Here is a 566,102-nt window from a genome sequence, read left to right on the forward strand (position 1 = left end):
TTTATTTACCTGGTCTGACAAGAAAGGTTAATTAGGCTAATTGGTTAATTAACGAATTAACTAAACTCAATACCATTTACTTGGAGAATCACTATACCATCCCTTTAATTGGTATTGAAATTCGCGCATTGTGACGTCACGACCATTTCGACCAATTGAAAAGCGTGAAATTTCTGTCGACAACTCCTGCTTACAACGATGAGGCATTAAAGGCTTCCGCCTTAATAAATGAAGATAACTGTCCTCCTTTCCGTCACGTTCGGGAGTGGGTGCTTCACATCGATCATCACCGCCTCGCATGCGCAACTATATACGAGGATTGAGTTGAAGAGTCGAATATCTCGGAACACGTGCGTGTCAATATAATTCCGTGCGATGGAATATGGCTACGTCATGTTTTTTTAAAATAATCATGCGCGCTAACTTACAGGGTTTTAATTCATTTTAGTTATTACCGGGTTGATGAGGACATGTGCCCACAGCACACACTGTGTCCGGCTGGTTGCATAACCAAAGTGCGAAAACGTTATTTTCATACTACTCGTCATATTCTAAAAAACGAAAACAAGTCTGAAACCATAGCCGTAGAACTACAGACTTATACATCGACCTCACATAAAAAGGAGACGGGTCGATTCGTGACAAGCAACACCAGCAGGGGAGTCGCACTGTTACCGACCGTTGCACACTGCGCTTCCGCGGTACGCGGAAGCGGAAGTGGATGGCGCGCGTGCTTCCCGTACCGGCCGGAGTGTGTAGGCCGCATACTCGCCATAACGTATACGTAACCACACCCGCCTTTAAGTCGGGCGCGAGAACGGAGGCTGGAGAAGGGCAGCAGTTTGGAGCAACAAAGGAACTGCGTGTATTGTGCGCGTATGTCAAGTCAAGAAACCTCCGTGCAGATGGGCCCGGTATAACGGAGTTTTGTGTATATAATAGGAAATGTGCAACAAAAGGAGCACCAAAGCCCGCCGTCGCGACCTACTTTGTTACCGCGCCCACAACTGGGACAGGATCGAGGGAAGCGTCTTTGAAAGGGAACCCACCGGCGTTTGTATACGCGTGTGTGCTCCCCATTCTTGAAGGAAAGAGGGCAAATGGGACCTTCTTTTCTTCCCTGTTTTCCCTATTATGGTCGATTGTATGTTACCGAGGGATGTACGTGTAACATTTTCTCGGGTAGGAACCTCCTCGCTCGACTTGAGGGACGTTGACCTCCGCGTGACAGCGACTAGAGTTCACGGAATATGTCACAAATTCCGTCTTTTTTCATTCGCTTGTTTTTTGCGCTACTTTCGCCTGAAGATCACGGCTGCAGCACGTGTATAGAAACTAGTAGATGTGTCGTGATTTTGACGCAAGAATGAAAAAGGGGTCATCGTATCGGGTGGAGCGCTCATTTTTTCTTCAACGACTTTGATGACGCCAGCTAAAGGGTGCCATGCACAATTCCTTCGAAAAGTGTGCTATAAACTGTTGATCATGTACCTCGCCGCCATACTGCCTGCCTCATAGTCAATGACAACAGCGCACTGGAATGTCGGCATGACGCAATGTTGTTCTCGCAGCCCTTTTGTTTTTAAATTAGGCTATAACCGTCACGTTTCTTTACAGCGTCGAAAGAACGGATCATGACTGCACTGCGCTTTGTGCGTTTGAATTGCCGTATACCACTTCTGCGCGTTTTTTTTTTCTTTTTGTTCTACAGGCGCACTACATGGACTCTCTCTCGTATGTACAAAGAAAAGCTGAGAAAAAAAAACATGAGAAAGTTTAATGTCCTCAGCTACAGCTGAATCCCTTCGAAAAGAATGTGGGAACAGTTTCGGAAATTTCATGGCCACTACACACCATACACAATTCTACATCGACACACAAGTATGCAAACAACTCAAGAAGACCAAGGAAACATTGTAGGTGAGCGTTTTTCCTCGGTCTGAAGCTCTCAAGCTGTTCGAACTATAACGAAAACTTCTTGAAGCGCCGGAAAGAAAGCAACCTATAAAAACAAAAGCTAACCACTGGTGGAGGCTTGGAAGAATGCAACAGCTTAATTGAGGCACGTATTCAGATGGAGAGGGGAGGGGCGAGGAGGCCAGGTGGGGGGCAGCTTGGTTTGTAGGGAGGCCCAGGCCCCCCTCGAAACCAAGCTGCCCCCTCCCACTTCTCGATACAAGAAGGTACCTTGGGCCCCTTCCGAAAATAATTCCTGGTTACGTGTTTGGCCTAATCACGTTACCAGATTTAAATGAGCACCTTCTTCCGACAAACAGCGCAGAAAAGATCCAATAAGCTATGTTCGCACACCTCTCTGAAGCCGCTTCCTAGCTCATCTTAAATTCTTCATTTAATTCAAGATGCAGGGAAAATATTTGTTGCATGGAAAAAAGGCAATTATTCTGTCTTTTAAAATCAGGTAAACCGCAAACTTCCCTTCAATAGCTACAGGCCGACTGCACTGACAAGTTGTGCGGTAAAATCATGTTAAAGTATTCGAAACATCAGACCAACGTTTGTCCCAGGATCCCGTTGGCTCTTCGATGTGCATCAGTGCCACTTTAGGAAAGGCTGGTCAGCAACCGACCACTTAGCCTGCACTGATAACTTGGTGCGATAAGCAATTTTTCACAGGGTTGTGTGTAAACTGTGTCTTGCAGTTTCTTTTTTTTTTTTAACATCTACAGAAGACCTAGAACACTACCGGGGAGTTTGGCATTTTACGCGACGTATGTGTCCTCAGTTTTCGCTGCAGAATGTGGGATTTTCTGGAATACTTCCTGTCAATCAGCACATTCCAAGCCCGGCTAAGAACAACAGTTTCTCGGTGTTTTATGCGGGAGACTGAGGCACCACAATGATTTATCTTGAACACAACGCGCTACATAGTAAAGCTCAATTCGTTAGATGTTGGTGCATGCACATGCAATCCAAGGTCATATACATAAAGTGAATACATCCCGGACTTTGGTATCGTTCTATATAACGATACCAAAGTCTGAGATGTATCGTTCTATAAAACGATACTAAAGTTCGGGGTGTATTCACTTTATGTAGATGACCTTGGATTGTATGTGCATCCACCAACATGTCAACTTGGGCAAGACAGATACAAGTTAAAGAAATAACCAAACAGTATGGGCGGACGAAAATAGCTTTCAATTTTCTCCACTAGAAACAGCCTCCGTTTTAGTCTCGCTAAAACCCTGTCTGCAGTAGAAAACTATTTAGCCCAGTCTTATTGTATAATCTTTAGGCTCAATCCAATCGTACTGGGGCCTTAATCTTTCCTAGCTGACAAGTCGCCTGCACGAAAGAAACGAGACTGAAACAAGATAGAAAATGAAGGTTTGAATAACACTGGAACAAAGGCTGCTTCGATCAGTATTGTGTACAGATTGAACCCACGCTCTGTATAAAAGAAGCAGTATAACAGATGAAACCTGAGCACAAATTCCTTGGAGTAATTTTTTACAAGAAACTCACCTTCCTGCGCACATAACTAGCCTAACGATCATGAATGGAAGTTTGCCAATATCCCTAAAGAGAAAAGTATAAAACACTGTATCTTACCGGTACTCACCTATGAGGCAGAAACGCAGTGGAGGCTGACGAAAAGGGTTCAACTTAAGGACAGCACAGCGAGCTATAGAAAGAAAAAATATAGGTTTAACGTTAAGAGGCAGGAAGAGGGCAGAGTGGGTCAGTGATCAAACACGGGTTGATGACATCCTAGTCGAAATCAAGAGGAAGAAATGGGCTGGGGTAGGGGACGTAATGCGAAGGCAAAATAACCGATGGTCCTTGAGGGTAACATACTGGATTCCAGAGGAAGGGAAGCGTAGCGGGGGTGGCAGAAAATTAGTTGGGCGGATGAGATTAAGAAGGTGATATTAAGAAGCACAGGACAGGGTTGATTGGAAGGATATGAAAGGGGCAGTTGTCCTGCAGTAGGCGCAGTCAAGATGATGATGAAATCTTCTTAATCTTCTGAACATCCTGAAAGTAATGGCGCGAAAACTTTGTGCCTCTGACAAAGTCTGTTTTTTAGGCATATACCGTAATTAAATTGGTGCATAGGATATGGATCAGTGAGACAGTCGTAACGGTTAGGCTTTGAACACAACCAAGCTGTCCAGCTTTCAGCCGGTGCATACAGTCCTGGTCCGGGGTTCGAGCCCGGGACCACCGCTTCACCGGAGCAGTCGCTCTACCAATTGAGCTAACCGGGACGGCAAGCTTATGGTAGGGCGAGAGCGAATTGATCACTCGAAGTGGGAACAGTCTTTAACTACGAAGTTTCTGAGAAAGCTGTACAGCTTTCCTTTGTAGCCGTATGGCTGCGCTCGGGTGGATGCCAATGAGTAATTACTCCCTTATTACAAATCTTCTCCACCTTGGGGGATTCCCCTAAACATTTGACCAAAACCTAGAAATGAAGTCTCATATTCATTTAGATACATGATGCACAATATCACTAGAGCTACACACATATGGACACATCATAGAATTTTTTGGCACCTGATTCGCGTCTGAATTCCCGAGCGTATGTGTGCGCTGACGCGCAACAAGTCACAAATGCAAATACGCCCTATAAACACTGCATGAAGCCGGTGCACTGTAAAATGGGGAATAATTGGCAGCCTACGTGGCATAGTGAAGTAAATAAGCTTCACCTGGCAAAGCCTATCTTAAGAGAATGAAACTCATGGACACATCGGGAACATTTCTTCGAAGTGATTTTATGTAGTCTTCGCACTGGACACGCACACCTAACATAGTTTTATTCCCCAAAAGCAAAATACACTGGTATGCGAGCTGTGCAGAGAAGTGGATACTACAAACTAAGTATTATTTCCATGTCGAAAAATTGGGAAAAACTAAGGAAAATACATTTCTCTCAATCTTATTATGAACACATCAGCTTACTTCTTGAAGAAAGTACTGTTGTTGATGCCTGCTGTGTTTTTACGTTCCTAGAAGAGTCAAAGCTCCTAAACAAGTTATGACGTTTTTTTTTTTTTTTTTCACAGTGCAAACACATCTAACCTCGAATTTGGTGCATAATAGGGTGAATCGCTTATGTGCCAGTAACCACAGTCGCAAAGAGATTAATTCCAGCTTGCTTAATTCGAACGCCTCCTTTTAGTGGAACTGCCGCGTTATTAAACAGGCTCCATTTAACTCGAACTTCGCATATTTCTCACAAATATCGGCCCCCTTCGAGCTGAAATTATGGAGTGTCGACTGATTCACAGGAAGGCCTCTTTTCAGGCTTCATTCTTCAGCGTTTCTTCAGGGGCACCCAAAGCAGTGCCCAATGCTGAAATGCACGCTCTTCTATGCTTCAGTTCAGGTGATGCCCATTGTGAAAGTTTACGATTACCATACTGCTGCTGCGTTTACGCGAGGACAGGACCCGTGCGGTCAAGAGGTCACTTGCCTCCTTTTTGTCTATATCCTCGTACAGGCGATAACTGCTGATACTGCCTGCACGAGCAATAACGTAATCTTGCCGATAAGGCATTTTCTTCAGTATATATAGCTGCTAGTCTAAGCAAGCAAGCAAAAACAGGACCTGATGTAAACGCCTTACTGGTCTTGAGAAACTAAAGTCTTCGGCAGCTCTCAGCGCCAGTGTGCACCCATGCTTTTAGCCCAAATCAGTCTTCGCCGTGGCACTATAAATAGAGATCTAAAGAATCGCGTCTCTAAGTACCTTCTCTTGTTTTCCGATATACGCCTGTCAGGCGAGAAGTGACAAGGCGTTTAAATATGCACGCACGAGTTCAGCGTTTCGTTTAGAGCTGCCGAAATCTATATTCGCCTTACGACTCACTTCGGCTTTATCGGTTAAGTGCTTTCAACCCGTGTGAACTTCACATATGTATGCACGGTAGCGCTTGCTCGCCTTTCTCCATTCAGTACACCCATTTGCATAAAAAATAATAAAACTTAGCCGTGCATTTCTTTTGTTGGGACCTATTGGCCGCTGCCTTCGTCCTATGTATTCATTTTGCCGCGACTGATGAATTATGCAGAAAATAAGTATTTCGCAACAAATGTTGGTTGGTTTGTGGGGTTTAACGTCCCACAGCGACTCAGGCTATGAGAGACGCCGTAGTGGAGGGCTCCGGAAATTTCGACCGCCTGGGGTTCTTTAACGTGCACTGACATCGCACAGTACACGGGCCTCTAGAATTTCTCCTCCAAAGAAATTCTAGCCGCCGCGGCCAGGATCGAACCCGCGTCTTTTGGGTCAGCAGCCGAGCACCATAATCACTGAGCCACCGCGGCGGCCTTTCGCAACAAATGTTCTGCAAGGGCATTTCGGCTCAATATAACTTCCCTTTAGCGAATACGATTAAATTTTTAGGGAACAAAGTTTGACCAGAAAGGAGCACCTCCGTCACCGCGCATGGGCTCAGCCTCTGCGAATATATTGTAGTGTTGAGGCCACATAGTCACCTTTGCACCATCTAAAGAGGTTGATGCTAACCTCCTCTTAAAGAGAAAGGCGCACCTCAGGCACTGCGAAAGTAATGAAGCATTGAGACAACAAAGTTTGCTTTGCATCAACTGAACACGTTGATGCCAACCATGCACTTTTGACGAGAAAGGAGCCCCTCCGTCACGGCACACATGCTTAGCTTCTCGAAGACAATGAAGTGTTGAGGCCACAAAGTGAGCTTTGCACAGAATATATATTCATGCTGATGCTGCATACCCTCCTCTTGACATGAAAGAAGCATCTCTGGCGCCGCATGCATGCTCAAGGCTATGCGAATGTAATTATGTGTTGAGACAACAAAAGCTAGCTTAGGTTTTGCATCAATTAAAAATGATGACGTCACCTAGTTTTCCGTGTGCGAAAGCTCTCCTCCGCGATTTTATATGTGCAGAGGACCTTGCTCCTCGGAAAATCCGGCTGAACTCCGACAGTCATGAAGTCTGTTTCTCCCCTGCGTACATTTCCTGCAGGACGTCGAAGCCGACATCCACCACCTGTTGTGGATTTGCCCAGCGCTGAGATCAACCAGATCCCGTGCACCTGTCAGCGATAGGTCTATCGCTGAATCTATATGCAGGCATGATCTTATGCTGCTGGACACAGGGTCCTCATTGGTTCCACAAACCTTTTCCCATTCATAAACAATTCGCCTATGGTGTTCACGGGTCGCAGAAAGCAAGAAGTGATGAAAAGTAGGGGTGTGCGAATATTAGAAATTTTCGAATATAATTCGAATATTATATTTTTACTATTCGTATTCGATTCGAAATCCAAGTATTCGTGTTGTTTCGAATATTCGACCCGACGCGAATATTCGTACCCAGCCGAATATTCTACTGCGAGCACTGGCGTTCATTTCGGTCCGTAAGTCCTATCGACAGAGACATAACAATAAGGCGGCGCCCAGAGCCAAGTGAGAGGGCATTTTTGTGGCTGGAGAAGTCGCTTCAGCTAGAAGGGAACTAACTACTTCTGCCTGACCATGTGGAGCAGCCGGTTTCCTTCACGACCACCTTTTATGTTCATCCCAGCAACGCGCTTTTTTGCTTATGACAAGCTAGCCTTGATATATTTGTCGATGCTAGAAGCGTGTCCCACCAGGCATCGGGTCCAGGAGCACCGCCGCTGTGCCGAAGGAGGAAGGAAACGTGGGCCGGAGACGGGGAGTAGGGGAAGTGAAGGAAAAAACTGTATTCACATATTTACATTATTTACATAGAGCGGGACTGAGAATGGCTCTCAGTGGAAGGGGAACGTCTTCGTCAACCATAGTCGACTGGAGCTAGCAGGCCTCTTTCGGCCACACTCACGGCCGAGTTAAATATCGTCCGGTTTCCCCAGATCCCTGGCTGGGGAAAAATGGTCGACGAGCACGGTCCAATCGGATGGACCGAAGGGGACCTTCTTGTTACCGCCCACGGCTGGGCAGGTGCGAGCTTGTCCACTCTGTCGCAGCTGGGTCGAAGAGAGGGGGAGATTGCTGACTCATCCAGCCCCGCGGGAAAGGAATCTCCTGAAGTCTTTCAGCAGGGGAATGAACTTGCCTCCCCGCCGATTGCCCAGAACGCGAGTCGGGGACACAGAATTCTTCAATTATCCGCCAGCGTGACGGCGCCGCCAGGTCGCCTCCGCATTCACGGTGGCTGCTCGGACAATAGCTCCTGGGCCTCGCCTGCCTTCGTCGCCGCTGCACTCCGTTCAAGGAATTTCGCTGGGGTTTTGGCTGACAATGGCCCCTGGCATTCCTGCCACACTAATCCGCTGAGGCTCGGAGGGGCATTCCAAGCATCCAACTTCCCATGGTCGTCGCGAGGTTGTCGACCTCGATGAATGTTCACGGTAGCTGCATGATCGGGCCCACGTGGTCCGAGTGGACACAGGTGTGACGAGAACACACAAAGAGAGTTAAGGGGGGGGGGGGGGGGGTAGAAACACAACAGCACGTCCGCCGCCCGAAGAGGTCTCGTAGTGGTTGCAGCCAACGCTGCTGCGCGCAGAGACCTGGAGTTGTGTCCGTTCGGCCTTTGGTCACAGCTGGGCCCAAAGGTTCTTCTTGCTTCGTTGACAGCTGTAACGAGCTCAACCAGCAAAGTCCAAAACCCAACAAGCAGAAAGCGCCAAACTGACTTCAAGAACTGCCAAGCTGTTTTCGGTCAACAAAATCTCTTTAGAGAAAATGAGCTGTAGCGTGAAATTTACGTCCTCCTCCGAAAGTTGACATGTTTGACCAAACCAGAATACACAGAGCTTGTTTCGCCAAAAGGGAAAATTTCCTAAAATTTTGGGGTGTTTCCGTAGCACGGTTTTCGTCACAGAAAGCCACCGCCCGTGAGAGCACAAAGGGAAGGTGGAGCTGCTGAACACACATACAAAACAGACAAAATGATTCCCGCTAAAGCAAAAAACAAAATACAAATTTGCATAGCGGAATAACGTCTGGGGAGTCAGGAAAGGGCATTACACGGGAAAGCCTCGGCTGAGGCCATCAGCGTTGCCATTATCTCTTACGTTTCTGCAACGCATGTGAACAGAGTCCCGCAATGCCAAGCTCCAAAGTTTCGCTCTCATCCTTGTACAGGAGAGATATATGAGCAAAAGACAAAAAACAAGCATTAAACTCAATATGAGGTTATGCGTCATATCTGCCCCTTGCGCGGCCGCGGTCCGACAGCTGCTTTAGCAGATGAGACATTGCATAATGCTAGGAATTTCAGCTTGCATTTCTGTACAGGCGAGTTAAATGAACAAAAAGAAACAAGCAATAAACTGAACAGGATTATTCCTCGAAACCGTCCAGAAACAGCGTTACGATTAGAGGAATTTACTGGTTCCTATTCTTCAGCCGCCCTCTGCGCGGCCGCGGTCCGATAGCTGCTCTAGCAGGTGCAACAGGACACAAGGCTAGGAATTTCAGCTTGGGACCCTTAACTGTTCTTCGTCCAAGTCTCGCGGTTCTGAAGTTTAGCTGACGCTCAGAAAGCAGAATGCGAGAAGGGAGCGAACGAGTGCGAATGCCGTGCCAGCGTATCCGTCTCTCTCGGATTGGGTTCGCGCGTTGCGTTCTCTTGGCTTGTGTTCCCACGGGGCGGGTGCGAACTCTTGAGCACCGAGGCGCCAAATTGGGGCGGCTACGCGGTTTGGATTTCAGTCGAGCATTCAACAAGGGCCGCACTTTCCCCTTAATTAACTCTTCCCGTTTGGCCACCTCTGTGCGCTGCCGCTCCGTGGAAACCTTCGCAGGTGGTTTGCGTGGCGCGTCACTAGCAATCGCTGAACCATTACAGGTAAAGTCGCTGGCGTTCGCCTCATGATCAGTTTGTAAAATTGCCTGTTCTAGCTCACCACCGTGAGAATTTATCAGGCTTACTGGGTCATGTTTGCCCTCGTCACCCGCGTGCTCTGCTGGCGCTGCGAAGTCTGGAGCCTTCGAAATGGTAAGGACCTGCGCAGCATCATCTCCAAAACAAAGGCCTTTTTCTTTGGGCAGCATATCCAAGCGATTTGAGAAAATCGAGGGATACTGCAAAGGCAGGTTTTGGGAGACGGCTGCCTTGGTCAGACGCAGCTCGAGGGGGCTCTCGATCGCGACGCGGGCAGTAAGTTGGTCGTGTTCGATACCTTTCCTATCCTTATACTGGCGGTACAGCAGGCCAGAACGGAGCTGGAAAGGTATGTTCTTCCGTGACACACCTATGTCACTTTGGGGACTCAAGTTGCGTAGAGATTGGTCTTTCTCTTGCTCAGCGGTGAACGTTTCCCTGTCCACACGAAGGAGTTCGAGAAAGCCATCTGAGTGAGGCAACACTAGATTCGTAATCAGTTCCTCACCTAGCCCCAGCTCATCACTTGCGCCTGCTTCGGAAGACTCACTATAGCCTGCACTACTGTCGGTACTCTTTACCCTTGTGCTACAAGTGAGTAAGTCCTGGGCTGGCTCGTCATTAGGTAACGCGGAGCCGTCACGGGTAAAGTCGCCGGCGTTCGCCTCATCGCCAGTTTGCAATAAAGCCCGCTCTAGCTCATCACCGTGAGAATTTACAGGCTTCGGGCTTACAGGTTCAGGTTTGCCCTCTTCAACCACGTGCTCTGCTGGCGCCGCGACCTCACGAGCCTTCGAAATGGTAAGGACCTTCGCAGCGTTATCTCCAAAACAAAGGCCTTTTTCTTGGGGCAGCATATCCAAGCGATTAGAGAAAATCGAGGGATGCTGCTTAGGCAGGTTTTGGGAGACGGCTGCACCGGTCAGACGCACCTCGAGCGGGCTCTCGATCGCGACGCTGGCAATGGGCAAAGACACGCTGGTTTCAGTGGAGCATAACTCATTTTCGGGTGTTTGGTCGCGAGCGGCTGTCGTTCCCTGATCGTTGAACTGATCATTGTTTCGAGGCAGCGCTGAGGCGCATTCCTCGCTTACAATAGAACTTGCAGTTGCCACTTTCAGCGCGCGACTGCTTTCTGGAGGACTGCCTTTTTGCGCTGCGCCTACGCCTATCTGGGTTGCAAGGAAAATCTGCGCGGCATCGCGCTTTTCATCTAACGCCGCGCTCTGGCTTGGAGCGCCACAGTCGCTGTCAGGTGGCAGACAACGACGCTCTGTGCCGCAGATTATCACATCAATTTCCCGACTGTCACTGTTCTTCTGAGCAACTACAATGTGCGTAGCTGACCAAGCGGGGCTCTTTGGCTGGTCGCTGACGCACTGATGGGGGCGCTGCTCGCTGCTATCACTTCGGATTTTAGACTCGGTCTGTACACGAATTCTGAAGTGTCGGAAGAGGGCACTTTTCGCTTTGTCGTAGTTTCTGGCATCCTCATCGGACAGTCGCGCTAATACGGCGCTGACATCGCAAGGAAGGATGGCCAGCAACATCATTGACCATTCGCCCTGATCTAGTTCTTCTTCCGCACATATCTGTTCAAAACTCGCGAGGAACGTTCTGAAGCTCTCGCCTCTCTGAAAAGTCCGCAACCGATCTCGGGCCCTTTTCCGTCTGAGAAATTGAGTCGTACGTATGAGCTCCTGCTGCTCTCGTTTACGTAGTTCCTCGAGCTCAGCGCGTCTCTTACGGCATTGCTCCTGCCATTCTATTTCAACCCTGTCGGCCTTCTCCTTGCGCTCTTTTTCAATCCTGTCAGCCTCCTTCTTAGCGGCTTCCTTGCGGCAAAGGCGTTCTTTTTCAACCCTGTCGGACTCCTCCTTGCGTTCCTTTTTAACCCTGTCGGCCTCCTTCTTAGCGGCTTCCTTGCGGTAAAGGCGTTCTTTTTCAACCCTGTCAGCCTCCTTCTTAGCGGCTTCCTTGCGGTAAAGGCGTTCTTTTTCAATCCTGTCGGCCTCCTCCTTGCGTTCCCTTTCAACCCTGTCGGCCTCTTCCTTAGCGTTCCTGATTCCCTCCTGAATGACTTCCCAAGTCTCCAAAATTTTGTCTCCCTCCTTAGCACCACATTCCTTAATAGCCTCAATCAGCTGCGGCTTTCTGTGACTCTTCCTGGCCTCAATACCCAGCTTTTCACACAGCAACATCAACTCTGGCTTCTTTAGCCTGCTCAAATCCATGGCAACTTCCGAACGAGGACTTTCATAAAATAAGCTGCTACGTGAAATGCTTAAGCGAGCACGTGCAGAAAAAACAATCTACAGGAAGTGATAAATTTCCAGAGTTATCAAGCCTGGCAGATTCTTAAAGAAAGTCAAGCGCTCACCACTGCTGAAGCCAGGACCAAGCGTGGAAGATCCCGCCGCTGCCAACCAGTTGATATATTTTGCCGATGCTAGAAGCGTGTCCCACCAGGCATCGGGTACAGGAGCACCGCCGCAGTGTCGAAGGAGGAAGGAAACGTGGGCCGGAGACGGGGAGTAGGGGAAGTGAAGGAAAAAACTGTATTCACATATTTACATTATTTACATAGAGCGGGACTGAGAATGGCTCTCAGTGGAAGGGGAACGTCTTCGTCAACCGTAGTCGACTGGAGCTAGCAGGCCTCTTTCGGCCACACTCACGGCCGAGTTAAATATCGTCCGGTTTCCCCAGATCCCTGGCTGGGGAAAAATGGTCGACGAGCACGGTCCAATCGGATGGACCGAAGGGGACCTTCTTGTTACCGCCCACGGCTGGGCAGGTGCGAGCTTGTCCACTCTGTCGCAGCTGGGTCGAAGAGAGGGGGAGATTGCTGACTCATCCAGCCCCGCGGGAAAGGAATCTCCTGAAGTCTTTCAGCAGGGGAATGAACTTGCCTCCCCGCCGATTGCCCAGAACGCGAGTCGGGGACACAGAATTCTTCAATTATCCGCCAGCGTGACGGCGCCGCCAGGTCGCCTCCGCATTCACGGTGGCTGCTCGGACAATAGCTCCTGGGCCTCGCCTGCCTTCGTCGCCGCTGCACTCCGTTCAAGGAATTTCGCTGGGGTTTTGGCTGACAATGGCCCCTGGCATTCCTGCCACACTAATCCGCTGAGGCTCGGAGGGGCATTCCAAGCATCCAACTTCCCATGGTCGTCGCGAGGTTGTCGACCTCGATGAATGTTCACGGTAGCTGCATGATCGGGCCCACGTGGTCCGAGTGGACACAGGTGTGACGAGAACACACAAAGAGAGTTAAGGGGGGGGGGGGGGGTAGAAACACAACAGCCTTAACCAATTCTGAGTACTAGCCATCTTCTCTGATATTTCCACTCCTCTAAGATTAATGTTCGAGACTTTGATGCTTTTTGTGCAGCCACACACATCTTTTGGGCACATTTCATCACTCATAGTTGAACTGTGATGTTCTTGGGTGCTCAAATAATGTTTTGTAGTGGTTAAATGCGTCTGTCCTTGATTATTCGATATTCGATTCGATATTCGGAACCAATTATTCGTATTCGATTCGTATTCGAAAAATTTGATATTCGCACACCCCTAATGAAAAGGCTACGTCGAACTTTACTGGGCGGCAGCTAAGATGCGTTCTGGCTGCGCTTATGCCGATGCTTCCTTTTAAAGCATTATATAGCTCATCAATGAGAAAATCGGGCGTTCCGTCCGCGAGGCACGGACTCTCATGACGTCAACGGCTGTACCTACGTCATCAGGAAAGAAAAATAAAATTTATTCAATAAGATTTTTTTCCGAATCGGGTTTCGAACCAGGGCGGCGCGAACAGATGAGCTTCGCTGGCCACTTCATTAGACCACTGCTCCATCACCACATTTTTTTGAGCATGATGGTAATTATTACGCTGAATATTTGTTATATTTCCAAGAACTATTTAAAGGTTTTAGGAAACACGGTTCTGCCCATGATTGTATGCATATTGTCCGGAGTCGAGATTTGAGGTTTATTTGCACCTCATTATTGTTACATGGGTAATAAACCGTACAGAATGAGGTCCCGAGGTTGAACTCTCTGGGGGCCTCCTGTTTCAAATAAGTAGCGTAATAAAAATTTGCTAAAGGGATAAAAATTACAGAGGTTTCCATATAAAATGCACAACAGATATACAAATTATAGCGTGAACGTACATCGGCGCGTTACAGTTGCATTAAGACTTCACCTTGTTAATGCATCTCTTTTAAAACAAAATATACAACCGTTTATCGGTATGGAATAATTAAGCGCATTTTTCTCGAAAGTAAAGGAGCTCTCTTCAAAGTAGCATCTTGGCTGCAAAAAAATTACTCGTAGCACTGGTTATCAACGGTAGAAGAGGACAACTTCTTGACAGCGCACAGTGAAGAACGGGCGGGAGGGAAGACTCAATAAGCTAGCCGTAGCTCAGAGGTAGAGCACCGGACGCGTAATTCAGAGGTCGTGGGTTCGGATCCCACCGGCGGCATATGGTTGTTTTCTCTTCTGCTTTTCTAATCAATTAGCTTTAAGCGATAACATATTCAGTAATATTCTAAATTGATCAACACCACAAAATAAATAAATAAATAAATAAAAATCCCCTGTGCCCCTTGGTTTCTGTGGCTGTTGGCTTCTTTCATATTTATAACGAGCCCCTCATTCCCCTTCCCTTGTTTGCTTAATAGCCAAGTTATAGTCTTATATCAACGTTTAGACGGGAGGACTTGTCTTTTTTGGGGGCGAAGACAAAAACAAGTCATCAAGAGGAAACAGACCATCAGATGGCTCCTTCCGAAGCCTTGTTCGCTATGTGCCGTCGTAGCATGAATGGTCACTCATCATCATCATCAGTCTGACTACGCCCACTGCAGGGGAAAGAAAGCCTCTCCCTTGTATCTCCAATTAACCCTGTCGTTTATCTCATTAACCTGCGTTTGTTCCTTCACCGATTCTGCCCGCTTCTATCGTTACACCTATCATTTTTCTTTCCGTAGCTCGCTGCGTTGTCTTTAACTTAAGCTGAACCCTCTTCGTTAGCCTCCACATGCTGTACAAACAGCATTCTTCGGCAGTAGTTGATCAGCAAGCGCGGCCTATACGCGGATGGATCGAAATACCCACTTGGTGGCTTACAAGATCGCACGTCTTGCAGCAGTCTGAAGTCGCGAGTTTCACGACAGTGCCAAGGTTTCGACGTTAGCACTATGTACAGTCTTTGCAAAAAGTAACCAGGCTGCATCGTTTGCTTCTCATTAGTATTAGAGCCCTTACGGCTTCCCTAAAGATCAAAAAACACTTTGAAAGCAAGGACAGGGATTCTTTTTACCATACAGAGAATTAGTGCTGGAGAGCTGGCATGATAGTTTTAAGACTCCTCCCCAGGGAGGAAGGCCCTCGTCAGGCACCACGCTTTTTGGTCTCCTTCCTGGAGTGTATGTAGAGGCACTTCAAATAAATACTTTTCTTCAACAAAAAAAAAGACTGAGAAGCAAACCGTGCAGCCTGATTACTAATGGCAAATACTGTACCTGCTATCACTATTACTGATGCCTTTGTACTAACAAATACCTACATCAATGGCGCTGCTGTTGCGACTAACGGAAGAATGCAGAGGAACGTTCATGGGCCGGTCCACTGGCTCCGGAAAGGAGAGTTGAAAGACGTGTGAGAGGAAAAATTGTAAGACGTGCGTCGTAGCAACCACGTCCGCCGAAGCGACGACGATGGCCGCGTCATCAACAGATACCCATCATCAGTTACGTGAAGTGCGGAATGGCTCACGGCCGCTTCACTCGGATAAGGAAAAAGCATTCACTGACACGGTTCTATATACAGTGACTTAGCGAACACGCCGTCATTCCAATTTGAAATGCTTAGTCGTCCGACGATACCTGGTAAGTCCTTTGTCACCGCTCCGTGCCCGTCGCAAGAGACCGCAGCTTTCTTTTAGAAACCTGTCCCAAGTAATAATCGCTCATAGGCCACCCACCGAGTCCACAGTGTAGCCCACCCAGTCTCTAGTACTCCACCGAAACGCACAAACCAAACGGAGGCTCGCGACTGTCCACGCCGTACGAGGACAGCCATAAACGAAGGTCCCTTCATGACGTCGCCGGAGCAAGGCGTATAGGGAAGAGAGGCGCTCCAAAGGGAAAAGCAAGCGTGGAGCTAAACAAACGTCCATAAAAGCGCGCAGCCGTTCGAAGGCAAGCAAAGCTAACTACGTCCCCACCCTCCTTCTCCTCATGAGTTACCTCCTCTCCTACGGGGCCACGCTCCCCAACAGTGGAGCCCTATTTGGGCTACTGGGTTACGAGGCGGGAGAGTGTGAAGACAACCCCGCCTCGCTCGGCCTCCCATTGGTGCTTCGTGTTTTCGTGTTTACTTTTTTTTTTTCGTCGACGCGCTTTCTGCCTGTTTACTTGCTTACACCGCCTGTCATCCTCCTTGCCTCTTTTCCGTTCCTCTTTTTCTTCCCTGTCGCGGCACCGGGCTCCTGTGCAAGCGGCACGTCCGTTTCTGTCGCTCTCTCAGACCCTTCGTTTTATTACGAGTTTTATTGTCGTCTCGCCAGTTCATTTTATTTTTATTTTTTGCGCTTCTGTTTCCTTCCTACAGCCAACTCGAAAGCCAAAAAGTGGGAAGCGGTCCGCGGTGGCTTTCCCCTATCGGCTGTCTCCATTCGTTTTCCTCGCGTGGCCCGTCTCTCTCCCCTCTTTTTTCAACCCCTCCGTTTTTCTTCCTATCGCGGCGCTGACTCGGAGCTTCCTCAGCGGTGTCCGTTCTTTCTCTTCCTCCCTGTCTTCGTTCCTTCCTGCCCCTGGGCGTCGGCGGCTTGCGGGGAAACGTTGACTTCTATTCGCGTGCGCGTCCACCGGTGCGTTTCTCCGAGTGCGCGGACAGCAGAAGCGAATCGGCCATCGCTGCCGGCGAGTTCCTTTCATCTGAATGTGCCCTGTGATCGGATTATTGCCGCGTCAATTGCGCCTTCGCTGTTGCCGCAGAGGAACGACTTTTTTGTCCAAGTGAGTTCAGTGCGAAGTCTGCTCGACAGAAGAGGCGCCCCCGCTGGCACGTGTTGCATGTCTCTGTTGGCGCGTGTAATGCGACGCCAGCTTCGAAGTAAGGCGATTTGGGCATCGTCGAAATGGCGTCCGTTGTGTTGAAGTTGTGCTGTGATTGACGTACTCTGTTCGTGATATGAAAACGACTCTGTTATGCCTGTTTGTTGGCGTGCTGGACCTTGCGTTTTCTTCTGTGAACATCGTATTTTTGCCTGTATGTTTGCTTGTCTGCTTCCGTGACGACTGGTGTTGGAGAGTTGTTTGTGGGAAATTGTGCATTGTGTGCTTTGCAAAATGGTGTTTATCGGCGTGCGCTCATGTTATCTGTTGCGTAATGTTCTTGAACGCGTTCCTTTGGCTGCGTTACTTTTGTTGTTTTCTGTCTGCAATTTGTGGGCGGTTTTGCCGAGCCTGCCTTGTTATGCTTTGTGTAAAAGTGTTTGTGTTGTAAATCGGTTACAAAAATGCTGTACGGCGTTTCGGTAAGTACGCAAACGATTGGTTGCGAGTTCGGTGAGATTACACTGATTTCCGACAAGGTAGCGAGGAAGCCGATCACTTTGCACTCACCAGCACCGAGATCTCTACCTTTGTGACAATATATATACTGAAAGCTGGCGTCTATATTTCTTTCCCCTCACCCCTCACCCCCCCCCCCCCCCCCCCCCCCCCGCGCTTGCTCGGAATCACTCATGCATTGCTTTCTTTTAGTGCCTTGAAGAATATACGTATTTTGGATAACCGTGCATATGCCTGAAACGTTTTGATGCGAACCTAGTTTTTTTTTTTATTATGCGAACATAGTTGTTCCCCCTAAAGCTTCTTCCTCGTCAGCCACCCATAGCGTCAACGACCGTCCGAGCTCCGCCGCTTCTCATTCAACGGCGTTAGGAACCTCACCGTGCACCTTGGCGGTAACTTAACAATGCCATCTGAGGGATGCGGAGTGACACGTTTTCACTTTCAGGTATCCTTTCTCCAAAGACGGTTCATGTGCGTACCATTAGAAAGAATTCCGTGATTTCACGCTTTGCTCTTAAAATGGGTGTTAAACACCGTTCTTTCCAAATATGTTTATGAGTCCGTGGCATATCCTAGAGCAGCAGGAACAATTATGATATGCACCGTGAAAAGGATTTCTAAATTTAGAGACCAGTTGGGGGTTATTGGACAAGCATCACCATATGTAAATGAATGGAGACAGGAAGTTAATGTTAAAGGTTGTAAAAAAAATTGGTATAGGGCAAGGCTGTTTCTTAGAATCTTGGCAACACAAATGTATGTTCGCCAAGTGCACCTCCCGAGGGCTGCTTGTATCCCATTGTCGTGCGGGATATGCTACATCAAAGAGTAGGTTCGATATGTGAAAGAACGACTGATAGAGCAGGTGAGATATCTGGAGTAACAAACCTAATCACGCCTGCACATCGTTGTTCATTCAGTGAAAGATCTTAAAAAGGCGCAACTAAAAATGAACAGAAAGCAAGAGAGATTTCTGAAGCATTTTTGAACACAAGGTTGCCAACCATCGCTTTGTTTTATTATTCGCAAATATCAACAGACAAATATTACAGAATTATTTGCTGCGGACTTAGCATCACGCTGAGTCTGTATAGAAAAGCCAGTTGAAGCAGAACATAGCAAAATTTGTGATATCAGGAAGTTCAAAAAGTCGCATTTTGCCTTCTGGCTATCCTATAGAGAGCGATAAAACAGGGATATCGCTTTCTAGCAAGCAATAAAACCATCATCTTTGCTTTAGGCCCTGCAGAACATCTCAATGTCGGGCATTTTCCCCACGTGTTGGATCTAAAATAATTACCTGCGTAAAATAGCTAGGAACTAACGTTCTTAAACGATGATGATGATGATGGATTTTTATGGTGGATTTTATGAGGGATGATGGATTTTATGGCGCAAGCGCATCCGCGGCCAAAGAGTGCCATGGCGCAAGGTATATGTCTTCTACTGAAGGTGTGGTCGAAGACCCAATTCCCAAGCATTTCACCCTATAGTTAAGCCGAGCAAAAGGCAGGGGAAAGCTTGTACCCGTTGTATCACGTATACCCGGCGGCACTGGAGATCGAACCCCGCATGCGAGACGGATGCTCGGACGACTAAGCCACCGCTGCTGTACCGTTCTAATGGTAATAAATAAATCCTTGAGGTAATCGAGGACACTCGGGCAGTTAAGCTGCGTAATCCCGAATAAGGTGGTGTGCCGAAATTCGGGTAAAATTCACCCCACACTTTACGCACACAATTGTCCGTGGTGTCATGAAAAACCTACACTGTATCACATCACATGGGCATGTCAAAAAGTCGACATTGTCCCATTTATACAAAACCCAAGTGTGGAGCAATGGGAGGGTCTGCTCTCCAGCGACTGCCGCGATGACCAGATCGGTTTGATACGGCGAGCTCAGCTGACGGCAGCATCCAGCGGAGCCCTGGAATAGGGGCAACCGACCGTTGCGGATGGACTCATCTGACCACATAAAAAAAAAAAAACACTTGTGCTAGAGCCAAATAAAGTTATCCTATCCTATCGATACACTGCTTCACCGAGGCTCACTTCGCAATTTTTTCCTGGAAAAGACCTATGACGTCGTCCTTACACTGATTGTCAGTGGAACCTTGTGCGGCAAATATTCGATCAATTTTATGGCACGATCAATTTTATTGCACTATAGCAAGTTACCAAAAAATACCGCTTTTCTTTACTTATTCTTTTTTTACGCATCCTTTTTTTGCGATTAAGTGATTTTAGTCAACAACGAGTCCCCTTCATTTGTCTGCTGTTTAAATTCGAAGTAAAGAGTTCGACGGAAGCCTGTCTGGTAGGGATGGAACGGGACGAAAAATAAATGACGCCGACAAAAAACGAAAAGAAAAAGATGATCTTTCAGGTCCCACACGGGAGCATTGTTCACAATGAGGGCGAAACGAAGAATCGTCTCCTTAAGTACGGCGCACAGCAGATCGCAGAAACATTGCGTATACTGGGGGCAGATTATCATCGTTGCGATTCATTGTATAGGCTGTCGTCGCTGATTATTCGCTGATTATTCAGACTACAGCGCATAAAATGAGTCGCAACAATGCTGATTCTTCCCTAGAACACGCATGGTCTCTGGGATTGAAAAAAACTCCCGTGTTGGAGCCGAAACGGCATCTAGTTTTATTTCGGTCGGCATCGTTTATTTTTCGTCATCTTCTATTTACCTTTGAGCGAAGAAGAGCTTCTTGAGGGATGAACAAAATTCTTATGTTAGTACACAGGAATACGACAGACGTTCGCTGTTTTACTTCTTCTGTGTTTGACAAACGCTGTCTGGTACCCGGGCACGCCAACAGGAAAGGGAACCTCGCCTCCGTTAATTTTTTATTTATTTATTTATTTGGACATACTGCAGTCGAATGCTTTAGCCCAAGGAGGGAAGGTTTACAAATATAAGCATACAACAAAAAGAACACATACAACGCGAGAAAAAACACATGGGAAACAACACACATCTAAAAAAAGAGAACATGACTAAAATTGCTAGGCAATAAATGGCAACAACAGATCTCGTATATGATAGGAATGCGGCTTCCATGGCAGAAAACTCTTTTGTAAGGAAAACAGGATACATTAAGCATGCAAAATATGGCTTTCTAATTATTTCACAAAAACGTTGCTTGTGAAAAGGTTACATGGTAAAGAATTCCGTTCTGTGACTGTGCGTGGGAAAAAAACTATATTTAAACATGCTATGCGAGCAAAAATTAGGGCTCATGTTCACTTTATGCCGCGTTGTCCTTGTACTAGGATGTCTAGCAGACTCTGGGATGGTTAATGCAATCTTTCCAGAAATAACAGATTCTGCGATGGTTAAAGTAATCTTTCCAGAAAGGCTGTTATAAAGAAATGTATCGCGGCTAACCTTCCTCAGGGCTGCTAACGTAGGCATATTATTGTGTATTTATTTGTGTATTTATTATTTGATGTTCTGCCATAGTATGTGTTTCTTGCTAGTTCTTCGTAAGATTTTGCTTGTTTTTCCTCCTTTTTTGTTATTGTTTCTGAACATTTGAAAGTTTGTTTTCTAGCACGCTCTTCTGTGCTGCGGAGAAGCTTGCTGTTGGAGCTTCGTGCCTCGGTCGTATAGTCGCGCATTGCGCAAATGAAAGCCTAGCGTCCGTCACCATATGCCAATGTATTTTGGTCAAATGTTTTAGCGGAATCCCCCAAGGTGGAGTAGATTTGTAATAAGGGAGTAATTACTCATTGGCATCCACCCGAGCGCAGCCATACGGCTACAAAGGAAAGCTATACAGCTTTCTCAGAAACTTCGTAGTTAAAGAAAAATTTGACCTAAAACATTTTACCAACACAGTTCCCACTTCGAGTTATTGATCAATTCGCTCTCGTCCTACCATAAGCTTGCCGTCCTGGTTAGCTCAATTGGTAGAGCGACTGCTCCGGTGTAGCGGTGGTCCTGGGTTCGATCCCCGGACCAGGACGAATTTTTCTTTAACTACGAAGTTTCTGAGAAAGCTGTATAGCTTTCCTTTGTAGCCGTATGGCTGCGCTCGGGTGGATGCCAATGAGTAATTACTCCCTTATTGCCAATGTATTTTGTGCGTTGACTGTGAAACGAAATAGCTGCGCATACACGGCCATCTCTCGCCGCACTCAGGTAAGCATCTCTTTCTTGTTTATCAGCCTCTTCTCCTTCTCATGTCATTAAAGCTCATTTTGTCTCACTAAAGTGACTACACATATGCTTGGCGCCGTCACAAAAAGTATTCGTGGCAATCTATGCATCAACCATCAGCCTTGCGCTGATCCCGTAACCATTTCGGAAGCCTGCAATAGCTACTTTCACTCTGTCTTTCATCTTGATGACGGTACCAATCCTCCTTTCATTCATAGCTCGCTCCAGTTACCCAACCTCGAAGTAAGTTACGCTGGGGTTCACAATGTGTTGTTAAAAACTGACACAGCTAAAAGTGCGGGACCAGACGCCATACCTAACATGTTCTTAAAGAGGTACTCGGAATGGAGTGCCCCGTAATCTTAGTCATTTTCAATAAATCACTGCACACATCCTCAGTTCCTCAGGCTTGGAAAATTGCCAATGTCATCCGGGTGTTTAAATATGGCGATAAACAACAAATTAGTAATTACCGACCGATCTCCGTAATTTCCACTTGCTGCAAGCTTCTTGAGCACATTATTCACACGCACATTGTTCAGTACTTAACTTGTCATAATCTACTGTCACACTGTCAGCACGGTTTTCGATCTGGTTTTTCCACTGTCACTCAGCTCATTGAATTTTCTCACGACATAGCTTCCGCATTAAAAAAGCACGATGAAATCGATGCAGTATTTATAGATTATTCCAAAGCATTTGACATGGTCTGCCATAATAAGCTTCTTCGTAAGATGCGTACCATATTTAACGGCAATAAGTTACTCGACTGGGTAACCGACTTCTTATACTTAAGATCTCAGTTCGTCACTTTCAACCATGCACAGTCATCGTCAATCACTGTAGCTTCAGGTGTGCCCCAAGGATCGGTGCTTGGGCCTCTATTCTTTATAACTTTGATTAATGATGTAGCTAATGTTATTAGTGACACCGCAGTGAAGTTACGCCTATATGCCGATGACTGCGTGCTTTATCGCAATGTTGCTAACGCCCATGATCAACAGGAACTGAACAAAGTGTTTTCATTGTTCTGTGAATGGAGTAACGCATGGCAAATGAAAATTAATTTCTCTAAAATGGTTGCAATGACCTTAGGTAACAAAAAGAATCCGCTGCATTTCTCTTACAGTAATAACGGTGACTGCTTGACCCATGTTATCGAGTTCAGGTACCTGAGTGTTATTTTTTCACATAACTTAAAATGGAATGCTCATATTAATAACATTTCTAGAAAAGCACTTCGCAAACTTGGCTATCTCAAACGAACCTTTAAAAATGCCACGAAGGAATGTAAATTAACTGCTTACAAATCACTAGTTCGACTGATCCTGGAGTACGCCTCAATTGTTTGGCCCTCTCATCACGCGCGCGACATTGACCGTTTAGAATCAATTAAAAAAAAAAGCAATACGATCCATCTTCGGCCGGTACACGATCGAAACTTTTAACCTTCTTCACATGTGCACACTTTATCGTTGCAAATGTTACAACACAGGCGCACACGTGAACGCATCATTATGCTGCACAAGATCGTTCACACGTCATCTAGCATTCAGGCACCCTTCAAATTTGTGTCCTCAAGCGAACGTGCAACCCGACGCAACCACCCATTAAACATTGTTCCTTTCAAATCACATATAGATTGCCTTAAATTTTCAGTTTCCCCTCTAGCTGTTGAAATTTGGGATCGATTGGATGGCTCACTTCGCTCATTTCCAATTGAAGAGTTCGTTGTTCAGTTGCCTAACAATATGACCTGTTCATCTGTTTTTAATACTTCTATGTTATCTATTCCTATTCTACCCATGATATTTGTGTTTACTAATGTATGTACCCACTCCAGCTATGCATCTCCTCCGAGAAAGCAGTATTTGCAAATAAATAAATAAATAATAAAAAAATTAGTTGTTCGCATAATATTCAGGCCCCAACTACATGTGATTGAAACAATTACTAAGCATAGCTATGATCGCACCCGCATGACATACATAAACAGGTTCCTGCTTGCCATATAGAACGCGCTGCGATTTGCAGCTGTTTTTGAGGCGCTTGACCTTGTCGACCTCAATACTGCATCTTGCAATATCTGCCTAAAGAAGCAGAACTCCTTAAAGAGAAACTGCATAGGTTTTTAGAAATCAACGAGCTTAAGAGGGTCGAATGTGTGAAATTTGCAGGCAAAGCGTGCGAAGTTTTTTTGGGCTAGCACTTGAAAGAGTGAAGTAATCGCCGATTAAAATTCGGATGCCCTTCAAGGTTCTCCGCAGCGCACAACGCCAAATAAAAAAGGGGGGGGGGGGGGGGGGGGGGCGCATGATGACGTCATCGAAGGTATCGGTACATTTCCAACGCACGAACGCCTGCTTTGAAGGAAAAAAAAAACCAACGCCACCGAACGCAAACCCTGCCGAGAGTTGTTTTGCAGCGTCTAACGACTCAGGGCAGGGTGTGGCTGATGACAGCGGTAATTTGAAATCATATACCTTCCGTGACGTCACGTTGAGTTTCCCTGCACTCCTCCGGTGCATTGAGGAGAAGGGAAAAATTCAATCGTCTATTACGTCACTATTTTAAATGCCAGTGCAAAAACACTTGACATGCTCTACCTATGAATCCTTGATTATCGCGAAATTCTCAAAAAAGTGCTGCAGTTGCCCTTTAACTGATGCGCTGTATTCTGAAATTTGAATTTATCTGGCTGGTGTCCTTCACCATGAAGCGCAGTGATGCACCTGACCCTACAGAAGGCGTTACTTGCGAGAAGATTAGAACAAAGTCATCTAACAGCGTGCTTTCTCATCGTGTCTCACTCTTTCTCCCTCTCCCCGTTCTTATTTTTTTTACAAAAAGCACAGCCAGTCTAAACACACGCGCGTGTAAAAATTACATACCCTTTTTAGCACAATCGAAAAGACCCGTGGTATTTTCCTTAAACTCGGTCTTTTTTATTTCAAAGACAATACATGAACGTTTGTTTTAAAGACATGTATAATTAATGAACGTGAAAAATTAATAGTTTTCAAACAATGATGCAATGTTTTCGCTTCTTCTGATCATCTAACACCGGGCTTCTGACCGTGGCCTCTGCTCTCCGTAACGTCTTGGCCCTGGCTGTAAACAAAAGCAGTTGAAACCTAAGGCAAAGATTAACGCAGATGACGACTAAGAGTGGTTGTTTCTCGCTACATGTAGCATCATGACAGTTATAGAATGCATGGTCAGCCTCTATGTACAGACTAGTGAAAACGACTCTCCTGCGGAATGTCTTACTGTGGTCGTTGGTCAGAACGATAACTTAGCATTGTAGTCCGATACAAAACTGATATGTTCACGCGCGCAACGCCGGGAAGTTGGCTCGAAAATCAAACGATCGGCAAACAAACCAATTTTATGATAACGCCTTGCACGTAAGCATCTATGCCCGTATACTGAAGGTCAGGAACTTATTTTTAATCATAAACGGCAGAATTACTCTTAAAAAGTTATTAAACTGCGCTTATGATTAATTTCACGAAAATATCGACATTTAATTAAATTACAGTACTAATTACTTCTCACAAAAAGTAATTATATTACACTATAATTGCTCCTAAAAAGTAATGCAATTACTTCTAAGCTACTTTTTTAATTTCGGCACATTCAAAGACATGAACTGGTCACAAGTCCTACATTATTTCATATTTCTTATTTTATTGCGCCATAAATTCAGCTCAGCTTCAAAGTGGGCGTTGAAAATTTTGCCCGGCTTTTGAAGAAGCAATATGTTCGAAGGCGTTCGATTGCGGTCAGCGTTACATCACGTATTCTGTGAATGCGTATACACTCCTCGCAGAGGGATAGAATGGACCTGAAGGGTAGGGGCCACATCATTCATTCATTCATTCATTCATTCATTCATTCATTCATTCATTCATTCATTCATTCATTCATTCATTCATTCATTCATTCATTGTGACCAGCGACCAGTGAACCTCTGAAACGATTACGGTGCAACGTTGTCTTTCCATGGCAACCATAAGTGCCGACAAAAGGATGGATGAGATGAAGGTTGTTTAGTTTATTGGTTTATTCCTCAAGGCTCCAAATTCCCTGTGCGTGCTCCGGCTGCGAAGCTACAAGCGGTCGCCGACGGCGGACAATTTTTTTCCAACATGGAGGTACTAAACACTCTTTTGTTAAACGCTGACTTCATGAATTACAGTGAAAGCCGCCATAGTTAAACACGAAACACTGAAAGGAGGTAGGGTAGTTACCCTGCAAGAAGGAAGAGGGTCACTGAGGAAGGAGAAGGACATAGCGAGAGCGTAAGAAGGCGCGACTGGTGGGCGGTTGCCAAGAGAACCGCCTGGAGGTATAGTTAGCCAGTAAGGAGGAGGGTACGGTAAGGGCGTAAGGAAGAACCGGTTGATGGTTGTCACGGCAACCACCCCAAGTGTAGTTACTCCGGGAGAGGGGTATGGCGAGAGTGTAAGAATGCGCAACTGGTAGGTGGTTGCTACGGGAGCCGCCCGGAGGTTAGTTACCCTGGAAGGAGGAGGATGGTTACCGTAGAAGGAGAAGGGTACGGCAAGAGCTTAGGCAGGCGTGACCGGAATGTGGTTACCGTGGAAGATAACGGTATGGCGAGAGCGTAAAGCGCAAACGGAGGGTGGTTGGCACGGGTACCACCCCGAGGGTAGTACCCTGGAAGGACTAGGGCATGGCGAGAGCGTAGGGAATCCGTATCTAGAGGGTACTTACGCACCGTGCAAAGTGGAGGGAGATTATGGTGAGAACGGAGGAATGTACTCGGTCCATCGGGGCAACTGCTGCGAAACGCGCCGTCCGAGGTGAGAGTCATTGGTGGAGCCGGGCAAACAGCGAGTAGGTGGGGAAATATAGAACGAACGCTCTAGAACTATAAAGATATGAAGTCTCTCTCATATTCTCTACCTCAGCATTTCGTGAAATATAAATACCTTAACAGGTGTCGCTGAACATCGCGTTACACAATGGTAACCGTCCAGTCTTTTAGGAAAACTAATTTGGAAAGCGATTAGTTTTGCTGCGAAATTAGCGCCCAAAGATAATTCATTACAGTACTAAATTAAAGAGCAGGAAAGTAATTAATTGCACTTCAAAGTATCGCGGACAGTAATTAAATTATTATAATTTAATTAGAGCCTTTAATTAGTGCCATGTCTGCCCACCGTTAGCCCGGTGACCGAGGCGGATGCTGATTCGGTCGCCGCCGACTATATCGTAAAGCATATTGCTCGGGCTTTCTGAAATACATTGCCCAAGCTTTGCCTAGAGCAGAGTGACGGCCAAGGGGTCGCGTGTTGCTGGAAGAACCCAGTCGCTGGACATGGCTGTGCGGATCGCCATAGGTAGTTCAGTGTACCCCCTTGAGCATAGCTTTAAATATTCTTGACATTCCCAACTAGATATCTGTCATTATTTTAGTGCAAAAGCACTGCTTCACGAGCTTTCAGTGTGAAGCGTGACCTTGATGATGGCCTTGGCCAAACCATAAATAAATAAAAAAATGAAGTTAAGATTTCAGTTCCGCCTTAAAGATATGACGCGATGGCGCGAATGAGTTAATCCATATACGCAGAATTGGTCACTTCCGACTTCACGTTCATATGTCCCCTGGAGTACTCATACCACTCCTTGCTGAATGGTGCAACGATTAAGCGTTGCGCCACTGCCCTGCGATGGCAGGTGCTGTCACCGGTGGGGCTTGTGCGAGCCAGGTTGCTCTTCCCAAGAAACCTTTCGCGACCAACCAGTAATTTAACTGCCGCCTGCCAGGGTGATTAGTTTGCTCAGAATCCGATGGGTAGGTTGTGAAGCCGGCACAAGGTCACGTGACCTAGGCAGCCCCACCTAAGTTGGTTGGTTGGTTGGTTGGTTGGATTATGGGGTTCAACGTCCCAAAGCGACTAAGGCTATGAGAGACGCCGTAGTGGAGGGCTACGGAAATTTCGACCTGGGGTGGCTGCCTGGGCGACCCTACGCCACCCCATTTATTGCTCACAATGCCGACGACGTCGACACCGCCGGATTTTCTGCGTGACGAAGCCTTTACCGATATTAACCTATCGCGTTGATATAGCGGTCTACTGACTCCCACTGTTCCAGACAGGCGGCTGTGACCTGTAGATACAGTAGTAAAAAGAGAGAGAGAGAGAGAGAGAAAGAGAACGGGAAACTGAAAATGACTCAAACATAAATTTGACATGTAACCTGCGTCAGACTGATGCAGACAGGACTGACTGACTTGGCTTGTTATGGCTTGGGAGGACTCGTTCTGCTACCCATTTGCTGGGGAAAAGGAAGAAAGCGCGGTTTTCCAAAGCGCCCCAAGCGCCGCGAAGCGCGCGGAAGGCTCGCGCCATCTACCGCTAACGAAGCACAATTCTGTCACTACATCTTGCGTTCGTTCGCGGGCGGCAATTTTGAACTCCGGAGCTAGTTCACGCTTCACGATCTCTTCTCGGACAATACTGCTGAGCGTAGCTAATCAGTAGCTTAATGTATTGTTTTCAGATTAAAGGCTGACTTTATTTTGATCACTGGGAAGAGTCTGAAAGATGGAAATAAAAAAAAGACTGAAAATGAAGCTTACAAGGTCGCGGGCTGGTCTGAAAACAGCGCAAAAGGCACGGACACAGACACAAGGGACACAGCACTGTGTGTGTCCCTTCTATCTACGTCTGAGTCTTTTGTGCTGTTTTAAGAAACACAAAAGATCAGCACACTTGTTGCAAGAAAATGATATGTTTTATCGGACATCATCAGGTTCAACCCTCTGTCAACTGCCAGTAGCGGACACCGCGTAATTCAATGGGGATGCTTTCACTCGGTGTAAGAAAACTCGGGAGTGCGAGAAGACGCTCGGCAAGCCTGTTGATCATCTGAAGGCCTGCTCTTCCTACTCGCGCCAAAGTCGGACATAAAACGATTCTTTCGCTCACATCGGTTAATTCGGACAGCCATAGAAAATCAGTTGGGTGCACCGAATATGCAGAATTCCACTCGAAGTTCTGAATGTTCAGCGCCACGCTGCATATGATGGTTGCCGAGCAAAGTAAAAGCGTTTGTCGATTATCTCGGGTTGGAGAGCGACCAGGCAGTGGTTATGTGGTAATGAAGGCTGGATTTTTCATCGAGAAGAAAATTGCTGGCTGTTTCTTCTCGTTGAAAGGAAAAAGAAGTAGGCGCAAAGAAACGAAAGCTTACTGCTTCATCGTATCTATTCGTTTACAGATTTCAGCCTGAAGATAACGATCACCTGCGGAGGCCCGCAGGTTGAATACAATATTGAGCGAATGATTTCTGCATAAATTCACAAGTCGAAGGCGGTTAAGCAAAATTCTTGAATAAGAATGTGTCCTGGCACACGGACCGATGTCCGGAGGCCAGTGCCGAATACATCCCTACCTGGTACAAAGCTCAAGCCTGGCACCACCGCCTGTACTTCTAAAGCACGAGGCCAGCAGATGACAAGCGAGAGTTTATCAGTTGGCACCTAGAGACAGCACTATCATTCACGAAACGTCATGCAAAAGTGTGCCCGGTACTTTGGTTCGGGCTTTCCGAACTGCTTTTGAGGTAGTGGGGGCATTTTGGAGCAACGTGGGAATGAGTATGTGCTTGCGACTGAAGTCGGTTTTCGATTCATCATCATCTGCATCAACTGCAAGTCAAAGGCCTCTCCCATATTATCCGATCATTCTCGAACATTCAGGCGAAAAACGGCTGGAATTAAGCGGAGTTGGAATTTAGCAGAGCCATTTCTATAACCTTCATTTAGGAGCTAGTTCGTTCATTAGTTCGTTCCTTAGTTCATTCGTTAATTGTTTGGTTAGTTCGTTCGTTAGGTTGTTAGGTCGTTCGTCCGTCTGTCTGTCCGTACGTTCTTTCGTTCCTTCGATAGTCCGTTCGTTCGTTATTTACAGAAATATACCATACATGTGGACTACATGAAAGCTGCAGTTAGACACTTATTTATCGCAATAACATGCACAGATGTTTAGATGTTTCCACATGTGGCTATGCTCTTAGGCACAGTCTCCAACTGACTGGTCCAGCGGTGTCTTTATCAAAGAAGAGATCAATCTGCAAGGAACCAAGAAGGGGTGCACTGTGGGCATGACTTTAAGTGAATCACCGTCTTCACAGACTTCAAGGTAAGCCATTGCTTACATATTTTATTGAACAATGCAGTGAAACACAATGCTTGTCAGAAAGAGATAACAGAAATGAAGTGTCAGGAAAAGATAACAATAATAAACTTGGAATTAGATGTACAGAACACACTGCATAGCATTTTCCGACAGACATGTCAAGCTGATATTTTGACCAACAGCCCTGCCAAAATTTATACGGTACTTTACTTTTCATAGCCGAATTATGGCATATCGCGCATAGTAAGATCTGTTTATGTGACGGTCTCTATGCTGTCTCAGTTAGAATAATTGGAAGAATATGAAGGAGAAAGGAATAGGAAGAAGAAGCAGCAGCTCCCACTGAATAATTTGCCAAGTCTGAAAGCTTAGCTTACCTCCTTTTTTTTTTTTTTTTTGAAGATTACACGTTCAGCTATGTGCTTTTGGTATAGATTTTGATTTCTTCCTTTCTTCCATTCTTCTGCATTGCCTAACACGCACATTTTATGCAATGCCGTAGAACAGGATGACAAATTAAATTGGTTCTTTTACTTCTAATAATAAAACTTTCTTGTAACCAATCGGTTAAGCAGGGGTGCCCCCACTGCCTCTATAGCAGCAACGGTGGCGACCACCGCGCCCGCTTTCCTCCAGTCCGCCCGAGTGCAACAGCATGTAATGCACCCTCCCTGCGACAGATGGCGCCAGTAGGCCCTGGGACCTCTGGGAGCTTCTTTGTAATAATGTAAAAACAAAAAAAAATCAGGAGAAAATATTTATGCAGACACAAAAACTGTTGTTTGTAACTACAGGTAGCATATATACTGACATCGCCTACAAACAAAATTATGCTACGCCGCAGCCACGCTCGTTTGGTGACGTAGGACGTAGGTGCGCTCTGTCAGGAACCCTGAATCGGTGAAGGCTGCTAGTCTTGCCGAGCTTGAATACATTTTATGCATGCATCCCCCTATACTGATTCTGCGCTAGGCTAGGCGGCTCGCCACCTCTGGAGCTCAGCTTCAAACATCCAAACTTATAGTTTATGTGCGAACTCCACACTTGAGTCTCAAAACTTTCACATTGGCTGTGGTGGTGATGGTAGTGGTGTTCATCTTCAGGCGTTGTTAGCTTAACAGTGGCCTGTCGGCAATTGTTGCTCCTGTTTCAGATTGGCCTCGTCTTCAGAGAATATACATGTAAGTGTGTGTGTGCGAACATAGGAACTAGAGCAAAGGGGACATATAAAGGGGGGGTTGATGGAGCTTTCACTTGGCTGCCCCGCATTGGCGAAATGGAAGAGATGTAAAGGTGAAAGAAAGGAAAAAGGGATATGAGGAAATTAAAACGAAGACACGCCGTTAAAGAACAAAGCACTCGTCAAATTCTAAATTAAAAGAAAGAAACAAACAAAGGTAGCGTACGTGACCATCAGACCTGCTGGACACATTAATTAATTTTTCCTGGTGGCGGCCATCTTGTCCATCGAGTGCCCCTGTATTTAATAAAAAAAGCACCAGTTTCAATGCAATGTAGTTATACTGCGTCCTTATTACGTTCCCGAATAGATGTGGCAGTGTACCGCGTGTACGCCGGCATGCCTGTCGGGAATATATGTACTGCCTTTTTTGCTGGCATAACGACTTCAAGGACATACATGCGGACATGGCACAATACATATATCGAATAAAAAAGAAAGGGCGATTGCAGAGAAGCATGGAAAGGACTGACTCTATCAAGCTGTGCACTAAGCATTTTCAGTCTTCGCCAGATCATGCGCGGGAGGTTTGGCTTGTATTGCGCAGGTTTAATAGTGAACAGTTTACACCGTACTTTTTTCAGGACATAATTAAAATAGCAAAAAAAAGAAGAGAAAAAAGCAGAAAGTGCCCGTATGCCTGTAGAACATTAGAGAATAGGGGTGGAGGATTGAGGGTTGAGATTATAAGAAAAGAAAAAAAGGCGTTAAATCACGGGTTATGCGCTCTTTTAGAGTGTGCAAAGGGATGATTACACTTTTGCTGTCTGTTTTGTGTTTTGAAGGAGGCAACGTGGCGCAGCTACACTTGATCGCATGCGCAAGGCACATCAAGGGAGCAACCACTCAAATATAATGATACAGCTCACAAAACCAAGACAGCTCATAATATGACTGCTTGCATAGCAGAACAATAGCGCACAGAGTGCTCAAGCACTACATTGAACGGTTGATGTCGCCATCATCATCATCAATAGCAGCTATGTCGTTTTCACTACATGACACTGGCTTTCAAATCGCTGCAACTTACTACTGGAGCCTTATCAGAGGGATCATCACCGACCGGGCCCAGGCTTTTTAATCATCATCATCATAATAGCCTACACTAGTCGCGTCATGAGTCATGTTTACTACATCTTGACAATCATGTTTAGATCCTTGCACCGTGCCTCAGTGCCTTGTCCTAGCCATTAACAACTGCTTCCATCCCACGTCCTTTTAGTCCTCATCCTGAAAGCACATGTGTAGAATGGTTCAGACTACAGTACTGGTTAAGCATCAGTTCAACGCAATGCGAGGATGGTGCCGGAGTAAACTAATGTACTACGGAGAAAACCGATAATTCAGCCCTCAACATTAGCATAACCCTACTTCGGTTCTTTCTTTCCTCCTCAGGGGACTCTGTACTCCGCACGAACGAACGACGCCTATTTCGAGACAGCTATCCGCAGCGCTCAGCCCAGCCAGCCGGCAGCCGGCACACATTTGCGCGCGCACGTGGCAGCAGCGCGTAGCGTCCTCGTCGGTCGGTCGGTCGCGCGAGCGCGCTCGCTTCGCGCCTCCATAACCTTGGAGGCAAATAAACTCGGCTGACCCCGCAGCGGCCGCCGTTGCGCTGCGTCTGGCGCTGCCCCCTCCTCCGCCTCCTCCTGCGCCGGCGTCTCCCCCGTTTCAGCCGCGGGCCCGAAGCTTTTACCCTCTCCTCGCTGCTGCTTCTCTGCCTCTGCTGCTGCCGCGAGCGCCCTGAAAGCGCTCTTGTCTCCCGACCGCTTGGCTTGGTTGCGCTGCGGAGAAGCATCCTTGGTTTAACCAGGGGCACGCCGAAGGTCCGGGTACGATTACCCGGGTACGAGCAAGGCGTACTCTCGTAAGGAGGCTGCTTACCACTTTTATATGAGTGCACTCGTTGTGCATAGTAAGTTTTAATTGGGGAGAGCAAGATTGTTGTAGGGCTGTGAACCACGCCGTAGTGAGTGCGATAGTCCATTAAAACTTGCGGTTTAACAGTCACCGAAGTCTCAGTGCAATGGGTTTCTTTTACTGCGTTAGCAGTATTGTCCTCTTTCGACGAAAAAGTCGCGGTCCGTGTGGATGTCTGAAGCCTCCACCCCCATCGCCCTTAGCTAATCGGAGCGTGTCTCCTTTGGAACCCCCTCCGGCGGATGTGCTTCTAGGCAGATCCAACTTACGGGCTTCCGTCTCTCATGTTTGATTTTTGAATTCTCAGCTTCTTCCTACTCAGTGCCACAAGTACATAACTTCGCAACATCATTCGCGATCATTCACACGCCGTGCTAGGTTGCACGCAAGGTGGCGCGCATGAGGGGTCGACTCGGCTGCGCTGCGAGAGGTTCGTGCCGCTTGTCGGCGTGTCAAACGGATGCGCTGCCGGAATGCTTCTTCTTCGCGGCGCAACGACCTTTGTCAAGCTGCCAAGGGAAGCGCGCGCGCGGCGATCGCCCGCTCTCGACTGCAGAGAAAAGCCTGGGCCGAGTCATCGCTCGAGTCTCGCCACTTAGCGGAACTCATCCCTTCACGGCCCGCGCATTGGCTAATTTCCCTCGTTACGGCAGACGCAAGCGTTCCTCGCTGGCTGTCTAAAGTGAACGGCCTTTACGAATGACCACACTGGAAGCCTCCGTATGCGCCGGTCTTCAGCGTTTAACTCTTAAGGGCACTGTCCCTTTCTCGGGCCTGTATCGTTCCCGGGTATTGAAAACGAGCGAAGAAGTCTGTCGCATTCGGTAGATTGAGTGGCCGAATAATGTACCGTGTCTTCAAAGATGGCTCCTCAAACCGCCTGTGTGGAGCCAGGGCATTAAAGAAGCAAGCGCCGCACACTCGCGTATTCATTCTAAGAGAGGATAAGTTTGTAACTTCTTCCACATCAATGCCGACGAAGGATCTGAACTGATGAAATTCCGCAAGTGACACGCCGAGGTTGCGGCTGTAGTATTTCTATGTGGTATGTCTTCCAGCTGTTTCCTGGGAGTTAATTTGCAAGTTTAACAAATTAGTAAGCTGGTAAATAAACAGGAGACCGATATCAAGGTTCATACTAGTATTAAAAATGCACTTTTCTTGGTTTCAGTCACCAGTCGTTCTTCTATTTTTTTCTTTTTCTCACAACAGGCCTCTCACCCCCCTCCTTAGCCTGTCCTTTGAGAAGCGACTGAGGCTGAACATACATCCGACTCGAAAAGCGTGTTATGTGCTCTTTGAAGGGTGCTGTAGTTTGTAACTATAACTTGAGCTATCATTGCCAAACACAGGTCAACTACGATGTACAGCGAAGCCAACGAAGCATCGCCCGGTTAACCTCCCTACTTTCCTTTCTTCCGTCTCCATCTGTCTCTCAACAGAAATACATCTACGTTTAGGCCCCCTTTAATTGGACAGAAAGCATTATAAGCTATTTGATTATTAGTGCGTTAGTATTAGTATGGTCTGCGCAGGCGGAAATGGCAGGCGCCGTCTGTCAGTAGCAAGTGACAGCTGGCCCACCTGCCCATCGGGCTACGAACGAGCTTAGTATACTATATATACGAACTTATTATTCTATACCTCGAATATAACGGTTTTTCGTGTGTTAATCTCGCATATAACGAACTTTCATGTGCTACCTCGGATATAGCGAACCTAAGTATGCCTCCTCGGACATAGCGGCCTTTCGCGTCTGGACCTCGGATGTAAGGAACTTCATGTGTCGACCTCGGATATGACGAACGTTTGACTGCTAACGCATTCACACCATCCGCGGATCATCGCCAAGGGTTTTTTTTTTTATTCGCAATTTGTCTACATGCCGCTGCATCTTCGTCGCATACATAACCAGTTCTAAAGCCAATGTTACATCCATTGATGAAATGCGATGCACTGCAACTAAGGACCGAATTTCTGGTTATATGCCTCTATATTTTGTGGTTTTCATAAGCGTGGAAACGAAAATCGGCAAGGAGGACGAGAAATAATTTCTCCTTTTTTATCGTATCCGCCATGTCTGCTCTAATCCTCCCTGTACTGCTCGTCACAAAAACGTGTACCTTTGATTTCTTCAGGGCAGTGTCACCAGTTTGATTTCCGGTTCCCTTTGTGCGAAACAATGGACAACAGATGGCCTGTTAAGCAACCTTCTGTTCGAGTATTGCGCGCATTGAGGTTGAACCGGAAGAGTACGCTGCAGTCGAAAACCAACGCAGCAACGTCCACGAATGAAGGGCGTTTCCTAGACGCGGAGAAAATAACGGCCGCTCGGTTTCGAAATGAGACTCAGCGCACGCGCACACACGCAACCGCAATAACGCACATCATTGCCAGCTGCACAGCGGGGGAAAGAAGGAACGAGGCTGCGACGCCGCAGAAACAAAGGTCAAGAACTCAAGCGCCCAAAATAAAATTAACAAACAAAAGACGGGATCAAGAGAAGGGGTGCGGAGGCAGTTCGTCTCGGAGACTCGTTTCGTACGGGGGCCGGGGCTCACTCCAACGAGAGGAAACAGGTTTTTTTACATATCCCTCTCCCGCCGTTCTTCGCTCGCGGTGGTGAATCTTACGCTTTGCATTTATTTTCGGGCGCTCTTCGATTTCGCGCGCGCGCGAACGCTCGTTGCCGGCTAGACGGAGGTTTTCTTTCTTCGCTGCTGGTTGTGCGCGAGCCCCCCCCCCTCCCTTCTTGCCCGGCTGGGTGGGAAAAGGGTGTGTGCGTGTGTCTGTCGACCTCCTCGCAGATGGGGGCCCGTCGTCTGCATGTAGCGGACGAGTCACTGCGTGCTCTTCCCCGCTCCAGCGCCTCGTCGCACGCAGAGTCCAGTTTCCGTTCGGTGCGTTGGCCTCTCCGCCAGTCGAGGGGGCCCCCCGCGCCTATAAATCATATAACAGTGCCCCCCCCCCCCCCCCCCCCCCCCCCCGGCCGAGCATAGAGGGGCGAGAGGGGAAGGGTGTGCACAAACCACCACGACCGGCCGTCTGTTGTTTCGGGCTTAGAAATAGAAGGGGGGGCGTTGAGCAGTCCGGCAGCGGGGGTCGCGGATCCTCCCCTCTGTCTGTCGACTGGCGTTGCTCGCTACACGCCCAGACAAAGGGGGCCCCCGCGAAACAGGTTGCGCATCGGACGAGCCAACAAAAGGTGACGGACGCGCCGCTGCGGCAGTTTATTGCGCCCACTGCTGTCTGTGTGTGTTGCTAGTGTCTGCTGTCGCCATTACGGGCGTAAAATGCCGCCCTGACCTTTCGATGCGGTCACTCGCTTGGAGGGGAAAAAAGGGGGCGAGTGGCGTGTGCGTGCGTGCGTGCGTGCGTGCGTGCGTGCGTGCGTGCGTGCGCGTGTGTGTGCGTGTGCGCGCGCATACACAGGAGGCCGTTCCGAGGTACCGTCTTCGGCTGGTTGTTCCATGCAATGCTTGTCGTGCCTTTTTCGTTGCGAGCGGGAGAAATACGGCGTCTCTCATAACCTTAGTCGCTTTGGGACATTAAACCCCATAAACCAAACCAACCTTTTTTTTTCGCGCTGTCATCTGACTTTATTGAAATGTACTGATTCTTCGTGCGGATCCGACTACAACCAGGCCGTTCATATGAACCCCACAAAAGCGAACCGAGTTGCCTTATTGTGTTAAAATTGGTGAATTGAACTCGAATATACTACTTGCTTGTGCAGAGCAGCATTTGCATCGGCTCGCTTACAAAACTCGCTTGCACAGGAGGGACTAAATCAGCCCCGACAACCCGCTTAGCAAGCTGCACGTAAGCGGTGACCAGTCGAGTACGCGCGCTCGAAGGCTACGAGTTGCAACGATAAACCAATCCTCCGTTCGCACGCTCTGTTGTCAGCACTCAACGTTGGGAGGGGGGGGGGGGGGGGGGGGGGGCATAATCTAGGCTTGCTAGGCCTGCTTTATGGGCTTTAAAGGCGAATGCTAAGTCCATACTGAGATTAACATTAAGGTTAGTGTCCCGCAATTGCAAATCATCACAGACATGTTCCTACATCACAGAGGCGCCGCTTCCCTCTGTGATAGCAGAGCTCATTGTCATTCGTGACGGCTTGTCCACTTTAAAGGACCTCCTCTGTACTCCACCGAACTGTCTTTTCATATATACCGACTCAACACAAGCAATAGTTGTTCTATGGCGCATAGCCTGTCCTCTGAATATTGTTGTCTATGTGTGCACAATAGCGAAATCGTATCCACGCTCTGTCCGATTTGTGTGGGCCCGACGCAATAGATCTTGGAGAAGCGGACAGTGCGTCCCATCCACTGCAAGCGTCATACCCGCTTCCTCGACTGAAATTGTCCGCAGGAGACGCCGTACTGCCTAAAAAGGGATTTCTCCGCCGCTCCACGCGTGCTTTAGTTCCACCGCGTGGATCCAGCCTTCCCGGCCATGTAACTCACCGTGAGGAGGTGGCCTTTAGGGGAATCCGGGTGGATGCTGCGCTGACGCCTGCCGTCAGGGCCTCCTGGACATCACAGAACCGGCTTCTAAACTGCCCCTTCTGCCCTGCTTCTGCTACACAGGCGACGTTAGCGCACTTTATGCTAACTTGCCCCGGCCTGACTTCGGGAGGCACGCAAGCGATTCCTCGGCATTCAGGGTTACCACCCCAGCCGACCACCACACACTCGAATCTGGACCCACGGGCCCCAATACCGGTCCTTGCTGGCATTTATAGCCGACACCGACCTGCACAAGTACACATGTGCTACTTATAGCTCCCTTATGCCGAAAGGCATAGTTGCACAGTAAAGGAAAATTGCGAATACGTCAGAAAATTACGTAAAACCTAACACATGTGGCACCAAAGCTCGCAGATTCTTTTAACTATACGGCCCCGATAAGTGCATTCTTGGCCGGCCACGATTAGTGCATCGCACTCACGTGCTGGCGAACTTCGTCAAGAGAAAAGTAGCGAGTGAAGGCGCGGTTGAGGTGTCCACCGAGACGTGAGGCAGTCACTGTGCATTTCATTTCCTCAAAACCAACTTTCATTTTTGAGTGTATCTACCAACCGCTGCTTTTAGCTACCAAATTCTCATTTCTTCCTTGAAAATTAACCATGGGGTGCCCACCAAGGTAGATGTACTATGGTAGCGTAGGCTGCATAGAAGCCCATACGTTCAAAACATGGCGGCTTGTGGTGCGCAGCCAGCGCCGTCTTCGAAATGCGTGGACAACTAAAAAGTGACGTCATAATTAAAACAAAAACGTGACGTCAAAGTCACGTGTTTTAGTGACGTCATATTCGTGACGCCAGCGTCACGTGCTGCTTGGCGGGAAAAATAAACTGCTGAACGCCGCGACGCTTCAGCGCGACACCCGACACGAGAACGAAGAAAGAAGACACGACGAGTGCCGACCACCAACGCTATTTTTAGGTAGTCAGTTCTCGTTGTGCCTTTTTCCTTCGTCCTCGCCTCAGGTGTCGCGCTGAATGTCGCAGGTGTAGCGCTGAAGCGATGAAATGTGACGCCGCCAGACAGGTTATCGCTCGCACATCGTGCAACCGCACACCTCTTTTTTGCGTACGGGGGCGTCATGGCCACAGACGATGCCCTTTTGGGGCAAAAGCGACAGAACCGCACCCAACCGAACGAAACTACACACAAGCGCAGGCAAAAGGGAAAAGCGGAAACTGTACACGAACGATGCACACCAAGAACTCGAGCAACAAGCAACGAGGAAAAAGTAGGGCTAGCAGAATCGAGTTTCAAACAAAAGCAAGCAGAATGGTCAAAAGATATGACCAGGGTATTACATCAGAGCACCGTCAACCTTGGCATCGTCCCGCTGCCATTGCCGCTGCTCTGAGCGAACGCTGTCATAAAATTTTTACAAAGCAAGCGCTATACTTTCTAACAAAATGCACACAACTAAAACATTTTAAAACAGAATCACTGCAATTGTTTTTGAATGCTTTTGAAACACAAAATATGTCCTAATTATTTTCCTCTTCTAGTCGTGTTTGTCCACTCATTTCATTTTGGCGCTTTAGTTCCACCACTAATTTGATGTCTCTAGCACTTGGTTCTGGACCGCATTCAAGCCCCGGCTTCGCGACCCATTTCAATTGACCTTGTGCCCACCACGGCATGCGCAATCATGCGCTGTGGGGTAGCTGATCATTCAATGATTCAAAACAAGTCGTCGAATCGGCATGATCAGCAAAGATAAATGATACCCATAACTTAACGTAACGTAACGTTGCAACGTAAAGTTCGAGAAGCAAAGGATTCTCGAAAGGACCGCGGCTGCCAGCGCTGGTTCCGCTTTCATTTTTCATAGGTTCCTTGGCGTAGTTCAAAACATTATTTCATTTTATGGATTATATATACATTCAAGAGTCATATAAATTATCGTTCTGCCGCCGCGGTGGCTCAGCGGTTATGGTGCTCGGCTGCTGACCCGAAAGACGCGGGTTCGATCCCGGCCGCGGCGGCTGGAATTTCTTTGGAGGAGAAATTCTAGAGGCCCGTGTACTGTGCGATGTCAGTGCACGTTAAAGAACCCCAGGTGGTCGAAATTTCCGGAGCCCTTCACTACGGCGTCTTTCATAGCCTCAGTCGCTTTGGGACGTTAAACCCCATAAACTAAACCAAACCAAATTATCGTTCTGTATAAATTTGTCCAGCTTACATTTTCTTTTTTATTTCACTTCTTTATTCTAATAAACTAGTTCTAATTCTGATTCTGACGCACACCACACCACAAAACTTAAGAGACCATGCCATAACACACCGAACTGCAGCACACCACCTACATGCACACGATATCATCTACACATGGCTTAGCATGTTGTGCTGTAGGCCACTTCGTGACTCGTTTTGAAAATGACGTTCGGCGGGTATGACAGGAAAGAGACGTCGAAAGAAAACAGACCAAAGAGCGCATAGACAGATATATGCTTTTGCGCGGTCCCCAGAAACAAACAAAAAAAAACAGTGAAGATAAAAGGGAGTTTTAAAAATGTTGGAAAAACAAGGCGCGTATGACCCCAGGAACAAGAGCCTACTTTGTCCGGAGGTATGTCTAATCATTACAAAGGAACTGTAGCTATCTTTTAAGCGGCGCCACGGATGGGTTCAATCGTGCATTCGTTATTTCCTAAGCAAACAATGACAGACGCTTCAAAAATGAAATAAGTCACTTGCATGCCCTGGGCCTTAAATGCTGTAACTCCAAAACCTTCGAATAACTCCAAAACGTCTGAAGCGATTTGCTTCCGTATGAAAATAAGCAGACTTCCTATACCCCCCTCTTGAGCGACCCAGCACAGGCCGGAAACGCTTGCTTGAAGACAGGCTGGGCAGTGGTTGGCGCGGTGAAATAACACAGAAAAGCTTGCGCCATGGTGCCAGACATAACTCACGCGGTAACATTAAATGCTCTCTCACGAACTCCTTGTTCAGAGAGCTTCCTCTCTGCTTGCTCGCTTTATCTCTCGTGTCTGAGGAGGAAAGCGCCTAATTCGCCAGTCGTTGTACGTTTTGGCCTTAATTGGGACGTTTGTGTACAACTGCGTGAAGCTCTCTTTGTGTCTCTTTTTTTTTTCGCTGCAAACAACTTCCTGCTCCCACGTATAGCTCCTAAAAAAACGATCTCGCAAACAAACAGCGTGTGTGTGTGACAGAGCTGAAAGAAACGAAACCGACAGCCTACCGGTAAGCTCCTAGCAGGTGCATGTACTAATATCCCAGCGCATCCGCGATGCGAATAAGAGTCGTCGCTGTACGTATATTGCGCATATGTAGTGACCCGAGCTGGGGCAATTTAGAAAATTGCGCGGTGATAAACATCTCTTGATTGGGTACAAGCAACGCTGTGACCAGCGAAGTGTCACATTTTCGGACGCTAGAGCGCGCACGTATATGCGGGTGTCTCGCTTTCGGGCGTCCGTCTGCGGTGGCAGCACTGAGCCAGAGAAAGTATGGGGATCGGCATTCGCGTAGTGGCGCAGCGGTGAATGTTTGGGGCTCCCACAGACAATAACGAGGAATGCTTGAGTGCACGCGCGAAGTCGGCAGGCTTCGCTGGTGCGGGGAGAGCACACTATACGGTACAGTACGCGGTAGAAATCAGCGCCCTCTCCCTGTATATACGTAGACTGGGCGCCTTGGGAGCATTGTTAGGGCGATAAGAAATGGGTCTCCGACTTGCCCGCCTGTGTCAGCCCATTTGGAGTCGGAACGGCTTGCATAGCTCTCCGGCAGACGGTCGGAGTCGTCCTGTGTATGAAACGACAAGGCTGTCGTAAACGTTGACTGTCGCATGTGTAGTTCTTGATGCCGTTTTTTTTTTTAGATTGGCAAGTTTATTCTTGCGTTTAGGCTTCATTTTTTGTCAATTACGAGGATACATAGCGTTTTGAAACGCACTTCATGCAGTGATTCCCAATGTTGATGCCCCAAAGCGCTTCTAAGAACGGCTGTTTCTGACACTTGGTGGATGTAACGATTGCCACAGTTGTCTATGTGGCAGCTGTGGCTCGGTTGAAACATAGAAGCACATTTTGTTGGAATGCCCAGGCTATAGACTACGGACATATTATGAGTTCGAAATAGAGACCCTTACATAAATGCTACTCAAAGCGATTTCTATATGACATCTATGATCAACCCTTTTTTTTTTGTGTATTATCCTTTCTTTCATCTATTGTCTACACCCTTCTGTTAACGGTTTTCCCTTCCTAAATTTCCCCCATATCACTAAAATAGCTTGTCAGCGGATTTTATACGCCATCGAAAAAATCTGACTTTTTGTCATTGTTAAGAAGCCCTCCCTCTCTCCCTCTCTGAGTGCTATTGTTGCCACCTGCTTGCAATAAAAGAAGTATAGCAAAATAGACAAGGCAGAAGAAACCGTACAAAACACGGCACAATCTCCTACTACTTTACATAGTTTTAGTGAAGATGGCAAATGGTATAGCGTAGTTCGATCTTTATCATGAGCCTCTTAGATGTAACCTTATATTTAGCCTTTTAATATTTATAGGTTTCAGAAGATGCCTTCTCAGTTTAGTTGCCGTTTCGTTACGATTACGAACGAACGCTTTCGGGCTAGAGCTTCATTGTAAATTTAGAAATAGGGTTCCGTTATACGTTTAGGAAAGAGTTCGAAATTGTCTTGGTGCGTTATGGGTGTTAAAACGGAATAAAATTAAAGCCTTGCATTAAGTGTTGCAAGTAGAAGCAAAGGATCAAAGTGCCTTAAAGGGCAACTCCGGCGATTTTTCAGCCATTTTAAGTTAATGGCTGTTTTGTGTTCCTAAGAACCTCCTGTAATGTGTACGATACAAGGTTTTCAAAAGCAACCGTAAAATAATTTTTAAACCACAAAAAACGCAAAACTCGAAACCGAAACCGCAAAACCAAAACCGGGGAGGTGCCTTCGTGCCGTATTGACTGTGACGTCACTAGCGTGTTCGCCGCGCTGTGAAGTCCCCGGAGATATCACAACTACCCTGAGCCGCGCTGCCGACATGACTGAAAGCCGCGCTGCCGACATGACATGACGGAGTTTTCCCCTTGCCCTAACGTGGGCGAACGTTCGCTCGTAACCGTGCTGGTGAGTAGGACATCCTCGATTCCTCAGTGTATTTTGTTGCTATCCGGAGTTATTGTTGTTATAGCAATAAATGCCTGGTTTGTGTCAGCCAGTGTGTCATTCCTTTGTTCCCGCAGAGCAAGGCCCGCCGTGGTCGGCGTGCGCTCGGTAGCGCTCGCGACCATGGGGTGGGGACCACGCGGTTTTGAACTGTGTCAGCCGCGGTTAAGCGGGGAGAACGGATTTATCTCCCCAATATAAAACCCCACAAACTATGAATGTGAACCTTCACATTGCTCGTGTGCCTATTCGTTGTCTCACTGCTACTCACACTCTAAACTCAAAGGTGCAAAAACAGACAGATTACTTGCTTTTTTTTACACTCATATAGGCGTACTTGTGTTGAGAGTGCACGGTAGATCTCAGAATGCGAAGCCGTCTGTCCCCCTTTGTCAGCGGAACAAAGCCAGGCGGCAGAACGGGAGTAACGACTCGCCGTCTAGACGCTAACAAAGGCACGGTGGAAAGCAAAAACAATCAACCTGCGCAAGCGAGCCGGGCGCGTTCACGTGCCATTTGGTTGCTTTTGCCAAATGTTTTTAGACCACAGACAGTTTTGAGACAGTCTATGGACTACCTTTTCAGACAAGATAAAGGTTGAGGCACTGAAGAGGGAGATCTCGCCCGCGCCTCTGGCGCATCGCGGGTCGTATTTTGAGACAGTACAGAAAGAACTGACGGATATTACAGAGACACGGACAGTAGAGAGAGTGCATAGTTACCATCGCTTGTAACAAAGCTTCCGCGTGGCGGACCGTGGATTTTCGCTGCTGCGAGCACTAGGTCTTGGGATCGAATCCTGGCCGCAACGGCCAGCTTTCGACGGAGGAGAAGTGTACAGCCTTTGCCGCAAGTAACTAGACTCCTTTACAGACTCTCATGCTATTAGGAGCTTTACTGTCATTCAGAGGAGGGTTCACGTCACACAGATTATCCTTGGAGAATTAAAGGGGCTGGCGACCGCAACGTCTCCAGTTCCCCGTCGCAAGCGCGCGCACCCAACGGCGGTCTGGTTACTTTTCGTAAAGACAGTACGTAAAGGCACCCGTGTACTGGGAGTTCGGTGGGTGTCAGAGAATCAGAGAGAACCTAAAATGGTCGAGTCGAAATACAGGTGCATAGCAATCCCTCCAGAACGGTGTAACGTGGGTCGCAGTGTTGCAAGAATAAATAAATAAATAAATAAATAAATAAATAAATAAATAAATAAATAAATAAATAAATAAATAAATAAATAAATAAATAAATAAATAAATAAATAAATAAATAAATAAACAAATAAATAAATAAATAAATAAATAAATAAATAAATAAATAAATAAATAAATAAATAAATAAATAAATCAGCCTGCTTTAAATAAATAAATTTCCGAATAAATAAGTTGGTTAGCTGATGGGGTTTAACGTCCCAAAGCGACTCAGGCTATGAGAGACGCCGTAGTGAAGGGCTCCGTAAATACCGTATTTGCCGGACTACAGTCCGCACCCGGCGTATAGACCGCGGGGACGAATTTCGGCTGAAAGTAGGTTTTTTAGATTGCCCACGAATGTTTCGAGGAAGCAGTCCAGATTTTTTTCAGATCTTTCAGGGAAGTAGTAGCCCACGTCCGTGCAGTTTTTTCATCGACGTCAAATTCTTTCTCCCCCGCTCTATTCGACTTTGCTGCTTGCGTACGCTCCACCACATTGAGCTGGAGTGCTGCCGGAAAAGCTGTTAATTCATCTTCTAGAAGGACTACGACGCCTCCGGTGCTATTCATCGAGCTTTTTTGCACGTGCTATGCAAGCACTGGAAAGCGGCCACTCTAAGTACCGCCAGAAGCATTTGCTCGCATATTTCGAAGCTGATTTCGTTATGTGATTGAGCACGGCCAAATGTCGCAGCCGCAGTCGGGTATCGCTTTTTTTTTTTACTTCGCCAGACGCGCTAGCCTTCTACTCATTTGGCAAACGTTCTTAAAAATTTATATTATGTACCATCCGCTCCCACTAATAGCACGGATCACGCGAGATATCAGCTTTGAAACATGTCTGTTGATTATATCGCGGAAAATACGGTGAATCATACAGTCATTGACGAGCAAAAGTATCGAAGTTGGTTGCGAACACTAGCCGCATGCAACAAAACAGAAATGAAACTTATATAAAACATACATTTTCAGCGGAATCATAATTCCAGAGAGACTAATAGCAGTGTTACACGGCAGCGCTAACTGCCGTTCAAATCTCAACGGCAGTTGAGTTCGACTGAGATCGGGAGTCCCAGTTGAACGGCCAACTGACAAGATGGCGTCCAACGCATAAAAAAATTTCCCGTAGTGGATTGCCTTGGCTCAGAGTACTGCGGCATGCGGAAAACAGCAAACTAAGAAAAGACTCCGAATAAAACTAGAGACGCATTAAACACAGGTAGACATAGCGCGTGCGTCGAGCAGTCGAAGTGAGAAAACGCACACACAAAGAAAAAAACGGCGACGACCAGCGAACCGACCCACATCGGATAGTCTTGGCTACGAACCGACATCGTCACGCAAATTTTTGCCCAAGAGCAAAAAAACAAAAAAACACAAAATTTGTCGCTGTAGGAAAGAATATCTACAAGACGATCGTTTACTACACACACACAAAAAGTATACGCTGTCTTTCTTTGTTTTCACTTCGTTCTAGATGAAACGTCACGTGTTTAGTTTGCTAACTGAACTGAACGCAAAGTGCTTGTGTAACCGCAAGCGAATCCAGTTGAGTGCAATGACAGTTGAAGTACTCAACTGAGGGTTAACTGAACTGCCGTTGAAAGCGCCCGTGTAACACGGGTATAAGAATGTCAGCTTGTGAAATACGAAAGAGGAAAAGGTTAAACCCCCCAAAGTGCGATGTCTCCTCCGTGGTAAGCGCCAGCATTTAGTGAACTGCTTCCGAACCTCCGCTGTGACGAAGCATGCATACATGTATGCAACCAGCTTTTTAACACATACATGCATTCCAGTGTTTATACTGGTGTGGCACCACAGGGACAGGGACAGAGACAGAGTGACAACAACACAAGTGCTCTTGTGTTGTTGTCACTCTGTCTCTGTCCCTGTGGTGCCACACCAGTATGAATTCGTACCAACTCGCCCAATTTTCAACCCTTTTGAACTTTATTTCCAGTGTTTGCACGCTAGATTTGCACGCACTTTCATGTTTGCACTGACAGAGCTCCCGTGTACAACGCCACAGCAGCACAACAGCGTTGTGCTGCAGAGGTTAGCTGCTATGTACGGCATCGCATGCAGGAAATGACGGCGTAGAGGCGTAGGCGCAAACTAGGTAGCAATTACATTACTGTAACGAAAATGTAATTGCATTTTTTACATTACACTAACCTAACTAAAACAGTAATTGCTTTTCTATGTAATTTGTAATGTCATTAATCCCTTTTCCTTGTCGAGTAATTTAGTCACGTAATTAATTATTTGTCGACAGTGATTTGGCAACTAATGTAATTAATTATATTTGAAATTACTTTTACTACCGCTGCTATTTGTGTCGGCAAAGCATTCGTCTCGTGTGCCGGGTCGGCCACCTCGAAATCAGGAGCGACGCTCAAAAAGTCTGGACCAGCAATCCTTAGCCCTTGCACATCGGACAAGTGGCGATGTTCGAGCAGACCCTAGCCATACTATAACTGGCAAAAGGGAAAGCTACATAGCTCCCGGGGCGTCATACGAACACAGCCGCACCGACCTGCAGTTTTACAGCTTTATCAGTTGTACACAAAAACGAAAAATCGTTCTTCGTGTACAAAACTGAGCTGCCCTAGACTGCGCCAGCAGATCGGCTATTCAGCATGGAGAAGAAGGACGCCTTCAAAGAAGGGCAAACATTTTCACGCCCACTTTGAAGTTCAGCTGCTCTTGCGATGCAGTAAACTGAGACCTTTAATGATTACGGGGGCTGTGTCCAGTGTACTTGTTATTTTTTGCATGAAAATTAGAAAGTAACTTAAAAGTAATTACCATTACCATAAGTAGTTCTTATGTTATGTCATTACTCATTACTTTGTGTGAGCAGTAACTTGTAATACATTTTAATTACATTTTCGCGATTTTCAGGAAAGTAATTTGTAATGTAATTTAATTACTTCTCGAAAATAAATTCGCCTCGTATTAAGCTGCGCATGGCGATTAATCCGCGGTGATACCCATTGTTTTCTCTCTTGAAGTGAAGGAGCCAGACTTCAGGCTGCTGTTGTCTGGTGGTCGCAACGCTCTTTGTGGTGTGACCCGGACCGTCCTTTAAATCGCATCGACCCAGTTTGTGCCTTCCGCTTGCCACTCAAACTAGATAGGTCTAGATAAGCGTGACCGCAGTTGCCTGTACCGGAATTATACGTTTCGTATACCAACTACTTCCTCCACAAGATCGCTTTCTCCAACAGTCCGCTGTGCTCGACTTGTGCTGTGCGCGAGGACCTTCAACACTCGGTCTGTAGATGTCATAATTTTGCAGCATGCCACATATAATTAGGCACTGCTTGAGGTTTCCACCAGGACTGAACCATGTGCCCGAAATATGTACAGCCTTTGTCAAAAGTTTAGAGCCCAGGGGGTTTGCTTCTAAGCACTATTGTGGCGCTCCTGCAGCACTTGTGGAAGTCCTACGCTTCGGAGGGAGCAGGACCAAAAAACTTCTTACTTTCAGGAGATTTGGGAAGCTGAGGACGCATTACGAGCAAAGCAATGCAGCCCAGAAGGAAACCCCCTGGGCTCCAAAGTTTTGACAAAGGCTGTACTTGGACCCTGGCGGGATGCCGCTTCAGCGTCACTGGGAACAAAAATTTACGGAATTTAAGGACATATATAGGTCTGATACGAACTGTTCGAAAATGTTTGTGAGTGCTCGAGTATCATGTGCTGTTCTGTGGGCATGCATGTGTTCCTTCTTATAATTTTTTCTCCCTCGTATGGAGTAGCCTGTTAGGTTTTCTACCACCAGGCAAACATCGCCAGCAAACATTCGAGTGTGCCCCCTCCACCTCGTACAAAAGTCCATGTCCGCTCCTACCTGGCTTCATGTTCAGCGCATAACTCCGGACTGAGAATCCTGCCACGGCGGAAGCCTCCGCCCTCGCCCTCGCCATAAGGCATTGCGATCTGGCGGATAAATCAGCCCGTATAATAACTGATTCGAAGGGAGTCTGTCAGTATTTTACTACTGGACGAGTTCCAAAAACGACGGCGGCCCTGCTCATACCATCGAGCCTTTCACCCACTTTACACCCCTCCGGTATAATTACTTGGACTCCGGGCCACGAAGGGCTTGAAGACAATGAGGCGGCAACCAATCTAGCTCGCGAGCTAACAGAACCGAGCGGATCCTTACCCGGACCTCACACCTCCTCCAAACTATGGTGCATGGCTAGAAGTTCGAAGAAGCCACATTTTGCAGGCGAATACAGACGATACCTTCCCTAACCTGTACTCGTGCAGCCTCATCCATCCTTCCATATACCACCCTCCCCATCCATGGCGCAGCGGTAAGCCCCCGTTATTCCACATTTCGCGGAGTTGCGTGAGAAAACAACCACACCTAACAACGTCACAGACATCATACGAGCATTGGGAGGCAGCCCTGACCAGCAATGGTCTGGTGGACCGTCACACCATTCGACGGGTCCGAACGTCAGCGCAAGCCACCGAAGTTCTGAACTAAGGAGTCCGCCAAACTGACTCGTCCAGCATTTAAAAAGCCCGTGAAGTTCTCTCTCTTTTACCTAGGTAATAAGACGGAGCAGCCATGATTTGAAAAGCGCACGCCATGGCACGTACAATATAGACACTGCATATACATGTCAGCTTGGGAGGACAAGTTACCCACGTAATCCAGGTATAAGCTTGGAAGGGAAGAGAAGGTTCGCTTCTCTTAAGAATACAGGAGCCCCTCACAGTTCCCATCAGGGCACTGTATACCCGCGCGGAAAACAGTCGTGTAGAAAGGAGGCTTCGCCTTCTTTTAAAGTTCCTCCAGGACTCTGATTTGGACTCCAGATGGTAACAGCAGGAGTTCACTGCTCACTGTTATAAGTGATTGTGTTTAGAGCCATGTAGATTAGTCAGGCGTCAGGTATGTGCCTGATTTGAGGACCATATTCAGCATTTAAGCGGTACAGCACTTGCCGGCAGAATCCGAAAGGCTAACCCCACCAGTAGGTGCAACAACTTGTACCTCTTAGATGGCGAAGTAGCCTGCACGAAGGCTACGAAGACAGCCTAGCCAGAAATACTTGGGCTTCTATGAGTAATCTGTGGATGCTATTTAGGCAGAGGTTGCATTCAACCTTCCCTGTGTGTGGCTGTAATTTTCAAGGTAAATAAAAATTTGCCTATTTTAAAGGAAGAACTTAGTAGCTCTGTCCTTTTTGTTGCGTCTTGCATATCTGCATACAGCGGCCTGCTTACGTGCGACTTTCTTTATCGACAAATAAAAATCAGTGTTTCTGTGAGCTGCGGCATTTTTCTCTTCGTTCATGTCAGCAGCGAGCATCAATCCATCGTCAACCCATCAATCAACCGTGAGCAAGCATCAACCCACCCAATACAACTCCCTTGTGACGTTCTTCAGCGTGTGGGCATGTGTGTGCATCTGCCTTTGCAGTTGTCAATTAGTCGTAACGCTCGAGTGACCATATTCACTATGGCACAGTACATCATATGATCAGTCGCTCGATCAGGCTCACAACGACTAATTCTCATTTCCTAACTGCAACCACTTACGCGTTCTGCCCGCATTCCCTGAAAAAGGCTCTGGCGGCTTTTAGGACACAGCAGACGTATCACACACAATGGCGTTAGAATTAAAAAACAAAAGTAAAAAATAGGGCATCGCTTCATTACAACTAGAGGCAAAAACAAGAATCCAAAATGTTGGCGGCTAGCTGAGGAAAGCTCGCTGCTGCCAGGGGGTATTTATTGGAGCGGACGGCTTAGGTGGATGGGGGATTTGTACCATGCACTTCTAGGAACTTTTTGTTGAGAAAATGAAGTTCGTGATTTCCTGATATAAAAATACACGCCCGAGGAGGGGGACGGGGCACCACCCCCTAGTTAAATCCACCAGTGTTAAACGGGCTGTTCTAACTCGTCTATATATGAAACTTCGTTGTTCGTGCTGCGGACACATCTGCCTTCTTCCTTTCAATTTTTTATTTTTTCATACGAGCACCAAGCTGCCTCGAGTATCCAACAGACCGGTTTCGTCGCCCATTGTACTTCTCGAGCTAATTGAACGTGGTGCGCTCGTCATGCCAATAAATCATGACAGCCGCCGACCGAACAAAGTATATGCAAGCTAATTTTGGCGGCCGATGGTGTTAACCGCGCCTCGAAGCCACCCACGGCACAGCGTGTACACCAAGCGACGCTCATGCACATGCAGGACTGGGCTCATCGCTCAGGCGCAAAAAAAAAAAAAAAAAATGAACGAGCATGCCAAGCAGAGCGGCAGGAAGAGTACAGAAGCGAAACAGTGGGAGTAAGTCTTGCCTGAGCACAGAGACCCCACACGAGAAGCAGAAACCGAGGCGAAAAAGAAATAAAAAGTAATAAAAAGAACCCGAATAAGTCTCCGCGATGAGGTTTTCTCAGCCGACTCGCGACCGGCTCGCAGGGCTCGGATGAAAACGAGCGGCCAACTTGTTTATTTTGTCTCTGCGGAGCCGCTCGCTCGCGGGTCGGCAGCATGTAGCTACTTTCTGGCCCGGGGTAGGTGTGTGCGGGCGCGGGGTGTCCCCGAGGAGCGGCTATTTCGGGAGCACCTCGGCGAGCATTCACATCCACTCACGCAACGAGCGCACAGCAGCGGTGGCTGTGCACGGAAGACGGCCAGGCTGGGCGGCAACGGCGAAGTAGCGAGCAGCGCGGGACCAGAGCGACGACGCTGAAACGCGCGCACGCATGCACTCTCGGCCGTCTTTTTACGCGCGCGATCGCGCCCTTGCGAGCGAGCGCGGTGGCCGCAGAGAGAGAAAGAGCAAACGAGAGGAGAAACAATCGAGGAAAAGAGATGAGAGAGGCTAAGGAAAGCAGCGGTTAGGGGGAAATAAAACATCGCAGGAGACGAGACAGGAGACCATAAGAAAGTCCAGCCGACGTTCTAAAAAGAACGAAGACAAAGGAAAAAGAAAAAGACGTTGCGTGCCGGCGGCCAGACAGACGGTTTTCGACTGACGGGAGACGTCGAGCTGCCACGGCTACAGCGCTCCGTCACGACCACGGATCCTTTGCGGGGATATATGCCCGTCTGCCTGCTGGCCGAATCTACAAGTTTCGGCTTATGGTTTGTGTGTGTTCTCAGTGCGAGGTGAGAGGGACGAGGAAGGATGTGAGAAGGAATCGCTGCCCACCACGCATCGGCGACCGAACGCAGGTGGCAGCAACGCATCGACACACGTAGACACACGTCGTCGGAATAAGATGCGCGCGGAAGGGACTCAAGAAGCCCTCTTTTTTTCTCTTTCCTCCGAGCGCGCATCAGGCCAGAGCTTCATCCGTGTACGCTACACCACCGGCCGTCATCGTTGGCAACTCTCGCCCGACGTTGAGCTGCGGGGTGGGGACGCGCAGCGGTTCCCTTCGCCTCCATCTTTCCTTTCTTGCTTTTTCCCTCCGTCTCCTCGACCCGCTTCTTCGCTCCTTCTTTTCTTTTGAGCCAGCGCCGCGCTCTTCTTTTTTCGCGATCGTCTCCTCTTTTTTTTTTATTCCTTCCATCTCGAGGGGTGCTCCGCACCGACTCCTTTTGATGGCGCGCTGCGAGAGGCGGCGAGCGGAGCGGGAGCATCGGCGGCGGCACTCAGCTGACTCGCAGCCCGCGGAGTCGGGCGCGCGGCCGGACGACGCTCCCCTGGCGGTCAGCCGCTGAACCCTGCCGCTGTTGCTGCTCTTCGGGACAAGCCAAGCACGTGCGCCCGCGCTCCGCGCTGTTTGCCGCCGCGCGCCAGCGCTGACGGCGCGAGCGCCGAGCTGCCACTGGTGCGAATCGCCGGCCGCCGTCGACGCTGCTGCTGTTGCCGCTAAACGCCACCGCCGCTGCCGGGATCGTGAAATGGAATTAAAAGCACAAAACGGGGGAGAATGAAACGACGTCACGCGAAAGGGATTGTCAAGGGAGCGAGAGAGTGTATTCCTGAGAGCGAGAGAGACGGGAAGGCACGGGTGTCAGTCGAGCCTACCTGCCCTGGCCAGCCGCACGAAACCGACGGTGGCCGTAGTGGGGCCCGCAGAAATCATCTGCTCTGGACAGAGGCAAGTCGTCGTCAGGTGGACGGAGCATCGCTGGACGTCTCGAAAATCGTCGTGCGCTTGCGTGCGTGCTATCCTTACGTGATTCTGTGTGTGAAGCTGTGTGTGCAAGAGATCAGACCGTGCAAGAGGTGTCGAAGTCAGTGTCTGTGCACGTCTGTTAAGCGTTAGGGAACGGGCAACGAGAACCGTTTTGTGCAGCACTGGGGTGCGACTTGAGAGTTCGGTGGATGCCGCGAAGATACTGCGCGGTGTTGCTGTGTGACAGACAGTGTGCTAGGTCCATGAAGCGTGCTCATGGCTGCTTTCGGGATAAGCCATCCAGGGCCTCCATGGGAAGAACAGATGGGTGAGTTGAGGCTGTGTGATTCAGAGTTTTGTCAAACGTTGTTCGCACGATCACGTTCTACGGATTGATGATCACTGAAGAAGTTGCTGATCATTTTGCGAAAGTAAATTTTTCTCAACCTATTTTCTGGTAATGTTGACCAATCTAAGCATTCATATATGAATTATACTTGCAAGCAAATGGCGGTGACGTATATTTAATTAAAGCAGAGCTAAGCAATTTTCGGTTTTCCTTGTTCGCGCGCGCGTTTCAAAACGTAGTTATTTCGTGCGCTTCGGCACGTAGCTAAATCCGCTTGCGGTTGCCTGTTGAATGCAGCCGAATCTTTTAAGGCAAGAAGCCTCCAAGGGGGTGCTTCAACACCCCCAAATCGCGGCAGTGATATCAATCACTTCAATTATTTCCAGTATAAAAATGTGTTCAATGTTCCTGGCTCACCTTAACTAATAGACATCGAAACTATGTACTCCTGTTGGACAAAGTGCGTTTTTTGGACGGAACGATTAGGCATCCATCTCCGTTTTTAATGCGTAAGCATTTCTTGCCTCATGCGTAGCGAGGACAGAAAGTGTCCACCGGAAGTGTCCACTTCCGGTGGACTAATTCTGCATATATAGCCGTTAACCCAAGGAGCTCCGAATGGTCTGCGGTTTGATGGCCACCACGAACTGAGTTACGCAAACCCACAGAATACCACAAGACATAATCAACCACAAACGCACCAACGGAAACGACAGTAGTGCACAATTCATAGCCCATAAGGTAGACCTATGTGCCCCCGGTTGTGTTTCATTGAATACTGTGTCTAGCTTCATCACCTTCGAGCTCCATGCGCACGATGGCAAAGGGGGCATCATTGACCACATGATGATGTCTCTGAGTGCTCTCATTGTCTTGTGTGCAAACCCTTATGAAACGTTGCCGCCTGTCTTCGCAATTACTGAATCACCGAGGCAGTTCCCTGATAGACTGTTCGAGAATAGTAAGAAGCCACTACATTCTAAACAGCCTTTGCTCTTGAAATGTGCGAATTCGGAGTTTGGAAAGGCTGACGTCCTGGACACCTGCTGGTTGCAATTCAGTGCTAGTTAGGTCCTAATGAAATCAGGCTAGATGTGGTATGGGGGGCCAGGTATACTTAATTGCAACATATGAATGACTCATTTCTGCATCTTTCTGCCCCTGTGCAGAAAAAGATAATTTAACGCTGCAATTCTAGTTTTGAGAGCAGCGATGTGTGCTATAATACTACGCTTCCATGGTGTACGAGCGGGTGTTTTACAGAACCATGACTATTAACGCCCTTCCTGCCTTTTAAAAATGCGTTCGTGCCTCGGCAGAATTAGCCGGTGGATACATTGTGTCGGTCATAACGACACCGCAATTTACGCACGCGATGTTACCGCCGCGTTAGGAGCTCAGTTGCGTTCCGTCCTCTCAACTATCTTAAACGTTCTAAGCGCGCTATATTTTCATGCTTCTCCTCGCTGCGTAGGTTAATGCTTTGTACAAAGTTCACTCGCGAGACGTCAGTCGACCTGCACGTGCACACGAGCGAATAGACCCCCTTTTTTTTCTTTTGCGTTTTCGAATGAACTTTGAAAAGAAGCGCTCTCGCCTCGCTGCTGCTGTTGCTGCAGAGGAGGAAGAAAGAACGGTGCGTCTGGATTTTATGACGCGTGGAGCGTCCGCCTTGCACGGGTCAGCCGGCAGAGACGAGTTCGCGGCGGGCGAAAGCTGACACATAAGCCGCGCCACACGCAACACCCGCGATGCATGGCTAGCACGCAATCTATGCACCCCCCCCCCCCCCCTTTCGTACCCCCTCTCCCTTTCTTTTCTCTACCTTTCACTCCCGGTCGCCCGTTGTTCATTTGTTTGTGTTTCTGCTGCGAGCCAGTGTGTGTGTGTGTGCGTGTGCGTGTGCGAGAGTGACTGAGTGATTTAGGCTGCTCTCAGCTGGCCTAGGCGCGTTCTGGCGTGTCGAGTCTCGACGGACCCCCATCACTCTTCGTAGGCACATTCGTCGCGGCCACTGCTCGGGGGACGAGCGAGAGCAGGATGCGATGCATGCATCGTGAAGGTGTGAAAAAGTGCCGGACATGCTTGTGTGTTGATAAAAGGAGACGCGATGGCAATGGGAACGCGAGAAAGGGGATGAGGGTTATAGTTGGTGGTACGGGCGACACAAAGATGAAATAAAGAGTTGTGCTTCTTTTCATATCGCGAGGCTCAGTGCCGGGCAGACAGGCGAGAGAAGACACCACAATGCCATTGTGCGGAATTAAAGGACGCGCGAAGTTGTGCGTGTGTGTGCTTGAGGCGAAGGCTGAGTATGGAGAAGCAGACGCAGTCACACATGCAGGCGTACAGCGGGTAGCCATCTGGTGAAGAGGAGGAGCCCCAGTTCATTTAAACGCAGGGACAACTCGCTCTCGCCTCGACAGCTCATCCTTGCGTGCGTGCCTGCACGGAGCGCCATCGCAGCGCACGCCTGACGAAGCCCGCGGGGTTTCACGCTCTGTTACAGTCCAAATGAAAGAGGTGGACAGATTTTTGACGCTTGCCTGCGCAGCTGAGGAGGGATGTCCGCACACAATGAGCGAGAGAGAAAAAAAGGAAGAAGAGTAGCCGCGCTCTTTCGCCACCGCAGGGAGAAAGACAATGGGAGGTGGCCGAGAGCGCGCTTTTTCCTCGCACGCGCTGGCGCGCGTCGGCGGGGGCGGGAAGCCGCTGGCTCGCGCGCGCTATTATACATCAACGCGGCGCGTGTGTCCGGTACGAGATGGCGCGCCTCGTTGCATGGATGCGGGGTTACGGACGTGGTTATAATAGGTGCGATGTAACACACGGAGCGGAGGCAAACGTTCCCAGGCAGGTTACTCCGGGCGCAGTGTTCTTCGGTGTTTCAGCTGCTTTTCGCACCTGAAACAGACCTCGATGAGCAATGAGTCCTCGATGAGTCCAGACCTCGATGAGCGTCATCGACTCCTTATCCAGCACCTGCCTGAGTGCCAGTTCTGCCATCTCCGAGGATATCAAGGACTTCTTCTATTCAATACCCCAACAAAGGTTTTTGATACTGTGCGTGACCTCATCGAAAGCCGAGGCGCAGTTTCTTTCCGGAACATTTCGGGCCTGTCTGTAAACTCGTTTCTGGAACTTTTAACTTGTTACCTTTCATTCACTATCGTGGAGCATGAAGACCGCTGGTTTCCAGCGTCGTCCTGTCTACTCCTTCTTGTGAACGCGTCCTTTTCTGCTGCCCCGCTGCGGTGACTCAGTGGTTACGGCGCTCGGCTGCTGACCCGAAAGACGGGAGTTCGATCCCGTCCGCGGTGGCCGAATTTCGATGGAGGCGAAATACAGGCCCTTGTGCTGTGCCATGTCAATGCACGTTAGAGAACCCCAGGTAGGCCGAAATTTCCGGAGCCCTTCATTACGGCGTCCCTCATAGCCTGAGTTGCTTTGGGGCGTTAAACCCCAATAAACCAAACCAAACCAAACCTTTTCTACTGTTCTTTTTCTGTGATCATGCACCAACTGACCCATCAAGCTACTCTGTTTCGCTCTAAGTAGCCCGACTGCTCACTGTGTGGGTCCTGGGGCCGAATTTTGTTGCATTTATTTTAGTTTTCCTGTCTTTTGGTCCGATGTAATTCGTCGTCGCTTCCCGGTGGCGCAGGTCACGGGAATGACAGGGAGCCGAAAGGAAGAAAAAATAAACAAAATTTTACGAAATCTTTTACGCTGTGCTACGAGACTCCTATCTTGCTCTCAACAAGACAAGTACTTCCAGATACCTGGATATTTCACAGTTCTACGGGGCAGAGAGGGAAAGAATCCCAGGCGCAGCTCGGTCCCAGCCATGTTCTCCCCCTCAGCCGTCGACCAGGATCTCCTGGGTCTCTGCAGCAGCCAGGGCAAGGCGGATGACTTCACGTTGTCCCTTTTCTTCATGTTTGAGAATCAGTGCCTTCCAGGATTCATTTGTCCTGTCAGGTTCTCCACAGCTAGGACACGTCCATATCATATGGATCATGTGTACTATTCCCTCGCAACGTTTGCACCAGGGGCTGAAAATCTACGGGGCAGATAATTTTGTTTTTAGTTAGTTAGTTGGTTAGTTCCACGGTGAAGTTCTGATTATATACTGCTGGGTCGGAGATCGTCAAGAAAATGCTGTATTGATCAGGCTACTAGCAAGGCGCATAGAGACAGTTGTCGTTTTCCCTTCTCTCTTGATGCGGCATTGCTTGTTCATTGGATACTCCGTATATAAGCATCCACTAAATGGCCAGCGGTTACTTCGACCTGCTTACTCAACTACATGGAGCGCGGAATGTTTCATCAGCGTAAGTGTGTTTTATCTGCTTCCGTTCAGTCCGACGTTTCCGTGCATATGTAATGATTTTTGTTGCTCGGTCTGATGTGAAGAAACGGGAGGTCGGCTTTACCCAACAATTCTGGACAACATCATTTTTCAACAGGAAAGAGTTTATGAACGCACTTTTTGCATGTATTGTCAGTTTTCACTGTAACAATCAACATATCTGCAGATCTCCCGTCGGCAGGCTTGGATTTTTTTTTTTTTTTGCTGTTAACGCGTTATTGATGTCGTCACCAACTTTCCCCATTGGTTTACTATGGCAGTCTCTACTGCTCGGTGGGAGCGATGAAAAACTTCACAAGAAAAATTTCGCTACGCATCGAAAGAATGGACCGTTACTTTCGATACTACATCAAGACCTTTCAGTATTCCAATATTCGAATTTTTTATCTAAGAATGATGCACCTGTGTGGCGCATATGCAACATACAGGTAAATTTGCAAGAACAGAGCGAATTCGAATTATTAAATTGCGTTAGAAAGAAGTACTAAAAAAAAAGTACGAGGGGTAGACGTACAATTACATCGAAGGGTAGAGGCACACCTCTAGCTCGCGAAACTTGCGCGATGAGGTAAAGGCGAAGCTAGATCGCATACGCACACAGGCTCACATTTGGGTTCCTGATTTTTTTTTTTTTTTTTCATAACCGGAGTGGGACTACAACAAGCTTGCGTGGTGACTTTACTGCTTCGTATTTTACTAGACGACTTCCCTGTCGCGACGTACTTCTCTTACGGCTTTTCCTTTTTGCTCTCTTACTTGCTCGGTATAGTAGTTACCCGAACCGTTCTTTTTAGGCTGCTGCTACCGCGTTTGCTTAAAGCCAATCTTCCCGGTTGGCCGCACGTGGCAATTCTGCTGAAAGGAGAAAGAGGGAGGAGGAGTCGCTGAGCGAAGCTCCGACTCGTGGCCTACATTCGAACCGCCGGCTCCGCTCGGCTGCCGGAATGGATGCGCGTCTGGGTGCAGTGGGATTTGCAGAGCCCCTTATGTGGCGCCGATGGTTTGCGGCTGGCTCCGTTCGAGTCGAGGCACACTCTAGAGCTGCGTTCTTCACCCGCAGGCTTTTCGGGGGAAATTTTCAAGGCGTTATTTAGCTGGCCGATGTACGCAGTTCGCACTTTATTGGATTACAGTCAGAAGGGGGGCTCGCTTTCTGCTAGGAACACTGCTAGGGCAGACGTATGGAAGAAAGAAGAAACACTGCCGAATTGCTGTCAGCATGTCCATGGTCTTGCGATCATTTCCTACTGTCCATGTAACTTGTGCAAAACGCCTGAGAACTCCGATCGCGTCCCCGCGATTGCAACGCACAGCCTTTTATACGAAAAAAAGTCGGGCAGTAATTTGTATACACTCAATTTGAATCGTCACCATGTTGTTGTTGTTCTGTGTAACTCGGGGAAAAAAACAAAAAAAAACTGTAAGATCGGAAACTGCAGCTTAAGATCGGAGTGCGTTTGCATCAGAGATCCTCATTGCTGCTTTGGTGTTTCTGTGTCATTCTTCTCTTTCTTCTCTCTGTAGCTCTGTCTTCTCCTTCCTGCATCTCTTTCTTCTTTCTTCAGTGGGCAGGTTGTGATGACGTCACCATGTCACGCGACCTTTCTCCACCAATCACCTATTTAATTCCCACCTGCCGCGGTCGGCAGGTTGCTCACAATCCAACAGGCCGGTTGCCACCTGCCCCGGTGGGCAGTTTGTGATGACATTACTAGATCACGTTACCTCTCTCGACCAATCAGCGGAATTCTTGACACACGCCTCCATTTTCACTGAAAATAATACCAAGAGCATATAACAAGACCAGTAATATAAATATAACGACACACACACACACACACACACACACACACACACACACACACACACACACACACACACACACACACACACACACACACACACACACACACACACACACACGCACACACCATGCATATAGTACCCACCCAGCGTTGACTATGTTCGGAGGTGTGCGGGAAAGAAAATTTCTTTAGAGCCTTCACTCAAGAATAGCCTTAAATGCCAGCAAGTATGACGGGACCTGGACTTTGCCAACGCTGGTGTCATCATCACCACGCGACTGGGCCGCGAGAAAGCGCTACAGTAAATTAGTTCCCAAGAGCGCACGTCCCGTAAACTATTGCCGTCGACTGTACACACATTCACAGCGCACGTATATCGCCGCCAATGATGGCCGCCCCACATCTGTATCGCGGCTCTTGCACGCGCGGGAACGCCGCAGATGCAGGCGTTCGTTGGTTTTGGCGACGCGTGTTCAGTACGTTCAACGCGCGCACAAACCAAGCGAGCAATGGTGCGTGTGTGTATGTGTGTTGGGGGTACTCCGTGTGGCGCGGCCACGCTGGCCGATGTCCGCCCCCGGTAATGAGCGGCTCTCCAATGGGCTTGGGCCATCGATCGGACCCGCTGCCCGCTGACCAGCGGTCCGCGCCCGCGGGAGGTCCGCGGCCGCTCGCCGCTGTCCACTCGCGCTGCTCGCGCCTAATTGATTGACCGCGCGCCCCCCTCCGCGCTTTTTTATGTGCGGCCGCGCGGTGGGCCGAGCAGCGCGCCGGTGCTTTATGACGCGCCGCGGCGGTTTGCGCGCGCCAGGGGTGTATAAAGTGCTGGGAACCCCGACGATCGCGCTTTTTTCAGTTTCGTCTTTGTTGTTTCCGCTGTTCATTTTATTTGTGCCTCCCTTCCACCTCGTCGTCCTCTTCTTTTCTCTGGTGGAACTCTGCTGGAGCAGTCGGGAATAACGAACTCTTCTGAGGTGTTCCCTATAGCATTTCTTAATATGATATACACTTACTACAGCATTAATTGCTACAGCCTCTGCATTACGTACAGTCGGGGGCAAAAGTCTCCGGACCATGTACGCCGTAAATGAAGCCGATAGCTGTTTTATTAGCCGCCGGCTGGAGACCGCACTTGCGGAGGGGAAAGAGTCGAAATCCTGTTATTTCACTTCAGCAAGTGTGGTCTCCAGCCAACGGCTAATAATACAGCTATCGGCTTCGATTATGACGCACGCGGTTCGGTCGGAACGCACGAGAAAGAGACACACCAGATTCCATGGTCCTGCGTGCTAGCGAATTGTCATACTGAGCTCAGTGACTTTCAAGAAGAGGCTATAGACTGGCTTATAACCGCGTATGTGTTTTCCTCCTGCTCCTTCGTCCTTCACGCTGTGCTGCAACCATTCACGAATCAAGAACAGCTCACCCAACTCTCTGCACTTATCGTGCTCTAAGCAAGTGGCTTTACAATTGTCCATCCGAACTTCATGAAGACAAAAGTAAAAAGCGTAGTCTAGCTCAAGGACTGCCTGGAAGGCACCTGCACGTTAGATGCCGGCAAGTATCCCATAAAACAAAACTACCTGCCGTGACTGGGCGCTATTAGCGAGAATACATTGCAACAACGTAACTAAATTATGGCAGTGAACGATGAATTTCGGATGTAATTTGGTATGACGAGGTTTTGGGGAGAGTGAGGAAGGGGCTACGAAGTTATGCGCCCATTCATAGCTGCACATTCAGGTTCCTGTTCAGTCTCCTCGGGAGTGGTGGTCATCAGCCATGGCTCCCGCTCCCTGTCGGGTCCGCTCTGCATCGCCAGCCTCGGCGCGCACGCAAGCGCTGCAAAGCAGGCAAAGCGGGTGCGGCGGGGTAGAGTTTAAGTAGAGTAGAAGCAGCAGCAGCAGGAAGCCGGTGCGCCCTATCTCGGCCAACCCTTCTCGTTCGTCGTCGGGCGCACTTGTTCCGCCGCCGCCGCCTTCGAGCGCGAGCACCGAGGTCGTTCCCCGTCTGAGCCACCATGTCGTCGTCGTCGGTCGCCGCCGCCGGTTTGCTGTTATTTTCACGTGCCCTGCGCCGCCGCCGTGTTTCTCGGGCGCGCACATAAATGATACGGCCACCCCCTCCTCCCCCCTACCCGCTTCTCCTCTTCCTCGCCCCGATGCGGGCAGCGGGGAGCAAGGAACCCGCCTCGCGGTAGCGGCGCTGAGTGAAGACGCGCGCGCTGCTGCTGCTGGGGCTTACATGTGCGACGGCTGCTGGTGCTTAAATGTTGTTGCGTGCTTGTCTTAAAGGCGTTCGGTCCGCTGGTCTCCCATCGATGGTTCGGTGGCGCTTTGATGGATGCTGGCAGAATGTGAAAGCGGGGCAGTAGCGAGCAATTTCCGCTCATCTGTGCCCGCTGAGCGCTGTGCAAGATCTGATCACAGCGAAACGCCGAGTTAAGTCTAGACAATGTCACCGCGGCATAGACGGGTGAGCGCCTTCTGGTTCCCCTTGTACTTGTGGCCTAGATAGTTGTGCGTTGTTGCTGTAGCGAATAGGAGCACGTCAAGCAGGATTTTTCTTTTTTAGAAGCCTCATCATTAGAAGCCTCATCATGGGTGTGTCGTCGGAAGCCAAATTCGTCGATTGGCAGGTGGGACGTGACGTCATCAGATCGGGAGTGACGTTACTTCCGGTAGAGGCATGAAGAGCTTCTAATACTATCACACTGCCTACACATAATGTAATTAGGTGTTCCTGTGAATATTTTTTCTCTTCATTTGCGGCATTGATGGGCCGATGTGCGAACGCTGCGGCGATAATTAGCATGCACTCGACCTATACAGATATAAACAAAATATACGCTTGCTCTCAAGTCTTTGTACCTGAAGAACATTCGCCCTTTTGGGGGGACCAGGATCCTATTTGCAAGGGTGCATTTTATTCAACTTGACCTGGGATGAATTTTATTGATCTGCTAATTTATTCTCAAGTAGACGACTTTTAGTATGCCGCATAGTTTTTTTTGGCTTCGCTCAGATTAAGGTTACGTGTAGCTATTCGCTCGTTACACTAAAATCGTTAATATGAAAACGCCCTTTTAATGAGAGCTCGATGCACGTCGAAGAAATCTAGATTGCCGAAAATAATCCCAAATGCATAGCAATAACCAAGTCATCTGACATTAAACATTTTAGAACATTTCTTAGTCCTTATATATATATATATATATATATATATATATATATATATATATATATATATATATATATATATATATATATATATATATATATATATATATATATAGCGAAATTTACGCTTCATTAAAGGAAAAGTTACTTGAATCGACGTTTCGATCGGAGGACCGATCTTTTTCAAGAGGATGTCCGAATGAAGAAAATTCGACTGAAACGTTCTGCAAAAGAAATTATACACAGATATTGTGGATTAGAAAGTTAACATGTGTGACCTATACCTCCACAAGATTCACGTGAGCGCAGGCACGCAGACAGCGACGCTCCGCCCCTCCGCTTCCGAGATTAGCGAGGACACGGTTCTCAGCGTCGCACTTAGCTTGTCCATTATGATTTTCAGCGCCGCTCGCCTGCTAGCTCGCCGTACCGTACATACGCTCTTGCTTGGCACAAACACAATAAAAGCTGCTTCGGGACCCGGGCATTCACGGAACAACAATCACGGAGTTAAGCGCGCGCACCCGCGTCCGCACCGGAGACAGATCTGCGCGGCGAATTTACCGCAAGCGCACGAGCCAGCTGAGCAGACACGGCAATGCATGCACTTGCTGCCGCTTATATACAGGGTGTGCTGTACTATGGAAGACAAGTTACGGCACCTCGCGTGGCCGGCGGCCTGCCGCTCTCGGCTTTTCCTCTCGGGTCTAATTACCGCCGAACCCGTGACCCCCTGTGGCCCTCATTAAGGCTCATTGGGGGTAAGACAAAACCTGCCCCGAGTGTGCGTTCGCATGCTTGTATGTGCGCTGCTTTTCTCGTGTGGCGGCGTTGATGTACGACCGAAACTGCAGGCAAGGGCTGCGGGGTGGTGCTAGTGGGCCACCGCAGGGTCCTCTCCTTTGGCTGCGCAACGCTCATGCATGGCTGCATCTGGTCGAGAGGCCTCGTCCGCGTGTGGCATTTACACACACACGCACACACACACAAGCACACACACACACACACGTGCTGCAGAGAGTTGTCCTTCCTGATCCTCTCAGCTGTGCAGCTTTCCTTCCTATTGTTATGCTTTTCCATTTATGCAGGTGACTCCGGTCACGTGTCTCGGTTTCTTGTATCGTCTCGTTTTTTCTTTGTTGCGATGTCTTTCGTACAGATATCCTGCGTCGCTACCGCGCTGCTCCTCTGCTCCGCTGCTCCTCTCGCGGCGCTGCGATGCAAAACGTAACTCGGCGAGAACGGGAAGTCCGCAGCCGAAGTAGATGTCCAACGTCCCCTGGAGCGTGACTGTCGTCGAAAGAAGTGATTTAGCGTCGCAGTGATGCTGAAGACGCGGAAGGAACCAGCGACGCGTACGGCAATTAAAATGGCGTTCTTCGTGTCTTCTGCAATTTCATTTTGAGCGAGGAGAGAAAGGAAGGACGGTGAGCGCGATTTAATGCACCGTAATTTTCTTCCTGCAATTTGATTATCATTAGGGTCTTCGGCGACGAAGCGAGATGGTAGTCCTGAAGGCCCGTAATTGGCATCTTTATCGTGCTCGTGTATGGGCGTGTGGAACAGATAGGATGTCTTGTACTTTGTCACTGTCTTGAAGCATCCGAGGAAAGCAGCTCTGCAGTATGCCCATTTGTGTCTGCGATGCGGTCTGGTACGTAGATGTAATCGTCAGGGTGGGTTTGGAGCACATTTATATTGCTAATTTTGCGTACTTTAGGGAGAGACTTACTAGCCAAAAGCGTAGCTGAACGCTTGGCGGCACTGCTGGCACTGGACTGTGAGCATGCAAAGCGCCTCGCATAGCCTGAATCAGGAGAATCAAGAATCAGGAAGTCTTTATTGAGTAACACAAACAAAATGTATTCACAGATATTTGGACCGATAACCAATGAAGCTAGTCAGCGGAAAAAAACTTTTGTTGAGTTTAACAAAAATGGTCTCAAACAACACCTAATCGAATATCGTTAATTATGTGATGTCACACTAAACGGTGTCACATCAGACAAACGGCCAGCAGAAAAGGGAAACATTTGCTGCAGCATCTCGATCGTTGTTTTATTTATGCGTCACCGGCTCTAAGCGCACAGATGTGATGCATATCTCCGTAGGAGGAACAGTTATACGTCACTTAGCAACAAGCTGCATCCTGTTCCACTGAAGCGGTGGAGCACCGCGGCACTTTTAATTTCAAGGACACGTTTTCCCTTTGCCCAGCATAGTTCTCGACAGGTCGGGACGATGATGTCCTGGGTCTATTTCCGAGAACTTTACATTAAATATCGCTTCTTTCTTTTTGCTTTCATTTTTAAGGAAAATGGGGCAGCAAAATCCTCAGCTGTCCACCGGCGGAGGATGCCTGAAAGCGGTGTGTCTACTGGTCTCGTCTTCGCCTCACTTCCTCCCATGGCGCGCAGTATGGGTTCAGCTTCTGACGAGAGAGAGGGAACGGGAGAGAGCGGCTTCCTGTCTCGTGTGGCGCTCCTCCAGGATATCGCAAGGGCGCTCTGGGTAGGTCGGTAAATTTTTATGGAGCCAGAGCAGCGGTGTTCTGAAGGGGCAAGCTGTTCCGACGGCGTTGTCAGCCGTCCTCACACGCATAGCCTGCCGTCGGCGCGGACCCCTGAATATGTCGATGGCCCACACGACCGCGAGGCTGGCGAAATGGCTCCGTGTTGATGTATACGCTCAGCTGGAGCAGCAGCACCGTCGTCCAAGAGCGCTTGGAGAGAGAAGCGGTGCTCATTGTATGGGCTGAAACTTTGAGGCCAACGGAAATGCTTGAGATGAAATGTAGGAAGGCGCTGTGCGTTATGGAAAGGAATATTATAGCATGATAGCGGCAACGTTAAGAGACAGGGAAATAGCAGAGTGCGTAAAGAAACAAGCACTAGTTACGATATTTACTCGATTCTAACGCGTACTCGTTTTTCACGGTCAGACAAACAAAAATTGTAGTGTCTTCTTTGACCTCTTTCTGTCTTTCATCTTTTACTCCCACCTCCCTCTCTTCCCTTAAGGCGCGGTTCAGGTGTCCACCGAGATATGCGAAACAGATACTGCGCCATTTTCTTTCCTCAAAATCATTTTAATTTAATTTAATTGAATTTAATTTAATTTCTTCGGCCGTAACGCGCACGAGATTTTCACGCTTCCTGCACAAAAAGCGAACGTCACGTGACGAGCGCGCAGTTTCGGCGCACTGGAAGAACCACGTGAATCGAAGTGAGAGAAACGCCCAGAGGCACCAAGCATCGTTCTATACCGCTCGCAGCTCTAATCGGTTGGCTGACTGATTCGCGACTGATAGCAGCGAGGCCTTCTTTCCAGGCGCATTTTGTAATAAAGAATTAATCAATCAGCAGCCGTCGCCGAAGGGTTGCGCGAATTTCTGGAAAGCGAATCCGAAACTAAGCGCTCGGACTGTTCTCGGAGCCGGCTTCCTTTGCGCTCATGTCAGGGGTGCGCAGGCGAGTCTGCAGCATGCAATTCAGGTTTAATATGGCTATTTTGACGAGCACTGGCCGTGCCAGTTGTACGTGGACGCTAGCTCCCTTCGTGAAGCTGTTCGAATCAACCGGTGCGAGACGCATAGCGTTCGAATTAGCGAGCGTCCAACGCCATAGATTTACATGGACGCCGGCCTGGACCACTTCGGCTGTTCCACGTGAATTAATTTTTTTGTGAGTTACCAGGGGTCGAATCAACTAGCTTTTTCTGTATCGACGCTCAAGAAGTACCAAGCCGCCATTCTGTGGTGTCGATGATAATAGGGTGTTGCTGGCGAAGTTTGATTTTAACAATCAATTCTGACGCGCATGTCACTGTAGACTAGTTTTTTCTGGCAAAAAATAACGCGCTTGATGGGAGTAAATGCGGTAATATTGTCACGACCAGAGGAGCCGTGAAGGTATAGGCGTCGGGAAGAACCCAAGAATGGGAGCCTTCTTTCAATTATAGAGCCAGGTTCCAGGACACAGAACAGAGCCAGCGCGCCTCGAGAGCCCACCGCCGCTTCGTCGTCGTTTTCGACTGAGCGCAGAGGCCGCGCGGAGCGTTAGGCGCGTGACAATCTAAATAGAAGTAGAGAGAGGAATTGAAATCCGAGGAAGAGATAAATGACGTTGTTTGGGCAGCGAAGTAAATTCCATGGTCAGGTAAACGTTGCAGTGGGCGACAAGGGGTCAGGTGAGCAGATTAGACTAAGAAATGTCTGTACGAGCGTTATGAAGGACAAGGTTGGTGAACCTTACGCGAAACTTCGCACACAGCCTTCTCCGCAAGTCGTCACTGTCCGAAACGTAATGTCGACTATGTGCTTCGGGAGATCCCAACGGGACTGCGCATGTTTCTTGTTCTTTTTTTTTTTTTGATCATACCAATATGTGTTGCATTCTTCCTGGTCAAAAATGTGGCGTTCATTCTTTAGCCTTGCTAAAGCTTTCTAGCGAGAGCGCCTCCGTTTTGATTTGTCAAATGCGACACGTGGGAAAGCCTGCACGCGGAATTTCGCATGAGGTCCATTGGAGATGATATCAATATATTGTACATAGTCGCTTTGGGACGTTAAACCCCACAAACCAAACCAAACCATCCGCATCTCCCGTACCGTGCAGGGTTTGGTTCTGGCTCGTCGTTGCTTCTATGGCCAAAGTTAGAGCACCGCTGTTATACTGCGCGCAAAGATACTGCAGCCAGTCCAACCGACTACCGAGACCAACACCTCCTGGTTGAAGCAAGCGTGTCCCTCTTGCTTGCCAAGACGACAAGCTTTCGAGAAAAAAAAAAAAAATGAGACGAATACAAAAACATCGAACATTGCGGAGTCTGTATTGAAGGCCAACGACGGAACGACGGATCTAACCGAATCGCGAAGGAGGAAAAGAGAAGAGAAAAATAGTAGAAAGCAAGCGAAGAGTTTGTGGGGGTCGTAGAGGGGAGTTGTTCGAAGGCGACGACGATGCTCGCCTCTTTGCGCTGTCTGCGTTTTGACAACTCTTGAGAGCATTAGGGCGGTCATTGGTGGGTTCGCGCCTGTGTTTTTCGTCGCGCTCCCTTTCGCTGCTTGTCCCCGTCGTCGGCGTACGACGGATGCTCTCCGGTTCTTCTTCTCCTCTACACTCGCCGCGGCAGCCCGGCCGATCGGAAATGAGAGTGCGCTCGAAGGCCAACTCCATTTTAGAGGCTGCGGTCCGAGCCGAGGGAGGAGAAGTAAAAAGAAGGGAACGGTAGTTAGGAGAAAACTTTTCCCCTCTGGCTTTTCGCTGGCGGTGCGGCAGCTCTCTCGCTGTCACTTGCGACGAGCGGTGTTTTTGCTTTTTTTGTCTTTCTCCCTTTTGTTACTTGCTTCAGCTTTCTCTTCGTTCGTTCACGCTGTTATTTTGTCTTCTTCGTTTTTTATGTGTGGTAGCTGGAGGATGAAGACGGAGGACAAAAGGGAATTGGGGCGAAGACCTCCCGGAACCCCCGGAGGAAACGCGATGGGGAAACGAAAAGAACGGTGTAGAAGAAGCCGAAACGCAGTTCCGATGACAGCTGCGTTAACGATGTTGCGCGGTTGTCCAATGGCGTCGCGGCGCGGCTGATGGCTTCGGGAGTTGATTGGTCAGCAGCCGCTGTGTCGAGCTTCTTTCTTGCGATTTCCGTGGCGTCATTTTGTCTCACATATTATTTTTCTTTTTTTATTTATTTCGTGAAAAGATACTTGCTTCCTTTCGTTCTTCCTCCCTCGAGCCTGAGGTTAGCAGAACGGATCGGGCAGCGAAAACCGGCACCTTCGCTTCCGCTTTGATGCTTTGGAGAAAGCTGTAGAGGGTTTGTTTTGGCCATTTTATTTCGAAGTCTGCTGCCGCTCGACTTCTGTGCGTCCTCTGTTGGTTTTGTGAACATGCCACATAAAAGGAAGGTGCAACGTACATTTCTCTGGTGTCCAGAAAAACTCGTCACACCGAAACAGTGAAGCTCATGAGCTTTATTCATGTGATTGCGGTTTGCATGCACATATATGACTAAGCTGGACTGTTCTCCCGCAAACTGTATTAGATGATTACGTGTTCATACCGGAAATTTAGGGTTCTCGTGCTCCCCAAGTACAGTTATCTGTACTAATATCCATCACTGGGGCAATTTAAAAGTACCAAGAGGTGTACTACACCCGACGCTTTGCGAAAGGTTACGAGTGTGGTTCTCTTGGGCCCTGTCTCGACGGATACGACTTGGACGCGTTAGAATCTCTGCTCTGTCGGTTTATGTAAACTGAAAGAGACGAGCGAATCTCCCACCGAGCGTTTTTCTGACAACCTGTGCTATCAACATGCGGCAGCACACGACGTAATTAAAGGCATGCAGCATACCAGCGTGCCCGCAGCAGGACTTTTGAACTTCATGTATCATTCGTACCGAGGTTCCATTGAGAAACTACCGGAATATTGGTGACATTGAAGTCATGTATGGAAGAAGTCAGGTTCTCTTCAAAGCCCAAAGGCTCTGCGGTAGTACGTCGTTGAGAATACGGCTTAGGCGTGTCGGTGACATTCATTGTGACGCAACGTCCTTTCAAGACCTACGGCATCTGTCGTCAGCGCGCCTCGATGCTCTTGTTCAACAAATATATCCTCTCCGCACCACGTCAGAGGCGAAACTAGGCCACACACGCCGATCGAGCAAGACTGATCGTTATGCAACCTCTGTAGTGTGTACACGTCATGCGCGTAACGGCGCCCAGCTTCCTCTACCTCACGCGTTTAGCCGTGTATGGTGGAGAATAATAACAAGCATGCCACCCTACTTCACATTCCTTGTTCCGTATTTTCCCTTGAAGCCCGAGCTAGACGTCAAGAAAACGTCTGCGGTGAGGCACAGCAACCTGGCTGCATCAGCGGCCTCTCTTCCACACCCATCTTTCTCCTCTCCCCTAGCGTCCTCCCTTAACACTGCCCCCCCCCCCCCCCCCCCCCCAATCCTCTTCCCCAGCCTTCTCCCTTCTGCCGGCCGGATCGTGACAGACGTCGCGGTTCGTTACGACCCGTATAGCCGCCTGCGTGATGGATCGACGCGATGGCATTGTTGTCTGACGGTGCGTCGTCTCGCCGACAGGCAGCGCGGAATGCACGAACGAAGAAGGAAAGAAAGAAAAAGAAGGGCCCGCGTGACGCGCGATCAGGGAGCGCGCATGCATGCATGAGAATCACGGGCGAAGACAGGTCGGCGTCGTTGAAATAAACCAGAGAAGAGAGAAAGAAAGCACGGGAAGCCAGGGCCCGCCGCCATTCTTGGGCGATAAATACCCCGTGTAGGCATCGGTGAGCGACGAAGGAGACCCTGTCGGTGACCCGCAGGGTACGATCGCGCTGCTCAGGATCTGAGCAGGATCTGCGGGCGTCGCCTCTTCTCTTTGCCCGAAGGAAGCCGCCACCAGCGCCGCCAACGCGGCCGCTCGATCATGCATTCAAGACGGTGTTTATGATGTGGAGAATGCGTTAGTCGCGCTCATTGTGCCTGTGGTTAGACCCGCGTTCGGTGAGATAGTGGCCCGGGCGAGGAAGTCGCTGCGGCCCTTCTCTTTTGGGACGCTGCGCGCGACGTGTTTTTAGAGGGCATTGGGCCACCCTGTACGTTTTTTAGTAAAGGTACGCTTCCAGCTGCGAGAAGATGCGGCATATTGCGTCGGTTGGTGGGCCGGCTGGGGCCGGATGTCCCGAAGGAATACCACCGAGCTGCGTTAATTCCGGACGTTCAGTCTTGTGACACTCCTTGACTTTTCACCCGTGGAAACTTCTGCTGAAGAGTAAGACCAAATAAATGACGCAACGGAGGTGAAGCATAGGTGGGAAAACTCGAGAATGTGATCGGCTTTAAAAAGACCCATTCTTTTTGCCGTTGCCCTGGGAGGTGGGCGGTCGCTTGCGTTCTCAAAAATGACAGGCACGTGAGGGTCACGGACCGTGCTTGCGGTATGCACGGAGAACGCTGGCGCGGATTAGTTGTATGTGACGTCACAGACACTATGATTGGACCGTGCGTTGCTTTCACAATGCACATAGAGATATGTGGTGATAGGCGCGCTGACTTTCACCATGGTCGGGGGATGACCAACATGGCGGTCGCTACGACATCGGTGCAAGCCGCGCTCGTAATAAGAGCGACCATTCGCCACTGCTCTCAATATCAGCTAACGCACCAAACGCCCGACCAGCGTACCGAGCGCCTGTGGTCAAAATGTGTTCTTATCGGGCTACTACGTACTAAACATCGTCCTCGAAGAGTTCTTAATTTTTGGATTAGGTGATTCAACAAGGAGTTACCCTTCATGCTGCAGAGATACCGCTTTGTAATCTTCCAAGGGATAGGGATCCGTCCGGAGCTCGGACATCCACGAAGGAGCCGTGATGGATTGCCATCAATAGAAATGAATGCTGCGTTGCCGATAAAGAGCAGAGAAGGGCGACAGTGGTCGGTAGATCGCAGGGGTTGGAGAAATTTGGAACCCTTCACTTCGGGTTGCCTCATAGCCTAGGTGATATTTCGGGGAGTCAACCCCCCCCCCCCCCCCCCCCTCCACGCCGTACGCATAAATTATTTAATCCCAGTATGCTGTAGTCTGGCGTCCGAACTTTGACGCATTTGCTGAGTGGTGGAAAAAATTCAGAGTAAAGGCCATCCAGCATGAGACATCAATGGTGGCGCGTCGTACGCACGGGGAACAAGCGTGAAAAGCTGCGACTTTGTGAATTCCGGGGCGTCATATTTGTTCGTCTCTGTGACGGTATTTCGCGGGCCCTTGCCCGTGGCCTGTATACGCGACGCGCGCCAGCTAATGGTCTGCAGATCCAGCGCCGCCATTGTTGACACGGCGGCTTTCTGGGGCGCCCGCATCATGCCGAGCGAGGACCATTAGGCGGGCGTGTCCCCTCGACGCACGACGTTCGACGAATCCGCCTTGTTCGCAAGGCGCTGCCGTACCGGCTGTGGCGTAGCGAAGGCTATGCCAGGGCGGAAGAAATCCAATAGCAGGGAGGAAAAAAATAAATGTTTCATCTTCCTGTCTGGGCTGAGCTGCCCGTCTGGTCTTTTCAGTGTGCGCGACTGACACACTGGCGTCTACATTGGCTGCTGACTGTATGTCGTTGCCACGGTTATCTCAGCGCGTGTAGATCCAACCTTTGAGCGGCTAGGGGTCGGCAGGCTTTATGCGGCTGATGCAGCTGGTTAGGGCCTCCGTTAGTGTTTCATGACCTTTTAAGCTCATGAAAAAAATTGCATCTGTATATGTTGCAGTGCTTCAGCACTTGGTGATGAGGTAGTGGGTTCGATTCTCTTCAGCGGCGGCCGTATCCCGATAGGTATACCCAAAGTTGCAACGTCTGAATATTCACATTTTACTGTGGCACAAGAGCCAAACAAAAGCGCGTACCACGTTAATATGCAGCTCTCTGTAATAACGGTTCTGGAACGCACGAGGATTTATAATTTTTCAGTGGTATATTGTGGCTGTGAGAGAAACTATGCCTATTATAATATGTATGCGCTTGCATACTCAAGAAAGTTGTTGTTGGGTGCTCTATTAGTGTGCGGAGCTTGTCCTGTGGGATAAGCTTGCGACTGTATGTCCACGCACTCACACCTGCTCTCAGTTTCACGCCGAAAGATTCGACAGCTAACGGAACTTGACCTCTTTTTTCGTAACCTACATACAGTGGAACCTCGTTATAAAGAATGCGAAGGGCTCGGCAGTTACTTCCTTATAGGCGTAACTTCGTCATAGCCCATGTTGACCGAGCTCCCAAGCGGAATCGTCATTCTTTCGTTATAAACCGTTTCGTTATAACGAGATTTGACTATATCGAAACGATAAATGCTGATGAGGGCACGTACGTCTTGAACATCACAATGTTCAACGTGAACATAGCACGTGCCAACCTTGAACGTCCCATCGAGAGAGGGGGCATCATACTCGTATGTACCACAATTCAAGTTCCTCAAGATATCCTGCGAAAGTTTCCCTCGCATTCCATCTGCCTTGATACCATACAACATCGCCGTCCCTTGCCAGACAGTCTGAAACAACGGGGTTAAAAATCACCAGACAGTCGCCAGAAAGACTAGAAGCAAAGCGACCGGGGAGCACAGCAGCGGGTACTTTATCCTGTAGTGCACTCGTTCTCCGACCCAGAGCGCACCCCTTTCGCATCTGGCATATGTATATCCAGGTCACGCTACTATTGCAGGGCTCTCGGCCCTTCCTTCTGTTGTGCTACAGAATATTATCGGGCGCTGTTATATATATTCGACGCGGAGGGGGGGAGGGGGGATTGGAGGACACTATCTATCTGGCTGCTTCGTGGCGACGGGGGTAGCATCGGCGCCGGGCGCGGAAGTCGCGACGATGAAGCCTGCCGACTTGGCGTCTTCGCAGGGAGAGGAATCAGGCGACTCGGTGCTCGGCTGGCCCGCATCGGCGGCGGCGCCGTGGTGGCCGCCTGGCCGGCTCCGGAGAAGCAGCAGCAGCAGCAGCCAGACGTGTCCCGGGGCGGTCGCTCGGCGGCGGCGGGTGGAAAGGGTTGTTGCGGCGCGGACCTTCTTCCGCTTCCCGTCTGGGCCGCCGCCGCGTATAACAACCCCGGTCGGCGCCGAGTCGGCGCTCCTGCTGCGTGCGCCGGTCTGCGCGCCGTGTCGGATCATCATCTGACCTGGGACGACGCACCGGTTCTCCGCGCTGCGGAGCAGAATCAGCAGCAGAAAGCGGAGGAGTCTTGCTTGCAGCTCGCTGTGCATCCCCCCCCCCCCCCCCCCCTTCTCCTGAACCGCCGATCGAGAACGCCCACCTACTAGAACCACCACCATCGCCACCAACTCTTCCGCGCACGGTCATCTTTGTGTTTCCTCTTCTTGACTGCTCTTTTTCTTTTTTCTTTTGCGTCCGTTGTTTCGTGCCCTCCTCCTCCTCTATCCCATTAGCCTTGTTCCCCTTTGCACCTGAGCGTTTCTTCCTGTTATCTCTGTTCGTTCGTTTATTCCGCCGCTGTTAGGATATACAGCGCTTCTCGCCGCCCAGCCGCAAGCAGCCACCTCGACCCTCAAGCTCTGCGTGGTGCACGGAGCTCTGTATGCCGTGTTATGGAGAAACGTCGTGCTTGGAGGAGGAGACGCCCGTACAGAGGCATGGGGGGTCGGCCATATATACATGTATATACGATGCTCCCCCACCTCGTTTTTGGTTTCTTTTTCGCTCGTTTCTGTAGCTGGTTCGCTCTCCTCTTCTTTCGTTCCCCCCTTTCTTCGTCTGCCTACTTCGTTACGGACCCTCGTCCCGTGGCGTTTGGGGGCCGTGAATATTGCGCCAGGCCATTTTCGGGTCAAGGGTGGGCGGGATGGCCGCTGGTGGCCACGCGCCAGCGCGCGTACTACATCTGCATTTGTGTGGGGCCGGCAGCAGGTTGCACGGCTGAGGGTGCGTGGCGCAGTCGAAATTGATGCGCGTGGTTCTCAACCACACCTGTGCGTTCGTTTCTTCCGTTCTTGTTTGTACCGTTGTCACCGCACTGCTTAAAAGGACACCCAGGGCAGCTCCACGCCGTTTTTGTTCTCAGTGAAATTCGATTCGTGTTTATCGACGAGAAATGTGCGCTTGAAAATTGAATGTTTATTTTTCCCTCCACGCACTCGATTCAAACTCGTGACTTCGGTGATGACGTCGAGTGAATTATAGACTCCGTTATCACCGGCTGGAAGTGGATGACCGTGTGGCCTAGGCTCAGAGATCCGTGAACAGAAATGCACTTGACGCAATCGCAGTTTTTCTGCGAAAACGGCCTGTGGCGGCGATACGTGTATTTCATTTTTTGGCCTTTTCGTAAGAGCTTCGTTCTGAGTAAGAGCAGCCTTTTTTTTTCTTTAGAGCGTGGTTTCTTTAGAGCTATCTTATAGCTATCAGATAGCTAGAGCTATCTGAGATAGCTGGAGGAGATATCAAAGTTAATCGATAAACGTAAGGTAATCAACGTAAGGAAATATAACATGGATGGAATCAACCATGATTTAAAGAGCAGAAGTAGCTTGAAAGCGGTCAGAGGAAACTAGGCATTGGAAAAAATGACATGTGTGCGTTAAGAGACGAGCAGGCCAATGTCATTACCCATAGGGATAAGATAGCTAAGGTAGCCTAGGAGTTCTTTACAGATCTATACAGTAGCCAGAGTAATCAAAACTATAATGACGGAGGCAGCAAAGCAGAGAAATTAGACATCCCACTGGTAACGAAATAGAAAGTAAAGAAAACCTTAGAAGCAATGTAGGGAGGGAAAACAGCAGGTGAGGATCAGGTAACAGCCGATCTGTTGAAGGACGCTGCGGAGACTGTACTAGAAAAACTAGCCACCCTGCATGCGCATTGCCTCGCGGCCTCGGGCGTGCCGGAATCTTGCAAGAACGCTAATATTCTCTTGATCTAGAATAAAGGGGAAGTCAAGGACCTGGAAAGTTACGAACCGATCAGCTTACTGTCCGTTTCCTATACAAGGCATTAAAGAAAGGTAACTGCAAATAGAACCAGGACAACCGTAGACTTCGATCAGCCAAGGGACTTTCGTAAAGGGAACTCGACAATATACCATAATCACAGTATCAGACAGGTGATAGGGAAATGAGCAGAATATAAACATCCCCTACACATAGTATTTGTAGATTCATCATCATCACCATCAGCCTGACTACACCCACTGCAGGGCAAAGTCCTCTCCCATGTCTCTCCAATTAACCCTGTCCTTTGTCAGTTGCCGCCACTGTATCCCCGCAAACTTCTTAACCTCATCCGCCCACCTAACTTTCTGCCTTAACCTTCTTTATAGATTACGAGAGAGCATTTGCCTCGGTAGAAATGTGAGCCGTCATGCAGGCATTGCGAAATCAGGGCGTTGAAGAAATTATGTAAAAACACTGTAAGATATCTATAGCGGCTGCACAGCCACAACAGTTCTCCATAAAAAAGTAATAAAATTTCACTAAGGAAGGGTGTCTGGCAGGTATTCCGAGGCCTTGATTGGGAACAGTTGGGGATAAGATATAATGGAGAATACTTTAGTAATTTGCGATTCGCTGTAGACATTGCCTTCCTAAGTAACCCAGGGGTCGAATTGCAAAGCGTGATCAGTGACCTAGTTAAAAAGAGCAGAACTATTATTCTGTTTAAGCAGGAAACTAAAGTGATGTTCAGTAGTCTCGGAAGGGTATCGCAGTTTACTATAGGTCGAAGCGCTGGAAGTGGTGAAGGATACGTCTACTTTGGGCAGATTGTGACCGCAGATCCGGATCACTAGAGTCAAAACCAGAAAAATAAGAATGATTTTGGAGCCAATTTGGCAGGTACCCTCAGGTCACGAATGGCAGTTTACCATATCCCTTAATTAAGAGAAAAATATATAACAGCGGTATCTTATCAGTACTCACTTATGGGGCAGCAAAGTGGAGGCTTAGAAGCAGGTTCAACTAAAATTGAGGAGAGCACATCGAGCTATGGAAAGGGAATTGATGAGTGTAACGTTAAGCGACCGGAAGAGGGTGGAGTGGGTCACCGAATGAATGCGATTTAATTACATCCTGACTGAAATCAAGAAAAAGAAATGGGGTTTGGCAGGTAATATATTGCGAATGCAAGGAAACCGATTGTTGTTAAGGGTAATGGAGTGGATTCCAAGAGAAGGCAAGCGTAGCAGGAGGCGGCAGAAAGCTCATCATCATCATCAGCCTGACTACGCTCACTGCAGGGCGAAGACCTCTCCCATGTCTCTCCAATTAATCCTGTCCTTCGCCAGTTGCGGCCACCGTATCCCCGCGAACTTCTTAATCTTATCTGCCCACCTAACTTTCTGCCGCCCCCTACTACGCTTGCCCTCTCTTGGAATCCACTCCGTTACCATTAAAGGGGCCCAGAAACACAATCTTAGTTAACTGTTTTGCCTGTTGATTGCATACAGTGAGTTATAATGGTGCTATTAGCGTCGGTAATACCGCGTATATTCCGTTTTTTAATATTTTAATGTCCTCCTAAAAACAACTTCATGGCTCTGATGGTGTCGCCACACAGTGGCGGGTTTTTAGCAGCGGATATGACATCACCTGGCGCGAGCTTGATGATCGGACAAACAGTAAATATACTGCAAATTGTGTGAATAAATAGAGACACATTTTGTCACCTGTCTGCGTTTTATATTAGATCAACAAAAACAGCTTGTTTGTCTTAGATAAGAGCCCTGAAAAGCAAGTAAAATAAAAATACACCACCAGGGGCGCTCTGGCATGGAAACGACGCTGCCAGTCTCAGCAAAAACGAGTTACAGAGAGCAGGCAACCATGGAGTGCAAACTTCCGCGATGTGCTCTGGCTCGCTGTTTTGATTGGTTGCGCCAGGTGCCGTCATTGGGAGAGCGAAATAGGAGTGGGAAGCCCCGCCAAAATCGAGTTGAGGGCAGCGTTTTGTTTGCTTGTATTTTGAAATTTCTTCACTGAATAATTCCCGTTCCTGTGCATCGATTCCTGTAATTCTTTTTAGGTCAATATCTACGGGACATAAAGAACCCACCTGAAGTACAGCCGGTATCCCCCCAAACAGTGTTTCGCAGCCCCTTTAAGGACCAGCGGTTGTCTTGCCTTCGCATTACATGCCCTGCCCAAGCCCATTTCTTCCTCTTGATTTCGACTAAGATGTCATTAACCCGCGTTTGTTCCCTCACCTACTCCGCCTGCTTCTGATCTCTTAACGTTACACCTATAGTTTTTCTTTCCATAGCTCGCTGCGTTTTCCCTAACTTAAGCTGAACCCTCTTTGTTAGCCTCCACGTTTCTGCCCCATGGGTGGGCGGATGGGATTAAGAAGTTTGCGGGGATACGGTGGCCGCAGCTGGCAAAGGACAGGGTTAATTGGAAAGACATGGGAGAGGCATTTGCCTGGCAGTGGGTATTGTCAGGATGATAACGATAAATCATTAATCTACATAAGGCAGCTTGAGTTTTTCCGCAGTGTTCGTTTAATGCTCTGCAAGTCATACGCGATATTTATCTAGGAGCTTATCACTGCTAAGTTCAGTGGGACTCGTGCCTATTCCTTGCACTCCAGTGCTGCCATCAATGTTGTGTTCAATATCTTTATCCAAAATTGAGTTAAGTATCGGCGGGTTTTTATTTCATTTTTTTTTTGCTTCCCCCTCTCGAATCAGTGCAACACCATCGTGCCTTCTAGCCCCCAATGCATACGCTTAAGGCGAAATGCTTAAGATGTCCGTGTGCTGTGCAGTGACAGTGCATGTTAGAGAACTTCAGGTGTCCGAAACTAATCCGGTGTCCTCTACTGCGGGGTCTCTTTCACTCTCTCATCACGCCTTCCCTCAAGTGAGACGGTCACTGAGCCTTTCCTTTCCTCATGACCAATTATTAGAGTTATTTCTTTATTCGGCTTGGAATAGTCCACCAAAAAGCACGGGCCGTGGGATCGAGATCTAGTGGAACTTAAAGACAATAATTCGAGTGTAGTGGCTTTTTTTTTTTTTTTTTTTGCAGCAGAACCTTGCTTTACGTGCGTTTCATGCGCTAGGACGATATGCTGTGCGGCTGTGTGCGTGGTGTTTGGTGCGGCCGTGGCCTTTCGGTGCCACGTGAGGTTTAAATGAGCGATTAATATGATAATATTGCACTAGATTAACGAGAGGAAGTCGCGCAGTGCATCACAGACACCCTTTTGCCAATACTACAAATGAAAGCATGTTCTCGCATGTACCGAAATACCGTTAATGCGAAAATTTTTCTATACATACACCCTCCGAGATTGTTGTGATCAGTTTTTAATGTATAGTTGAAAAATGTCGAGGTTGGCGCTTTTAAAAGGAAATGCTGATCTCCATTTACTTCTTGATTTTGCTTTTTAGGAAAACTATGTGACTGGCATGAGCCGGAAGGAAAGCAGACAGATCTGAGGGAATCAGACATCAAAGTGTTAATCTAACTCATACACCTACAACATGATATCCCACTGTGTGTATTATATATGTAGGCTGGCGTAATGGCTTAATTTGGTTCCCACATGCGGTTGGCGTTATGCTCCCTAAGCACATGATTAAGGCGGATGTCCCTGGCAAGTCCATGCGCTAATTTCGCTTCTCATTTTCATTTGGTTAAGCGACGTCCGTACACCGGAAACTGCGGGCTATAGTATAAGGCCGGCTTGCACGCTGGGAACAACTTGGCAGGTGTCTGCGCTAACGACTTGACTGCGTAACATCGGCTTATGCCTGCACGGTTAGCTTCTGACCGGTATATACCTTCGTTTCTTGACCGGGTGGGCTGGGACGAACAACCAGGTGCGTTGGAGCGGAGACGAGGTCGACCGACGGAACATTAGTCGGCGAGAAATCGACGGTTACGTAACGACCCGTTGTATAGACGGCTTGCGTGATCCGCTGTCATCTGCATATAATAAGTCACGGATGCAAGTGGCCCTGTCTCGTTAAAATGTCGCCTGGAGGACGCCTGCTGTCATTACGGCAGTGTTTCACACGTGGCTGGTGAGGGCTGCGTAGAGAGGCATGTACCGTCTGGGAAGTGTCTCGTCGTTCGTAAATGGCCCGTGATGCGAAGCGGCCGTCTAAAGCACAGGTGTTCTTGGGTCGCGGTGACTGACGGGCTCGTATACAAGTCGCCGCTGTCTGCATATCTGATAGCGATTGCCGGAATGATACGGTGAAGGGATGTTTTGTTACGCAGATGGTCACATTGCAATTTTGTTTGCTTCGGTGTTAGAATGGCGCTGTGCTTATCAGATAAGCACTGCTGCTGTTAGCAGCCGGCGACAATCTTTATTACACGACTGATGCCCATGAAATCCTAGGTTGGTTAGCTTTCCATGGTCGCATATAGAAGTCAGAAAGTTGGGTACCAAGCTGTAGATGGGCTTTAGCGATTCCGCATGAATCGCCAAAAATTTTTTGGAATAAAGGTAAGAAATTTATTTCCATGTACAAAGTATAACTAAAGTCTGTTCAGTACAAAGAAAAAAAAACATTTAGTTTAGTGGCTGGCATGTTTGTGCAGCGCACGATTTCTGGCCTCTGAAAGCATGGCTAATAAAGGCTGAGTATCGAATCGCCGGCAGGCTATATTGCCGAGATTTTGACGTACGCAAGCCCTGCAGAAAGGCAGGCGCAATGGAGGGTCAAGTTTCTCACTTTTCTGCTTCGGCGTTTTTAGACGAAGTACTCCCAGACAGTTCGGCATCTTCCGGGGAGCGGGTTTTATGGGAATGCTTGTACGGTAACACCGCCCCGGCTATATATACGAGAGCTCTCACCCCAAGAACTTGTAGGTCAAACCTGGTTGGACCATGTGCATCCCCACACAAGCCATCATCTCCGAAAACCGCCTTTCCGGCCTATCATCTGAACGCGGGAGCTTTGAAGTATACGGCATAATACACCGAAGGGTGCTAACCCTGAAGAAACACCTTCTTACAACCACCGCTCTGAAATGCTTGCTCTGAAGTGCATGCTGCTCGGTCATCAAGGGAGAACTTCTTGTGCGAAAGCGCTCATATGGTCACCAACACCTACCAAGAATCTTGTCTCTGTACGTACTACATATCTACGACCTTGTGCCTGCCTATAGCAACCCGAGTCACCCGAGCTTACCCGAGTTTCTCGGTTAGGTTCGGGGGAGCATGGCGCCAGCTCCGCGAGAGGTTGCTCGGAAAGAGCAACAGGGGTCGCTCGATCCCTACCGGTGGCTGTGACAGGAACAGCCACCTGCGACTTCTGTGGTGCATCTTAACCGATGCGCCACTGCACTAGTAGTGGTATGAGGACTCGCCGCCGTCTGTGAATGTTAAGTAGATGATGTCCAATTCTGCATAAATGGGCATTAACCCACTAAAGATATCATGCCACACCCCTAAGGCGGAGTTTAAGTGCCCCCTCCATTTGAAAAACGAACACGTGCTTTCGCTCGTCCATTCGGTTTAATACGGTAAACCCCTACCAGTTCTTTCTTCGTCTCACCGTTTTGATGTTTTGGTCGGGCATGGCAACTGTAGGTCCGAGCGACTGGCCAACAGTCAACGAAACCAAGGAGCATAGGAAAATGTTTCTATTTTTATTTTGAATTCGTAGTGTAGGTCAATGAAAAATTTTTAGTGTAATTTTTATCGCTACAAGTTAATTGATTATACGGTACCAGAAAAAAACAGCCATATGCGCCGATGGAATCCGAACCCACGACCTCCGAATTTCGCGTCCGCACTTCTACCATCTGAGATACACGGCAGCGGGTATCCAATCTTTTACCTTCGGTGGTATTTGCGACCCCCGAATTCCGTGGGTTCGGATCTCACCGGCGCACGTGGCTATTTTTTCTCCTGTCTGCTCGTCTAATGTAGCACACGATTAGAATTTATTCTTTAATAAAAACCGTGAAAGGGCGCACTTTTAGTAGGGAAAACCCAAGCAGCAGTCAGTGCGAAATTTTTATAGGTTGTTAGGTGCGAAGCTGCCTGGCAAACTGAGGGTAACTGTAGGTCTTGCTTACCTGATCTCCTGGTTTTGTCATTCACCCGCCTTACAAAATTCATTCGTTGGATTCATTAATTTTAAGTTCCCTTTAGCGGCGATCGTCTACACTCTGAACACGAATACGCCTTATATGGGAGTAAAAAGGCAGTAAACTGTCCTTCAGCGCACCTCCTTTTATGAGAGGGAGTCTACTATAAGACAGATAACTCCATTTTCACTCCTTTCTCTCTAGGGTGTACTGCTCCACCATCACGCTGGCTGTTTTCAAACGTCAGACAGCGATTTCTTCGTTTTTTCTCGTTTATTCCTTTCTACCCCCGAGAAAAGAGACTCATTGACGAGAGGTTGCTTCCATCGACAAACAAGTGCAAGTTTATCGTGGAATTTTAAAGCACGCGCGATTCCACATACGCTGACCCCGGCAGAAGTCCTCAGTAGCGCCGCCATGTTGGATGAATTGAGGCGCCCCCTCTGGATCGTGAAAATCGCCAATAAACCCCACGCAAGAGGAACGAAAGCGAAAGGACAGCGAAGCGTTGGGGGCACGTGGCGCAGGGCGTAACGTGAGCGCGTGGTAGAAGGCCGGTCGTGGTCGACCGATTAGGGAAATGGCCGAGCCGTGCACAAAGTGATCGGAACCGGGATGCCGCCGCCGCTGGGCCGTGACGACTGTCATGCTTTGCCGTGGACGCGCGCCGTATACTCGGCTGGGTGCGCGCTTAGGCCAGTCTCCCATTGCCAGAAGCGCCGCTACTGTGCGAGTCTTGCGGTTCATGAACTCACGTTACGTGAGTTTTACGGCGATAACTTCACGAGACGGTTTCTGCGGTGCTAACGGTGCGAGCGCGGGTTTCGTGAGAGCTTCAGCACCCGTAAGAAGCTCAGCATTTCCCCTGACCAGTTTTCGCGTGCTGGTCGTTGAGGATGTTGTCCAGTTGGGTCATTGCGAATGGGCCGTCAAGAATGAAGGAGAGCAAAGTTGCAGGTCAACGACCTGTACACTGTCCTTTCGCACCGTGTCGTCTTTGCGTTGTGTCTTGTTGACATCAAGAGTGAGCCCTGCGTGACGTGTGTCAATCGCAAAAAGACGTCAGACGCAGAGAAGAGACAAGAGCATACGTAACTCAAAGCAGTATACTTCCAACTATTTTCTTGTCGGGGAGGGGGGGGGGGTGGGGGGGGGAGGCGGAGATGGTATTCGTACGGTATGGCGTACCCGCCAATCTCAGGGCGAGCTATGTAAATAGTTTCCATTACTTGTGATAGTGATGTTGTTGTTTTTTATCATGCGCCGAATTTCAGATATGTTTGCTGTGCGAATACCCCGTCCTGAGATTGTCGCTGCGCTGCGCGAACACCGGCTTCGTACACTCCTTTACAAACATAGTTGGAAGTGCCGCCTTGTATTGCGTGCAGGGCTATTCTCTTTGTCCTACGCCTACCACTTCCGCGTAGTCCGGTTGAATAGAATGTCATGCCATTCAGCAATGACCAGTGCATGTTTTACTGATGACGTTCACGGGAACGGCTGTGACTTGGTGCAAGGCGTAAGATAAAGCCCCACTGCTATGTAGTATAATCGCCATGGGGCTCGGCATTCGGGGGGGGGGGGGGGGGGGGGGTAATTATACACCCGTGGTGTTAACTAACAGTCCTGAGGCTGCCCCCCCCCCCCCCCCCCTCAAGGAGCTCTGTTGCTGCCTAGTCATTTATACGAAATGATTCAGCCAGGGAATTTAAGTGGGTTTCCCCATACGCCCTTGGATTTGTGTCGGCGAGGATGCCGACCGGCAGCTGGGTGTTGGCGAGGGTCGTGAGAAGCTGTCAGAAAGAGCAATACCCGATTTGGGACCACTTTGTCTGGGGCACTCCACAGTGGGCTTTTCCGACAGCACCGGAGACGGAGATCGTAAAACCGGCTGAACCTGGCACAGCTTTCGGGCTTTGCCACTTAACATTGCGTCTCTTGATGGTGTCCTCCCCCTGCCTAACATCAGACAGGGGCCCATCAAGTAAAATAGCCAAACTGATCGATTTAAATAGGCCGCCGCGGTGGCTAAGCGGTTATGGTGCTCGGCTGCTAACCCGAAAGACGCGGGTTCGATCCCGGCCGCGGCGGCTAGAATTTCTTTGGAGGAGAAATTCTAGAGGCCCGTGTACTGTGCGTTGTCAGTGCACGTTCAAGAACCCCAGGTGGTCGAAATTTCCGGAGCCCTCCACTACGGCGTCTCTCATAGCCTTAGTTGCTTTGGGACGTTAAACCCCATAAACCAAACCAAACCGATTTAAATAGCTGTCGTAAGTGCTCTCTAGTTGGTGGACACTCCGCATAGATATACATTGCATAGGCATGATAATGACCCTGATTGGCTGGCTGCAACTGTAACTTGAACTTGCACTTCAGTGCCACAAACAGTGCGACAGACGCTAGTGTTTCAGACAATCGCGAGCCAGCCGCAGCTCATATCAGACGTAATCAGCAGCCTGCGTGCGCACCACTGGAAACGGGAGTTGCGAGCCTTAAATCTCAGTTTAACTGCGCTCATCGTAAAGGGGTTGAGTCGTTGCAGCGAGCAAAGGGAACCCCGCGAGTGGACCCTCGCGTGTCGTCGAAATGCAGTAAACCCGACACTGCGCGAATGCTTGTCTCCCCTCACCGTGCGTGGCTTTCGTGCAGCGAAGCGCAGCATCGTTAAGCATTATTGCACTGCACCAGCGCCGTGTGTGGTCCATCTTAGTCGCGGTTCGCGGCGTCCGTTTCCTTGAGGACGATTCCGAGAATTACGGGATTTTTGCGTTCCTTCGTTCGTTTCCCCTTGCATGGCTCCTCCTGTGCCTGCTGTTGGAATTGCGGTGCAGCCTAAGTTACTGGGAAACTTTTCCTAAACGCGAGACTAGGCTTAATGTCGATAGCGCCGTCTGCCGGATTCTTTACTGGCGAATTGCCACGGTCCGGTCAGGGAGGCTATATGGCTGCGACTTTTCAAGTGCGTGTACGCGTGGTTTGCTTGTGAGGGTGTCGGATTCACGGTGTGCACGTTGTACTGTTTAGAACAGCCAATCTGCAGGCCACAGTTAGTGGAGCCCCCTTGTAACGAACCAGACACTCACGACGAATGCGTTCGTTGCATCCGAAGTTCGTATTAAATGGACTTCTATATTACAGCCAAATATACAAAGTCAAGCAAACGTCGCGTTTATATCTTTAAAAAAATCGTTATGCACATAAGCAGACGTTATCACGGCGCTCCCGAGCTCTCCAGCTGTGTCATGTGCTCCTCATGTGCTTCCGATTCCCCTAAACATTTGACCAATCCTCTAAGACACCCGTGACGCCGACAGTCTACTTCCGGTACACAGCATTAGTAATCCGAAATACAGTTTTTTAAAGGAACCTGTGCTAGGTCGGCTGCCTCGTCTCCGATTCTCGAGAAGGTTTTATCGACGCAGCGACAAAGCTAGCACCGCGCAAGGGCGCACAGTGCGTACCGTCTGCCACCTTCTGCGCTGCAGAGAGTCGATTGGGTAGGCGGAGCCCGTCACGTGACCGACTGAGCCAGTATCTCACGAGACTGGCATTCAAACTTCTCTCTAATCTCTGTCGTTGGCCGATCCCCGACCATGTGCAATAGTTTCCCTGTAGTTTCGCTTTCAGCGTTGCCCTTGTCGTGCGCCCGCAGTGCTTCCGCGTCCAATTCATACTCTTTGTGCAGCCGGAACACACGCACGCAGTGGAGATCGCTTAGCTGGGAGAGGCTTTCCGGTCTTCGCGCTGACTGGAAGCGCGGGTTTTTCGACTGCAGGGGCGAGTTTGCAGCGCCTCCTAGCTAGCTCTAATCGACCCAGGCGGGCACAGTTCTTTGTTTTATCTGAGACGCAGTGTCATTTCCCTGATAAATATTGGATACATTTAGCATAGCGCCTACAGCTGCCGCTTACCGCATACCGCGAGACGCCACTGCGCATGCGCGGATCGCCCTGAGGGCGCCAGGGAGCGCCACGTTCCCGTCAACTGCGTGCGCGTCTTTCACGTCGGGGCCAATCAGCGCGTGACGCTGTAGCGATAGAGGTACAGTCGGGGACAAAAGTCTCCGGACCACGCGTTCCTCTAACGAAGCCGATAGCTCTGCTATTAGTCGACGGCTGGAGACCACACTTGTGGAGGTGAAAGTCAAATTTTTGTTCTTTCATATCCCCAAGTGCGGTCTCCAGCCGCTGTCTGATAGTGGAGCTATAAGCTCCGTTTGAGGAACACGTGGTCTGGAGACTTTCGTCCCCGACTGTACGTACAGCCGGCCAAATCTTTAGCTGACGTGCGTGACGGCCGCTTCTTCTGCGCTCCTGTGATTAACGACGAAGCAAACTTGCGGAAAGCGCAATATTGAAAACGGGCTAAGTGATCCCGTGCTTAGATTTGATATTTTCGCAAGTTTGCTCCGTCATAAGCTACAGGAGCACAGAAAACGCGGCCGTCACACACGCCAGCTAGAGATTTGGCCGGCTGTACGCGCTATGTTAAAGATGTCTATTTTAACCGCAGCACCACCACCGTTCGTGATAAGCCAGCGTTCGTTATAGCTTTGTTCGTTATAAGTGAGCTCAACAGTATACGGCTCTTTCGGAGCAGAATTATCGCTATGCACAATTCGGGCAAAATTATCGCACTAGATAGGGACCTAATCTTAATCTTCCAGTGTAAGTTGTCCTAAACATCCTTCCTTGCGGGTTTAAGAGCCCTTGCTAAATTTGTGAGATACGCTCGTTCCTTGCTGCTCCGAACGCTGAACTGGGCGCCAGTAAAGACACAACTGGGGCTGTCATAGTCACTTTTATATCTCTTAACTACTGCTTATTGTGCAGGGCTACGCTGCACTATAAAAAAAAAGAGTAAAATTGAGACCCAACCTAATTGTTTCATTGTTAGGCATGCACGAGGTGCCCGCGTGCACACACAGTTTCCTTCCCCGAAAATGGTATGGCAAGTTACCCCGGTGCCCTTTACCTAGCGTATCCCCCGCGCGCGAAGTTCCGGTCGCTTTATGAGCCGCGTCGCCTCCCTCTGGTGAGCCCTAATAGCAGGGTTTCCGTTCGCGGGTAACACACGCGAGCGGGCTAGCCGGTGGCCGTCGTGCCACTAATGAGACACCTCGCTCAGTGGCCCGCACAAAGGGAAGCGGAGAACAGTGGCTCCCCATGGGAAAGGAGGGCGTAGCTAGAATGGAGCCACTCTGCTTCAAATTTAGAAAGAAAAAAAAAGGGGAGGGGGACGGGGCAGGGGTCGGGGAGCAGTTACACGAGTGTGCTGTCGACGCCTCTTTCTTTTCGGTCACTCATCGTCTTCAGGTCGTGCGGCGTTTAGGCCGTCAAAAGATCGCGGCCGTGCTCTCTCTCTCTCTCTCTCTCTCTCTCTCCCCCCCCCGCCCTTCTTCAGCATTGTTGAGGTGGGGGGGGGGGGGGCGTGAATAGACACCTTAGAAAGTATCCTCCGGGAGCAGCTTCTATCCATGAGTGTGTACTGTGTGCGTCGTGTGGCGAGGCTTTTGTTTCACGGTGACCAGCCACCGCTGCTCGGGGCCTAAGAGGACCTGCGGGAGTAATGAGCCGTGGAGTATGCGGCGGCGGAGGTGACGCGGGTGTCCCTCTCCCCGTCTCGCGCCTTCACTGCACAGCACCGGCGCGCTGCGTACGTGAGTCGCCGACGAACGGCCCGATGGGCGGGTACCGCGTTTTCCGTTTTATAACAACCTCGAGGCATTTCTCGGTCGCGCACGCTTCTTGGTGCGCTGCTATAGACCAGTTTCTCTTGCTCTGAAGGATCAAGCGTAAACTTCTTTTTTTTCTCTTTCTTTTTTTTTATCGGTCTATGCACAGGTGCGACGAGTGCGAAAGAAAAAAAAACTCAATTCCCACTCAACTACCAGAGTTGTTTTTTTTTATTCCTGAACGGAACTTGGAATAATAGTAAAGGAATCGTGAATATAAAGAAAAGTGCTGAAAAAAAAAAGCAAAAAGTGCGCTCTTGATTGGCATATGGAGAGCAATCGTTGGCTGTTTCCTAATGCAGTGTAGCCTTTCATCATATTGCTTCTACCTGTGACGTGTGTAAGGATGTCCGTTATGACACGGCTCTTTTCTTGTTTATATCTTACCTTCGGCGTACACTATGAAATTTTTCTTTGCTCTTTTTATTTGAACCTATCTCTTTCAGCCATCACAGTAAATGGAGCGATATGAACTTCCTAGGAAATCACAGGGTCATCTAATTTTCTTGCCTAGTACCAAGTGTGTGTGCGCGAAGCTTGGTAGCAGTTTTGCGTCGTTTTTGTGCAAAAGCCGTCCGCGCTTTCTGCAGTACGGAGCTGTATTTTTTTTTATGTATTATGTATACTGTAGTGGACGTTTTTTCTCACTTTGTTACTACAATATCACTGTCGACTTATGTAATAGTTTATACTACCGCGAGGCTATGTTTGTCTTTTCAATGTGGAGTCTATAGCAAAAGTTTTTGGGATGCGGACGTGCGCGGAAAGAAAATTATTCCGGCTCCATCACGCAAGCCAACCGCCTCATATGCCGGCATATATAGACAGATATATTTATTAGCCTCCTCTTTATATCGGGGTGATGGAAAGTGTCATAGCCACTAATTCCTAGGTTGCTCAATATCTTCGGATTATCTGCCAATTCTCTTCCCATCGCTAAACTCGCATTACATCCCCATTACCGGATGCACACGCACCATGTGCTGGTACCAATACCAGGCGAAAGGGTCGTGAAGCGGGGCTGCAATCAATTTGTTCCACACATCCCGTAAATTTTTGCTGCCGACTGTATGATATTTATTCGCGCTTGCATAGAATCGTTATCACATTGCTACTTGAGGCGCGTTATTAACTGAAAACAGACGCTGCGATATGTCACTTAGGAAAGATCGCGACCATGCGCGACAACTTTGGCGATAATCGATCGGGTCCCATTTATGTTCGATCGGGTCCATTTACGGCGTCGTAGACGTGCTATCTGAAAAAGTTCACAGTAACCTGTATTTAGAGCGCGGCCAAGAGCGATGCTCAGTCTGATCTCGACGAACGCCGAATTTACTGACTGTTGTTGCTGCCGCCGACACCATCGAGTTGTGTTCTGTTTATGCGGCACAAGATAGCCCGCTGAAGAGTCGAATTAAGGCTTCGTTTGTCTCTCTGCTTGTCGCCATCGTCACGTGACATTATTGCACCGCACTCCAACACCTGGCAGCCTTTCAGTTACACCTTTTCTTCTCCATCTCAGATTCAGAACGGCTCTGAGGGCGCCGGCTCGTCTGTGTTGCCGCACTGAAGCGCCTTTGCACACCATTAAAAAAAAAAAAAAACCATTGTGAGGCTGAGATTCGCATTTTGGCAGTACTCTGCGCAATGTGGCAGCGTGTGCAGTGCAGGCTCTTTAAGAAATGTGTTCCTATACCGCGAGTCATCCGACCACACTATAGTGCATTGTGCACGCCCGATGGAAAAGTACGACAAAAATTTCTGTCAGCATGTTCTAACAACAAAACGTTCTGTAGTATTGCGCAGTCGGCTGTTGCCGCAATAGAACTGGTACTTGCGACAACAGGCGACTGAGCAGTATACAGAAGACGCGTGGGCCAATATGCATGTTATTACAAGTATTTGCGTTGTTTTACGAAAATGTCAGGAAAAAAGATACTACACGTATATCGTTTCTAATAACAGAAAATTTTCTGTCAACTTTTTCGGTAGGATGATGGACTATTCTATTTGTTAATGAGCAACAAATGGGTCAGTACTCAGAAGAATACACTCTCAACATTCGGGCTTTTGCATCGATTCTTTTGCAAAAAGAAAACGCGAACGGGAACCTTTATTTTTAACGCACTCCAAGTCAGCATTCCTTGCTAAAATGGTTGGAATGTCTTACACTTAAGATACTGCATGGGAAGAATTTTATATAGCTCATATGTTTCGGACTGGGCAGATTAAGATGTGAGCTCACCGTTTTATCCGAAAGCTTTCGTTCGCGGGCCCTTTGAGGTCCGAAAATTGAGAGCACGCTACAACAAGCGTCGCACTGCGCTCTTATTTAAGCTTCCACTATTAGGCAATTACGAGCAGGAACGGCGTACGCGGGCATCTGCACAGCCTGCAACGCATGGCCGCCGCCGTGCCGCCGGCGCGTGGGATTACGAGAAGAGGAAAAAAGGGAGACGACCGAATTCCCGGGAGCTACGCGAGCGAAACAATCCCCCCGAGCACTAAGTGGGCCTGAGCTGTTAAGCGCCTTGATTAGTTGGCGGGCGGGGAACGCCGACCAGCGCAACGAACCGAAGAGGGTGCTGCGCCTCGCTCTCCCTCTCTCCGTCGTCGTTTTTTTATTTTTTTTGGTGATGCTCCCGAAACAAATGTCCAGCCTGGGCTTATTCGTCCACTCTAAACATAAATGCGAATATGTGGGAGTAAAATGTGAGCAAGGTGTGCTCTAGCGCACTCCTTTCTATAAAAGGCAGAAGAGCTCACTCCCTTTTTTACTCCATTTTATAGAACAGTGTGCTACAGGGTGGCTTACTCTCTTTAAACTCCTTTCTGTTTCGGCTGTTCGGATGTCCATGTAGTCGGTGCTGTGTCGGTGTCGGTCCTCTCGGGCCAAGGAAGCTGCTATAAAAGTTCCTAACTGGCTTCATTTTCACGGGGCCAAATCTGTATATACATCGTGGCTGTGAGGCACACCTTAGAAGAGGTCTCTGCGTTAATTTAGACTGCATGGAGTTACAGTCGCTTTGGGACGTTAAGCCCCATAAACCAAACAAAATGACCAAGAAGCAGAGCTCGCTGCCGCTACGCTCGCTGTCCCACAACATACGAGGCCTGGGCAGAGCAACCTCTTCTGTATGCGGGTACCTTTTCTCATCGCTCGCTAGCTCTTTATCCCCCACCTCGATTAGTGCGGACAGTGGCGTGGTTGTTTAAAGAGTCGTTTGTTCTCTCTTCGGAAAGCTGTACGTAATGTTTGTTACACGGCGAATTTTATAGAAAAATGGTGCGAGAGACCTGTTACGAACATGTTGTGGTGTTGCACGATGGAAACGGCGGCAGCGCAGTACTGCTTCTCGCGAAAGGGTTCGTTTACCGGTTCATGGAGAGAATGAATCTTGCCCTGTTACTCGTTAGGCCGTGCGCGACATAGCCAAATCTCAGAAATGAGCCCACCGCTCCCCCCCCCCCACTCTCACTAAAAAACAAAACAAAATTGCGCTCATTTTCACATCTTCAATGTCTTAACTATCAGGCTAGTTTGGCTAACAAGGAAGGATGTGCGGCCCAAAACTGCCCGACATTTGAATGTCATACACGTCGAGTGGAGCACTGAGCGACCTGCCATTAAAGGTGAGGTACGAAGTGCACGAACAAGTGGCCCCATCAGTTAGACCTGCGCAAGCGAGGGGCTGCCGAGGGAGGAAGTGACGCCGGGCTCTGTCCGTACGCGTGAATACGCGCATGGAGAAATGGATACAAAGCCCACGGCCCTGCATGAGAGCGCACGCTGTTGTCTTCCAGTCGGACGAGTAGTGACCGACCGCGTCGCTTCCGGCCATGCCGTTCTGTAGCGGTTCCGGTGGGGGGCCAGGTGGGGTGCTGATCTGCTACCACGGGCACACGGGAAGCAAGGCCTGGCCGTCTGTTCGTCGTGTGCTATTGTCTGTTCGTCGTGTGAATATTTTCCCGCTTACAAAACTGCCCAGAAGATGAAGGGTAGCACGAAGCCGCTAGCTCACTCACTCATTCACTCCACCTACTCACTCGCTGAGTCACTCCACCTGTTCACTCACTACACCAACTCACTCACTCACTCACTCACTCACTCCACCTACTCACTCACTCACTCCACTCACTCCGCCTACATACTACTCAGTCACTTCACCTACTCACTCACTCACTCATTCACTCACTCACTCACTCACTCACTCCACCTACTCACTCACTCACTCCACTCACTCCGCCTACATACTACTCAGTCACTTCACCTACTCACTCACTCATTCACTCCACCTACTCACTCACTCACTCCACCTAATCACTCACTCACTCACTCACTCCACTCACTCCGCCTACATACTACTCAGTCACTTCACCTACTCACTCACTCACTCAGTCACTCAGTCACTCACTCATTCACTCCACCTACTCACTCACTCACTCCACCTAATCACTCACTCACTCACTCCACTCACTCTGCCTACATACCACTCAGTCACTTCACTCACCTACTCACTCACTCCACCTACTCACTCACTCACTCCACTCACTCCGCCTCCATACTACTCAGTCACTTCACCTACTCACTCACTCACTCACTCACTCATTCACTCCACCTACTCACTCACTCACTCCACCTAATCACTCACTCACTCCACTCACTCCGCCTACATACTACTCAGTCACTTCACCTACTCACTCACTCACTCATTCACTCCACCTACTCACTCACTCACTCCACCTAATCACTCGCTCACTCCACTCACTCCGCCTACATACTACTCAGTCACTTCACCTACTCACTCACTCACTCATTCACTCCACCTACTCACTCACTCACTCCACCTAATCACTCACTCACTCACTCCACTCACTCCGCCTACATACTACTCAGTCACTTCACCTACTCACTCACTCACTCAGTCACTCAGTCACTCACTCATTCACTCCACCTACTCACTCACTCACTCCACCTAATCACTCACTCACTCACTCCACTCACTCTGCCTACATACTACTCAGTCACTTCACTCACTCACTCACTCACTCACTCCACCTACTCACTCACTCACTCCACTCACTCCGCCTACATACTACTCAGTCACTTCACCTACTCACTCACTCACTCACTCACTCACTCATTCACTCCACCTACTCACTCACTCACTCCACCTAATCACTCACTCACTCCACTCACTCCGCCTACATACTACTCAGTCACTTCACCTACTCACTCACTCACTCATTCACTCCACCTACTCACTCACTCACTCCACCTAATCACTCACTCACTCACTCCACTCACTCCGCCTACATACTACTCAGTCACTTCACCTACTCACTCACTCACTCAGTCACTCAGTCACTCACTCATTCACTCCACCTACTCACTCACTCACTCCACCTAATCACTCACTCACTCACTCCACTCACTCTGCCTACATACTACTCAGTCACTTCACTCACTCACTCACTCACTCACTCACTCACTCCACCTACTCACTCACTCACTCCACTCACTCCGCCTACATACTACTCAGTCACTTCACCTACTCACTCACTCACTCACTCATTCACTCCACCTACTCACTCACTCACTCCACCTAATCACTCACTCACTCCACTCACTCCGCCTACATACTACTCAGTCACTTCACCTACTCACTCACTCACTCAGTCACTCACTCATTCACTCCACCTACTCACTCACTCACTCCACCTAATCACTCACTCACTCACTCACTCCACTCACTCCGCCTACATACTACTCAGTCACTTCACTCACTCACTCACTCACTCACTCCACCTACTCACTCACTCACTCCACCTAATCACTCACTCATTCACTCCACCTACACACTCACTCATTCACTCCACCTACACACTCACCGCTCAGTCACTCCACCTACTCACTCACTCAGTCACCCCACCTACTTACTCATTCAGGACTGAACTAATTAAACCTTTCTTTCGCATAAGGATCACTTCGCATCTTATATGGGGCAAAACGAAAACCTCAGTCGCAGTGGTTAACAGACATAAAGAGGGCGCCTCAACTTATCCTATGTGGCGGTGTTACGGAGGACTGCTTCCGGGGTCACCCTGGGTAGAATCGCGCCTGCTTTAAAATATCGCGGTAAACATGCGCTTTTTTTTTTGTCGACGGCAGCGGCCTTTTGTCAAGGAATAAAAGGGAGACGAGAAATAAATCGCTGTCTGGTGTTTGAAAGGAACGTCATTCCGGACGATTCGGATTAACTTAGCCCCGGCGAGGTTTACTTAACGCAGAGCGAAACATCACCACGGGAGTGTGGTCTCTTCCATCTGAAACTCAACCACCGCAGCCTTTATTCTTAGCCCCAAACCCGTATACTATACGGCGCTTGATATATTCATACAGTGTTCTCGACAAATCAGATGTTTGTTTTCCTGTAAACGCGAACAATGAATTGTGTGTACCGTGGTTAAAAGCTTCTGTAAAAGTCCAAAGGTTCCGTATCAAGAACAGCTTCGCATGTAGACGAATGATGTGAACACCCGAGGCAGTTCGCTGTTACCTCGGAGTTCACCACCTGTGCTGAAATATCGCCCGTGCGTGTGCTCTTTGTCTCCACTGGGTGGCGTATTCGGGGAGGAAGAGGGGAAGCAGACTGCCCGTACGAACAGAGGCTCTGGAGAGTAAAGAGCGAGCAAAAACCGAACAAGGCAGGTCGGAGAGGTGGAGGGCCATGTTGGTACCCACGCTAATGGCCACTTTCGGACGTGCCGACCAGGAAGCCGCCGAGCGTAAAACCACGACCGCGCTCGCCGGAGCCGACCCGACCGCTGTCAACGCGCCGAGGTAGGCAGGCGGAGGGCCAGCGCGATTACGGTGTTTCCCCGCGACTCAGCGCCGCCAGAAGAATCACTCTTGACAGGATTTGTTGTAGTTTGTTCAGGGTTTCTTCTACACTCCCCCTTTGCTTTTGGACTTTCTTACCGGCCTCTTCTTTTTTTCGCTTGCGCATTTTTGTTAGGTTTACCCGTTCGCGGCGTATTTTTCTTTTGTGTGAAAAGAATCAGTAGTGAGGGAAGATGCTCCCTAAAGACAAAACCTCAACGCCTTTTTTCTTCCCCAATCTCTCTTCTTCTAGGACGGAGACGATGACGAAGTAAGAAACAGAGAAGAGTAAGCAAGTTTGTTTCCGCGACGACTCTGCGCTGAGTCGGTGTGCGCGGAACAGGGCCGTTAAAGAAAATCGTCACGGCGGCAAGAGGGAGAGAGTCGTCCAGTATATAGTATACAGCGCGTTGAAGCGGACGAGGACCCTTCCTTTTTATCTTTTCTTTCCTCCTTCTTCTCACCAACCGGCGTTGTAAAATGGACGGGAATTATTTTGAAGTCTTTTCTGTCTCTCCCTCTTCGGGGGGGGGGGGGGGGGGGGGGGGGGTCCATCGCATCTTGGCTTTTCTCTGTCGGTGTACTTACTTCATCGTATACACTGCGCCGGAGTTCGCGAGTTTGAGTTCTGTGACCGTGCTGGTATCTTCATTTTGTGTAGATGTGTGTTTTTCTGTGTATTTGTTTACAAGCCCGATATTGCAGCCAAGAGAAGCTGTAGCTGCTTGCTTGCGGGCCTTTAGATGCCTGAGGGTCCGGCGGCGCGCCTCTGCGCGGAAGCTGGATTCGAAAGCGAAGAGAGTGCCGGCCACCGTTGTCGGCCTGGCAGTCGGTCCCTTTATTAGGAGTCATTCCTCGCCTTGGCACTGCTACCGTCTTCTCCTGTCCTCCTCCGCTTATGTATTTATTTATGTCTCAATGGACGGATCTCGGCGTTGTACAGTCGTGTCCCTCATACAAAGGAACTTTCTCCCCGTACCTCGTAGCTTGCGCCAGACACCGGCCCCGGCGGCGTTTGAGGGGGGAAAGCGGGAGAGACACCAAATAGGGAAGAAAGGAGCTGGGGAAGGAGTGGACGGAAAGGCGAAGCAGGGAGGGAAGTGGGGAAGGCAGCGTTGCTGCTGCTTGTGATGAGGCGCGATGGGTTTCCCTCGTTGTCGAAGCGCGCGCAGCCAGGGAAAACCGAATTTCGTTTTTTTTTTTAGCGTGGAAGATTTTAAAGTTTTTTTCAACTCCGTTTTCTTGACCCCCCCCCCCCCCCCCCTTTCTTTCGTCTGGATCATCGTCCCCGAGTTCTTTTCCTTTTTACATCCGCTACGTGTCCCGTTATTTGTTGTCGTCGTAAAATACGCAGGATAAAAAAATTCCAAATAAAAAAGAAGGCTGTTGAAATGAAACCGCGTGAAATGAGAGGCAGGAAAGAGAAAAAGGAAGAAAATAGTTCTTAACGTTGCAAGTCGGCCGGCGGGTGTCGGGAAGTAGGGAAGGCGCCGCAAGGGAGAGACGGAACTTGCTGCTGTATGTACTTCATGGCTTCGCGGCTCGCAGCTTTGTCCACTCCCCCTCTTCCCCCCCCCCCCCCCTCTCTCTCTCTCTCTCTCTCTCTCTCGGCGTCCGTGCTAGGCACGCGCTGATGTCCCGACCGGGGTGGTGGCAGAGGAATAAGACGGGGGAAGCAGCGCGAAGTAAAAATATCGCGGCAAAAACTTTAAACCGGGGTTTAAGGCCTCTCCTTCTCTTTAAAAAAGAAAATAACTCTAAACTCGCCAGTCGAAGGTGAGAGGGTCAGGCAGGGTGCGAATTTCCCCCTCCTCTCTATATCTCCAACTTCCCTTCTCTTCTCGTGAAGTGCAAAAAAAAAGAAAAGCACGTGAAATGAATAACACTTAATAGAAGAGAAAAACAGAAATTTTCTCTGCTTTTTGTATTTTTCGGCTCGCGTCCGGTGCTAGCTTGATTCGTTGAATCTGTACGTGTGCTTCGGTGCGCGTTTGTACGCGCGCTGTCTGTCTGCCTTTTTTAAAAGCGCAACGGTGCGCCGTTATTATTATTTTTCTAATTTACCCCTCAAGTTCTTCTCTATATTAGTATACTTTTCTCTTTGTTCTTTTATTTTTACGCAATTTTCGAGGTTTGTGAACGAACGAGTGTGCGTGAGTCGGACACCCTAGGAAGTGGATGCGTGACTCAGTGCTGTAAAAAAGACCCGCGTTTCCAGTCTCCCCCCCCCCCCCCCCCCTCCCACCGTTAACCTCACTCTCTTTTCATTCGTTGAAAAAATAGAAATATCCGCGCAGTATAACGCGCGCCGCGTTTTTGAAACCCCCACTCAGGGCTCCCATCGCTGGTGCTGCAATGAAGTTGTAAAGGCGGCTTTCGCTACCAACGCGGGCAAGTGCAGTCTATGTGTGCGCGTAGAAAAGAAGGTCGCGGAGGGGGCAACGTGGTATTGCCAACAAGATCGGACTTCTCTCTTTTTGAGAGGCTTTGGAGTCGCGCTTGACGCCGCCACTTCGCTGGTGTGGCTCTCTTTTTCGGCGAGCAAAGCCAGCGCGTGGAATGAACAAGGGAATGATGAAATGAAGGAAGGAAGTAAAGGAAGCTGCGGACCTGCGCTCAGTGAAGCCTGACCAAAAGTTCATCTCTCTTCCTGAAACTCCGTTCCCTTTATTATTACATTTTTTTTTTTTTTTACACGGGCTTTCGCGCGTCCAGTATTTCGTAACTCGGGCGGCTGTCCGACAAAACGCTACAGAATGCCGAAAGGCACGCTTCTCGTAGGCAGACGTCCACGCCGAGGTTTCCTATTGAGGCGACCAAGATTTCTATCGCGCTACGTGTGACGTGTTTTCTTTTTTTCAAAATTTGTTGTGAAGGATGCAGCCGTATTGGAAGTACACGTATTGGACAGAGCTTACAGCGCATGCTCGCTTTTCACCGGCCTCGCGATTCCGGGCGGGCGGTCTCAAAAAGACGAAGGAACCGAGGCGTTTCTGGCAGAATAGGGAGTCTTATCGCCGAAACGCACACGAACAAATTGCAATGAATAGGCGTTATCCGACGTCCCCAAGGCGGGGTCCTGTCAAAAGCTGTTCTTTCTGCAGTATGCACCAATTCGGGCGAAGAGTTCAAGGTGAAGAATACCTTTCCTTGCCTGCGCAAGACGCAAGTAGCGTAAACAGCACCACGTAATCACGGTAATGCCAGTTCATTCATTCATTCATTCATTCATTCATTCATTCATTCATTCACTTTCAAGTCAAGTTGTTTGTTCACATCATAGATGTGGGTAAGTCCGAGTAAAAAGTGATCGGAAATCACTTGAGAGACCCCCGGACCGCCCTTTTACTAGGCATACAGCAAGAAATAAGGCACAGATATTGCAATAACTGCAGATATCAGAAGAACAGATATCACTTGATACAGCACTTTTAGCATTCATACCTTTATGCATGGGGCATATTTTATACATTCACAGAAAAATACACGCCAGCAATGTTATATGCTAAATGCCCGATCGGGTATATTTACATAAGGGCTGGGGAAGGGGGACATATCTTCAAGTACCGTCAAACCTTCTATGAAGCGTCATCACCCACTGTCGAAAAGTAAAATACATAAACCAAAGCAAAATATCCAAAGGAGACATCGCTGTGTCGCAAACATAGCCACCTGGGTCGCGCTGTTTTTGAGCGTCTTTGTGGCTTTGTCATGTCGATGACAATATCGGTGTGGTCACAGAGATCATCACTCGAGGAATTCTCGAGTCTCAGTGCACGAGGGTCTCCTTGGCTTATTTGGTTGATGAGGTTTATTGTCCGAAAGCTACACAGGTTATAAGGGACACCGTAGGGGAGGGCTGCGGATAATTTCGACCTCCTGGGGTTCTTTAATTCGCACTGACATCGCAGAGTGCACGGACCTCCAGCGTTTCTCCCCCATCGCAATGGGGCTGCCGCGGCCGAGATCGAACCCGCATCTTTCGGGTCAGCAGCCGAGCACCATAATCTCCGATCCACCGCGGAGGCTTGCACGATGCTCTGGTTAATATTTAAGTTTCTTTCGTGAGCGCATAGCAGACATGGCAGTAACTAAGCTACTGTAATGAAATTACATTAATTTAATTCCTTTTTCTGGTGATTTTAATCTAATGACTGAATTTTCTGGTATAGAAAGCTAATAATACAATTACTTTAGAGCAGTAATTTCGAAGCAGAATTATAACTTTCTAAATAACTTTCATTAAAGTGCAGCGTTTCTCGTTGTGTCGACAAAGCCTTCGTCTCTCGATTGTCAGGCGTCACCAAAGCAGGAAGGACATGCAGGAAAGTGTGCACCAGCGAGCCAGCAATGTTGCACAAGCGGACACGTGGCGAGATCTGAAGTCCTACTTTGCATTCGAGGACAGAATAATCGGCAATGCCACCGTGGCATGCAAATAATGTGACTAGGTGCATTTCCGAAATGGTGAATGCGAACAATTGAAGTCGCTTCAGAACCCAAGGCAAACGCCGAGGGCGAATTTGTCAAAACAACGATACAGGACTGTACGACGAGCAGAACTTTGAGCTTCACTGCCGAGCGAAGAGTTAAGTCAGCAGTTCTGCGATTCTCGGGTCGTATCCAAGGCTGCGAAAAAGTTTTTTGCGTTCGCAATCCTGGAATGCCCTCATATTCATCAGAGCAATGACTGTTAAGCACAGCAAAGGGTAGCCTTTCTTCAAAAGGGGCAAGAATTTTAGACGCACACTTGAAAGGTCACTGCGGTGCAATAAATTTAGAAATCTGAAATGCTTGCCGGAGTTGTGAGTGTGCTCCTTTTGGTGCTTGAAAGCTAAAAACAAATTGCGTTAATTCTTGGAAGTAATTGTAATGTAAACTCATTACATTTTAGGAGCAGCAGTAAGTGGTAATGTAACTGTGTTACATTTGTACCATTTTTAGAAAAGCAATCAGTGAGGTTATTTAAGTACAGTCTTTGTCAAAAGTAACCAGGCTCCATGGTTAGCTTTTCGTTCGTATAACAGAGCCCTCACGGCTTCCCTCAAGATCAAAAAGTTCTTTGAAGGTGAGAATAGCGGTTCTTCTTACCATACAGAGATTTCGAGCTTGAGGGCTGGCATAACAGCTTTAATATACGACTGAGAAGGAGAACGTGCAGCCTGGTTACTTTGACAAATACTGCACTTTTCAAAAGCAATGTCGCCCTTTATGGTGCATGTTTACACTGCACCTTTGCTGACTACATATGTTAACTAAAGACGCAGCGACTTTTCTATCACCAGTCGATCTTTGTAGAAAGTAGCTGTACTTTTAATTGGGTCCTATCTCCAAAGCCAGACATGAACTGCCATTCCAATATGCGCGTTTAAATTAACTGAATCCATTGACGCACAATTTAAGCTTTCGCGGCAAAAGGGGTTGCGGGTGCACGTCTTTCTCCACACGGATGTTTTGAGGAACTTACGGCTCATTCGGAGCGTGAGGCGCTTATAGGTGACTAACAATGCGTTATGACAACGAATTTTCTTCAACAAGCGAGTGATCTTTGACCGTACGGCGTTATGTTCCGTACGCGAGTGTATACGATAACCACAGCTGAAGGCGCAGCGTCATTCGTGGCCTGAGGATGTCAGTGGACTCCGGACACCAAAAGGAAGAGAAGGCGGGCCCTCCATGCGCAGATGCAGTAGAATGTCGTTAATTAAAGCTCGCATAATTGTAACCGGTTTATTCGCATAATTGGAACCGACCGGTTTATTCGAACTGATACTTTGGTCCCGTCGGCATCAAGTACAGAAAAACGCTCCGCTTAATTCGAACGCGCATAAGGAGAACAAATTTTTGGTCCCCTTCAAGCTATGAATTATCGCGAGTACACGTTATAGCCATTATGCTCCTGATATTCTATTGCGTTCTTATCGTCCGCCACACTGACTGGCGGGCGCTGAAGGCAGCGAAGGTGTGGCGGATCTTCTGCCAATGAGGAAAGAAAAAAAGAGATAATTGTTGAGTGGAATGGAATTTTTATACTTTCACAGCACAGATGAGAAAACGAGAGGCCGTTATATGCATCAGTGGCGACGGTGTCGTTCGTAAAGACGAGAACAGCGTTTGTTTACGTGCTCAAAGAGCATAGCGAAGACTAAGAATAACGGAACGACAAATTCCTCACCAGACTCCGTGGCCATGATAAAAGCGATGATGACACTTATATATATGGAAACACCGCACTAGGCCGGAAATCCTGTACCCCGGTATTCGTTCGGAGACCGGATTTCCGGTCTGCTATCGGCCAAATGTCGTGGCAAGTTTGACAGAAACAAATACTTCGACACATGGACAGTTAAAAAAAAAAAAAAAGAGACAGTCGAAGAAAGATTAGGAGGTGAAATTGATATGCTGGTATGTGCAGTCTAGCGCCCTGTGCATAAGTTATGTAGATGCCATAGGCGATGGCTCTGGATTAATTTCAACTACCTTGGGTTAACGTTCACTTAAACATTAGAGCACACGAGCGTTTTTATTTCGTCTGCATCGAAATACCGCCCCCGCTACTCGAAAATAGACTCTGAAATCATCAATCGCCATAGCCACTTAGCCACCGTAGCGGGTACAATGATGCAACGAAATGGAATGAAAAGAATTGTATCATTATGTCTGCCTAGTTCATAACGTGTGTCTGCAGTGCTGAGACATGCCAACTTATTTATGTTTTCGTTTTTTTTTATTTCGAAAGCAATACTAGTTGCACTTTCAGCCCGTCGCGTAGCGAGGCCGGTAGCTACCATATTAGCATATTGGATTGGATTGGATTAAATTGGATTGGATTGGATTGGATTAGATTGTATAACCGATGCATCACCACAAGTCTAACCACAAGCACCACCACCATCTACACTACCAGCTGAACCATGGCGTAGCTACGCATATTGCTTTCGCAATTACCGGGCTTAACCAAACTAAGCCACAGCCAATGTTTGTTCTAATTAGCGCAACAAAACCTACCGCCTGTGAGGTGGCCTTCGTTCCTCGAGCTCGAAAATTTGTTACGTACAGGGCGCCGTGGCGTATGTCCGCGCGGGAAGAAAAAATAAAAAACGGTAAATTCATGCATCGAAATCTTTCTCTTCCCCTCGTCATCGATGAGTTCAGATGTTTCTTCTCGGGCACTGATAAGGAGGAGAGAGAGCGAGCATTGAACATACACATAGTCGGACACCGCTCACACTCAGACGTGGGAGGCGCGCAAGATGAAACGAAGAACTGTGGCGTGGACGGAAGGCAGAAACGAGCCCGGCTTGGAGCCGACGTGATCGCCTCTAGAAAAGGGGGGTGCATAAGTAACGAGTCCCCGCAAGAACGCGCGCGAGAGCGAAACCTGAATTCGAACGGCCGAAGCCTCAGCAACGCCTGCTCCCGTCGCCGCTTCCCTTTTGAAATGCGAGCCGCGTTGCGTTCTCAAGCGGAATCTCTTTCCGGCTGATTTGCCGCGAATACCACTGTTCTGCTGCTCTCTCGGATTGTAGGTTCTGCACAACGCTGCTGCTGCTGCTGCTGCATGGTTTCGTTGGCTGTCACTCGACGAGCGAGCGCGTTTTCTTCTTTTTTTTTTTACTTTTGTTTCAGCGCGCGTGCAAACCGTACGCAGTGCATGAAGCTCCGGCCCTCAGGAACTGGTGCAGACCGTCACGCATGACCTATGCCCGTTCGACATAAATATGAGGCTGCGGAAAGGAAAGAAAGAAGGAAAGCGAATAGGAAAGGGAAGGAGCTTAGGTCCTGCGGAAGCAGCTCGCCGACGTCACGCCAGCGTTTCCTTGAATAAAGAAAAGAAAAATGAAACGAAGGCAACACGCAGACAGAAACCTTGCATGTATAATGAGAGATTCCGTTGATACGGCGGCAATGACCCGTGGCGCCCTCGCTTGCTCAATCCGGGAGAGAAATTCAGAGAAAAAGAACGCGAATTGTGTCTGCTGCTTTGGTTTTGAGTCTTAGCTTTTGCTCTTTGAGTTTTGTTTGAGCCCAATTCATACACTATATTTATGTCGTTTCTATATCTTTTTTGGTGCCGAAGAGAGTATGATAAATGCATCTCCGCTCCTTCTTATTTGTTTTTTATTGTCTTCCAGCTCCAGCTTTTTAGCATTTCTTAAGAGCAAGAACGGCTTTTGCTGTAAATGAACAAACTAAGATCCCAGTTCTTTTTTTTTATCGACATTATCATTCTCACTGCCCAGTAACGGTAACAGGTATATATGTTGCGAGGGAAGTTAACATTATGGAAACGACTGAACAGCGCTGGCAGACAGGACGGAAGAGAAGAACACAGACACATGCGCTTCTCTTCTAGCCTGTCTATTTGCGCTGTTCAGTCGTTTTCATCGACATGCACCGACCAGTCCAAATAAGCCGTCTTTTTCAATTAACATTACTGCATTTGCAAAAGTAATTCAAGGTCATCGTGCCTATCTTCCTTCACATTTCACCCATGCTTCAAGACCATGCTCACCCATATGAAGTCTCCATGAACCCCGGGTACACTTCTCTATTGCGGGAATTTCTGAGAAATCTGGTTTATCATTGCCTGCTCTCAAGCAAATGACATTGCATCATCTGCATTTTAACCATAAACACCACATACATGTCTTACACAGATGGCTCAGTGATTTCAACAAGTTCTGCTGGGTCTGTGGTGATACCGGCCAAATCTTTTTTAATGAAGGTGAGGACTACCTATCTCATTCTAAAACAGCGCAAAAAAGACACGGACAACAGGAAGAGGCGTACAAACAGCGCCTGTTTGTATGTCTCTTCCTGCTGTCCGTGTCGTCCATGTCTTTTCCGCGCTGTTTTAGAATGAACAACCACCAACTCGCCCAAGCTTTTACCTTACCTATCTCACCTCTTCATCTGGTGCAGAACTAGCTGCCCTACGGGCTGCAGTTCAGTTCATCAGTCAGAAATCTGTACATGACTGGGCAGTTTTCACCGACTCTAAAGCAGCCCTGGAAGGCCTACAAGCTGCACTACGCCGCGGGTCACACGAACAACTCGTTGCTGAAATCCACAAGTTGTACCATGACGCCACATTTAAAGGACATGACATAATTTTCCAGTGGCTGCCAGGCTACTGCGGTATTCATGGAAGTCACCAGGCCGACGAAGCTGACCGTTCGGCCCACAATGACGGAATCCCTGTTAATATATCCCTGTAACGAGAGCTGACACAGCGTGTGGGCTTCGTTCTTTGAGGCTTGAGATCACACTTTCAGCGTGGAACACGGGAGAGTTCTGCAACCGTCGCCTCGGGGCATTGGACTCTGGACTGCGCCTCCGTCTTCCATGTGATATAGCGCATCGTGAAGCAACATTACTGTGCCGTCTATGGCTCGGAGTTGCCTTAACAAATCGGTATGCTTTCCGCATCGCGATGGCCGACAGCTCTTCTTGTGTAAACTGTGCCTGTGAAGAGACCATCAGTCATCTCTTGTGTGTGTGTCCTGTCTCTGTGAACGAAAGACGTAAGCTGCGTTGTGCTCTGGACCGCCTTGATCCTCGCCCTTTCACTGAGGCCAAGATCCTCGGTCCGTGGCCACAACAGTGGACTGCCATCAAAACTTACAAGGCACTGTTTTTTTTGTTTTGTTTTTTTGCGTGAGACTGCCTTGATTGGCAGATTGTGACTGTGTTTCCCGTTCCTTCTCTCTTCCCACTTTAATCTCCTCATTCCCTTCCCCAGTGCAGGGTAGCCAACCGGAAACCTTTCCGGTTAACATCCCTGCCTTTCCCCCTCTCTGTATCTATCTATATTTTGCAAACACAACGTTTGTCATTGCAAGCTGCGGTTGTTTTGTGTGTCAGCGTTAATATAATAATGCATAGCTTCTAGTGCGTATTAACTGCCTGATTTACTACACCTTGTTCTAGCTTGCTCTGCGTCACAGCGTAGACTCGGCGCATTAGTACCAAAGTTGCCTTCTGTTTTGATGTTATATAATGCATGTTATGTCTCGTCGGAATCAACTCACGTTAGAGGAGAGGGCTGGCTGTGCAAATACAGCTTGAAAAGCGACGTTCCTCAGGCCAAATAACGAGACCAGCCTAATAGTGGTACTTCGTTCAACACCTGTAATACCATTGCACTGGAGTGGGCGGGCTGGAATAGGCTAGAGGGAATGTATTAGAGCACAAGTGCGTCATGCTCACGCCCTGGAAAGTGAACCTCACATTAGAGCTGTGCACGGGCTCGGGCCGGCCCGAAAGCCCGTACCCGGCCCGGCCCGCGGGCCGGGCTCGGGCCTTTCGGAAGTCTATTCACCCGGGCCCGGGCCGGGCTCGGGCCACGGTATATTTGTCTCGGACGGGCCGGCCGGGCTTCGCGATCGTGATTGCTCCTGCGTGGCTCAGCCGCCCTACTGTTTCAAGGTTCGAAACTAATCTGCAGGAGCGCCGCACTTGCCTCAGGCCGTCATCAATGGACGATTTGTTGTTTTTACATTATAGCTTGGAGTGACAACTCTACATGCGCCGTGTTTGCATATACTCACTAATTTTCATCTAGACCATGAAAGCCGAGCATTTGAAAACATTGAAATAAACTGATTTTCCTTAAATTACCTCTTTCTGTTTCATCGTCACTTCGATTTCAGTTTTGCAGGTCGGGCCGGGCCCAGGCCGGGCCTTAACTCGGGCCGGGCCCGGGCGGGCTTAGGTTTCTTCAGTGTCGGGCCGGGCCGGGCCTCCGTCAGTACTGTAGGGCTCGGGCCGGGCGCGGGCTGAAATTTGCGGCCCGTGCACAGCTCTACCTCACATGTCCGCAAACCATCAGCTCGCGCTAGTAGCTTGCACTTCACTACTCCACTGTGAACAAGGTGAGGCGGAGTAAACAATTTCACTCCTCATCTGTTTGGTTCGAGAAACTGGGTTTAAAAGTGTCTACCTAAATCAGTGCGTTCCAAGGAGGACACCGTCATTCAACGCCACTTATTCTTCTTTTTCAGGAAAGGCGCTTTCAGCCATGGTGTTAGTGTACAGGTACTTCGCGCTGTCGACGTATTGTGGGCGCTATCCGCAACGTCACCGTAAATAGCCTGGTCAGCGAGTTTCTCCCGGTATTTGTTGCAGTACCTATTCTCTTTGTTCGGATTGGTCATGCTGGCTTTGCACACTATTATTGGTAGCTAGTTTAGGCCACTCGCCCGATTGTGACCAACATGGCCATGAAGTGCACTTGGTAAGTTGTGACAGTTGTGGTGACTGTGACCATCTTTTCGTTCAGCGGCCTTAGTTGCTACGACTGGTCTTGCATACATCTTTGCCCTATGGAACAGATTAGAGTGCGCCAAAAGAAGGCGACAAGAAGGGGGAGAGTCGGGTCAGCTGGAACATTGTAATACAGAATAAAACCAGGTTACAACCCGACACGGCGCAGAGGAGGGTCTCTCGCTGACAGTTCAGCGGCCTAGGTGCTGCTTGAGCACAGGGACACCATCATTGTTCTATTGGACACTTTATTAGATTATTATGACGATGATGATGATGAATTTTTGTAACACAAGGGCATCTGTGGCCAAAGAGCGCCATGGCGCAAGGTGTTTTTGTGTACACAAGGTGTGGTCGCATACCCATATCCGAAGCAATTCTCCCCAGATAAGCCGAGCACTAGGCCAGGCGCAAGCTTGTACCCATGCATTGCATCGCTGGTGGGTATGCCGGCGGCACTGGGGACCGAGCCCCGAATTTCCCGCAAGCGAGGCGGATGCTCAAATCTTTAAGTCACCGCTGCAGTGCTTTATTGAATTAGCCAACCTTTTCCCATTTATATAATTATCCCCGCCCCCCTTCTTTTTCCATCCCCTCTTTATGTCTTAAGGCGATAAACGCCACTTAAAAATACCAGCAATACAAACGCAAATGCGGAGAACCTTTGGCTACGCCGTACTGTTAAACTGAATGTTTTTCAGAAACGATCACCCACGCGATTGCTGACTCTACATATGGGCACACATGACATGAATAGCTTGACAAGCTCAAAGCTTCGTGTTATGGTGTATATTACATATGGGGTTTAATGTCCTGAAGCAACAAATGGGCTATGAGGGTTGAGCGACGGCGTATTGAGGGGCTCTGGGATGGTTTAAGCGACCTGGGGTCATTTAACGTGATAAGATAACGCACAACACATGGGCGCCTTTTGCGTTCCATTTCCATCCAAGTGCGGTCGCCGCTGCCGGGATGGAACCCGGGTTCTCGGGCTCAGCAGCCGAGCGCGCTAACCAGTACGCTACCGTGCCGCGTCCACACCTCGTGGAAACAGGCAGCTATTGCTGCGGCCGTTCGTGAGAGTGTAAAAATAGAAAACGTACAATTTTAAACTGTTATGGACGATTGTTGATCTCGGTCTTATATGTAGTTATTTTCGTTTGTATAGGTCCAATCGCACCAATACGAATTAGGGACGAATAAATGCAGGATCGTTACGAATATGGCCCTATATAAACCAAGATGGCAAACAGCGCGATGAACAATTTGCTGCTGCGGCACTCGCCGTGAATTGGTTGCGCCGCTTCTATGCTGGGAGTGATTAATTTATGACTTTCCAGCTATTTCTTTCCCTGAGTTTTTATATTATACCAAGATGCCTCTGATAGACGCGTAAATTTTCGTTTTATATGTCTTATTTACATTCCACGCTTTGTAATGTACACATATACCCGTGACCGCTTTCACTTTCTGGCCACTTAATTGCATCTCCCTTCCCTATTTATTGGTGGATCCTGCTTAGGAACTTCGAGGCCGTTGCCCGTTCATTTCTGGTGCTGCGGCAGTGTAGCTGGCTCTGAACACTGTCAAATAATGCGGAGTCACGGCTAATCACAGGCGAACCTATACTTCCCAGCCTTTCCAAGCTGCACGCAACTAGCGCTAGTCAACGGTCGACCAATGTAGTACGCATATCACCACGCGTACACATACAGGAGAAGAGAAGAAGGCTAATTATTACTAAATTTGGTTATATGTGAGGGAAATTCGGGATCGCTGCTTTGTGATTTTCGCGTGGACATGGAATTAGTAAAATGAGAGGCTGCTCCGAGAGGTTACCTCGGTGAATAAAACACACAAGGAGGTTTCTAAATAATAAGACGACCCATTCTTTAAGTGCCCCCCCCCCCCCCCCTCTCCAAGCATCACTTTAGTTTTTTTTTTTTTTTTAAGCATGCATCGCTTTGGCTCATGTGGCTAGGCCTCGGACATGTGGCTCAGTGGCTAGGTCTTCGGCTACCGCAGCCAACGTCGCGGGATCGACTCCTGTAGCCACAGCGGCTGCACTGCAACTGGGAATGCAATTGACGTTCGTGCGCTGTGCGATATCGCTACGCGTTGAAGAAGCCCGGGTGACCGAAATTAATCCTAGCCCTCTACTATAAGACACCCTTCATAAGCCGCGTGCAGCTTCGTGGCACACCGCATACAGAAATACTCACATATGCGCACCTACATTTCCTTTGGAAGCGCACAGCGCGGTGACGACTGCGCTATGGAGAACGCAAGTGACCCGGGCCAACCGGCTCATTTTCCCGCGGCTCATTTGACCTTCACCTCGCCACGGTCTGGCGGGAGTGAGGCGCGACACCCGACGCGCGGCTTGTTTGTTCCTATCTTGCCCCATTGTGCGACCTCCGCTCGGGCATCTCTCGCACTTAATTGGCCGTGGCACCCCCCCTCTCGCTCAGGACCACTCGCTTGCATGAAGAACCCAAGAAGCGTCAACTGTTGAGGCCGCTTAAACATGCTTGGACCTCGTCCTTGTGTGGGAGCGCTGCGTATGCGAGCCTTCAGACGAGATCGTAATCAGTGTCTTTGTGTGTACGCGCACGTGCGTACTGTTGGCACGCTGTGTGCAGTTTGACGTCCCGACACGTGGGCTGTGAGGGACGCCGTATAGAGGAGAGCTCCGGCTTTAATTTCTAATTTCGAACACCTGGGTGTATTATTCTTTTTATTTAGATTCGTATGCACGGGCAGGCTGACGACTGACGTACAGTACCGCTGGCCACTCTTTTCGCCGAGAGGGAAAACCGCTTGAGAACTGACAAAGTAGCACACCGCACGACACAGCAAAGGCACGCAACGGCAGTAAAATGCACAACCGTCAGTGATCTCCACAATGAATGGCACTACAAAAAAAAAAAAATAATAGTGTTCGTCTGGGCTTGCAAGTTCCTTATACCTTTATACCTCACATTTACCTGGAATCTAGGTCTATTAGCCGCGTTATGTGCACCGAAATAATTGATGGCGGCTCGAACAAGGCCACGCAGCGTCCCAAACGCCGTGTCGCTACTTCGCGGGTAAGTAACAGTCAGTGTTTCGGGTTAAAATTAAGCTGTTTTGGTTGAGACTTATGGAAATGTTTTAAACGTAATGAATACATTTCGATGATCTAGATGTTAATATAGTGAATGGCGCGCGTCCGAAATTTTGTACTGTGAATCCGTTTGTCATTTGCGGTCCTTTTCTTTGCATGAAGCGCTCGAAAGCAAAAGAAAACTCAGGGAACTACGTCTTCTTCAGGTCTGAGTGAAAGCGTAGTTCGTATAACTCAAAGTAAATTCTACACCTCTTCGTGTTTTTGTAACTGCAGGCAAAACAAAAACATCATCGACGCTCGTGGATGATGGATAATTTTTCTATGCTTTATGCCACGTTATAAGCCTCGAGTTTATATTGCAAGTTTCTACGCTTTCAAAAAGTGCCAACGAATCAAACTTCCATGTATTTAAATGAAAACGAAGTAAAATATGCATTGAGATAAAAAAAAAAAGCAGGACTGTTATCGGGGTAAAGCGTGTGAGAAACGTGGCACTTCCTTGGCGGCCTGAGAACTGATTTGAACAAAGAAACCGTCTTGGAAGACCACTCAGAGCACTTGTTTAATTGCACATTTCTCGAAACTGGGCCTTTGAATTGGAGCAAAGTAAGTACTAGTAATATCCGACCGTATTTAGGCTGCAAAAGCGGCGCGTTGTTTTCTCTTCAAAAACGGCGCTGGAAACAACCGTGCATTCTAATGCACATGGGGTTTGAAGAGAGCGGTGTAATAAGGTTCTGTATGCTCAGTTTTCCTTGTTCGTGTGCTCTGCATATGTAAAACTAGTTCACGGGTCTGTTTTCTCCTGCTTTCGCTGAACTATGGCATCAAATTCAAAGGTAAGGACTCGAAAGAAATAAAGTGTGCGTTTCGGCTAGATGACTCGTTCTGAAAGGAAAATGATGCGCGATGTACAGGACGAGGCAGGAGTGGAATTCTGTTTATTGAGGCCAAGTTGAGGCATGGATAAAGTGCTGAAACGTTGATATCTTTAACTGCGTCGGTCGATGGCTCAGTCAGAAAAATAACGCCACTGAGCGCATAGATTTGGCCTAGCGTCGGCCGCGGTCGATCGTCTTGCAGCTGTGACGCCTTCCCTGAAGGCTTCAAGCCGAAGAATGCCCACGTCCGCAAATTATGGTCGATACGTATACGTTTCGTCTTCCCCCGTGGTGCGGCGCCTAATATGCCGGTTGTTTCATTTAAAATGTACGGCTATTCTTAAAAAACGGGCTTTTTAAGTTAGGACAGCGCTTTTTTCGGCATAGCATTGTCAGCGGTGCTGTACATCAGAATACAGCTAAGACGTGCTAAATAGCAGGCTGGTTAATTGATACTGGGTAGCTAACTTTTAACTATTACTGTTAGTCTCCTTATTTATGGAAAGACTTGTATGCAAGTAATATCCATATCATTTTTAGCATTGCGAAAAAGCAGTTACCATCGGTGATGTGGTCCAACACATTCCGCCTATATCGCGCCAAAATACTTGTGCTTTCGAAAGCTTGCAGGCGAAGCAACCCTGTCAGTGCCCGTAACTCGTCAAAATATCCAAACATTGTTGAGCCACAGCGCCAAGGGTAACTTCGTGTGCTACACAGCTGACAATGCTATGCCTAAAAAAGAAAGCTTTCTTCTAACCCAAAAAGCCGGCTTTTCAAAATTTCACAATATCTTTGGTGAAACACCCGGTTATATACGCAGTATTGTCGGCAGAGGAATGACGACGCACTTTCGAGGAAAGCCACGCAGTGAAGCCTAAAGGCAACTGCGCTCACTACTTAGCCGTCGTTAGAGAAGAGGCGGAGAGGGAGGGGAGGAGTGTAAGGATTGTGATGAGCCAAGGAGAGGGTTTTGAGTGGTTCAGAGGCTGTTCGAACGTCTCCTGACCGTTCAGTCGCTGGTCAGGCAGTCTAAGCATAGCTCAGTGTCATTGTATCAACATCAGGAAAACGCTAAAATTTTTAATCTTTGTGGAGATTGCTAAAAGAAAATTAATCAGCTGATACCTAGAGATCTCATGGGTTTGCTGAAATCTGCGGATCGTTTTTGCGAATCCGGATATCAGATTACTGCGGCACGTGATAACGTATGCGAGGTGATCTTTATTTAACAGATTTCTTTTTATACCGTGAGAGACACGTCAGTGCGGTCTGTGCAGGTTTGTGGTAGAGCATCACGGACATTATGTACCTGATAGATATGAATTAAAATATGATTAGTTAACTGAAATTAAGTAATTCGGTTTTTAATTTTTTGTTTTAGGCATAAGATTATATTGTTAAATTGGTGGCCGTCAACATCGAAGGCGAGCCACGTCTTTAAAAACTCGAAGGTACACTTAATCTCCGCCCTAAGTGTATGCCGCGATAGCTTTAATCGGTTAATTACCATATATGCGGAATTGGTCATTCTCTACTTTACGTTCATAGATCCCACGGAAGTCCTCATAACACTCCTGGCGCAGTGGTGCAGCGGTTAAGCGATGCGCCACTGCCCTGCGATGGCAGCTAAGTGCTGCCACCTGTGGGACTTTTGCAACTCAGCTAGGTTTCTCTTCCCGAGCAACCTCTCGCGCCAGTCATTAATTTAACTGCCGTCTGCCACGGTGGTCTGTTCGTTCACGATCAGGTGGACAGGTTGCGATGACGCCACAAGGTCACGTGACCTATGGATGGCCCACCTAGGATGTTGCTTCTCTGGAGACTTTTCGCTGCCGCCGTTCTCGTTGAGTTAGCTTTCCTGCGTTGCCTAGCTATGAAATCGCGTCGTTGCGTGTGGAATATTTGCCGAAATCACGTTAGCTTCTTCTACATCGTGAAATACACAGCATGCGTCTTTATCTGCTGCATTAGTTACTCCAGCGGCACCATTTCATCAGCGTGCAATGCGAGAAATCCAATTGAACAAGCTTTCAAAGGCGTAAATTTTATGCTCGACATTTCGAACCACAGTGCCGATTCAGAAAATTTAAAAAACTGGCCTCGTTTTGAATGCTGAATGGGCTCAATTTTATAATCTTACGACTTAACACCCAACAGCAGTGAAAAGTTCATTGGTTAATATCAGTTAATTTTATACTGAACTTTGTCACGAGCCTAACGTCCGCCTTGCTGCACTGTCTATCTGCACAAACTGCACCGACGTATCTCTTACGGTTTTTAAAATAAAAATTTGTAGGTGCTAAAAAGAGCACTCGGCATGTACTGTTCGTCTTCGTCAAAGAAAAACTCGTCGAAACTAAAAGAAACACCTACTGTTTGGCCTAACCCTAAGAGCGTGCACTTGATTACAAATACCCAAAAATCCTATGACTGGCTTGACAGAGGGCGCACCCCCGTACATGCACCTGCGTGTGCGTAGCGATATAGTAACACTTGCTGATAAGAGGTGAGTAACACAGCTCCACTCCTGACATGTTTCGGTGACTTTGTGACAGTGGTAAGCACTGACTGTCCTCCTTACATAGAAAAACTATCCTGAGCCCTGTTGCTCTGCAGGTGCACCTGAAAGGACGGGCAGACAAAGATGATCGGCGGCAGGCAGGTGAAGGGACACTCAAAATGTAACTACATCATACATTGAAAGCGGAAACATGCAGCACTGAGGGCTTCTACTGTGGGGACCAAAATTACTTTTTGCTTTTCTCCAGTGCGAGTACTCTGCTCCAGACCTCACTCCTTTCCCCAATCGATGAAAGCGCCCATTCCAAGACGCATATGACCCAGGCTTATCTGATCACATGACCTTTTTCGGCCGAAGTCTACCAGCTCACGTGGCTTTTACGGCTGAGACCCACCTGCTCCCGTGACTTCGACATGCGAGACCCACCTACTCGAATGACCTTAGAGGCCTAGGTCAATTACTCGCATGACCTTTAAGGTCCAGGCCGACCGACTGGCATGACCTTTACGGCCCAGGTCCATCTGCTCATATGACCCCCAGTCGCACGTGCTCACCTGGCTTTTACTACCACTTGCCGACATTGCCTTTATACAGCCCAGACTCACCTGCTCGTATCTCCTTTATGGCCCATGCTCACTTGGACGCATTTTCGTTGGCGAGAGCGCAAGTGCAAATTTTCGGCTTAGATACGAAGGCAACGCCGTTCACACCTGAGAGAGTCCCCTACGCTATGGAAGAAAAAGTGAAGAGAAAGGAAAGCAACAGTAGCGTTTAAGATAACCAGCTATGTGGTATAGGGCAAGAAATGACAATCGCCCATTTGAAACTTGTGGAGGTGTGTTTTATGCCCTGCGCGATTGTCGGTCGAGGCACTTCACACCCTTGCAGCAACGCCCTCGACGCACACACACACACGCACAAGCGCGCGCGCACACACACACACACACACACACACACACACACACACACACACACACACACACACACACACACACACACACACACACACACACACACACACACACACACACACACACACACACACACACACACACACACACACACCACACACACACACGCGCGCACACACACACACACACACACACACACACACACACACACACACACACACACACAAGCGAATATAAAGAGCTACGTATTGTCGCCTAGGTCTCTTGAACACCTGCGAGTAATAGTAGCACCGCCATCTTTTTGCGTAGAGCAAAGTTCACTTGCTTGTTTTGTGCTCAGGATATTGCGAATATGCATTAAGCCTCCGTTATATATATTCATTCAGCTGGTCTTGAGAGCCGTGAATATTCCAGTCAAAGCAATTTACCTTTCCCGTTTCTCTTTGATTTGACTGACTAACTGAATCTGGAATTTGAATTGGATAAAATTTCTCTTTATTTTCGCGGTCCTGGCTGTCAAGCACATATCATAAGAATGTTTAGTAGCACACGAGCACGAGTAGTCATGGGAGGCGTGCGACATTTCTGGTCAGCATTAGAAATCGAAATGACTCTTCGAGATCACGGTGTCCATTTACCCAGGAAATGACTAACTATTTAACCACTCTTAATCGTGATACCTTAATGCCAATAGGTGCCCCTTTTTATTCGCCACTGATAACTAGCCTGCTCTATATTCTTGTTAAGCAAGGGACTGCGCAACACAAACGTGGGCGGGATGAGCGCGAGGCCTGGTGCGGATTCGCGATTGATTTTGTTCAGATGGACTCACATATTTATATCCATACCTACGAAACCACTGACTAAGGGCATGCCTGGGACCTGCTTTTTTTTTTGTGATCCATTTTTATCAAGGTATCAGTGACACAATTATCTTTTTTGTTCCTTATGCAAAAGGCCTCCGCAAGCTCACGTGCCATCTGGTCACGACTTAACAGTGTACGAATGAACTTGCTTAAGAATGTGCAAGCGACTTGCCATGCAATGTACAAGCGACAATATGCACACTTGAACTTTATTTTTGTAAATGTCTGAGGCCGTCGGAGAAATGGAAGCATAAGTTTCTCTCCTCGTGATGTACGAGTACCGTGAGAAGTGAACGGCAGGCTGGTCTCTGGTAAAAGTACACTGGCCCGTGACTAGGTGAAAGTTAGCAAATATTTTACACTTGTGTGTGCGAACATTTCAGTGCCAGGTTTTTGCAAGCGCTGCTAGATCAAGTCTCTCTCCATTTGCACGTCGAGGGTTCGTGTGCATCCACACTGGCTGTAGCCAGTATCGACGCAAATGGTAGCTCCGAGTCGAGATTTAGTTGGTTGCTGAAATTAGCTAACGATGGGAGGTGAGAGACGCTGCCTGATTCCTCTTCTGTTTGTTATGCCTACTAGATCTTTTTGTTCACAATATTCTCGTAACAAGCTACCCCCTAGGCATACTAGTACTGAGGTGAAGCCAACAGCTTTTTATTTATAGAAAAAAAAAATGAACTGCTAACTCGAGTTCAAGGTTCAGTTATTTGATAAAACTAGCTAGCAATAGCAGTCGGGAGAAGCTGTCTGACTCCTCTTTTGTTCGTTATGCCTGCGACATCTTTCTTTTTTTTTCTCGCAATTTTCTTGTAGCAAGCTATCTCCCTACGCATGCGAGTACTGAGGTGAAACAAACAATTTTGTGTTATTTATAAATAAAATAAATGAACTGGTAGCCCTAATTCGAGGAAGTTTAATTCGTTGACAAAACCAGCTAGCAGTAGGGCTCGAGAGCTATTCTTCCGTCCATTGTGCCCTCGATATCTTGTTTTCATAATTCCCTCATGGCAAGCTACTGGTTACGCAGACAAGTGCTGAGGTGAAGCCAATAGTTGTTTTCAAGGGTAGAATGAATTTTTCTTATCAAACGGAGCGGTGCTTGCCTGTTCGCAAGTGTGTTTCAAGGCATCCTATCTTTTAAGTGTTCCAGCTTTCTTGAACTGGCTTGGTCCATTATAGCGAAATGTCATAGTTATCGCAGTTTTCAGTGTATGCTATGAGTGAAACAAGGTCGCTGTCGCAATTACGCCATTCTTTGATGAAACAAGGCGCACACGTAGACGTTAGAAGGGGAGAGAAAAATCCAGTACATGTTAACGCGTATTCGTTGTCGCACAAAAGAATGGTTTAGTTTGGTTTGGTTTATGGGGGTGTAACGTCCCAAAGCGACTCAGGCTGTGAAGGACGCCGTAGTGGAGGGCTCCGGAAATCTCGACTACCTGGGGTTCTTTAAGCTGCACTGACATCGCACAGTACACGGGCCTTTAGAATTTCGTCTCCACCGAAATTCGACCGCCGCGGCCGGGATCGAACCCGCGTCTTTCGGATCAGCAGCCGAGCGCCATAACCACTGAGCCGCCGCGGAGGCTGCACAATAGAACGAAATGGCGAAATTGCAGCCATGGTGTTGTGAAACCGGAGCGCTGGGAATAATGCCAGTATCACGATGCGCACCTGTCACTGGAAACTCGAGCGGAGAGGCAGTTATGAGGTTTCTTTTTCTTTTAATAGCGCTTTGTTTGTCCTGGAACTCAATTCAGTCTTCTCCATAATAACCCTAATAATGCAAAGCCTTGTCGCTGTTTTTTAACCTCTACATCCCACTAATCCCTCTTTGTATCCTTCCACTTGAATAGTGTTAGTTAAATGTAGCAGGTCCGTGCGTCAGGAACAGCGTCAGTGTACCGTGCGGTACCGAAACTGCGTTCGTGTGGCTGTGCTGAAACACGCGCAGTTAAAAGAACTCTAAGAACAGCGACACGACTGTTCGCTTTTTACACAATTCTCTCCTTGTATATCCTGAAAGAATGTCTGACGCATCAAAAGAGATACGGGAAGAATGGGACGAATGGGACCTTAACATAAGGTGAGAGAAAGCCTAATTAATTTTTTTCCCCCGCGCAACCCCAGTTTAAAAAAACCCTAACTGGTTCTAACTGGTCAAACTGGTCAAAGTGGCCAGCGGAACGACACCCAGTGGATTCCAGCTGAAACGAGTTGATTACAGTTGCTCCCATTTGAATTCCCAGCTGGAGATTTCCACCTGGGGTAGACTCAGTCAACATGGAAGTCAACCACTGAGCCACCGCGGCGGCCGTTCTTTTTAGGACTTGCGATTAGAACATTAACGAAGCAAGTACGACAAGAGTGACCGTCGTTGGTAAACGCTCAGTTCAAAATTCAGCCGAAAGGTTACTCCGTAAACTGTACATAATTAAAGCAAAATGGCCTAAATTAAATTAGAAGTGGGATTAACGGAGTGACAAATTTATCTGCTTCTGCTAGCGTGTGTTCGGTACTTTAAATACAAGGGTCTCTGCTGTTGCTCAACTATTATCATTGGATAATGACCGGCACAACTAATTTTTCATTGCACGTAACTTCCTTTTTTTTTTTTGCATTTGCCCCAATTCACACTCTACAAACTTCATCATCATCATCATCAGCCTGACTACGCCCACTGCAGGGCAAAGGCCTCTCCCATGTCTCTCCAATTAACCCTGTCCTTCGCCAGGCGCGGCCACCATATTCCCGCAAATTTCTTAATCTCATCCGCCCACCTAATTTTCTCTGCTACGTTCGCCTTCTCTTGGAATCCACTCCGTTATCCTTAAGGACCAGCGGTTATCTTGCCTTCGCATTATATGCCCTGCCCAAGCCCACTTCTTCCTCTTGATTTCAACTAGGATATCATTAACGCGCGTTTCTTCTCTCACCCACTCGCACTCCGCCCTCTTCCGATCTCTTAACGTTACACCTATCATTTTTCTTTCCATAGCTCGCTGCGTTGTCCTAAACTTAAGCTGAACCTCCACAAACTTAGGAGTCAGCAAGAACCGTGATTATATAAAAGAAAGCCTGACCCGTAAACATGGTCACAGTCATGGTTGAAAACTTTCTTTGTCCGTGCGACGACCTCATTACGTCAGTTGCACGTGTGGGTAACGAAACGCAACGCCTGAAGCTATTCGAAATTTTGAATCTCCCAGAACCTGCCTCGCGCGAAGATGGGCTGGCGCGCTGCTGCCATCTCTCTGCGGCGATCGAAACTACTTCCTCGGCGGCGTTCCACGCAGTGAGTTCATGTGCTGTTCTTCGTTTCTTTTTTCCTTTTTTGTTTCTCAGGCTTGTAGGCTTGCTTCTCTTTTTTATATATTTGCGTGTCACTGAAGAAATTATGTTTATTTGGAGCAAAGCGTATGTCGAAGTGGTAGCTCGCGGAGAGATACTAGGCGTTGATTTCGCATGACTTTCATGAGAAAGATTTGTCCTTTATCGCGATGACTGTGACGGGGAAATTTGTCAACTACAGTGTTTAATAGTTACGGTAACGTACTTTGGTTATATAGCGTAGAGAAATAAGTATCAAAATCTAGTGCAGAATTGTGCGTTTTATGCTAGCTGTCGGCAGATGGCGGCAGCGTTCGCGGCACCCCGTTCAACTAAGCAGAGAAATAGGAGGAAGGGCTGGATTTTTGTATATTCTGGCTTTTTTTCTACCAGAGACGATTTCCTGGCCGTCACTGTGTGCTTTTGCGTTTGTGCAAGAAAGCATTCTGAGCTAAATTGTCTAGTCTCCAGTCCTGGCACGACTTTGCCGCCACTCACGATATTGCCTTTGGTCGACAGCGCATGATCTACCAAGGTAATTTTTTTCTTTTTTCAAATATAAATCGCTGTAAGAATTTTGTCCAGCTTTGCTGGCTTACCTCACTGCGTTCACTGCGCAGGTGTATTAATGAGAGCATACTTAACCATTAGTAGCGCTTGCATATAGTTGTCGGTTCACCACACGTATTAATGAACAGCGCTTGTTGCTTTTGAATGCCGGCACTACTCTGGGTAATTTCTCTTTTAGCCTTCAGCTCTGCAACGTGGCTCAGGTCACGTGATAAATACGTGTTCACACCGCCTCTGCCATCCGCGTTCCGCAGATTCAGTAATAATACAGTTGGAGTTGCTCCCGCTACTACACAAACAGCCTTATTCGCTGCCATGGTCAGTCATATTGACCTTACAGTGATTTCACGGGAACGCCATCTTACTCTGCTAAACTTGACCTCAGGGGTCTTGAAATAAATTCACCGATATTTGACAACTGATGGATGGTCTGAATTAAGTAATATTTACTTAGCTTCACTGGTGAATCAGAAAAGAAGAGAGTGTAATAATAAAAGAGTGTGTTTGAACTGTAAAAAGCAGCACTCCTCGTTTATCACTTGTAGCACGTGTTCTCAAGTGCGCTTCCAGGTAACTTATGTGTGGTCGTCGGTGTGCTTGATATTACGCTCTGCACAGTGTAAAATGCGCTGAATTCCCACATGGGCTCTTCGGCCGCTTCTGTTAAACTATGTTGTAGTGAAGTACTGTTTTTCGTTCTCGTCTTTGTAGTCTGTAGCGATATTATGCAAGCGAGAAACAAAAAAATATTATAAATGTGCATGGGGTATGAGCACATATAATGACATAAACAAAGGGCACAAAAGCCAAATCCATAGTTCGTTTACTCTATGCGGTGGTTGATATGCGAAGTTCTATAGCTCGTCCTGCTGGCGAACAGCTTGTAGCTTCAACTGTCGATATTGCAGGACACTGATTTATTTATTCGGACCCTCAGGGTAAAGCTTTACAGAAAGAAGTGACGGTCACTTTAGTAATACTTCCAGCTTTAAAAAAAACACAGCATGCTTTAATTTGAATGATTATTGAGCCACTTCTTGAGGCAAAAAACCAGAGCGTCTGTTGGCCCCGACAGTGACTTCGACACATTGCCGAATCAAGCTTCTTTTTTAGTCCATGTATTTGATCTGCTGTGACGTACTGAGGGGGAAAATAAAAAGAAAGGGCGGGGGGTCAGGTCACACATCTTTTTGTTTCGTTTTATTCTGTCCTACAACCGTATGCAATACAGGAAATTGTTTATGAGGTATAAGGAAAGTTTCCAGATAGGGTCGGTTATTTACTGGTGAAGAACTGAGTCTTTACTTTTCATAAGGGCGCACGTTGAACTTCCTGTTCTTTTATATTGAGTATTGTGATGGGCATTCGACAAGTATTGACTGGAGGTATTAGAGCCGTGCTGGTGTATCTACTGTCGATGCTAAGCTATTAGGCAGTTGGCAAGTTGTGGTGCTGATATGACACGCTGGATTAGCGTTGAATACGGCCGTATGCGTCATATTCAGGTGCGCATATATGGCGCCAGAAGCTCCATATCCTTGATACGTCCTTTTGCTGAATGCCCGCCTGCACATGTCTCAGTAACGTGCAAACTATCCACATGTGACGAAGCTTTTCTTTTCTGAAAGAAAATTTCTGCACTGGCTTTGTATGTGTGCTAAATCACAAGTTTCGCCGAGATATTTTCTTCCCACTGCTAAACTTGTTTTGTAGGACTACCGCACCAATATGTTTTGCCGTCATGTAGTCATGATACGGTGACGTAATGGTGTGTGTATTTGCAAATGGCAAGGTTACGAAGACTCAACGCACTAGATGTTCACTAGCGGGGTTGATTTTACTGGGTGATTAAATCTATATTTTGGCTTGGCGCTGAACAAAAAGGTGCCTGAATAACAATACTGAGAGTATTCACAGCGCTCTTTAGATGTTCCCAGCTGTCGTGTCCCTGTACTATTTCCAGTTGGGCTGAGCCTATCCTCAACAAATTTTTCTTTACATGGTCCATAGGTATACTCTGTACACAATCTGTAGCATGTGTGTTAAAATTCTCGTGAGAGGTGAGTTCCCACATAACTGTCACTCGTGACCCAAACCTTTCAACCTTGGAGGGAACTCGTTTAAATGAGTTGTAAACATCGCAGCTCTATTCGAAATAATAACTCTCCGCGCCATATTGACTCAGGATTTGGTTTAGACTGTAGTTAGAACACCAGATACTCATTCACGTTTCATGTTTCAGGTACAATTCGCGTTCTTAATTTTATGGCTCTGTTACCTACTTTTGGCGCTCAGTGATCAGCTTGAATATGCACAAAAAACATCTCGACTGAGCGTATTATTCTTATTCCTTTTATCAAAACGTATTTCGTTTATCAAAACATCAAATATCGATGCTTATTTCGGAAGCGCTACAAATGTTTTGGTATTTTTTGTTGTATTTATTTAGTCTTACTACGTTTGAGACACGTTGAGAGGACAATCCTGTGGCAAGTGAACCAGCTTGCTATACTTCCACCTTTTCTAATCTAAGTGAGATCGTGACTATAAGACATCTCCTTCCATCCACCCCCATGTTTCCAAGTGCACAGAGCCGGACCAGTGTTGTTAATCCAGCCAGCACGAACAACTAGTAGTTCTACAGACTTTCACATAGTCCGGTCCAGCCAGCAGTGTTTGCTAGACCACGAAGGCCGCCTGCAGACCTGATGGGCACTTTAGTCAATATTTGCAAATCAGAACTAGTGCGAAACTTGCGGCCCTTCAGAAATATCCGCGGTGGTATTCATTCCTTCAGCGTTCATCAGTAAGCATGTTTTCAGGGAATAAAGGAGAGAGTGAACAAAGTTATCGCAGGGATGCCGAAACCTTCCCAGTATATCTTCTTGGTCGGTGTTCATGCCTCTTTCATCATGAAGTTCCACAGCTGTTGCGGTCTTCAAGTGCGACAACGGCGGATGCAATCTCCGGAAGAAGTTTTTTTGAAGGAATGGGTGCAAAATATTGGCTCTAATGTACTCAAGCGTGCTGTATACACTCGTGATGCAACGAAGTACGATCATAGAGGACAAATGCATGATGAGGCTGAAGATGAAGGGTAAATGAAGTGCCCTGACCCATGCCACAGAGTGTGGTAGGCGTAAGTGAAAATGACGGGTGGCGAACTTCTCTGTGCGCGCTGTTTGTGGAATGCATCGATGGAAGGATTTGTTTCAATCAGTTTGGATGTCGCATATTGATCAGCCAATATGAAGCCTCTATGATTCGCCACAAGGCTCCAACGTCACGTGTTGTTTCGACAATATGAGCGCGAGGAAATGTACTCCTACGGAGTAACCTAAGTCTCCCAAAGTTGTCAGCATGGTTCAGTTGGCTGCCTTTCATTTAACTCTCACCAATTTAGCACGGGTCCCGAAGATTTTCTCGCTTCTGCTCTTAGACCCACGAGTCATGTTGCAAAAGCAGCCTCCGCCTTTCAAAGTACGCAAAAGTTTGCATACGCCCGGGAAATCAGGCCAGAAACAGCGAGCAAATTTTTTGCTCGAATTACGCATCTTTTGTAAGGTTGCTGACGGCGCCGTCTACGCTTGTATGGGCTTTGTGAGGCGGAGCTATATACAGGTGTTCAAATCGTGTGCAAATCGGTCACCAATTTTGTGGTTAGTACACCAAGTCACATAGTTCGTGCTGACATCATGGCTGAATAATGGCTCAGCGAGCGCGTACTCAAGCGCCAGTTTTTCCTTATAGCAATACTGAAGGGTACTCCACGTTATTGTTTTGCACATCTTTATTTCGATATACTGCAAGTCAGTGCTTTGGCCTAAGCAGGAGGGGGTTCGTGTGAGCATAAAAAAATAGCGAAAAAGTACGCAACGCGATACTTAACACATAGAAAACAACACAGTTCAGAAAAGAAGGTTGAAGTTATGAAATAAGATTCGTTAGGAATTAAGAAATTATTGGGCATTAAAAAGCAACATCACAAATATCTCAGATGCTAGGAATGCAACTGCATTGCAAAATAACTCTTTCGGCGAGGTAACAAGTGGCTATATTCTAAGCCGCAGAATCACACCTTACGCGATTTGAACCTGCATGAACTTAGTGTCATGCTCTTGTGTATTATTTCCATAAAAAAAAATGATGGTCGATTTGCATAGTGGGACCAAAACACCAGTGGGGCCAAAAACAGTGGGGCCAAAACACCAAAACTCCAGGTGCGCTAGCACTGTATGGCCATTGTTTTTCATTGTTTATCTTGGTTTCGCATTGTTTATTCTGGTTATGCTTTGTTGTTCATGATATTGCTATGTGATTAAAGTTGCATATAAAGTGTATTCTGTGTGTTGTGTGTGCTTGCATCGCATGAATGAAGCACAGTAGATACATGACACAATGTTTATTACAGTCGTTTTATGCCTGCATTAGTCACGGCCACCGTTCTGCGTGAAATCTGGCGTCATCGGCGTTGTCGCATGCGACGTAATCGCAATCTGCAGGTATATATGGCAAAGTAGACGTTATTCAGCTTGCGCTCGTCGCACCAGCCGTTGTAGCGTGCGACCCGCTCGAACGTCTCCAGCCAGTCCTCAGCGTCTTCGAACACGTCACCGTGAAAAGATGGCGGTGTTCGCGGTGGGTGGCAAAGGATCGGCGCCAGGGGCCTGGTGTCAGCGGCCATGGCAGTTGGACTCGACGGTAGAGGCTGGATCGGCGGCTGGGTCCTGGTGTCAGTGGCCATGTCAGTTGGACTCGGCGGTCGAGGCTGCGTCGTCCTTGTTGGCGGGGGAAGGGGCCCAAATTCAGGCGACTCTCCGCGGAGACGGCGGCTGGGTCGCTGGTGAACCGGTGTGAGGTCCGTAGTGACGCTGTACGGAGTTTGCAGGTCGGGAAGCGTACCCAGCACTGCTCCACCAAACTGTAGCGTGCAACGCCAAAAAGAACACCCGCGCAGAGACGAAAAACCTGCGGCGGTCCCCTAGTGGTTCGAGCGCGCGCGAGAGAGCCAACTAACTTCTTCCTCTTCTAGCGCATGCGCTACTTCTGTCTCTTCTTCGAATGCATGTATCAATATTATATGGGTGTGTTCAGGTGAAAACGGTAATCGTAGGCCCGTGAACGTTTTTTTTTTCAGCAAATTTTTTTTTGTTTGATGAGCAAATGTGTAGCACAAGGGAATCGTACTTCGTTTGCCAAGAAACTTGTAGTTCTTTTTTTTTTTAACAAAGAAAAAATCGTGTACTACACGATGTGGATAACGTGGATTTTGGGATTTCGCAAAATCGCTAATTTGGACCCTTGCAGAAAGTAAATAAACTTTTGCGTAACCTGATTATTTTTCATTAACGGCATGCAAACTTTTCTGTTGGAAGCAATGCAAAAATATTTTTGGCTTCTATAATTTTGCGACAAAAATCGCAAACATTGTTAAAGAAAGTAAGTAAATTCAATAAGAGTAGCTTTTAGGATAGTCATGGAACATGAAGGAATAAGAACGTGAAGCTGAAATTTTTCTCAGTATTAATTCGTTCTTTTTACAATCTTCGGACAAAATCTGTTCTTCTACGACCGAGATTATTTCTGATAAGGCGTTGAAATCATGGAGAATTCGAAAAAAAGGCTAACTTTGACGAGGATTTAAAAATAAAACGCCCTTTCCGATTTTCTTTAAAATTTTCCTGGAAGACCTCCAGTACCTGGTAATTCTAGAACAGTAAAATGTATTGTGTTATATTGTTTTTAAACTATAAAACTAAAGGCCTAACACACACCATATTTTGTTCAGTTACCGTTACTGGATATTGCGTGTTAAAAGGAGCAGCAGTCATGAATTCGGCTTCGGACTGAGCGAATGTGGCTGCGTTTTAGTTAGTACAGTGAGAAAGTCTCAGAAAATACCTTGGAAGCATGTTTTTACTTGTAACCTTTTTTTAATAAATCAAAGCAAGAAAACGTATGCTTCTTCATGTGGCTCCTATACATCTGACTAATGGGCTAATTCTCTGGGCATGTGCGCGTGCGACGTCAGTTCATGTGACCTTTTTTAAACTATAAAGTCTGTGTTTCCTGAATAAAAAATAGTTGTGAGTCAGCGCTCGTCCGTGTGGTTTCCTTCTTTGTCTTCCGTCCCTTCGCGCTGTTTTTCCGCCCAAAATGGCTAATAGGATTCAGAATTTCGTCCTTCCGCAAAAGTATTTCATGGCAATTTGGCTTGGAATCAGATTTGTAAAACACCTAGCTCAAACTTTCACAACGTTTAGGTCAAAAATTGGTCTTTAATTAAGCTTAAACTAAAGGTGCGCGAAATGGTACAGTTGTGCTTTGTGCTTTTGGTGCTCCAAATTGAGTTAGGAGAGCTCCTTTATCCTAGAAACAATAAGATTCTGTGCATATGTTGGCAAGCTTGTGCCGCGTGCGCCTTCGGTGCGGAGAAGGGTTGCCGAAATGAGGTAACTTTCGCCACACACACACACACACACACACACACACACACACACACACACACACACACACACACACACACACACACACACACACACACACACACACACACACACACACACACACACACACACACACACACACACACACACACACACACACACACACACACACACACACACACACACACACACACACACACACACACACACACACACACACACACACACACACACACACACACACACACACACACACACACACACACACACACACACACACACACACACACACACACACACACACACACACACACACACACACACACACACACACACACACACACACACACACACACACACACACACACACACACACACACACACACACACACACACACACACACACACACACACACACACACACACACACACACACACACACACACACACACACACACACACACACACACACACACACACACACACACACACACACACACACACACACACACACACACACACACACACACACACACACACACACACACACACACACACACACACACACACACACACACACACACACACACACACACACACACACACACACACACACACACACACACACACACACACACACACACACACACACACACACACACACACACACACACACACACACACACACACACACACACACACACACACACACACACACACACACACACACACACACACACACACACACACACACACACACACACACACACACACACACACACACACACACACACACACACACACACACACACACACACACACACACACACACACACACACACACACACACACACACACACACACACACACACACACACACACACACACACACACACACACACACACACACACACACACACACACACACACACACACACACACACACACACACACACACACACACACACACACACACACACACACACACACACACACACACACACACACACACACACACACACATAAAAAAATTGAATTTTGTAGTGAGCACGAAAACCTAACGGCAACTTCGGTGTCGAATGAGATGGCTAAATTGCTTAGACTTCTTTACTGATAATAAAATAACTTTTAAGGAAAGCCCCTGAATTACTCACCACAAGTGCACAAGATCTATTCCAATAGAATTTACGCATGAAGGAAGGCAGAGGTAAAAGTAGAAAATATAGTTTTGCATTTTCGCTTTATCTAGTACTAAAGAGTTGAGTTTCCTGATGGTTTCAAAGTGTGCCACTGGCAAAAAAAAAAAAAAAGTTGCCGTTCTTCACATGCGTTTCCACCTGAAGAAACTGCCCGCGGAGATTTGCAATTATTTCTGATGAACTGTCGACGAACCGGCACGAGCATGGCACCAACACAGCGTGTTTGTCTGTATAGTAAGAGAATTTTTGCTAATAAGAGGCGTCCCAGTTTCTGTTAGAGAAGATATTAGTTTCATGAACTCACATGCAAGGAATATTAAATAACAAAGCTGATGTTTACGGCCATAGGGCACAGCAAAAGTGTGTGTAACGGCGATGGTGGGCTATCACCCCTTGATCTCGATTGTAAATAAAAGCTCAGATAGAGGCAGTGGATTCGTAGGGGCGCTCAGAGGAAAGCTAAATGATATTAGCATTCAGGGACCTTAGGCACAGTGCGCTTACTGACATTTAGGACAGGATAGAAGAGAGCTCAGCAAATACACGATAACCACATGTATCGAAACTAAAGATGTTGAATTCAATTTAGGCCAGTAACTTGCACCACTGCTTCCTAGTGGAATCAGTTCAGTACTAATTCGCCGTCTCGTGCGGGACAACTTCTTGTGGGCAGTGTGACATGAACGGTTCCTCTTTATTTGGTAATGCAGTTTAGAGAAAAGGAGTCATCTGCCTGAAAAAGTTTTTTATTTGGAGAAGTTCGCGCTTCGTCTGAGACATTGAAATTGAAACTATTCAGTGCAGGATACGTTTTGTCAACCGACTTTAGCATCTAGGACCAATCATAACCCTAAAACGCTATTTACGCAAGATACGACTGCGTTGTTGGGCTGTAATGCGCTCTGCCAATTTCCTTTATAAAGAAAGTCCATGGAGTAATTGAACTCGCTGCGGCTTGTACCTCAGCCTAAATTAATCGCCCAGTTAAAAGATTATTTTCACATGAAGGTACTGATATTTGCGTTTGTAAATGTTGCGTGTCTCAAAATGCACAATTAATCATTTCTATGGGCAATCGGCGGTCGTATAAAATTCATTAGACGACAATAAATAAATATGATGAAAGAATGATATTAACGATAACTAAAGAATAAAATACCATTAGAAGATTCAAGTTAGGAAGGAAGGAATATTTGCCGTTGCTGGCATTAGCGAGGCCGGGAGAGATTACGATACTTAGAAGATTTATATTAACTTTCAAGGTAACTTAAACTGGCCTGACAAGCAAATCAATGTTTACAAGGTATTTTCTGAGATCATGCCAATATGCTAACTAAAATGCAACAAGATACTTTCATTTCTAAGTCAGAATAGGGAACGTTAATCTTTTTAACAGACAATATCCAGTAATGGTAACTGAACGAAATATGGTCTATGTTAGGCCTTTAATTTTATAAATTAAAACTTTATAACTGTATAAAACTAGACAAGGTCTTTCATGGAAATTTTGAAAAAAAAAATTGTAGGGGGCGTTCTTTTTTAATCTCCTTCAAAGTTGCCCTTTACCGATTTTTTCGAATTGTAGATGATATCAGCGTATAATTAAAAATAATCTGCCTGTTTTAGAAGTGCAAGTTTTATCAGACGATTGCAACAAAGACTTATTAATACTGAGAAAAAGTTTCACCCCCAGGTTCTTGCCCTTTTCTGTCTCATATTATTGTCCTAAAAATTGTCCTTTATGGAACGCCTTACTTTTTCAACGATATTATCTTTTTTTTTTGCTGAGAAATTATAGATGCCAAAAATATTTTTGCATTCCTTCTAAAACAAAAGTTTGCATACGGTTACTACAAAAATAATCAGACAGCACAAAAGTTTATTTCACATTCTGCGAGGATGCGAACTAGCGATCTTGCTAAATCGCATAAGCGGTGTTTTTTCACCCCGGGTGGTATGCAATTGTTTTTCCGAAAAAAAAAAAGTGCAGCGCTTCTTGTAAAACTAAGTACGATTCGTTTGTGTCGACACATTTGCCCATCAAATATTAAAAAAAAATTCATTGAAAACAAAAAAAAAAGGTCATGGGACCTCGATTACCGTCTTTATCTGAACCCACCCATATAGGTATACAGGTATAATGCACACCCGGACAGACTGGCACCTGCCTACCGTGAAAGGTGGGCTACCTGCCGGAGGCAGGCTTCAAGAAACATAGGCGAAATCGGTGAGTGGGGGACTTAGTGCTGTCGCACTGAAAAAAGAGAAAGAAGTAAAAAAATAGCTGATGCTTTCGTGTCCTGGGCTCTGACGTGTTTATTTTGCGGCAGGATGGGCATTGCATACGGGGCATAAAAATAATTTATCAATTAGGTAATTAAGAAAAGTCCAGTTACGATTTCAGGGGTTCATATTTCTTGTTGCCGTTTGTGACAAGCTACAGAATGGCAGTACAGCGGTAAGATAACGTTAACACAAAGGTAAGAACATTTCTGTTTATCTTCAGCTGGCGCAAGGGAAGCCAGAAGGTTATCTTCTCACCGTTTCAAGTGTGCACATTGACTAAGAATAACCCACAAATTGTTTCATTTTGAAGGAATCGTAATAGGCGGTTAGATGAAAAACATTCGCACCGGGAACTGGGCAATGTATGTTCGCACCCTTCTGCCGCAGACTAGTCCGGTATCGTCATATAGCTCATTAGTCAAGGCAAAGGGCATCTATTTCTGAAACCATATGAATTGAATCTTTTTCAATGCCAGTATCACAAGGTCATATTTATATTTTTAAATGGTATGACGATGGTTAGATTCATTAACCTTTTCAAGATCAGTTCGAAACGAAATCGGAAAAGATGTTATCGTATCTGCTAATGTGCTGGAGAAACCAAAATGCAAGATGAAGATGCAAGCAAATAAAGCGTTGATGTTTGTTATAAACGCCGGTAAACGCATTACTCTCTGCCGAATCGAAACTTCATTTTTACAGCATACCATAATTCTTCTTACGCATGCTTCAAGAAGAGCTATGTTGCTTGGCTCTCTGCATTGCTCTAAATTTGGCTCTCGTTTAAGCGTATTAGCCATGACGGCGTGTACGTTGGACTCTACGCCATTCTACAGAATGATTTGCTTGAAAATTCTAAGCAAAGAATGGTACTGCATCTGTGTCTTTGAAATTTCTTTCTGTAACTCTTGTCTGGTCTACGACACCAAATCTTGGAACGCTAACACTTGATGTCAATAATTTTATTTTGCCTGCACTGCATGGGCGCGGCCACACACCGCAATTCGGCATGCATGCAGTTGATAGGTACATAGAAACAGATATAGCACACTTTAAACAGAAAGATGATAGGGAAGTCAAGGTACATTACTCGTTTGACTACCTCACACATGGGGAGAGGGAATTACAAGAGATAAGGAGAGATGGCAAAGAAGGAAAGTTGAGTATCGTGTCCAACCCATAAGACGACGTAGTCGTGCGTGGTCGTGCATCCGTGTAACTATATATTTGTCCTTCCGAAAAAAAAAAAAACAGATTATGTGCGCCCTATTGTTGTGAAGTTTCTGAACTTTAAGGATAAGAGCACCGTTTTGAAAAATGCCTTTAAATTAAAGGACTTGGACTCGCCTCGTGTCTGGATTGAGGAAGACTTCTCACCTCGAATTCAACTGATTAGGAAAAAACTCAGAGATTTTGCACGCAGTGAGCGGCAGTCCGACGACGAAAAGTACAAACTGCTATTCGATAAACTTGTTTTCAATAAAAAAATATATGCCTTCGATGCTGCAACTCAGCAAGTTATTCCTCTTCCAGGACACGAGGCGGCTGCTAGTTCAGACTGACGCAAGAAATATGATGCAGATAAAAATCTTTCATTAATCGTGTGTGATTTTCGGAGTTTGCTTAGCAAGCAAGACACCCTCAACGCACTCATTGAATGCTGTGAAGCTGATATAGTGCTGGGAACCGAAACGTGGTTGCACCCTGATATCGACAATAGCGAACTTTGCTTGTCTCGTAACTTCTCTGTGTTTAGGAAAGACAGGTGTACCTCACGTGGTGGTGGAATTTTAATTGCCGTGAAAACTACTTTCCAAGCCACCTTGCTAGACAGCCCATCATGTATTGAAATCTTGTGGATTGCATTGCGACTGCGTGATTTTGTTACTTGCATCATCGGTGTTTGCTACCGTCCGCCGGATTCACCTGCTGAGTTCCTTAGGGACCTCAATGAATCAATGAGTTTTATGCACGACAAATATCCGACCTCAGAAACAATCCTTGCCGGCGATTTCAACTAGGAAAAGTGAATGTAAAGAATTCCTTTGTTTGATTTCCCAGTTCAGTTTGTCACAGATTGTTTCTGCTCCGACACGTGGCGACTCGGTCCTAGATCTTGTATTGACAACGCAACCTGAACAAATGACTGTGAATGTTTTGGAATGTGTCAGTGATCGCAATGCTCTTCACTGCGATACACATTAGAAAAAAAGAAGCCGGAAATTCCTAGGAAAACTATTTACAATTACGCACGAGCGAATGTTGAGGGATTGGTTAGTGAACTGTCATTGTTCAGTGAGCAGTTCCTGGAATCAATATCAAGCCGCTGTCCAAATGACAACTGGAATATTCTAAGCGCTAAACTGAAAAAATTAAAAGAAAGACACATTCCAAAAATCACGCTCACAACGTCATCACAGAGCGTATGGTTCACTTCCAACGTCAAACGATGCATCAGGAAAAAAAAAGCGCCTTTACACTAAGACAAAACGTTCGACATCTGAGGATGATTGGAATAAATACCGTGCGCAGTCGAGAATATACCAAGCAGAAATTAAGAGAGCCAAAGATAAATTTTTTAATCATGACATATCAACTTTGCTTAAAACCAATACTCAAAGGTTTTGGAAAGTAGTCAATCCTAAGCCTCCTTCATCTAGTCTGATAACAATAGTAAAAGACGGTGATTTTATTCAGCCGTCTGAGGTTGCCACCGAATTCAACCTATTTTTTTAGCTCGGTGTTTACTAACGAAACACCACTTCCCACAGGCTTTAATGCTGTGAGTATAAACGCGGTCATGAATGACATCCTAATTACGCAGGAAGGCATTGAGCAAGCTATTGATCGTTTGCCGAGTAATTCAGCCCCCGGACCCGATGACATATGCCCAAAACTGCTCAAGTTAACGAAATCAGTGATAGCTTCCATACTCGTCCCAATTTTTGAGCAGTCCATTGATACAGGAATTGTGCCCGATGCTTGGAAAATCGCACGCATTATACCTATATTTAAATCTGGAGATTCTTCTAGCCTTTCAAATTACAGGCCCATCTCATTAACAAGCTTTCCATGCAAAATTCTGGAACACATCATATCATCAGCAATAATGAACTACCTCAGTCAGCAGAACTTTTTTTTGTCAACCAACATGGATTCTTGCGTGGCCGTTCCTGCGAGTCACAGTTATTTGAGCTCGTGGCCGACCTGCACGACGCTGTACATCATTTAATGAGGATTGATGCCGTATTCATTGATTTTGCAAAAGCGTTCGACAAAGTTGCTCATAACCGCCTAATATTTAAACTTAGAAATCTTAACATAAACAGCAATGTCTTGAACTGGATTGTTAACTTTTTAACTAACAGACAGCAGTTCGTGTCTGCCAATGAATTTTGCACCGCACTAACCCATGTAAAGTCTGGTGTGCCCCAAGGCTCGGTGCTCGGGCCGATCCTCTTCCTTATTTACATCAACGACATAAGCAGCAACCTCACTTCTACGATTAGGTTATTTGCGGACGACTGTATTATTTACAGAAAGATTACTGACCCTCATGACACTAATGCTTTGCAATCAGATCTTGATGAAATAGCTAAGTGGTGCGAACAATGGAATATGGAAATAAACGTTTCGAAAACGAAACTTGTAACATTTACGACGGCTAGAGTCACTGAACCCATCTTTTATTCTATCGGTAACATGGCCATTGAAAAAGTTCCTGCAATCAAATACCTAGGTGTCTACATTTCTTCTGATTTAACATGGCACAAACACATTGAATATATAACCACTAAAGCATACAAAACCCTGGGTTTCATTAGGTGTAGCTTGTACTTTGCAAATCAGGCGACCAAACTTTTAGCATACACAACTTTAGTCAGATCACAACTAGAATATGCCGCTTTCAACTGGAACCCACATCAAGCTTATCTTGCGGATAAACTGGAATCACTTCAAAATAAGGCTGCTAGGTTTATCACAAGGAAATACGCGCGCTACTCCAGCATCACAGATATTAAATCATCTCTAATTTTAAGCTCTCTTGGAAAGCGAAGACTTGTCACCCTGCTATGTCACTTTCACAAGATCTATCACAATCACTCGCCATTCACAGATTCTCATATCAAACCAGCACATCGCATTTTCCCCCGATTAGACCACTGCTTCAAAGTGCAACCAAGATAGTTCACACTGAAATTATGCGTCATTCGCCATTGTTCCTTGCCATCTATCACTGGAATGAACTACCTGCAGAAATCGTTTCCGAAAACATTTACGACGCATTTCTTAACAAACTGAAGAGCTTACTCTTTGCTGGCCCTTAATGGAATATTATCAGAAATGTATTCTTTTTTAGATTGTCTTGAACAATGTGGTCCACGTGTGTGCGTGTTTTCAAATACTTTATTTATCCTGTTGCCTTCCCTATTTATCTGAGCACATGTTTGTTTATGCTTTGTGATATTTTTCACTGTGTTATGTAATACGATTGCTTTATTGTTTTTCTTTAACCCCCTATGTAATGCCTGTAAAGGGCCTTTAGGGTATGTGAATAAAAAAAAAAGGCTGACAATGCTGTTGAAAGTAGGAGACAGACACAGGAAGAGACAACTTTCTTCTTCTGGCACAATAAACTAGCCCCTTGACCCCGTCGAAAAAATGGGCTCCGCCTCCGACGGTCGTGAAAGAAAGTTTTCTTTCAAGGATAATCGCATGGCGTGTCAGACATGTGGGCCATTCTTGGACTTGGCACGCAGCTGTGGTTATAACTTATCGCTTACGTGCATCATGAACATCCTAAGTACGTCCACTGCACTCTGCAGGACAAAAGCCCCTCCCATTGGTCTTCAATTGACTGTGCCCACCATATCCCATCTCATTCGCCCACCTGACTTCCCGCTGCCCCTGAAGCATTTCTCTCCTCTTGGAATGCACCCCGTTACCGTAACGGACCATCATTTACCTTCCCTTCGCGTTACATGCCCTGGCCACGCCCATTTTCTCTTGATTTCAGCTATAGGACCTCACTGATTCTTGTTTGTTCCCTAACCCATCCTGCTTTTTTCCGAACACACGCAAACACACGCACACACACGTGCACATTACGCGAACACTGCCGGGAATTACAACGGCGCGCATGCTTCTGCAGTGGCCGCACTCATCAGGGCCAATGGCGTGCGACCTCTCATGCGCACGGAACGCATAGCTTGTCGTATCGCCTGGCGCTCTCAGATCGTCGGTCAACTTCCCTCGCTCGTGAATGGTTTACGCCCAGCAATGCCCCTTTTTCACACATTCCGTTGTAAACATCGGCTGTGCTTAAAACAAGTTACTAAGCGCGTGCAAAGGTGCAAGGGCAGTGTTCTTTCAGAGTGAAGGGAAGGCGGTCGTTCCGACACGCGGGCAGTAAATTGTGTCGGCGCATCTTTCGGCATGCAGGAATGCAGATATTCGATGAGCGCTAAAGGGCGGATGGAGGGCGTAGCCGGCCAGTGCCGATGCCTATACCGCATGCTGGCTATGCGGCCGCCGCGAACACGTGACGTTCGGGTATATAAACATCGTAGATTCTTTGGTACTATGTGTTGAAATCTCCAGCTGGAGTGGGAGGACTACAAGGGGCACTGCTTGAACCTTTTAGAGTAATGCATGGGCGGTGTATGGGACCGCGGGCAAAGATCGGGACCCCGCGTTTCGTCATTAACGCCATGCCCGAAGAGGCAGGGCGTTTCTCATTTCTCTAAAACGCCTGTCGTACATACGCCGTGCTGGTCACGTCCATCCTGCCTCCCTGTCAAGCTGTCGCGCTGTGCATGGCTCGGGCTTCTCACATTGCAGTGGATGGCTCGCAGCGCCGCCTCCTCCGGCGCTGGCCGTGTCCAGCCCCCACGCGGAACACGCAGTGACCGCAGAGCACGTCGGCGCCCATGGCCTGCCGACAAATGGCGATCCGCGCGCCCTATTGAGGTCACGCCGAAATTAATGCTCCCGAAGTACGCTTTTGTGTCCGCGCCTTGGCATGCTATATTCAGGCGAATATCCAGCAAGTTACCGCCTCCACGAGTCTCTCTGTCATGTTAGGAAAGCATAAAAGAACCGAAAATGAGCTGGTCAGCAGTGCCTCCCGACTTATGTAATAAGCTTCGTGCCTTTATAGATATAGTACGATACAACTTAGAAAAAAAAAAACAGCAGTTGCTAACACTAGGCCACGGACCGCGGCGTCCTGTATTACTCCGCTGGACGATCGTAACAGTAAAGAAACTAGAAAGTCAGCTTTTTGATGTTTGACTTTCTTAAACAAGCCAGGTATCAGAACCTTAGAGCTTATCATTTGTTTCTCGTGATAAGCTTCTTATTTAGGTACACAAGAAAAGTTTCAACAATAGACTACTTTTTCGTCGTAAAGGAATTCTGTGCGGTGGTCCGGAATGTGGGCGAATCTTCGCTGCAGAATTAAGTTTTATACGACTATAGAGTTTGTGGCTTTTGGAAGTCTGTGGCACAGTACAATTATTCGTATTGAAATTTCTCTTGACGTAGTAAGTTATTGCTTCCTGTCGTTTGCCTCTACAGTCTCGCTGCTGAGAATAAGTGAGGTCATCTGTCCCGCAGGGCAACAAAATTTCGCTCACTTTGCAGGGTGTCGCCTAATAGTCATCCATATAGCCGATAATTAGATGAGAATGCTCAGAAAGTCGCGCAGGAGGGAAGTGAGGAGTTGGCTTGTCTGTTCTTTAATTGGCTAGATATGAAATAAGCTTCCATGTGAGCTTTCTTTTTCATTATGCATATTCCGGTTGCGAATTAACTCGCGGCTGAAAGTACTCGGTACAAACAGCATGAAGTGTGTGAGTTTCGTACCAACTACGTCCTGCCGAAGATTGCTTGCCGAAAGCAGCGTAAATCTAGAGCTTAGCTTGATACACTTACGCTGCCACATAGTATCAATGTTAACATACGTTTCAGAAGCAATAGTGATTCAATGTTAGTTACACATATATCGTTCTTTCGTGTTCCTGCTTTTTAACACATGAAATACGTTTGGCATTCATTCTTTGCAAGCTCTTTCAAATATGGTCTCGAAATTGCAGCGCAGTTCACTCCGAAGCCAATGCCAAGAACAAACTGTCTCTAAAACCGAATTTTGCACCTTAACGGTTTCAGCAGAAAAAAAAAAAAAAACCTTTCCCAGCTCGCCGAGTGATAATCGTGCTAACGCCGGTGCAAATCGAGCAGCCCGTTTTCCCGGCGCCTCAAACCACTCGCTAGGGAACACGTGGTACAGCCCGCCACACTGACATATTGTGGAAGAGCATTGCTTGTTATGATGACGATGATGATGTCCTCAGGCTTAATGGCTTGTTATCTTCACTATCATGATCGTCATCGACGTCATTATCCTTCGCCCGCTTGTTTCGCGCTTTCTAATATTCGACGGCTTATGCCCAGCATTCTTGGACAAAAGTTTTGAACGTTGGAATATTTTAGCCTACTGTTATTCAAATTTTGAATTTAATGGCTCACTCTTGCAATGTGTATAGCAAAATTTTTCTTTTTAAGTTTTGCATCGCTCTCATCGAGCAGTGAAGACTGTCATAGAAAACCAACGGGGAACATTTTTCACGATAGCAAAAATTTTAATGGCAAAAAAAATGCAAGCCTGCTAACGAGGGTCCTGCGGATATGTTGATTGTGTAGTGTGCCAGCAGTGACGGGTTCCGCTAACGGCCTGCGCCGACACTATGCTGCGCCTGAAGACGAAAAAGTTGGTCCGCGCTCTCTTGGTGCTGGCTGCGCCTGAATACGCTGCAAGATCCTACGCAGTGGCTCGGTCTCTCCGAGGACACATAATAAACGCACCCCTAAACTATCCGCATTTATTTCACAATGCTTAAAACTTGAAGCATGCCACGTGTATTATAGGCAACTTGATAACAAGCAATAGTTTTCGGTGGAACTTTGAGGGTTCAGTAAACTATTCGGCTTCTTCTGGTATCTTTTCAGATGCAAACCCCCAATGAGTGGCAAAAGCTTTCATTTAGTCATGGCATGTAAATTAGTGGCACTTTTGATGAAATTCCCGTGAAGCTTTGCGTCCGACTAAGACAAGGAAACTCGCCGGTAAGCACGCTTATTGGTCGAATTGCAAGTCAGGTGCGTAGCCGTATAGCCAAAGCAGATATGGCACCCCGTGGTTTTACAAGAAAAAAAAAACTATGCCACTGCGGAACTTCGCGCAAGCTGCGCAGTATCGGCGTTGTAATAGCAGAAGCAGTTTCGAGGACAAAAGTTTGCGCAAGCTTGCCCAGATGATGCAGTTTGACCCGCCGAAACAGTATTACTTAGGTGCTTTCCGAAATGTTCGCTGAACTGAAAGTGGCAATGTGCTAAAATTCTTTCAACTGAAACTCACTTCTATTGAATGCGACGACACTTCGACCTGAGATCTCACATAAGTATCTAAAAAGTTATCTTAGGCAACGTTCGTTCGCGTGGTATTTCAGTGTTTGTGCCATGGCTTTCGAGATATGGTCTCTGGCTCGCGTATGCAGTAGCACATCATACATTGTAAAGCTGCGCAAAGTGAACGCATCAGGACAGGATACTGGACGTCTTTTTTTCTTGTGTGTGTTTCTTTCGTGCAACTTTACTGTGTCCGAATATTTGCACCAACTAGCGCGACAACATGTTCATTCTCAAGCACACTCTAAACACAAATACGCCTATATGAAAGCAAACAGGGAGTAACCTGTCTTCTAACCTTCTCCATTTATAAAAGGGAGTGTGATAAAAGACAGGTTACTCCCCTTTTTACTCCTTTCTGTTCAAAATGTATGCAGTAAAGTTGCCTGTCAGTGGCATTGCGTAACTCCACACTTGAGCATGTTTCGAATCCTGGCAATGACGGATGCACGTTCGGCTAGCGAAAAAAGGCGCTCAAATATTCACACTCATATGCTACATACTCGGCTGAGCCCCTCTGCAACGGGGCCTCAGGAAGCGGCGTGCCTCTCGCTATCTGCGCGTGCATGCCGCCGAGACACAAGCGCGGACAAGTTCATATGCACAAGTATAGCGGCCGATAAACGCGGCGGAAGCTTACGCGTGCGTGTGGCCATCACGATAAGGAGCGAGACTTGCAATTTCGAGCACGCTCGCGCAGTGGCTGATATGCATATCTCGTCGAGAGCGCGACGGCGCGCCATGCATGTGCGCGCGGCAGCTCGCGAGCGTGTGGGCTGTGCCATCGCGAGGAGAATACGTACTGGGCCGCCGCTCACAGTGCGGTGGCCGCTTCGCGATAACTGTAGCCATGGGGGCATTGCGTGTCAGCTGGAAGAACCGCTGCGCCTCTAAACACGTGTTTCAAAAATCTTTCAGAAGACTGCTTATTTGGGGGAAAAAAAAAGAAAAAAACAGCGCACACTAAACACGAACAGAGCAAGATACGACTCAGTCCGTGTCTTAAAGGTGCGCTGTTTCTTTCAAAAAATGAACTACCAGCTAGCGCGTTCGACCACCCTTGCATATATTGAGTGCAACGACCGCTGACTCGATAAGGCATGAGTAGCCTAACACTGCAATTTTAGTTGCTATAAGTAGTAGATTACTCATTGGCATCCGCCCAAGCGCAGCCGTATACGGCTACAAAGGAAAGCTAAACAGTTTTTCTCAGCAACTTCGTAGTTAAAGAGAAATTCGTTCTGGTCCTCGGTTCGGAACCGCGACCACCGCTTCACCGGAGCAGTCGCTCTACCAAATGAGCTGACTGGGACGGCTAGCATATGGTAGGGCGAGAGCGACTTGATCAAAACTTGAGGTGGGAACAGTAATAGTCAAAGTGAGCAGTGTTTTATCTATACATAGCGCTGATGGTTTGGTGCGCAGTCTCCGAGAGGTGGATGAGCTGGCTCGTCGCTCATGCACGCATGCGTCGCTCATGCGCTCATGCAAAAAAAAAAAAAAACAAAACACATATTGCATTTTTTGACAGCCAAAGCAGGGAGTGCATTCATTATGCGAGCGCGTCGATTACGCGAGTAAATACGGTACTTCATAGACGCCTTCACCATTGTCAGAAATTCTGAGCTAAACTGTTTGTCTGGATGCATATGCATGGGGCACTACTGTAACGAGAAGGATATGCGAACCAAAAACTAGTAACGTTCTTCGCTTGAGGTTACTTTTTCTCGTATTGTACGGAATGTGACTGCAGTGGTGTGAGCTAGATGGCGCAGCACGGCGCTGCTCAGCTAACTGCTGCAAATATATGTATCGGCAATGAGCGCCCTTCGCGAACGTTGTATAGGCATTTTGTGAAAGCGCCAGGGGCACACAGAACTCCAGGCAGAACAATATGAGGACTTCCAGGTTTAGAAGGCTTATATCATCAATTCGTAGAGCGCTTTGCAGAATATATTCTGCTGAAAACTCCACAAATCGCCAGAAGTGCGAACTTTTTGAAATAAATGTCGTGAAATTTGATAACAATTGAGCGATTTTCACGGGTCAGAAGTTGTAGTGGCAGGGGCAGTGATTAATTTCGACCCCAAGGAACCCTTTATCACTGATTGAAATTTCGTAACTTGAGCGCTTGTACATTCCAGACATTTCGCTTCCATCAAAACAGAACCACCGTGGACTCACGACAGAACCCATATGTAACCCTGTGTCAACAGCAAAACACCATAGCTAGCGGCCCATCGCAGCAAGCAAGCCTGAGGAGTGTGCAGACGTTTGTCACGTACTCCAGAGCCTCTTTTATAGACTGAAAATAAAACTAAAGTCAAATAAAACTCAAGATAGAAGCCGCAAGTGCTCCTCAAAAGATGCCCTCCAGCCATTGACGTCGACCGATGATCATGACGATGATCACGGTTAATCCCTTTTGCACCTGCCAACCCTCTGAAATGCCACGATAACAGGTGCAAGGGGATTAACCATGGCGTCATTACAATAGGCGATGCCATTGACTTCAGCGTCGCCTTTGAGGGGCATTTGCCCCTCAGTGTTTTAGTTGTATGCAACAATACATTATCTGTGCTCCAAGTATACTTTTTTAAGGCAGAAAAACGTTTCAAACGCTGCCTTAGTTCCTTGGAAGCGTATATAATAACAAAAGCTGATCCTGGAAAATTGCAGCGCAGCAGTAACAAGGACGAGACGAGAAGGACGCAAACACAAGCGCTGACTAACAACTGTGTTTTATTGCTCTGAGCCAGCCTATATAAGAACTAGGTACAAAACAACAAAACAGAAACCAACACATCACCTCACGCATTCATGGCACGATTATCGGAATTGTCTCCCGTTCCTCCAATCTTTTGTCCTATCATTGGCGTTCAGAAATGACATTTCTTTTTCACTAAGGCGCACAGAGGGGTTGCTGACACACCTATCTGCGTATTTTGATATTGCCAGAGCTTCTGCTATCAACCTTGTGGTGGTGTCCCGACACTTGCGAATAATAACCGTTCTTTCAAGGGCAGGGGTGCAGCCCTCGCACTGGCTACAGTGTAAGGCGAGTTTCCCTGAGTTTGGGTCCCTTAAAGGGCCACTGACCAGGGTCCGGACATTTTTGAAAAACAAGCCCACTGCATAGATGAGGCATCGAAGATAACCTCTGCAAAATACTAGAGCCATGCGCGCCCCGAAAAGCTGCGAAAATTCAAATCAAAGCCCGTTCGTTCTTTCCTTCCTTCAAAAACGGGCCCCGCCCACTACTCTGCACACCGCTGACGTCAAGGGTGGCTACTTTGGCTAAAGGCACTCCATTGGTGCATCGTTCTGACTGACGGGAGAAGGTTGGGCGTAGCCTTGGCGTCGCGTCGTCTGCACAAGGCTTTCCGCAGCGCCTTCTGTTCTGGCTCATGCCTCCAAACCCGCATGAAGGAAAAAAAAAAAAAACTGCGGAGGGAGCGTGCGGCGACAGCCTTGAACCCTTGCCATAAAAAGTAAAAAATAGTAAAACTGAGGGAGTTGGTTCGCCCCCCCCCCCTCCCCCCCCGCCGTGATCACGTCACGAGAAGCTCTGCGTGCGCGCTCCCTTCTCAGTTTCTTTTCTTCTATGCGAGCCCCCCAAAACAAGGTTTTAATTAGTAGTGCAGCAGAGCCTTTCCCTCGCTCGTCCACTTGAGCGCTCCGCATAGACACCGCTTATCCTCCATGCATCTTGCGTACGCCCTGACTCCAATGAACGACTTGGGCTTCGGAGCGGAGAAAAGACACAAACACACAGAACACAAACACACATGAAGAAAAGCAAACGGGCGGTTGCCGGGTCCGCACTTCGCCGTGTGTTTCGAACAGAAACGACTTCCGCCCATCCGCTCGTGAAACGGTGGGGAGGCCTAAAAAAAAAAAAATGAAAAGGTGGCTCGCTAACTGGGAATGACAAACAGATGTATGAAAGGGTGCGCTCGCTAACAAGTCTAGGTGGTCGAGCCGATCGCGCCTCTCGATCGTTCAGTGTGCGGAGAAAATGCGACGACGCTGTTTCAGCCCCAGCAGCAAAAACCAAGAAAAGAATTCTATTGAAGGCGGGGCCATGACGTAACCCCGTGACGCACTCCACAGACACCACGCCTCCGGCTTACGTCGGAGAAGGAAGGGGTGATTTTGCCTTGCCGAGCCTACTCGACGAGGAGCGGGAGAGAAGAATTTCGAGGAGGGAATGGAAGGAGAGGAGGCTCGCTGAAAGAGAGGTAGAGAGTGTCTGCTGAGCTGGGGTGGTCCGTGGCCCTTTAAGTTCCTTTTGTGCTCTTGTAGTCTTGTGCTCAGGCATCTCCCTGTTTGCCCTATATAAATGTTGCCGCACGACAGGGGAATTGAATATATCACATCTTTTTCGCAATCGACTTTGGCTCTGAACACGTTTGCTGGGCCTGTGAGCCGACGGGTAACAAACCAGTCCTCCCGTATGCCTCAGCGCACTCAAAGCTTGTGAAGAGGGCCATTGTGAAGTCGTGCTTTGTGAGCGCTCTTGAGAAGTCATGTGGGCACCGTAAAGAAGAAGCCTTTCGAAGCCAAGTGCGTCGTCTTGAGCAAGCCGGATATCCAGCGCATCTCCTAATTGCTGTTGCAGAGGGCATGCTGAAACAATCGCGAAATGGGCCCACTACAAATGAACGTCGAACAAAGGCAGCTGTGATACCATACCTGCATGCGGTATCACACAAACTGAAAAGGATAGGAAACAGAGCGGAGGTTGATATTTTCTTCTCGGCCCCGAAGAAGCTGCATCAGTTGTGCAAAGGAGTAAATTCTGTCACCGAACGTGAGCCCGACTGCGTGACGAGGCACCGTCCGCGTATTGTCGATTGCGAAAAAGATGTGATATATTCAATTCCCCTGTCGTGCGGCAACATTTATATAGGGCAAACAGGGAGATGCCTGAACACAAGACTACAAGAGCACAAAAGGAACCTAAGGGACCCAAACTCAGGGGAACTCGCCTTACACTGTAGCCAGTGCGAGGGCTGCACCCCTGCCCTTGAAAGAACGGTTATTATTCGCAAGTGTCGGGACACCACCACAAGGTTGATAGCAGAAGCTCTGGCAATATCAAAATACGCAGATAAGTGTGTCAGCAACCCCTCTGTGCGCCTTAGTGAAAAAGAAATGTCATTTCTGAACGCCAATGATAGGACAAAAGATTGGAGGATCGGGAGACAATTCCGATAATCGTGCCATGAATGCGTGAGGTGATGTGTTGGTTTCTGTTTTGTTGTTTTGTACCTAGTTCTTATATAGGCTGGCTCAGAGCAATAAAACACAGTGGTTAGTCAGCGCTTGTGTTTGCGTCCTTCTCGTCTCGTCCTTGTTACTGCTACGCTGCAATTTTCCAGTATGCAGAACCAACTAGCCAGTCTCTATGTTTTAAGCAAAAGCTCATCCTCTTTCAGCTTCACATTGACGAAAAACCAGTGCACAAGACGGGACGAAAAAATGGAGTGACACGCACAGCGCTCATCATTTGGACATCCCTCGCCTCTTGTGCGCAGGTTTTTCTTCAGTATTGCTCCATACCGACTACACTGGGATACAAAAAAACAAAAAACAAAAGCGGCTTTTCCGCGTCGAAGGACCCCCTTCACGCCAATGGCGGCGACCGATTCTCAAGGACTTGCTAGTGTGACAATGCAGGGAAAGGGGTCAGTCGCCTCCCTGCATTGTCACGCTCAGGTTCATGAGCACCTGCTGACGCCATTGTCTGGAAGGGGCCGTTCCTTTGACGTGGAAAAGCCGCTTTTGTTTTGACTTGACTATAGCTCAGCTCCCCATTCTTCCTCGTTCAGCTTATCTCACTTGTCTCTGTGGCGTCGCTGTGTCTAATGAGTTCACTCCTTCCTGTCTTGAGCTGAGTCACCGCTAGCAACTTCTCCTGGAGATACTAGTGACGGGTATACTCCCTGCAACTCTCAATTTTATTACGGCGATTGCTTTAGAAAGGAGACTCTCTCCGGGGTAAACTCCGCCGTCTGCGTTGCGTCGTATTTCTTAAGAGAAACTAACGAGTTATTTAGTTAGCAAGGGTTTCCGTGTCGACTTGAGCAGCAGCGACATATATGGGCCCAATAACGGACGCGCTGTCAGAATGACTGTGGTAATATGTAGAGTGGCCCTAAGGGTGACTGCTCAATGACAGGATGTAAATAGGGTGGATATCACTTCTTAGCCTTGGGGGAGGACGAAAAGTCCGAGGTTTCTGCCGTTCGTCACTTGGAGTTTCCGCTTCCGCTTGCGAAATCGTTTAGGATATTCGCAGTGACGCAAGAACTTAACGTTAATTGCAGTGACTCAAATTGTTCGTATAGATGCTCCGTGTATCCTTAGTTTCGCTTAGTTACAGAAGCCGTCCTGTGCTCAACAGCGAGGCACTGATTATGCACTAGTACCAAGGAAAGACGTAGATATACTTTTCTGAAAACCAGCCTGAAGATTTCTTTGCTCGCATAACCATGGAGGACGCGTTTTCCCACGTAATTAATGGCATGCTATTCTGTACTTGTAAACGCACAGATATTCCTCTTCAGCCATGCAGTATACTTATAAATAACCGCCGCTGTTAGAGCCGTGCACGTTATATATGTGTGATGCTTGCCAACCATTACGAGCATTATGTTATCCTGAAGGCTTGCTTGTGCCCAATTACGAGTGGTTTTTTGCTGTTTTTTAATGCACAAAACACTACTAGTCTCATTACGACTAAAGCTAGCAGCGTGTGTGTATGTATACTCGCAGATGGTACAGAAAATACAGAAACTGATACAGAAACTTACCCCGTACTTTGCTAGAACTGACACATTTAAATTTTCTTTTTTCCCGGGTACCATCAGCGAGTGGAATTCTCTGACACGATAAAATGTAAGCGCATAGTCATCCTGCATGCCGTTTTTATTTTTAGTTTTTCATTTTATTTTACTTGTTGCCCGTGTATCTGTGTTATCTGATATGTATTTGTTCTACTTGGATCTTTAACATGATCTACAGTATGAAAAAAATAATAAAAATCCCAGTGATGGCAAGAAAAATAGGGTGACGTCATCAAGCGGCCATATGGTGCACACAGCAAGCCGAGTACACCCCCTTCAGGCAGTCCTATACATGCTAATTTGTATATATACTGCCCACTTACCGACGTGTTGGTATGGTGACGTTCGTACCAAAATTGTGATCCGCAACCGTTTGTCGCACAGCGTTCCCGGTGGTGTCATACGATTTCTCGTTGCATATAGCGTACATGCGCTAGTCAAGTTGGAGGCTAGCTTGAGACAGGGATTCGAACCGACGGTATATGCACCTTCGATTGTGTGCCTTCCCAGAATTTCGTATCAAAATCGTGATGCAACCATTCGTCGTACAGCGTTCCGGGTGGAGTCATACGCTGTTGTGTGTGCGTGGGTGGTGTCATACATTGCGCCACCGAAACGGCTTAGACAGCGGAGCGCACTGCCTTATCCCTGGATTTCATTCCGGCCGCTTGTGTGTGTGCTTTTGCAGTAGACAGTGAACCATCAATGCTTTCGCACTCCCACACGTAAGCAGTCGTAAGTGTCTCTGTCGAATTTTTTTTCTTCTTGTTCATTCGTTATTGCTTAGGTTTGGTTTGATTTATGGGGTTTAGCGTCCTAAAGGGATTTAGGCTAAGAGAGACGCCGTAGTGGAGGGCTACGGATAATTTTCACCATCTGGGATGGTTTAACATCCACTGACATCACGCGGTACACGGGTCTCCAGAATTTCGCATTCATCGAAATGCGACCTCCGCAGCTGGGATCGAACCCGCGTCTTGCAGGTCAATAGCCGAGCACCATGAACACTGAGCCACCGCGGCGGCTTCTTATTGATTACATTGATATTGCCTGCTTGTGCAACGACTAATGCGTGATTAATCGTCCCTGTTCACAGCTTATTATTTGGACTCCTGGCCTGCAGCTTACGGCCTGTGGCCCTGTAAAGGTGTAGGAAAAAGAGTTCCCGGAAAAGAGGACCCCATAAGAAATGCCCCCGGAAAAAAAAAATATCACAGGAGGAAACGGCCTGTATAGAAAAAAATGGCGCCCAGGTGGAAAAATGGCGCGGAAAAAATACTCCTTGAGGAGCCCATTTGGAAATGAGAGGCAATTAATTCGCACATTTTCCCCAACTCATTGGCGAAAATTTCCAGCATTTTCAATTTTCCCTAATACGTTGTGGCGAATTAGCAGATTCATTGCCTTACATTTGCAAGCGGGCTCCTCAGGGAGTCATTTTTCCGTGCCATTTTTCCACTTCGAACTATTCATAATTTTATGTAAAGGGCGGCGACAAGCCGCAAGGTACCAGACAAAAGTGCTTGCTGACGTGTTCACTATGGGAGCACCAGAACTCAGAAACACATTTGTCCCAGAACCGACCGATATCGCATAGTAATTTCTAAACTTACAACCGGACTATAAACAGTGCATTAAAGTGCATTGAGTTGCACTCGCCAATATATTTCATTTGATGATACGCTTGGTGTCATGTGGACCCGTGATATTTGACGGCATCTGTTTTCACGCTTCCATACAAAAACATTTATGTATGCAATATATCTATGGCTGCAACTCCATGAGTCCCAGCGAAATCATATTTTTTGTCGTTTTATTTACAAACTTACTGCAGTCTTCGAACTCCCATCAAGTGGGCCTGAAACCTTTGGGGACATTTTTTTTTTTTTTCTGGCATCATTTTTTCCGGGGCGACTTTTTCCGGAACCAGGTCGACACCGCGGAGTATAAGTCCGCAGTTATGACGGGCTATCAACGTCTCCGTTGTTGGAATTTGTCTGAATTCACCAAATATGTAATTCTGAAGTCGTTAGGTCTTGTTCCAAATTTGTCGGGATTGTTAACTGTTAACTGTGAGCGAAGCCTTCTTGCAGCTATAGTGAGTGCTATGGGAAACTGTTGTCCGGTTGTGTTAGTAAAATTCTGTGCGTCTTTGCTGAATATCGGTTGCCTTATATACACAGTGGAGTACCCAAATGTACAAAGGTAACCACCGTGTAACTCCTGAACTTTAGTCATTAAATAATTACTCATTAGCATCCTCATGAATGCAGCCACTGCTGCGAATGAAAGCTACGTACAGTAGTGAATAAAAGGTTATATTTTCAATTTTTTCATATAAATTCAAATTATCGCAGATATTAAAGACATATTTGCTATCTTTGAATGTATTATGATGCAATCGTGCCCTTTTATTGCTTCAGGAGTTGTTAGATGCGAAACTGTTTTCCCTCAGTTTGTTTTTAATTTTTGTCCTTTTGAAGGCGCTTCTATGTGTTTCTATGTGTTGTAAATTGTTGTTATCTTTCTGTCATTTCCAGGCGACATATTCTGCTGTTACATGTATTACTGCATGTGTTAATTAGCACTGGACGGAGTGTGATGTTAAGGTAACGTTATCAAGACTGCTCAAAGGATAATTATCCGCGGCGACAACTATAGGATAATGCACAATCAGCTTTCGCTAGATTTCGGAATGTCGCAGTTCACGCCTTCTCAAATTTTGAAGAAATATAGGCTCAGAGATGGTTTAGTTTCTGGATCTCGAGATACGCCAGGACGACGAGCGAAGTTGTCGAGAAATACATTGTTCATGCGAGCCCAAAAACCGACATTTCCAAAGATTTAGCCCTTTTATCACGCTTTACAGTAACTCCATGAATTGTGAGTCGTGATGTGCAATGTGCTAATCTAAACGACAGTAGTACAGCTTGAACCCCACACATCTGCGATAAGAATGAGGTTTCCATATGACGTCGTTAAAGGAATACGTGGTAAGAATAGGTCACGAATGGAAAAGAGCGGTATAGTTAGACAAATCGGAGTTCCTGTCGTGCGAGAATGATGGGATTTGTTGTATAAGTCGTCACGAACGCTGTTTATAAGGGCTCGTTATAGAGTGGCGAAGCTGGCCTACCGAGATCGTTTTAATTGAATATATTAAGATAAGCATCGCACATCGTCCAAAGGACAAGAAAGCCAGCAGCGCTGAGCAGAAACTCGCGAAGCTGATGCTAAAAGGGAGAAACATTGTCTAGACGTTCACTGACAGCCTCCTGGGCTCCATGCTTTGGCGGATTTAAGCAGCGGTCGCCGGAAAAGGCCTGCATGTGAAGTACATTAGGTTACTGTGAGATGGCATGCAAATTGTAGCCTGTTTTGTAATAAAAGACATATAATCGCAGACACCTTCACCCGTCGCAGAAAGCTGTTCTTCAGTAAATTTGCTGTGGGAGAAAAATTGTCGCTTAATATGATGACAAACATTCCTTGCTACTGTATCAAAAATCTGGCAAGGTCGTCCCACTAATCTTGTGCGCAAATTTTAGTGCGGTAAAAAAAGTTAAATCCGAAAAACTGAAAGGTATCTTTTTGTTCATTACAGTATATATAGCTTTCTCAGGGTTTAGCAGCAGACAGAACAGAAATTCGTCTTGGTCGGAGGAATTTTTGATCAACTGCGAAGCTCCTGAGAACTGTATAGCTTTCCTTTTTTCCTGTGTAGCCCTTGACTTCGTTCACGTGAGTAATAGCTACCTAATTGAAATTACTCCACATTTAAATTGACTCCTGAGCTTCCAGGATAAATGATCCTAGGATATCATTCAGATATCCCATGGAAATTTACAGAGGTTGTTTTTCGTCGCCTGACGGACATCCCCTGTACAGCTTTACAATGTGTATATTTGATCGGAAATATCGACTATGGAGATTCAAAGCGCGCCGTCTTTGTGTTACGTACTTTGCTAGGGACTTCTACTTATAACGGCACGATAAGCCGAGAGTAAATTAACAAGACAATCCAACGTTCATGTGATTCAGATTTCGCACGTTCATAGAATTTAGGTGAAAATTCTCTACTTTTAATTTTTCTTCTCTTATTGTACTTATCTGTCTGCAGAAAAGAAGAAGTTGTCATCCCGCAGCAAGCAGTTCACCGCCTGTGTCTTGGCTACTCCCTCGTAGTGGGTATGTGCCATTTTATTTGAGGCTAACCACCCAACCAAATGCAACTTGTACGTCTGTGCGTTTGTACCACTATGCGCCCTGGCCAATCCCCCGCCGTGGGTATGTGCCATTAAGCATGAGGACATCATCATCATCAAATGCAACAAATCCCCTTCAGCTTTCCAAGTTGTTAATGGCGGTTGGCTCCTTCAGGTCAGCCGTTGGACAAGTGAACCCACCTCACGAGAAGTGAGCTGCGCGTCGTAAAGGGAGAACGAGCTGCACTGCTAGACTCGCGTGCTCGTCATTTTTTTCCTGGTTTACACTGCAGCTCTTGCAGCAAGCACATGGTGTTAGTACGATAACTGTGCCAGTGACGGCCAGCCATATATGTACTAAAGATGCAACGCCTTCTTGCACACCTGCTCCATCCACCTCGAAGGAATCGAAGCCATTACAGTCGAAACCGCCGTGCCTCGTCTCGTGTCTGACTCCCTTTGTCTCGCTCGCGTCTATGCCGAAAATGACGGCTTATTTCCGTCCCCGAGCAACAAGAGCGGGCCGATTATCTCCGCGGCGCGTCTGGCGGTCGTTCGATCGATCAACGCTCTCATAAGCGCCTCATGCACCGCCGCTCTCTCGGCAAGGGCTTCGCTAGCACAAAGAAGCTGTTCCAAATGTGTATCGCGGCTAGGAAACACTCTATAGCGCCCACGGCAGCGGCAGCAGCAGCAGCAGCAGCAGCAGCACTACATTTTCTTCGAAACCGTTTCTTCGCTTCTCCCCTCTTCTTTTCGACTCTTACCTCCGTCTTTTCCCTTTTCTCACTCACTCGTTCTTTCTCTTTTTTTGAACACACCCTCGACCTCACACTGCAGCGCCAGGAGCACTCTGCCCTCGCTGCCTGCTACTTCTTTCTCCTTGCCCATTGTCAGGGCCCCTCCTCCTCCCTCGTACCTTCCTCGGTGCTCCGCCCCCGACCGACGTCAGGCAACCAATCGGGCTATCGCTCCTTCTTGGGATGGGGGGGAGGAATCCCCCCCCCCCCCCTTTCTTTCTTACCTTCGAGAAACGCGTTCGCATCCCCCCCGCTGTCCCCCCTCCTGAAGCCGTGTCCTCCCGGGCAGTCTCGTGGTCTGCTTGCACGCGGGACATGGAAGGGTCCGTTTGGCTGGGTTTCCAAACGCGGTTTTCCGAATTAGCATACCCTACATTTCTAAATCTCCCCCTCCTCCTTCTAAATCTGCCCCTCCTCCTAGCAGCAGCCGCCATGTCGGCTTGCCCAAGCCGCCCACTTTCCATGACTTCTGGCATCTTCGCCCCTGCACTTTTTATCTTCTCTTCTGGCGCTAATCGAAGTTATATTGAGGGGAATCCGCCGGTATCCGTCCAATCTCGCCATCGACCTACCCCCCTCTACCGCGACCACCACCCCTTCTGGTTGTACACACGTGCGATCTTTCTGGCTTGCGTTTAGGCTGTGCGTTTCCGCGCTCTAAAGGCAGAGCCGGCAACCCAAGTAGATGATGACGAAAGAAGCAAGCAATAAGCAAATAATAAAAGAAGCCCCCAAGAAGTTAGGGCGCGGGGAAGAGGTGTCCCGGTGAGACCGCATGCGTGCCTATACCTGCGGAGAAGACCTTGACGTTGCTCTCTCTTTCTCTTCCATTTTTTTTTTTCTGTGTGTGTGTCTTGCCCTGTACGTTTCGAAGGCTATTTTTCGCCACAGGCTGAGCTGCCTACCTCTCGGCTATAGAGCGAGCGTGCCCGCAGGCACGTCCCCCGTGCTGCTCAAGGCGCCGGTTTGACCATGGTGCCTGCAGGGGAATGCGCGCTTGTTGGGTTATCGATGCCGTCGCGGTCACAACACTCGGGGCTGGCCTGTGTGGCGGAGCTTCATTGCCATTACTCGCATGCCTCGTCACAATCTCGTCGCGGCTGTTGCTTTGCACTTCGGCGATCGCCCATTTGAGAAGAGGTGGCAAATGCGAAAGCCGCGGGCTCCTGACGTCGGTGGAAGGAGTTTTGCTTTGCCGCGATTTGGCCGCGGTCTCCGCTATACGGACGGCGCGTGAATGTTGACGCAGCTGTGTAGTTAGAGTGCTCGCGCCAAATTGGTCTCACGTGAAAGTGTGTCTCGATATGGTGCTTGCATCTCCTCCGCACATTTTGCCGTTCAGTCATTCCATTTGTGACTGAACCACGACGGGGCTTTTGTGCGAAGCTCGATGAGTACGCAGTCACTTTAGAACTAACAAGGGAGAGATATAGTTCTTTATCGTAAAAGCAGAGGTTTTAGCTGTCGTTTTTGCCTTTCCCATATTCTACTTCGGGGACGGACGGGTATTGGAGCGAAAAAGGCAGAAGAAGAATGTAGAAAGTGATGAAGGGAAATGATAATGCGAAGAAAAAAAGTCCTGGAATTTCGATATACACGTATTAAATGCTTATAACAATAAGTTTAAAGCTTTTGGAAAAGGCCAATATTCCTGAGAGATTGGCAAACAAGAAGTGTAATGAGCGATGCTGCGGAGATGGACCGAGGAAATGCCCTCAGTATAACAAAAAACTCACATTCCTACCACACATAAACACCCTTAAAAGGAAACTTCCCGATCCCTGAATATACTAAAAATACTCTCATGAAAACACTGTGGCTCTGATAGGCCATGTCTCTTACAAATTTACCGCACTGTAGTACGCTCTACCTTAGATTATGGATGTATAGTTTATGGTATATTTAATTGGGAGATGCATTGGGGTGCAGCTCCTCTGTTTTAAACTGGTAGCGTGCTCTACCATCTAGCTGCCGCGGTGGCTCAGTGGTTATGGTGCTCGGCTGCTGACCCGGAAGATGCGGGTTCGATCCCGGCTGCTGCGGTCTCATTTCGATGGAGGCGAAATGATAGAGGCCCATGTACTGTGCGATGTCAGTGCACGTTAAAAAGCCCCAGGTGGTCGAAATTATACCTCCACTACAGCGCGCCTCATAGCTTTGGCACGTTAAGCCCCATGCATAACCAACCAACGTGTTCTATACCATCGATGTGATGAACTGGAGATCGAGTCTATGCCGCTATGCTAAATACCGTGCATGCCGATAGTTGATTGGACTTACGACCTTCGGCTACCCGACAGTATACATACCTGTGTCTAAGCGTAAAATACAGACATAGCTCACAACTAGCCGGCCAATTTACATCACCATACATGCTATCAGGCGACCTCACAAAGTTCTCAACTTGCGCTCCAGCATAGGACGTCGGCCTCGACCGCGTTCGCTGATTGCTGCAAATTTGTTCCGTCTGTCCACCAGCCCAGCTATTTGCTTTTTGATGTGCGTACAAGCGAGGCATTTGAGGTATGCGCCAACAGGAGACGCATTCCATTTCATTTTTTTACAGGGTGCTTTTGCGATAGCGCTTTGCGTCTTTATCTTTGGTCTCGTGAAGTGTGCGGCTGTATGAAATTTCACTCATCAGCATATATGGCTCATAGAATGTGTTTCCTTGGGTTGAAAGCACTGCAGCAAAGAAATTTCGTTATGCTGTATGAACGCGTGCGGGCATATTCGCAAGGACACTTTATTTGATGCGCAATAGTATGGCTAATAACGCATGGTATCATGACATCTCTTGACCACAGGAATCTCATTACACGTACTTGTAACTCTACGAAGGGGCAATTCTTTGGATGATACCATTCAATTATAACTGCCAGATTACCGAGTGCGCTTATACCGAGTACCGAGTCTACAGAGTCTTATCGAGTACGCTTATAACGGTTTCATATACGTTTCTGGCAACTTTTTACATGCTGGAAAGAATTTCTGACACGGCGCAATGACGTCGACGAATGTCTTGATTCTTAGATTGAGCCTGAAAGCACAGCAACAGTACTCGATGTACTGTCTGACTATTGATTTGGAAAACATTGGTGAATGTCAAGAGCACCAGAAGACGTGCTCGTACATCTATCGATGTACGCGCTTGGTTCTTTTTATGTGCTACGAGCCACAGAAGCGTTTTTGCTAAACTTGTGTAGGCATCTTTGTACCGCGTGTGACACTGCCGAACACTTTCGTCACTCGCCTGAGTGACGTAATCAAACGAACTTTCGTACTGCGAGCTGCTTCCGGTAGAGGGTTGCCAGAACGAGGTGCCGTAACGCACTGAGTTTAGAAAGCTGAATTTAGAACACAAGGAACCCGAAAATGCGAAGGACGTGACGCCCGAGACTGACACAGAAGGTCGAGCTGCTCATTTATCTGAGTGACGTCACACGCCACTCTGAGCGCAGGTTATCGGGCAGGAAATAGCAGTAGTGTGTCCAGTTCATCCTATATATACGCTAAATGAAACGCGGAGGTATCGCTGCTGTAGTAACTTTAGCTTTATTATATACCAGGGCTTTCCAAATTACTCTCCCGCTTTTAAACGACGAAAAAGTTCGCTTAAGTCACTAAAACGCTAATGTTGCCGGCTTCACTGCATATAATGGCGCATTTAGGACCATTCCCCTTCGTAGGTGTTCTTGAAATCCTCAAGCAGCGATTGTTCGCATTGAGAGAGAAAGAGAGAGAGAGAGAGACTCTTTAATGAAGAGCAGAGAATTTAGCCGGCGTTTAAAAATCGCTGGCATGCTACTCTGCGTAGGGAGGGGAATTTGGGAGATAAAGACAGAAGGAGAGCAGAGTGGAAGAGGTAAAAAAAAAAAAACGAAGATAAAATGCGGCCATGAAATGGGTACTAAGGATGCAATGGCGACGTATACACGTTCTTGGCTAAAAACTCCAAGCAAAATGTTCGCCGCATTTTTGTTGTGTCTGGAGTACGCTTTTTCTCATACCGATATCTACACTGTTAGTTTTAAGCATGCGATTTTTTCACGGATGGTGAGCCACGTTCGGCAGGCAATATTCGCATAGAAAGCAGCGCGAACTGAAAGGAGCACGAGACAAAGAAGGTATAGACGAACAAATGTTGCTCTTGAACAAAAAAGAATTCAGGAAAAAAGCATGTCTGTATACGCAGACAGAAAAAAAAAAACTACCAATAAAATCCTGGGTATAAAATCACCCTCACCCGTCTCTTTAGCAATTGTAATTGCAAACGAAATTCTTCCCGTGAAAAGGTACAAAAGTCTAGCTGACTCACAGACGCCCCTCTTTTTCAACGAAGGATCGTGGTCTCGCATGTGAGTTCATCTTTGTGGCGAAAAGACTGTGCGTGTTAGACAGGATCGGAGTGCAGCAATGCATGGTCATTCCGCTTTACATTTCGGTGATGAGACATCAGGGGCTAAATTATAGGTCACTCTTTAGAGGGGGCGGTTGGCCTTCCCCGCGGCTCAACCATGTATTTCGTCGACTTTTTTTTTTTCTCCGACAAATGGGGTTAGGCAAGGTTTTCCTATGCAAAATATCTCTCCCCGCCCCCCTCCCCCGATAAATCTTACCCTTTGAAACGTGCTCTCTTTAAGGGTGGTATAGAACACACCTATTCGGTTGACCAATTTGTACACTTCCGTTCTCCCAAGATCGCGAAATGTCATAATCCACAACTACTTCACATGAAACCTACGTTGTGGCATAGTTTACGTCACACTCAGTCACTTATTACGCTCATCTTTATTTAAATGTAGCTGGCACAGCGTTTACATGGGCGCTGAAATAACTACCCGCACACCCAACATAGCACTGCGCTTAAGCGTATCCTTAAAATCATATAGATAATGTATCACTGTAGACTTGTTACATATTTCTTCAACTGTGGCTGCCAAGTTTTGCATGGTTAGAGCTCTAACTTTACTGCATTGCATGGTCAGCTTGTCGCAAGTGCAAACAAGCGCAGCATTGTGGAAACCATCCGGCATCTGCATGGCTACCAACGTTTTGATCTGCGGAGTGTAAATGCATGATTTTTGAAGCCGTGTCCAGACATTCCAACGAAACATTGTTCTTAAAGGTGCACTGAAGAGGATTCTGAACTCGTCTTTTTGCCGCGGGAACTCGATCCACACGTTCCTAGCATTCTTAGAAACAATGACTTCTTGCCCTGTGTGGCCGATTTCCCCAATTAAAATGAATTAAATTCCGGCTCCCGCCTTTTTTTTTTAATTCTGCCTCGTACGATGGGCGGAGTCGACCAACGCGTGGAGCGCCTTTCACCCAGTCCCGTGGAGGCTTTGCTTTCGCTTTATTTTGTTTTTTAGGTTTCCATGAATAAATAGTTTCATTCGCAGATAATACAGCCGCAAAATAAGCCCGCAGAAATAAAAATACGCGCGGACTATTTGCTACCACGGACTACTACGTATTACTCCGCCGATGGCAGAGCGGCAAGCCGCCACTGGACTGGCTGAAAGGCGCTCCACGCGTTGGTCGACTCCGCCCACCGTACGAGGCAGAATTCAAAAAAAAAAAGCGGGAGCCGGACGTTAATTCGATTTAATTGGGGAAATCGGCCACACAGGGCAGTAAATCGCTGTTTCTAAGAATGCTCGGAACGTGTAGATCGAGTTCTCGTGGCAAAAAGACAAGTTCAGATTCCTCTTCAGTGCACCTTTAATGCACTTGGAGTGACATGCCTTCAAATCTAACAGCGGCTTTTTTTATCTGTTTGAAAACGTGCTCTTTAGAAATGCACGCACTCAAACCTGAAAACTGCACGCAGCCGACCTCCGGGGCTCACATGGGAATCACAGACTTGATCTCGTTTGGTGAAACCGCTCTAAAAGTTTCCAGCCACAGCATGCTCTTTTACTGATGACGACCTAATGCGCAAGACTACTACTACTCATGCGCAAGACTAATGCAAGTTTTACAGAAAAATGTAAAAAATCTTTTCAGCTCTTTTGTGCAAATATATGCTTTCTTTCCGACATTATATTTCAGTTAGCGTTGTGTCCTGTTCGTCAGCTCTTCTTATTCTCCATTCGTTCTGCTGGCATCAAAGAAACAGTGCACAGACCATGTGTCTATGGGTCAGTCGATGGGTCATCTTCAGGGAATACAAGCAGTTCACTTGCTAAGCCAGATCTGTAGGCATATTTGTGTGTGTTGGATTGGTGAATTGTCGTCGGGATGCGATATCTTGTCAACGCATAAAAAACTAAGAAAATGAAGCAAGCAAATTTTCGTCTTACGTACCTCTCCACCTTTAATTAAGTGCAAGCCACTTGAACTGGTGCATTTATGTCGTGACTTTCATGGAACCTTGTGTCATCAACCTTGTGAAATAGAGTACTTAAACGTCTCAGGTCTTGGTCGCAGGTTTGCGTAGGATGATGGGCTGACCGCGTCATGTGATGTATGCAAAGTCCCCGAAATTGCAGCTAAAATCCAGAGCAAATATTTATAAAATATCTTCATGCGTTTACAAAGCTTTAAAGATAGATTAGGAATGGATGTAACTCTTTCTATTTTTTTTTTTTGCGCCTCGTATTCATGACAGACACACACAAGCACCGATGGGGAAATGTATAAGCATCGCTATATCTTCACATCAAAACTTGCATCACGTTGTTTGCTCCTACCTGGTAGAACGCTTGGAAACGAAAATAGAGTATTCGTGTTCTTTCTCACATATTGTCCGCGCTTTATGGTATGGAAATGGCTTTAGCTTAAGGAGACTAGATTCCACAGTCTCGAGCTGACGACCTATTGCAGCTCACCAACAGCAAGGTGTATACACTCAAATAATACAGCGCAAAACTTGTATACACTACAGTTTCATGACGCTGCTTTCTAACATTGACTATACGCCCTCAGACTTCGTAATATCCTCGCGGACTGACGCATAGAGAATTAATTTCGGGATCCGACTTTGCGATAGCTTTTGTGTTGTTATTTTCACCACTAGTCACCATATAAAATGAAATTAATCATGCGTTAGTCTTGCCGTTTTCGGCTGTTTTAACCTAATGGCTCAGACAGGTATGTTAAACAATTTTCTTTGCGTTGCTCTGAACCATTTCACGAGGGCATGATATGCTGTAGCATTTCTCGGCATGCCTACTTCCCCGGATTCTTTCTATTCGTCGGAAAAAGCTCTAATAGGTTATCACTATCAGCTGTCGCTGTTATGTCTATGCCCTGGATGAGGTCAGAAAACTTTTTTCTAAGTCATTTTAATTAGATTACTTCAGATACACGTAGTTTAACTATTGACTAGGCACGTAACTACCAGCAGTGCGGGTTATGTGCGTAAGGATAGTGTTAAAACCGTGTCCAGCGTTCTTGGACAGAAATTTCGAATAGGAAAATTGTAAGACACTGTTATTGAAATATTGAAGGTAATGGTCCATTCCTCTGATGTGTAGCAAAATCTTTCTTGTAATTTTTTTTTCCGCCGCTCGCATCGAGCATTCAAGACTGCCGTAGAAAACGAATGGGGAACGCTTTTGACGATAGCGAAAACGGTAACAGCAAAAAATGCAAACCTGTCGACAGAGAATATGTGGATATATCTATTGTTATAGTGAAATCTTACAATATGTGAAAAAATTGCGCACATTTACTCTTTCCTGTTCAGAAATGCTTTTCTCCAGAATTGTTGGGTACGGGCACGCCACGTAGGAGAACAGAACTGAAAAAACGAGAGCTGGATTCGCGAGGCTCTTTGTACTTATTATCGCCTTTCGATCGGCCAGCGCTTCGGCTGTCACGCTTCGTTAACCTTCACGCATGATTAACTATCATGCAGCTAGCGAGCGCTCGTTTTGTAAGTCTGTTCTTTCATCTTGGGCCCGGGCTGTTTCCTTAACATGATGTCGCACTATCCCAACTATAAACTTCATCCAAGTATATTTCTTGTGTATATGTATACCTGTAGGTTCTTTTATGAGCCATGCTGTTCTCGACCATTCAGCAACCTAAATTACTTGTAGAACACTTTATTGAACTAGTCTGTTGTTCTGTGCTCAGTTTCAATTTAAACTTCGTGGTCTCTTGAAAAACCATGATCTTAAATTGCACACAGTCTAACGCACGCAGTGGTTGACAGTGCGAAATGTTCGTTTTAGCTCATGAAGCGTTGTCATCCTGCGGCAGTAATATTATGCAACGATATCCACGCGCTCCGCCCTCGTTGCGATGGTGCGATGTCGCCTAAACCAGATGAGGCAGAGTATTGATCGGCGCCTGGCTCATTGTCGGACGCTTTGCATTAAGCCCCGTAACAGATCCGTGCACGGCTTTACAAATGGATATAGCATATACTGGACATCGCGAGAGACTTGCGGCGGTTCCTTCTCGAACAGGTCACGCTCTTTTCGCATCCATTCTTGGGTTGAACTGGTCTGGTATATAGCGAAATTATGCGCACGAAGATAATCCTTTTTGATTAACTCGAATACAGCATACTTAACCTAACCGTGGTATAGGCTGAGACCATGCTGCTGGCTTGGTGACTGGCAATTTGATCATGTAGTGCGGGAATCATCGCGCAGAGACTTCAATGCTGGCGCTATTAACTTCAAAATCCAGACTGGTATATAAGTTTGTCCTTGTCTTGTTCAAGCATGGATTTTGATCTTCGTCGCTGATTACAATGTTTTTCTTATTTGCTCTTATTCGAAAAGTGTCTGGAAGCGCGACAAATAATGTCACCCCAAAACGCTTCCAAGATTTCAGCAAAAAGTGGAAGTATCACTCGTTTTCGGTCCACAAGGGTGGGGGGGGGGGGGGGGGGGAAAGTAAAAGAAAATGACAGAAGCAGAGCAAGGAAGTACTGGCGTACGCATACAACCAAGCACAGAATCACAAAATTTTACGCACAGCGACTAAATGCTGCTTTCTGGGTCTGCGACTGCGTATTTTCTGCCGTGTGAGGTCAGCGCATAGATGCGAGCTTCTTCACTGTTCTTACTCTCATTGGTTAGGATCTTGATTATCATATGAGGGCTCTATCCCTCGTCTGTTTACGGCCGAGCAGCTGTCAAAATGTTAGGATGGAAGCGCAAACGAAGTTTCTCCGCTTATTTTTGACCTCGTCAGTTTGCTCGAGTCATCAAACTCGTGGACCTGGCGCCATAAAAACACTGATCATACGAGTCAGGTGATTACGTATAGTTGTATGGCAGTGGAGGGCGGTTAGTTTTCACTCGACAGGCGAGGCCACCGGTTTTGTCACGCACATGTGCGCACACATTTTCCCCTACTCCATGGGGATATGCGCACGTGTGCATCGTATACAGCTACGCTGCTGACTGAAGGCAATTTCGTACACATTTTGATCATCACCGAGACCTCACAAAACTGCAAAGGTGCACATTTCTTTTGTGTGCAGAAAAAAAAAATAATTCGCCGAGAGAAAGAAATTTCGTTGTTAGCTCCATATTGAGTACATTCATATCCTCATTACTATTTTCGCTTCTTTTTGAATGAAAACCACAAGGAGAGGAAAACAGGTAGTAGAATAGTATTGGGATGGAGTGCATTTGGCAGGTATACTTTCAGGTCATGAATAGCGGCTGACCAGTATCCCTCAAGAGGATAATATATATTAAGTGTTGTCTGTACTCACCCATGCAGCAGAAATTGACTAACGAAAAGCCTTGAAAAAGAATTAATTGGCAGTGCAGCAAAATGAAATAGAAAGTTTTGGAATCGCCGTACGATAAACACGGTAACTAACTGCACTTATCGTAGTTACCGTAGTGACCGTGCTCCAGAAGAGGCTAAACAAGCCTGGATATATAGTATACAACGGCAACCCCTGTTACCGTATTTCTCGTGCTGCTGTCCGGCTGTGCTAAAGCTCTCTGGTGGCAGAAGTAAAGTGAGGATACAGGAAGAGAGAATATAGGGTTACGAAACAGATGCGAATTTAAGCTGTACTGGTGGAGCCCCGTATGAAAATATTGGCTTATTGCTTTTGCATCGCTCTATGTGATGCCAAATAACGAGGGGGCAGATGTCGTGGTTTTGGCAAGTTTTTAGATTTTCAATCGGCAGAGGAAGTCAGGGAGAGCCGACGGTGCGCTGACCGTGATGAAACTTGGTCGCTGGGCTCGCAGTCAGAATACGCCGCCTGAAGTGGCCGTACTACATTTTATTAACAGGACTGATCGTAATGAGGGCCATTTTTGCTGGAATAAACTTCAGACGCCTTAATTTTTTTTCCTCTTGCAGCTAGTCACCGTTTCTTGCATGGTCTAATCCTACTTTTTCATCATGTTTTAAAATGTTTATTGAGGCAGACTGCCGCAATGCTAACATTGGCGCTGCCATCGGCAGCACTGCTACCTGGAAAATAACGGTGTCTGGTGCCTGTGACAGAATCATACCACATTTTGTATCTAGATATAGGACATATAGATATCTTATTTTCTTGTCAGTCCTTTAAATCCAAATTAGTGTTGTAATGTCAGGGTTTGCGCACATCGACTGCTAGAAAGCAACATTCTCATATCGAAAACTTATGTTTCAAACTGTTCTGCCGTGTTTCTCAGCCTCGCATACGGGTGTTCGTTTATGTTGGCGAGGAGCTTTGGACTGCCACAAAGATGATATAGCCGTTGAAAGTCAGTATACTGTCTCTTTAATGACATTCTAGCTGAGATCAGAAGAAGAAATGGGTGTAATCGGAATATGACACAAGGAGAACAGGCTGCTGAAAGTAAAGAAGTTGGCTCGAATGGAAGACAAACACCGCAGGCAGCAACAGAGAGTGAGGTGTGCGTGTGAGATGATAAAATTTGCAGGGATATGTTGCCGCAGCTGGCACAAGACAGGGTTTACTGGCGATCGGGATCGTAGAATGGGCGTATAGTTGGGCTGAAGATTATGGTGATGGTGACGATGATGCTGCAGCTTGGGCTCCTCACTTGGGTCCAGAAACTAATGGCATTCAGTCATTCAGTTGAATTCATTTCGAAGTTTACGTTTTTAAGCGTATAGTCTGCCCTTATTCTTAACCTCCGTCATCGCGCACGACAGAAGCTCAGAACGTTAATGAGCGTTAGCAGTGCCTATACAAGATCGGTTGGTTTTACGGTACATCAAGACGATTATATCATTTTCAGACCTCGCCAGAAGTTCGGTAGGTCATCGTAAATTGAAATATATTCTGCAAGTCCGAGGTTTCCCGTTAACCGCATAAAAAAAAATTCAGCCGCATGTCCTGCAGTTCCCTACGCTTTCAGAAACATGCGGCAAAGTTTTATTACGTGTATTTCGTTAAACACATATGCGGCAAAATATGTTTTAAAATCAAAATTACAAATGATCTCATGTGAAAGCACAGAAACTTGGGAGTTATTTGACCTGGAGGAGGAATCTGAATTACACAAAGCAACCAACTAGAAACTCTGCTCAGAGCTCCCTTGTTGCTGCGCGATTCCTGGAAATGTGGCTACACTTCTGTGCATAGCACAGTAGAGCCCGCTGACTTCCAATATACTTAGGCTACAGAACTAATGTGTTTCGTATAGACACCGTAAAATACAGATCTCCATTATAATGTACGCGAGGTGTGACGAAAATTTGCGCTGATTCAATGCTAGTCAATCCTATGGGTACGAGTGCTCTCAAAACAAGCAGTTTGTTAATTAGTGGCTAGTTAGAGATAACGCTGGTAGATTGATACAGATGTGTTACTCCTTTCAAATGTTCCACTCCTTCGTATAGCGTGTCTCTGGCGTTGCATGCGTATCGCAAGAGGGTGACACATAGTCATTCAGACGAGTCTGCCTCTAATAGCTTCTGGGAAAGCCTCGCTGCCATTTCAAATTGGTCTGGCTAACGACGCGCGGTCTCCGTCTCGCGTATTGGTTAGCGCGAGGCCGTCCAACTGCATGGCAACGTTCTTGACCACACGCGTTAGCGCTTCGTTATATGCGCGCAACATAAGAGCGAGTTTCCGAGAAGGGGCAAGTCATGGTCTTGCGGCAACCCGTTTCGCGGCCGAATTACCTCGCTGCCTGCATGGCTGTGGTGTGGACTTTCGGAGCATGTATTCAGTTATATTCCCGGCTGTACGCGTTCGCGTATACGGCGTCGGCGCTTTGTAAACGTGTTTGTCGGGCTACGCTTATTTTCCGTAGACGTGGCGTCTCTCGTCCTGTTGTCTACGGGCTGAGCGCCTATACGTGCCAGAGGATGTGACAAGCCGGTTAAAGCAAAAAAAAAAAAAAAGATATAGAAATGGAAGGACGTACGCCCTTCGCGTACGCCATCATCCGTCTGGCGCAACGTCCTTTTCCTGTCTGGCGCAGATTTCAAAACGCTGACACTGACGACTATAGTCGCGGCTGGTTACTAGTTTTTATTATTCGCGTCCGCTTCTGCGAAGAACCAACTGCCTATACACGCGGGCCCGGTTCTCCTTGCGCGTATTCTCTAAACGTCGTACTTTTTGTATTTGTGCAGCTCGCGAACCTCTTTCATATCTGGAGATGAATGCATTGCCAGTAAAATGAAATAAAAAAAAAGGAGTCCGCCATCCGTCTTACCTGGACAGTTGTTGGATGGCTCCTCCTTCGTCTATAGAATGGCTGTTTCGCCCGTTTCTGAAACAATGTAGCTTGGATACGCTTATTCATTGTGCTCTTTTGAAATCCGTATATCCTGCGCACAGACATCTTCCCTGCATTGCTGTTGAGTAGAATAACCAATGTGAACAACCGAGAATAGCGAATGTACAAGTCTGACAGAGAAAGAAAGAGTGACGTCGATGGCAATGGCATGCATTCTCGGTTTTTTCGCAGTGTTTCGGGGTGAAAAAATGTGACGCTGACTGCTGGACCTCCCTTCCAGCTCTCCTTTTCCCAACGAAAGCGGGCGGTGATGCAACTTCTTGTCTACGCTATGCAAAAATCTGCCGGTGGCGTCCGCTATGAATTTTATGATGGATAAGAAGCAACGGTATAGACGATGAGAGCTCGGCTATACTATATTATTGACAGACTTTTTAGCTGTGCGCATGCATCAGGCCTTGCAGGCTACCAGCATGTTTTAAACGTGACCCGTGCAGACGGTCGCACGTCTATTCGATGACAGCCACCGTCTATTACTCTTAGTCATATGCGTTGTAGTGAAAGCTGCCAAGTACTACGCACTCTTAGCCGAAGATCGGTAAAATACAAGGCGTAAGCTTTGCTGCACCTATTCCCCGTTATTAACGGTTAGTCCTCGGAGAGGCTGACTGGAGCTGATATCATCTCTGAGAAGAATATAGTGGTTTGGCCTTTTTAGAGACATGGGGCTGTGGGAACGCAGTTAGTCCCCAAGAAAGAAACTCTTTTTCCTAAACAGTAATCCTTCATAGTTTACAGTTACCAATGTGTAGAGAGAGAGAGAGAGAGAAACTCTTTAATGAAATATAGAGAATTTAGCCGGCGTTTAAAAATCGCTGGCATGCTACTCTGCGTAGGGAGGGGAACTTGGGAGATAAAGACAGAAGGAGAGCAGTGTGGAAAAGGTAAAAAAAAAAGAAAACGAAGATAAAATGCGGCCATGAAATGGATACTAAGGATGCAACGGCGAGTATTGATGTGGCCTATGGGATGATGGAGTGCATAGTCCGACAAATGGGCTGACGAAGTTCACTGCGTGAAGAATGCATGAAGGGAACGTGCAAGTGAATTTAAAGCTTATCGAGATGTCCAATGTCTTTTAAATATGCAAATAGAAAGTTCATTGCAAGTCTCTGTTGCCTAAGGCGCGCTAAGGGACCTAAAACTTTGTCCATTGTTAGGGGCGCTGGGCAGAGCTTCTGCATGCAATGTTCATAGTAGGCTCGTTAGCATGCGCAGGGCACTCAAGCAGGATATGTTCCACGGTTTCTATCGAGGCACAGTTGTCACAATGCGGACTGTCCATTTGTCCAAAACGGTATCGCAAGCCATTTGTATAAGCAGCATTCAGACGAAGTCGGTGGTAAAGTGTTTCCAGATGGCGAGGAATTCTGGGTGAGAGTCTTTATCGAAGATGTGAGTCGATTGAGGGAAGAAATTGGTTCTGATGTGTCGGCAAACTCCAAAGCCGATACGCTTCTTCGGAAGCAAATCTTTTAGCCATTTGGGACGCTTCGGATTTCGTGAAAAAAGTTCGCATGTATCTCCGATGTTGATGGCCCGTTTGATGGCCCTTACGGGCCGCTTCATCTGCTTTTTCATTAGCCAGAATGCCACAGTGAGCAGGTACCCACTGAAGTACCAACGTGTACTTCGCTCCATAGAGAATGGCCGTAAGCCTGGCAGCATTCGTTGACGGCGTACGACTTCTTTATGAGAATTTCTGTTTTTTTCTGAATGCTGCTGTGACGTGGTCGGTAATCCGGTGCTGAGCAGGCAGCTCGCACGATCCTCGGCCAGCCATGTGTAACCCTGCCACGCCTTGTTTACCTTTCGTCGCCTTCTATTTCTTGGTCTATTCGCCCGGCAACGTGCCCGCTGTCGTCCCCTCTCGGCCACGAAAGACAGCGAGGGTATATATTCAGAAACAGTCGAGATGCATCCCATAGCGTCGCTAAGGCTGGCGATGGCGACGAAACACAGCTGTGGGGAAGCCAGAGGTGGGTGTCTAAGACTGTGTTCAAGAGGAATGTCTTGTCAGTGCGCCAGCGTGTCAAAATTTTTAAGCCACTAGCTGCTCCGAACAGTTAGTCCGGTTGGAAACGAACGGTTATTCCGCGGGACTAATGGTTATGTCTGAACAGTTAGTCCCCGATTGATAAGCCCATGTGACACTTTTTTCCTAGTCGAAAAGGGGAAAAAATGTGCCTTTCACATTTGTATATTCGCCAGGGACAGGTTTAGTTCATTAGACAAAGTGAATCATCGACGTCATTTCTCTGATAACATACCTACGATTCCGTGGTGGTTCCTTGCATGCCCACTGAACAAAACCGTGTCATGGCTTCATGGCAGTGCGGCACTTTGGCACACTTCTATCGAGGACCACTTTTACACTGTTCGGCAACCGAGGAAAGGCGAGACTAATCACAGTTAAGTCATTTATTTCTTGCAGAAAACCACATTCGCTCACAGGAGCATCGCATTCGGTAGGAAGGCGTAAAGGTTGAGAATAATCATCTGAGGTACGACGAAGGTTACAAGATTACAAGCAATCCATACATACAAGCAAGAAAAAACTTATAATAGCTAAAAGGAATTTAGAAATATGCTAGATGAAAACAAGCGCACACAAGGAGGAAATGAAGTCTACAGTTGTGAAGCAAAGTGCGTTTTCGATTTTAAGAGCTTGTTCAACAGCACTGGACTTAATTCGATACACTCAACATCCGATGGAGGCGAATTCCATTAAAAGCTCCTTCGGGAACGAAAAAAACATTGAGAGGCTAGTCTTGTCTGTCAGCTGTCACCTTTAATTTAGGCCTAAACACAGGGAGTAGGGTTATGGCATTAGGGTTTTTACCAGCCGAGGTAGCACTGTGGGCTATCAGGCAACCCAAGAAGGGAGGGATGGGAGCACATCGATTTCGAGCACACTAACGTGAACGGAACTCTTGACGCAACAGCTGGGACCGTATAGATGCGTGGTCACAGCGTCCCCTTTGAAACAGAATAATGGTGAATTTCATCAGAATCCCTCTGAAAATTTTACCATGCTGTGGCAAAATTCTGAAATAAGGTATTAGGCTATAGACTTAAAATTCAATGTTTGAAACTTCTGGAGGGCGGCGTTTTCCAAACAAAAAGTCTGTGTTTTTTCTTTTACTGCCCTTAACTAGGAGTGATGCATTGCACTTCTCGTACTTTGCCGGCTTTTTTTTTTGCCTCCCGCGGTTTCCCCGCATGTTGGAGCCAACAAAGTATTTTGTAAATTTGTGATTGCTGCACACACACAATTGGTGTGAATTGGTGTAGTTAGGTATTTGGTACCCTTCACGCTTTTGTTCATGTGAAATATTTGTTATATTTCATGTTTCTACTGTATTAGATATTAGTTTCATTTTGAACGCTTGTGCTGTTTTCTTCAAGTAAGTATTTGTGTTGACCCCCCCCCCCCCCTTCCCCCTATGTAATTCTCTCTCACGGTAGCCCATAGGGAAACTTTAAATAAATAAAACAAATATAATCTGCTTTAACGATCGAATCTATTATCGGGAGGCTAAATTTCGGAACGGGGCATTCAAGAGCGTTTGCATATACTGTCGTCTGATACATCAGTGCACAATACGATATATATGCATGAGTAAGTCTTAAAGATAAAGATCGGGAGGGACCTCCTGTTAATATTGAACACATGTGCAACAGTTATCGAATATTAGCACCGACTGCATCAGTTTGACAGGGAAAGAAATGCGTATTCCGAAGACGGACAAAATATGCATGCTTAAGTTTACTTTCAGTGTTACATGCGATGAATATTTGACTTTACTTTGCAATAAATTCCAAATTTATTTGACCTAAAAGCCTTCTGTGAACTTGTCGTAGTTAGCCTTCGGCTGTGGTATTAAGTTATCACATATAGCAAAGTGAATATATTCAAAGCGACGAATCTAGCTTTAATTGACCGCACAGAGGGCTGTTTCTTCTCAAAAAACGTATACACTAAGACTCTCGGTAAATGCACATCATAGCTGTGGACTGCCAGTACGATAGCCTTATAGAATACGTTCTTCGCTGCCAACGAATATCACGGTGCCCTCGTGGTCAGAAACTCCTGCGGCGCCTTCATACATATACGCTCCACTGCCGTCAGTATCAACTATGGCTCAGTAAAAGCTATTGTGCTTTTATTGATACACAACAGAATGGTTGTTGAAGACGTATTGAGGATTTGTTTACTTTATGGCAAATTGGCCGCTGCGCTTTTTTTCTTTCATTTATGTTGCGTTGATTGACTACTGAAACAGAAAAACAATGCATCCTCATGCACTCCACTTCCTGCTGCGCTTTTGGACAGGAAAAATATCCGTGCATGCAAAATACACATTGCAACATGTATTTCGATTATGCAGGTTTCAGTCGAAAAGTTAATATTATTACGCATAAACGCCAAGCTAATGAGCCGCCGCGGTGGCTCAGTGGCTATGGTGCTCGGCTGCTGTCCCGAAAGACGCGGGTTCGAATCCGGCCGCGGCGGTTGAATTTCTTTGGAGGAGAAATTCGAGGCCCGTGTACTGTGCGATGTCAGTGCACGTTAAAGAACCCCAGGTGGTCGAAATTTCCGGAGCCCTCCACTACGGCGTCTCTCATAGCCTTAGTCGCTTTGGGACGTTAAATCCCATAAACCAACCAACCAACCAGCCAAGCTAATGTTTTCTTCCATGTTCACGAAACCAACAACGTATGTTCAATTTGTGCTTGAGCGTTTCTAAACAACATCGTATTACCAGGGTCCCCAAATGCGAGAGAAAGCACCTTCATCATCACCCTAGAGACAGCAGTCAAGTGACAACAAGGTTTTGAAGGAGGCATTACAAAACAGCACGAACAATCGCTACAATGACGCACTCACAGCACTCAACTTCAAGCTCATGCTTATATACTGGGTTTGAAGAGCTTACTAACAAGTCTTGGTGGTGAGTTGTCACTAGGCGCAAATTTGTAAAAGATTTTTACACCACGTGCGCAATTTATGGCTGACAGAAACCAAGATGTTTAACTGCAAAGTTTTGTTAGCTGAAGCCCATCTTTACTGCTCACGCATGAAACAAAATAAAATGCAGGCTTTGAAGTCGATGCTTAAAGTGGTCTTCTGCTGCTCTGTAAAATATTTCGTGTCGCAGCTGTGTTTTAAAACGTTAAGTCAATATTTCATAAATAGTGCTTAAACTTTCTACCTTCGACGTTAATATTGAGCTTTGGCTTGAGTGTCGCAGTGGCAAAACGTTTCAAACAACAGCGACGTGTGGAAGAAAGCCAACATTCACTGAAACAGAGGAAAGCATAGATGAATGTTTGCATTTTTTTCCTTTAATTTTAGTGTTCATCGCATGAAAATTAGTCGTGTAATCATTTTTTACCTGAAGAATAACTCAGTAGAAAGTTCTCCCTCCTTGTCTGCTAATTAGCGATGTGTATTCCTTGCGACGATATACATTAAACGTAAATACAATGTAATTATCCATTACCAGTGTATATGCGCTAATATATATTCTACTGAATTCGTATTGCATGCCTTCAAGAACTTCTTGGTTTCATTGAGTTTATTTTGAATCAATGAGAAAACAGTATGGCGTCAAAATAAAAACAAAAATTATCTTTATAAGGTCATTGAAGCATATTTTCTGCACCTGGCTCATCGGACTCGCAAAAATTCTTCCTAACCTGGAATGGACCGAGCAATCTTCGGCCCGAGAAGTTTGGAGCACTGCGTATCGATAGATCGTCTTCATCGATAGGTTGCAAATTCTTAAAAATCAATCGCGAAATTGCGTTCTAGAATCAATTTTATGTCGTCAGTTCACAGGCTGACGATTGGGGAATAACAATAATAACAATTGCAGATTTCAGGCTTGTTCCAAAAACCGCACGAAATAACGCGGCATTCATGGCTTTACGCTACGTGACGAAGTACCAAGGCAAAGGACTGTATAGAGGGGAACCTCGTATTAGTAATTAGTGTATTTTATGAGGGTTTAACGACCCAAAGAGACTCAGGCTATGAGTGAAACCGTAGTGAAAGGCTCCGGAAATTTTGACCGCCTAGGGTTCTTTACGGTGCACTGACATCACGCAGTACACGGGCCTCTATAATTTCGCCTCCATCGAAATTCGGATCGAACCCGCGTCTTTCGAGTCAGCAGCCGAGCGCCGCAACCACTGAGCCATCGCGGCGGCAAATGAGCAGAACAAATGTGACTGTACATGGCAGTTGACAAAAAGAAAGCATAAACTGCAGTCACGAAGCTAAACTACGCGGCTGAATAGAACAGAACTGTAGATATTATGGAGCACCTTACATCGCTGAGATGGAAGGAAGGCTGGGAACAGCACTGAAAATCGGTAATTGATCGAAGAACTCACGAAGGAACTTCGTAGCAGCAATTTCCAGCTGTACTTAATTTTTATGTGCAACGGCGGTTGAAAAAGGCAGAGCCCTTGTCTGCTATGCGGTCGGCGTCCCTGTTCAGATCATGTGGTGCCATTACATTTCGCATAGTGAGGGTAGCAAATCAGTGCAGGCACATCGTAACAGTTCAAGCAATTCGAATCCGTTAGTTTTAGTTCAAAGTGGCGTGATTTCTTCCTGAGATTCCATTATTTGCTTTATTTCACCATTAACGAAATGCAAAGTATTGCAGTATCCCTTAGCAACAAGGAATTGGCTTACATCACTTCACATGTGACATAAGTTTGATCTTCACGGCCCTTTTCACACTATCTTCTTACTTCTTTGTGTTATGTTTTTGTATATATACCCTTCCGTCCTTCAATAAACCCAAGTTGATAGTCAGCGCTTGTCTTGTTGTTGTCCCGCCTTTTTTGCGCTGTTCACCAGTATGATTGCAGTAAAACGTTTCGCAGTCCTTGCCAAGAAGTTAGCGTTGATGCCATTCATGCATAGTGCCATATGCATACATGTTCAACAGCGAAATAAATGAGCAGACCTTAACTCCAGTGTGTCCGTGCTTTGAATTAGGGCGTTTTCAAATTGTCTTCTTCTGTCAGTGGCGCACAAATTGCGCATTCTCAATTTTGCTGCTGGGGACTTAAAGAGGACTCTTGGAGGAGGCGGTACAATTTGGGTAATAGGTATCTCGGACTTTGTTCGTGGACAAAAAAAAAAATCGTTTTCGATAATTTTTCAACAGAAAACTCTTTCCTGGGGCGCAGGGGGCGGCCGTCTGTCCCCTTAAAGAGCAGCTGCGGCACTTTTTTGAGAATTTCGCGATATTCAAGGATTCAAATCTATATAGGCTCTAGGTAAAGCATACCAAGTGTTTTTGCACTAGCATTTCAAATAATGACGTAATCAACGATTGAATTTTGCGCTTCTCCCCAATGCACTTGAGAAGTGCAGGAAAACTCAGTGTGACGTCACGGAAGGTATGATTTCAAATTTCCGCTGTCGTCAGCCACATCCTGCCCTGACGCGTTAAAGGCTGCCAAACAACTCTCGGCAGGGTTCGCCTTGGGCGGCGTTGGTTTTTTCCCTTCAAAGCAGGCGTTTGTGCGTTGGAAATGTACCGATACCTTCGATGACGACATCATGCGCCCCCCACTTGCCGTTGTGTGCTGCGGAGAAGCTTGAAGGGCGTCCGGATTTCAATCGGCGATTACTTCACTATTTCAAGTGCTAGCCCAAAAAAGACTTCGCATGGATTACCTACAAGTTTCATACATTCGACCCTATTAAGCTCGTCGATTTCTAAAATCTATGCAGTTTCCCTTTAAGTCTTCTGCTCTTATGTGCACACCAAAACTTAATGCGTACCGCCTCATCTTCACGCGGAACGCTTGTCTCTTCTTTTCCCTTTATTTTTGAGAGTTAAGACTAATCTATTTAATCATCGCAAATAGTCAGGACACACGTGTATTGCTGGCAGTGTTCGAGTGAACGTCCCTGCGCTGATCCCGAGTATGCTGTCTAGACACCATTAATCTCCTGAGCCTTCTCGCCGCTCAGCTGAATGATTTATCCTTGTCCTCTTCTTCAGTTCGCCATGACGCTCGGAGAGCGACAGCAGCCGCTTGCCTCTACCGTAGCAGCTGCCATTGCCTGTGTGGGAGGCATGACGTCACGTGAGTAACGCCCCTGTTTGCATGCAGTCTTCGAACTCTGCACCCCCCCTCCCCTCCCTTTTTTACCCCATGATGTAAGCGCTGCAATATCATTATTCCCCAGCTTGCTTACGAATCGTGTCTGACCTCTGACGCCGCATTGACTGGAATGGCAGCAAATGAGTAAACAGAACTGGCTCTTAGTCGAGGCTCTCGCGACGGTTAGCCTATCAGCTGAGGCGCCGACGTATGCGCTTTGGACAACTCGCGACTGTCAAGAGGAATATGGCTCCGTCCTCGGCTCTCTTGTAGTACGCTTTTACAGCGATAGCTCTCTCAACTTCGTCTCCGCGTGGTGCCTCACATGCCTCGCGGCTCGCGCTACCCTCACCGTAGTCGGACGGAGTGCGATCACCCACAATCACGTGACCGCCCTGTGCACGCAGCCCGCGCCCCCGGCTAACTTCGTCGTCATCTGGTGGGGCGCGCGGTCGCTACAAGACGCCTCCAAACACCTTTAAACACCTCTAAAAATACCCTGAAATGACGGCATCAACCCCACTTGGTCGTGACAACTGCTTTTTTTGTTTATATTCATAGAAATGCAGTTATCCCGTGTGGCCATGCTAAGCCCCATAATTGTTCCATAAAACGCCAACGGTAACAGGATGAGGAGCATAGATAGGAGCATAGAGGATACGCATAGGATGAGGAGCATAGAGCGATATATATGCACGCTAACTATATGATTTTTTATGAGCTTATCGCGTAAAGTCATGCTCCAGCCAAGCCCTCGCCTGGTCTCACTGAGTTATCGCATGTTTCCGCAGTGTGCAGGTTCTCGCAAAGTTTGATCTAAACGTGATTCGTCGGTGGTCATGAGTAAAATAGGGAAATCATGCCCGCTTATATTAGAACATGAATCGAACCTCCAACCTTCCTCATACAAGGCCTTTCACTTTTTCTTTCTTCTCTGGCGTTATTACCGCCGCCATACAGCCAATCAGTTGCAACGTGCGTTTTGCCGATGTGCGGAAGTTGAAAGCGCGCGACATATGTGTCGTCAGTGATACAGGTTGACGCGCCATAAAGGTGTTAGTGACGCATATCAAAGAATAAATGGAGATTGTCGGGCAAGGTAGCCTGAAGTCTATAGCGGACGTCTAGCAACGAACGCATTACGGTCCTGAATGCGGCTGAAAAACTACGCACGCAGAACTATATTCTCGAACTATATATTTAACGCAGATCTATACTCGTGCAATACAGGTCTACATTCGGCTATCGGATTGAGCTTAATTTCAATGTACTTCTCCCTGCCAGCCTCGTAAAAGCTGCGAGGGGAGCATTATCGTGGCGTCCATGTAGTTCCATTGCATACAGAAGCAATTAATTGGGTTATAATGGCACAATAACTGGGTATACGGTGCAGCATTTCCCCGCTACCACTTCGATTGTCTGTTGTCCACCTATATACGTATCGTGACTAAGTGGCCCAGCCCCTTGTCATGTCTGTGACGTCACGAAAAATTCATGTTATACATATCGGAAGGAGTTGGTGTCGCAACAATATGCAGACCAGTTTTTGTAGTGCGCATATATATATATATATATATATATATATATATATATACATATATATATATATATATAGAGAGAGAGAGAGAGAGCCAGGCGAACTGCCTGGCTCTCCCTTTGCTCTGCAAATGCCCGCGAGAGAGAAACGGGTATACTGGCTGGTTTAATGCGCCCAAACGCATTCATTGCCTCTTTTAGTTGTCACGCGGGCCGGAGAGCATGAATATTTATGACGCGGCGCGCCTTGAGAACCGGTAATTGCCGTGTGACAAGCGATCGTCGCGCCTCTCGGCGGCTCCGCGCGCTGATCGGTGTGCACCACGTGTGTGCGAGCCTGGCGGCCCTCGCACAATGGCTCATTAGCTTCACCTTCCGGAAGATGACCCGCCCCGCTGTCCAGCTGCTTGTAATGGAAGCGAAGATGAGGCGCAGAGGGTGAGGGAGCGAGTTATGGATGGCCGACGGTGCCCATATTTGAAGTGCAAGCCTGTCGAAGCTCCATTAGTTTGCGAGGAAAGATCATCGCCAATCGGAGAACGAACTGGTGCGGAAGGCGTTCTAGCTCAAAATCAAGAAAATAAGTGGGCTTGAGAGCGGAACCTTCAGTGTACAACAGATCCGCAAAAGGGCAGACGTATCTAGGGAACGGCGTATAGAAGTGAGCGAGGTGTGTATTGTGATGAATTGAGAACATTCAAAGGTATGAGATTGTTTAGGCCTGCAAGGGTACATGGGGATGTGATTATATATAGGCAGAACTTGGAAAAGGGCTTCGAGCCGTCCGCTAAGCAAAAATACGCGAACTGCGAAAACAGCTTCGTCTTACGAGTGTGCAAGCGATGTCTATTGGTGACGAAGGTGATGATGTTGATGTTATCGACGATGACCGAATACGTCATGCCCTGCGTGTGTGTTTCTATCTCGATATCTTAGGGATATCCGTTTCGACTGATGAGACAAAAAGGCTGTGCTGAAGACGCTGTTACTCTAATGCGTATCTCTTGTCGTGCTTACTGAAACGGTCCATAGGTCTTTATTTCAAGGGTGATATGTGTAACACGGTCAAAGTGTACACGTATTTTCCCTCACATCAGCGTCTCGCAGCAAGCTGATGTTGAGGCACACGAGCTAAACCATTGGGTTTGGACTGTCGTTGCAGATGACACCGATAATTAAGTGGATTTTTCATTATATCTCTCTATTTCACACATTTACACACAATGCTGTCAAACTTTTGTGTTACATCGCCAAGAGAGCAGTATTTCTGTTCGCCTTGTTATTTTTTTTTTTTACTTTTTACGCATTTAAAGAAAATGTGACGCTGCTGGTCGCGTGGATGCTGATCACGTGAATCTTAAAAATTGCATACACCGTTTCGAAACTATACAAAATTTACTGAACTTGCTAAAGCGGAATATGTCTTGAGATGTTCATCATCAATGCCGTGCATTTGCGTGCCTCATTCCGAAACTGGGAGCAAACTAAAAAGATGTAGGGAATTATTTGATGAATATTTCAAGAGCTTTTGCACTTTGGCGAGTTCTGTGAGTTGGAGTAGTCTCGAATTGATACGGCATTCATGCAAGAGTTCGATTGCAAAATTCAGCATAAAGCCACTAAGAATTGAAAAGTTAATTAACATTTTTTGGCGAATTAGTCCTTTAACCGTGACCGCTACGTTGTTATCTTGTGTCCGCCGAGCACAACACCCAGTGAAGGTAGCAACCAGCAACCGCGTGACCACCAGAGTCATTTTTTTACTAAGCTATAAAGATTTAAGAAGAAACTATTCAGGATACGTTTCGTTTGGTTTGGTTTATGGGGGTTTAACGTCCCAAAGTGATTCAGGCTACGAGGACCATCGTATAGTGAGCTTAATTTTTCATATTTAGATAATGTAATAAGAACTATCGGCTAAAAATGGCTATAGCTTCTAATAAACAAAATAAAATACTCTATAAACTGCGTTTGGTGCTATCATTGTGCTCTAACAGAAGCAACACAATAAAGTAAATCATGATGCCCAATAATTCTGGACAAAAGCATTTTTGAACGGGAAAGGGTTTGAGGGAATTTTTTTCATATATTGTAATACTTCGCTATAACAATCAATGTATCCGCAGATCTCTCGTCGACAGGCTTGCATTTTTTTGCCATTAACATTTTTGCGATCGTCAATAGCGTTCCCCTTTGGTTTTTTATGGCAGTCATAACTGGTCCATGTCAGCGATGGAAAAACTTTAAAAGAACCGTTTTTCTAGACATCGGAAGAATGGACTATTACCTTCAATATTTCGATAACAGTACCTTACAATTTTCCAATGTTCAAAGTTTTTATCCAGAAATGTTGGGCATGCGTAATAAGCGAACAAATTAAGAAACAGACTCTTCTTGTACGGTGCCGAATAAAACTATGCACTCAGACCACAATCAATTTAAAGCCGCATCTTGTCCGACCTGGAATTTTAATCTGCGAAAAGTTGACGCCGTCGAAATCAGTGAGCGCATGGCATCTTGGGCACACTGCGGCACGGCATGCTTAAATAGAAATACGGGTTTCTAATAACTTCCTAAGCGGCATCCTAAGCGGCATCATGAGTATCCTAAGCGGCAATGGAGCACTGCACATTTTCTCCCTATATACGTACCTTTCGCGGTTCACACCGGGTGGTATACCTCCACCATCTTGTTTCAGCAGGCCGCAGTGATGATATCCTTCCCGGTAACGGACTCCTCATTACGCATCCTCCACGCAGTAGCGGCTCATTGCCACCCATGTGTGCGCGGCGGTACCATATAAATTACGCGGTTTCCTAATCTGCATAGGCAATTAAACGGCTCATCCTTTCGTGATTCATGATCGCCAGAACGCACGCTTATAATGACTCGACTTGCATGCTCGCAACGTATGCATCAACGTGTGTTCGCGCCGCTGTATACACAGACACTCAAGCATGCACGGCTGCCGGCGGCCCTGTGAGGCCTATACAACCTCCAGCTGCCGCGCGACATCTGGACATTCGGGGCTGTCTGCTTTATCTGAGAACTCCTTGGAGCACAAGCCCCGGATGCAGAAGTTCCGAAGGCTTAGCTGAGAAGTAAGCTCCGCGCCGTTCGTCGCGATCGCGGGAGGCGGAGACACTCAATAAAGACGTCCGGTGCCCAAAGGGCTGTGTGCCGATCTCTCTCGCGCACGCGACGAGGATGTGTACGAAAAGGAGCCCGCACCTGCGCGTAGTTAGGTATATATGCATCGCGGCACGCTGTCGAGCGATAAAGATAGATACACGGTAGCCATGCATGTAACGAGTTCACTGATCTCTCTACGCGAAAGGATAAACTTCCGCCGCTCCGGGGACACCTGGCGACCGCGCGGTGCCCTTGTCTCTGCGTTTCAGCGGCGTTGTGAACGAGGTGCCGGCGTCGTCGCGAAAGAGAAGGTGTTTCAGAACGAACGCGAGAACGCAACGTCGCCTTGGGCTGAGCTGGAGCGTGACGCGCGCCGCCTGCTGCTGCCCGGCTGTCGTCTACGCATGCGTATACAAATCGATGCTTATCTCGTAAGACGTTCCTCAAAACATGTTTTCCATCATCATCATCGTTATCACTCTATCTTGTCAGCATTGCTACGTCTACTGCAGGAGAAAGGCCTCTTCTACAGATATCTGTTTGCCATTGTCCTGAGCCAGCTGCAGTCGCTCTATACCCAGAAACGTCCTAGCCTCATCTATCTATACCAGATTTTCTACTGCTTTCTGCTAGGCGTTTGCAGTCTCTTAGAAGCCACCTCGCTGCCCTGCAACGCCATCTGTTGTTATTTGTTCTCCGGATTATTTGTACTATCGGGGACAAAAGTGGTATACTCCACGCGGCGGGAGCCGGAGCAACGCAAAACTGTGGCATTTCGGCGAGCTAAAGCACGAAACATTGAAACGAGCGAAGCGACATGCCTGCTGATAATAAAAGCTGCAATAGTAAAGGCATTGGCTGTCTCGATTACAGATGCCGCCTGTAGACGGCGTTGCAATGCAGTTTTCCAGCCAGGGCACCTTTGGTAGGCGCCCGCCCGTTAAAAAGGGAAGGCTACATCATCATAATCATCATCACCATTCCTCCGGCTCCCGCCGCGTGGGGTATACCACTTTTGTCCAATAAGTACGTCAAGTCTATGTTCATTTCCTGCCCTTGACTGCCGCAATTAGAATGTCATTAACCCGTATACAGCGTACGAATAAGTGATACCTAAATTTATCCGCAGAAAACGGTCACTACGGATAACGACACCCGCGTATACATATCATTCAAACACCGTTCATAATGTGCAGGTTTAGTCCGCCTCTGCTTTCGGGAATGAAAATTGACAGTTTAAATAGTTACCCGCCTTCAGTTTGCGTTGTCGTGCTTAGGAGGTGTGCTAGAAATGCTATACCTCAACACAATATTCATTGTGCCACTTACCTGATATGCTTATGGACGGGGCCTAATCAAGTTCCTTCCATCTGTGAAATATGATATCTCCCACTGGCAGTTAAAAAAGCTTTCAAGTTTTCATGTTATAAGAAAGGGTGCCGCTTCTGTAAACTTTCTGTAAACTCGTACGATGCCTTCGTTTATGCGTTTTTGTCACCTCACGTCCCCACATTTAACTCTTGTCTCCATGATTATTGTCGTATCTGGCGATAATGCTTGAAAAATCCGCTTTCTTTCCTCACAAAATTTGGTCGCCATTGGTTGTCCATCAGATGAATTGTATTCTGTCTCTGCCCTCCTTCTTTTTTGAGGAAGCAAATGTATAAGGGGAATATAAAAAATTCGTACATTTTTTTAAAAATAATTTGCTGAACGTTTCTTCGTGCTGCAAAAGCAGTATTCTTCTTCACTTCACTGTGTAATCTTCATCCATGTCAGCTCACTTTTGAATTCATTTTCTTAGCGGTAAAAACACAGGCACTATATCAAAGACAATACACAAGGGATACTGTACCTTAGCGGGTGCCCCTTGTGTATTTTCTGATATGTAGTGTCTGTGTTTTTGCCACTAAGGAAATTAATCCAGTAAGGCATTATCAACTAGCGCCGCCGCGGTGGCTCAGTGGCTATGGTGCTCGGCTGCTGACCCAAAAGATGCGGGTTCGATCCCGGCCGCGGCGGCTAGAATTTCTTTGGAGGAGAAATTCTAGAGGCCCGTGTACTGTGCGATGTCAGTGCACGTTAAAGAACCCCAGGTGGTCGAAATTTCCGGAGCCGTCCACTACGGCGTCTCTCATAGCCTTAGTCGCTTTGGGACGTTAAACCCCACAAAACCAAACCAAACCATTATCAACTAGCCCAATATAATGTATTAACGAAGTTTCGCTCTTGAAGACGGTGGATCTATACTTTTGAAAAGTCTTGAAATTCTTCTTGCGTTCGTATTGGAAGCTATATGCCATCACTTTCTTTTGAACTCACGTAGTTTTTTCCGCGCATGCTGGCTCTGTAACACATTCTGCACTTTACCAAACGAAATGGCGGCCGCAGTTGCGTGCCGAGTGCAAAAGAAAAAAAATCACGAGCGTCACTTTGCTGGGACTCGCCTGGCTTTTTCCGCTTGAGGCGCTGCTTTTAAGTACCCTGCCATGCTCTGCTATTTGGTTTCAAGGACAATGCCAGTGATAATGCTTTTGAAATTGGGGTTTTCATTTCTTGAATTTGCTGAAAAACCTTTGCGCAATTCACATCAGCCTCTTCCTCGGCTTTCACGAAACGAGGATCAGGTTTCATTTGGTCTCCCCATTCCTCAGTGGAGATTCGCTAAAACATTGTCTAATGTATGGTGCCTTCCTCAAGGATTTTGAGACAAACTTTAGGCTGGCCTTCGATCGTCCTCATACGGTTATCAACAGTTTCAGCTGATGTCGTTGTCCAGCGCTGTTCTTCACGGTGATCATCACTGGTGCTCAGGTGTTCGGTTCGAATTCAAGCAAACAAAATTTCGGCAGTCCTCATAGACGGCGCTGGCTCTACAAGGTAGGCGTATAGCTTTATGAATCATTTCAACCTCAGTAAAACTGGTGGAGAATCCAAAAATAATTATTCTCGTCAGTGAAGTGTATACTGGCCGACACAAACAACGTTCACTTGTGCCCTCATTACTAGCTTCCACATTGAGCTCGGCACTCACAAAATTTATAGATGGGTGTTAGGTGACTGAGACAAGAGCATAACAATCATCCCTATGCGATTGTTTCATGTGCAAAAGTGCACGTACTTGTGGAACCACTCCTGGCAAAATGCACTGTCAGCCAGGGACGGATTTATGGCAACTCTCGGTGGGTTCTGCTGTCGGCAATGGGGCGCACGATTTTATTTACACAAAATATTTCTTGAGGTTTGTCGTTGAAACAAATGGAGCTCAGTGTGGATTTTCCATGAAAAATTTCTCCCCTTCCCCTCTCATACCCGTCCTTAATTCCACCCCTGTAATCAGATACATTTATTGTGATGTAACTTATGCAGTGAGGGACTTGTAAGAATGTCTTATGACGTATATTTAGTTAAATGCATGCACAAGAGAATGTGTATTTGAACAAAAAATAGTAATAAACCCATAACAAAGTGCGATAAACTTCAGAGCCATTTGGCTGTTGGAGCGAACAGAAGTATGATTTAGGCAAATCGATCAACTTTGAAGGCTGCCAAGAGCGCTCCTACTGCTACACAGCTTTTCAAAAGCTACCTACGTGGGTGCTCAGTGTTTTGACTTTCAACAGCGTTCAATTTGCGGAAGAGATGCATTTTTTTTTCATATATCTCGCAAAAATCCTAACGTGCATTGCAATGTACGAGGGGTCTGACGAGGATATGACAGAGGTACTTGATCAGATGCTCTTACTTCCTTTTTAATCCCACGTAGGCGCATTCATGTTTAGAGTGTGGCGGCCACTTGGGTAGCCAATGTGATCGAAAGGTGTCACTTTGCCGAGTGCGAAGTTTTTTTCCGGGCGCTCAATTTCGCAGAATATCCCGGTGGTTCGTTTTCCTGCCTCTTTCATTATCCTGATCCGGCCAGCCTATATGGCGTTCTGCTGCTGATCACGAAGTGGTGAATTATGTGTCCTGTCAAGGTCGTCGCAGCTCTAAGCGAGCTGAAGCAACATAGAGTTTCTTACTATTACCTAGAGGGAAAGCTGGCGGCGCTGCACTTCAGCCACCATGGACGCTCAAAGCGTCATGGGGCGGTGAGCTACTTGTTGCGAGACAGTCGTAGTTTTTCGGGAACACGGAGTGACACTACTGAGGCGTTTCATTCCGAAAATGCTGTTCGTGTGTGCGCAGACGACTTTCGCGCGAATGCAGTGTGTAAAAACCATAGTAGTGAAACCGCAGCGACACACAACGCCAATAAAAGGTTTCACTTTTCCAAAATGCCATTAAAAAACCTTTTGAAGTTTTTTTGGAAACATATTTTCTTTTAAAAGCGCGCCTGTTGAGCACAAAATATTAGTTTTTTATAATGTTCAATACTTGGCCAATAGGAGAGCGAGTCGTCTCTTATTTTTGGGCAAACTTTGCACTTAAAGGCTTTTCTGCTCGTTTGTTGCAATTTACAGACAGGATATTGAATGTTAGGACATTCGTATTTATCGAACAGCTTTATTTTTGCATTATTTTTTGGCCAAAAGTTGTAGTTTCAGTCGGTAGCTCACCGCCCCATAATGCTTTGAGCGCCCATGGTGGCTGAAGTGGTCACGAGGAGCCTCTATGCAAACTCCCATAGACGGGCTGCCAGCTTTCCCTCTAGGTAATAGTAAGAAACTCTATGTGAAGCAAGGAGCTCCGGCTGATCGAAATAACACGTAGTTACCATGGTCTTTCCTCACTGCGCTGTGTGTTTTGTATTCGGAGTTATAAAAGACGCCTAAGCTCTAAACACGAATACGCCTTATAAGGGAGTAAAAAGGGAGTAAAGCTGCCCTCTAGCACACTGCCTTTTATTAAAGTGTGTGCACTAGAGGACAGCTCTACTCCCTTTTTACTCCTTTCTGTTTGGAGTGTACTATTGGTAATCTCTGTTGCAAAGTGTTGGTGCATTAAACAGTCGTTTGCGCATCAGTTGTGGTCAGTTTTAGATAATTTTACTTTAGTTAATTAAATGTATAGTTAACGGCCTGCTTTATGCACACGCACACCTTTTAACATCTTCAAAATCTTCCGGCTTCACGCCTCTCAAACTATAGCCACTTCGTCTTAATTCTCGGCCCAATTCTCTCCCTCCCCTCCCATACTTTGTATAGTTCTGTTACAATGCCTGACCTGTGACATAAATGGATGCTCCTTTGTTTAATATGCACCTTGCGCTACTTTGTGTTGCGCCCTGAGGTCAGCTTGTGGGCGCCTTCGTTGTTTATTAATTGCGGCCGCCATGTGTACGCAGTGCACGCAAATGTGCATGGGGCTCTCCGTCTTGTTCGTACCTGCATGGTGGGGCTGTTGGCAACTGCGAGGGTTCTGAACGGCAGTTATCGCGGTGCCTGAGAGCTCGTAACCGCTAATTCACCTCAGTATACTCACGCTGTCGCTGTTTCTATGAAGCCTGTCGCTTCATCTCACCTTCATTGTCAGCCCTGCTGCGTCAGGGCAGAGAGCTCCTCCAACTGATCCACAATTAGCCCTGTCTTGTGACGGCGATCACCCTATCCACGCAGTTTTTCTAACCTTATCTGCCCTTCTGGCTCTTTGTCGCCTCCTGCTGCATACGACTGTTTTCTCTGGGAATCCACTCCGTTACCCTCTGGCGCCATCACTTGCCTGTTTTCCGAATTACTTGCCCTGCCCGTGTCCGTTCTCTCTTCTTGATTTTAATCCTAAACTCGCATTTGTTCCCTAAGCCACTGTGCTCTCTACCCTATCTCCTAAAGAAACATTGAATGCGAACAGAAGTGAATCGATAAGGTACCGGCTGCGTCCTAATCACTAAAGAATCTGTTCTCACCTCAAACGAAGCTTTCGAATAATAAAAAAAAAACAAGAAAAGAAACGCAGGTGTCGCCATTATCGGCCGATTTCGCGAGTAAAACGCGTGCATCGACATCGATTTTTCGGCTAGGGTCCCAGAGGATACACTACAATGCCATTCACTTCAAAACGATGACGACCCATGCTTCTCGGTAAGGACACTACGAGTTTGAATCGGCTGGCGGAAAGAGCTCGAAATACAATTTTCTCGGAAATAAATGTCTTCTGCTGCCAGACAAACGTCAACACAGCCAGAACGGTTGAAAGAATCAATTGCTAGTGAGGATAGTAACACAAAAACAAGAGTAACCGAATCATTTTAAGAGAATAATAACAAGAGTTAACCGAATCACTTTCTTTTCCAATTCTCGCTGCGTCCGCAACTTAGTTTCGAGCTTTTTAATTATCCTCGAATCCTGTCGTCTTAGAAGGGGAAAAAATATGATAGTTTTTGTTGTGGTCCGAAATCTGTGCTACTTGCAGCACCGAACATAAGGGTCCACAGCTGAGGCGACCGTTACTGAATGTGTGTCCTGAGTGACAATTATAATTTCTGCCGCGTTGTTTTGTCGCCCTTACGGAATGAACAGTGATCATGTCAGAAATAATAACCACTGCTGTTGAGTGCATCATGCTCCGTTAACTTGCTAGACAGAACGAACTTTTTTCACGAGCTGTGCAGCTTGCCCAGATAGCCGACGTTTAGATAACTCCAAGTCAGCACAGCTGCGCACCATGTAGTTCAGTGTGTCCACGTCAGCGCACCGGGAACGCAATAAAAAAGCAGCGTATGTGCGAACAATGTTTGGACGCATTACTCGCATTTTTTTTTTTTTTGAAAACGTGCACTGCATTGTAAAGCTTGGCAGGTACGACTGCGGCGCTATTTATTAGGTCTCTGTACAAATACGAAGTGGCAGGGTGTTACTCCGGTGAGGCTGTTAGTACATTTACGGACGCGTACCTGCCTCTAGGAAGACAATAACGCGTCGCCGTGTGCTGCGAGTTCCGTTGCCCTGTCGCATGTGAGTATGAGCTGTTGAGGACGACGCATCCCTAAAATTTAGCATACCGAAGACGTATTAGCGGAGACTTATAACGGTTATAACTCCCGCTGCATGCGCAGTAATCCCACCTATAGCCCCCCCCCCCCCCCCCCCCTTCAGCCACTGCGTGCGCAGGAGGCGTCTAGTATTCCGGTACAAGTCTCCGCTACTCTGTATCTTTTTATCACGGCAGAGTATAACATTGCGTTCTGTTCGCAAAATGATCGAAAAATAGTGTCAGCTCAGTCCGTTCTGTGGCTTCCCCGCTTTGCTGAGGAGCTTGACGTAAAGGCGAACCACCGCCCTTCCGAAGACACTTTAGTTACGTCGCGGGTCCGTCACGTGGTTACCTTCAAATCAGTCGAAATTAACGCAGCAGAAACCCTAGCGAACTAGACAGCACTTGGATCGAAACATGAAACGGCCGATAGCAGACGAAAGGGAGAGGAGGCTGACAAGCAATCCCAGTACTGCCTACTTTGCCTCTCCATCTTATCTTCCATGTAGCGTAGTTTTGCGCTTTCGTTCATGCCATAACAACTGGTTCCTTATTGCACGGTCCTGAAATTCAGTGCTTGGAGCGCTGCCTGGTGACGGCATGCTGGATAGGGAGCTGATATACCACTGATAATATTAATTCAATAAAATTGCCTCCAGAGCAATGAGTCCTTTAATTAATTAATTTGTAGAGCTAAACGTATATTTGTATATCATGATGAATTCGAAGTCCGTGAGAAAATTCCGCGTTATTTTTCCCCAAAGTTCATGTGGACACACTGCGACAAGTACAAAGACTGAAACTTTGTTTGCGTTGAAAAAGGCAAAATCCACATGAGGACCACTTCGTTTGGGCTGTAAAGGGGCCCTTGATGCACAGTTCTTCCTGGGATTCCTTACCTTGAGGCTGTCTGTAAAGGCTGTGCGGATTCCCCGTATAGAAGTTCCACCAGCTAAGGCTTCTAACGGAACTTTCCATATCAATGTGTTCATGCTGTTACATTTATTTTTACTTTTAGCTCTCACGAAGCTGCCATGGTCATGGAGTTGTATGCTGAACGTCATTCATGCTTGGGGCATGTTAGCGGCTGGCGTAATGCCATTCATTTCTTTGCCTTAATTATCTTCAACTTTATGTAATCCACTGTGCCAAGTTCCTGATGCTAGCGCCTTCTTGAGTCACTTCCGCCAACTGAGAACACCGCTTTCTTCATTGGCTTCATGGAGTGAGTGAAGAAGGCCTATCGATTATCGGGACTGAATGCAAATTTTAGTAGAACCGATGTATTGTCGAGTGAGTTTCTCTGTTCTTGGAGCTCATAGCTTAGTTGCATAGCGGCCGTTGATCAAGTAGGTCACGACTGGCTCGAAAAACTTTGGCTGGCATCATGCACCTAAGGGCGCTGCCGGCGGCTGTTCGTGGGATCACGCGATGGAGCACGCGGTGTACCTCGAACCACCGCCGACAGGGGTGCCCACGCTCGTGCAACCATGGGAGGCCGCCATCTGGCCCACGCGTACCGTGATTTCAGCATACGCGGCTGACCAACCCTTTTGTCGCGTGCGCGGACCGTCCATGCATCGCCCGATCGGCGCGTGGTATAGCGTGATTTCGTTATGGTCGACGTCGGGGCCGTCCGTGGGATCGGCCACACGTGTTCTCGGAACACCTTCCGAGGTGCAAAGTTGAACTTCGCGTCATGTGTGGGGATAGGGCAGAATAGGGGGCTGCGCACTCCCTCAGCCTCCTCTGCTCGACGGCGATAGAATTATTTAGCTGGAAGGAAAATTCAAATAAGGACGGAAACTTTTGAGCCGGAAACGTTATTGGTGATAGTTTCTTTGCGATTAGAACGATATAGAAGTAACGTCGTGAAGTGCACTAGCTTAGATTAATCAGTAGACCAGAGAATGGAAATAGGTACTCGTTATGTCATACGTGACGGAAGCGAACAGTCCCCGAAACCAAGGAGCATAACGGATGTATTTTTTTTATTTGTGGTTTTCGTCAATGGGAGGTCAGTGAAAGCACAAGAAAAAACAAAATGCGTGTTTACTACCGAGCTTTATTGTTGGCGACGTAATGTGTACGTAGGAGAAATTGAAGAATAATTAAACATTAATGGGACGTGACAGAACAATAATATTCCTCGAACGGGCGGTGAGATTTCACATCAGGCAGAAATTTGGTTTCGTTGCTTTGCAGCAATACACTGACGTCATGCACGCCTTTGTGTCTGTTCTGGTGTTTACAATCGACTTCGAACACTTCGCATGAGGTCTGGTTCTGACAGCGCCTTTGAATGTTTATTCTGTTAAAAATTCAGTGTCAAGCACACTTAGCGGGGGCTACCACACCTTTTCAAGAACCAAGAGGACGACAAGGCGATGACATACTTCTGTGTTCTTTTTCTTCCTCATCATCCTTAAGCTGTTCTTTTTTTTTCCCTCGAATCAACCAGGCCGTATCACCTGCATGTATTCAACAGGTAGAGATATCGCACTCTGGACAGCACGACTGACTCTTCCCAGTTTCGGAGTCGCGCTACGTATATATAGTAGCCGACTTCACAAAGTGCATGTGTATGAGGGTAAACCACTTGCCTAGAACGCCCATGCTGCGTGTTTTTGGGCTGCGAAAACGGCTGTCAAAGCTGCGGCCATCAACAAGACAAGAAAAGGTGATGCAATCCCATCAGTGTATCTGCGCGCGCATGCTCACTTCCAGCCCGTTTCAAACGAGTTATCACTGTATGTCGCGGGTGCAGACCGAAACACGTTCAGTGCACCCAGCTCATGTGTTCTATAGACAAGCGTTTTGCCCTCTGTAGAAGGACACTGTACGTATGTATATGTGCAATATATACCTGCTATATTCAGAGTAAAAATGCATGGCACATAGTACATATTTGTTTATAGATAACGCTTTGGTAATACAGTATGTATATACTGTATCAGTGCGATAGGATTTAGGTTGTCTTGAAAAAACCGCCCGGTTTCTCCGTAACGAAATTTCCTGGTTGGTCGAGAGTTTCACGACGTCATCAGCACAGACAAATTTGAAAATCTAAGGAGTAGAATGCTCGAATACCTTCCATTGGATTATCACACGGAATTATAGTAACCAACTCTTCCACCTTAATTCACCCACTAATGCACATTAATATATAAACCAATACACATTAATCCGCCCAGTAATCCCCACTAATTCTCCTTAATTCATTTTTCTGGGGTGAGCCTACTTCCGAAATTCTGGGGGGTCCTTTGGAATATTTGAAGGTGACCTAACTTCCTAATGCTCTCGCATTTTAAAAGAGCACGTTGTTGGGCGAGTCTTCTTTAGCGCAATTCCCTTGTTTAAGTATGTACTCTCGCATTTTCTTTAGGAATGTTAAAAAGGCCCAGGGTTCTGTTAGGAGCTAACCAAGAGGCATCAGTGCCAGCCGGAAAATTCATGCGGTTAGCTGCCAAACGAAAAAATAGTGCCCACATATTCGGTCAAGAAGATCACCATTCCCTTCTTCCAGCTTCTCGATTCCCCAACTTGTACAAACGGCGAGAAGGATCCAAGAAAGGCGTTTTAGAATATCGAGCCATGCATAACTCATAACGGACCCAACTGAACTGCTTTCGCTCGAGTCCACAGCTGTCAAATGTAAAGTAACTTTCCTTAACCAAAAGAAGCTCTCTGCTGAGAAGTCACCGCACCAACTGCTCTCGGCTGACAGTGGTGACTTCACAGTGGTGGCACATTCTTCACGTGGTTGCTACACGTTTGAAAGTTGAAAAACCAACTCTGGCCATCCGTATTCATCTTCAGTATGCGATTCAACAGCATATGTGGATACTTTACTGAATGTCACATTTTGTTTATTTATTTGTGTGAACATTTTAAGTAACACCACTTCTCCAAATAGAGCGCGTCACTCAGGGCGCAGAAATATGGCATCGCGTCTTTCTCACACAAATTCAACATTTAAACGTCAATATTTTACATTCAAGCTTTAATTATGCAACTTGTAATCAATAAAATGACATGCGTAGTGTACGCCGCAGTACAGCGTAGCGTCTATACTCGCGCATTTTACCCTTGCAATGCAAAAAAGTGAGTTTGTATAATTGTCTTGCATACCTTTCTGCCTTTGCACTTTTATGTACATCTTCGCTTGCCCAACCTTCCTCTCCAATGCTAACTGTACGAGTCGGCATAATTTATTCCTGCGATACGGCTTATATCCTATATGTATCTTGTAACCATACCTTCCAGTAGAAACGGTGGGGAATTTTCATAACTTCCTTTTCTAGCACATGTACCTTCAGTCTGTGTCTCCTCGCTTGTCCCGTCTTCTCTTGTGCGCTATTTATTTCCCTTAAGTACCTTCAGTATTTGCACCTATATTTGTACAGTCTTCTTTTTCGGTGAGGAACACTGGCACTTGCATAACTTTCTACCTCTGTAGCTGTACAAACTCCCAGTGCAAAGGTGGGAGTTTGCGTAACCTTCTAACTCTTAGCCTGTACCCTCAATATGTGCACTATAATTGTGCAGCCTTCCTCCTCAGGGCAAAAAAAAATTATTGGAACCTGCACAACAGTTTCTACCTCTGCACATGTACCTGCGGCATGTACACCTCTACTTGGACAGCCTTCCTTTTCAGTGCAAATGATAGTAGCTTGCATAACCTTCTACCTCTGCACCTGTACCTGCAGCATGCACATCTATACTTGTGCAGCCTTCCTTTTCCTGTGCAAAGGGTGCGAGTTTGCGTAACCTTCTACCTCTGCATCTGGATGTGCAGCATGTACGCCTATATTTGCGCTACCTTCCTTTTCAGTGCAAATGGTAGGAATTCGCATAAACTTGTACCTCTGCATTTGTACCTGCAGTATGTACTTACGTCTATACTCGCGCAGCCTTCCTTTTCACTGCAAAAAAAAAAAAAATTATCTACATAACACTTTCTACCTATGTGCATGATGTACCTGTGGCATGCATGTACACCTCTACTTGCACAGCCTTCCTTTTCAGTGCAAATGATAGTAGCTTGCATAACCATCTACCTCTGCACCTGTACCAGCAGCATGTACAGTCTTTGTCAAAAGTAACCAGGCTCTATGTTTTGCTTCTCATTCGTATAACAGAGCCCTCACGGCTTTTCTAAAGATCAAAAAGTTCTTTGAAGGTGTGAACAGGGGTTCTTCATACACTACAGAGATTTAGAGCTTGAGGGCTGTCATAATAGCTTTAATATACGACTGAGAAGAAAAACGTGCAGCCTGGTTACTTTTGACAAAGACTGTACATCTGTACTTGTGCAGCCTTCCTTTTTCTGTGCAAAAGGTGCGAGTTTGCGTAACCTTCTACCTCTGCATCTGGATGTGCAGCATGTACACCTATATTTTCGCTACCTTCCTTTTCAGTGGAAATGGTAGTAATTCGCATAAACTTGTACCTCTGCATTTGTACCTGCAGCATGTTAGTCATACTCGCGCAGCTTTCCTTTTCACTGCAAAAAAAAATTGGTACCTGCATGACAGTTTCTACCTCTACGCATGTACCTGCGGCATGTACACCTCTACTTGCACAGCCTTCCTTTTCAGTGCAAATGATAGTAGCTTGCATAATCTTCTACCTGTGCACCTGTACCTGCAGCATGCACATCTATACTTGTGCAGCCTTCCTTTTTCTGTGCAAAGGGTGCGAGTTTGCGTAACCTTCTACCTTTGCATCTGGATGTGCAGCATGCACACCTATATTTTCGCTACCTTCCTTTTCAGTGCAAATGGTAGGAATTCGCATAAACTTGTACCTCTGCACCTGTACCTGCAGCATGTACGCCTATACTTATGCAGCCTTCCTTTTTCTGTGCAAAGGATTGGAGTTTGCGGAACTTTCATCCCCTGCGCCTGTGTCTTCAACATGCGCACCTGTAATTGCGCAACCCTCCATTTTAGTGCAAATGATAAGAGTTTGCAAAACCTTCTACTTCTGCACCTGTACCTGCAGCATGCAAAGGATGGGAGTTCGCATAACCTTCTACTTCTACACCTGAACCTGAACCTGCACCATGTAGAGCGCAGCCTTCCTTTTCAGTGCAAATGATGGAAGTTTGCATAACTTTCTGCCTCTGTGCCTGTGCTCTCTAGCATGTGCAGATCACTTACGCAGCCTTGTTTTCCGGTACAAAGGATGAGAGTTTCCATGCCTGAGAGTGCATAGCTGTCTTCCCTTTCGCCTGTGCTTTAGGAATGTACGGACATGATCAAGCCTGTCTGAGGCGCTGTTCGGCGGCACAAGTAAAATTAAATGGAAGCTCACTGCTCTTTTAGGGGCGCGATGCTTGGGTTTTTTGTCGCTATATGTCTATGCGGCTTCACTTAAGTGCAATTGTTTTAGCTGGAATGCAGTATCGACACCATCTTGATTCGTTCGCTTCGCAGCTGGCCGCTTGCGCTCTAAATTTAGACAAGCTTGCTCACCTCTAGCTGTACACCTACACTTGTGCGGCATCCTTTTTAAATTCATACTGTCAGAGCCTGCTTAATTAACTTTCTGTCCCCGCTGCTGTATATATTGGACCTCGGCTTCTCTGGAATGAAATGCTTGTAGAAATTGGTCTTTGGCCACACTTCGAGCAAACCAGGCACGTTAGGCTTGGCTCCCCTTGACCTAGCTGCCCTTGCTCTTTCGTCGTCAATCGGAAGGGGCACGCAATTATGGGTAAGAAAACCGCCTCGGTTCTGCGAATAGTACGCGACAAGCGATCGCAGCTCTAGACAAGAGCGGTGTCTATCGCGCTTATGTATACTGTATGTTCAATGTCTGCACTCCCATCACGCGCGCACTTTGATACACGGGTATTCGGAAATGATTTCGCATCCTCTAGAGATGCCATTCGATTCTTGACCGTCCGCAAATCTCCGCCTTCAATGGAAAGGTGCGTAGGCACTGCGGCTGCGGCGGGAGACGCCGCGACCTCGACGGCGAACCTCCCGCGCCGTTACGCGCGCGCTTTGCATATACGGCCCCTCGTTATACGGCCGGGCCCTCGAGACCATTCCTGGCCTTTATCAATTCTGTTACCGCGCCGCCGCCGCCTCGTGCACTGGGCGCGACGCCAGAAAAGGAAACTGGGCGCGCCACCCAACAAACGATACAAAAAAGAACGGGGCCGGCCACCAGTGGTAACGTGCGCCCGTCTACGGCCGATTTTCAAACGGACCAATGCGCGACGGCCGGGACTGTGACGTAACGCGAGCGGGTCGGGTTTTGCCGCCTGCGCCGCCGACCGGCGCACGGAAGACCGCCGCCGCCGCCGCACCACGGTTAGGCAGCAGCAGCGAGGAAAGCAAGATCTGGGAACAGGGTCGAACTTCGTCGTCGGAGTCGTCTCTCTTGCGTATTTTTCTCCTCTCTCTTTCTTTTCTGACGGCGCGCTCATCTTGCCGGTGCCCTTGTTTTGCGCTTATTTGCTTCTTTTCGCTCCACTACGGCGCCGAGCGTCCGCTGTCCTTTTTCTTTTTTTCTTGTTTTACCGTCTTCCGGTTCTATCCGGTAGTTTCACGTCGCTTTCTGTTTTCTCCTTTCCTTGTCTGCCTCGTCTCTCCACAACGCTCGTCGTCTCGTCGAGATCCCTTTTCTTTGCTTTGTTTCTTTCGCACGTCCTCGTCGTCGACGTCCTCGTCTCGAATATCGATGGCACAAACGCGCGCGCGCGCACTCGCGCATACTAGTGGTGGAGAAGCAAGCAAAATAGAGAGAGAGAATCGCAGAGAAGAGCCAGAGAGGGAAAGGTGAGCCTATCCGAAGTATCCCTGCTGCTGCAGCGACGGCTGCGACGCGAGCTGCGCGCGCGGGCAACGCAACGTGCAGCCAGCCAGACGGTGCAACGCGGCGCGCAGCGTGGGAGCGTAGAACATTCCACGCGGGCTGAGTCAGAGCCGGCGGACCGGGCCAGACGCGTCGATCTCCGCGAGTAGACGGACCCTAGACGATCATCCCGACTTCCCTCGCGCCGCGCGAAACTCTCGCTCCCTCCTCCTCTCTCTCTCGGTGCTCGCCTTCTCCCTACCAGCGACCATCCCCTGCGTACACTACACGGCTACACAGCGTACACTACACTGCCTGCCTCTCCTCCCTCCCGCCGATCGTCTCGCTTCCACCAGCCTCACTCTGCTACGGGGTACGGAGGGCGAGCGTAATTTACGCCCGGAAAGAAAAATGAGGAGGAGGAAAGCGCGACGGAGGAGGAGGAGAGCCGTCTAGGAAGACGAGTCGTGTCGTCGCGTGCGCCACGAGGAGTATGGAAATGCGAACAGGACGCGGCGAGATCGCGCGCGCACCCCCGCTCTCACCGCTTCGTTGCTGTTTGGCGCGCTTTCTGATGATGGCCTCGCCGCCGCGGCTGCCCGTCTCGTTCCCGCCCTCCGGGCCCCCGAACCGACTCGTGTAGCCCGCGCGATAACTCGGCGCGGGGCAGCACACTGTCTCACACGTCGGGTTGCCCCTCGTTCGTCGGCCGCCCTGGTGGGGGGCGGTGGTTTGGCCATCCCTCTTCTTTAAAGTAGGAAGGAGGACGTCTCTCGAGCAGGGGCGTTCACGGACTGATGGCTGGAGCTTGTAATTATTCCAAGACACAAGGGCTGGGATGTTGAAAATAATAGCGAAGTCGACGGTTAACCTTGCAACCTCTTCGTGTCTTTTGGCATATTTGTTCCAATCAGCAAGCCTCGTAAAAATGAGCAGAGTCGATAGGAACTACGCACAATGGTTTTTGGTGAGTTTGTGTGCCACTCTCCCCCCTGTTTCTTTACTCGGCTACAACGGCGGTCGAGTATACCGACAGTGAGAACGGCTTAGCATATGCATTTCAACCATGAGCTTCCTGTGGCTCTAACCGGTACCTTTTCTTCGTCGCGGTTCCATAACTCGCGTGGCCAGCTTCATGAAGGCGCGAAATCCGCATGTACGAAGGGGTACCCAAAAGAAACCGGACTAAATTTTTTGGTCGGAAAAGCTTCTGTGGTACCGCGTTTTGCCACTAGGAGCGCATAGAACGAACATTCCAGAGTCAGTAAGCCGAGTGCCGTCGTTGAAGGAGGTCAGACTAGTTTAGGCAGAGTTTTAGAGTGACGACTGTTTTGTGTGAATGTCGTTTGATTTTCGTGAACAGTGTGCGCCGGTGAAATTCTGATTTTTGCTCGGAAAAAGTTGAATGGAAACTCTTGAAATATTAAGAAAGACGTACAAGGACGATGCTATGGGGACAACTCAAGTGTTCCTGAATCGAATCCTGAATCAAAGCAACAATCATGCCAATGGAAAACTTCAAATTCACCTCGCCTCAAGAAAGCTCGTCAGGTGAAACCAAACCTCAAAACAATGCTGATTTGTTTTTTCGACGTGAGAGAAGTCGTCCATTGAGAATTTGTTCCGCAGGGTCAGACAGTTAGCCAGGCTTTCTACTTGGATGTTTTGAAAAGATTGGGCAATAGTGTGCGGTGGAAGCGGCCAGATTTGTGGCGGTCGGGTGACTGGTTTTTCCATCATGGCAATGCCCCTGCACACACAGCCCTGTCTCTACGACAATTTTGGACCAAAAATGGCATGACCCCTATTCCTCAACCCTCATACTCTCCCGACCTTGCCCCGTGCTACTTTTTTTGTTTCATGGAATGAAAAGACAGGTGAATGGAAAGCGTTTCGCTGATGTTGCTGAGGTGAAGAAAAAACGACGGAAGCACTGTCAAGCATCACAAAAGATGAATTTAAACAATGTTTTGAAAAATGGAATGAAAGATTCAACAAGCGTATCTTTGCAAGTGGGGAATACTTTGAAGGAGATTGAAGGTCTGTGCTTAAAATGTGAACAAATAAGTTCAAACAAAAATAAGTCCGGTTTCTTTTGGGTACCCCCTCGTACTGCTACGAAAACCTGTAAAGCCTGTTGTGCACCACAAAATGCGTAGATTCGTGGACTGCCAGCCTGTAATCTGGATAGCCTGCGTACTGCTGCCAGTTTAACATAACAGTGACCGCTTAATCCACGCAAAACGCTTGTTAAATAACCATAGTGAATCCGCAAGCTGCGCGAAATTTCCGCCATGCTATAAGCCAGAGTTGCATCATTCGCGCTCGCATTCGTGCGATGTGTACGTGCTTAAATTCTACAAATACTCTTGTGCGCAACGCACGACGTACAACGTTTTTTATGACGGGCTAGACTACCCTACGTACGCCTTTGTTGTAGTGTTCGCCGTGCCGAATCCCTAACGCAAGCTATCTGAGCTTTATTTCCATGCTTATATTATAAACCACCGTGTAACTGCTCTAAAAATATTTATTGAACGCTAAGCAGATGAAAGAAGCACAAAAAATTTAAGCGCTTGAGACGCCTCGTGAACCCAGTGTTTGCCGCATGCCAAATACTGGGTCATGTCTGCTCCAATAAACTGGGCATAATATAACAAAACGCAGCAATACATAAGCAAACAACGTGACACGATACTTGTAGAAACCGACTTGCGTCAGCAGAAAATTTCTGCGCGTCCGTTCGCTGCTGCCATCTGGTGGCTGTTTGTGGCAGCTCATTCCTGACTCGGCAGGACCCTGTCTTTTGTCACGATTTCGCGATAACTCCTGAATTTACTACATTTTAACAATTTGTGTTCTATAGCAGTGGTCCTAGATTACTTTGTGCAGCGCACTGCTGCAGTCGTTTTTAAATACCTGTTTATACAGCTGTACTGCCGGCAGGTGGACGATATCTCTCTTGCGGTCGACCGGGTGGAATAAAAGTGGATAATTAGCTTCGCGCCAAGGAAAGTCATTTTTTTTTTTTTTCCAGCTGAGGCTCTGGCAGAAAGTTAACTCGTCAAAATCGTGCGGCGCATTGTAGTAGAAGCCTGTGTTCATTTCTTGTACAAAATCAACAATGCTAACAAAAAGCTCCCTAACAGTCGCCTCCCACGACTGGTGCCTATTTGCTGGCGAAACAAGTGGACTGTGCCAGCTTGATGCAGTAATACTATTTTATGCTTTTCACTGATGATGTGCACTGTATGCGAACAATAATTGAAGGTATTAACCCATATACGCCCAGCGTCCTACATGTAGGGCACCGCTTTTTTGTCCCGTAACTCTGAACGTTCATTGTGATTGTTCAGAGCTCGCACCAGCTAGCATGAGTTCAAGGCTGTCTAAACTTTTCCTGTGCAGGGGTTGTGTACGTTCGGTTTAGTGCATTGTGTGTGTTCAGAAAATCCGCCAGTGTTCTCTGGACGTCATTTTTAAAATCAGACCCATCGTCTACATTGTAAGTCTGCAATTTTGTGCATTTTACACAAGAAAACCACCTCGCGTAATGAGAAATGTGGTTTTATAGTCAATGTAAAATGTTTGAGGCTTTAACGCACGTAAAAGGTAGCGAATTTGCCTGCTAAAGATTCAGTGTTGAGAAAGATATTTCCACCAGTAAAAGGTGAATCAAGCAGTTGAGCTAGTTGGTGACGATCTTGCATAGTTACAGCACGAAAGACAGGACAAGACAGAACACAGCGCTGCGTCCTGTCGTCCTCTCTTCTCCTGTCTTTCGTGCTGTAACTGTGGAACGCAATTAAAAGGATAATTTAGAATTTTGAATTGAAATCAGCATTTCATGTCGAAAAATATTTGACTTTTTTTATATTTCTGAACTCAGCTTATATGGGTTAAGAAGGAATGATCCTGATTAATTTGCGTGTCAGCTCAAAACGTCAGCTTTTTGCTGCTGTAGATACTGAGTGATGCAAACGGCATTTACTTAGCGTCTTCAAAGGTGTGATCATGATGCTACATTTTTCTGAGCAGACACGTGGAAAGTGTTTTGCTAAATACCTAGCAGACAGAAAGAGGCTGATGGTTAGTTCTTTTGCATAACGAGTGCAGCGGATGCATTACACAACGAATAGAGCGGCTTTGTATAGAGCAAGTTTCAAGGCCACTCGAATGCCTAGCACATATACCCCTGTCACACGGACACTTTCGATGCTCATTGAACTCGATCTGCATCAAGATTTTCGAGCACGCTCGAAACATCCGGTGCTACAGGGGCATTTTCAATGCTCCTTGAGAAGTTTTCCTCATGTGTGTTAGGTGGCGCCAAATGTTTCTCCAACAGCCATAACAAGGTGATGTCCGGCAATACTGTGCAGTCGGGGGCAGCGGAAGCCAAATCCGTAGCCAGACGTGCGACGCACCTCTGTGCCTCTGCTGTTGTGCGATGGAACCCGAGGGTCCGCAACGCCTCCGCGATTTCTGCGTAGACTACGGCGTTTCTCTTCTGGCGCCGCAAATTATCTAGGTGGTCTAGCCAGCAGTCGATGAGAGCGGCTGTCTCGCGCTCGCTCCACAGTGTGCGCGTCGACGAGCAGGAGGACGCCATCTTTGTTGTTTACACTGACGGCGAAGCTTGTAGCGGGGTGCCGAGATTATATACAAATATGTTTGCATATAAGCAGGCATAGTGCCTGAAAATGTTCTGTCTTGCATTTTAATCAATTACAACAGCAACAGTTGTAGTTAGGTTTTGTTAACTAGTGTTTATTTTTATAGCTTCGTGAGAGCGAGAGTGCTTTCGATTGTGCTTGGAACCTCAAGCACTCTTGAGAGGCCGGCATCGAGTCAAGCAGGATCGAGCTCGATTGCGCTTGAAAGTGGCCGTGTGACAGCCGTCGATCTGCATTGAGTTCGATGAGCATTGACTCAATGAGGATCGAAAGTGCCCGTGTGACAGGGGTATATATGTAGGACACTGGGAGCTGCTCCTAAAACGAGCGTCCTCCATTAATCTATACAAGGGAACCAACCGTTCGGAACGTGCATGCGTAGGACTAATATGCGTATTAGACTGAAAGTTCTCATAAAAGCGCATAATTTTATAGAGACTATCTCTTTCTTCCAGGGCCATCTGAATAGACATCTATTCTTTGAATGATTTGTGTTATCGAAAATATTTGCATGCCTTCTGACCTCCGTCGAAGCGAAGAAGTGAGACAGGTCACTTCAGGTCTACCAAGCTGGTCTAGGTTAGCCTGCCATGCCACCGTGGTCTACCCTCTACCGCACCATCAGAGCGTTCCTTTCCAAGTCTTGCATATTCCAGAACCATCAAATGACCAGTCAGGGCAGATACTTGGGCCACCTAGGCTACGTAGGGGTACCAGTATAGGAAGGTGAACGTGGAGCTTTGGGTGCCCACTTAAAGGCTCTCGTGCGAGATGTCTACGTCATAGATCACATGACCTCACAGGGTGCGCTGTTTAGAATGGCCACTTCCCGGCACACCTCAATAGCACTGTACCACCAAGGTCAAACACGTGAACGTGGGACTTCTCGCTTACGACCCCGTAGGAGACAAGGAGACTTCGTTTTATTCGGAGAAAGCACCCTGTACTACCCCATGTTCTTGATCCCTGATTTATCATTACTGTGTTTGACTCAATACCTAGGCCTGTCGCATAACTTATGCCTGTCGTCGAACTCCTGCTGGCGATAGAACTTCCGCCTGTCGTAGTACTTCTCTTGTAGAACTTCGCTCGTTGTAGAACCTATGCCCGTAGTAAAACTTTCGACTGTCGTTGAACTGATGCTGGTTAGAATTTCCGCATGTCATGGAACTTACTGCTGCCGTAGGACTTATGCCTATGCCCCTCGTAAAAATTATGTCTGTTAAAGAACTTACTGCTGTCTGAGAGCTCATGGTGGTCGCTAACTTCCTGCCGTTGAACTTTTGCCTCTCGACGCTGTGCTTCTCAGAGGAAAGAATTTTGTGAAAAAAAAAAAAAAAAGAAATCCGTTAGGCTATCAGATGTGCCTTATATACTTCAATACTGACTGGCATTGAAAATTTAGTAGCGTTGCTTTCTTATCATATCCCTGCCTGTGCTGCAGGGTCAGCGTGCCACGAAGTTCTGTTTGGAAGCAACGTTACGCCTGTCCGATCGCTGCACTCCACATCTCACTTCAAAGAGAAGCCATTTCGGCTGACATGGCGCAATTTTGTTAGTTTACGCTTGGATGCACACAGTGACAAATTTTGCGTGCTTGTTCGCATTTCGTGTACGACTGGTCGGAGCGTGCTTTTGCTTTCTTCTCGAAGAAAGGCTTCTTTGCTGCGCACACTTGTTGAATAAGCCCGCTAGGTGAAGTGTTTATTACTTCTTTTCTTTTTTCTTTCCGCTGGTTTGGTGAAACTTACGCTTTGTGCACACCTCGCGTTCCGCCTTACAAACAGTTTGGTTTTCATGAAAAGACTCCTGCAAGCGGTAAATCGTTTAATGGTCGAGCCAATTTTTTCTTTATTGAGTTTGTATTTGTTTTTGTTATGACTTCCGCGCTACCAAGTTTTAGATTCAGAAGCCCTCAATCCTTGCTTTGTGGAAACAAGTAATTAAGATATGCTATTGTTTCTCGGTACACTCATGTTTGTGTATCCAGCTGATCTGACGTCAGGAGTTGGACAATGGCCCAACTGGTCGGGGAGAGTCATTAAGATGAAACGATAACTTCACTCCAACCCCCTTGTGGACCGCAAACAGCTTCTCCGTTTACATCGCTGCCACATTCTGAACAGTGCTCCCGTGTGGTAGGCGAAGCCTCATCAAGCTTTTAACTAGTTAATGTGTGGGCCGCGTTGTAGCTGCCGCATTCTGAACAATGCTCTCTTGTGTTGGTAGGCGAAGCCTCATCATGCTTTTAATTAGTTGATAAGCGGTCTGCGTTTCTGTCTTCTCATCTTCACCTGGCAGAATTGGGCCCACAAAGTTACACTCTAGACTTTACCGAAAACCACACCACTGCTTAGCCCCGGGAAGCCGCAGGCGTCTCGTGCGAGCTGCGCACACATGCCAACGCTCCTTGTATTTATTGTGTTTGTCCCCTAAAGCTCGAATCTCGAGACACGTGCGCAGACTGTGCACACAGCGTACAGTGCAGCGCGGCGCGAGACCTGCAGGCCCCTGCAGACGCAAGGCGAGCAAGCAGCAGACAGGCGACGTGGGGTGGCGAGGGGGGCCTCCTTCCAGACTGGGGGAGAAGGCGTTGACCCCCGTGCAGTGTCTGTCTGCCCTGTCTGCCGCTGTTGCTGCTGCTGCTGGCTGCAGTGCTGCCGCAGTCGCCGGGGCCCACGCCGCGACCACGCGTGGCCCGACCGCGCAGGGCTGCGGCATGCACGCGTCTCGAGCCGACTGGCGGGAAGAAAAGCCCGTCTCGGAGGGGCCAGTCCTGCCGTTGCCGGAGAAGGGAGGGAGGAGGGGGTATAACAACACACACCCCGGCTGCGCTTTGCCGCGCTGCTGCTGCTGCCCGAGACTGACCATCTGCAGCCTGCTGTGCACTCTTATTGTCGATGGCGATTCAGCATACCCGGTGTGCTCGCTCAACGGCTAAGGCGTTCGGATGCTGAGCGGCCCGAGGTTGCCGGATCGAATCCTGCCTGCTGGGGCCGCATGTCTGTGGAGGCGGAATGCAAATGAGCGCGTGTGCTGTGCCTTGTCAGCGAATAGGTTTGGGAATAAGAGTCCCGGGGGTCGAAATTAATCCAGAGGTCGTCTGTACTACGGGGACTCTCATAGCTCACGAACGACTCGGCTCGTTGAACTGGCCGTAATGTACCGCACAGTGAAACATTGTAACGAATCATAACATAACAAAGCGTAACGGACTCGTTGCGTTCTCGCTCTCGGAGTCCTGCCTTCAACGGGTTTGAACCAAAGACGAAGACGGAACACGGCGGGTGGTCGTTTCAGCCAGTCACAAAGAGTTTAAGAAAAAGGGAAGAATGGAACATTGCACTCAAGTGAAATCGTTATATTATGACGACACACGTCATGCTAAGTGCCGTAGTACAACACTGCATGTAATGCTCCCCGTTTGCCCTATGAGGCTGCGCTCTCGACTGCAGGTAAGATCAGAGTCAATTCGATGAAGGATTCAGTTGAAATGGTACGAAATCTGACAGTATTGGATTCATAGTTGTCTTTAGTCATGCATTTCCACCGTCCTTATTTGTCGGTTTGCTGTTATTAAGCCGATATACAGTCGTGGCTCGTTAATGTGGGCACTTTGTTTCCTGGCCGAAACTGTCCGTAATGCGAGTCATCGGTACTAAAGTATCACGAATAAAAACAGAAAAAAAAAACGACATGAAAAACACTTTGTGATTAAGGTCTGCTTGAGTGCATCTGGTGGGTAATGAAATCTAATTCGTACAGCATGGGAGCTCCGGCCGCGGGCGTTACCTTATAGCCGCCATTATCTTTGTAATAATTCGGTGCAGTTTTAAGCTCCTAGTGGTCCATGAGACACGTGATGGCGCCTCGTCGTGCTGTGACGTATCTTCCGCTACGACTGTTCGCATCTCACTAACCGCCAGTACATATCTGTACCCAGTCGGCTGACGGCTGCTGAATGCGGCTGTGAATGTAGCACAGACTGTTGCTGTTGTTTTTTTTTTGGCCGCCATTTATGAAATGCGGGACAAGGTACGGCACGTCGAATAGGCACATGTAACTGGAAAAAGTCACCCCCCCCCCCCCCCCACACACACACACACACACACCCTTTCTCTTAAAAGAAAAGTTAGAAAGGTAGGCCACCCTTAGGGCAATTTTGCAATTTTGCACTTTCGCATTTTCTTTCACTGGTGTCGTGTGCTCAAAATACAAGCAAAGAAATATCTGGTTGGGTGCAGTCGAGATTTAGATCTAATCCCCGTCCATATTGACGTAACAGAAATACATGGGCCCCAGTGGGTTATGTGCATTGTCACTGTATCCATTGTCCGAACAACGAGTTTCCAGGTCAACAACGCGTAAATGTATTGGGAAAGTTTTGTCATCCCAAAAAATTATACATAATTCGAGTCGTCCGCACTAACGGAAGCCGCATTAACAAGGCGTGACTATAGGCTTTTCAAGCAATATCTTTGAATTTTAGGTGGAATGACACGTATCTCCAGATGTCCGAAGCATTCATCGGCTCAAGAGTGACACCAGCGCCAAGCATAACCTATGTCCGGAGTCGTTGATGACTTACTGTAGTATTCTCGCAGTCAAGGTGTTTAGCTTTGCGGGGACGATTATTCAGTTTTGGTGACCAGGGGACATTTTAACAGGCAGGATACCGGCATCTTGAAAATGTTACGTGAGAACGTCCTGTAGGTCGACGTCTCACTTTTGGAATGCCAAAACAGAGCAAGCCGACATTCCTGGATATGAGGTTTTTGATCACTCATGATCGCACTTACTGGCGATTCTTGTCTATAGACCGGAGAAGCCTCTAGGCTATTCCTGGGGCCATTCGGAAGTGATTCAGAATGGCGTATTCAGGTGCCTTACAAAACTTAAGTTCTCAAACTATGCCTCAGCCTTGCTTCGGGTTTTACTGCATGCGCCAAAGCTTTTGTCTCCTAGTTGTCGAAATTTCCGGAGCCCTTCACTACGGCGTCTCTCATAGCCTGAGTTGCTTTGGGACGTTAAACCCAATAAACCAAACCAACCAAACCTTTTGTCTCCTAAGAGGTGCTTAAAACTGAAAAAGGGCGAATAATTCCGGCAAATCTCTTCGCGAGGATTGGCAGATGGTCATCTTGTATGCCCATCGCATATCCCATATTTTTATATCGCGGCTGAAAGGTATAAAATGTGCATGGATTTTTTTTTTTTTTTGCCCTAAAATTGGACGTTGGAGGATGGTTTGGTTTATATGGGGTTTAACGTCCCAAAGGACGCCCTCGTGGAGGGCTCTGGATAATTTCTGCCTCCTGGGATTCTTCAATATGCACTTACATCGCACAGTGCACGAGTCTCTATAGCATTTCGATGGAGGCGAAATTAACCTTAGAAGACTGCCAAAGTTGTCTTCACGGCGAGTCCCTGTCATAACTCGACTGTTATAACCATAACCATCATTGTCACTGTCGCCATCATCAGTACAGCGACGACCACTGTTGGATAAAGGCCTCCCCACTGATCTCCAATTTACCCTGTCTAGTGCCATGCCGCCGCCACCCTGTGTCCGTGAAGTTCCTAAGCTCACCTACCCTCCTGGCTCGCTGCCGCCCCCAAGCCCTGCGCAAAAACACAGCAAAAGTAAGGCAGAGGGCATATTGTAGCGCCCATTTCCTTTACATGAGGAGTTACGTATACGTCGAATGTATGCATAGAACATAAAAGCGCCTTTTCCACGAGATATTGATTTGCATGTGAGTTTTTATTGCAGTTCATGCGGTTGTATACGGCAGTACACTCTAAACACAGTAACCTATAAAGTAACTTTTGGACGTGAGTAACTTTTGTCACAAAGGTTACAATTGATGTTTTTTGATGTTTTCATTACGTTTTCTTTATTTTTGTGGAGCGCAAAGGTTACAACGGCCAGAAGTCAACCGTTTCAAAGGTTACGATGAAAAAATTGCCAAGTAACCTTTGCGCAGTAACTTTTGGTCAGCACGGTAACCTATATGCGTCGTCAAGCCAGGAGATATGCACATATAGAGGACGTATGCTGCTTTACGTGCGGGAATGTGCTTTTCGGAGGCAATGGGGCTGCGGTTCCGACCGCAAGGGAGATGCTTTAATATGCCGGAGACATCAACGTAAGCTATCGCATGAGCCCGATACTGCTGTTTTGGGTCGCAGCCGCATTGAATCGCGTGTTATCAGATATCTGTCTTCACATTTACCTAAGAAGGCTGCGAATGCAATGCAAATGCAGTATTTTGTGGCTGAATATATATGAGAACACATCTTGAATGTTCAATTCCTATCGATGAGCTTTGCAAAGAAACCCAACGTGCTACTTCTCTAAGCATGGTCTAGCTGTGCCGATTTTATTGCGCGAATAAACTTTAATAAACAAATATTTCAAATTACATAAAATTTCTCGATGACTCTCATAGAGCCTATTTCTCATCTTTCTCGAACCGATACGCGATAACAACGGTGGCACTTAATAGTAAAAAAGCAGACATATGGAAGGGCAGCACCTGGGAAGGCGACAGCGGACGTAACCGCATTTGCAGGCCGCCGAGTGCGCGACTCGACTTCTCTTCATGTGGCTCTCTACATACGCCTCCAATGTATCATTTCAGGTGGCAAATATATATCACAAAACAAAACGTAATGCTCCCACGGTACGAACGGCGGCGCCTATAAGAAACGAGTAATTGGCAAAGAACTACTCAAAACATGGCATGACGGCCGCTCCAGTATGCGTGAGACGCGCATGCGCAGACGGCCGGCGCTTCACCCAATGAAAAGCGGCGCTTCTGTTTCAAAACGCTTGGCATCGTTGCACGCCAGCAGGCACGCCGGCAAGTCTGGACGGCGGAAAGGCTCGGACGTTGAAGCGTTGCGGAGGCTGCTTTGTTCTTGGAACCGAGAGTTGGAACCGTTCGTGAACCACGCCGTCTTTTGATGGCGTTTCTGCAGTGGTTTGTTTGGGGTAATGTCGCTAAGCAGCAGGGACCTGTGAGGTACGCTGCGCGGCAGCTGCAACGAACCTCAATGTGACTGTAGACGCTACGTCGTTGTGTGCTCGGCAGACAGCTCCGCGCCCGACTACTGCAACCACGTTCCAGGGTTTCATGGAAGAATAACCGACTTGGGTGAGTGTCCTTTTTTTTTTTTACCATATGCACAGTAACGACCTGCGAAGTCATTTATTTCATGCTTGTCAAAGTGCGTATTTTCTTTGTTTGCCAAAGCAGCTTCATTTCTAAACCTCGTTGAGTGCACTTCGAAGCGAAATCGGGTTCAGTAGTTTGAGTCCCTCATTCACCCATTGCGCGGGGTTTCGTGTCAATAAGTTTGATTATCCAGAGTATTGGTTTTAGACTATTATTGCCGCATGTCATTTGGGGTCATTAGGTGCGATAATACGGGGGCAATCGAGCGCTAATTCTTGATCGTTTGCATGCCTGTGCGCTCGTTTTTTTTTTTTTTTTGCATACGTACAAAAGAGCACGCTTAAAACGCAGGGCGGTACTTTTTTAATTAAGGATGCGATTTGGGCGAGTTGGTATTCTAAGCAATCTTATGACGCAATTCCACATCGGCGAGGCGGCGGCAGTCGTCTCCTTGACTCAAGTGGCGATCACGTGAATCTGGCTCGGTGCGCCGGTCGGTCCCAGTGCCTGCCTATCTATCCTCTTTCCTCTCTTCCCGGCGCCGTCTGGATGCCGTTTGTGTTTGTGATGGTTGTTTTTCGCGAGTGCGGCGCGTCGGCTCATCAGCGTTGGCGGCGGGAAGTGTAGCGCAGGGTGTGTGGTGCACGGGCGATCTAAGCGGACGTGTGTAAGACAGTGCGAGCCCTATTGAAGTGCGCTGGCAAGAATTAAGTTGTAACTGCAATATATCAGTTGTTTATTCTCACAAATTGTGTGTGCGTCGAGTGTCGTTACTCGCTCCCCCTCCCGTTTTGGTCATCTCTAAAAGTACTGATTCATAGTGAAAACAGCGCGGGTAAACGAGACGAGCAAAGAAAGACACAACACATCGTCTCGTTTTCCCGCGCTGTTTTCACTAAGACGCGGTACTTTTGTTTGAATCTGAATTCTGGAACTTTGCACGTCGTTTCATTGATTATCAATTGATTGGTGCGCCATACGATTTTTGCAATACAACTGGGCCCATTAAAAAAATTGGACGTGGTTTGACCAATGGCCATCCCGAGTAGAATTGTGGAAGCAACAGCGCAGCAATCGCAGCAGCGGCGCTGCGATGCGGTAGGCAATGCGATTTTCTTTGTATACCATGTTTCACTCTGGTGAGAATATCAGCCATGCTTTAAGTATGAATGTTTGCTCACTGGCTCTAATTTAACATTCCACAGATCCCACTGCCTGAAGAGTTGCAAGTGACTGCATCTCATGTATATACCTGTGCTGAGTGTTTACGCTGGAAGTAGTAAAGAAGTGATCTCCATCAGCAACGGCAACCTAGAGCGTGCCCTCATCTTCTGCCTGGTGACATATTACATAAAAAAAACCTCAACTATCCACCGGCATTTTCCGCCATACTCATCCTGCTGCAGAAGATTGCCCTGCCAGGCACTTCAGTGCCACGTGGGCTACTGACGAACCGACTTAAGAGCTTGTTCATGCTCTTGAAAAAGAATAATTTGTTCTAATTTTCTGGAAAGATATGTGTTTCAATTGTTCACTTTCTAATATGTTCAAATATATTTTCTACAGCTAAATTGAGCAAGTTTTTTTTTTAACTGCAGTACACAAGTTGATCTACCTATGCGAGTGTTGTCAGGCTTATAGCACTGTTAATGTTACAAGTTATTGGTCACGTCATTGTGCATCTTTGTTAATGAAGTGACTGGAGGAGTCACAAAGGGCTTTTGTTTATAAAATCTAGGCAAGTTGTGCTGAATTTGCCGATGTTATGTACCTCTGAAAGCTGTTAGGTACATGTATATCTCTGGTTGCTGTTTAGCCAAGATGTTTAGATCGATTGGTTGTTGCTTACGTTTGTATGCGGCCGCAAGTTTTAAAAAAACTCGTGTTATCTGCACTGCTTGGACCACTTTTCTTGATCTCTAATTGTACAGTCATTTAGTATTGTGATAATTAGAAGTGTGATTGTGTGATTAGAAGTGTGATAATTAAGATATGTGAACAAAATATTGCCTTCTCTGATATTTTTGCCGTTTATATTTTGTGTCTGTTGTATCCCTTACACAATGACAAGTTGACTTGGCACTTGGTCTTGAATAATAGAGCTTTTATTTTGTTCTTTTTGGTATTACAATTACAGTGCCTATTTTTTTTATTTACATTGCAATAAGAGTGATATGCTGTAGCCAAGCTCTACTCGAAGCGAGACTTCATCTGAGCATGCTTAATTGAGTTGCTTTTTCAACGTGGTTCTGTTTGTCATGCCAACAGTAATACTGTAATATGGGCCCATATTTCAGTGCCTTGCATGCCCATTTATTGTGATATATTTTTTTTTTTTTTGCAAAAAGTTTGCAAAATTGGTTTCTTGAACATACCAGCATCTGTTACATTCCGTAGTTTTTCTTTAATGTAGACAATATTTGGGAAGTTTTGTTGTAATGTAGACAATATTTTGGAAGTTTTGTTGTTTGTGTTTCCTGCAGTCTTGAAGATGTTGGAGTCAATGAAAAATTTGCCTATCATATGCCGGTGTTTGTCATTTTTCTCCTTTTCTAAACCATTCTCTTCTTTGGCCAATTTTGTTCCATTCAAATTGAATGGAAATGTGTTTAAATGGAAGTGTGTTTAATTGAGTGTGTTTAAATCGGCTTTAACTTGATGGTAACATAGTACATGTAATTTTTGCGCCCTGCCGTTTATTCTTTTCAGCTTATGTGGTAGTTCAAACAAACCTGGTCTTTTTTTCCCCCTTCACAAATTCTGCTGTTTAAGGGCATGACAGAATGTGCGCACCAATGTTTTCCTGCCATTTTCAACAACTTCCTCGTGTTTTTTTTTGTTATTTGCGTGTTATGCTTACTTTTATTCTTTGCTCATAATTTAGTGTTAAATGACTGTTAATTTGTTTGATTGTATTTGCTGTAACCTACTGATTTGCGCGAGCCATATTTTTGTTCACATTTTGTGTTAGTTGTGACTGCTGTTCTTTTGTCATTTTGTCTATTGTACCCCACTCCCCTCTGTAATGCCCTCGGGCCCTGAGGGCACTGAAATAAATAAATTCAGCAGAGCTCTGTATTTCATCACCTTCAGCAAGTTGCAACAACATTTTTGCCATTTTTAGGCGAGCCATTGTGGCGCACAAAGGTTACACATTTTGGAGCACGTAACCTATGGCTAGCTCAATGAAGTATACCTTTGTAAAGGTTACAGCGCTAAAAAAGTTGCGTAACCTATGCGTAAAAAGAAGTAACCTTTACCATTTGTAACTTTTACAAAGGTTAAAAGTGGAAAGGTTACATTGTGCATGGGCGTCCGGAGGGGGGGGCAAGGGGGGGCGGTTGCACCCCCCTGGAAAATCACTCACTCGAACCGTGAGTGATGGCCGCACACCAGGGGCGGTGGTGCGTTCAGTCAAAAGGGTAAAAGCAGCCCCGCATGGTCACATCTGCGAAATGCCGCGTCCGGGCGTGCGTCATTCCGCCATTTTCAAACCACGCCATCGTTAGCTCTACTGAAGGGCGACCTGTTCCAGACATACAGCGGCACCGGCGAGCATGTGTTTCGAGCCGCCTTGAGATGGGTGTCTGTTTCTTTGATCTCTAGAGAGATAGCGACACGGAGGCAGACAGTGCACGGGGCATCTTGTTTTCGCCTATGTCGTTACGCCGGTCACCGATGAATTCTTAAGGAGGGAAGGACAAATCAGCCGTGTCCACCCCCGCTTTGTCGGGCTGCTCAGGGGCAAGCGGGCGATGAGTTGGCGCCGCCGCCGCTCGCTGTCTCCTCCGATCCACGTGTAGCGCAGTTCGGTAGAAGCGCCGCTTTCAGAATCTCCGGCAAAGGGGATTAGCTGCTTTTGTTCACGGCGACGCAGTCTCCCGAGGCGCCCCCACACCAGCGTTCTTTGCGTCTTCTGTGAAAACCAGCGCCTTTGGTCAACGCAGCCCGATGGCGCCTGCCTGGCTCGCCTGTCACCTCTGGCTGGGCCTCAAATCACAACAGCGCCCATGTACTGTGCGTGTCAGTGCATGGTAAAGAGACCCAGGTGGTCGACATTACCCGGAACTCTGTACTACTCCATCCCTCATAGCCTGAGTCGTTTTGGGGCTCTGAACCCCATAAAAACACAAAAACAAATTTTCCGACCGGAGTGGCGAGTGTCCCTTCCCCTCGGAAGTTGCGCGGCGTTCCTTTCACCCCCAAAGTGCGCATTCGGGGATACTGCGGCAAGTAAGCCCTCGCACGTGTGCGCGCCTCTGTGTTTGTGCTTGGGTGTTTTTAGTGGCCGGTTGTCAGCGAAGCTGAGAACAACCAAGACAGCGGACGAGAAAACGACGAGCGGCGAGCAGTGTGTGTGGGGTTGCTCGACTGTGCGGATGCGCAAGCAAGATGGAGCGAGGTGTATGAAGCTGCGAGCGTGCATTTATCTTGTAAATAAGTTTTCGTTGTATATATAGTCATCTTTTGTTTTCAACGTACGCGTTCAACAGTTTCTCCAATCAATGTGTATGATGAGTGTGCACCGAGAGCGTGTAATGAAGCACAGAAGTGAATTTATCACACGTGTAATTACGCAATTCGCCCAGAAAAATCCGAGGCGCCTACAGTTGCTGTTCAAGGAAGACTGACTGAGTGACTGTAGTTGCGTGTTTGCGAACATATTGTGCTGTGTGCTGGTCATCAATCCGGGTGAGTCGAGAACCCGTATGCAGGAAGACTGAGCACTCTTCTCCACGAAGTGATATAGCATCTTTTTGCATTTTTTATTAATTTTAGTTGTTTCTTCGTTGATAAACTCCAATGTACCTCTCCTAGCCGCGCTTTAATTTGCTGTTTGTAATTTTTCTTTCATGTGTGCATTTTGTTTAATTTTTATTTATATATAAATAAATAAATTTACTCCGCAAATAGCGCCTTTTTGCTACGAACATACCCCCCCCCCCCCCCCCCCCCCCCGGGGCACCAACGGGGCCCCCCCCTGCAAAAAATTCTGCGGACGCCCTTGACATTGTGTAACCTTTAAATTATAGGTATACTTCAATGTGAAAATGTGCACCTTTACAAAGGTTACCTAAAGGTTACTGTGTTTAGAGTGTAGTAATTGCGGCATTGCAATGTAGTCTCCTCCTGTAGTTAGGAATACCGAGAGCTAATATATACATTCCGCATTTCCGAGCCTGCCTGCGTAAGCTAGCCATCTGCAACTCTTCTGAACAGTAATATTGTTTTTCTTGACCGCACGTATCAGGACGTCCGAACTCAGTGCTTTCCCCTACCCCTCGCGCTTGGTGAGTACTGATCTTAGCATGCTAGTCGTTTTGTAATCCTTTGCGTATCCGTGCACCATTTGCATCCCGTGTATTTTCCTGTCTTCGCAGAAGTAGACTAGAATCGGCCCTCATCCTGGACCTTTCTTCTTCCTGTGTCCATTGTCTGTTACGCCGTATCACTTTATCATTAATTGCTAACGACTCCCTCAAATGTCGATCTTGATGCTGCAGATTAAACGTGTATGTCAATCTACAGGTCTGCATCACAAAACTGTTATTACACGCACGACGAGTTCCAGACTATAAGAAACAAGCTTTACTTCGGTAAAGTAGAGGATATACTTTCAGCCACAGCAAAACTGCTGAGAAAAGGAAAGCGGTAAAGGCACGTGCAATGGTTAAACTTTGGCAGCAAGCAGTAGTGTCGTGTTTCTGTGGTGCCGCCTTTTATAGTGGTACCATGTACAACCTTAGGGAAAAGCCTTCCGGCCTAATAGGTTGCTTCTCAGCCATGTGGTATAGGGAACTTATGACATCCGTGAAGTTCTGAGTCTCTGCAGGTTGAGGAGAGACTTTTAAGACATTTGTCCTTTGGAAATGCCTTAGCTCAGAGTCCCAGGACTATTCGCCAACTCTGCGCGTCGTGTTCGGCTAGTAACTGGTTCGCGCAGTGTTTGTAGTCGGCTTAGCTATCGCGTCATTGGTTTGCACACTGGCGCAGAGGAATCACAAGCTGGGCATATTTACTTAACTGCCTGCAATGAGTTTCGTGCGCTTTTAAGTATCTGTGTACCTTTGCCTAATACACGTTTAGTGCACTTGGTGCCCCTCTGCTACATCATATGGTGCTCCTGGAGTGCGCTCCGGTGCCCACCAGTCTCTAAAGTGCATACGTGCAAGCAGATACGTGCAAGCTTAAAATCACAGGGCACTAAGCAAAGGAACTTATGGGGTCTATATGTAATGCAACTGGTGTACACATGCCATAAGCGCACTCCTACATGACAAACTTTCATCATCATCATCATCATCAGCAGCAGCAGCAGCCTGACTACGCCCACTGCAGGACAAAGGCCTCTCCCATGTTTCTCTAATTAACCCTGTCCTTCGCCAGCCGCGGCCACCGTATTCCCGCAAATTTCTTAATCTCATCCGCCCACCTAATTTTCTGCCGCCCACTGCTACGCGTGCCTTAATTCTCTTGGAATCCACTCCGTTACCCCTATAAGGACCAGCGGTTATCTTGCCTTCGCATTACATGCCCTGCCCAAGCCCACTTCTTCCTCTCGATTTCAACTAGGATATCATTAACCTGCGTTTGTTCCCTCACCCACTCAGCCCGCTTCCGATCTCTTAACGTTACACCTATCATTTTGCTTTCCATAGCTCGCTGCGTTGTTGTTAACTTAAGCTGAACCCTTTTTGTTAGCCTCCACGTTTCTGCCCCTTAGGTGAGTACCGGTAAGGTACAGCTGTGCTGTTGTAGACTTTTCTGTTGAGGGATAATGGCAAGCTGCCATTCATGATCTGAGAGAACCCGTAACCTATATATGCGTGAAAAATTATTGTAGATGAAACTTACACTGATTATGGAGGTCATAGTAGAGCCCGCTATACAGAAGCAGAGCCGAAGACTTTCAAACAGCCTGCGAGCTTTAAAAGCCTTTATATACACCTCAACAACACGAAGTTCTCGAACGGCTGGTCATAGAATACTGAATATTATTTGTGCCTACAGATTTCAAAATAATAAAAAGAAGTGTTACCGTGTACCTGCAGCTTAAGCTATAGGTTCATCGCGTCCGGTGAGAGAGTGAAAGAAGAAGAAAGAAAGGGAAGGAAGGCGAAGAGCAACTGAAGGATGTGTACACAATGGGACCGCGCGAGAGGAACGTGTCACTTCCGGCCTGCCTGGTTCGTTCGCTCACTCGCTCGCACCTGTATGGGCAAACCATCTGCCGTTATACGGGGCTGTTTCTGTCTCCCAGGATCCATCTTGGCCGGGTGCATAAAAAGTTGACGACGGAAACCGCGCTGCGGGTCCAAATAACGAACGCTGAGTCGCTTGCTCACGCATGCGAACACGCTTAGCTCGCGCCCCCTGCAGCCATCGATCAAATTAGGGTTCACGCTCACGTGCCCCCCCCCCCCCCCCCCCCGTTCTCAGCTCTTTCACGTGTGGCTCCCTATATCTTCTTTTCTTTGAAACGAATCGTTCTGTTTACGTCCTATCGCCCCTCCTGAGAACGCTATATTTATACCGGTAGGTAGCGCTGCGACCCTAATTAATGTGTTTCAAAAGACGCAATCATCATCATCACTCCATGGCGTGCGCTTATAACTTCAAGGGAAGCGTTTGTGTCATCGTGTCTTACCATCCTTGGTTTTTTACCGCTGGAAAATGGCCCGAATATTAGACCGCAACCTAGCTGCTTTTAGGAGGAAAGAATTGTTTTTGCAATTACTTGCAATTACTTCAAGCTGCATTATGCAGCTTTTTGCCCAGTGTCCCCTTTTCCCACTGTAATGTGTGTGTAGAAATAAATTTTCAATTTCAATTTCAATAGGAGCATTATGCAGAGACCCCAGCACTAGGGCCTTTGTTCACGATTAGAGTCAAGAGGGGGGGGGGGGGGGGGGGGGGGGCGTTGTGGCGGAACGCGACGCGTTTGCAAGGCATCCCTTCTCATAGCTAGCACCAGCTAACACTAAGGCTTCCAGTAAAAAAAAAAAAGAAAAAACTGCCTTCTGAGCGCTTGAAATCACTAGACCCGCATAAATCAAATAAATATGGCCGCGGCTTGGTTGCGAACCTGCGGCGGGGCGAGCGGATCAGTTTCTCTAGCCACTGCACGAGAGCACTATATATGCTGTCGCCGCAACAGATCACCTTCGTGTTTAAATGCCACTCTCTCTCGCGCTGCGCATTGCATGCATTGCGCTATATCTGCTGCCCCGAACTACTTGCATTCTGGGGCGGTGCTTCGCAACGGAGACACCAGTCGCTCTCAGCTCCCTGATTGGTCGGGTTGGTGGCCGGCTGGCGTGACGGAGACCTCTCACTTCGGGCTTCAAAAACAAGATGACGTAAGGGCCTCTCCTACGTTGTTTTCTTCCTCCATGTCCAACAGCTCTCTTGCAAATCATGCATGAGTCAGGGATGACGTCGAGGAACTCCCGCATGGCATGTCTGACGAATTTGATAGGAATAGACCAAACGTGGCGAGATGTCCTGTATTGCAGGAAGAGCCTTCTTTGCGATCGCAGCTATCCGCTTATGCTATAGGGATCCGATATTTATACGCAGATATCGTCAGCCTAAACTGAAATTTGCAGCGATGTGCAGCCAGACGGTACAAGACGTGCTGCAGAACTGCCGTACAACACACTATTTGATGCGGAAACTCTTCGGTACAGAATCCTCGGGCTGGTAATTGTCTTTCCAAGGCTTGCTTGGATCCTGTGGTCGCAGAGAAATCTTTGAACGTTGGAATAATGTCTCCTTTCACGTTCATCCCTCCTGAAATAAGTTGTATGATGCATAACCTCATACAGGCTTCGTCATACAAATGCCACACATTTTGTATGATGTTGTATGACGTCTTCATGACAAGTGTATTACTTTGCGAAAACGAATGACATTTGCATGATAATTTTTATGATTTGTATGACAAACTGTGTGAGTTTATTGCATCATACAACTTTTTTCAGCAGTGATATTGTAATGTAGAAATAATACCTCCTGGTAGGGTGCACTGATAGTCCTTCAACACGTTCGTAAGAATACAAGGGTTGAGCAGCCTTTTAAAAACATCACTGTCTTGAAAAAAAAAACAGCGCAAAAGACGACGGACGTAGACAGAGCAGACATCACAAGCGCTAATTAAGGTTGTGAGTTGGGCGAGTTGGCAACGATTCGTTGTGAAAAATGGCGCGGAAGATGTGGTGTCTTTTTCACCGTCGTGTATGATGACTAGCATTGGTTTTCTTTGTTTTACATTTGGGTGTTTGTTGTGTTGTTTCCTGAAAGGAAAGCTCATTAGGACCGTTTCTTCGCAAAAAAAAAAAAATTCAGTTGTGAGTCAGCGCTTGTGGCGAAGCATTCTAGTGAATGTCGTGGGTGAGCCTTTTCTTGACCAAACCACAATTTTGTTTCGGCATCCTATCCTAATCGATTAACAAGGGAGGTGTCACAGGCCTATCATATCTGTAAGAACAAGCACACATGTGTTAGTGACCCATCAGTTGTCCTTCATGAAAGGGAGTTTCATTTCTAGACGCACCTCATTGATTTCTTCTCTTTTGTTGTTTTGTGAGTGTGCATTTATTCCGCGTTTTGTGAATAAACAATCAGGTGAGAGTTAGCGATTGTGGCGTCTGTTCTTTCTATGTCCGTCGTCTTTTGAGCTGTTTTCTTTTTTTTTTTTCCTCCAAGGTGCTGTACCAACTCGCTCAAATGTCAGTATTACATCGTTGTGCTGGATGCGACTAATCAAATCTAAAATCCTGCTTTGCGCTCACGCGAACGTAATGGCTGGCTGGCAGTGGGCGTTTCTGCACAGGCGCGATAAACACCCTTGATGGCCGGTTAAATAAACACCCATGATAGTGGGCGTGATTAACTCCCATTATATAGTTCAAGCTCGGCGGAACGGCCGCGTGCGTTTAACACGCGGAGCGTTTTCGCGTGCAATAAACGCTCCATGCAGGCCAGGCTTAACCATGTAATGCATGACGACAAGTTATGTTTAGACTCCGACCACCTGAACAGCAAACCAGTCTTTCCATTAGCTGTAGCAAAGCGATAAGTTTGGGCTATAGTTGGTGCGCCGCGTATACTAAGTGTCTATCTTTTGTGTCTCATTCAGAGTGCTCTCTTTTCCACCGTTATGGATCTCCATTGGCTTTGAGACTCAAGAGGTGAGTGACACCGGCCTTTTGGAGGAAAGATCCGCTGCATCTTTCTGAGGTTTCTTAAAACAGGTATACCATCCGCATGGTTAACCGATCTATAATGGGATGTTCGCTATTTCCCAGACCTCCTCGCATCCGTTTCAAGTGCTTAGTATATATAGTGCAAACCCCCAGCAACTTTCTCAGGGGAGGTCCGGTCTCTGGTGTATAGATACAATCATTCAGAAAAAGAGGTTGGACCTGGACGGAAGTGAAGTGCGAAACTTCCGGTTGGAATTGAACGTGTTGCCTTCGCAAACACTGTTTGAAAAGGTGGCCAAAGAGTACATGTTTTGCTTTTGCGGTCGTGGCATTTCTGGCCACCTTCTTTTGCGCAGTGCATGCACGCTCGGCGGCGAAACAGAACGGTTGTGGAATAGTTTTCTCCTGTTCTTTAATCCTCATTGCAGCTCCCGGAACTAACATTTTATGATCGCCTTTCGGAGATACTGAATACGCAGTCATTTTTTTTTTTTGCCTTTTCTTCTTCTGTCTACCCCAATCGTCGGTGCTAAACTCCTCCTCCTTCCACGATGACCAGCCTTCTAGTGGCTGCCGCGGTTACTACCCACTGGATACGCCGACTGCTGTTACTACAGCGACGCTCGACCCAGGGAGCGGTCCTTTAACAGCTGTCGCTGCAAAAGCAGTGATAATGGTGCTGATTAAAAAACGCGGTGGGTGGCGAATATAACGATTCTTTTGACTCAGTTCAATTCCATCGTCATCACCTGCAGCCCCGATTGGTTGAATGCAGCGATAACGATAGCGCGACAGCGCATCATTCAATGACGAAGCCAGAAAAGGAATATAATTACGACTGAATTATTACACGTCGGCTCCCGATATTAGCAACCCGTAAAGGATCGAAAATATGTTCGCATTATGCGGAGTTCGCCTTTTTTGATACACCTGTATAATGCTCGAGTGACCAAAGTGTCAGTCCGCATCATCCGGAGGTTCGAATTAACCGAGTTTGAATTAACGACGCTACACCACATCCCGCAGAGAACACACCGCTCTATAGAGAAACAGCCTGGGAAGATCCGATCCCACCGACGGCCTGGTGGTGAGGCGCGCCCGCGCAGCCACCTGGCGCTGAACGCAGCTTCGAGGCTCGCCCTTACTGCGTATAGGGCCACAATTTGCGCGGGGGCAAAAACAAGCGCCTGCGGCAACAACAGTCCCAGCAGCACCGAGAGAAGAGACGGAAGGTCTTCGCTCGCACTCTGAGCGACGACTGCCGAGGAAGAGGAGGAACGAAGATGATCGGTTCTTCCCGGGCATCGCGTACGCGCGCCGCGGTTTTTGAACTCTGCACGAGTGCCGGGCGTGGCGCTCGCTTCTCGTGAGAACAGGTCCGATGCCCCCCTGCCACGGAACCCTTCTCACACACGCTCTCTCTCTCTTTTTGTCCCTATGTCCGTATGTATACGCGTACTGATTCACCTGGAGGACGACAACACATATACGCGCGGCCCACAAGATACATGGGCGTGTGTGCAGAGTGCATCAACAGCCGGCCGTTTAATTAGCACGTGTTTGTGTGTATACGTGTGTGTGTGTGTGTCTGCACGGCAAGACACCTTAGATGCAGATGAGCCTCGTGGTATCGCCACCGTCCGCGGTGCAGCAAGCCTTCTCTCGCTGGCGGACCCTTGATTGCACGGCGGTTAATTATCCGCAGGCGCTGCTCGGAGCCTGACTCGACTGTGCATGCGGCGTAAGGGTTACACTTACAACCACAACCCTCTGTGCGTCCCACGGATGTGTGTGTCTCGTGTCGACGAAAAATGTCTTCCGGAGTAAAAACCGTGGAAAACAAGCTCCTTACCGTGCTCATGCCCGCCGCCCTTTCTCCCGTCGTGCCAAATATCCTGCGCTTTCTTGTGAAGAATTTGTTGTGTGAGACATTTGTCAAATAGTGAGAATGACACGTGAGATCTTTCTTGCACAACTATGTGGTCATAAGAGAAAGTGGTGAGTGCACTAATAAGAGAGACGAAACTTTAATGACGGCGAAATTAACACTCGGTACATTCTTTACTTTGCACGAAGTCGAACAATCAACTAACCCGCAAGCACGTTTCTACTAAACCATATTTATTCTACCCTGGGTTCTGTTGTATGCATGAAATCTAAGCGAGGCGCAGAATTTGGTGTCGCTGTGGCGTCTCGTTAACGCGGTAGCTTCGCGTAGCTGGTGTCGCAGAAAATCCGGCGTCGTCGTTCGGCGTCATTGACCTTGAGCGAAAAATCCCCGAAATATCCCCAGAGAACCAACCTAGAAGGTAGGTGGGTCAGCTAGGTCACGTGACCTTTTGGAGTCGTCATCACAACCTGCTCACCAGATTGTGAGCAATCTGCCCACCGTGCCAGGTGGCAGTTTAGTTCATGATTTTTCCCGACAGGTTTCCGGGGAGAGCATCGCACATGTCCTACCGGGCGCAGCACCTGCCATCGCCGGGAAGTGGCACATCGCTTAAGCACTGTACTACTGCGTCAGGAGTGATATGAGAAGTCCCAGAGATCTATGAATGTAAAATATTTCCGCATTTATAAGCATTAACCCATTAGCTATCGTGTTATACCCTCAAGGCGGAGCTTAAGTGTGCCGTGCATTTTTTTTTTTTTTTGTCCCCATCCTGTTTGCGTAGTGTTTTCTTCAAAGATGTACAGTCTTTGTGAAAAGTAACCAGGCTCCATGGTTTTCTTCTCATTCGTATAACAGAGCCCTCACGCTTCCCTAAAGATCAAAAAGTTCTTTGAAGGTGAGTACAGGGGTTCTTCTTACCATACAGAGATTTAGAGCTTGAGGGCTGGTATAATAGCTTTAATATACGACTGAGAAGAAAAACGTGCAGCCTGGTTACTTTTGACAAAGACTGTACCTTTCCTTAGTGATAACGAAGCAGCAAGTGCCCCCTTTCGAAATACGCGTACTTCGTTTACGGTTAGCCTTGCTTCAGTATTCCTTAATATTCTGCAATGCCAAAGCAGCCTTACAGGAGTCTGACCTCATCGGTGTTTCGAGAAGGTGAGGGAGTAAATTTAATATGCCACAGCGACGACCGGGTTACAGCCGAGCACTGAATAGTCTCATGACGTATATATACGGAGCAAGTTATTTTGATCCGCGAAACCGAAGAGCTTGTTTCAGTGGGCGAGTAGGATTCAGATCTTTAGTTCCGATTGGACCGCGACGCTGTTGTCCTTAGACCCTAGATACATTCCTCTTGCACCGAGTCGGAGAGTTGTTCCGTATCTCCGTTTGGAATGCGCCATCAGAGAAACCTTCAAATAGGCAAGCATCAATGATGATCACCTTGGTATCATTTGTACTGAGGTGCGAAAAAAAAAAAGGGGCATAGGATCGTTACGAGTTTGTAAGGGGAATGGCCGTTTGTGACCGCAGAGAAATATACACATACTGCCTGATTATAGTGAATGTTTTAATATACCATCGCAGCGTTTTCTTATAGCGGTTAGCGCTTCCACCTCGTATTCGGGAGGCGCTGGGAAGTGCGGTAGGGGCTGCAGGTGTACGCGCCGACAACTTTTTATGACAATGCAGCAGAGGCTAGGCATGGAAGGGAAGGAGACGATGCTTTGTCTTCGCGCTATGAGGAGTGGTCACTTGAGCACTTACGACACCGCAACCTCTCTCCAACTTCCCCCCTTCACCCCTCCGCACCCTAGCCCTAAACAACAAACAACCCACTCCCCACGTCACGGGGACAGGGACCATCTCCTTCCCTTTCCTACCTATAGCCTCTGCTGCATTGCCATAAAAAGTTGTCCGCGAGTATAGTAGCATTTTTAATTTTTACCGGTCGGTGCCTGAAGGTGCAGTCCTACTTGTAGGCGCTGGGCTCGTGGAAGATGCATTTCTATGCCAGTGGGTGCACGGAGGTGCTTTCACCCGTGGTTTATAGGCGGACGGCGCACCGTCGGCCATTCTAGCCATAACGTCAGCGACAAACATCGGCGCTCATCTTCATCGTCTTGAATCATCAGAGCAACCATGATAAGAAGGCTATAGTTTCCTGTGCACACGGCTTTGTTATGAACTCTCCGAAGGAAGGGGTGTTGTGACCTGCACAGAGCTGAAGCTCGAACGAATCAGTGTTTGGAATGAAACTTCTTTTTTCTAACAATAGCTTGCACATATGAACGTTATCTTTTGCAAGGGGTATGTTGCTAATTGACATCTTCTGTCTCCCCTAGACAGAGAGGTAAACAGGAAGAGGGAAAGCAGGGATCTTAACCGGAACGGTGTTCTGGTAGGCTGCCCTGTACTGGGGAAGAGGGATGATGGGATTGAGAAGTTGGATTTATATACAGGTGCTGGCAAGAGTTTTCATGGCACGGAAGACGCGAAAAAGCTGAATTTCCCTGCGCTTATGCATGTAGTTAGAGACTGATCTTAGGAATATAAAAGCCTGGAGTTAGACTAGTTGGCTAATCGTAAACTTGCCGGGCACCGGGCAGGAAAGAGACGACACGTCTCTTTCCTGTTCCTTGCCAAGCGCTCTGTCGTCAGTTTACTGAGCTTACACAGTTCCGTTCTGTAACTGTTTCTTTAATTGGCAGAATTTGAATTTATTTGAAATTCGAGTTCATTTGAATTGGGAATAATTGGGCACTCGTCTTACCACGGCGTTCGGGTGCGTTGAAGACTCGAAAAAATAAAAGAAACAGAACTTCCTAGCCCTTCGTCCTTGCTTGGGACGAGTGGGCGTGTCTGGCTGCATCACGTCCGACATGAGAGCGGAACACTCCACAAAGGCCGGAACGAATGACATTCCTATCGACCAAGAGGTGACGTGGCCATTTTCAGTTGCGACATATGGCGCCGAAGCCATTACGTTAGAGGAAGTCGCCTACATGTAGTTATCGCTGTAAAAAAAAAAAGAAAAAAAAGGGAAATTGAAAAGAAGGCGTGGCTGGCGTGTCGCGCCCTCCGCCAATGTACTTCACACGGGAACAGCTGCAGCAAGCCCTTATCGGTGGTCAGCCATTTTCATTCCTCGTGCCGGGACACGGCAGGAGCCAATAGGCGCGAAGAGATTCCTTGTCTCGGCACATGCGGGCCTCACTGTCTCCAGATATTGAGGACGAGAGGTGGCGCCACGAGAGATTGGGCAGGGTGTATGCAGCGTGATTAATGAGCCTCTGATACGGTTGCGACCTGTACAAGCACGTGCCCGTTACTCATGCGCAGAACTCCGCTTGAATGCGTTTCTTCATTGCGTTTTCTGCCCTTCGTTGCATCGCCTGTTTGAGGATTTTCAGTCCTGCGCGGAAATTCCTCCAGTTAAATAAGTATGCATCAACTATAGCCCAGCGGCGAGGCATCCTCAAACGGCATATTTTTTGTGAAAACTGCAGCAATCAGCCTATTCGCGTGCAATGCAGTCTGCAGTGCGGCCCATTTTGAAATGGGCCGGTCATCCAACGTACTATCATGCAGCCACTCACCTCTCATGCTCTCAACCACTCACCTCTAAAGACTTGTAAATAAGTAACAAAGAAATTCTGTAGTTGTCACTTCCAGTTTCCTTTGGTACTTTTTCTTTTAATGGGGAGGGAGGGGGGGGAGTGAAGTGCTAGCTGCAGCATCCTCGTCGTCGTCGACAGTCCGGCTACAGCACAACGTCCTCTTTGTCTCGCGACTGTTTAGGCTGACACCTTCAACTGCTGACAAGACCGCCAAGAAATATTTGTGACAGCGCGGACGGACGCAGTGAATTTGCAGCAGCCATCGCTGTTTCCGTTCATCAAGGAGATAAGGAGTGAGAAATTTTGCCCTATCGCACCCTCTGCATCCGTGAAGCACGCCAATATAGCCACGTATGTGAAACGATATGCTGGCAAGAGTTGTGGTGTGGGCTAGTTGGTTTATCAGGTTTGATGAAACAGCGCAATGGACGAGGACGTAGACCGAAGAGGACAGACACAGGCTTCATCGCCCCCTCTAATATGCCCTGAGGCAATGAACACCGCTATCCGAAATGCTGGCCTTAAAAAAAAAGAAAGAATTGGAGGGGGGGAGGCGAGACAGAGGTGGTGCGGAGTGTGGTGGCGCAAGGATACCTGCAGTCCCGGCTAATTCTGTCCTTTCGATGTATCCATAGACACTGCAGTCGCTCCATCTTGTGTGGAAACTTCATATGTATCACACATTTCGTTTAACATTTCCTGCCCACTTATTGCATGTCCTAGCATGTCCTACTTAACGCCCTCTGTCTTGGCTCAGCGAACTAGTTATCCATGAAGGGTGGCGACACCCTGCCGTCACCCTCAGGACTGTCGGCCAGGATTTCCTCCTTCCTAGGTAATATAGATTTCTGTCATGGATACTCTCTCTCTGGCACCGCTCCTTTCTAGCGTCCATGTCTCCTGTGTGCCTCACAGGGTGAAAACTGAACGCACTTCTTTCTTTACCCGCCGCGGTGGCTCAGTGGTTATGGCGCTCGGCTACTGACCCGAAAGGCGCAGGTTCGAACCCGGCCGCGGCGATCGAATTTCGATGGGGGTGAAATGCTACAGGTCCATGTAGTGCGCGATGTCAGTGCGCGTTGAAGAACCCCAGGTGGTCGAAATTTCCGGAGCCCTTCACTACGACGTCCCTCATAGCCTGAGTCGCTTTGGGACGTTAAACCCCCATAAACCTAAACCTTTCTTTATAGGTATATGTACGCTATTGGAAAGATTCACCGATCTATGTGACAGACGCCATAGTCAGGATTTTAAAAATAATTTACTTGAAGCAATCTTCGTCTGCTTTCGAAGAATCCAACAAACAACCTCATGCTGACTCACCTGCCCGTAAAAAAAAAAAAGAAAAATGTTGTAATTCCTTTTGGTGCACACACGCACACACAAAAAAAAAACATATATTATGACAATATCTGTGCGGTCTTTGTTGAGGCGTCGTCTATCCACCGGGTTCTGAGGCGCACATTGTGTTGTTGACGCACTAATTTTACCTCGAGCATGGTCAATATAAGCTACCCAGGCGAGCATACGGGCTCGCTTTAAACACTGAGGATACTGTAATTGCGGACGAATGCTAATGCCTCTCACTAACCGCTTTTTAGGGTTCAGTTGAGATCTGAAGGTTCGCTCAACTCTGCAGATAAAGCGGCTAAAGGCGGCGGGGGTATAGTGCGGCAGCCTTAGAACAGGGGAGGGGTTGTACAATGTATCTGTACCTCTTCCTCTTGGCCATTCATCAGTCCCGCCTCTGCCACCGGAGCCAGCGAGTGAAATGGCTTGCTGGCTATGAGTACTGACACACAAACAGTATAGCTACCATACCAGCGAATACTTTCTATTACACAATAATTTGTACTTCGTATTCTGCTTGCAGAATACAAACAAATGTTACGTAGAATAATTGCATATTACGGCTAACCTGGCTGTGAGACAAAAGAACCGTTACAGAATGTGGCCCTTGGGACTGTACTCTATATAAGTCCTCGTGTCGACCTATTCTTTTGTACCCCCCTCTCCCCCTTCTATCAGGGGCGGATTTATAGTTTACTTTTGGCAGGGGATCGAGGTTGTGTGCGGGAGGTGGTTCCATTTAGACCATGTCTTTCTTGGGATATTTTCGTCGAGAGAATGGGGTTTGTTATAGTTTTTGTCAGGAAAATTTCTAGATTGGGAGGGTGGTGACGGCACCCTTCCCCCACACCCCTTGAATAATCCCTTCCCTGTGGTAGCTACTGCGTATGACGTCAGGGCTCATAGCTAGCAAGGTCGCTCGACGGCTCCAGCATGTCACAAGCGACACAGATCGACGCCTCAGAAAAGAATTGCTGCAAAATATCTCAACAATTGCTGAATCATTCCAGAATACAGGCCTGGAGGCCATGTTCTGTAGCGATTCCGACAGGACTAATGCTGGGAGACGGTTCCATCGAGTCTGGTGCCTCTGTCGGGGACTGGTGCTGGGTCGGAGACTGACGCTGGACCACGGCTCCTTCGTGACTGACGCCGCAGCCAACGCTCGTGCAGTGGCGGGCGCGCGGACAGCGGCAGATTCGCCGCGCTGCTGCCTCGTTCGCGCGCACTTCCTCGCGGGGCGCGCGTGTCTGGACAAACCAGACTCGGCGTCTCGCGAGGGCGGGGCTTCCGTCTCGTTAGCCCGCCGGCGGCAGAAGGTGGACGACCTTGGCGCCTGACCTTCGAGACGCTCTTTTCTTTTACGCCCCGCTGTAATAGCGACGCGCTCGCCGTGGCTCTTCTTACAGAGAGAGGGCTCTGCTGCCTCTATTGCCGCCCCCCTTTTCTTTATATGCCGAGAGCGGCAAACCTGAGCCGCCGCCGCCGCTAGGCTGCGTACACTCTGGGTCGTCTGGGTCGGCGGCACGATCGAAAGGGACCGATGCTCTCACCTATACCGCCCGCTGCTGCTGCTGCTGCAAAGCCGTGTTGTCGGCGGCGACATATAACTCAGCGTGAATCACCGACCCCGCTGCGAGGCTGCATGCAAGCTGTCGGGGGCTGCAGCCCTGTGCAATGCTGGAAGGAAAGACTGAAGAGGAGCGCTTTGTGAAAGAAATACACAAAAGGGAACTGCCGAAGTCACCTTTTCTTTATTTCTGTCTCTATAAGCGAGAGGAGCGCGACAGTTATGGGGTGCCCTTGCTTTATGGGACCGAGTTTTCTTCAGTCATTCTCGCCTCCTCTCTCATTTTTCCTTGAGCATTCGCCACCGCTCTTTTTCTATGCTTCCAGTTTGAGCATTAAAATTCTGCAATCGAAGGCGTTCCCAAAACCTTATCCGGCGGGCTTTTTATTTGTTTTGACGCCAGGAGAGGCGCTTCGAGTCCCGCGTCAGCTTTTCGCTGATTGTTACCGGTACTGGTACAAGTGATCATGACGGTTACATGACGCAACCCAGATAAGCTTTGTAAACCATGATGTTGGGAAGTAAGCTGTTGGAACGGCATATTATCATTAGTTATCCACAGCGGCAGGCTGGCTAATGCGATTATTTTTATTATTGTGTACAGTTAACAATAAATCGTGACTTCGTTGGCGGTGGTTACACTGATATAAATAGGAACAGCAGTCTGAGTTTTGGTGACCCGCTGTGAGAAGTTCGTCATCAACAGCAATACTACTGCTGCCCACTGCAGGGCAAGGGACTCTCCCATGTATCTCCAATTAACCCTGTCCTTTGTTAGCTGTGACCACCTTATCCCTGCAAGCTTCTTAATCTCATTCGGCCACCTAACTTTCTTCCGCCCTCTGCTACGCTTGCCTTCTCTTGGTATCCTGTATACATTACACTTAACGCTCATCGGCTATCTTGCCTAAGGATTACATGCCCTGCCCGAACCCATTTCTTCTTCTTGATTTCGAATAAGATGCATTAACCAGCGTTTGTTCCCTGACCGACTGTGCCCTCTTCCCGTTGCACCTATCATTTTCCTTTCCATAGCCTGCTGCGCTGTCCTCGGTTTAAGTTGAAGCCTTTTCGTTAGCATCCACGTTTCGTGCAAATGTTCGACACTAACCTGAGAGCAAAAGCGTGCGGGAATTTCTTTAGTATAGTAAAATGTCGACATTATTTGAGGCAAGCCCTTTCAAAGTTATCGACTTTATCCGCACAGAACCGTCATATACATGAAGCGCTTCTGCTCAACGCTAAGTGTTCGCGAATAACTGATACTCTGTACTCATGAAGTAGGAAGGGACAGAGTCCGATTGCAGCGCCGTCTAGAATTTGTGGAAGTCGCATCGCATGCGCAAAGTCTAAGGAGGAGAGGTCTCCCTCAGTTTTCTCCCTGTCGCCTTTACATGTGCTGAAACGAGCCGAAAGAGACCGCTTGGACATTCCGTCAGTTGTGATAAGTGAATCCATTATGCGGAGTCCTTGTCTTCCGTGGGAGACCAACTTCACTTATTCGTATTTTAGCCCATCAGTGTGTCGTTGCTTATCTTCAATGCTGACCTTCTTGACGTCGTCCTGGTGGTTTTTCGCAGTATTCTGGGTTTCAGAGTCAGAATTGTAATTTTTGGTCAAATCAATTGCACCTTTAGGGTCTGAAGGCACCAGGCATTTAAGTGTGAAGCGTTCTTTGTATACGAAGACGCACTTCTGGCAGCCTTACGCAACCTTCATGCACTGGCTGTAGCCGTCAAAGACTCATCGAAAGAAGGTCAAGCTATAAGCCAGAACGTGCAGGACGCCTTCGTAGAAAACATCGACCTCTTGTTTGCAGGAGAAGCGAAAAGGCACTAAAAAACCTGTTCGCACTAAATCCATCTGCATGCTTACGTCAAGCTTGCTTTGTTGCTATGCCCCTTATAATGAGCCCGGTGAAATTCAGGGAGAAAAACTTTGAGATCACTGCGGTGACCCGCATTGGAGCAACGCAGAAGCAAAACGTCCACATACTATATCGACGTCCATGCACTATATCGACGTCATCGGCCATACCATGCTGAATACGCCGGTTCTCGTCCGATCATAGCTATTTTGAAATAAAGGAATAATTACTCATTGACATCCACCCGAGCGCAGCCATACGGCTACAAAGGAAAGCTTGATAGAGCCACTGCTCCGGTGAAGCGGTGGTCCCGGGTTCGAACCCCGGACCAGGACGAATTTTTCTTTAACTACGAAGTTTCTGAGAAAGCTGTATAGCTTTCCTTTGTAGCCGTATGGCTGCGCTCGGGTGGATGTCAATGAGTATAATTACTCCCTTATTACAAATCTGCTCCACCTTGGGGGATTCCCCTAAACATTTGACCAACATGGCTATTTTGACGCCCAAGTGTAATTTTTCGCGTTTAATTAATCAGCAAACTACACCTCACCAACCATGACAGCGTTTTATCCCACACTATCTGTCACAATCACACTTTCACGCATCTATCTTCCTAAAACAATGTAATCGTGCGCACAAAATTTGCGGTCACTTTTTGCTGACGCGAAAGATCCATATAATGCTCTCGCATTAATAAGTGATAAGAGTAGCTGCATCCCACACCACGGTTATGATGCAGCTATCCCAAAGATGCAGTTATCCCACGGAGACTCCGCTTGCAGTAGGGCAGTTCAATCAGGAACCGCGCGACTGCTGTAGAGCCTGTAGATAGGTCGAAAAGATCCAAGAAGCGCGTCGAACTGTGCTATACTTCGCAGTGCGTGCTTCGTTCGGAGGCATTTTGAATGCAGCGCATGGAAAAGCAAGTAAACAGTCGGGACAGTCAGTGGTGCACACCACGCGAGTTTCGACTGAGCCGTGCGCCGTGTATACCGGCCGCGCCTGCTGTCGATATTGGCGAGGTTTACCTATTGTTATCTACAGACATCTCAGCTTGCTAGTTTCGATCCGTATATCTCCTGCCAGGCGAAAGCGCCGAAAGGTGTCGCAATGGTAGCAAGCCACGCAACAGCGCGTGGTGTGCACCACTTTGCTCCATACTGCACAATATGTACGCCGTTTCCGTTTTTTTCATTCCATTTTTGCCCCAGATATCTATAATGCCCCCTTTCATCCGCACACCCGCGCACAAAAGTGAGAGACGCCCTCCCTTTCTGAACTTCATTCGGGTTTTACTTTGGAGCTTTCGTTAAGTTTTGTTCATCGCCTAATTTTGTTCCTGGTTACACCCGTAAGCAACAGGATCATTTGAAAAACCTTTACCATATCGAAGCGCAAATGTGGTTTCCAATGGGAGGCAGGATCTTGCTGTTACCTCCATTTACAAGAGAATGGCGGAAGTTCTAGGCGCCTTTTGTGGCATGACGACTCTGAATAGCGCACAATTCTGCATGCTTTCGCCCCATATCTCTTTGGCCGTGCGGCGGAGCAGCGCCTTCAGGGCCTCGCAACGCTGTTCGAGAGCAGCGCTTCCTTCGACCATGTTTTCTCTTAGGCCGCTCTTCTTGCAGCAAGCTGTGGTGGCACTGTTTACTGATGCCTATGGCTTTCGTTGGCTGGAACCATGCATGCATTTTTCAAAACTATAACTTCGACTTTCCTTGTCCACATAACCTCACAGCCTCGAAATTTTAAATTTAGCGTGTCCTCACTTCCTTATTGCACGACTTGCAGGGACGTATAGAAGATTGGTCAGAAACCTGCGGGGCAGAAACGTGGAGACTAACGAAAACGGTTCAGCTTAAGTTAAGGACAACGCAGTGCGCTGCCGAACGAAAAATGATGAGTGTAAAACGCTACGAGACCGGAAGCGGGCACAGTGGGTGAGGGAACAAACGCAGGTTAATGACATCCAAGTCGAAATCAAGAGGAAGAGATGGGCCTGTGCAGGGGCATGTAATGCGAAGGCAAGATAACCGGTGGTCCTTAAGGGTAGCGGAGTGGATTCCAAGAGAAGGCAAGCGTAGCAGGGGGCGGCAGTAAGTTAGGTGGGCGGATGAGACTTATACCCCTGTCAAACTAGCAAATTTAATGTCATTCGAATCGAATGACATTAAGCACCTATAGTCATTAATCGACTGCTACACGGGAATATGTAATATCATTAGGTTCGAATGACATTCGCCATTGAATGAGTTAGGGGAACTCATTCGCATTCGATCTCGAACCGAATGCGTACTCTGGACGCCAGATACGCAGCAGGAACAAGCGACGCGAAAAAAATAATGTTCACACTGCCGAACTTATTAGGTGCATTTGTTTTGTCCTGCTAAAAAAAAGTTAATGTTTGTGTGAATCTGTTCACACTAGAGGCTGTCGTGGATAGCTGTTACTCTCGGTCTCAGTAGCGTATACCGCAGCAGCCGAGCGTGAGGCAGCGTCTTTCCCGCGACCGTCGGTCATTTTGGGATGCGTGATTCTTGTTGGTTGGCGTGCCATGTTCGACGTAACTGAGCAGTTCACCTTTTGGAAGTCATTTCCAAGCTCCGCGCGTATCCGCGCGCCGCCATGTCAGCCATTTTGTTTGTTTACATTTATCGGATTTGTGGTTGACTTTGTACTTGGCTTGGCTTTTGATGGCTAAAGTGGTGCAGAATGGCCGCAAATAATATTTTAAGTATATTTTAAGCTTATAATACGGCACACAAATGTTCTCACTCGCTTTTGAAACACTGCACAACAATTTCAAACATATATTGTATACGCGCTTCGTCCGTTTGTGTTTTCGTGTGTCTGTGCCTTTTAGCGCGAATTGATCCGTATGAAGCACCAACTAGCCCCCACTCTTGCATTGTTAAACACTTTGCGATAGTCTAGAAATATCGCATCGGTGCGCAACCTTTCTTCAGCACCCTACAAGCTCACGAAAGAGTAGAACTGGCTGAGTGGCGCTGCATACGCCTTCGCGGGAACCACCGTGATGATTGGGGGGGGGGGGGGGGGGGGGGAAGACACCGCTCTCTTCTAAGTATAAGTTTTATATATCGAATTACCGACATATCGAATCACCGGCATATCGAACTATTTCGTTCGCCGCCACGGTGGCTCAGTGGTTATGGTGCTCGGATGCTGACCCGGAAGGCGCGGGTTAGATCCCTGCCACGGTGGTCGCATTTCGATGGCGGCGAAATGCTAGAGGCCCGTTGTGCGATGTCAGTGCTCGTTAAAGAACCCCAGGTGGTCGAAATTTCCGGGCCCCTCCACTAAGGCGTCTTTCATAGCCTGAGTCGCTTCGGGACGTTAAACCCCCATCCCATAAATCGTAAACAAAACCTTTATCCCTTCCCTCACGGCGCTGTTCTGGTCTCGACCTCGAGTGAGACGGTCATCGTGTCTTCCTTTATTATATAGTCCCCTCCACCCCTAGCCCCTCGCGCTTCATTGCATTGAACTCGTGTTTCACGAGAGGCACGTAATATGTGCGTTTACTTGCTTAATCTCCTGGCGTGTTAGCACCTTTGAGCAGAAAATGAAGATAAGAAACTAGCGCTGATATCGTCGCGTCTTATTTTTTAATTTTTTTTTACGACACGTAAACAAATAACATGTACATATATTGCTTGCTTTGACGCGCAGCACAAAAAATAAAGAGGAAGAGATATAAATTAATTTCAGGGTCGCTTCTCTTCCATTCATAATGAGCTCGCATGCGTGATCGTGTGACGTCGTACACTAAGCTATCCGTGTGCGTAACTCGTGAATGCAAACGAGATGCATTTGAAACGGAGCCTTTATACATTGCGCCTAAGAGAATCTTGTTGACCTTTTTTGCGAGCAGGCCCCTCGTATCAAAGGAAGCTTTTCTCCGCAAACTGCTTAAAAAGTGGGAAAATTAGCCGGAGGTATTAAAAGAAGCGTTCTCTGCGTTTAAGGACGCTGGTGGCGACCGGTTCGGTGGCAAGTGGTCCCTGAACCCTTCATATAGGCTGATCTACGGCGGTCCTAATTTCGCACCTAGCCAAAAGGCGCGAAAGTGGCGATCGTTAAGCTGAAAAGAGAAATGGGTTAATTCGAGAGAGGAGATGAGACGAGCGAGCGTCGTAATAAACGGCGCGAAAAAAAAATAAAAGCAAGTCGGCAACTAAAAACGCACATATAACACAGGCTCTGCTAAGAACATCGCTATAGCGTGTGTGTACGCTTGTGCCTGCAGGAAGGAGTCTTCAGTCTCCTGGAACCGGCGCCCATCTGTCCTCCACCTCGGCAGAGTGGACTCTCGGCTTTGCGAAAAGGGTGGTGGTGGTGGTGGTTGGTTTCACGTGTGCACACGGTATGATGCGCACTGCGAGAGGGTTGGGCGCAGTCAGCTTCCTGTCGCGCCTTCAACCCGCGCGCCTTTCATGACATGCTCCGAAGCGCGCGCGCTACATAACCGGGCCACTTTTCATGATCGCACGATTGCCGCGGCCACATTCGGCGCATGAGCATTCGCGTGGTCATTCACGCGCTCGCCATACCGCTGCCGCCGCGTACACGGGATCATTTGTATCTGTCCGCGCGAAGCCGTGTGTGTGTGTGTGTGTGTGTGTGCGTGCGCGTCTGCGACTTCCTATGCATGCATGCCCGCGTAGTTTGCGCCCAGGGAACTTAAACGACGCCAGGTATCCGCGCGAAAGCGAGAGGCTTCTCTCGCGATTATCCACTTCCGCGCAATTATGAACGAAGAGGCACCGTTCTCTCTCCCCCCCCCCCCCTTCCCATCGTCCTCCCTACTTCATCCTCCTTTCTCTCTTCCAGCGCCTCCACGCAGCTTTCCCGGACGAGTTTGTACAATGCGATGCTCCGCTGTTGTGTGTGTGTTTGTGTGTGTTTGGAAGTTTGCACTTCAAGCAGAGAGGACCCTGCGTTTACGATCCAGTTTCCCGGGCATAATTCGACACAGTCATGCGATCATACTGTGTGCATGCGGACGGTATATATAAGGCGGAATGTATATAAGTGTCCGCGGTGGTTGTTTCTTCGCAGTGGAGTCGTTAGGCGCGATTCTCGGTGCGCGCTCGTCCATGTTGACTCTTGTCAACAGCGGGCCGTAATAAATTGCCCTCCTTTCTCGTTTCCACGCGTGAGGGGACGCCGCTGCGCGCACGTGACTGTTGAATTTCATAGCTGCTGCGCCTGCAGGTCAGACTCGCACGCGGTGTGACTCTTCCGAGAAAGCTGGCGTCCGCTTTGCGTCTGGCGGTCGCGGTGCGCTCCTCTTGTTTACGCGAACTCCGTGAGAAGCGTATAGAGCGAGCTTGGGTGCTAAGTGTCTCAATTACTCGCTGAAACAGGTCGCGGGCGCTGCGTTCTTAAAATTGCTCTTTGGCTGTGCACAAGTATAATGGTGAGGTTGCGAAGCTATAATCGCGGATTTTTTTATTTTTTTTTTTCTTAGGAGACGTTTGTTTTCAGAGGGTATAACCATCCAGGCTATGCTTTGTGACGGCCTCAATCACGTATACACATTAATGGTCGTGGTAATTGAACTTGTTCTTGTCATCAGTTCAGGCTGCTTGATAGCTGCACGAATACAGCCGGATGAAGCCTGGCATTCTTAGTAAGGCAGTCAGCCGCAACGTCATCACAATAGGTCGATGCCGTTGGTCGGGGCGCCTTTCTTGAAGGTTATTCGTTGCTTCTTTCTTGAGTTGTATCCGAAGCGGCGAATCTTGAGTTTTATTCGACCGGTTTGGTTTAAGGGGGTTTAACGTTCCAAAGTGACCAAAGCCATAAGGAAAATTTCCACCGCCTGAGGTTCTTTAACGGGCACTGACATAGCACAGTACACGGGCGTCTAGAACTTCGCCTCCATCGAGATCCGCCGCGGCCGGGATCGAACCTGCGTCTTTCGGGTCAGCAGCCGAGCGCTGTAACCACTGAGCCACCGCGATGGCTCTTTACCCGAACATTTATTCATTTGTTCATAGTATCCCTAAAAGCCTTCGTGCGAAGGTGTTACATAGAGAGAAGCAAAGGGGGGTGGGAGGTGACACAAAGACATACAGGAAATAGCAGGAGCACAACCCGGTTTTCGCCATGGCGGGGTGAAATTGCAAGCATAGTGGATAATATTACTTATCTCGGGCATTGTCTGCTTATTCCTTAAGCACAACCGGATGACAGAGATGCATCTCTCTCATCCGGTTGTGCTTAAGGAATAAGCAGAAAACTGAGAATCATTCTGTCGGGTATCGCATCGGTTTTTGTTGAATCCGGGAAACGAGTCGTATGGCGTATGATGCCCGGGCTCACCTATTTAAAGTGTACCACATGAACCCGAATTAACTCCTACGTCGCGCTCAGCGCCATTTCATTCGTTTTGTTTTCGTTGTTTTCGTGACCCCGCGAATTGGAATCAGCTTGTATTCGCTAACTAGATGACTGCTTCGGTTCATTAAGGCACATTAAACACCATTATTTGAGACAGAAAAGGAAAATAGCGCTGCAAAAGACTAGCCCAACAACAAGTGTTGTACACAAGAGAGACTGACACAGGACTTGCGCTAACTTCATCTGATTTTATTTGCTGCAATGCCAGCAAATATATAGAAAATTCAAGGCGCATGCCTTGAATTTTCTATATATTTGCTGGCTTTAGAGAGCTTCTGTACTTAGAGAGCTTCACTCGCGAAAGCGACCAGCCGAACGTTTCAAGTTCTTCTTAGGCTTATCCTGCAACTCACAAATATAGCGCAGCGAAGCCCCCCTGTAGGAGATCCGAGAAGCGAACCGCTTTCTCCAGTGTCCGGCCCCCTCGCGAGATGGCGCAATGCTCCTTCAATCGACTGCGCCCGCTTTGGTAGCGGCTCGACTCGAACGGCGTTGCTATTCCCAACAGACCAGCGTTGGGCAAATGTTTCGCTAGCTGCTGAAACTGATTGCTAGATCTTTCTTTTCTAAAATAAAGCTTCCCCTATACCTTACGTTCCTGCATTTAAGCAAAAGTTACTTATATTCGGCGCATAGAATTATGTAAACTTCTTTTTTTAGCTGGAATGAAGTATTTGCATTGGAAGAATGTGATATTCGCGCTCTGTAGTTACAGTTTTACAACACAGGCAAACGGCAGCTCTCTGGCGGTAGAAGTACTTGTTACATATTTAACACTTGTTTGTCAACTGTTCCGATGTTTCTTTCTCTGTTCTTGAGACCTTTAATTTGTATTAAAACCGCCCGGTTTGAAAGCATGAATTAGCGGTAATGAGGGGGGTGATGGCCGGCATTGAAAAGTTCCGATGTTGTTTGCACATGGTTTATTGCGCACTCCTACGTACATCTAAATGATTACTCGCGTAGGGAGTTATCGCTTTCGACTGACTGCATGGCGTTACGGTCATATCTGTTACCGCTTCATCACAAAGTTCGGGGCTGTTTTTGATTTATTTTTCATTGAAACTTGGTGTTTGCGAGCTAGTGAAGTCTTCTTCGAAAATGCACGAGTAACAGCTTAAAGACGCGGTTATGAGAAGAATACAGCTAGTACACGCTGTTCTGTGTAATTTTCTGATCGAAAATGCCAACATTAGAAATTAATCATGGTATATCCTGAGTATAGGTGCTTTACTCGAAGCTGAAGTTTGGATCAAGTGCGCCCCCGATTAAACCTATCAGCGATGTCGTTCGTTTACATTCTCGTGTCGTGGAAAGCTGACCTTTCAATCTGCTTTCAGTCCGTCTGTTAACTTTTTACACCACAGATTATGCCCTTTGAACGCAGGATGCAGTGAATGCAGCGTGCAATAATATGTGAAAAGAGGGGCTATATATGAATTTAGTTTCTTTAAAGCTACTTGTAAGCAGCAACTCAGTGAAATATTAGCTAGGAGCAACAAACATACTGCATCAGAATGAGCAGGCGCATGTGCGCATTCGCACGGTAAAGACAACTAGTGTGCGAGGTGTTTCATGATGCTTGCCAATAACGCGACGCCGTCATACTTCGATGGTCGGGGTTTTTATTGTGTCCCGAATGATTTCAGTATCATGCCACCGCTCCGCTCTCATTGTGAAGCTATTCTTAGTAATGAGGGAGTAAGTGCTCATTGGCATCCACCCAAGAGCAGCCATACGACTACAAATGAAAGTTGTACACCTTCCACAGAAACTTCGCATAGTTAAAGAAAAAATGGCTGAGGCTTAGCTAAGGTTAAGCCTAGTCAGATGCGAAGCATATTGATGGCTAGGCTTGGTTATACATGGCTTTCCTTGGTTGACGTTCATCCCGCTCTTCATCGGTCTCTGTGGCACGCTGAAGCTTTCGCTTCTCGTTCAAATCAGCCCTGCTTCTAGGCGGCATCCCAACACCTGGCCGCCTCGTAAGTGCCCGGAGAGCGAGGCAAGCTCAGCTTTATACCGCTGCTGTAGCGTCACGTGGTCAGCTGCAGCGCCTCTGATGTGGAGCCTCCACCGCCGCGGCCGACCGCGCGAGCCGGCAGCCCATCTCTCCTCTGCTGTGACGTCATGTTGTCACGTGGTGTCACGTGGTCACGCTAAAGGTCAATGGTAGCTCCACCGCCGCGCTCGACGGGCTGTAGTGTAGCTCTAGTAATATGCTTCGCATAAAATTTTTCCTTGTTCGGGGTTCGAACTACTAAAGCGAATTAATCAGTAACTCGAAGTGGGAACAGTGTTGGTCAAATACATAGGGGAGTCCCCCAAGGGGATTTCCCTAAACGTCTTACCATTGTTAGTATTGGTAGGTGTCGTAGGGAACTTCCTCCTTTTGCCGTATGCATGCCGTCATGTCAGTGAGCCGGATTTCGTCCTACTGTGCAATACGCAATTCTCTAGCTACGTTGCGACCGGCATCTGAAGTACTTGCACAACGACTTACATGACGACACCTTTATACTGTTTCTTTAACAACTGAAGCTCTCTGGTTTGAGCATCCGCGGTTCATGCGGCAGGTGTCGGTTTCCGATCCTTAGAGACGCCTGGTTTACCCACCGGTTGTTCAATGGGTGCAAGCTTTGCCCCTGCCTGGTGCTCTGCTTTTCTCGGGTCCAATGCTCGGGAAAAGGATGTCGTATACCAAACCGTTACTTTGACGGGCCGGTGATTCGTTCTGCAGTCAAAAACTTGGATCCCCTTCGCGCGGTAAAGCCGAAGTTTGTGTAACCAGTTCTGCATCTTTATTTTCTCTCTGCTGATGTTGGCACGAAAAGAAGGTATAGCTGTGAATTTTTGTCGTGCTTTTCCTTTGTTACTACGCTATTATGATTGCATGAAAGTATCGCAATGACATGTTTCCTTGCAATGATGTCTCGCTTCCAGTGAGTTCTGTCACGCGATGCAAACGCGCTCTAAAATAGGTGCCTGCAGTGTTAGGTAAATTGTATTCGATGCTGCTCGCTGCTCAAGTAGTGCAATAAGCTGTAAACGGAGTAAATGTCTGCCCTCAGAGGTGGAAATGATCTGCAAATGAGCTTTGCAAGCATTGATTTACTCCCTTCGCTCTCAACACCACGAGTTAGTGCCTAATTGTTTGGCTCTGTATTAAGCAGTGGTGCATAATTTTTCTGGTTGCGTTTGTACGTATCTCTCTTTTTATGTCAACGAACTTGAATCAACTCAACTGCAACAAACGCGATGGCTTTCCCGCAGTCATACAACTGCAGTTATGGGAAAAGGCATTGTTTCGAGAATTTTTCTTAGCGAGAAGTGTTCGAAAACTCTTCAGACATGTAGTACAAAGCAAGGAAAGAATGTGGTGAAAAAGATGGCTGGTTAACAGGACACTCTGCTGAACAACTGAAATACTTACTTCACACTAACATATGCATATAACACACTAACATATGCACATACACACTACATTTACACACATATATGCACTAACAACAACGAAAACAAAATCAGAAAGAATTTTGGGGTGAATAGCGCAGCAAACATAATATGAGTAATGACTGTGCTTGATGAACCAAGTTGTCAAGCTAGCAAACTCCGCAAAGAGAAACAAAGTTTTCTGCGGCTCCGTCTTTGTCGTAAACGGCGGGAGCTAATTAGAATAAATAAGAGATTTAGCGTGCCGTAGAGCGGAGCCGTATACCGCGGTTTTACGTACGGGAGCTGCGCAAGCGCAGTGGCAAGGGCGTGGCCGGGTAGACCCACGGCGCATGCGCGACAAGCAAACGTAAAACCGATACGTCTCCGCTATGCTAAATCTCTCTAAAACTAGTTAATCCGGAGCAACTGGTTTTGCCCCGCGGCGGAGAATGTGTGTTCCACTGCTCGATCCAGATCGCTTTTGCAAGTCCCACTGGTCTTTGCTAAGTCACTCGGGAGATGAGCTGCAAAGTATGATGAATGAGTTAGACAATCAGAGTAGAACGGTGTGTTTAAAATTAGCATGCAGAAAACGAAAGTAATGTTGAACAGTCTCGCAAGGAAGCAGCAGTTCACAATTGGCAGCGATGTGCTGGAAGTAGTAAGGGAATATGTCTTTAGGGCAGGTAGTGGCTGCTGATGCGGATCATGAGAGGGCAATAACTAGAAGAATAAGAATGGCGTGGTGCGCATATGGCAGGTTCTCTCAGATCATGAATGGCAGTTTACCAATATCCCTCAAGAGAAAAGTATACAACAGCTGTATCTTGCCGGTACTCACCTATGGGGCAGAAACGTGGAGGCTAACAAAGAGGGTTCAGCTTAAGTTGACAACGCAGCGAGCTATAGAAAGAAAAATGACAGGTGTAACGTTAAGAGACAAGAAACGGGCAGAGTGGGAGAGGAAACAAGTGCTAGTTAATGACATCGTACTCGAAATCAAGAGGAAGAAATGGGCTTGGGCAGGGCATGTAACGCGAAGGTAAGATAACCGCTGGTCCCTAAGGGTAACGGGGTGGATTCCGACAGGAGACGAGCATAGCAAGGGCCGCAGAAAGTTAGGTGATCTGGTGAGATTAAGAATTCTGCGGGCATACTGTGGCCGCACCTGGCAAAGGAAAGGGTTAATTGGAGATACATGGGAGAGGTCTTTTCCCTGCAGTGGCCGTAGTCAGGCTGATGATTATGATAGTGACTGGTCGTTTCGGAGTAACTCGCTCTGTGGAGGAGCGCTGTTCTCCTCCACAGAGCGGTGACGTAATCGCAGTTTAAAACCGTGATGGCTCTCATGCTTCTCCGCAGCGCGCGGCGCCGTTTGAGGGCGCATGATGACGTCTCTACGGTGGCGGTACATTTCGAACACAGAAGCTCTCGCTTTGAAGGAAGAAAGCGAAAGCCACTGCAGACAAAGCCCACCACAGAGTGTTGTTCCGCGGTACCCGCAACACACGGCAGGGTGTGGGCGAAGGCAGCGATCTGAAATCTCACTGCCTGTGACATCACCAATGAGTTTCTCCGCACCTTTTCGGCGCTGTGAGGGGAAGTCTGATCTTTAATCTGCTATGGCGTCATCATTTTAAATGCCGGCGTAAAAAGAAATCTTGGCATGCTTTTTCAGCAGAGTTCGTATATTTGATCAGTGAATAACGTGGAATTCTCAGAAAACGGTTCAGCTGCTGTTTCAGGGCAAAAAAAAAAAAAAAAGCCTGGAAGGGCCTTTTGCACAGAGACAGGTGAGACAGCGGACAAGAGTTAAAGCAACGCTGCGGACATCATGATGACGACAATACCATCCATCTTTTGTCCTTGGTATAAATTTATTTCCTGGGTCTCTGTGTCTAAGGTCACGTTGTTCCGACAGCAATAGACGCATGTGTCGCTGAGAAAGTTGAATTTAAAAACTTTTCCGCTACATGGTTCACACTAGTGACATCGACACCGAAACGGACTCCTTGGTCACAGTTTGCAGCTGAATGTAGCCTAGCCTCAAAGATGCGCTCAGTAAAATAAACAAAAGGAAGGCGTTGGCGACAACTTTGTTTCGTTTTTTTACTTAACTGGCTTTTAAATCTCTCATTTTCAGTGAAAGTGAGACCACTTTCATTGAATATGAGAGATTTTCATTAGAATGCGGTATCTAGCGATAAAGGCTAACTTAATTTGTTGAATAAAGAGCGCGAACGAAGACGAGTACAAAAGACAAGAAAACGGACGACACAGCGCTGACTAACAACTGAGGGTTTATTGCTGATCAACAAGTATAAATACATAATGTCGGCAGAGTGGGAAGATATACAAAGTGCAAAAAACCATAAATGTGACAACAGCAGCAGGAGCGCACTAGAAATCAGCAGAGATTATCAGCTCCCAGGAGTGACAGCTCTTTTTGCAGTAGTGTTAGCGAAGGAGTGCTGATACATGCATTTCCCTGCTTGAATATGTTGTAGGCCTCGATAATTTCCCTTGCAGTTTTTTCCCGGTTTTTGGCAATGACTGTAGTTTCACGATATAGCGATACGCACTGTTTTTTCTCCTTCTTTGCCCATTCACAATCCCGGCAATGAATGCCGAGGTGACTGGAAACTACTTTTGAGACTTTATAGCTGTGTTCGCTCAGCCTTTTATTAATACATCGTCCCGTCTGTCCAACGTACTGCCCTCCACACGGCAGAGGGATGTTATAAACAACCCCCGTATCACAAGGGACGAAGCGTGACTGGTGCTTAGTTGTGCACTTAGCCACTTTTACTTTTACCTCATTAACAGATCGGCACAAACCAGACAGATGATCAGGCGCAGAAAACACAACATCGATACCTGCTTTTTTCCCCACTTTTTTAGGGAGTGTGAAATTCCATGTAGATATGGAATCACAGCGACACGTCTGCGGTTGTTGTCCTATTCCTGGCCGCCCTGTGTAGCTGATTCTGACTTGCTCTTCTTTAGGGCCGACTCAGCCACTGACGTAATAAGTTCTATGGGGTACCCTGCCGAGAGCAGCCTTTTTACCTGGTGTGAAACGCTGGAGTGCAGCCTTTGGTGTGTGCCCGCCAAAACGTGTTAACGTAACTTAATTTGACCTCAGTTTGTTTTTTGAGCTTGGCGCTGGCACTGGCCGGAAGAGCTAGACAATAGCGTAGTGCTGTATAGGATATCGAGTACACTGACAGAGCTTCGCCGAGTGTGAGCTCTGGCCTAAGTTTCAAATCTTTGATTTGTAGCCGCCGCCCCGGCCGAGTTATACATATGTAAAATAACATGTACAGGCAGTTCTAACATGAATCGGTATAGTGAGTTTTATTATACTTCTACATCACGCTTCTATACTTCTGCACTGAAGTTGAAAATGTCTGGTGGACAGTACTTCTCCAGGAAAACTTCTATAACAAGGGATAAAGTCTATAACAAGAGAGAAAGGGATAAAGGAAGAATCATCGGTTAAAAACAGATATGCGTTCCTCTTAATGTTGGAGCTGTACCTGTTATGCATGCATGGTGCTGAAAAGTGCCCTCCCTTTCTTTCAACGTGTCGCGCCCAGCTAACATAGAGGACACTCGTTAAGCGTCGTGGACAAATTATCTCGAGGTAACCTGGAAACATGCATCGCATCACTTCGAGGTAGCAAAAGTTTCTGAGAAATACAAAAGTGTATGTGTGTGTGGCGTAGAGGGGGCGGACAAGCGAAGGAAAGTCTTGTTTGAAAGCCGGTGCGTTCCACAGGAATTTCTCAGTGCATTACATGCAGTGTCTTGCCCAAGCGTACTCTCCGTTGCAGCACGGTGTAAGAAGGCACTATCAATGTCTTGTATAGGCCTTTCCATCGGGTAAGAAAGATGTCGAAACGTCCCCCCTCTGGGCCATTGCAAATTGTTTCCGCTGCCACTTCTACCGCACTTTAGCGGAGTGCACACAACAGCCCAGCGAGCAATGTGACGACGCGCGCAGAGCCCTTATTGGAAAGGTCTGTACCTGTATGCAGCCATTAGCCTCATTACCGACCGCGCACCTTCCGTCGACCCAGAAAGCATTGCCCACCTCTCGTTTTGAAGATTAGCGCTTTGGCGCTCTGCTCCGAATTGATTGGTATAATTGATTGATTGATTGAGTGAGTGAGTGAGCGAGTGAGTGAGTGAGTGAGTGAGCGGGTGAGTGAGCGAGTGAGTGAGCGAGCGGGTGAGTGAGTGAGTGGGAGAGCGAGTGAGTGAGTGAGCGAGCGGGTGAGTGAGCGAGTGAGTGAGCGAGCGGGTGAGTGAGTGAGTGAGCGAGAGGGTGAGTGAGTGAGCGGGTGAGTGAGTGAGCGAGTGAGTAAGCGGGTGAGTGAGTGAGTGAGTGAGCGAGCGAGTGAGCGAGTGAGTGAGTGAGTGAGTGAGCGAGTGAATGAGTGAGTGAGCGAGCGGGTGAGTGAGTGAGTGAGTGAGTGAGTGAGCGAGCGGGTGAGTGAGTGAGTGAGTGAGTGAGTGAGCGGGTGAGTGAGCGAGTGAGTGAGTGAGCGAGCGGGTGAGTGAGTGAGTGAGTGGGAGAGCGAGTGAGTGAGTGAGCGAGCGGGTGAGTGAGCGAGTGAGTGAGCGAGCGGGTGAGTGAGTGAGTGAGTGAGCGAGAGGGTGAGTGAGTGAGCGGGTTAGTGAGTGAGCGAGTGAGTAAGCGGGTGAGTGAGTGAGTGAGTGAGTGAGCGAGCGAGTGAGCGAGCGGGTGAGTGAGTGAGTGAGTGAGCGAGTGAATGAGTGAGTGAGCGAGCGGGTGAGTGAGTGAGTGAGTGAGTGAGCGAGCGGGTGAGTGAGTGAGTGAGTGAGTGAGCGGGTGAGTGAGCGAGTGAGTGAGTGAGCGAGCGGGTGAGTGAGTGAGTGAGTGGGAGAGCGAGTGAGTGAGCGAGCGGGTGAGTGAGCGAGTGAGTGAGCGAGCGGGTGAGTGAGTGAGTGAGTGAGTGAGCGAGAGGGTGAGTGAGTGAGCGGGTTAGTGAGTGAGCGAGTGAGTAAGCGGGTGAGTGAGTGAGTGAGCGAGCGAGTGAGCGAGTGAGCGAGCGGGTGAGTGAGTGAGCGAGTGAATGAGTGAGTGAGCGAGCGGGTGAGTGAGTGAGTGAGTGGGAGAGCGAGTGAGTGAGTGAGCGAGCGGGTGAGTGAGCGAGTGAGTGAGCGAGCGGGTGAGTGAGTGAGTGAGTGAGCGAGAGGGTGAGTGAGTGAGCGGGTTAGTGAGTGAGCGAGTGAGTAAGCGGGTGAGTGAGTGAGTGAGTGAGTGAGTGAGCGAGCGAGTGAGCGAGCGGGTGAGTGAGTGAGTGAGCGAGTGAATGAGTGAGCGAGCGGGTGAGTGAGTGAGTGAGTGAGTGAGCGAGCGAGCGGGTGAGTGAGTGAGTGAGTGAGTGAGTGAGTGAGTGAGTGAGTGAGTGAGTGAGTGAGCGAGCGAGCGAGTGAGTGAGTGAGCGAGCGGGTTAGTGAGTGAGTGAGTGGGTGAGTGAGTCAGTGAGCGAGTGAGTGAGCGAACGGGTGAGTTAGTGGGTGAGTGAGCGAGCGGGTGAGTGAGTGAGTGAGTGAGTGAGTGAGCGAGTGAGTGAGTGAGTGAGTGAGTGAGCGAGTGAACGAGTGAGCGAGCAGGTGAGTGAGTGAGCGAGTGAGTGAGCGAGCGGGTGAGTGAGTAAGTGAGCGAGTGAGTGAGCGAGCGGGTGAGTGAGTGAGTGAGCGAGCGAGTGAGTGAGCGAGTGAGTGAGTGAGCGAGCGGGTGAGTGAGTGAGTGAGTGATCGAATCGATGGATGGATCGCTCGAGAAAGAATAGCCGTGCGTTCGCTGCAGTGGCTCATACGTTGTCGGCATGAGCCACAAGGTGCTGGATATGAGTCAGTTTGAACAGCCAGGGTGCCCAATTATTCAGTATGTGGTGTAGTCGGAAGACCAGACAGATGCATAGAGCACGCCATTTTGAGACAGCGTCTACACTGAAGGCAGGCGGGCTGACCTGAGGAGTGGCAATCGATGTAGTGCATGGGCGCACAAATGCAAGAACAATCTCTGTTTGTGCCTGGCGGAGCATACCATCGTAAAAACTGAAATATGTGGAGTTTCGGTCGATCCATTTCTTTGAAACAGCGCCACCAAGACAACGGCAGAAAAAAAGAATGGTGGAACCCCTCATTCCTTTTTTCCTATGGCTTTCTTGGTGCTATGTTTCAAGGAGGTTGTCTGGTTCTCTGCTAAAGTGTGGGCCGTGTGTACTGGTATAGGCCGATTGGGGGTGTACGTTTGGTGCACGGCTGCCGACTGATACCCACGAACCCATCAGCACCGGCATCCTTTCGGATGGGCCAACACCTCTGCCTTTTGTGAGCACGTGCAAGCCTGGGGTGAAGAAGTCATCCAGGTTTCCTACTTTCGTGAGGATACGAACCAATATGGCTACGATAAGCGCACAGTAGCATCGCATTTGATGCCGATCGCTGGTGATGTAGTCACCACCATTCCTTATATAGTTCTGTTTTCGGATATACGACCCTGCGATATCACTCCACTGAATCCAAGTGAATCCAAACCACCATCAAGGCTGCGTGTTATTTTTGTTCCAACTTTGTGAAATGCGCTGCATAACTTGGGCTTCATGGGCGTTGCCTGGGCTTGGGGAAAATAACCTGAAGTGACCTCTATGGAATTTTCTCAACTTTAAAAAGGCTGTCATCAACGAATTCGTAATACGAAAGCTCTTAACCTATCTTCACTGTCTGACTGCTTCAGTTCTTGGCCAAAAGTCTTCGGGGAACAAGATGTCGCTCTGAACCGCATTGTGGAGTACATCTATGCGTGTCGCAGCTGTCGTGAGCGACGGTTACGCGCTCTCTCAGTAATTTTCTATTGCTTGCTTTCTCGGCAGTATCTGCAAAAATCTCAACGCGGTAAGTGCGATACACTGCGTGCGCACACCTGTGTGTGCGTGCTTGTGTGTTTGTGCGTGCGTGCGTGCATGCGTGTGTGCGTGTGTGTGTGTGTGTGTGTGTGTGTGTGTGTGTGTGTGTGTGTGTGTGTGTGTGTGTGTGTGTGTGTGTGTGTGCGTGCGTGCGTGTGCGCGTGCGTGCGTGCGTGCGTGCGTGCGTGCGTCCAATTAGCTTGGTTATATGAATCCAACGGTGGGCTGCAAATCAACTGCCATATCTGACCTCTTCTCCCGCATATCTCACGGTCGCCGTAACGACGCGACGTAGCATAACCGAAAAACAGAGACGCGTGGTGCTACGGCAACAATTTTATACGCGCAGGAGGCCGTTGCGAATTGTGTGTGTACGCGGCAATTGTCGTCTTGCCCTTGGTTCTGCAGCGCAGCTTGAACGCTCGCGCGCGCGCGCCGAGACGCACTGCCGGGGAGATAATTGAGCCGCCGGCGCCTTGATGACTCGCGCTGCGAGGCGCCTCACGACTGGCTCGGCCGCGGCGCGCGTCTGTCCCACATGCGACGGCGCGCCTTCGAGGAAGAAATCGTTGCGTAAGCGGGATCCGTGGTGAACGTTGCATCCTCGATTTGTGGTGACGCCCGAGGTGCGCGGAAACGAAAAAGAGCAAACGGCGCGCGCAGTTTTGCACAAACAACTCGCGCTTTTATAATGTGACTTTTTGCGGCGATGCGTATGCGCGTGTGTTGTATGCACGGCTTCCATGCCAGATTCCCCTCTTCAGGTTATGTACGCTGTTGTATAGACATCGTTATACGCGTTCAGTATATACATATAGGCCGACTTCTCGAGGTAGGCTGACTGACGTTGTGCTTACGTAAGTTAAAGTTATGGCCGGCTTGGAACGTGTCTCTGAGTGATATATGTTGTTCCTATATGTATAAATGTGCATTCAAGAGTAGGGAAACGAGGGACTTGTTATGACATACATAAGAAGGAATCCAGCACTTAAAGGAAGCAATTAAAAAATAGGGGACTGTTTTTTTTTCTTGTCTTTACTTCCTCTCTATTCGTGGTCTGATCAACGGGAAGTTAAGTATGCAATTATTTGTTTTTATTTCAGATTGATAAATTTTACTTCTACTACCTAACCTATGTTCTTTGAATTATAAAATAATTACACTATTAACTTCAAGTTGAAAACGCCATGAATTCAATTGAAGAAGAGAGACACATTTCCCCATGGTTTCCGAGGTTTCGATGACTGTCGGTTTCCATATATATGTATAAATTTTGTCCGACAACAGTAGAATTGATGGGTTAATACTGAGAAAAATTTTCAGCCTCACTCTGTTGCTTCTTGTCCCATTATTGTCCTAAAAACTGCCCGTATTGTAATGCCTTACGTTCTCGACAATGTTTGCGATTTTTTTCACTGCGAGATCATAGGAGTCCAAAAATATTACTGCGTTGCTTACAGTAAATGCTTACAAACAATTACTGAAAAAATATGCAGGTTCCACAAAATTTTATTTTATTTTCTGCGGGGATACAAACTTACGATTTTGCGAAATCGCAGAAGCGATGTTTTCCACCTCATGTGTTATAAGGATTTTTTTTTTTTCAGGAAAACCACGGCGTTTGTTGCAAAACTAAATACTATATTGCCTGATGTCGGCAGATTTTCCCATCTCTTATAAAAATTTCATTCAAACAAAAAATGGTCATGGGACCTTGAATACCGTTCTTATTTGAACATGCCCATATCGTGTATGGTATACCTATCTATTTACGCTAAAAATGCACCGGCAGATGTGTATACACCTTTTCACTTCTTCCAGATTTATTACTCGCATTTCTTATGTTTCTTCACGCATGCCACATTATTTTGTCTTTGAACTTCCTACTGCGTGTTTCGCGATCGCAAACTTAACCTTACTGCTTGAGGTCATATCTCAGAAAACGCTCTCATCTTTGACTACATTCACTGTTTCCTGTTGTATTGGAAATCCTGATATGAGCCGTGTTTTGGTTGGTGTTCTGTTTCGGTTCGGTTTATGAGGGTTTAACGTCCCAAAGCGACTCAGACTATGAGAGACGCCGTTGTGATGGGCTCCGGAAATTTCAACCACCTGGGGTTCTTTATATAACGTTCACTGACATCGCGCGGTACTCGGGCCTCTAGAATTGGTTGGTGTTCAGAATGCAATGGTGTATAACCTCCCATATAGTCGACGCCGCGACTTGAGCCAAGTATGCGGCACGTCTCGAAGGCTCTTACGCATGTTTCTCGCGGTGTCGAAGCGGCCACCTCGGCCTCAGATCGGACGGATGGCACGGCCTTGAGTCACTGACGTCATACCTAAATTTAGGCATGCCGTGGCAAACTTCTCGCTGTGTTCGTATTGGCAGAAAACGCTTTCATCCGGTGCTGCGATGCGTACAGGGGGACTCAGTACGTATACCTTTTGCTATCGTCTTAAAGCTTAAAATAGAGCACTGTTGGTGGTCACCTTTATTGCTGGTGCGGAGTAGCCGCCCAAAGTCTGTTCCGCGACTCGGGCTGACAGGACTCCTTTTCCCATCCATGATATTTAATGTCCTCTAATTTAATCCTCTTAACACGTAAGCAACGGATGGCATGACCATAAGCGACCATGCCACGTCAGGGTTAAATTTAGGCATGCCATGGCAAACTAACTCCGCTGCTTTGGTATTGCTTGCTGCCGTGTGACCGACGCCAGTTTCACATGTGCTGCATGTTCATACTCTGGTATACTCACTATCTTTGACGCCGCCGCGGTGGCTCAGTGGTTATGGTGCTCGGCTGCTGACCCGAAAGACGCGGCTTCGATCCCCGCCGCGGTGGTTGATTTTCTTTGGAGGAGAAATTCTAGAGGCCCGTGTACTGTGCGATGTCAGTGCACGTTAAAGAACCCCAGGCAGTCGAAATTTCCGGAGCCCTCCACTACGGCGTCTCTCATAGCCTGAGTCGCTTTGGGACATTAAACCCCATAAACCAAACCAAACCAAACCATCACTATCTTTGGCTATTATTTGAAAGCTTTGAACAGAGCTATTTGTTGACAGTTGTCCTCGATGACCGCCGCTAATCGAACTATAGAATGTTGTGTCATGTCTCCAAGGATCTTTTGCACGGGCACCATGTCAAGTTCCCATCGTGTCATGGTGCACATGTCGCGGACATGCCCTGGCCTCGCACTAAACGTACCGACATCTTATTTATCTCCCACTTGAAGCGGAGAGAGACGTGCTTTGTACTCGGTCGGCCTTGTTCATCGCTCACACCTCGGTTCCCCTCGGGAAGCAAACCGAGTGCTGCCGCTGGGAGATGATGACGGGTTTCGCGGGTGGAAAGGGGGCGCGTCTCTATAGGCCTCTCTCTCCCTCTTTGTACGCCCTTCCTCAGCCTGTATGCGTTTTGAGAAAGGAATGACCGTCGGGAGAGAGAACAGAAAGTAAAGACTGAAAATAAAGCTTCGCTTCGCGTCTTGGCGCCTCCGAGGGCTATTACGCGACGCGGACGACCACCACCGGGCAAAACGCGCGCGACGCGCGCGCGGGGTGAAGTCATCCGGCGAAGATTTGTTTCCTCCGTTACACTGGGGACAATGGCTGCGCCGTACAGCGCCGCTAAATAGGTGCGTGAGCGTGAGTTTCCGACCCACCGTGCGAAGAAGTGTCGTGTGTGTGCAGAGAAAGCATCCAGCACGGTTGTGCTTTCCGCGCTCAAAAGACGAAAAGCGGCGAGAAAAGGAACAAGCTTTGTATACTATACGCAGCAAACAGAAAGTCGAGTCGCTCCCGTGCCCACCGAAGCGTGGTCGATAATTAGATTTGGACGCCGGTGGTGACGAAAGGAAGGGGAGGAGGAGGAGGGGGCGGGCGTGAGGGGAGGTGTCGGCGGGTGGGTGGGGGTCTCGACGGGCGCTCGTGCGCGCTCTTCGTCCGTTACAACGCGCGTTTGCGGAAGTGATCGCTCAAAGTCGCGCGCGGCCGGATACGGTTCCGGAACGCGTCCCGCCTACCTCGCGATCACGCATGCTGCGGCGTTCGTCCTCACGGGGCGCATGGCTCGGACATCGGTGACCACCGTGGGCACGCCCGATATTTTTGAAACAGAACGCGCTTGAAATCTTCGCCTGCATACTGTCGGTGACGTCTCACTCGTTTGCCTTGTTTCTTCTCCATCAATTAAAGCTTTGCTTTGGGAGGTCCTTCCCGTCCCAGTGTGAGCATGCTTTGCAGGTCTTCATATTCGTCATAACGATTCTTTTTGTCCAATTCTTATCAGCTACTGTCAACTGGTGCGCGGACTGGCGATCCCAGTGGTAATGGGGCCTTGGAGACGTCTGAACCACTGATCAATTAAAGACTAAAAGGAATAGAATTAAAATATATCAGTTATATTACTCTGGCCCTTCCGCCGTGCACTTTGTAACAGTTATTTTCCTGATTCTTTATTATTTCTCTTTACCATTGCTTGAACCAATTTTGGTTAACGGAGCGACGAATGACATCGCCGAGTGGTAACTGTGGCGCCGCAGGCGGCACACTCTTAGAAAAAAAGGTAGTGAAAACGTAGTAACGGCTGCTGTTACAACCTTTTTTTAACCCTTACTACCTATGTACTATGTTGCTACGACCTTGTTACTACCTCGAAAGAAAATTAAGTAGTAACAAGGTAGTAACTTCTGCTGTTACTACGTTTTTTGGCAGTTACTACACTTGTACTACCTCATTATAACCCTGGTAGTATCCATTACTACCTTGATCTGGAAATGGATGATCGGAATAGGCACATGTAGGTATACTAACATTCCCGGTGACATTGCTACTCAATGCCCATGTTTTTATATAATGAAAAGGGTTTCCTAATTGGCAGCAAATCTAACAAAATTGCCAGTGCTGTTTTTTGTTTTCAATACAATATACGCAGCGCGTATGTGTTCCATTCTTTAGTTTGATTTCTTAATTGCACTTTTTCACCAACTCCAAGCTATTGTGCCTGACTTGTGCTCATTTTTCCTTCTGGTTTACTACAAGATGCACAAAAATGGGCGTTGAGTTTCTGATGTCATGTTCATGCACTCCTTGTGACACATTAGAAAGTCACCAGTAAGTCAGGTATTCATGTCTTTCGACAATAAAAACTCAGTAGAGACTCTTTTTCGTTAACACAGAAGATTTCCTTATGTCATTGGCCATCAGCCACTAAAAGGTCCTTCTCAACAACATTGTTGTCCCGTGCGAGAATGTAGATGCTGCTGCTACATTTACACGCAATGAAAAGAACAAGAAACAACTGTGGCTGCACATATCACGGCACATAAGTTGACAAGTCAACGTCTGGTGGCGTGGCGTAGTGGTTAGCGTGGTAGGATAGAGAGTATAGAAACAGGTTAGGAACAACTGGAGGATAGGAAGTCAAAGGTCGGCGGTTCGAATCCTCCTGAAAGCAGGCAATTTTTTTTTTATTTTTTCTTTTTTTGTTTTTGCTCTAAATTTTTTTTATTTTGGCTCTTAATTTGCACTATTACTATCTTATATGCATAAGATTCTAATGTCAAAAGTCATTAGATTATTTCTTAAGGTGTTTTCTCTCGAGAGGTAGTAAATGTTACTACCTCGCAGTTACTACGTACAGTTACTGAGAGGTAGTAAATGTTACTACCTTGCAGTTACTACGTACAGTTACTACCTAGGTAGTCATATATGTGACAGTCGTTACTACCCCAAAATGTAGTAACCTCAACTACCTTTTTTTTTAGAGTGCAGATATACGCAATGGCACAAAAACATCAGAAAGATAAAGAAGCGTTGAGCAAAGTACGGCCCCGAGGCCCGTGTTTCGTGTTCTTTTTCTAATCTATCCTTTGACGATGCTGAAAATTGGTCGGGGCTGCCTTCGACAGCAGAGCAGCTGAGCGAATTGAGTGACATGTGTGCGCCAGCTGCCAGCTCTGACGTCAAGAGAAGATTCGACCAATGACACACAGACTGATGAATGAATCGTAAAAGGCGTCTTTATACAAGTTACAACGTATGTCTAAAGTTGTGTGACAAGCAAAAATTTTTGTATAACGAATGCCGGCCGCATTGGCTTTTCGATTATGTTATAGGAAAGCCCCTGCAGGAAAACCTTTTTGAGTGGCAAGGCCTTCTTAATGCAACTGAGTTGTTCAGTCCACTTGAGAAAGCCTTAGCATCGCTTTTAGTATATATGCGCCTTTTCTTCCTTCTAATCTTCCTACAGCTCTCGGTACACTCTAAATAGAACGAAGTAAAAAGGGAGTAAGATGCTCTCTATAGCGCACTCCATTTTACTCCCTCTTATAAAAGAAGGTGTGCTAGAGAAGAGCTGACTGCCTTTTTACTCCCCATAGTGTGGAGTTGTAACTGGCTGCGGACTTCACTACTACTGGCCAGGCCGACTTCTATCAACTGGATTTTTCTCTGCGTTTGTCTTACATGATAACGAACTGCATTTATGAAACGAGCGATATCAATACACGCAAAATCATTGCCGCTAGAGCACGCGATGACCGCTCTCTCTTTTTTGTTATTGTTCTTTGCAGGAGTGTGCCTACGCTCACGGCTGGGTGAGACAGCGGGTCACCCGCGGATTATTCGTGAACAGGAAGCTTCCGTGAGTCCTCGCGTCAGCGTGCGCACGGGGACTTCGCGTTTCTGTGCGTGTAAGGTGGTTGGAGTGATCATTTTGCCCTCCACGCAGCCATACAAGCTTTGCCTAAAGACATCGCTTCAAGGTGAGCCGGAACCCACGAAGTTTTGTTGAATGAGTATACGCTATAAGGAAATAAAACGCCTCTATACATTTTCTCCCCGCGCCTAGCACCCTCACCTAGGACGTGTCCCTGCAAGGTGGGGGAGATTACTAACTTCAATCAGAAGCAAAAAGCTGTTTTCAGAAAATTATGCACAGTTGGAGCTAGTCAATACAGGTGATCAGTTTCGCGTGGGCCAGACATTAGCAACATTTTTTTACAAGCGTGATGTTCACTCAGCTCTGTCTAGAAAAGTTGTAGTAAGAGATAGGACTAGAACCACAAAGCCTGATGTGCTCATCCTTTCTGGCTTTCTTGTAAAGTTGTACTGCTGTAAAGCACTTCCTACGTATTGGTCCTGACTACCATCAGCTTCAAATTAAACGCGAAGAGGACAACTGTAATACAATGTACGTGTCGCAAACCCAGTAGCGACTAGCAGTGTACACCTTCCATTCGTTTGACTCGTCATAACTTTCGTCTTTCAGTGTATACTCGTGCGCTATAGCTCTGCATTTGGACGTTAATTTACGGCTCATGCGAGCCACTTAAAGGCGCCCTAGTTTACTGGCTCGGTGCCGCGCTAATCCTAATATAGTCCGGCCTCGATGTAATCGTTTGCACATCTCTTTCCTTGTGTCAAAATCTGTGTCACGGGTAGAATACATTCATTTCGTGAAAGGCTGCCTCCCTGTCCGTAACTCTGTTCGTATCCGTCATCATCACTGTCATCATTATCAAGAAGCGCCGCCAGCGCTACCATGCGCTTGACACGAAGATTACCTTAAGTGTCTGCTCTCGCTACTTGTGAACAGCGGGAAAGGCCGACGGCTCATCATCTTGCTCCATGGTTCTCTGCATGGTTTGCCCTAAGCTGCACGTCTCGATCCCGAAAATATATTGCTGCAGTGCCGGACTGAGCGTGCACTGCAGTTGGGTTGGCGCGCGATGCAGCACGATGGTAGAAAAAAAAGAAACTCATTTTAGTTCGCACCGATCCTGGGTGAGGTTTGTCATTGCCGGAAGCCGCACGTAATATAATCAGGTCAACCCAAGGGACGCTAGAACACTCGACTAGACCACACTGAGTGCAGACCGAAAGGAGTAAAATGATGTGTGAACTGGAATATGACCGCTAAAAGAAGGCAGATAAAGTAAACATAGAAGATAACGTTTGGTGCTTTCAAGACTCATCGACCTCAACTAACAGGCTTGCTATCAGCAATGCAATCGCGTTTCCGGTGCTCGCTCAAGAACGGCGCTTCTTGTCACGCTTCTCTGCAACGCACGCTAAGAAAACACACTATAGCGCATGGTCCTGTCTTTCGTGACCTCCGTGTTTGACGTTTTTATAGATGCTTTATTTTCATTATTTTATCTGTGACATGAATTTTGAACAACTTTATGTGCAGATCTAGCACGTCTGTGCATTAAGCCACTGATAATGCCTAAAAAGAAAACAACGAAATGAATGGACGAGCGCTTTAAAAGGGGTGTGCCCCCCTCTTATGAGGCCCTGTCACGACGATGTAAGCATCGAATCGTGCCGTAGGAGATCTGAAAGTGTGACATTGAAATCTGCATCCAATACGGTCTGTGATGGGATTAATCTTTCAGCGAAGAAACAAGAATGAGACTTCAAGGCATCTTCTTCTTCGATTAATTTTAGACAGGAAAGAACAGTAAACTTGCTGATAACGTACTGTGGCGACATACATTCACGTGACTGGCCTCACCTAGATTGCTTTATGTGGGTTTAATGTCCCAAAGCGACTCAGGCTATGAAGGACGCTGTAGAGAAGGCTTCCGCAAAAATTTCTACCACCTTGAGTTCCTTAACATGCACTGACATCGCACAGTACACGGGCTTCTAGAATTTCGCCTCCATCGAAATTCGACCGCTGCGGCCGGCATCGAACCCGCGTCTTTCGGGTCAGCAGCCGAGCGCCATAACCACTGAGCCACCGCGGCGGCACTTTGCCTCGTGGACTGGAAGTCGTGTCATTTTCCTAAACTATAGCTGCTGTATTAGCGGTTCCCCCAAAGGCCTGTCAGGGAAGGTTGGTTTGATGGCATGCTCTGTTGAAAGGCTTGGGCTTGTTTTTTTAACTGAGCAGTGCCGAAGTGTTGTGGGTGAGAAAAAAAGATAATCTCTTTTTAACTCTGCCTGTTTTCCGTATCTGACGTTGCCGCTTTGAAAGCTTTCTTTGGCTTCCATCGCGAACCTTTACGACTGTCCGCCGTCTATGTTTCGCTGTTTGTAGTCATCGACGAAGACGTCCACCAGTTCTGCTAACAAAGCTTCGGCCAAGCTTAAACCGCGTTTACGGCTTCCAGTGGTTTACGTCTGGCGTAGCCCCGTCTGCTTTGAAAGCAACGGCTTATGTAAGGAAGAGAGTTTGCACTGGGTGTTGCTCGGGATGATGCAAGACTGACAGCCCGTTAGAGGTCATCGAGTGGAGTTTTACGGTATGGTGAAGGTTTTCCTCTGCTCTTTCCTGTTGCTTTTCAATAGCTTTCCTTAACGGACTGAAAAATCTGTCACAATGTCTTAGCGTGATCTTTGTAGCTACATATGAATTGAGCTTCAGCAGTGTGTTGTGCTTATTTGTGAATGGCGTAAGTTTTGGGCCGGCGGACTGTGTTGCACACGCGGTTTACTTTCAACACAACGCTCTCGCAGTTCTATTGAAGCATTCTGAAATCGCGAAGCGAGGCCTGTGTCCGTTCTTTCCGCCGACTCATTCAAGGCAGCTGTTAGACTAAAATGTAATCTCACTGAGACGTAATCTCAAAACTGGACTATTATAAACACGAGGCGAGAAATTCATCCTTTCTGGAATGAGCGGGTACTTCTTCTCTAATAGGTACGCTGTATGCTGTCCTGAGATTTACTTCTCTTTAGTGCGCGATGTCAGTGCACGTTAAAGAACCCCAGCTGGTCGAAATTTCCGGAGCCCTTCTCTCATGCGAAATAAGTTAAGCTGTAACTGGTTTATTCGATAGCAGTAGCGCAATTGACTGGACACGTTCTAGAAGCTCTACATGCCGCTGCTGATACAGCAGAGAGAGAGAGAGAGATTGGAGAGAATTCAAACATAGTGTTGGTAATGGTCGAGCAGAAGAACTTGACAAAGATTGATTGATTGATTGATTGATTGATTGATTGATTGATTGATTGATTGATTGATTGATTGATTGATTGATTGATTGATTGATTGATTGATTGATTGATTGATTGATTGATTGCCTCTATTCCAATCAGGGTGTCTCTGTGGCCTAGTGATTCTGAGGTGGAGTTTAGCAGGAAAGTTCATATACGCAGGCTGCTCAAAAGCCCACAAGTACAGAAGGGGTCCCTGGCGCGAGCGAAGTTCCTGGGCATGATCTAGTCCTGTAATCTCCTGTAACGCAGTCGGGCTGACGCCTATGTTGCAAGCTTTTACAATTGATCCTAAACACACAAGATGATCTCTCCGTGTTTTCCTGACCTTCTTTCTCTATTCTATGAAGCTTCCGTTTGTTTTATAACCACGTTGGCTGATGGCGCCCTTCGCATAATGAGTGCGTCAACTGTTTGACGGACGACGCAGAACGATGGAAATGAACCAGAGTTAATTGACAAGCTGTATGCATGCGTTGTCTAGCGGTTTGAAACTCTCTGGCAGTTTCATCATGCACAGCTTACTTACAAGAAGTATTCAGTGCATGCCTCCTGCGCTGCATTCTTGTTTTTTTTCTTTTAATGATTAAGTTGAACGTGCCACACTCAAATCGAAGTTGAGAGTCCTTTTCAAAGCGCTACAAATCACCTCCAAGTATATCTTCAGGAAGTAATCAAGTATCTGCAAGGCGTATACCTGCTCCTCGTGTGCCGCATTTCCTCCCTTCTTGGTTTGCAAACTTTTCGTTACTTTCTTTTTTGTTAAAACAAAAGTTTATGCATGTTCCGGTTAATATACGTACACTCATGGGCAAAGGTTTTGTGGTAGGCCGATTAGTAGACATAAATTTATTTCTGCACTGCCTTGGTAACCAGCAAGTTGATATTCTTGCAGATGATAGAGCATACGTGTCACCTCATGCTTCTATGCTTTTTATTTGTCCGCTTTGCATGACCGCGCAATATATATATATATATATATATATATATATATATATATATATATATATATATATATATATATATATATATATATATATATATATATATATATATATATATATATATATATATATATATATTCCCATAAACCCGCATGCCGTAAACTTAATGAACGATATATGATGTCGGATACGATTCATGTTTTCCGAGCGCAAAGCGAAGGGAACGAGAGGTAGGGGGACGACACATCTTTCTGCACGTGTATACGTATAGCTGGAGAGCGAGTCACACAGTTTACAACTCTTGTGCCAGATGTGGTTGTTCGGCTAGTAGAGGAAACTCGCTCAACCTATCCGCAGTGGATGGTGTGAAAACAAAAATAAGGATAAAATCCGCACTTTTCGCCTTCAGCGATTGCGGAATGCTTGAAGCTCGTATATGTGATGTCAGTGCACGTTAAAGAACCCCAGGTGATCGAAATTATCCGGAGCCCTCCACTACGGCGTCCCTCATAGCCTGAGTCGCTTTGGGACGTTGCACTTCCTAAACCAAACCAAGTCAAGCCAAACCAGCCTTCCATTATTGATAGTTGCAGTGCGCCCAAACCCGGCCCCGAGTGCATTTGCTCAGGACCACCTGAGCCGCGTCACTAAGCGCGGATGTCACATCTTCGAGTCACACAGTCTATGTATAGTTCCCTCTGTTTGCCTACAGGTAAAAAGGAGGCGCTCCGGTCGATCATCCACCGGGGGCATGCATGCGTAAGAATGCCAAGAAGCGCATTGCGTATTTGGCTTGGCTATATCGTCTCCCTGAAAAAGTGGATGTCGTAACAGAGCTACTTTTGTCAAAATGAGCCTCCGCAAAGTGTGTTTATCATTTGCACACTGTTAATGATAAACAGCTACTTGCTTAATATTTCAAAGAGTAGAATTTATTCTGAGCATGCATGTCACCACGCCGCAGCCGTGATTCCGCGCCAAAATCCACTTTTCCGACCTGAGCCAAGCAGAGTCTAATACGCACTGTCCATCTGTCTGGCATTCCACGGTGAATGACGGTGCTCTTTTAGAAACTTGCATAGGCTGTAGCGCTTCTTTTCCCTCTATAGGTAATGTTGAGAAACGAATGACACGTCCCACGTGCTCCTAAATGACTCATTTTCACCTGAGCAGAGTTTCTTGTAGAAAGCGGCAGCAGTTTAGCGGTGGGGTTTCCACTCATGAGTAATACTACACATGACACCGTCATCACGGCTAAGTGAAAACGCAGCAACGGCGACGAGGTGCTGTTAAGTCTGGTCCGGAAGACGGACGGCGTACGCATCGGGCACGGCCCAAGAGGGCGCATGCACCATTGTGCACTGGCGGCCAGTGTGCGTATATCAGTGTACTCGCGGCTGACAGAAAGACAAAAAAAAAAAAGAGCCTGGGAATGGGACGCGCGACTTGGCGGGGCATCCACGCAAGTATACATACAGCGGTCTCGATCGCCGCTCCACGAGCTGAGGAGAAGCCGCCGCCGCACCCGTGGTCGTCGCGTCGGCGCGGGAGATTTACCACCCGCCTCGGCACGGAGCGCGCGCTCGAGCCTCGCGGTCCAGACAAACGAACATAACTCATCGAGCGGCGCCGGAGACAATGCGTTGCTCCGCGAGACGCGCGGCCGGCCCTCCCGCGCGTGTACTTGGCCAAAGAAAAAAAAACAAGAAAATAGAAAGAAAGCAAAGGAAGGCAAGTAAAAAGTAAGCGACAGCAAACGGCATGCTGCGAAGCCTTCTTTAGCGGACGCACGCACGTGTTGGGCGAGTAGCCTGGGGCTCTGCAGCAGCTGTAGAGGCCCGAGGCACGGCGGCCTCCGGAGGCCGCTAGCGGGGCTTCTGTGGCCGTGCCGGCGGAGAGTATAGACGCGCCTGTATACGAGCTATTATGCAGTCAGCCGCAGATATACTGTCGGCCCCGAATGCCACCCTATATGCACTGATAGAATGGTCGGCCGATTCTATCTGCGCTCGCGCGGTAGGAGGGGGAGGTGCGCTGTCGGGAGAAAGAGGTGCGCGCTCCGCGGCACGAATGTGAGTTAGTGTGACGCCTTCTTCAGAAAGCCTAGCTGGCCGGTCACGGGGGCCCTTTGCCAAGAGACCCCTCCGCGATACAAATACGGCTCCGGTATTGTCTTCCCCGTCGTCCCGTGCTTTTCTTCTTTTTCGTCTTCGCTTCTTCGTGGAGATGTAATAAGGCGCGAATCCCCCCAAAACATGAGTGCATATAAGCCGAAATCAATGGCTGCAACAAGAACATCCGCGCTGTGCCTGCATGCATACTGAGGCTGCGCGGATGTTCGGGTTCGCAGCGCCGCAGATTTGTTTATGCGATGTGCCAGTCATGCATGTTTGTGCTTGCACGCTTTAGTGGTCGTTCCCTCGCAAACAAGACACCACTGTGGTCAGATTGATTGTGACGCGCGCCTTTGTGTTCTCCTCGCAACATTCTTGTTGTCGTCTTCAATCACTGGGCGAACAAAGGAAAGCTGGCTTGTGTGAGCTTCGTTTCCTACCGCGTCTTGAAGCGTGGTAAATGGCGAACGTGGATTGATGCAGAATGCACTACGAAAGAATTACTTTCGCTGTTGTGGATCTGCAGACTGAAGACATGTCCATGTACTGCCAGCAGCTTTCTCCAATGTATACTTCTCGTTGAGTATGTGCATTTTACAGTTTGATATGACTCAGTGTGTCGCACGCGATTGTAACGAGGGACACCGAGGAGAGTGTCCCTCGTTGCGAGGGACGCAACGTGGAACAGAGTATCGCCCTTCTTTTAGGTGTGGAAGGTGCTCATACGTTATATTACCGCCCTTCTTTTAGGTGTGGAAGGTGCTCATACGTTATATTACCGCCCTTCCCTTAGGAGTAGAAGGTGCTCATAAATTACACAATACCGCCTTTCCCTTCGGTGTGAAGGTGCTCTTACGTTATCATGCAGCCCTTCCCTTCGAAGTAAAAGGTGCTCATACGTTATATAATACCGCCCTTCCCTTCTGTGTGGAAGGGGCTCTTACGTTATAATACCGCCCTTCCCTTCGCCCTTCCTTTCATTGTGAAAGAAAATAAACACCAAACCAAATCAAACCAAGTAGAAGGTGCCGATACGTTATAATCCCGCCCTTCCCTTCGGTGTGGAAAGTTCTTATACGTTTTAATAGCGCCCTTGCCTTCGGAGTAGAAGGTGCTCATGCGTTATGTAATACCGCCCTCCCCTTCAGTGCCGAAGGTGCTCATAAGTTTTAATACCGCCCTTCCCTTCGAAGTAGAAGGTGCCGATACGTTATAATCCCGCCCTTCCCTTCGGTGTGGAAAGTTCTTATACGTTTTAATAGCGCCCTTGCCTTCGGAGTAGAAGGTGCTCATGCGTTATGTAATACCGCCCTCCCCTTCAGTGCCGAAGGTGCTCATAAGTTTTAATACCGCCCTTCCCTTCGAAGTAGAAGGTGCCGATACGTTATAATGCCGCCCTTCCCTTCGGTGTGGAAAGTTCTTATACGTTTTAATAGCGCCCTTGCCTTCGGAGTAGAAGGTGCTCATGCGTTATGTAATACCGCCCTCCCCTTCAGTGCCGAAGGTGCTCATAAGTTTTAATACCGCCCTTCCCTTCGAAGTAGAAGGTGCCGATACGTTATAATCCCGCCCTTCCCTTCGGTGTGGAAAGTTCTTATACGTTTTAATAGCGCCCTTGCCTTCGGAGTAGAAGGTGCTCATGCGTTATGTAATACCGCCCTCCTCTTCAGTGCCGAAGGTGCTCATAAGTTTTAATACCGCCCTTCCCTTCGAAGTAGAAGGTGCCGATACGTTATAATGCCGCCCTTCCATTCGGTGTGGAAAGTTCTTATACGTTTTAATAGCGCCCTTGCCTTCGGAGTAGAAGGTGCTCATGCGTTATGTAATACCGCCCTCCCCTTCAGTGCCGAAGGTGCTCATAAGTTTTAATACCGCCCTTCCCTTCGAAGTAGAAGGTGCCGATACGTTATAATCCCGCCCTTCCCTTCGGTGTGGAAAGTTCTTATACGTTTTAATAGCGCCCTTGCCTTCGGAGTAGAAGGTGCTCATGCGTTATGTAATACCGCCCTCCCCTTCAGTGCCGAAGGTGCTCATAAGTTTTAATACCGCCCTTCCCTTCGAAGTAGAAGGTGCCGATACGTTATAATGCCGCCCTTCCCTTCGGTGTGGAAAGTTCTTATACGTTTTAATAGCGCCCTTGCCTTCGGAGTAGAAGGTGCTCATGCGTTATGTAATACCGCCCTCCCCTTCAGTGCCGAAGGTGCTCATAAGTTTTAATACCGCCCTTCCCTTCGAAGTAGAAGGTGCCGATACGTTATAATCCCGCCCTTCCCTTCGGTGTGGAAAGTTCTTATACGTTTTAATAGCGCCCTTGCCTTCGGAGTAGAAGGTGCTCATGCGTTATGTAATACCGCCCTCCCCTTCAGTGCCGAAGGTGCTCATAAGTTTTAATACCGCCCTTCCCTTCGAAGTAGAAGGTGCCGATACGTTATAATGCCGCCCTTCCCTTCGGTGTGGAAAGTTCTTATACGTTTTAATAGCGCCCTTGCCTTCGGAGTAGAAGGTGCTCATGCGTTATGTAATACCGCCCTCCCCTTCAGTGCCGAAGGTGCTCATAAGTTTTAATACCGCCCTTCCCTTCGAAGTAGAAGGTGCCGATACGTTATAATCCCGCCCTTCCCTTCGGTGTGGAAAGTTCTTATACGTTTTAATAGCGCCCTTGCCTTCGGAGTAGAAGGTGCTCATGCGTTATGTAATACCGCCCTCCCCTTCAGTGCCGAAGGTGCTCATAAGTTTTAATACCGCCCTTCCCTTCGAAGTAGAAGGTGCCGATACGTTATAATGCCGCCCTTCCCTTCGGTGTGGAAAGTTCTTATACGTTTTAATAGCGCCCTTGCCTTCGGAGTAGAAGGTGCTCATGCGTTATGTAATACCGCCCTCCCCTTCAGTGCCGAAGGTGCTCATAAGTTTTAATACCGCCCTTCCCTTCGAAGTAGAAGGTGCCGATACGTTATAATCCCGCCCTTCCCTTCGGTGTGGAAAGTTCTTATACGTTTTAATAGCGCCCTTGCCTTCGGAGTAGAAGGTGCTCATGCGTTATGTAATACCGCCCTCCCCTTCAGTGCCGAAGGTGCTCATAAGTTTTAATACCGCCCTTCCCTTCGAAGTAGAAGGTGCCGATACGTTATAATGCCGCCTTTCCCTTCGGTGTGGAAAGTTCTTATACGTTTTAATAGCGCCCTTGCCTTCGGAGTAGAAGGTGCTCATGCGTTATGTAATACCGCCCTCCCCTTCAGTGCCGAAGGTGCTCATAAGTTTTAATACCGCCCTTCCCTTCCAAGTGGAAGGTGCCGATACGTTATAATACCGCCCTTCCCTTCGGTGTGGAAAGTTCTTATACTTTTTAATAGCACCCTTGCCTTCGGTGTAGAAGGTGCTCATGCGTTATATAATACCGCCCTCCCCTTCAGTGCCGAAGGTGCTCATACGTTATAATACCGCCCTTCCCTTCGAAGTAGAAGGTGCCGATACGTTATAATGCCGCCCTTCCCTTCGGTGTGGAAAGTTCTTATACGTTTTAATAGCGCCCTTGCCTTCGGAGTAGAAGGTGCTCATGCGTTATGTAATACCGCCCTCCCCTTCAGTGCCGAAGGTGCTCATAAGTTTTAATACCGCCCTTCCCTTCGAAGTAGAAGGTGCCGATACGTTATAATCCCGCCCTTCCCTTCGGTGTGGAAAGTTCTTATACGTTTTAATAGCGCCCTTGCCTTCGGAGTAGAAGGTGCTCATGCGTTATGTAATACCGCCCTCCCCTTCAGTGCCGAAGGTGCTCATAAGTTTTAATACCTCCCTTCCCTTCCAAGTGGAAGGTGCCGATACGTTATAATACCGCCCTTCCCTTCGGTGTGGAAAGTTCTTATACTTTTTAATAGCACCCTTGCCTTCGGTGTAGAAGGTGCTCATGCGTTATGTAATACCGCCCTCCCCTTCAGTGCCGAAGGTGCTCATACGTTATAATACCGCCCTTCCCTTCGAAGTAGAAGGTGCCGATACGTTATAATGCCGCCCTTCCCTTCGGTGTGGAAAGTTCTTATACGCTTTAATAGCGCCCTTCCCTTCCGCACATGCATCGAGAGAGTGTTCAGTGTAGCTTCTGATCTCTTTCGTGAGTAAACGTCAAGAAATTAGCGACAACTTCTGAAAACAACTCCTTTTGAAAAATTAACGTGTAACAATATATCAAGGAAGCAGAAAAAGTTCTTTGTAGGCCGAGTAAATTTTCGTTATGGCAATAAAAGTTGACAAGAAAATAACGCAATAATACTCGATTACATTTCTGTAATTGTTCAGTTACTTTCAGGAGCTCTAATTCACCACTGTAATCAGTTACATTTAAGATGCTGTAATTGTAATTTTCATCAGTTACTTATTTTCTGTAACGTGTAAAATGCTGGTTCTTTGCGTGTGTTAATATCTAGTACAAACAATGATTAGACGTTAAAGGGATTAAAACGACACGGGACAAATTGAACCCGGACTGTTTCGATAGAATGTGTTATTCTATAGCAACAAAACAACCACTCTCACCGGGAACTGAGCGTTTGTAAATTATAAAACAAGAGACCGAAGCACAAAATACACGGGTCGCCATCAACGGGCGATTTCGCAAGTAAGCTGAGTGCGTTCGACACCAAATTTTTTTAGCGAATCCCGGAGGCTATACTGTACCATATTCGCTTCAAAATGACGGAAACCTGTCCTTCTTGACGGGGACCTCACGAGTTTTAATCGAAAGGCGGTAAATAAGTTTTGTTTGTTTGTTTATGGGGTTTAACGTCCCAAAGCGACTAAGGCTATGAGAGACGCCGTACTGGAGGGCTCCGGAAATTTCGACCACCTGGGGTTCTTTAAAGGCTCCCTGCCCACCCGCGGCCAGCAGACACTCTCTACCTCACTTTGAGCGAGCCTCCTCTCCTTCCATTCCCTCCTCGAAATTTTTCTCTCCCGCTCCTCGTCGAGTAGGCTCGGCAAGGCAAAATCACCCCTTCCTTCTCCGGTGTAAGCCGGAGGCGTGGTGTCTGTGGAGTGCGTCACAGGGCGACGTCATGGCCCCGCCTTCAATAGAATTCTTTTCTTGGTTTTTGCATTTTCTCCGCACACTGAACGATCGAGAGGCGCGATCGGCTCGACCACCTAGACTTGTTAGCGAGCGCATCCTTTGATACATCTGTTTGTCATTCCCAGTTAACGAGCCACCTTTTCATTTCCTTTTAGGCCTCCCCACCGTTTCACGAGCGGAGGGGCGGAAGTCGGTTGTGTTCGAAACACACGGCGAAGCGCGGACCCGGCAACCGCCCGTTTGCTTTTCTCCATGCGTGTTTGTGTTCTGTGTGTTTGTGTCTTTTCTCCGCTCCAAAGCATATGTCATTCATTGGAGTCAAGGCGTACGCAAGATGCACGAAAGATAAGCGGTATGTGTGCGGAGCGGTAAAGTGGGCGAGCGAGGGAAAGGCTCGGCTGCACTACTAATTAAAACCTTGTTTTGGGGGGCTCGCGTAGAAGAAAAGAAACTGAGAAGGGAGCGCGCACGCAGAGCGTCTCGTGACGGGATCACGGCGGGGGGGGGGGGGGGGGGGGGGGGGGGGGGGGCGAGCCAACTCCCTCAGTTTTACTGTTTTTTTACTTTTTATGGCTAGGGTTCAAGGCTGTCGCCGCACGCTCCCTCCGCAGTTTTTTTTTTTTTTTGTTCCTTCATGCGGGTTTGTAGGCATGAGCCAGAACAGAAGGCGCTGCGGAAAGCGTTGTGCAGACGACGCGACGCCAAGGCTACGCCCAACCTTCTCCCGTCAGTCAGAACGATGCACCAATGGAGTGCCTTTAGCGAAAGTAGCCCCCCTTGACGTCAGCGGGGTGCAGAGTAGTGGGCCGGGCCCGTTTTTGAAGGAAGGAAAGAACGAACGGGCTTTGATTTGAATTTTCGCAGCTTTTCGGGGCGCGCATGGCTCTAGTATTTTGCAGAGGTTATCTTCGATGCCTCATCTATGCAGTGGGCTTGTTTTTCAAAAATTTCCGGACCCTGGTCAGTGGCCCTTTAACGTGCACTGACATCGCACAGTACACGGGCCTCTAGAATTTCTCCTCCAAAGAAATTCAGCCGCCGCGGCCGGGATCGAACCCGCGTCTTTCGGGCCAGCAGCCGAGCACCATAACCACTCAGCCACCGCGGCGGGGCGGTAAATAATTTTTAATTTAAATTTCTCATTGCTGCTGGGCAAACGTTAACCTATCCGTAAAAAGCCAGAGAACCAATTTTTGCAGAGGGAAATAGCATGACGGAGTTTTCCTCAGCGTCCCTTCAATAGCTCCTCTGACTATAGCACGAATGTCCACGGGCCAAAGTAGAGGGCAAAAGATCTTCTTGTTGGTATTTCTGAACATTTCTTGCCGCTATAAAACTTTCGCTGTTCTTTTGTTCGTTAGGGTTATATGGCAAAAAGAAAAGCCCAAAATGTCTACACTCGTAGGACGTCAAGAGGCCAAGACCAAATTCGCCTTGTATTTGTAGACTGGCGTGTGTGACGGCATGCTAGTCGTCGTGTAGGTCGCAGCAGTGTGCTCAGATATTTTTGTACAGTTTGGGCTCTTCTCTGATGGTCCGTAAGCGATGATGGTGGAATCGTTCTGAAAGCAAAGTGAGCTAAAAAAAAAAGCAAAAATAACAGTTGAGGTATCTTGAGTGTTTAAGGCCTTCGAACATCAGCGAGCATCGTTAGCCGAAAGAAAAAAAAACATGAATAGCAATTGTGCTATTCATATAGAAATGCTTACTGTCACCCCTCAGCATACAACTGGACGACTTAAAATACCAAGTAATAAATAACCAAACAGTACATCTTAAAAGATTTAAAGGTGTGACTGAATAAGCCTAGTGCATTAAAGCCAAAGGGCGTTAAACTTTTCCTTTCTTTTTTTTTTCTTTCTGTGAGTCGCTCGACGAAGTACACGAAGCAATGGACGAACGCCGCCGAACTACCGGCACAAACGACACCATCATGCCCCAAAGCGGTTTAGCGACGCGACGAATGATCGGGCGTTTTTCACGCAAGTTCCCGATACTGTGCAAGAGACGCCTTCCTCTTCCATCAAAAGGGGTTTCTTCTCCCTAAAAGGGAACCCGAACGTTCAACTGCCGCCTCGCACGCCTTTGACGCAGTGCCGCGCGGTATCTTGTTTCGCCACTGTACACACACCATTATGTGCATGCACGTTGTGAACAGCTTGGCCGCTCCCGTTTTGCTCGTTCCTTTTCTTCCTTTCAAGCCCCGTGGGCTTTTCCCTGCGAGGAAGCCGAAAACGCTCCAGGTCTTTTGCGGAGCCCGCATTCACAGAGGAGCTGCCGCTCCCGCGTGGAAAAGTTTCCCTCAAACTGAGTTTTATCTGCGGCGCCCAAGTTTCGCGCAGTGGGTGTTTAGCTGCAACTATGACACAGCCTGAATCTGAGGCGGGCCCTGTTCTTGCTATAAGCGCTTTTTAACATTCCCGTCACTGCCGGGTGATCATAATGGAAGTAGAAAAGTACACATGTGGCGATGTTCTCGCTGGGCCTCTGTCGTTGCTACACTCTATTGGAAGCGTTGCACTGCACTGAAAACCAATATGACGCAACAAGGAAGTGAACTGAAATGGCATCATGAAATACATCCAGAGGACAGCTGTTCTAAATTATGCTCACATATGTATTTGCGTTGTGTAAGGAGCCCCAAAAAAGGGTCAGCAATGCCAATTAAAACTCGGCAATCATTGTGGAAAGAGAGCTGAAATCGAAGATACACTCTTGTCGAAGCAGCACCGAACGAACTTCGCGACGCACACCTGTGGTCTACAGGTTCCATACTTTGAGTACCCTTTGTACTTGCCCCTGAAGCAAACTTATAGTAATCTTGTAGTTCTGCATTCACGCATTAGCTGCATATGTGTCGTAGCTGTATACGTGAGCGGAAAAAGTAACGGAAGCGGCTTTCAGTTGTAATAATAACCGATCATATCCACAGCAGCGGGCCGTTCTGCCTGCCAGGCCCTCATCGCTTTACCTCACTTTGGTAGTACGACGTCCGACGGCACAAAGGTTCATACCACGATTACTCTCCAGAGTCCTCCTACACGGCTTTGCTGCCCAGCTCGCCACGCGTGCATTCACTTCCCAACTGATGTGTCCATTGTCCGTCACATTGGCCACGTGGGCTCCACAACAGTGGTCAACTCTGTGGGCGTACTGGCCTGCCCACTCGTTTTGGAGCAGGGGCAGCAGCGGCGGGCTATGTCCACCACTGACGGCGCAAGGCGGGGAGTAAGACGCAGTGCAGTCCATCCGGCCGCTTCCTAATGGACAGGGCCATGCAGCCGTGAAGCCCCGTGGCATACGAGCGTGTATGTCTGGGCGGGGGCGAAGAGGGGGGGGGGGGGGGGGGGAGTGGAGTCGAGACTGGCGGAAAAAGAGCCGGCTGCACACTCTGCCCGCGCATTGAGAGTGTGCGGGCAGACAGCGGGCAAATGGTTTTTCTTCGGACAGCGGGGTCTCTCGGCTGGCGGAAGCGTCCGACCGGAGCGGCAGAGAGGGGGTGTCGGGGCTGGAGGTAGGACGCGTGGTGTTGTTGCCCGGTCTTTTCGGGGCTGTCCCGTGCTGGACGGGCCTTTGTGACCGACCAATCTTCTCGTCGTATGACTCCCCCAGGAGAGGGAAGCGCCGCCCGCTGGGCCCCACTTCCGCTAGGAAACGACGGCTTTAGAGGATGTGTCCCGGAGGAAAGCGTCGCCTCCGTCCGCCGCGCTCTCTGGCGTTGCGAACGGGCAGTGAGACACAAAGCACAGAGAGGTATAGCTTTGGATCTTGCGGCATTGCTCAGTGGTTGGTGGTGTTCCGTCTGTAATAGCCAATGGTTACCCAAGATTCTAGACCGCAGGGAACACATTTTTCGGGAAGTGCTGAATAGTTGGGCAAAATGTTTTCTTTTTCGCGGCCTACAAAATTAGCGTCTATAGTACGTTTGAACTAGCTAAGTGTCGTGTTTATAGTGGGTTTTACTAAGCTCTTCGGGGCGTACGTGTCGCTTTAAGTAGAGAAAAGCAGAACAGTGAGCTCAAAGCCAGTTGGCAATGCGACTGCTTAAAACAAACAAAAAATAACTCACCGCCCTTTCGGTCGTTTAAGTATGAAGGAACACTCAGAGTGTAATTTGGCAGCGCTGCGAAACGACCCCCCACTTGATTGCTGGCGTAGTGCATGCCTTCCATAAAGACTTCGCCGAAGTGCATGACTGTCGTTCTCGTCACCGAGTGTATAGTACACAGCTGCGGCTCTGAGCGAACAGCAGAACAATGGCGGATTATCTTGGCAGGCTTGCTGCATGCTTCTCTATGACCGGAAACTTCCGTCATGCACGCTATGCCAAGGCCACCGCCGAGAATACCAGCGAATGCGAAAGCGGGCCCAAGCGTAAGCGAAAAAAATATTTTCACCGTTCATAATGTGCTAATCAGCAAAAATAAATGACCCAACTTTTCATTGTTAGCTTTAGCGAAAAACTTTCAGTGTAAAAGTTGAGTGCATTGAAAATTTTGTGCCGTTTTCTTCGAAGCAATTTCCCAGTGGTCTGTTTATTTTTTTTTAGACGAAATAAAACCCACGAGATTTAAAGATAGCTAAGTGCCTACGCGCCTCTGAAATCACGATGTTAGCGCACTCAAACGCGCCCGACTGAATTAAAGAAATCGTTTACGCACAACTTCAGTGAATAAACAAGCCACTGATCACGGCAGTGGTTCCGCCATGAGCACAAGGGCATTTCGTCTTGTTACCATCAATACGCTGCAGAAGCGCGGCTGCACTGTTAGACAGTTTCACACGATAACGTAGATAGCGTAATCTATAGCATCGTAGCGCCTATATAAACCTCGTTAAGCTTGACAGAAGATCCATGCTATGTAGGCAGTATCTTTTTTTTAATGAGTTACGCTATTAAACAGGAGTAGTCGGTTACAGTAAAGGATAAATTTCATGGTCTCGTGCTTGCTTAATGAGAATCGTGTCGACGCTACGCGATGGCTTTTTGCTTCGTTTCTTGCACGTTTTAGACAAGTCCAGGAGCTCAAATTTTTCGTCGCTGTCATCCAGGAGAAATTCTACGTCACAGTATTTCACATTCTTTCACTTCCATTTTTCACACTGCGACCGTCGCCTGACTATACTGACGACTCTAGTTTCTCCCGCTAAACTGTTGGCTAAAAGCGCGCTTGCATCTGCGTATGTTAAAATATTGCTGTAAGGCTATCTGAGCGTCGTACCCGTGCCACCAGGGCCAAAACAGGCGCACCATCAGAGGGTTTTATCATTACGTCACCAGCATTTAGTTGCTCAGCCGGCAGAAGCCCTTAATTTCTCTGTGATGAAAGCAACCTGTCAGACTGTGAGGTCTTCATCATACATGGGCGTGAAGCGGGTAATAAGCGGCAAAAATTCTTCCGAAGATGAAACTTTGCAGCTAAGTTCACAGCGTACACCGACAGTCCCCATATGGCAGTAGCTTGTAAAACTTGCTTCTTCACTGTATAAGAGTGACAAAAATACAATTCGCACACTTTATCTTTATTTTGAATGATTAACCCTGTCGGTTTCTGCTTCGGAGAGCTTCTGCGCTCAGTGACGTCAGCAACGCTGCAATCAAGTGAATCTAACCATCAGCCACAAGGCGACGCAATTCACCCTTTGTGCTGCCCACATGTCACTATAGTATAGGGAAATGTGAAATAGAAACGATGAAAAACGCGGATGTTCACGTCGGATTATCTAACCCCACAGAGTCCTTTTCTCGCATGAAACAGCGCACGTTCAGGACACGCGAGAGACGGCGGGTCGCGTGGCGGAAGAACGGCGACCACTTGAGCTGCGCTTCGGCGAGGCCTACGTGCAGACGGACGGAAGCAGCAGCTATAGCAGCGGCGGCTGGTATAGTAGGCTCTGTATACTTTCCATTTCCGCCAGACTCCCTTTCCGGGTCTTTGTCGCCGCCGAGGTCAGCGGGGTATGGAAGAGGGGAGGGGAGACGACGACCCGCACCTCGCTTGCGACCCCTGCTTCTTCTTCTTGCCTGCGTCACCGACGGCGGCGGCGCCGAAAGGGAAACCCGGGGAAACCGCACCCGCCGCTCCGCTGCCCCGGTGCGGGGCGCGATGTGGGTCGCGGCTCCTCGCCTCCTTCTGCGAGGCGTCGCCGAGGAACTGGAGACTGTACTTCCGAGTCGCGCGGGGCGCGAACACGTCCCGCGCGGCAGGCGGCGTAGCTTTGAGGCTGGCGGTGGCGGGGAGTTGCGCGGTCTTCTGTTTGGGTGCGGATCGCCCGTGTGCCGAAACTGAGTTCGATAACTTCTTTGATGCTTGCCGATCGAACGGTCGGCAATGAAAAATGCTGCGCACTTCTTCCCCTGAGCGCCTGAATTTTGAAGCATATTTATTTATTTAACCGTACTATATTTACCCTGATGTAAGGACCGTTAGTGGCAGGAAATACAAGCGTTTTGAAGAAAACCTAGATCCAATGCTGAAAGTTGGAACGTGACACATTATTACTACGAATAAGTGAAGTTATTCCGTAGAAGAACTGCAGATTGGGCTAGTTGGTGTAGATTCATAATGGTGGTTGAACAGCGCAAACACACACAGACCAAGAAAGAGACCACCAGCGCTGGTTTGTGTGTCTTGTCTCTTTCTTGGTCTGTGTGTGGTTGGGCTGTTGAACCAGCATTATGAAGTTATTCCACTTGCCAAGCAGCCTTCGAATACTGTCACGCTGATGCTTGCGGCACGCAAAACAAAAATGCACATGCAAAATAATATGGGGAACAACAAGTTAGCTGTATACAAAATATTGATCAAGACTTGTTTCAAATGCTGTCGGACTATAAGTGGGTACAGACATGAACAGGCATTTCATTTCCCTAGCTCTATTGGATCAGGAAAGAAAGACCAACTAAATGCTTCGGTATGCGTGCAAGGTGAGGGTGTGTCGCTCCATAATGATAAGCAGCCAAAATTCGCCAAAACCCCCCGCCGACACTTTCCAGTTTTTTCGCTGTTTGCTTGTGCAGGTCAGCCGCTGAGGTTCAGGAAAAGAGACAGCAGCGGAGAAGGCGAAAATTGAAGGATTTTTTTGGGCACTTGATTTCGTTGTGGGTGGGCTATATCACGCAGTAGATCTAAGACGCTCTTCCAGTGGCTATTGGTATGCATTTCAGTTTACGCGCGCCCTTGCAAGCGCCTGTCTTCTGAATTTCCAGCCTACCCTGTGCGCTGCAGTTGTTACCACGACTTGTGTCTATTACTCTGAGCGGCTTGATATCTTCTCTGCCGAGAGCGTTACACATGTGAAGGAGGAGGCGGTTGTACAGGCCCGTAGCGAAGCCTTCTTCATTCGAACTCAATTAACAAATTTCGACTACTTCGTGCCAAAATACCCGCGCTTTTGAAAAGCATGCTGCATGGCAAAGCAACCACTCCAGTGCACGTAAATAGTCTAAATTGCCAAATTTTGTCGAGCGAACGCGCTGAGGGTAATCGCGTTTTCGAAATTAAAAAAAAATATATATACGGGCATTACTAACGACCGGCTAACTATTCACTTATTTCGCCTGTTATTTGATGTTCTCCGAAAATGCAGTAATTCTGCCTTAGAAGCTGTCTTCATAACTCATAAACCCTATTTTAAAAAAATTAGTGGCCGGCTTCTCTGCAACACCTCGTATATATAGGTATATACACCTTCATATATGTGTGTTCGTCCAGGGCCTTTGTATGTACCATCAGAAAGACGGCCTTCACAAGCGCCGTTTCCTCTTGCCGCGCTGTGGCGATATATAATTCTGACGACATCTGTCACTTTATTATACCTATAAATATCCCGACGTACAAGCTTCCAGTAACATCATCATCGGCCTGACTACGCCCACTGCAGGGAAAAGCCCTCTCCCATGTCTCTTCAATTAACCCTGTCCCACGCCAGCTGCGGTCACCGTATCCCCGCAAACTTAATCTCATTCGCCCACCCACATTTCTGCCGCCCCCTGTTACGCTCTTCTCTTGGAATCCACCACGTTACCCTTAGGGACCATCGGTTATATTGCCTTCGCATTACATGCCCTGCCCAAGCCCCTTTCTTCCTCATGATTTCGACTAAGAGGTTTGTTTGTTCCCTGACTCACTCTGTCTGCTTACGGTCTCTTAACTTTACACCTATCAGTTTTCTTTACATAGCTCGCTACGCTGTCCTTAAGCTGAACCATTTTCTCCACGTTTCTGCCCCAGAGGTGACTACCGGTAAGACACAGCCGTTATATACTTTTCTCTTGATGGATATTGGTACACTGCCATTCATGATCTCAGAGAACGTGCAATATGCGCTCCACCCTATTCTTATTCTTCTAGTTATTTCCCTCTCGTGATCTGATTCAGCGGCCACTGCCTGCCCTAAGTAGACGTATTCCCTTACCACTTCCAGCACCTTGCTACCAATCGTTAACTGCTGTTTCCTTGTGAGATTGTTGAACATTACTTCGGTTTCTGCGTATTAATTTTTAGACCCACCATTCTGCTCTGCCTGTCTAACTCATTAATCATGCTTTGCAGTTCGTCCCTTTGGGTGACTTAGGAAGGCAATGTCATCAGCTAATCTCCGATTAGTAAAGTATTCTTCATTAACACTTATCCTCAGCTGTTCCCAATCCAGGCCTAGGAATACCTCCTGTAAAGTGGGACGAAGTCTTACGCTTGCTTTGGCTCGGTCATGCAGCATGGCCGCTGGTCTGTTCAGCATACTCGAGCAAACATCGCTTCTCATGTGAACTGCAGAGGATTAAAACTCACGCGCGGTGCGCAGTCTGGCGCTAGCGCATATTGGCAGAGACAGCAAAATTATTACACATCTTCGACTTTCATAAGTCGTCGCGGTTAGAAGCTCAAGTCACCAGAATGCTTCTTTCCATCCTTATGTTCAGCGATGAATGTATATAGGCTTTGAAGCCTGACCTATACAGTTCTGATTATGTCCCGTACATGCAGCTTGTTCTACAATCACAACTTGTAGTCGTAATTCGTCTCGGTGTCTCTTAAACTCTCAATGTGTGCGTTCTCCAAATATGGAGAAATTTAAGTCTATGTAGTATTTACTCATTAGCACCCACATGAGCTCTATCGTGGTGCGGCACAATGGCTTCGCATTCGGTATAAGCACTAACTTTTCTTGCTGCGAGGATGTGAGAAATCTGTGTAGCTGCCGACGAAGTGCTTCGTGTCGGGAGTATGAGGAAGGCATTGCTTTGATCAGTATCTTAAATTATGCACAAACAAACATGTGCATATTGATGCGAAACGATAAATCACAACGGAATAGCAAGCAATGGCTATACGGCCAACTTACATACCTTTTCTGCATGCATGACGCTAATTTCACCAGAATGCGTTGACAGGCGGAAAAGGAGAAACTGTGGTTTTGATTTGTTCAGCGGTGAGAAGCATCACGTCTAGTGACTTCCACTCGAACACCGATCAACCAGAACGGTAGGCGCGGTAAAGCACCCCCCCCCCCCCCCCCATTTCGTTTTTGTTTTCACGAGTAATATGAAATTCGAATTAGGCATGATAAGCCAAATTTTTATGATGCATATCAAGGCATCTGTCTTAGGCCACAAAATTAACTCAAAATAAAAAGAAGATACAACGTCAAAAGGCAGTCGTTTCTTCATCTTGAGGTGTTCGTATAATATAGTTGTCCGGCGACACTATAATTATTGCATGTCTTACCTTTAGTGCGTGATCGTTGGTGTAGCTCCGATAAAAAGAATCTAAGACAACTTCAGTTCCTTTTAGCTATATGCATCAGTGTTGTTAATATACGATATAAATCCATGGAGGAGTCCGGAGTTCGCTATGAGGCGCGTCTCATGTGCTCATAGCGCTGTTTGTAAAGCAAAAGTCCCCGGATCACTAACCCAAGGTGGGGTACACTATTAGCTATAGTAACTTGCAATTACTTCCACACGTGCTTACATATATATAATCCTATCCATTTACATGTGCATACCTGCATATTTTAATACTCCTGAAGGCATATCTGAGAAACCTGTTCAATGTTCCTCCGTCGCACTGCACCTGTAATCATGGGGTGTTATAGTTATAGCTGCCCCGTTAATATTAATCATGACTTAACAAGTACTTATAATGAAGACTTTAATACCAAGACATCGTTCAACAAAGGAGATGCCTGCGAGCTCATGACGGCGTTCTCAATAATACCGCCTCTTTTTCGTGGCTGACTTCTGATCTTCATATAAGGCTTGCGGTGCATATATGATACCTGATACGAGCACGGCTCCGCCATATGAAGGTAATAAAGGTCTACAGTGGAGGAGACAGCGGCTCTGTGAACCTTGGCCCAGTCTTCCTATTGCCTGTTCGGTCCGGCTTGACAAGTTCCGGTCATGTGGTTTTCTAGGCCACCTGATATAAAGCACTTCAAGGACGCGGCTCTTTCTTTCCCATTCTGCCAAATCAGGAGCGCATAGGTTCTGCCGAGTTCTCCCTTCCAAAGACAACACAGAAAAACCATTTTTAGCGTTCTTGGATATCTGCTTGTTCGCGCCTACTTCGTTAGCACCGATTTCAGTCGCTTATTTACAACTCGTGACTTGCATAAGCTCAGTGGCAGACAGTATAAAGTTTCAATAATTTAGAATTTTCGGTCTAGTCGTCTTTTATGAACGTGTGTTCGAGAAACACGTGAATGGCGAAGATCGCTTCAAGTTGACTCCATGAAAATCCACAGAGCTGAACCATATTATGTTTATTCTCCAACTTCAGTTTCTTTCTTGTTGAGTCCCTAATAGACGATCACGTTCGATTACAGTCGCACTTCTTGCAAACGTCCTTCGAGCTTGAATAATCATGATAGCGCGACGTGTTGTGAAAAACACATTTGACCTATATACAGGTACGAGTAAGAGGTAGAGAACACTTATTTCACACTTAATAGCCGTATGTGTTTTTACTTCCGCATAGAACTTAGGTAATATATAAGATACACCATGCATGTCTATATAGAGTAATACTCATTCGAAAAAAAATTATATACTTCTCATTCATATTTAAGGAGCAATCGATTACTGGGCGCTAATGATGTGTTCTTCTTTCATATTTCTTCGACCTGTACATGCATGTTCGGTTAGAGGTCTTGAGTAACTGAGCGCAGTAACAGCGAGTTAAGTTTTCGTCTCCAAAAGACACTATATAAGCCGCTACACTTTGTAACTATCCAGTGTTGTAAAAGCTTAAAATTATTTTATCGGAAACAGCGGCTAGATGATGGACGCCCGGGATGCATGGAAGAGAAGAAGATGGCAACACGAGACTTCGGTGCAGTGCGTAAAAGAGTTTATTCGGCATGCAAATGTTACCTACGAAACGGCAGTTCCAGAGCTGCCCACGTACTGCTTCCATGGCTGGCACAGGGGCGCCATCTGCGCAGTAAGGAAGGAAACAAATGCGAAACATGAGTGCAAAGTGAGCATTGCTTTTGTCGTCGAGATAGACTGCAGACAGTACAGTGCAGTACAGTGTTCAGCTAAAGTTTCAGCAATGCGAATGGGCGCGACAGCACTGCACAGACAATTGCTATGCATGCGCATGCATGCGAAAATGAGCTACTTCGCACGCATAACAGGCAGTCTACCTACTCTGCAGCTCTAGAGCCACTGTAGCTTTAGCAACCCCACTTTATATCGACCGCTGCAATACAAGTAAGCCGCTGACAACAAGAAGCATTTGGCGGCGACATGTGTGGCTTAGCCACAGTGCACGGGAGTTATGTGGCAGAGACGCTCGTGAGGAAGGGTAGCGTAGTTTATTATGTGAATGTCGTGCTGTGCTGGACCGAACTTTTTAGAGCCCGAGATGAAGCGAGAGGAGCGAAATTCAGTGCGCAGCGAACAGCGCACAAGAAGCACACGAACCCCCGACTAGACAATGGATACTTCTGCCTGCTCTTCTATACAGTAACGTGAGATTTCCAATGCATAAAGAGACCTTTACCTCAGCAAGAAAAGAAAAAGAAAACGTAGCACTCTTGCAGTATGGAAATTCTACAGTGGCTTAATTTAATGGCGTCGTCGAAGTGCCTTTCTCGGTGCTGTGTGATGATCTCAAGGATCTTCATGTTAGTCATCATCACTGACGTGACGTTACCCCTTGCCAAATGCGGCGGGGTTATCTATACTTTCACAAGGGTTGCAGTCCGATATAGCCACATCTCCACAGGTAATTTATGACAGCGAACACGCAAACAGCAAAATGACGCCGTTTCCTGCATCGCTTCCATCTGTCGGAGCAGAACAGGACCATTATAGATGATGACATGAACGAAGGGGACGCCATAAGCCTCCGACACACTGAAACACGCGAAATATGGGCACCGTCTATGCCACATGCCAGGTTAAGTAACTAAAACCACGCATCCTGAGTTTCCCTCTTGGATAGCGTTTTCTTTTCCGCGCTCTCGCATCCGGCCCATCAGACAGATCATGCAGGTCCGCTCCGCGCTAATAGCGCTGGCAGCACCAGTATGTCGGCAGTCCCGTCTCGTCCCGCCGGCACGCGCTTGCACAGACACGCTGTCTAGTGGGCCCAACTCCCTTTCTGCTTCCCCCTCTAACGCGCACTTGAACCGAACATGGCTACAGCACACGCACGCAAAATGCGTAGTCTGCGCGCGAACGTAAGTCCGCGCGCGTGCATGTTTGGGCAGCAGCGGCGACGGCGGCGTACTGCAGCAATTACGGCGCTCGTCGTCGTCGCCTGATTATTGTGTTCGTCGCGCGGGCTAAGACGACGAGTCCCGGCCGCCTAATGATGACGACGGACGCTGGCGCGCGTGCCCGCCTGAGGAGCAGCAGCCGCCCGCGAGTGTCTGCGGCCGAGACGGGGGTGTGCGAGTGCCGTTGACCCTGCTGTCGTAGCAGCGTGTTGGTTCCTCTCTCTCTCTCTCTCTCTCTCTCTCTCTCTCTCTCTCTCTCTCTCTCCCTGATTCCAACCCGCTTCGAGCCGTTGCTGCCGCGCTTCCAGGGCCAAGAAGAACGAGCTTGCCCGCGGAACGTGTCAGATGAGTTCCAGGCGTTCTTAGTCTGCACTGGTATACAATGTACAGAGTGTGGTTGCTTTTCAGCACGTCGTTTGTGCTGATAGACGCGAATCATAGTAGAGAGAGGGTAGGGAAGATGGCATTGTTGGCAGCACATAATGAATAAGGGCCACAGCATAGTGGTCTTGACTGATTTGGACCAGCCAGATGTTCTTTATAGTGGGCACCAAGACGATTATGCGACGTCCCCGTTTCCGCTATTGTAAACGTGGGTTAACTCTTCCTTTGGCTCTGGAATTGCTTGTGAAGCACTGACGGAGAATTTTATAGCGACCATACCAAGGGTAATATGACTGACTCCAGCACGCGGTACAAAAGAATCAGGCAGTTTATAGTGTTTCACCGAGCCAAGTGGGACATGCCGTTTTTCATTAAGTTCACTCTGCTATTTTTGTTCACGTTCAGTCTAACTGTTGGTTGTACTACTTGACAGCGCAAACGCACAGCAGATTCCTTCACAACCCGTCCATTCATCTTTTTTTTTTCCTCATAAGACTAATTTCAGAAATGCGATTCCTTTTGTAGTCTTTACGATCGCATATGCACAAGCTGCAGCAGCTTGTGGATATGTATATTGCATGTAGGATTATATAATCATCTGATCCGATCGTGATTAGGATGTATGCTTAAGGTGATATGTTATGTACTGCTGCCTCTGCTGCGCCCGGCGAGGCCAAGACCTAGTCAGGAGACCAATAGTCTCCTTTTGTCTTGCCTCGTGGGCAATACTTGTATTGCCTAAAAATTAATAAATGAAATGAATAAATGAAATGTCAGCACGGAGCCCGTTCGAAAGTGCACTGAAGCTTCTGACGCTCCGGAACCTGTGCAGCCGGCGGTGTTAGACCGAACGCGAAGATACGCAACGTACCAGCGCCCAGGGGCAGCAGCTTGAAGAAGCAGTGAGGCTACTGCGCCGGTACAGCTCAACCAGGTAGCCAAAAAGCTGGTGGTGCGCCGGTACACAAATTAATCAAGCTGGAGCCTATTGGGAGCTTTTACAGTATGGGTTACAGTTTGGTTTACAGTTTTACAGTTTACAGTTTGGAACAAACGCGGGTTAATGACATCTTAGTTGAAATCAAGAGGAAGAAATGGGCGTGGGCAGGGCATGTAATGCGAAGGCAAGATAACCGCTGGTCCTTAAGGGTAACGGAGTGGATTCCAAGAGAAAGCAAACGTAGCAAGGGACAGCAGAAAGTTAGGTGGGCGGATGAGATTAAGAAGTTTGCGGGGATACAGTGGCGGCAACTGACAAAGGACAGGATTAATTCGAGAGACATGGGAGAGGCCTTTGCCCTGCAGTGGGTGTAGTCAGGCTGATGATGATGATGATGACAGTTTGGAAAAGCAGTGAGGCTGCTGCCTGTAACACCGGTACAGCTTTACAAAGCTGTGAAGCTGCTGACCCAGGCGCGCGGTCCAACTTGAAAGAAAAAGCAGTGAGCTGCTACCCAGGCCAGTCTAGTTTGAAAAATGCAGTGAAGATGTTACCCACGGCACTGGTCCAGTTTGAAAAATCACTCAAGCTGCTGTCTAGAGCGCTGGTACAGCTTGAAAAAGGAGTAAACTGCTGCCTAGGGCCCCAGTCCAGCTAGACAAAACACAGAATCGGCTGCCTAGTGCAGTCTGACAGACTAGTAAAGCTGCTGGTTAGGACGCCAGTATATAGCTTGACAAAGCAGTGCATCTGCTGCCTATGGCGCCGGTACAGCTTCATTTAATTAATTCATTTATTATCTGCATCGTATTAATGGAATTACAACAGGGGGAGGGATGCCGAAACGCTAGTATGTAAAATGAACCTAATACAACAACAACATAAGAACACTATAACATACATAGCTAGATTAAGCACACAGTGCGCGGAAGAATGCATTGTTTGATGAGGTTGAAAGAACTCCAGGCGATGAAAACTTCCATTGAAGAATTGTTCGAACGAAAAACAAATAATGAAAAGTGTCACTCGTAAATAGAAACTCCTTAACTTTGAAGCCATGGTCCCTTCTCTGTTATATGTACACAGAGCGTTTCGATCAAACTGCTTGCTTGTTTGGGATCAAGCACAGATCATAGGTTAGCTTATGATGATGATAATCATCATCGCCCTGACCACGCCCACTGCAGGGCAAAGGCCTCTCCCATGTCTCTGCAATCAACACTGCCCTTTGCCAGCTGCGGCCACCTTAACCCCGCACACTTCTCATCCACCCACCTAACCCTCTGCCGGCCCCTGCTACAATTGGCTCCTCTTGGAATCCACTCCGTTACCCTAAAGGACCAGCGGTTATCTTGCCTTCGCATTACATGCCCTGCCCAAGCCCATTTCTTCCCCTAGATTTCGACTAGGATGTCATTAACCTGCGTTTGTTCCCTAGCCCATTCTGCCCGCTTCCGGTCTCTTAACGTTACACCTATAAATTTTCTTTCCATAGCTCACTGCGTTGTCCTTAACTTAATCAGAACTCTTTTCGTTAGCCTCCACGTTTGTGCCCCGTTTTTTCCTTCGAAAAAAGGTTCAAGAATGAATTCTGGCGCGGGTCCACATAATGTCTTGGATGAATACTGAGCGCGCTGAGGCTTCCCCCGTTTCATGCTACGGGAACAGTTGCCTATTCTTTTTGTCACGATATTCTCTGAAACGTCACGAACGTAACTGTGTTCCCAAACGCTCGGTGCACGGTAATTTCAATACGTAGTTGTTTCAACGCGGTACATGGCTTCCCTAACTGCTCCCACGTGCTGACCGAGCAGCGAGAGTTCGCTGTCACCATTCATGATCCCTTTCCGACCACCCCGACGTCACATTCAGTACGGAAGACTTGCTAAACTACGACGAGAGAAGGAATAAATAGAGACCCGCGCGCTTGCCCCCAGTGAAAGCGTCACTCACGCCGTGATAAGGCCGGAGTATAAGATCGCTTCCAGTTGGAGAACAGTGGACAGCGGCCACGGTCAATTGAAGGCAACGCGGTTCCCGCACCGGCCGTAACCGAAAGCCGTCTCTCGCGGCGTCGGCAGCAGCAGAATCAGCACAGCCATCCACGGAAGCCCCCGAACGCGCCGAGCCAGACAAGCGCAACAATGGCAGGGCAGCAAAATAAATCGATGGCGCGAGGCGGTAGTAGCGCGCGCGCGCGCGCGCGCACGCCGTCGCGTCCGCCGGGGGATCGCTCGTTTGCCTCTTTACTTCCTTCTCCTCTTCGTGTTCTCCTCTTAGTCCTCTCTTCTTTCTATCCTTCTAGCGAGAGACTTCGCGATTCGCTTTTATTTAGTTCGCGCCGCGGCTGCTGCCGTCGGGCGTCGAGAAAAACCCGGCAGCAGACGGCGGCTGACCTTGCCTCGCCGGGAGCGCCAGACGCGAGCGACCCCGCGAGAGATGCAGAGAGGAGGAGGAGGAGGAGGGAGAAAAGACGAAAGGGTCAGGAGGTAAGCGCCGAAGGGAAGGGAAGTGCCGCCGCAATCGTGCGCGTACTACTGCACGGCGGGGATGGCAGTAAAATGACACTGATGAGGCGAAATGGAGCCGATTATATCGGTTATTACTGTGCCGGAAAGACGGAAAGCAGTGCGGCTGGGCTGGCGGCTCCCAAATATAAGTGATTATTTCCAGAGTGTACTTCATCGACGGGACTACTCCTTGCTGCCGAGGCTACTTTTGCCCGGTTTCTGCGGTTGTTGTTGGCTTCTGCAGTGTGGGGCACACATACGAGGAGGATAGGCCAGGGTTTGGCGAGGGTTTAGCCCGATATGTGGGGTTATTCTCCTTTTCGTTTATTTGGCGTAGCCTGGGCAAATAAGAAGGTTGCGAGTTACTGAATCATTTATGATGCCTTGAACGCGAACACCTCACTTGGAATGATGAAAAAAGTATCAATTTAGTTTCAACCTTTTGTCTTCAATGTCAACGCACGCAGGCGCGAACGCAGACACGCACACACGCACGGGCTCACCAGAGTGCTCCACAACGTGACGTAAAGGCATCAGAGCGGTTACATCATTCTGTCTGCCTAAGCAACAAAATTGGTCTGTCAGGTACACTGTAGCGGTTAGTTTCGTACCAATTGAACCATGTATTTTTTCGCCCCCCCCCCCCCCCCCCCCCCTTTGATTCCCTCATCAATGATGCTTTTTTCCAGCTTACAGTTACGCTGTACAATGCTACTAATTCGCCACTTATGTGGCCAAAAACTAAACTTTATGTCTCCCTGCAATTCCATTGCTTTCAGTGATGTAAAGACAATAAAATAGCGAATTAATTTGCCGACACTGTCCTCACAGTCGCACTTCCTATTGCCTGCAATATGCAGGTGCATTAATCAATCACTCTCTCTCCGAAAGGAGATGCGTCACCGTTCCAAATAAGACTGCGTCTCACAATTCTTCATATATTGCTGTTCTACAACGCGGGCGCGCCCCGGGAGAGCGAAAGAGGTTATTTAAAGACAAACAATTATGCAGGTGCAGTAACTATCCCGCTCAGTATGTGGCCACCTCAACCGCGTCGTCAGAGATAGGCGCGGATGGAAAGAAGAAAGATGGCAGAGAGCGTCCCGGCCGTTGCAGCTCACAATGAATGCGAGTGTCAGTGAATTGCTACCAAGCTGATTTCATTGCTGGCCTACAATGCTGGCCTACAACAGTAAAGCCACTCAGTTCCTTTGGTATGCACTAGTACGTAGCGTGCAAATACATTTACGCAACCCCTAAGGCGTAGTAATTATGAACATGTAGCTGAGCTAGTTACAAGAGGGTTTCTTATAACAACTTGAAACTTTGCCACTGTTGCCATCATGTGCAAAAACATTGCCATCGTATGCGTCTACCGACCGCCCCAGGGCACGCTGTCAATTTTTTTAAACTACATTGAATCACTCATGGATTTTGTCAATTCCCGGAAGAGGCATGTAGTGATCATAGGGGACTTTAATATCGATCTTAACTCTAATAACCCTGCTAAAGTTCAACTTCTTGAAATTATGCTTCAAAATGGTTGTGAGAACGTCATTGAACAGCCTACGAGAGTCACATCGAATACAAGTACTCTGATCGACTTATGTTTCACAGATTTTTCTAAGTCTGCTAGTTGCTCCGGTGTATTTTGTTCAGGACTGAGCGATCATCTACCAATTTTTGTAGCATTACCGATCGCCACACGTACACAATGCACAAATAATACTATCCGTATCATCAATGACGGCAGAAAAAAGACCTTTCATTCACTTGTTGAAAACTTGAACTGGGCGAACGTATATAAGGAACCCGATCCATCTGTATCCTACGATATTTTTATGTCCGAATTACAAATTTGTTACGATGCTGCATTCCCCCTCACAACAATTGTTCGGCACAAGAAAGCAAGAAAAGAATGGATTACGAATGACCTTTTTAAGCGCATAAAACACAAGGATAAGCTGTTCGAACAGTTTCTGCGGACGCGTGATATTGCAAAGCTGCAAGAATTCAAGCGGTTCAGAAACAAACTTAGCTCTGACTTAAAGAAAGCCAAGTGTAGATTCTATCAACATAAGTTCGAAAAGTGCGCAGATAACCCCCGAAAAACATGGAAACAATTCAATGAACTAAACGCCACGCACGTTTCTGGTATACCATTTGAATTAGTTATAAATGGAGCCACTTATTCGGAGCAAAACTTAGTTAACCTTATCAATGATCATCTAGCTAACGCAGGTGCTGGAAACTTTTCATCTCTTTCATTGCCTCACAGCAGTCTGGAGAGATATATAGGGCAGGCGCTGCTTGAAAGTGCATTTTTAACGCCCACTTCTGAGGATGAGATAAACCTTATAATAAACTCGTTCGATAACCGATCGGCAGCTGGCCACGACGACATTAAAGCCGCACCTATAAAAGAAACTGCCCACTTAATCTCAAAACCGCTCGCTTACATCTGCAACCGCATACTCGCTTCGGGAATCTTTCCTGAGAAAATGAAGATAGCTCGTGTCGTCGTCATTCACAAGGGAGGAAAATACAGTGACCTGAACAACTATAGGCCGATTTCAGTTTTGCCTCTTTTTTCGAAAGTGATTGAACGTGTCATACACAAACGCCTCAACAACTTTTTTGTTGCAAAAAACATCATATCAACAAAGCAGTACGGGTTCCAGAAAGGAAGATCAACTGAAATGGCTCTCGTACAAATAAAAAATAAAATAATTAAAAATATTGAGGATAAGCTGTACACCGTTGGAATATTTCTAGATTTTCGCAAAGCCTTCGATTCCATCAAACATCATATTTTGCTAAGAAAACTGGAAATATGTGGAATTAGGGGCATAGCACTTCAACTCATGCGCAGTTACCTTGAGTCGCGTTTTCAGTTCGTATGCCTACATGGCTACAAATCAAACCCAAGGAATGTAAAATATGGTGTACCGCAAGGATCTATATTAGGCCCTTTGCTCTTCTTGATCTATATAAACGATATAGTTAACATTCCTCAAACTGATGACATAGTATTATATGCAGACGATACGAATGTATTCTTCTCTGGAACAAATCTTAATGAACTTGAAAACACTGCTAACACGTGGCTATTAAATCTTAGTGTATGGCTAAACTTAAATAGTCTTGAACTCAACGAGAAAAAAACTAAATTTATGCTTTTTTGTGCAAAAAACAAACCAATAGATTACGATTTTAAGCTTCGCTACGGCTCTTGCTACCTTGAACGTGTCAGCTCCCATTCCTTTCTAGGAGTTAAATTCCATCACAACCTAGGCTGGAGCGACCACATAGACCACACCCGTGTCAAGATAGCGAGAGCTATTGGTATGCTTTCCCGGCTTCGAGATCTTATACCTTGCTCGCTGAAAAGACAGTTGTATTTCTCTCTTATCCATTCTCGCATCAGTTATTGTCTTCTTATCTGGGGTACTTGTAACAAAACTGACTTAGAAAAAATATCAGCCTTGCAGTCGCGTGCAGCTCGGTTACTTTTACCTGCAGGAAACAACACAAATAGTTGCTCGGCAAATACACAGTCTCGAATGATCCCTGTGAAAATCATGTATGAACTCAAAATATGTGTGTTTATTTATAACGAAATAAAAACAAATTACATTAATTTTTTTAACACGTACCTAAACAGATCTACCGGTTACAGCTTGCGTCAAACTTCTGTTGTGGTAAATAGGCCTCGTACTAACTACGGAACACAATCAATTGAGCATCAGATCATGTTGATGTGTAATTCTCATCCGTTTGTAATAGATGCAGCTAAAAATAGTTCCACGCACAGGGGTTTTAAACGCATCTGTTCGTCTTTCTTTTTGTCTAACGTTGTGTCCTAACAAAATGCTTACTTCTGTTTTTGTTTGATGTAACCCTGCTGGGGGGGAGTTCTGTGGTGCGGTGGCCTCATAGATTGTTCATAGTAGGATGTCGTGCGGTCTGTGTGGCATATCGTGCGGTCTGTATGATATGCCATACAATTCGTATGATATGTCGTGCGGATGGAGTGGTGTGTCGTGCAGATTGTGTGGTGTTCTGTGGTGGATGGTCTGTGGGGTTGTTGCGTCGTAGGGCTTTTTTTTTCAGCAGGGAATGCTGTATCGGTTCGAACAACCGTAATGTATTGCTTTACTGTACCATTTTTTTATATATGATTTAGTGTGTATTATTATTTTATTATCTGTATATATTTACAAGAACTGTTTATGATGCGTCTGTTTTGTAAGCGATGGCAAAGACAGCCTTTTGTTGTTGTACAATGCAATACCGCTCCTGCTGCTGTACCCAGGCGAGGACAAGACCCAGTCAGGAGGTTTAGCACCTCCTTTTGTCTTGCCTCGTGGGCAATACCTGTATGTTGCCCGAAGGAGAAATAAAAAAAAAAAAAAAACTTGTTACACGTATAGTGTGTACAAGTATACAGTGCATACAGGTGTACAGAGCATACAGGTATACAGTGTTACAGGTATCAGTGCTACAGGTATCAGTGTTACAGGTATAGTGTTACAGCTATACAGGGCACTTGCCAAAGAGAACGAGTCGCACCGAGCTGAGCTCCAGATCTACCTCGACAAGGCTATACAGAAATGTTCGTCAGCGTGCGCCTGACGCTTTGGCATTTCGTCTCTTCCAATGAAATACGTCCGCCACGACTGGGAATCGAACTCAAGACCTTGTTCACGAATCTGTCTACAGAATCGTCGCTGCGCGCGCGGCGAAGCCACGAAACTAATTTCGCTAGAGGATGCACAAGAAAAAAGAAAAAGAAGGACATCACGGCTACGAAGTGGATCAGAGGGAGGTGGGAACGACGTCAGTTGTGTTCCGACGAGAACCAAACATTAGACAGAAAAGGTCCAACCCTTGTCACGAAACAATAATGCATGGAGCGCGACTTATGTCAGTAATGACTGTATGTACGTGTGATCAGTTACGAGCGTGCTTTTACAGGTCAAGAGTTATGCAAGAACTTTCGGTTGCATATGCGCTCGCGATTTGATGGCTCTGACTCAACCCTTGTTTTGTATTTTTGTCATTTTTTTCTCTCACGATCCTTCGGCCTATAAAAGGTGTGGCTTTCACCGAATAAATTCAGTTGACAGTTAGCGCTTGTGTGTGTGTTTCCTCTCTTTTTTGTCCGTGTCTTTGTTTGCGCTATAATATTTCTAATTCAATATGAGTCACCTTCGAGTAATAATTAATAGTTACGAACGTCAGTCGCCACACACACGTGAGTGAGTGAGTGAGTGAGTGAGTGAGTGAGTGAGTGAGTGAGTGAGTGAGTGAGTGAGTGAGTGAGTGAGTGAGTGAGTGAGTGAGTGAGTGAGTGAGTGAGTGAGTGAGTGAGTGAGTGAGTGAGTGAGTGAGTGAGTGAGTGAGTGAGTGAGTGAGTGAGTGAGTGAGTGAGTGAGTGAGTGAGTGAGTGAGTGAGTGAGTGAGTGAGTGAGTGAGTGAGTGAGTGAGTGAGTGAGTGAGTGAGTGAGTGAGTGAGTATAATTGAGGTAGTTGAGGTCCCGCGGCCGTTGTTTTTTTATTTCTACAGCGCTAGCTGTTAATGCGAATGTTCCCGAGCAAAGTGGGTTTGTTGTCGTCGTCTACCTCACGGCAGTCAAAAAGCGTTTATTCAGCCGAGCTTGACCGTAGGGAGCGGTAGGGAGCAGGGGAGTATAGGGAATCCAGCATAAGGCATCCCGAACACGTGCTGCATCTTTCTCTCCGTTAACACAACCACATGCCATATAGGGCTGATTTTCTGCCTTACTGGTTGTATAATCGCCATTCGATGCTGTTTCCAATGAAAGAAATTTAATGTGCCAGTAATACACGTAATCACAAAGCATGTCCAACATTCTCGGACAAAAATTTTTGAAAACTGGAAAATTGCAGGACACGGTTAATAAAATATTGAAGACAATGGTCCATTCTTCTGATATGTAGCAAAATATTTCTTTTAAAGTGTCTCCTTCGATCGCATCGAACAGTTAAGACTGCCATAGAAGACCCATGGGAAAAGCTTTTCATGACAGCAAAAACGGTAATGGAAAAAAAAAGTACAACAGTGTCGTAGGGTGATCTGTAGATATATTGATTGCTGTGGTCAAATCTTGTATTATATGAAAAAAAAAAAATCGGTTATATACCGTTTCCAGCTCAATAATGCTTTTGTCCGAAATTGCTGGGTATGGTGTGGACCTTAGTTTTTGCAAGAAACGCCTTAGTTTTCAAGGGAAAAACCGCATTGTGCGACAACAGGTGGAAAACTTTAATGGCTTCACGAAATTTCACGTTTGGAGCCATGTAGAACAAAACAATATTTTGTCGAGCGTCAACCTTTTTTGTAAATTGACAAGCAAGCTTTTCTGCATGAAGCAGCGGAATAAACTTTTTTCTCAGGTGAAATTTCACGGCGAGAAGTTGCAATCGTTGCTCAAAAAGTTATGCGTTATTCCAAGAAAGGCACGTACATTTCAGGACGACCCTTGGACAAAACGGGATTAAAACTTGGCGCTGAAACTTTTTCTCGGTACTGTTCAGTCCTTTCTACTATACCCCCAGGGAAAAACCATACTTCTAGACAGATAAGTTTTTTTTTATATATAGTTGCGCCTTTTAACTTCCTGGAGTCAAAAATTGAAGAAAATGGTCAACTTTGACTCCCATGTAAAAAAAAAAAATACCATCACTTTTCTTTAAAATTTCCCTGAAAGACCTTCAGTACCTGGCGAGTTTAGCGCTACAATAGTGTGTTGCTTATTTTATAATAAGGCATTAAATAAATGCACACTGCACACCATACTTTGTTCCTTTGCCATTACTCTATATAGTTCGTTTAAAAGAGTAACGGTCACGAACTGAACATCGTACTCTATGTGTGTGTGTGTGTGTTGTGCGCATAACACACAAAACACCGCGTTCGCCTACACTTTGCAGAATCGCAAACATGCAAACGTCGTTCAAAATACCAGCCCGGTGAGGCTTGATGATGATCGGCTGCTTAATGGTGGACGATTTAATGATAATGCAAAAGTAACAAGGACGCCGTTGTCTAATTATGAGTCTATAACTCATTTCCTCTACGTCATTTGAGGAAAGGGCAGCACAGTTTCCTCAAACTTTCAAGTTTGTTATCTCACACAGGTTACACTGATCGACTTGCTCAGCATCAGAGCGTTCTAACCCTCAAAAGCGAGCTACTACAGACTTAATATAGTACAACGGTCTATACCTCTTTCCTCGCGACCCTATATATGAAGCATCCAGCAAGAGTCGAATGGAAGAAGAATAATCAGTTCATGCTTGGCTCCGAAAGTCATTGGGCGCCTATTACATGAGTTTATTTCTTATCTTATTTAATTGCCATATACTGCTAACCTTGGATGGGGTTTTTGCCGCAGGGCATAACGTAGGACACAGAAGATAACGGCTGAAAAACGACTGAAAAATTTGCCGCACGCTGTTGAACCTGCTGAATGTATTAGTGAAGCGCAAAAATTATTTACGATTGTCACTTCAGCCACTTGACTACAGCAAACAGCAAGGCGAAACTGAACATTCGCCGTGTCATCCCGTCAACACTTAGTGCTGCAAAAAACAAGCCGGATGCGAGTGTCATTCGATTTTCTTCACGAGTACAAACTTGCGATATACTTCAAAGGTTCTCCGATTAACCATGTCTTGCGCCAGCTGCGGCCAGCATGTCCCCGAAAACCCCGTAATCACAATCGCCGGCCCCACTATTCCGTTATGTGCTTCGCTTACCTTATCGTGTAATCTACAGCGAGGTACTGTTATTATACTGTGCAAAGATAACAATACCCATCAAATACAGGAACAGTGCTGTCATTTCCCCAACTTCGTTAGTGCTCTGCGCGCAATTTTTTCATTGTACATTACGCCGAAATGTTTCCCTCAGGGTAGCGAGTGAACGCAATAAGCAGGGTTTCTGGAAAGTCTGGAAGGCTCACCAATTCCCTGGGCTGCAATAAGCGCACGGCGATCGTCGCACCGCCACCCCAGGGCATCCGCGCCGTCCCCGGCGGCACGGGCACCTTCGGAGGCGTCGCGGCCGCCGCACAGCGCATGCGCACCGCTGACGCGCGCGCACGCACGCACCTAGCGGCAGCGGCAGGCGAAGCGGCGGCTGCTGCAGCCGCGCACGGCCTGACGGCTGTTCGTTGACCCCGTCGTCAAAGGGGTTTGTGGCTTCATTCCCGGGGAGCAGATACGAGGCCCGCGGGCGTCCTTCCTATACCACCCTTCCCCGGCAGGGCCCGATAATAGCCGCGATAGCCCACGCCTGGACCCGTTCCTCCATGGCGACGACAAGGTGTTGTACTACGCGCCAGGGTTCGATAACCGCGGGCCGTCCCGCCGGCCGACGGGCCTCGCTCTCATTTGGACAGGGACGGTCGCTTCGCATGCTGGCCCAGAAAAGGAAAAGAAAGCAAAGACGAAAGTCCCTGGGAAAAACCAGCGCTGTGTAGCTGGGGAAAAAAAAAAAAAAAAAACAGACGAACCGTGTGAAACAGCGCCAACAGGAGTCGCTTCTCCAAGTTGTTCTCTCCCTCTCTGAACGGGACTGGGTGTTATTTTCATGTTTCCAGTTTCTCCGCCCGCCTTATTTCAACGGACTGGAACGTAAAGGTCCACTCGGACGAAAAATTACGCCAGCTATAACTGTGGCAAGCAGTACGACACCGAAGAAAGAAATCGAAAAAAAAAAACAGGCAACAGAAGGTCACGAGCTGCATGGGGTGTTGGAATGTGACACGACGCACTGGGGAAATATTAAAAAGTGTACAGCACTGCACTAAAGCGGGCCATCGGAATGCATTTTGCTCTTTCCAGATGCATTGGCGCAGAATGCAGTGCCACACACCGGAGCGACATACGTATTGAGGCGGGGGTTACATCGAGGCCATCTCTACCACCTTTTCGCCTCGGAGGAAATTAAAAAGTTAGAAAATTATTATTATTATTATTATTATTATTATTATTATTATTATTATTATTATTATTATTATTATTATTATTATTATTATCAAACACAGGACAGAAATGAAGACCCTGGCAGGTAACGTTACAGCGACTGTCAAGTGGTTCCGCAAGAACCACCGCATTCATGTCAACGCCTCTAAGACAAAGAAGACATCGCCCCGTAAACAGGCCTTGATAGATTTACCTGTTTTTGCATACCGATCACTGTTTTTGTTTTGTTGTTCTAGCCCTGTTCAATATGTGGACTTTTTATAAATTTGGAGTATATTTTGACAGTGATTTGATATGGAGCACTAATATCACGTACATTTGTAGCAAGCTCTGCAATTGATTGTAACACATTTTATTCGTCGGAAAGAACTCGGTGCTAAGAGGTCTCGTTAAGTGGTCGAGATTGTATAGTCCTCGACGACTTTGTCAGCCCACTCCACCGCCAGAACTTGCGTTCTGGGGTCAGAGCTCTGCAATGTATCATGGCTTAAGTTCAATATCAAATCTCCTGCTTTGTTTGTTCGTAAGATTGTCGCTTTTGCCCTCGCAGCATTGTAAGTTTACTCATAGTTCTTTTTGGAAAAAACTACTCTGTGCATCTCCAAAAACTCATTGAGGCTGTGCTAAAAGGGATTTTTGAAGAACGTAGCATTCAACTGCACGATCCCAAAAGATGGGTCCTTGTTTGGCTTCCTAAGAATGCCTTCTTTTCGTCTTTTTTTTTTTTTCGCACAGTCTTCTCACGTCACTTTTGGAATAGTGGTTTTAATTATGTCCCAAGTCGCACATGAAGAAAATCGCCACACTATGTCACTTAAGGAATTTGCTAAAGGAATCCGGGCGATATATATCCGGACTGCTTTAAATATCCTTCCACCCGATTACATCAAAGTCAATTTTAAGGTTAAGCTAAAAGATTTCGGTAAGAACTTAAGCTAAATTTTGCAACCCTCTGGTATGCTTACCCAGACTGCGTTAATTAATTTTGTTCTTTTATACTCACTTGTTCTCTATATCTGGTTTATTTTTCTTTTGGCCGCCGCGGTGGCTCAGCGGTTATGGTGCTCGGCTGCTGACCCAAAAGACGCTGGTTCGATCCCGGCCGCGGCGGCTAGAATTTCTTTGGAGGAGAAATTCTAGAGGCTCGTGTACTGTGCGATGTCAGTGCACGTTAAAGAACCCCAGGTGGTCGAAATTTCCGGAGCCCTCCACTACGGCGTCTCTCATAGCCTTAGTCGCTTTGGGACGTTAAACCCCATAAACCAAACCATTTTTCTTTTGCTTTGTTTTGTTGGTATGCATCTCTTAAATGGCACCTTGATTCTTTTCCTTGTGTGTTTTATCTGTATGTGACTGTCTTTGGCTGTGTCTGACTTCTTAAATGGCTTTATTTTTGCACCAAGTTCAATATGCCTCACGTTGGCTTTGACGGGTCCGCCTCATTTTGAAGTTGTGTTTTATTTATGCAATACGCATTATTATTCTTACGAACCTTGCTTTCTCCGAAGTTTTTTTTTTTTTTTTGTAAATGTTTGTTCCCTGTTGCTATGACTCAATCTCTTGCCTGAAGAGTACGCGTACAAGTGAGCAAGCATACCTTAATTCACTTGACGACCTGTACATTTCAAAGAGGATCATCATATGGTGCAATAGTATAGCTTCATGGGAGTATACCATCTTCAGCGCAGATGACTGAGTAAAAACAGTCATCAAATCGGCAATTATGGGAAGACAACCAATGCGCCTGACTGGGCTCATTTGTGCTACACACTATCGCTGAAGACATGATCCCCGGCCATCACGTTCCGGACTCTCCGCCTTCAAAAAATTTAGCTCTGCTGTACATCAAGTAGATTTTTCACTGCTCTCCATGTCGTCTTTGTCGCAGCGGTATGGCGGTCGTAGCCGAAGCCTTGATGACGCCATTACTGCGGGTGAACATGGTCACTTCGTGGGTAGCCGGGGCATCCACAAAACTTACGGCGGGCACATGAGACTGCTTACATTCTTCGAGTGCGAAAGCATTGGCGCATCGCGAGCTCTGCTACGAGGTTCATTAAAGATTCCTTCCTTTCTAATGACACGCCTACTCATTAGCATAGAGTCGTAAGGAAACGCATGTTACACTAGGTTTACCTTTATTCGCCAAGAAGCAATGCGTTTTTATAGCCGATGGTTTGCTTGCTTGACATGCTATCTAACGGTCCTTGGTTCAATTTCCAGCAAGTTGGGAAGAAATTTGATTTTTTTTTTCATATGTGCTGTAGACGCGTCACTATAGTGATCTAGAATACCATATCGTCACTATCTTATGGTCTATTGCTGACGTCATGCGAGGTCACTGAGGAATATCGTGCCATGGACGCCGACTTAGGCTTTTGTGCTAATGGACTATAGGGTGAGGGAGGCATAACATATCGGCACTGCAGCTCCTTCAATACAGCAGTTGTCTCCCAACAAGTGTGTGGCCAAGCGTTGTCATGTCGAGTGCTAGCTGATGAGGCACCTATAGTTAGAATTGTAGATAGTCCTGACTTAGTGCCATATGACTTGTCGCTATTGCCAAAGCTTGTGTCCGACCGTAAGTTCGCTAATGCAATGCGTAGTTGGTGTCTCCAGCAGCCAGCCTCATTCTTCTCTAACGGCATGCAAACACTGCAGTGCATCGAAAACGCAGGTTTCCCATTGTTGTTGCTGAAACTTGGTTCAGCGCAAAAGACGAACACAAAGAAAGGAAACGACACACACACGGAGGGCTTTCGTTTCCTTTTTTTGTGTTCGTCTTTTGCGCTGAACCAAGTTTCAACTATGTCCCACCAACTAGCCCAGCACGAAGTTTTGTTAAAGTATATTTCCCATTGTTGGTGGAGACATAACGCCAGGAATTAACTGTTCTTTCGAAAGAATACATTTCAAGCTTTATTTTTAATGCGAAAACTTTGGATATGAACAATTCATAAATGCGTTACAGAGGCTAAACTTAGTGAACAGCCCCCGTACGTACTACCGAGTGCATTGCTTGTCCGCTGCTCGTGCACGCGGGGTACGTATTCAAATGCCATTCCCATTTCTACTCTATCCTCGTGTCAGTACGACTTGTTCCAAAGTCGCGATCCGTTACCCTGTTATAGTTCACTTTTTGTGCCCCCTAGAAACAAAAAGAAGCGGTGGGGGGGGGGGGGGGGGGGGTGAAAAACTGATTAATTTTCTGCGCGGAGAACAAATTCCTTTACTGAAGTACGATGACCTAGGGCATACGTTTTGATAGTGATCATTCTTTTCCCGATTCGTTTTTCTGCTCTTCTACTGCTGGTATGCGAAGCGTATTAGGTATATAGAAAGCTGTGTCGGCAGCCGGCTACATACACTGTACATGCTGCCTAATGAGGCGGAAGGTGGGTGGAAAGAAGCATCTTCACAAAAAAAAAATAAATTAAATAAAGACTGTCCTACATGGGCTGCGGAAACGGCGCTCATATGGGGTGCGTGTAGCTATACTTGTAACATTGGTACTTTCGTGAGGCACAGGCCTGTACGAACAAGATTTTTTACCATTTCGTCCTCGTCGCAGTCATAGCAACTTACTTGCGGACGCGCGTAAGAAAATAAAATATAGGCTTGTCTGGCTTGCTGTATAGCAAGTCTGGGATGAACAGAAGAAAGTTGGAAGTATGTATACTCTCATTTACAGGGAAAAGGTGCTAAGACGCAGCTATATAGTTTACATACGTTTATGCCCAAGATGAGAATGAAATGGTCGAGGCTCGATATACACCGGCGAGACGCCGAAAAGCATTAGCCTCGTGGACTGGTGTTAGAAATCAGTGGGTCAAGATAAAAAGGAGAGAAAAGAGAATACATTATCTCTGCCGAAGTTTAGAACCAGTGAAACGACAGCATCCCGGCAACAAAATGAAACTATAACAGCGTTGATTTACGTATCGCGCGAATTGCTGTCACGCCCTATCAAAACAAGGTTTATAAATGGTCTACCAGTTGTAACTATACGCGCAAGAAAACGCGCTCCCCGTGTCGTAAATGAAGCTGCCACGGTAAACTCGACTAGGGGGCGCACGGCGGATTGATTCGGGAGCCGCTGGCTGATGGTTAGTCCGGTCCTCCAGACGGACTTGCGTGATATCCGCACATGTGCTGCACACTTTGCGCTATCACTCGAGCCCGCCAATAGTTCAGTCCACACGAAGCAGACCCTGTATAGCTCCCAGCATATCCTCACAGATGATCGAGCGCAGTGCTTGCGATTCTATACAGCAGTGCACGAGAAGTGCAACTTGGAAGGAGAGGGGGGGGGGGGGGGGGAGGGGGGGGGGAGGCATACAAGTGCACGGTCGCCTGAGGCGCGGTCGCAGCCAGCGCTGTAATGCATCGCGTCCGAAAAAGCCCGGCGGCCAATTTATGGCCACCCCTCGCCTCCCGATCACGAAGCGGCTGCGCCTCACGGAGCGGGTTCCCGCCAGACGGGCAGCCTTCGCCTCCGGGCCACTTGCGCAGGCGCGCCGTGTGTGCGTGCGAAAAAAAATAGGAGGACGGGAGGGGGGGGGCATTCGCTGCGTCGTCATCGAGGAAGGGTTCGGTAGTGAGTGAGACAGGCGCCCGCGAATGTTCCCGCTCCGACGATGCAGGGCTGTAGTGGTCGCTGGCCTGACGCGGCACAGATACGGTTGCAAGCAAGCATTAGATTGAGTCGTCCGAGCATTATAGTCTGGCAACCATACGCAGCTCGCTGTCTGCCTTTATTGACGCTGTATTCCGTGGTATTCACAGCTGCTCGTGGGTCACTCGACGCACATTTAGATAAACGTCTAAATTCATCCTTAACACATTGCAACAGGTTTACAGATTTCTCATAGGTGTTTGATGACCTACATTTCGGAGATGGGACAGTGTTTTGTGTTTAGGGATGGTCGAGGTGCTGTAGCCCAAACCAGAATTGGTGTGCCGGTTACGACGGCCGCCCCCATATGAAATTAGCGGCTCCTGTACCTGCCGACGTTCAGTACAATTGCTGGATGACGTGTTCGAATCCCTGAGAAACTGAGGCTGCCATCTTTAAGCATCTTCTACACATGACTTATAATTTCGGTTTCTTATCTCTTCCGTGGCGCCGTCTATTATACGGCGTCCTTCACAGCCCATGTTTCGCTTTGCGATGTTAAAGGCCAATTGAGAACAACTCCATCCAATTATTATCCCCACCAAAAATTGATTCTCTGACTCCTTCTGAATGAGCTGACGTTTGCCCGGCATTCATCGGCGAGAAAATCAGATTTGAAAATCTTCCCGAGAGTCGATTCAATCTCGTGACGTCCTTACCGAAAAGGACGGGTTGCCACCGCTTTGAAGTGAATGGCGATGTGGAGTAGCCTCCGGGATCTGTGCCCTATAATCGGTGTCGACGCAGGCATTTTAGTTGTGAAATCGGCCGCTGATGGCGACACATGTATTTCGTCTTTTCTGTCTTTTATATATAGCTCACAAAAACTCCGCTTTTGGTGAGAATAGTATCTTTCTGATCAGCACCCGGTACCCTGTTGACACAGATCAACTTCATTAGTCCTTTGTGTCCCTTTGGACCCCTCAGTTTGCAATTACTTTTGCACTGGGTCATCAGTGACATAGCCCATTCTTTTGGCGTCACCTGCGGAGCTGTGTAGTGTACTTCAGGTATTCCGCCTCGTTGCATCAAGGGTATGTGTGCGAAAAACGCAAGCATCTGAATAACCGAAACAAAATGAATGCAAAAAAAATAGGTCCTCTGCTGCTTTCACCCAACCTGCAGCGTCATATATTCGGCCAGAATATTGTATATGCCCAGCCAGATGAGCTACCAAGAACAGCCGGGGAAACCATGGTTTGCCTTATACGTAATCGAAGTTGCACGCCTTTGATAGCACAACCCTTAGGAGATGTAAAAGACAGATTTGTGATAGAAATGATTATCCCAGCAAGCCAGTTGTATACGCCCTACTCGTATTTTGACCAAAACGACACAGCGGATGTCTGGGTCTGTACTGCCAGTCCTTTCTGGTGATGTATGGGATACATGGCTTAGGCTTCAATTTCTTCCGCAGGACTCTTCCTGATTCCTGTTACAAAACCCAGCGTCTGAATAAAAAGTTCAGACACTCAAGCAGCGCGCGCTGACACTAATATAGAGGACTGTTCATTCAGTTTAATATATGAAAGGAACTCGCTATGTTGGAGTAGGAGTTAGCCATACAAAGACATAAATGCTTGCAACACGCCAAATCTGTCTATAGAAGCTACAGCCGTATGCCGAAATTGTGGGAACGGAATATTGGTCAAAAAAACTTCATTTCATCACCGCCTTTGCACGCGGCCTAACTACGAGTGCACATGCATGTTACACTGAGAACCAGCAGCGGCTTTGGCGTTCGGCTGCTGAACCCAAGGTCCTGGGTTCGATTCCAGCTGTGACCACCAATGCCGAAACGTCCGTGTGTTGTGCGATGTCAGCGCACGTTAAAGAACCCCAAGTGGTCTAAATTAATCCGGAGCCGATCACTATGCGGCATCTCTCGTACATTGCCCTTGTGTCGCTTCTGGGTGTTAAACTCTACAATGTAATTTTTCTTTTTTTCAGTTAATATCAAGCAACACGCTCTGCATGCACAGGAATTTCTTTATAAAGGCCGCGCTCCATAAGCTTTTGAGGCTGGTGTACAACCTTCGAAAACCATTGCTGGCATGTCGCTCGAGTTTCTTATGCTGGCGCTGATTTTGATATACGTATGTTGTGACAACTGACGTGACGGCGAAAATGAGTCTTCCATTAAAGTGAACTGGCTGCTATGTTCTGTGGAATGCTGCCAGCTTCTTCACAGCACTGAACTTATTTCCTGGCGTTCCCCGGCCAATGCAGTATGTGCGATTACGTATTCTCTCAGGAAGATGTAGAACATGAAGATTGCTACTTTTTTTCCCTTCACTCTATGTGCCACATAACTATAGAACGGTTGGCTTTACTTTCATGCAATGACAAAGTATCTAACAGCGAACACTCAGAATATCCACTTCCTCAGTATATGCAATTCATGCACAAACATAAACAGCTGTGGCTTGCTGCAGTCGTTTTAGGCCTCACGCGAATTTTTTAATGAAGACCTATACAAACGGGTTCGAACGCGTCCACTGCAGGACTTTTTTTTTTCGTATCTGACATCCGGGCAAGGTTGTCTTTAAATTTTTCTTCAGTAATCATTCCAAAATTCCAGCTTTTCGGGGTTACGTCCTTTATAATAAAATTGACAATGAAGGACGCTTCTCGCATTTTTGTATTTGTCTTTGAACTAAGGCGCCAGCTAACAGTGCCACAATGCGGTTTCTTTAATCCTCAGGTCAGTTTTATTTTTCCGGAGTTATGCAGCTTACCAACAGAGGTGTGTCACATCGTTATATGTATTGAAGCAAATAGCCTTTCATTATTACCAACAGCGGTGTATACAATGTTAAGCAGTCACCACTTCGTTACATGTATTGAAGCGAATAGCCTTTCATCATTACCAACAGCGGTGTGTACAATGTTATGCACTCACATCGTTATATGTATTGAAGCAAATAGCCTTTCCCCATTACAACTTGCGCTTAAATAAGTGTTGGCACCATGTGCAGGATTCCGCGGACCACTGTAGATAACGATGCGAATGGTGTACTGGTGTACTAAAGGCTAATTGCGCGCGTGAACTACGGCAATACATTTCAGACTGGCGTCCAAGTTCGATCAATTCTGAAGCCGAAAATATCAGGATGAACGGTATTTATGAGCTGATGAAGTGCATATAGGCATGTTCAAATCGCTTGCATACGTGCGCCGCACGTTTACTTACATATAGGTTTATGCTGGCGAAAGGCGTTGGAAAGTGATACACTGCACTCAAATAGCCCTCAGGCCTTCATCATATGCAAACTACACGAACAGTGATATCAGCAGCGAATATTATTGCGCTGCATATTGAGTTACGCACATAACCCAAAGCATTTTCACTCACTAAACGAATTTACTACTATCTTTGATTATTGGTCCATATGGCTGCATGCCAGGGAAAACTCATCTGATATTTTTAGTACGTCCTGCTTTTACTTCTTTCTAGTGAAGGAAGTCGCAATTTTCTCAATCATATTACAAGCCCAATACAGATAGGCGTGCACGGCTAGCAACAGTTTCTCGTAATGTTTGTAATTTACCAGCCATTAACAAGAAAGAATGCAATAAGAAGTTTTCCACTGCCTATGAAGACAAAATCACAAAAGCGTTGCAGCGCTTGTGTAGATTTTTGTGAGAGGCTTTTTATGTATCATTTCTGTACTCTGAAGGCTTCTTGCAGTCTTAAACGGCAACCGATCATCTGTAATCACGCAAAGTGCCCGTTCCTGATTTGAGGTAAAACCAGGCATCGCGAGACCAGCACAGTTATAAAACAGAGCATTCGACGTACACGCTTTCAACCTCACGTGGTCCATGCAATTACACATCATTAACAACTCCAATGAAAATTTTATCACTTCAGGCTAAAGAATACAAAAATTTAGGAACTGAAAGGCAACTGCCAGAATGAATGAAAATATTTATTTGCCCGCCTTTCTCTTAATGCAATAACAAGCGGCACATTGAAATTTGACCCCCGTTTTGAATGGGCGCTAACACTTTCTACGTGATCGCGTTCGTGAAATGGCGACCGCACTACGTTCATCGCTCTTTTAGTGTTACGTATGCACTCGTATGGCTACCGCCAAACATGTGCAGAACTTTGCTTAGGCCAGCGTGCTGCCACGCCGACGTCTACAGAACAGTGAACTGGATGGGTTCAGATGACAACTTCCGTGCACTGCAGGGCTGCGCGACTCAGCGCTCGACGCCCAGCTGCATCGCCGTTGCGCACACACAGACACATATACCACGGCTGCGAGCGGCGCGTTCAGGGGCACAGATTTCCGCCGCAGCACGCGAGACGATTCAGGCAGTGTTGCCGTGCACAGCACTCCGCATTGTTGAAATATCGCCGTCTCTTCTCGCGCCACATGCGTAGCCGATCGACATTTGGGTGACGACGTTTTAGCGCTGACGCTGGGCTTGGCGTCGTCAAAGATGGCCGCCCGCGCGGTCGCGTCGCCCTCGCGCGAATGCAGATAATAGGGTGGCACGCATACGTACCCACGTTCCGAGCACTCCGGAGCATTTAACTAGCCGCACAACTGGCTTCATTTCATGGCGTAACACGGGAGCCGCAGACGGGGAAAAAACACAGATGCCCAGACGCTCCGCGCGAGCACTGCGGATTTCGCTCTGCCTGCGAAAACCCAGACGCTTCTCTGTGCGGTCGACCGATGGGAAGAAGGGAGGAGGAAAGAGGGGGAGTGAAGGGGGATGGAAAAAAGAATAGAAGAACTGCTCTGCCGCCGCCGCCGGAACCGGAAACTGTACATTTTCTTGTTCGTCTCGCGCGCGCGCGTCCATGTAGTCACCGCTTCGAGGCTAGTCTTCCCTTTCTTGGGTTTGCTTCCCTTCGCCACCCCGCCACCCCCCGGTACCCTCCTCGCCCCATTTTCACGAGTGCGCGCTGTCATTCAATGCCCAAAAGCGGGCCCCCATTGGCCCGTTTGAACGGACGCATAAAAAATGGCGGTGCCGCGCTGCGTTCATTGGCGAGAAAGCCTGTTTGGGTTCCCCCTCCCCGGCTCGCGCCACGGCGCTCCCGCCGCCATGAGGGAGAGAGCGGTGAGAGCGAGGCAGCAGCTTAGTTTGAACGGTTAGGCCTAGCAGACGGCCGCGGTGGCTCGCCCGCGGCGCGGCCGGGCCTGTTCCGTGGCGTGGATTGCGGAGCCAGACGGAGCCGGCGCAACCCTTTCGCTCCGCCGGGGAGCCGTTGGCCGGCCGCGCTTCGAAGAGGGGCGCGCGCGCCACGCGGCCCGTCGTCGACCTGCGGCGGCGGCGGCAGCATCGGCGGCGGGCACCGCTGTGGTGCAGTGCTGTGGCCGGCGGCATCGTGTGCCGGCGCTGTGCAGTGTGTGCTGTGCGCTGTTGGGGGGATGGCTTTTGCAGCCACGCGCCTGCCGGCGCCAGCAGGCGCCGCCGCGAGCCAACGAGGGCGGAGGCCGCACGCCGAGCCGCGCCGCTTTGCAGGTGAGTCTACCTCGGCCTTATCGACAGTGTTTGCTTAACCCGATGCTGTCCTCCACGCCGCGTTCCTCACTGTTTGTTTCGTCGCATTTGTGTCCGCTTCTCCGCTGTGCGACCTAAATTCGTGTCCTCGCGGGTCCGAGGTGCACCTACGTTCCACGTGTACCAACGCGCCGCGCGCGCTGCCGCTGCGACTCGCGGCGTTGTCGTCGAGGGGAGGTGGGCTGGGAAGGAAGGAAGGGGGGGGGGGGGGGGGGTTCTGCGCTTGGACATCCCCTGCCGACGCGTCACGAGACGGTGCCTAAGTAAACAGTGACACCTATAAATTAACTATGGAATCGCAATTTCAAAGCACGAGGCACGCGCCCCATTCGCGATGGGGTTATTGCGGGCACGCCGCTCGCTCGCGACCTTCGCCGGTCGGCCAGGTTGCCCTTCGCGTTCGGGTGGCCTCGACAGATGCACTAATCTTGACTCACTCGCAGCGCGATATCTGCGGCCTTACTCCCTCGTGATAGGCAAGGGCTGACACGTCGGTTTCCCACAGGGTCGCATGCGCCACTTCTCACGAGCTCCGGCTGTGAGCGCATGAACTAAGTGCATTTCATACCAAAGCAGCACACATAATCGGCCCAATATGGGAAATGGCTGGTTTCACTTTGATCCTTTCGAGGGCCGGCATTTGCAAATGCAATTCCAATATTGGGTCGATTGCGTGTGCTGTTCGGGGAGTCCCGACATGCAGAATCTTACTGCACCCATGATCGCGGAAATTTGGTGGAAGGCGCGTGTCCAGTCATTGCAACTCTAGTTTTCCGTCAAACCGGACCACATTGGCATTGCAGGTGGTATTGGGCTCAGAAGAATTGGAATGTCCTGGTTATGGTTAGTACGAAGCCAAATTTTTAAAGGGTCTGGTAGCTTATCTTTTTGTCAGTGTCTACCTGCCTTGCAGAAACCTCCTTTTTTTTCATCAACATAATGTGAAACACGGCACACTTGCTACTGAACCCTACATTACTAGTCTCAGCTGTTGTGAATATTGGTGCACCAGTTGCAACTTTCCTTCTTTTCTACTTCAGATCTAGTGTATATTTCTTTGAATGATCACCAAACTGCACTGTCTGCGTCACGACACTAAACATTCGGGATTATGTTGGTTACGCAGAAGTTTAGCCGTCATTTGCACCCTTAATTTTCCTAATTAAAACCAAATAATGTACTTGCCTTGCGAGTTTTCTTGTGCTTCTTGCATTATTTGTAGGAAAAGACACGCAAAACAGATACCACTGTGCGACGATACGTATAGAGAGGTTTATCCCAGCTAGGTACTATTGGGACAGCAGGGGGTAAACCCAATCCTTCACACGCGTCAAAATGGAGTCGTGTAGACCTGAGCTCCTGACTCAGGTTGTGGAGGTATTGCCGGCAAATTCAGTTTTGTATGGACAAACGTCCTCCTTGCAACCATTCTAAACTTGTGAACAAAGTGAGTCATTGCAGGCAGCACCGGTAATATTGGAAACATATTGGCAAAGACTGGAGAAACGAACGCCTGTTAGGCCAATTCTCGTTGATAACGCCCTATTCATATATAGACACGGTCTCGCTTTTATTACCGGTCAAGCACATTACATCGAACGGAGCAAATATACCGGGGGGAATTCTGTATGCCTCCATTACTGCACGCATCGATATGACCCGAGCACTGTGCTATCTCAGTGACATTAAAATGTGCATGGTACCACAAGAGCAAAATATACTTTCGTCCCTTATAGCTACAACATGCAACGATATAATTACGAGGGGGTACCCAAAAGAAACCGGACTTATTTTTGTTTGAACTTATTTGTTCACATTTTCAGCACAGACCTTTAATATCCTTCAAAGTACTCTCCACTTACAATAATACGTTTGTCGAATCCTTCATTCCATTTTTCAATACATTGTTTAAATTCATCTTTTGTGATGCTTGACAGTCCCTCCGTCGTTTTTTTCTTCACCTCAGCAACATCAGCGAAACGCTTTCCATTCACCTGTCTTTTCATTCTACGAAAAAAAGAAAGAAGCACGTGGCATGCAAGGTCGGGTGAGTATGAGGATTGTGGAACAGAGGTCATGTCATTTTTGGTCCGAATTTGTCGTAGAGACAGGGCTGCGTGAGCAGGGGCATTGCCATGGTGGAAAAACCAGTCACCCGTCTGCCACAAATCAGGCCGCTTCCACCGAACACTGTTGCCCAATCTTTTCAAAACATCCAAGCAGAAAGCCTGGTTAACTGTCTGACCCTGCGGAACAAATTCTGAATGGACGACTCCTCTCACGTCGAAAAAACAAATCAGCATTGCTTCGAGGTTTGGTTTCACCTGACGAGCTGTCTTGAGGCGAGGTGAATTTGAAGTTTTCCATTGGCATGACTGTTGCTTTGTTCAGAATTTAATTCAGGAACACTTGAGTTGTCCCCATAGCATCGTCCTTGAACGTCTTTCTGAATATTTCAAGAGTTTCCGTTCCACTTTTTCCGAGAAAAAATCAGAATTTCAACGCCGCACGCTGTTCACGAACATCAGCCATTGCAAAACGACGCTCACACAAAACAGTCGTCACTCTAAAACTCTGCCTGAACTAATCTGACCTCCTTCAGCGATGGCACTCGGCTTACTGACTCTGAAATGTTCGTTCTATGCACTCCTAGCGGCAAAACGCGGTACCACAGAAGCTGTGCCGATTCAAAAAATTAGTCCGGTTTCTTTTGGGTACCCCCTCGTATGCTTAGCCCTTGCTCGGCTTCGAAGCCTATACGCCAGAAAAAAACTGTACTTACACGCCAACTTGATGAGACGGAGCAGAAAACTGCGTTTCAAGACCACATTTACAAATGAATTTGATGGCTTCCGTGGAATATATTGCGCGAGCAAATATCTTTTATGGCTCCTGGACGGTGGCGCTAGTATATCCTTCCTGTTTTCTTCAGCGCAACATACGCCCCAAGCAATGTGCACATGAAGGCGATAAAGGACGTGTCGCAATCGATCGGTGCAAATTTGTATTCGGGCATATATGCATTCTCAGTGCAAGATGAAAACCACCCGTGTTTCCTGCAGATGGCTGTGGCAAAGTGCCATGCGTTCGGCATTTTCAGTCTATACTCCGAAACGAGGGGGAGGGCGGCGCCGTGTTAACGACGCTAAATGCCGTCGTCTTCGATTTCCTGGGGCACATATCACGCGCTGCAGCAATGCTGTGTTTACTGCCCCTGTCCATCGAAGGAGCTGTCACATATACCGGTACCGTCTGGAGCCACCGCCAGTGTTGCGTTCAAAGGTTAAGTGTCGGTGGCCAATGTCTCAACTTTACATGCTTTTACACTCGCCGGCTTCAGAGCACATAATCAGGTCCGTTGCCAAATACTTATCAATGGGTGGTTATACACTACAATAGATTGTGAGCCATCATTAAGCAGCGAGGCATCGTACCAGAACCATTTATTGAATTCAGTCTTAGTTCTAGCAGTCACGTGTCTAATCCTATTTATATTTCACACCCGTAGTCATCAGATCCGTTACTTAATTAGGTTCACTGAAGTTACTTTTCTTGGAACACTTGCATAGCCCGATCTGTTACTTGGGCAATAGCTGTGGCCAAAGGAAGCCATTGTAGCCTTCGCCGACCCTCCTGGACTGCCCTTTGCAGGCACCGTTGCTTCAAAGTACCTTTTCATATAGACGGAGCTCCGTGTCCCATCTCGTTATAAAGCAGTGCATTTGGCCAAGCGACACCTTTCTAGTGCGGAACAAAAAAATGGGCCTCTACCTTCAGATGATACCAAATTGCAACAGTTGCGAAAGTAGTTGTAAGAATCACAAAAGTGAAGCATTTTGACAAAATCTTGCACGGGGTCCCTTTAGTTTTGATTTCGTGCTTCCGACACCAGAACCGCGTCCGAGTATAGTGAAAAAATAAGAAAACTCATGTTAGTTTTAAGACTGTTTTGCTGCCATGAACCGGTTAAAGCGACTTAATCGCTATTATTATTACTTGAAAACCGCTCGTGTACCTATGTGCATAAATATCTACCCGTTGTTCACCCTCAAAAAAAGCGTAAGGCCAATAATGAGTTTTGTTGATACCAGAGAGCAACTGCGTCAGGCATGTGTACTGTTTACAGCACGTTTTTTATTTGTCTTTTAGTGCGTCGGGTAATTGAGTATGTTTACTCTCAGGAGGTGAGGAGACAGCCGTGTGCGTCGTGAACAATGTTGAATATCTCGAGGCGTGTCCACCATCCATGCTTTTGTTCTGCGCATAGTGCACATTCCCTACTTTCTCCTCCCAGTTAGCTTTGCCACAAAGTCGGCGTCATTTTAAAGGGCAACTGAAGCGGATTTAGAATTCGACGAGTTCAAGGCTGCAGAATGTGTGAAATGTGCTGGTAAAGCCTGCGAAATAGTTTTGCTCTAGAATTTGAAATGGTGGCGTAATCACCGAATAAAGTCGTCTTCGGCGTTCAGGCTTCTCTGAAGTACACAGCGACGGGGAGAGGCCCCGATAATGCCGTCACGTATGACGGCACTACGTTTCCGGCGAAGAAACGGTTATTCCATGGAAGAAAGCCGACGCCATAGAAGGTGAAGCTCACGATGCACTATTTGGCGCCATCTGACGACGCACAGCAGCATGCAGGCGTGGGCAGCGGACATCTGAAATTTCGGCAACAATGGCGTCACTGTCGAGTTTCTTCGCACTCCTCCAACGTAGTGAGGAGAAGCCTAAACATCATCGCGGTTTTAATCGACGATTATGTCACCATTTTAAATGCTAGTGCAAAAATACTTTGCATGCTTTATCTAGAAGCTTGACAGATTCGAATTCTTGGATAACCTCGAATTCTCAAAAAACCGTTTCAGCTTCCCTTTAACGTAACGCTGAAGAGGAGGCGTCTGTCAAGTGTTCATGGTACCACAAACACGCCACGGCTCTCAGTCGAATGCTCACAGTTTCACATGTCTGAAAAGCGGAACGATCATGCCGCCAATATTTTTTGCAAAAAATTGTTCCATTTTTATTTCGCCACTTCGCTTATATAAAGAGCACGAAAAAGAGGAATAACTTTGTAGGAATTTTGAAAGACGAGCAGCGAGCAAGGTGTTGGCCGCAGCTAGGGCTGATCGTTAAAATTTCTCTGAAAGCTCCTTCTATCCGCATATAACTAACAAGAAGCTGTACGGCTAACATAGAAACAGCGAAATAAAGTCATTCACAGTATGCGTAGCCATTGTATTCCAAGGAAACATGGCCATATATGCGCGCAGCTTATTCTGGCACGCCCGTTTCCATGGCAACAGGTAGGCACGCCTGCATTATAAGCGCGGCTACGACCAGATTCATGATCTGCTTCTAAAAAAAAAAAAAAGTGATATGATGCAGTTTGGCGCCCAGGCGACGCAGAAAGCCGGCTGCACTGATTGTGGCGAACAGAAATGTATATAGCGTTCGAGTCATGGTGACTGTTCTTCATATTTGGACTTGAGTTACATCTGGAAGCCTATTTGTTGTATCAAATATATTGAAAACCGATCGTACGACCTAGATTATGGGCAGCACAGCTGACAGGTTAAGTGCAAAACTTAGGATGCGAGCAGACAAGAATCAACGCGGTTTTTGCTAAATGACACTCATACTACAAACAAAGCATTGTTAACCTTCATGATTTGCGTTCTTCCATTCGCCGAAACATTCTTTCCGACTCCGGGTTTCAGCCTCACGTGACAGCTTCTGCTGGAGTCCTCCATATCCACAGTCGTCTCCCATGTGTCCTGCACTTTTTGGAGCGGTGCCCGAAGACAAAGATCTTGGTCTTCTTTTCCTCCTCTGTTTCGCTGACGATTGTGTCATACACTCCCCAGTGAATAATTCGACGTTGCATACTGCAAGACGGTCAGCTTCACTGTAATACTCGTAGGCCATGGTTCATGGTTTTAGCGCCGATACCACTTGATGGAGTGGTTAATTTACCGCTACTTGTTCCCTAACGGTTGACATTTGTCCCATGGACCTTAATCAATCCTGCAATGACCTGGTGTTCACATTTCTTATGATTTAATCTTCTATGACAACGTTAACAGCCCCACTAGTAATTTCCACTAGCGCTTTAGATATCCTGTGCCGCGGTTTGACACCCACTGTCACACACAATTGTTGAAGCCCGAAACTATAGTATACGAGTGAGCGGTGATTTTAACCCTCACAAATCTAATCTGATCGTCTGTCATCGTATTTTCGTAAGTTTTTGATCGCTAACAGATTCCAGGTACATATCTCCGTTCTACCCTATGCAGTACTCACCCCAGCGCTGACCCTTCTCGTCTACGACGCGGGCGCGCATCGACGTTCGTTTTCGTGTGCCCTGCATGCCAGCGACTCGGCCTGTTCACCTGTCTTCTGACATTGGCACTACAGCACTGACCTGAGTCGTTTCAAGCCAGTTCGAGGAAGTAGATTGTTCAGGTCATGTCACATACACTCTAAACACTAATACGCCTATATGGGTGTAAAAATTAAGTAGGCTGTCTTCTAGTGCACTCCTTTTTGTAAAAGGGAGTCCCGCAAGAGGACAGCCTACTCCCTTTTTACTCCTTTTTGTTAAGAGTGTACCAACTTCTGAGCTGGTTATAACCTCCCGTGCGATTTCCCGGCTAGCGACGTGTGAGGGGATGTACAGAAACGAGTGACGCAGAAGCGCAGGCAGTGGTCGAAATGGGGTTTGCCCCACATCATGGTGACTTACCCTCGTAGCTGTATATACGCACATCAAGCTTATGTGTGCGGGCTTGATCCGCATATATGCGTCTCCCAGTCTTTACCAGATCGATCTCCACGATAGGTGCCCTCGCACCCGAGTTCCGCTCAGTTCGTTCAGGACGGCTCACTTTCGTTTGCAACACGCGACGGACTACAAGGTGGGGTAGAGGCAGACCCTGAGCTCTCGTTAAGATTCCAGAAAGTGTAGCAGAGCCGCAGGTTTCGAACTTCTGGCTTCACGTTGGTTACTAGCCCATCGAATATAAGGAGTCCCTGTTTTGTAACATGACGATCGATTCCACTTCTACGATGGTGTCATAATAATTAGCTTCTCAGTGGATCAATATTTGCATTCATCCTAGGTGAAAGCAACAGGCGAAATGACGCGTTTTCCACTGTTTCTATAGTGGCAGAAGTCTATGTATATCCATAGACTCTACTCGCTTCATTCTTTCTAACTATACCAGAACAGCAAGCATCAGTGCCATGAAATCTAGCCTTAACTTACCATCCTTATCATCACGTCGCAAAATTTTTCGCCTTTCCCTTTTTCACAAGTTATTCTATCACCCGCAGTTTCATACCGAACTTATCTCACCCCCTCAGTACGTATCATCAAGACTAGATCACATTCATAAGGTTGGCATCCCTTTCTGTAGAACAAACACTTTTTTTCAGTCATTCGTACCACGCACATCGAATGAGTGGAATCACCTTCCTTCTTCGACGGTCACCATCACCAATCATCATTTATTCAAGAATGTCATAGCAAACATTGTTTAACTAGGATGTATTTTATACTGTGTTATTGCCTTTTTCTTTCCCTGAACGCCTTAGCTAACAATGTATGTGTAGTAGTCATGTTTGTACTTTGCCTGTTTAACTCCTGTTTGTTAAATTTCACTTTTTGTAACCATTCCCCTCTGTAATGCCGTAATCGCCCTGAGGGTAAAATAAATAAATAAGTAAATAAATAAATAAATACACTGCTGAGTATAGAATGCACGATAGCTCAGTCGTAATAAGGCCTGTTTTGGCGAGGCTTATCGTTAAAAATGCTGTCGCCTCGTTGCACCACAACCACAAGTTTACGAGGTGGGCAGGGATCACTTTATCTATTCAAGCTGTCTTCCTGTTTTGTGCCCCATTTGAAGACCGTTAGTATACTCGTACGTTTCTCCCAATATCTTCTATGTTGTGCACAGAAGCGCTTTGAGACTTTGCTGAGGCAGACCACTGATTTTCTGAGGGCTTGTCCGTGCCGCTGTTCGATCACATCATTGTTAACTTCGCCCAACGTATACCACGTGGCACATCTTCACTTGCCAATGCCTCCCTCACCGTAATGGAATGCCGTACTCTTGAGACGCCTTTATGCTGTAATTTCAATTAAAATGTTTTTTCTACTTTATCTGGTGTTCGTTCACGTTTCTGTGGACTCTCTACATCGTTTTGCAAATTTCAGCAAGACTTGCAGTTAAGACTTGTCAGCTGTGATTTTGCAAGTCACGACAGACTTTTCAGTCACATTTCGAAGCTTCCAACCTCATATCATGACATTCATACTTATCGTCGGCCTCCCTAAACGGCGTTGTCTTCGTGGTTCTATGCTATGCGTGTAAATGGCTGGAGTACAAGGAAAAGCGCGAAGAAGAACAAGTTTGAGGCGTGTCCCCGACCGATGGCCGGCCTTGCATGGCCACATGCATCACAGAGTGCAGGTTTCATTTTTTTCATCCTTTTCTAGGACTAGTTCTGCATTCATAGTTGCGCGAATGTCCTCGCAGACCCTTCCATTGTTTTCACGTTGCACACTCCTGAGCGGCTCTCGTCATGTGTTCTGTAGGCTTCCCCGGGTTATACTGAGTGAAGAACATACATTAAATGCGCCAAGAGCCTCCACGTTATGTGCGGATAGCAATCCCTCTAAAAGTCAAACGGCTGACGGACACTCAGCAAAGCGGACGGACACTCGTCTAGCCAGGCATGCTAGCAAGGGTTACTTAAGGGTCTAGACATATCACGTGATACCCTCTGACTCAGCGACCTTATCACGCTCGAACTGGCGTCGGCGCTTCGGTTTTGAACAAGGGTTACAACATTACGACTTTTAAGTATGTCTCGTATCCGCGCTGTCACTCTGGCTTGCTACGAGAGGCGGCGCATCAGCGGCTAGTGCATCCTCGGCAGTTATATTCTTTGACAAAGCTGCCGGTATCATGCACTAGCAGTCTGTCGAGTTTTTAATTCAGTGTACTATAATTCCCTTCGAGAAACCTTTTTGTCTGTATTAACAATTGGAAAGTTTTAGGGCCGCCTATTCAACGGCATCCGTGTGACATCATTTGCTACGCGCTTTCTCTCCTTATACCCAATCTCATGACTTGCTTGGAATTCATACACTGTAGGAGCGTTGAAAAGCTACGGGATTGCCTCATTGCGAACGAGCATCTATCTGCTCACCAAAAAGTCATTACGAGATCTAGTTTGTCGATATATGCGACTGAACGAAGCTCATGCAGTTATCTGTCGCGATACGTGCTTGCCGGTTTCTTATTTTTGCGAGGTGCCTTCTTGAAACACAAATGGCGGCTTACCCTGCATACCCCCCCCCCCCCCCCTTTTTTTTTTGTGAGTATGTTGGAAACCTTCGCCTGATAGCGCTACCAATACCTACTCGAGTATCCTTATGACTAAATGTGATTGCCAGTAAATAAGTACGTGGTGAAATAGAACACGCTTTGAGAGGCCATTCGATAGTCAGACCACTTGCCGTGGTGTCTTGCGTGCGTTGCTTCCACTTGTCGTAAGGCAGAATCTTAGCGGCTTGACTTGATATCTGTTCGATCCTTGGATTCGATCGTGCTGCCTTTAAACGAGCGAGGGGCGCATTTCATACGCTCTGAAGGCCTTTCCGTCTTCAGGACTTGGTGGCATCGTACTGTGGTTTCGCGTGGCTTCAAGCTCCCAAAGTGCTTGCGAAGCAATAGGAGGAAAAAGGATTGCACTCACAAGGGAGAAGCATGCGCTCGTATACGCGCCACCCTTTCGAATGTCGCCGACCTCGTCGCGTGCTATTCAAACCGTGTCTCTCCCCGCGAGCAAATACACGTAGTGCATACGCAACAACAGCGGCTCCACACAGCTCTCGACGTGCACTGCCCTTGAAATGTCGCAACGCCGCAAGGACAGGGAGAGCGACGGAGAGGAAACTTCGCGGCGAAAGGCATGTTGCCGTACAGTTCCAGCTCTTGTGTGCTCTCATTTTCCCTCATCGTAAATCTGCATGCCTCATTAGGAGCTGAATGGAGAAATTACGCTTTTCGCCTTGAACTGCTTTACACTTCGGTTCTGTCTGAAAGAATTCCTTGGCCACATCGCCGTAATTCTGTGCTGTATACTTTACGCGTGGGTTTTTTGCTCGTCGATCCTCGGTTTGACTGCTTGTCCCTTTTTATAATATTTTGTTCTAATCGGTCTCAAGGAGATGCTGGCTTCCTTTTTTCACTGCCGAATAGTGCTCCTCTCGTTACACAATTGACGCAAAGGCTCCAAAATGTAAATAAAAGGAAAAAGTTTGGTTTGATAATTAATGGCTCCGAAAGAAAACCCGGCTCGATTGGCACATAAGATGTAAAATTCCTGACAAATTAAAAAAAAATAACGCAGAAAGTTTAATAATATGCAACGCAAAGTGCTTAGCAAAACACGTGACACATAAAAACAAGTCATATCATCAGCAATAAATGAAGTAGATGCTGATATTGGGGACGACGTTAGCGTGTCTCGGTTTTGGGTCACTGTATGAGATATTGGTGGACATCATTCGGTCCGTATAGCGCGCAGAATTCGTCCAGTGTATAGAGTGACTGCCCTGTCAGTGACAGCCCTTGCGTGGCTGAAGGAGCAAGCATTTGACGAGCTAAAATGACACCCATTCACTTTTACTTCCACTTGCAGATATATAGCATTGCTGACTGTCTAACTAAGCTGTTGTTCCGCGCAGAATCAGTTGTTAGACACTCTGAAAGGGTTGCTGGCCTCCGGGTAAAGCATATGCTTGTATGACAGGTTTGAGGAGGCCGTAATTAAATTCGTTTTCATTCTGCTTCTATTATTTCTCTCGCGACTCAGGTTATGAAATCCAACTCAGTTAATCCAACACCGCCGCAGCGCTGGCCTAACTGCGCTGCGCGAAAGACGCAATGAATTAACGTTTTATGCTTTTTTTTTATCAGCGGTGATTTATTTATTTATTTATTTATTTAGGACATACTGCAGGCCCAGTGAAGGGCCCTTGCAGGAGGGGCACAATAAACACAATACAAAAAAAGCACAAAACAAAAAGTACAAGGCAAGTAAAAAAAATCAATGAACGGCCTGTTCAATGGCATCAATGTCAACTGTTGATGATGGTGGCAACTGATTCCACTCGTTAATGGTGATGTACAATATTCATCAAGTGACCGTGCCAAAAGTGACGTACGACTTTATTATCTACAATGAATTCTACCTGTGTGGTTGCTTGCGCAACCGTGCAGTTATTGGCTGTTCTTTTGTTTTTTTTTTCCCTCTGTGAATTTGTTTGGGCGAGGGATCAGGTTTATGACCGCAACGTGCAATGCTGTATATAACATCAAACCTTGCACGAGGCCTGAATGATTCCTCTTGGCACATTTGCGCATGCCTTGTCACGATGGTTCCAGTGGCTGTTTCTAGGTCGGTTGTCTTGCAGCCCCATTATTGACCTCGGTGGTTCGTGGCTGTGGCGTTTCATACTGAGCACGAATTCGCGGGTTCGTTCTCGGTGGTTACATTCCAATGGGGACGAAGTGTAAAAAATCCATGCACAGAGTTTTTGGTACTGGCAACGTAAGGAACTCTAGGTGGTCGAAATTATTCAGGAGCCCTCGACCATTACACTCCGTACCTCGTAGCTATGGATCGGACTTTCCGGTTTTGAACCTAAAAAAAAATGATGAAAGTACACCGAATTGAGCTTTAAAAATTCGATTTTAACCAAAAAAGTTTGTAGTTTTGACATGCACGCTGCAGTTAATTGACTATCGAGTTCAAACCCTTATAAAAATGGTCTATATACAGTCTATAGACTTCTTATTGACTCTATTGACTTCCATAGGTATTGCTTTTTGACTATTCATAGTCTATACATTGTCTATAGAGAAAAATCTGCTAAAAGTGTATGGCCATAAATCTATAGATTGTCTATAGACTGTCTATGGCATTTGTATTGCCTATAGACTGCTCTCTAGGATTTGTCTATAGACTTTATTGACAGAAGTCTATACACACTCTATAGACTGTCTAAAACTTTTTTCTAAGGAAAGCAGCAAATTAATAAAATGCTGAGGGCGTTTGGTGAGATGGTGTACTGTTGAATTAAGTAGCAGAGTGAATTGAGCGTTTCGAGTTATAGCTGCGCTGCCTTACTCGCCTTTGAAGGTCGGTAAACGCCACCTAGCGTCGCCTGTTAGCGCATAGCGTTCTTCGCTGTCATCACCTGCTTTGTGCAGATGCTTCCCAAGCAGCGCAGGTAATATTGGCCCAATATTATATATAATATTGGCCCAATATTGGAAACGCATTGACAATGGCTGGTCCTACAACGGGCCAGATTAAAACAATCCATTTCCAATACTGGGCCAATTTACCCGTGCTGCTTGGGCGAACGTTTAGCAGGTTTCTCCAGTTGCATAAAAGGACGCTCGGAAACAGGCATAAACGTCCCGACAAAGTCATGTTCTTGCTACCGCGACGGTTAAGTGGCAGTTCCATTGCTGTCGTCAACACGCAGACCACGTGCTGCTCCATGCACCCTCTCGCTCAGACTACGGTGGCTACTCAAGCCAGAGCAAAAACCCAGCGATGATATGGCAACCGACCTTTTAGAAATCAACTTCCATTTGCGGGTTTGTATAATAGTTTCATAATTTGATTAATCTAATGTTGAGACTGCCAAAAAGGCCAAGGTAAACTCTCAGTGACGTTTGACCGCGCAGGAATATCACGTTATATGACCGAAAGAAAAGCAGAACGGTAATTATTTGGGATGAAATAATACGTGCATAAACAAACAATTGTAATAAGCACAGCATAAATACTGCCGAATTTTCAGAAAAAAAAGCGAAAAAGTTAACCCCTAGGCATAGCTCACTATATTGGTTTCACCGGTGAATGTCCATGTTTCACTTATCTTCGGCACTTGGCACTAAAGGGCAATTACATCAACGGCGCACATGAGAACAATCTCGCACTTCGATTACGCGAAGGAATCACTTGGTATGGATCCATGTGGGTCCATGTGCGTGGTATGGACCCATGTGGGCTGTTTCTATTTTTTTTTTTTGCCCACTTTGGAAATGTTCCATATGAGATGTGTAAGGCCTTGTGATGCTGCGAGCGAGAACCAAGCCAGAAATGTAGCCATCGGGAGACTTTCTTATATATGAGGGAGTATATTAATCAGGTAAATTTCCTATAGTGCCTTCAGTGAATCCGTTGTCTGTCACGGGGTTTAACACCTGGAAGATGCACGCGCGCTGTGAAGTTTCCGCATATAGCGGAAAGCCCCGGATTAATTTGACCAGCGGTGATTCTTTAACATGCAAGGACGCCGTGGAGTATGGGAGAATTACCGCATTTCGCCTCATAACCCCTCCAAACTAGACCATGTTGCTCGCTCTCTTGCCCTCCCCCCCCCCCCCCCTCCCACCATTTTTTCTTGTATATTTAAAAGGTTCTGATGAATTCTTGCGACGGTCTGAGGCTTCTGTTTTGAACCGAACGAACGATCGCGGCTCTGCATATAGCCGCCCGGCTCTTGGAGAAACACAAGGGCGACGCGGGTTTCGTAGTTGTAACGGCCCGTCTCGTAAATCGACAAAACGCGGCACTATGCGCGCCAACGACACGGCACCCGAGCGGGCCGCGATACGAAGTAACACATGTCGGAGCTGTGACGCAGAGCAGGCTCCAAGGAGGCAGTGCAAACAATCCAACTCGGTGAGGGAGGAGAAGGAAGGAAGGGGAGAGGGCGGTTTCGGTCTCCGAAAACGTCAAATGCTGCGTTCGTGCAATGCCCCCGGCTCGTACGTCTCTCCATCCGTGATGCGTCACCCATTGCTGCGAGTTTTGTGCTTTTGTTTCATGACACGTGCCACATAAAGACACCAGTTTCCCTGAGGGTATTATTTCACTGAAGTAATGAGTGGTGCGGCATCTTGACCAACAGCCGAGCATTTGGCGAGGCTTTTGATGACGCGTATGCTGCTGAATGATGAGACATGCCTTTATTAAGTCCGTGCTCCTCTGTACGCAGGCTTTACGTCGTCTGTGCGCCTCGCTCGGTACTCAGATTTCCAGTCGGAACTGTGTGATAGTAATAATAATGATAATGATTGGGGGAAGGAAATATGAAACTTTCACTCGCGCTGCACACGTCTACCGCGTCGTGAGAGAGGGAATGAAGAAGGCAGCAGATTGAGAGATGGAGAGAAAAAAAACTTGTAGGCGATAATCAGTGGATCGTTTGAATGCGTTTGCAGCCAAATATTAGTTATATCCGAGGTTGACACACTAAGGTTTCTTAACTCCAAGGGTGTACGCTTCGCGATATCCGAAGTCAACGCACTGAGTTGTCTTAATCAGTTGTCTTAAGTTTTCTAAGCAGTCTTAAGTTCCCTCCGTATTGTTTGCTTTCTTGAAGAAAGGAAATGGCGCACTAACTGTCTCACTTCTCAGTGGACACCTCAACGGCGCCGTGAGGAACAAGGAGGGTGGGAATGAAAGAAGGAAGAGAGGAAGGGGTCCCGTAGTGGAGCTCTCCGGAATAGTTTCAACCACCTGGGGATCTTTAACGTGCATTGACATCGCACAGCACACGGGCGCCTTTTGCATTTCGCCTCCATCGAAACGCGACCGCCACTTCGGGTTCGAACTCAGGTACTCCGGCTAAGTAGCCGACTGACGCTAACCATTGAGCCTCCGCGGAGGTTGCTTGTGCATTTTGTCCCTCACTCACTCTGGCCTGGCGTTCGCATCACCGAAAATTCTGCATGAACACAGTCCCCAGGCGGCCCTGCTGATCCAGTTCGCTCGCACAGCCGCTGCCGGCACGGAGGGCTCTGACTTCCCCATCTCGACCGCGCTCGCAAGCATCGGCTTTCCGACACTGTCGCACGCCACAGTGTCACAGACCATGTGTTTTGACGCTGCTGTGCGTAGGCGCTGCCTCTTCCTATATGTGTGTGCGTATGCAAGCATGCATGGAGAGGCCAGCCGCACGCATAGTCGCGCGCGAGTGTGTGTGTATGCTCAGGAGCATGCTGCGGACAGCCGTGTCAGAGGTAAGCCCTTTGACAAAAGATCCAAATGAAAACAAAGAAAAAAGACTCAAAAGCACGCGGCAGACGCGTCGGCGGCGACCACCGCGCACCGCACATGCGCACATCTGCGCGGAAGACTCCACGTAAAAAGAAAACGAAAAGAAGGAAATAGATGGAACACACATGGATGGAAAGAGCGGGAAAGAAAGAAGCCCGCGGTCGCTCGGTCGGACATGCTGTTCGTGTGTACGGTCGCTGCTGCTGCTACGCCGGCTGCTGGGGCTGTTTTGCGCATGCGACGGCTCACGGGTCGCGGTGCCGTAGCGTCACCTTCTCTCGTCCTCGCCTCCGGCGATAAAAAAAAAGAAAGCGCTCGCGATCAGCGGCAGCCTTGCAGCAGGTGTCTGTCTGCGTCTGGCGGCCGTCTAGTGCGTCTGCATCAGCAGCAGCTCCGCCGCTGTACCGGCATCGGTCGGCCGCCGAGCGCTGCCTGCCGGGCGCTCTGCTCCATATCATAGGTCAGGTGGCTGTCACGTGGCGTGCTTAGTCGTGCGTGTGCCTCGCGCACACTGCCTCGGCCTGTGGGGTGACAAGATTTGCACTTCGGGTTGTCTTCGTTCGTGGTGTATGCGTGCTATCTTGGAAGAAAGTGAGGTGGGGGAGGTGTTATACTAGGCCAAGTATTAGAACACGACTCTTGTTCCCTGCAACCCTGTCATATTGCGAGGCGAACCTTTTTGTGTTCGTGTGGGTAGGCGGGTTCAAGATGGTCGCGATTAGACAAGGAAGGCGATGTTACCTGCTGAGTGTTTTAGTAGAAGCGACTGGTCAGCGAATGCAACGTAGCTTTAGTTATAACATTAATAGCCGGTGTATTAACAATTAATGAGCAGTAATTAAGGAGCTATATATAGCCTTCTTACATTAAGAAAAAGCATTTGACTCAGTCGAAACCTTAGCAGACATGATGGAATCGGGGTTTAGAATAGCCATATGTCAAAATACTGGAAGAAATCTATAGCGGCTGCACATACTCATCCATAGAGAAAGTAAAAAAGAAACACTATAAGGAAGGGTATCAGGCAGGGAGACACGATCTCGCCATTGCTATTCACCGCGTCTTTACAGGATGTATTAATTGAACCGGATTGGGAACGGTTGGGGAGAAGAGTTAATGAATAGTAATACCTTAATAATTTGCGATTCACTCATAACATTGCCTTGTTCAGTGACCCTGTGGATGCATTACAAACCATGGTTAGTGACTTAGCGAGGGAAAGCAGCATGGCAAGTCTAAAAATTCATGTGCAGAAATAAAGTAATGTTCATTTGTGTCGTAAGGCAACAGCAGTTGACAATTGGTAGCGAGGCGCTGGAACTGCATAAAGGAACACACCTCCTTAGGGGCATGGTAGTGGCCGCAGATCCGGACCATGAGAATGATTTAACTAGAAGAATAAGGATAGGGTGAAGCGCATTTAGCAGGTACCTTCAGGTCATGAATGGCAGATTACTAGTATCCCTCCAGACAAAAATATATAACAGATGTATCTTACTGATACTCATCTATGCGCCAGAAACGTAGAGGCTGGCGAAAATGCTTCAACATAAATTGAGGGAAACGCAGTGAGATATGGGAAGATAAATGATGGGTGTAACGTTAAGAGACAGCAAGAGAGCTGACTGGGTCAGGAAACATACTCGAGTTAATGATATCCTATAGTCTAAATCAACAACAAGAAATGGGTATGGGCGGGCATGTGATGCGTAAGCAAGATAACCGATGGTCGTCAAGTGTAACGTACTGGATTCTAAGAGAAGGCAAGCCTAGTTTAGGGTGCGGCAGAAAGTTAAGCGGGTGGTTGAGATTACGAAGCTTGCGGGTATACGGTGGCCGCAGCTTGCGCAGGATTTCGGTAATTAGAGATGGAAGAGGCCTTTTTCCTGCACTGGCCGTGCTCAGGCTGATGGCGATGAATTAAGCAGCATAGTTATCGCGTTTTGGTCCAGCTACTACGCCATGCACACGTCACGGAGTGTGCCTTGTACATAACGCAGTCTGTGACGGGTTCAGTGCACAGCAGTTTAGAAAATTCTGGGAGCATAAATTTTTTTATACTTTTTTTTGCCTGGCAGAGTGGAGGAACGCTGTGTAATTACAAAAAAAAATAGGCGCAGATAATTTACTGGCACCCCCCAACCACCCGCTCATGAGCTTACGAGTCACGAGTATACCTAATACTATTCAAAGGTTAGCAAACTTTTGGCGGGTGTGCCAAATTATACTGTGAATTAGTGAATGGATTTTGTTTGACCTGCGCATTCTTGTTCCAGTATTATAGCTATGTGAAGGTCGTCGTGTCTTCTTTCTTGTCTCGCTCAAACGCTTTGAACCCTGCGACTCGTTGTCTCGGGCTCACAAGTTCCGTGCAGTGCTTCCACTGCGCCGACTTATGAGGCACAAGCTGTGTTAAAAGTAAGGATGCCTTGCAGCGTCTGCGGAAGTCCTAACTTTCAGAGAGGCGGGGACGAGAGTTTCTCTCGCCTGCAAAAGATTCAGAACGCTGTCGATGCACAACGAGGTGCATGCACGAACCTTTAGAGCTCCTAACTTTTTTCATAAAAGCTGTCCATTCTTTCCGCGTACTTTAAGGTGCGCGGATTTGTGTAAGCACTCGGCTTCACCCAAATTAACTTCTTGCTAATGCACATAACTTCTGTGTGATAACGCACATTTCTATGATCTCCGTGGTTACAATTCCTCTGTTTGTTGCACGAACGTCTTGGGACGCGTTATCGGTATCAAGACGATTTTGGAGAAGCGATTCTTTTCACACCTGTGGGCTTTGTGCCGTGCTTTTATTGTCCGTTCTGACGCTTCGTCCACTTTTGCCTATCCTCATGGTTGGCAATTACATCTTGGTGCAGGCCACATGTTGGCAACGCTTAACCGTGCTTCGTTTTCTTGTGACTTTTTGGTCGGCGTATCTTGCGCGATAGACAATACTTTTATCCGAATAGTCTTATGTTTTGTTTTCCGCGCAGAAATTGTATGTCTTAGAAAACTCAACGACTTGCCCGCCCCGTGCAGAATTTGTGTCTTAGAAAACTAACGACGTGACCACTCCGTGTCACATGATCACGTTCTAACCGACGTGATCGCGCTTCGTGTCACATGATCACGTTCTGACCGACGTGACCGCTTCTTGTCACATGGTTACGTTCGGACCAGTGAGCACTGAACTTTGTCGTGTATGCACCTGTTGGCAGTGGCAGTGTACAATACAACCCGCAGTCATGCCATCCAATTGTGTGATCTGTTGGCGTGGCCCTTACAAAAATTTCTTTCGACAGTCCATAGACCGGCGATAGACTTTTGTCTATAAAGTCTATAGACTGACAATTGACAAATCCTAGTGCATAGTCTATAGAAAATACAAATCCTTTAGATAGTTATAGACAGGATATAGACAATCTATAGGTTTATGGCTATATACTTTTAGTAGACTTTTGTCCATAATAAGTTTATGGACTGTGAACAAACGAATGGAAGTATCTATAGGAAGGCAATAGAGTCTATAAGAAGTCTATAGACTGTCTATCGACCACGTTTATAAGGGGGGAAATAAGCTGTCCAGGAGCACGGTTGCAGTGGAGCGTTTTGCAGTGCAGTGCAGTGGCCTCTTCGCTTTACTGGCCTTGCTGGTAGTCCTCAATCCTCCGATGTGTAAAGCATGGATCACCACTCTGATCCAGAAAAAAACGAAGAGGGCAACATCTGGCATTTGTCTTTGGAAGGCTAACATCGCACAGCCATTACTGTGTTAAATGGCAATCATTGCAACTTTAACGATGATCTGCTAAGGAGCATTAACGTCATTTAGTATCCCCGCAGATTGGCAGTTTGTGGCGAGGACTAAGTGGTGCTGTCTGTCTCATTCACGCAGTTTTGGCTTTGAATGTGGGTGTTCACGCGAGTGCAACAGGGCTCGCGTGCCGGCAGGCTAAGCCTAAACTGCTGCCCCCTTATACCCTGTATTTGGTCGCCGTTCGACAGTGCCTTACGCGCGTGTATTTTGAGAAGAGCTGGCTCGAGGCCATGGCCGCCCTCTCGCCCCCTCCCACTCCGTGGGCGCACGCGGTGTTCTCCAGGCGTCGTTGATCGGCCGCCTGGAGCGGCCGTCGCCATGGAAGCTAGGAGGCCTCCTCGTGGTCCACAGGCCCCGCCCATTGGCGCTTTCCTCGAACGAACTACGGGAAGCGACAGCACGTCACAGCCGGTGGGGGTAGTGCAGAGGAGGTCCTGCCGGAAACTGTATTGTGAATCCTGCGTATTCGGCCGTCGCTTCCCCTGAACGCCTCGTGCGACGCGCGGGCGCTGATTGCCGCCTCGCTTCCGCAGTGTAAGATGCGAGCGAGGTGACTCTGCGGCTGCGGCAGGGAAACTTTGCTCTGCCATTGGCGCTGCTTTGTCTCCTACGAGAAGGGCGTTGGCTGGGGCACCGAAAGGCTACGCCTGCTATATGCCAGTCGGTCTGCTGAAAATGAACCGTTCCGCCGTAAACGCTTAAGACTGCCGGCTTGCTGTGGCTATCATAAATGGGTGCTCTATCATGTTGATCGGAGGTCGGTAGGAGAGGATAGGAAAGGAGATGCCAAGAAGATGAAAAATTACAGACCGATCAGCTTACTGTCCGTTGCATACAAGGTATTGGCAATCGCTAATAGAGTGAGGACAACCTCAGCCTTCGATCAACCAAATGAGCAGGCAGTCTTTCGTAAAGGGTACTCGACAACAGACCATATTCACGCTATCAAACAGGTGATTGAGAAATGCGCAGAATATAACTAGCCTTTATATACAGTATAGCCCTCACTGATTACGAGAAACCATTTGACTCAGTAGAAACAGCAGTCATGCAGGCATTGCGCAATCAGGTTGTAGAAGAGTCTTATGTGAAGAGACTGGAATATATCTTTAACGACTGCACAGCTACCATAGTACTTCGTAAACTCAGCAATAAAATTCCGATAAGGAAGGGTGTCAGGCAGGGAGACACGATCTCGCCAATGCTATTAACCGCCTGTTTACAGGTGTTCCGGGGCCTGGATTGGGAGCAGTTGGAAATAAAAGTGAATACCTAAGTAATCTGCGATTCACTGATGACATTACCTTGCTAAGTCACTCAGGAGATGAACTGCAAAGCTTGGTCATTGAGTTAGACAGGCAGAGCAGAATGGTGGGTCTAAAAATTAACATGCAGAAAACCAAAGTAATGTTAACAGTCTCGCAAGGGAACAGCAGTTCAGTATTTATAGCGGGGTGCTGGAAGTGGTAAGGGAATACATCTACTTAGGGCAGGTAGTGACTGCTGTTCCGGATCATGAGAGGGAAATAACTAGAAGAATGGGGTGGAGCGCATATGGCAGGTTCCCTCAGATCGTGAATGGCAGTTCACTGATATCACTGGAGAGAAAAATATACAACAGTTGTTTCTTACCGGTACTCACCTACGGGGCAGAAACGTGGAGGCTAACGAGAAGGGTTCAGCTTATGTTAGACAACGCAGCGAGCTATGGAAAGAAAAATTACTGGCCTGACATTAAGCGACCGGAATCCGGCAGAGTGGGTCAGGGAACGAATGCGTGTTAGTGACATCCTAGTTGAAATAAAGAGGAAGAAATGGGCTTGGACAGGGCATGTAATGCGAAGGCAAGGTAACCGATGGTCCTTCACGGTTACAGAGTGGATTCCAATGGAAGGGAAGCGTAGCAGGGGGTGGCAGGAAGCTAGATGGACGGATGAGATTAAGAAGTTTACGGGGATACGGTGGCCGCAGCTGGCAAAGGACAAGGTTAATTGGAAAGATGTGGGAGAGTCCTTTGACCTGCAGTAGTCGTAGTCAGGCTGATGATGATGATGATGATCGCATTCCTGTGTATAGAAATTCATGGAACGTACCGGGTAGGCCCAGTGCACCGACCTTATAGCGAAAACCTGTGCCTCCACGTCGCCAGTCCTGTTGGCACTGCTGTTGTATATGCGCCTCTAGGCACAAAGTACGTATAGGCGCGAGCATTCTGAACTTGTTTGCCACATTGCATAGAGAGCACGTGCTCTGGTTCTCCTTTCTGTGCTCATCGTGAAAAGCTTTATCGTACGTGTGCTCATATGCTCAGCCACATCGCAAGTACGTCATCATGCTGCGTCATTATCTGTATACGGGACTTCCTCCTGAGTAGATATAGCTTCGCTGGCCTAGTATGTCGACCGTCGCTGAAAACACCTGGGTTAACCCTCTTCCCAAAATATCTTAATGTCAGCCTTTCCGCTTGGCGCGGTTTCGATGTGCACCGAGTATGAAACAGTTAATTGTCGCCACCTCTTTTTTTTTTTTTTGGTCTCATGAAACACTTACGTGTGCTTTCTTTTTTGTTATTTTTGTCTACGTGTTGTTTGTGCTTAGCTCTCGAGTGGGCGGTCTTGAGAGTAAGCTTTCTCTGGTCCTGGAGAGTGCTCTTAACAAGTGGGAGGGGAGGTACGGGAGGCCATGACGGGCCCATTTACTGCACTAACTGGCGCTTAACTGACTCAGTACGGGGAAAAGTATGTTAACTTTAATTTTATTTTCGCTGACGTAGCACAAGCCACGAAATACATAACTGTGTCTGGTTTGGCTGGTGAAAATTCGAGAATACAAGTATGATGAGAAAATCAGCGCGTTGACCTGACTGACAATGCCTTGGGTTTTGTCTCCTCCTATGATGTCCAGTGTCAACGCTCTGTTTTCTCCATCGCCTCCTCATCATCATCATGATGCTCATATGGAGGGATTGAAAGAATCAGGGGAAGAATTCGCGAGAGATTTTGGCTTCCTTTAAGCTTGCACCAAATTTAAACGCCTTCCGGCCGGCTGTTTGGACGTGATCACGTGATGCCAAAAAAATTAACATGTCGCTGAGCGCACTTCGCACTGTCTAGCCTGAACGAAACGCAAACGAACGGAGTTAGAAGATGTAACCCCTGTACCAAAAGTAACCGAGCAACAGGTTTTTCCTACTTAACCGCACAGTGGAGTCTTTACGCCACCCTCTAGAGACCGAAATGTGTCAAAACGTGAGGACAAAGGATCCCCTTACTTTACACAGAAATCGCTACGCGGCTAAGAAACAAACCACCTGTGCTCGGTTACTTTTGACAAAGACTGCACATACTTTATGCATTAACACTCGAGTCCGCTCGTGACATCAACAAGGAGCCATGTACTTCAATAAAATTATTCCTCTATTATATGAACCACAAAAAAAAATTGCTCAACGTGCATTTCAGGCATGATTCTTGACGTTGTGATATCGCTGCAGATTCCTCACAAAGGTGCAGGTTAAAACCGAGACAGTGTTCGTGTGTGTTGACGTTTTATTGCCTGTCAGCAGTATGCGCGCGGCATAACTTTGCGACGATATTTAGAGTCACGCTGCGTGCCAGTCATGCACTTGGGAGTTGGTGCCAGACCCACGCTTGGGGCGTCGTACTCTTGCCTAATGAACTCCGATGCTCGGCGGGATGACGGTTGAGACTGGTGGCGCAAACCCGTATACAATACAGTGCTGCCTGGCACCCGGACTGGGATGTAGTGCGCAGCGAGCGATTGCTTCTGATACCGCGAAAAGTTGCGCGCGTTTTTCACTTCGCGAATGTCGCTAGAACGCGCGCGGGGGTTGCGCACAGGGTCACTCGCGGGTATTTCGCGAAACGGCAGCGGCGACCGTGCGACTATTTTGAACCGCGGCCCGGCACTGGACCGACTCCAAGTTTGCCGCACGCTGCCGAAGCCCGCTGCGCGAACGCTCTCTCTTTCCCCCTCTTCTTTCCTTCCTTCCTTCCTTCCTTCCTTCCTTCCTTTCTTCATTTCACTTTTTCTCGCTCGCATTCTGTTGTTTCCGCTTGTTGGCTTCTTTTCGAGTGCTTTCTCTCGGCGCGGTAGGCACGCGGTGGGTCGACCACCGCGAAGCTTTCGGCATTGGCCGAAAGCTGCCGGCGCGGAGGGCCAATGCGCGCATTCGTCGCCAGGTTGTGCAAGAAAGCACGAGCTATGCGCATGCATAAGCACATTGCTGCGGTTGCTTACCCCGCTTTGCGTGCGTCGCCGCAGCTTTTTTTTTTTCCCCGAACGCGAGCGATAAGCCACGGCGCCGCGCCGCCGTATAAGGTCATCTCAGCCATCGCATTTCATCCCGTGCCTGTCAGTGAAAGGGCGTGACGTCACCTTAGGCGTCACCGCTTTCATCCTCCACTGACCAATAGCCGCCTTTTACTCCCTCGCTATGGTTCAGCGACTGTGCCGCGCTACCGCGAGATTGCGGGTTGAATTCCAGGCCACCGCATTTATACGACTGGAGCTGAGTGTGGAGTCGCATGCTCGTCTTCTGAGACTCCGAAGCGCGATAGCCAACCCCAGTTAATCGAAATAAATCCGGATCCCAGTTTGATCTCCGAACAGAGAGTGCAGTTCTGAAACGTTTAGTAGCTTCTGGGCTGTCAGATATAGCGCGCAGTGGATGACTCTTAATTTAAACCACCTGTGGCTCTTTAGCGGGCGCAGTGAAATGCACAGCACACGTACGAGCGTTTCAGCATTTTGCTTGCATCGAAATTAGGCTGCCGCGGCGGAACGCCACAGTCACTGAGCCACCGCGGTTGGTGGTCAGTTGCATTTTTTTTTTCAACATAAATTGCTCTGTATATTCTCAAGTTTGAAGAGCGTATACGGCACCCATAAAGGTTTATCACTATTATCTTTATCAGGCCTGTTACAGGTACTGCAGGATAAAAAGGCACGGATTCCACTAACTGCTAACTATGTCCCTTACAAACATTTTTAGTAACATTCTTTAGAAAGTCTTTAGAAAAATGTTAATAGAACCTATCAACATTGAACAGAAAGTCTTTTAAGCGTCTTTATACTTTGTAGTAACAACCTATCAACGGCCTTCCGACAATTGGCCACCGTAATCCAAAAGACTCAAGTACGTAGAAAGTCTTTATATTTCCTATGATCCCCTTATCGACAGTTTCTATACACTTCCTATTAACCACTTACCCACAATGTCTACCAACGCCCTATCAACGGTCTTCCGACAATTGGCCACTGTTATCCAAAAGACTCAAGCACATAGAAACTATTTACACCTCCTATCAACCACATACCAACAATGTCTACCAACTGTCTTCCGACAATTGGCCACCGTTATTCAAAAGACTCAAGTACGAAGAAAGTATAATTGCTACATCAACTTATCAACGTTTGGAAAAGTTTGTGTTAACTACACTGTACAACAGTCTTATCAACATTGTTTTATCACTTCAAAATCATTTTGTGAACAATGTATCCTAGATTGCTTAAAGAATAATAAAAGCAAAATCGAATATGTTACATTAATTTATTGTGCACAAGCGTACATAAGCGCTACAAGTCGTGCATGACACATCAAAATATTTTACGGACACCAATAGAGGAACAGAATATTGCCTTCGGCACAGCTATGGTTAACTACGTCCGGCGCGGCTACCCAATCCTTGCACATTTATTAAACTTGTCTCTCCACCTTACACTCCGTATAACTAATAATCGCTAAGCTATCCGCCCGCATTACTCAATTGTTGTTCCGAGGTCCATTTTCCCCCTCCAAATTTCGGGTAGGATACAATTAAGGCTTGTTCGTTTTTTAACTCGGACGCGCTGTCCTCCATCTGTCTTTTAACGTCACCCCTATTCTTTTTTCTAGGTATACAGCTGACTGTGCTGTTGACAGTCTAATTTCAATTCTTTTCTTGCAGGACGGCAGTTCTTTGCGCTTTTGTTTTTAAGGATACTGGTTAGCTCTTTTTCATAATCTGAGGATGCCTGCCGGATATACACTCCACCATATACTTATTTCTTTCTCACGGTCCGGATCTGCTGTCGCGACTAATACATGAACTATATATATGTAGATGGTACTCCACTTCAACTAGTCCATATGACTACGTATACCGTTCTATTTGGCATGCACTGGTATGGTCCTTTAGCGTGCATGTGTTGCACTACGTCCTTTGTTAGCATGCAGAGCATGCAGTGCTCTAACACGTTTTGGCGGGCTAGTTGGTTAAGCATCTTGAATAAACAGCGCGAACGAAGACGAGCACAAAAGAAAAGAAAACGGACGACACAGCGCTTTGTCGTCCGTTTTCTTGTCTTTTGTGCTCGTCTTCGTTCGCGCTGTTTATTCAAGATGCAGTGCTCGCCATCAGCAAATTGGAAGCTGCACTGGTATTCTGCGCGTCAAGCCCTCTCAATTCCTTTTGGAAACTACGACGAATAACATAGAGCAGGTTGCGTTTTCCTGCACGACACCCTTCGTGATGGGTGTTCTGTTGCACCTCCTCTCATTAGAGGCCTATGGTCGTTGCGCTGTCCGTGTGGATTTTTCTAGCGTCATTTTTGCTTCGGTTTCCTCCAGTCCTTGGTTACACAATCGTTCCATCACACTTAAGAGCCGTTTAAATGTGATCGAGATGCTGGTAGTGCGTAAACCTTTTAGGATACACTGTTGCAGTCTGGCAGCATGCAGGAGGACTGGTTAATACTATACGCCCATGGTTGATAAGAACAGTGGTTAGCTATTGAACTGCTAGGACATATTAGCGGTGTTTGGCTTTAGTTCTGACTGCGGACGCGACATTGGGACAACTCTTAGGTGAGTCTTATATTTTGCTATTAATGCTCGATCGATGCACCCGCCGTTCTGTTGTAAATAATGGCACGACCAGCACATATAAAACAAACTGCAGCATCCTGCTCAATGATATCCGTGGTTGCAGGCGTTTCGTATTTCTCGGCAAGAATCTGTTGTTGTGATCACGTCATCCAACTTATTTTTCTGATCAGTCTGACGTCTCTGCGAAACCATGATGGTCTGCCACGTGAGTTCTAGAAGCCGGCCACGCCTTGGATATATCTAATTTTTTTTTTTTCAGCCAAGCATAACCTTCAGATTATTTCCTTCCTCCGTTTCGGTTCCCCTCACCCCTATGTATATGATGCCCAGATATGCATTTCATACCTTCACTGCTGTGCATACCGTATGCATGACATGCTCTCATGTATAGCACATATACTCTGGCCTGTGTACCACACCAAAGCACACTATACCAAGTTCACGCGCGCCAGGTAACAGCACCAGTATTCAGTCACATCACTCCATTGCTCCTTCGTATACGTATTTCGTTCACACACCTTGTAACAGGTAGGCGCGTTCATTCCGCCCTCTGTAGCCCTAAAGGTAATAAAACCTGATAATCCATGACTGCCGTTTATTTCGAATTTTCTCTTAATACGGAACACCGGCCGTTTCGATGTGTCCCCCGCGCTCTGATGTTGTGTGTTTTTTGTGTCGAATCACGTGCGCTTTCATATTGCATTGGACTTCTCTTTTTTTTTTTATGCGCAAATCCATTCTTAATTTCTATTTCACGCTTTTTGAGTCCTTGAAAAAGTGTCTGGATTTCAAGTAGGCAGAGCGTTCTTTCGGTCTGGTAACACTATAGACCTGCATGGTCGATATAACGCAGTGGTTCTTGAATCAACCCAACATGACAGGGGCCAATAAATTTTAAGGAAGAAAATGCCTATTTTTTTCTCATTATGAGAAGCGATAGCATGCCTTGATACGTTTTACCGGAAAAACAACGACCGACCGTGAAGTGTCGAGCTTTGAGTCTTCCGGCGGAGCCATAGTGCTGCCATCTGTTTGCTGTATACCGAAAACTGAAACGGCAATATTCGACTCTGCATCCTTGCGGCGATGCAGGCCAGATTTTTACCCTTTTTCGTCCGCATTTCGCGTCTACCCTTTTCCATCCGCAATAAAAAAGTTCCCCTGCATGAATAACCAGCTTGTTCCAATAAGCTCAGACGTACGAAGTAAAAGCACCCATATCTTTGAAAGCGTGTACACTAGTTGCATAAGGTCCTTCCTTTCGAGTTTTATTTTTTCCAAATTTTAGGGGCGAAATCGGGTGATAGTTTCGAGGTCCGATTCGATTACAAGCATAGAGTAAATTTTTTTTAGCGTCTTTCCTGGTGTTTCTTTTTTTTTTTTGCATTAAAACATGATTTGCTACGAGCGCTCATTTTTCTTCGGTGCATTAAATGTTGCATTTTTGTTTATTATTTTCTATAGAAAAACGAAAATGGTGTGGCATGCTGTAAAGAAACTTCACCAAATCTTGTCTTTCTTTTTTTTACTTATTACGATTATTTTTCGCGTGTATTGCCATCTCCTGTGCGCGTCACTTCAGCATCAGTGTGAGATCTGCCTGATGTGCACCCTGTGAGATCACGATCTGAGCCCCAATCAGTGCAAAAAATACTCTTGAAGTTTTTAGAGCGCACTTTCCTTGTGGAACAAGAGGTATAGAGACAATGTTCATACTACTGGCAGGCACATACGGAGGAATTGATGTCAGACCACTCCAAGGCTAATACCGCGTTCATAGAAACGCCTCCACCCCCAGCACCTGCCTGCCTTTCTTTGTACTCGGCTAGAGAGGCGTATTGATGGGTTACTTACTCTTGGTGGGGGCACTCGAGGGAAGTGTCTTATTTGAACAATGTATTTTTTTTTTGTCGGAAAATTGGGGTTCAGCATGGTGTGTCTATGCACTGAGGTTGTGATGAGCGAATTCGGCGACGTTGATGACTTCACTTTTTCTTTCTTTAATGGCGGAATGTCAGCTTGGCCGACAGCGCGTTGGCTGACGTCTACTTGGTCCGCATAGGGTACAGTCAACAACCCTTTTTCTCAAGCATTTCGCCCTAGAGAAAGTCGATAACCAGGCCAGGGAAAGTTTGTATACATTTTGCCTTGCTCGCAGACACGAAGCCACTGTTACGTCAGTGTAACCCAGCTGTATGTCCACTTCTTTGCCCTTCCTATCCTCTTTATCTTGCGAAATTGCTGTTGGGCTGGCAAAAAGCAACCTCAGCTTGTATAACAGTTATGTTCAGTCTCTTGAGCAGCCCAAGTGGTGCATGGTCTAAGCGCATTTCGAGCAGTATACTTAGTGGGCTTTGCTTGCGTATCCTTTTTCGGAGACACCTGTTGCTCGCATTCCTTCGCGGCACTTCGCTTATGGTGGTGACTACGCCTCGAGAGCGCGGCTCTTTGTGAAAGCATAAGTGAAATGGATCATTTGCCTCCCTTTCTACGAGCTGTCAGCCAGCCAGATAAATCCATGATCGCGCTTTTCTCTGCTCTGTCGCCCGCTTCTCTGCAGGGCACACTAGCATTTGGGGAAGATGCAGTTTTTTTTCTCAGCTCTGAAAAAGTACTGCATGCAACTTTTATTGTGCATAAGGGCAGTCTGTCAAGACGCACCAAAAAGAGCGCCTGCCCAACGCATCTGGTCCCGGCAACATGTTTGGCTTATTGACAACTCTTGCTGTAGCGCTTTCGATAGGTACTATATTGACAGAGACGGCTGATGAGCCGCGCAGTACTGTAGTGTTCAAACAATCTCGCCCCAAATATTTCCCCAATTCCGCCGCTTGCGTGGTGTGTTATGGAATGAGGTCAAGACCACAGGGCCCGTACACTCAGCGATGTGTATACACAGTGACAGTACCGGATGTCTGCGGCGGTTCGAGTGGCTCAAAAAAAAAAAAAAAATACTCGACGTCGCAATCTCGCCGCACGCTGTCACATACTCCCTACAGATATAGATTCGGGAGAACGACGGGGGAGCTTGGGGAGGGGCAGGATAGAAAGGAAGGGTCGTCGCCAAAGACCCGTGTGTCGGGTGCACCGTGTACGCTGGAAGGAGAAGGGGCCGTTATTACGACGCCGTCCCCGTGACCGAGCTGTTATATGACGGCACGTATACAGTCCCCGTCGTTTGTCACCGGTCGCCCTCAAGGTCGCGGATGCTGGCATGCGTGGCCCGCGTGCGCTGCTTCGTAAAGACTGCCACCGGTACCCACAATACCCCCTCTCCCCCTTCCGATATATAGATATATTGAGGCTATAGAGAAAGAACGGAGAGGTGTAAGTGGGATTGCCCGCATGCCCACGTCAAAAGCGACGACTGGCGCGGTCCCTGCAGCCTCTGTTGACTCGACCGACGGTGGGATTACGTGTATGCTGGGTGTGCGCGCGGGGGACCCCAGGTCTCTCAAAGGAAGCCACGCAGAGCTGGCATGTACATACGGGTACTGAACAGGGAAGCTTCATGGGAAGAAATGTGTGCCACGACCTACATTAATATCTTCCCTCTTGTTATACCGTATTGCCCCTTTTGCCGTGAACTGTGCGCGTGTGTGTCTGTCTGTGTGTTTGGGGGGGGGGGGGGGAGGCTTCATTGTTTAATGCAACATTCAGGTTGAGCTGAACGCGCGAGAACTGAGTTATCAACCGTTTGTATTCGGGGTTTGCGGGCGTAAAAAAGATGCACATATACGTTTTATGTGCATATAGGGTCTACATTTAATATTCAGTCGGCAGTGCTCTTATTGCAGCATATTTTTTTCTGTTCATTGCAGTAGCAAATAGCAGGTGTTAGGAAAGGAACCCGGCATCCAGGATGTATAAATACCTAAGTGCTCGAGCCCTTCTTGCTTCGTGCGCTTTCGCATTTGCAGCCTTGCGCCATTGGTTCAAAGTTTACGCAGCAACTTCATATTATGGCTGCGACTTAATTTTCTTCGAACTGCTGCCTTGCATGCCCCACGCTCTTCGCCGCGGTGTTTCAGCAGCGAAAACTCTATAGCCCTTATCTTTACTTTAAAAAAGTATCGATTCCTGGTACGTTAGCTGGCCTGCTGAGGAGATAAAACTACCTAAAAGGAGCTGTAAATATATAAGCAGACGAAGGGAGGGGGGGGGGGGGGGGGGGAGGTTCGTCTTAGAGCACCGATTTCTTCAAGAAAATTAAGTATTTCGTACTCTTTGAAACAACGTTATAATCTCAGGTGTCTCTGATAGAACAAATCGCGTAACAAGTGAACTAGAGATTTATGTTGTCTGGTTAGATCATACACAGAGGTTAGATCATACAAGGGGCTTCGTTTTATCTGGTACAGATTTATCAACTAATTAGAAAATGATTTGGAATCTATAAGGGAAATAACCGAATAGTATTCACAGATAACTTTCACTGAAATTCCCGGCTTGGCTACTGAACCTAAAAACCGGTGCACTGCAGCTTTCATACATCACCCAAGATATTCTGCAATTTTTAAACATAAGCTTTTTGTGTTAGACGAGTGCTTGTTTTTTTTTTCCGGAATAGCATTGTCAGCCGTGTAACGCATCAGAATACAGCTAAGGCGTTCTAACTAGTAGGCTGGTTACCTATACGGAATAGTTGACTTTTTAACTATTACTGTTCGCCTCCTTATTTATGAAGCGTGTAGCCATCGTAAATAATATCCCTGTCAATTCTTAGAGTTACTGAAATGCTGTTACTCTCGGCGCTGTGGCCCAATAAATTCGGCCTATTTCAACGAGTTGCGCACACTAGAAAAGTTATATATATATATATATATATATATATATATATATATATATATATATATATATATATATATATATATATATATATATATATATATATATATATATATATATATATATATAAGTAAAGAGTTGAAGTACACTTCTTAAAGAAACATTTATTTACCGACGGTTTCGGACGGTGGACCGTCCTTCATCAGGGTAAGGTTGTTGTGATGAAGGACGGTCCACCGTCCGAAACCGTCGGTAAATAAATGTTTCTTTAAGAAGTGTACTTCAACTCTTTACTTATGTTGTTAGCAGTCGAGCAAGTTTTTTCATCGTAATATATATATATATATATATATATATATATATATGTATGTATTAGTGCGAAATCGGCTTCAGCACATCCTGGTGTCTGCCGAACAGACTGTTCATCAACTTGGTGCAGATATACCGCGGCCGACGGAAAGGCGCGTTTCAGGGAAAGGCACAATCGCAGCGGACGCTTCGCTGTGGCCGAGAGGCTCGCGGCGGAAGTGGACGGTCGTTGAAGGGCCGGCCGGAGCACGCCTCGCCAGTGGTCTTTCCCTGCACAAGAGGCCGGCCGCATGGGGTGCGCAGATAAGGGGACCGCTGTGCTGGTCCTGGTGGGTCCCCTGTGTCGTGACTGCGGAGCGGCGACACGACGCCACAAAACCGACCCTCTCCCTCGGCCACTGGCGGTGCGACCTCCTCCCCCCTTCTTTGGCCCCATCCTGGGCAGCCGTAGCAACGTGCGACGAGCCAATCCTGGCGCTTCCGCGGGGCAGTCTCGTTTTCACGCCCCCGCTTTTGCTCGCCCCCGTCATCCGAATGTCTTTGCCGTCGTTGGTCCGTGCTGCTGGCAGAGTCTGTCCACTGTTCGGTTGGGCAGAGGGAAAGGGGGACAATCGCTTTCTCTGCGGGCCTGCTGCTGCACTGCACCCCCCCCCCCCCCCTGCCTCCTCTGGAGCGTTGGCATGGCCCCTTCGTTAGAGATGCGTCGTAATTGCCGTCGCATTCCGAAGCCGTGTCTGAAGGGTCGCAATGCCTCCTAACGAGGTGTACAGCTCGCGGACAAAGGGTTCGAGGTGGGAACGGGTTATGGTTGCATGGCCACAGAGCTCAGAGGCTTTGCCGACTGGGATCACTGCTTAGGCGTGTTTCAACTTTTTTTTTTTTTTTGCACCTTACCTAATGCGTAAGTGGACAAGTTGTGGACGTGTCTTTTTTCCTGCATTTGCATGAGCGCGATGAAGTCTGTGAAATGAGGAAGGTGGATTCTGCGATGACTCAAGTGTCCCGCGGCGTACTTGTCGCACGCGGAAACCGATAGAGACACTGTAGAAATCACTGTTGACAGGGGTTAACGGAAGAAAACCTTGAATAGCGCACAGCTGTCATTGTATGGATGTTGAATTACAGTTATCCTGTACGCGCGAACCGTTTATTGAGCGCTGAAGGGAAGGGCTTCAAACTGCTGAAGTTCGTGTGCACGTTTTGGGATACGCAGTCGCATCGCTTGGTCCGGTTACCTTTCGCGCGTTCCGGGACTGTAGCAAGCTGACATAACCGCAGTAATCTAATACATGCCTTAATATGCTCTCTACTGGGTGCAGTGTGAGCGAATGAAGCATCGGGAATCCGCTGATCATGCTTCAGGGTCAACGGCCTGTGAACAGATGTATCTTTGAGGGCTTGGCCCTGGACACTGTCGTTGTTCCGTGCCACTTTCTTGCCATTTGGTCGCGCATGCAGAAGCGTGCATGAACATTACGGGCAGGATAGGACACGCAGCCATTAGGGTTCTAAGCACATCAAGGAGGCCGGAAGGCAAGGAAGGCTCATAAGGACACCAGTACGTCGGTCCATAGAGGGGAACGAAGGCGTACACGCCGCAGCCTCAGCACCCCGACCCCAGCCCACCCCAACACACGACGAGCACAGCTACTCAAACATGCTAACCATGCACATACTCAGAAATCGTACAACACTATAAGCCACCGGTTGAAGAACTAGACAGGGAAGGCCGAATAACACCGACAAGAATACAAACACACTCATACTCAAGCACTGAAAGACTTCACGCTGTCTCCCCGGACGACTATAAGCCTCAATGCACACACTGCGATATAGAGGCGGACCTATACCATCGTTGTATGGGCCTGCCAAAACAACACAATAATAGAATGGATAAAAGAACCAGCGATTCAGCGGGAGTATACTAAAGGCTGCCCAGGTCCTACCCGAAAGTTCAGCAGGAGCTGGCGAAAAGGGCAAGAGCGGCTGCAAGGTCCAATGGACTGCAGGAATAGGGGGAACGACGACCAATATTAGTTCCAATTAAAATGTTTTCATCATCGTCGCGTATATTTTGGTGTTGGTAAATTAATTTTTATTGCAGTTTTTTTATTACATGGCGACTTGTAGGATACTGGGGAGGGGTAGCCTACAGCTGTAAAGATAAAATCTCGTAATCTGAAGGCAGTCATTGAAGGAGCTGCGTTGCATGCATACATAGGTTTGCTGCGGGTCCTCTGAAAAGCCTGCGCGCGTGGAGACCGTGGTGCCAGCGAATTCCGCGCATGATGTTGCTGTGCACACAAGCGAGCCGTTTTTCCCTGCGCGGTTTGGAACGCAAGTGACACGACTGTCAAGAACTATGCAGTATCGAAGCATTCCTTTTGTGAGAGGCACGTGAGTCACATGATGTGTCTCGCCACTGGTCCATTGCCGCAGACCTTGGGGTGTGTATTGCGTCCGTCTCGCTGCGTAGCAGCCAGCTGCATGCTTCCCGGGTGTAAGGAGCGCCCTCTGTGTACTGGTGTGTCGTATTCACGCGTTTCTCGGCCGGGAATCCTCCACTACTTTTTGTTGTTTTTTTCCCACGCAGAAGGCGCTAGCGGCGGGCGTTCCGTGTCCGAGTTCTGGTTATGGTGATGCTGCAGGTCGGACGAGAGTTATACCACAGGAAACCGCGCCACGTAAGCGACGCCGTCGCCGCCGTCGCTGGCGCGGGAACACGCGCCGACGTATATCGTGTTGAGCTCATCCTCCACGCGGGGAAAAGAAACAAAAAGAGATAAAGAGGAGACAGAAGAGGGGAAAAAAGCAAAAGAGGAGGAAGACAGGCCCGTGGAAGACGTGTTGAGCGTAAAATAGAGGAGGGGACCGCCATAGGCGGGGTCTGTTCGCTGCAGCAGCGCTGGCGTCGAGCCCGGCCACGTCCCAGCACCGGCGGCAGCCAACGGCTGCGTACGCCGCCGGGCCCGAAGCGCTGCGGAGGCGTCGCCGACGGCGGCGCCCGCGCGCGCGCTTTTTTTCCCGCGCTTTTGCTGCCTGTTCGCTGGCTTCTTGTTCTTGCGAAGACCTACTCGAGAAGAGGAGGGATGTCGTCCTGCTGTCGACTGCTGGGGCGCCAAAAGGGGGTTGCCGGATACGCGAGGCCGCCCCGATTGGTCTGCCGTGGTGTCGTTGCGTGTGCCAACTGTGATGAAATGGGCGAGCGCGAGACGTTTGCGAGTCGCTCTCGCTTCGACTTATTTCGTCTTCGGGCATGGCGCTAACGGCTAAGCTCTGTATATGATACGGAAAAGAAAAGGGCGAACTGAGCGCGGCGGAGGAAATTAAAGTAGTGTGCAGTATACCTTTCTCTCAAGGTTTCATTCTCAGTTATACTCGGAGAGTATTCGTGGGCGCCGTGCTTATCATGTCTTGCCTTTCGTATTGCTTCGACCTGTACATTGGCGTACTCACGCTGCACTTTACTACAGACGTATATACTGCATGCCGTATGCGATGTGTCCCTCAGGCATGTCTCGATGTTTAGGCCCTATAATACCGTATGAGAGAAATGATGCATTTGAGCAAGATGGAGAACAGCGCGGGGACGCGGTACATGAAGGAGACGTCATACACGTTTACATTCTGCCAACTAGCCCAACTACAGACTGTTGCCGTTGCGGAGCATGTATTGAGTGGTTATGTGGAGAAAGCGCTGAAATTTTAGGGGACACCCGGCACAAATTTAAGTCGGCCTGTATCATAGGCTACGGTATCGTATACCGATTAAAATACCATGCACTTTCGCAGAAAACAGAGCTTTTATAAGCTGGAAAAGTGCGAAAATGAAATACAGGTGTCGCTATCATTGATCAACTTCGCACGTAGAATGCGTGAGTCGACGTCGACTGTGCTATGCTGATCGCTGAGGCTATGCTATACCTCCATTTACTTTAAAACGGTGACAACTCGTCCTTTTCTCGGTTAGGACGCCAGGAGTTTTAATGGGCTGTCGGGAAGGTGTTTGATTCCAGTTTTCTCGTTAATAAATGCGTCTTTTGCGGCCAGACAAACGTCACCGTAGCCAGAAACATCCAGCGAATCAGTTGTTACGCAGAACAATAATTGGATGCAGCTGTGTTCAGTGTACCTTTAAAGTAGGTGTTCATTAAGACCCTCCCTTGCGCGCATGCCGTCGGGGGCCACACGCGATCGGCTTAAGCCATGCTTTCTGATAGAGCTGCACCTAACAATGAATTAGCTGGTCATGGTAATAGGGCAGGCACTGTTAATTAATGAGGGCCGCTCACCTCTAAACTAATCGGCTTTCCCCGGTGCATCGCATATTTTATCACAGGTATAAGGAGTCAAATTATTCGTGTTATCATTAGTTCCAGTAGCAACGGTCATGCAGTGGCAGGATTCTGTTCTGTCATGGTCGGTTCCAACAGGCAAGGCCTGTTTAGCAGCATGTGCTTAGCTAAGTTTACTGGACGTGTCATACATGTCGTTTGCAAGTCGATGTTCTCCGATACAGTTATTGGTTCAAAGTGATGATCCTCCTCCTGACCATGGACATTGGCAGACGTGGCCATCTGGGACACGGTGAGCCTGCCAATTTCTAAATTGGCAGGCTCTGCCAATTGGTCTGCCGCGCGCTTTCATGAGTTCTGTGTATGAGCCTGACAGGCTTGCTTACTTGTTGCCTCCTTTACACCTTGGGCCCATGCTTTCTACCGTATAGGGTTGCACGAAATGCAGCTACATTCGCGCAAAAAAAGATGTATATATTCGCACCTGTTAGAAAACACGCAAGGATGATTTTGAATGGAGAGTTCTCGCACAACTGGAAATCTGTACGGCAAATACGGTAATGCATTGCCGTATCTGCATGGACACGGTTAGCGTAGTTACCGTGTTTACCGTACGGCGGTTGTGAAACTCTCTATTGATGCGAATTTTTCCTTCATATGTCCCCCGCGGCGTTATACGCGAAGTTAAACATTTTTCCTGTGATTTCTTCAGTTACCTTTTTCTTCGTTAATCAAGTATAAACAGACCATCTTGATGTATACATACATGCCACGCACACACAGTAAAAGAGTTTCAGCTCCTAGAGGCGAAAACAAAAAAAAAATGTGACCGATAAACACCAACGTCGCCACCCATAGACGGCTGGAATACGTTTTGGTGCAAGAGAAGGAATTATAGCAGGCCGGCGTTTCACACACGAAGCATTGTCCGCCGTCCATTCTGCCGTACCTGGAGATGCCATTCGCAACTTCTCTTCGCGGTTAGCTGTCAAGACATGCGCTAGTCAAGGATGGTAAGAATAATGCTCCATTATTTTATGGACGCGAAATACATCTGCAGTAGCGAACGTGACTACAGAGTTCCCAGGGTCCATGACAGTCAGTGGCTGATCCTCGAAAGCTTGTTGCCTCGTGCGGATGTGGAGTTTCTGCCGGGTCCGTAGGATAGTACGGTTTGTCTCTTGTGCAGGGGCGATGAAGTTCTGCGCAGCTATTCTTGAACCGCGCCGTATAGCTGACCGCGTGCGATTCATTTCCGGGCACTGGACTCCCCGCCGATGAGAAACTCACTCTCCTCGTTTTTTGGCGCGCGAAGCATGCAAATCGTTGCCCGAATCGGGTATTCCAGCCGCATACTTTCTCTCTGTAGTCTGGTTCGAGGAAGGGTGTACCATATTGTGAATCTTAACTACTTTTTTTGTCTCCTCACCGTCCGCGCACATAAAAAAAGGAGTTATCAAAGGCTGCTAGTTGGGAGGGAAGAGAACAGGGGGAGGGGCCGCTGGCCGTACAGGCCACGCGGTGCAGACACGACAGCTTCACACCCCCACGTACGGACGGCGGGGGGCAGTACGCTTCGTCGGGGCAGTGCTGCTCGATGTGCCACGCTGCGCGATCGCGCGCGGGAAACCATCGTCGTCGTCGCCTCCCCCCTCCTCCCCCCATTCGCATCACCTCCGCTACGGAAGGCGGCGGCAGCAGCGTGCAGCAACCACACCATGGCGGCGCCGCCGCCGGCGTCGTCGTCATCACCGGTTCCTCCCCTCCCCGCGCACTGGCGAAGTGGGACTGTCCTGTCTGGCGGGCGTTTTACAGCCCCCGTCTATGCAGCGGCGGCCGCCCGCTCCTTGCTGCGTTGCTCGCGCCCACCGCACGCACTCGCACTGCAGGGGGACGCGTGCACTGCTGCGGCAACAGGCTGGCTGGTTGCCTCTGCCGCCGCCCCCTTTTGTGAGCTGTGCATGCCCGTTGCTGCTGCTGCAGTCTGAGCTGTCTGCTGGGCCGGCGAGTGCAGTGCAGTGCATGCGTGCACGGTGGGTGAGCGGCGGCGGCCATGACGACCGTACGCGGTTAACGCCTGCTGCAGACCGCATGGCGCGCGGCCGAAGTGCGATCGGCCGTACCGAGACGTGAGTCCTTCTTGCCTTGCTGCGCGGTACGCGATGCTGCCATCTTTAGTCCGACCCTCGGGCTGCCACATTCGTTATACCGCCTTAAATCCCTCCGCTATCGCGATGATCAGTGATTTACGTTAAGGTGGAGCTTCAGTCGAGCCCATGGTCGTTAGTTTTTTGTTCTCGCCACTGGCCACCGCTTTGTGATGTTTCCGTAAACTAACCCTTCAATATCCACGCCGTAGGCTTTAATCAGCATTATTACGGAAGTGCCTGCGCTTTGCCGACATTCAACAGATGTGGTTGCGCACACGTGTATCACCTGCGCCGTAATGTACGCACCCTGTTGCGTGGTATATACTTTCCCCGTGTTGACTTTGAGCACCTTATCTCATTGTTATCAGCCTTAATCTTTTATATTTTTGGAAATGAGGAAATGTGGCGCCACCATGAGCGTCAGCTACACTGTAAGAATCGTACGTATCCTCGCGGCCGCTCTAGTCAGGCCTAACGCGTGGCGGGAAATTTCCCGCCATTTTGCCTCTGCCCTCGTTTTGCCGCGGGCGGTCCGCTGTGGTCGCCATTTGTTACTAGCTTCCAACAAATTAATAGGTGCTGTCACTTGCGCTGTGCGCGTTTTACTGGAGGTAAGTTATCTCGTTTGTAACGGTGCCACGTTTACCTGCGTGAACTCGCAATCTAGCCGGTACGCACGCTGAGTTCTCTGCACATGTGTTTTTTCTGCCTTACTTTTGAGGACGAGGCACATTTTCTGTTCTCTTTTTGTGCCGGGGCACTCACGAAGGGGCAAGAAGTAGCCTGCTGTTGTGCTGATAAGTGTCCGGAGAGATAGCCACAGCAAGTCGCGTAGAACTACTTCTAAGTGTGAGATACTGTTAGCAGCGGGGAAAACATTGTTTCAATTTTGTGCACTGTATGTTATTTCCAAAGTTTTAACCTGTATCGTAGGATTTCCTTACTCATTCTGCGTTTTCATGCCACAGTACCTGGTTTACTAACCACTTCTGGGTTGTTGATTGAAAACGTTTTATAGCGTGAAAAAAAAAAAAAATCGGATACTCTCGATCTTGGTTATATAACCATCTGCAGACGGGAAGGTCACGTGCCGGAGGGAAAGGTATGACTAGAAGGGGCAGGGAGGCTATATATTGCATGCAAGAAGTAACATGTCTGATAACCCTGCAACGTCCTGTCTTCTGATTGCCAAGGCTACCTCCAATCGAGGATCCTTAATCGAACACCCATTTCAGGTTAAGTCATGGTTCCGCTGGGTTTCGCGGTCGTGGATCTAACCCCCGGTCTCGAGAGCAGAAATAAGCTGACGCTGCCGTTTCTAGGGTGTGCAGTCCTACAAGGGCGTGGTTAGGATTGTGTACATCTTTGACGCGCTTTCCTGGGGCTGCGATGAACTTGAGAAATGTGTGCTTCCCGTTCGCTACAAGGAATTCAGAAGTGCCATCACGTTAAACCCATAACTGCAAAGGAGCACCCGTTGCTCCGGCAGAATGAGCCGCAGGGCTTAATTCGTCCTGCAAGATATCAAATTTTGAATCATTTCAAATTCCATGGATACAATGGCTGCCGGTTAGTCTGCAAATCCGAGCAATATGATTGAAGGCGTACGAATGCATTAACAGAATTGGCAGGACCTAGTGTAAGCAATGGGTTGCAAACTAAAATCATTCTATGCTTTAACTTATAAGAAAACCCTTTTATGTGGGGCCGGAGCTTAAACGCTGATGTCTGCTTTGACTTGTAAAGCAAGGTTGGCTTAGCACTGTGGCGCCGTTAGCGATACTGACCATGACTGTTTGGCGTAAAAATCTTTTTTCAGTTTAGCGGTTCCCTTATTGTCTTATGGCGTAGTCCCGAATTCGTAAACTGTAAGGAAAATATATCTTCATTACCCCTTTATCGCGAAGGGACACTCAGGACAAATTAAGAGCCTGTATCGATAGACTATGGCATTCTAACGACAAAGAGACCATTCTCGCTGACAAAACAGCTTTAGTAAGCTAGAAAATGCAAAATAACGAAAATACAGGTGCCGCCATCGCCGGTCGATTTCGCAACTGAACTGTCTGCGTCGGCACCGAATTGGGGACACGGATCCCAGAGGCTATGCTGCACCGCCATTCATTTCAGAACGGCATCAACCACGCCTTCTCGGCGTAGACGTCACGAGTTCGAATCGAGTTGCGGGAAAGTTTTTAAATTCAGTTTTCTCATCGATAAATGCGTCTTTTGCTGCAGGACTAACGTAAGAGTAGCCAGAGAAAGCCAGGGAATAAATTTTCACTGAGAACATTAATTGGATGTAGTTGTCTTCAGGCTCGCTTTCCAAGGTCTACAGTCGTGGGCAGTATGGAAGGGAACAAACGTTTTGCACAATATTGCGAATTTTCGGGTTATTTTTTTACTAAATTTGAGAATGACTTTTGGATATTATACGCCACGAGGAAGTCTAGTTCGAAAGGAGAAAGAACTACGCTTGTCGCACGTATTTATTCAGTAATCAATAAATGAATACTCATAATTTGTTCCCTCTTATGCTTCTCACGACTGTACATGTGCACCCGCCGTGAAATATCTAAAGACGACTCATTCGAAAGAGACTTGTATTGTCCGAGTTTTATTGGTACTCTGCTTTATTCATGCAATAAATTAGACTGCATGCATATCTTCCAGGATGCACTGCTTAAAGGCTTTGGTGAAATTAAAATTTTTCGTTGATATTGCGTTCTATAAACTTCTGACTGCGAGCGTACATGCTACAGTAGTTTATCTGCATGACACGTGCTTTTACACCTGTCAATTTCAGAGATGAGGTGGCCTGATTTTGTCACACGAGGGAAATAGACCGAATTTCAGTATAATACACTCGCAATGTCACTGTACGCACTGATTTTTTCGGTTCGATACTTATCGCATTGTCCGAGTAACCTTGTGTAACTTGTCGGAACTGTAACCTTAGCTGGCGCATATAACGGTGGTCGCTGCTTAGTTTGTTTGTTTATGGCGTTTAACGTCCCAAAGCGACTAAGGCTATGAGAGACGCCGTAGTGGAGGGCTCCGGAAATTTCGACCACCTGGGGTTCTTTAACGTGCACTGACATCGCACAGTACACGGGCCTCGAATTTCTCCTCCAAAGAAATTCAGCCGCCGCGGCCGGGATCGAACCCGCGCCTTTCGGGACAGCAGGGTCGCTGCTTAGCGTCAATACCATCCCGACAAGAAGCTTGTGTATTTTGGGGACGTTTACTTCCACATTGTTTCAGCACCGACCTTGGCAAACTCTGATTGCCTAGTTCTGCTTGGCATAAACTTAGTTGAGTGTTTATATTGCGTTCTTGCAGTTTTATAAATCTTCTGTACTGGACGAAATTCTATAGAGCCGGGATTGGTGCTGTGGGGTCCGTTACAGAGGCACTCGCTTACCGTCATTAAATATTTTCAGCGTTCAAATGAGCAGAGGCAATACATGTGGAATTTGATTCGTATACAGTCGTGTCTCGTTAATATAGACACTTTGGTTCCCGAGCAAAAGTGTCCATAAAGCGAGTCGTCCAGTACATGACTCGCGGTCGTGCCTTGTATATTCAAGATATATACTTGGCGTCAATGACGAGCGTTGTGCGGTCGTATATATACAGTATACCACAGACAGCCTGGGGTGTGAGAACAAATTCACTTCGTGAGGACATATTTCTTTTGTCGTTGTTAATTCCAGGGTTCCGAAGGACGACACATTCTCGTCGGTATACGTCCGTATAGCGTTGTGCATGCCTGGAGCTGGAAGTAACAAAAAGAGTAATTTGTTCTTTCGGAAAAATTCTGAACTTGTCATGGCTAACTATATGTCTTTTCGCGGCCGGTATCTCGGCTTCGTATTCCGGCCAAAGCTTGATCGCCTGACTCGGTAGTTGACATTGGCTTTATTGCAGGCGGCATTGGTATCGCACGCACTGATAAAAAAATCATGCAGCGTCTCCATTCTGCGACTTCTATGGTGGTATTTAGCTACAGTGAACGTCGCTTCAGAGAAGTACAGTCTTCGTTTCTCATCTCAGCTGGCTTTATAAAATTTCCGTGGCTGAAAAAGGAACTCAGTCTTTCCATCGATAACCTTTAAGAAAACAAAGATTCAAGGCAGTAGGTGGTGTCTTTGAATACAGGCATTGTTGACAGTGCAGTAAAATCAGGAAACATGCTTTTTTTGTTTGTTAAACTTTGGGTTTCTCCCGTATACGTAATGACTTTAGACCGGAAATTCGCCTCCGAAAGGGAAGTGCTGAACAGAGCGGTCAACTGTCGGCAACAACCGCCAGTCGCAGCATTAGAAATTTCACTGGCATGTACACCAGAAATCACTGAAATTTCATGATTTCAGTGCATTTCACTGAACCGATACTGGCTTATAGCCTCAGCGTGCTCCTGTTTCAAGCAGAGCTCGCCTTCGCATCTTCATCGTGTGCTGTTTGCTTGTTTGCATTAGTCACGACGAAGCACGGCAGTCTGAAACTTTTGCATGCGGGCCAGCATCGTCCATGCGACGCTCATTTATACTCATTCATCGCCGGCAGTCACCAGCGCTTTTTCATAACCACAGTCTTCTGTAATTTGAAACTTCCAAGCGTCAACAGCCGCTATCCAAGTGCTGAGAAAGTTCTTAAGCAACTTAACTTGATGGCTTCGCGTCTTTATAGGGTAATAAAATGTTTGCCGTTCCAGGGGCAGTATATCTCTACTGAAATTATTCCCAGAGGTCATTATTTTCGCGCACGCTGTTTATATATATGTATATATATATATATATATATATATATATATATATATATATATATATTGCAGCTGTCATTACCGGTTCATTAATTCCATGTAGCTCAGTGCCGATGTCATCTTGGTACACCTGTATACCTCAGTGATCTGAAGACACAAGCATTGTGAAGTTAAAAAAAACACCAGTGGGCAACAACAACATCCCTTGGGTAGTGGAGCTGCCTGTAAAGTGACGAACGTCAAGTTCAAAGCTGGTTAACAAGTCTGTTGGCTGTACTCATAAGAGCAGCTAAGGATCGAAGGGTGTGGGCATCCGTTTCAAAATTTCAGCGGTCAGGCCGAGCTCCGCGCGGGATCCTTGGTTCGTTCCCTCACCTTCGGTGGCGTGACACTTCATTCAGTATTCGAGGTAGAAAAGTAAATAACATGTATCGTTTCCCCGCTGCGGTCAAGTACGAATATGAAACTATCCCTGTGCTTTCCCCGGTTTCAGCGACTGTACTCTTTGTTGCATTTAACATATAGGCTGCGCATGCAGAGTTGATGTGGTCGTGAGGAGGGCATTGCCATTAATTGTATCACGTAGTCTGGCAGCTTATGTACACGAGCTCTTGTTGACTCAGTCTACGCAGTGAATAAATAGATTTAGGTAGAAGGAGCATAGATTCCCCCAGCGGCGTTCTCTGCTGCTGTGCCGACAGCCGAATCACGTAAACTTCGCCGAACACTACCTCGTGGGGCCTGCACTGCATTACGATAAAAAAAAAAAAGCAAACGAAGATGCCAATGGAGGGAAAGGGCAGGGAGAGAGGCATCGAAGGAGCATGCAAGAGGCACTCTGCATGCATATATACCCCTGCAGACGCTCGTGGATTCCCGGAATCGGATGCTGACTCGATCCACGATACATCCCCCGCCTGGACGAGGAGACGGGATTCGTGGTATCGCGCTCGAGCTATCTATATTTAACCGTCCCTTCGCGTTGTGCAGCGCGAGTGCGCCTTCGAGCACTGTTGAGAAAACACGCCTTGCGTCATATATCCCGATCGTGTGCACCGGCACTTGGCTGCAGGTTAATGAACGTGCGCGCTGGCTTATTGTATTCTTGGACGGAGAGTCCTCGCTTCAGTCATGGCGGCCGTCGTCATCCCGTTCGTTAAAATGCCAGTACGCGTGCATTGCTATCCAGTTACGACGTGGCTCGAGGTCCCCAAACGCGCGCCTCGTTCTCCAAAACAGCAGATAGAGAAACAAGTATTTTTTTTTTCATTCATAGTCATCATTGCTCGGAGGGCATTATTGAGGGCAGGAATAAACAACACAAAAGAAAATCGTCCACAGAACATTTAAAAACCTTGACGTGGAAACCATCGTAATGCATTTCAGTAAAAGGCGCATTGCAAAGTAAACCAGTTGTAACAAAAGTGTTGTGGCCGCCGCGGTGTCTCAGTGGTTATGGTGCTCGGCTGCTGACCCCAAAGACGCGGGTTCGATCCCGGCCGCGGCGGTTGAATTTCTTTGGAAGAGAAATGCTAGAGGCCCGTGTGCTGTGCGATGTCAGTGCACGTTAAAGAACCCCAGGTGGTAGAAATTTCCGGAGCCCTTCACTGCGGCGTCTCTCATAGCCTGAGTCGCTTGGTACGTTAAACCCCATAAACCAAACCAACCAAAAGTGTTGTGAATGAAACACGTAAACTTCAGGGAAGAAAGTAATTATAAGCAGGCAGTACGTGGGCGGGGTGTTCGCTAAATCTGAAAAAACAAAAGAGAAAGACGCAAGCAGAAAAGCAACGACGAATATTATTTCGCGTATTTCAAGAGAATTACGCTCTGCGTTCGGTCAATAATCGCGGTTCCACCAGTGTGACGGTGCGACTGACTGAGTGCATGCTTTGATTTTGAAAAAAAAAAAACACTTTATATGCATGGAAGGGTAGAGGCCTTCTGTGTGATCGCGCGAGTAAACAGTTAGCACGAAGTGTGCAGGAAGTGGATGGAGACTTGGTAATGGCTGATGAATTTCGTTTTGGGCGAAGGCGACAGGGGAGACCATAAATCACTGACGCTTGACCGTGCACAAACTTCGGCGGCTTTCGCGGGCCACTCGTTATATAAACACATTTGAACCTCGTTATAACGAAGTTGAAGGGGCCTGGTGGTTACTTCGCTATAGAAGAAGCTTCGTTATAACCCGTTTTGACCGAGCTTTCGAGCATAACTGCCATTCTTTCGTTATATCTATAATGTAGTTATAAGAATGTTCGATTATATATATATATATATATATATATAATCTGTGTGTGTGTAATGCAGTGCTTGACTCCTTCAAAGAGCATGCGAAGTATACGCTTCGATAAAGGAAACATTTTTATTTGACTCGACGTTTCGATCGCAGGACAGATCTTTTTCAAGAGTGCAAAAGATTATATTTATATGTCACCTGAAATCGAAAAACAACGATTTAATTCACGACGTTTCGGCTGGAGCACCAGCCCTGGGTTAATGAGCGACACCTCGAGGGGCACTCCCCTGTCTTTCTAAGAAAGCCATGAGGTGGTGGGGAAAGAAATTTTCCTTTCCGCCCCTTTTCTGTCGTTCCCTTCTTCCGAACATCTGCATCCACGTTAGGGGATCGCCTTTTCAAGTTGTAACCGATTCTTTCTTTTTTCATTCCTCCCTGTCACCATTGTTTGCATTTGTGCTTTACGCTTTTTCCTTTACCCCGCGGATGCTGTAAAAGCTGCTTGTTTCGAATACTTGTTTCGAATGAGTTTTGATATATATATATATATATTCCCCATTTTCATACCGATATCTTTTCGCCACATCGTTCCTTCTGCCGCATCTGAATACAGTGTCTGAGCACCGCCTGGATACGTGTCCTGGTAGCTCAAGTATCCCGATGTTCATCGGAAAAAATTACAGTTAGTAGTACTTTACACCGACCAAGATTTCCGTATCATGGTCTGCTAGCTGGGAGCATTCATATTTGTTTTCCTTGAAGAGTGGAACACCGGGCTTGTTTTCCAACCGCCGACAGACAACGATATGAGCCAGTAAAAAAAAAAAAAAAATAGAACAGTGTGGAAAAGAACAGCACGATGCCGGGGCACTGTTGTTTCGAGATCGGCCGCGGTTATTGCATCGGGCAGTATAAGGCTTCTTTAACGTCCCTAGCTTTTTATACTTGTTTGTTTGCTTCGCCTCATTATCCCCGTGTAATAGCTCGAGCGAGCATACCTACCACCGGTCAAGCTAATTAAGCAGGCGCTTGCACCCTACACGTCTCGAGATAACGGCATCGCGCTTGCATATATCGATCGCTAATTGATATATATATATATATATATATATATATATATATATATATATATATATATATATATATATATATATATATATATATATATATACTCACCCCTGCTCTTGGTATACAAGCACTAATGACAGAGTTTTCCTTCAGTTTCATCGCTTAACTGCCACGCACAAATTCACTGAGAGATGCTCGTGTCTGTGGCCGATTGGGATGTGTGTTTATACCACGTATGATGCATACCCATACGAACCTTCGTGCCGGATGTGGAGAATGTAGCTGGTGGCTCTATTTGTGCACAGACGGCACTCGATCGAGCACTGATGGTTCCCTAGGATGTTGACGAAGGACCATGGTGGTCCGTGCGGTGAGAGATAACGCGATGAAAAATGGGGAATCAACTCCTCTTATCAGTCTCCATGCATGGCGGAGCGCGTCGCTGGTATTGATGTGCGCGTAGAGTCGTATTGTATACAGTGTATGTAGTTACGTCTGTATACTACATAAGCTGGAGCTTCCGCTGAACTTGTTTAAAAATATATACTGCTTTCAATGGGTGCTGTTGTCTTATGATTGCTCCGCCGCGGTGGCTAATTGTGGCGGTCGGCTGCTGAGCCTGAGGACGCGGGTTCGATCCTGGCAGCGCGGCGGCTGCGTTTGGATAGAGGCAAAATGGAAGAAGCCCGTGTACTGTGCGGTGTTAGTGCACGTTAAAAAATCCCAGGTGGTCGAAATGAATCCGGACTTATACTGCGCCGTCCCTCATAGGAAATGTCACTTTGAGACATTGAGACCATATCATGCCGCACCGCACCGCACCGCACCGCACCGCACCGCACCGCACCGCACCGCACCACACTACACCACACCACGCCATGCCATACCATACCGTACCATGCCATGCCCTACCCTACAATACCATACCAAACCAGACCATACCATCTGAGTAACCACACCAGCAACGTGTCTCGAGAAGGAATAGCTCGCACATGGACGAAGGAAGCGCAGAAAAGCTAGCGTCTCTGCGCTGTATTCCTTCTCAAGGTGACGAAACTAGCCTATAATTGGCCATTCTCAGACGGTTATACATAACGGCGCTGCAAAAAAAAGTTGCCGGGGGGGGGGGTGCCAAGGCTGTAGCTGAACATTTATTGATCCTTTTTTGTCGCGCATTGACGCCTTCATAACTTTGTATTTAATTAATTTGTTTATTACCCCGAGTGCCACGTAGGAACGTGGTCGAACGGAGAGGGCGGAAGCTGTGCGTGAACCCTCTTATGCTACCTATGGCATCATGAATGGCAGAAACGAGGCCTTCCTTAAGGTAGCTTAATGAAAGCCTCGGCAATCTGCATGCATGGAAGTTTGCACACAGGTCAAAGCTGGACATGCTTTTTCTTCAGTCTTCACCTAGAAAATTTAAGTATATACGCTTACAGTGCCGCGAGCAATCCGTGCTCGTTTGCAAAACTACAAAATTTTACAGTACGCATGAGCAGCGCGGAAAAAAATAAGCGTGTAAAAAAAAAACCTCACTATCCACTATGACGGACGGAGCTATGTATACTTGCAGATTCGACTTAATCGGCGTCTCCTGTCTCGCATGTGTATGACTGACCTGGTCATGCAGGGCAAAACGTTTTTCCTTCCAGAATTTATTTTCCTGGAGTTGAGTTGAGGTGCTGTAAGCTACAGGTGGGGTTAGCCTTGCCATCCTATTCACGGGATCCAGGTACTCCTCCTCTTGCTAAGAAATCGAGCCACTGCTCTAAATTGGAATGAAAATGAATCGCATTGTGTTATTAGCGTAGAATGTAAAGTCTGTCCAGTGCTTGCGTACTTTCTATGGAGGGGGGGAGGGGGGGGGGGCTGAAGTGTTTTCGCGCGCAGAAATTTCCACACAACACAATGGAGACGTATGTATGAACTCATGACAAATTCCAGACATCACGCACGCACGCACACTTAGAAGTGTTTTCCTTTCTGTCTTAGTCCTTTTTGGCGCGTCTGCAGCTGCGTAAGGAGTGAGCGTTTTTCTCACCGCAGAGTAATTCTGCCTTTCTTATGCGTGTCTCTCGAAGACGGACTGCGCGCCTTAGAACGTCTCTGTTGGCGAGCGCTCCCGGAGGGCTTCCCCAGATTTTGCACAGGTGGTCTTCTCCTTACAATAAAGAAACGGCGGAAAACTGGAGGGGGAAAAGAGAAGAGGCGCATTCGGCCAACCGGCCACACGCCGTCTCCGAGGGAGCGAGGCAGGCCGCACCCCGAGCTTGCGTGACTATTTAGCGTATAATGGCGACTCCTCCCACCGTGTTCGAGGCATCTTGTTCGCGCTCCTCTGTCATTTTCGTGAAGACAAGCGGGTCCCGCGAGCGATTTCTTTTTTTCTTTGTTCCTTTGCTCTCCGCGTCCATTTCGCCTCTCTCTCTGGGTTGTAATCCTTTTCCTTTTCTTGTTTTCCCGGGCCGCTTCTCTATTCGTTCTTCTTTTCGGTTCTCAGGCGAGCCGCTATCTCCAGCTGCCATCGTTTCTTGCGCACGAAGTTTTGTCGGCGGGACCTCCGCGCCGTTTGTGCTCAGCGGCTTCTGTCTGAGGCGTGGAGTTGGCGGAACGGGCGGCGGCTTTTGTGTTTGCCTTTGCCGCTTTCTTTTTTTCTTTTTTTGCTCGGCGAAGCCGTGAAGACGGGACGTATCCACGTGTGTGCGAAATCTTGCGAGAGAATAGAGAGATTTAGCATAGCGGAGACGTATAACGGGTTTATCCCTTATAAAAATGGTCTATAGACAGTCTATAGACTTCTTATTGACTCTATTGACTTCCTATAGATATTGCTTTTTGTCTATTTATAGTCTATAGGCTGTCTATAGACAAATGTCCACTAAAAGTGTATGGCCATAAATGTATAGATTGTCTATAGACTGTCTATGGCATTTGTATTGCCTATAGACTTTTGCCTATAGAAAGTCTATAGACTTTATAGACAGAAGTCTATAGACACTCTATAGACTCTCTAAAACTTTTTTGTAAGCGTACGCACGGGAGCTGCGCATGCTCAGTGGCAAGGGCGTGACCGGGTAGACCCACTGCGCATGCGCGACAGGGAGACGTATGAGCGGAGACGTATACCGGTTTTACGTACTTAAAACCGTCCGCTGATACGTCTCCCCTATGCTAAATTTCTCCAATGCAGAAGCCGTACTCTGACGGCGACGGCATGGGCGTGAAATTGTTTATTTGAGTCTCTTGGGCGATTCGCGTAAATTTCCGTCCTCTTCATTTCATGTCGCGCAGAGGGCACATTGAGCAGCAGCTTCTCTTGTCGCCATATGTCTCTCGACAGGCCGTTGTACGAGGGTTAACCGCAGTCGAGACATTTCTGCCGAACAGCTTGACGGGATTTTTGTAATCTGTATTTGTTGTGTTCAGTCTGTGCCTGTCGGTAGGCCGAAATTTATTTTTAGATATGCAGTGATATTGATCCCGTCACTTGGTAATTATTAATGAGGAATGGAGAAGCCAGCGAATGTCCAGGATACTTAAGTTAGCGTCGCGTGCAATCTTCGTGAGTAAAAATTTTTGTCGTCATTGTTCGTCGTCTTCGTCGTTCGAAAGGTGTCATTGACAAGCGTGATTCTGCTTTGCTCCTAAGGATGCACGGAAGCTTGAAGTCTCTTTCTATGCGTCGAGGGTCCATGTTTCTACTGCTGCTACGGCCAAGCACGTGTTCGTAAAGAAATGAAATACGTTTAACCTTCTTTTACAAAAGGGCCCTTGGCTGGAAGTCAGGCCACGAAGATGCGATGTCGTCCACTGGCGAAGGAAGCTCTACTTTGATATGTTCAGAGAGTGAACAGCGACTTTCAAGTCCGAAGGATTTGTGTGCTGCATCATACGAGCTGTGTATGAGCTGCCGGCTGCGTCATATGAGCTCATCACAACGTATAACATATGCTGTTGAAGATGCTATCGGTTCCAGCGCATCAGCACTGATGTTTCTGTAACCAGAAATTTCGTTTGGAGGAAAAAAGAATGGGAGAGAGAGAGAGAGAGAGAAAAAGCGGGGAGACGGTATTAAATGAGTCTTCAGGAGGAAGCTGAAAGTTATGCATTCCATAGCCGTTAAAAGCCACCATGCACTAAGCACATGGTGGGTATGCCCATGCTGATTAAACTACGAAAACTGGTTGAGTTTTCAACGAAAGCTCAAGGAAAGTTCAACGAAAGCTAGTTTCAGACTTTTACTGTGAGTAGCGCATGAGGACCGAAAACACAATCGATTGCTTCGCCAACACATATTATCCAGCTTCAGCACCACCGTACACGATAAACACGGCAACTATAGGCGAATTGCTACTGTACGGCTAATGTGGCCAGGCAAGCTTAGCAACGATATCAACAACAACACGTTAGCGCATTTGCTAATGGCTGTGCGGCTTAGCTAAAACTGCCTATTACTCTTTTTCCGTGTACCTTCAAATTGGAAGGTGGCGCTGTCGTCGTTTTGTACTGCGCGCTTGCCTATGCTGTGTTTGAGAGCTATCCTCGTGGCCAATCGAAGCACACCTGCTCGGGTTGCGCCTGTTTCATACAGTGCAACTCAGTCGATCGAAAACGTATGAACCCGAATATATTCGGCTACCGATGAAAAGTCGCGCGATAGAGTAGGTAAAACCGAAACTGTCGTCACTGAAGTCCTATTCGTTTTTCTTGACTTAATGCACGGCTTGTGACGTGTCCTCAGCGTATGGATGCAGGCACTATTCAAAACATAAGAAAAGATTCTTGACCTCGCTCGTTACTTTCGGGCACTGGGTTCAGTTTTACGGGTCGCTAATGTTGCATGCTCCCGTTCTCGCCTGTCCTTGTTCTCTACCCCGTAATTTTCCGTCCGAGGCCGAGGCGCCTCACTGCGTTGCGGCACGGCAGAGCCTGCTGTACTTGCTTACGAGCATTCTTTTTGGAGCTTTCTTTTGCGGTCCCCCTATACGGAACCGGGAATTCCCCCGCGCATTCGGCTGCTCTTGCAGCCCCCCCCCCCCCCCCCCCCCCCCCCTCCCGCCTCCTGTGATAAGTGAAAGCGAAGTTGCGGCACTTTCGTCTGACCTTGTTCCGAGGGCCCCCCTCCTTGGTTTTGCTCCCTCCCGTCCACGTTGACCCGGGAAGGTATAACCTCTCCGCGTATGAGCCATTGTTGTCGGCGCACCGTGCGCGATTTCCGTTCGCGCGCCCCGTCCTGGTACCGCGTTTTACTCCCTATTACATATAAGCTTCGCCTCTTTCTGCGGAAGTCCGAACTTTTTGTTTATCGCTTCGCAGATAGTATCATCCCTCTCAGGTGCTCAGGTACTGGTTCTTTGTCGCAGTGAAGCGTGCTTGTCATTCCATACTGTTCACAGGTCAGTACAGATACGGGGAGATCTTCTAGGGCCGATTCGATACGACATCTTCTGGAGATAGTAGAGAGCTTTAGCATAGCGGGACGGCCGTACGGCAAATACGGTTGTCGTTTCCAGCTTGCCTAGCCGCATCTAGCGTGCGGTCGCAGTTACCGCAGTTACCATGTTTAGCGCACAGCTGTGCTAAAACTCTATATTCGTCTATAAACGAATAGTTGCGGTGAAATTTGCTTATGGGCGTCACGGACTCGTATTCGCGTCTCTCTAGCGCGTTGCAGGCAGTGTGAGTCTGTTGGTTCACGTCGATGAATGACGTCACTCGGGCCAAGCAGTTGCACACGTGATCGGTGAGCCAATAGTGCTTCTAAATTTCACTGTGTCACTTGCACCTAGTTGCGTAGCAGAAGAATGCACCTCCGAGGTTGGCGAGTTATGCCGCTGGCGGCCAAAGCACGCACGCAGGACAGCACGGGCTGGAGCTCATTTGGCGGAATGCAGACTTTTGAGCGATGGGTGTAACATCCAAGAAAACGCGGCACCAACCCCCTGGAAAGGGTCGCCTTTTCCGCTTCCCCGTCTCGTCGTCGTCACCGCCGCTGCCGCGAAGAGGAAGTACCGAGGACAACGAACCAAGCCGGCGATGGCAACGGTGTTTCCGAAAGGAAAAATGCGCTCTCATTTCCCTCCCAATCTATCCCCCTTTTTCCTCGGGTCCTTTCTCCTTACACAACGGGGAGAAACGGTAGAGGGGGAGACGAGGAAGAAGAGTCTAGAGCAGGCACGTGGTGCACGCGGAAAGGGACAGCGCCCCGCGCGCTCCCGTAGCGGGGGCAATGGGCCGACTAAGAAAAGGGATCTCCTTCCCCACCTCCCTATTTTTTTCCTTTCACTGTCGGGCGCTGATCTATTTTTCCCCTCTTCACGCGGCGCGCCCTTGCTGGCCTCTTCTTCCGCGTACCGCGGGAACAACGGCAAATGAAAGGAAAGGGGGGGGGGGGGGGGGGGGCGGAGGAAGCGGGCCACGCGGAAGCGCTCCTGGGAAAAAGGAAGGAAGCTTTCCCCCGTGTGGCGGGAGGAGGGCCAGACCTGGCTTTCTTCTCCGGCTGTCCGCGGCGACGGGATGAGTGTGCAGGCGCGCCCTACAAACGGAGGGCCACCCGGTGGCTTCGTTTTCTTTTCTGTGCTTTTTTCATACCCTGTCCGGGCCATTGTGCCACGCTCGCTGTCGCACTCTCACGTGGGAGCACTTTGCGAAGAGCGCGGCGGCGGAGGTTGCGCGAGCGCTCATGTCTTGCTGTTGCCCCGATCCGGCTGCGCGGATTCACTTTCGCGCGCTGCGTTTGATGTCTGCGGTGAAGCGTACTTTCGCCGCCGTTGTCATTTTCTCCCTTCCTTTTTTTTTATGCCGACTTGTGTTAAAGGAAGGTGAGAGTGCTGGGAGGAGAACGGAAAATTCTGGCGGCTGGAAACATGAGCGCATGTGGAAGTACGGTCCTTTTGTGTGCGTGCTTTTTATGTAATAAGGCTGAGCGCGAAGGGGTAGAGGGCGGCTTGGATTTGAAAAGCAACGCTTCTTTGACGATATTCTGGCAGAAATGTGGGCGTAAAAGTAAATTTGAGGTTAAATGAAAGGAAGATGGTCAGTGGTCTAATGCGGTTGTAGAGCGCGTGAGTAATTGAGCGGGGGGACTGCGTTCGTGTTTGTGTGTATGTGTGTGTGTGTGTGTGGGGGAGGAATTGGGGGATGGCGTGATTGGGATGGGAAATCCGCTTGTCATGGCTCACGGTCGTTGGGTGGATTGCGGGTGCTTATCAGAGAAAACTGGAAATTGACATCACGACTGCTGAGAGATTAATTGTTAGCTAATAGATTAGATTGACTGTGATATTAGCCTGTTAGTTTGGCTGATGATTATAATCGTGATTATACATGAGAAATTCGGCTTAAGCCCAGTGCGCAGACAGGCCTTTGGACCTCTCAAGAAACGCAATCTAAGTCTTCGACTCTGCGGTGCATAAAGAGGCTGCTGACTTTGACTCTTAGCTCGGTGTGTTTGGTACTTACAAGCAGTCTGCGAGCACTGTAGGGCGTATGTCCCTTACAAAATTTTCTTTAGACAGTCTTTAGGCTGTCCGTAGACTTTTGTCTATAAAGTCTATAGACTGGCTATAGACAAATCCTAGGGAATAGTCTATAGACGATACAAATTCTTTAGACAGTCTATAGACAATCTATACGTTTATGGCAATACACTTTAAGTTGACTTTTGTCTATAGACGCTATCAATAGAAAAAAGGAAATATCTATAGGAATGCAATAGAGTCTAATAAGGGAGTAATTACTCATTGGCATCCACCCGAGCGCAGCCATACGGCTACAAAGGAAAGCTATACAGCTTTCTCAGAAACTTCGCAGTTAAAGAAAAATTCGTCCTGGTCCGGGGTTCGAACCCGGGACCACCGCTACACCGGAGCAGTCGCTCTACCAATTGAGCTAACCGGGACGGCAAGCTTATGGTAGGGCGAGAGCGAATTGATCAATAACTCGAAGTGGGAACAGTGTTGGTCAAATGTTTTAGGGGAAAACATTTGAGCAATAGAGTCTAAGAAATCTGTCTACTGTCTATCGACCACCTTTTTATATGGGTGACGCCCGTACGGTAACGAGCAGACCATATTTTCAGAAGTGGCGTAATAATCTCAATAATTCAGTTGAGAAGCGTAGGTATTCGCAAACAGCGTTTAATTAGTTCACTAGGAATCGATTTCCATGCTGCCGCTGCGAGTCAATGCTGTATGTTTGTCTTCCAACCTTATTGACAGGTCCGCGCAATCTCGCCAGGCCTCGTCGGGGCCTGCGATTGCTTTCTTCTCGTCCCCCCCCCCCCCCCCCCCCCCCCTTTTCTTTTTTCTTCATCCGGCGGCCTTTCTTTTTCTCGCGGTATTTAATGCTGCGGCTTCACGAGGCACGGCTCGCGTACCAAATGTAAATGCTAATCTCATTAAAGTGAAGAGGCAGTAAGGCGCTTTGGGCTTCTTGACTTCAGGGAAGATAAAAGAGCAGCATTGTCAGTGTTTCATACGCGCGGGGCCGCGCGCGAAAGCTGGTCAGAGCAATTTCTCGCCGCTCTTTTAAGTTTATGGGCCCGGAATGCGGTCGTTAGCTGTGGTTCTTACTGCCAGAGCGGAATGAACGGGAACATATGCCTGTGTATTCCAGGAAAGGTATACTCTTGTTTTTGTTCGTTCTTTAAAATCCGACGAAACGTGCATTCTGCACACCCGGCCAAGTCCGATCTCGAAAAGGTGGCAGTGAATTCTTTTTCACTGCGTTCGGCACGTGAACAATGACTGCAGCATTTAATCCTCTGTCCGCAAGCGTGCCTTTGAACTTAGCGAACAGAAAAGAGAAAGGAGAGAAAAGCGTAATAGCTGTGGTCTCTTTTGAACGTGCTTGTCATTTGTGCCGTTGAGATTAGTTGGTAGTGTTCAAGCATATAAAGCGTCTTTCTTTTCTAAACAGTCGCCCGTTTCGTTGCAGGTCTGTACGCGTTCGTGACTGACCGGACAAAGTCGACGAGTTGCGTGGATCGTCATACAAGCTTGGATATACATACGTCATCGCTTCATCTTTTCTGCATTCCGGTAAGCCATGCTTGTTTACAATCTGGAGTTTCTCGTCACCTCTGTATAGAACGCTGCATATACGACGTGGCTCTCCCGCAATACTAGAGGGTGTACATCCCGTATGGGTTGATATTGGTTTAACAAGTCTTATTATACTTGCGTTTTTCCGGTTGTTGTATTGCAGACACATGTTGCACGCTTAATGAATAAGTGGCTAGTAGTAGTAGTAGTGGTGGTTTATTTAAAAATGATAATAAAAGGAAGGAAAAGATTTTGCTAGCCCCCGCATCTGCCATCGCTTAGGGAAGCACCTGAGCTAGGACAGCGGAAATAAAGGGACAGCAGGCAGACTGGAGAAGCGAAATGAAAGAGTTGGGACAAGTGGAAGAAAGGATAGGGGGGAGATAGTTACAGTATACAAGTATTACATTTGCACTATAAATAAGCGGCTCCAGCATTATATGAGTTGCACTTTAGCTATTCGCTTAGTATCATTGTCGCACTCTGCACGTGCGGCGTTCATTTCCGTTTAAAAGTGCATAGCTGACATGAGTCTGAAATTCTTATGTCTCGTTTACTGTGTAGCTTTCGTGCTGCATTGTGGGCATTTTCGCCATTCGCTTCCTCTTCTCTCATTCCCGCTCTTCACTTTTACCGAGGCTGCACGATTACACGGCTCTGACGTCAATAGATTCTCGCGAAATCGACTCTTGCAACGGAACGCGACTGCTCAGACGCACTTGCAACAGCTGTTTGTTCGCGGATGATACCTTCACTGGACTCCCTATTACCACCGCGACAAGAAACTTGCAACATATCCCGTGCTGTGTCTAGGTTTGGAAGCAAAGCGTGCATATCATCTCTCGCGAAATCGCAGTTTCTAGTCGGGTTTCCTTTGCTTCTCACTTCCTTAGCAAAACTTACCGTCTATATATAATGTTTGTTTCGGTGCATGCCGCTCGCGTCTTGTTCGCTGTGCACGCAATCACCAGAATTGTTGTGTTGAACTGCGTAATTGCCGGAGAATTGTGTTAGCTTATTTTCCCATAGCCTTATACGCCAGCTCCGTGCTATACGTCACAGGGCGCGGTAGTTTTGGTAAAGCTCGTTTACTAAGGATGCACCGCCAGCCGTGCTTTCTGCGTTTCTCCCTATGTCTTCTTGTCTTTCCCATGGAGGCCATCTTGTTCTATCCTTCAGAAATAAAATGTGCCGCGTCTCGCGAGCCGAAACGCCGATCCCGAAACGTGAGGCTTTTAGAGTATGACTAAAAAGCCTTGCGTACTCACAGCGTTTGATCCAATTAATGCAGAAATCTATATGTATACGTTCTTCATTTCCACGACAGCGACCGCGCAGGCATCGCAATTTGAACGACCCGTTAATCCTCGAGGCAAAAAAGACAACGTTAGCGTTTCTTTTATCGGAGCAATTAAAGTCAGCCCCCACTATAGAGCGAGTGCATGCGTTTACGCCTCCAGCGTTTTCTATCCGCGCATATTTTACCTGTCAAAAAAGCCTTTTCTTTTCTTTTTTTTTTTGCACATCTTGAAATTACCGAGAGCATGTCTATAGTCGAAACTGGCTGCCGCCATGGTTTTCTCTTGCCGTTCAACGTTTCATTCCATTCATTGGTAAGAGCGTTTGCTGTATGCTATAGCGTGGAGGTGTTGGTACACCGTCGTATCAGAGGGGGCTTTCTAGGGGCAGTATATGCTTATTTCCTTAGATCAACCTTTAACGGAGTGAGTTCATGTCGATCACGATGCATGTAGTCTTACTGTATACCTGTATTCAGTTGGATGTCCTTGATTCAAACTACAAGAGGACATCATATGTGTGCAAATTATGCTTGGGATCCACATAATGCACGAGCTGCTGATGTGGCCGATGCGTCGGTTCGAATAAACCGGAACTTCGAATTAAACCAGTTCAAATACGGCTCTTTCCTGAGACGCCAGGCAGGTGACCGCACCTCTCTAACGCGCGTCTGATCCATGTGTGTCTCCTCAGTGCGCGGCTGCTGATGCCGACCTTTCGCGCCACTCTCGCTTCGTTGCTCGGCGTGCAAACGTCTTCGCTTGCCCGCGCCAACCGCCTACAGCTAGCCGTCCGTCCGTCCGTCCGTCCGTCCGTCCGTCCGTGCGTGCGTGCGTGCGTGCGTGCGTGCGTGCGTGCGTGCGTGCGTGCGTGCGTGCGTGCGTGCGTGCGTGCGTGCGTGCGTGCGTGCGCGCACCGACGGCAGGGCCCTTGCAGGTCAAGGGCGGGCTTCACTTCGTTTGCATTTTTCTTTTTATTATCGCGAAGTATTTTTCGGGCTTCTCTTAACACTTGCCTGAGTGAACCGTATAAGACGCGATTATGCTAATGTGTATCCACAGTGCATGGAAAACGCTTGCGGGAATGAGGCATGCACTCCAAGATGCGAAGTCAACATGGTGCTACTTCGTTCAACGCGTTAAGTATACTATCAGCAACGAATGAAACGCGAACAAGAAAACGTAGGTGGCAACACAAAAACACCAACGTATTAGCTCCTGTATTGGAAATACAAGCAAGGTTGAATAACACCTCTAAAGAAGAGTCTTCATGCCTTCGAAATTGAAATAGCAGGAGCTAGTATACAGCTTCCCCTGGCTATGAGCTGCGCATTTTCCAGTGCGTGGCTCAGTTGTCTTGTTCGCGTTTCATTTCTTACTATAGTACTTATAAGATACGTACTCGAGGGCATAATTATGTGTAGCATAAGATACGTACTCGAGGGCATATGTGTAACCTGTACGAGCTGTTTTGGCGGCTGGATGAGTTCGCTTCCGTGAAGGCATTTAAATGCTACCCTAGCCTAGAATGGCCTGGAGTTTCTTCTTTTACGATTATTAATGTTACTTTTGTTTTGTTCACAAGGTACGTTTACTGCTGACAAGCCGGTAATAACTAAAAAAGAACGCGATAAAATTAAATGCCATCCTGGTGGGCTTAGAAATGAAGAAGTAGAAAAAAAATGCAAGCCTCAATACAGTTTCTATGACAATTCTAATAGATGTTATGTGCCAGTAGGTATAGGCTCAGAGTATATTTGTGAGCTTCCGAAGCTCTTAAAACACATCTGAGACGTAACGCGTCAGAGGGGAAGCCAGTTTACTTAAAAGTTATGATGCCTGCTTCCTTGGTGTCATCTTTTTTCTGAAAAACTTCTGTAGCGAGTGGCAAATGCTAGGCTACACCTCGCTAACGAATTGATGAAAACGCCAGAGCTAGATGCACAATGGTGGGAAGTTTTGGGGGCTCTGTAGAGGGTCGGACGGTGCACATGGCTGCGCATACAAGACTTATTTCTTACTAGATATAACCATGGTGGCATGATCTTTCTTTTATAGCCTTCTGCTTCCGGAAACAACAGACAACGGGAACAGCGTAAAAGCCGCCTTGTAGTGCAGCTAAGGGTGCTTGCCTGCCCAGTGATGGGCGAACCGTCAAAGGGGGACCTCAGTAGAACGTCGATTTAGGATACAAGTCGAACCTCTTTATAACGAAACGGTTTATAACGAAATAATTGATATAACGAAGGAATGACGATTCCCTCGGAAGCTCGGTCGACATGGGGTATAACGATGCTATGGCTATAACGAAATATTCACGGGACCTCTTCAACTTCGTTATAACGAGGTTTCAACTGTATAGTTGGTGCGTGATTTTTACGGAGAGAGATGAGCGCAATCGTAAGACAAATCACAGAGGAGAGGTAGTCGTCCTCTTTTGTTTGTCTTTATTTGTGCTCACATTTTACTGAAAAAAAAAAAACTGAACTGAACTGAACTGAAGTAAGAAGTTGAGGTAGTCTGGCTGTCTTCCGGCTGCCAATGTTTGCGACCACGTGACGATTACTTTTCGCGAGCTTGTTTTCGACATCTAGGAGGTAGTTAAGAAGGTATTAAAAATGTTCGCTTTGTACGAAGGTCTATACCGTGCGACTTCTGGATTGGACACGTTCGATTCTGTGCCAACCTTCGCTTTACTAAACAGAGTTAACTTGTGCCGATTAATATCCTAGTTGTTGTCTGTAGCAATATATAATAGGGCGTGCCCGAAGTCGACATTCTGGCCGGCGGTTCCGACACTATGCGAAAGAAGGTTGTCGTACACTACTGTGACCTAGTGATGTTTTTTTACTACAGCCATAATCCTTTTATGAAACTAGACGCTCGAAAATTTAGGATCTTGTTGCACTTTATGTCTGATCGTTTTACTTTTCCTTTGGACGTTTCTATGACTCGGCTGATCATGCGGTGCTTTTCACAGAACTAGAAATAAATAAATAATAAGCCTGCAGCGTTATCCGGGGGAAAGAGATAAATCACTAGCTTAACGTTGCTTAGAGTGCCAAGATGTTGGTGACAGGCTTATAAAGTTTATAAGCTTATAAATTAGAAAATATGGGAACGTGATTACTGCATCCTCAATTCATTTTGATTTAGCTGTTTGTTTACAACACTTTATACACAGTCCTTATACAGTCTATCGACAGCTACGGACTGCCTATACTGAAATGTTTTTAAGGGAGCTGCAACCCGGCGCGAGGTCGTTTGCTGTAGCCTGAAAAGCACAGAGAGGTCCAAGCAGGCTGCGAAATGATGATAGCCAGTGACTGTTAAGGTCCTCTTGAAGTCCAAACAGCAGCGAGTATGCCTTGGCTGCTTTGACAGCGCACGCGAGATATATCCACGTAATCTCTTTAGCCGTCCGCTTTGTTTTGCTTAGCGTCAAAGGAATCCCACACGTTTCCGCGGTGAGCGCCCCGCCCAGTAGCCAGCGGGACCGGGGATCGATCTGTTGACCACGCCCCTGGCTGGTAATCTTTGTCGACTTACGAGTTATGATAGCCTCGGTGGACCCCGAGGGTGTTCCACTCCGTTCCCCGCCCTCTGTCCCTCGCAGTTCAACCCTTTCGTATAATTGCGGCTCGGAGGCTTCCGCCGCTGGTGCGTGGCGGCCGCCTGTATACCGTTAATCTTCGTTATACACACGGTGAAGTGAAACGCCCGCGGCTTCGAACGGGGCAGTTCGCGCGCGCCAAGGTGTTCATTAGGCCGCTTAAAACGCACCGCCCCACCCTGCGGTCGAAGTGCTGCTCTAAACTGCACGGCGCCAAGTTATCGACGCGGGTTCCTTGTAAGGCCCCGACAGATGGCGAGACGAGGTGTCTGCGCGCTCTCTCTCGAAACGCCAACTCTTTCGTCCTCTCCCTTTCTCTCATCTTCTATTTGTTTTTTTCTGTGCAGAGCGCGATATCAATGCGCATTAGCGGCAGGCGTCGTCGCTGCGAAATTAAAAGGCTTGGTAATCTTTAGTACTATAGATAGGTAAGGGCTGCCGTTTGGTGTCGCTGGAGCCTGATCGCTTCTTTGGCGCTCCTAAGGCTTTCCTCTAAGACAGGACTCCCTGCACTCGCATGTTGAAACGCGTGAAAAATATGCTGTTTTCGAAGTCGCTACGCTGCAGAGGTATACGTTAATATTGAGCAGATTATTGCAGCGCAGTGGCTCCAAACATAGCACTTCGCAACAGCTGACGCACATGCAGCTAGCTCCCTGTTGGCAAAAAAAATAAAAAATGTTCCTGTATAAATCGCGTGACTCATAGTTATGACCGCATAGGTCTGCTCGCGCGGGGTCCGCAGTCTGTATTTCGTTTGCTGCACTCTGTTGCAATACTATCGAAATTCTATCTTTGTGAGGAACGTCCACCGGGAAATCGACTTCGCTACAACGAGGAATACGATGTATGCATACAGTTGGTGCGTACTCCGTTATGCGTCGGCCACACGGCGCTTGCGGCACAGGCAAAGATGCACGCATATGTCATTTGTGTCCTTGTAATGGCGTATACGAATTTCAGCGACAGCTTAGTTGTGGCCAAGTACTGATGCCAGTCGGAATGTGTAGCAACTCTGCGTTGTGGTGTATAGATGTCTGTTGCGTTTATGCTGCTACACACACATTGGCTTCACGAGTAAGCTGAACGCAGATGGTTACAACGACGTCGCCATGATTCGTCAGCAGCTAGCTGAGCTGGAAATTCGCATTACCGAGTATCTTAATCGTCTGTAGTCAGATACAACTCGAGAACTAAGCGGCAAATGCCCCTCAACGGATCCCTTGGAGCCAACGGCGTCTTTTGATTCTCCCTCTTTCCCCTTTTGCTGATCCCCTTGGACCTATTAGAGTGAAACCACGGTGGGTGGCAGGTCAACAGGGATTAACCACAGTTCTAACGGATTAACTGCGGTGACATGAAAATCAGTCCACGCCATTGGCTGGAGGGTCTCCTTTAAGGGTCATTTGCCGCTTCGTTCTTGACTTGTATCCAACTATACGGAGTTTTCATAACTAAAGGTGTAGCCCGCGGATCTAGACTGTCTTGTAGTTGAGAAGCGCAACGATAGGGCTAGTTGGTTATGCATCACGACACGCGTAACTAACTGCGTGCCTGCTCTTAGTGTCGCTTTTGATAGAAAAATGTCCTCACGGTGTATTGTACCCAACTTTTTTTCTATTGCGGTAGTGTGCATTGTGGCAAAATTATTAGTGACACATAAAGATTATTATTAATATTTTTATTATTATTTACACTCGTAACTTGATTCTATACCTTTGAGGAATATTCACTTTTGAAGCAAATAAATGCACTGAAAGATGACCATATCAGAGTATATAGAATTGACGTTCCGGAGTCCATGCTGGTTCCTTCTTCACAATCCTTATTCACAATGCTCTGAACAAGCAAAGATACGGGCTCCGTTGCGTCAAATTCATCTACTTGATCATATTTAACTGCACTTATCTGTCTACTTTATGATACCAGACCAGGCGAAGTTTCGCTTATAGCTCTTGACAGCTAATAAAATTGCGAGGACACTTTGGCAACTAAAGTGTTGAGAGGCGAAAGCCAAGGACACTATGCCGTGACGACTTCAGGTGGATGTGACGTCACACCTTTCCCGTGGCTATATCGATGCCCAAATTGTACATCTTTCGGGGTTGTTAAGTGTTAATTACGCTTAATTACACATTTTTCCATCTAATTTGACACAAATCCGACGTTTTTCCGACCATTCTGTGACAATTTTCACTATTCCGTGACGACTTCCGGTCGATGTGACGTCACGCCGTTCCCGTGGCTATATTGACGTCTGCGTTATTTCGACGCAATTTTGACAGTTTGGACTATAATTAATTAACTAATTACTCTACAGTCATCAAACCTGACTTCTAGGTTAATAGTTTCCTCCTCTATCTGACGCAACCGTTCGTGTTCTCCTATCTTTTTTAGTTTCCGAGTTAGGACGACTTAAACGTTGCTAAACGTGTGACACCCTCTGCTAACGGACGATAGTATGAACCATTAAAGGCTTTCGCCTTGAAATCCGTGTCATGTCTCTTCGACAGTTAATCGTGTGGCACAGTGAATCGCGTCTTCTCGCGGCTTCTCCCCGCGATGTCTCGCGTCTTCGGCGCCGGGCGGGCGCGCTCGGAATCCAGGCGGAATGCGCGTCCGCGAGGAGACAGCGGCGAGGCCAAGTTCCGGAGTGGCGCACGAGCGGGGACGCGCGGCCGCGGCAAACAACGCTGCCGCCGCGGGCTGAGGAGGGAGAGGAAGCGGCTCAGACGGACGTCGTCTCGCCCTGATAGAAATTTGCGGCCGCAACGGCGCGAAAAAAGAACAAAAGAGGCTCGCGACGCGTCGCCCAAAGGGCGTCCGCTACTGCGCCGTGTATTCGTGCACGCGTGCGCGCGCAGCGGACGCGCCCCAACGCGGCGGGCAGGAGAGAAAGCCGCGTCGGCTGACTCTGTCCGAGATGTGCATGTATGCTGCACCCTTCGCTAAACTACCGCGGCTACACGAATGCGATGGAAGTCGACTCCAGTCCCCTTTTTGAGGGAAAGAGCAGGTTTTGAGGAGGAAAGGCGTGACTCGATCTCTACTCTTTTCCTCGACGTTTTTGCTCTTCCCCTCAAAAAGTGGGTTGGAGTCGACTTCTGTGGCATTCATGTAACGGCGTCTACGGGGCCTCTAGCAGTACCGTAAGGTTATCGAGGGTGATTGGAGCTCCTCACCCCAACAGCCCTACACATTTAGAGAGCTGGCGACGCACTGCTCTGTCTCTAAAGCGCTCACTGCACTGCTCAGGATCCGCGAACCTGGTGTGGAGGTTTGAATGGTATGCGGTACATGACCTTTAACCTCAGGAAGCTGCGGTTGGTCGACGGGAGATGGTGAATCGCTTCGAGGCTAATTTCGCCCACTTTAGTTTCTTTAGCGTTTACGTTTCATTTTTTGCGTGGGGGAATTTAGACGAATAGTTGCACACAACTTCGAGAGAATGGGAGCGATGGCGACGCGAAACGAGCACCATGCATGCACTGCCGTGCACGCTCTGGAAAAGAACACCGGAGCCTCCTTTTCTGTAAGGAATATTTCCCCGTTTAGTTGTTTCTTGCTTTTTTTTTTTTTGCTGTTCTGCCATTGATACCAAAGCTGCCGAAAGAAGCTTGTTGCTTGCTGCCAACCTTGCGTGACGTCACTGCCGGCAGCAGCAAATGATAAGGAAGCAGTAAGGAGGAGTCGGGAAATGAATCGTTACAAAATGCAGCTCCCGGTGGCATTTTCGACAGAGGCTGCACACATGATATGAGGCTCTCCAGTTGTTCCCCGTTACTGCAAATCGAAGGGATGATGCAATTGGTTTTTTTATTAGCACCGCTCGCTCATATCCGTACTGAATGGGTTACGTTACATTGCAAGGGATTTGCCTTTCCCTCTCTGTATCTGTAGCGTCACGGCGTATACAGTTTCGACATTGCGAGGACTAACTGTATTTGTGTTTCGTTGCGGTTCTCTGAAGCGGGCCGGGTTTTTTTTGTTTCTTTTTTTCACTCTTGGTTACGTGTTGTGGCTTTTGTTCCGGTAGGAAAGCCTCCGTTGCATCACTGTCACAAAAACATCATTACTGTCCGAGGATTTCCTTTGCTTAGATGAGAATAGTTATGAGTGCATTACCGGAGAAAAAAAAAAAAGGCCTGAAAGTCTCTGCATTATGACATTTCTTCGACCGAGCGTTGGTACCTTTTGCACGTGCTGCACGTGCGCATCCTAATCACGATAATGAGCGCCTGTAGATTATCGACTTCTAATGACAGAGAGAATATAGTTGAACCTCGTTATAACGACTTTGAAGGGGCCCGGCGATTACTTCGTTATATGCATAGCTTCGTTATAACGTGTATTGACTGAGCGTCCCATGGTAATCGGCATTCTTTCGTTATATCCATTATTTCGTTATAATGAGGTTCGAATATGATTAATTCGCCTTTGAGCTGTTGGAAATAGCGAGCAACGAAATACACCTGTCGCCACCTGCGGCCGTTTCCACAAGTAGGCAGCGGTTACGTCAAGTGACAATTTTTTTCTCTTGCCTCAATAGACCTCGAAACACAGGACTACGTGCCCGAAGCTTTTCGTCGACGTTTTGCATCGGTAGCGGTATGGCGATCATTGTCGAACAAGAGAAGCAGAAACTACAAATATATAATTCAACCAAGCAGGCCCGCTGTTCGAGGTCATCGAGGTCATCACCAACTTCAAGTGTTCGAATCGGAAAGGTGATCAAAAAAATTTTCTCCAACTTTCAACTCCGAATTCCTCAACCATAAACCCGTCTTTTAGGACCGAACAAACCTCGTTAGAACCGAGTCACGAAAAGCCCATCTATGACGCATTTTATTCGACAACGACGAGCTGGAGTTGTCCCAAGTTTCCCCTTAATTTGAAGAGGAAAAAGAGCAAGGCTAGAATGACTAGAACAGGCATCGAAGACCATCAGGTGCTTCCTTTGGCAGCCACTGCAACACTACGCAGATCGCGGCAAAGTGTTTTCGACCTTTGAATATAGAAATGTCTTGAGGGATAAGCGAAATCAGTCGTTGTATGTACAGTATACATGACTTCGTCGCCATGTTGCAGCCGCTTGTACGTACTACATTTAAAGTTAGCATATTGCTGACGGCAATTTCTTTGGCCCTCTCGTAAACCACTTAGTTTAATTTATTCAACGCTTGAGGAGGTCTAATGAGCGCACTCCTTACCACGTGCTGTACGGTGCCGTACGTTGTACGGACGGCCAGGCTTCGTGGGGACTACCCGCTATAGCGGACGACGCGTCGCCAGCTAGCGACTTAATCTGTTTACGGTCTTGGCCACTCGCTGTACGTGCCTCTTGTCTGCTCTGCCTCCTCCACCTCTTCTTTCTCAAGCTCTCGCACCCGCCTGTTTGCTTTTATTCCTCTGGCCTGCTTTCCCCTTTTCCGCCCCTCCGCGCCGCAGCGAGTAATTTCCTGTGGCTTGTGGATGGACTCTCTCGTTTCCCGTGTATTTTATTCTTCAGTTCAAAATGCTTTCTTACATGATGTATGCCACAGGCGTACGCAGCTGTGCGTTTTGAAGTCATCTTTTTTTTTTTTCGAAGAAAAAGACAAAATCAATGTTTGAAGTTACAGAGCAATGTGTAAAGCATTAAAGAAATGACGAGAATAACGAAAAATGAGCCAAAACCTCCTTGCTCCTTCTCGTGTTCCATCCATTCATCAGGCAGTTTGTGCCATCTCAGTGCCTTGCAGAGCAGCCTGCTGCAGAGGTGTCGTCTTAGGCTGACCGCTTCTCTGTTCGTGTTCCGGCTTAGAGAGCATTTTTCTCATCTCGATCTCGTTCGTCAGTTGCTATACCGTTCTCCTGCCCGTCGCGGTGGCTCAGTGGCTAAGGTGCTCGGCTGCTGACCGGTAAGACGCGGGTTCGATCCCGGGCGCGGCCGTCGCGTTTCGATGGAGGCGAAATGCTAGAGGCTTGTGCACTGTGCGATGTCAGTGCACGTGAAAGAACCCCAGACGGCCGAAATTTTCCAGAGGCCTCCACTACGGCGTCCCTCATAGCCCGAGTTGCTTTGGGACGTTAAACCCCATAAACCGAACCAAACCAAACCTTTCTCCTACTTAGATAATGCCTGCTTTGTGAAAGGCGTCCTCAAGCTGATTTACCTCAAGTTCGCTGCAACAATTCGCTGATATAGCGCCATGTGGTAACATTAAGTCCGTGAGGTCGTTTAATTTATAACGAGTCTTTTTTTGTGTTATTCCATTTGTATGCTTTACTTACACTGGTTAGGTGAGCTGGCAAATGACGTTGCTGGCTGTTTATAACATGTGACGTCACAGGCTTCATGGTACCGGTGGTATAAGAAACGAAAGAGTGTATCGGGAAATAAAAATATTCACGGAGTTGGTCTCCCAGTTTCGTTGTCTCCAACTATGTTGTACACGTCTCCGCAACACTTGGCGGATTCCGATTCCTTGGACACGTGACCATTCTCAGCATTGCAGCGTGTGCGCTAACATGAAAAGAGCCCAGTAACCGGCGCTTCCCGGAATAGCGATGGCAGGGCGGGCGAGGTATAATACTTCGCAGGCGTTCGCCACTCACACCGCCGCGCTGTTTTCGTCCCCAGAAAAAAAAGTGCGTTATTGTGTCGACGAGATTATCTGCTATACGCGCACACGTGCGCCGCGATCGTTGTCCTACGAGGCTTAGCTTTTCCTCATTTGTGCTTTCTTTCTCGGTTTGCGTAAGCAGGCTGGCGTGCGCCGTCGTTACGCGCTTCTGAAAGCGAAAGTGCCGCTCATGCCGCTGATGTACGCCGCGATGCAGGATAAAGATTAAAATTCGAATAACATGAGAAAGCAAAGGAGGAAGCGAGAGGCGAAACGAGCAGGGAGGAGAGGGGAGTGGAAGAGAAGAGTAGGAGATGTAGGCAGTAATGCCGTGGGCAGGAAGAGAGTACTATTTTTTGTTGCGGTCTCGCCGCATGGCGCACTTTGCGTAATCTCCGCGGCACTATGATCTGGATTTGCGGGTGGATCACCCCCCTCCCCCCTGCTGCATTCTGGGCGCAACATCAACGACCATCTTTAGCGCGAGAGCGCGAACCCTGGAAGAAGTGATGTTTACCCGCGGGCCGCAGCAACCGCCGGCCCCGCAAGAGGCGACCCTGAGCGAACTATACGAGGGGCCGCCAAATCGAGCGGATTTCGGTGCCACCCGTGCCCTCCGCATCCCTTCCCTCTTCTATCGCTTGTTCGCTTTCACTGATCCGGCGCGAGGAAACGCACCTGGCCTCCCCCTTTACCTATCTTGCGCGCGTGCGCTTTCCCTCGCCCTCTTCCTCCTCACTCACTCACTCCCCCTCTCGTGCGTGCTTATGTGTGCGAATGCTTGGGAACGTGCAGGCTTCCTGAGCTGCGAGCGACGGCCAGAAGCGAACAGCGCGGATTGAGCGAATGCATGCAGCGAAAGAGAAAATCACGCCGGGTTCGGAAAACAAAAGAAGAACAGGACAAAAACAGAAAGGAGACAGCAGTGGGCGGACCAAATAAAATATATCTATAGCGGAAAGAACATACTGCATGTAGAAGCTGGATTTTCTTCAGGGTCGCGGTATATAGTATTATAAAGAAGCGAGTCGAGCACAAATAGGCGAATGCCCAGCGGACACGGGTTTTATACATACCGGCTAGTTGGTAGCCAGCTATAGCATATAAATCGGCACGACGAGGGCTTGAAGCCGCTCACCGACCTTCCTGCTGCTTCGTGGTTGCCCCCCCCCCCCCCCCCCCTCTTTTTCTCGTTATACCCGCTTTTCGATTTTACGTTTTTTTGTTGTTTTGTACGAGCCAACGTGATCATTATTGAAGGCGGTTGCGTAGTATGCGCGCAGGTCTGTTCCCTCCTTCTGTGTTTCCCTTTCTTTTATCTCCCTCCTGACGCAATAAAACAGGAGAGAAAAGAAGCGCGGTATAATGAAAACTCGCCGCGGTTTCCCGACCCTCCTCTGAAAATTTGAAATTCGATCGCCGCAGGAGCAGCTGCTTGTTCAGGTATATTGGGCCGCTTCCTCCGTTCTGCGTTCCTTTCCGGGCGTTCACGTTTTGTGTGTTTGTGTGTGTATTTTAGAGCGGTGTCCGTCCTTAATTCTCCGGTTCGTCCGCTGCCCAGCTTGTCGGACAGCCTCGCGGAGGCTTCCCAGCGCGAGTTTCTCATCGCAAACCACCGCACACACGCACACGGGGGGGGGGGGGGGGGGGGGGGGGGGGGGGGTCGACCGGGCTCGGTGTTTCATGCTTTGTGAGATTTGCCGCTCTGGGGGTCTTCGGACGCTGACCCACTGCACGCATACTTTCGGGGATTCGGGACGCAGCTATGGTGTCATCATCTCTATTTTTTGTACGTTTTTCTTAATGCGCACTGCGCGCTCTTGTGGGGTTTCTTACCTCGGGTATATCGTTGGCTTGCCGAGGGTATATCTGAGTATATCGCTTCTCTGACGAGTATCTCCGTAGATCCGCTGTGTTTATGTGCGGTCTCGGTATAGTGACAAGTGCTGCGAGATATTTTATTTATTTATTTGTTTATTGTTAGGCGTCAACTGCAAGGGTACTAACGCCTGGATGCTTGCATGATGTCTGCATATTACCTTACTCGGGCTGTGTGTCCCTGCGTGCCTGACGTGCGGCGTTCACCTGTTATAGAAGTACCAACGGCTGCATTGTGCGCGAAGATTGTAAACTATAGCTGCCGTGCTTCCTCTTGTCGCTTTTACACCTCGAGCACGTGCCTGGCTTGCTGATTTTGCGCCAAGCCGCTTCTGAAGGCCGGGTGCAGCTGAAGGTCATGAGAAGAGCGAAGGTGGACCGGCAGCACGTGTAGATGTGACGGGTCGAGATGTCGCGTATACCGTCTCTTCTGTTTGCCGCAGCGTCCATGTGCATGACAATCCTCTCAACAAATGAAGTCGCGGGCGTTCGACTCCGAACTGCACGCTTAAAACGCGTCATGCATACTTGGAGTGACGCGGTGGTCACTGAGACACTGTGCTGTCTAACCTCTCGGATGATGGGCTGTGTAGACCCGCCGCAGTGGCTCAGTGGTATACGGCGCTCATCTGCTGGCCTGAAAGACGCGGGTTCGATCCCGGCCGCGGCGGCTGAGTTTCGATGGAGGCGAAATTCTAGAAGCCCGTGTATTGTGCGATGTCAGTGCACGTTAAAGAACCCCAGGTGGTCGAAATTTCCGGAGCCCTTCACTACGGCGTCCCTCATAGCCTGAGTCGCTTTGGGACGTTAAACCCCAATAAATCAAATCAAATCAAATCAAATCAGATGGGCTGTGTAGAGGCCGCTCAAGTAGACGAGTTCCTGAGGGCAGGAACTGCCTCGTACGGTTCTTCGGACTCTAACCAGCTGGACTGGGCCTGGTACTAGGTTAGAACTGACGTGTTCCAACAAAATGCATTCGCTTTCAAGCGCGAAGAGATAAATGCATTCAAGTTACTAGGTGATGCTTCTCATGCATGCGCTCCTATATTGCCTCTCGATAGTCCCGTGTTTCAAGTTACTGGCCGAGTCGTAGCTTGTCCGCGATTAGCATAGGGGTGCGCTAACTATACGAGCCTTGTGTCGTCCCTTGTGTAATATAGTTTGGGGCACCCCTATGCTAAGATGTACGACCAACTTGCCCCTTTAAAGCTTTGCTAAAAAAGCATCAAGCGCTCCTGTTACGCCCGAATGCTGCATGGTCCGTCCGATGACGTGTGCACGCACAAGGGGCGTTGCAAAGGGCGCATAAACTGGTCGTGACAGTCGGTGTTCCTCGATATCTACTGTGTTCAAGCAGATCAGCGCATTGTCCAAAGGTGCTTATCCCGCTGCGTCCGCCCCTGCATACAGCCTGCGTATCCACAACTGCCCCGTCGTAGCCGCAGGCTACGTTTCTGGAAGGGGGATCCGAGGGGGAGTCGGGGGCGTATTATACGTTCCGGTCGCGTGATTCTAATGAAATATACACGCGTCTCCTCCCTGCGAACGGCCTGCTCGTCCCCCTTGCTCCTTTTTTTATCATTTTAACCTGCGTCGTGTGTTCCTCTCTGTCTCGCTCCTGGCATTTCTACGCATTCGCTCTGGTCCGGCCGGCGTTAATCTCACCGGAGAGACGTGATTACTGCGGGGTGTGTCCCCGCGGCTGCTGCCCCCGCGTTTCCGTCTCGCTCCGTGCGCGGCTCCATTTGAAACGTGTTTCCCGTATTCCGAGCGGCCGTGCTTCTGCCTCCGCAGCGTCTCGCATGCGTGTGTTTTTGTGTGTTATTATGTGCGTGTGACCTGCGTGGACGATGCGCGTGTGGCGTTGCTCTCCGACCGGTCTTTATCGGCTGGCTTAATTGGCCACGGTCTGCCCGTGACGGATGAGTGGGACATGTGCGGCGACCGTGTTTTTCGATGGTGCGTACGTGCAGGTATACGTCCAATATGGAAGGGGAAACCTTGGTTCCTGCTCAAGAACCATCACTGCGTACAGAAATTCGTTGTTTTGAACTGCAGCACGCATTGCACTTGACATGCGGTGACCGCTTGTAGTTTCCCTCGCCGAAAGAAATTACACCATCTGTGCCTACCTATTCCTAGAATGCCTGAATCCTTCTAGCCCTAAGCGATATAGGAATTTCAATCTCAAAAGCGAGGAGAGGCAACACCACGTACGGCCCACTACTTAGCATGAGAAGGGGGATAAAGGGATGGGGAACCACAGACACAGGGCAGATCTCGCATCTAGTTAACTACAGTCGAACCTCGGTATAACGAAGCGGTGTATAACGAAATAATGGATATAACGAAGGAATAACGATTCCCCTTGAAAGCTCGGTCAACACTGGCTATAACGAAGTAATCGCAGGCCCCTTCAACTTCGTTGTAATGAGTTTCAACCGTATTAACCACAACGTAAGGCTGGTTGATGGTACGAAGCGTCAGAACGTGCGTCACCTTTCATTTTCGTGCCGGTAAGAGCTGACGCTGCCTCGCTTTTCCCGGTTAGCGCAACGGTGCGAGGGACACGCCAGAGAAACCACGTTGAGCATCGTCCTACCCGTTCCTCCCGACCGCAAGCCACCCCCGTGCGGGTTCTCTCTCTCTCTCCACTCATCCTCCTCCTCCGTTGCATCGTTGTCATTTTCTTTGGAGCGGGGCAAGCAGGTCGGCGAACTTCTTAAAGAGAGCCGTGCACTGCCTTGCCCCCGATTCCCACCCTGGCGCCGCCTTCGTCGCTGCTGCACCGGCGTCGTTTTTGCTCCTTGGTTTTGTTTCTATTTCGCCCCTTTTTCTCCCCGCCGTGTGTTGTTGGGGGCCTGGCTCGGCGTGTTGTGACCCGCGGGCGAAGGAGCTGCACTGCCACCTCCTCCTCCTCCTCCTCCTCTTCTCCCCCTGCCGTGCTGCGGGCGGGTGAGCCGAGTACGCGTTGAGTGGGGCCAAACGAGTTTCGGCACCGCTCGACAACGACGCGTGACGTCAGGCGAGCGAAGAGTTGCGCACGGGAGAGACCGCGCGCGAAGAGTTCAGCCCAAGCGCGGCGAACGAACTCGGCGATCAAAGACAAAATAAGTAGAAAGGAACCCTTCCTGACCCTGGCCGCCGCGGCCGCCGCCGCAAGCCGTGCTTCGGAAGCGCGATGCGCTCGCTGTACACTGCCCCGGGACTGGTCACACCATCCTAGTTGGGCACGGCCGGGGCATAGAAGACTGCTGCTGCTGCTATGCCCTCCCTTTCCCCTCTACGGACTCCTTCCACCCCCTTCGCCTCCTCACTCTCGGAGGGTGCGCGTGGCTGGCTCTGTGTACACACAGAGCATGCCGCGAAAAACCTCGGCGCGCGAGCGCGAATTATGTGATCAGGGTTTGCTCTTTCTTCCCACGCGGCAGTGCTGGTGTCACTTCCTGTTGACCGAGAGCGCAGCGCGACGCGGCAGAGTTGGTTTTGTGTGTGTGTGTTCAGTTGCGACAGCTGCCTGGAGTCTCGGTCCTGCTCGGAGGGACGCGTGGGCGCCTGTGCACTGTTCGTGTTGCGAGGCGATTGAATGTGTGGAAGTCTTCGTAGTGAATTTGCAAGGTCATAGAACGTATTACTTTCTATTTTGGAGGGAGGGAACTCTACGGGCCAATTTTAGTTTGCTTTATCAGTAACCCCATCGTCACATGAGAATGGAGCAGTCTGGAGTCGATTAATATCAGTGGCTCTTTAGGCTCCAGGTGCGCTCATAAAGCGCCATGAACCTTCACGCTCTGAGAAAAAGAAGCTGTGACAGTCTATATGTTGCAGCTTTCAGAGATCGGAAGTGTTGTTGTATGAGAAGTCCGCAAACTGTTGCCGAAAGGATCCATTCCTCATAACAGCACCTTCAAGTAGGCACTTTGTGCAGTTCGGGTAGAAGGGGATTCTGGTTTACCTGAGCTGTGATTGTTTTTGAGGAGGCGAAGAGCCGACCGCCATTAGCAGCTTTGTAACGGAGTTGGGTTCTGCTAGAATCTGCGTTGACTACAGAGAAAGAATAATCGCGGAAGGTTTGCTGGGGTAGCAAGGCGCCATTTTATAACTCTCTGGTCAGGTTCATACCAAGTGTAGGGAGACATGGAGCTACACATATACTTTCGCGGAGGTATATGCACACTTTGTGGCCTGAACAAAACCATATTTCTGTCCTGTTTTGTACGGTTTTTCTTCCGGTTTGCTTTGGCACCTTAGCACAGGCATCTGAGCCAAGGGCTACGATATGGGTGCCTCGAAGAGCCTGTGGAGTATGTCCACAAATCCCCCAGCCAGCTTTGAACCCTCAGCGGTAAAACTACGGCAGTCTAATGCCATGACCTTTGTCGAAAGTGATCCAATTGCCGCGTGTGCGGCTTATTTGGCGTTTTTGGAGCAGGTCAGCTTTCGAGAATTTTTATTTTGTCAGCTTGTTCGCCTTGCAGTGTGAAACTGGGGAGTCTCCGGGAACGGCGTGCAATTTCATCTTTGAGTATTTCCTGCTCTCTCCGCTTTGCTCGAGTCTTGTCCTTACGAAGGCTGAGGTCTTGTCCGGCTCAACCTGTTGTCATCCTCACAGGTTCGAAATTTGCCTTTCAAAGGTTAGAGCGTGGGTTCCCCCCTGAAGAGTTGTCTCTTAGCTACCTGCGCTTGGCTCATAATCTGCACAGCAGAGGCTACTTACTCTATACGCTTCCAATGGGCACCCTCGCGCGTAGGCGTCTTTGCCAACGAGGTGGCGGGCAACGCTGCCCATGAAGCGCTGTCTGCGAATCCACCAGGAAAAGTACCTCAAGATGTCAAGAGATGCTTCAAAGAAACTGTCCTCAGCCATTTCAGTTCCCTGTGGTGTCCACCCAACCAACCGTGTGTGACTTTACTCCACAGCATTCGCACGGGTTCGGCTCATACCTCAGCTTGGATCCATAAGACGGGCCCGGCATCGTCTCCGCTGTGTTCTTCGTGTGGTGTGTGCAGTGATGCCGAATATTACATCATGTGTTGCCCAGATTTCAACACGGAAAGGCGTGTCCTACTCGCTTCCCTCAAGAGGGCAGCACCGCCACAGGCTTGATTTCAAGACCTTGTTTTCCGAGCGGACACCACTAATACAGAAAGCAGGTTTCCCGGTATATGAAATTTCTTCAAGACCGTGATCTGTGCTCCAGACGGTGACAGCAGCAGCTGATGAATGTTGTGGGCACTGTGCGCATGCCGACGTAGATATGCCAGGTCACAGATATGGGCTGGCAATTGCTCATTTTAACGAACGTTTAAGTGTCGCTACGGTGGAGCAGTAGCCGGCAGAACATTTGCGAGGTTAATCCCACCAGTCGCTAACCACAACCTCAGCCTCGGGGGCAGTCACGGAAACAATTATTTAGTCCCACTGCATTCGCACCTGCTAGTGAGACACATCATCGCTCAGGCTCGCGGTATGTAATGTCGCCTCATTCTGCCCTGTTGCAATGTTGACACACCCGGCTGAAACGCGTGTCTATCTTTGTGCTAAGGGCGTATACTCCATTAATGAGGTTACTCAAGTCGTAGTTACCTTTTTTTTTCTACCTCTTTTCACGAAACGAGGCTTAAACGACGCATGCATTCGTGAAAGCGAAAAAAAAAAAAAAAACACCTCAGGCTAACCAATCTCAGCATCACACTGTATATTTGCTGGGCGAATGAACCGTCGCATCTAAAGGTAAGAGCGGAGAATAATGAGCGGCGGAACGTAATGAAACCGACGTGCAGTCGCCGCACCCTCCGGCGGTTGCCCTTCTTTACATAAAAAAAAAACGAAAGGCCGAGAGGACAGAGGAAAGGAAAGGAACTACGAGAAGACAGAGGAAGTTGTACGTGGGCGTTTGTGCGTGGGTGTGCTTCGCGAGGCACCTTGCTATGTTATAGATGCCCCACTGCTGCGCGAAGGCAGGCACGACCGGCACAACCGCGGCGGCGGCATGCGGGCCGTGGGTGCTGCCGGTCGACCAGTGCCCTCCTCCTGCTCGGCGGGAGCGCGGGCTCACGCGGCGGGGTGCGAGGGCCGTCGCCGCCCGAGGGGGAGCAACAACCCTTTGAGGGGCGAGCGCCGGCTGCTGCTGCGGCTCGACGCTGCTTGCCGTCGCCACCACCGCTGCTGGCTCGCGTGTGTTTGTGCTCGTCGTCGCCGGTGGCGAACCCTCCCCATGCACCCCTCTCCGCCGCTCGATCCTTTCCCTTGGAATATACCGCTACACTGCGGAAGGCGACAACGTATCGCCTCAAGGTCGGTCCCCGCGGTCACGTGGCTCTTGCTTGCTCCGACGTGCGGGAGCCCTGCTGCCTCAACGGGCGCCCATCTGCCTGCCGGCGTACTGATGCTGCCCTGGCCCTCTGTGATCGCGCGGCGATCACTTTCAGGCGCGTGCGTGCGCGCTACCTCGGAAGTAGCTCTGCGAATCTGTTTTATTTGGGGAAGGTAATTTGGTGTAGTGGATTCCGAGAGTAGGCGATAGGAGTTATTAGCCATGTGACGGCTGTCACCACCCCGTTATGAAGGGGGTAGCTAGGTACTAAATATGTCGCCGTCACCGCTCTCTGTCGGGAGCGTGAACGCAAGAGTGGCAACGGCCCTCTGACTGCAGCTGCTTCTACGAACGCGACGCTCACTCAAGTATTGTCGACCACTTGGTCGCTGTGCGCTTTTTGTTCTCGCTGTAACTCGGGTAAGCCGTAGCTACGCTTCAGCGTGCCTTTCTCTACCTTCAAGGGGTGAGAAGGACGTTCATTTTTACGCATTGAAGCGGTTGCCCTAATCCTACCTGGACTGAATGCGTAAAGTCGTATTGTTTCCTTATAGCGAGTCACCTTCGCTTTGTTTTTCTCTATTTCCTGGGCATAATCCCTAGTCGTCCGCACTGGCTGTATTCAGCAGAGAGACGCAAGCGTGTTTGGTTCGTAAGCTACACTGTGACCTACATGTCCAGCTTTTACGAGCTTGCTGAGCAATTGATCCACTCTGTCTTGACCCTGCTGCAGAATGCAGTCAAGACTGCCCCCCTCACTAGTTCCTCGCTCATTTGCCCTTCGTATATCAACACTTACATTTCTTTCGTGACAGCCATACAGGAGCTGCTGGCGCCTTGTACCAGAGATGCCAACCATGAGGACTTCGAGAATCATCTCCCTTTGTAGCAACACATTTTTTTTTTTTTTTCAAACAATCAGTGCTCAATCATCCTGGGACCAACCCAGGCTCGGCCAACTTAATTCGGCAACCTGGCCGGGCCATGCAGTCGTGCTGCCCACCTGTTTCTACGTCAGTGTTTGAGCTACACTTACAGCGCCGGTCGCTTTCTTTTAGCGATATCAGCGATTTTCACTGACAAAATTTCCGAAAAAAAAGGCTTCAGGAAGCAGTCCATAAAAGCATCCTGCACTAAAACGAGATTAACCTCACCTTAAAATTGGACTCGAAACTAACAGAGTTCGTGATATGCAGGCGGAAATCGAGAGAATGAAGTGAACTTGGCGTGGTAAATGTAATGGGGGTGAGCACGCTGCTGGTGGCCTGTTTGTTTACCTGAGCGAATACGAAAAGAAGTGGAGCGCAGTGTGGCACACTGCATGTGGGGTGGGTGGATGAACTGGTTGGGGAGGCGAGATTTGCCGGGTAGGTTATGGCCGCATGCTGGCTGTAGGACAGCAAGGGCTTACTGGAGATAGAGTGCGCAGACGCTTTTGTCTGCAATCAAAGTAACCTGGATGACGCTGATGATCTCAGCACCGCCCTGTCGGCTCGCCTCTTGCCTGTGACGTCAAAAGCAACAAACTGCACTTTTAAGTTCGCACCAGTGACGCTACTCCTGCTTGTCTCTTTAATCGGATGCTCTGACTTCCTCTGTGCGAGGCAGAAAGTGAACGCCATGGGTGCTACAGGTGCGACCGAAAACGAGCCCTGCGACTGCGCGACAGGTGTTTGTCGTCCGTTTCCCACCGAGCGTCTTGTCTTCTCTGCGTCAGTGTTCTCGCGGCTGCTGCCTTCTACGTTTTAGACCGCATTTTCAGTCGTCCGCACCCGCAGCAGTTTCCTTATCGCAACAGCGAAAGGATGACTGGTAGGATAGAAGCCATCTCCTCGACATTGAGCGCGCACGCGTCGGCTGTACAATCCACCCGTTTTTGTCCACCGCGCACCGCGCTAGCGCTATCTTCATCTGTCCTGGGTCGAAAGGGCGTGGAGTGTCGTGTGGAGCGGACGTCCAGCGAAATTCACATACCGAGCGACTCCTTTTGTCCTTCTGTCTTTCCTCCACCGTGCTCACAGCTCCCGCTTCGCTGTATTTATCATGACCCTTTCATCTTGCGATTGGTTGCTCAGCCACTTACCATTATGCTTGTTAATTTGTCCACTTTCTTACCTGTATTGTTTTTAACTGCCATTCCGGCATAAATTCATCTAAAGGTAGTGTACTTTGAAGAAAGGGCATTTAAGTGGAAGCGGACGAGAAATAGCAGCAGAGTGAAAAAGAAATAAAAAGGTTCTCAGACCTTTCCTCTCTTTCCTCTCCTCAGGGATGGTGGTACTTGTATACCGCGCCCTCTACTATGTCGTCGCCACTCCTCGTCTCCCAGAAAAAAAGTATGGCGGACGATTTAGCGTGGTTAGGCCGAATGCGCTAGCACTTGGTTTCGGTTCGAGCCTTTGTTTTCAAGGTCAAGAAGAAGAGAGAAAAGTGGGCATGCTGTCACTACCAATCATCGATCAAGGCTGTTTATATATATATATATATATATATATATATATATATATATATATATATATATATATATATATATATATATATATATATATATACGGTAAAAACAACTGTCTAGTAAGAAACGCCTCCACACGGCGCTCACCGAGCACGACTGTGACGCCGCGGCCTTTGAAACTTCAATCTCCGGCACGGGTTGTCCGCGGCACGGGTTGTCCCCCTCCGCGGAGACAAAGGGGCGGGGCAAGCCGCAGCAAGAACAACGCGAGGATGACCATATCCGAATGCAGGCGCACTCGAACGCTCGAACGCTTTGGTCCCCCTGGTTGGTTGGACGGATCGGCGCAGCCCGGCACGCATAATTAATGGGCGCACTGCAAAGAGGAGAGGGCCCGGACTGGACATGCGCGGCCATGCAGCATTACCAGGGGGGGCATTGGCAGCAGCGTCTACTGGCAATGCAATGCGCACGCTCGCTCGGCCACGCGTGCCTCCCGTCATCTGTCATCGCCTGACACGTTTCGAAACTGCATATCCGCTCCCCACCCTACGTACTCGGTCAGAATTATGTGCTCGCGGCCAAATCGCGGCCGGATGTCACCCGTGCGCACAGGGATGGACGAGATTCGGGCCGGCACGCGAGCAGCGTTCCCGGCGAGACGGCGTCTTGGAAATCGACGGCGTTTGCACGGCGCGGCCTGGGAGAATCTCCATGTCGTGCACGGTTTGGTTCGCGGGATTGCGCGGTGATTGGGCAGGCGACGGACGTATCGACGACCTCAGCGGGCTTCGAAAAGCGAACGGAGACGTTGCCTGCCGCAGCTGGGCTTGCGTGAATCGAGGGATGCATGCTTTCCCTGAGCGCCGTTTTCTTGCTGTGCTACAGCCCGAGGAGGTTAGTGGATGGAGGCGGAAACGCTAAAGGCGCCCGTGTACTGTGCCGTGTCAGTGGTCGGAATTAATTCCGGAGCCCCCCGCTATGGTGCCTCGTTCTCTCTCCGTTCTTTCTATCCCTCTTTCATATTTTCCTTCGAGGAGTTGTTGCTGTGTCCAATGACGAGTGAAGACAGTTACTGGGTCTCTTCTTTCCTCAGAACTAACTTTAATTTTCATTATAATGAAAATACGGCGTAGTTGCGGGTACTCGAAGCTATATGTGGAACGCAGCGGCGAACTTTCCTTTACGAAATGACATGAATAAGGCGAGCAGTGGCTGTTTCTGAGTGGCCTATAAATGGAAAGCGAATCACCTGTGTCCCGCTGGAAACGCATTATCACATGGGATCGATGAATAGTCGGCGTGCGCCGACAGGACCTGTGTGCCACCGTCGCGGGGGTGCCTGTGGTTTCGTGCTGCTCGACGAGCGCCAACTGATGTGCTCAGTATGCTTTGTAGTGTGAAATGAAGGAGTGAAGAGCGCCGTCCTGGTGCTGAGAGAGAGAGAGAGAGATAAAGAGAGGGGGAAAGGCAGGGATGTTAACCAGAAAGGTTTCCGGTTGGCTACCCTGCACTGGGGAAGGGAATGAGGGGATAAAAAGGGAAGACATTTTTGATTAAGGTTACAAGCAGGTCAGAAGTACAGATTACATAAAGCGTACACAAGAACATGTCAACTTTCTTTTAGGCTCACGTTTGCTGTAGCATTCGTAAACCTAACCTCAACCGCTCCAGTCACTGTATTACAGGTTCTACAGGCTGTGGAGCCAATCGCGCGAATCACTTTGATGGCATCTCATTTCACTGCAACTGTATACCTGCTTCGTAATTGTTTATTTGCACGGCCTGTTCGAAATAGGTGCTTGCGCCTGGGCTGGCATTTTCTCGCGCTGTGGAGCGTTGGCATATCCTGCCGCTGTCCTGTGGGGAAGGCCATATATCTTGCCTCGCGCCGTCTCTTTTTCTTTTTCCCCCAGTTCGTGGTCATTTAGCGCCCTCCAAGATTATCGGACGGAACCCCGCCATTGCGGGAGGCTGGTCGAGATGAATGAGCGTGCTTTGTTCCCCTTTTTTTTGTTTTCTTACTTTTTGAGCGCGCATAAAGGGCGCTCTGTGCGTTCTACGTGTGCACGTCTGTGTCACTGTAAAAACACACGCTGCAATGAAGCTGTGGCTTGAACTCCATACGGGCGATCACATCCTGCGCGTTCATGTTTTTCTTGCAGATATGCTGCGTGAACGTCCTTTTTTTATTTTGCGTCGTATTTTGTCTTCCTTCGCTTTTCTAATGGGTGATAAGTCGCGGGTTGGGTGCCTAACAAACGTTCGTTTGACGCCGTCAATGTAGCGCATCATCACCATCTGCGAAAGCTATAGGTTGAAGGGCAGCAATGCGTTAAATGAGCGATATTTGGTTGATGCATGCTTTAAAATGCTCTTTGCATTTCATCGCTAATTCCTTAACCTAGACTGCATATGCTGTCTGTATAGTTTTGTTGCGTATGCTTGCACGACAACCCGTCAATTTCTACAAGTTTCAAAGCACAACGAAACTATAAACACGACGGCCCATTACATTGGTACCTAAAACTGTGCGAAGCGGGAAATGCTTAGGTCTGTGCAAAGAGGTTTGTACACGGCGTATATGTAGTGTGTAGTGATCTAACGTGACGCAATTTTGTGCGCGAAATCGCCGTCAAGCGTTGTCAGCGGCGAACGTCGACTCACGGGCAACATTTGTCGACGTCGATCATTACTGTAATTGTCTTTTTCGCTGCCACGTGACTCGTGCGACTATAGTGCGCATCTCCACAGTTCGTCTTCGGAAGACGAAGTGTGATGCTGCACTCTAGTCAAAGGATTTATCTACAAAAGGGGAGAACGATGATTACAGTGACTTGGAAAACGAAGTGTGGAGGCAAGTTTCGAGACGCGTGTGGGTAACCGTAGGTTCCTTCGGGAAACTGGACTTCATTGCTTCTTTTACCTTTATGTTCTACACCCACCTCGCGTTTTCGAGATCGCAGGATGCTCTGCAAATTAAAAAATAAGAAGAACACTGTATGCGCCGCGAAAAATGTGCTCTTTCGGAGTACTGTTTGCCCAACTGTTCCTTTTTTTGTATGACTGCGACTTCTGCGCTTGCACGTGTCGACCTTCTGACATCGCGTTATCTCTTCGAAGGTGTCCTGTACCCCTGATTCGAACTCTGGTCGTGACCTGTGGCCAGTTTCCTGTGGTAAAGCATAACGTATACGGCGGCGCTCTGCAACTCTTCTTTCTCCATCATAAGCATGTTTTGCCCGACACTGTGTGAGCAAGTCAGTCTGAATGTCACAATCGATGGGACAAAATCTGTGTTTCGGACCAATCTTGAGGGTGTAATATTTATGCCTCGGCGCTGTAAGGTCGTTATCGCGACTCGTATTGTCAAAGCAAGAGATCAGAGTGGTTTAGAGAACCTCGTGTTAGAGGTATTCTATTGCTGAAATCAAGAACCGGAAGTGGCACGGTCAGGACATGTAATGCGGAAAGATGGCAACCAATGCTTCCTTCGGCCACCTTACGGAATGAATTACAAGAGAAGGCAAGCGCAGCAGCAGTGCGGCAGAAAGTCGGGTGAGCGGATGAGATCACAAAGCTATCACAGGACGGGGTTTGTTGGAGGCCAGTGCGAGAACCCTTTGTCTCACACTGAACGCAGATACGCCGATGATGATGATGGTGATAACGATTATCTTCATGATCAAATAGCTTTGGGTGTAAATTACTGGCGGGGGGCCGGTGGGCAATCGCGATAACCAGACTGATAACCAGATCTTGGCAGGTGACGAAAAGGGCTCTGGCCGGTCACGCGGGAACGTCACAAATGCGTGACGCTCAGTGCTACAGACATGGCGCTCGCGTGGAAGGACACAGTTGCGGTTATCACACCAGGCACCTTTGTATAGCGCTACTCACTGAGACGGCCGCCGCCACTGCCGAAGACGAGAAGTCAGCGGCTGCCGCGGTTGGTTCGCGCAGCGCATGAGGCCCTGCTGATCGCTGTTTGACGGGGGCCGAGTTTAGCGACCGATAGCACCCGCTTCGAGACGGCGACGCGCTTGCGTGGTTGCCAGTCTGGCTATTCTGATTAGGTGGCGGTTCCTTGACACTTGTCGGCGAGGGGCCGTAATTGGACGGCGCGAAAGCCTGTCTGGGCGTGCGGCCGGCCTTCTTGGGCCGGCCGCTGTTATCGCTGTGAGTGCCCCCCTTAGCATGTGCGATATTCATAATCTGTGGGCAACGGCTGACCCTTGTGTCCTCGTTTTCGTTTCTTTTATGCCACACGGGAGTGAGGAAAAGATGACGAAAACGAGGCCAAAGTTAGCTTTCACGATAAGACGTCCATGCAAACCGTTCTTTGCTATTAAAAGACGGAAGCTGGCACTTGGCTACCGAATACAAGGGACTGGCTTTTATAGTTGTTCACGTGACGCGCTAAACGGACACTTTGTTTTTTCTTCCGTTAAGTGTTCTCTTCGGCGCTTTTTCGCTCCCCAGTGCAGCCAGTTTTACGGACTTCGGCCGGAACGCTTTTTTCCTGTCTGACGTAAGTCACAGTTAGGTGCGTCGTTGGCGGCACCTTGCAGATATAGTTGTTCTGTGTGTACGATGCACTATTCGCTCAGGAGCGCTCTAATTTAGTTCCGCAGTGGCCCTCTCAAAAATTCGCTGCAGTACCATGCCCGAGGAGAGTCGTTGCGCAGTGAAGCCAACTTAACGTTTTTACCGGTGTTACGCTATGAAATTCTCATCAAGTAAAGTGGAAGGTATCTAACGTGTAAAAACTGGAGAAGTGGTCTGTGTAGGTGTGCAGTTCTTGCTTTGCTTTGTTAGTCTTCTTTTTTTTTTTCTTGTTGACGTGCCGTTAGGGTTCTCGCGCTTGCGCGCATACCACCCCGGTGTTCCGGTACGGACCTTGCTTCTTTTCTCTTACTCACGACACGCCCATATAGGTGACAGGAGAGGCGTGCTTTTCGGTAGCCGTTCTTGCTGTATGCGCTAAAGTTCTCATATTATTTTATTTTGTTTTTAAAAATGCAAGCGTCATATTTTTTGACGCTATCCGTCAACCGAATTTCGCCACAAATATGCAAAATGATGCTACACAGTTAGCGAGCTAAGTAGGTCATTCGCTGCTCTCCGGTTCTTAAGCTACACACTTTTACCGTAACTTGTTAAAATGAATTCAGTCTTCCGGCCCCTCCGCCAGCAAACATGCGATAGCGCTAACCACGTGACAACTGCTACTCAGCTCATATTTGTGTGCCCGAACAGAGAATGTATATGCACCGGCTCACTCAACGCGCTTTTGCATTCACTGCATGTAACGCCGCCAACTTTACCGCCGCTCGCTGAGTGTATTTGCGTTGTGCAGCAGAGTTACACGTCGTATTACACATTCTTGTTTGATTTCCGCGGTACAATTTTATCTTCAGGTTCGCTCTTCGCTTTTTCTGACGCTGGATTTGCTCGTTCCGACGGTTGAAATCCATGCTCGTTCAGCTTGCTCTCAGCGTCGTGCTCCACCGTCATTCGGCAACGCCGAAGACCGGTCCCAGTAGCATATATCCACGGTGGAAATCAGTGAGCTAATATAATAATTCTATAGCGGTCGTTCTTGCTGTCTGCGACAGAATTACGCTAACTTGGTTTCATTGCGAAGTCTACACTAACCGGAATGTTAACGGGCCTGTCTTCTCAATGACGAAGAAGTGAAGAGAGAATAGCTGAATGCTGTTTCACTTGTCAGGAGCTAAGCGAGTTCATCGACGAGCGACGCGGCGACAGAAATCGCGAGCGTTTTCGCTTGCTTGTGAAACAGCCCGGGTTCATTGCGGAGAGCGTATATGCCGAGCCTGTTGCCCAGCGCGTCCTTTGTCACACAGCATCGTCCTTAATTGAGACCCCTCGGGTCCAGGACTGTATGGTCGTCAGGACGGCGTGCTGTCCTCTGTAGAACACGGCTTCCGAACGGACGCGACAGGTGGCCTTTTCATCCAGTCCTTTTGTTCACACTAACATTGCCTTGTCTCCAATGCTATGCTTCTCTCCGGGGTGGCGGCTTGCGACCAGCGAGTGGGGGATGCTGCCCCAGCTTTGCGCTGCAGCGCGCTCTACATGGTAGGCTGTTTACATGGTTTGTCGCGAGCCCCAAGCAGGGTCATACAGCAGCATACTAATCTGACAACCACGATCATTTCGGATCGCTTAATTCTGGCCGGCACCGTGATGTCCGGCTGTTATCATGACACTGTAAATTATTCCTGAACGGTTACTTAAGATTAGGGTGCTGGGGAGTACGAAGCTTTCTCTTTTTGGAGATTCCAACTCTTGCAGGAACAGCGAGTCTACAGCTGTGTGCTAACTTTGGACCAAGCATTGTTGACAGAGCCTCCCCTCGGCGCCCCTGACGAAGACGACGGCCTGTGTGTTTGTCGAGACGCGCGTTCTCTGGGTTACGCGGGCAAAGAGGGCATCATATTATACATGGAAGGACAAGGCGGCCGCCGGCTGCCGCGATTTCCAGATGGCCCGCGCGCTCGCGCAGGGTCTCGTCTCCTCTTTGTTCGGGGTATGTGCGTGCGCGCTCGCGCGCCCGGCGCGCGGGCTATGCCAGCTGCCGGCTCGGCGACGTACCCCCTCTTTCACGCGTTGCTCCTTCCATTCCGGCCGCCGATGATGCGCGACCGCGATACCGACACTCCGCCTTGATGCGCCTTCTTTCCTTGCGCTTCTTTACACGCCACAACGCCACTGTGTGCATCCCTCTCTCTCCCCCCCCCCTCTCTCAATCTTCGTGTCTTCTAAACTTTTTTCCCTCTCTTCAGTTGTTATAGGGGCGCTTTTTCGCGAATTTCGGAGGCTGCGCGGTTCGAGCGCCGTCGCTCGCTCGTGATTCCGCCCGCCCCTCGTGCGCTGGCGCGACGCTCACCCGCCTCGGTTCGCGCCGGGGGCTCGCGCGCGTTCTGATCTGGCGTTCGTAAGAGGTTATGAACTGCGCGATAATGCTGTTTTGAGGGCGTTGGTGGGTGGCGTAGTCTAGGAGCGGATGGGGAGCTTTTGTGCGTGGGGCAGTGTGGGCGAACGGAGATTTCGCTCGGCAGCGTCATACTGTCTATCTACATGGTGGGAGTGAGAGAGGCATGTTTGAAAGAATGAATCACGTGATCGCGCACAGGAGGAATCCACTGGTGCTGAGAGCGTTTAGGAGTGTATGTGTTTCGTCTCACACGACCAGGCTGTAAGCGCCTTCCTTGTGAAGAGGGGGGAAGTGTATCAAGGAAAAAGAGGAGGGTTAACCATACTCAGTTCTGCTGTAGGCTATCTAACGTAGGAAGCAAGGGATAGAGGGACAGAAACACATGGACGTGATAGAGTACTGGAGCACTGGCAGCCGTGCACAATCTAGGCTACACAGAACGGCTATAGACCTTCGCTCAGGCAAGTCACCATTTTTTTTCGTGTGTGTGTGTTTGGGGTGGGGGTGTTGAGATGAAATATGCCGCAGGTACACATTCGTGTGTTTATTTTCCTGATATATGAAACGAAACTTCCCGCTCTCTTTTTTCAATGCCTTCTTTCCTTCCCTCAAGGTGCGGCTCAGGTGTTTTCCCTGTGTGAGGCAGTTACTTTCCCTTCCTCATAATATCAACATATCCAAGTTTCCTCGGCGTACAGTTTCTTTTTGTTGGCCAGAAGGGCAACCATTTCCAAACTGCAGCATATTTCCGAATTTCTAGCTCAAAGAGAGTCAGTCAGTGCTTTGCTGTGTCGAAGGACAGATAAGGAACCAAGCGAATTCATATCCATTTAAAGGCACACTATAGGGACAACTACATTCAATTGTTGTTCTTAGGAAAAATCGATTCTGTGGCTATTTTTGGGTGCGTTGATGTTTTTCCGGCATTAAAAGACGCATTCATTGCAGAGAGAATTGAACTGGAAGAATTTTTCCTCCACTCGATCAACTCCGTCGTTCAGTCTGCACAGAAAAGGACTCCGTGGTCACCGCTTTGGAGCGAATGCCGTAGCTTCTCCGCACCCAAAACACTGTTTCTACGCATCGCAATTTACTTGCAAAATTTGCCGGTGAGGGTGATACCTGTATTTCATTTCTTCGCACTTTCTAGCTTATAAAAGCTCTGTTTTCACTGAGAGTAGCGTCTTTGTCGTCAGAATGCGGTCATCTGCCGACACAAGCCAGTGCCAATACGTCCTCAACGTCCCTTTAACGTAGAGGCTTTGGCAATTTCCTTTTTCGTAGTCTGTTGCATGTCCGCGCGAAGCAGTGCCTCTGTCCTGGCGTTACGCAGAAGTTACATGGCCAGTGGAGAAATATGTCAACAATGTCGTGGCGAGCTACGCCTGCGCCAGATATGCTCATTGATCTTGCTCAGGCAGCGAAGAATCACATACGTTTCCTTTTTATTGACTTCCACTGTTTGAAGCTTTTATTCGTGGCTAGAGCGCACATGTTGTGCAGGCTGCGTTTGTTGCCTTTTTATACGTTTAGGTTTCGACACGGTACTGATGCACAAGACTTGTATGCGCTGAGTGCTGTACAACCTCACTTGCTTTGCTCGCGAACGAATAAAATGAAACCGGAAAGGAAAGGGAAAGCGTTGCGAATACTGCGGAACGTGGGCACCCTTTTCTCGAGGAACTCGGGAGTACAGGAAAGGGATATATGTGCGACTCCCGATGTTACGTGTGCATATGTGCGGAGCGTGCATACATTGGTATAGACGCGTGCACTTTCTCGCTGAAGACAAGAATCGGCCATCTCGCGTCAACGAAAGGAAGGGAGTGCAAAGGAGGCGACACCATCTCCTCGGTGACACGGAAAGTGACTTTGGTCGATATATTCGCGACAGCGGCTGCGTCTGGCGTATATATACGCCTGCTGCATGTTCCGTTCCGTCTTCTCCGTTCCGCCTTTTCAAGCTGCTTGTTCTTATTGTTTTTTATCCGTTTGTTTTACAGTGAGCACCATTCGTGAGTAGATATATGCATTTCTAAACGGGGGCGGGGCGTCACACTTCAGATTTCTCCCGCACCGCACAGCCGAGTGCCTGCTGTATGTACTCTATATATGTCAGTGGAGGATTCTGCGCTCTGTGAACCAGATCTTGTTCGTGAAGATGGGCATACTTGTGAGAGTGGTGAGGGGAGATATCCCTGCGCAGAGATTGACCAACTGCGAAGAAGCAGGAAGCCAGTAGTTTGGCTCCCGGCTATGTATCTTAGTTGTTTGTCTTCATGCAGGTGCGTGCAGCATCTTTCGCATGCGCCCCCCGGTGGAGAGTTCGGTCGTTGCTTAGTACCATGACGTCGTGGTTTTGCGTTCAGTGCCGTTGAATGTGAAAGACAGACGTGAACAGTGCGTAACTCTCCGTGCGTATTTGGTAGGCTGCAGCCCCTGAGTGCATTTGCGTGTAAAAGAGAACGGTGAGGGTGCCCTGCTTCGAGAAAAAGAAATTTGTTGAGAAGTGCATGCTTATGGCTAAAAGTGCGCAGTGGGGTAGGCTTTGGAAAAAGGGGGGCGGCGGGGGGGGGGGGGGGGGGGGGGGTTGTCTGCTGCCCGTCTGCACTTTATATTTATTTCTGCCTTCAAACACAAAATAAAGGATGATGTTGTGTATTGTGAATTCAATAATGGATATACTTTGTGTATGTACTCCAGTTACTCAGTGACGTATTAGTACGGGCGTGGTGCGATGCAGTGTCGCGTTGTCTGCATGGTGTGTGGCGTGGTGCGGCGGTATGCATGGTGCGTTGCATGGCGTGGTGTGATGTGTAGGGCGTGGGGTGTGGTGCCGTGCATAGCGTGGTGTTGTATGTGGCGCGGTGTGATTGAGTGTTTGGGGCGTGGTGTAACTCATATAGGGCCTGGTGTGACTGATCTTGGTGTATGGTGCGTTGTGTGGTGTGTGGTGCAGTACATGGCGTGACGTTTGGTTTAGTTTGGTTTATGGGGGTTTTCCCATTGACTCAGGCTATGATGGACGCCGTAGTGAAGAGCTCCAGAAATTTCGACCACCTGGGGTTCTTTAACGTGCACTGGCATCGCACAGAACACGGACCTCTAGAATTTCGCCTCCACCGAAATTCGACCGCCGCGGCCGGTATCGAACCCGCGTCTTTGGGGTCAGCAGCCGAGCGCCACACTGAGCCACCGCGGCGGCTCGCATGGCGGTGTGTGGCGCTGTGCATGGCGTGATGGGCTATGTGGCGCTGTGTGCTGTGTGTCGTGTGGTGTGAGGCGGTATGGGGGGTGTGGTGGGAGGTGTTTATGGCGTGGTGTGCATGACTTTGGTGTGTATCCGTGCTTTCCCCTCCTCCGCTAAGCCGTCCAGTAAGCTCCGCCGTAGACTGTCGTGTGCGGCGTTCGTTTTCTCGTTGTTGGTTCGAGAATTCGCAATTCTCCCCTCGGCTCTGACCAGCATGCGCGGCCGCTTTTATCACTTTATTCTCCCTTTCTCTTGTCGGTTGTTTACGGCCCAATCGTACGTGGCTTCATCGCTTGCGCCAGCGAGCGTATGAAGTGGTGCGAAGGCGCTCGTATAGTGCCCTGCTTCGGGGCACAATCACATTGATTTACGCGCTCGCTGAAAGCCATACAGATTCGCAGACTGCGTTCATTGACGCGCCAGAGCTGTAATGAATGGGAAGCCCGTGCAGTGATCTCCTTACGCGGGCGTGGAAGGATTGCGGCCGCCCACTCGATTTGATGCAACGTTGGCGAGGCAGCAGTTTGCTCTTCGTGAGTGAGCTGCAGCGCTCTGACGTAGAAGGCTGTTCGGAGAAAATAGTTAACGTGGTGGACGTCGCTATGCATCAAAGCGGTGTTCATGCAGGTTGGTCGCGTAGTTCGAGTTTCGACAGAAAGTCACGCAATACGACCTGTTCTTCGTGGTAGGGAAGAAAATGTGTCGCAGTATAAGGTTTCCATTGTTGTTCGAACCGTTGATCTCGCTCTACATAATAGTACTATACATGGATGTTCCGCTGCACGAGTACAGTGGATTGAGTAATTTGCATTATAAATTGACCATTTGATTATCAGTTCCTCGAAGTGCGGTGTGGTTTGAAGTGCCCAGCCGCCACCTGCGACACCCATTTTTCATATCTCAGCGCCTGTATGTTCGTGTACTGTCAGTAGACCCATCGATGCCTGTAAATTTGAGATATTAAAGAAGGGATTGGGGGGGTCCAGCGCTCTAGTATCTGTTGCACACAGGCCGTTTATTGTCTTCTCGTGAAATCATGGTTATGTTAGTACAACACCGCGTCTCTTACTGAACCATAGAGTGAATATATCTCACACTTCATGCCTGTCATGCCCGTTCGATTTGGGGGAAAAATTTACTTTGAGTGTAGAGTAATCCTGTTGACGTGTAATAAAATGCAAGAATTCTTGTTGTCGATGCTTCCCGTTCCTGTATGCCATTCATAGTATGCCAATGAAACAACAGACCCCTGCGAGTATCTTGATGAACTTTCTAATCGATGCGAAATTTAACATATCTTATTCGATTCTCATGAAGTTGCGGGGACTCGTATTGAGCGCCCTACTTATGAGGAAAGGGCTTGGTACGGCGGGGCCTCATTAATACACACGCGCTTTATTCGCATATCCGGTTTATGCGGACTCACGCTGTACCCGTCAGGATATCACTGGCATTAGCGAGGATCGTTTTCATTCAAGCTCCGCATAACTAGATCATATCTTCGCTCCCCATTCGAGTTCGAAACTGCATGAATCTGCTTTCAAAGTGGTGCGCTCTAAACACTAATACGCCTATAGAGGAGTAGAAAGGGAGTAAGTTGTCTCCTAGCACACCCCCAATGCCGCGCACTTGTACGGAAGACGATGCCGACGCCGCGAGACATTCCAGGCGCGCGGAATGTCACTGTTCTCTCGTTAATATGATCTCCTCCCATTGTCCCATGCAGACTATGCGTGTGCGACCGCTTCAGTCATCGCTGGAATGCTCGGCAGCCTGTATGTAAAAAAAAAAAAGAAAAAAGTAAAGGGCGTGTACTGTTTCATCCGCCACGACGGACGCGTCACGTCGCCTCTCTTCAATCTGGGTCCTTTGACACGTCTTTGTTGCACCGTCTGATCAGTTGTGTCTGGGGGTAAGCGCTTGCTGCCGTGGTCGGAGTTATGACGTCCTGTAGCTGAGTGCGAGTTTGTGGGATCGACTGCGGCGGCCGCATTTCGGTGGAGGCGAAATGTGAGAGACACTTGCGTGCAGCGCTCTGTCGGTGCACGTTAACGAACCTGGCCCGAAATTAGTCCGTAGTGCTCCGTTACGGTGATTCTCTCTCTCTCTCTCCTTTGCCTGTTTCATCGCTTTTCTTATAACGCGATTTCGGTTCCTGACCATCACTGTTGTTGTTGTTGTTGTTGCCTTGGTGGCATGGCACATACCCACGGCGGGGGATTGGCCAGGGTTCAGTGAGGAGAGCCCAAAGAAGGCAAATTGGTGCCATCACTGTTATCGAATTAACAGTATACTGCGTCTTTCACTTCTCCCATTGATAGATGTTGCCATCATGATCTTCGTCATCTTCATCATTATGTGCAGCGTCACCGAACCCATCCACCAATTAATTCCGGAGGAATGCTTTGTTGTTGTTTTTTTTTGTTCTTTCTTTCCTTACTTGCGGCTTTTGTCGGCGTTCCTGCTTACACGTACCTTTTTCTCCGGGCGTCATTCTGAAAGTACTGAGCAGTCTTCCTTCGGTCCTGACGTTCTGCAGATAATACACAGCCGAATCTCGTCATTTCGAGCTCGAACTGTGCCGAATATTTGTTCGAATTGAGAGGAACCCGACGGGGCTTCCTTTTAGTGCAGGTAAATTTGACGGTATACCGAAGCGTCATTTCCAACAAATAAGCCTCAGTTCATCGTGGGTCATTTTGCGTGAAAGTTTTTGCGGCAACTTCCCGTTTGCCGCGGTATTCTAGATTTATGTGAATAACGTGAAATGTTTGAGAGAGAGAGTCCTGCACACACGGGGAGTGGCACATTTAAGAAACGTGGTTGATGTATACTTTCCCTTGCATGTCCCGTCCAAAGCATGTAGGAAATAACGTGCAGGACATTTTTGAGGTAGGTAAACCAACGAAAAATATGACTGCAGAAGAGAGAGAGAAAGAGAGATATACAGTAACGCAGTTGCTGAAAGATCAAACCGGCGCACACAAGTTTACTTAAGTAGGCTGATGACATTTCACAACGTCGCGGTTCTGATAAGCATGATGCGTTTGAAATTCCTGATCGGTAAAGTACTTGCAGGCGCTTTAGTCTCGCGCTGCTATCTGTTGCCACGCCGATCTGAAATGGCGGCCAATTGAAATGGTTTCCTTGAGAAAATGAAATGGCGCAGTTATTGCCTCACATCTTGGTGGACACCCGAACCGCGCCGTAATGAATGGAGGAAGGTAGGAGTGAAAGAAGGAAGAGAGAAAGAGGTGCCGTAGTGGCGGTCTCCGGAATAATTTCGACCACTTGGGCATCTTTAGCGTGCACTGACGTCGCACAACACACGGGCGCCTCCGCGTTTCGCCTCCATCGAAACGCGGCCGCCGCGGTCGGGTTAGAACTGGGGAACTCCGGTTCGGTAGCCGAACGCCTAACCACTGAACCAGTGGCGGCTACTAATTATCTATCCGTGCATCGGCCACGTTTTTGAAAACAGGTTGCCGGGTGCCCAGGCGTATACAGCTTGCGTATACTCCTCCTCCTCACTAAACACGCGCACGCGCATACAGTGTAGCTAGCAAGTGTGAAAACACGACGTGCCACCTTCTCTGTCGAGAGCTGATGGTGCCGACGATGTCACCAACGCCGATGGCGAAGGCAGGTGGCGGGAAAGGACTTGACAGCGGGGAGTAGTCCCCGTCGTGACACAGACGCCGACCGCGTATCGCATGGGACGAGGACGCGATTCGAAGCGGACGCACGTCACGACGCGGATGGCCGAGCGAGCCGTTCATCCCCTCTCTCTCGTATTTTTTTTTTTAACGTCTCGTTCTGTTTTCCTTTACGCTGCCTTGATTGATGAGCTCACGCGTGGGCCTTAAGTGATACGGTTCCCGGAGGTCCCCTTCATTGTTGGATCTCACACGGGTGGGTACTCTGGTCGGTTGCCGCCCCGTTTCTCGCCGCTTCCTCTGTTCTCTCTCACTCTCTCTTTCTCTCTCTCTATGCGGTGTTGGCGGAATGGCGCCGGCTGACAGGCTTGACAGCGTAATGGAAAAGGGTTACTCCCAAAATACGCTTTCTCTCCCCCACCCACCCCCCTCGTTTCCTCAAGCACATGCCGCTTCAATTGATTTTTTTGTATTTTTTTTGCTGTTGTTTTTATCTGTACGAACAGCTTTTGCGGTGCTGTGGGGAGCGCAGTTGCTCTTTGACATTGCGAGCCCGTTGGGTGGGATGCCGACTCTTTTGTTTGCTTCGCCTTTCGCACCTGCAAGCATTGCCCGTATACACAGCTTCGCAGTCTTCGCATGGAGGTTTATGTGATAAAGTACCGTGTTAAAGTTAATCTGGGTGCATTTCTCTTTTGCCTACACATCTCGAACAGGTGAAAGTTGGCGACTGCTCGCAATTAAGTCTGGCTATAAACTTGAGTCTCTTTTTTTCATTATTTAGTGCAGGGTCGTCCAAATGCCGACAGAGCCTGAATACGTGCTGGACGTTTGCGGATGTTTTAACTGGCTTCTGCATGATGCCTGCCGAAATTTTTCTGCGTGAAATGCTTCTTTGTTGCATTTAATGTAGGCGCGGTCGCTGCGGTTAGTAAATGGTCGATCTGTAGATTACCCGCTAATTAGTAGACCGCATTAATCCCCTGCTGTGTATTTCGAATTACTGTCACCATTATCATCATTTGGACAGGTATGTCCTACCTTTTCAGCACAAAGGCGTTTCCCGTTGATCTCTCTTTGTCCTGTGCTGCGGTCCCCTAATCCGTGCAAATCAGATTTACGCAAACGGAAGAATACTCCCGCAGACTACAAAATTTTGGCTTAGTCATCATTAATCACACCATAGTTAGAATACGCATGCGTTGCTGGGACTTACTGCCTAAACCTAACATTCACTCACTGCCACCGGGTCACCAACTGCCATAATGCGGGAACAGAGGATACAAACATAACAAGCAAGACGAAAGACTCTCACTCTAAAATTTCTGTTAATTCGCAAACATAATAGACTGCCAGCGTGCCCAGATGCATACGCTAAGCCCTTTTCCGCGACGCGGTCAACGAGGCATCATCATTCTGATTCACCGCCAGAGCTAATGTATTCAAACATTCCTTGTTCCCTCGCACCATGACTGACTGGTAACACTCACTTCGCTGGGAAAATAGAACGCTGACGTCATCTAACTTTTCGACCACGTATTTTAAATTTATGTCCGTGCATTTTGTATTTGTATTACAATGTATTGCCCCCATCCCCTCTCCTTGCTTAGGACCGTAAGAACCGGAAGTATTTTGTTAATATATAAACAAATGAAATACATTTTTCAACTCATTTTGGGTGGAAGAACAGCGCGAAAGGGACGGAAGACAAAGATGAAGGAAACCACATGGACGAGCGCTGTCCGTGTGGTTTCCTTCATCTTTGTCTTCCGTCCCTTTCGCGCTGTTTTTCCACCCAAAATGAACGTATACCAACTCGCCCAACTTTCCATTCTACTACATTTTTAAATCTTATCCGTCCTTCTGACCCCCTGTTGTCCCTTGCTACGTTTGCATTCTATCGGAATTCACTCCGTTACTCTAACACAGACCATCGGTCATCTTCCCTTCTCATTTCGTGCCCTTCTCGTTTCCATTTCAGCTATAGAATGTCGTCACCTCGCTTCTCTCCGAACCCATTCGGCTCTTCGAACTAGTATACCTGTGTTGGTCAAATGTTTAGGGGAATCCCCCAAGGTGGAGTAGATTTGTAATAAGGGAGTAATTACTCATTGGCATCCACCCGAGCGCAGCCATGCGGCTACAAAGGAAAGCTCTACAGCTTTCTCAAAAACTTCGTATAGTTAAAGAAAAATTCGTCCTGGTCCGGGGATCGAACCCAGGACCACCGCTTCACCGGAGCAGTGAAGTTTCTGAGAAAGCTGTATAGCTTTCCTTTGTAGCCGCATGGCTGCGCTCGGGTGGATGCCAATGAGTAATTAGTCCCTTATTAGTATACCTGTGTGTAAGCGAGCGCTTTTCGCCCCCTTCCTGCAGTTATTAGCTACTTTTATCATAGCGGCGACATATTAGCGTAGACGTATACCGGTTTACCAGGACGCTGTCTGTGCATGCGCAGTGGTACCACCTGGCCCCGCCCCTTCTGTACTTCGTGTGGGCAGCCGTCGTCCGGTGATCCCGTATACGTCTGTGCTAATATGTTGCCGCTATGCTAAATTTCTCCCTTGCCGCGCTGAGCAGAGCGTATACGTCCGCTATCTCCGTATACTTCACCGGTGGTGGCGACGGCGTCGCCTGTAGTGGCCGTATACAGGCTGCGGTTTATGCCTAGTCTGCTTTGCGGCCGTCGCCGTAGTAGTATTCGGTGGTGGGGAATTTGAGGCAACTTTACCGAGAGGACATTTTTGCTAGCTAGTTGGCGCATTACCGGAACTGGTTTTAAGCGCAGAAAGACAGCACTGGAAAGAACGAAGTTGACAGGACAGAGCTATCTGGACAGAGCTATCTGTCCTGTCAACTTCTTTCCTCCCTGTGCCGTCTTTCTGCGCTTAAAACCAATTCCAACTTTACCGTGCACGCCTTGAACTGCGTGGAATCCGTGAGCCGCCGTCTGCTCCAGTGTGGCGCGTGAGCGCACATATATCCCTCGCGAGGATTCCATCATCGCCACCTGTGCCCCATTAGGCATGCGATTTGCGTGCTGGTGTTAGACGTGTAAGTCTTCGGCTGGAATCTGACCGACTGCGCATCGCGAATGTTGTGCAGCGGCTGGACGAAAAGAGGGAGCAAAAGTTGGATTCGTACATGATTCCGGCGAATCGTGTGTTTTTATCAAATCAAGGGCTAACTTTTCATGTTCCTCTACACCGCGATGTTTAAAAACAGGTATTGGCAGTGTGTTTCTTACACTGAACTGCTGGGAAAAGGACTGATATTGGTTTCACGTTTCGAAACTGCATGTGGGCCATTCAGGGACACCGTACAGGGGAGGGCTGCGGTTCGATTTCCATCAGCAGGGCCCCTTCGACGTACCATGAGTCACAGCGACGGGTAAACGGCTAAATATTAAAAATACCTGCACACAACATTGCATGGTTTGAACACGGATAGTGAAATGTGCGCGTTGTATTCGAGCAGTCGTGCGAGTTTCTGTCTTTCGTTGAGGGCGGATCTGATCAAATTTTCGGAGTCTTCTGATGCCTAAATATGCCCCCTTTCCCCCACTGCCCTTGGTTAGGAATATAGTTTTTGCTGCAATGTGGAAATTGACTCAAGAGAAAACAGCGACTATGCGGGCTCCGACACGTCTCGAGGCCATCCCTCTCTGTCGCCTCTTCGTCCCAATGCACTCGCGGACAACTTTCTGTAGTACTGCACGCATAATCAAAGCTATGTACGAGCGTCCGGTGACACGTCCTCCGCCAGTTCACTGTCCGCAGGCGATCGTACGTGAGCTAGCCACGAAGGTATGGGACCTGAATTCTCGCAGCTCATAACTTCAGTGTCACAAAAAAGTTCACCTCGAGTGGCATGTTTTGTAGTGAGGACACGTTGCTTTTGTATTTTTTTTTTGTGAATTTAGTCTGGCTTTAATGAAACCGCAATATAAGGGGCACGTGCTAAACATAATGGATTTCATTGTCGTATCTGGTTCTTGCTATTCGCATTTAGTGCCGAGAACAACGCTCTCCCCCCCCCCCCCCCCCCCCCCCCTCCTTTCGTATTCATTTTTCAAGCCTAAACCGTCGCGCACGTATGCACCACACCTTTAAAGTAGGCCAGTGTCACAAGCTCAGTGTGTATATATGTGCCGACAAGGGGCTTACTCCGTTATTCGCATAGCCCCGACTGATGATGCTTGTTTCGCATCCTGGCCCGATGTTCGTCGTGTCGGTGTGCCTCGACATGCGGCGTTGTCACCTCCCCCCCTCCCCGGATAAGCCCTTGAATACCGGCTCCCCCATTGCCGCTTACAGCTTTTCGTCGTTCGAAACTGTGAATGTCGTTCATTTTGCTGGAAGGACGAATCACATTTCCATACCAGGTTTTTGATTTCGTGCAGTAGTGGTTGCGTATTGCACATAATGCGTGTTATCTGATGAGCCAATTTATTACATCCCAGAAAACGATGTGGTTTGGGAAACAGGGCAGAGCGTTCGTACTGTATAAGCTCGCCGGCCATTGACACGTGTACGGCATCGTGGTTCACCAGTGGGTCACCGGTGGGTCACGTCGTTTATCTTGGTGTGCGGCCACGAATACTGAGCTGCGTGATGAAGCCGTTTGACAGCGCAGGTTTTTCATAACGCCCGTGGAAAGCACAAATGTCAGGTCGCTGCTTCCATCTCTTGGCCGCTCCAAGAAGTTGGATTCGCCGGTGATTCACTAATGGGTCACTCCCGGTCACGCCACATCCAAGAAAATTCAGGCGTGACGCACCGGTGGGCCTCGACGCACACGTATTCGGACGCCGAAAATCGCTGCCGGAGCGAACATGTTAAATTGTCTCGTCGTCACCATTCCGCTTCTCATATGTTTGGCGTCACCCGACAGATATCACATCACTACATCACTTCAGTTTCCGTAAAGAGTCCTAGTGGGGTGCTAAAAAGGGGTGGGAATTCCACGGTGCAGGCGTTGACAGCAGTAATATACGATGATGGCGAAGTTATGGCAGCGGTAACGGATGATAAAAGCGGTAACGGTGAGTTGCTCGACTTCGTCTTCCCGGAACGTCCTCAATCCGCTACGGCACTGCTTTATATTGAATCTTCGTGACCGCGGTCTTTGCTGCTGGTTATTTCGTGTGGTAGCGTGCTGTATTCCTACAGCTTTGAAACATTTTTTTTGTTATGTTCACGCTTTAAAACAATTGCTGCTGGGATATTCATTTTTGGTTCAGTCGAAACATAGCCGCAGGAATTTTTTTGTACATTTCGGGGCGCAAAAGTGATGGCGACTACTTAACTTTGTGTCAGCTCGAAGCGCAAAAGTCACCGACGTCTCTCTTCACATTTTTCTGGTTAGTTAGTACATGTATACACGGCCAAACGTAAACCTGGAGAGCTGGTAGTGCATGGTTGTGTCATGGGCTTACGGAGGACAGCCAAGTCATCTTTAGACACAATAGCCAAATCTTGTAGGGAGCTGGTAGAAGCCTTTCTTACTTTTAAATCGGGTGACACGTGCGTTAGCAAGCTGTCTGTCGCCCTGCAAGAGGGTGAGATAGCGTTATTGAAGAGAATTTCGTGAGCACGGCAGGGCCGTCATCTCTGCAGAATTTATATATTTTTCGCCTTTTCTCGTAAAACCCCCTGTTGAAAATTAGCGCCCATTATGTCTTTCCTCTGTGTCATCTTCGTTTCTTGCACTATGAGAAATCACTATAGTGATTTCTCATAGTGATAGTGATTGCACTATAGTGAGAAATCGTTAGGGACATTTGTCCTCACTCTATAGGCAGCTAAAGACGAGGTCGCGTATTGAGCTGAACACGGCGTTCACCTCAGGGTGCTGGCATACTCTGACATCATAAGTGTGATGTGGTAGTATTGAATTCATTGTTTATTTCAAGCAGACAAGGCACAAAAGTACAAGTCTGTCTAAGACGCTGACAAAAAGGCACAGATGCCTGCCTGACGAGTGTCAGTCTCTCAGTACACACAGCACCTCAGCATACGGTGAGGGAAAAAAAATTAATAGGTTTCGTGCACTGAAAAGCGAATAAAAACGGTAAACATAATACAGCTACAGAACGTGATTGCAGTGTTAAACCAGTAAATATAATGCAGGCATTCAAAGCAACTGAACACAATTTCAAAAGTTAAGTTGCTACTAAAGTGACAAGTACGCATTCAGCTTTTTTTTTTTTTTTTGAAGACTGCTAACGAAGATGATTGATTTACTAAGGTCAGGATGGCAGTGTGGCGATTTAAGAAATCTGGTATAACAAATGATTGTCGTTGCATGCCGTAATTTTTCCGTGTTTTACCCTTGTTGTAAGTTTTGTACCTTGTGCTGTATTCGTGTTCTTTCGGGAGGTATTTTCCAAAAATTTCTCTTTCATTAAGTATTTTGTGTTTCTAACATTCCCAACATCACAGAGCACACGGTGACACGTTGTGTGACGTTCGATGATCGCTCCTTCTGTCACGGCCGCGAGCGCTCTGAGCTTCGGTAGGGGGCGGCGTCGTCCGTCCACTGCACTCAAGTGGGGCGCATTGAAGACAGACCGACTGGCTTCCGACTGGCTGCCCGCTCTAACCCGTAGATCCGAACTTGTGTGTGGCCTCTGCCCCGTGTGCAAGCACAAGTTCATCTCTATGGGTCTGAGTTGGCTGATGTTCTCTTCGAGCCTGCTACCTTCAAGGATATGGACCAGCGCTGCATGCAAGTGGACCACGACTGCCATATTTCACGCCGACTGGGGCGTGCAGACGAGCCAACGAAGCTGCGCCTATCTTAGCGCGCAGCTTACGTACAGAGTGCTTCATTTTATTCAACAGATAATAATTACAACAACTTGATTAGAGGTTTAGTCAAACTACGCTACGCAGTTATTCAAGGAATGTTCACAAATACGACTGCATGACGTATTTGCCTGACCAGACAACGTACCATCAAAAGCGGGTATTTTTAGCTATCGCGGCATATTTTTAAAAAATTAAACGTCTGTATTGAATAACGCGAAACAGCCTGTTTATTAACCTTGTAACCTATGCGATGTCAACGCTGGAAATGGCTGGTCACTGTTTTCAGCAATGTCGTAATTCAATGCTGTGTTGCGTCTAGTCGTATTTCTTGGGCATTTGCAGGGGAATACATGGAATTAATTCTGTTTCAGGCTGGCGTCCTCCAGAATCGTTCGGGAACCGAACCAGGAACGTTCCAGCCAGAACCTCTGCCAGGGCGTGGAAGTGTTTTCAGACAAAGTGAGATTAAGACTCAGTCATCCCTTTCTTTTCTTCTGCTGCCTGCAGGAAGAGACACAGTCAAAAAGAAGAACAATAAAACAAAACTGGCTCTTCGATTAGAGGAGGAGGAAGTGGTTCACATGAATAGCAGTGAAACTTAGTACGCGTGGCCCGAAATGATCGTGATGATCATGCTGCGAGGGTAGCTGTAACCAACAGCGGCAGCATTTGGGCTATAGTTTGTTAGCCGTGTTTAGACTGCGGAAGCTCTCAATTTGACCGGGACACAGAAAGAGACAGACGCACAAAGCGTACTATGTGTCCGTCTCTTTCTGTGTCCTGGTCTTCTTGAGAGCTTTCACGATCTAAACATATCTGTGACTCAGAGTTCGCCAAGAATGCCCGAAATGGTCTTCATTCGTTACCTCTAAAGGTGGGTTTTCTTTCCATGACTGGAGCGAGCCAGCATTACAGGGGACCGGTGCAACGGTAGAGTAACGCCAGTGCACACGGCGTGTCTCCCTTCGGTGCGACCGACTGTTCGCTTCCCTTCGAGATCTCTCGTACCGGCACCAAGTGCGTAAAAGCCGCCGTGGCTTCGCGGCGTTCGCATGCCGGGCATTGTCTTTGTTTTGTCGACCTCATCCTGTCTCGCCGACATCCGTGCGTTTCTGGCTGCTGACGCGGTGATGTCAGCCATGGGTTCCCAGAATGAGCGCGTTCTCGGAGCGCGGGCCTTTGAAGGTGTGTGTTTGTGTGTGCGTGACCCCTGCACGTGCAGCGTCGTCGTCGGGCGTGCCTCTTTGCTGCATGCGACTCGCGCGCTTCGCTGACGTCCTGAGTCACGAACACGCACGTGCTTCACAGGTGTCACTGGCCGCTCCGAACACGCGTATATGACTCAACGGAGCGGCCAAAAGGCGCTTGGTTGCGACCGTCCAAGACGTTTCTCTCTTGATTTATTTTTTATTTTTCTGCCGGCACTTTTGGCCCCGCCGGTCTGCGTGTGGTCGCCAGAAAACATCGATGATCTTTCTGCATGACTTGAGAGTCACCATCCGGAACTGCGTCGTCTTATTTCGTATGTGTGGAGGCTATTCCAGGGATGTCGTTTACCCATGGTTTAGTAACCCGTGGTCGTCTACTAGATGCGCCGCTGTTTTTTATTTCCTTTTTTTTTTTCGTGCCGGCTAGGAAGCGATGACTAAAGAGTGCAATCACGAGGTCGTTGCACAGGGTATTCAGTAACCAGTCGCGTTAGTTGTTGCCAAGACGCAAATACACGAACTGTGTTGACGGGAACGGTTACGTAAATCTATTATAAACGTTAGAGCCCTCGTGGACAAAGTCAGGATGTTTCTTAGCAGTTAACTAAGTCACTAATTATACAACCTCAACACCGGTCATGTGAGCTATGTTGGCGTAATGGAAGTGCTCGATCTCTTTACGCTGTAACCACATCAGTGTTGTAGGATTTATCTCGCATTGTTTTTCCTCCAAGCCACTGACTGACTGACGAATGAATAAGTTGCGTTTTTGCGCGGCCGTTCATAACAACGAATTAATTAGGTGGGGTGTTCGGTGTCATCACGAAAGGCCTTCGTCGGGCTTACTGTCTTTCTGTGTCAACGTAACACGCTGATTAAGCCTTGATATACCGTTATGCGCTATCAAAAAATCCATGGGAACATTGTTATTTTATGAAAAAAAAATTTACGAAGGTTGGTTGGTTTGGTTTATGGGGTTTAACGTCCCAAGGGCGCTTAAGGCTGCTTATGTGCTGTGAATGCGAAAGCATTTATGGCCCGCTACGCGCCTGTAGCGCCATCTGGCCTTTCTCTCACCCTAGACTGTTACAATTTCGACATCATGGGACGAGGTGTGCTAGATCATGCCACGTAATTTCACACATCTACCATACATGTGCTGTGACGTCATCGTGTTGTATGACGGCATCTTGCATTAGGATGTCGTTCTACACTATGAAGCCATTAGTTATCACTGCCTTCAACGTAACAGACATCACTGTCATTAACTATCACTACCGTTAACTCATCGTCATCATCATCAACAACCTCACTACGCCCACTTTAGGGCAAAGGCCTCTCCCATGTCTCTCCAATTAACCCCTTTGCCAGCTGCGCCCACCGTGTCCCCGCAAACTTCTTAATCTCATCCGCCCACCTAACTTTCTGCCGCCCCTGCTATGCTTACCTTCTCTTGGAATCCACTCCGTTACCTTTAAAGGGCCACTGACCAGGGTCCGGACATTTTTGAAAAACAAGCCCACTGCATAGATGAGGCATCGAAGATAACCTCTGCAAAATACTAGAGCCATGCGCGCCCCGAAAAGCTGCGAAAATTCAAATCAAAGCCCGTTCGTTCTTTCCTTCCTTCAAAAACGGGCCCGGCCCACTACTCTGCACCCCGCTGACGTCAAGGGGGGCTACTTTCGCTAAAGGCACTCCATTGGTGCATCGGTCTGACTGACGGGAGAAGGTTGGGCGTAGCCTTGGCGTCGCGTCGTCTGCACAACGCTTTCCGCAGCGCCTTCTGTTCTGGCTCATGCCTACAAACCCGCATGAAGGAACAAAAAAAAAAAAACTGCGGAGGGAGCGTGCGGCGACAGCCTTGAACCCTAGCCATAAAAAGTAAAAAAACAGTAAAACTGAGGGAGTTGGCTCGCCCCCCCCCCCCGCCGTGATCCCGTCACGAGACGCTCTGCGTGCGCGCTCCCTTCTCAGTTTCTTTTCTTCTATGCGAGCCCCCCAAAACAAGGTTTTAATTAGTAGTGCAGCAGAGCCTTTCCCTCGCTCGCCCACTTTACCGCTCCGCACACATACCGCTTATCTTTCGTGCATCTTGCGTACGCCTTGACTCCAATGAATGACATATGCTTTGGAGCGGAGAAAAGACACAAACACACAGAACACAAACACGCATGGAGAAAAGCAAACGGGCGGTTGCCGGGTCCGCGCTTCGCCGTGTGTTTCGAACACAACCGACTTCCGCCCCTCCGCTCGTGAAACGGTGGGGAGGCCTAAAAGAAAATGAAAAGGTGGCTCGTTAACTGGGAATGACAAACAGATGTATGAAAGGATGCGCTCGCTAACAAGTCTAGGTGGTCGAGCCGATCGCGCCTCTCGATCGTTCAGTGTGCGGAGAAAATGCAAAAACCAAGAAAAGAATTCTATTGAAGGCGGGGCCATGACGTCGCCCTGTGACGCACTCCACAGACACCACGCCTCCGGCTTACACCGGAGAAGGAAGGGGTGATTTTGCCTTGCCGAGCCTACTCGACGAGGAGCGGGAGAGAAAAATTTCGAGGAGGGAATGGAAGGAGAGGAGGCTCGCTCAAAGTGAGGTAGAGAGTGTCTGCTGGCCGCGGGTGGGCAGGGGGCCTTTAAGGACCATCGGTTATCTTGCCTTCGCATTACATGTCCTGCCCATGCCCATTTCTTGCTCTTGATTTCGGCTAGAATGTCATTAACCTGCGTTTGTTCCCTCACCCAATCCGCCCACTTCCGGTCTCTTAAGGTTACTCCTATCATTTTTCTTTCCATAGCTCGCTGCGTTGTCCTTAAGCTGAACCCTTTTCGTTAGCCTCCACGTTTGTGCCCCATAGGTGAATACCGGTTCGATACAAGTCTTGAGGGATATTGGTTACTGTTGGTAACCGTTAACTATATTAGTGTTTCCTCCTGACGTAAATGGGGAGGGGGGGGGGGGGGGGGGCTTTTTCTGGACACCGCCGCCGGGTTTCCTTGCTGACGGGTCATATAATGCCTTCGCATTAATAACAAGAGGAGAATTGGGCGTGCTTGATTTTTTTCGTTCGTTTCTATGACCTTCAGCCGCTCTGTTCTTGCGGATGTGACCAAACAAACCCCACGCGATGTTTGCCGAGGCGCGAAGTACTTAAGCGGCCCTTTCACGCTCATTCACTTCCCGACATGCGGGCCCAGTTAAAGCTGCCTCTACTTCTTTTCTGCCTTTTTGTTTCTTTGCATTTACCGCCGACCGAGGGGCAATGAACAGGGCGCTCGCGCGCGGTCTCTCGCTCCTTCGGTGCTTTCGAGATTGAGTGATTTGCGTGCCTGCCAGCACACGCGGCAGAACACTCGTCCAGACAAACTGAAAGTGAGCTAATGAGACAGAGCAAACAACGGAAACGTTGAAATGAATGCAATAAGAGAAAACGGAGGGCGGGGAGGGAAGAGAACAGATGGGCAAGCGCTTTCAACGAAGTTAAAAACTCGAGAGGAAGGTGGGATGCGAGCCCGATGCGGAGGGGGCGCAGGAGCAAGGGAAGCGGCAGTAATCACTGCTCCGTTGAAGAAGTGGTTCTCCGCAGAGACGCTGCTTGCCTCCCTCCTTTCCGACCGACCGACCTCCTCTCCCGCCTCCGGCTGACAGGTGGCGCGTTGCGCTGCCTAGTCGTCGCGGCCGGGTGATGACCGGTCGCGCCCTCTGTCGTCATTACGTCGTACTCGTCATAATTTACTGCGCAATCTAATTGCTGTTTGCGCGTCGGGGCGCGTCCCTTCGTGGAAACAATGAATATCGCAGCAGCGCGCTGCCGCCGCGGAGGAAACGGATCACGTTGTACGCTGAGGCGCCTGCGCGCTCTCGGGAGCGGGTGGCCGGCAAGGCTTTCCTGGCACCGTGCGCTGCTAAGGAGGACCACCGGCCGCGCAGGCTGTCTGTTGCAGCGTGGACCACAGGGCGCGGAGAAGGAGACAACGTGTTCTTTGCGAGGAGAAAGGGGCGGGTAGCGGATGAGCCTCGAGGCGAATGGCATCGCTCGGAACAGGTGGATGAAGCCGTGCGTGCGTTAAGAACGAAGGTGTTGAGAAAATATGCGTGCTTAAGGAAAGGAAGACGAAAATAGATCAAGATTTTTAACGCGCATTTTCATGTCGCAGGTGTCCTTCAGCAAATGCAGGTCGCCCGCCCCTCCTCTTCCCTCTGCCTTTCTAGAATCCTTTGGCTTTTGTGCGTTGCTTGTTTGGCATTTCTCACCGCTCTAATTACGATCTTATTCTCATGACTGTGGCCATACCCACATTCAAAAATGTGCGTACATTAAAAGCAGAATCAAGAACCAGCGCGCACCTGTGCTCAGCAAGGCACTTCGAAAGTTTTCGCCCCTTCTTTTTGTCCTGTGAGAGATATGAGATATAATTATAGAGACAGAAGCGAAGAAAGAACAGGTATATGTCCCAAGCCATTTACGTATTTCGAAGCTGTTCCGTGCTTAAGCAACGCTTAACGACGGAGGCGGAAGGCGCCTGACGTGTATTCCGCATAGCGGTATAGCGGTGTAGTTGCCATTAAACTCGTTTTATTGTTTCGATATAGAACTACAATAGTCTCTCACCCGATCTGTTGGCTAGGTGATTCAGTAGGTATACGACATTCAGACGCCGACCGCGACGAGCTCGCGGACTTTGAGCGGGCGCGGCCACACTTTAGTTAAGGCGTAATGCGAAGGCTCCGCCAGTGCTCTCAAGTTACGTTGAGGAATCCGAAGCGGTCGAAATTACTCCAAATATCTGCACTGCGGGATCCCCCACAGACAACGCACGTGAAAGCCGATTAGTAAGAATTTCAGTCGATGTTTGTCAGCATTGCCGCGTGTGTCACCTGCATGTACGAAGGGCAAGAGAAAATGCCATGAAAAACGTGAGCATGCGCGTGCATGTGTCGTTTCTGTCTTGTTTTTTTAGAGCGATAGGTTTTAAGCGCCCGCTCGTGCGTTTCGCGTCGTAGTATGTCGTAATCGTCGGTGTACCACTCCGAGGGTGGTTACCGTTCAAGTAGAAAGGCATGACGTGAGCGGAGAAATGCGCAAACGGTACAGGAACCACCCGGAAGGTGTTTCCCGTGGAGGAAGGTAATCTGTATCGGGAGAGGAATGTACCTCGGTCCATCTGCTCCAGTGCGAAACGCACCAACCGAGGAGAGGATCATCGGCTGCGCTGCGCTTCCATAGAGCAGCGGGGAAAAACTAAAAAGAGCGCATTATAGCTATACAGGTGTGAGGTCGCTCAGATATTCTCTACACAACATATATCGTCAAGTGTAAATACCTTAACAGCTGTCGCTGAATCTCGCATTAACCAGTGGTAACCGCCCTGTCAATATTTTTTGTCTACACAAACACGCTCTGCATCAAGACAGAACACTCAATTCGCATGGACGATGTCTGAGCAGTCCCTGAGCTGTTCTGCAGTACACCGGACGTTCAGAGCTATTCCTTTACGGCTGGCTTCACACCGGGACTCGTCGCCTCGTGTTCCTGACCGGGCTGCACGGCGCTCATTTTTACGCCAGGCACAAAACCCATTATTAGCGGGGCGCCCGCGTCCATGTACATATGTACTGACTCGTTTCGGTTACACGCCGATTGCGCCGCCAGGCCCGGGAACGTTGCAGCGGTCTTTGCTGCAGCGAGCAGTTTCAACTCCTCTCTTCCAGCCCCCCTCCCCCCCCCCCCCCTCCTCCTCCGTTTTCTACATCGCTTTCCCGCTTGATTATGAAGCAGAGTGTGCGCTGAATGCAAGCTGCGCGGTGGGCCGCCACGCGTCCGCCCGCCGTGAACTCGATGAAGCGGCGTTTCCGCTTCACGTTTTACGTCTCGTTAGCGGAGACGGAATTGTGCGCGTTCGACGATTATCTGCACAACGGGCAGACCTCTTCTCCATCCCCCGCTGCCTCCCGTGAGACGAGAGAAAACTGTAAAATTCGCGCCGCACGGGCGTGCGCTTCGTCCGAGATGCGCGCATCCGCCGGCCGACCGACGGACGGGCAGGTGGGCGGAATTAAAAGAGTGCGGGAAAACACGGGAAAATGCGGGGGAGAGGTTGTGCATACGCATTGGACCGCTTGCCGTGTTCGCTGCTCCTCGCAGCTTGCGCTTGTTTCGGAGACACGCTACGACGGTTACCTTGTTCTTTTAAACCTTTTTTTTTCTTCTTTTCAGTGTTCGTCGTTGTGTCTTTAACGTTTGTCGTAGCGTGTGCCTGCTTAGTTTATGTGCGCTCAGGTCTGTGTTGTCTTCTGTGCGAACGTCCGCTCCGTGCTTTTCTTCTCTGGATCACTGTAAAGCTTAAGTGTTTGGCTTATGTGCTGTATTTCTTACATTTCTTGCAGGTCCAGCTTTTTTTTTGTTTTGTGTGTGTGTGTGTGCGTGCGTGCGTGCGTGCGTGCGTGCGTGCGTGCGTGCGTGCGTGCGTGCGTGCGTGCGTGCGCGCGCGCGCGCGCGCGCGCATGCATGTGTTTGGTTTGGTTTGGTTTGTGGGGTTTAACGTCCCAAAGCGACTCAGGCTATGAGAGACGCCGTAGTGAAGGGCTCCGGAAATTTCGACCACCTGGGGTTCTTTAACGTGCACTGACATCGCACAGTACACGGGCCTCTAGAATTTCTCCGTGTGTGTGTGTGCGTGTGTGTGTGTGTGTGCGTGTGTGTGTGTGTGTGTGTGTGTGTGTGTGTGTGTGTGTGTGTGTGTGTGTGTGTGTGTGTGTGTGTGTGTGTGTGTGTGTGTGTGTGTGTGTGTGTGTGTGTGTGTGTGTGTGTGTGTGTGTGTGTGTGTGTGTGTGTGTGTGTGTGTGTTTAATGCAGATCATCGAAAATACGCACGATATATAGTCGGATGCAAGTCAATAAAAAAGCTTCCTTTCCCCGTCAAAGGACTCCCTCCCGGTCAATGGCGTCTAAATTTAGAATTGCATTCGCATCGTTGGCCACTGCCGAATTTTATTCGCTGGAGGGCAGTGAATAAACCCGCAAAATATAAGGGCAGAATAAAAAAAACAGCATACTATGGTTTCCTTGCTTAATTTCGGTGGCTGAATTAATTAGCGCGGTTTATGTCGCGTTTCTAGCGGCCGTGGTGGCGACCCGAAGTGACCAAACAGCTGGAAGTCGTGAGGGAAACGCCCAAAAAGCACGCGTGGTCCTCTATCGCTGCCATTCGGTGGAAGTGCTCTTCTTTGGTGGAGGATACGGTAGTTTGGATTTTTGAGCGCATCCCGGACACGTACGCTAAACACGAATACACCTTATATGGGAGTAAAAAGGGAGTAAGGCTGTCCTCTCGTACACTCCCTTTTATAAGAGGGAGTCTGCTATAAGACAGTTTACTCCTTTCTGGATAGAGTGTACTGTATGACGCCGATCAGCTTGACCATTTGTACTGTAAAACATTGGTGAAAAGTCCCTAGGGCGCAAGATCTGCTTTTGAGCCTTGTAGTGGAGCATTTACGGCACCTCCAAAGCTCGGAACCTGTGGAGGACGTTTTTGGCTTGATCGGCGCCGTAAAAAGTGCAGACCCTGTGGCCTGAGGACTTTTACCAGCCTTGTACATGCAAGCCTCCTACAAAGCACTTTTACCGCGATGCCCGCATGCTGTTAAAGAGGTGAGTGCAGCTAAGGATAGTTGCCAACCTGGGACGTACCACAGTTAGAAAACGGTCATATTGAGATTGGCCCTTGAGATAAGAGCCGGCAAACATTTAACTTCTTTTGTGGGGCGAGAGGCTGTCTTTGCGTGCGACAACGCCATCCTTCTTCCTGTCAAAAAAAGAAAAAAAAAAGCGGTCTTTGACGCTCGGGTCTCCTTAACTGGTCAGCTGGGGCTTTTGTTTAGCAATTGCACTTCCTGCACTCCGCTCACACAGTTTCTGCGAAAATCGAGGGCACGGCGCATACTTTCTCTTTCGGGGCGCGCGGGAACGAACCATGACCCCTAATTTCGTTGAAAATAGGTTTAATGCAGTTGTGACACGAAAATTCGGTAAGTCCATAGTCGGGTACAGCTCAACAATAAAGCGGCTTTTCCTCGTCAAAGGATCCCCTTCCAGCAAATGGCTTCGGCCGATTCTCAACAACTTGCTAGTGTGACAATCTAGGGAATGGCAGATGACGGGGGACAGTCACGCCGCTCTCTGCATTGATACGCTAGCAGGTAGGCCCATGAGAATCGGCCGACGCCATTGCTTGGAAGGGGATCCTTTGATGAGAAAAAGCCCCTTCATTCTTGAGTTGTAACTGACTACAGTTCTGTCTGTACCTGTACGCTAGCTCTCTATTCCAGCGATGTGGTCACCGCCACTTAAAGTACAGAACTTTGCAGCCTCGGGACAAATGAGAGATGTTCATACTTAGTTCTGCTGCTTACTGTTTGCCACACTGCCATTAGCAGAAACGTGGTATGTGTGCCGCGCGCGGGTTCTACGAATAATACGTGTGCTTACATCTATGCCTGTTGGCAGAACATGTTGCATGGACGGATTTTCTTGCAGTAACACTTTGATTTGGGCTAGTTCATAAGTGTTTCTAAATTAAGGTCTTAGCGCAAAAGATGAAGAACACGGTTGTATGGACAGGCGTTAGGAACGTCACCTTGGAGCGGGGTGATGGAGGGTGCCATCATGCTGGTTTTGTTTCGTTTCCTTCATATTTATCTAACCAGTCGGTTAGATAAATAGAAAACAGGGCTAGCGCCAGTCCTGTCGTTGCGATTTTCGTCACCGGTTTCATTCCGTCCTGCTCTTCTTTCATTTATTAATAACGTGACTTGGTCTACTCCCTCAGGCATGGCGCTTGGAACTCAAATGTCTTAAAGAGAAGGAACGGTCAAATCAGGACACTTAAAGAGCCCTAAAAGCGTCTTTCTTGTTCCGTCAGCTACTCGGCAATCTAGTTTCCCGGTACCGTGCAGGATGGCTTACGAGCAATGCGCCGATGCCTCGCAGAGCAGCCGCCCTAACCTCGCGGAAACGAAAAATCTGCGATGTGTTCGTTCTGTAATGAAACGCGACAGCCGTGATAATAAATGGAAGACGTTTCCTATAAAACGACACTCGGCGCAAGGCACTGCGACACAAGGTGACGCTTACCGTTACCGCGAGAGTTCCAGCCTTTTTTTTTTTTTTTTGAAGGCGTCGTTGCTATTAGCAGCGCGAACGTTTATGTAGTTATGCGAACCTCGGCGACTGGATGTCCCGCCAGGGCATGCCGTTGTACGCATGCCAGAAATGTAAAGGGCACCCAGAGGCGTTCGCAGCCAAAGTGTAGTTGAAATCTGGCAAAGAAGCCCTTAAAACACAGTGTCACTATCAGGGGCGCCCATCAACGCCATCCTCCTTCGAATGCATTGCAGAGAACGCGCGGTGCATTCTGGCTTGGAGACCGAGACAAAAGCGCACTCGGTGTCCTTTATGCTTTGTCTTTTTCTGCAGCGATTCCAGGCGGTTGGGGCGGGGTACTGTGCGGCGCGACAGCTGGAATTTCTTCACGGCAGGCATTTGGATACAAACTAACGCCCTCTGTTGCACAGTGCGTGCCCTGACCGATGGGGTTTCGCCTCGGTTGCCAAGCGCGCTCTTCGCACAGCGCATTCTAGGTAGCGGTTTCAGCACCGTCTCCGGTTCCTCGGCTATGCGTGCGCGCGTTTCACTTCCGCGACCAGCTCGACTGAAGAGTAGGGGGGCGTCTTTTACTGTCTCTGCAGGATCCGTCTGAAGACTGTTTCTGCGCCCACCGCCTCCGCTTTGTTCTCTCGCGGACGCAACGAGAGGAACTAAAAGGATTATTTCAGACTCGGAACACTTTTGCAACGCTTGGCCCGCGATGAGTCCGCGTTGCGCGATCACCACTGTGCGGGTGTCTGTCGCGTGCGCATCTCCACAAGTGACTCACCGACTGACGCGTCTACATAGTTGCTTATCGCGCTGCTTTCTGCGCATGTCTGGATGCCCCTGGTGTGGCTTACGCTAAAAGTATATATATATGAAAGCTTTCGTTTTTGTTTCTTCGTTCGTTCGAGGCTCGGGTGCCCATCACATCCGCCCCGCCGGTTCACCCTGCCGCATGCGTTGCGGCTCTTTGATGGTGCGCGAAACTGTGTAGTATAAACTGTGCGTCGCGCATTCTCTTCTTACTTTCGCGTGCCGACGGGCGCTGCAGTACGTGCCCCTCTTTCGTTCCAAGTTGTTGACGCTGACCTCTCTGTTTTTCCTCTTCTTTCTTTCTTCCTTCTGTTCTTCTCGCGCAGTTGCTGGTGTGCTTGGCCGCCAGGAAAAAGGAGAGGCTCCGTCGCCCGTACAGAAGGAAGAGCAGCCGCTGAGCCAGCGCGTCGAGTGGACGTGTCGTTTCTGTGTGCACCTGAAGTGAGGTAGTAGGTTGTATAGTTCAGAACTACATCTGCCAAGGAGAGCTAACTGTACAACTTGCTAACTTTCTTCGGGTCACACAATGTTCGTCGAGGACTGTTCGTCGCCCAAGAGGAGTCTGTTTTCCGGCTTTCTGTTTTGTTTCGGCTATGTCTAGTCTTTACTCGTCTTTGGTGACTGAGGAGACTGAATGTCGAGGTAAGTGTACTCGCTGCATTTGCTTTGCCGCTGCTACTGTGTGCTCGAGCTGGCGGTGCGGAAGTATGGCGCTTGAGACCTGCAACGTCACCAATCATGTTCAGCTGGGTAGCAAGCGGGAGATAGAAGGCAGTAAGCGAGCTTCTATGCAGTGCTTGGTCGTTTCCCAATCTGTACCGTCACTGAAACAGTTTTTTTTTTTTGTTCACGGAAGGCAAACGTGCATGTATTCAGTGACAGTATCTTCATAACCGCTTCGGGCTGAGCCACGACTCGAACAGAGCGGTTTCTTTATGGCGACCTCTTGCAACGTGTCCGTGACTCGCACCAGTTTCTACAGCATGCCTTGCCAAGTGAAACCGTGAAATTCCGGACCGTTGTCGAAATTGATCGTTCTGCTCACATAGGCGCGGGCTCCATTAATAACTGACACCGCGCGTACGACTCGCCATTAATTCTAAAAGAAGGGCGTGGCGGTAGCTTAGTCATCGACGGTTCGGCTCATTTTCGATTGCAAGACGTCGTTAGATTTTCAAGAAACGAGCGAAGGAGAACGGAAGCGTGAAAAAAAAAAGGAGGGGGGAAGTTTCCCGCTTCCCAGAGTACGGCCAAGCCGTAGCATGCTCGCAGGGGGGTAGCGCGGCTTCCGAGGCGAGAATTAATTCCGGAATACGTGGCAAAATGATTGAGCGCCCTTCTGCCCGCCCGCCCACATTGTCGCTAATGGCGCTGCACTCCCGCCAGTTAGGGAAAGAAGCGGGCTGTTGCTGCTTTAGCGTGCGTGACAAAGCGACGCGCGCACGCCCTCGATCATCCCTTTGGTCACCGCCTGCGCTTGCCGAGGCCAGCGCCCGATAAGCGCGCGGCCACGGGTGCACTCTTCCATCTGCCAGAGGAGGAGGAGGGTAAGGCGTGTTTCCTTTTCCCGCGTGCTCAGCTCTTTCATTTCTCCCTATCAACTTCGTAAAAGAGCGCGCTCGGAATCCTTACCGACGCGAGAGGGGAAAGATGCAAACAGACAAAAAGCTGCTCTCCGCGTCCCATCTGCTGCCGTGGCCGCTAGCGTCGCGCGGTCAAGGCGAAGGCCTATCGACGCGCTTCCGTTCGCTCTCAGCGCGCCGACTGACCCCCCTCTCGCCGCTAGCATCCCCCTCCCTTCGCCGTTGACCCTCACCAGCGCGCGCTGTTCCAACGGTAAAAACTCGCGAGCGCCCTGCCTGCTCGCTCTTCGGCCGCGTCGCGTGGCTGGATTTGTGTATACCTATAGCAGCAGTAGCTGTAGTGGCACAAAGACCGTACTTGTTAGCGTACCACTAGCTATTATAATCGTCAGCCCGGCTGCGTCCTCTGCCTGCAGGGCAAAGGCCCCTCTCACTGATATCCAGTCAAACTTGTCCTGCGCCCACTCTGGGCCGCCCTGTTCCCGCAAAGTTACTAGTATCACTTGGCCGCCGGAATGTGCTGCCTCCTGCTGCTGCGTTTAATCCGCTCCCATCGGCCATCTACTCTCTCGCTTTGCATGCCTTGCTCATGCCCATTACCTCCTCTTGATTACGGCTAAGATGTAATTAACTCTTAGTTTTGCCCTGCCCTACTCTCTTGTCTCTTAACGTTACACCTACCACTTTCTTCCCGCAACTCGCTGCTTTGGGCTCAATTTCGTTTTCAGCCTTTTCGTTAACCTCCAAGTTTCCGCCCGTAGGTGAGTACTGGCAATATAAACTGTCGTTTACTGTCCCCTTGTGGGATATGGGTAATAGTTAAGTTGGATTTCAATTACCCTGAGCCAGGTAAGCCATACGGGTGTGTGGGGAAGAGGGATACAGTCATCGCTGATCTAGCTGCCTGGGGAAAGGGTAGGTGAGAGAGCAAGACTGAGAATCAGCATTACGCGGCAGTCTTTCACAGTTGTTGTTGTTGTTGTTGCCTTGGTGGCATGGCACATACCCACGACGGGGGATTGGCCAGGGTTCAGTGAGGAGAGCCCAAAGAAGGCAAATTGGTGCCAAGCTAATGGATTACCTTTTGGGGCCAAGCTAATGATTAACTTTGGGTACGTATTGCGAGGAATTAAAGGTGGAATTATGGATGAAAAGAAATTACGGGAAGAAATGAATGGAAAAAAAAACGGCATAAATATTAGGGAATTGAATACCAGAAAAATTCTGAATGATTTTGCAATGCGGACATTTTGGGTACCATTAGCAAGGGAACCTGCCGGTAGCAATTATGTAATTGAGTTGGCTCTAAGGCACCATCTCTTCTGTATTAGTCTGTATTAGCGATGTAACCACGTGGACTATATTGAGCTAGACATGGCAAGCTTGTAGGGTAAATGGACAAAAGTTTGCGGAGTGAGGGTTGGCACGAAAAAAAAAAAAATCTGCACTGCCAGGCAAAGCAGGTCGTGGAAAAACATAGGAGCTTTGGGAGACATGCGTGTTCGCTTCGTTCTTGAGTTGTATGCCGCCAGGCACGTAGGCATAATTTTTTGTTGGGGGGGAGGAGAGGCCCAAGGTAACTTTCTATGTGTATTAAGCAAGAGGGTGGGGAGGCGGAGGGGTGGGGGTGTGCTTGGCGGTACATGCACAAAAAGAGCCCTGCCAAAAGAACCGGATACGTGCCTGCATCCTCTTATATCGTTATCCTTCCAGTAGCGTGAGGGAAGGCTAAATGCGCTACATATTGACGAAACAATGCTTTATCGTGGCTTCAACGCATGTTACAGGTGCTTTCAGCCTGTTCGTTAGATACAAAAAAGTTTCTGAAGTTTTAAATTTAGTTAAATGATAAAGCTTCTTCAATTCTCCCCTTTTCTTTCAAAACACATCTAGATATTTTCTTTAGAGATGCTTGAAGATAGAGGCAGTAAATAAGAAAACTTTTAAATGCACTCGGGAAGGCTCTTAAAATCGAAAACGCAAGACCTGCTGCCCGGGTGACGTTACGGGGCCGGATTACGCGAGGTAAGTGTTAGCAGCGCGCGCGCATCGTTGCACCTGCCACAGCCACCGTCGTCAGCGCTGGACCGGAGAGGCATCAACAGCGGCGGCCCTGTTCCCCACTCCCTGAGACCCTTACTTGTGATGCGTTCAGCGCCGCCTTCCCAGGTTAGGTTCTCAGGCCCTGGGTAACAGTTTGGAGAACGCAGCGGTCAAGAACATCCGGAAGCGAGGCGACGTCCACTGCACGACACCACTGCATACGCGTTCGGCAGGTACACACAATCCTCCGGAGCTTGTCTTCAACCACATGCTACAAGCGCGCTGTTGCAGCGCATCCGAGGCATCCTGAATGTTTTTTTTTTCCGCACGGTATTGATAATAGAGAGATTTAGCATACCGGAGACGTATTACAGAGACGCATACCGGGTTTACGTACAGCCCTCGTCAAAGAATACAGCCCAAAGGGTTTGCTTGCGAGGCCTGCAGCGTGCCTCGTTATGAATCCTCAGCGACCATAATCTCTCGAAAGAATGGCTTCGCGTGCTCAATCCTCCCAAGCTTTGGGCTGATAGATGCACTAGGGAGCCGCGCTATACAGAAGCAAACCTGTTAGGCTGTATACTTTTGACAGAGGCCGTACGTTTGTTGCGGACGCGCAGTGGACTATATATACCCGGCCATGCGCTTGCCACTGGGCATGCGCAGCTCCCGTACGGAAAACCGGTATACGTCTCCGGTATGCTAAATCTCTCTAATGACACTAAAGGCACACTGGTTTGCTTCAGAGGAATGTGGCATTAGTGTAGACGCAATCTGGTTAGTTCCTTGTGATGCAAGAGAACCTGCAAGCATGCAGTGTGGTAACGTCTCTTCCGAAGGTTGCCAGACCACTCAATATTTTTCTTGCGCCTTAAAGTACGTGTGACGAGGCCTGTACAGACGAGTAAGCTTACATGCTTCCTTTGCCCTGTTTGTTTCTCTTAGCCAGAACACTGTATAACTGCCAAAAACAAATAAAGAATATGTATTTTTCTTGTTCCGAGTGTTCGCAATAATAAGAACCTTTTCAATATCCACCTGTGTCCGGGAGCTTTTCTTCGTCCGTAGTAGCTGCTCGTTGTCTCGGCAAGAGCGCTTTGCGGCCGTGTTGAATGTTTGCAGGAAATGGAGAGAGGAGCGTATAATTTTGATTTGAAGTGAATGGGGAAATGGAGGTGCTTATATAGCATACACGGCCCACTCAAAATGCTGGGCTCACAGCAGGTTCAATGCGAGTTTCCAACAAGAAGCTGTTAATTGCGACATGCATAGTGCCCCTTCCTTTTTATGCATGACATTCCTAAATATTTCCGTGTATTTTTCGAACTTGCATGTATGACATAACGGACTCCAACGCCTCTATTCGTGAAAGTTGATAAAGGACATTCAAAAACCCATATCAAACCAACGCAAAATGTTGCGGCTGGCACGGGAAAACACGAAATGTTGGAAACTGAAACCTCACGTGTGTACACTGCAACATTTCTCACACATTTTTGCTAAGATCCCGAGACGGCAAACAGTTATGTTGCACGATGGCTTCACCGCAAAGCTGATTGCTTACGTTCTACGAACGCCTGTTGTATATAGCTCCCAGCCCTGCTTGTTTCTTCGAGCACGGGACATTCGTAGGTCTACATTCGTTAGTTTCGCTACTATTGCGAGTGTCTAAGATAAACATCGAGCCTGTGGATGGAGTGGGGAGGTTTTTCACAGCTATCTTAACCCTTAGGTCGGAGCCTTTGTAATCTGGGATGAAGGCCGGATCTAGTGGTGGGCGGTTGCAGTTAGGTATATATAGAGCGCAGACTGGAACAATTACGGCTACTTGCTCGATAGCACTGATTCCTATCGGAATTAAAGGCTAGTTTGTTTGCAACTGTGTTTTATGTCTATGCTAGTCTCCGCGAAATATCCGTCTAGAGGTTATCTTCTGTCCTTCAAAGCAGCCGTTATGTCATCTGATGGCTGTCTATAAATGAAGGTTATGATATGCCTCCTACCAAACAAGAAGAATCGGCGGGAAATACGTAACATGAGTATGACATAGGAAGCTAAAGACGCAGAACGAGTATATTCCCCGATTTCTGAGCATCTCAAGGTTGCAGCTATGTGTCATGATGAAATCGCTCTTAACCTGAGCACGAGCATCACATTTTGTTAATAAGTCAGTTTTATTAAATTGCGGATTTTACCACGCGTTCGATTAAACTGAAGCTGAGACGTTTTGTCAGGCCTGGCGCGAGCCGCTTTGTTTTTTTTTGTTTTTTTGCAGGGAAATCAAAAATCTTGTTGGCAGTCTTTGCACTGACTTAAATTTAATTTTAATTTGCTGCAATGAAAGAAGCTAACTTTTGGTTTAGATTCCCAATCATGTATTAAATTATGCAAGATGAATTGCATGATAATAAAAAAAGGTTCGGATGCTCAAAACGTACAAAAGTGGCGGTTCAAGTTGGACTCTGTGTCAGACTGAACTTAGCTGCTTTGGGATTTTTGCGCCTTTGTTTTGAACTAATTGTGCAGCATTGTATCAAATTTAAGATGCCACTTTTGTCCGGTTTGGGCTGTTCAACAGGTGTGATTGAAAGAATTCTGGTTCCTATTGCAAACTTCAGATATTCAGAGCCGAAATTTCAAACTGTTGAAATTACGTAACTGCGATTAATTATTCTGTACAAATAGAAGACCACATTAATTATTCTGCACGCTACAGAATCTGTATACACTTTTGCAAACTCACTCAGATTTTTCAATTTGATCCAAATTGGTTTAGCGGCGCAAAATCATTTCTCACGTTTCTAGAGGTAGCCTTTGAGGAGCATCGACTTGTGAAGCGTTTCGGAGCTGTTGATGGCGGCGGCCGAGCCATTGATTTTAAGTGTTGAGCTTGATCATAAAGTATGATCAGGTCTGCGGCGTTATTTCGTCAAGAGTTCCCTCCGCGAAATCCGGTACTTCAAACAGAAATAGCGTGCAGAAGTCGGCAACAAAAGTACCGTGAGGTTGCAACGAACCAGCTTACACTATTAGTTCAACAGAGCAGTATTATAGTCTCTTTCTTTTTCCTCTTTCTTTGAGGAAAATAGGCGCTTTGGCTGCCGTTGTACTTGTCTCATTTCTTCACAAAAAATTAAGTGCGATATTTTTTTTTTACTAGTTGATTCCTGCAACTAATTCGTGTTAGGTGCACGAAATACAACTGAAGGCAAACTGATCGGAAAGCATTACCTTTATAAAAAAATAACAGCGAAAGTATAGTAAGTCTGGCGGAAAATTTTTCACTTCTTTATGATATGGATCACGACGGAAGACTAAACAGCGTAACATTCTAATCATTTAGGCATTGACACTTCTCGCTATGAAGTGTACATTTTAGCTCCGGTTCTGTGTGCAGCTAAGTGTCTTTTCCGTCGAACTGATGGCCTTCACAGGTAAGTGTTCGCCTCTTCGGACTAGCAACTGAGGAGCTTCGCTTTCATCGCTGTGAGTACCCTCTGAATACATTTCAGCGCCTGTGCCCATTTCAGCCATTTCAGCGCCTGTGTACTAACAGATGATGCATCTTGCTGCCGTCTCTAGCCAGTGGGCACGCACAGTTTGCTGGAAGAACGGCAGGCATTGTGCACTGTGGTTCGACCAGCATGTTACTATACAGTAACATTGATCTGAAGAGCGATGTCCGAAGCCGGTAACTAAGGACCTTAAAGCACTGCTGAGTGTCCGCGCAATTCGAACCTGTTGCTTGCATGAATACGTAAAATTAGCGGTAATTGTCAGTAATACAAAGATAATGTAGAGTTTATCTCATTGTGTTCCTACCTATTTCTTGTATCAGACACTGAGTCTCGATGTAAGAACTAAAACCTTTTTTTGTTGTTAATCTGGCATTGGTGCCTATTCTAGAATACAGGAACCGATGTGCCGCTAACTCGCGATATGTATCGGAGAAGCCAATGGCGCCAACCTTTGTCTATGCGCCGTCTATAGATAACGAAAAGCGATGGCCAATTCTCTACTACGATTAAACCAAGGTTCCAAGGTGGGGGGGTTCTTGTCAGGGGTGAATTAATGGTTCACTCTTTGAGGGGGCGCCCCATTTGAGCCTTGCATTTCTGAGACTGTTCTCGTCAAAAAAGTTAAGTTCAGCATAGTTTTCCTTTGTAAAATTAAAATTCCTCCCTTGGGGGGGGGGGGGGGGGGGGGGGGGGGGTCGGCGAACAACTCGCATCTGGTTCTTGTTGAGAACTGCGCTTCCTTGGGACCTTTGAGAGGAATCCTGTGGCGCTATTCTATGCCTCCGCCGCTTGCACAATGCCCTGCTCTCCCCTTTAATATTCTCCTCCTTCCCTCAAGTTCCACAGCTCGCTCTTGCGGGATCGATATCTTAGCCTACGCGCCAAGCGTCGCGAAGAGAAGCAGCGCCCGTCTTCCTTTCCCGGCGCCAGCTGCGCGAGGAGCGAGGGAGAAAAAAAAAACGCCCGGCTCGAACACGCAGGCGCGGTCTAATTAATATTCCTAATTTGTCGCTCGCGCAGCCGGGACAGCGCCACCGCTGCTACTCCGGCAGCAGCGCGCCGCCGCGCCGGCATTCTCCCGCCAAAGAATGCCCGCCAGCGGCGTGTTTACCGCCGCCCAGCTAGCCGGCGAGAGGGACCCGCGGATATGCGAGCATACAGCGCGACAACTGCAGACGCCGCGCTTTAGCTGAGTGAGTGCTCGAATAGAAGCCGCACGGAGAGAGAGATGAGAGAGCGGGGAAGCTCGGGGTTTTGTTCGCCGACGGCGGTTGGAGCTCCAGATTCAAAGATGGCGCTGCGGCTGGCTTGTTTTGCATCCCGGTTCGCGAGCGGCGCCGACGATGGCTGCACGGGCTGCTCGGGAACGCGCGCGCTTGCGTCAGCGGTTGCTGCCTCTTCGCTGCAGACTGCAGAGCTCTGTCTTCTATCCCACCTCTTCGCGTCACCGGTGAGTATGCTTCTGACGCGCGACTTGCATGTAGCAGATAATTGCGCGAGCAAGTGGAGGGCGTCTCTGCGCTGTCAGAAATGTGTCAACCGCTTACTCGCCATGAGTCTACTATCGGCGTTCTGCGGTGCTCCTATGGCGCAATGGCGATTTTTAAAGGGGAAGCAGGCATTCGCTGTAACGCTCTATATAGTTCTCAAGTCGGCCATTTTCTCCCAGTGCCTACGCTGCATGCTTCCTGCTTCAAGTTGAAGGCACAAATTAATCATGAACTCTCAATTGTTGTTCTCTAACCAGCGGTAGGGAAACGTAGCCTGATGAACAAGAACGTCCGCGTGCGAAAGGCTCTGGCAGAGTTCCCGCCTGTATAGCGGAAAGAGCGAGCTCTAGCTGTATGTAGAGCCATTTTTCGTAGAACAGCGCCGCATGTCGAAAGAAATTAAAATAAAAAAACACGGCAGGTTTTCATGCATTTATGAGGTATGCAAATGAGACTGATTTCGCGATGTCGTCACTCTTCATGATTGGTAGGAGGGCTAGATGGTTCATGGTATTTATAGTTTAGGAAGTGGAAAAGCGCAATCACAAGGTAAACATCAAAGCGGAAGGCGGGTGCCTCGGTGCTTGTTTTGTCAGTGCGCTTTTCTACTTTCTAACGTCAGTTTTGCTCAGAGGACGGAACACGCTCGTCTTGACGCCTGCTTACCTCAGCGTCAAGAGAGAGAGGGTGAAAACTTCAATGAGAGGAAAAGAGGAGAGGGAGAGGTGGAGGCCTGACCCTAGCCTGCCGCAGGGGGAAAGGGAGAGTGGTAAGGAGTGTGAATGGAAAGTGATCTTAAACGAAATAAGCTGCGTCGAGTGACTCGGACAGTGCAAACTGGCTTGTACTCATCTCTCACATGGACTCAGATGAGCAGCAAACGCTCTCTTGTCACTCACACATTGTGCTCTCATGGATTCAGAGACTGGCTTCTATGCGCACACGTGTTAGCACACACTTATGCACTTGCGGCTTTCGCTGTGCAATAGGGCAATCTATAACCACACCTTCAGAGGCCGGCCTCAGGGACGCGCGCACATACAGGTTGCGCCTGCGTGATCCGCACTCTGAGTCGTGCAGGCAATACACAGCACGCAGGCGTGTTTCAAAGACGGGTATCTATAGGCCTGCCTCAGATCGCCGCGCACCAGCCATCAAGTGACTTTCGCCCTGGCGCCCAAGATAATTTCCTCGGAGAGAGGGTGATAATCCAATCGTCCGACGGTAGCTTCAAGTGCTCGCCTCGCTACAGTGTGGTGAGGGCACTCGCAAAGAAGGCGATAAGTTTTCTCAGGGATATTGCAGTGCAAACAGTTTGTGCTAGCTGCAACTCCGATCTCGTGCAGGTAGCGTTTCGTGTACACGACTCCAAGCCTTAACCGATAATATAGGGTTGCTTAGCGCCGTAGGGAATGAAATTAAATTTGTAGTACTAAACCTACATCGAGATTAGAGACGCTGTCCTCTTGATGGCTCACGTCATCATCATCAGCCCGACTACGCCCACTGCAGAGCAAAGGCCTCTCCCATGCATCTCCAATTAACCCTGTCCTTCGCCACCTGCAGCCACCGTATCCCCGCAAACTTCTTAATCTCATTCGCCCACCTAACTTTTGCCGCCCTCTGCTGCGCTTGCCTTCTCTCCGAATCCACTCCGTTACCCTTAAGGACCAGCGGTTATCTTGCCTACGCATTACATGCCCCGCCCAAGCCCATTTCTTCCTCTTGATTTCGACTAGGATGTAATTAACCCGCGTTTGTTCCCTCACCCACTCCTCCCGTTTCCTTTTTTCTTTCGATAGCTCGCTGCGTTGTCCTAACTTAAACTGCCCTTTTCAATAGCCTCCACGTTTCTGCCCCGAATGTGAGTACCGGTGAGATACTGCTGCTGTATAAAATTTTCTTGGGGGATATTGGTAAGCTGCTATTCACGATCTGAGAGAACCTGCCATATGCGCTCCACCCCATTCTTATTCTTCTAGTTTTTTTTCCCTCTCATGATCCGGATCAGCGGCCACTACCTGCCCTATGTAGACGTATTCCCTTACCACTTCCAGCACTTCGCTGCCAGCTCACGTCATTCCAGGGCAATTTCATGGCAGCTTGCAGTGAATGCGATAGCAAGGCTGCAACGTCCGTCCTGGGGGACGCTACTTTGATTTAAATCCCGTCAGCATGAATTATATGAAATCACAGTTGATGGTCGGCGTCGAGAATGATGCTTTGAATTAGTATACTCTTTAGAATGCCACTCACACTCTTCAGTGTAATATTTTAGACGTCCGTATCAAAAAACATAGTTCCACAGTGTACTCTATTAGCGCTATATCTGCCCTTGAAAGAAAAGTTAGATTAATTTGCCCTGAATCGATTCTTACTGCGAGCATAGTTTCGTTTCTATTAGAATGCAACATTTAAGTTTGTAAATATTAACAAACATTTAAGCTTCAACCCTGCCTGCTGTTAAATGATATAGCGACAAATTGATCGAAGATGACAGGGATAGCGCAGTGAGCTCTCTGCCACAACCGAAATCATGCATGCATTATTCACTGCTGCTGCTATTTTAAATCTTAGACATTTGCCAGAGCCGTAGTTACGCCACCTCTTCATCGTAGACGGTGAACTAAACGACTTCCAGCAATAAGTTTTGAGTATAGTAAACTCCTACTCGCTGCGAACATTTTATCTAAGCCTTCCTTCTAGTCATTCCACCGTTAACGAAGAGGGGCGGTAGACATGTGAACAAATACAACTGAACAGTGTTGTTCAACTAGAGGGGTGAAAACGAGTCAATGACAGAGTAAACTACGCTCTGCTAATGATTTTCCGTTCATGTTCTCAGAACTATCCGGTCATCATGTATTTATTTTTTTACCCGGCTCTTCGTGGACCTTCCTTGAAGGCTGCAGGTCGCCAGAGCACTTTTTTTTAATATCTTGCACGAACACACTAAACAACCATAATAGTCTTCGGCATTCTGCAAAATATTTATTTCTTTATTTATTTACTCAGACACTCCTTAGTTCCCTCTCTGCTTGCAATATCTGTTCACTAGGGAATCGCCTTGCGGCTCACATCTACGTCTTATCGTTCTTTTCCGTACAAAAGCGTGGGAACCCATCGAAACTATAGGACAAGGTTAAAGGAACCTACCTGTTGACTGAAATCGAGTCATAGCCGATTTTGTCACGTATCTTAATATACTGGATGTCCCAGACAAACTTACTGTGCCTAGATGTTTTGTTATTTAGGGCGGCTGGTCTCTATTGCAATATATATTTGGATATTTCCAAAGGCCACATCGATGGTGAGTCTCAATATTCCACCAAGAGTTTGTGCACGCGCACTGAAAGCAAGCCTTTTCATCGTTGTTCACGGCGCTTCATAGTGAATGGGCCTTCGCCTGTGAACGTTGATATGTCTCGTGTGAAGCCTTTTGCCACCGTGATAAGATTTCTAGAATCGTTCCCCATACCTAGGATGTTTAATTTTCTGGTTATCTTGCTGCGATAGGAGCACATTTCTGCGTTAAAAATAAGTGTCCTTTTTCTTTTGCATTTCAAGCAAATTCCACATGCACGCAGGAGCTTTGCGAAGCAGACCGGCTTACCCTTCTGTCGACTGGGGACAGCGCATACGAAATCGTTTTCAGATCTCCTGATTCGGCTGTAGTTCAATCCGTTACCCGCAGCACCTAAAAAGAACACAAGCCAGTTAGTGAATTTTGATAAGAGAATAGATTAATATTACACGGCAGGTAAGCCAGCAATCGCGAAGAAAATGAATGGATGAAGTAACTGCTTGTCACGTAAATTGCAGATTGAAGTCCAGGATTATTTGGCATCAGTTTTAATTGTGAGGCAACTGTGGAATATTGTAAGGTATTGTTATCAAAATATTGAAGGTAATGGTCAATTCTTCCGAGGCACAGCAGAATCTTTCTTTTCAATTTCGTCAATTTCTCTCATCGAGTAGTTAAGACCGTCATAGAAAACCCATGGGGAGCGTTTGTGAAGATAGCAAAAACGCAATTACCGAAAAAAAAAAATGCAAGCCAGCCGAGGCGAGAACTGAGGATATATTGAGTGTTATAGTTGAATTTTTCGATGTATGAAAAAATAGCGTTCATAAACTGTAAAGGGTCGGTAGTGTACGCGGGGTCATTGGAACGCGGCTGGGGGCGCTCAAAGCGGAGCGTCTCCTTTCTCGGAACGCGGCCGCTTGCGAACGCGCCGGGAAATTCGGGTGTCCCCCCGCCCCGCGGTACCGATTAGCGCACGTGCTGGCACGAATGTGTATTTGTGTTTGTTTTTATTTTGTGGTGGAGAGGGTTCTTCACCTTACGGGAGCTGGAGGGCTGGTCAGGCTCTCCCTAAACCAATCATGTGAACATTGTAACATGATTGGAAGCCACGAAATGTGGGCCGGGCCTTTAGGGCTTTAAAACCGGGCCCCGGAGCTGGAAGCGGGGTTCTGCGCTAAGGTGAGATGCTACGCATCTTCGGCTACGCCGAGTAGGGGCCTCCCCTAGTATTAGCCAGTTCCACCCTTTTTGTTGTTTGTCCTTTTGCCGCTTAAATTGTGTCCAGTGCCTTAACTTGTATATGATTGTAATATCTGTGCATAAACACGAGTGTTCGCCTTACCCCTGCGTGTCAACTCATCACAAGACCGTCTCTGAAGGGGCACCCCTGGTGCTAAGAGCTTCAGTCTTCGTGTTAAACCAACCGTCTCTGGGGCACCTCTGGTGCAGGGAGGAAAGAGAACCTGTGAAACTTTACTTAAACTATTTTTCCTCGAAAAATCCGCTTGTACAGACTATCTGGGTATGTCAAAGCACCTGCTGATTATGCACGCTCTTACTGGTGCGCATACCGATGCCATCAGTAGTTTTTGGAACACGGGAGCTTCAAAGTAGATGAATTTCATCCTGCCTTAAACAGTTGTCTGACACTGAACGTTGCAATGTGCTGCACAGGGAATTAGTGGTTTCCTATAACAGAAACACTATGCTGGGAATTAGGTCACAGTACACCTTTCATATCGTGGCTCCATGCATATTCTGCGAAGCACTCGAGCTTTTTTCGTGATTTTCATAATGCACAAACTTTTGTGGGCATCTCTCTACGTCACCAAAACAAGCGTACAGCATGGCGCACACTGAGAGCGTCTCATCGGATGTGTCGTATACCTGTTCACTCGAATGCACCCATTCGACTTCGATGCCCCCGACTTTCGATGAGAGCACTTATTTTTTCTTATTAGTATACGATCACTTACTTCGACGGTAGCCTGCAGCCGAGAGGCAGATCACATAGTGGGATATGGAATAGGCGTCGACGAACTTGGGAAATAGTTTTCATTTCTCGCCTCGCTGTGTACGGGCAAAGATGGACTCTTTTCTAATCTGCGGCTTTGTTGCGCGAACTTCGAAGTATTTCCTGCGGAAATTGAAGGAAATGGAAGGGCGCCATTCTGGGTATTTCTTCGCGGTGAATTCCGTGGTGACGAAAAGAATGTGGAAATATGACAAGAGAAAAAAAAAGAACGAGTAACTTCGTCCTCAGCCGCGCATTTGCTGCTAACTCACATCCCTTTATCCATCCCTTTGGTGTCGCCTATTTTGCGTGAAGTTTCGGGAGTGTTTCGATGGGTTGCCGAACATCGTTTAATATAGAAAGCACACGATGTACACACTTATTTCTGTTGTTTTGTACTTTTTTTATTGGGGCGGATCGTATTCTGACAGAACGGCAGGAAAGCGGAAATTGCCGCACCACGGGGTGCTAGGTTTTCCCGATTTCCTTCAAATATTTGGCACGCTCTATCCCAGCCCGTTCCTTGTAAGAGCTTCCCAAAATCCTACGGGTGAAATAGGAGAAAAGGGATGATGCAGATACGGGAGAGATTGTCTGGTCCCCCTCTTTTCGCTATAGCACACCACGGATCGCGGAGTCCAATACGAGTGTACTCTTGCATGCGTACGAGGCAGGGGTGGGGCAATATGAAACGCGTTACTTGGTCGCAATACCAGACGCTGCTTGCATGGCTGCTTGTGCGACCGAGCTTGAAAACACGCAAGGCGCTGTAATGCTGCTTAGTGTAAGTGTCTCAACCGCCGTGCGTAGCTGTAGAAATATATCCGATAAGATGCGAGTACTGGCCTCCTCAAGTTTTATTTCTAAACTATATATACCAGTCCCCGATCTGGAATATAGCCGTATTTTATGTCTTGTGTCTATAGTCCGCGAAGACTTTTGCATATGAAATGATATTCACAAAAGTGCGGACGTCCTGAAGCTCGAATTAAAGATACAGGGGGTTTGCTAAAACTGCGTTTTTCTATAGACTGGCATTGCCGATCGAACAACCTTTGACAAGTATGATAAAGTGTAGATAGTTCTTTCTGAAATCGAATCAAATTGAGAATTGCTAACTGCAATAAACTGATACATAAGCGTTCATATACCGACGCGAATCCCGAAGTCAGTATTTGTATGGGGGCCCTTGGTTAAATAATACAGGAATAAAATGACAACATACTATATGCAGCGAATCTTTACAGCGGAAAGCAACGCAAATGTTAGATAGAACACAAATAAGAGCTGCAAAAGTTCTGAACGTGTGCGAAACACACTCAAAAAAAGGAACCCACATCAAATGCATAAAATGTATAGAATGCGACTAAGGAGAAAAGGTAATAAACGCGTCGCCAGCAGCTTTATTTCAAACAGCGCCTCAGGCTCATTAACCGTTGCTGTTTGATGTGGTTTTGTACATAAAGCTTTCGTCGCCAAATCAATATTTCCTTCGGACAGGCACATTCGCGCCTTTCCTCAATCTCATTTCTCGTCTGGATTTGTTCTGTTCCTTCCACCTTTCCCCCTTGCTTTGACCACACACGCGGTGCAACTTCCGTAAGATATATGTTAGGGCACATGCATTCACACCTGCTGTAGTCGCGATCGATTTCGGTCGATACGTTTCGATCCCGGAGCCCTATAACATGGAGGGTCCGTAACGGGTCGGCCGAAACCAGTCGCGTGACGTCGGCGACTGACAGGTGTGAATTCACCTTTAAACCTGTTTCAGATGCAAGCGAAAACGCTCGCGATTTCTGTCGCAGCGGAGAAAAAAAAAAAAATGTTCCGAGCGGTCGCCGCGGCTCCAGCGGCCAGAGCGAAGACGTTCCAACAAGTTGGCAATTTTTCGCCGCGACGCGCCGCTCACTCACTTGCATGCGAAACTGCCTTTAGTCAGTGTGCTTGTTTCTGAACATTGTGCTTTTGCAGCGTGGTGCCTCCTCCAAAACTGAATACATGTGAACAGTTGGGCGAGTCGGTAGGAATGCATCTGAGTAGAACGCGAACTAAACAAGAAAATCAGGCAAAAACGAGACAAGACAGGCGTCACTCGCAACTGAGAATTTTATTGAAGAAAAGATAAATATATGCATAGACGAAACCACACAGTCCCGCTGTGCAAGAAAAAAAACCCAAGAAACTCGGGGCAATTGTCGTTTGCCATTATTTAGGAAAGCTATTTGTCAATGTATGAGAGAGATTGTTTTGTTAAATAAATTTCTCGGTTGCGAGTAGCGCCCGTCCCGTCTCGTCTTTTGCCACGTGTTCCTGTCTGTTTCGCGCCCTACTCAAATGGACTCCCACAAGGAAACATAGGTGGCTATTGCCATCAGCGACAAGTAGTGCTTTGCTGGACCAGCGACGTTAACAATGCCCGGAAGTCGCGTCCTTCGTCTGCGGTTCTGAAATACGCGGAGGAGGGCTGCGGATAGTGGAATTGTCTGTGCTATATACGTCACAGGATTCTCGTATAGCGATAAGCATGCGGCTTCATTTTGTTTTCTCCTTTGTTCTTACCTGCTTGACTTCCTTGCTGAGATAAAAATCTGCATGCATGGTATAGGGTGCACGGAAGTGCATTTTACGTGACAGGAAGCGGGAGCTCATTTTCTTTCGGATCGCAGGGCAGGTGTCGCACGGCGAGTAAGTGACGGCCTGGCGCACCTGTTTCATCAGCGATTCTTGTGCGGCCGCTTCCTCGATTGGCGCCACCCACGCAGATAGGTGCGATGTCCCCTGCGATTATCGCTGCGCTCCAGCGACGGTACGTGGGCGGCGCACTAAGCAATCCGCGCGGATGAATACCTACACACGAATATACCTCCTAACCGAAGCTAAGGTTAGGTTAATGACTGCTAGCCGCTCCCAGCGCAGTTGTTTGCGAGCGAGATACAGCAGGCCGCGTCCAAACCTGGAGTGAGTTCACTATCCGCTGCCAGGTAAATCGCGGTGAATTTTATTTGCCTTTAAAATGGCCGCCTCCGGGAGCTGGAAAAGATTTAGGGGCGTGATAATAGGCGTCGACGTACGTGGTTTTCCATCCGTGCAGAAGAAGATAGCATGCAGTGTCGTTCAGGTGGCATTCGAAAAGGAAGAAGAAGCTAAGAGACTGTCATCGAGGCACCTTGCCAATGTCCCAAAATTATCCAAATACTCCACTCCCTGTACATGAGTGCGTTTGTATCCGCTATGCACCCTGGCCAATCCCCCGCCGTGAGTACGTGCCATTAAACCTGAGGACATCATCATCATCAATCCACCACTGTGGGCAGTGCCACTCCACCCGAGACCAACAAGAACATTTCAGAGCATTGAATGCATCCGTGCTGCACACTGTGTATAGTCCGACGTTATCACAGACATCGTATTACAAGAAGCCAAACGCATCGGAAATAACGAAAAGAGCCGCGTTTCAGAAGAGGCGGCACAAGCTAAATTTCAGATGCCGGATATAAAAAAAATTCCAATTGAGCTATGTGGCGCACGGAAAGAGAAGAAACTATCGGTCATATGAATTGGTAGTACCCTTGTGCAAGGGCGTCCGCAGAATTTTTTGCAGGGGGGGGCCCCATTGGTTGTTGGCGCCGGAGGGGGGGGGGGGGGCATGTTCGTAGCAAAAAGGCACTATTTGCGGTATGAATTTATTTATTTATATATAAATGAAAAATAAGTGAAATACACACATGAAATAAAAATTACAAACAGCAAATTAAAGTGTGGCTAGGAGAGATACATTGCAGTTTATCAACGAAGAAACAATTAAAATTAATAAAAAATCCAAAAATATACTGTCACTTCGTGGAGAAGAGTGCTCAGTATTGCTGCATACGGGTTCTCGACTCACCCGGATTGATGACCAGCACACAGCACAATATGGTCACAAACACGCAACTACAGTCACTCAGTCAGTCTTCCTTGAACAGCAACTGTAGACTCCACGGATTTTTCTGGGCGAATTGCGTGATTACACGGGTGATAAATCATTTCTGTGCTTCATTACACGCTCTCGGTGCACACTCGTCACACACATTGATTGGAAAAACGGTTGAACGCGCACGTTGAAAACAAAAGATGTCTATACATACAACGAAAACTTATTTACAAGATAAATGCACGCTCGCAGCTTCATACACCTCGCTCCATCTTGCTCGCGCATCCGCACAGTCGAGCAACCGCACGCACACTGCTCGCCGCTCGTAGTTTTCTCGTCCACTGTCTTGGTTGTTCTCAGCTTCGTTGACAAACGGCTACTAAAAACACCGAAGCACAAATACAGAGGCGCGCACACGTGCAAGGGCTTACTTCCGTGCGACTTCCAAGGGGAAGGGACACTCGCCACTCCGGTAGGAAAATTTATTTTGTGTGTTTTTATGGGGTTCAGAGCCCCAAAACGACTCAGGTTATGAGGAACGGAGTAGTACAGAGCTCCGGATAATGACGACCACCTGGGTCTCTTTACCGGGCACTGACCTCGCACAGTACACGGGCGCTGTTGTCATTTGAGGCCCAGCCAGAGGTGACAGGCGAGCCAGGCAGGCGCCATCGGGCTGCGTTGACCAAAGGCGCTGGTTTTCGGAGAAGACGCAAGGGACGCTGGTGTGGGGGCGCCTCTGGAGACTGCGTCGCCGTGAACAAAAGATGCTAATCTCCTTTGCCGAAGATTCTGATAGCGGCGCTTCTACCGCACTGCTCTCTCCCGTGGATCGGAGGCACAGCGAGCGGCGGCGGCGCCAACTGATCGCCCGCTCGCCCCTGAGCAGCCCGACAAAGCGGGGGTGGACACGGCTGATTTGTCTTTCCCTCCTGAAGAATTCATCGGTGGCCGGCATAACGAAGGCGAAAACAAGATGCACTGTGCACTGTCTGCCTCCGTGTCACTATCTGTCTAGAGATCAAAGAAACAGGCACCCATATCAAGACGGCTTGAAACACATGCTCGCCGGTGCCGCTGTATGTCTGCAACAGGTCGGCCTTCAACAGAGCTAACGATGGCGTGGTTTGAAAACGGCATAAAGACGCGTGCCCGGACGCGGCATTTCGCAGATGTGACCCAAAGCGTGGAAGCGGAGCTGCTTTTACCCTTTTGGCTGAGCCCACCACGGCCCCTGGCGTGCGGCCATCACTCACGGTTCGAGGGAGTGATTTTCCAGTGGGGTGCAGCCGCCCCCCCTTGCCCCCCCCTCCGGACGCCCATGCCCTTGTGAGACAAAGCAGGATATGGACTTGAGAGAAAGACACGTAATGCGTTGAACAGATAACCTGGGATATCTTGAGCGACAGTATAGGTATACGAAACGACACAGTCGTTGAAGGGTCAGTTGAAGTAGTGAATATTACGCCTTGCAAAACGAGGGGGGGGGGGGGGCGAATGCAAAATACAGTCGAACCTTGTTATAAAGAAACGATTTATAACAAATTAATGGATATAACATAGGAATGCTGATTCCCCTTGAAAGTTCGGCCAAGACGGGCTGCAACGAAGTTACGGCTATAACGAAGTAATCCCAGAGCTCCTTCAACGTCGTTATAACGAGCGCCAACTGTATACCTATGCATCGTTGAGAGAGGGAGAGGTAGAGACCTTTGTCCTGCAATGGCCTTAATGAGGCTGATGGCTCCACATTGACAACCGCAACACAGTCGCGGGAATATGAAACACGCCCCGATTCGATACATATGCGAGTTCATTATGGGCCGAGTCCACGCTGTGCCTTTATTTTACCGCGCCTCCTTCCTGGGCGACAGCATTAACAGAACCTTTTGGCTGTGTTTTCCGAGCATCCATGCCTTCGTTAAAGCCTGTACACTTCTCATCACTCATCTGGTATTTAACGTGGCTGTTGCCTGGAGGTCGTGGCTTTCAGAATACGGCTTCCCTCGTCAGGCAGGGCGCATGCTGCGCTACACTGCACACTCGATTCCAACGTGAAACTGTGGGCAGGTATTTCATTGTTATAATCTTCTAGATCATTGTATTGGTTTTGTTGAGTTCATTATTACTCCTCTCTCTCCTTTATTATAAATGCCTTCAACGGCTGCATTGTGGCACTAGGGCATAAACTGCTTCACGATTTTCGTAAATAGAAGCCGAGGATTTGCGATAAAGAAAGAAAAAAAACAAGTATAGGTTTACTTAGCGGAAAAAAATCATTAGAGGCGCAGCAACAAAGCGCATTGCACGAAAGGTAAAAATAATCACTGTCCTGCACCGCCTCGCGACGGATGGTTAGGATCAGTCAAAACGGTCACGTACGCAGCGATTACAGTCGCAATCATCCCTCTCTGCGGGGATTAAGTGGCGACCGGAGTAGTTTAGAAAATTGCTATCTGTGACGCTCCGGGGTTCCCCCCCCCCCCCCCCCCCCCCCCCCCCCCCCCCCCCTCCCTTCTTTCATTACTTTCCCGGCACGGTTGTTGTATGCGGCTAAGCCATTTATTTCCTTTTCTTTCGCCAAAGCATCGAGCAAGGCTATTTGCACCGCCTCTTTTTCCCTATTATTTTCCGTCGAGCAGCTTACCTAACTCAACACCGAAAAACGTTTGCTGTGGCGAGTTAGGTGCGGGATGTGGGCAGGAATGGTTTTGTCTCGTTCAGGCTGCTTCATCGTTTTTCCCGATTCCGACTGTGTTCGAGTGTAAATTTCGCCAGCAGTTTCTCGCTCGTGAAAGGCAACCACTGTTTTCGGAACAGGAGCTAGGGTGACTATATATATATATATATATATATATATATATATATATATATATATATATATATATATATATATATATATATATATATATATATATATATATATATATTAGTTCTTGAACGGCCCAAGCGACAAGGGAGGGAGGGGAGTGAGGCTGTTTTCTCTTACACAGTGCACGAAAATGACGGCGGGGGAAGTATACGTATATAATGATGCTCGCTCGGTGCAAGCTGTTCGAGAGCAAATATACTCTAGTTTACAACGCTTCTCAGTTTGGAAGCAGTACCCCTTGTTGTGGCCGGAAGAAAAAACGACCCAAGACATTAACCCGCTCGCTCGCTCCTATGCAATTTTCCGCACGCATACCCTGCTCCCCCTCCCCTCTCTCACCCAAGCACGGACAGAGATGAGGGGAGGTTGCGACGAGGCAAGCAAGCGCAATCGTGCTCGAAGTTTGCGCGCGCGCGGCCGCCCCGCATTACGCCGTTTACATGCGCGCTGCCCTTGGAAAGACTCCCTCTGGAGACGAGGCGAACCATTTGCTGCTTGCCGCACGAGTCTGTCTGGGAAGTCGCCGGCGAACATTTGTGTGCACCGCGGGTTTGATGCGGGCACGGTTACTCGGCGCGACCGTGTGTGCTGCTTAACTAGAAAGTGTCCTTTCTTTGGATGCCGCATGACGCGCGAATTTTTGAGCGAATTTCTTTTTTTTCTTTGCTCGAACCTAGCCTGAGAGCAAATCGAAGATTGTGGTTTCTGTAACGCATAGATGAGATGCCCAGTGGCATTGCGGATCAATGCTTTTTCATCAGCATTGTCATCATCATCATAAGTCTGACTACTCCCACTGCAGGGCAAATACCTCTTCCATGTCTCTCCAATTAACCCTTTACTTTGCCAGCTGCGGCCACCGTATACCCCCGCAAGCTTCTAAATCTAATCCACCCACCTAACTTTCGGCTGCCCCCTGCTACGCTTGCCTTCTCTTGGAATCCACTTCGTTACTTGGCTTCACATTACATGCCCTGCCCAAGCCCATTTCTTCCTCTTGATTTCGACTACGATGTCATTAGCCCGCGTTTGTTCCCTCACCCACTCCGCCCGCTTCCGATCTCTTAACGTTACTCCTATCATTTTTCTTTCCATAGCTCGCTGCGTTGTCCTTAAATTAAGCGAACCCTCTTTGTTAGCCTCCACGTTTCTGTCCCATAGGTGAGTATCAGTAAGCTAGAGCAGTTATATACTTTTCCCTTGAGGAATATTGGTAAACTGTCATTCATAATTTCGGACAACCTGCCATATATATGCGCTCCACCCCATTCTTATTCTTCTAGTTATTTGCTTGCTTCGTCACACTCCTGCTTGCTATAGAGTTTGCTATTAACGCATACGTTATAAGGCGCGAGCGTTTACCCTCTGTACGAGCTTCCCATAGTTATTTCTGTATAACAGCCGCCGTGGTGGCTCAGTGTTATGGCGCTCGGCTGCGGTTACGATCCCGGCCGCGGCGGTCGCATTTCGATGGAGGCGAAACGCAAAAGGCGCCCGTGTGCTGTGCGATGTGCTGTGGAGCCTTCACAACGGCGTCTGTCATGACCCGGGTCGCTTTGGGACCTGAAGCCCCCCTAAACCAAACCAAACCATCTCTGTAGAACACCAGGAAAGCGCTGTCAGCTCTCGTTCCCTTGGGGCGTCGACTGAGGCTATAGCAGGGCGAGCTCAGCAGAAACCACGTGGCATTATGCAGGAACGTTACAGCTGGATCTTTGATCTTATTATCGACGGTGTGCGTTGTCGTTCCAGGAGAATAGCGCTGTAGTATATCTCCAGAGTATGCCAGTGCCGGGGACGCCGCTCTTCGACATCTACACGGGCTCGCCGTTGTCCCAGCACACCGATATCACACAATGGAAGCCCTTTTCTTGCGTTGCCTCCTACCTTTTCGCAACCCTGTCGCGAGAGCGCTAATAGCGTTTCCGAGATCTGAGCACCGCACAGCGACGCATGTCGGACGTGAAGCAAGACGAAAACGATATCCGCTGCTTGTACCAGTTGATATATGCGTCCCGCGTGTTGTCTGAATGGCGTGTAAGGCTTCTTCATCCGACAGCCTTTCAACGCCTACTCGATAATGGGCCGTTAGCTGTTATCTCTGAGAGAACGCTTGCTGCCCACTAACATGCCGAGCTGCAAGAGATTGCGTTATATCGACACCCGCGTTCTAGCCGTGTGTGATTATTATGTCCCATAATTACTTACAGCCAAACACTTTGCTAACACTGCACACCAGTGACCATGCATTCAGCCGGGCATTATTTATTTTCACCTCTTTGACTACGGCGGGGCTTTTTTTTTGTATTTCTACTTTTAAATTTTAGGGATAGCAATATAATTGGAATATTTGAGCCTTCTTTTCACTTTTTCGCGGTAGTTTTGCACAAAGATCGAAATGAACCTCTTGAGTTCCGCGACAACACGGGGGAGTTGCCGTGAGGTATCCTGAGCTTCGTTTTCAATATGTCCGATAGCTTGACAGCAAATATAGCCGGTAAAATAAATTGGTAAATTGGTTTTTGAGGAAAGGAAAGGGTGCAGTATCTGTCTCACATATCTCGGCGGACACCTGAACCGCGCCGTAAGGGAAGGGAGGAAGGTAGGAGTGAAGGAAGAGAGAGAGAAAGAGGTGCCGTAGTGGAGGCCTCCGGAATAATTTCGACCACCTGGGGATCTTTAACGTGCACTGACATCGCACAGCACACGGGCGCCTCTTGCGTTTCGCCTCCATCGAAACGCGGCCGCCGCGGTCAGATTCGAACCTGGGTACTCCGGCTCGGTAGACGAGCGCCTCACCACTGAGCCACCGCGGCGGGCATTCGACAACGTTACCCACGAGATCATTCTCACCCACCTCTCTCAAACTAACTGCGGCAAAAACGCCTTTAAATACATTCGGCAATTTTTAACCGACAGACAATCTTACATTCGAGTCCAGGATAAAGAACATGGCCCTTTTCATTTAGGAACCAGGGGTACACCCCAGGGCGCGGTGCTGTCTCCCCTGTTGTTCAATTTGGCTATGATGCGCCTACCGGCCCAGCTGGGCGCTGTCGCCGGTGTGCAGCATGCGCTGTACGCCGATGACATCACCCTGTGGGCTACACAGGGTTCCCTTGGAGACATTGAGGCCAACCTGCAGGAGGCGGCGACCATAGTGGACCGTTATGCTCGCCGCTGCGGCCTCCAATGCTCCACCCAAAAGTCTGAATTTGTGCACATACGCCCCTCACCAAAGTGCACAGCCAAAATTTCATTGTCTCTTGAGACAGGTCCAATTCCTGAAAATATCGAAGTCCGGGTACTGGGGCTCTTCATACATCAAAACAGACGGTCAGAAACAACATTGGCCAAACTCCGTCAGCTCTGGGCCTCCCCGTGAACACCTCCAACAAGCGCCTCCTGGGGCTGGGCATGGTGAACACATTTCGGGAGCTCCGGGAAGCCCACTTGACCAACCAATACACACGTCTCTCAAAGACATCGTCGGGTCGCCGCCTGCTTGCCCGACTGCACATCCAACACACCACTCTTATGGAAGAGCGCGTACGTATTCCATCCCAGTGGAGATGCGCCCTCCACGTGCGCCCTCTTCCCGCGAACATGAACCGTGAAGACCATAATGGCCGGCGCCTGGCGCGGGCGGAAGCCCTGGCCCGCCACTATGGATCGAAACCCGGCGTATTCTACGTGGATGCCTCCGGCCCCCACCACGGGGGATGGTACACGGCCGCAGTCATCCACCAATCCAAAACAGTGAACGGCCTTACTTTCCGAGCCCGTGACATAACACACGCGGAGGAGGTCGCCATTGCGTTGGCTGCATCTGATTCCAATTCAAAAACAATTATTTCCGACTCGCGAGGGGCATGTCGGAACGTCGAGCAGGGCTGGGTACCATATCTAGCCTACCGCATTCTCCAAAACAGCGTCTACACCGGGGACCCCGCGCACCGGCGTATCGTTTGGGCTCCTGCTCACATGGGCCTTGAGGGAAATGAGGCAGCTGACGCCGCCGCCCGCGCGCTCTCTCACCGGACATTCCCCTCCGACCCCGACGATCAGGAACTCGAATTCACTCCCGCTTACTCCTTTAAAGACATTGTTTTACATTATCAATCTGGCCATGGTCTTTATCCCCGCCCGTGTAAAGGTCTCTCAAAGGCGGAGGAGCGGCTTTTGCTTCGCCTGTATACCAATACTTTGCTGTGCCCGGCAGCTCTCAAACACTTCGACCCTTCTTTCTCGGGCAGCTGTCCGCACTGTGCGGAGAAGTCTTCGGACATTTACCACATGGTGTGGGCCTGCCCCTCCAACCCTGCTATCCCCCCTCACCCCAACCCAACCCGGGAGGACTGGGAGGCGACCCTGCTCGGCTGCTCTGACCTGCAGGCCCAACGGGCCTTGGTCGCGCGAGCCCGGGCGGCGGCCGACGCCACTGGGGTCCCGAACTAGGGACCTCCACCTAGTACTTGTAAGGGCTGGCCCCCTCTGGGTCAGCTCATGCAATACCTCCAGTAGTGCATGTGTAAATAAATGTTTTCCACCACCACCACCACCAATATAGCCGGCGGCTAATCGCGATTCTGTAGTTCAGGGCCTCTGGAGACGTATACTTGAGAGCAATGGGTTTATCTCGATTCGAGACAGGTGAACTGTGCTACGAAGTATCACGTGGTGTTGTGGAGATTTTATGGCACATGGCGCTCTCTATGTGTTGCATGGGCGTCTCATATAGTGTTCGTGCCGTCGTTCGAACCAAAAAGCTTATTTCCACAACATGCACCAACAGAACGCAGTGGTATATCTTTACGCTAGTGTTAAACAGAACACATGCAGCAATAGAATTAAAAGTCCATTTACGCTTACGGCCTCTCCTGCCGTGCTCTGTTGCAACATTTAGGAGTTTATATAGAGATTCGGGCCAGTTGGTCACACGCGTTGAAGGAAAGATAAGCGCGACTTTCGACTGGACGTAATAAACCGTTCGTGCTGCCCGCATGCACCCTTTCTTATGCTCCCGTTAACCCTTTCAGGCGCCATTTTTTGTTTTGACTGAAATATAATATTTTTCACCTAAGTAGTATATTCAGGCCTCAAGAAAGGGAATTTATTAGTTCTCGAACGTGAAAGACCAGCAGGTCAGTTCTTACAACGATAGGGAGAATTCCATACAAAGTGTCAGATTTGTCAGAAATAATAACATCTAAATGTTCTCCTCTGTCAGTTAAACACCCTAGGGATCGTGGAATCGCTTTGTGTTGCGAGGATTCACATTACTCTCGAAATTGAGCAAAAACAATCGACGCTTTCACTCGCGGCAAAATCTGTCTGTACAAAAACGGCGGACAAAGTGCTACCTAGCTCACTCTTATGGGGAATATTATATACTGCATTCGCTACATGGTGCAAAAAAGCAACTTATTTGTAACAAGAAGGGTGCTCAATTTGACTGAAATAATGGAATCACTGTTTAGTGCTCCAGTTTCTCAGAAAAGGCTGCAAGTTTGCCGCTTACGCAATTGTGTACAAAGCGCCTGAAAGGGTTAAAAGTCGCGCTTCCCTACCTTCAGTACTGAAACATTTATGTGTAACGTAGTCTTCTATGCTTAAAGCCCTGTGGCAATCAAATAAATGCAAAAAGAACTTGGAACAAAAACAAGAAATCCATATTTTTTTCACGAACGTTATTCGTTCTTTCCGAAGTTCAACGAAGAACAGATTGTCTCCGAGGTGCGCTGATGCATATGCATGCTCCACGTAGCCAGTGCACGCAACTAGCCCGTCCCCTGGCGTGGTAGTAGTGGGTGTCTGTCTGGACTGAGTGTAGGACGTACAGCAGTGCGGAAACGAGTGAGCACCGAAGAAGGAGGGGAGCTGACAGGCGTGGCGGCGGAGGCAAGAGGGTGAGAGGGAGCGCGTGGCCAGCGTGTGCCACCCGTCTCGGGAGGTGGGGTCACTGACCATCGGTGGCCCCCGACAAGCGCGGGGGCCAACCAGCGAGCCAGTCCGCGGCCGTCGCTCAAAGCCTTGGGCCTGTTGCTCTGTTGCCGCTCCTGCTGCCCCTTTGACTACGTCCCCCCCCGCCCTAACCCCCGATGCATGCACCCCCGATCTACGCCACTTCGTTCGTGAGCGCCACAACCACCAGTCTGCCTCCCCCTCTCCTTCAGGTCTCAGCAACAGGCTGGGCTGGGCTGGTAATGGTTTTACTGTAAAGACGTCTGGGAGCATGACTGGCGCGGACGATGCGCGGACGGCCTTAGCACTCGGTGATTTCGCGACCGGTGGTGCGTGACGCCTGTAGTAGGAGCTTTGCTTTTCTTTTTTTTTTCTTGAAGTCTCTTTTTCTTGGACTGACCGGTCCGAGCATAGCAGACAGTCTGATTGATGTTCGCAGCGGCCGGGAAGACTGTGGTCGATTTTCGTCTACCGTGACTTTTTTTTTTCTTTTAATTTCAAGTGGCTGCCATGCATGTCCGTCGGGACGGCTCGCCTCACGTCATTCAAAATACGTGTATATGTGAAAGAGCTCTCCTGCCATTAGTCTCCTTGCTTGAAACGCAGAAAAATTAGAGATGGAATTGCTTTGTTTGTTCTTATGGGAGCGAAGCTCGAGGTGAGGAAAGATGAAGAATATGTCGGAGGAAGGGTGTCAGAGATGGACATCGAAGATAAGAGCGCACGGGGACGACTAAAAAAAAGACGGAGAGAACTGGTGAGCGGTTAGATCTTCCGGATAAGTATACTTGCCGCTGGCGACAGCTCAGGGCTGGAAGAAGCGGACGGGAATAATCAAAAACAGCGACCCCAATTAGACAGGTGGGATAAACCCACGATATATATAGAAGAGATTTTTTTTTTTTTTTTGCGCAAGGTGGCCCTGTTAATGCTTTTCTTTTTTCAAGTTTGAAGTTTGTCACCTTTAAATATTCCAGTCTAATTTTCTTCACCAATTCAAACTGAAAAGGTGTGTGAAGAATTGAATGCTGCGCAGGCTTTATGGAGGAAGCGTAATGTCTGCTCAGTTTTTTGCTAGACGTACCGACGGAAGGCACTGTTTCTAATTATCTTCCCAGCAGTCTGCGAGTTTTTTTTTTTTTTTTTCGTTTTTAATATAGCGATGTATTGTGCATGCACAGGTAATCTTGAGCTTGCACTGGCTGTGCAATTTCCGCCTCAATATTATCTACGGTCCTACTGTTTTTATCGACATTGCCGCGTATTACAGTTGGTTTGCGAAGGCGGTGACTCGAACTCGACATGCGAGCCACCGACGTCGTACTCCAGGTGAGTACTTAAAGCTCGCTTACTGTCGCACGCTGTAAATAAGGCGTAGTGCGGTAGCTTAGAATACTCTACACAGAAAGGAGTAAAAAAGGATTAGGCACCTCTGGCTCACCTCTGGATTAAGTCCTCTGGCGCACTCCCTTCTATAAAAGGGAGTGCGCAACTAAGGCTAGTGCAGCTTCAGTGCAGCCTCGCAACTGAGGCTAGTGCAGCCTCAGTGCAGCCTCGCAACTGAGGCTAGTGCAATTTCAGTGCAGCCTCGCAACTGAGGCTAGTGCAAGCCTCAGTGCAGCCTCGCAACTGAGGCTAGTGCAGTTTCAGTGCAGCCTCGCAACTGAGGCTAGTGCAGTTTCAGTGCAGCCTCGCAACTGAGGCTAGTGCAGCCTCAGTGCAGCCTCTCAACTGAGGCTAGTGCAGCTTCAGTGCAGCCTCGCAACTGTCGCTAGTGCAGCTTCAGTGCAGCCTCGCAACTGAGGCTAGTGCAGCTTCAGTGCAGCCTCGCAACTGAGGCTAATGCAGTGGGCGGAGAAGGTCGCCGTCAGACACGGGCTGCCGGCCGCCAACAACGACCAGGAGTCAGCCCACCTCTGAAATTTTGAATAAGGGCTCCGCCAATAATAAAGTTTTTCACCACCGCCAGATGACAGCTTACTCCTTTTTAACTCCCCTATAGGCGTATTCGTGTTCAGAGTGATGTACGCTCACCGATCAACGTGAAGTCCGTTTTCCGGCTTCTATATGTATCGGTGCTCCTTATACTCTAAACTGCATGAAGGAACCCTGTATCAGCTCCTGTCAACCGCGTACGTACCTCTTCACCATTCGCTCACACCATTCTCTCTCCAGTGTGCCGGCATGCTATTAATTATATTTGTGCCGTTAGCAGTGATAGCGAGCACAAACCCCACCTGCGGCCGAAGTTCGGGGTAGCGGTGGAACGATTTGAGAAGCGCCCCCCCGCGCGACTGTTGGCTAATCGGTCGCTCTCGAACGGGTACACCGTTCGTTTCGTGTCGCGTTCTTTTGCAGGCAGCCGTTAAGCGGTTGCCACGTGCAAGCGCGAATATGGCTCGCTTCTTTCCATATCGCGCCGCCGTCTGGGCCTTATCAGAACCGCGTCCGCCGATACAGAGAAAGAGGAGGAGGAATTTATTGGCCAACTGAGAGGCGGAGTGATGGTCGGCCTTCCGCTGATAGCGTCTGCCAACACTGCGTCCTATCATTTATCTTGCATCGCTGTAGCTATCTCTGTAATTCAGTTCTGACAAGCCTTTGTCTCACCGCCCGCGAAGTCGCAGGTAAGGACAAAAGCTGGTCTCACAGCGAGGTTATGGATAGGCAGATGTTCAAAGTCCCGTTGGATGTCGAATGGGGTCTATGTGTTCCTATTCGACAGACCGAGTCCAGCACCTAAACTGCCTGCGTATGTTGTTTATGAAGTATAACGCCTCCTGCCCGCCAGGAAATTTCTCCGTAGACAGTGCATAAGTAGTCTATAGAAAGTCTATAAACTGTCTGCTGGAATTGTCGTAAGGGGTGGTGGTATACACTTATCACTTCAAACATCGCTCTCCATCTCTATACAACTGAATACAAGAAATTTTCGTTCTCAACAGTCTGTGCAAGGCGCCCAGAAAGGTGATTAGCCAGTTTTTAAACCCGAAGCACCCACTGATAATATTCTAGAGGCGGGTATAGAATTTTCTACAAAGCGCCACAATGGTTGAAGAAGCGCCAAGAATCGAAGCGCCAAGAATCGAAGCGCCAGGATTTGTCATCTGCGCTTTCCGGGGATTCTGGGTTCAGTTTTTTTTTTGTGTGTGAGATTGACACGACGCCAGAAGCTGTGAATAAAAGTCAACATTGTGACAGGTGACAAAATCTGTCTACATGACTATGCTGCAGAATGGGCTATCAATCTCACTGTTTTCAGTAATATGGTTTACTTTGTTCATGAGGTAATGGGAAATGAAACATTAAATACGCTTGGAACGGGCATGGCAGTAGTTAATTTCTCTAATGCAGTTACAGTGAATTAAATAATTTTCCGGTAACTTGTACCGCAAAAAAAAAAATCGTTTTGCTTAGTAACGTTGTGATGTAATGAATTACTTTGGCCAAGTAACTTCGCAGCAAAAGTGAGTAACTACTTTACAAACTATTTTTAGTTTGAAAAGTGCCCAGCTGCTTTATGCGGTGGCAAAGCTTTGCTGCTATTTTGCTAAAAGTGAAGAGCATATTAGTATTTCCTTACCGTGCCCACTGAGCATGGGTCACTGGTGACCCATAGATATCACGCGCTATTTTTAAGCTACCGCTGGACTTTGCGATTTGTATGTTCCGAAAAGTCAACTTTAAGCTTTAAAGTAATTAGTAACTTCGCTACAAAGCGCTGAGTTATCGAGCAGTACTGAGGATCGTGGTACGCAACCTTTTTTATCGAGCATGGCAAGCTCTCTGCAAAAAGCCTCGCTGCAGTGATTTTTTGCGCCTTAAGGTAAATTTTTAGTGCTAGCTAGCAGTAGTAGTGAGCCTTAGAGGGTAGCATAGTTTTAGTTGCGATGCTGAAGACCAAAAACAACTAACCCAGGATATCAATCAACTGCGCTGTTCATCGGGAAGCATCATTGTCTGCCTGCTTCTGGTTTACTAACTTTTCTTGGCCACCTAAGATGCAAAAGGAATGTTCGCAGTATCATGGCCATTTTTGCCGTCTGTCTTCCATATGTGGCCAAGATATGGTCCTGCCATCTGAACAGAGGTAGCCGTTTTGGCCGAAAAAAGAACCTTTTCCTCTCTGTTTCAGCCTAGACTTTGCCTTGAAGCCAACTGTCCGTGCAGTGAAGCCATATAGACGACGGGATGAAACGATGCTTTCGGCCTGCTTTTCTCAATACAGACCAGGCATATAGCCAGGATTACCTTTCAGGGAGTGAAAAGGGGGGGGGGGGGACGCAAATCCTTGTATCGGAGGAGGTAGGAGAGGAAATTACAACAAGTGCTCTGCTAAGAATTTTTGGGAGGCGGTGTTGGGGGAGGAGGAATATACTTGGTTCCTGCCCCCCCGCCATGGATACTTGCCTGATGGAGACCATAGGATTTCACTCAACACAAATAAGTACGTCTGGATACTCATCTTGAGCAAGCAACCTTGAGTAAGCCGATGACCCACCAAAGCTGTCAGAGGCGCTCAGCTGCGCGTCATTCAGTGCCTTTCTCAATGGCAAGAACATCATCGAGCTCGTATCCGGCTACATCTCTACTGCATTGTTGCCACCTTGTTTTATAGTCTTCTCCTTCCGATATCAATGCCTACACAACATTTTACTGCTCTTCTCTGCATGTGATGTCTGTGTATCCTTCATCACTACGGATCTGTTTCTGCAAGTGGAACGCGAGCCTTTGACAAAAGTGCCAAAGATAGGGATTTTTCGGCTTTAAATAAGGGAATTTCGGGTTACGACATGGAACCCATCTGGCTGGATCGCTGCTTCCGTCAGGACCTGCTTCTTTAGTGAATTTAGGAGCCTTTGCGAGAAAGACCTTTGAGGGATGCCATGTGATAAGAGTATTATAGAGTGCGATTACTTGAAGGTATATTGTGAATGTACATGCTTCCTGTGTTCATTCAGTATAGCAGGTTTATGGATTGCTGCTAAATTACGAAGTTGCATTCTAAGAAACCATAGTCGTAGATATACATTGTCGTAAGTAAATTTGACCTGTTGTCGTCGATTTCGTAGAAAAGCTATTAGCTGAGCGGAACATCACTTAGAATTCCTGAAGCTGGTGTTGTAAAACCCAGCGCGAAGTCAACTCTGAGTATAAGGTCCGTTCGAATCGCCTCCACCACACGAACTTGTTCTCACGGCGCTGCACTTCGCCATTCGTTTCAGCGCTGCAACATGGTGCCCTCTGCGCGACGCCATTCGTTTAAAAAAAAAGTGAAGGCCTTGTGCAGCTCAAGCTGGCTGGGGAAAAGTTCAGGAAAATTTTTCACCTCCTCAGTGGTCAGTGCCGAAATCGTGCAGCTGCAGCCTCCATTGAAGCAGACGATGGCTTGCACGTTGGGACAGACGGCGGAGACCGTAAAGGGTCAGTATCCTTGAGATGTGGGACCTACATTACTGCATAAGTAATTTACTGAGTAATTTACTTGAAACACATGACTGATATATTTGAAAATAATTAAGTCACAATACATGTTATAATTACAGGTTTCATTGGAGAGATATGGGCTAGACCTTTTTCCTGCAGTGGACGTAGTCAGGCTTATGATTATGATGACATTGCTAACTACTCTAACGAAAAAGCCGAAATGTAATTTAATGAGATTACTAACTAATGCTCAAAAAAGCAATGACGTTACATCACAGTTAGTTGCAGAAAGTAATTGAAATTTTTGTTAAATTAATTTCCACGCGTACAAAAATGCGCATTGCACGCAGCTCCTACAAGCATTTCAGGTTTCCCAGTTTACTGCATCGCAGGAACAGATGGGTTTCAAAGTGGGCATCGAAATTTCCGCCCTGCTTTGAAGACAGGATGCCCTTCGCCATAGCCGTTCTGCTTATGCATTTTAAGGAAACCTTGTCGTGTTTGCGATGAAAAGTTTTTTCATCATTGGGTACAACTATAGAATATCGTAAGATTGCGTGTCGGCATACCTGTGTTCGTATATAAAGTGCCAAAAGCTACGCTGTTTCCGGCGCTTCATGAAATCAATGTAGAAAGGCGATACTTCGAATCAGGGGGTTTCAGGGAGGATAAGATCACGTGATCTTCTTTCGAACTCCTACGCAAGTGTTGCGTAAATAGTGCCTGATTAGTCCTCGGATGCGCGATGCGCCCGTTAGAATTCACAATCTTTCTGTCCGACTCTTTTGTAAAGAGTGTTTTGCAACGACAGCGACGGTGCAAAGCCACCGGCGCACGGAAATGGTTACATCATTGCCCGCAGTTTCATCCTCGTGTTTGCTGTCCCGCTTAAGTTGCGCAGACTATTCGCTCGCGAAACTGGCCATCGGACGAAACATGGAAAAGACAAGCGAAAGCAGATGGATTTTTCTTATATAAAGCACGAACGACTGATTGCAACTTTGAACCTTTTGAAGCGCAGCACTATATTTGAATTCTGCATATTGTTTTCATTTTACTTGTCTTCATCCTTCATATATAAAAAGTGTACTGACACAAGCTTAAGAATGAACAAGGGTTTACTGACCAGTTGAAACGTCAGTAAATCCTTGTTACGTTTTTAAGCGTTAGTCAGCCTACTTAAAAAGTATCTAACTTCTGGTCCATAGTGCCTTCTGCTCAACTTTTCCGCGCCAGGTGACAGTTAAGTTAATGATCAGACGCGAGAGATTGCTCGGGAAGGGCAACCCGGGTCGCACAAGCCCCACCGGTGGCAGCACCTGGCATCGCAGGACAGTGTATGGCCCATCGCTTAACCGCTGCACCACTGCGCCAGGCGTAGTACGAGGACTCCAAGGGATCTGTGAATGTAAAGTAGGGAACGACCAATTCCGCATATATGTGCATTAACTCATTATTAGGGGTGTGCGAATATTCGAATTCGAATATTAGATTTTTGCTATCCGTATTCGATTCGAAATCTAAGTAATCGTGTTGTTTCGATTATTCGATCCCGTGCGGATATTCGTATTTAGCCGAATATTTTACTGCGAGCACCGGCGTACATTTCGGTGCGCAAGTCCAATTGACATAGACATAACAACTTGGCGACGTCCAGAGCCATGCGTGATGTTGGGACATGCCATAGCTGACTGTGCTTGTGAGCTTCTTTGTGGCTATACCTGCGAAGCTGATATAGTCAAAACTGTGCACGAAGTACCTCGCAATATCTGCCACTTCAGTGCCAAGTGAGAGGGAATTACCTGTCTCTGGAGAAGTCGTTTCAGCTAGAAGGGAACGACTCCTGCCTGACCATGTGGAGCAGCTGGTTTTCCTTCACAACAACCTTTAATGTTCATCCCAGCAACGCACTTTTGCGCTGATGGCAAGCTAGATTCAATCAGTGCTGTGTACTAGCCATTTTCTCTGAAAATTTCACTCTTCTAAGACTTCGATACTTTCTGTGCAGCCACACACACCTTTTGTGTTCATTTACTTATTGATAGTTGAGCTGTGATGTTCTTGGATGCTCAAATAAATGTTTTGAAGTGGTTAAATGCGTCTTTCCTTCACTATTCGATATTCGATTCGATATTCGGAACTAAGTATTCGTATTCGATTCGTATTCGAAAAATTTGATATTCGCACACCCCTACTCATTATCGCTGACCGAACAACTTCCATCCGTGAACAACGGATCCGAACAGCAAATCGAGATACTATAGCGCACCTAATTCGCGTTTGGTCTAACTATGCAAATCGACCGTCATTTTTATTGCTTAAATGATTGTTTTCTTTTTGCAACTTGTTTGGAGAGTTCCTTGTACTTTTGCTATCCTATACTTCCTTTTCCTCCCTGTTTAGCATTTTCGATCATCTTCCGTGTGTAGAGCGAATGAGCAATGCAAGGCCTTGTGATCACAGATTTCTTCAGGGATCTGGGTATTTGCGAGACTAGGATTGTTTGTCAGGATGAGGTGTAACGCACGCCTACCGTGAATGGCTTCGTGCAGCCGTAATGCGATGACGATAATGAAGACGTTGAAGAAAACGTAGATGCTCAACGCGATTATTCTGGTCGTTAATAGATAACGCGCTTCGTGTCTATGCGCAGGTAGCTCAAATTCACGCATATAATTGGGAAACAACGGGACAACTTCTTGAAGATTTGGTCAGCTGCACCGTTGGAAAAATCAGCGAATTCATATCCGCTCTCTGGCGGCCGGTAACAGGCACCAGTGACGCAACGAACGTGGCCATTGCCAGGAATTCGGCGCAACGCGGTTTATCACAGCCAGTCTATCACTATCTTAATTTCTTGCGTCACCATTGAAATGAATGCGCCTTTTTTTTAATGTTCAAAGCGATGCGATACATGGTACGTGGCAGTCAAGGAAACTATACGCGCTTGTCTCAAATTCCTGGTAATGAAAAATAAGCAGAAATTCAAACTATTTCAAGAGGTGATTCGATAGCTACAAGCGATGGCTGAAAATTCTCTGTTACCGTGATGAGCACCCCTCTACCTTTCTACATTCAGTCTTATATGGATTAAAATGCACAAATGACACATCAAAGCTGACTGCTGGCGACGTTTTCAGAGAGCTAGGTTTTCGTTCCGACAAAGATATCGGTAGAACACGTGTCCATTGTTGCTTTTAAATTGCTTTTAAAAAGTTAAGTTTATGAAACATGCTGTGGGAGAAAACTCCGATCATATTATTTTTCTGAACAATTAAATCGCAAGAATTCAGCTTTCTAAATTGTATTATATAGCTTCTTTCATTTGCATTTCTCCACAATTTATTTGCGAAAAAAGAATATTAGTAGTTATTCCTGACGCTTTACAACTAGCGAAATGAATTTTTGTCCGGTAATTATTCTGCAATTTGCACATAAACATTATGAGTCAGCGCCGGCATAGGGACAGCCATTTCAGAGCACCGAAGTATGTGGCTGATACAATTAATTTTGATCTTTAGATCTTGTGCAATATCTGTTTCAGTTGAGCATACGTACCACATTTGCTTAGGCTACAGTCATCATATAAATACACTCGAAAATATAAGGTTAGTCAGCGGCCCCCATAGCTGAGTTGGTAGAACACTTGGGCGACTATATCTAGTCGTCGGTTCGGATCCTACTGGCGGCATGCGGCTGTCTTTTCTTCTTTCTTCGCAGTAAGCTCTAGGATAGAAAAGTTGTAGACTACTAATCTGCCATTGAAGAACACCATAAATTAAATAAAAATTCCCATTCTTTTTTTGGTTTCAATGAATTTGGCTTCCTTTGTATAGTTTTCTGTACAGGTGCGATACACATGTTCGACCTCGAGTACACCAGCAGCCGCCCGTAGCTAATATGTGCCGTTTTTGTTTTTTTTGGCGACAATTATCCGGCTATATGCCGGGTACTGTAGTGTGCCCCTGACAAAAATTTCTGTAATTTCTCTCCATAGATTTTTGTCTCTAAAGTCTTGACATTCTTTAGACAAATTCGATGTGCAATAAAAATCTTATGGACAGTCTGCAGACAATCTGTAGATTTATGGCCATACACTTTTAGTAGACTTTTTTCTATAGACAGACTATAGATTATGAATAGAAAAATGAAATATCTATAGGAAGACAATAGAGTCTATAAGATGTCTATAGACTATATATAGACCATTTCTGGCTTGAAGGGAGGGGAAGGAGGGCTTCCTTTCTCATACCTTATAGAGCTCTGAATTTTTAGATGTGTCATTGAAAATTCGATACAATGTCCGGTATAGAAAGCCGGAGGCCCCGGAACTCTTTGTTTAATTGCGTATGGTTCCCGCCGGATGGCGATGTAATCCAGACTTTCAGTGTGTCTCTACAAAGGGTTCACCAGGTCCATGCTTATTCATCTTAAAACGCGGATCGTCACAAAAACAGGGCAGGCATAATATGCATTCTACTGTATAGCCGAAAAAAAAAACTGAAAAAAAAAAAAACGCCTCTTTCCTGTGAGGGGCGCTCCTTGTCATAATCTCGAAGAAAATGTGGGCCTCTTTCCCGGGCGTACAATGTTCATGATTCGTTCCTTTTAGACGAGTACTCCACATTTAAACCGGCTTTTTCGTTACCCTGCGTGAGACACCGTGTATAATACATCGTCGTCATTATCATCATCATCATCATCATCATCATCATCATCGTCGCCAATATCAACCTGGCCTTCCATCGCCCCATGGCTACTCTATTTTACACTGACTACCGGTTATCTGTTTCTCGCATTAAATGTTCTGGTCTGGTGCCTTTCCTCCTCCAAATTTGAGCTAGAACGTCATTCGAATCAGTTCTCTACTCCACGCTGGCTCAATCTGCATGACGCCATTCGCATTATTTTTCTTGCCACAGCCGCCAGCACTGTCCTCGTATAAGAAAGGCAAACGTGACACTCCTCAGGTATGTGTATCCGTTAGCATACAGCTGGCAGTGAACAGCCGAAATCATTCCAGCGGACTTCCACCATAGCGTCCAAACCTCGCCGAATAGCCATCGCTCGATGCGCTCACGTGTCACGTTTAGTTTAAAAACGCCCCGTTTTTCGCCTCGTTTCACCTTGGCGCCGCTCTTGAGATTCTTTAACCGCAACGCTTTCGGCATTCCTCTCAGGTCGTAAATACTCGAGCTGGCGCCCAGGTTAGCGCTGGTTTACGGTGCCAGGAATTTCCCAAGCCGCCAGCTTCAGTCCTTGCCCAGAGCGCGGCGAAGGTTGCGCCTCGGTTGCATGTGCTTACCCGGAGAATTTTCGTTTTTCCTTCCGTTCTCCGCGTTCTTATTCTTAGCCAAACGCAGCGCAACGCGGTTATACAGCTTGGAAGTTGTCCGCGCTATCTTGGCTGAAAAAAAAAAAAAATTAAAAACACTCTGAAAGCCTTTTTGGACAGGCAAGGGAAAGTGGCCCCGTACTCAACATTTTTCTTATAAGCTTTGCGGTGAGCTTCAGATAACTGTCGTGTTATTATGTCCGTTAAAAAAATTTATTTAGACGGTCTACAGACAGGCACTAGACTTTTGTCTATAAAGTCTTTAGACAATCTATAGACTATTCCTATAAACTAATCTATGGTAATACAAATCCTATAGAAAGTCTATAGACAATCTATACATTTATGGCTATACACTTTTACTAGACTTTTTTCTATACAGAGTATATAGACATTGAATAGACAAAAGGAAATATCTGTAGGAATGCAATGTAGTCTATATGAAGTCTAGAGATAGTCGGTAGACCATTTTTTCTAAGGGATAGTACTGAGCAGGAAATGAAACAGTCGTGTAGGGCTACCCAGGGACGCTGCTGATTCAAAGCACGTGTGCAAAAACGCATACTTGAAATGTGTCCAAACAGGCTGCATGGTTTTGAGGTTATAGACGCATGTTAGCGTTTCAACAGTTCTTCCGTTCTCGCGAACTCTTGGAATCCTGCGCACAAGGTATTACAGTGGAATATACAGCTTGAACGACCTTCATCAGCACGGTTTTCAAATAAACAAACTTAAAAAACAAATCCCCGTCGAGACGAAACTGTATTCGATCCAATAACTTTTAATTTAACGTATTTCAGCACACTGCGATTATAAGTTCGGAGTACAAACTGGAAAACGCTTCACACTTCAGTAGACGTGTTGGAATTGTCGTTCTCGAAGCTCCGGACGCTGCACTTCCGAAACTGTGCAGGTTACGAAACTTTGTAGCTATATACTTTCTCTTTCGAGACTGCGCAATAATTTATATGCCATCGGCTGAGACAAAGTGCATTGCTGCATCCTCATTCTTGTGAACATGCATTTCTCTATAGTGTAAATCTTTGTCCCCCAAACTGGCACAGCCCCTTCGAAGAGGCTAGCAGTAGCTTTGAGTAATAAGTATACTCTTTGGGCTGGAACGACTATACACAGATAGCCTGTACAGCTTTCTGTTGCATGGTTCACAACAATGCCCTGGAACTTGCTGGTTGAACGAACGCTTTATGCGAGACATGCAAGCATCCACGACCACCCCGAGCTCGTTTAGCAGCCGCTTTCGGGTGGTCCCATTTGCGTATGGATTCTGGAACCAAAGTCGCAGCGGCCTGCACCGTCTCTATAAGACCGTGTGCTGGTATTGAGTGCCTGGGTAGTCCCACAAAGTGCATGCAATATCAGGAAAAGGCACAGTAGAGGCATGTGCATTACGTTAGGAGCCAGAGGCCGTTTTTATAATATTTTGTTTTTCAATTTACTCCTTTACTGCACTGTGTCTTTCGCTCATCCCCTGTGAAGTCACATTGAGTAAAGCTGCAATTTGGGCGAGTTGGTAAGTATTCATCTTAGGGGGGGGGGGGGGGGGGGGACAGCGCAACAAAGGCGGGACACACAGAAGACAAGACATGTCACCTATAGATGGCATAGTAAATCATCTCTTGCAGCGAAGGCGGAGGTAACCAAAGGCAAACTATGAAACTAAAGAAGGATCGTTATGAAATACGTCCTCAGGAGAAAGTAAATATGAATTATGGAACTGCGGTGGAAACCATAGTCGTATTTCCAAGGCGTCCGCGCCAATATAAACTTGAATCTGAGGCACTGGTCACTCACAGTAGTCCAAATATATACAAAGAGAATACACTTCAATGTAGAAGATCACAGTTCCATATTCATAAGCTGGTTGCCAGTCCTTATGTTTATGAGTGTTACCGCACCAGGACTTCAAGATACAGTGGACAGAGGCGGATGGGGCTTCGAGAGTGTGGGGTCAACGAACCATTAATTACCTCCGCTCTACCTCTACAACCGTTGTTTGTTCCCTCCTCCGCCGAGTTTTTCGAAAACGCTTTCCATGCCTTTCTAAAGCTGCCCGTGTGTCGGTCTCGGGAGGTGCAAATGCACCGTAAGCAGCGCAGGGGAGGGTCGGGGCGTCATAAAGCACGGATTTTGCATTGCACGCCCCTAGCGCTCACATTTACGGGCGGATCCGGTTTGCGCCTGTACTCCCACGAAAGGCGTCTGTCTGGCCTCGGGACTGCGTTCGAGATGCTGTAAACTGAGGAGGCGCCCACGCAAGAACTGCAGCTCACAAAGCGGTCATTAAGAGAAAGTGTTCCGTCTCCTAACTAGTATTATACATATCCTGAGTGTATGGGAGCGGTCTGCGTTGCTTGTGATCGGTCAGTGCCGTTGTCAGATTTTGAGCAAGTTAACAGCAAAAAAAAAAGTTACTGAAAGAAAAGGAGCAAAATAACTTGCATAGTTTCAGTTACGCCTTGTTATTTTTGCATTGGCAGCTTCGAGGAATGGCGCACACTGTGTTCATCTCTTACATCGCCTCTTGTGCCTCTTCTGTGCCTCTTCTAGGACAGATACACGTTGTGTTATCACGGAAGCCGTATCAATGTATTCGCATCTCAAAGCGAGCAAACTATAGCTGTATATCATGCTTAAAATTTTTACTTTCCCGCTATTATACAGCATGCAGCATTGAGGACTCAGGGGAAGCATGATCACAAGAATTATCCAACGTGTTGTCATATGTCACGCCTGCAGGAACTACATCACGCTACCAACCAGGATTACGGCAACTAGGACTACTGCTTTAGATATCTGCGCTTACAGCTTATCTGAAGGTGACATATATAACGGCTGGTATTCTTTCCAAGATATAAGTAAACACTTGCCGACAAAACAAAACTTGGAAAAAAGTGTTGCCTGTCACGAATCTCGGCTTTGTCGAAAGATAAATGGTCACACACTAGAACAATACCAGTGCCTAGTTGCAACCTTAAGCTATAGCAAGGAATTTACGACACCTCGCAAACAAAGTAAACAGCTTTTTTTTTCTACAATAGTTAGTTGCCTGCTATAATATATAGCATTTCCGCAACAAGCAGTTAAGAGGGTAAATACAAAATGCCTGAAAACATTGCGTAGATTCATCTTTAGTACGAACGCAGAAAACTGAAAAATAGTATGCAGCAAAATCTCGTATCAATTTTACAAACAAGGCTTGCTAGTTAGGTTTAAAAATCGCAGAAAAAGGCTACACTTAGGGATGTTAAGAAGACGAACGACATGTTCTATGAGCACCTGTTTTACAACATACGCAACGTTCCTAAAAAATAGAGAAAACGGCGAACGCGATATAAGAATGGTCATATGCGTCTGCCGAAGTTCAATGAAAAGCATACACAACTGGCGAGTGCACAAGAACAAGAAACACCATGCCTTTGATATAGCAGTTATTCACCGCTATCTTATTTTACCGCACTACCCTTTTAAACCCACTCACACAGCTGAGATTACTGGCAATGTAAGAGCAACTGTGAATAAGTTTCACAATTCGATGACCTTCAAGAGGTCGAATGTGTGAAACTTTCAGATATACAGCATGCGAGGTCTTTTCATGCCAGCATTTGAGATAGTGACGCGATCGCCGAGTAAAGCCGCGGCGGCTTTCAGGCTTCTCCGCAGCACACAACGTCGGTTGAAGGACAAAGGGGGAGGAAGCACGATGACGTCATCTATGGGGGGCTCATTTCTAACGCAGGAACGCTTGCTTCAAACGGGGAACACCGAAGCCACCGAAGGCAAAGCCGACATGTTGAAGGCTATGCTGACCAGTTTTGGTCTTCAATTAAATTTGGGTAAATTTAGTAAAAGCAATTGTTCTTTTTAGAATGAATTCTTTTTTACTTGCTTTTAATGCTTGCGTATTTTTGTCTAGTGCTTTATTTTTGCTTGTTTATGAAGTATATGGAACATCTACTGTGCACTTGCCTATATTTTATAACATGTTAGCAGCATAGGAATGGAAATTTTTTACACATGCCAAGTGCTTACATTTATATTTTCAGTGGTGCATGTTTATGGTTGATATTCTTCCTGCTTTGTACGCATAGCTCTGCCCTTATTGTTTAGATTGTTTCCTCAATATTTTTGCGTATAATAGGTTGCTTTACATTCAACATGTCAAATTTGAAGTTTGTGCGGTCAAAGTTTGTACACGAGGAAGCTGGGACCTCCGTCAGACATCTATGTGCCTGCTCTCAACGATGAATATATATATATATATTCAGTAATATCGTGCAGTAATATAGTGTAGTATATAATATAGTGCAGTAGGGCAAGCGGCTGTGTCGCTCAAATTGTCGAAATGAGGCTTCCATACGTATGGCCAATGCGGATTTGTATATATACAAATCCGCATTGGCCATACGTATGGAAGCCTCATTTCGACAATTTAAGCGACACAGCCGCTTGCCCTACTGCACTACGTACCATCCCGCCTTCTACAAGGGCCTTCAGTTGCCTAAGCTTATTTCGAGCCTCTTCAGATCTCTTTTATGTCGGATTTCATTTTCTCCACAAGCCTAAATTTTCGCCTTTTGTCACCGAAGTTGGGTAAGAACTTTAGCCCGAAGTTGCACATATCAACACCTCATGGAGCCTCGCGCGCTTCACTCCAGCGGACATCCTGCTCTGCTTGCGTCTCGAATAGCGGTCATTTTTCAGTCTTTCTCATGATCCATCCCTTGAATGCTCGTAGTGTAAATAGAAAAAATAGTAAAACTCGACGACCACGGTTTAACATTCACAGAGAATTGCGTTCCCGTTACTTTCGTGGAAATCCTAGCTTGTTCGCATTTTGATCAGATGGAAGAGCTTCCGTCTTAGGCTGCAAGTGGGCAACGGATCCTGCGCTGCGCAGCAAATAAATATTCACCCGTGATTCTACCGTGTTGCACACCTGCAGTGAATTAAAGGCGAGATAGAAAGATAGAAAAAACGGAAGAGACCAACGGGGTGGTCAGAGAGAAAGAATAAGGTCCACCGAATCAAATGTCTTCAGAAGAGGTGAAGAGGGGGCTCCGCGAGGCTGAAGGAGAAGGAGGTGGACTGCGGACAGGACAACGAGGAGACATAAACATCGACCGGCTTGTCTCGGATCGCCGTGGCTATCGCCGTCCCATGACCCGCTCTCCCGTCGCAGCGGCGGCGGTGGCTTCGAAGCGAGGGGGAAATAAATATCGCGGCTGCGTTTCGGTGCATAAACCTCTTTTCTTCTTCGTCGTCGTCTACGTCTCCGTCGCGAAGCGGCAGCAGACGGGCCTGTATTATTTTGCGGCCGCCCGAGGAGCAGCAGTGCTCGGCTCTCTCGCTTCCCCTACCGCACTCTCAACCGTTGCAAGTTGCGTGAGCGCGCGAGATACGGCGGAGGATGGAGGAGGGAGGTTCGAGGAGAGGGAAGGGAGAGGGACGAAGCATAGCCGTACAAATAAATCTGCGCGGCAGCTCAAGCGGCGGCGGGGTTCGCACAGCCTTTCTTTACACGTGCACTCCCTTGCTCCTTCCATCCAGCCTGCCTGCCGGCCCGCTTTTCCCTTTCTTGGGGTTTCGGAACCAGTTTGTCTGGTCGGATGGGTCAGTTCGAGCCACTAGCTTCGCGGGGGCTCGGACGCAACGAAAATGAACAAACGCAGCGCGTAAAAAAAGCATCAAACGAAAAGAAGGCGCTTGCGCAAAGCGACGAAAAGAAAGAAATGACTGCAGTGAGAAGAAGGCACGACTGAGCAGACGCTGGGTCTGGCCGCCCCTTGCAAGCAGCTTCTTCGCCCCTTTGGCCAGCCGGCACTCAACGGGTTAATAGTTTGATCCCCACATGTTCTGCCGCCTTCGCTCTGTCCCTCGCGCGCCATCGTTCACTTCTTGACTCTTCTTGCATTTCTGTTTACGTGTCTCTCCTCGCTCCGTCCGATTCTTTTGTGCCTCGTTATTTCCTTTCTCTTTTGTTATGCGAATCAGCGAGCCAGCCAACGGCTCTCCTATTCAAATTCAAAATCTCCGCCGGGACTCATACAACGCCAGCGACGAATACCTGCCGGCGGAAGATATCTAGCGGCTTCGCTCTTTCTCCGTTGCTCTCCCTCAGGGTTGCATATATCGGTTAATAAAGTAGCCGGGCCCTATTTGATGCTTTACACAGTCTAGTTCGGTGCTCATTGCTTGCGCTGCGTTGCAGTTTGTCTGCAGTGAATTGGGCTCTTTGGATATCGTTAAACAGCTTCCGCGATCGTTACTTTTGTCGTATCACTCGCACAGCGACGCTCAGCGTCATGAAAGACTATCAGTTCGTAAGAAGTAAATGCTGCGCAAATTTAGTACACTTCATGTGTAGCGCCAACTAGCCTCGAACAATGGGAATGAACTTGTCAAACTCGTTTGAAGGGTGCCGTTGCTGGTGGTCTCATAGGGTCACGGCATGAATGCAGTTGCTAGCGTCTGATTTCGTATGTTATAGAGAAGAAAGCCTTCAAATGAGCGTCTTGTAAATTCCATATAAAATCAGATTTACAGCTTACAAACTTTCTGCAAAAATCTACTGAAGTCTTCAGGATTCCTCGCGAACGAGGTTTGCAAATGAATGACTTCATTAACTAGACTTCATGACCGAAAGCATATGCGGTACTTCAAATTACTTCACGGGAAACCAGAGTATGATATTGACGGCCATGATGTTGGGGCTCGCGCAATGTGATTTACGCGCACTAGATGTCATATTCGTTATCATATTACTTGCTCTAATGCGGATACCTGAGCTGGTTTTAAGAAGCACGTGCATGTGCAGGTTTAATACGTCTCCATGAACAGAACACTGTCACGCACGGCCCAAAGACCCGCCGACGAGCTTCGGAACAGCCGTGCCAGGACAGTCAGTAATCAGTAGCGCTTCCATATGAGTAAGCCCCCTGCAGGTTGCCGTGCTGCAGCAGTGCGCAGACCACCGCGCGGCGCAAATGTGCGAATTAGCAGAAGGGCGAGCACGTAGGAAGAGGAGGAGGAGGAAGAAAGCGAAGAGGAGCGGTCTCCTCCGCGGTCGCGTGCGGTTGTGCGGCGGGGCCGCCCGGTCTGTCACTCATCATCAGGCAGCATGAGGACGCAAGTGGAGGAGGCGTCGGCCGGCCAGGGTTCGCTGGCCCCGGGGGGTTCTTCTCTTCGCCGAGGGGTGCAGTGCAAGAGGGAACGGGGGGTACGAAGTGCTGTCTGCGACCCCCCACTCCGACTTCCAACACTGCTCGCCAGCCCCTTCCCTCCCTGTAGCCCCCGTCGTCGGCGGTCCAGACGACGGCTGTTCTCGGCGGCTGCGCCCAGACGGAGGTGGGGTGGGGAGTGCTGTGCCGACCTTGACCCCCGAGCGAGCGACCTCTGCCGCGCCCTTGGCTGCAGAGGCTGCCGCGACCCCCCTTTCTCTTCGCCCGATCAGGTGCCGCCGCCGCCCATCGGCGCTCAAAAGCCACCGCACCAGACAGGCCCCGACACGAGGGACCGACGGTGGCGAGCACTGCATTCGTACCGACGCAGCCCTCCTGTGCCGGCTGTGCGCACAGGTGCGGCGGCAGCAGACTGCTGCGTCCAACGTCGCTCCCCTCTCCTCCCTGATTTGTGTATCTCACTAGCGGAGCTTGCGCGTGCGTCAGATACGGCCCGCCGGGCTTCTTGGACTCTCCCTGCGGTGCCGGCAGGCGTTGAAGAGCGTACCCTAGACCCGCAAAGTACCGTTTTGGGGGCTGCGCCCTCAGATTGAAGCGGCGTTTTAGAGGAGGGAAGAACACTCAACACTTGAGCTAACACCCACTTCAATGCGACTAGCAACCAACTATCTAAGAACTTTGCTACCTTGTCAACTGTACTGGCATGACGTGCATGATACCAGCATGCTTAGCAGATGCTCGTTTGCTCGTTATAGCAAGTTTTATTTCTCCCCTGGAATGTGTGCCTGTCGAGTCAACAAAGGCCCTTTGAAGAGTGACGCCGAGGCGTGGTGGTTGGAGGAATCCGTGTTTAGTATCTCAGCCTCTTTGCCCGTTTCCCAGCTTAACAGTGTCATTGCGCAAGAGCGCAATGGTCTGGGTGCGTTCAGCTCGTCTCAACCACCTCATACGAGATGGCGCGTCCAGATACGCACCATCCCGTATGAGGTGGTTGAGAGTGGTGATCGCTTTTTCTTGCTAGGCTTGTGTCTGCACTTGCCTCTATTGTTTTTCATTTTCGGGTGACACAAGGCGCAGTACTTGAGTAATGTCCAGGCAAAGGGTCGAGCCGCTTTGTGATAACCGGAAGGCGTAAACGCTTAGCGAACGCTAGAATTTCAGCCTCAACGTGCGTTCCAAGGTCAAGCTTACTGTGACAAGAGCTGATAATTTGTGCACTAAGTGCTTGATGTCTGGGCTGTGGGTAGGACTTTCGACGACGATAAAAAAAAATAATAAAGCAAGGAAAGGAGAAGCCTCAAGAACAATCATATGGTTCTACAATCATGTTTCTCCTCGGCAAGCGACAAATGGTGTTGATTGTGCAGAAAATTTACTGTCTGTGCCACGATTGTAGCTGTTAGCCGTGGCTTCAACTGCTCGTTGTAACGCAGAGGTCGGCTGAGAAAGCAATTACGACGTGCGAGTAGGCACTTACAAACGGTCGTATCACGTATTTCCATAGTATAGACGAAGCCAGGCAGAATACATAGGTGTTGGGCTGAGCAAAATATTTTCTTCAGTGTGAAAGAAGCGTGCACGTTGCAAGGCTAGTTTCTCCTTTAGTGTAAATTGGTTACGAAGGAGAAACTGCTATTTGTGTACAGTCTAACCCGATTTGTACGTATGTTATCAGCTCTGTTTCTACCGAGCACGGCCAATAAATTTTTCCTGGTTTGATACCTATTCAAATTTTTATTTCAGCTTTCAAGAAATTCCCTCATTAAGCACTTGAGAGCAAGCAATGAGTATTGCTACCAAACTCTGAATCCACGCATTAATGTGTGCGCTAATTCTTGCTTTCTGGGGTTTTTAGCAGAATGGCATTTTAGCATCTCTCGTACAGTCCAGTGCGTTAACAACGTTTGAAAGAGCCATTTGCACTTCGCACCAAAATGTTTTATCAGCGCAATACATTACACCTAACAGCTTGGCGATTATAATGGACAGAAACTTTCCGGAAACGCAATTCCACAAGTGGTTAAGGAAGTTTTCACCGTAGAACCCTACCAGTACGACGATCTCAGCCTGAACAACTGTTTGCAGTTTCTACCAGTTAAAAGGAATGCAACATCGCTTTTCCTTGCTCCAACTAGATCGCTTGAAGTTTTTTCCTGCATCACTGCCACAAAAAATAGCAAGTCACTGGATGTCGATGGTATCCAGGTTTGTCCTGTAAAGTATGTGCTCGATATTATCAGCCCGGTCCTTACCCATATTTATAACATAATATTGTCTACGGGTATATTCCCCAAGAAAATGCAAATTGCCCGCGTTGTTCCTGTCTTTAAGCGCGGTGATAAGACTGACCTAACTAATTATCGGCCTATTTCAGTCATTTCAGTATTTTCAAAAGGTATTTTAGAAAATAATGCACTAAAGAATACTATCATTTTTTAATCGCCACAACCTGCTTCATGACTTTCAACATGGTTTTAGACAGCACCGCCCTACCGAAACAGCCCTCCTCACTCAGAAAGAAATTATTATAGATGCATTCAGTCGTAAGCACATGGCATTAGGTATATACATTGATTTCTCTAAGGCATTTGATTTGATTAATCATTCTATCCTTCTCAACAAATGAGAAAATTACGGTGTGCGGGGAAAAGCCCATGCGCTTTTTAAATCTCACCTTTGTTTCAGAACGCAACTTGTAGATGCCAACAATGTCATGCACTTCCGCAAGGAAACCGGTTAATGTTGGTGTGCCGCAAGGAAGCATTTTAGGGCCGCTTTTATTGTTAATCTATGTAAATGACATTGTACACTGCACAGAAAATTCTTCAGTTATTTCTTACGCTGATGACACGACAGTGTTTATTACAGGCACTTTGTGCAAAGATATTGAAAGCAAGACTAACAAGACACTGGCTGATTTAAAGGTCTGGGCTGAGGTGAACTGTTTGAAAATAAATCCCATTAAAACAAAAGTAATTTTGTATACGCCTAGAGGTAAAGTGTTGACAGAACAGATGCATTTGTTTCTTGGCTCCCAACAGCTAGAGATGGTGGACTATGTAAATAGTCTTGGAGTATATTTTTCAAAGTATCTTACCTGGAATGAACATATCGACTACCTCCAATCCAAGTTGTCATCTGCCATTGGTGCCATTGCGCGTGTGCGGCGCTTTATCCCTGATAAAATGAAACTTACGCTTTACAATGCTTTAGTGCTATCTCTCATGCAGTACTGTAACATGGTGTGGGGCACAACTGGTGTGACCAATTTGCGCAGGCTACATTTGCTGCAGAAAAGAGCCGTGCGTTATATTGCTGATGTACATTATACTTTCTCCACGAAGCCTCTTTTTTCAAAGTTTGATATTCTTCCTGTGTTTTGTTTATACAATTATAGGCGGACCGTGCCCTCCCCTAGGACATCCTACGATGAACAGTCTTTATTTTACACGTTGCTCTCACTGCTAAATTTACTAAGCCGAGTGGAGTTTGATCCTACCTGTAGCCAAAACGATATCGTCAAACGCTTTTGCCAACTTGTTTTTTTGCAGGACTGAAATAAGAATTTCATTTTGTTCGCGACAGCTTCTGTTTATACTGTTAATTATTTGCACCGGCATTTTTGTTTGTGTTTCTTTTGTGTTTGCCACTTTCAGTGTGTATTGTTGCATACTCTTTGATACTTGTCTATTTTGTAACTTTGACCTATGACTGGCCGTCATCTTGCTGTTTGCTGACTAGTAAGGGGTCGGGACCCCGTCAAGCTCTCCGAGCTTTTAGTCCCGTGCTCCTCCTTTTCAAAGGAAATAAAGGTGATTGATTGATTGATTGATTGATTGATTGATTGATTGATTGATTGCATCTCGACTAAGATGAAGACCGGAAATGTAGCAATGTTTTCTTTTTCCTTTTTTTTGTGAATTAACTGGCTTCAAAATGAATATTTATCGTAACTGCATCTCTAAAATAAAATATTACGTTGCAAGAAATGTGATTGTGTAGATGAAGATGAAATTTGTACTTTTGTATAATTGCAAGTGAACAGGTACTCCTCATGTGTCACGCCCGACCACTGTAACAGCCCCAAGGACAAGAGTATTTGCAAATAAATAAATAAATTTGCTCTAGCTAGCTTATATGTTACAGCGGCGAGCTATAGGTTCCAGTATTTCCTTGAGCGTTCTTGCGAAAATAAGCTGCTTTCGAGCAAAATCCGAGCACATTTAGCCTAAAGTGATGACCTTGGAATCGTGTCAGACAGTGCATCGTCCGTCAAGTGACGTGATGCGTAGAATATGAGAAAAGGAGGAACTGGCAGTCTGGGGGTAGCAATCAAGGTACCACACTGAAAACGAACGTTCCTGCATTCAGTTTCTTCGCAGAGCACACAAAGAATAAGAAGCTTGTAAACATCATCATCATCGCCGTCATTATCATTAGCCTAATGGCGTCCGGTTTAGGACAAGAGCTTGCGCCAGGTAGCAAAGGCGAATATAAATGACTGCATATGTTTCTTTTGATATTGATACACATGGAAGATGACAGTTCTAAACAATAGAAAATGACGTAATTTCTCTACAGGTCTATTTCGACATGTCGCCTCAAGTATAATGAATGCCACTTTCATAGTTTAGCCCAAAATGGCACACGATATAAAAGGTGCACCACTTTTCTCACACTGCGTGAACTGTTTGCGAATATCGTTTATCGCAAGCTGAAGCGAGAGAGAGAGAGAGAGAGAGAGAAAGGAATTTTAATGAGGGAAAGGTGGAGAGGTCGGCCGGTGGTGATATAGCCCTGTCCTGCTACTCCACACAGGGGAAAGGGAAGAGGAGGAAAAGGAAAGTGCGAATGAAGGCTGATGATGGCATAATACAATGAGTTTCACGGGTGATGTCTACACACACACACACCACACACCACACACAACACACTGGCTGGCACTCGCATCGCGGTTAGTAGACACACATAAAACTCATAAAACTGGTGTCTGCAACACAAACACCGACACATGTCATTAACCAAGTAGGTTGTGCACAGGCAGTCACAGACGAGTATCCAGGCCTGTTTCACACAAAACGTTGAGCAGGGCTTTTATCACACGCCACCAATCAGAACGTCTCGTCCTGGCGCCCAGAAGAGTTTCCTCAGAGAGAGGGCGAGAGGCGAGCTGTTTCACGGTCGCCTCCAATGAAGGATTTTGCGAACTCGTCTGACGGTAATTTGGGCCATGCAAGGCTTGAAAAATGTCGATTATTTGTCTCACTAAGACAAGAAGAGTGCAAAAAGTACGACTGGCCCAGAAAAAAAAAATTGTGAAATTGTCTTGTTGCTCACGGAAACAAGGAAACAGAATTGTCTTGCTTCGTTTTAGCAAATGTTAGTACAGGAACAACCACTGGGCGAAATTCAGACGTTAGCACCAGAAGTGTCACGCGATTACAGGGCTATTATCATTTGCCATTCTTAAAAAAATCAATGCACGCAGCAAATAATGCAATAAATTTGGAGCACGTGACAGAGTTCGATTCACTGCGCTCCAGAGGTCGAGATTCAATGCAAGATACGCAAAAGCAAGTCGAAGGCACCAGTTTGTTCGTTGGTTACTCTGCTCAGATTAAAATCACTGGTGACGCAGAGTTGGCCAGTTGGGCACGTCGATTTGTGCTGCCGGGAAAAAACTGTGGATTTTGCATTTTTCGATTTGCCAGCTCTTTTTTGTCATCGAGACTGTCTCAAGATGCATTTATTCCTCCAAAGCCAGCAGCAAACTAACGCAAGGCTCAGCAATTAAACTAGCGAAAAGTCGCTCAGCGTGCTGCCAAGTGATATTAGTGGCGTCAGATGTTTGGCCTTTTCACCCAGCGACCATTCCGCAAGAGAACTCAAATGAAGGCAAGTTCAGCTGGTCGAATCTATCTGCGTGACAAAGGTGTCGACAACACTCCGACGCGTGTAGCGTGAAGTCAGAGAGAAAAGCACAGACCAAAGTGGCGACAGCGACTCGTCCGAGCGAAAAGGAAGGCGGCAGAGGAGACGCATAAATTTGAATGTAACGGTCTCTCTGGATGGCTGCTCCTCTGGGCGGTGGCAGAGAGGGCGAGCGCTGGAGGAAAAAGCCGTAAGAGGGAGGAGAACTCGATGCGAGAGTTCGTCTCGAGAAGCCGCGGCTGCTGTCCGCCGCAACGGTCGCTCCGGCACGTTTTCAAATTCAAGGACGGTGGGATGCTCAACACCACCACGAGCGGCGCGGAGGAGAGAACTGCCCGGTCAAGAGGCTTCACTTCGCGTGGCACGTGACTGGTGGCGCCATCTCTTCGGGCTGCCGCTAAACATAGAGGTACTCGGCGCGTCGTCGTCGCTCTTTGTTACGTCAACGCTTGCTTTATCTTTGTTTCTTTCACTCTTGAATCTTAATGATTCAGAAGAAGTTTTCAGCTTTAAATGGAATTGTAATCTCTTGGGTTTAAGAACTGATACTGTGGCTGCCAGTATACTGGGAATAAGCATCCACTAGCGATGAATCACGTTGCACTACTGGAGCAAAACATGTTAAAAGTGGCCAGATGTTTTACGTCTCATTTAGTACGTGTAGCCCCGAAACGTAAGAATTGCGTTATTTTTCAGGGTCAAACGTAATGCAAGAGAACGTCCTTAATGTCTTTTTTTTTTTCAAGTGTTTCTGAAAAGTTACACCTGAGAGCTTATGCGAGGTTTTCCTAACTTATTTTAGCAAGAACGAAATCAGTAAAAAGCAGATATCCGACGTCTGGGAAAAAGCTAAATTAACATTGCAGGACCAGATAGCCAGGTCGAGGTTTTTTATTTGACGGATGGCCAAATGACCTGCCATTTCTGGGAGCACGCAATTTAATCAACACTCCGCATGGAGAATGTAACAACAAGGGCGGCAATAAGGCACTACAGTGCAACATAGATAATGCGTGCAACCACTCTGACACTTTTACTTCCCTGAATTTAATAAGCTGAGCTCAGTCCCTGATGTTATATATCTATGCATGCATAAATCGGGACAGGCACAAACAAAAATATTTAACTCAATCCGACGCTAGATGCTTCGAGGGAACTTATGTTTGTGTTACGCGGTAGGCTGAAATAATTTTAACATTTTTTAATAGCCTTCATATCAGTGCAGTTGAGTTTCCCCTTCACGTGGCGACGTAAGGAAATACTTGTTGATGATTAAATCGGGTTTCTTGATGGATTGATGGTTCGGACTCGCAAACATTCACATTAGTCGACGGCAGGAAAAGAAGGTTAACTATATATTTACACATAAATATACAAGAAGAAACGAGCAAGGAGAAAACTATTTACATCATGACTGAACCGTTGATTAGACGAAATCAGCCTAACCAGGGGCCTCTTCTGAGTACCCAAAGCTCAAACGACCAATTGGCGCCGCATCGCGTACCGATCGGCCACCGTACACCTGCGTCCTCACAATGAGCTATGTATAAGAGCAGAGCAAATGACTGACACATAGGGAAACGAGAAGGCTAAAAAAAAGCGTACACTAGCAACGAAATGACGCCTGCAAGCATTCAAACACTGAAAACTGCAAAAAGCTGCGCGTTGGGAAGATATCTGTGGTAGGAAGACAAGACAGAGACAGAACGAAAGCTCTGGGGACTGTGCCGCCGGCAACAATAGAGCAGCCATCGAGCCTCCGTCGTGCGTCCGCGGTTCCACGAATTTGGTAACCCTTCGACCGGGTACAGGTGCACAACTCAAAGTAGCTACCTCGCACCGTACACTGTGCTGGAGATCGAATAGCACATCAGAAAGTTCAGCGAACTTCACAAGTACTATTAGTGAATGGTCCATAAATATTGCTTAAATACTGTACTGCAGCATTATTGATAGGTTCTTGAAGTTACACGACGAATGCGTACCAATTTCAAGCGTTCAACTTTTCTTATGGTACAACACACCTTATGTCACGGACGAATGCTGTTCGAGGTTTCTTTTGACCCTGATGGTGCACAAATAAACGTAAACATTATGCCAATGTCGAAATAACAACAGTACGATTATTGTCACCTTGGAGAATTTCATAGAATTGCGGATTTAGAAGCTGATATTACTCGTGTTTTTCCTATAGTAAACAGGCTATGTGCCATTTCTGGTAAATTGTCTACCCTCTCAGGCTCTGGCGGTTTTTTGAGTACTCACACGTTATTGTCATACAGGGCACTGGATAGCAGGAAGGGAAATGCACGTAATGAACACTTTTAACTCAGCCAAGAGCGGCAACGCCAGTATAAAATACTCCGGAAAATCCAAATGCATTACTTTACGTGCTTCGGGCGTCTTTATTTTGTGGGTGCAGAAACGCATGTTAATTTTATCCGCTTTCATATACAATTACGGCAATGTTCATTAACAGTTTGGCTCATAAGTCATGCCAAAATGCGTAGTAAAGCGTTATTATGTACACACCGAAGATTAATTTCTTGGCGACAAAATCACAGACATGAAACATATGTACTCCGGTGTGTCTTTTTAGTGAGGCAGTGCTATTTGCACAATGCCGCGAGCTACTCCGTTAAAAACACATTACGTAAGCAACAAAGAGCCTGCAAGACTAACAAGTTCTCAACTTTGTGTAGCATGTGTTCATAGGAAAATAGTTACTGCAGTTAATCCCGTTTCTTCCATCGCATAACACTCCTGACGCCGAACAGCGCTACCGCTTACATAGTTACGCAAGCCAGCGCATTCTTTATTCACTGATTGATATTTAATTTCATTCCGTTCATCCGATGAACGCCACGCATTTCGAGCACCAAAAGCAAAACGTTTTCCTCGGACACATGCGCTGGATAGAATTCTCGGTGCAAAGATGCCTTCCTGCTTCCGCTGCAAATCTAATCCCAAGGCTTTGCTGGGAAATCCATTCATGCCCCATTAAATATGCAGGTGAGCGCATATAGCCTGTAGTGCGAAAGCAGGGTAAACTTCCATCCCTTAAACGCTCTGTGTTGGGGTGCCCACAGCGGCATGGAGCGCCGCGCTTCAATAATTTTCTCTGCCTTACATTTGTTTACGTCGCTTGCCAGCGAATGGAACGACGAAAAAAAGATTTACGGAAGCCAGTCTGCGTGCGCATGAAGTACAATCACAAAACAATGCGAAGCGGCAGATAGCATTCACTTGAGATGCGCACTGTATGAACGATGTCCATATCAGACGCTGGATAGATCAAGGCGTATTAGTCAGGCGCGTTTATGGGGTTCCATATAGTTTTTTCTTTTGCGACGCAAAATTATGGTAAGTTCGAATTGAGATTTCCTGAAATCTAATTACTTTTTGCCTGAGTGCGTATTACTTTGAGCGCTACCAACACTGTATTGAAGCCCTAATTTAGGGGAGAGATCTAACGCGCTCTCTCTTTTATGTTGGATTTGTGGAATATGTGTGTACATTTAGTTGACGTAGACAGAGAAAAGACTACGGCTGACAGGACAGTTCGTTCATTTCCTCTGTCTACGTCTAGTAAGCACACGCGTACTGCACAGATAATGAACCAACCAGCTCGTAAAAAAGTCTTACTCTCGGTGAAATAAGCGCGTTGTTAGACTCTGTGATAATGCCCCCCCCCCCCCAAAACCCTTCCTCTCTACCCCCCAAAAAGAGTGAGGTGACTTTCGTGTTGGCACAACTCTTTAGAAACAATATTCTGCCGGTAATTTATGAGCTGGCAGTCTTGTAAAATGCGGCCAGATTGCCTGTTAGCCCCATTATACCTGTCATGGCAACGACTACTTCAAAAATTACTGAACTACCAGCGTGAACAGTCGTCTCAGAGAAAGGACGAAGCATTGCAACTTAAAGTGATGCACACTGTTTGTTATGCGAAAGAACAAGTGTCAAATTGAATCGTGGGCGAACATTAGCATAGAGCCATTTGTCAAATCGATGCCTGAATCTGCGGAAATGTAACTCAGTCTAGTATTCATTAGGGGGCACAGAATAACGAGACGTTGTTGTCCCTATAGTCTTAGATGACCGAGTTTATATATTTTATATAGCCCCCACCCTTTCAGCCGATATGTTTCCAATTTGGTACGCTGCAGGCGTGCCGATCAAAAATTGAAATCTGCACCATGAGACGCATGCGCTATAAATCAAAATGTGAATGGCCTCAAACACAACAGACGCTATGTCGTGTCTGTCGCAAAAGTATACTTGCCGTGTCAAAAATGGCAACTTATGGCCTATTTTGCAAACAAGTTCGATAAATAATGGCTCTTAAAAGTCCAGTGCATCGAAAACATGACCTAACCACTAGCAACGTGCGTGAGCAATGTGAATACAAGCGCCCGAAACATGTGAGGCGCTGCCAGCTAGCTTCAATGAATTTATACCTGCGAGTGGCGTGAAATCTCTACCGGCCCCAGATAAATTAACGCAACCGAGTTTTTTAAACCGCAGCCGAGTGAGAGAAACTGTGTGCTGTTGGCAGTCGTGTGGCCTTGTCTACAGTACTTTTCATTCTTCAAAGTTAGTTCATTAGTGAATACGAATGAGCTAACTTTTAATATATTGACTTCGGGAGATAAATTGCTGCAGTTCAGAATTTCTGGATCATGCTGAAAAACAGCTGTCTGGAATGTTTAAAACAAGGCACCATTTACGTGGTCTTTTTACAACTCTAAAAATAAATCCCGCAAAAAGCAAAAACTATCACGTTATAGCGACGCCACATCAGGGCCCCAGGACGCGATCTGTGCGAGCAAAATCCGCTCATTTCTGGAGCGCTGTCCCCAACGCGGCACTGTGTTTGAAATGACTTCAAGATTACTCGCCAGCAACTGCGAACCTGCTGGCGGCTTTCTTTTTACGCTAGCAAAACAATTTACGCAAATGGTACCTTGTTTAAAACTTTGACGTCTGCTGTTAAGACGATCTACAAATTCCACATTGACACTTGTTTCCCGGCGCCAGTATTTAAGAAGTTAACTCATTTATTTACTAAATGTCTAATTTTGCACACCGGAAAAATACGGCAGAATAGGCCACGCGACACTGAGCTGGTTTCAATAGCCTCTAGTACAATCCGTTTTTTTTTTTTTTAAATCTTGGTTGCATTTAGTTGGGCACCTGAGTATGCCTGTTGGAAACACGATGTGCATGTAGAGTTTTTCCGCGTTACGCGCCATCCTGGTTATACACTATGTTCACACGAATCCATATCCGTACACCAATAGCTAGATGTTCTAATCCTTACGTTAGGAAAACGATCAAGTTTTTGCACATGATTCTATCACAGTCTTTACCAACATGCCTATCTATAGCCTGTGTTCCTTTACTATGGCTTCTTCGCAAGCTGACCATTTGAAATCAGAATAAGAGGCAACCTCAGGGCATGGCCAGAAAGCTTAGTATGTTTCAGAGACACAGCGTATAATGTAGGTTATTTTACCAAACTATGAACACTTTTGCCTCGAACAATACCAGATGGATCGCAAGGTGCGTAAGTCTCTGACACTATATACATACCATGCATGTGTTAATCAAGGGTTTATAACGTTAGTACTGGGTTTGCAATTAGCTCGTATAACATAATTATGTGCTGTACTGTAGTTAACATTTGGCAATTTGCACATGTCCATGCATGGTTATAGTAGTGAGCGTTAGAGCTCTCGTTCAACTGAGAAATTGGCCTCAATTTTTAATTCACTGTCTTCAACGAGAATCGCCGGTTTCAGGAAAATTTTTAAGCTTGAAGTGGATTTTTAATGTGCGTGCGTAAAGCTTGTATATACGTATATTACATGGTGAACACCGCGTGCAAGCAGGCATGCAATGCAAGCTGACGTTTGTTTATTTATTTGTTTGTTAGTTTCACTATACTGCAGGCCAGATTGGCCCAGGCAGGAGGGGCATACAATACAATCATTACACACAATAATTTTTCCGTGCTATACTTGTCTGTCGTGTTTGTTTTAGTGATTAGTGTGCTTTTTTTTATAACGGCCAACTGTGCACATTACACTTAAAGGGAATCTGAAACGGTTTTTGAGAATGCGAGGTTATTCAAGAATTCGAATCTATAAAGCTTCTAGATAAGCCATGCAAAGTATTTTTGAAATAGCATTTAAAATGGTGACATAATCGTTGATTAAAACAACGACGATGTTCAGGCTTCTCCTCACTACGTTGGAGGAGTCTGACTCAGCAGTGACGTCATTGTTGCCGAAATTTCAATGTCAGCTGCTTACGCCTGCATGATGCTGTGCGTCGTCAGATGGCGACGAACAATATATTGTGTTTCACCTTCGATGGCGTCGATTTTCTTCCATGGAATGACCGTTTCTTCGCTGGAAACATAGTGCCGTCATACGTGACGTCATTATCGGGGCCTCTGCCCGTCACTGTGCACTTAAGAGAAGCCTGAACGCCGACGACTTTATTCGGCAATTACGCCACCATTTCAAATGCCGGAGCAAAACGATTTCGTAGGCTTTGCCAGCACATTTCGCACATTCGGCAACCTTAAACTCATCGAATTCTAAAACCGCTTCAGTTGCCCTTTAAGCACGTGTGAACGTGCTAAGCATAAGAGAATATCGTCCCTTTCGTCAGTGATGCCAGCTACGTGAAGTCACTGTGAAGTCAACTATGAACTAAAGTTGTTAAAAATGTGTATCCTGCGTCTTAACGTTTAGCCACTACAGTAAACGCTTCCTCCAAACTCCACAGAGGCCTAGTGACGTCATTTTTTTCCACTAGAACAAGGCTAATGGAAAGTTCATTCCTGGTAAGAGACATATCTACAACAGAAAAGACGTTGCAATCTTATGAAATTTACCGCGAAAGCATAGGCATACCGACAATTCGAATCGCCGTTCATCACTACAATCTATTCGATCAGTCTTCTTCATGAGGAATGCTCTGCTCCCGGACTCTGAAACAATTTTTCTCTTCCATTTTGCTTGTCGCTGCGGCCGGTCGTCCTTGGGTTTAGCAGAAATGGCTTTGCCTCTCGAGGTGTGTTGCGTATATATACGTTAGGTGAATGCAAACGGTTCCTCGACGAGACAAGGGTGCGCAACCAGTTTTAAACCTGTATCAACAGATTCTTATCAACACGAGCTTCCTATAGAGGGTGGAAGAGAAGACCTCTGCCTCTCCGCCAATGTTTCTTGCGTGGTTTTAAGTGCTGAAGAGCCAAATCTCTATTGCACAAGCCGTATAGTGAGCACGTGGCAGCTTCTGCACTGTTTCAAGCAGTTCCGACTCCGTTCATAGCTGCACCTGATGTTTAGTAGAGTTGCGAGGTCGCAAGATGGCATGGTGTGAAGAGTGCGGAAGGAGAAGCAAGATATTTGTTACGTCAGCGCTTAAATGTCTCAGATATGCGAAGTTAGTTCTTTAGCGAACCTGTTGACTTTCTACATAGTAACGGTGCTGCCCATCGACGGTATGGCGGTGAGGTGCCGTGGCGCTGTGTTTTAGCACCTGTGCATTTGAGAGCAGGAGTCACTGTACGAGCTCCTGATTCATGAGCAGGAAGAAGACATACAAGCAGGGTGCAAGCAAGTGACATCGGGAGGCACCTCACAGCGCAGAAATGAAGAGGCTGTGCGAGTTTCGTAGTGGTGACAGCCATCAACGGTTCATTGCGGATACAAATTTTGTACTGCTATAATTACTTCGAGTCAGAACAGGGCCCTTAAATATGATGCACTTCGGTCTTATATAGTATGTAAGAACACTTCTACAAAGCACCGAAAGCGTCATATGAGCGCACTCATCGAATTTTATATTTTTAAATATTGTGTTCTTCGCTGGACATTAACGAATGGGTAAGTTATAGGCTGCGTCATTACAGGCATATATCTCCCATCGTTACTTCTCAATGAATTCAAGGCAGCTCCCGATGGAATTAATCCGATGCGCACTTCATAAATCAGTATACTACCATTGTATCTCAGGTAACTGGAACGTATAAAGGCAAAGGTTCTGGTATCAGCCAATGGTGCGGTTGTTCGCCGCATGAGCGATTTCAAATCAGTTTTATCACGGCAAGTAAACACTGAAGCTGTGCCATCAATCCGTACACCGCACTCGGAACTAGGCGGCGCTCACTGCCAGTCTCTCGCTACGTCGTGCGTGCACGACCAATGTGAACACGCTTCTTGGCTTGTCCACTTGCACTGCGAGATCTGGGCAACGAAAGGCGCAGCATCTATACGCGTGGCACCTAATCGATTCCCGCCCACTGAACTGAGTGGGTGCACGCCAATCGCGGCGTGATTCACCGCGCGACCGGCGACGAGTCGGACAGAAACACCGCGAGATGGCGCCTCTGTCGGAAGGCGAGCGCGCTATGCACGTGCGCACGCGATGAACGTCACGGTGGTGAAGAAGTGCTGCTGCGGGAGCGTGCGGAAGCTGCTCGCACGCAAGCACGCACCGGCTGAGCCGACGTGCGCATCTGTCTTGTCAGGTGCATAGCGCCTTCATCTGTCCATACGACTTTATACTTTGAAGCGGGACTGGCGACCTCGCCCACGCTCCGTCGAGCTCATTCGCAAACTCACTTGCTCGCAGTTGTTATCTTGCTGTGCATTGGCACGATCGATGGTTTGATTATACCCGCATCTCTCCCCCCACCGTTCTCGCTCATTTGCAGCTCCGTTTTAAACGGAAAAGAAACAACGTAACGTGGCAGACGCAACAAATGTATTCAGAACAACACTGTCTGTGCTAGCAACGCAGTCCTGCTGACTTGCATTCTCCGCAATTTCTCTAGCATCACTATTGTTCTCTTGGCTAGAGCCAAATCTATCTACCGTATGTTTATACAGAGAAAATTGCAGCGACTAAAGCATAGAGGAAATTTCAGTAACAATTTTTGCCGCCAGCTAGCATTCACATGCGATCTGTCTTGACGAGGTGGCACGTACATGTGACAAGATCGACATCTCAAGACGGTCAACTTAGCTCGACAATAACTACCAGCATTACGCTCCTTGGTTCCTAAAGCCTGAAAGCATCCATATATCGCCTCAGCAGCAGCACTGAAGTCTACCTCTCGAGTGTGCGCGTGGAGAGTGTACATGATCCGCGTCTCAGCAGAATTAGTTGGGTGCCTATTTTTGCTTCCGAAATGAGGCGGCGAGAGTGTGCATACGTCCTCTGTCGGCGGGACGCTGCGGAGGAGAACCATTTGTCTGGCTTCTCCTGCTTCCGATGAAGGCACTTATGCCCGGTCGAACAGCTAGTGGCGGGGGCTCTCTCTACACACACCGCCGCCTAATGATGACTAATAAAGCTGGTGGGGCTGAACCTTTCAAATATTCAGCAAAAGAAATAGAAGAAGCTTTCGGCCTTTTTATCTTTTCTTGCTTTCTCGTTTTCCCTCTCCTCCAGCTCTCTGCAGCTTTCCAGTTTCTTAGACGGAGACTTTTCATTATATATCGTGCATCACGAAGCTTGATTTTTATTTCTCTTTTTCCCTGGCATGAAGAGGATTTATCCTTGGCGCTGTGGTACCAGGCTTAAATGGTGCATATAGGCATTCTGTGGATCATAAATCATTCGGTGGCTGGCGTGAAGCCCATAATGATCCACATACTTACGTATTCAGGCGTGTCGGCCGCACTATAAAATACCTTACGAAATGTGAATGTCTTGCACAAGGTGCTTCGACCACGTTCGTCGTTTTATTTGCCGATTTATTAGCTTCAGCAGGTGTGAGAACACAAAAGTATGTGAAGGTGCATTCTGACTAGGAAAGTTCAAAGACTCTGTTGAAGCATTTTTCTAAATGCAGATGTAGGCTAAGGAGTTGTTGGTATACTTTCGAACTGGCCACTCATTTTTCCAGTTGTGAAATAGAAAGAGTGGCACAAAATAAAAAAAATAAGTGTGGGACTAGAACAAAGTAAACAGAGCTTAGAAAAAAAATGAACATCCCACAAGGACATCGCAGGAAATGGCATTATTTGCTCGCAAGAGATTTACAAACATATAAAGGATAATTTCTAACAAACTCTAAAGATATAAACAAGATTATGGTCTCAAGCAAGACAAGACATACACGCCACACATATGACAGACGAGACATGGTCATGACACATGCTGAAGACACAGGAAAAAGAAACAAATCTACTTCAGTGTATGACTAGGAGTACACTATAACCAGAAACTGGGTCTAATACAGTCGAGAGATGCAGAGAAATATATCCGGATATACCTATATACGTCGTATAAGAACGACTCACTACTCTTGCAAAAAATTTGGCGCTTCTAAAACGCTCTCAGACATCTTGCCCCCCTACCAGCCAAAAAGAAACCTAGAAGGCTGAGAGTTATTCATGCCGCCAACCTGCATCGCTAGAGCACTGTACGCCCTTTTCCAGAGCACCCATGCATTGTACTGAAGTCAGGCTTGCCTAGGAAACATTGTCTTCGGGCAGCAAGGGGGAAGTTTTCGGCCACGACAGGGACGGCAGTTCCACTTCCCTGCACGGAAACACTATTTATTTGCTCGACAACGTCATCATCATCAACATCATTTCCCTATGTGAGGCAGCAACATTTTCCTATATGGTAAAACAAATTTCCTAGGCAATACCGCGCGCCTACGGCAACGTCCTTTGTCTATGTATGACAACACCGTTACCCTACACAGCAGCATCCTTTGCCTATGTACGGCACCGCCATGGCGTCATTCGTAGCACCATTTCCCTATATATGAAGTAAGCCAACAGTTACCGAAACCATGGAGCATCGGGGAATGTTTCCCTTTTTTAAAAAAAAAAAATTGTCATGTTGATCAATCGGGCGATTATTTAATCGCTGAAAGATAATTGATTAGCAAGTAGAAGAAAAACCAACCGCATGCCACTGATGAGATCCAAATTCAAAAGGTCCGAATTTCGCGTCCTTTCAGCGATAAAATAATTACATTATTGTCCCATTCATCAACATCATAAATAAAAAAGGAAAAGGATTACCGCTGACTTCCTTCGTATGTGTGTCATAATGAGCCCCTCAGTTCCCTTCCCGCGCGTCAATTTTCCTATATGTACGGCAACACCATTTACCTACACAGTAACATAATTTGCTTGCACTGTACTTCACGCGTTATCCTTATATGACAACACCGCGCGGTGAATCAGTAATTATGGCGCTCGGCGGTTTACCTGAAAGGCGCGGGTTCGATCCCGACCACGGCAGTCGGATTTCGACGTAGGCGAAATTCTGGAGGCCCGTGTGCTGTATGATATCAGTGCACATTAAAGAACCCCAGGTGGTCGAAATTTCTGGAGACCTTCACTGCAGCGTCCCTCATAGCCTGAGTCACTATGGGACGCTAAATCCCCGTAAACCATAAAACATAAACCATTATATGACAACACGATCTGCCTAGATGGCAACGGCATTTACACTGGTCCAAGAAGGCACCATAGCGTGTTGCTGAAAAATGAACTCTAGCCGTCAGTACCGTGCCGAGACGCTGTAATCACACAGTCATATATCTTTTGAAAGCAGGACGAAAAAAACGACAACACTACGGTTAATAACATTCTACATGCGTTACTAATGTGCCACTAGCTGATGACTTTCTGAGAAATGAACAAGGTAGTACTAAATGCGCTTGTTCCTGTAGCGAACGTTTGCTTACCATCGGTTACAGACTGGATGTTGGTGTATTATTTTATTCATTGAAAACTACATGTCTGCCCCTCGGATTTGTCCGGAATAAGAAAATGAACGCTTTCGTGTCGCGTTCTCTGCTTGTGCGACCGGTCGATATGGGGCACCAATCGATAACCTTACACTGAAGACGTATAACTACAGTCTAGCAACAAATACAACTCAGCAGCTGCAGTTGATATCCGACTATAATTAGAGCTGCTAGGAGGTTCTCTCCTGCCTTGGATGCTGAAGTGGCTGATATAGCTGCTCGTCTTATACAGCACACAGTGGCAGCTTTTATTCGCATGTAGGAGGCCGCGGAGTGGCTTCCCCGCTCCATGGAGATTTACCCGGCAGGAGAAAAATCAAAACAAGCAGACGAGCGTATCGCCCCGGAGCCTTATATTCTACACGGTTCATGGCAGAGAAACGAGCCACCTCGCGGTGGGTCGACAAAGCAAGAAAGCTGGTCGGCATTGTGCAAGTTCAGTCGGGCTCGCGCGTTTCCCTCTGCAATTTGGAGGGGCCCGCTTGTTCTGCAGCTAACGGGCCGTGCAAAAGGGGCGCTGCCTTAATACGGGCAGAAGACTGGGGAAGGAAGGAGAGGGGGAGGGGAGGTGGTCGACCAAGCACTGGGCGGGTGAGCCTCTATTGTTTCCGCGGGCACGCTTTATGCAAAACAGATGCGAAACGAGACGGGCTGACACAAATAAAGAGAAGGCAGGTTTCTCTTCTCCCCGCTGTCTCACGCGGCGTTATGTGCTCTGCAGCGCCAGAGAAACGGCCGCCCTGTACGTATTTTTTTTTTCCAGCGTCCTCCACTTGCACGGTCATGCAGCTCTGGTTGCTCGTTTATGGCGCGGTTCGCATGTGCCTGTATTCTGTGCTCCGTGTGGTTTCGATCGTGAGCCCTTCAGCATGGAGCGGGGTATCACGGAGCGCACGCGTAGTGCTCGAGGCACAAGCAGTAAGCGCGCACTACCTCTTACATAAGCGTGCGGAGAAATCGAAGAACTGAACTCACAGTGTGTGCATGACTATATGCAGATGTCCTGACGAATAGGGAGCGCCAGAACACGATGCTTGCTTTGTGGGAGTGATTGCGCGATCTGTTTCTCGCCCTAAACTTTTGTGGAGTAGCTGAGAGCAGTTTCCCTAAAGCAAGCTCCTGAATACTACTATTCCCTGCTACAAGATTGGACACGGACATTGAGATATTCATAGAAATTACAGCCGCTTATTCTCGGAAAAGCCTGGACTAGGACTAGGGTTAATGCGCGTTTACCTTGTAAGAGATGTTCAAACTGTTTAATTTTTATTTGCAGACACGAGGCTGCGCTCTGTTGTAAGTTGCAATCATCCTGCCAGACGAAATCTGTTCAATTTTTGGAGGCTCGAAAACGCAATGGTCTAATTCTATGAGCAAATCCAGCATGACATGAACTCTAATTTCGTTTGCTCTTTCAACAGCTTAATAAAAGTGGGCGTAACGATCTTTGCATACACCATACATAGGTAGCAAATTAATGCGCGGAAAAATTTATTCCCGGTTGTGGTAAATCCTCAATGCAGGCTTTGTGCACTCTCTTCCAGTAGACATTTACACTACTTGATGTTGCGAACGACGAACGAGCGTATGTATTCGTGAGTAGCGCTAGCAGCATGGTGTGCTGGCCAGTGGTCGTACTTTGGAGACTCCTTTTTGCCATTCATTGTTGTGCCGACACCCGTCATCGTACGGCAGTGACAGCAGCATTAGTATCGAAGGACTATGGCATCGGCAACACAAACTACTTCCTAATCAGCCATCCCTGAGGTCGCCGGATGTAGCGAGCAATAATAATATGAAAAAAAGAAACATTCAATCGGGGAAAAAATCGCTACAAAATGCTGCCATGTACGTATATTATCTTGCATGTGGTACTTATTAGCCTTGCATAGTAAATCTTACACTGGTATGCAGCGCGCCTGCGCAGTTTGTGCGCTTTTTCTCCAAAATGGGATTAGTTTCAAAATGATCATGCGTTACTTTTTCTTTCGTTGTTATTTCTTTACACAGGTGCCCGAGGCCTAGCTGAATGGACCTTGGCGGGGTGACTACGTAATCTGTGGAAAAGGCAACAGGAGCGAGCCACAAGACCGAGATGATGCGAAGTCAGCCGTGACAGCGATGTTAGCGAAGTCATCTGTGGCGCCATAGTCGCGGCCTGCCGGATTCATCACAAGAAAAAGCAGTGCCCCCAAGTTGACTGGCCGCGCGTCATTACACCACCGTGCCGTCCGCTCCTGGACAGCGCGTTCGTCTTGGCAATCATGTATTGCCCTAACGGAGGCAAACCGACTTGGTGTTTTCACGCCTGCGTTTAGCCTAAATGGCGTTCGCGAATGCCGGCTAGCTTCATGAAACATGCGCTGTCGGTGAAGTTAGTCAACCCTTTCTGCTCCCTGGCGATGCGTGAGAGAGAAGCAGGCGATGTTGGCCGCTGCTATAGCCGGCACCAAGTGATCTGGTGTGGAGTCCGCGGGCACCACTTTTTGCATTTTCGAGCCGAAGAAGGAATTGGGACCTATTTCATTTATCGGGTGTGTTCACGCTTCTTTCAGTCTTGGAAAGACTGTGATTTTTTTTATCCAAGAGCGCTGTGGGAAAAGAAATAACGAAATAAATTTTCGCAACCGGATTTCATACATTAAATTTCTACAAAACAGGCTAATGTTATCTTGTCATACCGTGGCCAGAGCATCAAATACGGCGAGGAAATAAACTTAACATATAGTAGCTAACAGAAGAAAATCAGAAATGATGTTTTAAAACATCATGGCAGCCTACATTTATCCAAAGCAGATAAATCAGTTCAGTTTAAATAATTACTCTAAAAACCAATCTAGGTAGTATAACATAACGGTCTAGCACAGAAGAAAAGCAAGTGTTGTGCTTTTTCTAGTGAAGCAGCGCAACGGCACAAGGCCAACGGAAGAAGAGGACAAACACAGCGCTGTGTTTGTCCTCTTCTTCCGTTGGCCTTGTGCCGTTGCGCTGCTTCACTAGAAAATATGTCAGACCAACTCGCCCACCAGTTCATGTTGTACAAAAGTGTTGTGCGTCATCTGGTTTTAGTATGAACAGCTATTAAGAAAACTGATCGACAGACAATAGCTGCAGTCGAGTAGAAAAGGTGGGTGCCTGCTAAAGCTGTGCAGGTAAATAAAAGAGGCACAACATATATGGCCGTATGGGAGCGTCACAGAGAAACTTGAAGAGCATAGCTGGTGCAGTTAGGTGTACTAAGACCTCCGTGTGAAGACAACTGGGGGTTGTATCATAATACACTGTTCATTTTTTATGACAGCTCCCGGCAAAGCCCTATGATGACCAGTGCATGGTTTATTTCTTGCAATGACATATTCTGCGTTCGTAACACATGCTAGTCATTTCATGCATGTCAATGAGCTCCGGTAACGAATCCCGAGTTTAGTTCCTATGTTGGTCTAGTAAGTGTAGAAATACGCCATAGGTGGAATACAATTCAAACGAAGGGATAGTAACAGTCATCATACGCCGAAGTGTAGGCTTGCATTTACAAGACAGAGCTGAATATTTTCAAGATGCCTTGTTTAACATTCTATTTTGCTGTAGAACTTTTATTTCATTATTGTCGCCATGAAGCATTTACTGCATAACACATGAGCCCACGTAAAGCATTTAAAAGTGCAGTTTCTTAAAGTTTTGAGCAACTGAGAAACTTCGGACATATGTGTAAATGCCAAACCCACGTAGAGCTTATGTCACTTGTATGGTGACCAGCTTGGATCGGCGATTGGGCGTACTTCTTGCAAAGACCTGGTTTCCAAGGATCGGTCAGCTCATTCAGTAGGTAGCAGGTAGCATGACAGGTCTTTGTACACAAGAACAATCTAAAACAGCAATAACGCTGTTTCTGGTCACTGGTAGCGTCGTTTGACGCCTTCATTCCAGCAAGAAGTTCTCCAGCATCTCTAGTCAGCTACCACACCTACATTTTGTCGGGTCAGTCACTTACATAACGCCTTAAGAGCCCTTTAAGCCCCTCTAGTCCGTACTCTTGTTCCCACTTTATGGCCTCAGAGCAAGAAAATAAACCACCACCATGGTTCTTTTTTCTCTAGCCGATAAAGTTCGTGCATATTCATTCTGTACCTAAAGATAATATACACGGCTACAACTTATGTGTTATCACATATAGCGTTGCTGAAACGGTTGTGGCGATCTCTGTTGTACATAAAGTAGCTTTCGGTGCTCCTTGAAGATGTGTGCTTCTGCTGTCAACAGGCGTCCGGCCGTAAATATAATGACAGATGTTGTCTCATGGTGCAAGGAAAAAAAAAGAAACATAACGTGTGAAAAATGCTTTCTATAGCCTTTCTTTTGCTGTATTAAACTTCCCCTGTGTTGGCACTGTAGAAATGGTGAAACCTGCTCACGCAATACTCGCAGCGAGTCGAGGGCTTTTTGTCCAACAAGGCTCGATCACCTTTCAATATTTGTATGCCTAAGCTATGTCTTGTATCCGTTTGTGCTGCAAGGTATGGTGTCGTCCATTGTGTGTATAGTGAGCCAGCGCTCACGGCTGGTATGTTTTTAGCGTGCTCCGCCACTCTAAACCGAAACACAAGTTAAGCGCATCTCAGGAATCTGTATACCCAAGGCGCACGGCGCATTATGGGTCGTGCATGGAACACCCTGTTGCGCGTGCACTCTGCTTATCACTCCCTGTATATATTGCCCGACATGTTTGGCTTTTAACCTTGGTGCTTCTGAGTTGTGCAGGTGTATCACTGCAAAGCGGTCGCTTTAGTACCTGTGTATCCTGAGACCCGAATACTATTGAGCGTTGATGACTCTGCGCGAACTCTGGCCGACAACTGATGCCTTCGCATCGTGAAAGGTTTGAGTGGCTACCGTTTCGTCTTTGCACGGCCACTGGGTCGATACTGTTTGCGAGACCGTTGGGCGACTATTTAGCGCGTGGTGCAGACTAGTTGGAGTATGGCACGGTTTTGACCCTTGCCATTGCTGGACTGAAGTTGGTTCCTTAATCGACACCGTACACGAAAAGACGTTACCAAAATTGACGCCATGCATGGTAACGGCAACGTAACGAGCAATTTAGCTACATTTGGTGGCGCGCAACTACAACGTAGCGGGGTCAGCAGGTGGAACGCCTCTTGCGTCATATAGAGTAGTAATGCCGTGAGGTTGTTGTGGAGCCATAGATGATCATTAAACACAGAGCAATACACCGAAGCGAATTTTCAATGCATTAACAGAAAAAAAAAGCTGAGGACAAAGTGAAAGACTACCTGAGCCACGCGCTGAGTTTGTAGCCTGCAGCTTTATCAACTGAGGTCACAGGAGCCAGTGGACGTGCAAGTCACTTTGGACAGCGAGAAAGAGGACTTTGTGCCATTGGAGATGGAAGACTAGAGTCTGGCCTATCTCTGGATAATGGAATCAAAGCACTGGTCTAACTTTTGTCAGAAGTTGGACGTGGAGGAGCCACTGTATGCTGGCGTGGATGGTGCTTTTGGTGAGCTATTCTGCCGCTCACACTCATGTGTATACAACCTGTAAGCGGGAATGTTGTCCCAGGTTGCATGTATGCATAGAAAACCGAACATAGTTTGTCATTAGGTTTGGCCGATTCTTCCGACTAACTCGTTTTGCTAAAAGCTGCATTTCTATTTGAATTAAACAAAAAATAGCATAAGGAAAGCTGTATGTACCAAATGTGTTCATTTTAGATCTAGAATTCGTGTGTTCGCTGGATTTCCTTACCGCGAACTGTGAGTCCTATATCTCATCATCAAGCAGCAAACATGCTTGATGCTTGAAAGGCTGGTTTTTTGTTCTTTCCTGCAATGGTGCAGATGTCAGTGAAACTGGAAGCAATACCACGTACTCCTCTTGTTTGCAATGTCAGGAGGGTCGTGGTTTGCGTATATATATCGATGTGTTTATCGCCCTCGAAGATAGTCTCGCTCATTAGCTTTAGCAACGTGTTACTGTTGCATGTCCCGTGTCGTACGCTTTAACTCTCTTGTTCAGGTGCTGAATGTAGTTCTGAATATTGTGCAGTGCACGTTCTGAGTTTTTGTTTAAGCGTCTTGAGTAGTGCACGCATTGTTTATTCATTGTTTAAAGTTCTGCTTTCTTCCTCTTTCTGAACTTTTTACAACTATACGCGACGGACACCTATAGTCTCGCCAGAACTCTCGTACGTCTTTTGCTTGTGCTGTCTAGCTCGGTAGTGTTTTTCACTAGACGAACTACAGACGCCAACAGCATAAGAGTGAGCAGTAGCGAGTGCGTTGACATTATTAGAGGCTACTGAGTGAAGAAGAGTACTGAGGCATTACGTGCGCATACATCTAGTCATCACCGGCTTTCCTGATATGTGCCGGTGAGTTTAATATTACTGTGGACGCAAGCTGATATTTTTGACTGCAGAAAAAGCATAACTGGTCACTTCTACCCGAAACACTGCTCTCCGCTTGTCAACCCAAGAACCGTCAAGGGAATTTTGACAGCAGTCAAAATAGATTGATGGCATTTTTTTATATATTCCGAAGAACTCGCCTGAACTATAAACGTACGAGGAGAAAAACGTCATCGCTTAATCACATACAAACAAAATATTTCCAGCCAGTATATTTTTGCTATACGTAGGCGATCGACCTGTATTCCTTTGATGCTGTATGCGTAGAAGCGCAGATATTCGGATCGCTTAGCCTTTTGCGGCTTTGTGCGCCACACTGGTTAGAAGAGCATGACTGTTAGTAAAATTTGCTAGTAACCGAAACACACTCCACCCTTATCACGGAGTATCAACAATTTCATGCGAATTGGCCTTGCTTCCGGAGGAAATTAGGAGTGCAGACCACCGAGCCAACCACATTCCATTTCTTGGAAGACAGGGTATCGTAGATATGACAATAAAGCCAAAGAGCCATGCCCTTGTGTGTCTTTCTTTTTCACTCTTCAGTCTTCAAGCACTCCCGTGTCAAAAAACAGAGACGCCGACCAGTAAAATGTAGATTGAAATTGACGTTTCGTCTTTAGAGGGTTCACAACCACACCAAGAGGGCGTGATTCCATTATGAACAAGGCCCCCGTTCTGGGCGCCAAAACGTCAATTTCAATTTTCATTTTACTTTTCGGCGTCTCTGTTTTTTGAAATGTATCCCTCCGGCCAGACGGGATTCCGTCACACTCTCGACTTCATCAAGCACTCCCGTGGTGCATTGTGCGCTTTGCCGCAATTCCCGACGACGGTGTTTTGTAAAAGGCGCAATGTTTCTCTAAGAAGGCCTTGCGCGATCAGGATTCGATATATAGTGTTGCATTATTGTATTGCCAAAGGCTTAATAGGCAAAAACTGCAAAATATTGCACCTAAAAAGAAATTATTCATCCCTTGTGCGGTATCTTGCTTTCTCGCCTTCGCCTCCCGTGTGCTGCTTTTGCATTATGAATCACCAACAAGCTCTCATAGACATATGTCAGCTTGGTGAATGTTGCCTTTGTAAGTTTCCGATCTTTTCTGTATCGTAGTAGCAGGCAGTGTTGTACTCGTTTGATGTTTTGAATGTGAGGAAATCACCGGTCATTTTCATTGTTGTGAGTTGCACAATGTGGACAGCATGGGCAAAAAGAGGATAGAGACGATGTGCTTCACTTTCATCTTCTTTGTCTTGTTTTTGTTTGTGCTGTCGCCGGAGTGCTAAAAGCTAATAAAAAAGGTCATCTTGATCCCTGAACGGTACCAGTAGCTATCGCAAAGTAGTTTTTCGATTTCGTGGGATTTTTTTTAAAGCTGGTAAATAAAACTGCACAAATGGCTCCATGGTGCAAACATTTGAGCACGCTGCATTTCAAGATGATTTATGCCCTCTGAATTCCTGCAACCGATAACTAAAAAAATTAGGCCATTTGTATGTACTGATTAATTAAGTGTACAGAATGAAAAAAAAAAAAACACCGCAGGCTATAGCCATGCAACTTTCAACCGCACTGAATTGGTTTCACTCGGGCAGACGCTGTCTTTTCAAAGCTGGTTACTTTTAGCTGGGACACCTGATATATATATATATATATATATATATTGGTTTCTGTGGCTGTTGGCTTCTCTCGTATATATATATATATATATATATATATATATATATATATATATATATATATATATGACATGAAATGTATCGACGATTCGAGGCTGTAACGTTGCCAAAAAAAAGGGACTGAGTTTACTCGCGTCTGCACCACAGATTAGCGTACCTCAATACCGATCCCATGGCACGGATTAGGCTTTCTGTCCTTAAAACGGCAGTTCACGTCAGCTGAAGTCTTTAAACCTATACACGTTGACGCAACGCCCTGCGCTTCACAAGATACATTAAAGCGTTTATTACTCAACCTAATGTATATAAACAATTGAAGAAGCCGTTTTCTTCTTAATCAGGCTTTTCGCAGACAACTTATATGCAGTAAACTTTCCAGCACGGTGAAAGACTAGAGCTTGAAGCTCACATGCTTTGAATTCGTATAGTCATCTTCGAACTAATGTGCTTTATTGACCAAACGCTAAAGATTCCAACTCTTTGCTCAATAAATAACAGTGCCATTCAACTACCTCGCGTACGAGTAACTAAGACTGCAATTTTCAGGGAGACATTAACCTGGAGCTGCTCTATTAACCAGAGCCTTCAGGCAGCTATAATCGATTACTCGATTTCCTCGGTCGTAACGTCAGACAGTCCTCGAATCAGATCCGAAAGCTTGCTTACATCACACCCATGAGACCTAGAATGAAATACGAGTCAGCCGCCTGGGATATGGAAATAAGATATTTTACTCTTATAGAACATTGAATCTTTGCAAAACCGTGCTGTTCGTTTTATTTTTTTTCTGAATATTGTTACAAGTACCAATGCAAAAGCCTTAATAAAGCTAGACAGTCTTAAATTTCTGCGTCACTGGAAAGTTTCTGGCACGTCACTTCTTCACTTAGACAACTAGCAGTTTTTCCGCGTTGCAGCCGTCCTAGCAAGATAAAAAGCGTAATGTGTCAAACGCCTCTCGTATCACACACAAAAAAAGAAACGAACTGCCATCCAATGGTGATACTGGAAAAGATTAATCTAAGTTCATAAACTTTTGGCATCTGTGATAACACCTGATTTCAGCACGTTTGTCAATAACGCATATTTTGGCACCTTGATGCCGTTTTGTAGTATACGAGCCCAAAGATGTATTTGATTGGACTGTACTGTTTACCTCGAAATAATTTTGGCAAACAACACCTCATGTTTAAATAATAAAATTATGTTCTCTACTTACCGACTGTGTGCACAGAGAATCTAGCACAACTGGCAACAAAAATACCTGACAAATCCTCTCTCAAACACTGCCGGCCATTGCAGGTGTGCCTACTACTGCACAGCGTATTATTTCATGCTAAATAGGCAGCATTTTCTTTTTTATTTCTCGCGAAAAAGTTTCTTGCGTGTCTTGACTCACATCAAAAGTACGCCATCAAGAAACGAAATGTTGCCGAACAACAAGAAAGGTAAGAAATAAATCAAAGATTTCTAACGCGATCAAGAGATCACGCGGCGTGTCAAACACCAGTGCGCTTTCGCTTCTACTAGGGCGTCATCGAAAATAGAAAAATCAAATTCATGACTTTCGATTTCGGCTGAGCCCCCCCAGGTCCACTGACGCTAAGCGCATTAACACATCTCCAGCACGACAACACAAGAACACAAAGCTTTCTGACACGTGAGTCACATGGTCATCATACTTGGTCGCCTATAAAAACTGAAGCGCTAAACGTACCCACAGGATTTTAGTCCTCTCTGTATGACTTACCTTAGTGAAAAGATACTGCATCTACATCTGACTTCCAAGATTGCATGTCGGAACTACAGCAGAGGAAGTATTGTTAAACAGGCAGTAAGAATACTCCAAAGTAGAGGAGACAAATACTTTGTCTGTAGTGATATGGACCCCAGTACATTCTGCGTATGTTGGAAATGAAGGCTCTCACGCCGCTGCCTGCGCGCTATTACCCCAGGTCCCCCAACATTCGCAGTAACATAATAATTCAGCGCCGTTATTAGGCTATAGGTATTTACTCCAACATGTGATTTTTAGAAGGAAAGTACACGTCAAACCGGACAAAAATCTAAACAGGAAGTGAAGGGTCATCCTAAGGAAATGAAGTCAAATACAACCAAGTCAAATTCACCTAGTTAAGCCTCGTTATAACGAAGCTGAAGGGGCCCAGCGATTATTTCATTATAGCCGTAGCTTCGGTATAGCCCATGTTGACCGAGCTTTCAAGGGGAATCATCATTCCTTGGTTATATCCATTATTTCGTTATAAAGTGTTGCGTTATAACGACATTCGACTGTACATGTTTACAAATTCTTACGATCCGCATTGCGCCTTCTGCGGCGAAGTAGCTAACTTATATCACATGGTATGGGCATGCCAGGACAATCCAGATATTGCGAGAATCAATGACCGAACAATAGACCCTTTAGAAAATTCAGCGCCATCTGGTTTGTGGTGCGCGAACCGTGGTGCCTCCGCCATTACTTGGGCATACGCCTGCCGGTCTGCGATCGGGCCGGATTGAAAAGTACGGTGCCCGGTGAAGCCACAAGCGCAATTTTCTTGTTTCTGTGTCCTAACTATCTCCCTTGACGTTGGCTCTCTGCTCCAAGCTATAGTCGCGATGCGGGCATGCTCCTGTGTGCCTTTCTGCAGCCAGCGCGGCGTAAGAGACGCGCACGGAAACAAGCTGTGTATCCAGAGCACGGAGCGCATGAAGTAGCTGCATGCTTCTTTCTTCTCGTCCGTGACCTGTTCGTTTTCACATCAAAATAGATGATATAAGTATTGCAAGAGCAGCGAAGAGTTCCTTCTACCGTGTAGCCCTTCCGCTGTATAGTGAGCACAAATATAAAGGTGCCGCCTTCGGTGCACTCGAGGACATGCATTCCGATGCTGGCGACTGTTTCGGCGCGTCACAAAACCAAAACGTTGCTCAAGCGCGCTTATTTTGGATTTGCTAGCATCCGCGTCTGAACCATTCGTAGTGAGTTCCGTGTGGGCGAAAAAGAGCACGACGATGCGGCGCGGCGAGGAGTGCCGTCGTTCTCTCCGTTGCGAACCTGCAGCAAACGACGGCGACATAGGCGGAGTGCAGCAGCAGCAGCAGCAGCGGTGTGTTTTCGTTGGGTCAGTGCCTGCGCACTCCGGTTTACCTTGATCTGAAGTGAGCAAGGTAAACCTTAAGGTAAACGTTGTCCTTAAGGGTAACGGAGTGGATTCCAAGAGAAAGCAAACGTAGCAGGGGACGGCAGAAAGTTAGGTGGGCGGATGAGATCAAGAAGTTTGCGGGGATACAGTGGCGGCAACTGACAAAGGACAGGGTTAATTGGAGAGACATGGCAGAGGCCTTTGCCCTGCAGTGGGTGTAGTCAGGCTGATGATGATGATGATGAAGTGAGCAAACTATGCACGTGAACAGCTACAACGCGGCTGATTTTGCAACGACGGCTAGAGCACCGGCACTGCTGACCGAGCGCCCGTATCCGGATCCACACGCATTTCGCCCTGCAGTGCACCTGCTCGTAGTCGAGTGCGGTCCAAGCGTTGTTAGCCCTCCTTTACCGACAGTAGTTTCGACCTGCAGGATGGCACGACAACGCGCACTGTTGACGGATCGCAGTGATACCGGCTTGTAGCTTCGCTGAGGGGTGCGGCCGGACAACAGGAATCCAAAAGCCTTTCCGAAAATCCGTCCGGGATGACAGTCAGGTCCTTCGACCACTGCAAATTTTCCGCCGTCGCTTTCACAAGCGCAACCAGACATGCCACAAGGTGGAAACTAGTGCAAAAGCTGTGCAGAGACTATAGCTGCGCGTCTTCTAGCCAAAGGCGCCCAAAATATGGCGCACGGCGCCGACGGAAGTTGCTGATGATGATGCCTGCCGAGTTGCCAGACTGAATTTTCTAAAGGGTCTATTGCGAGACTGGAAGGCTCCGCGATCTAACTCCCACCTGGAAGACCAGCTTTGGCTGGAATGAAGGCCCACCCAACTAATCTTGATTTATTCCGTACATCAACTGTTTTTCAAGTGAAAGAAATGCTCTGGCTTCACCAGACTGCAGTCTAATCTGGAAATTTCAGTCGTAAAGTGAACGACTAATTTTTGCGTCCTATAAGCAGTGCTCTTACTGTTATCTTTACGACCTTAGTTTTTTTTTTTTTCTAACTTGTGTTTCATTGGCCGCCACCTAATAATTTCGACTTCTTGTAACGATAGCATTCTGCAGGCATTGTTTTTTTTTCAGCAGACATTTCTGAAAGAGAAAAGGTACATGAACCGACCCTTTCCCTCGGTCCATCCTTGTTCGGTTCGAACGTCTGGCAGCGCAGTGTCTATCCAGCCGTTTGCATGGCCGAAAAGCCAGTTGAAAGGCACCAAAAACAAGAACTGAGCCAGAAGTTTGTGCTTTTGATGCGGCTGCGCTCATCAGAGCGTACGCAGGCTCATTTGGTTATCCAGTGGTTCTCCCAGTCAACCACACCTTCCTCCTTTTACGTCTTCCCTCTCCACCCGCCGTCCCTGAGGCAAAAGGGGTTATCGCTGCGTGACTTCCGCGCCCAGACATGGTCGGCTGTGTGCTTACGCCCATCCCACCATCTTATGGTCTAGCTCTCCGTCCGCCAGAACAAAAAAAAAGTAAAACAAAAGTGGGGAGAAACCGCCAGTAAGTCGAGCGGGCCGTCTCGCCCTTTCCTGGCCGGCGTTCGAGCGCGAAGGTCGTGCGTATCCTGGGCGTTCGGGGGTGGCGTACCGACCGGAAGCCCGATCGGAAAGCCAGCGAAAAAGGCCTTGGGTGAGTATTCGCTAGACGGGCGCTGCCAACCTGCAGAGGGTGTTGCGGAAACGCCGCTTTTTGCGCTCGCAGCATAAATAGACGGAAGCCCGCGAATTAGGGTGGGGAGCCCAATCGGGCGAGCAGCCTCACGAGGCCAGACAGAAGCCGAGGCGGCGGTAGCGTACTTTCCTCGTGGCCAGACATGCACGACTTTCACCTTGGCCGTCGGAGAACCGTCTTCCCAGGCTTAAACAGTGCGCGTGCGTTGGGCATTGCTCGGCTGCAGCATGAAAGCGAGAAAAAGTCCGCAGATGCACCCGAGGCGAAACTCTGGGTGCAACGGTTCCATAAATGCTGGGCTATTGATGAACGACGATAGCATCAATTCCATATGTTTTTTCGTAGCTATCTTCTCCTTCGTCTGCTACCATCGGTGTCTGGAAGAGAGGGGGGGGGGGGGGGGGGGGGGGCAGGCCCTCCCCTCTGGAATTACGGATATTATTTATGTCCTATTAGAACACAACTACAAATCTACCGCCTCCCCCATCCCCGGGCATCGGGTGCCCCCGCCCCCTGGAAAAAGTTTTGCGGACGCCCTTGTCTGCTACTTATTCCAAGCTCACATGAATAACATGCAGTTCTGTTAAGTTAGGGTATGTTAGGCTACCTTAGCTTAGTTTAGCTGTGGCAGCCTGGACGCAAAATTCAGTCCAGGAAAATCTGGTACGCAAGCCTTTGGATATGTCTCTGCATTAAAAAAGTAAAAGAACCTTGGTGCAAGTTCAAACGTGGTTGGCAGAAATGAGAGACCGATAGTTTTGGGTCAGGGCTCACTCGAGGGTCTGTAGACGTCTTTGCCGGTTAATGGGCACGTATGACACGTGACTGGCGCCTTTCTGTCCACCTTGCGTTTGATGCGTGGTCATGGAGGACTCCTTTGCCGAGAGTCATATGACTTGTCTTAATCAGTCGGAAATCAACTGACGACGTCTCAAATCGAACGTTCCTGTTAGGTCAGCAGTCGATACAAAAATCAGCACCAGTGTAAAATTATACTCGCTTGAGTGATGATCATTCCAGCATGTGCTTGAATAAAGAGATCAGGACAGTAAACTGCACATTCGTAATGACGTATGCGGCCATTCTTCCAGAAGGCACGGTATTGGCGTCGGGGATGTCGGTTGGTGTCGTCATCTGAAACTTGCGCGTTCAACTGTACGCCGCAGACAATGTTGCCTAGGCGCGCATGGAACTTGAGAGACACAGGACAGGTAAATGAGCCCGCTATAGAGTGAGTTACCTGTGTTCTATTACATGAGGTCATGTGCACCAGGTGGGGCTGTTTGAAAGCACTCACGGGCAGCATGGTTTGGATTACGGTTCTACCACCGTCGCTTCTTTGCCATCGGCAAGACGAACACGGTAACAGTATATATTTTCTTCCTTGGTTAAAGGTGCAGTGAAGAGGAATCTGAAGTCGTCTTTTTGGCGTGGGAACTCAATCTACATGTTCCGAGCATTCTTAGAAACCTCGATTTATAGCCCTGTGTAGCCGATTTCTCTAATTAAATCAAATTAACGTCCGGCTCCCGCCTTTTTTTTTTTTTTTTTTGAATTCTCCCCGTATGGTGGGCGGAGTCGACCAACGCGTGGAGTGCCTTTCACCCAGTCCCGTGGCGGCTTGCCGCTCTGCCATCGGCGGAGTAATACGTAGTAGTCCGTAGAAGCAAATAGTCCGCGCGTATTTTTATTTCTGCGGGCTTATTTTACGGCTATCTAATCTGCGAATGAAACTATTTATTCGCGGAAATCTAAAAAACAAAATAAAGCGAAAGCAAAGCCTTCACGGAGCTGGCTGAAGGGCACTTCACGCGTTGGTCGACTCCTCCCACCGTACGGGGAGAATTCAAGAAATAAAGGCGGGAGCTGCACGTTAATTCGGTTTAATTAGGGAAATCAGCCACACAGGGCAATAAGTCGAAGTTTTTAAGAATGCTCGGAACGTGTAGATCTAGTTCCCGCGGCAAAAAGACGAGTTCAGATTCCTCTTCAGTGCACCTTTAAGTACAACTGTGGCTTCAGTGGTAATTGTAGACGACATCCAGGTCGGCTTTGTTAAGCATGAACTTCGTGTTCGATAAAATTACTGCGTCAAGTAACCAGTAAATTTTTTACTGAAGCTTCCATTGCATTCGCCTGTTTTACAGCGAGTTTTACAACAGCCTAAACATTTTTTAATTCAGCAGTGCTGATGGCAAAAGCCAAGCAAATAACGCACCAGTCTTGCATGTTAACGAACAAAGCACCTTTTGGACCGTATGAAAGTGTCAGGGACGACGGTTTTGACACGAAACAAAACTAATCTGACGCTTGCTTAGGGCACACTATGCATTATGGATAATTCTGTGAGAAAGAAACTTACCCACATTGCTGTCCATATTACACACGGGGCTAGAAAAAAATTGCGCGGACACTTTGGCAACTAAAGTGTTGAAAGGCGAAAGCCGAAGGAGGACACTATGCCATGACAACTTCCGGTGGCTGTGACGTCACACCATTTCCGTGGCTATATCGATACCCAAATTGTACATCTTTCGGGGATCTTGTGTGTTAATTACGCTTAATTACACATTTCTTCATCTAATTTGACACAAATCCGACGTTTTTCCGACCATTCTGTGACAATTTTTTCTAGCCCTGAAGAATTCCGGTGGATGTGACGTCACACCATTCCCGCGGCTATATCTACGTCTGCGCTATTTCGACGAAATTTCAACATTTTTGCCTATAATTAATTAACTAATTAATCTACAGTCATCAAACTTGGCTTCTAGGTTCAATTTTTCCTCTATCTGAAGCAACTATTGGTTTTTTCTATATTTTTTAGTTCCCGAGTTAAACGCGTGTGACACGCTTTGTTAACGGACGACAGTACGAGCCGTTAAAGGCTTTCGCCTTAAAATCCCTATTATGCACCGGATGATAGCACGTCGCAAAACCTAAAATTATTCAAGCATCGTTTTATTAACTGGATGAGCAAACACCGAGCCCAACACGCATCCTGAACGCGCTAATGAGCAGCACGATTGCCTCAGACGCCTTTCGACTCTACACATAAGGGAGGCCAGTCACCCGTACCTTTGATTATCGCAGTACTGAGCAAGGGACAAGCATGCTTTCGCCCGACAGAGCATTCTGGGTGTATATTAATAACTATAAACGAAAATCCTGCGCCCCAACTTTGCGCGCCGAGGCATAAGACGAGCCTCTGATCGTAGGAACTCATTTCTCACCGCGTTTACTGTCATTACAGCTACCCTCACGTAACTATACCCCTGCTGTGACTGGAACGAGCTTTCGCAGCCGTTTTTTTTTTCGTTTTTCTTAGCTTACTACACGAGCTCAGCAGGAAAAGAATCGGAACCGCTTTGCTATATCTGTGCTCAATTCTCCGCTTTGCAAGGTGATAAAGCGCACTGACTGGGAAGTAAATGACTTCCGGAATGCAAACCTATGCTCAGGCGTACAGCAAGAGAAATGAAAAGGAGTGATGAAACATGGTAATTCCCTTGGTGCTACTATTCACACTGGGTGAAATATACGTGCTTACTACATTTGTACGTCACGGGCATGGGTGGCGTGCGCCTGATGTGGCTCCATGGGGACTAGATTGGTCGCACGTCGATGCGTTTGAGCTAGCTAGGTTAGGTGACTTTACTACCTATTACCTCAAGCACAATGCGCCTACGGCAAATCTTCTGAACGTTTTTCTGTTCGACCGGCTCATCGGGAAAAGACTCTGGTGCATTGAAGAGCAACTTAGGCGAGACTGAAGAATGCGACAGTTCAGAAAACTCAGTGCGAAAATTCCTAAACAAATACAAATTTCATGCTTCTTTCCAGCATGATAAAAATGTACATAAAAAAATTATATGCAGATGTTTGAATGATTCTTCAATTATTTGCCTTGTGATGATGTTGGAAAACAGCCGGCACTGCAACAGTGACCTAATGGCTTGAGCATCCGCTTAAAATGTGGTAGATGTTGAGTCTAATACCCAGTGACAGCCGGTCATGCTGATGATGATGATCATCATAATCATCATCATCATCATCAACCTGACTACGCCAACTGGAGAGCAAAGGCCTCTCCCATAACTCTCCAATTAACTCTGCCCTGTACAAGCTTTCCCCGGCCTATTACTCGGCTGTCCCTGGGGCGATTTTTTTTTTTTTGCGAAATTGATCTTTGATTAAACCTTTGCGCCGCTTGCCATACTTTCGTGGGAATTTCCAAAATACACATTGCAAAAATAATATGAAATAAATTGGGTATTAAATAACCCCACCACAGCCAGCAAGAAATCGACACGGGAAAAGCGAAAAAGGACAGAAAAATTTTTTCGGACATCTAAAGTCAAGAAAAACCTGAATTTCCTCGCTGCCAAGAGGTGCACCCAGGCATTGGTGAGCGCACTGTTGAACTTTAGCATTAGAATGTAAAGCACACCCTTTGGTTCATCGGCGCATGGTTAGACTGCCCAGCAGTTGGGCTTTTTTTCTTCTGTAATTTCCATGTTTGGAAGACTCTTTTAGGCCTTGTACATGCACGCCTAACGAGTATAAGAACTATATGTTAAAGCATATGCTAATTGTTAACCCAGCTTCACCGCAAAGCTGTATCGTCAGGTAAGTGGCGGAACGACGATCGTTTAAAAGAGAATGTACTGGCGTATAAGATCGTGCGTTTAAGATCGTGCGTATAACAGGCGTATAAGAACAGGCGTATAAGATCGTGCCAACCCATGAGCGCTGACATGAGCGTGTAACATTTCGTCTTCGCCTATTTATTGGACAAACTGCAATTCAGGGAGGCCAAATTACCGATTAAGAAAAAGGAAATGGAATACAATCAAAGAAAATTATCAGGCAAAGGCAAGAGGACAAAACCTAACACGCCAGAATGCGGATACGAAATATGAATTTTCATGAATAGAAAAAAAATTGACGCATACTATTACTGCACAAGTAAACAGGCTAAACAAAAGTCAAAGTCCCCTAACGTTAGCTTCAAAGAAGCGGCGAATGCCAAACTGTCTCTCTATATTGCTACCCTTCGAGGCAATATACAATGACTGCCGACCTTCACAGCAAGAAAAGAGGTAAAATATCTACAAACATGATAACAGTTTGCATTGAACAATGAAACACACACACACACACACACACACACACACGCACACACACACACACACACACACACACACACACACACACACACACACACACACACACACACACACACACACACGCACGCACGCACACACGCACGCGCACACACACACACACACACACACACACACGCACACACACACGCACGCACACACACGCGCACACACACACACACACACACACACACACACACACACACACACACACACACACACACACACACACACACAAATACAATTGAAGGCCGCGCAAGAAAAGAGCCCGTGTTGGAAAGCGCCGATCGAGTATAATGGAACGACACCTTGCGGTTAGGAAACACCACTAGTTTAACAGAGCGCACCGCTAGGCATCTGAAAACTGCATGTGGTGTATTGCACACCTGAAAGTCAGTGCGATCGGCTCACAGAAACCAGGATATGCAGCCCAAAATGCAGAAGATGAATTGTGCGTCCACTCCGCAGGATAACGGTAAATAAAATACGCTAAATCACAGCATTCCAATTCACAACGCGCTCCAAAGGACAGAGTGAGAGGTAAGATGATTGTCATAGGGCGCTTACAGCTACATCAGCAAAGCCATGCAAATAAAGGTTCTAGAGCTCTTTGGAATCTTCGCTGTTTCATAACACTTCATCTTTCTATGGGGACAAAGTTTACCAGAAGATGACCGACAGCGCTAAAGTGTAAGACGATAACTGGACCCAGAGATTTAGATAACATTGCGGCACACACCGACCACGCTTGCTATAGGCAGAAAAAACTAAGTGTACCAGGAAAGGCACTTCAAATATTCTTCCAGGACAGCTTTAACAATTGAAGAGCCTGACAAGAGCAGTTTACCACGCTTACAATCTGCCGACGACATATATGCCGGATTCCAAGAAATAAAATTTCAAATCCACTTCCATGGTGCAATTACTTTTCCTGCCGGTGGAGCAACAAAATCGAAAGCCTATAGCCAGCACATCAATTCAATAAATGGCTCCGTATCACTGAGCCCTATTAGAATGGGACAACGGTTCTAATTAAACACTGTGGCAGAAAAGAAAAAAAAGTTCACACAGCAAGTCGAACCTTTGAATCTCCGTTAAAACCTGTGCCGCAAACCACGTCACTTACCGATACCAGTCACCCCAGCGTAATCCTCGCTCGGGCACCGACACTCACCGTGGAGACGCGCTTCCAGCGCCGCACGAATATGGTCGCGCCTCAAGACACTCCTCGCACTGTCGCACCGTAAGGAAGCTTCACGACACACACACACGCGCGACAGTTGTTTCGAACATGCCTACAGCACCCCACACCATCGCCACCGTCACTGGCACGAAAGGGCGAAGCTCGGTGGACCCTCGTTCCCATGCTGCGGTTCGCACAGGAAGAAGGCTGGTTGCGTGCATGAACCCCAAAGCATGTCGGCCGTGTGCCGTGGGGCAGGATGCGGATGTAAAGAAAAGTGCAACCGACGAAGGGAATGTGTACAAAAAAAACTAAAACGAAACGAAAGGGCTCTGGAGGCACGCCGTAACTTGTTAGAGGGGAAAAAAAATTGCAATCAGAAAAAAATTTAACAAAATTTGTGAAGCAGGAGGAGAAGGAAGCGAAGAAAGACGAAGAAGGGGCTGCATTCAAGACGGGCGCCAGCCAGGGGCGGTGGCCTAGACGCGAGCGGCGAGACGCCGGCTGGGGTGGGTGGTTGGCCGGGTGGTTCGGGTCTCTTCCGCTCTATTGGCATTTCCCATGCAGGTTTCAAAGGGCGTGAATGAAGTGCCTTCGGTGAAGGAAAAAGAAACGAAAGAGTAAGCAAAAAAAAAAGCAGATCGGAGGAAATGTGAACAGACAAGAGTGGAATAAGCTTGTAAGTGAGGATTGCGAAGGCTGCGTCGAATACTGCGCCGACCGCTGCTGGATGCTTTTCGCTCCTGTGAACGGCGTGACGCCGGCAACCGAGTACGAAACGATCGCACATCGCAGTTTTGACCAAACGAGACTTACACTCGCAGAAATGTAACGTGCCTTCTACGACCTCATATAACAATGTGAATTTTGAGGCCATTCAACTGAAACCCAGTATCCTGTGACAGCACGGTGGCCTTCACCTTCGTTTAGCAAAAAGAAAAAAAAAAACAGGCGGAGATAGAGAGAGAAAGAGCATTGAAAACATTCGTCATTTGTGCTATAACTCGGTGAAAGTCGATGGTCTGTTATCGCGTTCAAGCATGGCTATTCAACAGTGCAAGTGGCCTGCGCGAGTTTTCTGGCACACTCTTTCGGCGCTGAATGTATAGAATTCAAAATACAGAGCAGGGTTCGAGGTGCAAATTCAAAATCGGCTGAGCCAAGGTTAAACGTAGTGAAAGGAGCGAAACAACTGAGCTGTGACAAAGCGCGTACCTTCCAAGTTATATAGCGCTAATATGCTCTCTCGTTTTGTCACAGCTAGCGTATCAGTTCCATTACATATTTCTTTCTCTTTGAGCGCAACTGTTAGGCACCCGTTCGGGAATTCTGCGTTGTAGTCGTCGTCGTCGGCGTAACACGACACCCGACAACCGTGGCAGGCAGTAGCAGGGCGAAACGCCACCTGCCACGGCGAGAGCGGATGAATGGGCAACCTGGAAGGTGGCTGCCACGGGAACATACCGGAAGGTGGCTAGCAACGCAACACGCCACGTGCCAGCGGTGGTAGGTGGCGTGTGAAGAGCTGCGCTCAAATTCTGCATTACCCACTATCGTACTCGTCTGACATTTTTTTTTTTTGCTTGTAATAAATCTAGATGACAATCGAAGAAGCTCTCTGTCATTGGCTTTCTACTTTGCTTAAGTGTCGGAGAATGATACGGGAAATGAAACCGCGTTTAAAGAGAGAGAGAGAGAGAGACGTCTCGCAAACATAAGTCGTTGCTCGATTATGCGGCGTACTAACTGCGAACGACACCCAACATTTCTGATAAAAGCCGAGTGCACCATGTACCATTCATGTGTGCACAATTGTCATCTCGCTGGAATTTATTGTAGTCGCAGTCGAGTGGCATAGCACGTAATACCTTCACTCGGTCCTCATGACGAATCAGAAGTATACAATAACGGCAGACACACAGGAGAAACAGACACGATTGTGTGTGTGTGTGTGTGTGTGTGTGCGTGCGCGCGCGCGCGTGTGTGTGTGTGTGTGTGTGTGCATGCGTGCGTGCGTGCGTGCGTGTGTGTGTGTGTGTGTGCGTGTGTGTGCGTGCGTGTGTGAATATCTCGCACATACAAATTATATACAATAGAAACATTTTCCTACGCTGGTTGTTTTCGGTGACTGTTGCTATATATATATATATATATATATATATATATATATATATAGCAACCACAAAATAAATAAATTAATTAAAAATCCCCTGTGCCCCTTGGTGTATATATATATATATATAGCGAAGTATACGCTTCGTTAAAGGAAACATATTTATTCGACTCGACGTGTATTTTTCTGCTATGTGCTTTGTGTTTCCCACTTACCCGTTCTGTACCCACGCCTATAAAAGGGGATACATTAACAATGTAAAATCACTCCTGAAGAAGGTCGGTCTTCCGATCGAAACGTCGAGTCGAATATGTTTCCTTTAACGAAGCGTATACTTCGCTATATACTCTTGTAAGCAATCAAGTACTCCATGCTTTCGCAACCTATATATATATATATATATATATATATATATATATATATATATATATAGGTTGCGAAAGCATGGAGTACTTGATTGCTTACAAGAGTATATAGCGAAGTATACGCTTCGTTAAAGGAAACATATTCGACCATATATATATATATATATATATATATATATATATATATAGAGAGAGAGAGAGAGAGAGAGAGAGAGAGAGAAGCCAACAGCCACAGCAACCAAGGAACACAAGGGATATATATATATAGCATCCACCCTCTCCGTTCGATGACGTTCCACCTCACACCAGCCGTAACTCAGGACGTACTACGTCCGCCGCTTATGAACGTGGGTGGCGCTGATGAACACTCTCAAGGTTAGGTCACTTCTAAACATAAATACCCCCGAAAGCAAAAGTCTGACAGCCGTCGCTGTAGCTCAGTTGGTAGAGCACCGGATGCGTAATTGGGAGGTCGTGGGTTTGGCTCCCACCGGCGTGCCCCGAATTCCTGTTAAAGTTTTTCTCTCTCTCTCTCTCCCACCGGCGGCATGTGGTTCTTTTTTCTTCTGCTTTTCTAATCAATTATTTTTATTTATTTATTTATTAAAATGCCCTAAGGGCCCGCGTGTGCATTACATAGGGGGAAAATAACAGTGAAAAAAAAAGAAACAGTATAAAACTGCAATGACTATACAAAGAATGACTATGACTATGAAGGAAGAATGACTATGATATAATTTGTGAAAAAAGAATAGAAGTGAAAACATTCTCCGTCTTTCGAGCAAAGGCAAGTGCAGGTCCTTTTTTATTTCTGTTACACTCGATGTTCGCCAATAGTTCTGGGATATAAACCGGGCGGCTTTATTTTGTAAGGACTCCAGTTTCGCTACCAGGTATGTTTGATTTGGATTCCATATCAAGGAGGCGAATTCCACTTTCGAGCGCACTAACGAATTGTACGCCAAGAGCTTTGTGTTTGTGTTTGCTAAACAAAGCTTTCGTCGGAGGAAGCCAAGAGTTTTTGATGCCTTGTTAATAATTGCATCTATGTGATGGTTCCACGATAGGTCGGATGCTAAGTGAACCCCTAAGTACTTGATGGTGGGTACTGATTCTATAGGAACATTGTTCAGGGTGTAATGGCATGGTAAATGGCTAGAGGCTGTGGTAAATGTGATTGCTCTTGTTTTTGATGTGTTAATTTTCATTTGCCATTGCATGCACCAGTCATTAATCTTGTTAATATCTGACTGTAAATAATTGGTTTCGGAAGGATCATCTATCTGCCTGTATATTACGCAGTCGTCTGCAAATAATCTCACCGTGGAATCCAGGTTGTTACCTAAGTCGTTAATATAAATTTAAAATACAATAGGTCCGAGTACAGACCCTTGTGGTACTCCAGATTTAACGTGCGATAGGGATGATGAATGACCATTTACAAAGACTGATTGGAGGTGATTAGTCAAGTAACTTCTGATCCATAGGATAACCTTCGAATTTATGTTAAGATTATCAAGTTTTTTTATGAAACGTATGTGAGGGACCTTATTGATAGCTTTCTCAAAATCTACAAAGAAAGCACCTATTTATGACTGAGCATGAACAGCATAATTATCTTTAAGCTTTTAAGACATATAAGCAATATTTTCCATTGCTATATATATATATATATATATATATATATATATATATATATATATATATATATATATATATATATATATATATATATATATATATATATATATATATATATATATATATATATATATATATTGTTACGTGACGGCAAGCGATGAAGAAAGGACTGCATGACCGATGGCGATGATATGATTTAATGTCTGCGAGCCTAGCACGAGCGCTCCTGCCCATGCCACTGCCCGCTTCGTCGTCTTCTAGTCCGTCACAATATATATATATATAAGGGAATATGAGTCCTATGCCTATACCTGACAGAAATTTGACGTCGACCCGTTGACACTTTTATGACGCTCCGCGTTCAGCCTGGAGACTATCTGCGTTCAAAAGTCAACAAAGCTGCGAAAGCCATGGTTATGTTCAGGCGTCACCTCCTCGGGGAAATGAAGCAGTGCGATTTTAGAACGCGCCCATGTATAAGCACGAGGAAGAGGCCTTCGCCCTGTATTGGGCGTAGTCAGGCTGATGATGATGATGATAAGCACGAGACCTACTTTTCCGGCACTTTATTGACAGTTCTCTGGTGGTGGGGTGGAGTGGTTATTAAGAAATAAAAGGCGCTCCAAGTGCCTCACACAGACTAAACAAATTAATCGGTCTGTGACTGAAGGCGCGAAAGAACAGTGGTGAAGGACAGAAGTACATTGTACATCGTACTGACTCGACACATCTTTTCTGTATCATAGTTTTGGAATTCAAATTTGAATCCTGAGAACTTTCGCCCCCGAAGAGAGAAAGCGGCTCCTGGCCTAAAACCTGTACGCTCAGAACAGCTCAATTCCCAGAGCTATACTCACCGGGCAGCGTGATTGCTTAATCGGTTGTGGTGCTAGCTTGCATTCATATTAGTCTCCAACAGTTCGCTACGCAGCGTCAATCTTTTGTTAACCGTCTCCAAATTAACTGGACGACTGGTTCGTCGTTTCATACCAGCACCGGCCACTGTATACGCTCCGCTGATCCCGTCTGCTGACCAATTAAATGCTCTCGCTCGCTTATTGCGCAATCTGGATGAAGCAAAAGAAAAGCAGGAAAAAGCAAGCGTGTTCGAAACGCGTCACTTACCTTCAGTGCACCGCACGTGTATCCGGTGAGCACGCGAGCACCGATATTTACATTGGCGCGAAGCCGCGGACGTTTCTCTCATCTTACACAGAATGGACAAAAGCTTTCGCCAAAAGCACGCGGAAGGCAGACGAGGCAAACGAAAACAGCGGCACCCAAGTACCCGTACACACGTCGTCCACGTACCATAATTTCACGCTTTCGCAGAGCAGACAATAGTCTCATTTGCATAGTTCCCCTTTCGCACCCTCGTGCCATCGTCAGGCGCATGATCGGCTGTTATACGGTTCCGGCCTGTCTTCCGTCACGAGTCCTGCGCTCGACACCGACAATTATGCACGCCCCCCACTCGCGCACGCATGGCGTGGGGGCTCTCGTGCACGCCAAACACAGTGGACGGTGTGGTTGTAAACACAGAGTTTGTACTGCACACAGTTTGGCAGAACTGAGCTTTGAACAAAAAGTTCCCATCCTGGGTTCATTTTCTTTCTGAGGGTAAGGGGATGCGAGATATAGCTATGCAGAACAGGGCAGCGACTGACAGCACATGCAGAGGTGGGCGCATTCAAGGATGAGATTTGGTTATTTAGTTATGAGAGATGGAAGGGTAGGTTTGTAACGCACGTTTCTTTGATCACTTCCGGGTTCGTTAACCCTTGAAAGCACGTCTAGCCGAGTGTCTTTCCTCCCTATCAGCGGCTATCGCTGCTTGAAGCCCGGGGAACGGAAATGGATGCGTGGAAGGAAGGGGGGACGGGGAGAGGGAAGAGGTGGTGAAGGAGAGCCCAGTTCTGTGTTAACCGTGTTGTAATCGCTCGTTTCAGATCACAATCACTGTTCTTTTTTTTTGCACAGCCTTTCCAGCAAAGATGATGATGTACCGGTATGGTACGGTATGGTATGGTATGGTATGGTATGGTATGGTATGGTATGGTATGGTATGGTATGGTATGGTATGGTATGGTATGGTATGGTATGGTATGGTATGGTATGGTGAGGTTAACGTCCCGATGCGGCACATGGACAATGAAAGGCGCCATAGTGAAGGGTTCCACATTAATTTAGACAACGTGGGTTTCTTTAACGTGCGCTGACAACGCACAGCAGAAAGGTGTTTTCGAATTTCGCTTCCAGCAAAATGCGTCCGCAACAGTCGGGATCGAAACCGCGACTTGAGATGAGCAGCGAACGCCAAATCCACTAAACTACAATGGCGGGCGTTAATATATCACCTTATTCGGACATACGAGATCAAACTATTGATAAACTTTCTTTTCGCACATTCATGTCTTTGATGATGTTCTCCTCCTTTGAATGGAATCTAGTCTTTTATGTCAGCGAATAAAGGCTTATTTGTTTATTCATTTATTGGTTGATTGGATGAGTGATTTAATGACTGAGTGAATATATCGCTCTCAACTAATCAGCACGTGGTAGCGGGTTCCCTCGCGCTGTGGCTGCATTTCGATGGAGGCGAAATACGCACAAAACCGTACACTGTGATTTCGGTGCATAAAGAACTTACAGGCTAACCAAATTATTCCATACCCCTTCCACTGTGGCTGCCTTGGTTTGTGGCATCTAAAAATAATCATGACTTCTTATTTACTCATGGATGATCCTCAGACTCGACTTGTGACCGCTGTACTCGAAGGAAACGGGATGTTTTCAACAAACCTTAACGATAATCTTAAACAACACCTAGTGACACTGCCGCATCCTTGATTTTCCAGGGATTTCCTCTTCGTTCTACATTCTCAGTGGGCTGGAGTATGCTTGCATAGGAGCAAACTATCTACAGAAATGCAACGTTTTTATACGTAGACCATTATGTACGTCATGCTGCATCTTCAAACGTGTCTTATGACGATGCGTTTGTGAGTGTCATCGTTGGGTTTCCAGTTTCCATCCTTATTCATTTTCGGTGATGTAACACAAACCATCATGACTCAACAGGACCCTGAATGATGTAGACATAATAGAAAGGGTAAAGAAACGCTCGGGAAAGCAGTCAACAGCTTTCCATGAGTCAACATAAAGAACAATAAGGTGTTCCCTTAAAAACCAATGAAGCTGCTTCTGCCTGGCGCCCCTCTTTTCGCACACTGATGCCGGCCTTGGCAGTCCATAGAGTTTCTCAAGATTTCCTCAAGGAAAAAGTGAAGCCACCGTCTATGTGAGTTTCTTAAAGAGCAGTTCATTCACTGCGGGAATGCTGGGAAGATGACGTTTCGTGTTTGGCTTGACTAGTGTTGGGCTATAATTGTGGGTCCAACCTCGGAATCTGTTTAGCTGCTCGACAATGCTTTTCTCTGAGCGGAGATTAAATGATTTTAATGCTGGGGTTCTAACTTCTTCAACAAATGCAACGGAAGTGAAAGTTCGGTGTTAGGCTGGTATAGAATGTTTCACAGAATTTATTGTACATTTGTTTTCAGAAAAGTTGTAGTGTTACGGCTGAATCCACGTTTTGTACCCAACTATAGCAAAGCCGAATACGTAACCTCATCTCCATGCCATTCCTACGCTTCTGCATCGCAGATGAATTATCGCAGCGCCACTTTCCGCCTTTGGTAATATTGAGAAGCTATGTGGCAGTCCAGGTAAATGGGCGCTCGTTTCCTCGGTATCTCGTTACAACGAGACTGATTGGTCGGAAGTGTGATCGGATAAAAAAGAATCGATGTCTTCGTTGAACCTGCAGGCAGCGGGCCACTTGGCTCTGCAAGTCCGCCACATGATTTCGTGAGCACAGCACCAGGAACCCAGCAGCCGAGCTTACCTGCGAAAACGGTAAGGCAAAAACACTAAGTGGTTGTGTAAGGGTAAAGTCATTCAGTGGGTTCTTCGTATACAGAAAGAATATCGCTCACTGGTAAGGGGCCCAAAAATACGCAAAAACAGAGCTAATACGATAACTCCTCATGCAGCACTGATGTGACCACGCTTCTTTAGTTTCCTTTTCAGTGCGCGCTCTATTCCTTTTCTTAGTGTTGCGTTTAGCACAGGTAGCAAATCACCGAAAAGAAAAAGGCCAGCGCCAAAATATTGTGGTGCACGTAACTGGGGTCATCGCCAGTGTGCCGTAATGCTGCCGTTTTAACTGTCCAACCACTGCGCTCATAGTCTCTTCTCGTAAGCATTCTGCTTCACTTCTACAGATCACTCGTTGATTTAGTGAATACTAAGATATGCTGAAATATTTCTGCTCTTGCGTTCGCCTGCTGCTCGTTCAGATTGTTACGGAAGTGCGCACTAGTGTGGGCACTCTCTGTGAGGTGAGGTTTAGAGGGGGACGCCGTACAACTGCCGATATTGCTATTCCACCTAAAGAAAAGGAAGAGAGGCTTGGAAATGTTTGTCCTGTGTTTGTTCTTTTATTTTTGCAACCCAACGTGAGCTTCGTTAAGCGTTGATGTCTCACACCATTTTAATTGAGCCCTAGACACCAGACAACAACGACGATAGACATCCGCGATCTACTTACAACTCTTTTGAATATCATCGCACTGAAAACATGGCTTGAAGATTGATGGCGCGATGAATTAGTGATGATTTCAATGTTTGGCTGCATCGATGGCCCTGTGTGAATAATTTAGCCCGACAAAGGCAACCAGTTCTCACGGGCAGACACAGACGTTTGGCTTCCACTAATATCGTCATACTAGCCTCTGATACCGTTTTCTACAGTTTTTACGCACTATGGTATCTCTTTTTCGTTTACCCAAGGCCGGTGCTAGCAGGTCTGCACGTCAAAGCCTCAGGATCAACTGAATTATTTGTAAACAACCGTTCCCGTTTCCTAGCCTCCGTTTTTAAGAAGCTTTACCGCAAGGCACGGCTGCATGGGAAGAAACTCGCCACTGCTTAATACACTAATATCATCGCAAGCACCTTCGTGCACATTTGCCACCTTCTGCTTCCCTTGAACGTAGCCCATACATCATACATCAGATATAAATGACAGCGGAGCACATAAAAGTAAATCGGCAACATTAATTAACGGCCCGAACGTATCCACGCTTCCTCATTTCAATACGAGCCAAGTGAGTCGTCACGAAGCTCTAAAAACAAGACACGACCGAAAATTCGCACACAAAGACAGGGTGACGGAAACAAGTATACAAGAAAGCAGCGGCAAGAATTACGGCAAGCCACCGCGCCTGCAAATTAATTTTGCTTATCCCATTTAGAGCAGCTTCTGAAGTGCCTTCGCTCGAAAGCAATTATCAGTGGCGGAAGTCAGACAATAGGATCTCGACATGGAAAACAAACAACGCACTTCGGCGTGCCTTGCTTTCAGCTTGTTGACTTTGCCCTTTCGTCTTCTTGTTCGAGCCGAAGCCCTTCTACGAGGAGCGTGCTATTTGTTCGCTACCTTGTTCACGATCGTCCCGATGGGCTCGCGGTGCATATGATAAGAGCAAACAAAGAGGTGTCCCGAGATGATAAATAAGATGGAAGGGTAAACAAACATTGTTAGCGATGCGTTCGACGTTAAGCAACTACTGCGCTTATTGTTTCGCTGTCTGTTTGTTTTTTTGATGCTCGCAGTCTTCAAGAGGACTCACCTTGTTTTGTGTTTCCTTTTCAGCTTGCGGCTACGTTTGGCGAGCCGCTAAGCATGTTATGAGGGCCCGGGTTCCCGCGCTCATTTCGTGATGCAGTAGAGATAAAGAAGTGGTTCTTGTGCGGGTTATTTGCATAGCACGTTATTTCGAAAAGGAGAACCTGACTTGTTCGGAGCAAATTGACCACTACATAATGAGGTGTGCTTATTTAACCATCCCGTTTGATACGGATTCACATGATAACATGTTGTATTAACGACTGGCTGTGAGAGCCACTTAAGATTTTTGTTTAGAAATGACGGGGCTAAATGGTTATCTCTACACCTCATGACGAAGTTGTAACTTTGATGCTTCTTCCTCATGCATTCGCGTCGATGAGCAAGATAGGTTTCGGTGTCTATGCAAATACAAAGGACAACAGATGTTTTATTTTTGGTTGATCTGTGAACTTTCTTGCTACTGTACTGATATCAAACCGGTAGTAGACATCACAGTAGCATGATGTTACTGCTAAAGTGACCGTTGAGGTTGCCATTATTGTAACGCGACACTAAACAGGCTCACTAGTCCAGGGACTAGCTCTTAAAGTTTCATAAAATTTCAGCTATATCTCTAGACTGAACATTCTTTCTGAACTCGTATGGTCCCTTTTCTTTAGTCGGTTCTTTCTGCTAGAGAAATATTAAGAGTTGATGTAGGAGGCTCGTGGGCAGCGTAGATGTTACGCGAGTCACTAATTATCGATCGTATAAAGCAGCCAATTTGGACTGAGTCCGTTTAGTTTCGTCCTCAAGTCTTTTTCTCATACAGTTCATCTGTTACGGATAGAAACGCCTGGTTGTCGCGGACCATTTTTGTGCATAGAACACGTGGCTCAGCAATACAAGACTGCGTGAGGCATATGCACGGGATCAAAATGAGAGGAAGGCATTGTGCTGCAGGGATAGTTGCTTGCAATCGCTTCTTGCAACGCATAAAGGTTGCGCTGGTGTAGCGCCATAGGTGAAGACATCTCGGACCTTCACGCTGACGTTTTGTCGCCTACGTAGCCCTTCCGGTATTCCTGCCTTCTAAAACTAAGATGGAAGATGCAGTAGCAAGAGACAGAATGACAGCGGTGTGAAATAGGTAACAACCTGAATTGATCGCTAATAACTTCAGTTAAATTAAGGCAAAATGATGGACAAGTCATTTTATGCGCAAAACAGATATCCGACTGTGTTCTGCTAGTGATGGAGAAGTTTCCAAGAGAAGACAAATTTTAAGCAACCGAGATTAAATTGAAAGGCTGTGGTTAGGAGACTGGTAACTGGAAATTACTAGGAAAGACTATTGTCCTTCAATACATTTCAATCAAATGATGATAGTAGTAGGGACAATTATTATGTTGCACAGTATCACCCGGCCCTTGCCCCCCCCCCCCCCCCCCCCACTCTTTTTCGCTTAATACAAGCAGTTACTTTGGGTCCCTCCTGAAAAAATTCCTGGCTGAGCGCCTGCTGTCACACCTATATGTACTTCGTCAGACCGTACTCTCCTTTGCAACGCACAAGTATCTTAAAGAATAGGTATGCATTAAAGGGACACTGAGGGCAAACTGAAGTTGGCCTTCATCGACAGCTTTCTGCATTCTAACGTCAAAGACACTAGTTTTACTGAGAACAGAGCTTTATAAGCTAGAAAATGTAAAAAAAAAAAAACAGGTGGCGACATCACCAGCCGATTTCTCAAACAGTCAGTCTACAGATGTGTCCTTACATGTTTTTGGGAGCAGATCCCAGAGAGTAGGGTACACCTCCATTCCCATCAAAACGGTGATAATGAAGTCCTTTTCAGCGTAGGTAGACGTCAAGAATTTCAATCTAGTGGCGTAAAGTTTTCAAATAAAATTTTATAATAAATTTTTCTCATCAATAAGTGCGGCTTTTCTTACCGAACAAACATCTACATACACAAAAATAGCCATAGAATCCTTCGTATGGACGTTACCGAAATTGGGTTGGCAGTGACAGTAACCCCAATCCACTGGTACTTATTTCTACAACCATTTGAAACTTCGCAAACTCGCCGAACTATAAGGTCAAATGTTTAGGGGAATCCCCCAAAAAGGAGTAGATTTATAATAAGGGAGTAATTATTTATTTGCATCCACCCAGGCGCAGCCATAAAGCTACAGAGGAAAGCTACACAGCTTTCTAAGAAACTTTGTAGTTACAAAAAATTCGTCCTGGTCTGGGGTTCGAACTCTGGACTACGGCTTCACCGAAGCAGTCACTCTACCAACTGAGCTGACCGGGACTTGTTCCTTTCTTCTTATTGCCTGTTTCGATAGTTTACAAACTGACCCAACCGGGACGGCTAGTAGGACGAGAGCAAATTGATCAATAACTCGAAGTGGGAACAGCGTTGGCCAAATGTTTACGGGTTGCCCCAAGGCGGAGTAGATTCGTAATCAGTGAGTAATTACTCATTGTAGGCGTATTCCTTTGTAGCCGTATGGCTGCGCCTAGGTGGATGCCAGTGAGCAATTACTTCCTTATCACCAAGCTATAGATTTGGCATTTTAGTTACAGACAAAAGTTCGACAAAGCAAGTTAGCACTGCCGAGGTCTAACGATCTTTGGAAATGTCCTGACATCATCTTAGCGCTTAAGAGAAAGAAATGCTTATGGCTTGGTTGCCAATTAAAAAAAAAAGCGAGAGAAAAAAATCAGTTCTGAAGAAAGGAAACGTAGTACCGATTTCTTTTAAAGGAGATGGCAGTGATATCGCTATCGACCCATAGTTGCTTTCCCTTTCTTTAGCAGACTTATAAGAAAACTCATGGTTAATCGTTCGACGAACTATCTCATTAAATTTAATCTCAACTCACCACAAGTTTGGTTTTCGTCCTAACTATTCTACAGAGCTTTCGCTAATATAACTGATGGTAACAAAAACGTTATTGATTAAGGACTCTGGGTAGGTACTGCTTTTATATATTTTACAAAAGCTTTTCATATAGTTAACCATCCCATTCTTTTTTCTAAGCTGGAATCTTTATCTGTGGCCCTACTTTAAGTCTTATACATGCAGTTACCTTACTGAATTCAGATAGTCAAGTTCGCTGACATTCTTTCTCAGCCAGTGTTGATCAACCAAGGTGTACCACAAGGTTCTACCTTAGGGCCACTACTTAATTTACATTAATTATTTGTTTAGTTATTTTACCAAATCTAACTATTTTATACGCTGATGATACCACAGTGTATATTAGCGATAGAAACGTAAATGACCTAATCACAAGCTTAATCACAAAGTGAATAAGGGAAGGGAAAACCTCAGGGTGCTTGCAATCTTTCGACTAGAGGACTTGTCAGACGAAGACAAGTCTTTTGTAGAAACGTTGGTAATCATCCTGAGGCTTTTCCCTAACTTGTTCACTTTGTGATTGTCAAGAACCGTCTAACCAACCGCTCTCTACCTGGAGTGTAATCACAACCTTGAATGCTGAACTTTAAATTCCAGTTACTTAATGTGAAAATAATCAGCTACAAATCAATCCTGAAGAAACAAATTTTATGGCTTTTCATTCCCATCATAGGCAACCTATTAATGCTGTTACACTTTGTTTGAATAGCCGCATCATCCCGCTTTCTAAATGTACATTTTTGGCATCATGCTAGACGAATATCTGAAATTTTACTTATTCACAGAATCATTATGCAAAAAGTTGTTTTCGGTATTCGGGTGTTTTTCACAACACGTCATTACTTTCAGCAATATATTCTTCATGCACTTTATTTAGCATTCGAACACAGTCACCTAACTTACTGCACATCTTCCTGGGGAAATATGTATGCTGCACATATCTCACGCATCCGCCATTTATAGAATCGCGGTATTCGAATAATTAGCTTTTCCTCATTCAGCTGCTCCCTTATAATGAAATCTCAGTATCCTTCTTTTAAGTGCACTGAAGATGAGCGAAGCTCATCTTCAGTGCACTTAAAGAATACATTGTTATTATTGCTCTTCTGTCGTACTGCCTCAAGGACAGTAAGCTGTCTAGATTTTCGCAGAATGACGATTTGCAGCCTCCAAAAGTTAACATTAATTACGGCGAGCAAAACCTTTTGTTCTCAGCAATAAAATTTTTGAATTCACTATCTGCATGCTTTAAAACAGTTAAATCATTTGGGCTTTAATACGATCAGAACATTTTTGTTTGAAAATTTATAACTACATTGCGTTGCTGTGTTTATTACTAATATTAGTGAGTATTCATTGCTGTCTCAAATGTCTGTTCTTCTTCATGGACTGTGACATAATTATAACGCTGTATTCCTGCCAATTTTTTATGTTTGTATCAAGCATTTTGTAATAGGAGGTCGCTCTGACAGCTTCGCTTTGGGACCTCCTACTGTACTAACTTACCGAACCATTAAATTCTTTAACACATTTCTGTCAATAAAAACCTGAAACCTGAGTATTTCTCATAAACAGCTTTGCACACAGATTTAATGATAACCTGTGCTACCATCGCTACCGGGATGAGGACGTAAGACTTACAAAGCTGACAGCACGCACTTGTTACCACACTTAGGCCGCTAGGGAAAACCTTTTTGTTTGGTTAAGAAGGACAGCAACGCGTGACGTGATGTTCTTGCGAGAACTGCCATCTTAAAACGCTGGGCTCGCTCTGTGAGTGCCCTTTTCAACTGTCCGGGCAGCTGTTTGAACAAAAGAGTGCCGTGCGGTGAGGAAATATCGTGTACGAAGAGGTCTTTGGCAGAGTGTAATTTTTAATTTAGTTTATACAAGAGCTTGTATAGGGAAGTTTATTTGATTCATGAATGCAAGCGGGTGTCTTTCGAGCGCTGATGCTTTAAATGAACGCAAACTACAGACTTGTCTGCCTTGCGTTTGCGTTCGCGCGCGCGCATGTGTGTTCAGAAGCGGAGGATGAAGAAAGTTTCGATAAGCTTAGGAGAAATGCGGTCGCACGGAAAGAAAAATGCGTTTTCTCTGGTTACATCGTTTTGGGCCCAGCTATTTTATTTCCCCTGCAACTGGATATACACGCTAAGCCTTACGTTTATGTGCATCGCAATGCTTTCCGAGAATAAGATAGCGCTCGGTTCCATTAAAGTTGCAGAAGACTCTTTCGCGAGGGCTTTCGACCGAATCCTTTGTTTATGATATGCACAGGCTATTTGTAGGGCTTGTTGTATCAAGCCTATTTCTTTAACCCCTGTTAAATGCCATGAAGGCAGCCTGTTGCCTGTTTAAAACACCAGTCTGTTCTTTCGGTTGACTGAAATCCAATGTTGCTTTGGTCCCGTTAGAAATTACTTCGAAAAATATCTTGTAAACATCACACAGTAAAATGAAACAGTCCGTAGCTTTTAAGGCCTTCCACATCACGGCTTTTTCAGGTTAGTTTGATGTGAGCATTGCAGTACGCTCTTTTTTAGAGAGCTCTGCTTTTTTTTAAATATTTTTATTGAGCTGGCTGACAACGTCTTTAGCAATGTGAGGCCGCATGATGATGATTGTTGTATTTATCTGAATGTATCCTCAAAAGATCATTCGAGAATACTTCGTAATGACTTTAATTCAGTTTTGTACCTTAATTCACCTTAATTCAGAATTTCTACTTTCTCGATGCCACAATTTTTACCAATAACGCCGTGATTCTGTCGGTAATTGTAAAAATCAGCTTTGACTTCCTCTGCTATTACAACTATCGTTTCGAATCTGCTAATGACAACGCCGTGTTCACCTTTCGTTACATACACAAACCTACTTCTTACCGATGCAGTTTCCTTCTTGCTGTGTCTAGGATTCCCCTGTGTTAAAGAAGTTTCAACCATATCTTACTTACTATGTCGCTTACTTTCAGCTAGCCGATATCATTTCAGGCATTTCCGTCAGTTATGGCATCTGTTCAAGGCTCGGGACTCGCATGGTTTGGCGTTTAGTAATAGGGCCCTTTGTCTCTTGGGGTATACTTTGTCAGTGTTCTATATCTATAGACATCGTTGTTACGGCGTATCCGAATCGGCGATCCACAACAGATCCTTTGAATTTACGAAGGCGCACAAAATTAATCTTGGCTAATAAGAACTGAGGATTTGAATCCAAATCGCCGATTGAAGAACGCTTTCCGGCTAGCGGAGCAGGGAAAATTGCTCCGGATCACCGATTAGAATACGCCTTTAGTTTTCGAATTCACCATCAGTGAATATTCAGTGGGGTCCTCATTCATCGTTTCTGTGCTGTGCTCGGCTTCATCAGATTTTGAACTGAATTGCAGTTCAGGAAGATTTCGAACTGCTGCGCATTTTCTCTTGAAGCTAGTTCGTGTATATGCTTCTTCCTGACAGCTTTCTACCACTCGCTTTACAAGTGTATGATAATTGCAGACCTCATAATCCCATGATCCATGATCGCTACAGTTCACCTTACATACACATTTCTAAGCCATCGAGACCGACGCACATTACGGAGCCTAGTAATAGTAGCACCCCCCCCCCCCCCTACTCCTTGTATGTATTCCATAGCTAGCGGTTTCCTTTTTGTCTGATTGCTTCTTCCTCAGACTCTTATCAAAGTCAACCATGTATAAGTCTTAGTCGGATGGTAGGTTATCACGGAGACCAAATATAGACGTTCGCTCGATTACTTGCCCTGAGTCAGTGCGACATAACTGCAGATCTGTATTTCGTCTAAAGTATCCTAGTTTGTCGAATAAATAAGTAAATAGATAATACAGCAGCTTGATTTCTGCTCAGATAGAAGACGCAACTATAAGACCCGTTTTATTCTGACGCTATGCGTGATGAGTTGGAAAAACTATAGTAGACGCTTTCATTTAGCAGCAAGAAATATGTTTAACGAAGTTCTGCGAGTTCTTTCGCATTTTACCATATTTATTTTGTTCAATCATCGCTTCAAATTTGACACCTAGACTCTTACCCCCTACTACGCCGTAGCTTAAATTGTTAACATAATTTTCATTATCACGGCTGTATTGCTGCGAGCAATATTGATGAAAGGAATAATTTTGCTTCTGAAATGCATGCCCGCGATGTATACACGGTATTAACATCGAGCGCTAATGGGTCGCCACCTAAGAACGCAGAAGCCGACCATTACAAGGCCGCCAAGAAACCGTTGCAGCCGCTCTGTGCCAGTTTGAAGCTAAACGGCGATCTTCAGTTAGCTGGGAAAGTCTCGGCACGGGACACTTCTGCTGATTGCAGGCGACGAAACGCGGTACCTCATTTCCGCGAGTCACCACCAGATGGCGACAGCGCACGGGAAGCGAGGACGACGCCATCTTGCTCGTCGTCATTGATTCCCAAGCAGCGGCTCCTGATTGGTTCCGGCGACCACCTTGTACCGCAGCGTGTGAGCGCGGGCTCCCGACTTCGCGTGGCGCCTATTTACTTGTGCCTTGTTTATGCCGGCTGCGCTACTGCGGCGGACGACGCATTTTCCCCGGTTGCACACACACAAAAAAAAAAAATTAAAATACGCCGCGGCCGCCGCTGCCGCCTCGTCTGCCTGGTCGGGCTGGGCAAGGCGGGAGCCAGGCGCAGACGATAGTGATGTATCGCTGTTGCACTAACGGAGGGGACGTACTTCTTGTGCGATATATGTCACGAACTCGAGTTGCATAGAAGTTTGTACCATCTCATGCCGAAGACAATTCTTAGGAAAGACACACTCCCGTCTTTAAGTACCAGCTGTCGCAGGCTTCGAGCGTAGCTGAAATTGCCCGCTACGGTAGTAGCATAACCGCGAGCTGGGCAGTTTGATATGACTTCAGCGTAATTAACAACATCTGTGTTCTCTTTGACTCAATAATAATTGTGGCAGTAGCGACACCGTAGGCACAGGTTTTAAAGGTGTGGCCTCTTTGACAGTGAGTCACGAAGCCTAAGACATGGGTAGAACTGTGCCAATATTTGTTGGGAATCTCTATTTGTACAGTGCAACCGCTTATTGCATACCGGTGGTTGCATTAACATTGTCTCGACTGCGGTATTACACTAAGTGTTCATGAAATGGTAACGATGAACGCTGCAAGATATTCCATGGAACTTGCTTTATGTCGAATATTCAGCTTCGGGCTGCATCGGCATCGGCTGTAAGAACCGAGTACCAGCCTCTACTTCAGAAAGTTGCTGTTACGCGTGCACGCTTGAATACTTCCGGGTTCTACCCCCTTCGTTATGCTGGTGCTACTCGAAGTTCCGATATGTTTCACGGAAAAAGTTTGCCGGCATGCTTACTTTGCGCCCCAGCTTTGACAGGTACTCAACTGTTAGAAATCATGTATGATGTCAGCGCAGTTGTGTGTCCTTCTTGTTCTGGTCCTTTGTCTGTAAGCGCTGTTTGTTCTCTATGATGTCATTAGTTGCTTATGTACAATAAAACACAACAACGAACTGCTCAAACATCGACAGATATACCTCCTCGAAAACTAGTGGCATTTTTACATTTCTCACAAAATTATGTGTGGACACATTTTATGACAGAGTTACGGTGCTAACTTTCAAGCGTCCATTGATTTCTCAGCTACCGTCTTAATAGCAGAGAAAAGAAACACGGAAAATGGCGGTCACAATGCAACACACCAATTACACCCACTTTGGTGCTCGTGTTTAAAAGACAATACACGGGAGTATGCGCAACCTGCGTGTCCATGCAATAAAATTGTTCCAAACTCCCGTCGCCTACTTAGTGCCTGCTCAAAATGTTTTAAAAAGCAAATAAAACATATTCACGTGTGGTGGTCGGAAAATGAAAAATGTTTTAGCAACCGAACACTTTCTGCAAACAAGGAACGCTTTTGTTAGCCTTCACCGATGTAAATAACAGGTCAAGCGGTTCCTAGTGCCAAGCTTAACAAACCTCTCGGCGGAATTCACTAATTCACTCACTGCTTCATCAGCATCTGCGAAAATTTGCCATTTATTCACCGACTTCCCTGCAAAAGAAACACTTCCGCTCCAGGCAGCCATATTCTCCCGCTGTGACTGTAGCACGCGCCGCGCCATTTTGAGGCCTAATCGAGTCTTTCGGAGAGGAAAGGGTTCAGACGAGGAAGAAGACCGTTTCCTCCTCGCCCTTTTCACCCTCCCGGGATCTGCGTGTTGCCGTGGAAACGCCTCCCGGCCCGGTTGGCGCGTTTTTTGCGGACTTTGTCGTCCGAGACAGCGGTAGTTCGAGGAGCAGGATTTCCTTTCTCTCCACACCATGCATGCACAGAATAAAGGCACAGGAAAGGAGGACGAAGAGAGAGAGAAGAGGTGATGCGGCAAGCGCTCAACGAAGCAGACAGCTTGTCTTGAGCGGAAATTGGTGCTGTTTTTTGCCGGGAAACAGTTCTGCACACAGAACGACTTCCACGGCCCTCAAGACGGACCTAGATGGCTGCCGCCGCCGACGATAAATGCGGCTACTCTCAGACTGTGCGGTTTATTCTCCTCGCCTTTTCTTAATTTTCATAAAATTAACTACAAAAAATGAAGCAGGGTGCAGAATAATGTTACCTTGCGTAGGACACCCCTTTCAGTAAAATAACCGGCATTCTAAAGGTGAAACCGTTAGCATTGTGCCCTTGAAGGCGCTGATTTGTTTCTAAATTAGCTACTCCCAGGGGGCAGAAACGACTCCTTGCTTTTGCTTTTCCGTGCCCGGGGAGAGGAGACGTCAACGATATAGCTGTGTCATATTTTCGCCGAACAGGATCACTGTCCCCCCTTCATTCAAACACGATGGGGGCAGTTCTATTTAGTCGACAGTCGCAAGTAGCGGCTTTTTCTGGATGAAAAAAGCCTGTACGGATACCGCGGCACAATGCGAATCTGTGAAAATTCATCCTCAGTGTGTGACGAACTCCATACGCGCAGTTTCGTTTGCGTGTGCACTGTCGGTACGTCCGTGTCACAGAACGCGGACAAAATACCGGCCTTCTTTGTATCAGCCATCCGTTAGTCCGCTTTCTGAGATAAGAATCTGTCCGTGGCATCACAATTTCGGAACAAACAGGGACTATCCCCCGTACGGGTCTGATAGAAGCGTGCCACCATGCTGCAACCCTTTGGCTCCGGCGATGATGTCACTCAGCGCAACCCGTCTTCCCTCCTCTCCCGACCTGTTTCCCATCAAGTCCGGCGAGTCCAAAATTTAAGCCAAAAGTGCCTTCAAATCCCCGAACTGAGGCGACCGTAAATACAGGCAGGCCGGCCTTATATACCCGCACCCCGTTGCCATCAAGCTCAGCGTGGCGAGGGAGCCTGTTCCGAGCGCGGGGTTGCAAAGGAAAATCCCGCCTTTTCCGAGTTCTCCCAGCCAGTCTACTGGTCCTCCCGGACGAATGCAGCTATATATGATGCCTCTCCCTTTCCTCCTTTTAACTCTCTCTTTCCCTTCTTCCTCTCCGTTATTTCTTTTCTTTCTATCTTCTCCTGTTCTCCCGCAGCCTGACCGTTTTTCCGAACACAGGTTCAGCGGGAAAGGAGTTCGTAACGAGCGTTCTGAGGACGGTTGGTTGTCATGGGAGCTGCGCAAAATAAGTAAATTTTTCTTTCCTTTTGACCCCCTAAAGCTGCCAACTACCAGAAACTCGTAAAATAACGGTAGGCGCACGATTTCTGTCTGCGGTTGTTTGCGGCAAAACAAGGTAGGCGAGACAAACTGAGACACAAATAGGAAGACTTCAGCACTTGGCCGAGAATGTTTGCCAATGTCTGTAGAGCGCAGGGACGGTGAGCTGTGCATGATCGCCATGTATGTGTGCATAAGCATTTATGACATTAAAAAAGCGGAAATTAAAGAAAAAAGGGTGATTACTTTCGTTGTTAAGAGCGTGAACAGGTACGTCAGCATGTTTTCATTTAGTGGTAATGAGCTAACACCCAACAGGTATCCAAACCGTGCACTGTTTCAGCGAACTCCCGATTACTCGTGGTATTTCGAATCCAGGTGCACAGGACGCTCCTAAGACCTCAAGAACAACGCGGATAAGGGTACAGTGTAAGTCCATGCAAAAAAGAAGAAATAAACAGTATACGTATGAGGTGAGTGAGCTAGAGATCGGCTATGAACATGTAGTGTTGTTGCAAGTTATGATGATCAATCACTTGCCGAACGAACCCAATGTACACCTTCTAAATTCTCACTTATTCTCAGCGGTCTCACATGGACATTTGATTAAATGAGACCCTGTGTAGAAGCGACATTAAGACAAATAGCTAGTTTTGACAAGTTCCCCTCCATTATCGCTTACTCCGCTTTACATTGTATAAGAATTGTTTAATTCATGATTTTCATTCCTCCGCATCAATATTCTAGTACCCAGTAACTGCCAAGCGGTTTCTGTACCGGTTTTCAGATATTTACAAACATATCAAGCGAAACTAAGGTTATGTAACAATAAATATGATAGCAGTAAGTTGTTTGGTACACAGACATTTCTGCAGAATACAAGCACCATAATCGAAATTCCCACCTGTCTTGGCAGTTTTTCATTAATATTTATAAAAACGCTGAAAACGCAAAAATTTCAAGCAAGCAAGAAATAGGAAAAAAAACCACACGCCTGTTTGCTAATCAAAACCCTGAAATTCGGGGCTTTTCACATAAAACGGACATTGTCTTTTAACCGAGAAGTGTTTTTAGTATTTAAATAAATTGTCTATAAACTCATAGCCGTATCGACGGATTATACCTGTACCATCACGTACAGCTTTCATCACTCAGCAGTGCTTCAATCAATATCTTTAGGCAGGTGGAGGGCATTTTGTACACTAGTACACGAGTTCAGAATGCACGATTAGCACTAGCACAACTGGCACTAAAAACGAACTCCTTCTCCTGAGAACATGAAAAGTGTGTCGAGAGTTCCCGATGAAGAAAGTACGAAAATGTACTAAACGTAATTTTTTTATAACGGCATAAGAGCAGAAAAATATGTACTCATATTAAGCCATCATCGCTGGGCCGTGACGTCACGGAGATGCGGCGGCGCTGGTGTCAGCAGTGACTTTCGTTGTGTAGGCAAAAGCCGGTACCGTGTGCCGTGGGTATGCCATGCTTGAGCGTTTTTGAACGCATTTTGCAATATTCCGGCGAGCTGTGGTGCGCGTGGTTGAACCGCAATGCTCAAGAAAGGCAGCGGCACAAGTTTCCACAAGTTTATCTCATTTAGATATGGGCCAAATGCGATGCGCAGCGGCCGTGGAGCGAAAAAATTTCGGCGATTTCGGCTGCGCGGCTAGTATTGCATTTCTGCATCGAAATATGATAGTTTGCGTCTCTTAATCCGCATGTTTCTTCAGTCGCGCGGCGAACAGTACAAGAATCAACGTCTGCAGTTTGTTCGCGTTCTGTCGGGCTCTCATTATGAGAAGTCTGGACTCGACATTCCATGTGGGTGTGATCGTAAATTGAACGCAGGGGACCGTTTTCAGGTGACAATCACCCGGACTACGTCCCGAGCATCTCTTCGCGCTACAAAAAAAAAAAAAAAGCTGCTGCCAGTCGCCTTCAGCATTCATCGGGCCACAAAGCGCGACTTCGAAGCAGCACTGTACTCCGGTAGCAGGAATATACGACGCGTAGTTTTTTCTCTATTTTCGCTTCCACGAGCTTCAACTTGTACGTTTTTTCACCACCTATCCTAGAAAACGATTAATCGTCGCTAAGGCATCGGCAAAATCATGCAGCGTTATTTCCAATTTTACCTGAATTTTACATTTACTGGTCAATCAGAACCTGGCGAAAAGAGCAAACACCAGACCAAAAACCAGTTATCAAGCAGAATAAGGCCTCCAATCAGAATGACTTAAAATATTTAGCTCTGCAGAGCAAACGTAACTTCGTTGTAGCTCGAGGTAAACTTCTGTCCATTCGCCTGCGCACCTCTCTTAAAGCCAGGCGAATAAAAAAATCATTTTCAGAGATTACCAGTGAAGGTCGCATTTACATGACTCATTCGAAGTAACTGCATGACTTCAGTGTCCAGTAGTTTTCGGCGTTCTCCGCACTGAAGTGGCTGGACGAGAGCAGGCACATCACAAAGGTTCGTCATGGGAGAAAGCTGCCTCCCGTCGTCCTTCTTCTTGCACTTAGCTATCGGGTATGCTGTATCGGCCCAAATGTTGAGACTTCAGACCTGTATACCTCGTGCTTTCTCGGTTTCACTTAATAAGTCAGCCTAGTCGACCGCCGTAGCCGCGCCGTTGCTGCCAAACACAGGAGCGCAAAAGGAAGCCTATGCAGCGCTTCGCCAGATAATTCCGTCTGGCGAACAGGTTGAAAAAGTGCTGAACTGCTCTCCGGTCACCAACAGAAATGTTTCTAGCCACAAGCGACGCGCACGCTTTGAAATATGCGCGCACGCGAGTTGGTTTCGAAGGCAGCATCGCTTGGCGCGGGGTAGGCATGCTACGTTTTTGCCTACACCCCGCGTCGCTGCCGACCGCAGCGCCACCTTTGTTTACAAACGTGACGCTTGTCTATAAAGTGACCACATCGTGCACCGTCGGTTTTGGCAAAAGGCAGAGAATATAAAAACGAATCTGCAGCCAAGCCTTTGTGATATGGTGTTGGCCAATTAATATTTTGAAGCCAATTTTTCGCTTTGCCCTGAAATTGATTCCAGTTTTTAAACCAATGCAGCTCCATTTGTAAAAGAAGTAAACGAATGCGGATTAGTAACCGTGAAGCGTCATCATACATCTACAAAGGAAGGCTACACACCTTTCTCAAAATCTTCGCATAGTTGAAATAGATTCGCCTTGATCCGGTGCTCCAGCCCGGCCGGCACAGCCGTTAATAAGCAATTATTCCTTTAACTGAAATGTACTATCGCGCTCAATATGAGTTGCAACGCGCGGTCATCGACCGGGGCTCGTTCCGTGGTGTGCCTCCTCCAAACAGTCGCTCGGAATTCTGGGAGAAACTTTTCCCTGAGCGGGGGTGCTGTTGTTTCCTGGAACAGCAGTTTCTCCCACAATTCCGAGCGACTGTTTGGAGGAGGCACACCACGGAACGAGCCCCGGTCGATGACCGCGCGTTGCAACTCATATTGAGCGCGATAGTACACCACCGTGAAGGTTTTCCTCAGGTATTACAATGGACCAACTGATTTAATACATCTACGTCAAAGTCCCCGCGTCTATATCTCTACTGTTGAGAAAACCTAGCCAGTAACAAAGACCTGTAAGCCAACTGTACAGAAATGAGTTACTGGCTCACTTAAGTCATCCCCTGAGAATTGAGCTAAGTGTTCTTCGCAACGCGGTACTCAGCCTTCGTTCTTCCCATCCGCGTAGCTTAGTTTGAACAAGCAGACTGCGTAGGCAATTTTAGCTTCCGCGAGGGAACTCACGATTGCAAGCAGGCACGTAGCGAAAAATCTTTTTCAGTAGGGACCCAAAGGTAACGTTTTGTATCAAGCTGGGAGGGGGGAAGCTGGGCGGTACATGCTCAAATACAGCACTGCCAAGTGAACCGGGAGGAGCGGTTGAGGTTCTTCGAACAAGAAAAAACAATGTAGGCGGAGCCCATTTAACCGTCGTCTGCGAAAGCCGAGAGCCTTCGGCTGGAGAATGATGAGTTGCTATGCGAGTTGGTAAAAGTTCACTGTGGGTGGTACAGCGTGAAATAGACGAAAGCACAAAAGAAAGGGACACCACAGACGGGCGCTCATCTGTTTCGCACTGTACCACCTACAATGAACCTTCGGCTGATTATCTGCGCTGTAAACAGTGAAGTACCCACAGTGAAGTTCTGCAGGAAACTGCTCCAGAGGAGAGTCTATGCATAAAACGCAGTTCTCTCTATCGACGTTCCAGTAGCCTCAACGGTGGTAGCTTATTTTCCTCAAATTGTGTACGGGGCAGTCAAGCTAGAGAAAATGGGACATGATGGAGGCCTTCACTTAGATTTGCAAGTAGTTTGAAGCAGCCTAACAAGCGGTCGTCTCGACGATTTATCCGTAGATTACTTCAAAATGAAGCAGAAACGACAAGAAATAACATATTTTGTATTCTTGAATAATTATTTCTTTAATAGTTACTTCCTTATTCGATGCACTAGCGGCATTATGGATGAGGCACACCACAGTGTCCCGCTCCGGATTAATTTTGTCCACATGGGGCTCCTAAACGCCGAAAATTTTGGTTCACACGCATCTTTGGTTTTCGCCTTCAGCGATATGCAGCTGACAGATTAGAGTCCACCACCTCGTGCTAAGTAAGAACACTGATCCAAAGTTCTGAGCGTGTTCTCAAATTGTACTGTTGTTTGTTTGTTTATGGGGATTCAACGTCCCAAAGCGGCTCAGGCTATGAGGGACGCCGTATATAGTGGAGGACTCCGGAAATTTCGACCACTTGGGGTTCTTTAACGTACACTCACACCGGACAGTACATGGGTCTCTATCATTTCCATCCATCGAGATCCATCGAAATGCGACCGCCACCGCTGGAATCAAATACAATATTTTGTTCTCTTTGCGGATCTGGTTGTAAACCTCGCCCACTAGGACGCTTTGTGTTCTGCTTGTTGGCACGACACTTACTGGTCGTGTCAGAGCATGTTATGTACCCAGATTTCCCTGTTACTTGTCTGAAGAAGTTGTATATAAATTAACTGGAAAAGGTCATATATTTATTTATTTTTATTATTAGTACCTCAAATGCCCCTTGGTGTGGGGTATTACATGAGGGATGGGCATAATGTTCAAGTGAAGAGTGGTTCGATGGCAGTCTTGAAGGAATGTGGGTCGGAGTGGCGCACAGCGTCGACAGGTAGTTTGTTCCAGTCCCGAGCGGTCTGAACAAAAAACGAACGAAGATGGGCTGTGGTCTGTGCTGGGGGCGGATAGACGGCTTTAGGATGGCTGGTGCGGCTTGACTGTCGATGAAGTGGTAAGATTGCTGAAACATTGAGTGGCGTATGGTAGAATTTGTGAAAAAGGCACAGCCTGAAGATGCTGCGTCGCTTTTCAAGATTAGTAAGATTAGCCCGTGATTTGAGTGCAGTGACACTGGAATGATAGGAGTAGTCTGAGAAAATAAGCCTTGCAGCGCGATTTTGTAGAGCTTCGAGGGTGTTAGAAAGATTAGCTTGATGGGGATCCCAGACTGAGCATGCGTATTCTATTTTAGGTCTGATAAATGTAAGATAAGTAAGTGTTTTCACGGATGCAGAGGCTAGGCGCAAGTTTCGACGGAGGCAACCAAGAGTGCGATTGGCTTCGTTAGTAATGTTCATTATATGCTCTGACCAGGTTAGTGTATCTGAAACGGTGACGCCAAGGTATTTGTAAGAGTGGACAGATGAGATTACCGAGCCACAAATGGTGTAACTTGATGCCTGATAGTTTTTCCGACGGTGAAAGGAAAGCAAAGACGTTTCCTTAGTGTTTAGGCACATTAACCGTTTGTCGCACCAAGTTTCGATTCGTTTAAGGTCATCCTGTAAAATTCTAGAGTCAGAGGTGGTGTGGATGGGGCGATAAAGTACGCAGTCGTCTGCGAAAAGGCGGATTTTAGAGGATATGTTACTAGGCAGGTCATTAATATAAATTAGAAACAGCAATGGTCCGAGTACTGTATACCTTGGGGGACTCCGGAGAGGACTGGAGAAAAAGACGAGGAGCGGTTGTTAGCGTACACAAATTGCTTTCGGTTCGTAAGGAAATTAGAAATCCAATCTAATACAAGGGGGTTAATGCACAATCTTGAGAGTTTAAGTAGTAGTCTCTGATGGGGAACTTTATCGAAGGCCTTTTCGAAATCTAAGAACAGCGCGTCTACTGCAGGTATGTTCAGGTCTAGGTTAGAGCTTATGTCATTTATGAATGAAGCTAACTGTGTATCACATGAGAGGCCCTTGCGAAAGCCATGTTGTCTAGGATTGAAAAAATTAACAGATATTAAAAATTTTACTATGTGAGAGTAGAGGACGTGTTCCATTACCTATATGTTTCGCAGCTTGCATACATGGTTCGAACATGTCGCGATAGCATATCGAACTGATGCCGACTCTCAGTTTCTGAACCAGCCCACTTCCATGTACTAACACCCGGGGCGAGGCAACACCATTTAGCAGGGCCACATTTGCAAGCTGCTGATGATTACTACTACCACTAAAGCACAACGCTTACAAAGACTTATATATACGCTCTTAGGTCTGTTGGTGCAGACCGTCTTTGCTGTTCAGATTTGCTGTATTAAGCTAAAGATTTCTTTTTCTTTATGCCTCACTAAGTTAAAACCCCCTAAAAATTACGGTCAGCTTGCGTATCTATCGTAGGCAAGATAGACGCATAGGTTGCATTGGTATGTGCAAGAACGCACATCAAATGACAAGGCTCTCAAAATGCAGAAAATAACTATGATTGCGTTTAATCATTAGACGCGTGCGTTTACGTGTCGTTTTTATATGATAGCCAGTTTTCTAGCTATCAACAAACCAGGAACGTTAAAGGTAACCAAAGTAAGGATAGTCAAGAAAAATATAAATTGGTGCCGCAATTTTCAGTCCCATCGACCCAATCACTATCTTTACCCAGCTCGCAGTGTTGACGGCAGGTTTAATTTTCATTGGATTTTTTTTTCTCATCATGAAGCTCGCTGCAGATAAACTGTCGAGCCAATTCCTTATACCAACTTAATCTGTAACCTCCACCGAGACAGACGGCCCAAGACAGACGACGCAGCGCGATGCAAATTAGAGCTTACCGTGTGGAGTGGGTCCTACAAAAGCCTCAGTTACAGCAAGGCAGCAAGGAAGACGGCGCGGGGAAGTTTCGGTGAGCTCCGAGAGGGGGAGCCGATGGCACTCCAAAGATGGATCGTCTTAGCAAAGATTAATCTTCCAACCCCCGCGAGCACAAAGCTCCATGGCTTCACCACCCTGATAATAATGCTCATTCAACGCACCCCTTTCGCGAGCGCGGCCTCTTTCTATTTTGACCCTCCGTACAGATGTGGTCACACCATAGCATCGCGACTAAAAAAAAAGAAAAATGCATATTTCGGTTAGAACGTTGCACCCTGTGTTGTGCGTGGGAAAAGGTGCATTCCAATGGCACCTTTTGGCATGCTTGCAATGGAGTCTGATGAAGCGCTTTGTTGCGCAGAAATTTGCTTAAAAATTATAATGAATTCTTTTGTGCGCAGCCTGATGCGTGCTACGGAGTAAAGAAACAACTACTTTATCACCGGCGGGAGCGACGGCTTGTGTGTGCTTTGGTGTGGAAGAAAACGCGGCGGCGTGAAGGTTCCGCGGACCTTGCAGCGCAGCTTGTGCACAGGTTAGCCCATGGAATGAGGAGTTCCGTGTCCTATGACGTATTCCAGTCGGCGATCCGGAGCTCCTTTGCTTGATCCGAGAAGCAGAAGAGAGTGCTTCAATGGGCGATTTGGATTCAAATTCTGAGTTCTGATTGAACCGCGGCGGTTTTTGAGGAAAGAAAATGGCGCAGTAACTGTCTCACATATCTCGGTGGACACCGGAACCACGCTTTAAGAGAGGGACAAAGGAGGGAGTGAAAGAAGAAAGGACAGAAGAGGTGCCTTAGTGGAGGGATCCGGAATAATTTCGACGACCTGGCGATCTTTAACATGCACTGGCATCGCAAAGCACATGGGCGCCTTTTGCGTTTAGCCCCCATCGAAACGCGGCCGCCGCTGTCTGGTTCGAGCCCGGGTACTCCGGCTCAGTAGACGAGCACCTTAACCATTGAGTCACCGCGGCGAGTACGGATATCTTGCTCCTTCGTGGATTCGGAGTGACCCTCCGGACCGCCGACTAGAATACGCCATTAGCACCTGTACTTACTCGTAGCGATGAATCTTGTGATCTGTCAAATCCTAATCAGCACAGGCAGCCTGTTGATACGCTTCTACCGGGGTTTTTAGTGTGTCTTGACTCGCCTGGCGAATGATGCCAACGCTTGAAGCTACAGAACTCTCTTTCGGGGTGAAATGTACATTGAAAAGCACGTGACAAAGTAGCATCGTCACTCGATGCTGGCTTCCTTTCGCTCTGTCTCCATAGCGCAAACTGGGCCACTCTGTCGAGATGTTACAACTAGCGCAAAAAAAAAAAAAAGACACAGACAGTACACATGCGAAAGGACACAGGCTAAACTTGCATGTGTCCATAGAAGCTGTCGCAGGCCGAAAAGTTCTGCTCGCAGACTCACGTTGAGGGACTTGCCGGCCTTATATCAAGCATCATTCTGACCTCCGTGCAACAGAAACGATTACGTTTGAAAAAAAAAATGCAGATTCGGAATGTAAAGACGAGACTTGCGTGTTTGTTAAAGAGACTGCGCAACTCGACCAACTCCGGACTCCAGGCTGTCGTCAAAGAAACGCAGGTGAAGCTGTCATGCCCTTTCTTTTTAATTCTTCGCCGGAATCAAGACCGATAATCATTCGCTGCTATATGTAGTGCATATGCGTTGTATGCACATGGCGTAGAAGTTTGATTACCTGTATACGTATATACGGAGACTTTTGCCACCATAACCAAGTCCTTGAAGAACAATTGTCATCTTTACATCAATAATGCCTCATCATTTCAGGGCGTCTGTGGAATCTGAAGCTTGGCACGATATAAATGTGGCCTCACGTGGCATTCGCAATAATAATCGAACGTGGCAGAGAAGAACGTAATGGCAGGTGAAAACACATTCAATATTTTCACTTGATTATAGCTCGCGCCTCAAAGTGCGTGCTGCTAAACTGAGCCACCCATGTTACAATCGTCTATATTTCAAGCTCTTGCTCGCATCTAGGCAAATATTAAAATAAAAAAACCCTTCTACCGTTGTGTAGTTACGAGCCACACAGCAGTTACAAAAGCCTCATAATGCTCTCTTAGCGACTACTGACTAAGTTCTTAGCCATCCAACAGTACTCCACAGCATTTACAAAAGTCAGACTAACCTTATCTATCAGCTAGCTACATAACATAAAACGATGTCTCCATCAGCTTCAAAGCGCTTATGGATGCTTTCACCCGCACAAAAGATGGAGTTCTCATCTCGAAAAGAATGGCCTGTCACGCGATACAGATAAATTTAACTCCTCTCGAAATATCTCCAGTTTCTCTAACTGCGTAACGATGAGAATTTAAAAAAAAAAAAACGGAAATCGAAACCGCGCTGTTAGCGTTACCTGAAGCAAGGAGAAACAAATAGCACCCGCCAAGGTGAGTGACTCATAAAAAATGCCTCGCCGGCAAAAAGGACACGGCGAAACGCGCATTATTACCAACGGGAAGTGAGCATAAACGAGCCAGGCCGACCCGCCCTCGCGTGGGTTTTTCTTTGGAGTTCAATTTCGTTTTTCGCGCGCACGCACACACGTCCCAGAAGTACGGGAGGGTAACGCAGAAGAAGAAAAAAAAAAAACTGGAAGGCTACTTTTTATTTTTCATTTACTTTTTGCGAGCCGGCCGCGCCCCCGCTACCCTGCACGGCTCGCTCGGCACGCCGTGGGGGGTGACGGCTCCGCCCACGCTTCCCGACATCGAATTATGCTGATGACTGCGGCCCGGAGCCGCCCGTCGCCATGGAGACAGCCGTTTTTCCGCGGTGTAAGGAGCCCGGGTCTGCCGAGCCCTGAGTGCCAGCCGTTGGCATCGAAGGAGCTCCATTTAAGCATGTTTAGCTGCCCCCTTGGAGACGGTACATAGCGTGCTCAGTGGTGAAGCATGCGACAGAAATCGTGAAAAACTGTCTTTAAAGCATAACTTGAAGGTGGCACTGCGCCAATACAGAGCTAGCTAATACAGATGCAGGCACTTTGAGCGAAAATGTTGCTCCATATTTTAACTTTGCCCACATCGAATGCTCAGAATGCTTAAAACAAAAGGCAGGATAAAAATGAGAAACGTTGTTTCATATATACAAGTAAAAGCTGAAGCATAAATTAACCAGCAGAATAAAATGTGTATACAAGTTCTATATTTATAGATATCTGCTCTAGCGGGACGAGATATTCAACAAAAACGTTTCGCGAAGCTCTGCCGTCAAAATTTCACAAATGTTACGCGAAAGGACACTTCACCTTTCGGCATTAATGCAATAGGCAAAGTAAACCTAGCGACGAGTTTGAATAAGACCATCGTTGTTATTGGCAAAATGTATGAAGAAAACATTCTTGTTTCTTTAGGGCGCTTAAGTGTCTATTTAGTCGTAAAAGCTTAGCACATTATATGACATTGGTCTTGCCGTGAGGCATAAAATTTAGCTCAGGTACTTGATTTGTGAAAACTCCAGAAATATGGGCAAATGAAAATCACCGGAAAATATGCGCGATTACACTACTTATATGGACTCTATTAATCTCATTTCTAGCAGCATTCCTTAAACAAAGCATTAAACTGTGTGGTCGAAAATGTAGTCACCGTGGAGTTTCCCGGGCTCTACGGTCAGGGAGAAAGGACTTTCCACCTCGTTGCCATGACAACCGAGAACTCTCGGCTCCAGCGGGATGCTCAAGTGAACTGCACGACACTCATGCTTTCATTCCTCCCTCATTCTATTACGGTCTTTCATCGCCTCTTCCTACTTTCCACTATCGATTGGTGAGCTCGCAGACTGCGCTGAAGTGGTCCCAGCAACTGCCCTACACCAAGGTGCAGAGTATAAAAAACAGACATTTTAATCTGATAGAGACGTGTTACATTAAATGCATTAGTTTTAACTAACATAAACGAGTGAGCGCTTAAGCTATGTGATATTGCTTGTTTGCCGACCGCTTGAAAGAAAAGCAGATATAGATGAAGATGTGAAAATGCGACGCATGTACTCTATATCGAACAGGCAGATTGCGTCTAAAACTGAACAAGAAAAGACCAAAGTTTTGTTTAAGCATTTGGCTTTGTGCTTGATAGAAAGGATGTTTTCACCAAGCTCACAAATTGGTTGTTTTCGCTATTTTACTTTACGCTAATGCGCTACATGTCTACATAACCACATGGTACCCAGCGGAGCCAGCCAGTGTCGAGCCGGTACGAACTAAGGCCTTTGTTTATGCAGTTGAAAACAAAAAGTACCTTTTACTCCCACCAATTCACCAATACCAGAGGCAGCGCATAAAAATAGGGCGAATTAGGGGCTCGTTATTGGTATATACGGCACAAGCCAACAGTATTTTGAAACACCAATGACAGCACAATAGACTCAACGCTTTTTTGTCCGTGGAGATATTGATAAGATAATAAAATCGCTCCAGCAATCACTTCAGATAGAAGATAATTTTACAGAAAGTAGAAGAAAATACAATCACCGCTGCTGGTGGGAGCTGAACTCACGACCCCTGTGTGTCTTGTACTGTGCTCTACGAAGTTAGCTAAAGCAACGGCTATTCCTTCTTGTACATTCGAAAATTTTTACTTTTATATTAGATTTTACTTCCAGATTTTTAGAGGGATGAAAAGAAGACATTGCAAGCGTAAAATGGGTTTGAACTCATTTCTGCTTTCTTATAGTACATAATGCATACCCTTATTGAGGACACCTTTCCACAGTGAACTCAATGACGATTCCCGAGTTTCTTACGCTCAGTGGCGCCTGCAGTGCACAGATATTAAAGTGATAACGTCAAATGCCCCGTTCGACAAAAAACCCAGCGTCGGCTAGAAAATCCTGATTGGTAGAGACGGTAGTGACGTAGAAAAGCGGTTTCTCTGAAAAGCAAAAAAAAAAAAAAATGTCGCCCAGGGGAATCGAACCGCTGTCCTCCGGGCCGGGAGCCGGCATGCTGAGTCTGCACGCATATATATGTATATATATCCTTTCTGTACACCACTACGGAACGCTTGTGCAGTAGGATAAATGAAGGCCATGCACGGGCACTCACATCGCACAGTTGGCACATTACATTCAAGTAACTCCTAGTTCAATTTTGTGACATTAGCGCCACCAATTAATATCAGTGAGCGATTGTGTCTAACAAATCAGTAAGTGATAGCAACCAGCTTGTCGATGGTGAAATGTTTAGGGGAATCCCCCAAGGTGGAGTAGATTTGTGATAAGTGAGTAATTACTCATTGGCATTTGGCTGCGCTTGGGTGGATGTCAATGAGTAATTACTGCCTTATCACAAGCTTATCACAAGCGGCCGCCTTATCACAAGCGGCCGTGAGGAGACGCTTTAACGCTATCGGGTCATACTCTTGAGATGACCTTTAATACCCCCAAAATTTCTTAGCACCCCGTGTTGCCCCACCAAGCTTTCTTTCAAAACAACGCGAGCAGCTGTGGTTATGTATTCTGCGTGTAATGATTGCAAGGGCACTTGGCAATTTCCGGGCGACATGAGTGCCTATACGACACCTTTTTCCTTCACGAAGTTTGAAGCTGGTCTAGTGAGCATAACACCCTCTCTCTCTCTCTCTCTTTTTTTTTTCCTCCCGAAAAGCCATTCCACCTACGCTTATATCGACGGCTGCCCAGAAAGTTCTGTATAAGTATTCATGTAAGTGAGCGTACTCAATGAAGAGCATCAATCCAGCGCTCAGAGCACGGCTCATATTTATAAAATGTGCATGCTTGATGAATTTGCATGCTTTGTCATACCGTGAACCGGTCGGCTTGCTATTGTTGTTCGCAGCATTACGATTGCGCAGTAGGTTTCACGGGTTGTAGGAATTTAGTAGAAAAGCACAAAAAAAAAGAATGCACAACTAGGGATTAAAATTAAGATCTCACGATCGAGCACGAAACAGTCTTAAATGTACACTCTTCATTCGTGCGCCTTGATATGAATACTGTAAATATGCTTCACAGACTGCTCGAAAAGGTGGCGTTTATTATCCTTGCATCCGCGTTAATAATGGACCGCACTTGCTTGGAGTTAACAGCTGCGTCAGCGTAAAAAAGATAGCCAATAAAATTTGCATTTTTGTTTTTCTCAGGTCTAGACAGGCTTTAACCGTAGCCCCTCTGTCGGCATGTCTGTTATTAGAGTAAGCGTACTAGAACTGGTACACAAAAAGCGAATAAAATGAAACGTACCTTAGCGGTGGCCTCTTATTTGATCGTCCGCTCCGCATGTGGGAGATGCGTGGTTCTATTTTGTAATTATTTTGCCTTTACCTGGGACAAATAACCCCCTAAGATATGTGCGCACGGATATTAATAATAAATATGAGGCATCATTGCTTACCTGTCCACAGTTGAGGACGTCACGGGTTGCTGGTCAGCGCGTCGTTCAAGTGAAACTAGAAAACGTTTTGGTTTATATTTCAGAATATAGGCGTTGCAGAACACGCGTAATTAGCAGATTTCGAGGTCGACAAAGCAGAGGTTGAGAAAGAAGAACAATCGGGCTTGGACACTGAAGTATAAAGAGGGGAAAAGTGAAAAACTCTGCAAAACTCTGCTCGGTCGGATTCATCGCATTTGTAGTGTATGCGATGGTAACAATCGGCGTTCTCTCCAGTAAAGTTCCTCTCGGCGGTCACCGGTCAAGGATGTTTGTTAGACCGAATCGACCATGGGCTAATTGCGGCCAAGAAGCCGCAATGGCGCAAGCTTGAAAATTGGTCAAATGTTTAGGGGAATCCCCCAAGGTGGAGTAGATTTGTAATAAGGGAGTAATTACTCATTGGCATCCACCCGAGCGCAGCCATACGGCTACAAAGGAAAGCTATACAGCTTTCTCAGAAACTTCGTAGTTAAAGAAAAATTCGTCCTGGTCCGGGGTTCGAACCCAGGACCACCGCTACACCGGAGCAGTCGCTCTACCAATTGAGCTAACCAGGACGGCAAGCTTATGGTAGGGCGAGATCGAATTGATCGATAACTTGAAGTGGGAACAGTGTTGGTCAAATGTTTAGGGGAATCCCCCAAGGTGGAGTAGATTTGTAATAAGGGAGTAATTACTCATTGGCATCCATCCGAGCGCAGCCATACGGCTACAAAGGAAAGCTATACAGCTTTCTCAGAAACTTCGTAGTTAAAGAAAAATTCGTCCTGGTCCGGGGTTCGAACCCAGGACCACCGCTACACCGGAGCAGTCGCTCTACCAATTGAGCTAACCAGGACGGCAAGCTTATGGTAGGGCGAGATCGAATTGATCAATAACTTGAAGTGGGAACAGTGTTGGTCAAATGTTTAGGGGAATCCCCCAAGGTGGAGTAGATTTGTAATAAGGGAGTAATTACTCATTGGCATCCACCCGAGCGCAGCCATACGGCTACAAAGTAAAGCTATACAGCTTTCTCAGAAACTTCGTAGTTAAAGAAAAATTCGTCCTGGTCCGGGGTTCGAACCCAGGACCACCGCTACACCGGAGCAGTCGCTCTACCAATTGAGCTAACCAGGACGGCAAGCTTATGGTAGGGCGAGATCGAATTGATCAATAGCGCGAAGTGGGAACAGTGTTGGTCAAATGTTTAGGGGAATCCCCCAAGGTGGAGTAGATTTGTAATAAGGGAGTAATTACTCATTTTACAAATGTACATTGTACATTGTACTCATTGTTACTCATTACAAAGGAAAGCTGTATAGCTTTCCTTTGTAGCCGTATGGCTGCGCTCGGGTGGATGCCAATGAGTAATTACTCCCTTATTATAAGCTTGAAAATTGTACTATAAGCCTAATATTAATGGTAAGAAATGGAATGCAGATCCACGGCTGTGGAATAGATAAAGCTGCTTCAAGGTTTTACATTGGCGCATATTACTGCTTTCATAGTATATAAGTGAAATGCATAACAACTTAGACAGGACACAGAAAGAAACACATACAACAGTTCACGAGCGCATGCTGTATGTGTTTCTTTCTGTGTCCTGTCTATGTTATTATGCATTTCACTTATATACTAATGCAGAACCAACTAGCCCGACAACACTCTCTTCTTCTGTACTGCCTTCAGTTTGTAGCATGATCAGGGAGAGCAAGATGTTAATTTTGTCGCACGAAAATATTTGTCTGCCAAGGGACACGGGTAAGAGAATATACGCTGAGCTCATGACTGGTGTAACTATTAGACCTTAGCATCGTGATATGAGGATATTGTCCAGTTGTTCAGAAACCACGCATTCGCCTGACACCGTTGCCTTCTTTTTTGTTCACTGGCCAGTACAAAACCTGAATAAGCAAAAAGTATATTCTAGGAGTGTACAAAAATTAAGGGCTGGAAGGGTTAGAGAAGTGGATTGTCGAGATTATCAAAGTTGGGTGGTAAGAAAAACGTGAGGACTGCGCGCTAAAGCTGACATTTAATTTTTGCATGAAGGGACGGTCCTGAAAATACTACCCAAAAACTGCACGCGGAGAAGTTGCGAGCGTGGTGGGTGTCACGATTATTAACTGACACGCGAAAGGACATTTCTGTGTATTTGTTGGAAAGTGGCGTTTGTTGCATTATACAGGCTGCACCAGCTAAAACGGATCAAGATTAAAAACAAAATTCACAGGGGCACTTAATTCCAAAGACGCCGTGGAGATTCAGTGGTTATGGCTCTCGGCTGCTGACCCGAAAGACGCGGGTTCGATCCCAGCCGTCGAGGTCACATTTAGATGGAGACGAAATGCTAAGGGCCCGTGTACTGTGCGATGTCAGCGCACGTTAGAGGACCCCAGGTAGTCGAAATTATCCAGTACCCTTCACTACGGCGTACCTCACAGCCTGAGTCGCTTTGAGATGTTAAACCCAATAAACTACCCAATTTAATTCTATTATGGGCTGGCAGCTGTTGCAGCTGCCAGCGTTAGCAGCTGCTGATGCCTTTACCAAAAGTGACGTCACTTACATGCTGCTGACGTCACTAGCTTCCAGAAATGCCCAAATTTTATGACATGACGAAGCGTTTTGACCCTGTGGGGTTCCTCATGTTACCACATTAAAACACAGCCTTCTTCCGAATTGAAATCATGTAAATGTTGTTGGAGTTGAGTAACATACCAACTAGTATTTTTCTCCCACCGCCTAGTTGAATAATCATTTGACATTAATAATCAACTTTATAAATACGACTTTAAACACTCAAGTGTGAATAGAAAAGTTGTCGAGCAAAGTAAAATAGTCCGACCCAGGTGCTTCCGACATGGTAGCCTTAGCGTCGCCTTTTTTATGCTGCACACTATCGAGCCAAAAACAGTCAATTCCGAGCAATTGATTTCAAGAAAAAGAATAAAGAAAACTTGGGCCGCTTTACGAAAAAAAAAAAGAAATAGCTTATTGAAAGAACGTAAATGGACAACCGTTGCTATATTTTTTGACACGAGGAAGGCGTTCGATTCGATCAATCACAAAATATCATCGAAAAACATGGAATGTTATGGAATCCCAGACTTTGCTTTATCATTATTCAAAAGTTGCCTGAACAATCAAGATCCAGCTATTATTAACGGTTATTCATATAAGATCGAGGATATTGTATCGGAGAGCCACAGGGCTCGATTTTAGTTGGTTTGTAGGCTGGCTTATGCGGTCCCAAAGCGACTCAGGCTATGAGAGACGCCGCAGTGAAGGGTTCCGGAAATTTCGACCACATTTAACGTGCACTGACATTGTACAGTACACGGGCCTGTACTCGAAATTCGACCGCCGCGGCAGGGATCGAACTTGTGTCTTTTTGCTCAGCAGCCGAACACCACAACCACCGACCCACTGCGGCGGCTAGTGCTTGATTTTAGGACCAACAATGCTTTTATTGTATATATTTATGATCTGGTTAACCTTCGCAATGAAGATGACAATGCTAGTTGTGCCGATTATACGAATGTGTTTCTTGCAGGTCAGACTTGAATATTTTACAAGAGGCTTCAATGATTGGTTATCTCAGTTATCAGGTTAGTAAACATTAAACAGACAAGAGCTTCATGTCAGAGAAATGAAATATATAATGTTCAGAGCCAAAAATAAGGCTATTCCAAATGACTTCCAACTTTCCCTTGAACAAATCCCGATAACTCGAGCCAGCTCTACGATGTTCTTTGCAGCTATTTTTGGAGAACATTTGGCCATACACATAGATTCCGCCTGCACTAAAATGGCTCGTTCTGTTGGTATCCCAAAAAAACTACTCACCCCTAAACGTAAATTACAAATTCATTTCTCACTAGTGTTTTGGCATGTACAAAATTGTTTCGTTTTCTGGGAAACAACTGCCTTAAGCAACATGGTTTGCTTAGCATCACGGCAGCGTCTACAACAAGAAGCTAGCTAATTATATCCGAAACTTTACGAAATAAAACAAAGTATTTAATTACCTCAATAACAGTTTTAGGTGCCCAAAATACCACACATCTAAAACTGTGACTCCTAAGTATTTACATCCTTAATACCCCAGATATTGAAAACCTACACGCGAACTAGCTGAACTGAGCACGGAAAGCCATATACCTAAAGTTAATTAATTAATGACAACTAGTTACAACCGTAGGCAGAACTAAAAAATACTAGCCAGTAGTATTCATAACTCCTAACAACATTCATTTGACTGCCATTCAGAAGAACTCCCTGTTTTTTTTTCTATCTATTTTTTGCTGGGACACCCCGTTTGCAGACTCGACAATTTCTGCACTGCAAAACACTAATTTACCTCAAATGTTTGGTGTCATTTATTCTCAACCCGCAAAACAACGGCCGAAAAGTCAACGGTGACTCCGTGCAGCCGCGAGAACATGAACGAACAGCACAAGATCTATTGTTAATAGGTTTCTGGGGCGATGCAAAAAGAAAAAAAATGGAAACTCTGTGGACCATGCGCGCAGCCCCATGTCGAGATGATAAGCCAATGTTGGTTCTTAATCATCAAATAAAAGACAGCTTTAATTACATTTTATCGGACTTATCAAACCGCCCACCAGGCCCATTCACTGGCGGTCGCTGATTACAAACAAAACTGGCTTAAAACCACGTAGTCACGCTTGTTAGCGGAGTTCTAGCTGCTGAACAATCGATAACAATCCAGGTTACATATCTGCGGCGGTCAAATCATCCGCAAGTGTGGTACACTATACATTTGCTTTTCATGCTTCATGACAGTGTATTTGGAGGAGACGAAAAAAAATTATGATGTAGACATTTCAAACCCATAGGGGCCTCATAAAAGCCGCAAAAACAAAGACGACTCGCTTTCGGAGAAAGTGTTAGGTCGTGAAAGCACTCTATTGCAGGTATTACCGGTTTCAGTAAAGATTTTGTCGTTTTTCTAAAGCTGATGAGAACTGCGAAGACATTTTTGTCTATATATCTATAGTGACAGTTTCGGCAGATTGAAGGCGTTCTCGCTCCATTGTTACCTCGAACTACGTTGCAAGGTGTCTGTCTCCAGAAAGGAAACAACTGGCTGAAGACGTCACCTATATACGGTTGCAAAAAGAGAGTGCTTGCTGAAGCCTTATCGCTTTCCGAGTCTGAGACAAGAGTCACTGTACAAACTGCACTTGGCAGATTGCATGCAGGAGCTCAAGTCGGCGGTAAGGGTGAGAGAATAAGCTCTGAAACCAAACGCCTTTCGAGGATGCGAAAAATTGACGATGATAGCTCTAACAGCTCCACCCTTTCTTCCTTTTTCCCTTGTTCCCCGCACGCTAATGATCACACGCTAGGTAGGTCCACTTAGATCTCACGCCAGATTCTACAGCCTGTACATTGATCACAGGGCATATTGTCGATGGCGCCCTCTCCTGGAAAGCCCTAATAACATCGCTCTGCTCAGCTATAACAGGTGAACACTGGAGCTTTTTATTACAGGTTTGAGTTTGGAACGGCTACTCCGTTTCCGTACACCACATAAGTCCAAAACGTAGTCAGTGGTGTAACAATGAAAGAAAAGAAAAATAATCATTTACTAAGGACAGCGACACCAGCTCTCAATAGGAGATTTTACTCGCTCCTGAAATATTATAGAAAATATAGTAAGTCCCATAATATATCTGATACGCCCACTTATTTCCTCTAAACTGTGCAAAGAGGCAGTGCAAATGGAGTTTAAAAAACAATAGAACTAATAAAAGCAATTAGATTATTTCTGTATTCATTCTTGAGTTTCTACGACACTTGATGAACCCGGGCATCGATGCTGAAACAGGCGTTTTATAATCATGCCCAACATTGAATATTAAACAAAGTTTTGAATATCGAAAAATTGTAAGCTACTGTTATGTAAATATTAAAGGCAATGGTCCATTCTTTTGTTGTGTAGCAAAAGCTTTCCTTTAAAGTTTTTCCATCCCTCACCTTGAGCAGTTAAGGCTATCATACAAAAGCAATGAGGAACGCTTTTGGCGATAGCAAAAACGTTAATAGCATAAAAATGCAATCCAGCCTACGGGAGACCTACCGATCGGTTGTTATAGCGATATCTTAGAATATACGAAAGAAATGAGTTCATAAACACTTTCCATTTCAAAAATGCTTTTGTCCTGAGTGGTTGGGTACGAGCTATCAACGCTGATGCCACAGTAGGTCTGTCATTCGTAAAAGGCCAGATGCTGCACCTCTTTCTCCGTGCCTTTGGTTAACCGCGCCTTTAACCTCACTGAGTGGCCAATGGCATCACTCATTAGCTATCAACCACGACGTTAGGGGCAGGAGTTACAAGTTCTAAATGAAGAAGAAAAAAAAAACTGGGAAAAGAATGATTACCAAATACTTCCGTAGCACGAAAACGCGCTTCACTAAAACTACGGATGAGGTTATCCCTGCACGCATTCGTGTACAAGCGCAGACGCGCATCGCGGAGCTGCGGACTCACGCACTGCACGACGCTGTCGGCGGCGCGCGGCGTCTCCCTCGCGGGCTCAAAATCCCGGGGCCCGGGGCTCGGCTGCTCCCTCCTCGGCGCAGTAGACCAGTTGGCCTACTGCGCCCGATGCTCGCGCATTTATACCTACTGCCGCCAGAGGGGGGGTCGATACGCGCGAGGGAGGCACTGAAGCGTCTCCGCCAACGCGCGTTGACGAGGGCCCCGCAGTAGGCCTGCCTGCAGCGAGGTATAGCATAGTGTGTGTCTACGCGCAGCCAAAGCGGGAGGACGAGCAAGCTGCAGCGCCCGGATTGCAGGCGGGGCGCGCAGTAGGGCTGCCGATCGATACAGCGCTGTGTGCGAGCTCGCGAGGCTTCGTGTAAACAAGGCGCGCTGCGGAGAGATGCCCCAGGGTGCTTCGGCGTGGAACGGCGTTGCATGCATGCACCACCACCTATGTGGCCTAATGAACTGCCCGTCAGATGCAGGCCCGGAATGAGAGCAAAACTTTTTGTAATGGAAAGAGAGGGTAGAAACGCGCAGCAGCAACGGCACACTCTAAGCACAAAGAAGTAAAAAGGGAATGAGCTGTCCCCTAGTGAACTCCCTTCTACGAACAGGAGTGCGCTAGAGGATAGCTCACTTCCTTTCCACTTCTATATTGGTGCATTCGTGTTTAGAGCGTATACAGGCTGGGCCGGAAGGAGGTGGACTACAGTCTGCCCAATGACTCTCCGCTGTGGAGTTGCAGCTGGCATCACAGAATAAATGCCGTTCTTAGAGTACCATTGCAGGAGTCTCCTTTCTAAATGCCTATTTCGTGCAAAACGAGGAGAAGGGGTCGTGGGTGAGAAAAACCACCTGATTAGCGCTTTGGTACACCATAGTATACGGGTCAATCAATACATTTGGCAAGCTGGCACTGGCGTACCTATATGAACACGCGGCAGGGAAGTGCTAACGAGTCCATACAGCAGCTAGTATGCTCAACTGTATGGTCTTGAAGCTCTTTGCTCATCTGCAGCTGTGAAAACGAAGACAAAACAAAGTAATGGAAATTAGACAAATTTGGACTCTGTTTATTGCCCCTGCCCTGCTTCGTCTTGTCTTTATTTCTGTAAGTCCTACAAAAAAAAAAAAAAAGTGGTCACGAAGGCAGATCCAGCAAGCTGGATTGGTGAAGCAGTTTTGTGGTGAAAGCCAAGAATAGCATCGCGCTTAGAGTTAGGCAAGTAGGAAAAAAAGAACGGGACAGGGAATGTGAAATGGAAGCCATATCCTCAAAGGATATGGCTTCCATTTCCAAAGGTTTTAAAAGGGTAGGGGCTAAGTATGGCGTGAGGGTGGTTTTTTCTGCTCCTAATAAACTGGGTAGGTTAGGAGCAGCAGTTCAGAGAAAGCAGGAAGGTGCCAAACGTAAGTCTGTCTGCAAAGTTAACCATGTGAACAAGTTCGTTAATTGCAAGATGGGGGTAGTTTACCAGATTCCATTATCATGTGGTCGCACTTACATAGGCCAGACAGGCCGATGCATTAATGTTAGGCTTATGGAGCATGCTAATTCGTTGCAAAAAAAAGATACTAACTTGTCAAGTCATTGCAGTGTATGCAAATGCGTGCCGTTCTTTGACGAGACAGAATTGTTATTTTTTCATACTGACAAGATTACAAGAGAAGTCGCCGAAGCATTTCATATCACTAGAAAATCAAAAGGTTGCGTTAGCAATACTTCTTTAGCTTTGTCAAAGAAAGAAATGACATTGCTGCACAAAGGGTAGCTTGAAGGCAGGTACAACACGTGTGACCAACGTGGCTTGTTGATTGTATCTCCACTTTGATGTAGTGACTGTGCGCACGTGTGCGCGTTTTTGTATGTATATTTTGAAAATTTTTCTTTCCAATAAATTCAGTTGTAAGTTCAGCGCCGTGTTTGTCTACTCCTCTTCTAGTCCTGTCGTTTAGCGCTGTTTATATGTACTTTCGCCTCAAAGGATGTCTGCTTTGCCTAAATATGTTATCTGAATCTCTTCAGCTATAAATATCAATAGGCTGCAGTTACAGACAATAAAGGTTAACTCTAAATGCCGGATGCAATAGTCTTACAGGCGTTTCATCTCTTTATCCCTTTCTCAGCCATCCCTTGGCTGCAGCCTTGCAATACTATACAAGTGACTTCTGTTGCATTCTTTCTTGCCCAGGTGAAATTGGTATCTGCATGCTCAGTTAATGGAGAAATAATTGATCCGGAAAAATGCGATGCATTAGAAACCTTTTTCTCAAGACAGGTCACTCCAGCAGCGCAAAACCGTTCTTTTCAATGAAGTGTTTCGGTTCATATAGTCTCTCATCACAGTATTGACTTGTTAACATGCGTATGTTCCTTACTCCATACAGGTGAACAGAAAAAATAGGCTCTCGCGATAAAATTGCACCAAGACCTGAATTCGATTCTTCTTTCTTTCTAAATGGGCATTCTGCTTCACGATAGGTGTTTTGCTTTGAAACCTACAGCTCTTTATTATTTTCTCATCCTCGACCCCAATCGTCTCTTTTGATTTTTCCAGATATTTCAAGCCATCAATCTTTTCTGGTAACTACGCATCCAATCCTTCCTTGCACTATCCCCGGTAGCCATTTTTTTCCACCTCTTCCTAGATTTCCAACCTCTAATCATAATATGTGCATTCTTTCTTTTTGGTCGGTCCAGTTTCTCACTTTATTTTGCACCAATATATTTAGTTTGCCTTTTAATCAAGAGTAAGAAGTGGTTAACGCGACAAAAAAAAGTCAAGAAAAAATAGACGCGCGTGCGAGCGTAACACTAGGCTTGCAGGCGCTTAGCAGTGCACTCTGCAAAGCCAAAATCACGCCTCGTCTGTTTCGGCCCCTCAAAGCTACCGCTTTTCCATCTCCATTATCCTTCCCTGCCTTACCGTCCCTTGTACGCGCTCTCCGGCTAGGATTAAAATGTCATTAAAGAACAAAAAAAAAAACGAAAGGCACGCAGAGGATGGAGATAAGGACAGAGCTGCCGATCCCACGCAGAAAAAGAAACAAACATCATGCTGACGCACTGCTCTACGCGAACCCTGCGCCGGCCTCGTCGGCGTGTTCGTAGGACCCCTAAGCAGCTAAAGCAAGAACAGTTCAGAGGCGCGCGCCGTTAGCCTGAAAAGAGAAAAAAAAAACAGAAGAAAAGAAAAACAAAGCGAGGGTGATTGAGAATTTGGCGAGGAGGGGTGGACAGGCGGAGGAGGGGGCGACACGACACAAACAGGGCGCAGAGAAGATTGTTTCACGCATCGCCCGGCAGAGGCTGTAGCGAGGGAAGGCGGGAAGTCGCGAAAGGAACGCTCGCACGCGCAAAACAAAAGACAAAAGAGAGGGAAAGCACAGCGGGGAGGAGTCCCCAAAGTGCGCCAGGAGAGAACCGGCTTCCCTATTGGACGACGGCCGTAAGTCAGCCGCCCACCGCGCTCTTTTCGTTTCCTTTTTTTTTTGTTTCTTCTTAGTGCTTTCATTTTTGGATTTTTTTTTTACTGTCGTTTATCGCCACGCCCGCTCCAAAGCGGCTCGGCGTGTGTTCCCGCCATTACCGTTCCGGCCGTCTCTTGCTTTATTTTATTGTTCTCGTTCGCTCCAACGCGAATGTGACAGCGGCTGGAGTGGCCACAGCGCGAACGTTTCCTTTGAGGAGATGTCGAACGGAGACCCGCTACGTAGTATTAAACGGCGGCACACAGCGAAGAGGCAGACCACAGAGAAATGAAGAACTTTCTGGTTTACAGTGTTTCCTTTCTTAGTGGCTTTCGACTCTCTTATTAACAGCCACGCTTCCATCCCAGCGCCTTTTTTCTCTTCGTTATATGTTTCCTCCTTCGTAATGCCATCTTTCCTTCCGCCCGCCCAGTATGCGCTCGGCGCTGGCCATATCAGCCAACGCTAGGCTCCTTCCCAACCAGACCAATAGCGAGATTTCAATTACGGCCTGGAGGTTTCACAGACACTTCTGTCTGCTAGGGTTCATCGAAAGGAAAGTTCAGAAGGAATGGTGGTTGATGCAGATTAATAAACTTGCAAAGCGAAATGGGCAGGAAACAGGGTAACTAACAGCAAAAAAAAAACAAAACAAAAAAAACCAGAAAAACCTTGGGAAACAAAGTGCATATAGACGTTTGGAGCGAGGTGAGCAACTTCGATCGTCGCTGTGTCTCTGTGCTTCCCCACAGCAACAAGAGGAAAGGGGGGGGGGGGGGGGGGGGGGGGAAGAAATGCCTACTTCGATAAGCGTGGCAGCCTGGCGCAGACAAGGAAAGTATGTACCTCGAAGGCAGACGAATTAGAGGCCTACGCGCGTTGCCAATTAGAGCTAACGAACGTCAGCTGGCTTTGATCAAACGCATTCTTCCCACTCGCATCTTTTCTTCGTGTGCAGAAACTCCTTTAGAAAGCAAAGCCCTCTTGTTCAACCTGTAGTTCTTTTTTTTTTTGCGAATTTATTTGCGCACACATCTGCAGGTCTGTCACGCTCTGTTGCCACCCCTGACAAGGGTAGATACTATTGACTCGACTCTTCGTTTATCTTATGTGCGTGTTGTGAGTTCAAAGTTAATGAGTAGAAAGTCAGGAAGCGCGCTTGTCTTCTCTTTGTTCTTGAAAGGAGCTTACCGAAAAAAAGACGCACATGAAAGAGAACACACACACACGTTCAACATTCTCGGAAGGTGCTACACCGATCGCATCGAACAGTTAGGACTCCATACAAAACCAATGGAGAACGCTTTTGGCGATTGTAAACACGTTAATAGCACAAAAAAATGCAAGACTGCTGTCGGGTGATCTTCGGATATATGGGATGACATAGTGAAATCTACAGCATATGAAAAAATTGCTTTCATAAACGGTTTCCCGCTAAAACTACTTTTGTCCAGAATTGTTGAGTATGAGTACTTTTTTCGCATATGTGTGTCTTTCTGGTGCTACGTTGTTTTCAAGGACGAAAAAATGCGCCTCCAACTTACCGCACAGTTGTACTGAGCTACATGTAAGTGCTTGCTATATGGGTTCATTCAGCATACCAAAGTGACATATGAGCAGTGTGGGACGCCGTAGGGAAGGGCTCCGGATTAATTTCGACCACCTGGGATCTTTAACGAGCACTGAAATCGCACAGCACACGGGCATCTTTTGCGTTTCACCTCCATCGAAACGTTGTCGCCGCGGCAGGGTTCGAACCCGGATACTTCGGCTCAGTAGACGAGCACGGTAACCTTTGAGGCACCGCGGCGGGGCATGGGAGTGGAGTGGAATAAACTTTATCGAGGGGAAAGGGGGGGGGGGGGGGGGGGGGGGCGGTTTGGGAACCACTGGCTGTTGCTCAGATGCCGCGCAGACTTCTGGCTCGTCCGGCCCACTCGATGACCTTGACTTGCATGTCCTGGTCCTCGGTGGTCCGTAGCAGGTCCCAGGCTTCCTGTGAGGGATCTGGCAGGATGTTCTCGGGAGATCATGGCACTTAAAGGCCCAAGTTGTTCTTCTCCAAAAGCGGCAGAGAGTATTTATTCCGTCAATAAATTTAGCAAAGTAGTTCGGATTAGGCTAAACGTGTCTGTTTTTATTTGTCTGCAGGGCACCTGTTGGTGTTTGGTCAGTAATTATGTGGTGGTGGGAGTGTTCTTCTGGTTAGTATGCTTCTTGTTGTGATCTCATTGTAGGCTGTGAGTGGCTCTGCTTGGGTGTCCCGGTAGTGAGGAGAGGGTGGGGGGGTCATGGGAAAGAGAATTAGCAGATGAACAGCCATCGCGTAGAGCGGCGAGAGGGAAAACGCTACTCGGAGGGCGAGTTCTGTCAACTAGTCACTGGATAATTTATCTCACGACCTACTGTATAAGGGGTGACCTGCGAGTGTGGCGCTGAGCCAGCGCCGATGCTTTGATTTTGCTTGTTTGTTTTTTTAGTTTTCCAAATCACCACCGCGAACAGCGGCGCTAGTGCATGCTCCCACCTCGTGATCGGCCGCCCGGGCAGCAAGCGTACCAGGTAGCTGGTAGCGTACCTGGTAGCGATAGCACGCAAGGACGAAAACGCACGTGCGCGAAACAGACGATTAGCTGAGTGCTTGGTGATCTGTTGGTTTGGCTAGATATTGATTACCAGATTCTATTTCAGTGGCACTGGTGATTCTCAGCCCCTTGGGGCCGGCTTTCGCGTCTGCGGCTTATTCATGCACGATGGTTTACTGCTGCGTGCCGCTCTGCAAGTCAAGCGGCCGAGCATCAGGAGGAATTTCATTTCATGAGTTCCCCGTGACCGATAAAAAAAAAAAGGTTTGGAGAAGTTGCACTCCCTTCATTTGTCAAAAACCCATTATTTATGTGCAACAAAAACCACTCGGAGGCCCATAGAATGGAACTTGTGAGACTTGTAGTGGAAAAGTTCATGGGGCCATTTTTAACAAATTTCGCTGGACTGCTCACTCAGGGCAACGCGAAAAGAGAAATCCTGAACAAGAAGCCCAACTCCCGAAAAGTGCTTAAACCATCTCTGTGATGGCACAATAAAGCGCCCTTGGCATTTTTCAGGCTCACACTTTCGTTATTATTTGCTAAAGCGGCGTAAACAAAATGTGTCAATATTCGCACATTTTTACGATTGTGCTAGCCCGAAAAATGCGTACTGGACCATACTGGCAACACATTACTAACCAGCTTTTCAGCAGACAATGAGAAAAAAAAAACTCTAAGTAATTATACCATTTCAATCCTAGCAGCCGCGCCTTCAAAGTAGTTTCAAATTTCATTGCACTGCACGGCGAAGATACCAAATATCTGGGGTTTAGTGCCTCTCGCATGTGTCGCCGCGCATTTTTCTAGCCGCATCCGTATAATGTGGAATGGCCAGTTTACTGCAGCTCCTGTGCGAGTTCTTGCCATCATCGCCGTGCTCCTGAAGGCAGGGCCGGAGCGGTTCGGGCGTTGCTGTGAGGGTGAGCACTGGCGGTCTCTATATACCGGCACGCTTGGCCCCTACTCAATGATCATGTAGTATTTCTTCGGGCGCGCGCTGCGGTAGGCGACCATGGGATGCGCAGATCGCCCTTTATACAGTAGGTCGTGATTTAGCAAGTGGCTCTAATGTCAACTGCAGCGTGGTGCCAGGTGGTGGGGTGAGAAAGCGCTGCGCTGAATACAGAACAGCGCGGAAAGGGGAGGTGCAACCATGTTACTCTGGTACAAAAAAAATCTCTGCCTCTCCCGTAACCGAGAGTAGAGTAAGCATGATATGCAAGGCGATGCAGAAGCGTACGTGGACACGACGAGACGCAGGCCTGACAAGAATGTATACTTGTCCACTGAACCCGGGGAGCCAGTTATGCGCATTTCATTTCCTTAAAATTATCGCAGAGCGTAAAACGTTGTCAACGCCAACGCCAGTGAACACAATGAACGCCGAGGGCCTATGTCTTCAGCGCCGCGTTTTTGGCACAAAGTTGTCAATGCCTGCAGCCCACATCTCTTTCTCATCACTCCACGTACCTATAAGCGCGATTCAGGCATCCACTGACCCAGCGAGCAAGGTATGTGCACTTCCTTTCCTCAAATGGCCGCCGCGGTGGCTCAGTGGTTATCCTTCTAACAAACCTAACACTCGCCAAGAAATTGGCGAGTGTTAGGTTTGTTAGAAGGATGTCATTTCCTCGCCAGACGAGTTTTCGTCGAACTCTGGACTACCTCAGTGGTTATGGTGCTCGGCTGCTGTCCCGAAAGACGCGGGTTCTCTTTCTCTAAACGGCCTTCTCGCAAAGCCCCTAACAGATCACGTATGACAACGAAGTGTATTGTGGCATGTATGTGCTTTTTGCACGCGTCATTAGAAATCGGAAATTATAATTCCGTGCATTATAAAATGCACAGCTGGACTGATTCTTGATAAACATTGAGAAGACACTGGCAGCAGTATTTTTTGTGACTCGTTTAGGGAGCAACCGGCGCTTGTATGCCGGTCCCATAGGAGGGCTTAGAGAGTCTCGTTAAATCTCGTTAAGTCTCGTACGGTGCCTGGATGTTATCGTTTCAGAGCCCGGATGAGTGGAATTCAGTGCCCGGATGATGGCTCTCGGTCTCGGCGTGACGTCACCACACTGCCGACAACGGGAGCTAAAAGCATTTGATGCTTAAAAATAAAACAAGATGAAGAATAAGGAGATAGTTTTGCATCTTACTCGCAGTATGAGCTCTTCGTTTTGATTAAGAATTTGGTGCAACACATCGAAGCCAGTTTATTTACTACTGTGCAGAAGCCTTCCTCTTGATATTGCAAATATCTTGGCTAGGTGTATTTGAGCTGACCCACAACTTCTTTTTCTGCTGAATACGAAGGCATATGGGGGAAAAATTAGACCGGACAGTTCCGTCGAGAAGCGGTTATTTGATTGAATTTGGCGCACCGACGCACAAACACACATGAAAGAAATACTACGTATACGGTAAAAGATTGCCAGAGGCTTAGCTTGGTTAAGCCCGGAAGGCTGGGAAAGCAAATTACGAGCAACTTTAGCGACTAGAGTAGTGAAAGGCGAAAGCCTGAGTGCTGCACGGAACGCTGGAATTAGCTTAAAGTGTTAGTGAGGTGTCCATTGAACCACAGAGTTGGTAAGGCGCCTTTCCTTTCCTCCAAATCAACGCAGTCTACAACGCTGTCTATGTCAGAGCGCATCAATGAACGCCGGAATTAGCTTAAAGTGTTACTGAGGTGTCCACTAAACCCCAGAGTTGGTAAGACGCCTTTCCTTTCCTCGAAATGAACGCAGTCCCCTCTCTTACTGCCTGGAATCTGCGGCGCTCCGTGGCTACCGCTGGGACCGCGCCGACGAACCGACTTGGTAGCTCAGATTTCACCTCGGTATGACGTCACAGACGCGAGCGCCTCCACGCATCATCAAACTGGAGGCCGTCTAAAGGTCAAGCGTGACTACCGGCGGGACCACGCTTAAGGCTCAAAACCTAGCGTAGTATTGCTTTCGCAATAATATATTTATCAACATGAATACGAGCTCACTCAGATGACGCGAATACTGCTGCGAGGAAGTGTTAAAGTGACCTGCCTGCATTTATTTTTCATCAGCTAATACTTTTAACGCATAAGTATTGTATGGGTCAGCAGTCAGAAAATCCGCCGTTCCGTCCAGAGAAAAGGACTCAAAACCGACGTGACCTCCTGACGTCTTGGACAGTGCCTACATCATCGGAAAGGGAAGAAAAATAAAATACCGTCCGAAGTGGGTTTCGAACCAAGCGCAATGCGAACAGATCAGCTTCGCTGGCCACTGCATTATAGTACGCCATCGCCGTAGCCGAACGCATCGCATACATGCTTGCGCATTCACAGCACGTAAGTAGTCTGATGTTCCCTCCGTAGTTTTTTAGCGTTCCCAGTCTGAGAGCGTTAGCTCTAATAATCGCATTACTCAAGGTCGCGTTAGTATGAAACACAGGGTCATTCAAGTGCGACCAGTTGCTGGTACCGCTGGTATACAGATTGTGGACCACCTAATTGGCGTAGAATGTTAGGAGTGTATCAAATGATTCAGCACGCTACGGAGCATAAAATTACTAGTCGAATCAAAGCGTAGCGCATAAGAGGGATTCGCACCGATGACCTTTGGTTCCCCAAGCCGTGACTTCTTGAAACTTCAAACGTCCGGCCAAACTACTGACGGAGGACGTTCGAAGGGGTGTCAAACGATTTGTCTTCCTTCACTGTATGCGTTGGCATACAAAAAAAAAAAAATTAGATATCCGGATATAAGGAAAAGTTTGTACCGGATGTAGCGATGATGGCTAATGACGCAATATGCTCGATACTCATACGCTGCCTCAGGGTTTTGCTCTTTGCGTTTCACTTAACGCTGATACTCGAGCGTACAGCTATCTCTGATTCCGCATACTGCACAGCACGGCGCAAACATTGGTCAATTTTTAAACGTCCCGAAATTAGGCTAATTTGCTCATTTAATGTTCACATCAATCACGTGTTCCATAAAGGGCAACTGAAGTTAGAGGTTTTAGAATTCGACCAGCTTAAAGGAGTCGAATGTGGGAAACTTGCAGGTAGACTATGGGAAGCCGCTTTAGGATATAGCATTCGAAATGGTGACGTTATCGCCGATCATAACCGTGACGGATTTCATATATTTCAGTAGCGCACAGTGCAGGGCACAGGAACGCATGATGACGTCACCTGCGATTCCTCTACATTTTTACGCAAAAATGCTTGCTTTGAAGGAACAAAACCACAGCCTTGAAGGAAGATCCTGCGGAGTGTTGTTTGTTGGTATCCCACAGCGCATTGTAGGCGAAGGCAATGTAAATTTGATATCTCACCATCTGTTAAGTCATTGCCAAATTTATTTGCATTCTTCTGAAGCTGTGAGAAGAAGCCTAAGCTTTAATCGTCGATTAAGCCATTAGATAAAATGCTAGCTCAAAAGAACTTGGCATGCTTTACCCACAGCCTATACATATTTGAATCCTTGAATATCGTACGATTCTCAAAAACGATTCGACTGCCCTTCAGTAACTCTTAGTTACAATTCTGGTTTGGTTTGGTTTATTGGGGTTTAACGTCCCAAAGCGACTGAGGCTATGAGAGACGCCGTGGTGAAGGGCCCCGGAAATTTCGACCACCTGGGGTTCTTTAACGTGCACTGACATCGCACAGCACACGGACCTCTAGAATTTCGCCTTCAGACAATTCTGATTGTCAGCAGCGACGAAATGCTGAAAGTGCAGCAATTTCGTCCGATATCTCGATTACCAGGGCATTACAGCGTTGAGTAATACTACTAGACATTGCAAAAATTATAATACCAAAATGAAATTTACTGGTGAGCTCATGTACGCACAAAATTACCGTAACAACGCGAACTATAGCATCCATCACTCCAAGCGATCTCGGCATTTCAAAAAGAATCCAGAAATTCAAAATCTAGCCATCCCCCACACAGCGTAAAAATTATTGGAAGCAGCTAAAGCAGGCTTTCAGCCGAGGTAACCCGCTATCAACGACGTTTGCACATCCGCAGAGCAACCGAGGTTTTCGGCAGAGATGTAAGGTGTTGTCCAACGCCCGCAGGGAACGCGTCGGCGTCAATGCAAAGTGGCTTTCAAACGATTGCAAACAACCGTCTCGGCAACACCTTCTCAGGTGCGCCGCAGAACACTCTGCCAACAGAAGAAAGCGCGTCCAAGCGTGCTCACACCACAAAAGAGGGCGCTCTTACACTGCGCCTTCATTTGCAAGATAAAAGGGGCCAGGTTTATCTTTTTGACAGTCTGGGCAAACCGCAACCACACGACCAAGAAACGGTCGGCGCCTCGCGAGACTCGCTGCCTACACCTGCGTGCGGTTCAAGGCTATATAGCAACGATGAGCAGGTAAAGGGGCACGAATTACCTTCTCTAAAAAAAACCCCTTGCAAAACACAAAATTAAAAGATGCATAAAATAAGCCTGATCTAAAAGCTATCAGAAGTGCCGCCAGGGGGAGCAAGGCATACAAAAGGTAAAAAAGAACATTCTCGCCGAATAACAAATACAAAAAAAAATACAATAAGACCGCGCGCACTTTCTGTCACACGAAAGGATGTTTGACGCGAATGATATCTGCATAAGAGAGCGGGTGTAAGTAAACATAAAGACACGAAAACAACAGAACTCAAACAGCAAGCGGCAGGAACGAGACATGATACCGCGTATCAAAGAAAACACTGGATTGGTACGAAAAAAAAATGGGCAACGTCTTGCATCTGTGCAAAAAAAAATGTTCCCCGGCTAATGTTTTGTTCTTTTTTCGCTTTCAGCCACACGGGGGACTTTTTTTACGAGTGGCGTGCGCAGGCATAAAGTGTCTATACAATAGGCTGAATAACAGGTGGGTTGGGGCATTCAGTGAGCAATGGAAAAAAAATAAAATGTAAGCAGGGGGAGATGCTACAGGTACCGTATTTTTTCTTCACTGTGTGCCCACGAACCCTACCTAAAATAACCTGCCCCAAAAAAAAAAGAGGAAAGAAGGGAAGAAGAGGCCGACGTCCGCTTCTGTAAGAGCATTTGGTTTAGCAGCCCTCCCCAGCCCCAACCCCCTTGCGCAGAAAAAAAAAAAAGAAAGAAAGCGGGGATTCCGCTAGGTGAGCGACATGTACTGGAACGCTATTGATCGCCTATTGAACTGACATGGGCGCGACTGCAAGGTGCGCGGTTACGGGAAGAACTAGTATGGTTCCAGGTATGCGTGCAGGAAGACGGAGATGCAGTTACTCTAGTCTAGGCCTAGGTTTACCTTCACCGTTTCACTAACGGTGCGGTTGAGGTACCCACTAAGAATGAAACAATTGCTTGGCCTTTTTTTTTCTCAGGACCAAATTTCATTTTTAATTATGTGATACTGTGCTGTCTGTGACGCAAGAGGCCTACACACCAATGACACGAAGAAACTGAGAGCGTTTAAATAAACAGAAATACTGACAACATGCTTAACGATGCCATGCAGGGGGCTAGGTTATGTTTTCCCGTGACAGTGGCCCCTGATTTGCGAAAATAACAAGTTCGTTGACATACAAATGAGATCTCATGACCATGCTTGGAAAATAGCAATATAATTAAAAGGAAGGCTATATTATTATTTGGAACCTATATACTATATACTAACATGTGGCATCAGATTTTTATGCATGAAATGCTTTCAGCTCCAGTTCTGCGCAAGCTCGAGACGTATCGTCCGCAAACCGCGGCGATGCCGACTCCAGAACTAGTCAAAACTAGATGTACCTTCAAGCTGAAACTTTCAAAATACTCCGAAATTTTCTTCCCAACGGCATACATAAAAAAAAAAAATTCCATCCCAATGCCAGACAGCAGCCAGTCCGGCACAAATAGGGTAGCTCCGTTTCCCGACGCCTCAAACCACTCGACCATTGTTGCAACGTCTCGCTTTGTATGTTGTAACTGTGCTCTAAACGAACAGAATAACAGAACACGACCACAGAACACGAACAGAGTAAAAATTGAGTAATCTGTACTCTAGAGCACTCCCTTTAAGAGGCAGAGTATGCTTTCTAAGTCCTGGGGTATAGATTTTCATCCCTAAAAATACGGAATATTTAACAGCTGGCAACGAAAACAAAGTCCCTCTTCAAAACCTGCTAAGTTCCAGCAGATACAAAGATTTAAACCGAGGTCTCAGTCTCCTCTGTTTGCTAATCTCCTCACCTCCTGTGCAGCTTTTAAAAACCTCCTCCCATCGATAACTGCATCAAGTTACTATACTTTGCAGTGTGAAAATACCTCCGTTACCAAGCATAAACATTCCGTATATTTAGTGACCGAAATCTACTCCAGAACTTGGGGAGGATTTCCTGGGCCTAAAAAGAGCGCGCTTGAGGATAACTTTCCCCCTTTTTACTCTATTACAAGCTTATTCATGTTCAAAGTGCGGTATGCTACAGCATTTGCCAGGGACGATATAAACCATCGTCATCTTTCATCTTCTCGTTCTGCGCTTTCAAATACTCGGTGGCAGTAGTACTGCAGTCGTAATCGTGCAATGCAGAAGGATGAGTAGACATACAGCAAGGCTCCCCTGTAAGTCGTCAATGGCAGCTTTATGTAACCGCACGTAAAGGCAAGAAGGCGGCTTCAGCGACCGAACGTGTCGCTAAGGCCGACGAAGAGGGGAGGAGGCACACTCCAAGCACTGAAAGCACCGAGGGGTGCTGAGCGCACCAGCATACACACACAAAAAAAAGAAGAGCCGAACGCGGCTGCACGTAAAAGCACCAAAAAATGGCGAATGACGCCGAGAGCGCAATGTCAAGATGGAAGAGATGCGGCTGGTGTCGGTGGCTCCTCAAGCCGCGAAGGCTGCCAGGGGACCATATGAGCTCTGACCAGGGCGAAGACAGGGGGCACGTTCAACAGCCAGAGGCCCTGGCCTATACCGATGCGCATCTACCAACGTCTACGAGGTGTCCTAATATCTGCTATATACGGCTTTCCTGAAAGGCACTTCATGCTTAGACCGGATAGATGCTAATTTTTTTTTAAGGCGAAAGGGTTACATGGCTTGTCAGCAACGAAACCCGGCGTTGTTGACCGCAAAAAGTGGTTACGAAAATTCAGTGTGATGTCACCACATTCCCGTCACCGGAAATGGCATCATCGGACCGGAAGTAGCGTTAGCTAAACCGGAAGTGACTTAGCGGCTTGGTTAAAGCAGCGCTTCGTCTCTACGCGTACATCGTGTGATCTTTCCTAAAGAACTTCACCCTAAGGCCTTTGACCTAAAGGCCTTAGGGTGAAAGACTCTGAGAAATTAGTACTAGTTACAAACTAGTACGAACTAGTGAATAAATGTAGTTATTTAGTAGACCAAGATGAAACACAAATGCTTTCGCATTAGCGGCACGTAAGTAGTCTTAAGTGTACTCCGTAATTTTTTATTTACGGTCGCTCCATTATTTTGACCAATCGATTATATTTTCGGTACACTTCAAACGAAGAAACATAAGCACAGCATGGCTGCTTTCGTACGGATCTGCGCTGTTTAAAAATTTGGTGGAATAGTCTCAATTCACATTTCCCTACAAGGTTGCCGCCAAAATAAGACGGAATAGCCCCTTTTTTGGACCCTAACAATCAACGCTCACGGAAAGGCGATTACTGTAGCTCTGTTTCTTTTATTACACGACCTTCGAAGATTTAAAACAAGTTTACTGTCAGAAAACCTTATTGGTAGCCACTTTGAAACAGCGCCGTAAACGACTTCATGCTCTTGAACATTATTTAAAACAAAGCGCGTTTATTTCACTTAAATCATACCAAATAATACTGTTGCTGAATAGAGTTGCCGCTCATTATCTTTTGTCTAAGTTCTGTTAGAGCAGAAACTAAGAAAAATCTGTGTTGCACGGGCGAACTTATTGTAAAGACAGCTATACTCAGCGTATTATGCGCAATATGTTCTTCTAATTTTGTTCAACAGAAGAATGTACTTTGCGGAAACAATGCCTTTTCTGTCCTAAGGTTGTACGGAAAAGCAAACGCCGCCAATCAGACCCTTGCTTATTACGAAATGTCACACATGCGCTATTCTTACGCTATTCGAGATCGGAATTTATTTTTTTAATTCAGCATGATTTATGTGGAAGAAAGGTAAACAACGCTAAAACATGCTGCCACGCTAAATATGAAGCACGCTGTCACGCTAAAATCAGTTTACACTGTCAATTCGCACCCTTTGCACTTGCTTATGCAAGACACAAACTACATTGTTTTGCTTCAACACGAAATAAAATTCTTTTTTTTTTTTATTCACACTGTCATATTTATATTTACGTACTGGCCTAGAAAGCTGCTAAATTTTTGGTTCCGCTTCTTTATTATGACGCAAAAACTCTTCTGAAAAAGAAACATCCTCCTCAGTAAAAAAAAAAAAATACACTTTTGATTAGCACTGCCTTTTTAAGTAACAGTGCATATCAATCGCAGGACCTGCATATTCTGCCATTTATTTCTTTCTGTGCGCCGTAGTTACGAAAATTAATTTCTCCAGAACGGGATCCATGCAGGGCGGCCGTAAATAAGCGATTTACATGCCAAGTGTGCTCACCGAACATTCTGAATTTTCATTAGCGCAACAATCATACGCGCATTCAAGTTTCTCCAAAACACCTTCGTTGTGTATGCATGCTTAGAATCAACTGACTGTATCCAAAAGGCCGTTCTCTTATCGGAGGACTGTTGGTCGAATAAAAACTCGCTTTCAAGATAGTAATTCGCCTTTACTAAATCAATTCTTACTCCCCCAGAACTTATATCGATTGCTCTGTGCGAAACCTTAATGTAAAAAAAAAAAAACTCGCTATTGTTTGAAAACCAGTGAAATTATGTGCTCACATTGAAAGTAGTTTTATGGTTTATAGAGGTTTAACGTCCCAAAGCGACTCAGGTTACGAGGGATGCCGTTGTGAAGTACTTCGGAAATTTCGACCACCTGGAGTTCTTTAACATGCACTAACATCGCAGCACACACGGTCCTCTAGCATTCGCCTTCTTCGAAAGGTGACCACCGTGACCGGGATCGAACCCGTGTCTTTAGGGTCAGCAGCCGAGCGCCATAACCACTGAGCCACCGCGGCGGCCACATTGGAAGTATGGAAGACAAGAACGATTGATCAGAGGAAAGAAATATCAGAATGCGTTGACTATTCTAAGTCAGCGGTATGAAAACATTGCAGTATAAATTTACTACCTGTATAATCTCCAACATTAATGAAGAGCATGAAATAATTCTTGACTAGGTTTTTTATTCAGCATGTACTCCTTCGGGTGTCGGCCTGAACGGCAATTTGTGACCTTAAATTTTCCATGCACCAAGTAGTTTACTGGAAAACGATAACTTCTACTTTCCACGATGCAAAAATAGTAAAGAAACGAAAATAGGAAGCAAGAATATTTGCGCTAAGTTTTGCTGTCCCTGTTTTTTTAATCAATCTTGTTCTTTCGTCGTCGTATCGATCGCCTGGTGTAATCGCTGTCTAGTTCGATACAGGAGGCAACTCCATGAGGTGTCAAGTACCGGAGAAAGTTATCATTTGTTCTATGTATATCCCTGTAGCTTTCTAACGTACAGTCTGTCTAGTGTAGTTAACGAGTTGCTGAAATTTTGCGAAAGTCAGAGTGGTATATGCGCGTCTGATCGTGCATCACCCCCGCACTTGTGTTTCGGTGTCATCATCATCACCATCAGCCTGACTACGCCCACTGCAGGGCCTCTCCCATGTCTCTCCAATTAACCCTGTCCTTCGCCAGCCGCGGCCACCGTAATAACACGTAATAACGTAAAATAACAGGTGCGGGCAAGAGGCAGTTCGTCTCCATCGTCGCTGCTGAGTCTCAAGGAAAGAGGTTATCCCAGTGGAGAGTTTTCTTTCGAATCTGTGCTGTCTTCCTGATTTTCGTCTGCGCTACGTGACCATACGCGCTGCCAAATAGGGAAGCAATTATCTCAAAGTTCCGTAGAATGCGTGAAAATGTGTGGCTGTGATATGACGACCCGATAAAACGAAACAAATTCAAACTCCTGATATCCCAGTAAATTCAAATATCAGAGAAAATTTATTATATTTCGCCATTTTATTGATACTGGCTCTTTCATTGCAACAATGCAGATAAGTGGATGATTGAAAAATAAAGATTATTGCGCTCTTACAGTTACCAAATCAGCCTAATTGACTAATTTGTCACCGTTCAAGAAAAACAAAATTGTGAGCGTATATTCAAGCACATGTGCACGAACCTGGGACCACTTAATTTTATTATGTGTTGGCAATGCGACAGCATTTCAAGCTATTGATGCGTGTGCAGGAAGTGACCGGTGGGGCCTGTGAGACCCAGGTCGCTCTTCCCTTGTCCTGTGACGTCACTTTCGTCCAGCCAGTGGTCAGTTACCGGTCTTGTGACGTCAAGTCCTCCAGCCAATGAAATTGCTCTGCTCTGATGAAGTCACTCATGACGTAACTTCCTGCCAGCCGATCAAGCTTTCTCTGGACTACGCCGCATGGTCCTCGCCGGCTTTTTGCTCGAATGAGGCTTCTATGGTGTAACGGCACATCCGCTGAAATGTGAGATTCTTTTGTCGGGATTTTTCAGCGAGTGATATTTCAGAAGGTCTTCCGAATCTCTGAAAGCAGACACTTTCACTCTGCTTTCGTAATGTACGTTGGATGATTCGGTTTGTACCGGATGTTCTGTACGAATTTGATATGCTTTTGCGAGCATGAACGAAAACCTTCGGTATTTATACAGTTGTGTTGTTCGTGGTACGGCAGGTATTGTAGCACTAATTACTGCGTTTGTATACTATAAACGGTTACTAGTGCACGAATACATATGCCTGATGTAATGGTGCACTACAGGGGGAATAACTGCTGACTGTAGTCTGTGAGAGATTTCTGAAGGATAGGTCGCATATGTCATAGGTACGCGCTCTTATACGTATATAGAGGTGTTAACTCTACTTGTCTGTTCATTTAGTTCAGTCTATTACAAAGTGCAAAAAAAAAATCCAACTCTCACGCTTCGAACAGAAAATATGAACTTGTCAGGGTTCGGTTGCCTGGCTCCTTACTCAGAATGACTGCATTTTTAAATATTTGGTTCTTGTCAGAATTATCAGCACTAACCGTACTCGTCAAAAAACAATTCTTCATGTTATTCAAAGTTTTAGAAGACGAAAAAGCAGTATAATGGTAAAATATCTCAAATTTCACTAGGTATACTAACCATGGACCCATCTAGGAAGCAGACGGGTGCAACTTAAGTGGAACGTCACGAAAACATGAGCAGATGCGAAATTTCTAAAAAATAAATCACATCAAACTTGTCACTAAATGCATTCCGCGCGTGTAAGTGAGAGAAATTAAACAGTGCGTTCGATTTCTGCCAGCCACCTGCGCAGAAAACTAGCCAGAAGGGTGCTTCCGAACAACCACTCTATTTTCAGATCTAGAGCTAGTAGACTTTCAAGTCCTTAAGTTTGCGTGATTGTTTTAAAATGGTGTACGCGCATGTATAGCTACCGATCCCTGCGTAGCGTTCAAAAATGGTACTGGCTATGAAAACTTCGTTTGTGGGCATTCGTGTAGACATGTAAACTCGTATATATATACTGGACCCGCCGCTTCGGCTTAGTGGCTTTGGCGTCCACCTGTTGGCCCCTAGGTCGTGGGTTCGATACTGGCCGCATCTGCTGTATTTCGATGAAGAGAAATTAAGAATAACTACGGCATCTCTCATGGCACGTGGGTCGCTTCGGGAAATTTAACTGGCCACAGCTGACAATCTTCGCGTGTATGTTGTGATGTTAGTGTTTATTTCTTGTGTGCTGGATTTATTTCCTTTGAAATTGTGTGGTTTTTACGAACGTATAGTGTTTAATGTTCCCCTCAAACCGTGTTTCACGAGCCGCCTGATCTACTAACAAGCACTACATGTGTGCTTAGATTGACCGGAAGACTATTTTCCTGCACAGTTTATTGGGATTTAACTTTGATTTGATGTAATTTGCATACAAGCCTGTGTGAACAGTCAAAGTTTAGTGACTAAATTATTTTTAATGTTTTTTTTTTCTTTTCAGTCGGCTGCACAGAGCCAAGCTGAAACAGCGCCACGCCGAGACTTTCTTGCCGTTACTGAACTTTGTACGACGTCCTTGATTTTGACCTTTTAGAGTACATTAGAGGTTTGAATCAGGGAACGGTTAAATAAATTCCGAGCTTTCATGATAACGCAGAGTTTGTTGTTTGCCGTTTAGTTCCAGCATGATGCTTTTCTCTAGAAAAATTCCAATGAGGCAGATGTAAACCGTTGTGCCGCAAGGTGGTGCAACGGTTTAAGAAATGCTAACAAATACAAAAGCGAAAGAAAATACGAGCACATTATACATTAAGACTGCTCAGTAGTGCTAAATTTTGCATGAAGTTGTCACTTTTCTTATCCATTTAGTCCATATAAAACAAGGCTTTCGCGCCACTCTTTGTGAAATGACGTGACGCTGCTATTTCGTGACTGCTGTCCGCGAAATTAATTTAAAAAAAAAAGCTTCCCAGAACATGACTTTTACTGACGACCTTCAGTCGATCCCTCGTAGCTCGTTTATACGCTGCTCTCATTAATACTCTCATCTGAAATAGGACCAACGCATTGTGTGCATGGACCTCATTTACGAGTCAAGGAGTGTGACGTTTGCTTCTTGAAACGAGCGGTTCCTGTTCCTTCAAATCGAAACGCGAGGGAATGCAAGAGAGTACCACATTAAAATTAGCTTGACTTGGCTAGGTTATTTTCAAAACCTAAAATTTATTTCAGAAAGGAACGTAGCTCTAAAAAAAAATGCCTACACGCCGGCATTTTTTCCCCAGCTGTTGTTTACATGAGAAAGAAACCATAAGCAAGGATGCGTGCAAATGTGAACCGCAGTGAAGGATAGACGGCAGGTTAGATGCTGTTCATTTTAAACATACCCTATCTAATGAGTTGGGAGTTTAAAGCTGAACACGTTTTTCGTATTTCAAAGCGAAACGTCTATGAAAGTAACCTGCCTTGCACAGGGATCTACATGTGCGTCATGTTGTTCCATGTGCAACAGTGCAAGGCATTCTTACATTCGCACTGTATAGCGTCATAACAGAAGTTCACAGTTGCAGGCTTGAACACTTCGATAGGGTCAGCGTCTTCTTTCGCGGAAGCACAGGCCTTTGAGCACTGTTCATAACAAACCACTCACATGAACACATGGACAAAGTCTTGATACTCACCCAAAGAAGACGTCCGTCAAGTATGCCGAAGACCATGAGTGAATGAGCAGTATCCATTTGTAGAAATCATGTTCGCGTCAGGCCACACAGTATCAAGAGATGCTCAATTAAAAATCTCCAATAATGAGTGCAGATGACGTAAACAAAGTTAAGCCAACTTATCACTGACGTAGTTATGTTCCTTTTGGTCAAAGTCTACCACGAGACTCGTCGCCGCGGTCATTCGGCTAATAAAAGGCTGGTCTACTATTCTGCCTAATGCGCATGCGCGCGGTGCGTGCTACACCTGCGTGTTTCGAAACAACACAGCTCGTGCTATTGGTCAGCAGGATCCGGCCTACCCAATACTCCTGCTCACCCGTTTCAACGTTGCCCTGCCATCGCTTTATGAATCTGCTGGCGTTTGCGAAATGAATTCCCGGCTCTGCAGATGTATTCATCCGCAGCCTCTTTTGCGTCATACATTTGCAGTTGCGCTGAATACAGCACGGCAGTCGCGTTTCCTACATAACGTCCGCATAACCAAAGCGCGATAACGTTCGCGAAAGCGCTATGTTGCATACACAAGGGGGTTTTCTAGCTGGAGGTCGACGCTACATGAGCAGGTAGGCACTCCTAGGTGGAGAACCATGATGGAGGGGAGAAAAAGGGACCCTTGACGACACATCGCCAATGGGTCCTTCCTTACGAGAGAGGGTGCCGAACTATACGCGGGCCACCTACGTCAAGCTCTTGGGAAACACGCTCGAGATCGACCAACAACGTCTCTCTCGCTGGAAGCGAGGCTTTCAATGAAACAGGGACAAAAGGTATCTGCGTGAGCGAGGGACGAAGGTAACAGCTTGCACATCGATAGCCGTAGCAGTCCGAAGGGTGGCCTGGTATACGAAGGCAAGGTGCATTGCTCCGCACGAGCTTCTCATGGTTCCTCTTGCCGCTGGTGCACTTTCTTTTTGCTCACTCCTTTTCTTCTTTCTTATTCGACCGCTTCACTGTTGGGCAACGCTCTCGATTCTGCGTTCAACGTCCCTCACCTCCCAGGTTCCCCTCCCCACAAGATTCTGTTTGCATGCCTCCGTTTCTTAACGGGCAAACAACCGTACTGCCCACAGGAAACAAAAGCACACACTTAGACAAGAACGACGTCCACGGCTCAAGAAGGGGGCTTCAAAGAGGAGTTGGTAAAAGAAAGAACTGAGTTTGGGGCTGAAAGCCGCTCAAAGAGGGAGAGAAGGACAAGCCGTCGACGACTCAAAATACATAAAGTAGTGGGCATTCCCCTGCAAGCACCAGGAGCTCTCCCAAGCCTTCTTGAAGCTCCCACGAGGGCTTCCTTGGGATCGTTCTCACAGCCTCTCCATTCTTTGATCAACTCCCTCCCTCCCACCTCCTCCTCTCCTTCCCCTTGCTTGCTCGGCCTCGTTTACCCCCTCGCACCGTGTTTATTTCTAGGCGCTCTGCTCAGCGCTCCTCGGTGTAACAACTCGGCCAACATCTTACGGCTACCACCGCGCTCGGCCGTTCACCCCTCGACGTCTCATTTCCTTCGCTTCTCTTCCCTTTCTTCTTTCTCTTTCTTTTTTCCTCCTTTCGTCTACCTTCCTCTTCGCTATTCGCACCCGTCGTACGCATGTGCGCCGCGCGAATTGCGGCGATACCGCCAATATACGCGGGCCCGCTCCCATTATTCGGCCGTCGGGAGGGTGGGGAAAAGAGGCGAGCCGTGAAAGAACGGCCGCCGAGGAAGAAGGGGTGCGCGCGTTGGGCAACAGCCGAGAAGAGCGCAGGAGGCAAGGCGCGCGTCACCGCCGATCGCCGCTGCGCCATGTTGCAACCGTGCGACGCGGTGAGGATGAAAAAATGAAGCAAGTATTACAAGCGGCGCCGCCAGAATGAGGAAGGGTTGTGGGGAAGGAAGGGTAGGAAAAAAGGAACACAAAGGGTTTAGACGTGGAAGACGCAAGATGAGGGGACGTGCATGCTCTGGGGAGGAAGGTATAGTAGGCGCACGCGTGTGCACGTTCGTCGCATGCAGGTAGGAAGAGGTAGAAAGGAAGCGGGAACAACGGCCGCTGCGCGGCTACTGCCGTGTCAGGGGAAGCTGGGGGCAGCGTGGGGAGCGCGTGCTTTCCGCGCCCAGGAATGAAAGGAACTCCAGCCGCGTTCCCATGCGTGCGGAAGCTTGGAGCCCCGCCAGCGCATTATGGGGCATTCTGCAAGCCGGCTCGCAAACAAACAGATGCACTCTCCTGCGGAAAAACAGCCAGTGGAGAGATGCGGAAGGGTTGCGGGTATTTCGCATCGAAAATGAGAGGAAAAGAAAAGAAGCAGCGAAATAGGGATGGAGGAAGGAAAAGGGGGAGAGCCAGAGCCTAGAGTGCAAGCCGCCTTTAAAAAAAAAAGAAGCGAAGGGCTTTAGCGAGGCCCCTGGCGGCAGATTGATGGAAGGAGCAGACCGGGAGATGATGAATTGTTGTCCAGTTGAAAAGGCTTCGAAACAAAAATATAAGGAATCCAGATTCGGAAGCACCGGAACGCCTGGCGTAACTGGAAGGAGCTGTTACATTTCCATTGTTTACTGGGCGCAGCCGCACTTTTCAGCAAACAAAATAAAAAGAAGGAAAAAAGACGTGCACCAAAAGGCTCTCATGTTGGGAGTTGGGCGGCACCGAAGTTTTTGCGGTAGATCAAGGCCCCCGGATTTGCGTTGCTGTTGGCTTTGTGCATTGGGATGAAAGAGAAGAACGTTGCATAAAAAAAAGGAAGTTCTAAAAAAAAGCTTATGTCGACGTTAAGTTGAAGGCATCTTGAAGCACGGCGCGAAATATATTATTATATTATTATTATTATTATTATTATTATTAAATACCATCGCTTGCTCCTCTACGGAATCCATGGTCGATATGCGCATGCCAGCATGCTGCCCGAAGCCTTGGCCATATAGGCAGGCCGCAGAGGCTGGGATCTGGAGCCGTCAGGGTCACTGCAACTTGAGCTCCTTGAAATGCGCAAGGTCTACAGGGCTCTGGATATCATCCAGAGGACAACTGCACAGCGCTCCTGTGGCCGCGCACAGCCGCTGCAGCAGCATGGTGAGCATCTGCGCATGCGCCGAGCAGGCGGACTTAATGTTCCGCTTGCACCTCGCCATGCAGGTAACCATGCAGTGACGAGGACTCCCCACGTGTGCTACTTATGAATGAAATGCAGCTGGGCACCCCACTCGGCTGCTTGGTCAGTGTGCCGAGCATGTGATCCACAAGTAACAGGACACGACACGCGCGCAACTTGTAAATACAGTGCATATATTCATTAATGCTAAAGCATCAGGTGGGTATGTCGATTCATCAAAACTTGTCCGCGTGCATGTGTCGTCCAGTAAAGATAAATGCTCAAAAGTTTGATTGTGTTAGATAGCGCGTGATGATGTCTTGCTGTGGGAAAGAGAGAGAGAGTTTAATGAATAAAGGAGAAGTCTGCCTGGTTATGAGCATAGCATGCTACTCCAGATGAGGGGGAAAGAAGAGGCTGAAAAAGAGAGAAAAAGGGAAAAAAGAAAGGTCACATCAAGAATACTCAACACTCAAGCACTCACAAACACACACGATTCTCAAAATATGTTCACTAAACCCGTGTCCCTAAGAAAAACGAAGAATGCTTTAGTCCCTCGCGCTGCCGAAGTCGCATCACTCCAGGATCCAAGGACATGCCCCAGGTGCACGGGGCCGTTCTGACGGAGTCCTAAAGCCCTTAACAGTACCTTGCGATGGGGATTAAAGATTTGGCAGCGGCAGATCAAGTGCTGAACATCCTCGCGTACACCACATGTCAAGCACAGAGGGCTACTGCGGGAAAGATTTGGTTGATGAGTTGTAACAAGTTCAATTACAGGCGAAAATTACACTTGGACGTCAAAATAGCCACGAACGTCGATATAGTATGAGGACGCTTTGCTTTCGCATTGCTCCAGCGTGGGTTGCCGAAGTGATAGTTTTTTCTTTGTACATATTTCCTGTAGTCGCTCGCGCGCAGTAGTGAACCCAAATCTCGCTGAACACTCGCGCACGAGCGTCGCTATGGTCTCACCTCTTACAGTGTGATTATTTTTGCGCAGATAGTGTATATATCTCTAGCCTGTAATTTCTCGCTATCCCTTTTATTTTTACTCTTCGTCCCGATAAGGGTACTCAGCTGCGAACTAAACGCTGCCATTCCTCCGCGAACTGCATGGGCGTTCAGCCATAACCACGGGTCCGTAGTGCCCTTGAGAGGACCTTCAGCCGCGGACTGTAACCACGATTTTTGAAAAGATGGAGTGGTCTTGCGCGAGTAAAACTCTGGCGAAACCAACTGAGTGCTGCGGAGAGGGCATGACCTATACGAGGTCTGTTAGAAAAGTATCCGACCTTTGGCCGAAGAAAAAAAAGTGGCATAACTGGAGCGTTAGAAACCTAATAACCTTCAAAGTAGTCTCCTTGGGGCTCCATATGCATCTCCCAGCGGTGCTGCCATTGTGGGAAGTATTCCGAAAAGACCCTTTTCGGAATGGAATTTAGCTCTGCTGTCGTTGCAGCCATAATGTACTTTCTTTTCTGAAATCGCGCTCCTTTCAATGACCTCTTGATTTTAGGAAACAGCCAGAAGTCGTAGGGGGACATATCAGGAGAGTAAGGAGCCTGTTGAACTACAGGAGTCTGGTTTTTCGCCAGAAAAGTCTGAATCAAATGCGAGGAATGTGCAGGAGCAATGCCGCGAGGGAAGCGCCAATTTCTTGTTGACCTTAATTCCGGTCTCTTGCGCCGCACAGCACCACGTAGGCGATGGAGGACATCCCTCTAGTACTGTTTAGTCATTCTTTGACCCTTTGGGGTGCGTACTCGTGGTGTGCCACACAGAGGGAGTCAAAAAAGCAGTCAGCATCACTTTGACATTGCTGCGCACTTGTCGGGCCTTCTTTGGTCTTGGTGACGTGAAATGCGTCATCTGTGACGACTGGGATTTGGTTTCCGGGTCGTACCCGTACACCCAAGACTCGTCACTAGTGATTACGGTGTCGGTGAAGTCAGGGTAACTGTTTGTGGAATCCAGCATCTCCTGTGAGACTTCAACACGAAGCTGCTTTTTCTCCACCGTCAGCAGCTTCGGCACGAATTTCGCCGCAACTCTCTCCATGGCCAAATCTTCGGTGATAATGGAATGTGCAGAAAAATTGCTGATGTCCACCTCTTCCGAAATTTCTCGGATAGTCACACAACAGTCCCGCATCACCAGAGCGTTCACTTCGGCAATTACCTGGTCATTTCGGCATGTTGATGGCCGGCCGGAGCGTGGCTCTCTCTCCACGGATGTGCGGCCGTCTTTAAACCAGTTGCACCACTGCTTAATCTGTGTGCTGCTCATAGAATTTATCACCGAAAGCCGTCTGAACATTTAGAATAATTTCCACTTGGCTATCGCCAAGTTTCTGGCAAAATTTGAGATAGTAGCGGTGCTCCTCTCGCTCCGCCATTTTCCTTGCAACAAAAAACCGACGAGAGCACTGCGCACTTCCTCACTCAAACGCTGCTTCCCAGCGACTGACGCTATCGGCAGGCGGGAAAAAATTCGTGCATGCGCACGAGGGTTCAAGGTCGGCTGCTGTAAGCGTGCTTGTTTCATATACATCAGGTGTTCGCAAAAAAAAAAAAATAAAGTCGGATACTTTTCTAACAGACCTCGTATAATATAGTCAACAGTATTTTTCATTCTGGAAACTGAATTAATTAGGAAAGAACAATTTGCTATCATTTTAATACCACTGACAGGAATAAAAAGCCAATGCGGAAGTTGTCCATCGCCTCGAAAAGAAGCCGGCTGAAATGTTTGCGCCGCCCGTGTGCTGTGCGATGTCAGTGCACGCTAAACATCCCCACGTGGTCGAAATTATCCTGCAACCCTCCACCACGGCGCCTCTTTCTCTCTTTCTTCCTTCCCTCGATGCGCAGTGGAGGTGTCTACCGTGATGTGAGATATTTCCATAGAGGTCAGATAGTTTCGTTTCCTGATAACCAACCACCAAGGTATACCATTTACTTACTGCCCGCAAAATACAAAAGCTATCATGTGATAGCGGTGTTACTTGAGATTTTGTATTCCGCAGACTCTTTTTAAAGCCCGTAAATACAGCTACGGAAATGGTACCTTGCTGCAAACATGTGAGCCGGCTGTTTTTCAAGAGGATTTACAACTTCTGAATTGGCGATTTATGCTTGAAGCCAGCATTTTTTTAAAGTTAGTTCATTATTTTATTTTACTTAATAGAACGAAAAATGTACTGCAGGCTGATCAACGCGACCATAGACAGCACAGAGTTGGTTTCACTCGGCTGCATTGTTATTCAGTAACACTGGCTACTTGGCAATAGAGGTTACTTTCAGCTGGGACACCTGGTATATGCGTCCAGGGAGGGTTCAACGCCACTTTTTATTCGCAACTCACGAGCAGTTTGATGCGAGTGCGGTATGCGCGATTATTTGTCGAACGTATGCCACTACTGGGTAATCTGCGGGTAATGTATGAGGAACTGAACATTATATTTAAACATATAAATGATTGAAATAAATCATTATTGAGATCTTACATTTGGCCGCTTGGGTTTCTTAAGTTCCTCTTCGACGCGCTCGTTACTCTTGCACGGTGTATGGTGATGCTAAGACTTCCTCAACCATGGAGTATTTGATGTCGTGGGCATCGAACGCGAATGTCGACATTTTCAATATTGACGCAAAAAATAAGTATTGATGAATGAACACGCGGAAAAGCATATCCGGACGACTTTTCTCGAAAAGAAATTTTCCCTGTCTAAAAAAAAAAAATCCTCGCAAATCACATTTGGTGCACGCGCCTGTTTTCTGAGTTTTGAAAACTTAATTTTAGAGTCATATAAAATACAGCCTTTTGTAGCTAGTAATCCAGATATCTTTCTCTTGATACTACCTATACTAATAAATGAGGCACCTTTGTTTCTGTTTTAAGGGGTGCCTAATTTGTACTAAAAATTTCAAAGAACAGCACCGATACCAACGCCACTGGCATCTGTGTGGATTTCAGTTGGAGAATCAGGGTCAAAGTGGCGCAGTACGGGTGGAGAAGTAAGTAGACGGCGCAACGTGGTGAACGCTTCGTCACAGGCAGGACTCCAGCTTGATAAGTCGCTACTGCCACGAAGAAGGCCAGTCAGAGGTGCGATGATAGAAGCGAAATTTCGGATAAAGCGTCGGAAGTAAGAACATAAGCCGATGAAACTGCGAAGTTCCTTCATCGTAGAGGGCTTCGGGCACTCAGAGACAGCACGAAGCTTTGCTGGGTCAGGAAGAACACCCTGTTTTGACACGACGTGGCCCAAAATCGTCAACTGGCGAGCAGCAAAGCGACATTTCTTTAAATTGAGTTGAAGCCCGGCTGCCGCGAGGCATCTCAAAACGTGCTCTAGGCGAACGAGGTGCGTCTGGAAATCTGGGGAGAAAACAACGATATCGTCCAAGTAACATAAGCAGGTTTTCCATTTCAGGCCGCGCAGTATGGTGTCCATCATTCGCTCAAAAGTGGCAGGGGCATTGCATAGTCCGAAGGGCATGACGTTGAATTCATACAGCCCGTCAGGCGTCACAAAGGCTGTCTTAGGGCGGTCATCGTCGGCCATCGGGACTTGCCAATACCCCGAACGGAGATCTAACGATGAAAAGAACTCGGCTCCCTGCAGGCAGTCAAGTGCGTCGTCAATGCGGGGCAGCGGATAGACGTCTTTTCGGGTGATTTTGTTGAGGCGCCGGTAGTCAACGCAAAAGCGGATAGAGCCGTCTTTCTTGGTGACAAGGACGACGGGGGAAGCCCAAGGACTGTGTGATGGTTGTATGACGCCACGCTGCAGCATATCATTCACCTGGGTGTCGATAACCTGGCGTTCGGTGGCCGAGACGCGATATGGGCGTTGGCGCAACGGCGAATGGGCGCCTGTGTCGATCCGATGGGTAACAGCTGAAGTGCGGCCCAAACGGTGGTGAGAGAAGTCAAACGATGACCGAAACTTATCTAGCAGGGTCGCAAGCTGGGTCTTCTCCGGTGGCGAAAGATTCGCGTCGATTGAGCCCGCGAAGACGGCCTCGGGAGCGGGATCAGGAGACGGTGGGGAAGAAGTAAGTGACGACACTTGCAGGCGGCAGGAGTCGTCCTCAGAAGGGTCCCAGGTGACGACGGAGGCGAAGGGCTGGACATATCCCAAGCATTCACCGCGAAGAAGAGTGGAGGGGCACAGGAATGGATTCGTCAGGGGCAAGGCGCTGCAGCCGGCTGAGACGGTAAGCACGGCGAATGGCAGGGGTAGGCAGTGGCGAGAAGCGAAGGAGTCGGACGGGATGAAGATGACAGGGCCGTTGGATGCAGAGTCGCAATGAACAGAGACGAGCACAGCAGAGCACGGCGGGATCATGACGTCATCAGCCACAGTCAGCTTGGAGCAAAGCGTTCACCGAGTCGTCGCCGAATGGAAGAAGGGCGACTTCGGAACGAGTGCAGTCGATGACAGCGTCATGTTGGGAGAGAAAGTCCCAGCCTAAGATGACGTCGAGAGACGGCGATGGGAAGACGATGAATTCAACAATATACAGAACGTCCTGAATAGTAAATCGGGCTGTACATGCCCCCAAAGGCGCGATAATTTGCGAATTGGCAGCGCGAAGCATAAAACCATATAGCGGAGTCATCACTTTTCGTAACTGGCGGCACAATTTCTCACTGAGTACAGATACAGCAGCACCGGTGTCAACAAGCGCGAAAGCATCGGTGCCCTCCACAGAAACCGCGATCAAATTTGTCGGAGAAAGTCGAGGTCTTGAGCTTGGCGACGAGCACGCAGTTCTTGCCTCCGGAACTGCGGGCACTAGTTTTCCGAAGGGGAAGAGGGACGACGGCGCATCGGGGAAACCGAGCGGCGACGCGGAGACGGAGAACGGCGGCGAATAGACGGGCTGAGATCGGAGGAAGCAGTGGTCTCAGAAGGCATAGTGCGGTGAAAAGGCTGGGGAGGGGCGTAGGCGTAACCTCGAGGGTCGGGATCGGCAGCAGGGGACAACACTCGGCGGCGGCAGTGACGCATCACGTGACCAGGAATGCCACAGGCATAACAAATGGGGAAGTTGTCCGGTGTCCGCCATGGACGGAAACGTTGCGGTGGTGGCCGGGCAGGACGAAATGGTGTCGACTGCGGTGGATGCTGGTACGAAACGAACGTTTCTGGCCGGGGACGCCTGACGGCTTCGGCGTAGGTAAGTGGTGCAGCGACGGGAGGCGAAGAGGAAACCGATGGCAGGGCTTCGGACACTTGCTCCCGAATGACGTGCTGAAGTGTCGGAGTTAGGTTAGAAGGACTCGGAGCAGCAGGAAGAAGCGACAGCTGCCGCGCAACCTCCTCACGGACAAACTGCTTGATCTGGAGCAGTAGCGAGCTGTCTTCTGTCGTCATGCTGATGCTAGTAACTGTGTCTGTCTGTGGAGACGGCTGCCGAGTGAAAACGCGCTGTCGGCGAAGCTCATCGTAGCTTTGGCAGTGGTCGAATATATCGGTAACAGAGGTGACGTTCTTGCCCACAAGCATATTGAAAGCGTCGTCTTCGATTCCTTTAAGGACGTGTTTAACTTTATCGGCCTCTGCCATGGACGCATTGACACGCTTGCAGAGATTGACGACGTCTTCGATGTAGCTAGTGTATGATTCACCGCTCTGCTGTGCACGAACGCGAAGACGCTGCTCGGCGCGAAGTTTGCGTACCGCCGGACGGCCGAAGATGTCAGAGAAGCTGGTTTTGAATTCGGTCCAAGTGGTGAAGTCCGATTCGTGGTTTTGGAACCAAAGGTGGGCAACGCCGGTCAGGTAGAAGATTACGTTGGTAAGCTTCATACTGTCGTCCCATCGGTTATGAGCGCTCACCCTGTCGTAAGATGACAGCCAGTCCTCCACGTCGTTGTCGTCCGTGCCGCTGAAGACGGCCGGGTCGCGCTGGCGGAGCGCACCATGGCAAGCAACGGGTGCCGGCGAAGAGCCGGCTGGCTGGTTGGCGTTGGCAGGCATGGGGGTAGCGATGGTCCGGTTGCGTGGCTCCAGGACGGAATCCCGCAGCCTCCATCATGATGTAACGGCCTTTATTGACAGTTGTGAAGGCCGGTTAGAGCGAGCAAGGACAGGTCCGGACCCGGAACAGTTCACGCCCTCGTCTCGCGCCGCGCGTCGGCTCTGCTGCTTCAGCTGCCGATCGTTGTCTCCTCGTCTCGCGCCTCGCCTCGGTTCTGCTGCTCTGACTGCTGATGATCTTCCTCTTTACACATGGTACATTAAAAAAAAATCCTAAATATTAAGCTTTATTTTTCCGCGCGTAAAGAACCTAGAAAGCTGAAATTTGTAAGCCTAGTGGTGCTTTACAATGGTGATTCGTGTGCTTATTCTTGTTTATCTACCAAGTTCCTGTTTTTCGGAATGAAAAACGCACTTAATTACGAAGTGATCTTCCAAGGAGTCAAAATTTACAAATTATTAATTAAAAAAGCCATCTTGAATTTTTTCTCGAACTTTAAGAGATCATGCCCAACAGCTTTTCCTAACATGTGCTTCAAAGAATTGTTGCAATAGTTTTGTAGTTCTCGAGTTACACATGGCTGAATGTGACCACGGTAGCATAATTACGGTTACTAGAATGGTTTAGCACAGCCGTACGGCAAATACGGGAACGTGTTGCCGTTTCTGCCGGTGCCATGCATGCCTATCCACATTGGCCATACGGTCGCAGTTACCGTGTTTACCGTATGGCGGTGCTAAAACTCTCAACTATAATGGATACGCTTGTGCCCACAACTTAAAGTGACCAAACTGTCACTATATGTAGAACATTTCTCTTACATTACGATGATGTTTATCTTTATTTAATATATTATTTTCAGTACACCTTGCAGCGCAGAAACATTATAGGAGGGGAGTGGGTACAACTTTAAAGTGAAGGATACCTTGCCGCTTTCAAACACTCAGTTTAAGGAGGTGAAGTTTTAGGATTGCAGTTACACGTTAAACAAAGCCTACGAGCAAAGAACTCTCGACAAAGTGCTTCTCAAAATGCCTCGACCCTTCAATGAAGTTCGCCTGCGCTTTTTTGAAGGGGACCGTCTTTCATCATCATCATCATCATCAGCCTGACTACACCCACTGCACGGCAAAGGCCTCTCCCATGTCTCTCCAATTAACCCTGTCCTTCGCCAGCCGCGGCCACCATATTCCCGCAAATTTCTTAATCTCATCCGCCCACCTAATTTTCTGCCGCCCCCTGCTACGTTTGCCTTCTCTTGGAATCCATTCCGTTACCCTTAAGGAACAGCGGTTATCTTGCCTTCGCATTACATGCCCTGCCCAAGCCCACTTCTCTTTCTTGATTTCAACTAGGATATCATTAACGCACGTTTGTTCTCTCACCCACTCCGCCCGCTTCCGATCTCTTAACGTTACACCTATCATTTTTCTTTCCATAGCTCGCTGTGCTGTCCTTAACTTAAGCTGAACCCTCTTTGTTAGCCTCCACGTTTCTGCCCCGTAGGTTTGTACCGGTAAGATACACCTGTTGTATACTTTTCTCTTGAGGGATATTGGTAAACTGCCATTCATGATCTGAGATAACCTGCCATATGCGCTCCACCCCATTTTTATTCTTCTAGTTATTTCCCTCTCATGATCTGGATCAGCCGTGACTACCTGCCCTAAATAGACATATTCTCTTACTACTTCCAGCACCTGGCTACCAACTGCGAACTGATGTTCCCTTGCTAGGCTGTTGAACATTACTTTGGTTTTCTGCCTGTTAATTTTTAGCCCCACCGTTTTGCTCTGTCTGTCTAACTCATTGATCATGCTTTGCAGTTCATGTCCTGAGTGACTTAGCAAGGCAATGTCATCAGCGAATCGCAAATTACTTAGGTATTCTCCATTAACTCTTATCCCCAACTGTTCCCATTTCAGGCCACGGAATACCTCCTGTAAACAGGCAGTGAAGAGCATTGGCGAGATGGTGTCTCCCTGTCTGACACCTTTCCTTATTGGAATTTTATTGCTGACTTTATGGAGAACTATGGTAGCTGTGCAATCGTTATAAATATCTTTCAATATTTTCACATAACACTCTTCTACACCCTGATTCCGCAATGCCTGCATGACTGCTGAGGTTTCTACCGAGTCGAATGCTTTCTCGTAATCAATGAACGCTATATATAGGGGCTGGTTATATTCTGCGTATTTCTCTATCACCTGGTTGATTGCGTGATTATGGTCTATTGTCGAGTATCCTTCACGAAGGCCTGCCTGGTCATTTGGTTGATTGAAGTCTAAGGTTGTCCTGACCCTATTAGCGATTACCTTTGTAAATACCTTGTAGGCAACAGACAGTAAGCTGATCGGTCTGTAATTCTTCAAGTCCTTGGCGTCTCCTTTCTTATGAATTAAGATAATGTTAGCATTTTTCCAAGCTCTAGGTACGCTCGAGGTCACAAGGCATTGCGTATACAGGGTGGCTAGTTTTTCGAGCACAATTTCTCCTCCATCCTTCAACAAATCTGCTGTTATCTGGTCCCCACCAGCTGCTTTCCCCCTCTGCATTGCTCCCAAGGCTTTCTTTACTTCATCCTTCGTTACTGGCGGGATGTCCCATTGCTGTGTTCCACTGCGGTCTTTATAATAAAACATTTGAAAGGTTGAATCTCAATAATAGTTCTCTTCAGACACGACGCAGCTGTGAAGCAGGAAAGTTGGCAAGGTTAATAATAAGTGCACGTGTACCTGCTACACGTCGAGCGCATTTTTTTTTTTAATTCGACCATTGCCTTTGTTAAATCTTGGCTTTCATTGGCAGTGTTTTGGACCTCAGCCCACGGCACTGCATACTTTTCGTCGTTGATTGCGAATTTTGAATTACTTCCAAGATTCTGGTGAGTTTCTCTTAAGCGCCACATTCAGCATCCGTGGCACTTAGCTGCGATGAGGCAGTGTGCGGTCATGGTCGAGAACGATATGACACATGATGCGAACGAAGTTTTGATATGTTTTTTTGCAGTGTCGAAGTATTAATGAGCGAGCAACCTGCCAGCAGTCGACTCAACGTGGGAACGGTACGAACGTTTTTGTTTCTTCGTGCCTGTGGTGTTTCTGGCAGAACTTCAACCGGAATAATTTATAGCTTCTATTGCACTGAAGAAATTTGTCATTATTGTCTTAATTCACAATATTTCAAGCACTTTACCTGCATTTCTTGGGATGCGCACTTGGCATCTATAGTTTAAGTACTATCTTTTCTGAGTCCAGTGTTCTGCTTGCAAACACCTTTACTTGCGAGTTAGTTCATGTGCACTACCACATGTCTTGGTGCCATGCACAGCGATTGCACAAAACTTTTTTTTTTCGGTGCCGGATTTCGGGAAGATAATTCGTGTTACGTTTGGCAGCTTAGAAATGAATACGCCAAAAATTAATGACGACGATTTGACGGCGGATGTGGCGGGCCGTCGAAGGTTACGCAATGTCGCACGATGCTTTAGGGCTTCAGGAAGCCAACTGTTTCATTGCAGGCGGTTTTCCGGTGCCTAGTTCTGAAGAAAAACCATTTTAGCACACGCGAGTTCTTGTCCTGCAGCTGGTAGAATTGTCTACTTTTAAATGCCTTGCTGTGACCGTCGCGGAGGTGAGCCAAGTCTCTCAAGAAAAAAGTACTGTGCGGGTTCTGAACGCTGCGAAGCTTCACTGATATTAAAATTTTTCTAATGGCACCTGAAATAATCTGCGCGATAGATGCGCTCTTCATTGTACTTCCCAGCCTTCAAAGGAAGTCAACAGACGTTAGCGAAGGCGACGTTCAAGGCGCAGCTTCTTGCGACTGGGGTACTCCAATATATTGTTACGGCTATAATCTTTATAGCCGGGGTCTTCTAGTTGGTTCAACAGGCCAGCGGCGAGAGGTTCGATCGGCGAGCGGGAATCAGCGTCCAGCGGGGCACAACACTCTAAACCTCTTCTTCTTTTGTTCTCCGGCCTTGCCCTTCCTGCGTTTCTCCAATCCCGTAACACTTCCCCCGTCGCAGGCGAGGCCCGCTGGGCGAGTCAGGCATCGGCACGTGGATGACAAAGTTTCAGCCGCGCGACATGGATGAGTTCTGTGCGGGCAGAACGTCGGCCGCTTGCGGTGACGCGCGCAATCCTATAAGTGAGGTCACTGAGTCGCTCCAAGATGACATAGGGACCGGTATAGTTCGCGAGCAGTTTCTGGCTTAAGCCACGCTTCCTGAGTGGACGCCAAACCCAGACCAACTCGCCAGGGAGGTAGGTGACGCGGCGATGATGGTCGTCATAGCGGGCTTTGGAGCGGTCCTGTGAGGCGAGAGTTCTCAGGCGAGCTAGTTGGCGGGCTTCTTCAGCATTGCAGAGGATCTCAGCGATGCCAGGGTCATCGTCGGTGGAGAACGGAAGTATAGTGTCCAGGGTGTGTCGTGGAGAGCGGGCATAGAGGAGGAAGAACGGACTGTAACCCGTAGTTTCGTGTTGAGCGGTGTTGTATGCGTATGTGATAAAAGGTAGGATGGAGTCCCAGTCTTTGTGGTCAGGAGCGACGTACATGGAAAGCATGTTGGTGAGTGTCCGGTTGGTTCGCTCCGTTAAACCATTGGTTTGTGGATGATAAGGGGTAGAATGTCTGAACTGCACTGTGCACAATCGAAGGAGTGCTTCAACAATATCGGCGGTGAACTGGCGGCCACGGTCGCTGATTACGACTCGCGGGGGTCCATGGCGCAGGATCACAGAATGCAGCAGAAAGACAGAGACGTTAAATGCAGTAGCCGAGGGGAGAGCAGCTGTCTCACAGTAACGAGTGTGGTAATCTGTACAGACGACAATCCAACGGTTGCAGCCATGGGACTTGGGAAAAGGTCCCAAGAGGTCTATCCCAACCTTCTCAAAAGGAGATCTGGGAGGCGTCACCGGGTGAAGAAGACCAGGAGGAGGACCGGTGGAACGTTTGTGACTCGCACACTGTGCACAACTAGCCACATACTTCTCTGTCGTATCGCGCATACGTGGCCAGTAAAAGCGCTCTTGGATGCGGTGGAGTGTCCTCGCAGAACCCAGGTGGCCCGAAGTGGGATCGTCATGCATGACACGCAAAACAGATGAGCGGAGACTTTCAGGCACAACCAAAAGGAAACGGAGACCAGTTGCGGAGTAGACCTTCTTGTAGAGAAGACCATCGCGTACACAGAATGCACAGGAGGTTGTAGGGGCCTGCGCAGCGGTAAAGAATGACGTGAGATGCTGATCCTTCCGTTGCTCCTCGTGGAATGTACGGGCATCGGGGAATTTAGGTTCTACGGATGCGATGTAGTGGTCAAAGTCGTCGGCGTCACATTCCGTCGTTGCAAGCGGCAACCGAGAGAGACAGTCTGCGTCAGCGTGTCGGCGTCCACTCTTGTACGACACTGTATAATCAAACTCTTGCAAACGGATTGCCCACCGTGCAAGACGGCCAGATGGGTCACGGAGGTTGATCAGCCAACAGAGGGAATGGTGGTCGGTAACCACTGTGAAAGGTCGCCCATAGAGGTAGCAGCGAAACCGCTGAACGGCGAAAACTACCGCAAGGCACTCCTGTTCAGTAATGGTATAGTTACGCTCAGATTTGCTCAGGCAACGGCTGGCATAAGCAATGACGTGTTCCTTGTCGCCATAACGCTGAATTAACACGGCACCAATGCCAACACCACTGGCATCAGTATGCACTTCTGTTGGGGCAGAAGGATTGAAATGGCGGAGAATTGGATGCGATGTGAGGAGAAACTTAAGCTGACGAAAAGAAGAATCGCACTCAGATGTCCAATCATAGGGAGCGTCTTTGTGGAGCAAGCTCGTGAGCGGGTGAGCGATGTCAGCGAAACGGGGAATAAAGCGGCGAAAATACGAACAAAGTCCGAGGAAGCTGCGAAGTTCCTTTGCAGTCTGAGGTGTTGGAAATGATGCTACAGCCGCGGTCTTCTGCGGGTCAGGGCGGACACCTTCACTGTCGACGAGGTGTCCGAGCACCAACGTCTGACGTTCACCGAAACGACATTTCTTCGAATTAAGCACCAGACCAGCGCGTTTCAGGCAATCCAGCACAAGGGCGAGGCGTTCGTTGTGCTCATTGAATGTCCGGCCAAAAATGACGACATCATCGAGATAGCACATACAAATATGCCATTTCAAGCCCCGTAAGATCGCGTCCATAAATCGCTCAAAAGTTGCAGGAGCATTACAGAGCCCAAAAGGCATTACGTTAAATTCAAAAAGGCCGTCCGGTGTGATAAAAGCGGTCTTCTCTTTGTCCTCGGGATGCATAGGGATCTGCCAGTAGCCCTACCGTAGGTCAACGGATGAGAAGTACGATGCAGAGAACAGGCAGTCAATGGCATCATCAATCCGAGGAAGCGGGTACACGTCTTTCTTTGTTACAGCATTCAGGCGGCGATAGTCCACACAAAAGCGCCATGTACCATCTTTCTTTTTGACCAGAATGACAGGAGCGGCCCAAGGACTGCAGGACTCTTGTATAACACCCTTTTGCAGCATATCCCGAACTTGTTGATTGATGACCTGTCGTTCTGTTGGGGACACTCTGTACGGCTTCTGTCGAATTGGGTGTGAGTAACCGGTGTCAATCCGATGCCGTGTACGTGACACGGGAATGCCACGGGAACCACTGGGCTCTGAAAAGTCAAAGATAGACGAGTATTTGACCAGCAAGGCTTCTAAGGCATCACGCTCGACACTGTTCAGAGACTTGCTGATCATCCGACGCAGCTGTGAGTCAGTGGCTGGAGTAGCAGCTACTGCGTCTGGTGCGTCAGCAACCAAAGCCACCGAGGCAGGGACATCTTGATTACACGTGGCGACCTTCATGTGAACTGGTAAAACAACTGGTTGCGAAGAACAGTTGATGGCCCACAACTGGGTCCTGCCCTGGAACACTGACACCAGGCAATGTGGAACCAGAATGAGTTTCTTAGCGCAGTTAGAATATAGAGGCGCCACAGTGGCATCGAAGGTATCGGAAGCACGGCTGGGGCATGAAACTGGGACGCACTTGATAGAAAGCGGGGGCACACTGGTATCCTCGGATACACAAAACACATCTTGTCGAGCCGGCGTCTCTTCGAAGAGTCCAGATGGAAGGGAACCATCAACGCAGAGTTCCCCAGAGCGACAGTCAACAGTTGCGCCACACATTCGTAAAAAGTCAATACCTAAGATAACGTCATGCGTACATCTCGGAAGCACTGCAAACTCTGCTGTAAAAATGGCTCCGCCGAGGTACACCACAGCACTGCATATCCCCAAGGGGCACAATAACTCACCGCCCGCGCCATGAAAATTAACACTGCGGTCCCAAAGAAACATAACTTTGCGGCCTAACTGGTTCTTGAATGACAAACTCATAATTGAGACAGTTGCACCCGTATCAACTAACGCCATTGTGGGCACACCATCTACAAGCACATGAACTGTGTTCTTCAGCATAACGATTGAGGGAGGAATTTCTAAACGCAGCGCACAGTCTCCAGCGGCCTCACCTCCCGCGGCCGCGCTGACTAGTTTCCCGGCGAAGGCGATGGGGAACGTCGCCGGGGTGACGAATAACGGCGCACAGAAGAGGAAGGGGGTGGTGAGAAACTTCGGTCGGAGACGGGAGAGTGGCTGCGTTGTCCGTCGGGCAGAGGATAGTCGCTCGAGGTCAAGGGCCGTTGAAAAGGAGGGTCGTACGAATTGTTGACCGGCGGAGGAGGATGGACGGGCCGCTCGTATCGAGGTGGTGGACGGCGGCGGCAATAGCGAGCGATGTGCCCCTCGATGCCGCAGCGGCGGCAAACGGGAGCGGTGCGACGAGGAGCTTGTTCTCTTGAAGACTCTGACGAGGCGGGAAGCACTGAATACCCACGCGCGTCCTCAGGCCTTGTGGCTGGGCGCCGGAAGGAGGGTGCAGGCGGTCTTGAACGATGTTCATAATCTGGATCGTAGTTCATTTCGAAGTCCGCCGAGCGTGGGTAGGAATGATAGGGATGACTGGGTCCACCGAACCTGGACGTGTGTGCGGTGTTTACAGAACTCAGCCCAGGCATCGAGGGGACTACTAATGGAGAACTTTGATAAACGGGAACTTCAGACGGCACAGATGGAGGACACCGTGCATGGGGCTCGAATCTCAGAAGTTCCTCGCGAACGATCTGGCGGATCGTCGTTGAGAGATCCGTAAAACGCTCTTCGACGCTGGCCACAGTTGGAACGTTAGCCAGTCGCCCAAATTTAGGCGTAATACGACGAGTCTTCAACGTCTCGAATGTGCGGACGTGCCGAATGACGTCTGAGACGGCCCCCAAGTCATCTTTGGTGATTAGAAAATTGTACACATCTTCTGCAATTCCCTTCAGAAGATGTCCTACTTTATCATCCTCGGTCATATTAGCGTTCGTTGTTTTGCATAACTTCAGTATTTCTTCTATGTAGGTCGTGCACGTTTCGCCCGGTAACTGAGCCCTGTGTGCCAGCGTTTGTTCGGCCCGCTTGCGGCGCGCGAGGCAATCGCCAAAACACTGTCGCAGTTCAGTTACGAAGCGGTCCCAGGTGGTGAAGGAGTCCTCGTGGTTCTCAAACCACACCAAAGCTGTATGGGTCAGAAAGAAGACCACGTTGGCTAGCTGAGTGGCGGCGTCCCAGCGGTTATAGCGGCTCACCCTTTTGTAATGGGTCAGCCATTCCTCCACGTCCTCGCCTGCTGCTCCGGCGAAACTGCGAGGCTCCCGATAGTGCTGCGTTGAACCGGTCGCTGTGGCCACACGCTGGTCTGAAACTTGGATCGAAGCGTCACTTCGTGCTGCGGATGGCTCTTCGGGAGACTGCATGGTTTCGGTCAGCGGTTCCAGCCCGGCAAGGCGACGACACCGGCGGGGCTGCTCCAGTTGTTGCTGCGCCGTTTTGTTGCTGAGATCGTTACCCGGCGCCTCCACCAAGATGTTACGGCTATAATCTTTATAGCCGGGGTCTTCTAGTTGGTTCAACAGGCCAGCGGCGAGAGGTTCGATCGGCGAGCGGGAATCAGCGTCCAGCGGGGCACAACACTCTAAACCTCTTCTTCTTTTGTTCTCCGGCCTTGCCCTTCCTGCGTTTCTCCAATCCCGTAACAATATGAATGGAAGGAGGGGTTCCTTCTCCTTCCTATTACTGCTTTCGTACCCAACGTCGTCCGATGCTCGCCGCTTCGTGGTGCCAAGGACATAATTCCTTATCGCGTCGTGAACAGATCCCTCATGTCTCTTGCTAAGACCCCAGGTTCTCGGCCTGCCCTCGTGTTTTTATGATTCGGCTTAGGCGCTGCGCAATCGAAAGAAGCGAGCGATGCGCTTAGAACACGGCTAGAGGGGCAGTTTTTACAGTAGCGCGCTAAACCCCGCAATACTGCGTTAATGAGCAGTAAGCATTGTCTGTCACGAATGTCATCAGAGCACCACCCTTGCAAGGTAATTTTATATATTTTCGCTATTTACAGATCACTTCGAAGATTTGCTTTCGAGAGAGCTAAAAGCACCGTTCATGCCCTTCTAATAACAACAACAAATTTGCTAGCATAATCACTTTCAGTCATGCGTGACTCAAAAACTACAAATATATTTTGCAGCATGTTTTCGAAGCACATGCTGAGGCAATTTGTAGAGCTTCTATTCTGAAAATTAGAGAAAAATTGGCGTTGGTCTTTCGTCTATAAATAATTTCCAAACATTGAAATCTTTGCGATTTACTCGTAATAAAGTACATTTTTCGTTATGAAAAACATTTGCTCTATAAACAAAAATATGAACGAGTGTCCCCAAGGTAAAACTCAATTAGTTCCAAAAATATCAGCTTCCTAGTGCATAAGGTGCGAAGAAATAAGGCTGAATATTTTGAACATTTTCCAAAGTGTTCCATGTTTCAAATTTTTTATGTAAAAATAAGCGCTCTTCAAGACAGCAAAAATGCATAGGCGATCAAACAACGTGATTCGACAAATCTGTGTCAGCAGTATGGGTTGTACATTTGTATTTTACATTGCGTCTTTGAATTTGGTTTCACCCTGGGCTACTGATGGGTGGAGGCTTCTGGAGGGTGTAGGTGTGTGTACCGAGGCTTTGGATGGTGGCGGCTGAGGGCTCGTATGGGGGAGACGCATTTTTGCCGGTGGGTGCTCGGATGGTGCCACGACCCACTCCTGTCTGCTAGGGGCGCTGGGGTGGAAGCTTCACACACACACACACACATGCGCAAGCGCACACACACACATACACACGATGGCTTTTTTCGTCGAAAGAGGACTATACTGCTATAGTGCTAACGCAGTAAAATAACGTAACTGTCTCATTAGAGGGTATGAAGAGAAAAATATAAGAATTGGTAGCTACAATGGATTTATAGCGGGTCGACAGTTTTGCAAAATTCAGAAAACGGGCTCGTCCGCAAAACCCGCTCTAAGTTTCTTTTTTTCGGGAAGGGAAGGTTTAATTTCGAGAAAGTAAGTTGGGACGGGCTTTTCCGGATTCCTCCTAAGCATTTTTTTTTCTACAAGATTAAAAATTTCGACTGGACATCCGTGCTTCTGACTTCCATTCGCTCCTTCGGAAGCCGAGCCTTCGAGTCCCTATATAAGTCTTCGGACAAACTTGGATGGCGAGTAGCCTAATGCCGATGCTCTCGGTCTTGGCGTATACGGCAGCGGCACTGGTTTCCTCGAGGACAGCCCCCTTATAAAGATACTGCCGCAAAGCAATGTTACATAAAACGAAGAAGCATGTGCATCTCGAAGACAAAGGCTAGAAAGAGAAAAGAATGAATGGTTGTCTCAGACTCCAAGGTTGCTACCGAATCAAGCCCAAGGCTCGAGCACCAACGCCAGCAAATGTGAGACCGCCTCAAGATGGGGATCACGGCTGAAAGCGTTTGAATAGTCGCAACCTTCGACGTCTTTCTCTCTCCTTGCCTTTTTCTCCTCTCCTTCTTGCTCTGAAGGGGCTGTTAAGGACCCATCTCTGCAAACGGAAAAATGCCGAGCATGCGTGCGCCGTGGGCAGGCACATGCAATAAGACCCGATCGTGCGCACGGAGGTTGTTACCGAACGAAGGCTACAGTGGCACTTTTTGTCCACGTACGTGACTGCATAGAAAACGAGCGCAGGTCAATAACATTGGGGCGCACGGTTCCCCCTCTTTCACGCGCCTCCTTCCTGTCGAAGCCGGAGTGGGGAGAGCATACACGACAGCGCCCCCTTGACGAGGGTGCGACTCCCATGGTTACAATGGAAGCCGGCGCTCTAAATAAAGACGTCTCAAAAAGAAAAAAAAAAAGAAGAGAGGAAAGAGAGTGGCGGAAGAAACAAAGAGCTGCTTCAATTCTTTGGCTACCTATGACCAGGACTGTAGACGTTACTGCATCATAGGTTCCATATACGCGGCCGGCATAGGACGAGCATTGGGGAACCATAAGAAAAAGAGCTGGCCGAATCGCTTGCCACAGAGAGAGCAGCTTAGCTGAACAAAAGGTATAATCTCAATGCACGAAGGGTAGAAGCAGCAAATACTCTCTCCCTCTTTCTGGAGAGAGTATGGCTGTCTTACGCAGCCGGCTCGCACCTGCGCGATGCAATGCTCAGCGAGCTAGGGCTTCTTTTCCGCATTCTATGCGGCAGCCTTCATGTGCTGCTGAGTGCATGCAAAAGGGAGTCGTATATTGCTTCTATCACAGTACTTGATAGCATCTGTGTATGCTTATTTGACGCGATTTCACACGAATACAAGCAGTAATATGAAAGAAGCCAGCAGTCATTGAAACCAAGGAAAGCACAGGAAAATATTACTGTTTTGGTTTTATGTTGAAGTTGAGGGGGAAATTAAGTGCGCAATAATTTCAGACAGGAGATAATTTCACAGACGGGAGAAGAAAATACGACCGCATGTCGTTGGTGGGATCGGAACCCACGACCTCTCCATTTCGTCTGCAGCGCTCAATACAACCGAGCTACTGCAGCAGCTGTACCCCCATCTACTTTCGAAAGTATTTCGTGTAGCCTAAACTTAACAGTGTACACCAGCGCCACCTGGGGCCAAAGTGGCAGATCTGTGACATCCTCTGATACCGCAGCTGCCACGTGGAACGTGATCGAACGGGGAAGGCGGCAACTGTTCACGAACTCTCCCATCGTACCTATGCCATAAAAACTTCAAGAACCGAGGACCTCGCTGTGTTAGAGCGTGAAAGAGCAGTTGCTCGTTAATATATGCGCATTAAGCAAGCCAACATTCATTGAAGCTGAGGAAAGCACAGGGAAATATTATGTATTTGTCTTATGTTGGAGCTTATTAGAGTGGGATATAAGTGCGCAGTCATTTTAGATATTTATTATTTTTAGATATTTTTAGGTTATTTTCCAGAAATTAGAACGAACTAGCCCAACACCAGACTGTTGACAACGGAGGACGTGGGCTCTGATCCCTCCAGCGGAATAGTGTGGTCTTCTCTACTTCTTTTCAACAAAATTGCTTCTTACAACTGGCCCTTTACGTTTTTGTGTGTATTTATATACAAAGCCGGCAGGGTTTCAAGCATCAGGCATTTTCATCAAAGCAGTATACAAGTCACCGATAAAACACACAGTTAAACTTCTCATCACTAGAGCGAAATGGATTTTTTCTTTCAACTTCTAATGCAAAAGCGCATTTCATGGCGGATGGGAGGATGGGGAGGGCAGAGGGAGAGAGCTAGGGGACTGAAGAGCATAGCGCCAAAGGACAGCCTTTGCCGATGTTTTTAGGCTGTTTTTACGGTACTAAGGTAGTAGAGTCACCAGCATGCCACATTGCGCCGTTGATGAAACACGATTGAAACTCACTCAGACATGCAGCGACCTATGAAAACTCATGGGAGAAAGAGGGAGTGAGGGCAGAAGCAAAGGCGGGGACATTAACGAGGAGGAGGCACTGGTTTGCTTTCATGCAGTGGGGGAAGGTGTGGGGAACGCAAAGTGGGAAGAGAAGAAAAGAGTTAAGTTAAAAATGAAAGTCACGAGGAGGAGGAGGAAAGGTTAACCGGTTTTCTACCCTGCACTGGCGGAAAGGAATGAGTGCATATAAAGGTGCAGAGAAAAGGAAGTTACAGTAAACTGAAGTCAAGTCAGTATGAAGTATGAAAGTCACGAGGAGTTGCACCGTTTCCTACAAGCTTCACGCTCAACTCCTCACCCTGGGCTGACAGCCCACTCAGTGATCGAATGAATTAATATTTGAAAAAAAAAAAAAAGTAAGTGCTATAATGTTGTCATCAGTAAAACGAGCTTTTTGGTGAGTTGATTGCATTTTTGAGACATAACTGCAGCGCAAGATGTGAATGTATGTAAATGTAGTTATTTCTCTGTAGTTATGTCTCAAGCATGTTTTCGTCGAGAACTGCTATTCCAGGTTTATGCTAGCCCAAAAAGCAAATTGTTTATACGACAGCTCCCCACTGTCTCAGCATGACCCGAACCTATCCATGCATGACGTGCACATGAAGAAAGTCCCAAGTGAAGCACATAGTCCCATTACAACATAAAGCGAGCTGCGATGTGCTATGCAGCCAAGACGATGCTCGAAACGCTTAGCCCGAAAGGATTCTACACCTTAAATTTTCACTTCTTAAAGAGGACGAATAAAAGTTGGCCTTTAATGACACGTACCGCATTCTAATCACAAGTAGCACTTCGTAAATACTTTCTAAATTAGACATGCCTAAAGCTTTGCACTTAAAACTTGCGCGCATTTATACCTATTGTTATGTGATCTTGCTTTCTTTGCGTAACATGCAATGTATTTATTATTACTATTACGTGTTATGTTTGTGTTTCAAGCCCCTCCTGCCTGAGCCAACCTAGCCTGCAGCATTGCGAAATAAATACACAAATAAATAAAAAAAAACGAAATACAGGTGCCGCCATCACCGGCTGGATTCGCAAGTAAACTGCTGACGTCAGCACCAGTTTCCCGCGCGGATTCCAGAGGCTACGCTAGTAATATTGCACCGCAGTTTATATAGCAAATATAGCAACCCATCCTTTTCGGTAACGACGTCAATGGTTTGTATCGACTGGCTCGAAGATTTGTATCGACTGGCCGCCGATAAACGCCTCTTTTGCTGCCGAACAAGCGTCGACATAGCCAGAAAAAGCTAGAGAATCAATTTTTACTGACATTAATAATCGGATGGAGTTGTTCTGGGCGTCCCTTCAGAACTAAATTTTACGGCAAATAATGTGGATTTATGTTGATACAAAATGAAATTAGCCCGCCTCGGTGGCTCAGTGGTTATGACACCCGGCTGCTGACCCAAATGACGCGGGTTCGATCCCGACCGCGGTGGCCGAATTTCGATGGAGGCGAAATTCTAGAGGCCCGTGTACTTTGCGATGTCAGTGCACGTTAAAGAAACCCAGGTGGTCGAAATTTCCGGAGCCCTTCACTACGGCGTCCCTCATAGCTGAGTCGCCTTGGGACGTTAAGCCCCCATAAGCCTAAACCTAAACATAATGCACTTGACTTGAACGACACAGGCGCCATATTTAATTCCATACTGCCAAAGCAATTACCACCAGCGAACATGTAGTCTGAGCTCGAGAACTGACGACTAAAATGCAATGCTAAGTGTTTTTTGTCGGGTAGCCATTGTCTGTGCAAAACATGCCAATTTACCAAGTGTACGAAGCAGGAAAGGTAGGAAGCATTTTATTTCCATATCGCAGTAAATGTGCGCTTGTGTGCGCAGTGCTGTATCTTTCCATGCTATGTACTGTCGTCAGGCCGACTCAGACCGCAGCAATGGCCTAGTCGCCTGAGCATCCGCCTTGCATGCGGGAGGTGCAGGGTTCGAACCCCAGTGCCTCCCGGTACCCACCTGTGATACAATGGGTACATGCTGTCCCCTGGTCTGGTGCTCGGCTTCTTTAGGGTGCAATGCTTGGGAAATAGGTTTTTGACTCAGCTTTCAGTATAAGAAGAAAAAAAAACGCGC

At 47.4% G+C, this 566,102-nt stretch overlaps 2 protein-coding genes and 2 long non-coding RNA genes across 8 annotated transcripts; 1 reads left to right on the top strand and 3 right to left on the bottom strand.

Annotated features, from left to right (window-relative positions):
* Positions 1-31,060: 31,060 nt before the first annotated feature.
* LOC149340903 (uncharacterized) lies at positions 31,061-116,425 on the bottom strand. Its single transcript, XR_016283664.1, has 3 exons — positions 116,305-116,425; positions 111,201-111,323; positions 31,061-31,252 (listed from the first exon to the last, which is right to left on the bottom strand). It is a non-coding gene; the product is annotated as an uncharacterized LOC149340903 (long non-coding RNA).
* On the top strand, positions 115,927-463,609 carry LOC149340904 (uncharacterized). 5 transcript variants are annotated; one of them, XR_016283661.1, is made up of 7 exons: positions 115,927-116,240; positions 145,647-145,714; positions 167,269-167,353; positions 242,523-242,714; positions 344,214-344,317; positions 387,540-389,330; positions 389,368-390,074. XR_016283661.1 is itself a non-coding variant. In XM_089549827.1 (6 exons), exons 3-6 carry the CDS (start codon positions 167,275-167,277, stop codon positions 462,763-462,765), a joined length of 390 nt encoding a protein of 129 aa, XP_089405953.1. In that variant the 5' UTR covers positions 115,927-116,240; positions 145,647-145,714; positions 167,269-167,274; the 3' UTR covers positions 462,766-463,609. The 5 variants fall into 5 exon arrangements, 3 of the variants coding, with proteins under 3 accessions (XP_089405953.1, XP_089405952.1, XP_089405954.1); XM_089549827.1 differs by lacking the exons at positions 387,540-389,330; positions 389,368-390,074 and adding an exon at positions 462,751-463,609; XM_089549826.1 differs by lacking the exons at positions 387,540-389,330; positions 389,368-390,074 and adding an exon at positions 398,671-401,493.
* LOC149340905 (uncharacterized) lies at positions 265,350-289,057 on the bottom strand. Its single transcript, XR_016283663.1, has 2 exons — positions 288,787-289,057; positions 265,350-265,452 (listed from the first exon to the last, which is right to left on the bottom strand). It is a non-coding gene; the product is annotated as an uncharacterized LOC149340905 (long non-coding RNA).
* Positions 463,610-543,937: 80,328 nt separating the features above from the next.
* Positions 543,938-559,938, bottom strand: LOC149340906 (uncharacterized). The gene is made up of 2 exons (XM_089551200.1): positions 559,021-559,938; positions 543,938-544,057 (listed from the first exon to the last, which is right to left on the bottom strand). The coding sequence occupies exons 1-2, from the start codon at positions 559,936-559,938 to the stop codon at positions 543,938-543,940; spliced, it is 1,038 nt and encodes a 345-aa protein (XP_089407326.1).
* Between the last annotated feature and the right edge of the window lie 6,164 nt (positions 559,939-566,102).

Source organism: Amblyomma mixtum, chromosome 6 (assembly GCF_055824585.1).
Source record: "Amblyomma mixtum isolate Tamu chromosome 6, ASM5582458v1, whole genome shotgun sequence".
Lineage (NCBI taxonomy): Eukaryota > Metazoa > Arthropoda > Arachnida > Ixodida > Ixodidae > Amblyomma > Amblyomma mixtum.

Bases quoted from the DNA above. Each gene is read 5' to 3' on its own strand.
- LOC149340904 (XM_089549826.1), top strand. From the start codon at position 167,275: ATGACGCTCGGAGAGCGACAGCAGCCGCTTGCCTCTACCGTAGCAGCT. The intron at 167,354-242,522 runs GTGAGTAACGCC...TGTTCTTTGCAG, and splicing joins TGTGGGAGGCATGACGTCAC to GAGTGTGCCTACGCTCACGG. The intron at 242,715-344,213 runs GTGAGCCGGAAC...GTTTCGTTGCAG, and splicing joins CCTAAAGACATCGCTTCAAG to GTCTGTACGCGTTCGTGACT.
- LOC149340906 (XM_089551200.1), bottom strand. From the start codon at position 559,938: ATGCAGTCTCCCGAAGAGCCATCCGCAGCACGAAGTGACGCTTCGATC. The intron at 544,058-559,020 runs GCACCCTCCTTC...GCGCATGCGCAG, and splicing joins AACATCGTTCAAGACCGCCT to ATGCTCACCATGCTGCTGCA.